At 39.0% G+C, this 576,716-nt stretch overlaps 9 protein-coding genes and 2 long non-coding RNA genes across 14 annotated transcripts; 2 read left to right on the plus strand and 9 right to left on the minus strand.

Moving 5' to 3' along the window:
• Positions 1-245: 245 nt before the first annotated feature.
• On the minus strand, positions 246-225,140 carry slc4a11 (solute carrier family 4 member 11). 4 transcript variants are annotated; one of them, XM_041812784.1, is made up of 21 exons: positions 224,943-225,140; positions 129,747-129,797; positions 119,742-119,858; positions 90,816-90,859; positions 79,093-79,321; positions 66,867-66,899; positions 59,090-59,171; positions 56,911-57,034; positions 48,778-48,987; positions 39,317-39,401; positions 38,216-38,341; positions 32,142-32,255; positions 30,110-30,242; positions 29,569-29,642; positions 25,890-26,118; positions 25,360-25,466; positions 20,088-20,253; positions 14,405-14,578; positions 10,216-10,411; positions 7,853-8,022; positions 246-5,082 (listed from the first exon to the last, which is right to left on the minus strand). In XM_041812784.1, exons 1-21 carry the CDS (start codon positions 225,013-225,015, stop codon positions 5,016-5,018), a joined length of 2,604 nt encoding a protein of 867 aa, XP_041668718.1. In that variant the 5' UTR covers positions 225,016-225,140; the 3' UTR covers positions 246-5,015. The 4 variants fall into 4 exon arrangements, with proteins under 4 accessions (XP_041668718.1, XP_041668720.1, XP_041668722.1 ...); XM_041812786.1 differs by lacking the exon at positions 224,943-225,140 and adding an exon at positions 182,413-182,560; XM_041812788.1 differs by lacking the exon at positions 224,943-225,140 and adding an exon at positions 182,413-182,545 and having other exon boundaries at positions 119,742-119,853.
• A 9,991-nt stretch (positions 225,141-235,131) lies between these two features.
• ky (kyphoscoliosis peptidase) lies at positions 235,132-248,714 on the plus strand. Its single transcript, XM_041812200.1, has 7 exons — positions 235,132-235,189; positions 239,018-239,616; positions 243,869-243,983; positions 244,098-244,215; positions 245,416-245,607; positions 245,817-246,007; positions 246,943-248,714. Exons 2-7 carry the CDS (start codon positions 239,038-239,040, stop codon positions 248,268-248,270), a joined length of 2,523 nt encoding a protein of 840 aa, XP_041668134.1. The 5' UTR covers positions 235,132-235,189; positions 239,018-239,037; the 3' UTR covers positions 248,271-248,714.
• A 3,941-nt stretch (positions 248,715-252,655) lies between these two features.
• On the minus strand, positions 252,656-282,983 carry dnaaf9 (dynein axonemal assembly factor 9). The gene is made up of 37 exons (XM_041812423.1): positions 282,838-282,983; positions 281,315-281,394; positions 281,003-281,128; positions 280,789-280,913; positions 280,387-280,483; positions 279,454-279,560; positions 279,236-279,313; positions 279,023-279,124; positions 278,685-278,740; positions 278,460-278,595; positions 278,063-278,144; positions 277,723-277,759; positions 277,532-277,616; positions 277,367-277,443; positions 277,219-277,263; positions 277,084-277,129; positions 276,854-276,965; positions 276,513-276,583; positions 276,281-276,328; positions 276,107-276,197; positions 274,080-274,183; positions 272,994-273,137; positions 272,563-272,648; positions 272,239-272,340; positions 271,454-271,571; positions 271,220-271,308; positions 270,964-271,098; positions 270,136-270,261; positions 266,793-266,830; positions 266,333-266,468; positions 262,571-262,657; positions 261,771-261,877; positions 261,389-261,463; positions 260,387-260,574; positions 260,198-260,263; positions 259,259-259,352; positions 252,656-258,950 (listed from the first exon to the last, which is right to left on the minus strand). The coding sequence occupies exons 1-37, from the start codon at positions 282,891-282,893 to the stop codon at positions 258,850-258,852; spliced, it is 3,453 nt and encodes a 1,150-aa protein (XP_041668357.1). The 5' UTR covers positions 282,894-282,983; the 3' UTR covers positions 252,656-258,849.
• Positions 282,984-283,530: 547 nt separating this feature from the next.
• LOC121526045 (GTPase IMAP family member 9-like) lies at positions 283,531-292,007 on the plus strand. The gene is made up of 3 exons (XM_041812328.1): positions 283,531-284,287; positions 284,462-285,298; positions 288,653-292,007. The coding sequence occupies exons 1-3, from the start codon at positions 284,278-284,280 to the stop codon at positions 289,363-289,365; spliced, it is 1,560 nt and encodes a 519-aa protein (XP_041668262.1). The 5' UTR covers positions 283,531-284,277; the 3' UTR covers positions 289,366-292,007.
• A 142-nt stretch (positions 292,008-292,149) lies between these two features.
• Positions 292,150-296,418, minus strand: cfd (complement factor D (adipsin)). The gene is made up of 5 exons (XM_041812329.1): positions 296,268-296,418; positions 295,920-296,076; positions 294,222-294,363; positions 293,797-294,087; positions 292,150-292,575 (listed from the first exon to the last, which is right to left on the minus strand). Exons 1-5 carry the CDS (start codon positions 296,326-296,328, stop codon positions 292,399-292,401), a joined length of 828 nt encoding a protein of 275 aa, XP_041668263.1. The 5' UTR covers positions 296,329-296,418; the 3' UTR covers positions 292,150-292,398.
• Positions 296,419-364,591: 68,173 nt separating this feature from the next.
• On the minus strand, positions 364,592-374,397 carry foxi2 (forkhead box I2). The gene is made up of 2 exons (XM_041813064.1): positions 373,785-374,397; positions 364,592-365,187 (listed from the first exon to the last, which is right to left on the minus strand). The coding sequence occupies exons 1-2, from the start codon at positions 374,395-374,397 to the stop codon at positions 364,592-364,594; spliced, it is 1,209 nt and encodes a 402-aa protein (XP_041668998.1).
• A 28,710-nt stretch (positions 374,398-403,107) lies between these two features.
• Positions 403,108-410,622, minus strand: LOC121526601 (phospholipase A and acyltransferase 1-like). The gene is made up of 6 exons (XM_041813245.1): positions 410,491-410,622; positions 408,687-408,795; positions 407,189-407,412; positions 406,008-406,116; positions 403,690-403,976; positions 403,108-403,403 (listed from the first exon to the last, which is right to left on the minus strand). The coding sequence occupies exons 1-6, from the start codon at positions 410,503-410,505 to the stop codon at positions 403,344-403,346; spliced, it is 804 nt and encodes a 267-aa protein (XP_041669179.1). The 5' UTR covers positions 410,506-410,622; the 3' UTR covers positions 403,108-403,343.
• Positions 410,623-419,990: 9,368 nt separating this feature from the next.
• Positions 419,991-434,925, minus strand: LOC121526534. Its single transcript, XM_041813185.1, has 10 exons — positions 434,823-434,925; positions 433,626-433,728; positions 433,188-433,444; positions 432,201-432,336; positions 428,365-428,381; positions 426,645-426,747; positions 426,264-426,487; positions 423,420-423,528; positions 421,218-421,495; positions 419,991-420,120 (listed from the first exon to the last, which is right to left on the minus strand). Exons 1-10 carry the CDS (start codon positions 434,913-434,915, stop codon positions 420,010-420,012), a joined length of 1,431 nt encoding a protein of 476 aa, XP_041669119.1. The 5' UTR covers positions 434,916-434,925; the 3' UTR covers positions 419,991-420,009.
• A 22,253-nt stretch (positions 434,926-457,178) lies between these two features.
• Positions 457,179-460,190, minus strand: LOC121526468 (phospholipase A and acyltransferase 4-like). The gene is made up of 4 exons (XM_041813080.1): positions 460,108-460,190; positions 459,213-459,321; positions 458,468-458,736; positions 457,179-457,837 (listed from the first exon to the last, which is right to left on the minus strand). The coding sequence occupies exons 1-4, from the start codon at positions 460,120-460,122 to the stop codon at positions 457,715-457,717; spliced, it is 516 nt and encodes a 171-aa protein (XP_041669014.1). The 5' UTR covers positions 460,123-460,190; the 3' UTR covers positions 457,179-457,714.
• Positions 460,191-463,487: 3,297 nt separating this feature from the next.
• On the minus strand, positions 463,488-468,165 carry LOC121525824. Its single transcript, XR_005993270.1, has 3 exons — positions 468,054-468,165; positions 465,998-466,100; positions 463,488-464,566 (listed from the first exon to the last, which is right to left on the minus strand). It is a non-coding gene; the product is annotated as an uncharacterized LOC121525824 (long non-coding RNA).
• Positions 468,166-469,742: 1,577 nt separating this feature from the next.
• On the minus strand, positions 469,743-473,893 carry LOC121525825. Its single transcript, XR_005993271.1, has 3 exons — positions 473,346-473,893; positions 472,735-472,843; positions 469,743-470,634 (listed from the first exon to the last, which is right to left on the minus strand). It is a non-coding gene; the product is annotated as an uncharacterized LOC121525825 (long non-coding RNA).
• Between the last annotated feature and the right edge of the window lie 102,823 nt (positions 473,894-576,716).

Genomic DNA, 576,716 nt, shown 5'->3' on the forward strand with positions numbered 1-576,716 from the left:
TTGAAAACGCTGTGTCAGGAATGCCCTGCTCTGTTTAACACTTGGAAGTATTTCATGAAAAAATTAAATTCTTGGGGGCTGATGATTTCCTCCTCATCTTTATATGACCCTTAGTGGAAGAAGTTGACCCCACTGCTTTCAGACCGTAAAAATGGACTTTAAACTTTATAAAAATCCGCTCTGGTTCAACATGAGTGACAGGAAAGTCAATAAACACAAGCTAAGACAAATCTTTACATCACTACTACTTTTTATTTGGCAAACAGCTTGAGATAGTCTCTCTTTTTCAGTGTACAGTATATATATATACTATAATAAACCAACACATTCTGTTTGATAACCATTTTTTTCCTCATTTTTACATATTACAGCTTACAAATATAGCTGATCTTTTAGACAAAATTACAGTTTCTGTTTGACACCTAAATTATTATGCTATATAAAAATCCACACATCTTTACATTCATGATTAGAAAAAGTAGGCTATATGAAATCAGGGAAAAGAAAAAGAAAATAAACCAAAACACCACAGTATACGCAATTTTTCAAACAAATCCAATTAGGAGGAGGGGAGTCAAGGTTTCACGAACAGAGTAATATGTCGTTCACTCTGAATCCAAAGTCGATCCTCTGAGAGAAGTTTGCTGCTATTCCAAAGATCATCAGTACAGAGAAGATATCAAGGAACAACAACAATACTGTCACATAAGAAGAAGAATGGTTAAATCTCTGTACTCGTGCCAAAGTTAGAAACTAATACCTTGCTGTGGATTATAATGGAGAGTTGAAAGAAACTAAACTTTGCATTGCAAACTGTACATATTACTTCATACCTCACAATCTCTCTGTTCTGTCACTAGTGCTGTCTTAAGCCTCAGTCCAAGGATTATGCAAACGCCACCAAGCTTTCCCTTCATGCTTTGCTATCTCTGCTTAAGTTGGACATCTTTCTCACATCTGTAAGACAAAAGTTGAACAAGAGGGAGCTGCCATTTGGATACTGGGAAAGCAACTAAAACCTGCACTGGGGATGCCGTGCTTGAAGACAAACCCTTGTTTTTTCTCCTAAAGGTGTGCAGTCATTGAATCAGAGTAGAGCGGTTTTTGTAGCATGAGGATGAATTGAGAAGTTGCTGCTTGAAAAATATAGCTGGCCTGTTTTTTTCCTTTGCTGGGAAACCCAAATCTCAGTGAAGTTTATACACAGTATTGCTGAATATTGAACATTGCATTCGGTTTACTGAGACGCTGCTACGTTTTTTGTAGGATACATGACCAGTGGCATCACATCGTATCAAAAACCCAGATGAGGCATGCTTTAAGCAAACCATTGCCTAATTTTTTTTTCTGTTTTTGCTCTGTAGATAACAAGATAATCTCTCCAGACGTCTGGAGTATTACATGACAACGTTTGCAAGCATTGATCTAATCATAACATCTAAATAGAAAACAAGACCAGATTATTCTAAAACTCGTCTCTGAACACTTGTTCACCTAATAAAACTAAAAAAGGATGCATTTTTGTTGAACCCAAAGCCCACAATTCTATTCTAAGTCCTTTTTTTAACCCTTTACCTGACGTTCATTGTTCCCAGCAATGCACCAGAACTGTGTATGTCTTTGACATGGAGCTGGAGGGGACTTTGATATGTAAACACTGCGACAAAGCCCGATGTAAACCCCAGTTCAGACCAAAGATTCATGACAGACGAGATAAAGTCTATTCATACTACTGCAACTGGTGGAGATGCTGCACCGTTTTCATTGCAATGATGCTCTGTGCATCTATTACCACCATGCCTGTCTTGTCTTGTTGCTGCACACAACTACTAGTGTGCAATATTGATGCCTCAGTTGCACACAACCCATTGTTTCAACTTTATGAGTCAAAAACATAGCTTGCAACTACACAATGCACCAAGAAAGGCCTTCAAAGAAAGCATCATAAATGAAGATTTTACTGCAGTTTTATTAACATTTCTGCAGTTAGAACTAAGAAAAATGGTCAAACAATGCTATTGGAGGAAATTCAACACTGATACTAAGCCGAGAGAATGGAGCGTATTTGACCCTTTTCCCTGACAATTACGTAAACACTGCAAAGTGTCTCCTTTAGATATGTGGCAGACCACACATTCAGCTCAACGTAATAGATCAACAAAGTGTTAGCAAAGTTCAATTTTGCTGAAGTTAAAAAAGTGAAAACATACAAAAAAGGGAGGATCCAGATAGATCCGTGGATACTTCAGTGGAATACCCAGGAGGCTTATGCCAATTTGTGCTGGAAGTTTGAGGCCAGAGATGTTCTGTCTTTTGTGAATTTCACCTTCATTGTCATAAAGACAGGGCTGCTTCTCAACAAAAGTAATCAATGAGGGTTTGGCAATTTGTGCCATGCCCAAAAAAACATCTTTTTTGACTAGTGAGCTCCATAGTGTGGTCATGCGTGGTACGCTTCCTTGACCCTGGCATGGATGAAAGTGGTGGGAGCACGTTTTGGATGTGCTTGACAATAATTTTAAACAACGCGGGAGTGTTAAGACCTTTGGCACTGTAATAGAGTTGGAAACAGGGATGAGAGAGCAGGGCTGAGACAGGCGGGAAAGTAACCAAAGGCCAGACTAAAACATGGGCTGTCCACATACATGGGGTGCAGCCCAACTGCTTAGGCCATCAGTGTGGCCATAAGCTGTAGTTTTCAGTTGGCGAAAATCACAACATCAGTTTTAGAGCAGTTCACATTGGTGGTTATTATTGCAAGGCTATGAAACTTGTTATTTATGACACTGTTTTAAAACAGCTCTGTGTGCTTCCAATGTCCCTTTTCAAGGAAATATCACAAAGAAAACCAAAACAATGTAAAGCAACCATGTCCTCACATGGGCAGCAGCTGTAAACTTTATCCTCAAAAAGATAAGTCAGATCTTCTTGATTTTGATTGCAAGTGACATTAATGAGTTGAACCGTTTTCCACTAGAGTGCTTTAAATGTGGTGACAAAAACAGCTGATGCTGAGGCTGGTTTTCTGTCCAGGGCGCTGAGAATGCTGGACTGCATTGGTTTTGAATTGTAATAAGCACACCAATCGAAAAAATGCACCGACCATGGACACCCTTAATCTTGCAAAGCCAATAGATTGGCCAGATTTCACACCTGTCGTCAGGCAGATCCATCTTGCAAAGCTGTAATCTGTAACATTTGTGCACAATCTGAAAAATTAAAAAATGAATCGGCTTCATTTCAGGAGAACAAGGCAGTAGCTACTGGCCTGGTTTAGTTGTATTGCAAGTCTGTAAACAATGGTGGCTACTGGCTAGTGAGGACATTAGCATGGATGCAGCTATAACGGCAGTTTTATCAGAACTAGACATTTCTTTCTTTATAGAAGAGCAGAGAACCAGACTGAGAGCTTTCCTTAGTAGAGCAGCTGTCTGTCTTCCCAACCAGCTTCAGTAAGAGCTTAATTTATCAACTTGATCCACTGATGGTGAACAAAGTTGATGGCTGCATGTCAAGCTTGTGTTACAGAGTTTATTCCCTGGGGAAGTGCACACCTAAACTCTCATCTGTTGCACTGATTGGCTCATAATGAACGTGACAGACAAGACCGTTCATCCAATCACTCTCTTATATTTGTTTGAAAGGTTCTGCCTTTCCAAAATGGATTGAAGTATGCAAAACAAATCCGATGCAATCGCTATAGAGGACGTTCCAGATTAAATGTCCTAGACGATCTCGTTGAGTCATGAATCTTTTGGTCTGAACTGAAACAACAGTGAAAATTCAACAATCAGTAACCCGTGGAATGTAAAGAAACAAACAAGAGACGTATAAATCTATTTCCAGTTCAGGGTAAACACACAAAATTATCATTTAGCACTTAAAAGATAGACTGTCATCATGATAAATAAATATTCTATTTCAATTTAACCTAAAATACTTTTTGTATATTGCCATAATATATTCTAATATATTTATAATTTGATAAAGATTTCACTAGATGTTTTGGTTTGTGCTGTCATTCTAAATAATTACATTTATTATTCATACATATAACTGTGGAATGTATTCCTTTATTCATCTTAAAAAATGAGGTTTTCTGAAACGCTGGCAAGAAGCTAGATGGAGGACAGAGTAGGAATGTGTCCATGACACAAGCACACAAACACACGCTCTCACAAACACGCTCATTTGCCCTCTTTTTAATGAACGCTGACTTCTGTTGGAATGATTCTGAAAGAAATATGTTAAGTGTCCTTCATAGAAAAAGGGACATCACAGCTAAAAGGTGGAGGAATGAAGAGGTTTAACACTGCACAATGACAGAAATATAAAAGATTTCTTTGCTGTGGCCTAAATGCAGTGCTCTTCCTCCTGGAGAAGTGTTTAAGCACTTATCAATACGGTGTAAGTATGTAAAATCGCCTCTGATGATAGCGTAAAAACACAATGTGAGTGTCAAAGTGTCAGAAACAGATACTGTTCATACTTACATTGTGCAGTTACACCTTTCTAAGCGCTCTACTGACAGCATTTTTCTTACTTACACAGTACTAGTGAGTACTTGAAGCACTTACCCATAGCTTAAAACACAGATGAACACACTGCAGTAAAATGTTAGCATAAAATGTAAAGGTATGAGAGGAGAACATGGAGGTATATGGCACTGAACAATCTGACAGGGTCAAACAGAGGTGAAACAGGGAGTTCTGGGCGGTCCCGTTTGTGTGTGTTTTTTTTTTTCCTCCTGGGAGAGATGCTGTCTGTCCATGTCCGGAAAAACATTTCCCCTCATCTCTCCTCCTCACCCGACGTCCCACATTTCCAGTGCTTCACCTGTAAGACTGTTCTCATCAGATACAAAAATCAAACAGTCGCTATTTCTCCTTCCTTTTTTTTTTGCTTCCGTACAGTTTTGCATTGAAAAATATGTTTGTTTTTTAACTCCTCGTTTCTTTTTTCTTTAGTTCTGGACGTCTCTTTTGTGTTTCCAGAACATGTGGTTCCACCTGTAGCTACATGTGTTGGGCATCCATTATGTCCAAGTATTTGGCCTCAATGATATGAGGAAGCACGTTGTTCCTGAACAAAGAGAAGACAGCTTATGTCAGTTGTTGTTTGTCAGATCAGCATAGCATCATGTCAGATTTTATCAGGAAAGATTGATAACTTCCTTCTTTAGCCATACCTGTAAACAATAGAGCAAATCAACCATACAGTTTTGGTTCATGTTCAAGAATGTGGGAAACCACATTTGCTTTTGTTTCATTGTTCAAAAACAAGATAAACTGCAATAAAAAAAAACCTGATATCATCCTTTATCTTTTCTCCCTAATGCAGAAAGAAATACGGTTTCAAGTGCAAAGGCAAGGGACTGACCTCTGCACCAGTTTAGCTTACTGGTCAATGTCTCATGCATTGAAGCTGGTGGCCCGGGCCGTATTTGAATCTCATCCTCAGTCACATGTAATCTCACCTCGCTCATCTTTGTTTCTTATCCTATTTCCTGACCTTTCCTCTCATTACAGCCATGAAAAATGTAACTATTATCCTCTAAAATATTACCATAAATGTCTTCTGCACTGATAACTACCCACAAATGTGATTATTATAAAGCATAACATAATGAAAGCAAAACAAAAGGCAGACTATATCCAGTGGATGGTTGGGTAAAAAACACACACCTTCACTGAGAGACCGGGAGTCAAAGCCTGTGTGCAACCACTCTTTAAAGGTACAGTGTGTAATGTCTAGCTTTGTAGCATTTAGCAGAAAAAACACAGTAACAATGGAGCGTTAAATTTAAAAGATAAAAGTACAACCTCCATTCCAAAAAAGTTTGGGCACTGTGTAAAATATATAAACAAAATGCAATGATATGGAAATCTCCTCAGCCTGTCTTTTTTCACAATAGAACATAAACAACATATCAGATGTTAAAAGTGAGACATTTTACCATTTTTTTAAAAATATAATCCTATATGAATTTCATGGCAGCAACACATCTCAAAAAAAAAAAAAAAAAAAAAATAGGGAAAGGCAACAAAAGGCTGGTACAAATGAAAAACCGCTGGTGGAACATTTTGCATCTACTTTGTCTTATTGGCAACAGGTCAGTAAAACTGCATAAAAAATGTAGAGCAATTTCAGAAAAAACATTCATCAAGGTAAAATTGCAAAGACTTTGAAAGTCTGCAAATATAAGAATTGGCACAGGAACACTTCCAGAAACCTTTATCTGCCAACACAGTTTACACTGCCATCTACAAATGCAAGTTAAAGCTGAATCATGAAAAGAAGAAGCCATATGTGAACATGATCCAGAAACGCTGCTGTTTTCACTGGGCCAAAGCTCATTTAAAAATGGCCTGAGGCAAAAAGCAAAACTGTTCTGTGGTCAGATGAATCAAAATTTAACATTCTTTTTGGAAACTGCAGACAACATATCCTGCAGACTGAAGCATAGAGGGACCATCCAGCTTATTATCAGCACACAGTTCAAAAGCCTGCATCTCTGATGGTATGGGGCTGCATTAGTGCCTATGATGTGGGCAGCTTACACATCTGGAAAGGAACCATCAATGCTGAAACGTATAAAAAGGTTTTAGAGCAACATATGCTCCCATCCAGATGTCTCTTTCAGGAAAGGCCTTGCATATTTCAGCAAAACCACAAAGCACATCCATCACAAGAGCATGGCTTGGCAGTAGAAGAGCGCTGATGCTGAACTGGCCTGCTTATACAGACCTTTCACCAATAGAAAAAGACCCAAAAAGTGAAAAAGACCCAGGAGAGTTGAGAAGCTTGAATCCTACAGACAAGAATGGGACATCTCTCTCCCAAAACTTCAGCAACTGGTGTCCTCAGTTCCCAGACATTTATAGACTGTTTTGAAAGGATGCCACACAATGCAAACAGGCCCTGTGCGTACTTTTTTGAGATGTGCTGTTGCAAACAAATTCAAAATGAGCTCATATTTTTCATGAAATGATAAAATGTCTAATTTTCAACATCTGATATGTTGCTTATGTTCTATTTTGAATGGAATATGGGTTTATGAGATTTGAAAGTCATTGTATTCTGATTTTATTTACATTTTACACAACGCCCAAACTTTTTTGGACTTGGGGTTACAGCTGTGGACCAAACAAACGTATCAAGGTTGCATAAAAACTCTGGTGTAAATCTACTTTCCTTCAGACTCCGCTGCTTCATTCATAGTAAAAACATGAACTGACCTCGATGTAATGTAAGCTTTGTACTCTTTGAATCTTGCTACTCTAAAAATCCAGCTTAAAAAATAAAACTTCTTGGTTTAGAATTTCTTCATAAACATTCATGGATCAAACCAAATTGTCTCTAACTCCTGCCTACTGCTGCCTAAAGAGAAATAACCAACAAAGTTTACAGACTTTTCCAAAGTTTAACAGCATCTCAGGAGCAAACCATCATCTTTTATTGAAGGTAATCGACTGGCTTGATGCAGTAGGAGGTGTGTGGTAAATTATTTTATGAATTTACAAATATCATATATAATGTACTAAACCCATCTGCTGTCAGAGCACAGCATGTTCAGTAAGACTGTGCAGATGAACTGCAGCAAAGTGAGCATGTATCTCAACTAAAATTACATTTAACTCTAATATTTTTCAATATTATCAAACCAGGGGCTGTTTAGAGAGACATGTAGCTTCAGCAGCAATAAAATAGATCCCCTGATCATACTCTTGCTGAGACTTGTTGTCATGAGGAGGCAGATTCAGGTCACCCTTCACCTGTGTGCTGCTGAATGCCATCCAGCTTGAAAGCACTTCATATATTAATTTTCTTGGACTAGACTGCGACGTCGTACCTGATTGGAATTAGCAGGATCATGAGCAGAGGGAAGATCATCTTCATGTACGGTATCGGGTACATGCCAAACGTACACAGCACCAGCAGCTGCATCATCTGCAGGAAGGTGAAGTAGTGGATCTTTCTCTGGGGCACTTTGCGGATGTAGTGGGTAGGCGGGTAGGACGTCTGCAGGAGGTGAGAGGAGGATCAGGACAGATTAAAATACAATCTACCTCCAGGTTCTTTATTCCTCTCTGTCCTCGGGTCTCCTGTGGTCTCACAGGACCGACTCAAGGAAGTGGACAGCCCACACGTCTCAAAGAAAAGCACAGCAGCCTTAGATCATCAATAAAATGAATCTTTCAGTCTAATAAAGAATAATAAGTTTATTCATAAAACAAGAGATCTGTGCGAAGAGACGCTGCTGATATTATTTTACACCTGCACTCGATAAGATCTGTTTGTAAAAATAAACCTGTCTCTTCAGTCTAAGTGAAGCTGTCACGAAAACAAATTAATCTCTCCTGGCTGATCAGGTGTCAGGTATGACGCTTTCTAACAACAAGAACTGATAAAAAGCAATTTCACAATCTTGGTTACCACCTGCAATTGTTTATAAAACATGACTTATCTAGAGCATGCAAAAACAAGACTTGAAAAACCTCCTTCCCTCAGCTGAAACCTGTAAATGTGTCTCATCAAACTAAATAAAACTGTGTAATGAGACTGAAGTTTGATTATTGATGCAGTGAAATTCAGATTTTGTGAAGAGATTTTCAGTCTACATTTTCTATTTTTAATACAGACACATCTGTAATAAAATAGGTAAAAGAATGTCCTAAGACTAAAAGAACTTTACTAACTTAACTAACATGACACATAATACTCAACCTAGCATGAAAAATTCTCAACAACTACAACAAGCCTTGAATGTTCCACAGAGGGAGAATTCAGGTAGTTATGCCCCTTTCTTTGACTAACCTTTACCTTAATGTTAATTTTCATAATGTTATATCAATAGTGGACACTTTCAGTGCATGCATTTAGCAAAAAAGACCCTTAACATAAAAAAGACGCAATGGCATCTTTACAGAATCTTAAACGGAGATCCCCGTGCACAGCCCAGGTAGTCAGGTGCTGGTCAGTAGCAGGTCCGAAGTAAACAAAAAGAAATGATCCGCCGCACACTGAGATAGACTTTACTGTTTATTGAGAGCGAACAACGTGTTTCGCCTGTAGCTTCCTCAGGTTCGCCCAGCATCTATCTCAGTGTGCAGTGGATCATTTCTTTTTGGCATCTTTACAGACTTGTACTGTCTGGTCCCAGCCTTTCTAATGAATGCAAACAGGTGTTTACATATTTCTTTGACTCAGCCTCTCTTTTTCAGCTAATACCTGCTGGTAATGACATTTCAGTGAGCATCTCTGCTCACTAATATGTGTCAAAATACCATTCTGATACTTTTTTGCAGCAGAGATTTTATGCACTTGATTCAAACATTTGTGTTTTTTAGAATAAAAATTCCTGATTTACTAATGTATGTGTTTTTCTTATTTAAAATGAGATCGCATAAAATGACTATCCCTGCAGCAACTGATATCAAATTTGCAATATGAGCAAAAATAACTGTAATTAGATGTTTGTTTAAAATAATTTTGCCCTATTATATCATATCCAATATTGCGTACCTTATATAAATAAACAACTAATGTATAAGATATAATATGATATGAATATGAAGTTGGAATAATCAGATGCACCCTAAATGGATCTACTAACAAATTCTACAAAACCTGGGACCCACATATGAACTATGTGTGATTATACCTTTATTTTAATAGTTTGGGGAAAAAACATGCTGAACTAAACGAACGTTAAAACATTCACTTCTGTAGTGGGAATTTGATTTTTTTTTTTCTTTATTAGTGCGGTTCCCTCTCTTTGCCATTTGGTGGCGCCAGAGAGTGGCATTACAGGTTACACTTGAGGGGAAACGGCAAGTCTTTTTTCCAAGAGGAAGGTTAAATCGGACACAGAAGGAGAGTCAAGAAAAAAGGATTTTACCTATCTAAAGACAAGTCTTTTGCATATATGTGGTTTTTTGTTTATTTATCTGAGCTTGTTAAGATGATTAGAGTTTAGCTGACGACTGATGATTGGTGGCTGAAATCTGACCAAAGAATAAAGATGTTTCTTAATTCATCTGTATCAGCTAATTGATATTAGTCTTAATTCTCTAAACTTCACCCACCTGGTGTTCTAGTGGTTTGAAACAAAAAAGTAAATAATCAGGCATTATTTCACTCCGTTTTGGTCCTGTTGCAGCAGGCACCCAGTCAACTGTTTGATCTGCAGATCTGATTGATCTGATTTCTCACCTGCTCCTTGAGGAGGAGAGCCATGCGGTCGCACATCTGGTTTCCGTCGATGGAGGTGAGAGCGATGTAGAGGAAGAGGCCGTACAGGACCGGTTTGGGGATCCACTGTAGCGGGAGGGGCAGCAGCAGCACCGACACGCCGATAAAGATGTTGGCAGTCAGAGACGTCAGCCGTGTCTCCTTCACCTGGACGATACTGAGGACACACAACGATGGTTACTGGAAGGCACACAATAGTTTCCTACAATGCTGCAGACATTTTCTGCAGGATTTTCTTATCAGTGTTCCGGCACATTTTCCATTTGAAAGATTATCAATTTTATGGACCAAATTTCCAGAGTTTGGGTGGTAAAAAGATATTTATTTCTAATATTGGACTGCAGTGCACAAGATAATGTTGTTTCCTGTTTTTTTATACACAGTATTCAGATATTTTTACCCAATAACTGATAAACAGAAACTGTACAACAGTCTAAATGACCATATTTAAGACAGAATAAAAAAAAAGCACGATTTGTTTTTGGTTTTAGAGCTTGAAAACATCTTCTATGATTAAATATAGTCTACTTTGAATTTTATGTTTCTGTTGAAGCTTCCTTTTACAGTCCCATCATCATTGCATTGTTTGTAGCTGTGAAGAAAAAACTTAAATCAGCCTATCCTCTTTTAACTTTAAAAAACTGATGTAGGTAATCAACAGGTTATCTTGGGAAAAACTGGAAGCTGACTGCAACTGTCCTACAAAGTGAAGGGTTTTCTACTTTTGACAATAACTTAATAAAGTTTTATTTCTGACAACATAAAGGACATCAGGAAGAACCTGTGGAATTTTCGGACACTCACAATAAATACTAGACAAGTGGGTGACTTTGGCCCTTTATGAATGTACTTATTAGAAAACTAAAATAAAATCACTGTTTATCATGCTTGTTAGTATTTGTGTCATTTTAACAACTTTATTTTAGGGCTGTCAAACTAAAAACAATAATAACTGAGATTAATCTCAGAATTCTTTTAGGTAATCAACATAAATCTAATTTTAATTGCATTTTTAAATTCCACATTTTGCATTTAAAACTGTTTTTGTTTCATTTACAAGTTTTGTACCATCTTGAACTAAGGGTAATTGATCTCCTGTTTGGATACAGACCCGCTTTTATTTTGAAAGAAAATAGGGAACTCTGGGTAGATTGAAGATAATGATGTGAGGATCTGAGAAAGATTATGATAGGTTTGGAGTTTTCATTAGTTTCGGGTTTTTTTTTTTTTTTAATTTCTGTGATCAATTTCAGTTCAGTTTTAATTAGTTCTTAATGCTGGTTTGTTTGTTAGTTTAGTTTTTATTTTGCAAAAAAAAGCTTCATTTTAGTTTAGTTTTAATTAGTTTTAGTGTTAGCTTTAGTTGTTTCTGATAGATGTGAACGTCCCACATTTCTAAAAACATATTCAAACAGGCTAATCATCACTTATCATTTTATTTACTTAAAGTTGATGTTTGAATATAACTCCAGACATAAAACTACCACTGTACGAAGCCTTATCCAATCAAATCAGGCCATTTTACACTCCCCAGGCTTGGGTGTAGATGCCAGTCAGTATGGTTGTGTCAACAACTAAAACTAAGGATATTTTGTCTCTATTTAATTTTTTAAAAGTTAGTTTTGTAAGCTCACTATACAGTTTTAGTTTTCATTTTTTTGGTAAAGCTTAGTTTTTATTTAGTTTCAGTTAAATAATGATTTTCACATTTTCCTTTTAGTTCTTTAGTTAGTTTTAGTAAACTATAATAACCTTGGATCTGAGAGGATCATATTTCTTGTGAGTGGGTGTTGCTTCAACTTATTCAACCAACGTGCCCACATCATCCTAGAGCGGACTTTACTGCCTCTTTTTTCATGATTTTAAGGGTTCATTTTATAAACTCAGAGATGTTTTTCACGACTGAAATTTGGCCTGATTCATGACATCATGGCCTGTCATACAACAAACCTAAAATAAAGATGTTTTTGTCACTTCACAGGGACTTTAAGTTTACAACAGTGCCACTATTGCACTTTGTAGAAGTACCTTTATAGTAAAAAAACGGTATTTTTTGGAAAATATTCAATTACTTTGAAAGCTACTTAACATTTGTATGTTTTGTGTTAAGAAATACTAAAAAACACTTCTCCGCAAGTAGACTCATTACACCATTTATGCATTTTAACATAATTGCAATCCCAAATTTCAGCATGTCCAGTATAATAGCAATCACACATTATTTCCAAATTGGCAGCCCACATGTCTCTGCTGAAGCCCTCATACCTGTGCAGCTCATGAAGAGATGACGATATGCTGAGGTGGAAAAGCATGTAGCTAAAAGTTGCACACAAAATAGTGCCACACGTCGAGGCTTTCTGGGTGAAAAATATAACACCTAAAACATTTTTAAAAGATATAATTTTGGGGCTTTTTATGCCTTTATTTAGAGTGAAGGACAGTGAGGAGAGCTGGAAACAGAGATGAAAGAGTGGGAGAGAGACATGTGATAAAGGAGCTGCAGGCCAGCCTTGAACCCTGGCAGCCCCCGTACATGGGACGTGACTTTACCATTAGGCCATCTACCACCCACTTCAAACAGCTTTGATAGAGCTAACATTTTTTCTCGGTTGACTTTTTCCTAAGACTCACTATATCTGCTATACGGTATAGCCTAGCTTCCCGGCTGGTATGACCAGCAGGTTCTTCTTAAAGAAACACTGTAGGCTAATCTCACTACAATTGCTAAGTACCTTATACAACCCAACTTAAGAAATACCAAAATATGCCTTTAAAAGAAAAAAAGCTTTGAAAGGGTTTATCTTACCCTCGTGTTTTCACATCACAAAGATATGGCATTTAAAGGCGTCTGTACACTTTTTATTTGTATTATAAGCTGTACAACGACGTTACTAGTCTTTGATGATTGAATATAGTAGGATAACATTATATTGCACAGCACTTTATAACAAATATGTAGCTAATGGTTGTTTTATATCTAAATGTGGTCTGTTATGTAATAAGGATGTTTTGTTTATGATGTCTGACTAAGAAAGATCTAACAAATGTAAAGATCTCTGATGCTAGCACATTTATTAGCAGCTGTTGAATATTTTGAATCCAGCTATCCACACTGCTGTCACAGTCAGCTGGCAGCAGATGTTTCCACTACAGTTGTGGCTGCTACAACAAATTGGCTGTCAGGTTCTTTTATAGGGATAAATCCTGAATCTCTGATTTAAGTCTGGGTTTTGTCAGAGTTATGTACTGCATGGTGTTTGATGAAAACAGAACTTTAAAGCCAGTTAAAGTAGAATTATTTAGGTAAATATTTAGTAACACAAACTATTGAATATTCCTCCTATAATCTATTTTCCTTTGAACTCTTGGACGAAAGTTTCATGTTTGAAGATGGTGCTTCGTTTCTCCAGGCTTAAAACTAAAAGAGGTTTTCTCTTTAAACTTTTGAACTCTCTCTTTGGCTCATGATCTACAGACTCTGTAAATACCTCTTAAAAGCAGCTCAACTGTCATCCCTTTAGACTTGTCTTTGTGTAATTTTGATTTATTTATAATTGTGTTTTTTTCCTCTCTTTTCAAGTCTGCATGTAGTTCCTCTTTGAAAATTTCTTTATTTTTGATTGAAGATCCTTTTATGAGGGTTTTCACTTCTGAAGAAGCTTAATAAGAAAGTGAGTTTACATTTTAAATGCTGACAAAATGAAAAAGGTTGAAGGCTATTACTTCTAATAACCTCTTTTGCAGATCTTCACATGTAATTAGATCTTTAAATTAAATTTCCGGACCTATAAATTACATACTTTTCTTTCTCCAATATCTGTAATCAGATCTCCTCCTCTTCCTTATAGAAGATTGTCCCCTATGCCACACTTATCACACTTGATTACTACAGAAATCCTGAATAAATGCTAACTATAGCTTTTGTGAGTATCTATGTGGGAGGAATAATGAACCTAATCCTCTCATCTCTTCAAAACTCCCTCACCTCTTCCACCCGGAGAGAAAATGGTTAATTACATAGTAATCATGCAATCAGGGAAGCGCAGGATACAGTAGCCTGCAAAACAAAATTACAGCCGCTGCATGCTCTGAAGACGACCTTTAATTGAGCGCCTGATTAGCGGCGGCGATGAGAAGGCGGGTAACTCACGTCTCATAGAGGTGCCCCCCCTCCACGCGCTGCTCCACGAAAGCCAGCTGGCGAACATGAAGGGTGGAGTGGGGGAAGGCGGCATGCATCCAGGGCAACCCCAGCACTGACATCAGTATGTTAATGAGACCGGAGAGCATCAGGTCCCAGTGATACGCTGTGCCCTTCAGCAACCTGCAGAGCAACACAACAGTTACACTCTGCAGCACAACAACAACAGCACACTATAGCAAACACGAAAAACTTAAATGAGGTTGTCAAAATCTCTGATAGTATGGAAAATTACAGAAGCTTCCATAACAACTTTATTTATCCAGCAGCTTTAAGAACAGATGTTTACAAAGAGCTTTGACAGGCAAAGCAAATATGGAAGCTAGGGAAGAAAATAAGAAACATGAACAGTCAGTCCAAGTAGAGAGCAATTAAAACAAGTAAAAAAGTACAAGATGGAAAATGGAGTAAGTGTAAATAAAAGAAATAAAGGAAAAACAGCTGAATCTTAGATAGATTCAATTATGACAATCCGTATTGAATACAATAAAATTAGTTGAAAAGCAATCAGTCAATAGTGGCATGAATCTGAAGGTGCAACAAACTTTATGCTATAAAGGAGGAGGCTGGGGTGGAGGAGGTTAAGTTTTGCCAGTAGCAGCATGGTGCATCAGCATTAATGCAAGCTGGGATTAACAAGAAGTACGCCACATTTGAATACACGGCTGTGTTGAGAGAAAGAGCTGTGATTGGCTGGAAGGCGATAATAACAAGATCAGCTGGCCATCAGCTGATCACAACTGGGTATATGACTACTGTGTCCTGCATGAACTAACGCTACGCTTCATTAGTTGACTCCCACATGTATATTTTTTATTGTTTTTATGTAGGTTTGTTGTTGCTCTGATCAGAAGTACCAGGAGACTTAATGTTTTTCTTAAATGCACAGTATGTAAATACTGATATTAGGCAGCTCTCAATCAAAACAATGACAAAAGATGATGAGTAGAGAAGTGCTGCTCTGCCCCATCCAACTCTGCTGTTCACTTCTTGTTTTGAATCAAGGACTCAGCATAAATGCGACAGCATATGCTATTTTCAACAAGCATTTAACCATAGTTCTGGTTTTATGGATGAATTCCACATAATGGGTGAGAAAAGCTGCTAAAAGAACACTTCCTGATGTGCACTGCCAGCAGTCCTAGGATGCTTTTCATCCATGAAACCTAAAACGTTGGTTTAATAAATACTGATTGTTTACATCAACTGTTTTGTATAATGAAGTATAATAAAGCTTTATAATTTTGATAAGATGATAAAGAAATAGGCTTAAACGCTAACCATGTAAAGTAACAAGTGACATCACATTGGGCTCACCTGAGGTAATTTCACATAGTCTAATGCTGGGCAAACAAAATTACCTTCACTCATGGGAAACAAAAGTGCAACTTTGACACAAAGTCACCATACATTTTATAACTATATAAAACCTCTGAAAACCTCATCCTCTAAGGTTATCCCACCTTTCAAAACAACCCACCTTATAAAACATTTTATGGGTGACATCACACAAGTTCTAACTTCTGCCTCTGTTGGAACTAACTCAGCGGGTGCAACACCTTGAAGGTTCCCGCAGAGTTAAATCTGTTCAAACTAGGCTAAGGTTGAACTCGAGCATAGCTGGTGCAATAACGCAGGCACTGAGACAACCCGCATGCCTAAACCAGCTATAAATGAAGCAGCAAACGCTCTTAAATGAACTGTTTAAAATACAGACATCGGGCTGGAGATGCAAAACAAAAATTTGCATTCAGTAGCATTTAGAGGTGAGACACAGCCGCCACACACACATGCACAAAGGGCATCCTGCTCCTAAGGTTAGCACTGCCCTTCACTACAACCTGAATAAGCTCATGTTTCACTCTTTCTTCTCAGCCAACTCACAGAGAAGAATCTATGTACATATTCGTGCAACCACTTTTCAATACGAGGCAAAGCGTGAATCAATATGTCACTTAGGATGACATCATAAGCAGAGCGTGACATTACAGTAACTTAACAGAAAAGGATGACGGCGACCTTTATGATACCACCTAATTTTTTTTTTTTTTCTGCTCATGGTAGTGAGGGATCACTGCTGAGTACCATCTTTGCTCTATAGCCGCTCTGCAGAGAGGGCAGTGTGCATGACAGTGTAAATGACAGCTTTCTGGTAAAGGTTCATCTTAAACATTATGAATATGCTGTGTGAGAACAAGTGTACTGCACCATGATCAGAACATTAATCAAGCTGATGATCATACACTGTTCAACAAGATGTGACCTTGAGTGTGACATTGAATCCAACACACTATAAAGGGACTTAGTGTTTTTTTCCACTCATGTTCCTCATTTTAACATAATTTGTCTAGGATTTCAAATTACAAATAAGAAGATTTGTTTTTTAACTGCAGTTCATGCCTTCTCCAACAGCTTTGAAAAAGACTGCACAGGCTGAGACACATCCTAAGGCCTGAGATACACTTGATGTTTCACCTTGCATTTGCGTTGTACATCTACCTTGTGTGAGATGTAAACTATAAACATGGAGACACCCGAGAAGGCGACTATGTTAGCTCTAACATAATGTTAACATCAATAATCAATAGTCACATCAGATCAGCTCAGACTGATGACAGGCGGACAGAAGGCATCATATGCGACGTAACGCTTCTAGTGCACTGGTTTAACCAGTGGCTGTATAAACTAGTGACTTTCTGCATTCATTGATGTTGCTGTTACAAAAGACAGAAAGAGTCCTTATGAATTACCCTTTTCTTAGATTGTTGTGTCACAATATCTTCCTTAAATATGAATATAATGAAAAACTTAACTCATACAAACAGCCTTGGATGCACTTGAGTGAAAGTCACCACTTTGCACAGTAACCTTTTGAACTGCAACACCCATCTTGTTTTGATTATCACAGGTTCAAACATTGATTTCTAAAACAGAACCATCCATCCCAGCTAGTTTGACAGACGTGTTTGTCTCATTAAAGTGACATACCAACGTGAAGATGAGGAGAACTGAAGATTAGGTTTATCAGTTTGTCTTTTAAACTTTCATCTGCTACCGTCTGATGCCGTGTTGGTTGTCACACCTCTACCAGTCATGAGCATTCAGCATCTTGTGTGTTATTTTTGAGGGCGTGCAGAGCCAACACGTTAGATGCATAGGTGCATCTAAAAAAACCCAGAACATCATGAAAAAGTTCATTTTTTCCCTTGTGATTTAATTCAAGAAGTGAAACTTCTATGTATTTTAGACTCATCATTACAAAGTGAAATATTTTAAGACTGTTTTTGTTTTAATCCTGATGGCTACAGCTTGCAGCTCACAACAAAAAAAATCAACTTTCTCAAAATGTTAGAATATCCCAAAAATCAGTCCAAAAACGGTTTAATACAGAAATGTTGATGATCTGGAAAATAATGCTCATTTATGCACTCAGTATTTGGTTGGAGCTCCTTTTGCACAAATTACTACATCTATATGAAATAGTACAGAGCCAATCAGTCTGTGGCACTGCTAGGGTGTTGTGAGGCCCACGTGTTCTGATAGCAGCCTTCAGCTCATCTGTATTGTTGAGTCTGGTATCTCTCATCCTCCTCTTAACATTACCCAGAGATTCTCTATGAGGTTCAGGCAAGGCAAGTTGGCTGGCCAATCAAGCACAGTAATATCAAGGTCAGGAAACCCGTTTCTGGTAGTTCTGGGCAGGTACAGAGTCCTGCTAGAGAAGGAAATCAGTGACTCCATCAAGCTTCTCGGCAGATGGAAGCATGAAGGGCTGACAGCGTTGACTCGCTGACAGCAGAAGATAACACGGCCCCTCAAAACATCACTGACTGGTAATAAAAACACTCGACTTCAAGCAGCCTCTCTGATCTTCCTCCAAACTCTGGGACATTGATTTACAAATTAAATATTTATTTTACTTGTGAAACTCCCCCAAATTCTTTAATCTGCTTTGTTTGTCAATCCTCTGAAGGCTAAGCTCACCCCTGTTGCTTGTGCTCGTCTTCTTACACACTTGTCCCTTCCTGTCTACTTCACATGAATATGCTTTGATACAGCCTCTGAGAACAGCCTGCCCTTTCAACATTAATCCTCTGGGGCTAAGTCTGTTTGAGAAGGGTGTCAGTGATTGTCTTCTGGACAATAGTTAAGTCAGCAGTCTTCCCAGTGATTGTGGTTGTGTGTACTGAACCAGAGAGCAATAATCAAGGCTCAGGAAACCTTTTTGACTTTTCCACAATATTCTAATAATTTGAGACAGTGTATGTTTTATTTTTGTGAACTGTAAGCTGTAATCATCAAGAGCTGAATCTAGAATTTATAAAAGCTTAACTGTTTTACATGATCCTGTTTTTTTAGATGCACTTGTATAGAGAAATATCAGAAATCTACTGTAGTTCAGGCAGAAAACTCAAGCTGCACTTATGTGATACTTGACAAATCATTCAAGCAATTTTCTATCACACACATGCTAGTTCCAATGGTATCGTCATTGCTGTGTCATACTGGTGTTCTGTTACATTTTTCAGTCCCACTAGCAGCCCAGCATTTACCTGAAGGTTCCAATATAGGGTTTATAATATCATCTTATCACTCTGCAAATACTGCATATAAAAGATATCTAAAAGAAGTGACGAGTTTTGAGACTGGACGCCAAACTCAAATAATAATCTGCTGCTGGATTAACATTTATACAATTATAAGCATAGGCTGTCTGACTGAAATTAAGTTTGGGATTCGATTTACTTTTGTCTGTTTACATCTAAGTGGAACTCAAACTGCTGTAAATGTGCTCTGAGCATGCTCCTTGGTTCCTGCACTGTGCTTTGAGCCTGAAGTCAAACAACATAAAAGTGAGAAAAGCCAGGAAAAAACAAGACAAAGGTACCAATATGATGAGCAAGAGAGCCAGAGCCATGCAATTTAGACAAATGAGGGGATGAAATGTGCATAAATTAGTTATCCAGGTTTCATCAATTGACCTGCAAACAGTTTCCTGTTTGTTTGGTATATGGTGTAACATGTCAAACAGGAGAAGGTCCTACAGTAACTACTGAAAAGATGTTTTTTTAGAGTAAAGTAACTTTAAACAATGTGTAAAACCTTCCAAAATAGAGCAAGACAGAACAGCACCCTTAAAAATCTCCTTTCTTTGCTATAGCAGCTATTGTTTTGCCCTCTAGTGACATTTAGATCCACTTAATTTATGTCCAACAAATGCACATCAGATGAAAAAGAGCTGGAATCCTGTCATTATCCATTTTAACTGTAGGTCTGGAAAATTGCTGATGGCTCAGCATTGGTCTGCCCGATGCAAATCTATCAGAACAGGGTAAGAGATCAACATTGTGGTTTGGCTCTGAGGCTTCTTCAGAGCGCCCTGGTGCTGACAGTTTGACTCAGATGTCAAGTTTCTGGCTCAGTTGTTCCTCCCCTCCTATCACACCAGAGAATATCTGGTTTAAGCAGATCCAAAAGTGGGGCTGAGTGGATCCCCAAAGGTCTGTGACGGTTTTTGAAGAGTCACAGAAAGAGTTTAAGTAACTTCAGTCTGATAAAACAGTAAGCTTAATTTATATCTCTCTTTCCTTTAGTGATTTTTACTTAGGTCAAAATGATTCGTTGCCTCTACCTGTTCTCTGGTGCATTGGTCAGCGACACAACAATATTCTGGTCGATGAAGATGAGCAGGGCGAGGAGGAAGCCAAGGCCCATGGCGCTAAGGACATTCATTGCAGACAGACGCTCAAACGGAGCCACGTTGAAGATCGGCCGGTCGTGAACTTTGAACACTGGAACTGTTGAAAGAAAAAACAAAAAAAATCAAAAGGAGGTTAGAATAATGACCTTATAAGGACAATTACACAATCAAACTATTACAAATGTCAACTATTTTTATTATCCATTGATGTTTTACATATTTCAAGCAAAACAGCAATGCCCCTTATAAAAGAAAATGAAAAGAGGATATATTTGAAGAAGTATGGGGATTATTTCCTGACTTTGTGAAATGTCTTGATCTATGAAACAATAAAGAGCAAGACTGAGCATTCTTTGATGTAAATTTGCAGTGTGGCTAACCCTATCTGTTTGCAGATTTGCATGAAAGATGTCTGTATCTGGTATGTAAAACGAAAAATATGTAACATTTCCAACATACAATACTTTCAAAGTTGATCCAACAGTACAACCACTCTCAACTGAGAGGAAAGCATCCATTCCTTTACCTTAAAATACCAGAGTCACCTCCTTTTACGGCTGTTAATTTGGGGGTGGTGTGTGGTTCCTTCATGAAAAGCGCATGCAGCTTTATGGCACTAGTCCACACACCAGCTTTAATCTTAAAATAAGCCAGTTAGCCTGTCTTTGTACAAGCTGATACAATAGCTGAGGCTATGAGATGGAAGAAGACGGTGACAGATGAAGTTAGAGAAAGAGTGACTTCAGGAAGGATTCTGTCAGGTGTTCTGGTTGTCAACAAAAGCCCAGGATCTGGTGGGCTGGTCTAGAAGCTTGGGACGGCCATGACCGCTATGGAGGGTGTGAGCTGGAGAGATGGGGTATGGGCCTGTACAAGACCAAGGGTGGCACGGCGAAGTGCCTTACTCCCATACCTGACCTGACAGCAGCATCACCCTGCAGCCACAGCGATGTAAAATAAATCCACCACTGCTTCCTAATGCCTCGTTTCACTTTAAAAACTCAGACAGCTCAGTAGACAAGTCAAGAGCCAATGTCACCTTTTCACTGTTCCTTATTTCTTTATCAATCCATAAGAAACTCCTTTTTCCATGGTAAAGTTTATGGCTTAATCTTCATTTTACCTATCTGATTAATTATGATTAACTACAGAAATTCAGAGATTAATCATGACTAAAAGGTTAATTTTTTGACATCCCTAGTTTATGAACATGATCTGATATCATTATTATTCCAGAAACCTTCAATAAAACTATGAGTATGAATCAAAAATGACTTTTGACTGTAAACAAGAAGAAATAAGGTGTGGTCCAAATGTAGAAACTTTTAAATCCAGTTTTTTTTAGTATTCTTATGACAGCATATTGCATTCACTCACAGAAATAAAAATAAGCTGTTTTTCTGAATGAATATCTCAGAATTATGACAAAAAGGGTAAATATCTGCACTATTTTTCTAAACCGACAACTAAGATTTCTACTTCCACGTATATTTTGCAAGGGATTTTTAAGATAACTACTTTGTTAATTATGAAAAACATTTTACTTTAATGTCAAATCCTGTGCTCTTCTGTTTTCATATGCCTTTAAATGCACCTTAAAACCTGTATTTTCCTGTCTGTTTTTAATGTAGTTTTATAGTTACACTAAAGCACAAGTTAATTTTCAACTTATTTATCCTACTTAATAAGGATGATTTCTTTAAAGATATGGGTTTTCTATTTTAGTATCATTTATATATTGTTGAAATTAAACTGTATTTTTGTACTACAATTTTTGATTTGGATAAGCAAGTTATTATTGCTGTCACTGCTTTATTTTTCATTTGTGTTTAGAACATTAAATTGCCTTTCTGTGTAATATTTATTTACCATAAGTTCAGTTCAGTTCATGAATATACAAGAATCCATCCTACCAAAGAGAATAATTTCTCTTACTGTTGTGATGAGTCACTTATTCACACAAACAATTAGCTTCTAAGATTGTCTGAAATCTTTTTTAAAACACCGGATATCTAATTTAGGACTTTATCCCCTCAAATGCTGCTGAATTAAGTGTGGCTGGTTAAATTTAGGAAGGAATGACAATACGTTAATGGCTCTATTATCTTATGACTTATTGTCCCAGGAGGTAAAAGAACAGAAAATTGGCCAGGCACTTAAATTAAAATTCACTTGAGGGTTTTTGCTGCTAGTCTCTGTGTTTGTGAGTTGACCCGTGCAGAGCAGCGGCAGCCTTGGCAAGAATAAATGGACATTAAGAAGGATGCTTAACAAAAGAGACTAAGAACCAAAATCTCCAAAGTGTCTGCACTGTGCCTTGATTAGGGGGCAGACAGACAATAAAGGCCCCACGTTAGGGAGGCTTCAAAACGATCTAACAACCTGCCTGAGGAGTAAGCAAAGAAAATAAATCCCTACAGTACTGCAGTGCAAAAAGACAGGTGACAAACAACTTGGAAATGCTTTTTGAGATACAGCTCTGTGTTTTGCTTTATATCAAAGTCAGGGATACTGACACTGACTGTCATAAAGTTCCAGATACAGTTGAATGGCAGCGTTTCTGTTTTTGGATGCCGCCTCTTCTTATTTTAACAAACTCCAGTCTGTATTTTGACACTGAAAATATTAGCAAAATGTAGTCAGCATTAACCTTTTCATAATGGGCTTAACTCACAAATCTATACTATCTCAAATAAAAAGCATTTTCCTTTTATTTTTGGCTTTCACTTCACTCAAATTTCTCCTGAAAAATAGTCTGGGTTTAGGGTTATTAATATCCAGGGTCTATAATTTAAACTGATGAATTTTACAGCCATCAAAAAACTGCAGTAAGAAAAAAACTAATGTCTGAATGCTTGGGTTATGAAATGCATAATATAGATTTTTTTATCATAATTAAGCAGAAACTGAAGATTCTGGTTAGTAAGTTTTGCTTACTAAACTTCTAGTTGGTCTAACAGTGGGAGTCTAGTCAAGGGGAATTAAATAACAAGACTACATTAGCTGTGGGTGGTAATGTGCCAGTCAGATTTTAAAAACAGATCAATGGATCAGGTATCCTGGAAACTGAAGCGATGCCTCACTGATGTACTTCTATTTCACTTCCATATTTACGTCTTTCTGTGTGCTCTTGGAACCATATTACTTTAGGGAAGAGAAAATAACCAACATACCCACTAAAAACCCTGATGTGTGAGCTGTTTGGAGTTGTATTGCACTTACTTCACCAAAAGAAGCCTGACTATTATTTGCTGTATCTGATCTGACAATAATTCATTCATCTTAAACTGACATACATTATGCAGATGCATGGCATGATGACATTAGGCTACTGTGCATTTTAGTAAATCTAATTAATCCATAAAAATCCATAAAAATTACGAGAAGTAACAGAAAATGTAAAAAAGCCAACTTAGCAGATATGTCAATGACTTTGTTAAATTAGCTATGCTCCCTTAAGGGTGCTCACAAACAGAGGAACCTGCAAGGAACTCTTTCTGTTTTTAATACCTCATTTAGTGACCACTTAAAAGGGTCACATTTAAAAGATTATGTTGCTGCTAGCATAAGCCAATTCAATGCATTTTCAATAGCAAATGAGAACTTGCTCTTGATTTTTTTTTTTTTTTTTTTTTGCAGGTATCCAATACGACATTAACAGATTATAAAATAGTATTAAATTATCCTTGGCATCAGTTAGGTAACATGCTTCTTTTGCTGCCCACACAGGGGTGGGATCAGGAGGGATAAAGCGTGTCAGACTGTGTCTGTCAGATGAAGAACGTTTATACTACTAATAGTGCATAGCCTCTGAAAGCCCCGACATATTGTGCATTGCTACTGTGCGATTCTCTGCACAGGGCATGTTGGGATACCTAGTGATGAGAACTGAGCTGATGGTGCCACTTTTTGACATCTTTTTTCCCACATTACATCAAAATTATAAAAGGTCAGGACAGGTATAAGAGCTCATGATGCTTCGGCTCTTCTCTGGGATCATCCAGGCATGCACCAGGCCCATGCCCCATCCCTCCAGCAGACCCCTTCATGATGCACGTGGCCACCCCGCCGTCTGGTCAAGCCCACTGGGTCCTGGGAACCTAGTAAGCGGTGAGCTTGATCAGGCCTGGGAAAGCATGCCAAGTGCCCCTAGAAGTACAGTTAACCCTCCCCATCCCTGTTCTCCCAGGCATGTCAGCAGTAGACACACAGTCTTGCCAAAGACACCCAAAAATGCGCCAAAGAAGAGTCATCACCAAGGAATCCAGCAGGCACTTCTGGCTATGAGTCAATGTTTAGGCCTCACAAAAGTATAGTAAGACCAGGAGGACTAAGGACTGAAAGAATCTGACTCTCTTCTGAATGCTCAGATACCAGGAGCACCACAGCACCTTGCCCAGCAAACCCACTGCCCCATGGGTAAGTCCAAGTCTGCGGTAATCTCTGCCCCGCAGTTAGTGGATTGGTGGATTATGCTGCCAAGGTAGGTGAACTGCTCCACAACTTCCACTCTCTCATCATCCACAGATACAACATCCAAGGCATTGATAAAAGAAAACAGTGATTTACTGTTTAGTAAATAAATCATGTGGGTTTCTGGTCTGCTTAAGAAGACTAAAAATTGAAGACACAAATTGACCAATAAAGGAGGACAGCACACCTTGATCTGAGTTGGTTGATGGCAGTGGGTACAAACAGTTATGCTTGTAAGGGTTGCTGAAACAACTTTCAAAAGTTGTAGCCAAAATTCACTTATCTGCCCTGTTATAGACTGAAGGAGGAAGCTGAAGTATCAGGGGAAGGACCAGTACATGATGACAGCTTGCAAACTTCTCACAGAAAACCACAGCTGTGTTTCAAACCAGTAAGCTTTGAACTGCAGTGCCACCATCCTGTCCTTATAATAATGGTAAACCTTAATCATACGTATTTTATGGGAAAGGATTGCTTTAATCAAGCCTGGTGTTGCACTGTTGCAATGCTTTATGCATTATAATTTATCCTGTTCTTAGCCACACAGTGATGCATGCAGCTAATTGATCAAACACTGTTAATTGATCAATACCCTGTGACTTTATCAGGCCTAAAAAGTAGAACTGCTACCTCCCCTAGAAGCAGTTTGATAGACAAACATGATAAGACTGTACATACATAAGGTGAAAAAACTGTTATGCACTCTGGTGGAGCAACAAATGATACTGACGCTCAATGTCGCTGAAAAGGTAGGAGCCGATGAAGGAGAACAGGAGCACTGAGATCGGCAGGGCGCAGTCCGACAGCACCTCCCTCACTTTGGCATGCAGGAATGGACTAAAGAGAGAAAGACAGAGAAAGGGGGACAGAGAGAAAGGGATTGAGTGGGGAGAGACATATAATAGAAGAATACAATTACTGTGGACAAGACAAGGACAATGGCTGCAATCCTGACACTGCTTAAGTACCTTGGTCTGCCTTCTGCTTACACAATTGAATCCGGCTTTGAGGTTGATTTGATTACCAGGAGCAATCAGAAGTAGAATATTAATGCTTATTGAATAACAGGCTGGAACAGAAGCCTGCACAGAAAAAGGAGTTTTGTGAAAGCCCGTCTGGAAAGTTCCTGCAAGCTCTGTCATTCCTGACAATCTCTGGAGTCAAGGCCCTACTCAGCAGTATTCACCCTTGCCGTGAGTGCTCCCATCCAAACACAATTTAAACTTCTCTGGTGATTTATCTCAACAGTGTTGCCCATACCTCCTTTTGAACTGGTAGAGGGTGTAGCCCATCCATAACGTTCCGAGCATCAGCAGGAGGCAGAGGACAGGCCTTTCTCGAGTGCACTGGATGAAGGTTTCAGGGAGAACGTTGATTGCTAATGCGGCTGCTGTCTCACTCCTGTTTCCAGCGAGTAAATCTCCACTTTGAGGGAAGTCTTCTACACTGCTGTTAGCCAGTGTTGGAGCATGGTAGTACATGTGAAAGACTGAAATCACAGACACAGTGCAAGTTAGGATAAGAACAAAACTAAAAGGGACTGGAATGTCATTAATGTTAGAACCGCCGTAGATATATACCTAAAACAGCCAATGGGTCAGATTTACCTGCCATTAAAGTGCCTTGATTTTCATAAACAGCACTGATCGAGGACTGCTAGTTAACCACTGACATTGAACAGCTTATTAACCACAGATAGCAAACTAGATCACTGTTGGAAGATGATCTGTCACCTAGAAAATCATCTTTGGACTGATTGCTAATCCCAAAACTTCCTCATCACTGTATTCTTCTTCATTAAAAGCACTGAGATTACCTTTTGACATTTATCAATGGTAAATGTATTTTTTCCATTTTTTTGTATCCATTTTTTGTAAAAGTCAAAGACTGACAGTCTTTAAAACTGTATACACATCAAGTAAGATTCAATTAAAGAACATACTTAGGTAAATTTTACCTATTGGCAGTTCTAGTGTTAAACTGGTTTGGGTTCAATTCATGATTGACAAGTTTATAAAAAAAATGTACCAACATTTATGACATCCTACAGTTGGATCTCTCTGAGTTTTGTGATGGTGAGACTTTTCCTTCACCTCCACTCTTAGGTTAATAACTACAGGCTTATTACTGGGCTTTATGTGGATTTCTAGTCTGATTAAACACTAAATTGTGTTCAAAGTCAGCAAAACTAAGTTGTTAATCAGAATTTTGAACTTAAACTCATTTTTAAAAAGTAATTAGTAATCTGTCATCCCATTACTTTTCTGTGCAACTACTCCAGCAGTGCTTAACAAAACCAAGATTGCGATAACAAAACTGTAAATCTATTGCCTTGAAACAGCAGACGCCCAAGTGCAGTACACCTGATACTTCCATACTGCCAATACAGCAAGCACAGCTTTAAATGTATTGTTGTCTAAAGCCTTATCCATGAAAAGAAGCATATGTTGGCTAACAAAACCCACTGAAAGATTGACAAGAATTGGTCTCAGTGAAAGCCCCAAAGAAAATTCACCAGATATTGACTGAAACAACAGCAGATGGAAACAAACAGCCTTAAAAACTTTGTGGTTTTATTCTGCAGCCAACTTCTATAAAAGATTTGAAAGTTAAGATAAAATGTTGAGTTAATACACATGGCTGACAAGGCCTGTAAAGCCTGCAGGAAGAGCTGACAGAGATACAACATCATAAAAGTGAGATACTCTTCATCTGAAACCTGATCAACTGGATCATAAAATACAGGATGTACACAGCACTGACTATTGCTTACACATGATGTCCGACCCGATACCTTTATAGGATTTAAGAAATAAAACCCTGCAGTGTTAATGTATGCTTACATCTTAGTGGATATTGTGTTTAGGTTAGGATGCCTATGTCTCAGCAGCCAAGCTAATCCTCATATTTTGTTTAAGAATAAAGATAATATTGTCTGAATTCTTTGGATTGCAAGTCAGTCTGCTGCTCACTCTGCATGCATTCAAATCAAACCTGGAGAAAGTTCCGCAGCACAAGTTAAGCAAAATTGTGCTGAAACCAGAGGCACACCCAAATGTATTCACTCGTGTTACTGGAAAATATTTTGGGAGAAAAGGCGTCAGCAGAATTGCACAGGTTAATGTTATGGTAATGTCGTATGAGCTTGGAGCGTATTTTACAAATGGCTTCTGAAAATTGAACTACAGCACCAGCAATCTCCAAAACAAGACAACATCCCATTCCATATAAATTACACTCTGCTATCGTCGCTTCATTTTTTTTGGAAATTAAATTGTGTAAATATTTATGATACACTAAGATGAGGTGCTGTAAAGGCAGAGGTGGGGTAATATGGCCACAGGCTGGGTTCGGGATGTGGATTGATTAATTTAGCACACAGTTTCTCCCTGCCACCAGGTCAGCTGACACACAAACATTCAAGCTACTGTGTTTATCCTGTTGTCACAGCTGGAGACCATCCAGAAGGCTCTGTGTCTTATTCTTGGCCAGACTAAATGACATACTAGAGGTCTGACCTCAAGAGGAGGACTGCACTCACTAGATTAGTTAAATTGTTTGGGTTTTGGTTGTCTGAGAATTCTTTTGTTATCTAATGTTATTTAAAAGAAATAAACAGTTACAGGAAAAGCAGATGGAGCATCAAAATATTTGAAAAATATGCTTTTCTTTATAATAGGAACAGAGTAACGGTATTCATCTACATTCAAGAGCAACAATCCTGGAAAAACTGACATTTTTTAATTAAATGGATTAGTTGAATATGATAAAAACTAAATGTGTAGTTTTCAGTCAAAGACAGCACTACTAATAAGTAAGTTGCTCCATATAGTTCTAACTTCAAAATCGTCTTGAATGCAGTATGTAATTTGGTTCTTTGGGGTTTGTGTGTTATTTTGCAACTAAAGAAACATTCCAGAGTTCAAGAAGACAGACATGGGTCTCATGGTAAATATGATGGACCTTTAGAAAAGGGTGCTGGAGTCAAGGTGCAGACACGACCGACACATTAGATTGTGCTTCTTTTTAAAAGCTGCCATCAGATAACAAAAATGGATTGTGTGCAAAACCCCAGAGTTATAATTTACGTTGTTTTGTTTGCTATGCCAGAATATGAGTGTTTTTAATTTTTCAAGAAACTACTGGGAAGCTTTTTTCCTTAAAAAAATTACACACATTTAACTGAATGTAAAATTATTAAATCACACAAAACAACAGGGAAAGGTCCAACATGTTCTATGACTGATTAAATTAAACTGTATTAAAATACTGATTGTTTATCCAAAAAATATACTACCAGTAAAAGCTTAATTGGGCATATTTCAATCAGCAAAGGGTTTGAAATGGTATAAAAAAGAAAGACAGGCAACCAAAGTTCATGGAGATGAGAGAAGTGCTCAGAAATGTGTTAAAATTAAAAGGTTAGTAATGATATCAGACAAAGATTTCCATAATTTACAGAAGCGATGAGCTTCAAGTTCAGGATTCATATATATACTGTTAGATAAATGAGACACTGATTTTTATATTCATCCAGTGCTGGTTTTGTTACTGAGTGTTTATTTGGTATTCTGTAAGAATTGTTTTGTTTTCTTTCATTTGCTCTGTCTTGCATGCCTTATATTTTGTGACTTTCTAGGTTTTTTCCCCATGAGGCCTGAGTATTTTCTTTTATGACTGCGCTGTTTGTTTGTGAAACTGAAAAAATATGACTGATATTTAAAAAGTAAGGGATGAGATGTAGAAATGGTGGACTAAAGATAATTTAAACAGTCAGAATTATCATGAAATATTGGCATTTAAAATTATAAGAAGTTATGTAATACCAACCACATGCATATATTCAACAGTTTCATATGTAAGTAACACGTTAAAATGAAATCTAGGGAGTAATAGTTGAATTTACCGAACATGGCTGGGTAGAGACTGAGAAACTTACTTTTGACTGTGCCTTTCACTGCATCTACAACAAATGCAATGGAAATAAACAGGGCAATGACCTCCTCTGTCGACCTGAAAAACGCAAAAACATCAAAGCCATCAAGGTTGTTGAGGTTCAGTAAAAATACAGTGGTAAAAATGGTTAAAATAAGAAAAATAAGAGTAACCTTATGCTAACAAAAACAGTCCAAACTCAACCCATTTTCCTGTGCTTACTTAGAGAATTGGTGAAAGTAAATTAACACACAGGAGCTGTCACACAGAAAGGATAAAAAAGTGTTTGGTGTACAAAGCAGACAGAGTTTTCTATCGAGTGCTATGATTGTACTGCAGACGCCGGTGTGACCAACCAATTTAAAACATTTTCTTTCTGACAGGGAAGGGAGCAGCGCACCAAGAGATAAAAAGAAAATGTTTCAATAAATTGGATTCCACCGACGAGGAAAACAATTAAAGTGAGTTCAATTTGGAAAAAAGAAAAAAAAAAAAAAAATATATATATATATATATATATATATATATACGTGTATGGGAAATACCTTTTGAAGAGCTTCATGAGCAGGCTGACATTGAAGATACCTCCAAGGATGAGGAAGAGGCAGTTCCACAGACCGATGCAGGCGTAGAAAGCTGGGAAGTCCAGGTTGTAGTCGTCACAGATTCCTCTAATCACTGCGAGGATGCCAGGCAAAAAATAGAAACACAGACATTAAAACATATGAGACATTGCTTGTTCTTATTACTTATGTGTTCAAAAAACACCAGGACTTTCTGTGTTCAACTCCTGTTAATTGACAGATTCTTTCCCTTTTTTATTTTCTAATTCAAATGAGGCTCTAATTAAGATGACGGACCTAGATGACGGCACTAATGCCTGTTTCACCAATGGGAGCTGCACATATACATAAGAACTGAGAGATAATATTTCTTCACTTAAAACAGACCATTTCCTTCAGGCTCTAGAGTGAGAGGTCCATAAAAAGTGCAGAAAAATCAATTTAAGAATGCAGCAGGCAAAACTCTGTGAAATCAAGGCCATTATCCAAAGTTCCTTTTTTTTTTTCTCGTAACATAAAAGCAGGTCTGTATCTAAGCAGAAGTGAATTACCCTTGGTTTAAAGATAGCACTAAAATCCAAAATGAATCAAAAACAGTTTTAAATGCAAAATTATGCAGTTCAAAAGAGAGAAAAGGGAGATTATTCAAAATTAAGCACAGAAATTCTGAGATAAATCGCATTTAGGAACTTTACTTGTTCGACAACTCTATTAAAAAGTAAAAAAATCTGATTTCACAGATGAATTTCACTTAATAAGGGAAAAAAGCTAAAAGTAGGATAATGCTATGAGCTACTCACAAAGCATTCTGGAACTGCTTGCAGTGTAAACAAGGAAGAGCAGGTTTGACAGCTTTTCTTCCTCATTGTGTGGAAATCATGCATGGAACCAAAACGATGGTTAAGGTTTTAGTAAATGCACTTCATAGATTGCAGGTGTTTTTTGGTAATGAGCTGAGCCATGCATCTCTACTTGTCATCTTTTGTTATTGTTTTGATTAAGAGCCCCTCCAGCAGCTGAATTTACATACTGTACATTTAACTTAATTATCAAACATGCTGAAACCTAACCCTGACCATGCCTGACCTTTACTATAAAACCAGTCTTGACTCTGTTACAATTGTTTGAAGGAATACAGATTAATTGTCCTCATTTTTCAAAGTCTCATCTCTTTACTCACCCACACAAAGCCCCACACAAACAAACAAAAGGAAAATGCTTCCATTTGAACATAAAAAGACTAAAGAATTGTAATGGGGTTTTGTTAAAACCAGAACAATTTAGTAGTAATCTCGAGCAGATTTGAGAGCAGATGAGTTACAACATTACAAACGGCCTATTGTTCTGCTGAGACAAGCTGCTAGAAATGTACTATAATTATCCCCATGAGAATGTGCTTAGCCCAATTCTAACCCATTTACTTTAAAGATCATCACACCACAAACCCTGCAAACAGCCTCGGTATTAAAACTTCATCTTGGCACTGAGGTCGCTGCTTTTCCTCACTGGAGCCTGATTCTGCAGCTTCCAGCAGTCGAGATCATTTAAATTCCAACCCACAAAACATGCTGCTTGATAAAAAACATACAGCAGTTTATATGCTGTTGTCTCTCTGAACTGAATATAAACTTTTAATGTTTATTTATGCAATGAGCTAGTTGAGATTAGCTGTTTTATCTGCTTTCCTGAAAACTGCATGCATTTGAATACATGCACCTTTTTACTTGACTGCACCAGAAGGACATATTACGGGCATACTTTTGAAAAAAAAAAAAAAGCCGCTAAATTACTCGGGTAGTGTTTTCTGGTATAAAAGAGAGCAGATGAGGACGGCAGAATTTGTAGCTGCTGTTCTACACGGCTGGGTGCCTCCTCTTGATTTTTGACGTAATCTTCTTAGCACTCCACCCAACCCCAGCCTTCTTTTCAAATCGCCCGTCGGCACAGACTGTGAAAAGATAAGTGTATATATTTTGGCTGAGCCGAGCTGAAGGAAAGAAAGGGGGAAGCCTACCGCTGATGAAAATGGCGAGGGGAGCTGTGGTTAGAGGGATGACCAGAGGAGAGCCGGCAAACAGTGAGTAGATGACCCCGCCGATGCTCTGGCCAATGATGGTCTTCCGAACATCTGTGCAGAGAGAAAACACGCAGAGAAAACTCAGGAGGAAGTTCTGATGTGTTCCAATTAATTTGCATGAACGTCTGCTTGGCATTTCTGAGGAGCTGAGCAGAAGCTGGAGTAAATTTGAAGTTCACAGAGAATCCTTAAATGAAGCAAAACATCAATTTTATCACTTTTCTCATCAATACTTTTGTTTGACCCACTTATAAGCTATATTTGAAGTTCTTGGATTAGATTCTATTCTCTTTAGGCTTTTTGTTTTGTTTAAATGGTCTTTGAACAATTATATCAATGCAGAGCTCTAAAAGGCAGATTGCAATCTGTTTGTTGTTTGCTTTTTCTTGTTACACTGTCTTATATCTTCAATTTTCCCCTTAATTCTTAGTAAAACATTGTGTAAAATCTGTTTTAAAGAAAGTGCTGTACAGATGAAGTTTTCAAGCTTTATTTTAGCATTCTTCAAAGCCTTTTGAGCTTGAGTCTCTCAGCAGAAGGTAGTGCTTTGCAAACAAGCTAGGATAATCTCTGGGATTGTAAGGACACTGCACTTCACAAGCATAGTTAGCGATTTTAGCTCATGAATAACGTTGGGCAACTAGAGTTGTTCAAGTCAAAAATTCTTAGAAGCGGGTGAAGACCAAACAAGAGTTTGAATGACTGACTTCTTGATCAATCAGGTGGAATCAAACGTAACAACAGACCATAGACTGCATCAAACATGAGCTTATTCTCAGTGACATCATCAATAATGTCTGAAGAGTGATCCAAAGCCCAAATATTGTGGTTGTCATATGATGAGTTATGATGAAGATGTATTTTAAATAGGGCTGTCTAGATACTTCATTAATGTCAAATTAATCACAGAAAAAAATGATGCATTTAAAAGCTTATACAGATTGAAAACAGCCTGTCAACAAAAGGCATGGCATCTCTTTCCACAGCTATGCTGATGACACTCAGATCTATGTGGCTGTGTCTCCTGATGACATCATTCAAATAAACTTAAAACAAAAAGTAAGGAAATTTGTGTTTGCTACATTATCTCTTTGTTGTAACAATGCTTCTTGGCAATAAATCTTGTACTGTTGGAAAGCCTGTTTATTACCCTTTTAAATGATGCCACATTTGTAAGGATCATGCATTTGTGGGATGAGCAGCAGAGCTGAGTATGTGGGTTGCGCCCATGAAAAATGGACCAAATCTTCTCTGCCAATGCCAAACAGCTGATTTTGCCATTGACTCTTGTTTGGTGGACTGGATGATTGAAGTTTGAAGAAACACAACATTTTGACAATTTAACAATTTATTCATTAAACAGGGGCCTCAGTAGCGTGTGGAAGGACCATACACAGCCGCAACAGCCTGGAACCTCCTCCTGATTCTGGTCACCAGCCTGGTCACACACTGCTGTGGGATGGCATTTCATTCTTCAACCAGCATTTGTCGCAAGTCAGCCAACGTGGTTTTGTTGGTCACTTCGACACAAACAGCACACCCAAGCTGATCCCACAAGTGTTCAACGGGATTAAGGTCAGGACTGCTGGCAGGCCATTCCACTGTCTCCACTCTCAAACTCTGGAGGTAGTCTCTGATAAACCCCCCTCTGTGAGGGCGAGTGTTGTCATCTGCAGGATAGAGTTCTTGCTGACAGGGTGAGAAAACAGTATTCTTGGGATGTTGTCTTCTTGGGACGCCCACTTCACGGCCTGTCTCCGACATTCCCCGTTACATGGGACTTGGCCTTCAGTTTGGAGATGGTACTAGGGTTCACTCCAAACAATGCCGCAACTTGGTTTTGCGGAACACCAGCTTGAAGTCGCCCAACCGACGGGCTCTATCCAGATCAGTCAAACATGACATGCCGATTCTTGAAGCAGACATCTACTGACCACTGTAGCGGGGCCCATGCTCACAGGTGCTGCCAGCACCTGGGGGTACCAGAAGCTCAAAACAAGAGTCAATAGCAACAGCAAAGTCAGCTGTTTATATATAATACAATAATATATAAAAACTAGTATGAAACTAAAACTCAGAATCCTAAGTTTGAGTCCTTATTGTGAGATGCTAAATTGAAAATATGAAATTAAAGCACAAATTTATTTCTGTTCCCACTTTCCTGACTTCTTATCTAAATATGTTTACTCCTTACTTTTTCAGATTTTGTGACTTAACAAAGATATCTTAAATTATCAAGGACAAGTTTTCATTTTTATACTTGAGGAAATCTGCAAACTTCATACTGATGGGCCAGTTATAACAGAAATATGAGATCATCTTGTGGGCCGGATCTAACTGTTTCACAGGCCAGATTTGGCCTTGAGTTTGACACCTGAGCTCTACATGGTCTTTCCCCTGACCACCTTCCGGAGATGGTTTAAGTCTATGAACCAGGAACGACCCCTCAGATCCTCTGGTTCTTCTTTATTGGCTGTTCCACAGAACAGAACTTAAAAGTTTGGTGATTCTTCATTCAGCTATTATGCTCTGAAACGGGTGAACAGGCAGCCAGAGGATCTGAGAGGAGCTGAGAATATCAAGACTTTTAAAAGTAAGATATAAACTCATTTATTCAGTCTGGCTTTAATGTAGTACATTATAATTTAATGACTTCCAGCATTATCACTATCATTGTTCTTTTTATTCTATTTCTTATTTCATTCAGATTTTCATTTTTAATTTGGAGTTTTATGGATTTAATTTATCTCTTGCTTTGATCATCTACTGTTTTTTATCCCAATTTATTGCCTTTAGATTTTTTGATATTTTTAATCTTTTATCATGGTTTAATTATATTGAATTAATTTTAATTTTAATTTTATTAGCTCTCTCTGTTATCCCTTAGTCTTTTATCTCTGTCTCGTTTTATTTTAATTGCCTCTTTTTTAATCATCTTTCTTTTAAACTTGTTTATTAAATTAATTTTGGTGTGCATTAGTCTTTAAATCCTTTTAACATTTTACCTTTTTGTCAGTCACTTTTGTACTCTTCTGTAAAGAACTGAAAGGTGCTATAGAAATAAAGTTTGACTGATTGATTGATGTAATATGACACTGACCATACAACTGCTCAAAGAAATTTAGATCTTATAACAAAGACCTATATCATAAAGTTTTTTTTGTGTTATTAACTATGTGAGAAACAGATCTGATGGGAAGTGGCCACTCAATATGGTGGAGAATGGATTTTAACTGAAACATAGAGAGGAGAAATAAGGAACTAGTTGAATGCAATAGGTCAGCATGTAAAGCAACATAATTCATGTGATTGATATGTAGGCTTTATAATGTATTTCTAACCTGATGTGTTTTCAGGCTCTGTAGTGGGTCTACTAAGATGATTATGATGTTGGAGTTACATTGCTGGCTTTATTTTTCATGGGTTCTCCTGTTGATGCAGTTTTGTCTTGTGTTATTTTCTTGTGTTATGATGTTTTCTTTTAATTGTGTTTCTGATTATTGTCAAAGTACTTTGCAAACCTATTATATTAATATATATTATATATATATTGATGTATTTTCGATACCAAGGTGCATCTTTTTGTCAAAGATGGTCATTTTAACATAGGGTTGAATGTCCATTTGTTGAAGCCTGCAGCCAGCCTAAAGTGCACAAAAAAAACTGATATCTGGCTCTGATAATTGCTGCAAAGTCCAGCATTGCTGGCTCTTAATGGTTGTTCAAAACAAGGGAACTCCTGATGATGAAGTTTGTCAGAAACAAAACACTCAGAGGTGTGGGGGGAAGGGTTGGAAGTCAGAGTCGTGAATGGCACTGATTAGCATTTTAATAACTATGAAACCTGGCAAGTTTGTTTCTCACTAAATTCAGGGATCAGATGAAACCACAGACTTTTACAGTAAAGGTTTGATTCTTCAACCAGTCAATCATTAAAAGTTCCCTTGAAGTTCACCTGACAATAAAAAAAGTGAAATTTATGCAGTACAGTAGGTTTAGGTAACAGACCACTATTAATTTTCAGAAATATATCTCTCTTTTTCAATTATTTTCTAAGAATATTTTGAGATATATATATTGAGAGACAGTAAATAGAACTGGTAACAGGGACAAGAGAGTTATGCAGGAAAGGGTGCCACAGGCCAGTCTCGAACCCGGGCCGCCCTCATACATGGGGCATGCCCTAAACCACAAGGCCATGTGCGCACCATAAGTGCTGCTTTTAGGTTGTAATTTTGAATTTTTGAATTTTGAATTTTCTATTAAAAATTAGGATCATGCTCAGATACCAAAATCCAGTATTAAAACAGAGTCTCAGATGCAAAAGTGCAACAAACTGCAGTTCCCTGAGTGTCCACTTGAGGCTGGGTGCCAAAGTCCTGCAAGTCTCATACACACCCATTCTACAAAGTCCATTTTGAGAGCAGATATTGACACATCTATAGCTCAGTACAAAAAATACTGCAGCCTAGTTAGCTGGTCTTTATCAGGCCACGTTGCACTGGGGATAAATTCTTTTCTATAACTCATAAATTTCAATTTTATAAAGGATAAGAGCCATGCAAAAAAGGACTCACTGATATACCAGTGAACAGATGTGTTGTTTGCCAGAAAGCTTAAGGTCTTGTTTCCACTTAAATATGGTTAGGGAGGCGAGTCAACCAGAGGTCCATTCATTCCTGCTGTCATGATCTTGATTTTGATTTGTTCAGTTTCTAAGTTTCTTTTGTGTTTTCTGTGTCCCTTGTGTTTTGAGAATTCTTGCTGTCCTTTTCATGTTTTCTGTTCCATTTTGTAGTTTAGGTATTTGTGTTCTTTTATCCTTGTGTGTTTCTGTGTTGCCTTCCCCATTTAATTCTATTGTTTTCTGTTGCCTCTTCAGTTTTAGACCTCTTCTGTCCAAGTAGTATTTCTCAAGTTTTATTTTTTGGCATTTAGCGTGTTATTTTACCTTGTATTTGTAAGTGTTTTCTTGTAAGTCTTCTCTTGAGTTTTCCAAGCTTCCTGTTTTATTTTGTAATCCTTGCCCCTTGTGTTTCATGTCTAGTTTACTTCCTGGCGTCTTCCCTCCCCTGTGATTGTGCAATTAGGTCATTTTCACAACTCAAAGTCCGGGGAACATGGTTTTATTGGGGGCTAAAATTCATTTTCACTTGGTCAAATGAACCACATTGTCGGGACATCAAGAGCTTATATGTTTGTGGAGCTATCCTCCCAAACGAACAGAACCGATGACATAAAGAAGATGTAGAGGATGAAAACAGCTCCTCTATCGGGCAGAACAATAAACGGAAATACACCTCTTTTTACCATCTCTCTGCTGGCTTTCTTTACTACATAAACAATGGATAGTTGGTCCACTTTGCTTTCACACCACACATAAAACGCACCACGGTTCATTTGGAAGCAAAACAAGAACCTGGTTTTCAAGCAAACCAGAGTTCACTTGTTTGGTCCGCACTAGAGTAAGTATTTATCCTCTGCGCTCCTGCTCTTCAGTATATATCAGTCAATGTAAAGCACTTGAATATATTGATGCATTTAAGTGAAACATTAGAAGGCATGATTAGATATAAACAGGTTGGTTAAGATACAAAGAAACATTTTAACAGACAAAGCAGCTTAGCTTAGCTCCTTTAGCTGTTAGTATGTCTTTTGGATAAAATATCCCTCAATAACATGCTATATTCCTGGTTGACATGCAATATTAGTTGTGTTTTTGTGCGGGTAATTCCCTGAAAACATATTTCAAGCCAATGAACAGCACATATCTGCCAAGAATATCCTCTCCCCAATGGCTAGAGGTAGTCTATTAGCCTTCTATCTGTATAATGGTGCAGTTCCTTTACACTATGAGGCATCATCCATATACTTACAGATATACAACAGTCACAAATGCATGTGGAAATGAGATGTAAGGCCCACTTTAGCACCATCTCTTTGGTTTGCCATTGGTCTGTGCAGTAAAAACTCATCTAAATCCCTACTGGAAGTCTTGTGAATGCTCATACCTATCTCGCCACGTGTGCTCTCGTCATTGAGGGAGCCGAAAGCAATGGCGGGAAGGAGGATGGCGATGTAGAGGAAGATGGCCGTGGTCATGTACTTCAGCAGAGTTTTGTTGCTGCCAACTATACCTAGGGGGACACAAGCACAAACACATGAGTCACATTCACCTCATAATGGAGCGGAGGAGGCTCAACACTTTAATTTCAGAATGACAAAAACATTAGGCGAATGCTTCATTCAGTGCCTCTGCAACATGGAACATCCAGTACGTACATTCACTAACTATTCTGCATGGCTTTATGCTTTCTACCTCCTGCCCTTTAAAAATGGGTCTCTGCTTTGTGGCGTCATCATTTTGTAGACTCAGCTTTGGCTTTCATCCAAGTGATGGAGGACTTACTTTGGAATAAAACACTTTAATTGGGCCGTAATTCGATGTGAATGGTCTTGGTCCTGTGACCTTCATCATATGATCAGAATCTAATGACAGTCACAAGACAGTAATATCTTGATTCTGCTTCACGAAAACAAATATGTTCAAACATAAGAAGCCAGAAGCAACCAAAAGAGAGAGGAGTAGGAGAATGAAACCCTGCCCTTGAAACCTAAAATCTGCTTTATAGTCTTTGTTGTGTTTTGATCAAGGTCAACTAAGTTCACGCATCTGAAAAAGCTGTATTAATGATATATTTGCAGTAGATGCAACTAAAACATCAGTACTTTATTTCTTCTTTAGGAAAATACAAAATACTTCAGGTCAGGTAGTATATGTCCATTTGTCGGACTGGGCAGAGATTTGCTAATAAAAACAATGATTTGATGAGTCAATAAAACCACAGTGTGCACAGATTGCAATAGGAATGTTAAGGCCAATGATGATTTGGGACATTACAATAAAATTGGACGTTTGGGGACATATGGGAGCGGTAAGTAATCTGAGACAGTCATTTTAGCAGGAGACGACCCGAAGTGTGACACAGATGCAGCACAGATGTATCTCAGGCAAGGGGCTGAAAGACAAATGAAGAGCTGCCAGAGGCACCCCGGTGTGGCATAATAAGGGAGATGATTCACTTTCAGAACAAGTCCACGTCCAAGCCTACCATCTGTGAAGTCAGAGGGGTAGAACGGCAGCCTGCGGCACAAGTCTTCATAAATCCCCCGGCCAGCTTTGAAGAAGTCTTTACACTGTGGACAGAACGGAGAAGGATACGTTTCAACAAGGACACAAAGCCAAGGATTAGCAACAGCATCTTGTACATGTAGCAATGACAGAATGTCCCACCTACAGACAAAGAGAGTGAAAGCTGCAACAAAATGGACACTTATTACCTGTAAATCTTCAGCAACACAAGTCTTTTAAATAGAACTTGTCTGGTTACTGACGGGTTAGGACTTTTGAAGCTTGTCAATGGCGGTCACTACATAAGAAATGCTGACTCAATCTAACTTTTAGGTTTTACAGACCTTTTCTATTATTTGTTAAAACGTAAAGTTAAAAGTTAAAACGATCATGATCACCATCTGATGCATGGGACGCATGACATCGGATTGATGCAGATATCTGATATGCCTGATATGATACATACAAATTCATTTTAGCCGATACTGATATAGTTACAGATATTCAAATGTAGTTCAGACCTAAAACTTTAGTCCTGACAACAGACTTTTAAGATTAAAGAATCATAACGAATACAGAAAAAGACTTGGTCCAGGCTAGAATTCCACTTACTGATTAGTTTGTAATTGTCCGATATCATTTTTGCTTCCTCAGATGTCAGTGTGATTGTTTTAAAGACCTGTGCTTTGATTCTTATGATTGTTTCACATTATTGCATTTAATAAATAGGAGTGTACTGGAACATGTGGTTTTAATCTGCCTGTAGAAAGAATTATCATGACAGTCCGTCCATTTCCGATTAAAACTTCTTTATTCTTGACATTTTTTAAATTTCAGAGCTCAGGGTCTCTTCTCTTTCCAAACTCACTTTCTCTGCTGAGTTTCTAAGACTTCTCTGAATGAAATTTACAGGTCGAAAAGGTCCAGATAGAATGGCACCTGGGTCCGGAAGTTGTACCGCTTATTCACGACCTCGGCTATATGACATACAGAAAAACCTAAGGGGACCTATATCCATACTTTTATGACTCTTTGTTTTCCTGTAAATATGAAATTTCAGTCATTTAAGAAAGATTTACCCTTATTTATCTTATCAACATATGCATGCCCTTCTGTAACCACGTCTTTTTTTTTTTTATCGTGGCAGCATTCTGTGTCATAAGCTCCAGATTAGCCCATCCACCACATTCATGACCAAAAACCCACCCAAACACTATGTAGACTACATCACATCTAGACAAAAACAAGACCAAAAATACTAAACCAGTACAGGAAACCACATCTTTAAAACATGTTTATTTTGTCCTCTATGTTCAGTCATGTTTCATTCCATCTAACATCCAAACTTTAACATTCTTAATTGAAAATATTAGTGTAGATGCAAGTGTTTAAAATTTGGGTTTATTATGAGTCGGGATGTTCCGATACCATTTTTTACTTCCTGATGCAATACCGATAACAAGGTGTTGGGTATCAGCTGACACCAAGTACTGATCCGATACCAGTGTGAACTTTCTGGACTGACTGTGCAGACTAGCAAGTTATTTTAGACCTATATTTGACTTAGAACACGGCTCAACAAATACAATCCTAATGTACAGCATCTCTGTGACCCTAAGGTTGTTTTTCTGCTGATTATTGAGTTTTACTGCTAAATATTAAAATAAGAATATTACAGAGGGCTGCATCACAGGCTCTCTCTGTCTCTCCATTATGCTCTATTTGGGTAGCATGACGTGATGATGGAACAGCCTGCCATTGGCTGATAGACCCTCACAAAGGGTGACCAATATGGCAGTTAGCATTTGAGCTATTGATAATAAATGATCATAGTTCGATTACAATGGATAAAAAGACATTCAATATTGGGTTTACTGATGTGGATTTAATCATTTAAGTCCCCAAAAGTCACACAAGTTCAAGGCTTGCTGAAAATGCTGCTACAAGGGATTCAAAGACATTGTCAATGGGGAGGCACGACGGTTAGCTTCAAGAGGAAAAACAAGTAAGAGGCAGCAATGTATGGTTCAAAAGTTAATTAACTTCTGATAAACTGTGTCACTTCTTGTCGTGTACTACAGTGCTCGTCTCGAAGGCATTTTAACGATCACATTCAGAGAAAAACTGTCATACAGCCACCATTCTTTGCTGCTGCAGTGGGTCCTTTGCTTCTTCTTTGCTGCTCTAAAAACAGTAGCCCCATAAAATGTAGCCGGTGCATGCAGTGCTTTTAGCATGGCTTAACGAAGCAAAATATAAAGCTAAACCAAACAGTATTGGATAGGTGTATAAACTCGTATACTCACCGATACCAATACCTGCTTTTTAAGCACAAACCACAATACTGGTATCAGTACAACACGAATTATAAGGAGATGGTGATGGGTCCTGATGTCAGATCAGTTCAGAATCACAGTAATGGTAGCTTGTCAACTCCATTTGTTTCCTCAAGACTGGTCTATAATTGTGCAACAAAAACTTAAAGAAACTTGTTTTCTTAAATTACCAAGCTGTTTTACCTTTACATGGCCATTTCTCTAATGTTAATGATGCTGCCTGTATGGATTCATACTGCTTTGCCAGGCTTGTCTTACATCATACCCACTCATCCATACAATTTATTATTTTTCCCATTCTAACTTTAAATTGCATTGCATAAATTCCATCTTCTTCTTTTAATTTTCCAGAAATATTCAGTTTTGACTCTGTTAAGTCTGCATTTTGCCTTAACACTTCTACTACAGCTTGTCCTTTCCATGCTGAGCTTAACAGAACACAAACAGATGAATACATTTCTCTTCACTCCACTATGAGCAATCACATATTTAGATGTAGCATTTCCCATTTGATGATTCAGCATAAAAACACCAGCGATTCCACAGAAGGCTCCATGTAAGCTGATTTGAATCATCAAATTTAACCACGTTGTCTGAGAAAAGCTTCAGCTGCATAATCCCAAACAAAGTAAGCAGATCAGCAGGGCCACGTTCAGATGTACATTTAATAATGATCTGTGTTTTTTCTTAATGATCCATGAATGACAGAGGGATGGCAGCGACAGTGAGGGATAGGAGGATTTAGGATCTTTTTAAAGAAGTTGGGAAGAGGACGGCAGAAGCAGACATGATGTCCTTCTTAAACAGATAAGCTCACAAGTTAAAGAAGAGAGACAAAGTGTGCAGTCTTTACTGAACTTATTAAGTAAATTATCCAATTATCCAGTGTTTCACTTTCTTGTTGGATACAGCATTATGTAATTAAAAAGCCAGCGAAGGGGATGTGCGAGTTGGAAAAGCCCTTGGGAAAATCATTCCTGCCTCATTTGTCTCCTAAAAAAAGTTTGGACTGTTTTTGGCAGAACAAAGCAATTTACCTCAACGTAAACAACCTGAAAACAAACAACAGCATCAATTCCTTCTCTTTGAGCGGGCTGGATGGTTTTTATGAAGCCACACATGCTTGCTCAATGAGGACTGTTCATCCATTAAATCCCTATACATCATGGAATAATTTATTATTACAAGGGAGCAAGCGTGGGGTCTGTGAGAGCATGTGTGGGGTCTGATCGCCAGCCTTTGGCTCAGGTTCGATAAACAAAAGTCCCAGAGAGGAATTACTGTCCACCTGTTTGCCATTCGTTGTGAACGGTTGATTTAGCGAGGAAGGGAAAAACATAAAAACACGACAACAATTTGGCCCCGTTTCTTTAAAGTGGTGTGCTCTTGCGGGTGGTCCAATGTCAATTTTCACATGTGGGAGGAGGCGAGGAAGGCGGGTGGTCTGTCTTTTCTCTTCTTTTCTCTCTTAGTTCATCATTTCCTCTTGATTTCACCTGCCTTCTTCCTACTCTCTCTACTTTCCCCCTCTTCCTCTCCATCTGTCTGTCTCCATCTACCCCTCTTTCACTGAGTGGCACTGAGCCTTTCAAGCCCTGGGATAAACACCTTACAAAATCCTCCGATATATAAATATAAAAAAAGAAAACAGAAGGGGAAATGTCTGCGAGCCCTGGCCTGTCAACCACAACATTAGGAGGAGATGTTGGTCTGTGGCATTGAGCAGAGACCCTCTGGAGGTGTGGGTGTGCATGTGTAGCTAAGGGGTGGGGAATTCTGACAGGCCTGTGAGAGATGTAAGGTCATTTACCCACTGAGGAGGCCTGGCAGGAGTTGATGCTGATTGATTAGGGGGAAAGAAAAGATGGAAGAGTCAAGCCAGCTGAGCGTGGAGGAAGAGGAGGGATGGTTACAATTGAGGAGGAAATGGAAGAGTAAAATTAAATGGGCAAAATGTGGAGACAAATAGGCGCTGCTTTATTTCTCTATGGAGCTATGGGAAGAAACAAAAGAATGTGAATGGTGGGGAAGATATTAACAGATGGAGAGGTCCAGAGAGTGCAGAAGCTCTTAATGGACATGTACCATAAAATTTAGTGAGCAGGCCCCACTTTCAAAACATATTTTTAATAGAATAAGTTGTCTGCATCCTCCAGACTATTGTGATCAATATATCAGTATAAAATGAAGGGACACGGGCGATCATTACCACCATCTTACACTACACAATGTATGCAATGGAAAAGTCGCCCTCTTCACTGTGTATTACAAGCAGCAGATGCAGAGTGTGCTAAGAACCATAATGATGCAGAGCAGGCTGGCAGTGCCACTTTTAACAGTCTTCCCCATCATTAGATCACAATTCTGCATTCAAAGAAAACAAATGTATACTATTAAGTAAATCAGCTTCACCTACTTAGACTGGATGCAACATTTCATGTATGTAACTTAAAGACATGATGTGAAACAAGCGTGATTTGGATGATCTTGTTGTTTTTAGGACATGTATCTCACTAATTGCAGTGTGATTTGCTTAAGCAGAAGACAGCTGAAAAAAATTCTCCCTTTAGCCACCACATGGAAAAGTTAACTGATGAAAACTTTAAAAGTTGAGCAGTGACAAGTTGAGTAATGGGAACGACACTCAGGCAAACTACAGCAGTATTTAAGACACCAGGGAACAACAATGGATTTGCCAACAGCCTAGATTATGAAGTGAATGGGAACCTGCCAGCCAAGGCTCAGTGGATGAGACGCTTGTAATGAGGAGGAGGAGGAGGATGTTGATAGTTTTGCTTTGGTTGATGGTTTTTAAAAATGTTAACCAGTGTTAGGGAAAGGTAATTATGGTTAAAGCTGAGGGGTGAAGCTTTAACCTTTATTTTTACCACTAACAAGGCCAAGGAAAAAAGATTTTAGTACACCTTGTGTGCAGTTTTCAGAAAACCCTCCAGTTTTTGGAGGTAGTTTACAAAAATGGCTCTGTTTCAGAGGCTGTAATTTTAGGCTTAAATGGGTCCAGTTAAAGTGCAGTTTTAATCAAAAATACATCTTAATTGAGGCCCAGCAAAGGTGGGCAGCACGATTCAAGGCAAGTTGGTCATTAATATAGGGTCTGTGCATCACGGCTATCAATGTTACCATAGGTAACATCAGCTAGCAGCCTGCTAGCCACCACAGGTTCCAATCCAGCTCCTAGATAATCATTTAGAAAATCTGAGGGGGAAAGTGTTGTGGTTTTTACGGCATTAGGGTATTTTTCTCTTTAAATCCTGACAGATGTAAAAGTGTACAACAATTGAAATTGAAACAATTTTATCGGGAATGACTTTACGTTTGAAAAGACTGAACAAACAGCCCCCAGTCAGCTGTTAGTAACAAATATTCAACCAGGGATAAGAGCTATAACTCCAAAAAGCTTTTCTTTTTGTACTGATTGTGCACGGAATGCTAGTAGACGAGGACCAGTACAGACAAACCAGATGGTCTTCTTTTATGACTGAAATGTAGCTTGTGCCTCAGCTTCTTTAACTACGATATGACAACCAACCAGCAGTCGTCTTTAGTCTTGACATATTGTCTAATTGATTCACATGCTGTATTTATCCTACACTATTTTACATTACTAAGTGTGTATTTCACATGCCCTGATGAAGATCTAAATAGTGATAAAATGTTGGCTTTTAAGATCTTTTGGGGGGGTTTGCCTTTATGATAGGACTACTGAAGAGAGACAGGAAATACAGGGGGAGAGAGTGGGGTAAGATATGCACAAAACAGCAGCAGGATTGGGATTCAATCCTGCAGCCATTGACTGCATTTAAGGTCTACAGCTTCTGTAAATGGGACCCTGCTCTACTGAGCTACTGAGCCATGGTGGCTTTTTAAAATGTTTTTCCTTTCTCCTTTTTTTCTCTTGTCATGCTTGATGTGCCTGATTTCTTTCCTAGTAAGTGTGCATAATTTTCTACATTTTCCAACAGCACCCATCCCTGTTTTTTACGTTTTTTCTGCTTTGACCACACGGAACAGCCATTCATCTTCCATTTTTATGCATGCTGTTATTTCAAATAACAGCCTTTAACCTAACAAACTTCTTAAACAAGAGGCACACAGGAATGACATGTCTTTAATCTGGCATGATAAACATAGTCATTGGTGCCCTTCTGATTAGACCTACGTCAACTTTACATTTCAGGCTCTTTGAGAGTACAGTTTCCCCTGCCTGAGACTCAAAACAAAGACCTGTTTCCTAAAAACAATCACAAACCACAAATTAATAACAACCTAAGAGTTTGGCAGCATGACAGACCCAGAAATATGTAGCAAAAATATCTCAATCGCCCCCTTGTGGCAGTATAGGTAATATGAACTAATGCCACTGCAAACCCTCCAAGATGATGTTGTTGTATATGACAAGAATAGACACAGGCTATTTAAAGTTAAATAATTCTTGAACCATAAATCCTAATCTCGTACTTTTTACACTCTTCAAGCCCTTAATTATGTTGTTCTGATGATGCTATCCACGCTTTGGTTGTCCTTACCATAGCTTCTCCAGGGAGCTTGGAACTTGGGTGACTTTCTGGGGCATTTCAAGATTAAATCCACACCAGTAACTCCTATACTGAACGTCTTTTCATCCATTTTTTTCATCCATTTTCAATCACTTCTGCCGCACTTCTGCCATCATGTAGGCTGTGACAACCAATTGACCTATGGCTAAGCATATCTCAAACGCGATGAGCCAATCACAGTTCGTATAGTCGTTCCATACACTCGGACATCGGCAGCCTGGACATCCATTGAAATGAATGGGAGAACGTCAGTTTTCGTCCGGTTTTATGAGTTTTTTTTTTTTTTTTTAATTTTAAGTTTAAAAATGGTCAAAAGGTGTTCATGGGGTACAAGCGACTCCAACACAAGGTATGCTGAGAGGCTGGGCAACAGAGTGTATTTTTTACCCTTTCCTAAGCCACATCTAAACCGAGAAAAGTGTCTTCTTTGGATATAATTGTGCAGTAGACCACAACATCAACTCAGCGTGAATAAAATTAACACGGATATCTACATCTGTTCTAAGGTAAGCCAACATCGTATTTGAGGCAGCATATTGTCACTTTGCTGGAAAGAAATATAAAGTTATCTTTAACATCTCTAACGTTAGCTAAAGTCAGCCTAATGTTAGCTCCTAGCTGCATTCATTGGCCTATTTAGTTCTAGTTGTTACTCTTTGGTGATCATACATCATTGTTAGCTGTTGTCTAAAGGGCTCTAGTTAAACTAACGTTAACTCCTGGAGCTTAGCTTCATTAACTTATCTGTAACAGCCGAGATAATGAAGGCTGGCAAACATTATGCTGAATGATTCAATGTAAATACTGTAGCACCAAACTAACGGAGTAACTGAAGCTTTTTATCGACCTTCTCAACAATAAAATGATTAATATATCCTTCCAATGCATAGGTTAGACCCTTTTGGTGACTTCTAGATGATATGAGATCTTTCTGTCTCCAAAAATCATCAATAGCCTCCAGTAAAATGTCTCCTACTGTGACAACTGCCGTAGCCTCTGTCAGTGAATGTTCATTGTTTGTCCGAGCGAGTGGAGGGGGCGTGGCTTAGCCATAGGTCAATAGCAGGCTGTTCCAAGGTTGTGTCATGTTTTGCCAAACAGCAAATGTGTATACACTTAGAACCTGATGGGGACAGTCTGAATAGCTCATAATGGAGAAGACATAGAGCCTTATATGTGGCCCTCTGTGTTTTTACAGACAGTAATATAAAAAATTACAAGGACATTATTGTATATGTTAATATCCTGAAGACTTTTTGTCACAGAATGATTATTTTTAACTGTTTGGTCCCCAAGAGATGGAGGAACAGGTTTGTGTAAATCAATGTCTAAGTCATTGTTGTTTCCTATGTGTCACACATAAAAACCTTTGAGTTTTAATTTCCGTTTAGTTCTTTCCTTTGTCTTTATAGTCCCATAGCTTTTATAATCCACTGAAACACTGATGTTTAGAGCTTGACTGTGCACCACAAGGTTGATGTTTTACAGACTTTTTAAGACAAAAAGTCCAGGCAAGACAATAAGGTTCAAAAATAGATTACGGCTCAGAGGGTTAAAGGCCTAAAATGTCACATAATTTGGAAGAAAATGATATTATCTTAAGGAAAGTATGTTTAATATTTAATAAATATTTCTTTGATTTGAAAATTTGACCCCAACAGGGTCTGTCAAGACAAAAACTGGCATTTCTGCATTTGGCTAAGTCCACTACTGTACCAGTGATCAGCTGCATAGACAGCGCAAGATGGAATATTGCTGAATGCAGCTGAATTAATCATGCAGGATGGCAGTTCATACCTTTCTTTATCTCTAAGAGATCCCAAAACAATCTCCTGACTTTTACGACTTCTATTATAGATTTTATGGTGATCAGTTTCCCTGTGATAACAAGTAAATTACACTTTTCTCTACTTACATTTTGTGTGATAAGTAATTCCCCTTTGTTTATGTCAGTGTATAATCTTCTTATCCCAGGTTAAAATCTTGTTTTTTAATTGATAATAAATTTATTTCAGTTATATTCAAGCTAGACTTATTTTTTCTCATCATCTTAGGTGGAAAAGCTGGTTTTCCTTTTTGAACAATTTAATTTTTCTTATTATCTTGAGATAGCAGCTTCTTTTTGTGTAATAACAGGATTATTATCTGGAAATAAAGAAAAAATAACAATAATTTGGTCACTGTGATAGTCAGCCGGCCTACCATAGTAACATAAACTAGGTAATTCAAGCCTCCAACTATTTGTTTTGTGCTTTAACAGCTCTGGGAACCCAAGATACATGATCAGAATCTTAAAAAAACACGGAGACACCACATTATCACAGATTAACAGATTAAGTGAAATATAAGGATCAATGTCCATTTAGGAATTTGTTAAAAAAATTGCTGAGAGCAAACCAATCATCATCAGGGCACAGGGGATGACTCACGATGCTGTGTTATAGATACGTGGTGCTTCAAAATGAGTAGAAATGTTCCCAATTTCAAACACAGAAATAGAGCATGCTCTGAAAAAAGCTTGTACCCACCTTAAGGGGTTTGTGACTGCGGGGGTCGGTCTCTTCCTTTCCTAGAGCAGTGGGCTGCTGGTTGGTTGCCGTCAGCTGATGCCTCTGGAACACCAGCGCCTCCTTAAACTCCTCCTGCGTCTTTGTCTCCAGCAGCTTCTGCCTGAAGGAAATGTCAGAGAAGAGGGTGGCGAACGTCCTGCCGAGCTCCATCGCCGTCTTGGTGCTTTTCTGTGGGAGAGAAGAAGTTCAAATATATGAAATAATGGGTTTCGTTAAGCCAGTGAAACAATCCATATACTTTGTAGTTATGACAAACAGCTGCTTTTTACACATCTGACAAATGTAAACAACAGTTGTTTAAAGCTGAGCTAATGCCAAGCCGATCAGTCTAAGTTCTGTACTGACTCTCTTTTCTGCTCTGTTTTTGGTTACAACTCTCCTGGGAACCAAACAACTCTGCTAACTCATGTTTTATTTACTCTGGTGGAGGCATCTGATCTCCTTCTGGTTTAAAGAGATTTTGATTCAATCTGATTCGGGTTGGGTAAATCACAACTGTGTAAGTATTATGGGACCCGTTTCATTCATTATTTATAGTAAAACTAAGATGCCTGTGGTTGATTTGTACTGAATGGTAGATCAAATTAAATGGTAGACATTGACTTCTAAATCAAGTCATGTCAAAAATATGTGTTCATTGTCAAACTAAAAGCCATCAGAACAGGATTTAGGGACCATGCACCCAGCCAAAACTCTTATTTATGCTTACTTCATGTAGGAGAAAAGGAGAACTGATGAGTATGTTTGAAATGATTTAAACATCACTACCAAGATACTCCACACAGCTGTTAGGTTGGGATGGATGTTACCAGAAGTACTGCCTGGTGTTAAGGTGCCACAGTGAGGTATCCAACTGCTAGTGGAAAAGTAGAGTCATGAATCAATAAAAACAGCTGTGGTGTCTTCTGTGGTAGTGAAATTCATAGAAATGTGATAGACAAAGGCGGACAGTGAGACCTAACAACACTGACTTTAATTAAAAACCAAATCAGTTCTTCCATAGAAATAGTGAAGTTTTTGCAAAGTTTGAAGGAAATCCCTCAAAGTATATATAATATATGGCATTCACTGGTAAGGGGTGCACATGAGCCAACTGACCTTTGACCTCTGAAATCCAATTGCCTCATCCTTGAGTTTAGGCTAAGATTTGTGCAAAGTTGGAGGAAAAAGTTTCAAGTTGTGAAAATGCATCCACAGGTGGCCTGTATGTACAAAATTATGCCTCTGGCCCCAGGCATCAAGCGCTGAGGCTTAACATGCATCCCCTAAGCAAAATATACAGTACATGTATTCTTTTTTAAGTTTTTCTTATGATGGCATGTAGATTCCAGTATTTGTGTCAATATTTCTACTTATTTAACTCCTTTTCTTTGGGTATCAAAGCTGGGTTTCGCTAAATAATGAGGAAACTCATGTTTGCATGCATGTCCTACTGCAGTGATGTACTTTATACATGTTTGTTTTGTTCTGTCTCTTTGTTCAGCTGTTCTGTTCCATGTAGGGTTAAAACATTACATACATCTGAGTGGTTGGAGATGTTTTAGATTTGGGTCGTGATTACGCTTCAGGAGGTAGCGTTGGGTCCTAATCCCCGACCAACTGAGGACGCAATCGCAGACCCCCAAAAGAGCTCAATAATGCCTGCCAACCATTTGAAAGAATAAAGGAGCTGCACGGGAAGCGCAGGACTAGCACTGCTGCCCCACAGCAAGAAGGTTCCTGGTTCGCTTCCTGGTCAGAGCCTTTCTGTGCCGGGTTTGCATGTTCTCCTCTTCTCAGGGTACTCTGGCTTCCTCCCACCACCAAAGACATGCTTGTTGGGTTAACTGGTGACTCTAAATTGGCCGTAGGTGTTAGTGTGTGTGTGCCTGGTTGTTTTTCTCTGTATGTCAGCCCTGCGATTGACTGGCGACCAGTCCAGGGTGTACCCTGCCTCTTGCCCAATGCCAGCTGGGATAGGCTGCAGCCCCCACATGACCCTCAAAGGGATAAGCGGTATAGAAAATGGATGAAGGAACTATGTGTCCTTTTATTTACTGAAAATTCAGGCTTTTCAGTGTGCTTTTCAGCCAAATTATGCCTATCCCTTCTATTCTGTTCTGTCTTAGGAAACTTGTTTGTCTTCACATAGAAAAAACTCTGACGATTTTGTTTTATCAAGCTTTTATTGAGTTTGTCCTGTCTTTTTTCTTCATTTCAAGGTTTGGCAACTTGTTTTTAAAAAACAAAAATGCTTTCAACCAAGTAGTGAAGTGGTTGAGCAAGCTTATAGGTGAGCAGCAACTCAACCTTTTAAATCTCTATTTTTCACATCTGCAGTGTAAGGTCAGCTCTAGTCTCCATGACTGTTTTCATTCAGAGTTTCAACTTCTTCACTGTGGCCGCTTTGTTGCTCCTGAAGGAAGATCTAAATGCCTCGGGAACACTGATGTACTGTCTGCACAACAATTTTACCTTTTAAGGTACTAAAAGAGAACCTTGACCCTGTCTTTCTTCACTTATCTTTGTTGAACATTTTTAAATGACTATATTGTAGGGATTATGTATCTCATCTGGCCCCGGGATTCCTTGGAATTCCCCAGGAGGAGGTGGAAAATGATGCTGGGGAGCGAGATGTCTAGGTGGACTTGCTTAGCCTAGTATATCATAGTTAACATTTTTATGACTTCATACTACTGCAGCATTTATTGTCAGCAGCAGCAGCTGACAGTCATTGTTTGTGAGTGCGGTGACATTTGCATGGTTACAGCAGGCCTCACCGATCATAGCTGTATTCAAAGGTAACTTGTGGTAAACCTATCTTTGCTATTTCTGAAAACATGGTAATAATCAAATCTGTTATGCAGAAAATAAATGGGATTCTTATTTCCATAACAATGCTGTTGAGCTCATTCTTCCTGTATTATTTCCACCCATGCCGCTCTGTCGTAGCTGTCTGTCCATGTACAGAGGTGAGGAAAAACTGTACATATTTATGGTTACCATAGTAACCACCCTGCACAATCTTCCTTCAAAAAGTTACTCTGAACTTGCTTGAACTGTTGGCTACATTGCTCAACACCAACCACAAATTTCTAGTTGTGTTTGATCTGTAAAAGTAAGCTACCAGAAAAGGTGCAGAAATTAATGCAGAGGCAAAAAAAAAGTGCAAACAAGTTTTAAAAACTAAGAGCCCAGCACTTTCTCATGCTTTATGCATGAGACTATTGACATCAAAACCCCTGTAAATACCGATAAGATTATTTCTTAAGTTTTAATATTCTGTTTTTTAAAATGTTATATAAGAGAAGGATTTAATCCCTCAACTCCCTTAAAAAGATGTATTAAGCTGAGGTTTATACAATCATTTTTGTGATTGCAGTTTTTTACAAAAAATGGTAAGCATGTTCTACATGCTTTTGGATGCACTTTCTTAAATTTTGCATGACTAGATGCCATCAAACTACAACTGCCAAAAGAAACCCCAGCACACCATAATACTGCAAATCAATGCATCACATCTGAAAATGTCCGCTGTCATAAACACATCTCTCAGTTGCAGGATGGATTGTAGAAAACAGAGCAAAACCTCATACTTTGCTGTCAAAGACAATACCAGAGATACAAATCTGTTTCAAAGGTGGGATGGGTCAGCTTCACATTTGTTGCTGTGTGTTTTAGGGGGCTTTTGTCAATAATCCCACATCTGTTACAAATAATGCTGTCACAAGTCACAGAGAGATGGTAATAATGGCCTGGCAGGCTCTGCAGCAGCGTGGTGCCAGAGAAGCATTGTTATCCAGGTGGTGATGATACCAGCATAGCTGGTCTCAGCGCGTTTAGAAGCAGCTGCAGCAAACAAAATAACTAAAGCTTTTTTTCACAATAGAAACTGAATTTCAACCAGAGCTGCAAGAGCTGAGAGAAAGGATGTTGATTAATCTGAAGGGTGTTCTTTTGTGTGATGGCACAGGATACCCTATCTTTATCAGTACTCTGTGTGCTCTGAACAGTTGGTAGCTTAAGCTGTGAAAGATTTCAACCATTTCAACCAAAGAGGAAGAAGAAAGAGAAAAATAGATCCTCAGAAGACTGCAGAAACAAGACGTGAACACATTGGATAATTTCATGGCAGAAGATGGAAAAAAAAGATGACGTGCCCCTCATAAATAGCCTTAGATCTCATGGAAACCATTTCCAAGTGAGTTATTATCCAGACTTTTCCTATCTTGATCAAAAAGACCATGCTTACACAATTATTTAGACTTATACAGATCAAATTTGATGACTGTCAGTCACAAATGAGATGTATGGGCTAACAGTGAGTCTGCTATGTTTATATGGGACCGCTCCAAAGCGAAGTTGAACTAGATGTTCGACTCCCCAGCAACATTTTTCAGCTCATCCTGGGGGAATCCAGAGCATTCCCAGGTCAGATTGGATATATAATCCCTCCAGTAAGTTCTGAGTTGTCCTGAGGTCTCCTCCCAGTTGGATGTTCAATGCCTGTCTAATGGATGTCTAAAGTCCCCGGCTGCTTGTATCTGCAATCTCATTTTTCGGTCATTACCCAGAGTTCATGACCACAGGTGAGTGTTGGGAGGAAGACTGACCAGTAAATCAAAAGCTTTGCCTTCCGGCTGCTCAGCTCCATCTTCACCACGGTGGACCAGAACAATGCCTGCAGCACTGCCGTACTACACCAACCCGCCTGTCAATCTCATGGTTCCTTTTACCCTCACTCTTCAACAAGATCACGAGATACTTGAACTCCTTCATTTGAGGTAGAGACTCACTACCAGCCTGGAGAGAGCAATCCACTGTTCTCCAGCAGAAAATCAAGACCTCAGACTTGGAGGTACAGACTAACTCACACTCAGCTGCAAACCACTCCAGTGCCTCATTGAAGTCCCTAGCTGAGGAAGCCAGCACCTTTAAGTCGTCTGTTTGCATCTGTGATTTCATTCTTTTGGTTACAACACAAAGTTTGTGACTAAAGGCGATGGCCAGACCAAAAGCTGACGGGAAAGTTGCAAGCTTTGCAGACTGTCCAAATAGCTGGTAATATTCCTGTACAAATAATAAAAAGAGTGCTTATTCCAGTTAGCCTGGTCATGTGACACCAATAAAGTGGCTTCAAAACTGTAAGCAAAAACAAATAGCCTACCATACAAACACAAAAATATACTAACAGTCATGCTGGCTACATCCACTTCTAACAAACTGAACATACAGTATGAACTTTGGCTGCAGAAGGTTTATTTTTCTATCTTTCTCCTGTGACCATGGGTCTGTATTTGTATCTATTGTAACTGCCATTATTCAATCCTCAGCTGCCATCCTCAATACAACAGGGACCTGGAAACGTTTCACAACCACCTTTGAAGCCAACAAAGAATGAGTGTTGCATGCTCAGGAGATAGATTTTCATCATGGGATTTATTTAAGTTTTGAAGGTCACTGGTTTGATTAACCAGGCCGTTTGGGGAAAACGTGGGTGTAGAAAGTGAGTAACAATGAGCCACCAACTTCAAAGGCTGAGGACAGCTCGTCTAACTAGCACAAGCGGAGTTTCTTTCAGGGCAACTGTACGTGAATGTGTTTACAGGCGCTTTCAGGTATGTCTCAAACTGAGAGAATGAGAAACAGGCATTCTTGAAGAAAGGTCACGTCTGTTCAGCATGCTCATGCTGGGTAACTGAGGAGGAAAAAAGCCGCAAATGCTGTAAAGCTCCCTAAATGGTGGGTGATGGAAACGGTCCACCCTTACACACGGTAGATTATATACATTTGGCAACCAAAGGAATTCCTACCATCATTATCATCATGCCCCTTCAAAGATTTTTGCTGGCAGAAGCAGTCACCATCAGGGATAATTGAGACATAATGGTGCTTTATGTTTACTTGGAGCTCAGATTAATGTCTTGGAGAATGCCATTAGTGGTTGTGATTGCTGCCTGTAAGACTGGCAAGGAGGCGATGGAAGCTTTGCAGAGGGCACAAACACAAAGTCTGGGTTTATGCTGGAAAAAGAGATAGAAACCAAAGTAACAAACAGAGAAAAACACGATGCAGTGAAGATGAAGCATCGCTGATTGTCAGGTCACTTCAACCCTCCTTCTGGGCGGTGAAAATGGCATCCTTAGGAGGGATACCACGCTAAAAGTAGGGCCAGCTTTAAGAAATCCCATCGGGGGATTCCAGCAGGAGCCGGGGCGACAATCAGAACCATCTGCAGACAGGAGAGTGATGTGCGTCTGTGCATGTATGCGCGTGTGTTGAAAGCAGTGGAGGACGGCGGGGTCGAGTGGTTTGATAGGAAGGAAAGAGTTCATTTTTTGATGGGATGGAAGGGTATTACAGGATACGGGGCACACTCTCCAGCGGCTTCAGAAAGCTCTTGAGAGCTGGAGGAAACAGCAAGCCAGTGCCCAACAGTGACCTGACAGGTTCAGCCAACAGGACTCTCGTGCCCACACAAGAAACTGAGAGGCTCTTGGATTGAATTCAGTTTAAGGATATTTGGCAGCTGAGCTGCTGTATCTGTAAATCCCTTCAGAAATATGTTAGCTTCAGAGACAATGAAGCTTAATTGAGGTTTGATTTCTGCAGGCAAAATATGCACTCCATTGATACATGTATGGGCTGTAGCACTGAAAAGTCTTGTTTTTGTGTTAACAGCTGCAGGCAGAGACTGCAGGCAGAGACGCCATACAGTAGTTGTTGCTCTGCACCTAACCCTATACCCCACCCTCTAATTCTGTGGCACTAACATAAAGGCTGAAAGGCCAAAATCTATCTTTAGGAGGACAAAAAAGAGAAAACATAGGCATAAATGTAGGGGAAGGCATCTTTTATCCCACAGAAGAGACTGATTTACACAACAAGAAAAATAGAGGAATAATTAGAAAAAAAAAGTTTTTTTTTTTTTCGATGACAAGTTGCATGCTTATTTTGCACATTTTCACAGTTGCACAGTTCAGGGCTGCAACAAAAAATAGATAATATCGCAAAAAAAAAAAAAATGCTTGAAAGAGTTGGCAACCAATTTTTTTTACTGATTGGTTGTGTTGCATGTCATGACTTTTTTTTGACATCACACAGAGCCATTTGCTTCACACCCAGAGAGTTGATAAGCCTATACTTTTGCTTAGTTTCGCAATTCTCTGATAAGAATCGGTAATGAAACAGCATCAGACAGTTTAATTCAAGCTGCAACGGCTCAGTTCAGACGGCTGCAATGGTTGCCAGCCCTGCTCTAAAACAGTCTAGTCACGGTGCAAATCGTTTGTCTGACCTGGGCTTAAGGAATAAAGACAAAGTGTAACATTTTAACTGATCTAAGTTTGTTTGTTCTGGCCTAAAGTCCCAAAATGAATTCCTAAATTTAACTGATATTAACAGCCTTCACTTGACAGACTTGCCAGACATTTACATAAAGTAAACTTCAGATTGGACTCGTAAAACTTTGCTGATTCCAATCTAATTTCCTCAGTGTGGAAAAAATAAACCGTGAGCTTTGGTTGTGAATTGTAAAGGATTCATTTGTATGACCTGAGATGACAGTACTTGATGACATTTTTTAAAACTTACAGCCTATGCCAGGCCTTGATTGCACTCATAACAGGTGGCTGATTTGGAACCTAATATACATTTCTGTCTAAATTTAGCAGCTAAATTAGAGCAGGAGGATTTGCAAATGATCAATTACTTGCATCATAGCAGCAGGATGCAAAAACTGATCATATGGTGACTTGATTTTTATGAATTCATTCACCTGTAGATAAAACATCTGACATCACTCATAGTTTGAGGCAGAGATGAATGATAATGAAAAATGAAAGAAAACCCCCCTCAGCACATGATTAGTGAACTGCTGAAGGTCTTCCTCAATAAATGAACTAATAAAGATGAAGTCTTGTCTGTCTGATGCTGCAGCAACTGAACAATCAGCTACAAGCAAGGACAACTACAGTAAATGATGAAAAGAACAATATAAAATAAATTTACATATAAAACATAAACTAATGTAATAGAAGTGTCTATGGATGCTTCAGCTTTCCACAAATAAACCCCACATATCACTTCCTCCCTCTGGGGAACGACAGTTACCATTTTGAGCGGGGCCAGTATCAGGATGACATAGCGGACCTCGCAGCAGTTCTCCCCCCAGTTCTGCGGCCTCTCCAGGCGGGAGATGCACACGTGACGCCTCTGGAGATGCTTCACGTTGCAGCTGGAGCCGAAGAGAGAGAGAGAGAGAGAGAGAGAGAGAGATGGAGAGGAGGTTTTTATAAATGTCAATGCCTCACCTCAGAAGCAGCAACCTTCATTTCCAAAGATTAACCTCTTTCTCTGCAGCAACAGGTATTCAAATGTGCTGGACTAGCCATGGACACACTTTTACTCATTCTGTAACTCTGGCTGCATGTGAACATACACAACAAAGACTAGAGGAAGGACAGCATATCAACACACTGACATATCGTCTTGACTTGTATGATAGAATTATTGGATTGTTGGTGCGGAATATTGATATCTTAATGAAATAAACGGTGCTTCAGACTGGTGGTCCTGCCAATTTGACTCACCACGTCATTACTTCATGACTCATCACATTGACGCTGATAAAAATAAAGACAGTACCACACACGATTTTTAGCCTGGCTTTAAACCAGATTTAACACCCCTGACTATCAGGGTTTCATTTCCGAAACCAAGGCTCATAGTAAATGATTTTACCCCAAAAAACAATCCTCAAGTACGTGACGTCCTCATGAATAATTTTACACAACATTTTCTGTATCATATCAGCAGATATGAGCTTAAGCAGTGAATCAGCAGAATCGGCAGGTATGAAAATTTCTGCCGATACGAGCAACCAATATGAAAAAACTGCCTATATCAGCTGTAAGTACTGGCCTTAAGAACAAATAAGTGAGTGGAGTTTTTGGCTGGACCAACAGACCTACATCAGCTGTGAGTCTTTTTCTTTATTTATCCTCATTCCTTGTGCATTATAGTGTGTTTTAAGGGCTGAATTAAGTTATGTCATTCATCCTTACTCTTTAAATCTTGTGTTTAAAGGACTGAAATTTGAACCTGACACGACAGATGGATGTGTTTCACACATCCATCTGGAAAACCACTCATAGACAGCATTTGGGAAAAGGCAGAGGCTTCAAAAAAAAAAAAAAAAAAACTCAGATGGTGATTGGACGAACCTTCTGTCTGTCACATCTTTACAGGCCAATCACAGCAACAAAACACGGGACGTAGCCGCTACCGAGGAGTAAACTCTATTGAAAACTGCATAACGCGAACCATGGCGACTTCATGTGCTGTCACTGCATGGGGAGTGATCTTTTTTTTATGACAATGGTTTAGATTATATTAAGAAAAACCTCACTGTGGACTAATTGGCGCGTCTCATTTGATTGACAGATAGCTCGACAGGCAGAAGCTACATTTCTGTCAACGAGAATGCTAGCTAGCTGACAGGAAGTTGAGCTTAGTGGGCAGTCTGTTAGGTAGATCCAAAGTTCGCTTGTGACCGCAATTTCAATATGGAGCCTGCCGTGGATTGGCTTCAAAAGCTGTTTGAGTCTGCCTTTTGTAAGCAGACGGCTGACGTCACACAGGGCTTGTCCAATTCTCTCTACGATCTATGATGTAGACATGTCAGTACACGACTTTTGTCGTTTTTGAAAAGAAAACAACTCACTGCTGTTCTTTGTTCTTCTTTTAACAAAGAAATGTTGTCATGTTCTGATAAAACCGACGCTTTAACAGCATCCATGCTAATCTCTCACGCCATATCTGCACTGGCCTCTCACCGCTGCTTGTTTACGTCTGAACTATTTTCAAATATTGGTATTGATATTGGAAAAAATTAATTTGTTAATTTTTCGACATATTGGATATCGGCATCCAGTATCCAGTATCATGCACCCATAAATTTTACAGCTACCTATCCTGCCAGAGCTTCCCTGACTTTGAAACTTAAATATCATACATGTTTGATATGTCTGATTCTGGATCTGACTGCCTCTGACAGAATACCCTTGACTAGAGACAAAACGCCATAAAAAGTTTCATATCAGCATTAATATTACCTAAAATATCACAATTATCAGTGTTATCATTTGCTGAAAATCTATAAAAACTACTGATGTGTCATAAGAAATTATTTTTACTTTTATGGACAAAGAAACTTCCAGTCACATTAGCAGTGCAATTATTTAGACTCTTATTCGCACTCACATCCACACAAACAAACATTATGCCTTACAGGATGCAGAGCCATGACTGCTGGTACTGGACTCCGGTGGCGGTGGCCGTCACTCCTTGGATCGTCTCTGACAGCAGGTGGACTGTGGGGGAGGAAGTGAAAGGTCAGACGCAGGTTAACAGAGATCGACCTCGAGTCTCGTCTAGTCCTCACTCGCTGGTACTTTCTTGCAACACAATGTTAAATCCTCTCATTTTGTGTGCAAGTCTTAAGTGCGCCAACCATGGATCCTACTTTTTCATTGTTACAGACTTTGAATAAAGTGCATAGTTTTCTCTATATTTCTACATTTGTTAAGGATATCATAATTATCCTAGAGGAGGCATCTGTTTCAATGCCAGCAGTGCCACACAACAATCAAACAGAAAACAGGAATTCACTGACAATGCACTGCAGCTGCTAATAGCTCAAAGAAAGTTAAGTGGTCTGACTCAAGGTCTGGTTCAAAAAGCACATCACATCAAAGATATTCAGGTACAAAAAATACCCAGAAAGTTGTCTAGGTCTGTGCAGTTTGATCTTATTTTGCATTTGAATGTAGAGAAAGGTTATCTACCTCTTCAATTGTTTGCTCTCATGCTGACAGAGCTTAGTTTTATCCATATGAAGATGCATGGGCGGGCCTTATGGGCCTTGGCTCACCCACTTTTGCAACAGACCCACCCTAAATAACTGGGAGACATTAAGACTTTCCTTACTTTTACTGATCATTGATTTATATTTGACAACTTTGACGGACAACTTCTAGGTTTTATCAACACTTTTCCCTGGCAGCTGAGCCAGCTCTCTGCTCCTGCAGAGAGATTTGCATCTTATTTTATAACTGGAGTAACTTTTCCTAAGTACAAGAATCAAACTGTTGCTGATGATATAAGCTTGAACAGACAGAATGGTGACACCTTTTCCTTCTACGCTCTCTGTCTCTCTCTGTTATCAACTGAAAAATACTAATCCAATCTTAATCAACAAAAAGATTTTCTTACAAAGAAGTTAAAGCAAATTTTTTCCAAAAAAATGATCTATGGGTCTTTAGCAAAGTAGAAAATAAATAAGATCATATATATGTTTTTGTATTGAGCAATGAGAGCTGCATGCACCACTTGTGCCAATTCATACATCAATATACCACTCATGAGAGGTCAAAAATAAAAGGCTATCTTTATCACATCAAGCATAACATAGTTTTGATTGACTGATTGATTTTAGGCAAGTAGGGCTCTAAGGATTCATCACAAGGCCTGTCGTGACCCACCCCTGGAGGGGGGTGGGTGGCAGAGACAGGCTCAACACATGTCGACACACATGTGTCACCTGACAGCCAAGGTCAAACTCAACAGCATCATTGCCTGGGTCTTTTCACCTGTGGTAATACGCCCTCAGGCTGCCAGCGCATTTTGGGGTCCTTGGAACATCCACAGTCTGACCGGTGCCTTGTGGCAACCCAACTACGTGCTGGACAGTGCCCAAGGCCGTGCTTCCTCACCACATCCAGCCCATACTCTGGCCTAAAGGAGTGGAATTAGTCATGTTTTTAACAGATTATTTCCCCATGCCCCTGGTAATACTCAAAGTCATCCAGAACAACACCGGGGTTGTGTCAATCCTCCTTCCCACCCGATGGTGACCTTAGGCTGCTTACTCGCCACATCTTTGCCTAACTTCAGCCTCAGTTTCTAGCCCAAACATACCTTAGAGTTTTGCACAGTACTGTTGGATCAAAGGACCAAAGTTTTCAGACTGTAATACATGATTAAATGTTGGCATCCATTGATATTTGCAACAATGAATATCTAAATATATGAATAACAGATACTGGCAAGAATCCAATATGGTGCATCCCTAGCTACTAGCATTGTTGTTTGTGTTATGCTTTGCAATGAAGCTGATGTGCATAGAAAAAGGCAGATTTTTCCCCAAATCACAGAAAAATTGCTCATTTGAATATAAACAAGCACTGGTGCACAGAGACACTGTTCGCTCTACAGTGCAGTTCTGGGAGCATCTAACCTTTTCTTTATTTTCCAATTGAACAGGTGCAAAAGCTGTTCAATCTTTTTTATGAATTAGGCCCTGAATATGGAAATAAAAGAGGATGACAATGCAAAATATCAGAAATGTAACGCCTATACAGCCTGTAAAATTCAATAGATATCTTGAGCATCTGCCTGCCAATCCTCCCGATGTGATGCCTACATCAAAAGTGTCCAATGAGCTCACCTTCTGCTTTGGACCCTGATTCCAGCACGAACTGTACAAACAAAACACCACGGTACACACTTAAAACGATGTCCATCCAGCCCTGAAAAACACCAACGCTCGTGTCAAGAGATTAAAAGGACACATTTCATTATGTGGCTGTGTTTACACGAACAAATCATTAAATATGGGCATCCAGGGGCACGGCTGCAACAGCTCGATGCTTCCTAATAAGAGGAATCTCCCTTCCGACGTCTCACGCTGAGAGATGCATAATAGTGTTTTGGGGGATATTCTCCTGCAGCTCAGACTATCCCAAACCCCTGAAGAAGAGTCAGCGTGCTCTGGCTTGCAACATCCTCTTTGACTCATGAGTACTGAGCAAATTACAGGCTGGAAATGTTTTGTATCATAAGCAGCAGGGACGATCATTTCCATATCACTCTGATTTTCCCTGCCAGTGGTTTCTCCTTTCTTTCAGTCGCTCTTTGTCTTCCTCTCCATCGCTTTCCCCTTTCTCTCTGCCTCTCTCTCTCTGCCATGCCGTCTCATCAATAAAGTATCCTCCATTCATGCCAGAAAATGATGGGCGTCACCATGACAACAGTATCACAGTGCCCAAGGAGTGAGAGAGCCGGTAAGGGAGAACGAGAGAAAGAGGGAGAGGAGGGGGACAGACAAGAAGAGAAATAAGAGAGCATGTGGATAGAGAGTGAGGAGGGGAAGAAAGGATGAAAAGGAGTATGAAGGGAAAGTGAATGACAAGGAGGAAGGAAAGAAAAAGAAGAAACAAGGGAGACACAGAGAGGCAGGAAGGAAGATCACGAAGAGAGGGAGAAGGGACAAAAGAAAGAGGCAGAAAACACCAAGGGAATGGAAAGAAATCATACACAAAAATGTGACAAACGAGACGGAAAAATAAGAGTGAGACAAGATGAAAAGAAGAGCAAGAGGGAGGTAGAAGTGCAGGAAATGGACTGGGATTCAATTCAATTAATAGGAGTAAGCCTGACAGCCATGTAATAATCAAAAACCATCCAATTTCTCATTGACGTCAGGGAGGAGAAGACAGGAGAGAGGCAACGAGAAAAGACAGAGGGATGCAAACGCTACAAAAGAAAGATTAAAAGATAAAAAGAGGAGGAGATGGAGGTTACAGGGGAGCAAAGTGAAGACAGGAGAGATGCAGGAGGAGAGGGGGAGATGACGTGTGTCCTCCATACCAACAGAGTAGGTGGCCTATGTCAGACAATCAGAGAGTGGAGATAACGGCTATCGCTGTGGGCCCTAAGCCGTCATATTACAACCACTTCAGTTCTTTTAGTGACAAATGTCTTTTTTCCAGAGAGATGGTTTCAACCAAAGCAAACATCAGGATTATTTCAAGTCTGGAAAATGACATGTGTTTCTTTCTAGAGGTTGGGAACTCATGCTAGAAACACTTGCTGGAATTATGACTTGGATCTTAAAGCACTTTCTAATTCTTCTTTACACTTTTGCTCAATTTGCTTTTTCACATGTGCAAAAACACTCTAGGAAACTCCCCTAATCTTTGAGGTTAGCTGCATGTATGATTGCAATTTGCCAAATTTGTTAACACAACTTTATGTGGACAATTCCCAGGCAGTCGTCATGTAAAATTGCCACTAGATTTCAAAATGAGACAATGTGGGAATGCAGCAGGTAACATTCAGGAAAATCCACCCCAGATGAGGGGTTCATTGGTGATTTTTAATTATTCCCCCTTTTCTTTTAAACTCATAGTTGCTTGTTTTCCTTCAAAATAAAAGCAGGCGTAAAGGATATATATACTATTTTCATTGAAAGTTCAAGACATAACTGTAAACAAGGCCTTCATATGGAAATCCATGAAGACTGGTCTTTTATTTGTTGGAGCCTACAGTCTTCACTAAACTACTCCTTACACTAACAGTCCGTCCATGTCTCATGTGTTCTTATAAAGTGTCCTTACGTTCCTTAAAAGGCACTATATAAATCCAAGATATTATTATCATTATTAAATTGTGTCGCAACAATGCCAACAGAGTTGCTTCTCATAGAAGTTTTCCAATAAACAAGCAAATATCTAGTCAGCTAAAAATGTCGGGGTGGCCTACCAGACTTGAAGTAGATCCCAGACTGATCCCCCTCCTACACAGCCCTGTCATTCCTCTCTCACATGCATTAGTCAGAGCAGACACCCTATTTTTCTAATCACAAAGCTGTCAAACAGGCTGCATAAAGACCAAGAGCTTACTCTCACCATAAACTGTAATTTTACCTCCATTTTCATCTGTTCTATGTGCGTAATTACAGTGATTGCATGTTGTACTGGGAGCACGTGTGACCTGCACTCAACGCTGTGCCCTGGATGAATGAAGCAAATACTGAGTGTTATTGATGATTGGTTTGTCAACACTCTGGTACAAATGAGTCTAACTGAGGCTGAGAGCAGTTAACAGTGGGCCTCAATTTCAATTTTAGTCCTGAATCCATGCTCGTTTTTCAACTCCAGTCCAGGTGGTGGTGATAATGTAAATCTAACATGTTTAAAACCATCTGTAAAATGCAAATAAAGAAGAAATTCAGGACTACTGTACTACAAAGTCATTGGGCATTTAGTTTAAAGCTATTACAAAGAAATGTACACATACAACACACAGCTCCTTTTAAAGGCTTAATATTAAACATTCTAATTAACAATATAGAAAAATATCAAATATACCTTATTGGTGAAAAACTCTACTTATATACAGTGGGAAACAGAGACAGCCTTGTCTACTCAGGGATGCTGTTTCTAAGGATAGAAGACTTTAAAAAGAAACTTGTGGATTCAAAGCATTTAAGGGAACAGTTAAAAGGTAATCTGTCAAAAAATTACAGACCAATTGCAAATCTTAGTTTAATCTTGACAGCCCTTGAAAAAAGGACAGAAAAAGTGATTTTTTGATATTTTAAGTCGCAGATGACTTTTGACTTGTCAACTGAGCTGTCTATGTAATTTTTTTAAAGTGACATTCAGGAGCAATAGTGGACTTAATTTACCTCACTATGGCTGCAGGGAGACTGCAGTGGCTTTACCAAAGTGTGCTGAAAGGCATGCTATAAAGCATTCAATTCAATTATTCTTTTAAAAAACAGTGCACTCATTATGGACTTTAAAGGTCACATACTATGCAAAATATGCTTTCTCAGGCAGAAGTATGTGCCTCTGGCTTGTCCACAATTCCCCCAAGAAACAGAAAAATCCCCTACCCTAAAAATAGGGACAAGTTTGTACTCTATGTAAAAAGTTTTGTCTGATGGTTAAATCATTTAATAAAAAAAAAAAACCCTTTCCCTTCTTTGTCTTTTACTATGAATATGCACAAATGTAGCTAAAGCATAGTAACAGCCCTGAAGTTCTCCTTGCATGAGCTGATGGACATTTTAGCCAGATGAACAACATCAAGCCTTACACTTCTCACATTTACAGACTGATCTGATTGGATTTTACCCCAAATGAATGGCTCAGCATGGGAAAAGTTGTAAAAAAAGTTGCACGGCTACTTGGGAAGCAACAACCAACAAAGTTGTAAATAAAGCAGCTATTAATCAAACAATTCACTTTCACTCTCATTGCACTTGGTATAACCTTATTTAATTTCCCCATTTATTTTAAGATCCCCTGGAGACGTTTCCTTTAAGTAATAAAAACACTCTGCTTGGAAGAGTAATTTGCATCAGCAATGTTTTTTCCCCTACAGAAAAAAGCTTTATTACCTTGTTAAAAATTCTGACCATTATGCATGCTACTTTATCACAAAATTGAAAAATCAAAGTGAGTGATGAATTTGAAAATTAGACTCATTCCAAAAGTTAAACTAGTGAACACAAGAAGTATTTGTGATCAGTTTATGAAGACTGGAGGCTCAAGCATCCACATGAAAGGGACAAATTTGAATATTGGACCACAATTGGCTTTTGTGATATCTCAAAATCCAAAATCCTGCCTCCTTATACAAATCAATGCAAAACCCAGTCTGTCGTGACTGCATCTTTACTTCCTTTGAGACCAAATATTTCCAAGCATGTCCCCTTCACTAAAAACACAACACTTTATGTAGAGGGCTTTTATTATTCTACAAACTTTAAAATACACTGTCACGTTACCAGATAATTGAACAAACTTGACCTGAATGTTGGACTGAAGAGAGGAAGCGTGCGTCTAGGGTCCATGGTGTGATCAAATAGGACACTAATTAAGACATGCACATTAGATACTTGTCAATTATGTAAAGATTTCTTCACGGTTTCGTCATCTTCGGCTATGCAAACACTGCTCTTTCCACATACACAAAGGAGAAAAAAACAGAGATGCTCACACGCAGCATATCAAATATGACAAACATCAATAGAAAGTGATGAAAACATGAAGGAGACAGGACTAGATTGCCCCGCTTTGATCCTCCAGGGTTCTTGGTGATTCCTTTGACTACATTATCCTCACGGTTTGGTTTGAAAGGAGGGAAAATAGATTGCAATATCTGTAAAATCATTTGTGGATAAAGCAGTCAGTCACAAATAATGGAGAAAGGAATCAATAAATATGCTAAACCCGCCAACAAACATCAGCTGGAGAATTTCTACAGAGATGTGAGGGAGCAAAAATGCACAAAGATTCATGGTTTCTGAGTGCAAAAGGGCACACGGCCTTTTGGCAGGATACTCCTCACATTATGCTCAGAGGTGACCTCAATAAAACCCCCTGATCTTATGCTGCCTTAAAGATTAACAGCGGTCTTCACCTTTAGTAGACCTGCCATCAAACACAGTCATAAACACAGACACACAAAGGGAAATGACTGGTTTCCTTCAAAGCGTGGGCGGTGGAGGGCATTTTGAAGGAGGTGATTAAAACACAGGAGGGCTCCATACAGCGGCGGCAGATGAAACACTTACTGTATATTAGGTATCCATCACAGTCAATCATCATGCAGGACACAGATGCTATGATGTCACATGGCGATGAGAGGGCCACTAGGACTGGGTCAATGTTGAAACCTTGTTATCTAGAGAGGTTGTCAATTCTAATCTTCCAGCCAGTTGCATAAAAAACAAATTATATTAATGGTAAATAAAGCAAAGCCCCGCATGGATATGGTATCAAAGTCAAGTACTGCACATGGGGCAGGCTTAATTCCCATTATATAACCAGTCTGAAAAAACAATTTGGTTGAATATATAATCTCTGGAATATGGACAGTCTATTTTTTTCCAACAAGGACAGAATTTTTTTTTTTTTTTTCTGTCAATCTCAGTCAAACAGGTTTACAAGTTCTCAACTTTCTTGTGTTTTGTTTTTAAATGAAAAAATGTAAAAAGAATGAGAGGGCGTTGGGGTATGGGGCATCGATATCGGTGACACGGGAGGGATCGCTGGTGTCTGTAATCATTTGATGACTCAATGGATTGACCCAGTCCTAAGCGTGGAGAGGGGAGCACAAACGGCATACTGATGGTGATTGGTACAGAGGCAAAGCACTGATTGCAGCCTGGTGGCGGCTGATGCTGACATTTTCATCCAATTAGCACAGCTTACCGTCATCAAAGAAAACGAAACTTTGAGACTTGTCTGCATGCCGAGAAGCAAGGAGGAAAAATCGAGAGGAGAAAAACCAGAGTCAGTCACCTTTTTCCTGATCAACAGGCGGGCAGTTTTTTTCAGATTTTATAAAAACATCAGAAAACCACACAGACGCTCACACACAAAGCCACACTTTCTTTTTAAAATGCTCACATTTAAAAATCTCTGCAGAGCAGGAGCTTCATTTCCTGTCCTCTTTTCCCTCATGCATATTAAATACCATTTTCCAGAGAAAATCCCTCAATGTCTCGTCTTTGTTGGTCGCAGAGAGATTCTTATCTTGATTAGCGTCCACAGGCTATTACAAAAAATTGGATTTTATCACTGATTGCAGTTACGTGTTCAGCAAGGAACCCAAAGACGTCAATGAAGAGATCAAGATGAGAGAAATAACATGTGTGGCCACCGTTTTTCACGGGCTAAAGAGCTTGAATTAATGGCTTCAATTTAGTATTCTGATCAGTGCTGCAGAGTGTTACAGAAAGATTTTCACAGTGAAAAGTCATGCCGTCGGCCTGGAGGAGATATATTATTATAACAGAGAGGCTCAGTGGGGTGATTCAAAAATACACAGCGAGCACCTTTCCTGTTGAACTGAGCTAATAATAACCACAATATTTACCGTGCTTGCTGCAAAAATACACTTACCTGCAGAAAATCTTACAAAAGACCCTTCTGCTTTTAGAAACTGCTGTATTTTTGATGCTTTGAGGGGACTTGTTTTTCATTTTTATGTTTTCTCTGAAAGGTTTTGGTCACATGTGACTGCTTTGTTCTTTGGAAAAAGCCCCAGGCTCAAACTGGAGCTTTAAATCATGACTAGAGTTGTTACGATACCAAAATTTTAATTTTGATTAGATACTGGTAATAATCAAATGCTAACACTTGTTTTGATACCATGGCAATCAAAAAAGCACCCAAAACTGGATCATGTTGTTATTTTCAACACCAACCTACAAATTAAAGGGAGTCACTGAACACATGCAAAATTAGACTTTCTGCTTATGGGCAAAATGAAACAGATTTTCCAAACCATAACATACAATAATAATTTTTTTTTTCTGAAACTCTGTATTTTCTAATTTTCTTTTCAGCACATTTTATGGGCATCAGAATTTAAGAGTGATGTGTAGCTCACAGTAAACAGTAAACAGTAAATAGTCCACAGGTAAGGACGTACAGGAAAGTCTCTCTCCTCTGCTCTCTATCTGTCTACAAGCAACAATAACAAAACATTTACATCTTTATGAGATGATTAAGACAGTTTAGCATGCCAGCTGCAAGTGAATGAAACCATAACCTGTGCAGCAGTGTCGGAGTTGAACTTCTTTTTTCGCTGTGGCTGATGGATTAAAAAATCTACCTGCCACAAACATTTTTTACCAGCACGGCTTACAGTATTAACGATATAGGCTATTCAAGAAGCAAAAGTTGGTGCATAAATGATCTAAACTGTTGCTCTTTTTAAACCTTGTTTTCAACCAATTTGTCCAGTATTTAACTGCTCAAACATTTGCTGTTTTTCCATGAGGGCACTGTAAAATATTCATATGCATTTTCCTGCATTATGAGAATTACTCTCAGATTTGCTAGAATTTAATATTTTGAGTGCAAATTCTACAGACTTATGCTGAAACTCTTGTTTTTACTACATTGAGCTTGCAACAAGCAAGACATTGGTTCCACCACACCTGTAACAGATACAAACCACCCCAGCCTGGCTTTGCTCATAAAGTCAGAAAGAACAATCAGAAAAAAGTGGGTTTAGTTTATGCTGTTCACCATAACAAAATCACTATTATGTTGGCTACTTTAATTCACCTGCCCTAGTGCCCAGTTAGTTGAGCAGACTCCCCTGACACTGCAAAAAAGTACCTGCATTTGGCTGATGGTGGGTGCTAATTTCCCACTCTTCTGTGCAGTCTGTGTAGGAGTAACAGTCGCCTTCTCAGCAGCAGTAAGTAAGCACCTTCCTGTACATTTATGCTGAGATGTCGAAATTTTTGAAACTTTTTTAGCACACTGGTTCTCATATGGTATTTTAGCACCCAACAGTGGGTCTTAAAGCTGTTTTCAGTTGCAAATGTGTGCCTGGAAAAAAGTGAAGCCCTGGCATACATCCATATATTCTAACTGATTTTCTGCGATAACTAGTGAGTTTTTTTTTTTTTTTTTTTGAGATCTTAACTTATTTATTTTGGGGTAAACAGAGGAACATAAAATGTATGCATGCATGTACCACCAATGTTTCTTTAATAATGTTCTTTAAAAAACATTTTCTTTAGTCATACTTGTTCACTCCAACTACTTACATTAAAGAAATTTCAGTGGTTCAAACTTTTCAGAATTTTGGGATATAAAGTCTCATTAAGGAGCTGAGGGGTCCTGAGGCTGGACCAGTTGATAGCCCCAGCTTTTGAGAGCACCTGCTGTGATATGGTCAGAAAATGGTACCTTGTTTCTCTGTGCAAGAGACACATCTCTCTTGCACAAATATAGATTATCGCATACACGACAAAAAACTGTCAAAAAAAGTCAACAAATATACTTGGGTGGCTTTGAATAAACCTGGGTGGTCCACCCATAATATCTCACGAAGTTGATCACTTTAACAGCAGATCTGATTATTTTTGCTGATATATCTATCATACATAATGGCAGAACGCACAAATAAGTCTGTGCAGTTTAAAGAGTAACTAATGGTCATTCTCAGCTGACTATTTTGTCTCGTCTGTACTCATTCCTTAAACTTCAGGTGTGTTCTCAAGACTAAAGGTGTGGTTTGAACTGCAGCTCATTTTAATTTTAGAGAAGACTTTGTTTCTGCTTTATTTCAAGCACTTGCTACAATTTCAGGGATTCACCCTGCAAACCTATAGGTCTGTTGCAACCATAGACCGTGGAAAGAACTGGACAAAGGCTGGGAGATGTCAGCCATCTGCTTACAATAGGTGGACCTAAACTGCTTTTGAAGCCAATCTGCGGGAGCTTCCATATTGAAATTGCTGTCTCATCCGAACTTTGGATCAATCTAGCTGCCCGCACAATGAGCTCGACTTCCTGTCAGCTAGCTAGCTAGCATTCTGGTTGACAGAAACATAGCTTCTGCCTGTCGAGCTACCTGTCAATCAAATGAGATGCACCAATCAGTGCGCAGTGAAGTTTTTTCTATAATAGAATAATAATAATATAATAATAATATAATCCAAATGATTGTGGTACAAAAAAAATCACCCCCTAGTGTAAAAAACAGCTTTTAAACAGGTGTTCAGACCTTCTGGTGTTCCTGAAGAGGACACTTGCTGTATTGCAATTTTTTGCACTTCTGCACTTTTCAGGACTGGAGGTTGCCGCTTGGTTGCAGCCAAAGAGAAACTTGGTTGACACCAACACATCCACCAATCAATTGCTGTGCATTGCTCTGCATTTCTTGTCCCCATGGAATTGTAGATATTTTGTCAAATGAGAGCTAATCAACTAACTAACTGACTAATCAGCTGGAGGGTGTCGGTCCTACAAAGCTGACTTGGTGTACTTAACATAAAAAAATTGGTATCAGTATCGTCTGAATTGGGTTTGGAAATATCGATATATCAATTATCTGCAATAATCTAGTATCGTGTATCCCTTGGTATCAATGTATGAAAGATTTTGACAGCCTTGTGGTTACTGTTTTTCAGTTTGATCTGAGCTTGCAAATAGAAAAGAAAAGAAAGAATCACACTGGAGGATTATGCAAATCGTGACGAAGTGGAGAGTGGGTGAGATCGATCAAAGGTGACAGCAAATTAGGGAGAAATTATGGTACAGTCATCACAAATAGAGCAGACAATCAGCCATGCAAACAGCACAGCGAGCTGTAGCTGCTAACAGAAGCATAGAGACAGAGAGAATTAGAATGCATTTATGCAATTTATCAATCAAAATATTGCCTTTATGTCAAAATGTGCATAACTACTGTACACACTGCCATCATTTTCAGCACCCTATAAAAATCAAAAGGTTTAAATGCTAGAATATTGCATGTTTGAATTGCTCTGTTATTAGTGCATCACATCATTAGAGCAGCTGTTTTGGTTTAACTCATCACAATAGGGGTAGTGCTCCATCAAAAAGTCACGAGACAAAATTAAAGCACAAAACCAGCCCAAGCTCACCTCTTAAAAATCGACTCCTCTCGTACAAGTTGGAGCAGGACTAATTATCTCTGTGGGCTTTCATCCTTTTTCATTTCTGTAATTCTCTGTTCTTCCTGTGCCTGTTATAATCTCGCCCTGTTCTCTTTATCTCACAGCTGTACAGTATTACACTCCAAATGAGCTAGCCCGCTCGCCAGCCGTATCACCCCACTGTGGCGTCGTGAACGCAGATACGGCAGAAATTAATACCTGAAGAGATATGTCCCCGTGATAGCATACTTACGTTCAAAATGAATGTATTCCCCGGAGAGGAGGCTTTGTTCCTCCTTCTGGAGATATTTCTCCCCTCACAGCTGCCATGTGAGAGTTCACGTGTAAAATTCATGATTTTAATTTAAGGATCTTACATGCACATGTGTGGGGTCTCTTACTCTGAGTGACAGTAATCTATGGCAAATAAGAATCTCAAAATCGGAATTCCTAATAAGATTATTAATAATACCATATCAGTGTCATAGGTAACTGAAATCCACTAACTAAAGAACACAGGCTACCTTCACGCAGTATGAATATATTCTAGAAAGCCCAATTAGCTCTATTCATCATTTTCATTGGAGCCATTTTGACTGATTCTGTAAATATTTCTGCATGCCACATCCATCTATAGACATAATTATAAGCTGCAGTACAGTAGCTCTGCTCATTTGCATGCTCATACTGTAAATCTTCCTCTTTTTATTTATTGCATAATTGGGGACTTATTACATCACCCCCAGTGCAATTAATTATAACCCAATTTTCATCTACTATTACCCGATTTCTTCTGCTGTAACTAATGCATTTCCCTAGAGTGACAGCTCAGCTCCAACTCATTCAGAACTACAATTCTTCTCCAGAAAAACGGCTATGTATTAGTTTTGAATGTTTGATTGTTAATATCTAAAAAGACTGAACCATTGACGACTGACTGCTTTCAGTCTGGATGGTATATACCTGAATTTGGGATACTGCGGATTTGGAAACATTCAACAGACCTAGAGGCCTACAAGTTGCAAACATGTTTTTCATGGTTCTACTATTTAGGTTACTATTTACCAGGTCACAATGTACCCATTCAAATTGGATTCAACTGTACTGAAACAAACTAAAATGTTTATTCTGAAGATGCAAAAAAAGAAAGCTGCAATAAGTTTTCGCAAATCCATCTATGCTGCGCACTCTGAAGCTGCTTTTCCGCTGTGTGCACAGCAGGAAATGTCATGAAAGAAGATCAGAAAATAAATTGGTAATATAGAAGAGAGCTGGCCAGCCACTGGTCATGAATAAGCATGCCCAAACTCAGCTGATGCAGGTCCTCAATGGTCTACTGGTGCAACTTTAGCCAATATTTAAAGGACATTGTCTGGAAAATAACAGTTCAGCAAAATCTAAGAGAAAAATAAGATTCTGAAGTTTTTTATGGTTATAGAGTTGTATGTAAACGAGCAATGCCCTCCAAATCACTATGTGTACATTTTAACTACTCGATTGACACCTGACATTCTAGCTGGTCCAGTTTTCGAACCACTTTGATGCTGTAGGATCACAATTGCTGTCGGCTACCTTCAGATTATTCTCTGCAACTTTGATGGTGATGATGATAAAGGAGGAAACATGTAGCAAACAAAGACATTGTGCGGAGATGTAAAATTTCCTATCACAATTACTATACTCTAAAATATCTCGGTTATCAGTATTATCACAGTATTGTTGCTATTTGCTGAAAATTTACAAAAAGCACAGAGTCATCATTTCAAATCATTCCGTCAAGTTTTATACTGAAACACTATAAATCAAATAAGAAAGCATAGGGATGATACACTTTTAAAATTTTCAGAATTATTGCATCTTTCATACTTTTTTGATATCACATGCTTTAACCAGTGGTTCCCAACCTTTTTTGTGCCACCGGACCAGTTTAATGAAGGGCATTTTCCTGGACCAGCCAGCAGAGATAAAAACATTGAAATAAAATCCATATAAATGGACTAAAATCATAGCACAGAAAAAATATAACTCAACATAATGTTGTATCAACATAAAGCTGCGTGAGAAACCCCTGTCATTATAAACCTGGTATCTTCTCTCATTGTCTTTTAAATGCAGCTTTCTCTTTCTTGGCAGTTGCGGGTTTTAGTTCTGTCTCCTCATTCAGCCTTTTTTCCCTTTGCAAAGGAGGTCTCCTGTTTTAGATTTATTTTATCTAGTTGTGGGCTTACCTTTTGGGGATCATGTGACTAAGACAAGTGTCTTGACTTGAGTCGAAAGACACAAATGGATGACAAAATGCAAGACAATCTGGTAATTTCTCAAAATAAAACTGTCAGACTCTGACAGTCAATATTAAATACAAAATAATTTCATTTAATCGATTATTTCTGTTTAATAGGAGAGTTTGGTACCAAATTAACCAAAGAAAACAGACAAGCCATATTTTCAATCCAAGCTCCCAATCAGTCTGAGTCCTTATACAGTTGAGGACAAAATTATTAGCCCCCCACAAAGCAGGGGAAGGATCTACAAAGTTATCAAAGCGTTTCTAAGTGTTAAGAACTGGAGTGAGAAGTAAAATAAGGAAATTCAGTGAGAGCCACACAGTCCAGAACAAGCCTGGCAGAGGTAGGAAGAGAATGATTTCAAAGACTCTGGAAATAAAACTAGTAAGAGATGTGTCTAAAGAGCCCAGAACAACTGCCAAGACTCTAGTGAAGGACTTAGACAAGTCAGGGACTGTAGACTCAAAAAAGACCATCACTAGAGCCCTGCACAGGAATGGACTGCAAGGTACAGACCAAGAAAAACTCCCCTTTTGTAGAAGTGACACCTTCAAGCTAGACTGAAGTCTGCCAAGGACAACTTGAAGAAATATTATGAATACTGGAAGTGTTTCCTTTGGTCAGATGAAACTAAACTAGAGCTCTTTGGGCATAGAGACGATGATGTTTGGAGAAAGAAGGGAGAGGCATATCACCCAAAGATCACCATACCCACAGTGAAACATGGCGGTGGGAGGATTATGATGTGGGGATGCTTCAGTGCATCTGGAACCTGGAATCCTCGTCCAGGTGGAAGGAACCATGAAGAAAGAAGGAGATGTGGAGGATATGTAGAAAGAAAACCTGAAGCAATCAGCAACAGAACTGGGTCTTGGTCCTCGCTTTTTATTCCAACACGACAATGAGCCAAAACAAATGTCACTGCCGTTGAAGAACTACCTTCAGAGGACCAAAGTGAATGTTATTGAGTGGCCTGCACAAAGCCCTGACTTAAATCCCGTTGAAAATCTGTGGGGTGAACTGTAGAGAAAGTTCCATGCCAGAAGGCCATCAAATCTGGAGGAGCTTGAGAGATTGGCCAAAGAAGAATGGGCTGGGATTCCTCAGGAGAATGTCAGAAACATTTTGAAAACTACAACAAATGGCTGCAGGTTATCCTGTAAAAATGATATACTATTGACTATAAGCGCCATGGGGGCTAGTAAGTTTGACCCTGGTAGTTTTTGGTTTTTTTTGGAATATTTTCATTTCTGTGTGCAAAGTAAAATAATTTCAGCATCCAAAATAAAATTAAGATGTTTGGAAAAGCTACATTAAAAATTCTTTTCTTTGTTTAACAGCACTTGAGAAATACATTTAAATCAATGAAATTTTCATAGGGGAGCTAATAAGTTTGTCCTCATGTGTAAATACCACTATTAATAGTTTCGTGTTGTTTGGTGTAGAGACAGATGAAAATTTGTTTTCAATAGAAATGGTATAAGATGAGAGGATTTTAAGTTATAGAGTTAAAAAGGTTTTTTTCCCCATCTGTTATATCACATCGCTGAAAAAACAAGTATTTCTCAACCTGATTTATTTTTCGTCAAAAACTGAACTTGTGTTTTCTTATTTGTTTAGGGTGTCGGGAAAAAAAATCGCCAGTAAAGTAGAGAAGAGTATTTTAAGTTAAGCATCACTTCTGATGGTTTTGAAAGTCAAATGGCACCATTATCTATGTATTTTTGCTTTTTACAATGTCAAAACCCAGTCAAAGCCCTGAAAGCTCAAATTGATTTTCAAACCATCTGTAGGCCTATGCAGGAAGCCTTTCTGTTAAGATGGCAGCCACTAACAGAAAAAAAAAACTTCTCTTCCTTTGCCTCTTTGTGGGGTGTTCTGGGAGAGAAATAGTCAAGTAGCAGCAGCCACCACAGCTCGAGAGTCTCTGAGAGCCATTTGAAAAGCTAAGTGAGTGATCGATGACAGAAGTCAATTATCACCTCGCGGATCTGTCAGAGGCGGCCGTGCAGGGTGAGCGTCACACACCACCCACCTCTGACTAACCATCAACAACTGCGGACACCAGCCCAGACAGAGAGGAAAACACTGGAGACAAGAGTGTATGACAGGTGGAGCTTATACTGCCATTACCTCCACATCCTCTTTAAGTAAACCCCTCTCCCAAGTGTCTCATTAAAAAATTAAGAACATAATTAATTGGAGGAATAAAATATGGCCTGATTTTCTGAATCTTTGTTAATAAAAAAGAAAAGTTTTATTTGCAAAATAATTAGTGTTGTGAATGCAGCATTCAGCTCCTCTTGCAGCACAGATTGCCTGAACAATGGCTTCATACTGTTATGTAAGGGGGCGGATTTCTCCTGCTCTAATGGGCTGAGAAGATTCGCCTTAACCAAGAGGCTTTGCTCTCAGCCAAAAGGACCTGTGCTGGAGAGACTCAACTAATGTGACAGAGATCTGTAAGCCGACACATGGGCAGAAAACCTTGAGGATCCATGTCACGTTTTAGAAATTAGCCCACGCATCAGGAGAAGGTCAGATAGGCAGAAAATTTTAAGCTTACAGACCTTTAGGTAGAATAAATCCTTTCAATACATGTTACAATACCATTTTTAACTTTCTAGTCCCAGACATGGATATTGAGTCATACCAGCCCTTTAATCCCAGTGCAATAAATCAACATTAATATAATCGGCAGCAGAAAGTATATTCTCCACAGCAATCACCTTGCTATTTCTGACTGACAAAAGATAATGAACCTGAAATCGGCTGATTTTTTTTGGGAGGTGATTTGTAGCTTTAATGTGACATCCAACACTCATGTAAGCGACCCCTGCTGGAAAAGAAAGGCTGTACACTACAGAGAAGTTGACACTCTTGGTTGGTGTTTTAGCCAGTTTACCCTTCTTCTTTATTAACAAAGAAAGTTGATGTTCAACTGTCACTAACAATGAGAAAACGAGGCCAGGTTGCTTCTTCTACAGGGTGCATTGCTATCAACCAAACTAAGAGAGGGGCAAATGTAAAGATTAATGCTGGTGGATGCTCCACTGTGCCCTGGTTACAAAATCCTACCATTAAATATTGTATACACACTGACGGACTGTAATGCTGACAGTGGGCCTAATCAATCACCTATACTTTTAGGATGAACAATTTCTTGCCTTTTACATCCCGAATGGCAGCATTTTTAACATAAACATAAAAAATGCAAAAAAAAAAAACAATCCATACCTTTTTAGTCAAAGTTTTAGTACAAAGTCAAAGTAACAAAAACTCGAAGAAAATGAGAATTAAAGGTCCAAGCTGCAACGCCACATAGTGTTCAATAGTAGCAACCAATAGGATTGAGTGGTATCCATTCTTTAATACCATTAATCCTTTCGTAAGTGCACCTGGGGTAGACATTATTACTACCAAGTGATAAAAGCCAAAAAATAGAAGTAGGACTAAGAACTTTCCAGTGTGCATGTACAAGCACAGCTAGCAGAGCACGTGCTTCTACAGATGTTTCATTCAACGCTTCCACAAAATGCTTTAAGTCTTAAAAAGAAAACAAAACAATGTTGACATCTATTACAGATGTGCTGGGAGTGCTTTAGAGCTTCAGCATAGTTTATACAATTCCAAGTATTAGCGCTTATGCACTCTTTTCCCCTTGTTTAGATCAGTGTTAATTTCGTTGACCAAAACTGACTAATGACTAAAAATGACTAAAAATGTTCGTTGACAGCCTTCTTCTCAATCACAAAAACTAGATTAAGACCATCAAAAATAGATTTGTGATGACTAAAACTGATGAAAACTAAGTTTAGTTTTTGCCAAGATGACTAAAACTAGACTAAAATGTAATGTAGTTTTTGTCGGACATTCAAAATCTGTGATATTTCTCCACTGTGGGTAAATCTGTCAAAAAACAATGTAGCTGTAGCTATTCTGCCTCTCAGCCGTAGAAAGCAGGGACCCCAGGTTTGGCAGAGTGCAGAGAACACACTACTACAACTTGGTACCACATTTAGGCAAGAAAATAAATGCTTGAACTGAAAGTAAAGACTACAATGAGAGGACTTTTTATGGACTAAAACTAGACTGAAATGTTTTGAGTTTTCCTCAACTAAAACTAGACTAAAACTAAAAAGGATAGAAATGACTAAAATGTGACTTAAACTAAAATGCATTTCATTTAAAGACTAAAACTAAGACTAAAATTAAAAATAGCTGCCAGAATTAACACTGGTTTAGAGGTAATATTAGAAATAATAATCCACAAATATTATCAGACAGGATCTGGAAATGTCAAGGAATGTTTGGTAAGCTACTTTAGCATCCAAAACAACCAACAAGTACCTTTTTAACTTTATCTAAAAATCATACAAAAGACCTAAAAATACGTTGGAACATGTAGAAAAACAGTGTGGTGGTTTTAACTGTGTCTGATGTTGCTGCTGCAGCAGCATGTTTGGTTATTGATAAACTTTAGATTAGGTTTTTAAACCTGCACTGCCGTGGATCATATTAAAACCAGCTGTGCACATTTAATAGTTTGGCTTTAGCCAACAAGAGCGCTGTCTTGTAGCTTCGGATGTGCACGCCACGCAGAAAGTGTACCACGCCATCACACACAAAAACATGCATCCTTTTCTTTCCTCATAATCTATTTGACAAATAGTCCAGTATCACTTCCAGGAGTTCTGTCATCAATGTTATCGCACCTCCACATAGGCAGTAGTGCTGCTGGGAGCAGCGGTCATCAGCCTGTGCTGATCTGATGTTACTATGAGATTACTACTACCTCGACAGTCTACCATGTTTGTAGTTTACATCCCAAACATCAGGTAGTTGTATACAGCCTGAGCTCTCTTGTGTGCCCTCTAGTGGTGTGTTACATTAACAAATGTTGTGTACAGGCAAGTGCATTTACAGTTCTGCTCATGATGCGGCCGGATGCACACACAAATGCAAGACTTAACAGAAAGTATATCACTGACCTTGAGGAGAGGAATGAATCTGTGAGAAACCTGCAAGCTTGAAAGCAGTTTGGAGATGGCTTACCATTTTTGACAGCAGGAACAAGAAGACAAGAACCTCTATTTTTCATGCCATGGTATCAAAACAAGTAAAAATAGTTTGATTTGTCATCAGTTGATTTAAGACTCAAGTATCATCACAGCACTATGTGGCAGAAGAATGTTGACCTGCTCGTTGGCCATGTGTAAAATAAACATGTGATTTTTCTTTATCACTTGCGGCTCTGGTCAGTAAAAATATTGTATCTGATGCCTGTGCCTTCATCTTCATCTATAGGAAAGCCACTTGACGGCTTTCCTGGGAAACGTTTGATGTCTGCACATGGTTGCAAACCTGATCCAGCACACTGAGCTCTATTTGTGTCCAGCAGAAAAAGCCGCGGGGCAAACAGACAGTCTCGATTCAGACATCACAAACCCTCCTTTGGGTCTAAAAAGCTTCTTGAATCATTCTCAAGCCAATCTGACATTTCTGCTCCTGAGCCTGGGGTGAAGCTATTTTCCAGGTAGGTGTTGACATGTGCAGACGTCAGATGTTTTTAGGTCAGGTGTCATGTGTGCTGGGTTATTTTGTCTGATTGTGTTCAGGCGCAGGTCGAACAGGTGCTCCTTCTTCATGTGTTTCTTGTGTCTCTGACTGTATTTTCACACATTTTTCCTGGTTTGTACATGCATGCCGACAGCTTTTTCTGCTTACCGTTGACCTCCTGAGCACCTGCATCGGTGAAAAGCAAGCTCATCACCTCCTCGAAGTTGCAGCTGGGCTCGGATACATGGCTGTCCTGGCCCACATGGTGCAGCATTCTCTTCAGAACATCATCCAAGGAGGCAGCCGTCTCATCCAGCAGGATAGTGGCCCTCGCTAGAAAGCCATCCAGGTCCCTGTGCGCCCGAACCTCCTCCTCAAAATTCATCAGCTTCACATACTGCAAAAGAAATGCATTCTTTCAAAATCTGAGACATTTCTCTTAATATTTGTTGTGTTTATAATACCATTCAGTGCAATTTTAAAAGCTTGAACACATACTTTCTGCAGAATTGACCCATAGCATCATAGGATGAATAAAAGTACATTTTGAGTCTAAATTATAAGGTTTAGAGAACAAGTTTTACAAGTTTATACCTGAATAAATTGTCCTTCCCCAGTCTGAGTCAGTTTGCAGCATGCACCTGAGTCCTTTGTTACCATTGTTGTGACTATTTTTCTGTCTGTATTTTTCATTGATGTAGCGACTGTGCCAGCTCTGCAGGAACACGTCAATATTCCCAATCAAGCTGTGACTGAAAAACTGTTTTTCAAAACAGCAGAAATAGTCGTCGACAGGCACAGCACCTGACTAATGTGACTTCTTGGACAATTTAAGATGTAGACACAGATTTAGGGGTCTGTAATAAAGCGACCAAAATCTTCACTGACAGATTGAGACTTTAGGTCTCTTTATATAGTCCAGCAGGTAGAACCAAATCCACCTGATGGCAGTGAAAGAAAGCTATCCTACGATCATGATATTGATTTGTGCTCATCAATGGTTTGTTTCTCTGTTTACAGGTAACTTCATTATATTTATTCTGTTTTACCTATTATCAGTGGTTGGGTTAACATTATAAAGTAACCCATTAGAATACTCATATCTCTTTTTGTTTCACTTAGTACCATAACATTACATACTGCAATTTCAGTAACTGGTTGGTTTAGTGCTTCAGAACCCGGTTTCCCCTTCCATAAGATCTAACATAGTCTATGAAAGTATTAGTAGTATTTTTTATTGCAACAGCTGATTGTAAAACTCTATTGTTCTGTCCAGTTCATAATCACATTGTCTGTCATAAATCAGGTTACCATGCCTGTTGTTCTGTTATCAGGCTGTAAAGTTAAAGGGGACACTATGTAAAAATCACTTTTCCAGGTTTTTCTAACAAAAATATGTGCCCCTGGCCTGTTTACAATCCCCCAGAAACCCCCCCGCCCCCTCTCCACCTTTCAGAAAATGTGTGCTAAGACAAGCCGTTCCCAGATTTACTTCTCATGATGTCATGTGGGGAGTTAGCCCCGCCCCCTGGTTTGGTTGGCTCTCCCCACTTAGAAGAAAGTTCTGCCCTCCTCTCCTGATCCTCTTCAGCTGCCAGCTGAGATGGGGATCAGGAGAGCCACATCCATTTCCTGAGAGGGGCGGAGTCAGACAGCTCAGTATCATTTAAAGCCACAGACACAGAAAAAGCTCTTTTTGAGCAGGGCTAAAACAGAGGGGTTTTTAGACATGCCAAAATCCAATAATGGAGCGTTTTTTCAGCAACAGACTTCACAGGCATGTTTTAGGGAGCTCTGAGACCAATACATCTTGTTTTAAAATGGTAAAATATGTCCTCTTTAAAGATTATGTGCTGTAAGCTTGGCTATGCATAGGCAGATGAACAGTGGGCTACATGCTTTCTGGACAATAGAACTGCAATGTATGGGTCACAAAATAGTAGGGGTGTGACGAGATCAAAACGCCACGAGATATCTCGTTGCGGAAAAATCAATCTTGCTAGATCAATATTACGCAGACACTTGGAGCAGCAGATCTCCTTACAGAAAATAATACCATACTGGAAGTTATGAAAGAGCACAAACATGCCCTGGACATTATAAAACTATTGGTGAGAGAGCAAATGAGGAAACGGAGCTGATCCGGTATCCATTAAGATGACCGCTCCAACCACCCCCTCGTGTGCGCTACTTGGGCCGTACATGATCCACCTATGCATCATCATAACAATGTGAATTGATGAAATGCTGCTGGTGAAAGCTTGTGCAGTCTCCATGAGGAGAATACAGCATTTATTTAGTTTGTGTATGCGCACAGACTTGCTCGTAGTGCCGCTATTTGTGACTTTGTAACTTTGAGTAGTGGCTTTGTCATGTCTCCTTCTCGTCTCACCGTCTGTCAGTCACAAATTCATCAGCTGATGGCTGTGTGTATCATCAGTCAGAAGCTTAATGTGTAGCGCAACGGGTCTGCATACTGCAGCGGTAAACTTTGCTAAACTAACTCTGTTTGAGTGCCACAGAGTCCACTGTTAGCTCCAAAAAGCGAAGTTAGAGCTTCAGTTAAACGCGCCCTGTTTGTTGTATGACAGCAGACAGAGACACACACTCACCAACGCACACACATTAACATACACACTCATCTGTGCGTCTTGTCCAAGACTGTTAAAGCTCATATGAGAAAAAAAGACAACAAAACAATACAATAATCTATTTCTTTAAATTACAATGTGTTACTGACCTAAAGATTTATTTTGAGTGTTTAAAATATGGATATCATTAAAGAGGATGAGGAATAGTTTGATTTTACTGATGCAGCTCTTTATATTTCAGTCTCTTGTAAACAGTGCTTAAAGTACTTTTAAAATGATCTAAATGCTTTTATTTTATAGAATTAAGTATAATTTTAAAAACGGTTATTGTAATTGTAGTAATGAGTGCATAGTGTAGTAAATCAAAGTTTTTGTAGACTGTTCAAATGAATGGTTTGATTTGAAGAGCATTAAAATGTACAGTTTGAGTCAAAGTGAGACAAAACATACTCTTTGGAAGCATTATTAGCCTATTCAGTACTTAATTCAAACATTTTTGAATAGACCTGAATGTGTTGCAATTATGACTTTCAGTTGTATGAAGGACGTCTTATTCCCCCATGTATTTTTTTCCAAGTTAAAAAAAAAAGTGTTAAAATCTCGTCTCGTGGGCCCAAATCTTGTCTCGTCTCATCTCGTGAGATAAGTGTCTCGTCACACCCCTACAAAATAGTTTCGCTTATTATGCAATGGTAAAGTACTTCAACAAATTTCTTTTCTCCATATACAGTTTAGTAACATGAATTAATTTTAGATGGCAGCAGTCTTATAAAGCAAAAGATACTGATTGGAGTAATGTCAACAAACACTGCTAATTATTACATGGAATATAATGGCACTTACAAGGCAGTTGAAATCAGAACACATCAGGGGATGATTTAAATAATTCAAATTAGTTAGAAATCCCAGTTTCTAGGGATGCACCAATCGTTACAAATCAGGGTCAATGACGAGAGTCATTTTTAATTTTCAATCTATATGATGGCTGATACTGAGGCTGATCTTTATTCATTCCTTCTTTTGGTGTAACACTCAAACAATGCCAACATTTTATTTATTAATTTAAGGTTTATTTGTGTGGGACAGATACAATAAACATAGACAAGGCAGCTTTACATGTGCAGCATTATGTCCCAAACCATTTCCCTGGGGGACAGTTTAATGTATCACATCGCATCATAGCTAATGTGCCATAGCATGCTGTCTTATGTTGTGTGGTTTATTTAGTTAAATGCAGGAGTTATAGTGCCCATCTCTTTTACCATAGGTTTCCTTGATCACCAACTCCTTAGAGAGAACTGGAGTAGTTTTATTAAACAGCCTAACAAAGAGCAGAATTGTCTCTCCTTCAAAGCCTGTCCATATTTGACCAGTGGTTTCTAAGAAACACCTGAGAGACGGCTGAATGGACAGAGAGATGAACACAACTCGATTAAGAGCCCAGACACCAACCAGGCTTTGATTTCATTGATCGTGCGATTGAAAGAAATTCTGAGGATGAGTGGCTTCCCTGCTGTTCCTTTAAAAAAGAAAAAAAAAGCACCACCATGGCAGAAAAGCCCCAGGGTAATTGTGTATGGTACTATAAATAATTTGTTTTGCTTAAATGAATGTTTGAGGGTTTGGGACTTCAGTTTTCTCAGCTCAGAGCCAAGTGGTTTAAGGTAAGGAGTAAGTTGCGATAATTTTTGCATTGCTTTGCATCTATTGCTGGTCATTAGAATTGTTTCAAAACATCCCCTTAACATAAATAATGATTTTAAATATGTTCTGTATTGTTCATTAATAAAGTTAGAATCACAAGACAAAGAAGAAGTAGTAGATATACCTTAATAATCTTTATATAGAATGCCTTAAGTGTTTTAGTAACCTTGCAAAACAGATAGACAGGCTAGATTCAAAGTCTGTCATCTGGCTGAGCCATCTTGCAAAACTCCGATCAGAAACCTGATCGGTGAACAGACCTAAATAATTAGGGTCCTCTGCGGAGAACGAGGCGGTAGCTATTGGTGGGGTTTAGTTGTACTTGAGGCATGTCACAAAGCTTGGATGTAGCTATAGCTTAGCTGCAGTTCAATCAGAAACCCCATTTCCTGATAAACAAAGAGCAGAGAACTGCACTGAAAGCTTTTGATGCTAGAAAACACATTTTCCCTACATTCAGACCATGAGTTCATGACATTTATGCGGTTTTGTTGTATTGAAGCTATAAGTTTAGATGTAGCTTTAGCAACAGTTTTTACCAGATATGTACAGGAGCTCTTTACTAGAAGAGCAAAGAGCCACAATGAAAGCTTTCCTTGGTGTAAAATATGTTTTTTCACTCCTCCCTACCAGCTTTGCATACCTAGTATTTTTGTCTTGTCTCTCTGATTGGACAATAGTGAATGTGACTGCCAGAAGGTTCATCCAATCACCCTCCAAGTCCTGCCCTTTCTAAACCCTTTGTATGGGAGGTTTCCCAGATGAATGTGAACTATACCCCATGCAATAGAATGTACAAAACAGCCTATTTGGTGTGTCAGGATAGCTTTTTAGCACTTCTGGTTTCACTGTCTTGAGGTCCTTGGGATTTTATTAGAGTTTTGCCAAAACCAATAGTAAGGTCTGTGGTAAACACATGCTATTCTTAAGGTTTTATCACAGAAAAAATGGATCTGGAAGAGCTACATTTCTGAATGTTGAAGCTTATTCCTGTTATACAAAAGGCAGTTGTTAACACATGGCTACCTAAGACAAAAGAGTGTGTTTGGGACATGAAATGTCATCAAGTCAAACATGTAACCTCATACCAGTTTGCCTTTCATTTAATGTCTGATTTACACTAAAACTACTGACTGCAATTTGTTGGTCACACTAAGAGGAGACTCTTGGAAGAAATCTTCGATACTTTACACATGGCAAGTGAGTGGTATAGAAGTTGGAAGATTAGTAGTAGTGATGATGAAGGCAGTTGACCGTGGTGTTGTTCCTTTACAGCCTAAGACTAGATTTTCACTTTTGCTGATTGCTCTAAAGCTTCAAAATTAATGAAAGACATGTTCATTTAAGTTTATTCTGATTAATAAAACATGGTTTCACACACTTCCTTTGCCAAAGTTTATTTTAAATCATAACCCAAAAAACCCATGGAAATACACCATACTTTTTTTCACTGGATCCGTGGGATACAACCTTGCTGATTGGCATATGTCAAAAAATGACATTCCTGCAGCTCTTTATGGGAAAATTCCATTTTTGCACTTTTAACACCCCTGCAGAACAGGGTATATCCAGATTGACTGATAGATGTCAAAGAGGCTACTGCTCAAAAGGGAGTACCTTAGTGGTGGGGGGTTGGGTAAGTGATCTGGTACCTGACCAATTTCCAGACTTGACCAGGACTTGAACCTTGAACAGGGTAGCAACACAAGCCTTAACAGACTGAACTACTTCCACCCCCAACTACGAGGCTTTAGCAGAAACACATCAAGATCAACTCTATTTATAGACAAGTGCAAATAAGCAGATCCACAGCATTGTTCTTGGCAGCACAGTGAAGACATGGCCATGTGAAATTGATAAAAACAGAAGGAAAGAGCAAATAAATAGAACTGTAATACAGAAAGGGAGGATTGGTGAGAAGAGCCAGGCAAGCTGTTGGCAGGAAAATTCCACAAAAACCTAAAATACTGAATCTTAAAGTAAAAATGTTTTTGAGACTTGTATTAAACTCTATCCTTTAGAGTGAGGCTAAACTGATGTGTTCTATTTTCTTTTTAAAGTTTGTGGGCTGAAAGAACCACTCATTGTCTTATGTGCATGATATATTTGGTTGTAAACACACTTCTTCCTCTTTTAAAAACATAACTCTACAAATTATGGCTGGAAAAAAGTTCTCTTCACTGCCTTTTGATGTTAACGCTCCAACACTAAGAGGTTTCTTTTCAAGTACTAACATTGAGAGGATTTTTATCTAAAATTAACACTGCAACTCTTAACTGCAATCATGCTCTCATGCACAGGTGGCACTTTTCTTTGGACCAGTGAGAAACCAAAAGAGAGATGAGTGATTTCAGTGCTATGCAGATGATGTGCAGCTTTACATTTCAAATGAAATCAGACAAACTAGCCCTATTGGTGACTGTTTGGATAACATCAACTCTCTGAATTTTTGGCAGCTGGTTGGATTTAAAGATATAACTGAAGTATGGATTAAAATGCCCTGAGAGTGTGAGAAAAGAAGTACAGTAACTGTGTAATTTATAGGTTTTAAGACGTAAGCTTTAAGGAACGGCTGGATGGTCCATCTCCTCTTCAGCCTGCAGGACACGGCCTCTGTCATTTCTGAAAAGAATTTCAAATTTTGATTCATCCAACCACAGAACATTTTTCTATTTTGCTTCACTCCATTTTAAATGAGCTTTGGTCCAGAGAAGATGCTGACGTTTCCAGATTGTGTTCACATATGGCTTCCTCTTTGCATGATACAGCTTTAACTTGCATATGTGGATGGCACTTCAAACTGTGTTGACAGACAAAGATTTCTGGAACTGTTCCTGAGTCCATGCAGTGATTCCCAGAATCATGCCTGTTTTTAATGCCATGCCCCCTGAGGGCCTGAAGATAACAAGCATTCCAATATTGACAATCTGCCTTTTCCCTTCTGCACAGAGATCCCTCTAGATTCTTGGAATCTTTTGATGATATTATGTACTGTAAATGGTTGAATATTTGAAGTCTTTGCAATTTCATGTTGAGGGATATTTTTCTGAAATTGTTCCACAATTTTTTGATGCAGCTTTTCACAGATTGGTGAACACCTGCCCATCTTTACCTCTGAGAGACACTGCCGCTCTAAAACCTTCAGTTTATACCAAGTCATGTAACTGGCCCATTGCCAGTGAACTCAATCAGTTGAAAAATGCTCCTCTCCTCACTATTCCAGCCTTTTGTTGCATGTTAAAATGTCTCATTTGCAACATCTGATGTGTTGTTTATGCTCTATTGGGAATTAAATTATTTTTTATTTACAGTTTACACAGCTCCCCACCTTTTTTGAAATTGGGGTTATACATGCTGTGAAATTAAAGGGGCTCTATGCAAGGTTTAGAAAAATATCAGTGTAGCGACACCGCCGGCCATTAGGCGAACTACCACAACATTGTGTTGCTTGTCCACGACGGCGAGCTCCTTGCTCATGAATGAGCCTCCGGTTTATCAGCTGATACACACGCAGACCAAGGTGATTTACCGGCATCATGTATGCAGAGGAGGAAGTAAAGTAACACTTAAAATTTCCATGAACTAAAGATGAAAATGAATAAAGTACATTTGAACCTCTAGAGCGGACACGGCACAAAATTAAATATTGGTTCATATGAATAGAATAAAAAAGGCCGATATTTTCGTGATCATTTCTATGAATAAACAACTTCGCTACTTAGTGCAGCATTGACCAATTTTATTGTCTTTTTATGTGTGTAATGTGTAAAGTGTATTGAATGGGACGCGTTTTACAGCAGAAGCAACAGGGCAATGCTTAGCTCTGATAATGGTGCCTTGTCCGCGGATATCAGATAGCTGACATTATGTGTTGAAGATATTTTATGAACTAAGTATCAAAAAATAAACTCACTAAGTTGAGTCCAGTACCAGGAAGCAAGAAAAAGATGCAATATTATCCGGAAAACACTTAAAAAGCAACGTGACATTCTCGTTGTTTAGATAGCATCTTCGTAAGCAAGCTAACATGATGTAGCATATGGTTTATAGAAAATAAAACACTACATTGTATTTCATGGTCCAGAGTGATGCCTTACCTTTTCAACAGAAAGACAGCCATCTCTGGATTGGTATTTATCCTGAGCGCCAAGCGAAGCTCCCTTCAGTTCTCAAATGCTCCACCAATATTTATCCTCGATTTCCCCCTGCGTCGGTCACACTCTTTTAGCTTGACGGGCTTCAGCAGATAAAACTGTCGTAGTTTTTTATGTTTTCGCAGTTTGTGTGGGTGTTTGGGCTGAGCTAGCCGGTCGTTTACGCGTGGAAGCAACCTTCTCCATTCATCACGCCATTGTCAGGTATAAACAGAGCAAGGGGGTGCACGCATTATGTAGAAGCCGACATCACTTCTGTTGAGATTTCGCGGAAAATTCAGCCCGAATTCTTCACAGAGAAATGACTCCACAGGCTTATACAGGCAAACAAGGAAGACATAAAGAGTCTCATTCTTCACATCGGGATAAAGTGCGCACCATTATATACTCAAAAGTGGGAAGTTTTAAAGCAAAAATCTTATATAGAGCCCCTTTAACTCATCTATTAGCCTCTTTATGAAGCATCTTTTGTACCCCTCACCGCTGCACTAGTGTTTTGTACAATGTAGACATGTACATCTAAGTTTTAATAGCTTTCACTTTAGATGCTTGTACATAGAGAGCCAAGCCAGCTTTACAAAAACACTGAAAGAAACTGACACTGAACAATATGAGCAAGCCAACAGTGAAGTGGCATGAAGAGATAAACAGCAGCAGTTTCACAGAAGATACTCACACTGACAGCAGAGCTATTCAGTTGTCATACAGATCTTAAAAATATTGGATTAGTTTTGCAAACCTCAGTGTACAGCAAATGTGCACTTCAGAGCTGTCTACTACATCATGATAGCAAACATTAGAGGAAGAACTGGTGAGATCTTGAATAGGGCCTCCCTAGATGTAATGAGGCTTAGCGTGTTACCAATTATAACTAAAGCCTCAGGAAGACTTCATCATTTATAAAAATATTCCTTCTAATCTCACTTTAGTGCTTGGTCTAATCACTTCAACCTTCAAACTTTCTCACACTATAAACATTTTATGATAGTAGCATCCATTTGATGGAGATTGTGTTAAGCATTTTCTTGCCTGATTTACATTTTTGAATCACTGAATAACTGAAGTCATCACTGATGCTTATGAGATACAAATCTGAGATATGTGCTTAATAAAGTTCTTCTCATGATGAACAAGCTTTTGTGATTCCAGCATTGAATACAGGCACACTTCTGTTGCAGCCTCTCTTAAAGATCTGTCCAGTCTGCGTATGAATCCGACTAAAAATGTATCCAATCTGTTGAGGCACTCCTCACAGCTTCATCACTATCTAATTCAAAGCTTAAAATGACTGAAAAATCTGAAATACCAATCTGATAATCAGAAAAATATGTATTTTTAGGTATCTTCAAAGGGGAAAAAGATTCTCATGTGATGACTTCCATTGTGTTCAGTAAAGTCTACAACCTGCAGTTTCTGACAGCTGTGCTCTTTTGGTTCCATCTGTTTCCACCATGTGGAGTTTGTAATCCTGCCGGTACAGTAGCTGAGCTTTCAGTAGACAATAGCTTTGATAGTTGTGAGTATGGATCAACAGCCCTCGAGGCCTGCTGCCGACCTCTGTTAGTCTGTTATGTTACTTGCTGTTTTGTAATTGAGGAGTTTTCAAATCAAATCAGCACTCCAAAAGGTTTTTTTTAACTGAAAAGTATACCATAGTTTTCTCTAAATGCATGAATATAACATACTACGACAGAAAATATGTTTAAAATATTGCATCACATGCCCGGTAAGCCTTGCTATAAACTTTCAATACCATCAGCTAGCATGCAATGTGCAGCTGCTCTGTAATTTCAGTGCACACCGCAGCATTTTGTAGAAGTATATTGGCAAAAGAATGTAGAATTCATACTGTTTTCTAAATGAAAACAAGGTCTTTAAAGTGCTCCTTACACACTGGATTTAAAGGTGCAGTGTGTAATATTTAGCCTATTAGCATTTAGCAAAACAAGCTTGGTAATTAGGTGGTACTTTACCCAACCCTAACACTCGAACTATTGTGGCAATTTTCTGGTAATTAGGTGGTACTTTACCCAACCCTAACACTTGATTTTATTGTGGCAATTTTCTGGTAATTGGGTGGTACTTTACCCAACCCTAACACTCGAACTATTGTGGCAATTTTCTGGTAATTAGGTGGTACTTTACCCAACCCTAACACTTGAATTATTGTGGTAATTTTCTGGTAATTGGGTGGTACTTTACCCAACCCTAACACTCGAATTATTGTGGCAATTTTCTGGTAATTAGGTGGTACTTTACCCAACCCTAACACTTGAATTATTGTGGTAATATTCTGGTAATTAGGTGGTATTTTACCCTACCTAACAGTTGTATTATTGTGGCAATTCTCTGAAAATCTGGTAGTATTTTACCCTACCCAAACCCTCTAACCCTATAATCATTGTGGCAATTTTATGGTTATTAGATGGCATTTTATTCTACCCCAACCCCCTAACCATAACCCTAACAGTTGTATCATTGTGCCAATTCTCTGGTGATAAGGTGCTATTTTACCAAGTAATTTCTAAGAAATAAGCTGATAATTTTCAACATGAATTGCTGAATAATTACTTTTTTCTTTATTTTGGCCCATTTAGTTATAGTCCTCTCTCAAGCATTCTCAATGATTGACTGTTTCATTTTCCACTGGATAGATTATTTCACATTCACCTGGGAAACCTCCTATACAAAGTATTTAGGAAGGGCAGGACTTTTAAAAAACATTCCAGAAGGTGAGTGGATGAACGTTCTGTCTGTCACATTCATGTCGGCCAATCATAGCGCCAAGACAAAACGGGAAAGTAAATGTGCAGTTTCAAAGCTAACTTCAGCCATACAGGCTAGTCCTGCTGTAGTATTTGAACAGCTGAGCTTATTGGTGGCTAAAATTCATGCTGAAGCCTATCGGGGAGGTGCAAAAACTTCTTGGGTAGTCCAGGTCTGATTAAACTGCTGCTTTTCTACAGCTACATCCAAGGTAATGGCTACCCACCTACAGTACAACACAACCTCCCCCGAATGATCCCAAACTCATGCTGAAGCAGATCGGCAAAAGAGCAAAAACATCTTCCAGTCATGAAAAGCTTCCTGTCCTTTTATTTGTTCTTTTTCTAACATAGAATTGTTGTCCAGTCCTGATGAAACTGCTCATGTACTATAGCTACATCTGAGCTAATCGCTACATTGGCGGCAGCCATTGCAATCGGGTCACAGTGCAATAAAACCGCTCCCATAGCTACCACCCTGTTCTCTTCAAACAATGCTGATTGGTCAGAAGTTTTCAGTTTGGATAAAATGATGGGGACTGGAACTTTTCAAGATAGATTTGCCTGATGACAGACATGGTGTTCCATACTTGTTAACAACAATAATCTACATTTCTATTCATACCTCTATTAAGAAACAAAACATAACATTTAAAGAAATGTATATTTACGCTTACCTTTCTTGATGTGTTCAATAAAACACAACCAGAGTCATCAGCATCTGAGGAAAACAAATAAAAAGGTACAATTAGACATTCAGTGTAAAATACCTGCAATGCAGAAAGGCAAACATGCCATCCATGCATGTGTCATAAAGATGCATGTATGACTTCATTGGGGAAATGTTGCCTTCTAGCAACAGTAATCAAAAAGTTGTTCAAAATCATTATCCAGAAGATCCCAGTTTTCTACACTCTGGCAGTGCCCGCTGTGAGAAATGATAACCACAGGTGTTTTTTTTTACTGTCTCTAAAATTCAGACCGCATTCATGCAGACGTATTTGATAGGTTTCCCTTCCTGAATATGAAATTTCTTCCTTTCTTCTATGGATTTGTGCTCATAAAGTTTCACCACCTGTAGTTTCAATTGTTTCTTGGTTCAGCCATAGTAAATGTTGATTCACAACCTAAGAGATTTGAGCAAAGAATACACAGCATCCACCATCTATTGTTGGCAAAAACAAAACAACAAACAAAAAACACTGCTAGGTATTGAAACCCTCCTGTGATTTCTCCCTGGCATGCAGAGTAGACACAGTCAGTAGTACCAGAGTACTGTGAGTGCCAAGGCTTTTATCAGTGGGCCAAAAGATCAATCAAATCTTTGTAAAAAAAAAAAAACAAAAAAAAAAAAAGGTGAAAGACTATGAGTGTGATACTTGTTTAACAGAAAATCTCAAAAATCATAACTGTAGTGAGGGTTTTGGTGCATAAACAAGCAAATAGAAGCAGGAGAGCTGTTTGTGCTCACTAATTCAAAGGTATTTAATCAGTTGTTTCTATGACTTTTTTCTTTTGTTTATTAATATCACTTTACCTAATAAAAAGTGATGCAAAATATTGGACTGTGCCGATATCTGAAACATAGAAATTTTCATACTGAGTTTAGCTGATGTTAGCAAGGACATATAAATGCAGTTTAGACCTAATGCTTTGGTCCTACAAATTCCCTTTTGAATTTAATGGAAAAGAGGATGAACATAGAAAAGGCCTCAGCTGATACAGATCGCCTAAAACCCCACAAATGAATTCATACATATGGCCGATATGGACCAATTTACAGCTGATATATCTGTGCTAGGTAAGCAGTAGTTTATATCTGTGTAGTTACAATTAAACACTGCATACATCTGGAGGAATGTGGACCTTGATAGTTTATCAGTTTGTCTTTAAAACTTTCAGCTGTGGTTATCTCTGTTGCTATGTTGACTAAGTCTGGGCGGTTAATCCAAATTCAAATTGAATCACAGTGTGGGTTTCACAATTTTCAAATCAGGGCTCAGCCTTAGAGATAGGGTGAGGGGCTCAGACACCCGGATGGAGCTCTAAGTAGTGCCACTGCTACTTCGCATCGAAAGGAGCCAGTTGAGGTGGTTTGGGCATTTGATTAGAATGCCTCCTCGACACATCCTGTGGAGGTCTTCCAGGTGCATCCAGCTGGGAGGAGACCCCGGGTAGACCCAGGACTAGATGGAAATGAATATTTATCTCATCTGGCCTGCGAGTGCCTCAGAATCTTCCATGAAGACCTAAAAAATGTTGCTCGGGAGTGTTATGTCTGGCGTGACTTGCTCAGCCTGCTGCTACCGTGACATGGCCCCGGACAAGCAGAAGAAAATGGATGGATGAATGAGTAAGGTTTCCTTTTGTTTTTTCTTTTTTTTTAGCCGCAGTAGAGACGTTATGCTTTGCACATCATGCAAACATTTCAGTGACAATTTTTCACATAGTATAATTAGAAGCTGTAAACATTAACACGTTAACGCTTGTGATTAATCTTGAAACCTTAACGTGTTAAAAAAAAACAACACAATTTAATCATATGACTAAGTTTGACCACAGCTTGCTCCTGTAGTCCTCAAGCATGGATGTTTATGTGCCTGGGGGTAAAGAGGTGAGAGGGTCAGACACAGCCAGCTGTGATGAGTGAGGAGACAGACCCTTAATGCTTAGTGCCAATTTTATTTTTAAAAAACTGGTGAATGTTAGTTAAGATAAAACCAAAACTGTAGGTACATGCTGCAGTGATGAACTGACCGAAGCACAACGAGTCTTAAGTTCCACCTTCAGGCAAAGCACATCTTTGCTAATGCTAGCAAAGACGCTAACAACAACACGGGATCAAGCCATGGTCATATCACTCTCTTCAGCTGCTTTAGGGCAGTTTTCTTCTTCATGTGTTCAGATAAATGCTGAAAAGTGCTGAAAAGTCCTGTTTGATAACAATATTAATCCACTGTAGAAATTTGAATTGGTAAAACTGAAGTTAATTAGTGAACTTTATGAGCTGAAGATGGAAAATTTGATGCGTTCAGGAAACCTCAGTAAATTAGATGACTGTATTCTGTATGTTATGATGTGTTCAATTGTCATATTAAAATGGGAAAATTTAGTTTTTGATGAGAAATTTCAATAAGTACACATGAATATGTGTTTATATTTGAGGGATACAGAATAGATAGGACAGACTGAATCAATGCTTTTTAGCACTACGCAGCTAGACTACTTTTGATTTAAATATTTGCCCTTATTTTGTCTTTCCACCAAACTATAGAAAGTATCGATAGTGGTATCGATAAGGACTTAGATCAGCACTTTTAATGTGCTGTTCATAGAATTAAATGAATAAAAGTAGAACACTTGGAAATAACAACCTTTAAAAATCTAAAAACATAAAAATATACGTAGACTATTATTAGAAATGTTGTGTTTAATCAGGATTAATCACAGTGTAGTGATGTGATTAACTTGATTAAATTCTTTAATGGAGTAACAGGACTAAGTATAATGTTAAACTACAAAAATCTTTTATCGCTTGTGTTTGTTAAGAAATACATAAGATGAGGAACTTTTTAAAAATTGAACATTAAATCACAATATTCAGAAAAAAGTGTTGACTGTCACACTCCCTCTGCTTTACACTACCTTTAACACACATACTGCATCTTGTGGCCATGCTGTGCTTATTTTTTAAGATGTGCATAATGTTGCCCCATCAAACTGAGGCAGGGGATGCGTGGCAGGCATGATGTGTATGCTTATGCTTCATTAATAGCAAGTATCTTTCTAACCATACAGAGAAGGAATGCCATTATTATCCAAACCTACATGACCAGAAATGACAACAGTTATACCACTGTTGGCAATCAAAGACAGTACTGTTAACCTAGTAGTCCTCTCTAATAGTGACTGGAAAGACCTTCTACGTATTCTTAGGCATGTATTCCTTTATTAGAGGGATGATGGTTAAGAAATGAGCAGGAACAAGGTGGAATGAACATGACTTGAAGAGAGGTTGTACTCCAGCCACAAGGGCACACTCCGACTTCAGTTTAAGAGAAAATAGAAGAGCATTTACTTTGGTTGAATCAGGACATTACTAGTCAAAATGCTTAGCGTTTATATGCAAATCTGTAGTGACATGGTAATTACAGTGTTCTAAATTTGCATTTAAAAGCAACAGAACATTCATTACTGATGATTCAAATTCTGAAATAAAGATCACAAGTAACAACCACCAAGTCAGTAAAGAAAAGAAGCTGGAGACCCTTTTTCTAATAGTGATGAAAATGTCAAGAGGCAAGTCTCTAAATGCTGTCATTGAACAGGGATTGGAACTTCTCTGCTGATAAGGTTTTAATACACACGTCTGTGGAGCTGAGCCGAGTGCTCAGATAAAGTACAAAGGTTTGGATTTTCCCAGTGTTGCTAAAAAAAGGGAAAGGAGGAAAAACCTTTTATGCTAGGAAACAATACGGGGACAAACCGGGGGAATGAGGTTTTCCTCACACTTCAGCCCTTAAACTAGCAGTCAGGCAGTACCCTGCTGACTCTCATAAAACAGTCCGCCACCGTGTTGCATAACACAGTTATCGCCGTTTACTGTGGGGAGGACGTTATTAGGTTACCATGGGCTTTCCTCCTCTGCTCCGCGTGATGCACTATGTCGGCTCCGTCTGGAAATCAATCAGAGCTTAACTCCACCCTCCAGCGAAGGAAAAGCAAGAAAACCCCCCTCTAACAAGCCAATAAGCCTCGGGAAAACGCTGGGATATCATAATATCAATAATCCAGCCACAAGTAAATGTGAGCCTGCTGGAAAGTGGAGGCTTTGATCGCCACACCAAGCACCTTGGCATAATAAAAGCCTGCAGGCAGTGGAGGAAGAAAAGAGCGCCCCAGCCCCTACCTCTATGATGAGACGATGGCAGGGGGCACGTGTCGTGTGCACTGGATTTGGTTCATCAAAGCCTCACAATCAAAAAGCACACGGCTGGGCTTATCCGCTCCCAGAGGGGAGAGGGAGCTGCAGCTCTAATTGCTGTCAGGCTGCAGCCGTAAGGAGATTTTCATATATTCATATAAGATTACCTTGTCCCCAATGATCACCTCCTTCTAATGGCTTCTGTATGTCTCAGTATACTGTGTGGTTCCAAGTAATCCTGCACAATTTCAGGGTTTAGGGATTAGCAAGAGCAAGTGCTATAATATGACACAGGCTCGTTTCCCTTCTTGGTTCCTTGTTTGATCATTGTGGCTCTACAACTGTTGATTTTATTCGGTCAGCCACAAGTGTTATGTGATCTAAGAGCTGAGTGCTATTATTTACAGGTTGGAGACTGGTGATGGCTGAATTAGAGTGCAATAGCACAGGATCAAATATCCAACAGAGTTTAATGCCTCTATGGCAGGCAGTGCAACATTAGATGCATTTTTAAATTGTTTATAATTTAAAAAATATTGGATTATTACTGGAAAAAAATAATTTAATTGAATTGCTTTCATTTTACCACAAATTCACAGTTATTCACTTCCAGAATACAAAGTATTATGTGCTTGGTATGATGACTGCTGATGGAAGGGATTTGGCATCCAACAGGTTTTTGCTCAAGTGTCCTTGGGCTGGGCAGTGTGTTTAATTCGAATTTAATAATAAATAATTGGTTCACTTGGGAAGAAAAATAAATTTCACCTTTGATTTTTCACTTTCAGAAAATCAATGCTGTGTATAAATTCCATTTTACACTCTCCGCCATTCATTTTGTTGTTTCTGAGGATATTTTATCCGGTAAAGTCAATTAAAATAGCAGGGACACACCTATCAGACTGGTTTAAGGATGGTGCTGAATTGAATTAAGTAAGGGTATAGGCCAGAGTAAAGGCCAATCCAATTATAAAAAGATACATGGAGAAGTGAAGCTTGTTGAGGAGGTGTACACACTGGAAAAGTATCGTTGTATAAGAAGTTTCATCTACTCTAGTGTAAACTAGGGCTGGGCAATATGCCCAAAAATGTATATCACTATTTTTTTTGCCATTTGTAGTAGGGATGCGTGTGGTTAATAAATTGGTTCATCAAATTAGCCGGCACGGGATTTACAAGTCGGTTAAACTAATTACCTATCATTTTATAAACACGGGCTTGAAATCCCAGTCTATAAAGCTCTTTTAAACTGTAATGAACCTCCCACCACTAGAGGCTGCTGTAGCCTCAGTAAATGGCCGCTGCCCTCCTGCCTAGCACTTCACTAGATCTAAATATGAAAAGCTCAGCAGTGGCGTAGTGGTTAGCGTGTAGTAGGAACTGCACGATACAAGGTTTTTAAAGTAGTAAATGGAAATAAAAGTGGTATGTAGGCTGTTGAGGGTTGAACTCACGTGTAACTACTCACCCGAAGTGAAAAGCCACACATCACAGCACAATAATAATCTGCAAAGAGGAATGAAGGCTGGCGATGCTAGCTTTTAATGTTAGCCACGCTGTAGAGAGTATATAAGGCTAACATCATCCGCTGACAAAATGACCCTGTGAGGAATTTGACTGTCTTTTAGGGATTTTCTCCGCTCTCGTCTAGTCGGTTAAACGAAATATAAATGTGCCTTTACCCTAATGGGAAATAGACGCTTAAGAACAATCATAATTTGTATTGATAGTATTATATTGCAGTTTTGTAAATTAAAACAGATAATCCATTTGAATACATAATTAAGTGCTTTTACCCTCTTTTCCCCCTTCAACAAACTGATGTCTAACTCAACTCATGTCTGAGCAAAGATCACAGAAAAATGATTTTATAGATCTCTCTTCGTAGCATTTTAAGTTTCATTTCTCTCCTGCTGGGGCGTGTCAAGCTGCTATTATTAACACCTCATTTCCTGATGTGAGCTGTCACAATAAGAGCATTACAAAAACATACCAACTATGGACACAGCTAGGCACCTTGATGGAGACGGCGTGCATATCACTGATTTAACTCGGCTTTAGCTTAAGTAGAGGCAGCCTTGAGAGAGGCAGTCAGCAATGCGAGCAGGAACAGAGAAGTCAGGGAAATAAGCACGGCGGAAAGTCACAAAAATAGGCTAAAAAGGTCAATAATGTGGCTTCAATGCTAAATAAAAAATATCCTAAATAGCGTGACATGCAATGTTGGCCTAACAGTGATTTCATGCAAGGCATGCATCTTTTTGCACAAGAACTGTTGATTTTGTACAAGAGTTCAGTTTATTTTCATATATCCAGAGATCTAGGATTCAGAAACTAGTTTTACATTTATTTTAAGGTTTTAACTGAGAAAGAAAATGACATGTAGTATTGTATTCTACTTCAAGTTCAGAGGTTAAAGATCCTGAGGGAAGTCTGTTTTAACAGAGAAATTTACAACAACAAAGATAACTTTTTGTATAATTTAACATTTTTTTTCCTCCCCGACACTTGATGTTTAACATTTTTAGTTATCAAAACTATTTATTATACCCAGTAATTGATGTGTGCTTGTCACTGACTCTCAGTGAAGGTGGCATATATTTTGTTCAGCGTTCAGAGAGAAAGAGACTCAATACAAATAACAGTGAAGATCTATACAGTCTGTTTTTTCCACAAAGAAATTTCACAGAAAGAATCAACAAGGGAATAAGTAAAGAACTGAATTGATAAGAAGAATCGATAATAGCATTGATATCAATAAAATCATATCCATTCCCATCCCTATTTAACACCACAGCCTGCTCTTCTGAATCATCATGGACTTAAATCAAGCGACTAGTTAAAACACCTTGTAACCTTGTATAGGTGGATTAAAAAAACAAATAGCTGCAGCAGGTCAAACTGAGTCGATCTGATACATCTCATAGCTTGTTTTTAAACCCCAGACTAGCCAACAGAGACACTCTGTACATCTGCAACATATGCCACAACCCTTACAACCCTTTTCCCTTAACTCGATATTTCAACCCTCATCCATCAATTTTCTCAGCAGAGGTAATCCAGACACACCTCTTCCCAGCATGATTTCCCTGCTCCTCTTGGGGAATCCTGGGGAGTTCCTGGACCAGACAAGATTACAGCATGATTTTCATGGTTTCCTCAGGATATCCTACTAGTTGTTTTTGCACAGAAATCCTCAAAGAAAGGAACCAATCAGATGTCCACTTCAAATCAACTGCAAAGGAATGGCATTTCTTCAATGTCCCTCTCTGACCTACCCTGATTGTCTCTCTACTCTATGAAGGCATGTCATTTAAGTCACTAGTATCCTATTGTATTTTTCCTGTCATTAACACTGACATAAAAAATGCATGTAGCCTTAGCGATGTCAGCCATCAATTGCTAAAGCAGTGCCATGAACCCTGACTTTGTTGGTCACTTTAATGGACATGCGATCTAAACCTAGTAACAGGCAAAGAGCTGAGTGGACCAGTAGTTTCCACGCAAACAGCTAAAAATGCACTCGCCAGTCAGTAAAATCAGCAGCACTAATAATAATGCATAATAATAGCCTGAATATCAACATAATGACAAAAAAATCACTCTTCAAACCGTACCAATAAAGACTAGAGCCATTCAGTCATTCAGTCAGTGAAATGTTGATTTCTGTACTCCACATTTTTGCACTTTGCATTGTCTTCACTTTTGGCTGCTTTGTTGGTCCTCAATCTCACATTAAAAAGAAAGAGGACGCATTTAGGAACAAAAGCTACTCAACTGGTGGGAGCTTCATGGAGTTGGTTTCCATGGCCGAGCAGCTGCATGCAAGTCCCACATCAGTAGAATTATGTTCTGTGGAGTAAAGAATCATGTTTCTCTGTTTGGCAGTCTAGACGGGCAAGTCTGTGTTTGGTGGATGACAGGAGAATGTTACCTGTTGGACTGCATTGTGCCAACTGTGAAGTTTGGTGGAAGAGGGACAATGGTGTGGGGCTGTTTTCAGGGTTTGGGCTAGGCCCCTTATCTCCAGTGACGGACAATCTTAATGCTTCAACATACCAAGACATTCTGGACAATGCTATGCTTCCAACTTTGTGGCAACAGTTTGGGAAAGGCCCTTTTCTATTCCAACATGATTGTGCTGCAGTGCATAAAGAAAGGATTCTAAAGACATGGTTTGATGAGATCAGTGTGGAAGAACTGGACCTGCAGAGAGCCCTGGCCGCAGCCTCACTGAACACTTTTGGGATGGTGCTTGCGAGCCAGGCCTTCTTGTCCAACATCAGCATGAATGGGCACGAATTCCCAAAGAAACACTCCAGAATCTTTTGGAAAGCCTTTTGAGAACAGTGGAGATTGTTATAGCTGTAAAATGGGGGCAAACTCCATATTACAGTACATGTATTTGAAAGCAATGTCATTACAGTCCGTATTGGTGTAATGGTCAGGCAGCTGAATACTTTTATCCTCATAGCTTATATCAGACCTGAGTCACATGGAAGAAAAATACATTAAAAATCAGATTCAGGTCAACTTGGGCTGCAGTGTGAATGTAGCTTAACTTACTCCAGAACCAATGGGTGCAATCCATCATTTTGTACCAGACAGTCATGGCCTCAGGCTTGGAGTTACCAAGTCTTATAACCTTACCTCTTTTACTACAAAAACACACTGCCCATTGCTGAACATTAGTCACAAAGGAAACACACAACCTGCAGTTTCTCGGGCTCCCAAACTAGACTATTCTCCTCCTGCCAGTTCAGGCCTCAAGATCCACACCATGAATCAGTGACAAGAAGTCCAACACCCACAAACAGTGCTTAAAATTTTGCCTGAAGTACCTACACAGCTCTCGCTTCAGTTGTGAAATGATATGATGGATTATAACAGCCATGGAGCCCTAAACTCCAGCGGTTACCCCTGCAGGACTCCCACTGGGGCACGTTCATAAGCTTTCTACAAGTCCAAAAACACTGGTCGACTGGATGGGCAAACAACCATAACTCCACCAGTCACAAAGTAAAAGCCTTGTTCTTTCTTCTGATACCAAGATGAGATGCACATAGCCTTGATCTGAGCTTAATCAATCTGTCAAAGACTCCCCTGCTGCCCACTCCTTCATCTTAAAGCTCTATTCAGTCCATTGTTTGTTCATGCAACAAACCCAACGCAGGATTCAAAAGGTCAAACAATGACCTTGGTCAAAGCCAAAATCCTCAAGTTGCCAGTGTGACAGATGCCTGTCCTTCCTTGTGACTTTTCCACTTCAGTATTCAGCCAAATTGATTGAACTCAAATGGAACTGAGCCCAGCACTGGCAGAAAAATAATCATGAAATCAATTCTATTTATGGGGAGCATTTGACAGCCTTATGACAAAGTCTTCTGAGGAGAGAATAATGGAGCAGATCATGTCAAAATGATACAAAACTCAGAGCGAAAGCAAACAACAAACATCTTTGTTTCACATACAGACAAGACTTTTAGTAAGCTCTTCATTTTCTTATCCTCAGCATTCAAATATCACATCAATCACTTTGTTTGTGCTTCGCCTGATACACCGATCATAAGAATGTACTGTGCTGAACTTAGCTCATTGAGGATGGTGAAATTTATGCAGGAATCTGCAGTCTGTCTATGGAAGGAGTCTAATCTGTCAATAGCCAAGAAAAAGATGATAAATAAAGAAAATGCTTTGTTTCAGAAATTCTTGATTGGATTCTACTTGTAATATAGCTGATAATTAAAGGATTGATATGGCATAAGTTTTCAAGGACATGAGGCAAAAAACTAAATGCATTGTCCTGGTAATATTACATTTAGATAAGGATACCCGTTTAAATTCATCTTGACAGGACCTAAAATGTTGGTACCAACAAATTTAGACATCTATCCAACAAAATTCAAAACTGTTGGGGGTTCAAGAACACCAAAGAATTCAGGAATTAGTTTCTGTGAAAGAACCCATTTAAATTATTGGTATATTTAGGTACATTAACGTGAAAACTTTCAAATGTCAATGGTGCTAGATAAAGAAAAAATTTGGACAGCAATATTATGCAGGTTTTACCATCTGGGAACACTCAAAAGATGTCCCACATGTCCAGGCAATCCGTCATGAATTTATCGAGATATTTCATAAATAAAAAGGAAATTCAAGTCATAGGATTGCTGAACTCTGGGCATTGTCTTCTGGGGGCCATAAATCAACCCACAGTACAGTAGTGGCGGTTCTAACCAGCAGACCATAGAAACTGACATCCTTAGAGCTGAGCTGCTAAAAACAACACTCTCCTGGTGGTCCAATATTACACACCATAAGATGAAGGCCGTGACCTGCAGGTGCTGGATCTAAAGAGAAACTAAACCCCAGAGTTTTAGTTAAGGAGCATCTACCCTGGAATTTCTAAAAATGGGGCCAGAGTTAAGACAAGCCTTTTCATTCCTTCCTACTCCCACATCAGGCACCACATCGTATGGTCTATACTTTTTTACTGATTTAATTATTAGTAATAATGGCATAACCATCCAAGTAGAGTTACCATAAGCTACCATGGTGTGAAATGATGGCATATGGTCCAATTGAAGGCACAATTTTATATGTTATTAAGCTTGTTTTAAGAAAAAAACATGAGCTTGTTAACTGCATAACATCCACATATGGCTGCAACTCAAAATTTAAGTCTTTTTTTAAACTATGTATTATATCAATGGGGAACCTATGGTATATTGCCCTGTAAAAGACAAAAGATGGCTTGTTTAAAGACATTTTGGATTTATTTTGCAATCTAAGGGAAAAGGATAGACACTAGTGGCATCACTATTCACAAATAGTAAAATTCATTTGCAGTAGCCAGTTTTCAACCTGTAGAGCGCAGTCACTATGCCGTTTATCAACACAAATACTTGGTGCTCAAATGTCAAGATTCAGACCCTAACTGATCAGCAACTACTAAATACACATAGACTTTCAGTTAAAGTGTAAGTGAACTCCCAGCTCAGAGCTAACTCCGCCCACCTCCGTAATTCAAAAAATACACAGAAAGTGGGCAGTTTGGTTCCGAGATGGGGGAGGAGAAAAGGACGGGGTTTTCCAGATGAGGCGGGCATGACAGTGATGTCCCCTTGTCAGAGAGAGACACAGACAGAGTCCCACAACACTGCTGCCTCATAGCAATCTTTTAAAGTGGAGGAGTTCTCCCCTCTCGAGTCCCCCTGACGCAAGCTATAGTGTCGTGGTGGACCGTGGTGGTTCTGAGCACTACCTGTTCGGTCCACTGGCAGTTCTAATTGGCACTAATTACAACCAAAAATCAAAGATTTTCTAAAGAGATCTAGGCCGGTTTTGTCAGCACTTGAAGTGTAACTGAACCCTAAGCCCACCTCTTCAGATGTAATCCTAAGTATATGGTGTTTTCTAGTATTCAGCCGAGGTTAGGATCTCAACATATCAGCTCAAAGGATGTAAATACTACATTTTGAGTTAGAAGTATTTACGTACAGGGACTGCCCCCTACAGGTTGAAACCAAGCTACTTCAACTGAATTTTTCTGTGGCTGATTTGGAAAGAGATGGTCTATCTGGTGCTGTCTTCATCACCACTGAGTTAAAAAATTACTGCCAACTTCTTCCACAACAGGTACCATCTGTAGTTGTAGCGTACGTTAATGTTGGGGTAATGTTGCACTTTTCTCCAAGATCAGGAATAAGCCATGTTTTTTTTAAACAATGCTAATGACATATGAGCTTGTGACCTATTGACACTTTCTTCATGAGAAATCGTGACCCTTAATTCCAACAATTTTCAGAAAAACTGAAATAGAACATTACTAAAGAAAAAGGGTACAATACTATCAAAATTGTGTCACATTTTTCCAGGTACAAATTTGCAACCCACATTTCCACAGCCCACCTTGGGTCCCCATAACCACTGCTCTACAGGACCACATATCATGTTCCCCATTTAAAAGGACATTTATAAACCAAACATGTATGTTTCATGGGTAGCAATGGGCTCCACTAATCAGAGATGCTGCCAAGACAGGCTACTCTAGGATTGCGGGCGGTGTTGTTATTTTCCCTGAAATTGTGGATAAACTGTGTTTTCATTACGATGAGCTTGATAACATGCAAGGATCAATGAGCGGCATTTCACTTATGTGAAGTGTCACATAAGTCTACCTTAGATGGTTATGACATTACAGCTCATAATCAAATCTGCAAAAGCAGCACAGACTGTTTTCAGTGGTGGTGGGGACTCCCAGTGCTATCCCCCGCTCCTCAGTCAAAACTCTGGGGTTTAGTTACTCTTTAAAACAAAACAAAGAAAATAAATGCTGAAAAATATCTTGCACAGCCAAGAGTTGTTGTTTACTTTGAATGCATAATATTACTATAAATGTGATTCACACCATCTATTTACTCATACTGAATTTATCAAAAATTCCTTTTATTCTGAAAGTAACAGCAAACCTTGCCTCATCTTCTGCCTCCGCTTGTCTTTTTATTTATCTTTTATTTATTTATTTGACATTTTCATTTGGCAGTTGAATTGAACAGCCTGTAGGAGGTGAACATAAAAGCATATTTTTAAGGATTCAAAAAGTGGTAAATATTGATAAAAATGACTTTATAACAAAATAATAGTATGATAAGAACTAGAACCTTAATGTATGTAGATAAGCAGTCAAGAAAGGATAATTAGAAACTTTGAAGCTTTCTTGTCTGTATGACGTTGGCACTGTGATAAAAATAAGACTACTGCAGTGATCTGGAGACTAAGCTGATAGATTGGACATTAAATTAAAATTGCTATTTAAATATCTGAATGTTAGGAGTGATTATAAAACATATCTTTATTACTGTGCAGTCAAATATTCAAGAGGCACAGTATCATAAAGGTCAAGACTTAATACTGTCCCAGAAACATGGCTGGGAAATGACTAGAATCATAAAATCTACATCATAAAAGTGAAAGATAACATCATTAAATATAGCAGAAAATAATTACAATAGAGTGAAGCTGTAAAAGTAATAGGAACTCCAGCCTCTGACGCTGATGTAAACACTTCTAGTTGCTTTGATAATCAGCTGCTTATGTAAGCAGAGAGGATGTGATTAAAAGTCTAACATTGATTTGACAGGGTGGACATACTCTACAGTGACCTGCTGATGAGGAGTAATTAAAAACACGGTAATTTATGACATATATTAGAGCATGTAAACAGCTAACAGCACCAGGATTAAACTTATGTATGCTGCAGAGAGACTTCTGGCGAAAGCGGGGATAAAAACAAAAAACACTTATCGACATTCAGCCGAGCTCTCAATGAATAATGCACTGAATATTTTGGAGAAGACACTGTTGGGCATGACAAACATTCTGCACCTGTGGGTGACAATTTTGCCTGATGACAGCAGTGAGAATTCAACATTTTACAGCTGTAAATAGAGAGGAGTGCGGGTAAAATCCTGTCAGGTTTAGGGGAAAAACTTCATCCAAAGTCACAGGTTTGATTTAATGGGTTCTGATTGGAGGTAAGACATATGGAGGGTGTATTTCATTTCATGTGACAATGTCATTCTTTCACCATTTACATTTGTATGTAGAGCTGATATGGTAACACCTCTCAGTATTTTTGGATGCATGCTATTCTAAACAAATGCAATAATATAAATTAAATTCTGCCATAAACAGATGCCATGAACGCCATGAATGGAGCATAACACTGGAACTGTTAGTGGGTTTCAAACCTTATCTCTTGTTCTCTTTTTGTCAGAAATACTGGTGCACCTAAATAAAATTAATAACATGGGAAAGTTATTTTTTATGTTATTCAAAACTGAGGCTTTCATATATTCTAGATTTATTACACATACAGTTAAAGATAATCAAATATCTGTCTTGTACTACTGTATTTTCTTACTTTCTTACTAGGATATTGCACGGGTGTCAGTATCTCTGCAGTGATGTGAAATTAACAGTCAACAGTCTGTAGGTAGACACCAAGAGAAAATATAGGACCAGGTGACATCTTTATGTGACGCTTAAAAGACTTAGTGGGATGGAGAGACAGGCGGTGGGCAGGAAGGCATGTGAAGGGAACCGTCAGCTGTCAAGAACGCCATAAAATTGATATCTGCTGATATCATATTGTTTTGGAAGTTTAATTGTAGAGTATTTTGCAGTATTACTGGAGAGCATAGTATGTTGGACTGGGGGGTGCAGAGGATCTATGTTTAAGAGACATGGTTTGCTACTGGTGACATCACTAAAATCCTGTACCTTTGTCTTTAGGTTCTTGAGAACATAAGTGCTGTGAAACATTGATAAAAATGTCCTATTTCTCTGTACCACTGCTTTGTTTATATCTAGCGACGGTCCCGCTCTCTACTCCATCTCTCTGTTAATTGCTGACTGCTTCATGTCACCTCTCTCTCCTAACTGCAGCTTTGGGTTGAACATCTATCTATGTATATATATATTTTTTCCTTCATGGCTTTGCTAATTTTGTTACTATCAATCAAAAAAAAACAGCTATTGTACAGCTTAAAGCACATGACATTGAAAAAGTATCGAACATTTTGATAGATTTAATCCTGATATATTGCACTGCGGCATCATCTCAACATATTTAATAAAAACAGACTAACAAAGCTGGTCTAAGTGATCCAAAGCAAGCATGTCATCAATAAGGCTCAACAAATCCTTGACTGTCGTGACAAACCCTCTTTAGTCATATTTGATGTCCTTCCCTTTGGCCCTCATTACAAAATGCCCAAAACAAAGCCAAGACATGCCAGAGCTTATTTTATCCCGGCTGCCAATGACAAGCTCGATTAGCCAGCCTAACTTTGCTGTTTTCTTATGACCATTTTCATGGATATCTGAGTAAGAAAAGTAGATTTAATTTTTAGAATATATGCCTTTATATCATCTGTTATTATTCTCCTCTTGTCTAACTTACCTTATTTATAAGAACTGTTTATTTCACCTTCTGCACAGTACCTCATTTGACCCGATGAACTCTCTGTGCTGTGTCTGAGCTGTTTCAGCCTCTGGCTCAGCGTAGTTGAAGTATATCTGCTCTTCACTTGAGATGTGGGGTTTTTATACATCTGTATTCATATTTCTGATGTTTTTCTCTGTGCTGGGTCTTGATGTTGCTGCAGATCTAATATCCTTTGGGATAATAATAAAGTTGAAGTTTTTCTGAGTTTCCTCAGCTTTAAAGGAGAGCTCAACAAGCCAGGGGTCTCAGCTTTTGTGTAGAGTCTAGCATGCACGGATTACATTTACCTCTGATGCATTTTGGACATTCATGTTCATGGTGGTAAATATTTCCTGACAAATAAAGATGCTTGATGTGACAGCTGGTTTGATTTTAGAAGCATTAGGTCCTTGTTTCTGATTTTAAAATCTTTATCTGTAACCAATCAGAACTGACTAGTATTTTATAGAAATCCACCTGTAAGCTAACCTTGCATAGCAGATGGATACGCTTGTTTCTGTGTTTCTCACTGGCAAATCCATCTTGCAAAGCTCCTGTCTGAAGCATTTGGGCCCAGTTAGAAAGTGACAGGACCAATCACCGAAGAGGGGCAGTACTTCTGGGGTGGCAGAGTCGTGACGTATGCAAGCAGCAACAAGAGACTGGTGCAATTATGGGGGAAAACAAGGCTGGACTGGGGAGGAGATTCGGCCCTGGCATTTTTGACTCGGACCGGCCCCTCAAAGCGGGTCAGTATGTAAAATAAAGTTACACACATTCTCTTGTCCCACTTACTACATACAGCTACAAAAAAATGTCAAACTATGACATAGTTTAGAGACATAGTATCATATACACATCTAATGGAGTGTTTTCACTCTGTTTTGACTGGTTACTACTGGTCACAGGTGAGTATACGACATATTAATATGGTGAGTATGCACCATATCAAGTAGAAGTGCAGAAAAAGTATACCCTTATTTTGAAAAATCTCTACCTGAATTCATTTTTTAATTTACAACAAATTATTAAAGAAATGTAATGAAGTAAATTTCTTGGAATAATGTTGATTAAAACAAATTTGATGCTCAATACTTCATGAAAAGCTCCTCTGCTTTAACGAACATTTGATGGTTATTTATATTTCTACTCCCATCTCATAGGTCAGTACTGAACTGTTCAGCAATCATACCAGCCTTTTTTCTAAACTTGTGAGCAAAATATAAGTAATCAGAAATAAAATATGCTAAATAGGCTAATATATTGATGTAACTATGATGTAAGAATGATGGCAAACTAACCACAGATAACATTTTATTCTACTATCAAAATCAAGTGCATTCAATATTAATGAAAATCCTGGCACAGGTCTACCTGTATGTTACTAAGTCTGAATTCAGGACTTTTATTTATAATTGAGAAATTTCATGGTGAGAGGGTTTTACCATTCTTCAGATAACAGGAGAGCCATTAATCTCAAACTGTTTAAGTTTTCTATTTAAAGTGGAATCACAGTCTAGTTATGTTTATTTGCCTATATTTTGATACTTCACAGAGCTCACTCACTCACTGCTTCGTGCTCCTCATGCTCATGATATACCTGTCACACACCTGCGTCTCCTCCTCCACATGTAGCTGCAGCAGCATCAGACTTTAGACTGCATGGACTGCAGAGTCTTTACAAGTTTTGCGCATCTCAACAGTTTTTTGTTCTAATTTGACAATTATTTCCGTATCCAATCAAAATCCAACTGTTTTCACAATTAGTTTTGTTTTCCTCCAGACACTATAGTTTCACTTTCTAAGCTGGAGCAGAGTAGGGAGGGAAGGGTGTTAAATGTACCTTTAGAACATGTGATTGGGCTGGTAAACTGTCATGGGCCACTGCCCCTGCACTATGGGCCGGTGCCTAGCAAAAATGAAAAGAAATAGATCATACCGGCCCCACAGTACGTCGGCCCACCGGGAAAATGCCCAGTATGCCAGATGGCCAGTCCAGCCCTGATTTTGCATATGAGTATTGAAGCCTAAACCTAAAGCCACTATAAAATCACAACACTGATATCGAGTGGTGAAATCGCTAATAATACAAGATAATTTAACGGTGGATGATGGAATTAATCTTCTTAAATTAATTATCATTTTTATTATCTCTTCAATTTGTCATCAATTGTCAGGAACATCAAGCTGTTTGGAGATGGTCTGATAGCCTTTACCTTTAACATGCTTGTCTGTCATTTTCTTTCTCATCTCCTGGAACAGCTTTCTCCTTAGCTTTCTATGGTCCACATTCAGTGTGGTACCAAACAGCACAGTGACTACTTTTCACCCTCGATTACAAGTTTGAAGACACCTGTGATGCTACTTACAGTACACACCTTAGTTTGACATGTCACATTATTTTACATCTTTTCTTGGGGTACCATCATTTTAGTGCTGGCCAGTTTTATTAGTTTTTTAATGATTCTGTTGAACCACAATTCAAAAGCAATGTCTGATTTTCATTAGGTTATTTTTAGAATGTTTTGGTTTCATGGCAACACAGTTCTTGAACTGTTGTGAAAAACATCATTAGTTTCAAATGTAGATAGAAGTTAAACCTAACTGTTGCAGCTACAGGAAGACAGGTGCGATGTTAATCACTTGTTAGCTAAGGAAAGTCCATCTCTGATAATAGTATGCTGATTTTTTTGCTGATTTTGTTGTCTTTGACCAAGTCTTGTAAAAGCAGCAGCTTAAGAGTCTTTGCCTGTTTATTGAACATCATACTAAATATTAATCTGCTGTTTTTAAGAAGTATATGGTTTTCTTACAGCTGCCTGTTGAGAAATATTTTATTCAATTGAATGTTTTTAACATTTAGCTTCAACTTTTAATGAGGCTAACTGTAAAGCTAATTGTGTAGCCTTATGACTCATGGTGCTGGTGCTGCTAGGCTTCAGTCAAACACAGTATTTGTAGGAGAGACTTTAAAATGAGAGTAGAAGACATAGAAACAAATTCTGCATCCAACAACCCACATTTTTGATATCTTTTTCTATTTAAAGGTGCAGTGTGTAATATTTAGCCTATTAGCATTTAGCAAAACAAGCTTGGTTAAAATGAAACATAACATTTATAAGTAGATTGATCTAAATTAGTGTTGACATCTGATAACACATTTTTTAAATTTATGTTTTAAATTAACTCAGAATAAGCCTTTTATTCATACATAGGGAGGGTGCCCTCTAAGGACGCTGCCATCTTGGATTTTTGCATTTTGCCTGTTTCTACGGCACCATAGAAGGAACCAAATAACAATTATGCATGTATTGATTTTTAAACTTCACTGGTTCCCACAGTTATCACCAGAGAAATGAACATCACACTCCAGAATTGACTGTTAGATGTTGATAGTCCCAATTTTACACACTGCACCTTTAAGGTGTCTGTTAATTCTCTCCGTTTTATCACTGCTGCTGCCTTTACCCTGTAATGGCTGGTTGAATTAGAATAAATCCAAATGAGTGGGATCTGTGCTAACAGTTGTATTATAGGGCCATCTCTATCTGTTTATTCAGGCTATTTTATTTTACTGATTGAGTAGTCAAGCTACCGTGGAGGGATAGCAGCTGGATGCTACTCTAGCATCACCCTGCTCTCACAGTGATGGAAGATAGCACCACTGCTCATTTCAACTTTAAAAATTCACACACAGCTCAGTGGACGAATCGCAAGTCATCGTCATCTTGTGATATCAATTATTTTCCCTTTTTACTGGTTATGATTGATGTGTTTATTCACTTTTCCATCCATGGTCAGTTCCTTGTTCCCATAGTTAAACTAATTTCATTTCCAACCAGAAGCTTCACTTATTCTTTTAAAAAAGGCAAGTTTGTTTTCTATACAGAGTATGAACTAGTAGCTTAGGACAGTACTAATCACAGAGTAAAGGCATAACAAGGAGCTTAACAAAGCCCAAAACACACTGGTGCCATCCAGCGCTCACCCAACTATTAACTGTACACTGTTAAACAGAGCACAGACAAACTGACAAGGAAAAGAGCTGGACTGAAATGGTAACATTAATAGACTTAGCATGTAGCTAACAGCTAACCACAGTAGCTTCTTCACTCTGGAAAAATGTTGGACATTTTGAGAGACGAGACCAGGTGGAGTAGTCTGCAGTCGGTGGACGGTATCTGTTAGTGTGTGCTGAGTTGATTCTCACATTTGACACCACACACTGTTAGATGTGACATGCTGCTGTACTGCTGGTGTGTTTTTTGCTTTACCACTTCATTTTTCAGTGGTGTAGCTAATGTTGTTACCCAGCATTCCTATTTTTCTATATGGGAAATACAAAGGTTCGCTCCACCAGGCATGATTACAAAGTTAAAGCACATGCTGGATACAGTAATCATTCACCCAGCTGGGATCAACTGATGGACAGCTGATCCCAAGTATCGCCCCCCAGCTTCCACAGCCAATCACAGCTCTTCTTCTTAGCACAGCAGTGTATTTAAATATGGCGTACTTCTCACTAATCTCTGCTTGCTTTAATGCTGACAAACCAAGCTAAACCTTCTCCACCCCAGCCTCCTCCTTTATAGCATAAAATTTGATGCACCCTAATACTGAGATTCATGCTGCTATGAATTCATCTCTTTTTAACTAATTTCATTAGATTCAGTATGCACTGTCATTAATTTCATAAGAGTCAACATCATCAAACACTTCTCTTTGACTTTATACCCTGGTTAAGACGCTAGGAGAAATTTCATCAGGATAAATTGGATTAAACAAAAAATTTGAAATGCAAAAGAAAAAAAACAACAAAAAACGGAATTTTAAATATGGTAAAAATGTGACTCTAGCTTACAAAATTCATCCATTTATTGTGATTTAAAAACATCAAAATTTGACACTTTTCCCACATGAATGATAAAAATGACTTTGTATTTCCAAATAGAACATCCAATAGGAGGAAATCCTTATGGCAGACCGTAGCAGAAAGAAGCCTCTCAATTTCTCCTCCATCAGGTACATTACTCACATTAAATTGTGGGGTTGTTTTATAATCCTAGTTTCCGATGTCCTTATGCATCATTGGATGTTTAAGAGCACCTTTTTTATTATCATGTGTCAGGAGGAGAGACCAGGCTGCAATTAACAGGAGGATCAACAGGATGGTGAAACAAAAAGTGCATCAGCACCTCAACACTTTTGCTTCAGAATACTACGAAATCAATCGATTTGTCATAAATTCACTTCGAGATCTAACAGCCATCCAAAGCCAGTTTTTTGACAGGTTACATGATGTGGAGCAATATCTCATCATTCAGTGGCACTCGGAGAAGGAAAATAAAGATAAAGAAAACCTTTCTGATCTGGACCAAGCCGGCTACTCTGAAACATCCTCTGATACCAGCGACATTTTGGAAAGTTTACAATCAGCAGAAAAAGATGGAACACAACAGGGTCTCACTGATGCCGCCATGTTGGCTGACCACAGCCAGATGCAATCCAAGACGGAGGAAAATAAGTATGCATGCTTTATGGTCCAGGAACAGAGGAGCGAGAAGGAGGGAGAAGGAGTTGCAACAACAGATGTGGAGGACGGGCTGGTGATCCAGTGGAAGAAATCGATGGACGAACAAGAAGGTAGAGGAAAACTTCACAAGAAAATACCCACAACCACACAGAATACTGACAATCAGGAAGCAGCAGTGGGGTGTCCCGTACCAGAGAAAGAAAAGGAGACAACTGGTAACTTAGAGAAAAACCTCATGGAAATGAAGACAGTTCTCGCTAACCTGGTGGCTCCTGATTCATCTGTGAAGTATGAGAGATTTGAGGATGAGGACTGAGAGACTCAACTCAATAAAACAGCTGTTTTCATGAATCTCTGTCTGATTTCTGCTTAATAAAGATACATGAACGGCCAAAGAGATGAGCCACTTTGCAGCTATTTCAGGAGAAATGTGTCCCTTGTATGCACAGATCTACCTCACCTCCCAGCGTGTCCTTGTGGGTCCCACGAGTTATATGTGGGCTACAGTATGGGTCCCATACGGGTTGTCTGTGGGTTCAGTGGTGGCCCCACCTGTGTTTGCCCATGTGCACATACTGTATTTGAATGTATTAAATCACATATAAATCATTAGGCTTTATGCCACTTCCTGCCTTTGCCTTTCGAGGGCATTAAATGCATAGACATTATATACGTAGACGCCTTATTGACTGTTTGCCCGCTGCTGCTATACGTCAACGTGTCCACCATATTACCAGAGGAAAGACCGTTCCATATATAATATAAGTCAATGAGGGATGAAGGGTTTTGTGATTAAAAACACACAAATTTACATTTAAGTGGTTGTTATGAGTTCTTGTATATAACCTGGAATACCTCTAGCAAGATGGCAGCGGCGTTGACGTACAGCCCACTGGCCAATGAGGAGTCTACGTATATAATATCTATGATTAAATGGACCTTAAGGACACATGATTGGGCCAGTAAACTGTCAATATAAAGTACACAGCCAATGGGCCACTGCCCCTGCTCTATGAGCCGGTGCTTAGCAAACAATGTAAAGAAATAGATCATACCGGCCCAACAGTAAATCGGCCAACCAGGAAATACCTGGTATGCCAGATGGCCAGTCCAGCCCTGATTTTGCATATCTGAGTATTGAAGCCTAAACCTAGTCCAGGGCCAGTCCAGCCCTGGGGAAGACATTAGCGTGGATGCTGCTGAAGCACCAGTTTTATCAGAGCTTGATGAAATTTCTTCGTTAAAGATTCAGTGTGTAATATTTAGCCTAGCAGCATTTAGCTGAACAAACTTGGTAAAATAAAGTGAAACATTTCTAAGACGGTCTATCTAAATAAGTGTTTAGTCATCTAAATTCAAAACTGGTTTGCCACAGTTTCCAGCAGAGAAATGCAATCTAGAACCCACTTCTAGATGTTGATATTCAGTTTTACACACTGCGCCTTTAAAGGAAGAACAAAGAAGAGCATTGAGTTGTTTTCTTTTCAAAAATGACAAAAGTCATGCACTGACATGTCTACAGTCGCCATGGTTCACGTTATGCAGTTCTCTATGGAGTTTTGTCCTCGGTAGGGGCTCAGCTCGATAGCAGCTTTGTCACATGTTTTGTTGCTCTTATTTGCCCGTAAAGATGTGACAGACAGAACGTTCATCCAATCACACTCCGAGTTTTTTTTTTTTTTTTTCAAAGGGTCTGCCCTTTCCCAAACGCTGTGTATGAGTGATTTCCCAGATGAATGTGTTTCACACATCCATCTGATGTGCCAGGTTACCTGTCAGGCATTAAAAGTAAATATTCAACCAGAGCTGCTGCTCTCAAATAAGCTGTGCTTGCTGTGCTGGTTGTGCACTGAATAGCAGTAGCCTAGGATCAAAAAACTGAAACAAACCTACCTCTTTTCTGACTGAAATGTTGCTTGTGCCTAAGCCTGTCAACATCCTAGAATGTGGATGTGCTGGTACCTCAACAGTTGTCACACGTTGTTCTCATCAAATGTTGCCTGTTACTATATTTTAACTGGTATGAAGCACTTTGTGACCTTGTTCTGTGAAAGGTGCTGTACTAACAAAGTTACTTGAGGACTTTATTAGCAGTTCTACCCACAATCACAGCTAATAGACCCCTCAAGGTATACAGTAGATAAGTAACATACATTTAGAAAGAACATTTAGATAATAAAACAGCAATATGTTAATCAAATAGAGCAGTGTTTTTAATTTCAGGTTATACAGAAATCCACCCTCACTTGATGATCCCTTATTAAAAATATTCTCATAAAATATTTCTTCCCAATCTCAAAACATGAGGGGAAAGAGCCGTAGTCCAAATAATAAAAGTTGTTTAAAAAAAGGGGGGGATATATCCACATAAACATCAAAGTTATCAGCATTTAAGTCGTAGTGTTGGTTTTATAATATGATCAACTCCATAAGGCTACATGATGTCTGTCCCATATTTCCTCTTCAAGTTTCAAACCTGACGTTTACCTGCTTAACTCGAGAGTTTACCTGTTATTTCCCCTCTAACTTGTTCCCAGCTTGCATCACTCCAGCTCTCCTGTCAGATGCCTTAAGTGTTACTATGTATGGAGAATCAGTCCGAGTGACATGGTCACCTGTCACATCTCTCTCCCTCCCTTCCTGACTCTCCCGGTGGTGCACCTGTGACTGTTGCTGTAGCAACGGTCACCTGTTGACTGGTGGGGTTTCTGGTGATGGGGTCAAAATCATCTGCACCTGCAGCTGAGGAGCCGTCTGTCAAGTCAACACCTGCCATCAGACTGTGGACAGACCCAGACTTCAGCAGACCTCTGCAGAAATTAGTTTGAAACTGTTGTAAAAAATATCATTTAAGGATATTTTTTAATGTTTCTTTGAGGCTGAGACAGTCTGCCTTTCAAAAACGTGTTCATTCTTTAATGTAAGACACCTCAGAAAAGAGACAACAAAAAAAAAATACAATATTGATCTCACATCTGAACAAACAGCAGTGGAGATTATTGACTGGAAGACTAATACTGAAAGGCAGGCAGCCCTCTCTTTTGTTTTTTATATCTGGGTGAGCTGATTGTGTCACAAACTCCCTCTTCATATAATATCAAGAGAGAGGTTATGGGGAGGTGAAACACTGCTTCATGAATAACATGATGCTGGTTATCTAAGCTTCCAAGAAATAAAAAAAACTTTAATGCTGTTTTAAAAGACAGAGAACCTTACTTGAAAAGCCACTCAGAATCCATTTCATTTTTAAGAATTATGTTTTGGGTTATTTTTCCCAGTCACCCCTGTACGCTGGTCTGCTTGAAGACTATAGCCTCAGGACCTTACTTCAAGGTTAACAGGCTCCCCACCACTGTATCTATGATGTCGGTAAAAATCCAGCCTAAGTGCAGTCTGATGCAGTTTTAATCATTTCCTGTTCTACTCTAACAGACAATATCAACACACAGGCCTGGAATCTTCCAAACAACTCCAGTGGCAGCTAAAAACACAAGAAATGTCTGCAATAACGACAGGACAGGAAGCTACAGTTTGTCTTTGCTTAAAAATTCAGATTTAATTGTAAAATCTGTGATATTTCTTTCTAAACAGCATCTTCTTTTGTGGTGTTTTTTCTCACCTTTGAAACAGTAAAGACAGAGAGTAAGATTATTGTTTTTCCCCTATAAAAACCAAAGAATATAAAATGAGACACTGCATCAATGAACAGATGGTGGCTTGTAATGGTTTTTTGCCCTCATAAAAGGTCAACACAGTTTTTTGGCTCTTTATTTGTAATTTGTATTCACTCTTTTTAAATTACTTTCTGATGTAAGGTACTGTATTTTAATGAACCTACTACAACTAAGCCCGCCCAATTGTTACTGCAAATGTTCAAAGAGTGACACTGATATCTATTAAATTGGATGGATAAACTTGAGTTAAAATTGTTCCTTTTTAGCCATGCCTGTGGTCTGAACAAATGCCCCAAATTTTTTTATAACATTTTCACAAATGGTCAAATTTGTGCCCTTTTGCTGCTAGGTTCTCATCTGTGTTCACCATGTTGTGTCTAAGTCCTGATCCACACATTGGCAGCTGTTTGACTACAGAGGTTTTCCTCCTCCATTTTAAAAAATAACCATGCCCAAAGACACTACTTTCTTGAAAATACCTATATCCACATTAAAAAAAAAAAAACACTGTTTTAGCATGCCATGATAACAGTGGTCCAATATCCTTAACATGCTAAAATTTTCTTGCCATTTCTCTGAAATAACCATTTAATTTTAATAGCTGTCCCAACAGCTCAAACCAGGTGTTGTCCAAAACTGTGACAGTTTGGTGGGGGGGCAGGGTTTAGGGTTTGGGCAACTGTATGAAACACCAGCCGCATGTGTAGTCCATCAAGTAATCTCTGTTTATGGAGGGATTAGGACAAACTGTAGTGGCACACACTGACAATCTCTCTTATAACAAGAGAAAAAGGGGGAGGGGGTAGAAAAAAAGCTGTCCTGCTATTTATATTTTTTATTTAACAGGATATGTCAGACTAGAAACTGCATATCAAATGCCCTCTCTGTTTAGCTACAGAGCCTGTATCAGACACCACTTGTACTATTACAGCCATGGGTTGATAATGAGGGGATAGTGAATTCTATTCAACGATAGGATAAGGGGATTGTATTTGGTTAAGGATGCATACATAGTCAGTAAAAAAGTGAGAGGAATCTGTCTCCTAAATATGTCCAAACAGCCAAAAGAGGAGTGGACATCCTCTTATTCCTCTTATTCTTGACTGCTAGCTGTTAGCAGCTGACATTACCACTATCTTGTTTGAAAGTTCAGGACATCTAGTAGCTGGACGGAGACTGTCAACAGGTGTAGGAGGAATTTAGATTTTGATGTTTTTACTTTCTATTGGTCTGACTGGATAATTTAAAAAAAACAATGTATCCATACAGAGCTCAACAGTGAGGTTCTGGAAGGAAAATCCTTTTCATTTACTCTATAGCAGATTTGATTATTAGTCATATTATCAATAGTATCACAAGCTACCTGAGAGTGAAATGATGTCACATGCTTTTGTAGAAGACTAAAATTTGTAATATGAACCTTGTTTTAAGACAAAGTTTATTTGCAATCTCAGCCAAAAACACTACAACACCCATAATCCTTGAGTGTCAGGACAATGTCTCTGATTGGCGGGGTCACCATGTACCTTGGAAATGCCTACTGAGCCTGCAAACAAAGGCTGTCAGCTGAAGATGATTACACATGTCGCCACAGTACATAACAATATTTATATAAATTATGAAATATTACAACTTAATCATTTAGAATGAACACTACACTTAAGATAGGAGTAGAAAAGAGGTACATTTATGGATTGAAGGCTTGAAAAGTTATCATTAACACAAATACAATGAACTGCAGCGGATTGTGGGACATGTAGTTTATTCCTCCTTTTAAAGAAACCTTTACACAGACTTTAACATTTGCCTTTTTCTCCAAATCAAATGTTCTACAGTAATGAGTACAAAGGTAGCTAGAAATCTCGGTTCATGCATTAAAGCATTGTGATAAGGATATTGCAAAATGTCTATGGGGGATTTGAATGGCAAATTTCACTTCCGCAAACAAAGCTTCCAAAAAGTGGGCGAACAATGTTGCCAGATCATTACACTTTATGTGTAAGCATGACAAAAGTCCAGTTAACAACTCTCACACCAGCAGAAGGTTGGCATCTATTATTGTCATGTAATCAGAAGTAAAAACACTGCACACCAGTGGCATCAAGCAGAAGACAAACCAATAAACAGCGTGATATTACAAGCCGAAAACTTTATTTTCCTGGTTCACACATAAACACTGTAAACAGAGTTTTTAAAGGTGCCTTTTCAGTCACATAAAAAGCTGTCTGAGTGCACGAAAGGCCAAAATGCACAAAAAATTCCATTTTCAAAATTACCTGTTTACATGCGAACAAAGACTATCATAGGCATGACACCCTCGTATTTCCCAATACAAAAATATTCTCGTTTCTCTGCTATAGTTAGTAAAACATTCATTTTTCATTACACTTTCATGGAAATTCTGTTAAAAAAAACCTCCTCTTACTGATGATATGGCTGAATTAGCCAATTGTTTGTTTATGATAGTGAGAACGGAAAGAGACCATAGACAGGCCATCTACAATGACTTTTAATTAAAGAGACTGACAGAGCACAGAGCCCCGCACTGATGAGCTTCTATCAACAGAAACAGTCTGTCTGAGCTTTTAAGACAATTTAAAAACAATCAGACCAGACAGGAACATTTATCATGACCTCCTTTCTTTCCAACATTGAAATGTTATACAATGTGTAAAACTAGTCATGACTCCACCAGATGCAGAGTCAGACACGGTAGATGAGATCAATAAGGGAAAGGTGCTCATAAATCCTTGAGAAGTTGTCTGAACTTTTGCCTGAGCGAATGCTGAGCCCCTGTCCTTCACATGTAGCCCTCTCTCTGTCCTTTACGGATTCATCTGCTGCTCAGTAAAGTAACGTAATGGGCGCTAGTTTTTACAAGGCTGGATAGCAAAATGTTGAGATTTGACTGGTCAAGACCTTACATAAAGCAGCACAGCTTCAGTTTCTTCACAAGAGGTGATTTCTTTTCAGCAGTTAACCAATTTGCCTGGCTCGGAGGTGATCAAGACCACAAACGACTTAGTCCGGCAAACCTCCCACTTCATGTCAAGACAGACAAGAGAATTAAAAAGTCTTGTACTGAGCTAAGAGGACAGCTGCACCTCTTTAGTAGCTTTTCACCCTTGTTTTGTCATGAACATGCTTTTAATTGAAAATGCTGATATACTATTCAGCAAATAACCTCTGTGGAGTGAGCAACAAAGTAATGGTGGGTTTTTCAGGGGCCCAGTCTTACAAGATGGCTCTTTTATATGAGCAACAGAAGCTGGATCCTGTTTTCAAGGCACTTTACCTTTTCTCATTTTTGTAATTATCTAAGAAAAGCCAAAGTGGTATCAGATCAAGAGCTGCTTGGGAGCCAAACAAGCATCTCTTACTGCTGAGCAGACCCAAATGATGGTTCTCTCAAAGATGGATTTCCCATTGAAACAAATGGGAAATAATGTAGAAATGGGTCACATGTGAGCATTGCCAGTCTCCACTCCTCCAGAATTTAGATGGAGGATTTTAATCCGTGTGTGCTGCCATTTCTCCTTGAGCTTTCAAAACTTTTTGCCTGAATGTGCCACTTCTTTTGGGCCTCAAAAGAAGCTTAAGATTATTTTGCACCAACTTGAACAACTGGCACAGCCATGAACAGCAAAAAAAAAAAAAAAAAAAAAAAGAAACCCTTTGATAGTGCTTCTCTATTCAGAAACCACGTCCTTCCCTTCATCTGGGGCTCTTTGCTGTGATATTATGTCATCTGAAAAAACCTATAAACAGGGAAGGTCCATTAAGGATAGGCCAATTGCACAAGTGGGTCATTTCGTGGAGCACAAAAATGAAAAATTACAGTCCACAAACTATTAACAATAATCTGAAAGATGCTGAAAAGCTCTTAAGAATGAGCGAATATTTTCTATAGTTGTTGAGTGACCTTTAGCCAAACAAGCAGCCATTTCATCCACAATGGGAATAGGAATGCTGATAAAAACTGCCTTAAAGAGAAACTTGGCACTCCTCTTAAGCATACATTATGCACTGCAGATGTACAAACCTATTGAAAATTCCACTAACTCTAATGTTAAAGTTTGATTTTACTCCTTTTGTTTCTTTCTCAATCACAAAATTGTCTCAACAAGAAACACTGCACTTGAAAGCAAATTTTAAGGTGATAAAAAGTGGAGTGATACTGATATACGGGCGTTTTTTAAACATACAAATTCTATTTTGACTTTCTCTATGCCCACTCTCCTTCATATTTAATCCTCTGTCCTTAATCTTGTTTCTTCTCCCACCTTTTTGCCATCTCACCTCTCTGTCAATCACTTCTCAAGCATTTCTCTCTCATGTTTCTGTCTCCCTGACGTTCCCTCTCCCCCTCAGTCTCTTTATCCAGTTGTAACCTTCACTTCTCGTCCACTGCCCTCTCTGTCTCCCTGTCTTTATCTTACTCCTTACTCTCTCTCAGCTCCCTGTCTCTTTTGGTGTACTGACCTGGCCCAGGGCTGATCTGGTTGTCATAGAGGTGGATGTCATCTCCGCAGGCGATCGGCGAGTCCTGTCCCTCCTCTCGGCCCTCGCTGCCCTCCTCCTGCTCCACCTCCCGCTGCTCTGGGGACACAACAGCACAGGGTCACCTCCTGGACGACAGTGGCTACAATACCCACCTCTATCATAGTCATCGTTAGCTTAAGTGGCTGTCAAAGAGGTCTGGAAACCCCAACAGCTACTTACATTGTACCACAGATAAGTATGAAAGCTGCAAATTTCCAAATGTTTACTTAATGTCCATAAATAATTTCAATGTCTGATCTAGACTACATTTAACACTCAGGGGTTGTGTAATTTCTTTTTTCCATATTAAAAAATACAAGTACTCCAAATAATGTCCCAGTTTCAATATACAGTCCCTTATTATGAAATTGAAAACTGGAATAAACACAATAAAAATACAAATAGAAACCTACCCATTAGTAGTCAAATCCTGTCAGTGTAGAGCTTAGCAAAAAGTGTAGACAGCTACAAGATATCATTAGTTTAAATTATGCTTTTCTGTGACAGCTTATCTGAGAGTCAATGAACCATCCTGACACTGAGATAAACATCTGCAGCTTCAAACTAAATCCTCGGAATTATATGCAAATGTTGTTTTAGAGTCACCTGAAGTATGTCAAGATGCTTACTTGTTCAAAAATGACACTCTGATTTTCATAATAAAGTCCCTTTTACAAAAATAACAGTACTCAAAGTGTATGTAGTGTATAATGTACGAAGAGAATGCATGGTATATAAAGCTGTCAAAATTTTACATCCTTGATTTGGATGATAAATAGTAGCAAGAAGTTTCAAAGCTCCTACGAACAGAGACCTTTATTTTGTCCAGGGTACTCATTTACAAAAGCTTTTTGATAATAAATAAGTATTTCTTTGATTTAACCGCCCAAAAATACCACTAATGATGCCCTAACACCCAGAAAATAGCCTTCATATGAAAAAATATAACGTTTGTTATCTTGGTGGGCCAAAAATGACTTAGAGCTACTATAATCATAACTATAGACAAGATTTTTCACACTTTCTGCTAAATAAGACACTAAAACATAGCATAGTTGTGTAAATGATGCTTACTGAATATAAATTACAAAATAAAGAGAGAGAAAATGCTGGTATTTAAAAATTCACATCAGCAGAATTGTTCAGATCTGCTAAAGTGATAATTAATCTTTTAATCTGATGATACCGATATCACACCAATAATATCGTGCATTCCTAATGTGAATATCCAAGTGTGACCTGAAACTCTGAGCAGTCAGATCACCAGAAAAGTATTGTACAACCTGAAGTCTATTTGTTTTTAAAGATTACAAAGTGCAGTTTGTGTAGATAATATTTTTTAACTCTTTGTTGTAGGTGACAGACAATACTTACAGTACACTTCAGTGAATATTGACTTCTATTTTTGTGTTTATTTAAGTAGTCACACAAGCGATATCTCTAAGGACCGACCTTAGAGCAGGACCCTTTTGAAACTGAAGGAATTATCATTTATCCTCTTCTGGCAAATAAAGAAATTTTGGGGCCTTAACATGTTCAAAAATGTATCAAATATTTCCCCAAAATTGACAACCAGTGGAAATTTTTGCATTTTGGTGGAATTATCTGAGTCCATTGCACCCAAACGGGAGGTAAGGGACTGGATAAGAGCTACAGGCTAAAAAATATGTACTAATTTGTATCAGGTCAAGACAAAAAACAAAAAACAAAAAAAAAAACAACAACAACAACAAAAAAAACCCTTTTGCTTAGGACAAGGGTGTCAAAACTATGGCCTGGGGGCCAAATGCGGCTCGAGGTCCACTTTTGTTTAGCCTGCAGTAAATTTTATAATTAAAATGGAGTATGTCCCACATTAGAACATGAAGCTTTTGCGTGACTTTTTTAGGGCTGACAGTCTCAAGTCGATTGGTTGATTAATTGGTCGATGACCTCATGTTTGACCAAAATCCAAATGGTTGAACAATTGCAAGTGCTACTTTAATTGGAAGAATCCATTTTTTGCAGGGGTGAGAAGGGAGACGTCATGTGTTTTTATTTTTTCAGTTTTCAAGTGTTTCAAAATATAATTTACAAAATAAATATTCAAATATAATTTACTTAATTTTGGGTTCATTTGTAACTTTAATTACCAGCTAGATACACTGACTACACTGTTAGTGATAAGTTTGATGTAGAAATAACATGAAGGTGTTTTTTTTTTTTTTTGGTCCGTCCCACGACCAATCGATTAATTGATGAGCTGGTGCAATTTTAGTCGACCAAGTTCTTCTTTGGTTGACTACAGCCTTTTTGTACTTCTTAGATTCAACACAAGACGGTGCTGCCATGCTAATTCTGTAAACAAACATTTTGACAAGAAGAATTTTTTGATATCTTTTTTTTATAATTGTGATTAAACTACAATGACACTGTAAATGGTTAACATATTGACAACCATAATAAAAACAGTATCCTGATGTATAAAGCCTTAACTGATTATCACAGCAAACAGCAGTACCAACAGCATTCCAGGTGCTCTCCCCAGAATCCTTAAATTGATAGTTTATTTGCCTTTTCAACCTAGCTATGTGTGCACACTCAATCACTTTGAATATCTTAACCTACATTAGATTCCACCATTCTTAAATATTTCTATATTTGGCCCTAAATGGGAAAAGTTTGGACAGCCTTGTCTTAGGACAATCTCCTAAAATGTACAAGAAATGCACTACAAACAGCTAAATGTGAAACTATGCCATTTTTAATTGATGGATAGGTTTCAGATTTTTGAGTATCCCTCCGAGAGATTTCATTGGACTGATTCCAGATTTTTTTTTTTTCATGATTTTGCCATAGCGCCACCTAGTGTATGATGAAACAAACAAATCTTATATTATGTTCCATCTTCTTTGTGATTTACAGAATAAATATTGTTCCTGCTCTAATCACCCTTTAGCACAATGCCACCTACTGTTGACAGGCAGTACTGCCTCATATATAAAGTGTAATCTGCTCCTAACTTTAAATTTAATGACAGTCCTGGTACAATCTAAATGGTCTTTCTACCATGTTGCAGCACACCACACGGGCACCCAGTTACTCCCACACACCCCAACACCCCGTGCTGGGGTGCAAGGGCCCTTCAGTGCTGCTTGCAGTAATTATTCTTGCTCTAGGGAGTTTCTTTAAGGTTGGCATAATTTATGAAAAGTGTATCATTTTTAGAAGAACTCTACGTAGCATTTTTAAAATCTGATGCTGACAAAATAGTTTGACAGACAAAGCCAGGCAAAAAGCAAGAAAACATAACTTTTACAGTCAGGTCACACAGAGAGAGGTTTGATTAAAAATGTTGGAAGTGGAACAAGGTAATGAAGAAAACAATACAACAAGAATAAATGCAAATATATGGAATATAAACTATATAACAAGCTGATCTTGCAGAAAAATAAACCAGTACAACTAAAGCAAAAAGTAAGAAATTATAAGGAAATAAAAATGATGAAAAAATTGATCAGAAGAACCCAACAACAGTTTTAACTCGTTGGTGTTATTTTCTCTATAAGTAATTTTTCTGTAAGCTACATTATTAAATCCAGAAATGGATAAAACCCAGTAAATGGTAGACCTGCACCTCAAGTAACACTGAAAAATGGTACAAATTCTCCGAGAAAACTGAATAAATAGGCAAGTCACTGGTTGTTCTGATATGAGGCAGAGTACTTCATGACTCAGCAGGGTTTCAGCAGGTTTTTTTGGTGTGTAATAGACAGGATTTTGTATGGAAGAAAGCCTGGAGCCTGTTTGTGTGACTCATCTGATTCTCTCTCCTTCTGACACAGCAGCCTCTTAAATCCAATCCTACAGTCACCAGTGAGCTCCCAAATATCATCCAGCCACCGCTCTGATGCCACCATAGAACAATATCTCATCCTTGTGCTGTTTATCTGCTGACCTTATCGGCGAGGGGGCCCCCAAATTCAGTTCATTCCGTTTGTCGTGCATCGGGATCATCCCTCTGCACTTGACATTATTTGAACCTGGTTGTGTCGACGTTTTGCCTGCATCCCCCCATGCCTCAGACTCACCGGCTGGGCTCTGACTTTCAAGTCACCTTGAGAGGAAACGGCAGCTGCGGGGCGAAAGGAACTAATCCACTGATTTACTCCAGGAAACAATGCTATCAAATCTAGAGAAGGGTTAACATTTTTACTACTTGTTACTCCTTGAGGTTGCAAATATTCTATTTTATCTACTGTTTTCAGACAAGGCTGTTTAGTTCTGAAACTCTTAAGGCTGATGGTGTTAAAAATCCCAATCTGAATTCTTTTCAATTATTTATTCTGCAGAATTTGCATTCAGATGATAAGCTCATGACGTTAATATACACATGCAAAATAGAAACAGAGGAAGATGGAGAGGTGTGTTTCATATGAAAGCAATGAATGATTGATGTGTTTCCTTCAAACGGCGTGCAGCGATCTGCAGCCCCCTTTCAGATGTGTTTGCAGCTGTGACATACAAAAACACTCCAGTGATACAAACAGCAGCAAAGAGAGCATGTTTGCATCATTAAAGGTGGTTAAAATTTTATGCTTTGTGTTTGGAGAATTACTCGAGAAGATGACAGATGCCTGCTGTCACTGTTGTTCTCTAAGGCTGCGGCACACATTTGTTTTCATGGGGGAACTGTCAATGATTGTTCTGATTGATTTGTCTAAAAATGCTGAAGCCATTGGAGATGTCTTCAGTCTCAGATTGTTTTATCACTGGCATACTGTTTTTGTAGATTTTGGGATTTTTTATGTATCTATTGAGAGGACAAGACAGTTGATAGAGAGAAAATAGGGATGGAAGAGTTGGGGATGGTGCGTGGTCATGGCTGATTTTGTGGAAGCAAACCTGGGGCTTTAGCCTCTGCAGCTCATTTCTTGTTTTTAAACTGGGGAAACTGAACAATACAAAAATACATCCAATATTCTCCTGAGACCTGAGCCTTTGTTTGGAGATTATTTTTATGTTCTCCCACTTATTTGGGATGAATACGGTCTGATAGGTTAATATATCAGTCTTGTCACTGAACAGGAATTTCTTGGAAATTTCCTTTCCAAAACCCCCCAAAATTCCATAATTAAAAAAAAAAATTCTTTGAAAATTCTTAAACATATTTTTAAAGTGTCTCATGAAAAGTACCATAATATTTCTTTAGCTAGTCCTCAAATCTTTCGGTGAAAATTCCTCACCAAGCCTGAAAATTCCAATAAAAATGTCCCAAAAAATTCCATGCAAATTCCTAAAAATTGCAAGCAAATATCCCAAATATTGGAGTAAACTCCCCCTTAAATTTCTTGGCAAATTCTAGAGATTTTTCCCAAAAAATCTCTAAAATTCCATGAAAAAGATGGAAACAACACAAACCCCCTAAATTTGGTAATAATTGCCACAAATTCCCATGAAAATGCATTTAAATTTTTTTTAATAAATTCAAAGCCATGAAACCCTCCAAATTATACAAATGTACCATCCAAATTTCCATATAAATATTTTGATAACTTCCAAGCAAATTCCCTTAAATATCCAAACAGGAAAATAATCCCAGCATTTCAAGCAAATAGCTACCTTAAACTGGAATGGACATTCATTTACCTTTCAATAATACTTAAAAGAGTGTGTTTTTTATTTAACAGATTCCCTAATTCAAAGCAACAGAAGTGGGCACAGTTGGACAGTATGTCCCTAATCCTCCTCTATTGTCATTGGTTTGATTTGACTGAATGATTGGCAAATATGCCTCTAAAATGCTTAAAAACTTTGCAGAAAGTATGATTTCAATTTTGTAAGCTTTATTTGACAAAACGTTGAAACTAAGGCTGCCAAAGGGTACATTTTTAAACTATAATAAATCACTGAATTTCAAGAGTCAATCAGAGCTTTCTGTGTGTGTGTTCAATATTTTGTATTGATTTTCAGTAAATAACAAAAATCCCATTTTACATTTGAGGTGGAATTTCAAAAATCTGCCCAGGCATGAAAGGGGTATGTAAAAGAAACAGAGAAAGATCCTCAAAAAAAAATTAAAATAAAATAAAAAATAAAACAAATATGAACAACTAAAACACACATACGCATAGTCGTATATTGTAAATATTGTCCATCAAGAGAGTAGTTTAGATATTTTCATAATGACCTCTATGCTGCAGATGTGGATAGCCAGAAAATGTAGGGACTCCATGTGAACGTGTACTGATCAAGTTTGTCCAACAGAGGAGATGTCACTCTCTCACAGGCTGCATGCTGAGCCAAAGTTGTAGCCCATTCGTCATAGGGAGGCGGGTGTTTTCTCCTCCAGTGCCACAGGAATATCCGCTTAGCTGTTGTGAGGGCCAGAATAATCCATCATTTCTCAAAATGGGCCAGATCACAGTCTTTAAGTTCCATGGTTGAGCCCAGAATGACCAATTTGGGAGATGTTAGGAATTTCTTTTTCAGGACTTCGTAAATAACCTGTTTGATATTGTTCCACCAGTCTTCTAGTGAAGAACATGACCACAGTACACGAAAAACTGAAGCACCTAACTGCTCACATCTCCAGCAGTTGTCTGTTGGTAATAATTTAAGCCTATGTAATTGCTGAGGTGTCCGATGAGAGCTAATTGTTTGTAATCTTGATTTGTAAGTCAAATATGAAGATGTATTTCAACATTTAGATTTATCATTTAAATAAGTGCTTTACTGCTACACTAGTGTGGTCTGAAACCATGACTTACATGGAGGAGACAGCTTCAAAGAGCTTATTCTGGCAAACACACAGTTAACACTGTTATATATTAAGAAATATGCAGGAGTGCATGTACAAAATAATGAACTCTAATGCATAATGCATAATCTAATGCATCTAGTGATATTATGTAACAGTATCTACACCTTTCAGGAGTGCAGGTTAAGTTGCTGTCTATGTCTAAGTAACCCAGTTAAGTTTGAAGATAAGCAAAGAGTTTTTCTCAAGAAACTGTTCTTTTTTACACTTTTACTTTGTTATTACCTCCGCCAAGGAGGTTATGTGATCGGCAGGGTTTGTTTGTTTGTTAGTTTGTTTGTTAGCAACATAACTCAAAAACTTATGGACGGATTTTGATGGAATTTTCAAGAAATGTCAGAAATGGCGTAAGGAAGAACTGATTAGAATCTGGGAGTGATCCAGATCACCATCTGGATCCAGGAATTTTTTTTAAGGATTCTGTACTATTGGGAGATAGGGCTAATGGCAGAGGTCTGCACTCTCCGAGTGCTTTTCTAGTTTGTACTGTCTCAGTTAAAACTGCTGCTTTTATTTTGAAGGAAAACAAGGAACTTTCAGTATATTAAAAGTTCCAACATTAACTTAACCGCAGCAAAAAAAAATTTGCTTGGATAGAAAAGTGAATGAAAATAGCTAAAGGGAACAGAAAAGAAGAGTGAAGTAAAGGTGACTTCTGACTTGTCCAATAATCCAACTGTGAGTTTTGAAAGTAAAATTAGACATTCAAAGTGTGTAATGTGATTATTTTACATCATTGTGAAAGCAAAAACGCACTCAGGTGAGTAGTACTCATCTGCTGCACAGCTAGATTAGTTAAACTAAGTGCACCTAAAAGTACAAAGTAGCACATAATTGATGCCCTTAAAAAATTCTGTGCAATAATTTTATCCATAACGGCATCGCAAATGCACCAACACTGACAGTCAAAATCAGAATGTTTAAAATAAATGGATTTTAAAAAAGATCAATATTCAATACTTCATTTTTGCTAAGTAAAAAGAATAATAGAAAAAAGGTTTCAAATCCTTTATAAAATATAATTTGAATACTGCCAGCTACAACATCTAATAAAGCAAAAAATCTGAGAAGATTTATAGAAATTTCATTAAAAACCATTTGAAAACAGTTGGTCTTTTTACTGAGCCAACCATTTAAACTCTGTGCTAGTAAACCGTTATCAAAGATTTCTGACTGCATGTAGTAGCTTATGTGAAAGCATAAACATGCATGACATGCACATTAGTGTCCCTAATGAGTAATTTACTCCTTCCACGCTGTTAAACTGTAGGTTATGTTATTACCTTCAAGTGGTTGTTTTTCTCTGTGTGGAACTTTCTAGGTCTGAACACAATGACAGCTAAATTACAGGGTTTCCCACAGTGTTTCAAAGCACAGTCAGCCACCTCCACTCATAAAAAAATAATACATATTCATAATGTAAGGCATTAAGCTTCAGGGAAGGAGGCGGCAGTACTAGCTGATGGGGGCAAATTTGATATGAGGTTATTTTTAAGAGGTTATTTAAGATACATGAGGAAAAGATTGAGCAGCTGTGCTGAGCCTTTACCAAACAACTTCCTTGGAGAATCCCTGAAATAAATCCTAAAATTAACATATTTACTTCTAAAAACAGCCTGCCGTTCTTCTTTAACATGCACTAGGAGGAAGCTGTCTAAAAAGTCAAGCATTACTAAATATGGTCTTTCAAAGTGAAGTGAAATAAACCCTCTGGTTTGAAGTTTATGCATGTGACGTTAATGCTTGGGTCTATGCTATATGTGTATTTCTCTTTATAAGGATATAATTAAGATTATATTATTTATATTAGTATATTCATCCTTTTTATATTCAAACTGACAGAGCAACAGTAGCCATTTCAAATATATCTAAAAAAGGTATGTGTCCATGTACAGAACAGGTTAGGGTCAGGTTTATGGTTTAAAATTATATTTCTTAGAATCAATTTCTGTTCTTTAATGCATTTTTGTACTAGTGCAGTATGTTCCCTTTTAACAATGTATACTCTATATATTTTTTCTTGCAAATGATTGAAGCATTCTTACATGCATTAGATAAATTAAAATAAATTTCATGCAATTTTGGCATAAAGCCTCCATCAAAAAGTTTGGGTTGCTTGTGTTTAAATGAGCAAGGAAAGAGGAACAAGGGAGATCAATCTCAGAGCCCTTCAGCAGAGAGGAAACAGAAATGCTGTCTAGCTTGTGGGCTGTTAAGACACTCCAATTAGAACCAACTGAATTTTGTAGCCACCATTGCTCATATTGCATGCTATCAGGGTACAGTGTAATCAAAAATACCCCATTAATATGAGTAGCCATGTCATTGCTTCATTTTGTCAAACACTAAATGAGCAAATTAACTGATCAATCAAACTAAGGAAGAACATGATTGCACAGATGACAGAGGTAAAGCAGAGCCTTTTCTCCTGAAAAAAGATGGATAAAACAAAATGTTATTTTTCATGTTGCCCTGCTCTCAGTGTTTAGTGTGCACCCAGAGAGCTTCTCTGCTTTCAGACTGACCCTCATTAATGAACCACCGCAGTAACGATGCTGGATAATTCTAACTGGCCAACAGTAATATAACAGCATTTATACGGTGATAAAAGATTTCCTAATAAAGACAGTTATGTCGAGCTGCAGCAGGGGGGCCTCCTGTGAATCTGCTGAGTGAATCGGTGTGTTGCAGGAGGGGAATAATTGGCTGGGGGAGACAGGGAGGGAGATCCAATGCAAGCATGTTCTGTCCTGACGGCTTGTGCAGCACATACTAATTGGGCAACTCGCCTTGGCTTGAAGGTAATGAAACTGCCGCGATCATAACAGCTGGAGCAAAGTTCATTATTTTTATCCAAATGCATTGGAGTGTGAGAGACGGGAGACTTTTTCAGAGTCTGTGCCGCAGCTCTAATCTTGAAATCTCATCTTTCACTATGAATACACTGTACAGTGCACATTACTGACAGAATTAGGAGAAAGGAAAATCCCTCTTGTTCTTCTCCCATCATGATTGGATGATCATAAAGGTCTTTAACTCAAAGATCTTTTATTATGGGTTACCATTTTTCCATGGTGGAAAATTGTCTAGAGCTAAGAATGTATTGTGAAGTGCAATTACATATCCTGATGGTGACCCATACTCACCCATTTCTTGAAAGAAGTATCCATTCTTGGACATCCCAGAGGGAGGCGCCTCTGCAGGAGAGAGCAAAACAGAGAAAGACAGAAATTACTGAGGTGAAACCAGGCCACAGTAAAAGGTACTGCAGGGAGAAATTTTCATTTTGAAAAGATATTTCTGTTTTATGTCGGTTTATTTTAACAGTAATTGTTGGTACGAGAAAGGGTTAAAAATATGAACACAAGCAGTTATCAGAACTTCCATAATCATCTAGCATTCATGTTCAAAATGAAAAGAAAGCATATATTTATGAAAGACAAGTGGAAGTGTGTTTAACTGCTTCAAAAAAGAAAGCAGTAATCGTATGTGTCCATTGAATTGTGTATGTTTTACAGGAAATGTCAAATAAAAGCATGTGTTGTTACAAAGCAACAAATTATTCATCCATATCTGACATGCCTTTGACTTTATGCCTCACATTCACTACTCTTTAAACGGCTGTGTTTGTTGTGCTTCCCCCTCAGTCAACTTGCTACCTGCTAATGCACGGTTGTCTCCCCTGCGTTCACCCCATACAACAAGATTTCTGATTGTAAATATTATCTCAAATCAGAGCGGCTTCGATAGTCTCCAGAGCAGATCAGGCAGAGAGAAATATCACTCACACCGCAGGAAAATCTTTCAAGATTATCTTTAGAACCATCAGATAACCAGGCTTTTGCTTTGGTTTGGTTGACAGAGGGGAAATCAGGGCAAAAATCTGCACCTTTTTTTTGTGTGTGCCAGGCTTACGTCTACTGAGAAATGATTCTTCTCGAAAATAAAAATCCTTTTGAGTTTATTGTCTTAAATGCTAGGGAGAGTTCTTTTCAAATAAAGCATGACCCAGCAATAAAATAAACCAGTTATGAAAATCAGCTGTGTCAAGTGTATTTTGTGTTAATACTGGTGTTGAAGACTTTTTCTTCTTTTGTTGGTGTAAATCTCTGAAAGTGACAGCACTTTCTGCCATGTTTGACTAAAACCAATCAAGTGTGCCAGATGGGAGCCTTCAGTTGATTCAACACTAAAGAACAATGTCTGCTAAAGAACATTGGTTGATGACATTTGTCAATGGGTCACTGTCCACCGAGAGGACCCATACTGGCTGATACCAATATTAAACTAATACACTGGGGCGTAGTGTCCAGAAGTATGCTGACTGATCAAACTTGAGTCCATGCAGCACCAGCTGTTGCAATCTACAAGAGACATTAACAGCTTTAAATGGTAGCCTTTAAAACAATAAAATAAAGAAACATGTCTCCTTTTCAGCTCTGTGTTGTACATAAACCTAACCTTGCACAGCAGATGGAGATGCCCGTTTCAATGTTTCTCACTGGCAAATCCATCTCGTAAAGCTCCCGTCTGAACATTTTGTGACAGGAGCAGTCAGCAACAAGGGGCATTACTTTCAGGTCGGATGGAGTCGTGACATAAGCAAGCAGCAACAAGAGGCCAGTGCAATTATGGTGGAAGAGATTAGCATGGACGCTGCCAAAGCGCCAGTTTTATCAGAACTTGACGACATTTCTTCGTTAAAAGAAGAACAGAGAACAGCAGTGAGTTATTTTCTTTCTGTTGCTCTGATTGGCCCATAAAGATGTGACAGGCAGAACATTCATCCAATCACCCTCCGAGTTCTTTTCCAAAGGGTCTGCTCTTTCCTAAACGCTGTCAGTGAATAGTTTACCAGATGGATGTGTGAAACAAATCCATCTCGTGTGCCAGGTTAACATAAACCTGCAACACAGAAAAACTGAAGCTCAAAGCAAAGTGTCCACCATCTTGTTTTTGTAAATGAGGTTGCTATATCAACAGTCTGGGTTATGTCACTCCATCAGTCCTGTTGGAGATGAGAACAGAAATGGAAAAGAAGCTCTCAATCAAAGATCTCCTCTCAGGGAGTCTAAGATGAGATGACAGTGATAAAACATTTATTGAAACCTCACTTGAACATCTTTTGTCACAAGATTTATACATTACAAGAGTAAAGATAGCCCTAACTTATGGGCAAAGGAATGACGCTTTTGAGACCAGTGTAGGCAATTTCACAAAAGTACTCAATATTTTTTTTCATTTCATTCATTTGTTTATTCAAACAGGTTAAAAGGAAAAAAAAAAAAAAAAAAGATCATTTCAAAACCGTCTGCTCCAGACAATTTCAAAAGTTGTTACTAATAAATGGAAGTAGGATATACAGTACTGTGCCTAACTTTAAGACATGTTTGGGCAAAAAAAATGAGGCTGAAGTAAGGCTTAGATGTGGCAAGTAAGCTGCCTGAGAGCACTCTCAGGTGGGAAGGAGAACTGACACAACCTCAGTCGTGCTCTGGATGTCCTTGCATGCTACCAGGGGCATGGGAAAATAATCAGCTGAAAAAATGACAAAGTTCACACCTTTGAGGCAGAGTAAAGGGTGGATGTGGTGTGTAAGCATGGCCTTGGGTACTGTCCAGGCTAGTAGTAAGGTTGACATGAGCCCTTGGTTTGGCTGAGGATGTTCCAAAGGCCTGAAATCCGCTGGTGGCCCAGACAAAAAAAAGGGAGTCCAGTTTGTGTCAACATGTGTTGAACTTGACTCAGGCCACCCTCTCTCTTCTCCAGCCCTGGGATGTGGCACATCGGGCACAGTGATGAATCCCTTGTGCCTTACATGCCTGAAACGTATGCACATGACTGGAAATGAGCCTTACAGCCATGAAAACTTCAGCATCAATTTTTGTTTAAGTGTTAATTGAGCACCTCCTTTACATAATGTGCAGGAAGGGGCACACTCATATCCTAACACTATCTGATAATCTCTCAAGAATGAAAAATGATTAGCAAACAGAAAAAGAAAAGTCAGAAAGGAAGTGATTAAACCAACTGAGACTTTCTATATCAGGTTTGGTAAGTAAAACATTTCTGCCTAGCTGTCTGCTCTGGTCAGAGACATAATGAGCACAAACTGGCTAACCTTGGCGCTCAACAAAAGGGTGAAAAGAAGAATCCTCTATAGGGGACAAAAACCATTATCTGAAAAATGTAAGGCTTTCGCTCCTAACATGTTCATTAGATGGGAGAAATGTTAACGGGCAATGATTATCTGCTATACACTCTCCTTTAATGAGCAAAGGTCTTGACTTAGCTAATGCATCCAGTAATAATCCATAGTGAGCCTCTCTTCCAGGAAAGTGATCTTTCTGCAGTGGCAAGGAAAGCATTCTAAAATGGTGGATATCTCATTTTGGAATTAAACTTAATCTGGTGAAGAGCTGCACTAGAAATACACAGAGAATTTAGAGAACAACATTTCAGAAGGGTTGTCACGAGGCCCTGTGGATGCGTGCAGCATGTGGATGGCACACAAAGACGACAGAAACGGAGAGAGGATACTTTGAAGGTTATTGAGACATTGTGGGCTCGTGATGAAGGAAGAACAGGGGACTTTGCTACAAAAACTACAGGGAGGCTTTTTAGAGCATCAGGACATTATGTTTACATATTCATCTATAGCCAAAGATCAACGGCAGGTCTCAGGGGGATTTCTCTAACTTGACTGCTTAAATGACAGCACATGCTGCACAATAGGGACACGAATAGGCTAGAAAAGATGCACAATCTGCTGCACATATCTTTGCAACATGTCAACCTACACTGTCCTTTGAAACTATGTAAGACTGAGATGTATATAAAGGAAGAAATCATGATATACATGCATAGTGAGCTCCAAGATTAATATGGATCAAATGAACCAATGTATAAGCCCTAGTAAAATAATCTAGTTTCAGGTAATTCATCATTTTAGATAACAAACAGCCAAGTTGTCAAAACTTTTGATACTATCAGGAACATGTTTTAAAAGATATAATGTGTTATCTTCATTGTCTAACTTATCATACCAGTATTTGAGCTCTTAAAAACTACAGTTCTTCAGCCATATTTTGAACTTAACAGGAGAGAGCACTGTCTTCATTTTAAAAATTCCACTGCAGCGCTTTGCTACCCGAATGCTATCAATGAATTTGAAAAATTACAACAGTGGGTGAGAGTTTGGCTGCAATTTTTGGTACTCAAAAAGAAGTTAACCAGAATTGAGTGCCCAGGACTTGGACAGCTATGGCAACCCTCAAGGGACATATGACTCAAAAGAGACCTGTTAGCACTGGAAGACAAGTTGTGTTTCAAAGGCTCTGCCCTTTCCTAGACGCCTTGACAGATTAGCCTGCTTATAACTACGCTGGTGAGAAGGAGAAGGCTTCAGCAAGCCAATGGTATTTGTGGAACAAGAGTAAAAGCCACCATCACGGCCAAAAACAGATCCAAGAGTGGCAAAAGCAGCACATCAGCTGGACACATGGCCAGATTTCTCCATGGGGTCAAATGTGACTGTTAACGGTTTAGTCTCAGAGTAGTGTGTTTGGTCTGTGCAGGAGTTAACAGATATGGCTGAATAAAGATCGGACTGTCTTGTTCATGCTATGGAGCTCTGTGTTGATGTTTGTATCCTTTTTACAGTGCTCTGAAAAAAGTTTAGCCCCTTCCTGATTTCTTACTTTTCTGCCTATTTGTCACACTAAAATGTGTCAAATCACCCAAAAAACATTGATATTAGGCAAAGTGGAAAAAATGCACTTTGAACATGATGATTTCATTTAATAAGGAAAAAAAAAAAACATCCAAATCTATCTGGCCCTGTGTGAAAAAGTCATTGCCCCCTCTTCTTAAAGCATGAATTAACTTTGATTAACCACATTTTTTGGAAAGCTAAGACTTAAACTTGCCACACCCAGACCTGATCACTGCCAAACCTGTTAAATCAAGAAGTCCCTAAATAGAACCTGAAAAAGTGAAGCAGGCTAAAAGATCTCAAAAAGCAACACATCATGGCACCATCTAAAGAAGTTTAGGAACAGCTGAGAAGCAAACGTTTTGACATCCATCAGTATGAAAAGGGTTACAAAGACATTTTTAAGGCTTGTAAAGCTCCCTTTCTTTCTAAGGCTTTGAGACTCGGTGAGAGCCGTTATCCACAAATATAAAAATGCTTGGAACAGTGGTGAACCGTCCCAGGAGTGGCCGGCCAACCAATATTACTCCAAGACTGCAATATTACTCCAAGACTCATCCAGGAGGTCACAAAAGAACCCAGAAAACCTAGGAAAAACTAGGTGTTTTTTGGATTAAGTCAAGTTTACTAGATTTCAGAATCAAATTGGAATCAACAGGTAAGTGCTTGCTTATAATATCTATTCATGCCACATCATTTGCTGATTGATGCTTGTCAACAGGACATATCTGCTGGTATAAATGTTAATCCCATGCATTGGTGCATTCCTGCTTCAAACAGTGTATTCTAAGCAGCAGGTTTGATGGTTTAAAGTCCTTAAATGTATTTGTTGGGATCTTTTGTTGATAGTGTGTGTTGATATGAGGAGGGAAAGTTAGTATTGGATCATGTCTATGAACATGATCTTTCCCTCTGAAGGCTTTCTTAATTGTGCCTTACACACAAACACTGAAAACATAACTCAATATGGAAAATGTTTTCTCATTCTTGGGATTGGAGCTGAGCGACTAGAGATAAAAGAGCCGGGGATTCTATTAGCCCCAAAACAATTACCTTATTAATCCACACAGGTAATGATGAAGCTGCTGGAATCTGTAATACATATTCAGTTTTAGCAACAAGTCTTCGTTTGTGAAATCTACAGAATCCTGTGGTCTTTTCTAGTCTAACCACTCAAAGAGGTTTACAATATCTGTCTCATTTACCTGTTCACACATGCATTTATGCACCAGTGACCTAACTATATGAGTCATATCTGTATTTCCACCTCTTCATCAAGAGTTAAACTCGTTACTGCTGGTCATGTAAGATGGAGTTTGCTACATCTCTGCATCCTTCTAAGAAGGGACAAAGACTTTCTCCTGCTTTTTTAAGCTGAAATGAGATGGAATGAATTAAATTGATTTACTAGCCTGATGTTGTGACCTTCAAGGCCATCGGTCTGACTGGTTACTGATGGAAAAGAGTTTGAAATGTCAAAGACTTTCACTGAATAAGCCTGTCATTGGAAATTCTCACTTTATACTTGATGATTTGGCACATCTTTCAGAGAGGAAGAGAAAAACCCAGACTATACTCTGACATTAGTTCAATAAAATGGTTGGTTTACTGTAGAAAGTCTTACAAAAATCCTACCAGGTGCCTTGAAACGTTTTGTGGTTTTAGATCTCCTGATTTATGACAAGACTGCAAGACAAAGTCAAACTAAACTCCCCTAAGCTTTTTGTGTCTCCTAACTTGGCTTCCTCAAACATAAATAAAATATTAAAAATAAACCTGTTTCCTCTCTCTGACATCCTCTGCTGCTTCTCAGTTTCTGGGTGTGTTCAGTTTAATGTCAGTCACATGTAGATAAACCATTCATGTCAAATGGTACAACCATTTGGCAAAAGTGCAAAACTTAATTTTATCATGAAACTCCTTATTTTTTTTCCAAGTATTGCCCTGTTTGATTTAAAATTAGTTGCAAATGTCAGAACCTAGAGTGGTAAAATCTCAGTGTTAAACAGTTCAGAGTTGATTTTAACCCCAAAGGATTAATCTTAACTCCATTCTTAGTGAAATGGTCTTCAGTGTTTGAGTTATTTGACAGTGTTAACGCATTCAGTGTTAGTTCAACTCTGTTGAGAGTCAGTTGGTCTAAGCTCTGCCAACTGACATTTCAAGTCTGGGTAGGTGTTTTCCCATCATTCCCTTGTGCAAAGTCTTTAGTTTTGTTATAGATGTAAATATGTGCAGATGTGTTTAAAAGTTACCTATTGCACAGTGATTGCTGTTGAGATTGCTACTGTTTCTGGTGATTCTTTTGTTTTTTGACGTTACACACTTCTGCACCATGAGTGAAGTTATCCACCAAGTTACTTACTACCCGCCTGTGGCAAAGAAAGGCCCATAAGAAGAAGTGGTGAGCTGAGTCCCAACCAAACATATGTTGCCACTCTTTATTTGTCTCTTTGCTCCATCTTTATCAGGAACACCTGACAAAAAAATTAATTCAACACTATAGTGATTGCTATTAGGTATCCAATACAAAATGTCCGTTGACTAACTGTTGACACTAAGAATACATGCATCCTAACCTTGCAAAGCAGATGGATACGCCCATTTCTGTATTTCTCACTGGTGAATCCATCTTGCAAAGCTCCTGTCTGAACAGTTTTATTTTTCATTTATTTATTTTTTTATTTGGCCTAACCTTTATTTAACCAGGAGAACAATCTCATTGAGATTAAAAATCTCATTTTCAATAGTGTCCTGGCCAAGACAACAGCAGCACAGTCAAAATTACAGACAAACAATGAGTAAACATACAAGTAAAATGTCAAACAACAGTACAATGAAGGAGAAAGCAGCAAGTAATTGTTAAAACCAGCAATGATGAAACACATCATTCAAAACATTTGCAGAAAGATCTGACTGCCTCCAAATCAACCAACCTCCTCTTAAAAGCTTCCAAGTTTTATCACAACTTGATACATTTCTTCATTAAAAGTAGAACAAAGAACAGCATTGAGTTGTTTTCTTTTAAAAACTATATACGTCGTTTACTGACATGTCTACCGGAGCTATGGTTCGTGTTATGAAGTTCTCTATGGAGTTTCCTCCTCAGAAGCAGCTATGACATCATGTGTTTGTTGCTCTGATTGGCCTGTAGATATGTGACACACAGAAAGTTCATCCAATCACCCTCCAAGTTTTTTTTCAAAGGCTCTGCCCTTTCCCAGATGCCTTGTATGAGTAGTTTACCAGATAGATGTGTGAAAGAAATCCATCTGCCAGGTTGCATGCATCCAGCATATTTCCTAGTATTTTGTCAGGTGGGTAAACCAGGTAAAAATGTTCATTAAGTGCAGTAGTAAAGAGGTTAAAATAAACTAATTCTTGCTAGATGCTTGTAATAGTTAAAGTATTGAATTTATTTGTTTGTAAATTTTTATCAATATTTTTCTGCAAAAGACACCAAATAATGGGCCAACCAAACCAAAAATGCCTATTTATTTAAAATAACAAAGACACTAAAGAATTAATATGTGTGGCATACTGTGGACTTTTTCAGGGAAAATTGTGAAAAATTTTACTTACAATAAATACAAAGACACTACGTAAAGTTTGACTATTTAATGGTTGAGCCACCTGATAGATTTGTGTGTTTAAAAAAAAAAAACTGTTAAAAAAATTAACTAGAACACTTTAAAAAGTTATTCAATGTAAGAAACTTTACATGTCATTGATTCTACCACACCTCAAACTGCAGAAAAATCTGTCAAAAATTTGATAGAAGCATCAAAAATCTGTCCTTAAATCAGCTTGACTCGTCTTGACCAAATATTCTGTTGATTTTGCACAACATTCCCAGGTCAAATTTTCACTCCAGTTATCCAGAGGGAAAAAGTGAAATCATGGCTGTTTCTCCAGCCAGAAAGTCCAAAATCTACACACATGCAGAATATGATGACAAGAGAAACCAAAGCTCTCATATTCAACGAGCTGCAACCACTGAAAAAATTGGACCTCGAGTGGAATTTATTTACATACAAGTCACGACACCAATCTCACTCAGTTTGGCCTGGCAGCATTTCCATAACACTTCCAACACAAGCAGCCTAAATTGAAAGCTGTCACAGTAACATAAAGGCTTTAGTAGCACGGGGTGAAATAAACTGTGCGAGATCAAATGCACATCATGTTCTGCCTTATTAAGAATGCTGCATAAATGTATCACTCAGTTATCATCTCTTATGCATCAGTTTAATAAACCACAAAATACTGAGGGAGCCAATTTTACAGTGAGGTGCTGCTGAGGCACTTCTTCTGATGTCAGATCAGTCGATAATAATATTTTCTTCTCCTCTCAGTGCGAGCCCAGTGACAGAAGGAAAAACAAACTACAAAAACCACCACAACAAACAAGACTGCTACAAATGAATATTTTAATTGTGAATTAATTACCACTATTCTGTCAAGACACAACCTTTTAATATCTCTTTTTGCATATTCTTTATTTATTTCTCACAGTTAATTTGGTTGCATCAAACCTCTTAGTATTTTATTTTTCCAAGTTTAGATGTTTCTGCTATCTCTTTACTCCATTTTAGCTTTGTATTTTGCTGTATTTAATAATTTTGTGCTATATTTTTTAAAATGTTACCACAACTGAACCAGGGCTGTCAGAATGCCAAATTTCAAAACAGTTCCTAAAGATATCAAACGACCGATATCTCCTTTGATATCGCATTGACAAAAATCTAAGTCCTAGGCACCAAATATTGGGTGATTTTAATTGAAAAAACTGTTGACAAATTCCTTCACACCGTCTATAACCAATCATAAAAAAACACTGACAACTCTAACCATACAAAGCCAATGGACCGGCCAGATTTCATGTCTGTCATCAGGCAAATCCTTTTTGCAAAGCTTCAAGCTGATGTGCTTGGTCTTGATAAGAAAATGGCCGCACCAGTAAGTGTCAACAAAAACAGAAGTGGTACCTAATGGTTCATGTCTGGTGAAGAGATAACCATGGATGCAGCTATGGCAGCAGTTTAATCAGCAAAGAATCACACTGAAAGATATTCTCACTGGAAAAGTTACATTTGCTCTTCTGCCGACCAACTTTAGCATGAGTTTTTGGTAGCTTCTGGTATAGTTTAGTTATACTGCAGGTAGGTAAACAATGACAGCGGATTAATTAGCTCAGATGTAGTTACAGTGGCAGTTTGATCAGAACCTGACGATATTTCTTCATTAACAGCACAGCAATGAACCACAGTTGGCTTTTCTTTGCAAGAATGTTTTGCCCCTCTACAAACTGGCTTGAGCCAGGGTTTTATTGACCAACTGGCTCCACTGACGGTTAACAATATTTGTGCCTGTTAAGCTCACATTTACTCCTCAAAGCTGAGCATGTCCGCTCTATGATGTTTTTTGTTGCATTAATTGGCTTGAACAAATGTGACAGAGTGTCCATCCAATCCTCTTCTTAAATTTTTTAAAAGTCCTGCCCTTCCCAAACACCATGTATGGGGTGTTACCCCGATGGTAATGGAAAATATTGCATGTCATAGATACTAAGATATTAAAAAAACAATGTAGTACTGCAGTGTTAACTTCGTCGACTAAAATTATGCCTAATAATGTTCAGCCACAGCCTTTTTTTTCATGACAAAAACTAAAAAAGACTAACAAAAATACATCTTTGGGTGATAAAAACTAACAAAAAAGTAAGTTTAGATTTGGTTTAAGATGACTAAAACTAGACTAAAATTTACTTTAGTTTTTGTCTGACATTCAAAATCCGTGATCTTTCTCCACTGTGAGTAAATCTGTCAAAAAACAATTCAGCTGTATCTCTTTTGCCTCTTAGCAGTAGAAAGCAGGGAACCCAGGTTTGGCAGGGTGCATAAAACACACTGAAATGATTTGGTACCAGATTAAGGCAAGAGAATAAATGCTTGGAATAAAAGTAAAGCCTAAAATGTGAGGACGTTGTATGGACTAAAACTAGCCTAAAATGTTTCTGAGTTTTCGCTGACTAAACTCAACTAAAACTAAAAAGGGTAGGAATGACTAAAATGTGACTAAAACTAAAAGACAATTCATCTAAAGACTAAGATTAAAATTAAAAATAGCTGCCAAAATTAACACTGTAGTACTGAACATTCTGACAACCTTAATCTGAGCTATCTCTACTGTCTATCTTTGTCTAATCTTTTTGTGTGCATATTATAATCTGCTCCTAAACTTCATGTAGAGTCTATTATCTTTAATTTAAATTGATCATGATTGATATCACATTGTGTGACAGATTTAAGATTCTGCTGCCAGAGTTAACATTTGTGAAAAAGAGATCAACAATATTCCCTATTTTTCTATAAAAATTACATGACATAATTATACAGTTGTGGATCTAAAAGAAATTTTATCAAATTCAGCTGACTGATTAATTCAAGAAACAAGTGTTCCAGCTCTAACAATGATTAGAAAACCACTTTCTCTATTTGCTTTCAATGTCCCTTCATGGCTTTCCAGCAAACGCTTGATACCATGTGAGCAAATAGGAATAAAATTAGAATCACAACTTAAAGTCGCATTGGGCATTGTAAAATAGGCCACCCAAATCTCTGTGCAATTAATTATTTAGTAAAAATGTATCAGGATATTCATCAAGGATTTTAAACCCAGCCTGTGAGAAAGTAGAAGAACCAGCTTATGATTTCTGAACAGTAAATATTACACAGGCAATCTGGCTAAAGCTGAAATAATTATTTGTTTTTTATTACCAATTAATCTTCAAGTATTTTCCAAGGATTCTGATTAATATTGAGTCAAGCAAACATTAGAAAACTATGATGAATCCAGGCACAGTTACTGGAAGCTGAGTGCTTCAGCTGGTAGTAGGCCTGGTTAAACATTACGTCTGACTTGAAGCTGAAAGTTACAACAACAGCTGGACTTAAGCTCTGTTTCAGTCACACTTTCACGCCTAGGATGGAGCTTCTTTATAAAGTTGCACTTATCCAAGGTTACACAAAGGAAAAATGCTTAGCAATGGTCCTGAAATTTATGAATATCCCACAATGGCAGCACAGCTTAAGATAAGATAAGATAAGATAAGATAAGATAAGATAAGATAAGATAAGATTGATGATAGATTTTGCAGTGAGGAAACATGAAGATGAGAGACGGTAAGTCATCCGTGATCAGACAAAAAATCGGAAAGTTTACTTGGCAGTGAGTTGATTCACTACAGCAGAAATCTTCTGTTTTATATAAATTAAGTTAAATAGTTTTTTCCCTATTACAAGATGTGTCAGACTGAAATGTGGAGCTGTCCCACCCTGCAGGTGCTGACTGTTGAGTCGGCCAACTTCACAGAAACTTTTCTACCTCACATCTAACCCTCTCAAAAACCGTGATATACTGTTAAGTAAAGAAACCTTGTACAGCGCTAGTTTGACTGAAAAGACTCGGTAGAGGAGAAGGGCAGCTGTGGGGGGAATTTTAACACTGTGGGAGGTGCTTTAATATTTATCAGACAAATCATTCCAGGATATAAGAAAAGTTTCTTTGGCTCTCAGATATAATGACGTCTTTTCTTTTGGTTTGTGTTATCCAAATCTTCTCACCTAGAGGGTGGGGACAGCTCTGTGTCTCTACCTGATATATCTTGTACTGAAGAGAATATAATTCAAACAGAGCTTGTTGAAACCTTTCTATTAACTGTCTACCTGAGGAACAGCCTGAAGTCCATTCAAGGATGACTCTCTGTCTTCTTTGCCTTTTCATTTTGTAAATCTGAAAATAAGCTATGCTGTCATTGTCGGTCACTTATAAGCTACATTTCACCACCATCGCAGAGTTTTCTGTTCACATTAAACTTAATAAATCTGACTTTTTAAACTTATTCCTGCTCAATCTTAGCTGTGAAGGATAACACAACCCAAACAGACTGTTCTCTGTATCCACTGCATGGGATTGTTTTTTCAGTCATTGGGGCTACCTCCTGTATAAGGTGTTTGGAAAGGCCCGAACCTTTTAAAAAAATTTATCAGAGGTTGGCTTGATGAGTATTCTTCCTGTCACATTCATCAACGGCCTATCAGAGCAACAAGACATTGAAACTACAAACTTGAGGACTATTTGGACTAATAATTGTTTGTTATGAACTTTGACTTGGGCCATGTCCCTGAATGCTTGAGGGTAACCCCCAGATTCCACATACTCTTCCTGTACTGCATGCGGTGCTTTTAGTGACTTGGAGTGTGCAGCCTGGAACTACTTGAGATTCAAGATCACCGGAAAACTATGAGTTTTCAATGACAACAATAGATTATTTTGCCTACCTAGGGTTGATGTGACATTCATTTAGACATTATTCCATGATTTGTTTGTTTCCATCATGGGTGAGCACATTAGGAGGTTAAAAGGTTTATGGTTTTTACAAGGGATATGTGATTTAATGTAAAAGCCTCAAGAGCTAACTTTTTTTTTTAACAATAGCGCCACAGTAGTTCTGTGATCCACTGACCAACCTGTGGCTTGCTACAGGACAAGACATAAAGATTTGCTATTAGGAGTCTGAGCATTGTGTTGTACTTTGAAGCTGATCAGATGCTTTGCACATTTTTCTTTCTGTAAGGATCAATCGCCTCATCATCGACTGTCACAGTTTGGCTGTAGCTGGTGCAGAAAATAGACCTGCAGCGTATCTGGAGTGGAGTAACGCTTCTGGGATGCACCAAAGATGAACTGGAGCTTGTGCAGCAGAATTGCAAAGGCTGACCAGAAGGGGAGCAATTTCCTCCCTAGTTTACTTCGCGGGTGGATTGCTGGCAGATGAAGTAAGGGGAATTTATGGTAAAGGGGGTCTCTTTGGAGCCACAGCCTGAACAGAAAGTCAGCCATGTTGAATCTGTTTTAAGGTTGTGATTTGTTCATATCAAACTTTAACAAATAATCATAAAACTGAAGACTTATAAAATATTTAAATGCTTTAGTAAATGCTGCTGCAGCTTTAATGTATTTTGTTATCATCAATCAATACTCTTCTTTAGTGTAAAGTACTTTGAAACAGTCTAAAAGGTGCTACATGAATCAAGCCTCTTATTTACTTATATACAGTAATATTGAAAAGTTAGCACAAGAATCGTTACATAAACATTATTTTTAGTCTACAGAGCATGGAGATGTAAAAAAATCATTGAACAAAAGCAAATCTTTCTCTGTCCCGCAGCGGCTCTTCTATCCAACTGCTTATTTATTTATGTAGCACATCATGCTGGCTTCCTGAGGACGCTGTGCTCCTCTGAACTGTCTTATTCTGAGTGCTGTGATCAGAAGCTGCTAGCATCATAAAGATTCATGTGCTCTGCTTGTATTGAGCTGTTTGGCACTGACAGATGCAGGGGGAGATTTAGGAGGATTGGAGTGGAATGCATGTTAGCCATGTACTGGCTTTGTCAGATCAATATAAATACAGCAGGAACTGTCCTCTGATGTGAAGCAACAAGCTGCACTTTAAGACCAAATAAAAGGGCTTTGTTCTGAATTTCTGCACGCAAATAAGTAACTGGAACTCAGGGGAAATAAACAGCGACAGGAAGTTTTATTCTCAGGGAGTGAGTAACCTGGTACACCCTTTTTGTAGACAATAAACTCTTGAAATTAGCTTTTCATCTTCAGAAAGAAGTTAAATGAGATGTAGATAAGACTGTTGCCTTTGTTTTTGTCTTTAGTTTATACACCCTCTTGTCTGCCACAACATGCTGCACACACAGGATCATTTTAAAGGACCCTTTACACATGTCCTGCTCCGATAGTCTTATAGAGACAGGCTTATTATAGGCTGAGAAGTTACATGCTTTTTATCCTTTCACTGAACAAGCTGATCATGAATGTAATCATTCACATACTAGGATATTCAAATGCATTATTGATGGATATCCCTCGACGATGCACTACTTAGTTTAGGCTGCATGCAAGACAGACACAGTCACTCTCAAGGAATTGAACTGTTACAGCATCTTTCCCATGAGAGGGCATGGCTTTGGCAAATTCAACTGGTAGTCCCACAGCATCCTAGAACAAATGTGACTGCCTAATTTTTTATGATTTTGAATCCTATTTTCATAGTGCCACTAATAAAACAGTAATACAGAGATATTAGAATTTATATTGTGAGCCATTCACAGCCATTGCTCCAAAGAAATTAGAAAAATGCAGACAACTTAACATAAATGTGCAGGAAGGTGCAGGAGTTTGATTGCTGTTAAAGTCCCGCTCTGTCCTGCTTGCTGCATATACACTATATGGTCACAAGTACAGACCTGCCACACCTATTGATGACTGAGTTTTGGTGTGTAAAATCAAGCACCAATCCACGCAGTCTTCATTTGCCAACATCTGTGATACAAAATGGGCTGTCTGAAGAGATCAGTGACTTCAAGTGTGGTATTGTGATGGATGCCACCTTTGCAATAAGACAGGTCATGATATTTTATCCCTGCTGGATATTCCACAGTCAACTGTAAGTGATATTAGAAAGTGGAAGCATTTAGGAACAACAGCAGCTCAGCCATGAAGTGAAAGACCACGTAAAAACACAGAGTGGGTTCAACAACTGCTAAGGTGCATGATGTGTAAAAACACCAGCACCCTGCTGACTCCATAGCTGAAGAGTTTTGAACCTCCTCAGGCATTACTGTTTGGTGGAGGGGGGGATACTGGTATGGGGGTGATTTTCAGGGTTTTGGTGAGGCCTCCCATCTTCACTGACAGACAATCTTAATGCTTCAGCATAACAAGACATTTTAAACAATGTTATGCTTCCAGCTTTGTGGTGAAAGTTTGGGTAGTGCCCTTTTCTTTGCTAACATGATTGTGCTCTGGTGCAAAAAGCAAGGTTTATAAAGACATGATTTGATGAGTTTCTTGTGGAAGAGCTTGACTGGCCTTCATAGAACCCTGACCTCAACCCCATCCAGCACTTTTGGGATGAACTGGAACAGAGATTTCAAGCCAGGCCTTCTAGTCCAAGATCAGTGCCTAACTTCAGAAATGCTCTACAGAATGAATGGGCTCAAATTCCCACAGAAACACTCAAAAATCTTGTGGAAAACCATCAAGAAGAGTAGAGACTGTTATAGCTGAAAAAGGGGGGGCTAACTCTGTATTAAAGTACAAGTATTTGAGTACAATCTCATTACATTCCCTGTCTGTGTAATGGTCAGGTGGCTGAATACTTTTGTACATACATTGTATGTCTCTGCATCACCCTTTGTCAAGGTGTGAAAATAAGCTTCCTAAAGATGCCAGCTGCTCCTCATAAGTATGCATACAATAATGTTGTGTCTTTTGCAAGTACAGAGAAGAAGAAAGAGGCAGCAATGCCGCTTTGTCCGCCATGGTTTTTCTGAAATTACCACAATGTGGACTGATAAGTGAGAGGACCAAGCTACACACCCCTGCACGATCGTTGATGTGCATTAAACACCTTGAATAAGAAAATTTAAAAAAAAACACTGACAAAAGCAGAATCACTGCATTTAATTCATTTGAGTTATTAATTATAATGCAGGGAATATATTCTATTTTGGACATGCTAAGTGTGCTTTTGTATTTTGTAATTTTGTAATTTTGGTATGTGTTCAGTGGCTCTTCAAATTTGTAGGTCTGAATTAAAAAAATGACTAAATTAACCTGTTTTGGTTGCCCAGGAGGTCATGGTTGTGAAATAAGAAGCAGATGGATTAAAATGTGTAAATTAAGTCATTGTGACAACATAAAGAGTCGCCAAAATTCAAAACAAGGAAGACAACTAAGGACTGGGACATGTTACTTATTGCATTATATGATAATACATTCACTCCTTACATTTACATTTCTTTAAGCAAATTATTTGCAATGCAGACGACTCATGTTGATTGTTGTCAGGCCCTCTGCAACCCTGGAAACTCAAATAAAACGCATGCAAATTATCTGATGGGTGAGCATGTAGAGAAGAAAAAAACAAACAATAAACTACCTTGTTTCTTGCATTACAGTTACTGTTATTGAACAAACAGATACAATGGTACCATCAGATAGTTGTGTTTCTACTTTCCTTTTCAGTTTTATTTTGAAGAAGCCAGCATAGCAAGTACCGGTCTCTGGCACATCGTTTTGGGGAAACAGAAGTCAGATCTGTGCACAATGACATCATAGCAGAGGCACGTTATGACACGCTAAACGGCACAAGTAATGTATTGTACTTCAGCTTTGCCCCTTCTGTGAATAAACTCTGCCCCTACTCCCCTCCATTACCACAACTGTGAGGGGGAAAAAAAGGATTTTTTTCTTTTACTGCTCTGCACTCTCTCAATGTTGGTGATGATGGATAGATTACAGATCATTTAAAAAAATCTGCTCTGCCCTGTATATTTTCTCTGCACTACATAATTCAGGTCTAACCAAGTCTTATTGTCTAATTCCTTGTCAAAATTCTGTAATTACAATTTATGACAGCTAAATCATTTGTAAAGTCCAGATAAAAATGATACTTCAAGTTATCTGGGGAAAAAATACGGCTTTAATTGCTGATTATCAGTAAAGTGGAACTATAAATGACTATATACCTGTGCAAGGCATACAACTGCCAGGGTGGGTCAGGAAGAAGGGCTGGGGTTGTTTTTGACCTTGATATTTGACCTCCAAAATGTTTTTATTTTACATTTCATTCAGAGTGGATATAAGTGCAATGTTTGAAGAAAATCCCTCAAAGTATTCATGAGATATTACATTCATAGGGAAGGGCTGAACATGAGGCACAATGACCTTGAACGTTGACGAACAAGCTTCAAAACCTAATAGTTCATCCCAGAGCTACAGTGGATATTTTGTGCCAAGCTTGAGGGAGATCCCTCTTAAAGACCTGGACAATAAAACCTTATTTCTTGTTAAATGTCTTGAGTTGACATATAACACCTCAGTTAGGGCTGTCAACATTAATTGCATCAATTACAATAAATGAAGGTCCACAATCAGAGCCAAATGCTTTATTGCTCCTTTAAACACACACTTTTGTTAAGCCATATTAGAGACTTCCAGCAGCCACATTAACATGAATTAAGTCCACCACTGCACCTTAATGCAAAATAGAGGAATTTTAAAATGTGATAAAAAGGATGTGATTAATCATGATTAACTACAGAAATTCTGAGATTTATGACTATCTAAAATTATAATCTTTTGACAGCCCTAATCTGAGTTAGTATTGTGGGTGTTGTGCCAGACTTTGTGTTGAGGAGGGAGCCAAAAAACAAAGCGATTGATGCTCCAGTTGCTGTTCATTTCAACCTTCACCTACGGTCATGAGCTCACACTATCTCTGAGGTCTTCCCTCTGTCCCACTGGGAGGAGACCCTTCGGTAGAGCCAGAGCTCCCTGGAGGGATTATAGTATGTCCCTTCTGGCCTGGGAATGCCTCAGATTCCTCCAGGAGGAGCTGGAAAACGTTGTTGGGGAGGGGGGATGTCTGGGTCAACTTTCTCAGCCTGCTCCCACTGTGACCCAGCCCCAGATAAGCAGACGAAAATGGATGGCTTTTATGTCAAAACACTCAAGTAAAATTTGCTTGCCTAATTGGCACATTTCTATTAATTAAGTAATTCAGGCCTTCAGTTTTGCGTGTAATCTCTTGATTTAAGAGCTTTACCTTGACTCTTAAGATGCATGTAGCATAGAAGTAGAGTGATGAGATATTTAAAATGAGAAATCACCCAAGCACACTTCTTTAGATTTGAGTTTTTGCAGCGTGCAAGCTGCCTGACAGCTGTGCCCCACCAAACTTGGTGGGGCACAGCTGTTAGCAAAGAAAAGGGCACTACCCAAACTTTCACCACAAAGCTGGAAGCATAAAATTGTTTAAAATGTCTTGTTATGCTGAAGCATTAAGATTGTCTGTCAGTGAAGATGGGAGGCCTCACCAAAACCCTGAAAATCACCCCCATACCAGTATCCCCCCTCCACCAAAATCTCTTTTGTTTCCTCTCCTCTAAATCCTTGCTTGTGATGTTCCTTACTCTTAGATGTGCATTGCTTTGAAAAAAAATGTCTGCAACATAAAATCATGACATTTGAACAGTGGAGTGATGACCATTCAGTTACAGGGTTGAACAAATTACCACCTGACAGTTTCTTTAGTCCTAAGATCATGTGAACCACACAAATATGGTAAAAATAATGGTACATGCCTGTCTTTGTACTGACACACAGCTGCTGTTGTAAGCAGTTGTGAGCCTGTAAAAGATTTAAGAAATCCCCCCTATCGTCTTTGATTATGACAAAGCAACGCTGAACTTCTGTGCAGGAATGCGTAGGAATATCCTGCTTTCAATTGCAGTGTCTCTCTATAGTGCAACTATACAAAACAGGCTGGCTTGCAACTACATAAAAGAAACAGTGTATGTGTGTCTCTCACTTTGAATCAACCCTTTCATCATTGCCCAACATATACAAGACTGAAATATCTGTCATCCAGTCTCGTTTACGTGTCATAAAGCCACAAGTAAAGCAACATCTGCTCTGCTCATCACTAGACGCGCGTCGGTACATGCCACACGACAAACTCTTTCTTCCTGATAAAGTCACACCTTCGTCTATCTACAGAAAAAGATCTCAGGGAGCTGCTTGTTGCCTTTGCAGCCATTGTGGTTTCTGCATCAGTTCCAGGACTAGAAAGTAGCAGCACAGTGAGGAACAGCTGTTTGACGAAGACAGACGGGGGGCTCTCTGCAGTGAAAATGTTACCTGAGATGCTTGTGTGATTTGGGTTTTTGGAACCGGAAATATCCCCCATGGGCTATGATTCAAACATCAGCAGACCTTCATCTGCTTTAGATCCTCTTTTTGATCCTTCTGTTTTCAAAAAAAGTAAAAAAAGAAATATGTGGATGGAACATGCCTTTGCACAGTTCATAAGAGGAAGAAAAAAAGACATCTGCAGAAAGTACATTCAGGGATAGTTTGAGTGATCTGAATGCTGCAGGCTAAGATTGAGATGAAGCCCTGTAGGTGTGCGCGTGCCCACATTAAATATGATTTACCACCTCTACTACAAAGTCACAGAGCGCCATTACAGCAAAATACTGCCGGAAAGACTGTCCTTACTATGCAGATACAGTCATACAGAGAAGGAACTGTTTACAGCTAAGACCAAGAAACATCATGCTCATTTTAAAGAAGATAAGAGTAAGCATGCTCATTTTTCTTAAACTGATCCAAGTGCATTTACAAGTCTAACTCAAGGCACAGGAGAGAGTAGTAAATTTTTTTTAGCCTCTGGCATTAACTCACTCCTGGTGCAGTGTGGTACAATCTGAACCTAAAGCAGGATGGGAAAAGGAGAAGTCAGGGGGAAGGTTTATCATTATACATCGCTTTAAAAGACTTCAAGCAGTGATGGGATAGTGCAACCCAGTTCCAAAAAAGTTGGGGCATTGTGTAACATGTAAATAAAATTAGAAAACAATGATTTGAAAACCTCATAAACATATATTTGAATCTCAATTGGTGGTGGGTAAAATTTCTGCCATTGTATGGATTTTTGCCACAGTTATCATCGGTTCAAACACTGGTGTTGTGTTGTGGTTAGTGGGTCCAATCAGTAGCAGGTTTTGATCCGACACTAAGGAGCAACCGTATAATAAGCCTCCTGTTTGTGTCTGTGTGATTAATGTGAAGCACGGTAATGAGGTAAAAGATATGTTGTATCCTCCAGAAGTTTGATGTCATAACAACAGCAACATAAAGTAAGTTTTTGCTTTGCAAATGTTTCTGTCGGCCTGTCTGGGGCGTTAATACAAGCTGGGCTCAAGACGGTTTGTCTTGAGCCCAGCATGGCAGCAACTCAGATTACAATGGCTTAAACAACTGTTTAAAGGTGTCTTTAAACCAAATTTACTTGTTTAAAATCCATAATGATTCAGAGAAGCGGGCTGTGGAAATGAACAATGTTGAAAAAGCAGCTGTAGACTCTTTGGTTGGGTAAACTCGCTGGTATCACTGCTAAAGCAAAGTTAAATCAATGATAAACATGGCACCACCTGCAAGTCATTCACGATTAAGGTCCGTAGATGTGGTTTTCCCAGACGGTTTTTATTGTGAATGCCAATATCAGAGGTTGTAACCCCCAAATAAGGATTTAAATTTATTATCTGTTATAATTTTGAAATACCACGATATAACACTGTTACTACAGCCCATATTGCTCAGGCCTAATCACAATACAAAATAACATATCAGATGTTAAAACTGAGACTTTTCAAGATTTCATGAAGGACATTAGCTTATTTGGAATTTGACAGCAACAACACAATTTGATAGCAAAAGTAGGGACAGGTTGACTATATTATATCATGGTAATACATTTGAATGCCTATTCAGTGTTACTACCTCTCTTCTCACCCTTAAACAAAAGTAAGAGAATACCCAACTCCTGCCTGAGCACAAAATCACCAAAAATCTTTGGAAGTCTTACTGTTTCTTTCTTGTTCATGCACTTGTTGGTTAAGTTTAATTTCTCTCCTACTGAGGTGTATCAAGCTGCTACTGAAAAATGCTCATTTGTGTGTTCACAATGAAAGCATTCAACAAACTAACCAGAGGTGACTTTTATTGTAAAGAACTTGACAAGAGAGCACATTTATCATTGATTCGACTAAGCTATAGCAGCAGAGCCAGTGAGTTAATGTTGCTACAGAGTTTACAGCTGTTTCTCTAACCACGTTTAACACAACAGCCAGCTTCTTTGAATCTTCATCGACTTAAAACAAAGAAGTGAGTTAAAACACACCTTTAAACCCACTCCTAAATTTGCTTGAGAGAACTATGCTGATACCTGGACTCAGACTGAGCTGTTTTCTATCACATATCACTCATGTTTTAATCGGTGACACTATTGATACTGGTTCACTCCCCACCACTTATTTGTAAAACAAAAAATTCATCTCCACTTCTTTTTCTTTTGACAGATTAAAAAATGTAAATTTCAGTCATATCTGATCACTCAATAACTGTGAACCTGAATGTACTTCAAAGCACAAAACATGACTGAGCAAAAAGCAAGATAATAAACACAACAGAGAATAATGGGAGTCAGCTGTAAGGCTTTCTATAACCTATTCTTAGTAATTCATAATACTTTGACATTCCATAGGGAGTTAAATTTTAAAAACAGGTCACAGAATGTGCCTTTATTTTTTCAAAAATTCAGAAAAAAACCCCCAAAAATGACTGCTTCGCATTTTACAATGTTTCTCTGAGAGGGGGAAAATGTTTAAGCACTTGAAGAACTCTTTAGAGTGCCCTCTCTCCAGTGATAGATTATATTCACCAAATTGGAGCAAAGGTGTGTACAAAAGCACTAGAGTGTTGCTATTGTGTAAGCCCCAGATCAATAATGGAATAGATTTGTAAGGAAAGGTACTCAGGCTGTCCTGCTTTTGTTTAATTGCTCAGTGTTTTGTTTAAAGTCTGCAGCTGTAACACACCTCACATTCCTGCTGCTGTTTGATGGCTTCAGGTATTTTAATCAAGTGAAAGGGAAGGACTGTATACGATCTACGAGCAGTTGTGGATGACTTTATTGGTCAGAAACACTCATTATTCTAACCCAGTGCAGACTCTGCTCTAATTGTTTAAAAAAATGTGTTTTGATGTGTATTTAAATGCTCCAAGACAACAGGAAGTCAACTTATACGACCCTCTGTGTGTGTGTAAACCAGCCAGGTTGAAACCAAGCCAACCTTCCTCCCCATGCGGGCTGATCTATTGCAGGGCAGCCCGCTGCAGGTACATGCAAAACAGATGCCAGAGCCCCCAGGAGGGACAAACCTGGAATTTAAGGATGAGGTGAGACTGAAAAGTTAAGAGGGCAAATGAATTAAAAGGTGCCCCTGCTGTGTTTGTGGGAGAATCTAAGAGGGCTGGGCCCGCACGGCGGAGTAGGATGGGCCTTTGGTTGGCTAATTGTGCCCACAGGCACTTTTGGCGCTCGTCCTCTCTGGAGCTGTGGTCGTTTGGAGAGCCCAGGCGGAGAGGGAATTCCTCTCTATGCTCTGCTCCGTCTGCTCGTATACACATTTTAAACAGCAGGCCCACATTTGGCCTTTTTTTGTCTTTTTTTTTATTCTAGAGAACTTCAGCCGGCATGCTAATTACACACATGCTGTAAATGTCAACTTACAGTATGTGTTCTCATGGTATATCCCCCTGCGATATTTCCCAAGAGGCAAATTACTTTTGAGAACTTACTCCTTTCGTTTATACACGTGTATTTGTGAGAGGATTGGAAAGTTGTAACTGCAGAGGGAGGGATGGTAAGACAGAACAAGGCTGCATTAGTGCATATGATCACAGAAGATGCCAAGAGTACATAGTCACATTTCTCACAGCTGCTTCTCTGACCACGATCAGAGTCACAGCTCAGTGCTTTGGGTCAAGTTGGACTTAAACAAGTGAGTCATGAGTTAAGATGCAACTTTAAGCAGCTGTTTAAGATGCTGCAATGCAGATCTCAGCTAAAGGCGGACCGCTATGGGTTTTTCAGGACCTGTATAGATACAGATTATTAGCAAATTATGATACTAATCAGCAGTGTAAAATTAATTGAATCTTAATTATGATCACAATTTTGACCATTCCACTATCAAAGAAACACAATTGCTGGTGATTATTTACGCTTTACATACGTGTTTCGCTGTGATAAATGTGTCTATGTAATATAAAACATTATCCGTTCTAAATCTCATCTGGTTTTATACCAGGTTTAGTGATTCTCTTATATTAACGATTGTTTGCATACAACTTTAATCTGCTGATTCTGCTCAGTTCCTGTCATTTCTTCTGCATGACTGCACAAACACTAAACACACATAGACGTGCACACTGCTTGCATCCCCCATGTTCTCTAACTCTCCATTTCTCCAAAGTGTTAACTGCTTGACTGGTAAAATTCATCAGTATAGGCACTGACATGACAAAATGTATGTTTTAACAGCTTCATTCATGATCCCACTGTCAGATGTGATCCGAGTGTGATTTTTTTGTTTCTTTCATAGTGGTAGACCAGCCTTAGCCAGTCTTAATGTTGTAACTTTAGCCTCATAATGGAAACAAAGTTGAGCAGTGGCACAGACGACATTAGTGAAGAGAATGATTCAAAGACTGACTATAGCAGTATCTGAGACAACGACAATTCATAGACAGCAGGGCAGCTGTCAGGTGGAACATCACGAGAATGATACAGATACTAAGAATTTCTTTTTATATTTTGCTGATGAAGATTTTTACAAATATCAATGAACTTTAGGGCAAATGCAGTGACTTATAGTTAAAGCCAAGGGATTGAGCCTTCAGGTTGTTCTTACCTCATTGCTGAGTCTGCTACAGAGGCTTAGAAATAAAGATTTTAGTAAGAAAACCCTAAGGATCTGGGGAGGTTGTTTTCTAGCAATACTTATATTTTAGAGGACATTTTTAGGCGGCCACAGGTCTAATTGGGTTCAGTAAAAGTTGCAACACCAGCATGTAAAAATACTTTGATACAAGTAGAAGTCTGCCTTCCATTTTGTAATAATGCAAAACCAAATAAATAGGACTTTCAGCATTACTCATCAGTTGTGATTACTTGCATCCTTTATTGTGTTTTTCAGCACACTTTGGTTAAGTAACTGCACAACTTATTGCAGCAACAGCTCAGTAGTCAAGTCGAAATTCATCTGCATGTTAGCTGAAAGATCTCACTTTATGCACTATCCCTTTATTTCCTTTTTCAATCCATAACAAGCTGTTTCTGCAATTAAGCTTGTGTCATAATCTTTAATCTAACCAAAGCTCCAAATTTTCTTCAACATAAAAGCAGGTCTGTATCCAAACAGGAAGTCAATTACCTTTTAAAAAACTGAAAAAAATTCTAAAAACAGTTTTAAATGAAACATTGCGGAATATCAAAATAAGACACAAAGGGGAGATTAACTGTAAAACCATAGAAATTCTGAGAATAATCGTGAATGGAAAGTTATTTACTTAACTTAACAGCCCCAAAAAAGCTTAATAAAACAAAAGGAAAATTTACACATTGTACCACTGGATTATAACTACCGATGCATTAGTGTGTTTGTCACTGAAGTGTTAAAGATGGTGTGGATAGAGCTCATTCAGACTGATTCAGATTAGATCAGATTGAGACGGTGGAGACTGAAAACCGAGCCAGAGGGTAAGACACACCTGACAGGAGAGCTAAAGTACAGTAATTCATGAATTTTATCAGCAACCGATAAAGTAAAATGCAGATACAGATCATTGGCTAAATGCAGCATATCTGCCCTGATGATCAGTGGAATCCGAGTTAAAGCCTCAGAATGGCTGAAACAGATGCTCTGAAAAGTTGCCGTTATTTTCTGATATCAATCTTCAAGTGGAGAGATCATGTTTACCTAGTTGCTGTGCAACAATTCATGTTTATTATATTTTTGTCTCTTTTATTTCTGATATGATCCCCCTATAGTGAACTGTAAATTCCTTTTGTTTAATAAAGAAATTGAACATTTTGCAATATTATCCTATATCTGAGGAAACTCCTCGGTAGTTTTAGTTTTGTAATGTTGTCCTCTCCTGTACAAGGTGAGGACAAATCCATACGACACTGTCCTCTGAGAGTGTGAGGAGGAGCTGCTGGTGAAGGGACTCCTCTTTAATCTTGTCCCGGAGAAGCAGCCAAAAATGGATGGAGGGTTTGTTCAGGTCGGAAGCCACCCCGGCAGTCTACAAGGAGGATTTGTGTTCTACTGTAACCCCGGAGCTGTTGAAAGCACATCAAGCCACGTCGCTGAGCTGCGGTGTAAAGCCAAATGTGGTTTAGATGATGTAATATGTGAAGAAACATGATTTGGCTTGATTCTTAAACTCATCAAAACCTCACAAGGTCACAGCCTCTCTCATCCCACTCCATCAGGACAAGTCTCTGCTCGTCTCTCATCACACTCACAGATTCACACTTTTACTGCTGTTTGCCACTTTTTTCTTCATTTCCAGCCTTCCTACAGAGTAATTACTTCTTGTACAGGTTCTGTGATAATAATTTATACTCCTAAACCATCTGAAACTGCAGCAATCTTAGGAAAATGTTGCAAGCAGTAAACAAAATCTACTCTAAATGTGAGTCTCTAAGTTATTTTTCTATCAATATTTAAGAGAAAATACCTCAGATTATGAAAAAAAAGTACTAGGTGCTACTGTAGCTCAGCTGGCAGGGCAGATTCAAACAGTGGCTACAGTCCTCCATCCACATGTTTCAGGGTTGTTCCTGGTGCCACAAGGTTGGTTATTTAAATATGAAAACCTAGGTATTTGCAGGCTTTGCAAAATCAAATATCTTTCAACACACATGAGCAGTCTGTGAACAGTTGGTGAACATCAGTCCTCATATTTTTTGGATAATTATTACATTATTGCCATTGTAGGGGTGAGTGACAGTAAAGGTTATTCACAGAGCACAAGCTTAAGCTAACTAAATACTTTACAAAACACCACTCAGCCATTTATGTGTGACACAAACAGCTCTGTGAGATGACAAATCACGAAAGAATAGTGCAACACAGTTAATCAATAACCAGATTAGTTGCCAACAGATTTAATCATCAATTTAGCAGCGTACTTTATTAATTTGTAAAATTGTATTATATTTCTAATCTCTTTACGTATATAACATTTTTTCTCAAATTACTTCAATCTGCTCATCCTGCTTTTCTTCAGCTGTCTTCTCTGCACACACACAGACTCTAAAGTGAAAAATAATCATTTTAATTTGTAATACTGATCTCAATATTGAACAAAAAAACCTGAAATTGTAATTTTGGCTAAAATCCTGCAGCCTGTGCTTCAGGTAGTGATCACATATCCTAGGACTAATTACAAAAAATTGCTCAGTAGGGGTCTAATAGTGTTTCAGTTATTTTGAAAGACAGAAGCTGTTCTGCTTGAATCACATTGAGGTCAGGCAATTTATATTTTTATGATAAATATAACTTCAGGAGTTGGGCAATAATCAGTTTATCAAAAGAGGCATGGAACCGCTGATGTTTTCCCTCTCTGTTTAGTTGCAGAGCCTGTATCAGACACCACTTAAACTACTGCAGTCATAGATAACAAGGGGATTGTGGTTTCTATCCGTAAATGACCTCATACTATGATCGTAAACAGATTAAAAAAATGCAAATGTTGGCAATAAAGGTAATGGGCCAGTCCTGATGTAGTCTATGTCCAGAATAGGTCTACACAGCAGAGACAGGAATGGATATTCTCATCTTCTGAATTCTGACTGCCTGCAGACTAAACATTCAGGAGGACATGCAGTTGGTTGTAAACTGTCAACAGGCATGCAGGATGAACTTTAAAGTAAAAGAGTAGCTTAAAGGTGACGGTGTAGATTGATGATTTGATTTTCTATCAATCTGACTGGATTACTGATCCGATAATCAATGTATCCATACACATAGATGGATTGTTACACCCTGAGCTGCAACAGCTATGTTTAAGCTTACATGGAGTCTGTTACTAAGGCATTTATTGCACTTCCTACAGTAATCTAGAGGCATCACTTTTTTCTCAAGAAGGAGGGTCATTACATATGAATAGCACTGAAGCCTAAAATAATTTAATTCTTATTGTCCGATTCAGGTGTTTCTTGCTTATTTTTCAGCCTATTAAAACTCAATGTATTATTCAGCATTACTTTCTGCACCTTTGAATATCACATTGTACATTATGTACTGCAGACAGCAGAGAGGTTGCATTGTCACTTTATTGTCTAATATCATTCAGCTCTAGAGGACAACCTATTCATTTTTGTCAATTAAGTCATATAAATTCCAGTACACTAAACAAGACTGTACCATTCTCCAGCCAGGCATCAGAGGTAAGCAATGTATTATTTGATAAACATTTTTAATCCAAAGAACCGTTAAGTGCTATGACTCACATCAACAGAAAAAAAAAATCTGTTGTCATCTTTCATTTTCTTGGAGCAGCTTGGTAGAAATCTCTATTCTAACTCAAGAATATAATGAAGCACACATCTGCAGCAAGCTCTGCACCGTGTTTGCAGTGAGGAGAGCCCAATGAAGAAGAATAATTAAATCTCTTTATGTCAAAACATCTCAATTAAACAAGAACTCTCCTGCTTCCACAAGCACTGGTTTGTTTTTTATTTCAGACACTGCAATGAAAGGATATGCTGTCTCAGTGTCAGTCCTTCTGCACACAGAACATACTGGTTGAGCTTCTTTTCTAAATATAAGACTTTGTTTGATCAAGGGGAAGAGCTGCTGGCTTGGCTGCAGACAGCTGAGTCCCGGGGCTGGCGTCTGACGTTGATGATGTCAGAGCAGAGCCGTGACCACGCGCTGGCAACGAGCGAGCTGTCTGGCAAACAGGTGGAGGAGAGCGAGTGTGTTCACTGAGCCATATGCTGCTGATGTGGTGTGTGTGGGTGAGTTTGTTAATATGTTTACACACCTTCATACATAATTTGAACTGATAAGATTTGATAGAGACGATGTAATTTAAGATATATCCAGTAGAGAGAGTTTGGAACATATTTTGTCCCCAGTTGGGCTTTTAAATTTGCATTGTTATGGAAATATGCATCTGTAAGTTTTACAAAACCATAGTACACAGAAGTTATGTATACATGGCTAATATATCTAACATTATGGATAAAATAAGCAACAATAATACAGAGCTGTACTGATCCCCAGGGAATTTCTGCTGAAAGATTGCTCTCAAAGGAAAGCACACAACCAGAGTAACACAAGAGAGCATCAAATAGCATTGAAATAGAAAGTATACAGCGTAAAGTGTAAAACACAAAAAAGCAGTGTCTAAAAAATATCAGATGTATAGGAAAGTAAGTGCCAAAAGGAAGCAAAGTATGGGTGTTCCTCTTACACTGTGGCCTACCAGCATGAACGTGTCAAACACTGTGCTGCATTGCACAGCATCCCAGCTCTCTGTCTACACTGCAATGCTGAAAAATATGACACTCTGCCCTGTAAATTTCAGGCCCATCTTGTAAGAAAGATTACATTTAGCTCTTTTATTGTGAATGCGGACAAATGTGGTTATTATTTCTGCACAAATATCTCTATTTTGTGAAACCAGCAATCAAGCTCTGAGTGAGGGGAGTGAAAGAAAATCAATGAAATCTTTCTGTTTCACTCCTGATTCCTTCTCATCTACCTTTTTTCTTGTTCCTCCCCCATTTCAAAGTAACAACAGAGAGGAATATAGGAACGTGGTGAAAGGGAAAACACTGCAGTGTCATGCTGCTTTGCACTGCATCCTTTGGATGCTTTTAGGATACAACAATGGCAATCAAAGTATTCAAGCTACTTTTGTCACTTGTGTCAAATGTGGCATGCAGTTAAAAGCTTTTTAGCCAAGCCTTGGGAAGTGTTACTTTTCTGATTCTTAACCAAAAAAAACAATAACTAAATATATTTTTGTCATAATTGACACATTTGTTGTGTTACAATTTAATCATGTACTTCGCCATTCTTTGATGCTTTGTGTTACAAGGACTGCACAATAAATCTAGGGCTGACATCTTCCAGTCAGATGGTCAGTTGTTTTTTTTTTTCATATGCTCTCTGACCCAGATGGTCGACTTGTCGCAGCATGGATTGAGAGCTGGCAGCAGGAGACAGGGAGACAGAGACAAACATTGCAATACTGGGCAATACAGGCAGAGAGGCATGACTTCTTCATGGAAGTTCCAGAGTAACTAACTTGGAAACAACATATCTGAAACCTGACATGAAGATGCAGGATGTTTGAAATGGCGCTGCTGCGTGTCTCTGCTCCATCAAAGCCTCAACTCCCATGGCCTGTTCAATTCATTGATCAGCAAATAGCTGGTATTAAGTCCCTTTGTCATCTCATTAAAATGTACACATCAGCATTAGTGTCTGTTAGCCCTTGGAGAAATGGCCTAAAAATCATGTCACGGTATTTTTACTGCCTTTGACGATAACAGTATTATATCACGGTATTACAGAATTAAAAAGAGATAATGCTTTTTAATCCAAATTCAAGTGTTATTAACCCCCTTCTCCCATTAAAACAAGCCTTTGATGGCATACTAAATTTATCTCTAAGTATAGGAACACAGAAAACATGTTTTTTTTTTTGTTTTTTATTTTGCTGTGAACATGTAAATTATATGGTTGAAGGCAGGTGCATGCTTACCATCTCTGAGTTAGTACAAATTAATGAGGTTCAAAAATAATGAATAATGCCTCAAAAGCTTGTTAGGTCAACTCTTAATATCTTTCAGATTACCAAAAGAGTGCAAGAGGAAATGCCATGGATTAAGCTGATTTTGAGATACGAGGAAGGTTTTCTTCATCTTCTTTTTTACCTGAACGACCTAATCATATCACTATTACTGCAATATGATTTTAACAATAAACATACTGGTTAAGTCTGAATCTATTCCATTAATGCTGTAACTTGCATGCAAAGAGCAGACGGAAAAAACAGATATTGTCAACTTGGATATCATATGTGGAAGGTAATCTTAGATGGTTAAAGGAAATAAAAATACCCAAATGGTTGGCAAATAAAGCAAGGTCACAGTTATAGTCCGCAAGGTCTGTTTATGTTTTGAACCCATGTTCCCCCAGTAAAAACTAATTCATATTTTTGCACCAGTGATAACATGAAGTAAAGTTACGTCACAGAACAAAAGAAGTTTGCTTTTTGCAAATATACTGTACACTGCAGTAAAAAAAAATTGCAATGTCAGTTAAGTGACAAACATACAAATGCATTGGTAGTTATAATCCAGTGGAATAATGTTTAAATTTTATTTTTGTTATATTCAGCTTTTTCGGGGCTGTCAAGTGATTAAACTTTCAAAATAATTAAGACCCTATAATTTAACCTCAGTAGAACAGTATGAAAGAAGCTAATAAAAGAGATACTGTTTACTGTTGTCCACAAAGTTTTCATCATACATTTCTATACTTTTAACATTTACCATCATGCAATTAAAATCCTCTTCCGGTGAGGAGGTTGGTAACATTCACCACAGCTGCCTTTTTTTTAACACTTTAATACTCAAGCAATTTCATTAAAAGAAAAATACTCAGAAATATTTCATCTGACATTGCATTCTTTAAAAGGCTGAAGCCAAACTCTAGCTTTTAGTTTGCAACAGTCCTTTAAAAAAATCCAGCAAAATCCTAGAGGGACAGATAAACACATTTGTCAGAGAATATGACAGAAAGCTGCTTTAGGCTAAGGTGCACCAAAGCACAGTCACAAGCAAACAAGGCTAAGCCATTTAACACAGCACAGCAACTGCAGCTACACTAGCTTACACAACAATATTTCATACTGTGAAGACATATGGTCGTGCAACAGGTCTCTACCAAGTTAACAAATGTAAGGCAGGCATTCAGTCAGTCAAAATGTATCTATTTTGTGCAAAAAAATCAATCCTGCGGCATGTTTTTGTTCAGACTGTGTTTTTTATTTATTAATTCTGGTCTTTTCTGAGTGTGAGTCTTGTATTTCTGTCAGGTTTGTGGACTGAAAAGCTCTGCGGTAATCCTCTGGTCCTCTCACCTGAGAGGGAGTGATAGTTATAGTGAGCCGGCTACAGCGAGGTCCACAGATGAATCAGGTTCTGTCTGCGCCGCAGAGAGACCAGGCGTCGTGACTGAGGTTAGTGCAGGAAGACGCTCCAATTTACACCCGTCTACCCCCGACGCTTCATCATTTTCTTACCCCCCAGCCCCCCTTCTTTTTGTCTGCCTATCTCCCCATCTAGTTGTGCATTCATTTTTCATATTTTTCCTTCTTTTGTTTCCTCTCTCCATCTCACACACAGCTCTGGGATTATACTCAGGTGCTGCAGCAGGGTGCTCCCCTGTGTTTGTGTGTGTTTATATTAAAAAAAAAAAGAAACGAGTTAGTGGATGAGCTAGGGAGTGAGTGAGTGACCGTGAGTGTTGCTTCGCTACATACACACGCAGTCAATCGTTTGCTGGAGAAATTGCCTCGATTTTGTGGAAGGCAGCAGGAGAGAAAAAAAAAAGCACCAGAGCTGGGGGATTCCTGCTAATTGCTTGCACATTCCCTCTTCCTCCAGCTCGATTAAAGCCAGGCCACCATCTCCCTTTAAAGTCTTCGTCCTCTACTGTATCCAGCTCCAGCCTGCCCGCCTTCTGACAGCAAATCTGTTTTCTTTTTTTTTTTTTTTTCATTTGTGGTCTTCCCCCATAGAACTACACACACGCTTTTAGCTGGATCGATGTGAGGCAGCAGGAGAGAAAATGCAGGCACAAAGTCTAGTCTACTGTATGTCTGTATGAGATCCTCATACTGTTTGTGTTTACTCTGCATGCTGTCCGGTAGCATGCAGAGAATGTGACATTTGGAACGAGATAAAATATAGAATGTAATCTCCAAACGAGCCTTTCAGCTGAGTGTTCATACCTTTTTAATATGCTGGGCCCCTGGTGGAAATCAAACCACTACCCTCAGCAGTGTCACTGCCCTGCCCTGCCCTGTTCTGGAGACGTCTCTTTGCCTACCTAAGTCATGTCCCGCTCCACAGACAGAATTTAAATTAAGACACCTTTGCTAGATACTGTTCTCCAGCCTATCGTCCCATAGTCTCTATCCATGCAAGCAGCCCTGTTTAACACTTTGCAATGTGAAAAAGAACTGAAGAACTTGTGATATGATTTCTAGATGTTTCTTTAAAAAATTAATCTTAATTCATCCAAGCTAAAAGATGCAGGGATAAAAATTAAATCTAGCACTGAGTCTGGTATTTATTCTTATGGTAAATCTGATGCATGACACGTTTTTAAGTCTAAGTTAACTTTTTTCTCTATCACAGGAGTTTGCTGCATCCTATAAACCAGAGGGGCCAATAAAGTTGCATGAAATGCTGACACCATGTCCTCACTGCATGCAAGCATCACATATTGCACTGCACACTCACTGTACACACTGCATCTGCTAAAAAAAATGGTATCCTTTTCATTGTGAATTTCAGGTTTTCCCTTCTAAGTGTTTTATTTAAATGTTAGGAAGTCAAGTGTGGTGCTTTCTATTAACAAGCCTTTGATTACTGTGGTCTGCACAGGTTCACCTCCATGCAGACCCAAGTCAGAGTAGTGATGTTCCCAGGTGACTAGTTTTTAATCCAGCTTAATGCATTTTTAAATTGCTTCTAGCCTTCTAGTCTTTAGCGGAGAAAATGCTCAGAAAAAGACATTCATCACAAGGTCTTTGTGTCATTTGGTGTACAACGTGAGGCTGGGATGCAGTAGAGTATGGCTGAAGATAGCAGCTAGCTTGGCAAGCCTTCGTTCCTCTTTGCAGGTGACTATCGTGCTTAAAGGGGACATACCCTTTTAAGACAAGTTTAAATTGGTCTCAGAGGTCCCCAAAACATGCCTGTGAAGTTTTTTGTTGAAAAATGACACTCTCGTATTGGATTTTTTGGATGTCTGAAAACCCCCTCCGTTTCAGCCCTTCTCAGAACAAGCTGTTTCTGTGTCTGTGGCTTTAAATGTTAATGAGCTCTCAGACTCCGCCCCTGACCACACCTCTCTCAGCAAATGGATGTGGCACTTCTGCTTTTTCAATGTTACAGACACTTTTTATCCAAAGTTAAGGACCTGACTAGAATTTGAACCGTCAATATCCCAGACCAAAGTCAGCAGGTTAACCCACTGAGCTATCCAGCATGAGAGGAGGATAAGGGGGGAGGAGGATGGAACTTTCTTCCGAGTGGGGAGGGCCAACTGAACCTGGGGGCGGTGCTAACTTCCCACATGACATCATGAGGGGAAAATCAACTTAAATCGTATAGTCTTGTAACAACATACAGTTGTACAAATTCCAACGGCACACAAGACTTGGCTCAAGGCACCGTTTGAGAACCACTGTTCTAGATCATAACTAACAAGATATAAGAAAGATTTAACCAGGGCTAAAGGATTTTAAAAATAAATATGTAATTGTGATTGTTCTGAGTCCTACTGCAAATTTTATATGAATTGTTGAATTGAAGGGAATTATCATTTTTATGTCACTCTCAGTTTTGATAAATAAAATATGCAAAAATAAGAATTGTTTTTGCAAACAATTTTCTTTAAAAAATGGTATCTGAATGTTTGCATAATGTGCAAAGCAAAACATCTTTGCTGCAAAAAGTGAAACACCGGTATTTTGACGCACCTTTCAGGTCAAAGAATTATCGCACCTTCGGAGATTTGAAAATTGCAGAGGCCCAAATTGTAATTTAAAGACCCTGTACAGTAAAATCCAAATTTTTTGTATTAATACCCTAGATATATTTGAATATGGCTGCTGTAAACATCTGAAAACACTGAGATCTACATGTCACTGAATTCTGGGTTTGGACTGTTAGAAAATTTTTCACCTCTTTCCTGGCTTGGTTTCATGTGGGCGGGGCTAATATGTAGGCTCATGATGTCATGAGCCCACAGGGCTCGACCCCACCCCTCTAACACTACAATATAAAATCACAGAGCAGTTAATCTCAGTGCAGTCTAATGTTAGCTGATGTAACTGCTTTTATTGAAAGTTAACAGTCAGTTAAAGGTAGAATATCCAACATTTTACCCTTAAATGTAATAAAAATCAAACATATGCTATGTAAATGTTTTTCTGAGTACAGTATAAACACACTGAATTAAAACTTCGGTACCCTGTAGTTTTGTTTATATGGGAAGTTTATAACTCTGTCCGGACCGGATTGGGGCTGTAACCCTCTCCTCTGGCACACGCCCCTCTCCTCCTAGATGCGCCCCCAGGGGCAGCAGTGCTGCTGCAGGTAAATGTTTCACCTAAACAGCTGAGAGGAATGTAAATGGCAGACTCCAGTCCGAAGTGGCCGACAGAAGGCCTGCCACCGGCTTCCCCTCCACCTAAAAAGCCTCGACATTTGTCTAGGAAACCCTCTGACAAAGCAAAAGAAAAACTAGAGTTAATATCGGACTTGCTTTTCCTGGGTGGCGAGTCCTACGCGCTCAAAAGCTCTCGTATGACTCAGAACTGGCTTTGCTTCTCGTGGATGCGTATATAGGCTACATCTTTTCATTCATTGTGCGCATTGTCTCGATGTTTGTCCAGTGTTGATTTATTGACACAGCACTATTCTTATGGTTGGACATTTAAGCTGAGTGTGATAGCGCAGCTGAAATAAATGTGGGGTAAAAATGAATGGAAGCTAGGTGTGCTAATGTTAGCCTGCTGCTAATAAATGGAGGCTGCAGACAGAGGTAGCTCTACTCAAATCAGGTAGTGTCTCAAATTTTGTTTATCTCAAATCACCCAAGTCTTGTTTGAAGCTGATGTTTTCATGTTTAATCGATGTTATAACATAACCGGCCAGGAGAAGAAGAGCTTGTGAAATGGTTCACTGCAGCTGAGAAAAGATATTAGCAGTAAAGGTTGCCTTGAACGTTACGTATAAACTTATATATGATCGGTGTTTAGGATGAACAGAAGCTAAAGTGGCTAAAGGGGGAGGCTTCAAAGTGGCGGAGGTGTGTCAAAAACTCCTCTTTGTTTACAATTTCAAAACTTTGCTCTCCTACGACACATAGTGGAAAAAAAAATCGCATAGTCTACCTTTAAATGCTGTTTTTATGTTCATTCTGAGGTAAATCTGCCAAATCTATCAGCCACAGTGGTCTATGGATCATTTAAAGCATCACAACAGAGATTTGAGCCAGAAAACTGATTTTGTCTCTTCTCTGGACCAGATCCAGGCAGCTGCATACTGCTCATCAGGTCAACATTCAGATTTTAATATTGTTTACATCTGAAAGGACCGTATTTCTCCTGAGTGGGCATGGCTTTAGCTTATTCAACAGACACGCCCACACCATCCTGGAGCAGATTTTACTGCCTCATTTTTCATGACTTTAAAGCTTAAGTTCATAAACTTAGAGATATTTTATCTGACTTAAATTTGACATGGGGGTTCATAACACACTGACCTGTCATACAACTAACCTACACACAGATTTATTTTCACTTCACAGGGTCTTTTATCTAAATTTTGATTAACTGCCCAGCCTTAATAGGAATCAATGTAATAAAGCTAATTTTGCCACTGATGCATACTTGTGTCTTGTGCATGCTGTGAGACAAGCCCCATCAGTACCACACTCAGCTGCCACCATCTCACATCACGCAATCTGACAATATTGAATATTAACCCCCGTTTGTTTTGTGTCCCAAGCTGCAGCTCTAATTCTTCAAATGTCCTGAGATGCAGTGACACAGACCAGGATGATGGTGACGCTTTTGACTGCTTTTCTCCCTCATAAGCTTATTTAGTTGAATTTAAAGAAATCCATTTTTTACTTGAAAAGACTAGCAAGTGGGCAGAGTCACCTGCAGGCTGTATGTCTGTACTTCACATCTATCACTGTAAACACAGAGCTCAACTACCATAATGGCAGCCAGGAGGATTAAAACTCATGGTGAAATCAGATGGTACTAAAAGTTCTACACAGCTGAAAAGAACTGCACACTGTGGTCTCAGGTGACACTAGAAGATAGTTCAAAACTTGCTGGAGACCCCGACAACAAAGAATGTCTTATTTACCACTACGACTTCTAGTCTGCTTTTATGGTTACCTCCCTTAATTTCTATTGGCTGCAAATATCTGATCATCTTTCATAATTTTACATATTGCTATATGTATGAGTCTACTTTTATTTCCAAATTCCATATTGCTGTATATTTGTTTTTTAATAGCTTACCTATTTTACACATTTGTTACTTGAAGCTTGTATCTTATGAGTTCATGTTTATGTTCTGCACAAGAGCACTGGCGCTGCCTTAATTTTCCCATGGGGATTAGGGAATTATTTCTAAGTCTGAAAGACTATGTAGGTCAAAAAACCATGTTTATCTTGTCTTTCACAGCTTGTAACATCAACATCATAAAATAACAACATGGGGCCACAGAAGATGGCTGCCTTAGCTTTCTGTTGGAAAAGCAACAAAGGATCTAGCTACTACTGTTCATTTTAGACTGATTAGAACAGGAATATGTGAAAACATCCTCCAAATGCAATTTTTGCAGCTGCAGGTATGATATCAGTTGTTTTTACAGCATATAGCAAACATAAAGCTGCCATCAACAACTACACAGTGTGATGATGCTGCAGAGAAAAGTTTTAGCTTAAGGCTCAAGCTGTAACAATTTTGGTTGTAAACTGATTTAACAAGGATCATGTTGAATGCCCATAAGGGTCAGTTTTCAAACAGTTTATCCTCCTTCACCCGAGGTAAGATCTTGTTATGTATCACTTATCCTGCACTGATGCTCTGTTTAATTGTCTTTACCCTAGGACTACTCACTAACTCATAGTCCTTTACTTTTATGTATGACTCATGTCATAACTACAGATATTGCATTCACAATTGTTCTTGTTGGTGCTGCGGCGTATGATTGATGTCACAACATGCAGCAAGGACAAAGAGGACATCCGACTCAGTGTGACAAAATGGTGCAAAACACCGCTTACAGACAAGGGCCACACATGCCAAATGTGCAAACCCAGCATGCAACAGCTGTATGAAAACAACAGCCTGGCAAAAATAACCTTAGTCTGAGCAGGAAGGAGAGAAATCAGCAGGTCTCATCGTAAAACTAAATGCAACTGCTCTGCACAGGTCAGATCTTGTTTGAATGAGTGGGGTATTGTCTGCACACATGTGCTTTGTGTCTGTGAGATTGTAAACAAGATTGTGCAAAAGTATGATCTTAAACCCTCCTGAGTCTGCATTTCAACTGATGCTATGCGATAATATGGAAAAAAATCATAAGAGGAATTGAGGTAAAACAAATACAAACATGGACATTTTTATGGAATTACTAAACAGCTTGTCACACAGAAAAAAGGCAAAATGATTTCACTGGAGTTTTGTTGCTAGCCAAAAACATCAACCCCTGAGAACTGGCATACAGCAAAGCATGTGTTTATAGAAGAAAATCAAAGATTGGAGCACATGGGTATGAATAAAGTGTCCAGATATGGTAACATGTTGATAACATGCTCTGCTAGCAGCCTTTTAACTAGACATCCCTGTTTTGGTTAAAAAGTATTGGTAAGACTCAACGAGAAGACAGCATTGCAGTTATTATATTAATGTTAGCTCGGCTAACAGCCCCTCTTTGAAGATGCTACATGTGCTGAAGAGCGCTGGAAAACAGTTTTAAAATCTGAAATGGCTTCATGTTGTGTTCCCTCTGTTTTTAACTGTTGGATTTGAGATTGCTTTGATAAGGAGTAGCCCTCTGCAGATAATTCAGCTCCCTGTAAAAACCTTCTTGTGAGGCGCAGCTCAGAGCTCCTCTGACATGCTGCATCTACCAAAGTGAAAAAGAAAAAAAAAAATTTTTCTACCTAAAAATGCCTCTTTGATCTTTTTTAATTGGTTTAAAACAAAGTTACTAATTTAGAAACTCACAAAAAGGAGTACAGATGGCCTAGTGTTTTAAGGCATGCCCCATGTATGTTGGAGGCCTACGTTCATGTCCAGCCTGTGGCTCCTTTCCCGTGTGTATCTTCCCTACTGTCTTGTCCCTGTTTCAGACTCTATCCATCGTCCCCCTTTATGAATAAATGCATAAAAAGCCATGAATTTACTTACTTATTTACAATTTTTTTTTGCCTTTTCACCTTTATTTGACAGCTGAAGAGAGACAAGACATGGGGAGACAGAAGGGTACTAAACACCAGCAGGGCTGGGAATCAATCCTGTGATCAATGTTGAAGACTGCAGCCTATTTACAGCCCCCAACCCCAACCAAATCACAGCCCTGCATTTACTTAAGTTTGACTTTTGAAAATTAATTTATTGTTATTCAAGTCATACATAGTTCTTGGAAACAGGGTTCTTGCCTCACGACCTGTTGTTTCAAAATTTTCAACCACTTAAAATGCATTTCACCAGAAACAGACTTTATGTGGAATTAGAGTTGGGCAATATGGCCTAATATTAATATTGCATTATATGTTGGCCATATCATGATACACAATATCTGGCACAATAGTTTGAAATCTCCTCTAAATTACTTTAGAAATGTTTAATTCAGCCCTTTGATGCATGAAATGAATGACACCAGTATGTTAATTAAAGTAGACACTTCTATTGTTTTTTTATTGTATGCAGAAAGGGTAAAATCAACAAGTTAAATTTAGCACACTTTTTTAAAGGATAACCTTTACAAATAAAAATAAATGATGTCAACAGGTCTTAAGCTTGAAGAAATATAGAAATCATGAAATACTTTCACAGTCTTTAATTTAATATGAAAATGTTTCCTCTGTTATGTTTACGATTATTGATTATAATAACGATTATTATTTCCCTTACACAAAAACTCACCAATCAAAAGATGCAGCCGATAGCCAAAGCACAGCCATACCCATTTAGGCTCACAGCTTAGATTCTATAAGTCCCGTTTTCTATGCTGATGCACAAGTTCAATGACAGGAGAGCATTGTTATAGACATTGTGCAAGGAGCTCTCCTGTGTGATCATCAGAGATGGCTTGATGGAGGCAAGAACTTTCTAACTCCTAGCTGTTGATGTTACAAACAGATGAAGGTTGAGTGTCTTTATGAGATCTTTAAATCCTGGCTTTTCAACAACACTTGCTGGTGCCACGTCTTTGGTGATGCATTACTGCTGTCGTAATTTCTGCGTAATCTAGTTACATATTTTACAAATTATGTTTTGTTTGATGTCTTCCTTTCTCAATCCAAACCACTGTCAGATAAGCTGTTTCTCCTTGTCAGTCTCTTAAGAACTCTCACTTGCCTCAGTTATGGGTTTACAGTTGCACTCTCTCATGCTACTCCCTCCTCTGCGGATACAAAAACACGCACGTGCAGTTTCCCATTTGATCAAGTAGTGTACTCTTTGCTGAAAGAGAGATGCATAAGGAAACAGTGGGACATGGGAAACTAATGACAGAAGTGCATGGTGAGGGCTTAAAACATCCATGTAGTTTATACTTGACGGTTACGTTAAAACCATTTTATATATCTCACATGGCAAAAGCCGCAAAACATAGAGTACACTTGATATATTGCCCACCCCTATGCGAAATAAAACATGACTAAACAAAGAGACAGGAAAAAATAAAAATGTTTCAAAAAGTGCACTATTCAAAAGCAAGGTAAAGATAGATTAAAGCATTTTATGTTTCTCATTTTTTCCATTTTAATTTACAAGTTTAGGTTAGTTTAGAGAGATCTTGAGGAATTAACACATTATCATGGGAAAACAAGGTTTTTATTTTATTTATTCAAGGTTTTTATTTCTCAAAAAGAAAAAAACTTGAATCCTTGACAAGGCCTGCTTGTGACCCTATGAGGAAAACTCCTTGCTTTTGTTTTGGGTCATGACCCACCTGTTGAGAAGCCTCAGCTTAAAGTAATGGTTGTTAATTGTAAACTTATCTAAAAATATAATTAACACTAGTATTGATTTTCAGAGGAAAAATATTATGGTCATTTTCTGCAACATCCTTCAGCCCTACATTCATACTGTTTAACTCAATATGATGTTTATTTTCAATCCAATGGAAAAGGGAAGTATTATTATAAAGGTTTGGGAATTCATCGACAAGGGCATCCTCAGCCATCTTGGAATAATTACTGCGTTGGTGAGAGGCTTCTCATATAAAGAAGGGCAGCACCATGTCGACCACTCTCCAGTTCTGTTTGTTGGTTTTTAAATTAAATTCACTGCAAAGGAGAAAGTACCCGGCACAGTACAATTTGTTCTGTGCCGGCAATGCTCTGCAGCCTAAGACGACCGTACAAGAGCAATATTAATATAGCAACTGAGAGAGATACCTCCCCTATACACACTACTGCTTTCTGTGCGGGAACCTGTAGAGTAAGCTTTAATCTGCAGTGGATGGGTGTGTATAGGCCAGCAGGAGGCGGTAAACTGGGGCTTAATTACATAACAGCAAACCACAGCAGCATGACATGACCAGAGACAGAGGAGGACCACCAACACTGCATGTGCTTTTATTTCCTAAACATGCGCATTTATGTATATCTGTCTGTGGGTATAAGTGTGCTGTGGAAGAGATTACATGCATGTGGGTGCCTGTGTGTATTTAGTTCTTAGTCCTGTCTGACTCAGTGAATGATCCTGGACTTTAAATCTGGAGATGACAATCTGCTTTGGTTCTGAGTTAAAAGCATCTATTGTATTTCCAATAAGATTAAGACATGACCTCACTGTGATGTGAAATTAAAGTGGATCAGATCTACACTAAAGGGCCCCATCAGGTCATTTTGTCATCTTTCACTTTAGCCCACTGAAAAACCGCTTATATAATAATACATTTGAATATATAATCTGAGGCTGAAACAAAGAAGAGAGGAATAAGAGCAACTACAGAGAAACACAGGCGATACATCTAATAATGTTAAAATAAAAGGAACCCATTAAATATCAGGAACATTGACAAAGCTTTTATAAAAAGGTTAGGAATACCTTCTTTTGGTCAGACTTGATTTATTATTACTGTTTCTTCTTTTAAGGTGCAGAACATTAGTATTTAAAGACACAATATGCCGAATTTTACCACTGAAATGTCCACATTAATTAAAAGAGACTACTCCTTTGTTAGAAATATGTATGAACAGTATTGTGCAAAACTTTTAGGCATTTGGATCAAAAACTGAGGCTGAAGTAAGGGATAGATGTGGCAAGTAAGAGAGATTCTTGATTGTTACAGTTGTAACGAGGCTTGTTTTGTTATGGTGGCTGTTATGATGGAGCCACCATAAAAAACAAAACTTGTCCATCATTGTCACTGAAAGAGTGGAAATTACATCAAAGACTGCAACATAAATGTAGCATGAACTGCTGCTGGGAGCTGCCCTTCTGTTGCTGCTCATATTCATGTTTTGTGCTTCTCACTTGTGATGGACCACCTATATTTTCTTGTTATTTACAAGTTCAGTCACCCAAGCTCACTGCTGTAATGCAGATCTCCATGTCCCCCACCCCCCTGTGACTTTGTAGCTTCACTAGGGATTTCAAGGTCAGGTAGACACCAGATGCACTGCTTAGGGCAACCATCTCTTTGGCTTACTTCTTTTGAATTAGAGACTCATTTCATTAAAAACTGCACAGCAGAGTGTCTACTAAAAAGTAAACCATGTTTTTGGTTTCATGGATGAGAAAAGAAAAAGAAAAGTGGTTATTTTGGTGACCTTCCTGGTCTACAACATAAGCCATCCCGGAGGGCTTTATGGGTAAATTGCAGCGCAACCAGGAAGGCCACTATTGACAGCTTTCTCTCCTATTGTATGAAATTCATACATGAAACCATATCATTGGTAACCTTGTAAAGTCAGTGCACTCATACCTGACGTGAGGAAGATTCATCTAGCAAGGCTTCAGGCTGTAAAAAATGGCTGCCAGTCAAGAGATGAGTGTAGATGCAGTCATTGTGCAAACCAGTTTTATTAGTACTGGACATCACTTCTTTAAAGGAGTAGCAAAGAACTACACTGATAGCTTTTCTTGGTGTTAAAGCTGAGTATGCATAGGCTAATAAAACAGCATGTTAAATTTACATTATGGTGTCATTAAGCTCAGATTTTGGCATTTATAAGGACATTTATTTGTGATTTGTTGGGTCATGTCATAAATAATTATCATCATATTGATTTGTTTTGACTTTACAGGGATTTCTGGAGCCCCTATTATCATTTAAAAATATATGAACTTGGTGAACTGATGTTTGGCTGACTTTCAGCTGATCTGAATTAGATTTGAATCTTTCAAAGAACAGGAAGTTATGTTTGAAAAATTAACACAGTCTGATCTAGTGATTTATTCATTTGAATGATAAGAATTGCATTAATTTTTGTTCAAAAAGATTTGAAAGTCCATTTAAATAATTTATAAAGAAAAGTATTACTAACACACAATGTTCTTTTTTCTTTCACTTATTAAAGCATCTTCTGAGCTGTATCTCCACCATGATTACTAAAGCTGAATGTATCTTGTGGTGTGAGGAAACAGTCGTCATCAATTCAGTTTCAACCTGTCAGCTGTGGTTTGAATAGTGAAACTTGAAAGCCTCAGTGATTCTCTGGATAACACGTGAAGTTTAAAGTAATTTTATAAGTTTAACAGCAAAATGTGTTAGACCTCTGGCTGCATCATTCACCATGTAGAGAAAATGCTGCAGCTTACCACTGTGTTCTATGCATCGTTTCTCTATGCATTTACTTGTTTGATTTATTCTTCTGTTTTATTGATCTTTTTCTACAAAGAAAATAAAGCTCAAAGGTCCTGCAGCACAAGTAATAACTAATATATTTAATATGAACTTTAAAGGAACAAGAAATTGTTTGCACAAATCGGTATGCACTACAAGAAATTTGACTCATTTTTGGTCATAAAGTAATATACTGATAGATTTTTTTGAACACTTCCATGTAATAACTCCAATTTGGATGGGCAGAGGACTAATGTAATCAACTCCTTCAGTGTAAAGATAGTAAAGCTGCAGCTATTGATTATTTTCATCATCCACTGATCTTTAGATTTTTGTTCATATTCATAGAATGATTAGTAATCTGTTAATCAAAAGTCAGTAAATGATCAAAACAGATTAGGGTTTTCCTTATAGCCATAATTTTGAAATGTTGGTTGAGAATTGTCTGCAGTTTTATATTACAATATCTTGAAGGTCATTTTGCGCCAAGGACATCCAGACCAGCCTGCTAAACCACAGCAGTGGAGCTCCAACTACAAAAGGGATGACAACATAACCCTTCATACAATGAGCTGTAAAAATTGCACCAAAAAGGTGCACAACTCTGTAACAAAAAGTAAGACCTTGTATGAACTGTGTTATTGAAAATGCAGCTTTGTCAATGCACAGATAAAGAGTCAGAAATATATATTTATGCCACTTTCCACTGTCCTCATCACTCACATGGCAGCCATGATTCTCTGTATGTGCACGGATACGATGCTGTAATACTGGTGCAAAACTGCACTATGGAAGTTGTATAAATGTAATGAAGACAACAGTCTGTATATGTCAGTGTTTCCTGGTGAATGAGTTCCTGAAAAGGGAATTTTACTGAAAATCTGAAGGGAAATTGGAGCGTCTGTCAAAGCAATGCATTGCAAAACTTTTGATAACCTTGATAAGTACTGAGAAAAACCTTTTCAAAGCTAGCCTCGTGTTGAAGGAGATATTGACTTCAAGCTGACAATATCAAAGACTAGAGCACTTTACCTAATGTGTAGCTATGGCTTAATAAGAAAAAATCCACACAGGATTCCAGTTCTGCTAGACTGTGATGATGCTGATATATAGGATTTTTTCTTTCTAAGCCATAGCTATATCTCCTACACACTTCCTCCAAGAAGTAGTTGTATGTGCTATTACTTCCCTTGGCATTATTGCGTAGCTATGAATGGGGAAATCAGCCCCTTCCTAGCTAGACATTACAACTAACCAGCAAGTGGCTGGATGCCCGTGCCAGATGTTCCCTGAAGGTAGCTTTGGTGGTACTATATATAGCGTCGTAACTTGAAATACTGGGACATTCCCAACTGCATGTGTGTAGCTCATCAAGTAAAACTTCTGCTACCAGCATAGAGCCTGAACATGCTACGTATTTCTATTTAGGTGAACAATTAATTTCACATTTTAATTTACACATCATGGGTGAAAACATGGCAGTTACTAAGTTATTAGAGTTACTTTGCAGAGTTATACAGACCTCTCTACAGGTCCTTGTCAAACTCTCTTCAGTCAAAAGTAGAACTACCTCTTTCACTTCAGGAAATGTAGGCATACCACAGTGTAAAAATACTCTGATACACGTCTTCAGTTAAAAAAAACTTCCAGAAGTTAAGACAACTGTCAGTTAAAATCTGCTTGATTTGACAAAGTAAAGATACACTTTATAATAATATATTGTAATACTTGATTCAACTTCTAAAAGTAGAGGCCTTTATAATTAGTTATTGACATCAGAGATCGGAAGAGTGAAATGCTAAAACTGAAAGTCAGCAAAATGCAAAAAACCGATAATTGGCCAGACTGATTATTGGACGACCTATAGGTCCCAGCTCTTCAATCCTTTCTGTAAAGAATCAGTTCAGATGCATTTATAAAACCAAGAAATTTTAACACTTTGTTACCAAGCTGTGACTGCCTCTCACTGTAACACAAAGATTTACTGAGGCCAGGTATTTGAAATGCATATATGCGGATCAAATTGTTCTTAATAATTGGGATCACATTATCAAATCAAAATAATGGTGATTATGAATTTTGCCATTATTGAGAAGCTTTGACTGATACTGGGAGAACATTCCCTGCCACATCTGCCCGTCTGGTAGAAGAACTTGACTGGCCTGCTCAAAGCCCTGACCTTAACCACACTGAACACCTTTGAGATGATTTGGAAAGGCGATTACAAACCAGGCCGTCTCATCCAACATCAGTGCCTGACCTCATAAACGCTTAATAGACTGAACAGTAGGGCTGCAACATCAAATCGATAAAAATCGCTAATTAAAAGTGTTGGCAACGAATTCATCTATCGATTGGTTGTGTTGCACGATTATGGCGTCACTTGGCATGGCACGGAGCTGTTTACGTCACACTCAGACAGCTGATAAACTTTACTTTCACTTAGTTTAGTGCTTCTCTGATTATAATCTGATGATTAGCGGAAAAATTGAGTAGTTATATTCATCATCAACCGTGTCTCATGATGGAGATGAGGCGCTAGTGATTTAAAAAAAGCTTGCTGTTGGAAAAACCGAACTTTAGGTTTGTTTCTGTTACGATACGAGACTGGATAAAAACAAAAGTGATGGGCTGTCAGGCGTTCATGTAATCCATGATATTTGCCCAACCATGTGCTCTAACATTTTAACAGAAGAGAGGAAGAAAAAGCGTGTGCTGCAGTCACAGGGCGAGAGGAACAGTTGGGTGTGTATGTGTGTGTGTGTGTGTGTGTGTGTGTGTGTGTGGGTGTGTGTGTGTGTGTGAGACAGAGAGGAAAGATAGTTTGTGTGTCTGTGAGTGCGGGTCGGTCTGACAACAAGCATTAATGAACTAACGTGAGCTTGTTGAATAGGTGAGTGACAAATGTTTCTAAGTTATTATAACATCAATAACTTTCAGAGGCTGAGGCTTACCTGTGGCTGATCTGGGATAAAATAAATGTAAGAGGACGTAATAAAAGCAGAATCCCGCTAAAACAGTCTTTCAGTCAGGTCATATCTCCAGGCTGTTGTCATTAGTATCTTAAAGTGTTTATGTATGTTTGTAAGGAGGGAGGCAAGGTAAAAATAGAAAACTTTTTATTCTCTTTTTGTTTTTTTAAATCATTCATTATTTTTTTGATTTTATTCTGTGGCATGTTCAAGTTATTTTATATAACAGAACTAAGAAATGTAGTTTTTCTTTAAGTTTTAAGAATATAGACATTTAAAGCCTAACATTATTTTGTCAGCTTTGAAATATCCATGTTCAATTTCTAATTAAGGGATTTAACCCCCGCCCCCTGGGAAAAAAGCATCTGATTCATCGATGAATCAAGAAAATAATCATCCGATTCATCGATGATTGAAACCATTGTTTGTTGCAGCCCTACCGAACGGGCACGAATTCCCACAGTAATACTCCAAAATCTTGTGGAAAGCCTTCCAAGAAGAGCAGAGTAGGTTATAGCAGCACAAAGAGGGACAACTCCATATAAAAGTACATGAATATAATGTCACTACAATCTCTGTTGGTGAAATGGTCAGGCGTCCCAATACTTTTGTCCATACAGTGTACCAGCTCCGTACTGACTTCACTGCTCGCTAACTGACAAGAAGTGTTTTCATCACACTTAGAGCACTGCAGGCCTGATTATGTAAAAAACATCTCAGACTCTTCTTCAGATACTTCTAAAACATTCAAGTATTTCATCTGCTTGACCTTTTTTTAGCATAAATACACACCTGTCTGAGTGCAACTGTATTTTCACGAAGTCAGATAAAAGATCTATGCAGATGTATGTTTTGGAAAAAATTGAATGATTAAAAAAGACCCAAAATGCACAATAATAGAGATATAATGACACACAAGAGGAAGTCTATGTTTGTGTGTAGTTGTTATGAGTGTGTGGTCTTAGATGTTCCGTGTTCCTTGAACTGTGCATGATGAGTGTCTATGTTGACACATCTACATAATTGTTTAGCGTGTGTAAACCAACAAATTATGTAGATAGAATGAGTTGTGTATATAATTACGTGCAGCAGCGTGTATGGACAATATCTGCTACACAGTTGGTGTGAGTGCATTTCTGTGTGTGCAAATTAGTGTGTTTGTGAGAGAGAGAGAATTTGTCAAAAAATGCTGATGTGTGAATTTGCTTGTGCGTGTGTGGCTGTCTTGTGGTGTTTTTTGTGATATTTGAGCGCTGATGTGTATTTGTGTTTTTTCTGTGTGGTACTGTATCATCATTTGTGTGCTTGTGTGTGTTTCTCCTCTGCCCAGATGGCTGTGCTCGGAGGCTGGAAGCTTCTGAGATCTGTTGCCAGCGGTGAATACTGATCAGAGATCACTGTCACATCTACAGGACGCACACACGCAGCCCTGCACTCGCACACACGGGAACACGTCATCCATCTTCTCTTGCACACACCTCCACTTCCACATGGTCCAACTACTAATTCACACGGCCACTATGTGTCCTCCATGCTGATATTTGCCGGCTCTGCAGGTCATGGCTGCAGTGCTGATTACCTGCCTGTCTGTCACACCTGAAGACTGGCACCCCGCTGGCAAGACGCTGGGATATCTCTGTTTTATCTTGTGATTATGATATTTAATCACAGATGTTTAAAAATACAGAAGTGATGATGATTAAGCTTGTCGATCATTTTACAGACAGCACATTTTTTGTATGTACAGAGAGAAATATTTGATTGATAATTAAAGACCTATGAAAAATATGAATTTGAAAGAAAGCTGAATAAAGACCCAAAAGAAAAACTCTGAGACACTAAGTAATTCCAATTTCAGCTGGAAAACGGTTTTAAAAGGGCTGTTGAACAATTAATCTTCCAAATTGTGGTTGATCACTGAATGTTGAAAATTATCCACAGTTAAGCACCATTTTTGAAACACCGTAAACCGTATAAAATCAAATTATTTTGCATTTATGAAAATGTAAGTCAATTTGGCAATGTGAAACTATTCTTACCAGTATCTTGTTTCGGAATCATGTGATATTTTATGACTTGAGAGTAAAATTATAATGTGTGTTAAAAATTCCACACCCGGGTGTTCTGAAACCATTACTAAGAGGTAGAAGACAGCTTCAGAAAGCTTAATACAGCGTTTTACAATGCTATAAACTAAGAAATTTTCAGGAGAGCATGTACAAAATGACTCACTGATGTTCCATAATCTTTGGTTAAAGTGGAAACATTTACACTTTTAGGAGTTTCGGTTTAATTGCCTTCTCTGTGTAAGTAACCTAGTTAAGACTGAAAATTTAGCTTTGTTTTGCTTTTACATTGTAATGTGTACTGACTTAAGGTGAGTGCACCTGACTACATGTTTTGATTAAGAAGTAAACAATATAATAAATGTAAACAGGGATATTCTGGTGATGGGCAGTAACAACATTTGCTTAACTACAAAAAATTAACTTGCTATGTAAAGACAGTGAAATATTTGATTACACAAAACAAAATATTACTTTCAACTTGTCCACTGAGTTTTCTAAAAGTGTTCTGAACTAAAATGAGACATACAAAAGAGCTACAGTGTTCTCATTTTCTATGACTATGAAGGCAGGAAGCGCAGCAGGAAGCAGTATCCAGCTGCTGCCAACTAGCTAACCTACTGTGCATCCAACATAACAAAATAACATCAACAACATTTACTAAAATATAAAAAAAGTGTTAATTTTGTAGCTAAACAGCATGAGGCATACAATTACTATTCTTTTAAACAGATTTGTTATTGAATATTCAAAAGCTGAAAAAAGGACATACAATTTGCCATCTTTTTGTATTACATTCAGGAAAAATGAAAAAGCGAAAGTGACTGCTGTGTTAAATAAGAATTATTTAAAAGGATAGAACACACAAAAACATATCCAAACAAAAAAAAAAAGAAAAATTAAATGCTGCCATCCACACAGCAAATAAATATAACTCTCACAGCTGCCCACCTCACCTACTCACTCTTGTTATTACCCACCATTTATATTAACACAGTTGTTTTAGTTCTGCATAGCAATAACATTAACTTGGACAATGGTAGTATGTCACTCAGTAATCTGATAATTAGGGGTAACATGAGGCATAAATTAACTCTGACAGCCCTAGTTTGAAATAACTCAGAAAACCTCTAGAATATGTTCCAGCCTGATATCAAACACAATGTTGGAAAAATACACAAATCTATTCAGTGAAACACTGTGTTTTAAATCATTCACATCAGGTCAGATTCATTAAACAAGTAAGACATGTAATATGGATAAAATTCTTGTGTTTTAAATGATCACTTTCACTGGTTTTCTTGCATTACATTTCACCCTATGAATCTACGTTTTATACATGAAATCCTATTTGTTATGAAGCATTACAGTCCAAGAGGAACAAAATACCTCAGCAGTGTGTGCTTGTCAAAGGTAAAAATGCCAATAAGAAAATTTTATCTTAAGATCTCCTATGAGGACTTTTCAGTTGTGTGCTGATTTTTGTGCAAGAGAGACAGGCGATACAGGGAGAGAGAGAGAGAGGAAAGACACCAATGGTGTATGGTAGCAACAACACTGGGATTTGATCCTGTGACCACTGTGTTGAGGACTGCCTGACTTTTGACATTCAGACACAAAACACATTGAGAGTAGGGATGCATGATTGAATTATTGTACTTGCAGTTATAATTTCTGTCAATATCTACATCCAAAATTTGGGTGTAAAAATCTGCAGACATCAACTGTAAATATTGGCTGTATGAACAAATAAGTTTGTGTAGTTTTAGGCTGGACACACAGACCCACATAAGCTGAAGTCTTTTTTTTCAATTCATCACAATTACTTACACTTTAAAGTCTGTTTTAAGGACTGAAGATTGTTAATTTGTTATCCTCAAGTTCGAAATTGTGTGTTTTAGGGTACTTAAGTGTAAGGTCTAAACTTAATTTAAATACTGGTGTTGATATTGGTTTTGGCTAAAATTCATTTGTAAACATCAGTATATCAGATAAAAATCTAATATTGTACAATGGACATTATCTATTGTGCAGCACTTTTTCCCAACTGTGCAATCAAACACACTGCCTCTCTCTTCTCTTACCCGAACGTATGTTATTTGCGACTGTAGATGCCCGAATGTTGTGCACTTTAAGGTGAAGCTCTTTTTTTTGTACACTTGTACTGTTTAATAACAATCAAAGAATTATTTTTAGCTCTGTTCTTTTAATCTATTGTGTGCAAATCTTTAAAAGCATCCCCAATATACCAAAATATGCCTGAAAGTATTTACAATACCAAAAGAATTATGGTTTATATAGTTGTACCCAGCAGAAAACTTTTCCTTTCAGCTTTGGATTGACTATGTATTTCAAACATTTTAAATGCAAAAAAAAACTTTTCCTCTATATATGCAAATAAAAATTGTGTTGCATTAATAAAAATTAATGTCATCATCATTTATTTAAGCATAAAAAAAACGTCTATTTAGTTAAATTCAAACTTGCATATAGAAAACAAGCCAGATCCACTTTAAGTTTACCAACAAGCAAGGAGGAAGTTTTAATAATCCTACTGAAAGAGACGTCACTTAAGTATAATCTCTTTGACACAGATAATTAATACCCATTCCTTTACTGAAAACAAAATCCAACAAAAACAACTGAATCTATGTAACTAAGAGTAAATCCTCTGTGAGGTCACCATCACTTAAAACGCTGTTTGAAATGTTCCCAGACCACATTATTATAGGATGTGTTGCATTAAGTAACTTAATCTACACCTCAGTATTAATTCAGGGACGCGCTGCGGCATCATTACACTGTGTAATCATATGGTGGGGCTCTGTGGTAATTTACAGCTCCATAAAGTGAATCCCATATCTCCTGCCCTCCTCCCACAGCGCCAGCTGCTCCTTCACCTGTCAGCAGGTTGCCACTGATAATGACACGATCTGGAAGATTGCCTGCAATATGCTGCAATAAGGCTTTGCTAATACTCATAGGTGACAACAGAATTAAACAGTTTTTGTAACACTTTCTATGATCTGCGAAGGCAGATTATACAGAATATTGTGGTGGACAGCATGTTCCTGTTATGTATGCTGAAAGGTGCTGCACAGAAAAAAAACTGGATTTATTTGAAAATCCAGAGGGTAGTAAAGTGAGTTTGGAAAACAAGAAATCCAATCCTCTGGCAAAGTAATTGTTGAGTCACTGGGGCTGATCAATAACTGCATCAAATTCCTGCAGATATATTTGGCCGTTTTTTTTCCCTACAGGGCAGTATAACCTTAATATGCACACATAAAGCAAGGTCAAAAATCATGATACAGAAAACAATAATAATGTAAATGAAAGGGACACTCAATAAAACACAGCTGGATCCGATTTTAAATCAATATCGCTCCTCTCCATGCCTCTACCTCTTTGAATTCTTTCCTGATCACAGAACCAAATTGTTCTGCTGCAGGGATCAAACCTGTCCTCTCCGCCTCTAATCAGCTCTAAGCAAATGAATACAAATTACTCTTTAGGGGACGAGCCACAGCAGTGTCCATCACGCCCTGACACACTCTGAGGTGTATTTAGTGTGCGCGGTGCATGACACACTCACACTTTCACAATTCTCACGAGAGCACGGCTGAACTCAGACAATGATATGCACAGAAGATCACATAAACATCACTTCATTCCCACACTTTATCCCACACACAAAGAGGTGTGTACTGCAAATAAAACACACAATTAAAAGCTCAGATAATGTTTCCGTGACTGAATTTTCCCACAAAACATCCTCATCAAATACACAAACTGAGACGCAGTATCCCATTCTGCCTTCCCAGACAAAATGAAAGTGAGGAGGCAGCCGCATCACACCTTCAAATGGGCTCTGCTCTCTCAGAGGACTTTCGGTGAAGGGGGAAGTCGCTGCTCTCCTGTGGCTGTCACCAACACTAATCTGTCCTTCTCCATCTCACAGACTTCAAACAGGCACGCACAAAGATGCCAATAAATGGATGAACACTTTTTTCCCTCCAATTCTCATGCACAAACACATCCACTACACACAAATGCATGCACACTCTGTGCTGTGTTGACCCCCCCCCTTTCTCTGTCTAGCGAGCGCTTGCACGAGCTCCGTCAGTGCAACACATGAGAAAGTGCATTATGAGCCCGGGCTTCCTCTGCATTCCAGCTGTCTCTGCTCGACAGGTAAACTAGCTTTCTGTGGCTTTTTAGATGCAATCATTCTTCAAGGTTCAGCTCCTAAACTGAAGGAAATACAATGCAGGAACCCTCTGGTGTCGCATACCAGACATAAACAAGAAGAGGAAGAAGGAAAAAGAAAAACGGCAAATGCGTATGTGTTTTTAAAAAAGTCAAAAAAACATCTGCATTTCTGGGAGCTCAATGGAGCTTCCAGGACCCCTCCTCCTCCTCTGGAAAAAATAAAAACAGGATTCTGTCACAAACAGAACATTGCCTAAGTATACAGAAAGAGCAAATAGAAAAAACACCAAGTATGTACAGTGGAACACATGCACAGCCAAACATCTGCCTTCCCCTCAGAGTGGAAGTGGAGGTGTGCTGCACATGTTTTGCACACAGGGGTTCTCAGGTTTCACTAGGTAGGGAACCCCAAGGTTCTCCCAGTGATCGCTGTGTCGTGCTCAGCTGAGGAGCAGATCTCAGAGCTTGGATTGACTTACCCGAAGGCACGAAATGAAGAACTTTGTTGGTCTCCATGGCTGAGCAAGTGGTGGCGAACGCACACTTCCTCTCTCCAACCGCCTTCCCCCCAAGTCAACCCATCATGGTTGTGTTATCCTGTGCTGATGAGTGTGAGATCACCTCTGCTCCCTGGCTCTGCTCTGTTTCTGACTGCCTCTCAGACACATGCAGTGACTCAGCCCCGCTATGCCTGCCTGTTCACTGCTGCACCACTGGGTCCTAGTGCCTCCTCTTTCCTGCGCCGCTCCACCATCCCTGCTCATCAGGCAGCAGCCTATAGCAGGCCAGCATGCAGCCAGGCAGACCGCACGTCAAGACACACCTCCCTAACACAACACATGCAACATGTCATCCTGTTGTAAGCACAAAAAACGGACCCGCTTGCCACTGCTTCATCCCATCACTCAGACCGACCAAACTAGTTTCTTCAATGTAAGTTTATCTCTCTTCATGATCTTTCCCACATACGCCTGTACTTGTAGGTATACCTCCTTGTATCTCAACAATGTTAGATACAGGGAGACCCCTCCCCACATTCTCACCCCTTATTTTCATCCTGCTGGTTTACTGGAGATTCCCAGAACCAGCTAACAGACAAGTGGGGATTCAGCCTTTGTTAGACACCAAAGCAAAAAGCACAGTAAGAATGGACATCAAGGAAGTGAAATACCTCTAAAAGGAAGCTTTGAGTTATCTCTACCACAACTTTCATGAGCTGTGACACCCTGGTAATATAAACTTTACTTTAAGCTGATAAACTGCTGCACACTATTTGTGAGTGCTTTTTTTATTTTTCATTACTTCTGTGATTCTTATAATTATTTTTATTGTCATAATTCCTGATACTCTAAGGGACAACTACCTAGAGATGAAACAGATACTAAATTTAATGATAACAGAGGTGAAATTCTCCCATGGTTGATATTAAATTTGAAATTTTAAGCACAACTAGAACTTGTTGCAATAAACATGCTTTTATAACCAGAGAAAATAAGAAAACATGCATTGTAGTTTTGCCAACTGAAAGGATTTGAAAAAGGTCAACAGGAGACATAAAGGAAAACTTTTAAGGATAAGGAAACAATGCTGGATTCAAGCACTGGCTTAAACTGCTTATAGACCAATATTCTCTTCATCTGCTCAAATTAGTATGGGAAGCGCTCCAAAGCCTTGCAGTGAGTCAAAACCTTAATCCAGTGTTGAAATCTGTGTTAAAATCTGTAAAATAAAACTTAGTTAGTTCACTTAACAAGCTGACAGATGGTTATTTTATAATGTGTTCAAGGTCAGCTCAGTAAAATGACCATCTAATGAGTGTCTATAAAAAGTCATTATGTGTTGAAATGTAACATCAAGGAAAAGAAATTTCAGTTTTTGATGAAAAACTTCAGTGAATACTACTGTGAGGATGGAAAGTAATATAAAATACATAAAACAGACAGATGATTTTAACTTTTTTTTTTTTTAAGATTTATTTTTGGCCTTTTTGCCTTTATTTGATAGGACAGTGGTTCCAGATTCCCGGTCTCGGCATGTCTTCTCCCTACTCTACCCATGATTCCGGTCTCTCTTCAGCTTTCCTATCTGAATAAAGGCAATCCCCCTATCCAAGGTCAAATTAATGGATAGTGTATTCTTTAAAGCACATTGCTTCAAAACATATCAAAGTGTCAAAAATGCTGACATCCTTATGAAAGAAATATCTTTGTTAATGTGCATTGGTTGCAGTTTTAAGTTTAATTTTAATATGTTGATAATTCAAAGTTGATTCAGATGTGTATTGTGCCTAATGTTGTTTTTTTATATGACCCGGTGAGATTATTTCAAAAGATGTATCAGTGCTTCTTGCACACATTCAGTAAATAAAAAAATACCATGATACTAATGATAACTGTGATTTTTTTAGGTTAGTTTATTCTTGATATACTATTATTACATCTCTACTACCAACATTTTTCTTGTGCTGAAAATGCCTATTTGCTGTCAAAAATTAATGTAATCCAAGTCCTTTCAGTTTAGTGATCAGCAGCCTCACTTAGAAAACTCATTGCTAACAGCAGTACTGGGCAATTCATTTAATTCCCAGTTTTGGCCTGCCATGGTCATAGACAACAAAACAACAAAACTCTGACTAAATAATTACTGTGCTGCAGGACATTTTGTACTCAATTTGCCAGTGGCTTTTATCACTTCTGATGGATATTTGATGAGTTTTTATGATTATATTTGGCCCAAGAGAGTGCATCCCCATTACCTCAACAATACAGCTTATGCATTATTTATTTGTTCTAATAATTCATATTTTTTACTTATCGGTTTGATTCATACTTGTTCTTCCGACTGTTTAGAATGCTCAAGTTTTGATACTTTGTATTTGACAAATGCCCAAGACACAGATGATGTAAAATCAATAAGCAGCAGTGTTCAATAACATTGATCACAATATTAATGAAAATAGTTATGTAATTATACTTTTTTGTCATAATCAAACATCCCTAGCTCACAGCACCCTTAGTTGAAAATAGTTGAACTTCATTGACTTGTCAGTGTTGCCTCTCCTTGACCAATCAGAAGCAGCACACCTGGACTTTATTTCTGAGGTACTGATCACGTCAGGACATCACTTGTTTCCATTGTTATGCTTTCTTTGTAAAATTTCCTTGAATAAAAGCAGATACAAAGCACACAGGGCAACTTCACAGATGTATCAGTCACCATCAAGGGAACAGGAACAGTAACAGTAAGTAAGTAAGTAACAGTAAGCACTGCTTTGAAATTGAGGCTGTGGGTACTGCCAAAAGCTGTTAGTGGACACAGGCTCTTTTGGCCATCATATAACATTAGTAGTATTATTAGAATTTAAATGGGGTTCCTTCCTATGTTATTCTTTCTATTTCATTTTTTTGTTTTCCTCTGCAGGTCATTAAGATAAACATGTATTTATTTATATGTATTTAATTAATCTCTTCATGTACTTCTTACTAATGTTCTGCTTGTGAAGGTATCTTGTAGGGCATTGCTGGGTCATATTAGGCCAATTGTTAGGGGCAGATGTGTTAAAAAAAATGCCGTGTCATATTGTGACCACATCTAGCACTGAAACAATTGAGAAGCAGTGCATTCACTTCACTTTGTTCAGTTTTATTATGTTTCTGCATGATGCTACAGTCCTTTAAACTATTTTTTTTCTTCATTAATCTACACTCAGTACCCCATAATGACAAAGTCAAAACAGAATTTTAGAAAAATTCCAATGAAAGCCAAAAAGGCTCTCATGTGTTTTGCAGTGAGGAGTCTTCCATCCAGCCACTGCCATAAAGCCCAGATCAGTGGAGAGCTGCAGTGATGGCTGTCCCTCTGGAACTTTGTCCCATCTCCTCACAGGATCTCTGGAGCTCAGTCAGAGTGACCATCAGGTTGTTAGTCACCTCTCTTACTAAGGCCCTTCTCACCTGTTTGCCTAGTTTGGCTGGGTGACCAGCTCAAGGAAGACTCCTGGTTGTGCAAAACGTCTTCTGTTTGAGAATTAAGGAGGCCACTGTGCTCTTCAGTGCAGCAGATCTTTTTTGTCACCTTCCCATGATACCATCTCTGAGCTCTGCAGGCAGTTTATTTGACCTCATAGTTAGGTTTTTGCTCTGATATTCATTGTCAGCTGTGAGGCCTTTTATAAAAAGGTGTGTGCCTTTCAAAACTATATCAAATCAATTTATTTTTTTCACAGGTGGACTCCCATTTAAGGTGCAGAAACATCTCAGCTAGATCTTAATACTTGTATAGATGGGATATTTCAGTTTTTATATTCAATAAACTTGCAACAATGTCTAACATTTTGTCCTCACTTTGTTATCATGAGGTACTGTGTGTAGATTAATGAGAATAAAAATTAATTTAAAGGACTGTAGCATCAGGCTGTAACAGAACAAAATTGAAACAAGTGAAAGGGGTCTGAAAACTTTGTGAATGCACCGTATATGTTTTTAAAGTAAGCCTTCAACACATTAAAACAGTTCTTAAAATGAATAAATAATCATGCTTGATGATCGTGATCTTGATGTTGATAAAAAAAATTGTGATAATCAACTTAACACATGCAGACCTGGTACTCGATCTTCTTGTCAGTTTCTTTTTGAGCATTAATTTCTCTAACTACAAAGCACTTTTAGCTGTATTTTATGTGTGAAAGGTGCCATACAAATAATTTATTATTGTTGTTATCCTGATGCTTTGAGGGCATACCCAGGGCACCACAAACTTGACCTTTATGTCTTGCATGTGTAAAAGGTCGGGCTTTCCTCAGTCCTCACACACAACAGCTTCATCATGAATAAAGCCCTGAATGTCAGCCTGAGGAAAAATCTCCATTGTCATACTAAAGCAAAGGCAAGCAGGCACATTTGTTTGAAAAATAAAAACCCTCCAGTGAGTACATTTCTCTAGAAATAGAATACTTAACACTGTGTGTCTCATATACACTGTCAACTGTTCTTTTCTGGTTAGTTTAAGTATCTTTTCAAGCAGCAATGCAGTACCTCTTGTAAAGTCAAATATCTGTAGCTTAAAGCAGCTTCTCTAACACTGGTCATACAATTTTATCTTCAAACTGCACTTACACTGTGAGCTAAAAAAGGAATAATAAATAATCTTAGTAAGATGTAGCCTTTGATCAAGACTGCCTTACAACATCTCCTTGTTGAGATCTCAGCAGAACAAGATGTCGAAATTTTGTCAATATAATGCCTGACAGATGAGAATAACTCTCAATCAGAACAACCGCTGAAAATGTTCTTGCAGAAAGTTAGTTATTAACTGGCACAAGAAAGTATAAGTTATGGCAAAAAGCAGAGATCAGTACACCGTGCCTGGCTAAAGAGACAGCAACTGGGATAAGATTTGTGTTGACACTGACATTCAATTGCCAGAATCTCCAGTCGTGCATGATGTCAGGTAACCTTAACTCAGTCTAAAAAAACAAGCCTCTCCTGGGAGCAGGAGACTGGCTTTTTAAGTGCTGGTTTGAATGCAGTGAACTTTTACCAAATAAATCAATAAAAAATCAGTTAGGTTGAACTTAAAAACACACACAGCAAATGCAGTATGCTTGCAACAAAAGGCAAACATGCAGAAAACTTTCAATCAGCACAGCCTGTGCTTCCTCTTATCTGTATCCACACTCCCAAGTTCAGTTTTTGCTCTTTGCTCCCAAGTCATTTTCTCAAAATGTAGCTGTTCTGCTTTGTAGTTAGGAGCTACATGGACTAGCAACACTGCTCAGTCATTTAGCAAACAATCGTGAGTTAGTAATTCTTGTATGTATACACCCCATCACTGGAAAAAAGCAAGTGCATGTACATGCTGGCTGTTTTATTAAAATGCACAACCCCCAACTACTTCTGCCATGAAAATGACAGTGTGTTGATTTTCAGATCTGTAACGGCACTTGTTACCTAAACATTGTTGTCTGACTGTAGCAGTTTTTTGACAATGAAATAAACTGCATTATCAGCTGATTGTTTTTATGAAATGTGGCCGAAGACTTATTTTTTTAATTAGCCGTGGCATCAAAACAGGTCTTGATACTGACTGAATTCACTAGTATCTTATCCAAGTTTAAAATTCTGGCATCTGTTGACCCAAGATGACTGAATTTTCCCACAAGTTATAATCAAAATGTGGTTAAAAAAACTCTGTATGAAGTGGGCACTGAGCATCTAAAATATGCACTAGGTGTGCATTTTTATCCGTTGTTTGACCCCCATCATGCATCCCAGGGGCAAACCAACTTCACAGCAAACCATCCTGACAAAATAGGTCATAACCCTGGAGAAGAATAAACAATAAACAAGTCTCCATAGGATGACTCCCAGGCATCCACATTAAGTCTTCATATCATGCATGATAAAATAAAGTGGTTATGTCACCAACCTTTACATCAGCATAGTTTATTGACCTTTTGGTATGGAGCTCTTTTAGTACTATAAAGTGATTATTATGTGTAGAAAATTAGAACTATTTTGGGAAGTTCTTATGGGAACCTTTTGCATAATACAGGATGGGTTTCCTTTCCTCTCTGCTGCAGCCATACTTAGTCCACATATGGACAAATCCCCTGCTGCAATTGCATTGGCAACTCATCGTCTGCAGCTATCTGCCAACTTTGTTGGATTAATGACAACAAACAGCTGCTGGTAAACATATATATGCCAAGGGAACCTTAACTTTAGTTAGATTTTACATATTAGACATCATTTACCACAACAGCATGACTTGGAGCTTGCCAAATACTTGAGATGACATGCTGTCTTATTGATAGTTCTACTCACAAGATCGCTTCCATTCAACAATCACTGACTAGATCTGTTTGAAATGCTTTTTCAGGATTTCAACGTTAACACCTTCTCAACATTGTTAAATCAGCTGAGTGCTCCACAGTTTCTTTCTGATGTCCTTTATATAGATGTCAAAAGTAAAGCTACGACAACCCCAACAACAAAAAGTTGGGGTGCTTTGTAAAACATCAATAAAAACAAAAAGTTCAAGCATCACTTGTAGATTGGAGAATAACCGTTTCAGACCAACGCATTTTGGCTTGTGGCCTTCATAAGGAAGTTAAAAGCTGTCAAGGAAGCCTAATAAAGTTGTTCTGCTGCTGCAGCTGTCTGTTTCCTACAAGACTTTGTTCATCCTTCATGCACCTTGAAAGTTGGTGTGGTTGTACCTAGGGGTGGGAACTGAGAACCGGTTCCCATTGAGAACCGGTTCCAATTGGCTTGATCCATCGACATCATTTACACTTTCTCTTAACGATTCCCTTATTGATGATCACCTCTGCATGCCATAAAACACAGGCCTCGCATGTGAAAGTCAGCTGAACAGAGAAGCTGGGAAAACAAACATTTACCGGGCTATACAGTATCGCCGCAAGGTGTTTAAAAAACACATTTTACAAGCACCGGTCGGGGTGCACGCATAAGCACAACAAGCGAATTGCGCATCTCTGCAGCGTGTATCTAATCCTTTATCAAAATGCTTCGAGCCTAGAATAAAACACATTCTTAAGGAGATGTTTAAAGGAGCGGTAGAAGTGAATTATTTAAGTAAAACAGGTTAAATCGGGGCGGGGTAACAAATGAAGTTTCTCTTTTTTCTCTTTCAATGACACAGACATGCACTCTTTTTCCTCCCTCCCCTCCTCCCAGGAGATGAGACAATAGTGATAATCCAAATCTAATATGCTATCATAGAACCTGGGAATGTGAAGTCATGTTCTTAAGGATTTTAAACAAAAAAAATATTGGATTTTAATATTATTTATGTCTGCGTTGTGCTTTAGCGGCTCCATCCTGATGAGTGTTTACTTTACGACGATCTTATAAAAAGTTACAGAATACTTCAGCACAAAAAGCAGTGAATAATCTCATCTATATTTCACGTTTTTAAAAACCCTGAGTGGTTTCTGTTGTACCTGGCATGGCTGCAGCAGGACGCAGCACCTATGGGTATGCGTAATAATTTGTCATCATTGATTTATCACCAGAAAGAAGAATGAGAGTGTTTTTAAACTCACGTTGTCTTAGATCACATTAGAGCCAGCAGTGCACGTCTTATAGTTTGACTTTAGAGAAGACCAACACGATGCCAGAGCCGTGCCCGCGCTGCGATTGCGCCATGGCGCGTGCGAGTGTTTGTCTTTTGCAAAACTGTCCCGACATCATTAACAGGAGTTCAGTCATCACTTTTAAACAGTCATCACACACAGGCAGTGGTGCTGTGGGTGGAAAAAAACATAAATTCTCAAGGAATTTCTTATTAATGTGCACTAATCCCACAGCACTATCTTCATGACGGGAATCAAAGCAACACCATGGCTATTTTTAGTACCCCAGGATACAGTATTACCGTATTATCATCCATTTCTAGTGAACTGTCAAAAAAACAGACTAAAGTGGTCAAAAATGTGGCTTCATTTCTCCAAAAATGCTGCACACAGGGCAATGAGAAACGTCTGTCAAACAATGATGTCTAATGCATGACACGCATCTTTCTGCCCAATAACTGTTAATTTTGCACAGGAGTTCAGTTTATTTTGATACCTCTGGAGATCTGGAATCCAGAGATTAGTATATTTTTAGGCTTTGTCTTTTAAAGAAAATGCACAGTAGTGCTGTATTCTAATTCAAGTTCACAGATTAAAGATCCAGAGAGCAGTTTGCCTTAACCGAGACATATTCAACAAAAAAGAGATTTTTGTCTATTTTAGTGTGCTCTCCTCTCAAACACTTGATGTTTAACATTTTCAGCAGTCCAAAAAGAAATTCACAGGAAGGAATTGATAAGGGTATCGATAAAAAATTGAATTGATAAAGGCATCAATATCGATAAAATCTTATCAATTCCCACCCCTAGTTGTGCCAGATATACCTACTTCAGCTACAGTATGTTAAAGTTATAGATCCACTTAAAAATGTATAAAAATCACTGCAGCTTGTAGATAGGAATGATCTGTTGTTCACTACAAGGCAAATGTCTTGTTTATAGCCAAAAAGAATATGCATCAATTCAATATGTTCTAATTTACTGGTGTAAAATTATAAAATGTGTCAAAAAAATGAAATCAGCAATAACAAATAGAAAGACAGAAAACAAAAATCATAACATAAGGAATACAACATCCCATTGTACAGCCTGCGACTCTGTTGCACTGAATTTTTCTTTAAATATCTTGAAGCTACTTGTTAATTTTCAGTCAGCAGAGAATGATTTAACTGGGTGTGTTTTGTTATTCACAGCATGTACTGAAAATCAAATGAATCCAATATTACCAAATAAATCTTGTTTAAAAAAGAAGCCTGGAGAAATTGTAAAACCCACGTTTTGTTAAAGATGATTAATAACATGGCTTATGAGAAAATACTTAAAGTGTTCATCTTTATTTACATGATCCACTGTCTTAAGTTGATGGTTAAATAACAGCGATTTTTCCCCTCATAAAGTTAAAGTTGTGTAACTTCTTTTTTAATGTAATGATAAATAATTTGACTTATTTCATAAATGTACCAGACACAGAGGCTCCTGGATCAAAAAGTTAATTTCCCACCCTGATGTAAATGTTCTGTGAAAGGTCAGTCATTTGCATAAGCCAGCAAATATAACATCACGGTGTGTGGTATGGCCGGTGGCTCTGCTTTGCATAAGACCTGTTATGCGCTTTGAGGGCAAATGCGTCACTCAGTGAGCCAGGGCGCTTTCTACCTGCAGGGTAATTCAAGAGATCTCACCCACCATGAACCTGGAGCACAGGTGACATGATGAGTGAACCTAAGTTTACATTATGTCTACATTACTAACCATGTCTTTGGAAATTTTATTAGTTGAAATAGACAAAACTCTCTGTATTGTTGTCCACCTGCAGGTGCATGAGGAGTTGTGTTGAAGCCCTGCAGCATGATTTACACTGGTTTATACATCAGAGGTATTTTACCAGAGCCAGGGAAGTCAACCCTTGTTAACATGGTAGTTCCTGGGGGCACCTGAGGTGTTGGCTCAATAGAGCAGGAAAAGGGGGGGGGGGGCAAATACTGCAAATAAAAAAAAATATACACACCATAAGTTGTATGCATTAGAATAATAAATATATATATATAAATCTCAACCTGATCAGTATACAAACAAATTATAGTATTTCTGTTATGATTTGGAGCTTTACGAGTAAGAAGTAACTTGACCTCACAGAAAAATATACATCCCTTTGGAAAGGCGTTCTTAAATTGCAAGGAATGCTCAAGCATCATTATTTTATTGGGAAAAATTGTTGTTCACCACACATTTCATGAAGTTTCCAACTAATGTTATTGTTGTTTTCTCATTTTTCTCTCTTGATGCTTTCAGTACTACTATATAAGGGATACTTTTATTATCACTTTTCTTCTTTTAAAAAGTTGTCTCTATCCTATACACTGGTGTGACCAATATATCTGTATAAAACGCTGAGAAATGTGCTTTGATTACAGACAGTGGTAATAGCACCAAACACCTTTTTGCTTCCTCTCCCTCATTCGATCATACTCCTACATGGTGGTACACTGTTAAGAAAATAACCCTTTGTAAAGTCCTGTTTTAACTGAAGAGACTCCTCAGTTAAGAGACAACAGGCGACCAGTTTGGGTAAGCAGCAGGACTTGTGGTCTGTGGGTCTTTACTTAACAAGTCTCAATGTTACTGTAGGCTGAGAGCTCACCTTCTTAATGGAAGCTAACAGGATTTAAAACTCTTTAATGGATGTTTGCTGATCAAGTTATGTCACAGTAAAGAACTCCAGATGGAGACAGGAAATGATTTCTGCACAGAGAAGCACTATCCAAACGCAAAAAGTTTTGTGCCATTTACAGATGTGCCAACTGCTCAAATTAGCAGAATAACAACTCTGAGATACTTCCTGGTCCCAAAAGAAGTTACCCATTAGGCAAAATGTTTTAAAACTCACAGAGAAACTGAGAAGCAGCAGAGTCAAGAAGACTTGGATATATATTCTTTTTCCACAAAGCTGTCCAGTTTGGTTTAGATTGTCACTATTTCACACAGTAAAACCTGAACTTGCTTGTAATTCTGCAGCCGATGTCAGTTCAGTCTGACTTGTTGCAATGGGAAATCTGCCTTTTTCAGTGATCAAGATTATTTTGCTCATGTCAGTAATGACAGCTGGTGTTTTGGTTACCAAATGAGTCCTCATTTTGTCACAGTTTGGCTTTTTAAAGTGCATTAGATAACAACAAAAAGGAAGAAGGAAAGCCGAGTCTCAAATGGGACATAGCTCCTGTCGTTCATATAAACAATCCAGCTTCTAGAACGGGCTATTTGCTTAACCCTTTAAATCCTAGCGCGTCGCCGATGACGCGCTGTAGAAGCATACTTTGCATGACCATAACTGCATGACTGTGTTATCGGAAAAATTCAAACAGTTTCTGAAAGCTGAGAAACTGTGCTTCACAGCCAGCATGTGGTTATTACTGTAATTTCCCCTTTTCTCACTAAGATTCTAGCATAAACGTTCCCCATTTTTTGTGTTGTTTCCTTTTAAACTGTTAAAACACTCTTAACATGCAGTAAAATGTGTTTTATCCATGTTAATTATTTTCCTGCCGTCGAGTTATGATCATAAGGGTTTTCTCCGTTTTTTTAAACTTATTCGGTCGGGAGCTCCTCGTTATAGCTGTCTACAGTCTCATCTACAAACCAGAAGTCCCAACATGCAGTAAAATGCAAATAACTGCCATATATTAAAAGTTCTAAGTATTGTGGAAAAATGGGCAAAAGCATGTACTCACAGGACATTTTCTGGGCCTTTTATGGTTAAAATAAGAAAAGAGTCCAGAAACTCAGGTTTTAAAGGGTTAATTGAGTATCATCATTTTCCTAGATAAAATGAGGGAGAAATTCTTTTAAAGGAGTCCAGCTAGCCTCTTAGCTCAACGCTAGACTCCTCAAGACTCTTCACTCCTGTTGTCTGGCTCATCATGTAGTAGGTCAGTAAAACTAAGTCATTTGTAATTTTGATCACCTTCACGTCAAGCACATTGTTAACCAGTGGGGAAAATCCCTTTTTTGAAAACCACTGGAATTAAACTCAGTGTATATAATATCGTTCTAAATTCTGATTTAGGTCTACATAGAGTTTTAACATACTAGCTTTCCTCCATTCCTATTGTTTTGTAATCTGTGTTCACCACTTTCTGTCCCCCTCTGATTTTCATGCATCATTGGGATCACATGACTACAAACAACCTGTAATAAAAAAAGATGGTATTTAAAGAGCTACTGTAGCGGCAGATACATTGTGGACTTCTCTAAGAAAAACGGAAATTACCACACACAAATGTTTAATTCTTTAAAAAAAAAAAATCATAAAATAAACAAAGTGTTTAGAAAGGCTTTATTTTGCGGACATGTTATTCAAGTAAAACACTACTCTGTTCTATTAAAACATTAATTTTTTGCCCTGGGAGACCCCAGCACAGAATATGTCTAAAATACCAATGCGACTTAAGTTAAAAATGTAAAAAAATTAAAATTGGACACAGTTCAATAGAAAAATGCAGTATGTCCAGTGTGCTTATTGTATTTTTCTAAGGATTATCTAGTGTCTAGAGGCGGCCTGGATAGTGACTGACAGAGGTTAAGTGTCAGGTTGACCTGATCTACCAGCGCTCTGAAAGCTATTCTTCTGTTTGAGCAAGGCTGATGCTTGCTAATCTGCACTAAAGATAGTCACTTAAGCAGACAAAGCATATTTTTCTTTGCATACACTTCGTTATGAGCATCTCTAAATGTCCCTGCCTCCATCTTCGGAGCAGTTTTGTCAACAAAATTTTGATCTGGACCTCATCAATTGGCTTAATCAACAACGAAGTCTTCCAGAAGTTGTGGTTGAAGAACTAATGGAAAGTAATGTGGAAATGATTAGTCAACACAAATGTATCTCTGAAGTTGGTTTTCCAAATGTGCTAGCAAACAGTTACTTAGTTACACACCCAGCAGTCACAGTGCCACGTATTCACTCAGTTGAAGTCATATTTCCAGCCCCTTGATAAATCCAAAGCCAATATTTACTTTGTTGTTGGTCTGTACCAACTCCTCGGGGAGATACAGGACTCTAAAGCTGCTAAATGCTATTTGCTAACTGTCTGTTTGTTTTTTGGTGTTGAGTAGGTAGAGTAACATTGGAAACTAATACATTTAGTGAGTTGCAGAATTTTACACCTTAAAATTTATATACATTATGAACTTTACTTCAACATTTAAATTTTTTTTTTGTTTTGGTTTCTTGTCTAAAAAACTGGCATAAAAAATATGAAACAGTTTGTGTTTATTATCAATGACATCAAGAGGTATAGCACGAAAAACTGTACACTTTGTATTTAAAGAGCATTTTCAAACGCTGTTCTATATCTGGCCTTTTAAATGTGAAGATTGGCTGCTTTTTAATTATCTTACATTGTTTATAAAATATGTGTGGGGTTTTTTTTACACTTCATCATTAAAAACAAACTCTTCAGATTACCCTTGCCTTACCTTGGTATTTTCTGGCCTGGCATTTGCAAACAAAACTATTTATCCCTAAAAATGAAATGATAGATAATGATAATAAAAAGTAATAAACTGTTGGAGCACAATTAACCGGAGCACTGTGTTAGCCCCCAAAAAACCATTGCAATTAAATGTGTTGATCAAGAACCCTCTCCAGTGGTAATTAAGAAGGGAAAAGAGCCTTCTGAATTCTCTGACCAGCACTGTTATTTACTTTTAGGACAGTACAGCATAAAGGTTACTAGAATTATTGGTTTGTCGAGGATGCCTGAAATTAAATGTTTTTATGTATTTCATTACGTTTTCATTCTGCACACAGGAATCCTTTTTAAGGACCCATTTTCAGTCTCTAAATATGTTGTTTTCAGGATAATTACTGCCGTCCATTAAGAAGTAGAAACATTACAGCCACATCAACATAAAGTGTTGCACATGTTGTTCTGTGAAGCTATTTCTTAGTCAATCACAATATCATTAATAACTTTAAAAGCTGGAAGGAGCTCTTGGTAAACAGTTACTGTATTTTGCCTCAGCTTCATGTTCCTACAGTTTAGCTGTAATTTGGGCTAAGTGTGCCTTGTTTAAGTGAAGCTGATTGCCTAAAGCTGTTTGAGTCTATGTAATGTAAAGCCAATTCCCAGCAGTTCAATACATTCTTGAACAAGCAGCAGCCTGCCCAGCCTGTTCTCACTCAAAATTCATCAAATACAGCTGCATGGTCAGTTTTACCGGGAATGACAACATGAAGATATACTCTGTAATGCCAGTAATGGTTCCTTTCCACTACCTTGATGTCTTAATATGCTTTTTATGTCCGCTAATGGCAACAATTAAGAGTGCAATTGTGCCTTATGCCATGCAGACTGGGGTTCTAACAGGCAGCCACCTCCAGAGTTGAAAAATGAAGCCAGTGTAGAACTGCAAGAACTGCAGTTCCTCGATATCTAATTGTCTCCAAAATACAAGAAATCCCTACTAGGTTCTTCAATACATTAAAATGTCCCTAAGGCGCAAAGCTGCTTTGCTGGTGTGTTGTAATCATCTCAACAGTGGAAGCCTTATTTTCTGATCCCCTTTGCATTCTTTTTGTTTTCGACTATGCTAGCTAGGTGCTGAGCAAGAGGAGAGTGAGGAGCCCATTTTATCAATCAAGATATTCATTCTGATCACCTTAACCCTACCTCTTTGCCTGCTTTTTGATTAGACAAAAGTTTGTTGTAGGGCTTTTGTCAAACTACTACCTCCTCACCTGCACTCCTGCATGGAGTTAACGCCATCTTGTCATAAATTAACTCCTTCTGTTAATTTAGGAACAAACTCTCCTTTCATGATTCACTGACTTAGTAATGTCTCAAATTCTGTAAGCTACTGAAGACGCTTCTATTTTTGCCAGTCATCTTGGCAGATAGGGGTTGGGGTGACTCAGCTAGTTATGTTCCTGTGTTTCACATTTTGCTAAGCAGCATTGTTGTTTGTATTAGTGTATCAATACCAAGACTATATCTGTCACTTTGCAGGACTATAATTGCTGATTCTGCATGCAATAACTTTTTGACTATAACTTTTTGGCAATAGTAACTGCACTCTTTATTTATTGGGTCACTTTTGAGTTGCTACCTAAGTGTAATTGTATAACATTACTACGTAGTGTGACTACAATGGGACTATTTTGAGCTGTGGTGTTGCAGTCCACATTTTGGTGTGGTCACTTGTGTGTTACTGCTTTTGTGTGTTTAACTGTGGCAAAATTTATTGTGACTTTTTGTGGGTTTGTGGGCCATAAATCTAACAACACCAACCATTTGCATGATACATATCAAGCAAGTCTCAAAATAACCTTACTGAACCAACATTACGTTGTTTATGCATTCCCATTAAATCAACCAATTTATCTTTATAAACCTGTCAATTGTGGCAAACTTTCTAGGGCACCATTTTATCAGGTGTACTGTACCCACAGGTCACTGCAGCAGCTGCAACTTCCAGCCAGAGCTTTTTGACTCATGTCTACCCCACTCTCTACTTCCTACATTTCCTGTTACTCTTTAGCTCGTTATAAATGAAGGCAAAACAGGCCAACAATCTAAATGAAAAATAACTAAATAAATGAGCGGAATGCAAGCTGCCAAATGTGAGGTGTAAGGGAGAGCATGTTGGTCTGAAATGGTTAATGCTATAGATGTTTTGTGTGCAAAGGTGGATTCTGCAGCTTGTACAGCAGGGTGGATTATGTATTTAGGAGTCTGTGTTTAGTCTCAGTTTGTAACTGGATGAGTTTTGTTTTATTTGCATGACATACATTTTGTATGCTGTATAAAATGCCCTCCCTAGAAAATATCATAACGCCTTCAGTTAAGGTAGACTCAAGGTGAGGGCTTGAAGCCAAGACTGCCTCTTGTTTCTGCTAAGATCTAGAGAAAGTTTCTCACTCTCCTGAAAACTGGTATTATAAGTTAGAGTAACTCCACCTTATGTGAAGAGTAGGAGGTGTGTGTTTGAGAAACAGAGAACATTTCCATTTGAGATGGTTTTAGTGCAAAGGGAGGCATCTGGAATGACCCTGTGGGTGCTCAGCAGCTCACATCAGTGGGTGCTACAAGGCTGGAGGTGGGAAAGGCCTCGAGGAAGCTCCCAGCTTGTGTCTATGTGTGAGTGTGAGTGAGTGATGAATCACCACTTGTGAACCGCCTCAACCACTAAAAAGCAATAAGGTGCAAAGCAAAAGAGAGTTAAGCAGTGAGGACCCCCGCCTCTGTAACCACCTGTACCCCCCTGCTGGCCTGGGATTGAATCCTGCCAGAACCGTCTTTACCAAGTATGAGTCTCACTCTGGCCTCCTGCTGCTCCAATAAAAGAAAAAAGAAAGGAAGCCACAAAACTGAACTGAGGGTTTAAATGTGATAGGGCGGAGCACTTTCAGACACCATGGGGACAGCTGAACATAATAAGGTTCAACCTTGAATTCAGGCAGCCCGATTAAGTTCAGTTGTTTTTATAGTCATGTCTAGGTAAAGTGAGAAACTTCCAGAGTAAATTTATTAACCAGTCATCACAAAGTAAAAGCAAAGCATAGAGCAAACTCTAAAAAGATGCAAGAGAAAATCAAGCACAAGGCTGACTTTTGAAAAGTATAAATAACACAAATGGTATCCAGGATATTCAGAGAACAATCCAATAAATACTAAGTTATTCTTACTTTAAGGCGATTTGAAGAGCTCCAGCTTCAGTTAAAGTCTGCTATCAACCATTATTAAGAAAAACCACATACCTGCAGTGTACACCTTTTCAAAACAGCTGAGCCGGAGATAAACATAGACAGTCTCCTGTTTTAAAGTCCCACAGTGCAAACAAGATGTCACATTACTTTACTGTGTTTTATACATAAACATTCAATCAGAGCTGAATGCTATGCAAGGCAAGCAACACAGTTCCATGCTGTACAGTGAAAGTTTTGCTCAATTTAAATAAATATTTAATTCAATCTACAACATGCAGAATTTTATAACCAGCAGGTGCCTATTTTCGGGGTCTGTTATTGGACTGCATAAAGAAGCCGATTGGAAATTGGGCACACTCGGCATACTACAAAATGCGACCATTCATATGTTGTTGTTTTTTAATTATCTATTCTTTTTCCATCATTTGTTTTTCTTTCTTTACTATTTATTTGTTTTAATGTTGTTCTTATTGCAGCACTGCTACTCTTAAGTTGAGTGAACTTTATATAACAAAAAAGTCGAGGTGTAAACATTCACAGGGGTCATGGTTCAGTTTGTACCTTGGTTTTGGAGTTATGGTTCAGCACTGGCTCAGTTCATCATTTAAAAAAGGAACATAAAGTTCCAATTTTATAATTCTAGATTTCCCTCTCTCATTATTATAATTTCTTTTAAATTAACGTTAGTGCAGCTTATACTTAGTTCCATCTGGTGTTATTTAGAACTATCAGCAATAGTTGGTACAGCCTGTGATGTTTTAGACATGAGAGAAAAAAAAGAGGGAAAAAATTACAGAATAAAGAGCTGAACAGAAATTTCCAGCCTAACATTTGCTGATTTAAAAATTAAACACAACATAAAACGCAAATCAAAACACCTGCATTTTAGAGCAATGTGTCATATTTATGATTTATGACGTGTGCAGAGAAACCATCGTTGGCAAAAAAAAAAAAGAAAAAAAAACTGGTGCAGTGTATATTCATGAAAAATCCTGACTTATGTATGTTAGAGAAGGACGACAGACTTTGTTATGTGATCATAGGATGGAACATTACAACAGAGTCTGAGCAGAACGCTTAAATACACGCTTGCAGTCGGTGTTCTCAACCTACAGGTGCTTTTACAGCCGGGGGCTTTTAAAAAACATGTGAGGATGAGGAGAGGGAGAAGAGGCTGATGGGTCCTGATCATGGACTGGGGTCTTAAATCTCTGCTTCTATTGCAGCAGGAGCTCACTATTCTTCTCTGTTTTGTTTTGCCAGCTTCTTCTTTTTCTTTGGTGGTTATTTAATAGCGGCTAGCAACCACAAATACTACTGCCACCTATATTGGCTGGTAAATATTTCCCAAACACATTTTTTTTCCTTTCTCAATGGTTTAGATGTATTCGTCTTGTGGCTACATGCACCAAACCGTGTCATGTCTGGGGACAAATATAAATACCCTTACAACCCTACAAAGAAGTAAGGCTGAGAAATACATTGAAATTTAGATTAAACCAAAATATGTCCTACTGCAATTGTCATATTGCAGAAGGTCCAATATATCTTAAACCTGACATGCAGCAGAGATGTTATCATGCAACCTCTCAAGTGTTAATTCCTTTAATTGTTCTTGAAAATTACTATTTTCCTTGTTTTTGTACGCGCTCATTATTCAAATTGAGAATTACATAAAAATGATCATTCATTTCAATACAACAAATCATATCAAATTTGCAGTATGTGCCCAAATAATTGCAAGTAGCCTACTTAATTCAATCTATCTAATTGTGTTGGTTATAATATAAAATGATTTCTTGCTTGTGTTTGTTCACAAATACATAAAGTAAGAAAGTATAATAAAATAACTGATATCATTGCATAGTGAATTGTAATATTAGAACAAAAAGGCAAAAAAAAAAACATTTCTTCTTGTTCTTGTGAACTCATACCATGTCTCATCTTGTGATATTAGTGTTTAATCACAATCCTATTAATGATTAAGTTCTGCTTCTGATTTAATAAAAAACATTACATTAAGGTCTAAAGTTACAGTTTGCTGCAGCTGGAAATAGTCTGCAGCCTGGCTTGCAGCTTTAACACTTTTTAATTGATGCTACATTAAGTTTCAGTCAGATATAGCTCTAAGTGGTTGGATGCATAATGCAGAAATGTTGGAAAGACAAAAAGTGAAGTTGATAGGCCATTAGCAAATTAGTTTAAATAAACTGCCTTGGCTTAAAGCAGTTTTGTTTCGAAACATGTAGATAATGTTCCTATCTGCCTTTAAAACAACTGTGCCTTTGACAAATATTAGACATAATATGCCTAAAAGTCAAATTTTCATATCCCACTGTTAACTTGTGCCCAGAATTTTCTCTCCTAGCCAAACCACCTAAAATCTGTAATTCCTTTTGTCAGTTTTTGTTCAAAAAAAAAAAAAAAAAAAAGTTATAACAAATAAAATCTTGTACTGCTGTTTTGGGTGCATGATCCTCTTTTGCAAAGAGATTCCTTTTAGCTTTTTTACTTTACAGTATGAGGTCATGTTAAGTCAAGGCCTGCAGAAGTGATGTGATTTAACTGATTTGTAGTCTGGTATTGTGCAGGTCTGTGCTGCTGCTGCTGCAGTGTATGTGCTGTCCTTTTGTCCTTGTGCCAGATGTCAGGATGTGGTGCACAACTCATTTGGATGCCAACATGCCTCTGCACCAGCTTTAAGAATTTTTTTTCACTTGGTGATTTTAAAGCCTGCAGACCTGGTTATGAGAAGCCACAGGGCTCCTGAGGTAGCTGCGTCTGCAGTTGTGTGGTATTAATGGTAATACAGCCGAGCAAGTAATGATGCACAAGCGGCGACAGCTATTGCCTCAGTGAGTCATCAATCAGTGAGGGAATCCTGCTCCCTCCATTTGACTGGGAACAACCTTCATTAGCAGCCAAGAGTGTGTGTTTGCACGTGTGTGTGTGGGTCTACTGTACGTGAGCTGGTGTGCATTTTAACTACACCTCTGTGTCTGCATGCGGAGGCGTCTATCTTGTCGTTCTGTCTGTGCAGAGGCGTCTATTTTGTCTCTGTTTGTGTGTCTATAAGCTTGTGAGCCTGTCAGTTTTTGTGAGTGTGTGTTTGAGTGTGTGCATTTCTAAAAGTCGATTTTTTTCCCATCAGCGCCCTCTTTGTTGTTGCTGTTTATGCTGTACACTGGCACAGAAAGAGAGAGAGGCACAGTAGAAATCATAATAACACTGAAGAATAGATGAGAAAAGGGAGATGAAGGAAACTGAATGAAGAAAGAGGAAGAGGATGAAGAGGAGGAGGAAGAAGGGAGCAGCTGGTTGTTGTATATCTGCTGCTCCTGACACAACACTGCAGGAGTTATCAGAACACACACTCCCATTCCCCGTGTATGTCTGTGTGTGTGCTGTGTAACTGTCTGAGTGTGTAGCAGTGTTCAGCACAGTGCTGAAACTATTTCCAAAGGGGCTGAGGGCAAATTTCAGGTCACAAACTGGCTACAGATTTAATTTGTAGAGGAACAACTTGATTATGTTCTCTCAGGCAAAAACTGCTCAGGGAAATGTAACTGAGATGACACAGGTGAACACACAAACACTGGCACACATCAGGGATATGATGACAAGCACAATTCATCACACATAAATGTGAATTAGGCACTTTCATTCAAGGCCACTTTAACACTAGCTGTCAAACTGAATACTAATTTAAAGACAGCAAACCTGAACTCAGTGATCTCTATCCATAGGAGCTAGGCTCTACCAATAACCAGCCTGGCCAACTATCAGGTCAATATTTGGCATTTTGCTGATCACTGGTGTCAGTAGGGATGGGTATCAAAATTGGGTACCAATATGTTACTGGTACAAATACCTTCAATACCTACCATACAAAATTACAAGACAGATTTTGGTGCTTCATTTCGGTACTTCGCCACCCCAACGCAATCCTTGTCATTCCAAAGGAAATGTTCTGTGAAGAAGCAACACCTGTTTCTTTGACTTGTATGTTCTATCTACATCTTTTTTCTGAAACATTCATGATACTGAGTAGGGATGCATCGATCCACTTTTTTTCAGTTCCAATCCGATTCCGATGAATATGATACTGATTTCGATATATATAAATATATTTTAACAATTATTATTGTTGTTTGTATAATGTGTGAGGTTACATGAGGCTGTAGTAAACTACCCAGCTCCTCTTATTAAAAATAAAAAAAAATACAAAAATGAATTGAATTTAAATGTATTCCAAACTAATTTATTTGAACTACTACTAAAAAATATCTGCATTATCCAAAAAACAACAACAACTGAGTATAAGTTATGAATCCCTGTCTATAATGCTCTTTAATGAACCCCCCACCACTAGAGACCGCTGTAGCTTCAGTTAATGGCCGCAGCCTTACTCTCTGACCCTTCACAGGATGTAAACAATGAGAAGGATGGCAGTGGCAAACGGCTAACGGCTAACCTGTTAGTGTATAGTAGGAAGACCTCGGTATGACAGTTTTCCAAAGTAGTAGCGTAAATGGAAATAAAGTGGTATGTGGGCTGTCGAGGGTTAAGCACATGTATGACTACTCACCCGAAGTGAAAAGAGGCCAAATATCAAAGCACGATATTAATCTGCAAAGAGGAACGAAGGCGGGCGGCGCTAGCTTTCAATGCTAGTGCCACCCGTTATCAGGCTAACTTCACGCCCACTCTTCTTTGTGTTTTCTCGTCTTTAGACTAGTTTTGACAATTGTAAATATAGATTTACGTTTAATCTACTAGGTAATTATACCACTAAGAACATCCCCAACTAATACTAGCTCAGTTACACACAGACTGTCTCATGTTAGACTGCGGTGCGTTCATGGTCTACCGCAAACTGTAGGATGGATTTGGATTGGCGCCGTCAGTCAGATATCCAATCTATTAATTACATCCATATCCGACCCGATACCGATATTGGATCAGATCAGTCCCATCCCTAATACTGAGTTAGCTCTTGTTCAGCTGTTGACTGTCAAAACACTTTTTGTTCCTTAAAAGTATCAATTTAGGGACCGTTTAGGCATCAACAGCTTTGAAAAAGTATCAATTCAGCACTGATATCAGAATAAAAACCCATTACCCAACTCTAAGTATCAGTTTTTTGTTTTAGTAATTACAAATAAGATTATTCATTTTGAAAAAAGGCTACTTTGGCTCCACTGCATGTGGATTTTCCCCTCTGGTTCTCTTCTCTGTCACTCACACTCTCTGAACTTTTGTCCCACAGACAACTAGGGATGCAGATTGAAACTGTTATGATTTTTCAAAAACCCAAAAATCAATGATGTTTTAGTTTATCAATACTGCCACAAGTCTCACAGGCTCTATGATGTAACATTATTCTATAAGGCTGAACAGTTTTGAAGAATTGCAATTATTTTGACTCACTGCGAATTTAACATGAACTGTCGTATTGAAGGGAACGATAATTTTACATGTTGCTCATTTTGAAAAAGACAAATGTACATAAAACAAAGAAAGTACGATTTTTTTGCAAATTTTACTTTAAAAATATCTAAACTGGAATGTTTGCATGATATGTAGAGTATAACATCTCTGGTTCAAAAATGTATTAAACTGTTATTTTTAAACACATTTCAGACCAAAGAAAATTTTGAAAATTGCTTTGGGACGTATTGTGATTTAATCTTATTTAATTAATTGCCCAGTCCGAGAGTGCTTGTATTTCAGATATGTGAACATATTATAACAGAATGAATCATAACTTTAAATTTTTAACTCACAGTCTTATTAGCTTAGACAACTTCAGTTGTAAAGGCCAGCTTAGATTACACAATTTTTTTGGTCATTCTTGATGGCACCATGTCAGACTATGCAACCAAAATCTTGTCTCGTCTTGGCCGACAGCCTTGCCACACAGCAAGAGTGATCCGACCACTCACCGTATGCTGACGTCACCACTGTCTCCACGACTGACTGCAAATTCACAGGTTGTCGAGAGGCTGGTCAAAGAGTATCAGTCACTCTACAACAGAAGCTCTATGTGACTGTGATGGTCTTTTGCTTGTAATAAAGGAAAATAAGAAATAATTGTGGATTGGATTATGGATAATAAGAATGGATGTATCAAGAGGAGGACAATATGGACTGGCTCTCCTTCAGATAGAACTTAAGGTATGCATGTGATAACGTAAATAAAATAAAATAAAATTAACACATTAGGTCTCCAAAGGGAGAAAAAGAGATTCTTGTAAATGATAATGCAAAGATAAGGAGCGCTCCTGTTGGTGGATGTCAGGATTCACGTCGTTGATGTCAGGTCAGGGTGTCAAACTAGACAACGATGTAAGAAAGATTCTGACATGCTAGTCTTGTTGAATCGTGGTTGTGGGGCGTCTTGGATATGTTGTTAATTATGTCACACTACAGGACCGTTGGTCCTTTCTGACGCTTTAAATTGGGCCCAAGTTTTGACCATGAGCTGCAATGTTGCAGTCGGGCTCAAATCTGGCTGAATTCGTGTAGTCTGGTCTTAGGTGCATTGTATAAGTATCATGAGTGGTATTGATAAGGACTTAGGTCGAGAAGAAGTATTAATAAGGGTAAAAATGAATGATCTCAATCCCTTACCAGAACACTATCTGATTGGCTAAGAAGTCGCAAGAGTTAAAGCAAATCAACACTGCAACCTGATGTGTAGAGAGACACAAAGCAGGCAAGAGATGAGGGAAGTATCTTTTGTGTTGCACTGTGAAAGTAATACTGCAGTTATTTCTGAAGTTAACAACACACTGAAGTTTAAAAAAAAACACACACACTGCAGCACAGTTTCTACCATGATAAGCCTTTTTAGTTCCCCAGTTACATCATAGAAAATGCCCAAATTGTAAACTTTGTTATAGTCATAACTAAGGATGTACCCAGTTCATCAATGAATTGAGAAAATAATTATCCAATGAATTGATGATTAAAATGATCGTTTGTTGCAGCCCTACTTTCAGTACAACTAAACTCAACTCTGTATGGTATGACTCTGTAAGTAGCATCATTCAGTCAGTCAGTCAGTCAGTCAGTCAGACACAGACAGAGCCATCTGTAAGGCTGACGCCAGTGGTCAACCAAAAAAACTTGCCATACTACACTATTCCTACGACAGGCTAAACACTAAGCTTCTCATGCACGAGCAAATCTTTCGCCAGCTAATTTGTTATCTTAATCTAGCTGTTTAACCAGCTAACCACACTTTTCCATAGTGCTAACATTAGAGTGTTAGAAATGCCCCATGTGTCAGGTGTAATTTCTGTCACTGTGAGCACAGCAGAGTTGAACTTTTGGAATAGGGCTATGCATGTTATTGTAACTTCTTCTTCACTCCTTTACTTGCCACACAATTCAAGAAGGGGTGAAACTAGTGATATGGGCAGAAGAGAAACTAATCACAAGTCTCTTCAAGGGAAAAGATTTCAGATATACAGCTGCCTGTCAGGAAAGGATTCCTTTACATTGTTTTCATGTTTTCTGGGAAGGGATGCACCTTTGATTTTTGCAGAAATCCAGTATACCACATTTTACAGATTAATTTTAAACAGTATGGATATCAATACCCACATATAAATGTAGTTCAGACCTAAAACCTCAGTTCTTAAAACACACTCTTAAGTTTAAGGTTGAACAAAGAAACAAACCTCAGTCCTCAAAAAACACCTCAAAATCTAAGGAATGAGGATGAATTAAGAAAAAGATACCAATTATTGCCTTTTCAAGCTAGTATTTGCTGATTTTGATATTATACCAATTAAAGTGCTGCACAGTCAAGAGGTAAGGGTCAGTTTTACTAGTAAATTGAAAACTTGAAGAAACAAAAAAACTTTGAGGATGTTATAATCTTTACAGGGAAAAACAACACTGCAAACTAAAAAAAAACATAATTGTGATACTTCCTACCACACTGCAGGAAGAACGCACAGTGAAGCATTTTTTATGTTTCATGGATTTGGGTTTTGGTGTCAGACATGCCCTTTAACCTTCCATTGTCCTAAAGTTTGGCTACTTCAGCAAAGCAACCAGGCTGCAAAACACACTCAGAGACACAGGAAACATGCACACAGCAGCTCATTTGGTCAACAAGGAGGTCATTATTGTCAACTTCCTATCACTGTATATTTAGCTGAAGCTGAACAAACCACTAGCCTACCAAGAGATCTGACCAAACCTGCTGGTGGGCCCAAGAACAATTTAACATGATTGATCATCTCATTTGTTGATAGTTCATGTGACCTCGAGACGAGTATGTTCTAAAAACAAGCCAAACTCCATACAATTTTGATAATTCTACTGCTGCACATGAGACTCAAATCTTTTTGTGGCTACAGAGTGAGCTGCTTTAAACTCTTACAATGGATTTTAAATAATGTCCCTTAAGATAGGAACAGTTATGAAGACAAGCATTCAGGTTGCATTCATTATCCCTTTGAGATGCATTCATTTTTAATTTGATCAATTATTTTTCATTTGTCCTGTGCCATTTTATAACTACAGTTATCTCATGACATTTTTAAAAAGAACAGGTTGGAGCTGTACACTTTGTGTATTATTTATTGAAATTCAAAATTAATCCACGAAAGCGACATTTAAAGCAGGCAACAAAGCATGCAAAAAACCCAGTATTCATCAGTAAACATACAACAATCAAGCCAGAAAAAATGCAACACAAATGGTTCTAATATAAGTCAAGGTGCAACAGACTGCTAGAGTTACAATTAAAAACAAGTGTTAGAACACCTTTTACCTTAATATTCAGGTAAAAAAAACATCTGGGTGTAAAGAAAAAGTCAGTCTTATCTCCTATGTCTGACATAGCTACCACTGACTTCTAGGCTTCTTATCATGTGTATTCATCACCAAGAGATGACTGTTGCCAAGTAACACACTTCCTTCCCATTCTAACTTGTATCAAACTATTTGATACGAGTAAGAATGGGAAGACAATTTAAGTAATGTAAACCAAAAGAAGAGAAGTCATCATGTCTGTAGATCCAAAAGAAAATCTTATTAGAAACCACCATGATGGTGTCTAAAAATGTTTCTTATGGGGATAAAATACCCCTTAGCTCCCCACATGTTTACTTACTAAATAGCATATCTAACTATCTGTATTTACTATTTTTGAATATATATATACTACCTACAACAAAATAGGGAAGAACAAAATGTTTTTGGTTTTTTTTGATGAAATGACAATTGAGTTTGAGTAAATATTTGTGTAGCTCTTCTTTCGTACGGGACAATATTACAATTACAATATAATACATAAATGACATCATGAGTCTTCCTGCTTGGTTATCAAGGAAAATGCAGAGAGTAATAATAGTTTTGAAGTGTGCATTTCTCGACTCAAAACATACAAATATTAAGTAGCCCAAAAACAGCAAAACCTGAAGTACTTAATAACGGATTTTGTCCCAAAAAAATAGATTTTTACCTTTTTTTGGAAATAGCTAAAGGTTCTTCTACAAAGTGCAAAAGTGAATGGAAAGGTCTTTCTGTGGGCATTTTGTAAACCTTTCAAGTGCTTTTTCATACAAATATAATTGCAGCATTCTAGTAGTTATTTAATGGCACAGCCTGACATCACGATTGCAGTTGCAATTTGATTAATCATGCAGCACTTGTTTTGACTGATGTTGAAGTCATCTACAGAGTCGGCAGAGTGCATCAATATTGGCACGCATTAAAACTTTACAGAGCTACAGCCTTGAAAGCTGTATAGCCACAGGTTTTACAGAATATATGTGGAACAGTAAGCAACTGAAGCATGTTGGACTTGGTACTGAGTGCTCAAAATTTGTCCTTCGAGACCCACACAAGATTTATAGGAAACCTAAACATCTCTTCAGGTGAGTTTACCAGGCATTTGCAGAATTTATAGTTGTTCTACTTGGGTAACTTTTTGTTTGGCATTAAAATTATGGATGCCAGGTTGGCCTCGAGTTTGACAGAGCGAATCCTCACGTGTCCAATAACAACCCTGTTCCTCGGCAAAGTGCCACACAGTAAATCCCACCTGCTCACTTAACGTAAGCTGTCCTGGAAACCTGCATGACACAACTGCCCGAGGTATAAAATGAGCCTTACAGTGCAGGGAGCAGAGTGGAGAAGTTTCAACCCTCACTTAAACAGGGAAGGATGACTGAGCACACACACTTGTCTGCACCTCCTTGCTTCCAGCACTCATTCATTTACATACACAAGTAACTTATGCAACAGTCTTCCTTGCTCAAGGGCTTGTCGCTGCTTCTTGTTTACTTTCCCTGCCTAGCCTCCCCCCTACAGGCTTGGACTTGAACCGGCATCCCCTCGGTCACTGACGCACCTCTTCAACCCTGTCAGGTCCTGTGATTCCCATAGTCCCAGGGATAGTCTTCTAATAAAAATTTAATAAGGATGGAGTTCATTAATCCCCAAGGAGAAACAAAGTCAGCAGCAAGGAAATAAGTTGTAAATGACGAATAAAAAGTGACGTTATAAATGTCTCCTCAGTGCAGAAATCTGTATATCTCTACCCTTAATTGCTCAAGTAAGATAATTGCTCTGATAAACAGCTCGTATACGTGCAGGTGTGATCAATAATTCTAATGCTTGTGCAGAAGAATTACACAGTGCTTTCACTACTCTGAGCTCGAACATAGCCCCTTGTTTGCATAAAATACTGGCACTAGTATGAGAATGTGCTCAAACATTCACAAACAGCAATTCAAATGAAGACTGAATCATCAAAATGACTAAGGATTTCAGAGCCAAAGATCTTGAATATCATCCCAAACACACTCAAAGGGATAAATGTTGTTGTCCAGTGAGACAGAGGCACACATACACTGCCCTCTGCTGGAAACAGCAGAGGCTCAAAACAGGTACACAGGCATACTCTGTTGTTTTATTAAAGTTGATTTAAATTCTAATTTTAGCCAAAGAGCTTCAAGATATATAACAAAGAAAAATGTGAGCTGAATATTTAGGCCAACTTCTGTTAATATACAGTCAAAGTCACAGTAAAAAAAATTATCTAAATGAACCACGTTAAAGCTTAAATTGGTGATACACAGAAGTGTGTATGGCATGTGTAAAAGCAGCATGCACTGAGGACAGCCTCAGCCCTTTGGCCCCTGGTTTCCCCAACACTTTCCTCTTCAATATGACACTCACAGAAACAAAGACCCACGCACAAGCAGAGACACCCACCCCAGGAAATGTTTGTTGTCTTTACATTTCCAGAAGCCCTTATGGGGCAGCAGTGCTGACACAGGCACTTTAAAACTTTGTTCTTGTTTCAAGTGAGTGAGTGAAATGGTCACATCAGCAACCCGGATCATCCTGCCTCCTCTGGCCTCTCCGTAGATCACTATTATAGAAGAAACTCACCAAATAAGCTGATACGAGAATCGATTATGTACAACCCCAATCACAAAAAAGCTGGGGTGCTGTGTGAAAATGTAAATAAAAATTGAATGTTATAATTTGCAAATCTCATAAACCTATATTTTATTCACAATAGAGCATAAACAACATATCAGATGTTGAAACTTAGACAATTTACCATCTCATGAAACTTATTTGGTCATTTTGAATTTGGAAAGGTTAGAAAAGTAAGTGGTGCTAATGAAAAACAGCTGGACGGCCATTTTGCTGCTAATTAAGTTAATTTGCATAAAGTCAGAAACAAACTGAGGTAAAATGGAAAACTGTTCTGTGGTCAGATGAATCAAAATTGCAAGTTCTCTTTGGAAGCCACATACACTGAGGGGGAAAAGGGACCATTCAGCTTGTTATCAGTGCACAGTTCAAAAGCCTGCATCTCTGATGTCATGGGGTTTCATAAACATCTATGGCATAGGCAGCTTATACATCTGGAAAGGCTCTATCAATGCTGAAAAATAGATACAGGTTTTATAGCAACATATGCTCCCATCGAGACAGCACTTCTTCCTGTAAGGCTTTGCATATTTCAGCAAAGCAAAGCAAAGCTAAACCACATACCACATCCATTACAACAACATGGCATCACAATAGAAGAGTCCAGGTGCTGTACTGGTCTACCTGCCTGCAGTCCAGACCTTTCCCAGGCAGAAAACATTCATCCCATCATAAAATGAAAATCTTGTATAGAAGACCCAGGACTGTTGTTCAGGTAATATTCTATATCAGACAACAATGGGACAACATTTGTTTTCCAAAACTGATTTCCTCACTTCCTGGATGCTTTAAGACTGTTGTTAACAGAAGAGGGGATGCTACACAATTAAACCTGGCCCTGTTCCTACTTTTTAAACATGTGTCGCTGCAATCAAATTCCAAATGAGCTAGTATTCTGATATGTTGTTTTATGTTTTATGGTGAATAAAATATTGGTTTATGAGATTTGCAAATCATTGCATTCTGTTTTGGTTTACATGATACACAGTGCCCCAGCTTTTTTGGAATTTGGGTTGTATTACATTTAAATCCAAGACTCAAAAACTGTCAAAGCAATGCACCAATCTTTGTTAAGTACAGCACCTGTTGATTCAAGACTGTATTACTGTTAAACAAATTGCATTAACAGAGTATAAATTAGCCAGCCTTATTGTGGATCTTCTTCCACTCTATTCTCTTACAATTTGTCATATTTATTATAGATTAATAGCCCTTATCTAATAAAACTGCATGTGCTACTCTCTTTATCTGATGTGTGGTTAAAGAATTAATTTCATAATCATTACACATCTCTTTGGTAGAAAATTATAATTTCCTGATGATCATTATTCAGGATCCAGTCTGCAGAAGTGCCTCATTTCATCACCTTGGAATACAGGCTCCTACTTTGTGCTATTAATATTTTTCCAAGAGTGCATGTCACTATCATCAATATAGATTAAGCTGCCTCGATTTGAAAAGAAGCCTGTCCATTTGCTTGTAGAGAAGTGCAGCTGAAAAAAATGTCACTGCAGCGAGCCTTAACATTCTGTGCACCTACAGAGCACATTAAAAACGCTGCAATAAACTGTAAAGGGCACCTTGTTGTATTGTGCTGCAAGCAGGAAGACAGAAAAGACACGGTGAGTGGACAAACACTGGGTGGGATTTCCTCTCCTACTGACTGGCTCCAGCCTTGCATTGTCTATTTTTTAGATGCTGGCCAAGGGCCGCTTGCAGAGGGGAATAACAAAGTGCATCTGTCATGAAACCCAAAAACACACAGACACATTGGGGATTAAAAAAAAAGGCAAGCTCTGGCTGTCACACATACACACCTTAAACAGGCTGAGGTAATTCATCCCTGTCATTTCTTAGTATCAACTTTAGGACTATCATAGCAATAATTAATGTTATTCTCAATACATGCTAACCTGTTTGGAAGACAGGTGCTCCAAAAGCGGCGGAGGACAGTAAACTTCAGCAAAATTTAAGATAATATTGTCTTTTATCAATTTTAAAATAAAAAGTGCAATTGTTGCTGCATTATCCATTATTATCTCTTAAGGCTGTCAGCCAAATGATTTTAAAGACATGAATGAAACAGTTATTTTTATAATCAAACTATTACATCTCCAATCAAAGGAGTCACAATTGCAGATTTGATTTTGTTCTAGTTACGCTTGTGCTAGTTATCAAACAATAGTTGTTTCAGGCTGGGGAATGCTTTATGAAGAGTTTTACCTTTTTCTTTTCAGACCAAGGTGACCTAAGCTGTCAGTCAGTGAGGGATGTTTTCTCTTCAGTTTATTTTAATGTCTGCTGTCAACTGTATGTTTTTCCAGTGTGTTGGATCCTGCTGTGCCTGTTCTTGTTTGCATGGTGTATGAATTGTACTACAAGTCCAACATAACACCGTATAAGCTGACAATATGTCACAGCAGCATGTTAAACCATGCAAATACCTCCACTGTAAAAGACATGTGGATCTGTTTTGGTTGCTAAAGAGTCATGATTTTTATGATGCACCCTAGGGCTGCACAATAAATCCCAAATTTGTGGTTATCATACAAACCTTCAAAATAAATGCATCACAGAAGTCTAAATACATTGCAATAAATACGATGAGTTCTTTTTTTTTTTTTTTTACAAGCAAACAAGGCTTTCTAAGTCAATATGTGTACATTTTAAGAGCTGAATAGACTCTTGGGTATATTGGTCATACTTTCTGGGGGTGAATCAGTAATCAGCCTGGCCAGTTAGGATAAGTCTACAGTGCAGGCCTTAATACTCCTTTCTGATTTTTTTGCCAAGAACTTGTTTTTTGTTCACATTACATTGTTAATATGGCCCGTTTTCCAACTGCCGTGCAAACAGGTCATGGCCCTGAACAGATTAACTGAACTGACAGCTGGGTTTATCCCCCAAACTATGGTCCAGCTTGTAAAACAGACATGTGATCTGACCACAACTGCTGATTTAGTCTTTAGCCTTTTTAAACTTAACCTTGAGGCTTTTAACTTTCCTTTGGCACTACAGCTACATCATTCTGTGGCCAAATTCAGCTATGTCTTTCAAAATTTGATTTGATTTATTCATCTCAAACATAAGAATAAATAAATTAAATACAATAATTTTGCTCAATCAAATCATATCATCTTGCCATACAAAACCAAAAGAATAAAAAGAACTCCAGCAATGTTTGAGAAGGGGCAAATTCAACCTGCCAAGTTTTGCTTGCATCAAAGTATCACCCCAAATACCAATGGGGGTCTTACACCTCACCTCCCTCCACTAACTGACTCATCACTGCTGTCTTCCCTGTTTGATTTCATTTAGTCTGACTCTCCGACCTCCAATGATTCTGTTGCCCACTGGCACAGGATTGTGATAGATGTTGCACCAGAATGACGTCAAATTTGCATTCAATGCCTGTTCAGACTAGGGGTGGGGGAAAAAGATTGATACAGCACAGTATCACGATATTATATTGATATTTTGAAATGAATTGCTAATATGAACCAAAGTCTTTGATACTGGATAAATAGGACCACCTAATGATGCTGTTGCACACTTAGTCCAGAGAGGTCGGCAGAGGTGACGGTCATACAGCAGGAGAAAGTTAGTACAACCAATATGGCAGCACCAGGGAAAGGACATGAGGTATGTAAGCAGGGCCTAAACAACACAGACATGACACATTGGGTTTGCAAGGAGTGCTGCATGAAAATAAAATACTGCGGTAATATGATAAAAAGGAAGGCAAGGCTAATGCTAAATCAGCTAAACAGTTGAAAAAATTGTATAGATAGCAGTATACTGCAGTATATGGTATCGCAATGCTCTGTGTATTGCAAAATGTTTAAAATCGCAATAATATGGAATATTGGCATAAGTATGGTGATAATATCATATCAGGGGGCCAATAGTGATTCCCACTCTTGGTTCAGACCACACTAATACTAAATATGAAGGTAGCCTGAATCTGATATGAAAAGATTAGATTCAGTGCAACTTGTGCAGTTTACACTGCCAGAAAATAAAAACAGATATGAGTCACTTCTGAGCAAAATAACCAGATTCCGGTAAGTACGGGCACTTGTATGGCCTTAAATCGCACAAGGTGCGGGCACACATGGCCTAGCAGTCTAATGCGCTACCCATGTACGTGGGCGGCCCGAGTTTTGAATCCAGCCTTGCTGCATGTCTCTCCCAACTCTCATCCCATTTCCAACTCTATCTACTGTCCTCCTCTGTCTAATAAAGGCACTAAATAAGCCCAAAAAAAAATGGCACAAAGTACAACATTTCATTAACTTAAAATTGTAGTCCAATAAATATATATATTTAACAGCAGAGTTGTTGTGCTCTACATATCACGCAAACATTCAAATGTCATTTTTTAGAATAATTGAAAAAAAAAATCCTACTGTCCTTATATTTTTGTTTTCTTGAACTGTGAGAATGGAATAAAAAAACATATTGTTCACTTTAAGACAGTAATTTATATCCAATTTGTATGTGAGTCAAAAAAATTACAATCAGACACATGGGTTGTGTTATACGCTAGCACTCACTGGAATGTTCCCCCAAATTTACGTTCCTCTATCCGACAAAAACATCATTTCAGTCAATTTATGTTATTTCCACAGAATTCAACTTTTAACTTTAGATTCTGTTTTTACTGGCTAATTCTGCGGTCCAGTCATAGTGGAAATCATACAACCCAATATATTTTAAAACGGGTTTTAGGGCTAGAAAATGAAAATGAATTCTGATTAAAAATTGTAGATAGAAAAAAGTAATGAGTTACAATTATCAGGCAATTCTCTGTTGAAATAATGTTTTCACAGATCAAACACAACATCTGCAGGCTTAAGTGTGAGATGATAGTTTTCTGTCTTATTTGATTAAGAACTGATTGCATTGCATTTCTTTGAAACCTTTCAGACAAATAAGCTGAAGCTTTGATTTATAGTATTTTAATGATTATAATGAATCAATATGTAGAGAAAACAATGACTTATAGTAAAAGTAACCAGTGTGTTTGCTCTACTCTTTATTTTTAAGTAAAGTGCATCTTCATACATGTAAACTTGTACAATTCATTAAGCTTGCACCACTTTAACACAGCCACAGAGCTGTTTCTATTTAACCCTGCAACTAAAGAGTAGCTGTGGGAGATAGAAGCTAAGTGAGTGGCCATGTCTCAGCTGATTGATTAATGTCTTCACCAATAGCTACTTCAATTTACTGCAGTCCTGACGGACAGCAGTTAATGAATGACACTTAAACAATTAACACTGCAGCCAATTTCCCATGTGTCCATGAACACACCTCTGACACCGTTATTCAAAGGCAGACATGATGAGCACCAACACAAAAAGCTACAATTATAGTTTTCGTGTTGCTTTGTAACAACAAGGACGACTGTTTAAATACTATTTATTTCAACAAGGCCTTGGGTTAGCTAAATATCCTTTTTTAATTCTGGAGCAGCTTGATACCTTTATTCTGAAACTCTATGAAGTCATCTTGGAGAACCATATGATAAATGGATTCTTTGTAACCCCTGGATAAGCCTAATACAGTGCTAGGCATTAACAAATCATTAAATGTCTATTCAGAAACCCAAATTAAACCACCCGTTACATTACAGGTTAATTTGCTATTTTATCCCCAACAAAATGTTAGAGCAATTATACCACAGGCTCCTTGAAAAGAGGTTGATATATTTCAAACTTTTGTCTTCTAGGTAAGCATATACCATCATTTCACCCTCAGGTAGCTTGTAGCAAGTCTAATGTGGATATTTCTGACAATTCAACTGATAAACAACCCTCTATGGAGAGAAACAAATGGGCGGGTTACTTCTGTAACCATGCTGTTGAGCTCTGTAAAAACAAAAAGAACACATAGTACAGACAGAAAGCCCTGTCTGTATGCGTTTAAAACATAAAGCATTAATGAACCTTTACAAAGTCTTCAGAGAGAATCCCCATTGTGTATCAAAACTGGTCTTATATGAGTCTATTTGTCAATTTGGAACTAATTCAGTAGTCGGGGGTGGGGGGGTGTTAAATGGTTTATTGTTACCTAAAATTCAGCTTCTGAAAGAGAGTAAACACTTCATCTCAGAAACAAAGGTAGGAACAACTGAATTTTAAGTTATGTTCCGATTATACAGCAGTTTTGCTTGATATCAAGACGCTGTTTTGCACTGTGGCCTTTAAAATAATCATCTTGCAGTGAATTCAACTTCAAGTGTAATCAGCCATAAACAGCCCATATGGACTGACCTCTAGACTATTTTTCTTCTTGATGTGCACTGTTATTGTACAGTACTCACAGGGTCACGGCTGTACTCTCCTGGTGGGTCAACATGTTGTTTACAGCGTCAGAGATGGAGGCTCGGCTCCCACTGGAACAAAACAACATGTATGCACTCTCCAGTCCACCAGGAGCTCTGGATGAAAGTGCCCACCGAATGGCATAAAAAAAGAGATAATCCTGGTTATGAGGGTTACACAATACTCACAGGATGATGGGTAAAAGGGGGCTTGCTTTGGGTCAAAATTCAAGGTCATGGGAACACAAATCTTTTTAAATTAGGCTGTGAACTTTAAAAGGGTTCAGGACTATAAAGTTTTTCTTATACTTACAATTAAAGATAGACAATAAGGACAAAAAGGTTCAGAAGGCTAATAGTGTCTTTCTTTGAAGTATTCCAATTATAATCACAGCACTTTGATTTCATTGAGGCCTTCAGTTTAAAGGGAGTGATTTCTTCCTGACTTTTAGCGTGATTTTTGGAATGCTGTTTTTATTTTTCAGTGTTTGCCACAGCTACAATTTGAATCCATTGTCTGTTAAAGATGAATAATTTTCATTTGACTGATTTAACAAAATTGTACAATAATTTATACACCCTGAATAAATGAGACTGTCTCTGCCTAAAATACTCCTCCTTTCTTTACCAGTAATCCTTACATCTAGTTGGCCTGTGCTGAAAATATGAATGGGCAACAAAGTAGTTGAGTAGCAGAGTTTGCAGAAGCTACAGTCCCTGAAGCAGGTGGCTAAGGATTGAGTCAGACCTTCAGTACTGCTGCATGACATTCCCCAATCTCTCAGCTTAGTTTCTCACTCCATCAACTTTCTGTACCTCAAATTAAAAAGTTAAAAAACTGTCTTGATTTTTTTTTTTTTACTAAAACTAGCAAAACTGTGAAATACTGGGTGCACAGCAGGGATGGTGATGATTGTTAACTTTTACTGAAAATGATGCTATTATTGATACCCCCTATTTAACCAAATCCTTATTGATACCTCTGATGCCTCTTTTACAAATCTTTTGTTATTACATGTAAGTACTTGGAGATAATTTTTAGGACTGACCCTTGGTAACATGGTTAACAACACAGTGTTCTGTATAACAACAAACCTAAATATAGAGATATTTTTTTACAGGTAACAGAGTTTGAAAAGGTTAAGGGTCATTTGTTATATCTATTTCATATTACAGAATAAAAGTAGTCATTCTTACGAATGTATTTTTTCAAGATTCTCATCAAAAACACCCTTTTCTTTGTCTTGATGTGTCATTTGAAAACATAATTAAATTTTAGTTAAATTAACCTAGTACTCATTTTACTGAGCCAACCCTGAGCACTAGGGCTGCACAATTTTGGCTAAAACAAAATCTCGATTTTTGTCTCTGAAATCTCGATTTTCGATTACGATTACGATTTTTGGTAATACCACTAAGGACAACAGAATAAATTATTTCAATTTTTTATTTCATAAATTGGCAAACAATTTGAATAAATATAAAGTGCAAACCTTAAACAAAGACAAATAAATCCCCCTAGGGATTAATTAAGTGGCCCCGCTTCACCAAACTTAAAACATTTACTGTAGTTCTGTGGCTTTATTAACATAAAAGAGATCCTTTCTAATTTTTTCCACTTATTATTAATTCTTTAGTTAAAGGGGGAAGGGCCTCATCTTGGTCTTTGCCCTGGGCCTCCAAATGACTGAAACCAGCCCTGCCTCACACCTGCAGCTCTCCAGACACATCGTTTCACCCTGCCTCATTTTGGAGCTTTGGTTTTATATTTATGCTCTTTTGACAATATTTATGATCATTAGTGCATTAAAGATCAAATAAAACACCCACGTTTGTACAAAATTCACTAGATATGACATTATCTCCACATGCGATCCATGTGTGTTATAGGCTGCTCGTTGATGATGCGCAACGGTGTAATTGTCATAAGATCTGGGTGTGAGAGAGCATCGGCAGGATGTGGCTGGAGAAATAGTTAAAATGAGGAAATGGGAAGCTTCAGATTAAACACGGCAGCACACTTTAATGAATGAGCTTATTGAAGAGACGCAGCACCGGCGGACTTCCTGTTCTCTCTTCTCTTACACACACTCCCCCGTCGAGTGCATCCGACGGTAATAAAATACGGATTTAAAATAATAAACGCTTAAATTTGGAAGTTCAAGCCTGTCTTCTTTATGTGGGGAACAGATTTATTGATGTGACTGCCATGAATCTTTACTGATGACAGTGTTTACCTTCATAAAGTGTTTAAGTTAAAGGTTGTGCAGCTGTCTGCACGTCAGCAGACACGCTCAGTCAATGGAGGCAGTGACACACTGCATCAGGCTACTCAGGGGCTCCGTGGTAACAGAAATGAGAGAGGAAATGATAAAATTAATGAACAGAAAAGCTCAGAGTCGTGCTTTCCCGTCGGCTTTTTGAAGTTGCCCCGGGCATTCAAGCAACAGTTAATGTCAGACCCTCTATGTTGTAAGCGTGCAGCCTGGAGACGTAAGGGAGAGCCGTACCGTAATTACCCTAGTTGAAGGGAAAGCCAATTTTGCGATGTTCATATTTTTAACATCGTCCAAACTAAAAAGTCTGATAACGATTTAATATTGATTTATCGTGCAGCCCTACTGAGCACATCACCATACACAAGTCCACTAATGAACTCTTATTCTGCCTTCAACACAGATACCAACACTGAATAACTAACTGACTTACAATAAAGTTCAGGAGTGCTTTAGCCTGACCAGATACGGAGATAACTTCTACAGCAGCTAATGTCAGTTATATGTTTCAAGTACCAATTTGAGCAACTGCTCATGACTTTTTTTACTTCTTTATTTTGCTTGTAAGCCTCCTAAATGGCAATATTTTCTGACATGTTTGACCAAAAAAACAGTAAGAGTTTGTCCAATAAACAAATCTGATGAAAAAATCAGATGAAAAGCCTTCTCTGAACCAGAAATTAGGTGTTGCAGCACAAACTTTATGAAACACAACACATTTATCTAATTCTCATGTTAGTTGCCACATTACTTGCTGATGGGCTGATGTTTGTCAAGTGGGCTGATATCTGCTGTAGCTGATGTTAATCCAATGCATCAGTAAACCCTTCTAAAAAATTCTTGATTCTCTACATTTTGTCCTATTAAGTTGCCACCCATTTCCATGCTTACAAGAAATTTAAATCTGACAAAAAAAGAAATCTGTTTTAAAATCAAAAGTTTGCTGATCAGACATACTCTGAACAGCACTATTAGTCATAGTGACTATTATGCACATAATAACATGTATTTGATTTATTTATAGATATCTATCTATAGACAGATGTTCTACTTCTCTGCACCTCTCCTTTGATGTTTTCCTTGTGAAGCTGTTGCATTTGGATATTATCCCAGAAAAGTCAGACCCTATATTAAATTTTACAGTGCTTTTCTGCACTGTTAGTGGATTATATGAATTTAGTATTTTTGTCACCTTGTCTGTGCCTCTGGCCTGTCAAACTGTTTCAAATATTCAATGAGGCACTATCTGTGATGCGGCAGACCAAACATTGGAAAGCATAGTGTTTTCAAGATGCCACATTTCACTGTTTGTCAGGGTTAAAGCTGCTTGTTTACACGTGTTTTGGCACCAGTGACACTGTTTACTCTGCTCATGCGTTAAACAGATCCTCCATCCATACAGCATAATGAGTTTCTGCTGCATTACTCACACATCTTCTACAACATATCTTTAAAATCTATCAACGCTATGATTTCAAAAAAAATGTCTGAAACCAATAAAATCTCAGGAAGTGGGGCGAAGGTGGCCTAGTGGTTTGAGGCACTACCCATGTACACAGATGGCAGGGGTTCGAATACGGCCGGTGGCACTTTCCCACATATCTCTCCCCAGCTCTCTCATCCCTGTTTTCGATTCTGTCCACTGTCCTCCTCTGTCGATAAAGGCATAAAAAGCCCAAAAATAAATCTTTAAAAAAATCTCAGGAAGTCAACTGATGCTCTAAAAATGTTTTGACCAACTATAGGACATAAGGTTGTCAAAAGACCAGATGCTTTCTCAAAGTGATAGGATCTATGTTTTGTAGAGGTTGGTTATATCATAGAGCATTAACATGCTAAAAACAACACCCATTTCATGACACAGTAGAGGCTAGGACTGAATGGTTTGCAAAAATAATCTTATTGCGATTTTTTTAACCCAAATATTGCGATTGCGATTTTATATGCAATTATTCTTCGATTAATCTTGAGTATTTTTCAACAAATTCAAGCAATAAATAATTCCATACATAAGACCATGTGTATTGAAAACAATGAAATTATTTCCGAAGCAATTAATCCATAGTAGCATGAATCTGAATATGGGGGTGCAAAAAGCTTTAAGCTATAAAGGAGGTGGCTGGGATGGGGGAGGTGAGGCTGGCTACTAGCTGAACGCAGCTGGGGCATGACTTTCGTGAAGTAACACCAGGCTTCATCAGTGTTAGATAGAGTTAGCTAACTATTTTTGCTTGTATTGCTAATGTGATGCCATTTGCTTTGTTTGAGGGCATTATCATTTTTATGTCACTCATTCTGATGAAGAAAAAAATACACAAAACACAAAAGGAGGATTTTTGTAAGCATTATAAAAATATTGACACTTGAACGTCTGCAATTTGTGCATAAAATTTATGTTGCTGCATAAAAAAAAAAAAAAATTTGAAAATAGTATTTTGACACATTTCAAGTTAAAGCAATGTTTCAACTTCTGCAATTTGTAAACTGCAGCAGGCCATATAGCGATTTAATCTATTTTGCGATTCATTACCCAGCCCTAGTAGTAGCCCTTTGAGTTACTCTCTGATAGATGACACATGCCTCTGAGATCTATTGTGATTTTTTCTGTATTTACAGTGAAGCCAGGGGTTGGTTTTAAAAGGCAACTGGCAAAATGTTCTTTTCTGTGTGGCCATCAATTCTTTGCCCAAAGCATCCAAGAGAAAGCCTGTTCATCTGTTCTCAGTTCAAACACAGAATGTAAGCTGTACTCCAGTGTCTCTCTAGCTCACTTCAGCATCAGGAGCCAATTATAGTAAACAATTTTAAAGAGATTTACTGGCAAATCACAATCATTTACAGCATGATGCAGATATGTCAAAAGCCAAAAGTCATGTTTGTCAGGTTTATCATGAAGAGAAGTCAACAACTTAGAAAATATAGGCTTAGACTGACTTTCTCAAGATGGCTGGATGCCATTAAAATCTGTTTTTATTCATGCTCTACTGAAAGAACATGCCAGTTAAATTAACTATAGACTTTTTGTTCCCACCCATCACCGAAGTAACTTGGCACACAAGATAGACTGTTTCATATATCTGCTATGTGGGATATGTTTCACATTCACTGGGGACACAATACAAAGTGTTTGAAAAGGGCCAGACATTTCAAAATAATCTTGGGAAGTGACAGGACAAATGTCTTCCAGACATCTTCCAGGGCAAACAGGTTTTAAGTTTGCTGCTGTTTTAATGAAGAAAAATATCCAAGTTCTGAAAAAACTGCCAGACTACTACAGTTAAATCCAAGCTAAACCCCCAATAGAAACCCCAGTAGAAGTAAACTCTGTCTGTAGCTCTCACCAAGCTCTCTTCAAATAACACAGATTAGTCAGGTCTGTTTTCAGATTTGGCACAATCATTTCAGACTGGAGCTTTGCTAGATGGATCTGCCTGATGACAGACATGGAATCTGGCTAATCCATCTGCATGCAAGGTTCTTTATTAAAGAGCAATGTCTTTATCTCTAATACTCCTAGTTGCAAGAAGCTTTCCAGCCCCTTTTTTCATTATTTGTAAAATGTTAGTTGATCATTTAGATGGGATTCATGTAGTTGGAATAACAATCAATCTCAGTCATAATTTGCAAAGCACCAATTCATAGATAATGTTATTTCAGACAATTTACAAAGAGGGCAGGTCTGCAGTGATCTATGTTGTATTATTGAGAAAAATTCAATATTTATCCACACAACTGCTGAACTATGCAATATTTTGCAAAGTTACAGTAGCAAGGAAAACTTGCTTTTACCAGGCTGAATTCTAAACACTGACGGGCTCAAAGATATCAGATATGTGTGGGAGCTGGTATGCAAATTTGTTTAAAGACAAGACAGTAGCCGAGTAACAGGAAGCACAGTAAACGGAAATTGTAGCATACAAAAGTATAGGTACGCTATGCTCTGTAATGAAACTATGTTAAATTTATCATCCCTATCAAATAAAACCAATTAAACCCTGACTCTTGTTCAGGGTACAGAGTCTACCTTTATGATATAACAAATATACAGTTAGGGATGCACAATATTATGGGTTTGTATCGGCAGATAATAGCTTTAAAAGGCAAATACCAGTATCAGCAGATATCAAAATTTCTGCCAATATTTAGCCTGTGTATTTCCACATATATCTACTGTAACTATATTTTGTCCAGATATACTAATAAATTAGTGGAGTTTTAGGCTGAACCAACAGACCGATGTCAGTTGAGTTTGTTTTTCCTTTATTTATGCTCATTCTTTAAACTTTAAAGCAGGGGTGTTAAACTCAAGGCCCGGGGCCCAAATCCAGCCAAGGGAGCAGTTTTACCGGGCCCACATGATCATGTCATATTTTAATAAGAACTGGCCCGCTGGTCTGAGGTCTGCAGATTTCCTCTAGTAAAGAAATGTAAATTTAACCTTGAATATTTAAAATATCCTGTGTTAAGTCACTAAAAAGTGAAAAAGTAAAGAGTGAAAATATTGAGATAGAAATTAAGGAATGGGTGAGAGAAATTAATTTGTGTTTTAATATTTTTAATTTGCATCTCAAAATTCTGACTTAAACTTAGCATTTTGACTTTTTATTTCATGCTGTGAACTTTTAGATTCCATTTTTTAAATTTCAAGATCATGATTTGACTCTTAACTTTGACTTTTAATCCCATATTTTGACTTTTAAAACTCAAAATTAAGAATTTCATCCCATATTTTGACCTTTTAGATTCACAATCTTAAATGTTAACTTGTATTTCAACCTTTAAAAATCATGATTTTGTAATTTATCTCATAATTTGACCTTTAAACTCATGATTTTTACTTTCTATCTCATATACTTGCCTTTTGAAAACATTATTTTAACTTTTGATTTTGTATTGTGACCTTTTTAACTAAAATTTTGACTTTTTAATCTCAGATTTTGAGCCTTTAAACTTATCATTTTGACTTTTTTTTTTTTTTTTTTTTTTTTTTTTACATCAAAATCATTTATCATCAGTTTTTTGCCACCTTCATTTATTATCTGTAAAAATAAGGTTGACAGTTTATGGTTAAATGTTTACCCCATTGGTCCCTTGGGTTAGACCTAAATTCAGATTTTGGCCCCTGCTGTGGTTGAGTTTGACACCCCTGCTTTAAAGTGTCTTTTAAGGACTAAAGTTTGTTTCTTTGGTCAACCTCAAACCTTAAATTTTGTCCAATAGGGCTGAAATTTCTTGTCCAAAAAGCATATTTAAATATCTGTATTGATATCGGCCAAAACGAATAAAGTGCATCCATCTTTTAAATCCATCAGGCTTTGCAGAGCATTGTCTAAATTGCACAGAACATTGATACTGTTTTTGCACAACAATACTGCCAATGTTTGATGCAAGTTAGACTGTGTGCTGATGTTTGCCTACAGTTTTTGACAACTAAAATCAAGAATTACCTTGGATTCGGTTCCTGAAACTTCTATAATGATTGCCATGGAATCAGTACTGGTTGATTTTAACTAGTAGCATGACAAAGTTTAAATTCAGATAACATAACAATACCCATAGAAGTAGGATATGAAAAGATAATATAAATAAAAGATTTTCTGTGCAACTAAGACTGTGTGCTTAAGTTTAAATGCATCTTTTGACAACTAAAATCGAGGAATTATCCAGTATGAATTCTGGTATAATAATAACTGCAGTGGCAGGAAATGGAAAGAGGATATTTAATGCACCAAAAGAGTATTGAGTATTTTAATTTGGTTTTAAACGTTGTATTAGTTACGGTTTGTACCTACTTCTCACAGAAAATCTAAAAATTATTTTCAAAAACCCATGGTTAAGTCAAACTACTAAATGAAGGCTCTGTTTCTCGAGGACAAGTCTTTAACACTGCCTGTTTTTCTACTGTAACAGGTCAGCCATCCTCTGGTGCAGTAGCCTATGTGTCAAACTCACTTTAGTATGCTATATTATCACAACACTGTTCCCAGCTAAACGTACAAACTTTTAACAACATTAAAGTAGTTTCTTCAGCGACAAAATTCAATTTTCTTCAAGAAATTAAGCGGAAACACCGTTCTTACTCGGCAGTTGGGGAAAAAAATATTAGCTAAGGTACTGAAAAAAATATCTTACCTCTTGTAAATCGATTTTCTGTCATTCCCATCACCTCTCCATCGTCCTTCACACTTTTCATAATGTCCCCCATCCCCAGAAACGTCGAGTTGTCTTCTCTATCTCCACCTTTTGTTGGTCCTTTTCCTCAGAAAACAGCGAAGTTAACTTTGTTTCGCTTCATTTGAAAAAGTAACGGGAGAGCCGCGAAGTCATCAACGGTCGTCACCAGGTGTGGATGACAGCACGCGCCCGGTCAGTGCCTGAACTGTTGACCACGCCCACCGCTGACTCCAGGCACGAGACCGGTGATAAAGCAGTGAAGGAAAGCATCCACTGTGACAGCATGCTGAGTGGATGGATCTCTAACAGCTCCATGGGGAAAGTGATAGTTAATGCTGGCTGCTACGTCGGTGTGGGAGCATTTTTGTAAAGGTATGAGCAGTTCAGTGTTAAATGCCTCGTTTTACTTGCATGTGACATGGCTGAAAAATAGAACAGTTATCAAATAACTTTAGTTTAAGTAGGTACATTAATATGAAAAATAAAGGGGAATTCATGTTTTCAAGTGCAGCTAATGATTTACAGTTATACATTTTATAAGACTTTAGCTACTGAAAAAAGTGAAAAATGCATAAATTACTGAATAGACAGTGTTTTATCTATAATTTAAGTTTTTAGCACATACACTCACTGGCCACTTTATTAGGTACACTTGTTCAATTGCTTGTCGACACAAGTAGTTAATAAGCCAATCACATGGCAGCAACTTAATGCATTTAGGTATGTAGACATGGTCAAGGCGACTTACTGAAGTTCAAACTGAGCATCCAAATTAGGAAGAAAGGGGATTTAAGAAACTTTGAATGTGGCATGGTTGTTGGTGTTAGAAGGGCTGGCCTGAGTATTTCAGAAGCTGCTGATCCATGCACAACCATCAGGGGCGTAGCTAGATTTTGGGTCCCCAGAAAGAATATTACACAGGGGCCCCCTTAACCAGTTAGCTAAGCAACAAATGTGTCATTTTTACAATTATCTATGTATTTTAATGTATTTTTAACAATAATGTCCCCATTTATGAGCAATACTTTTACTATGGTTAAATTAAATGTACTTGCATTGTTTCACAGCCCTGGACTACACCATTTGGCATTTTTAAGGGCGGTGGGAGCCCCCCAGTATTGTATTTTACTCCATTTGATACAAATTTCAGTCTGTTAACCGACTCATTTAGTCACTTTTGATTCAATAGTGGCACTAATTTCCTCCTTACAGGAGGTTATGTCATCGGCAGGGTTTGTTAGTTTGTTAGCAATATAACTCAAAAAGTTATGGATGGATTTTGATGGAATTTTCAGGAAATGTCACAAATAGCATAAGGAAGAACTGATAAGATTTTGGGAGTGATCCGGATCCCCGTCTGGATCCAGGAATGTTTTAAAGGATTCTGTACTATTGGGAGATGGGGCTAATGGTGGAGGTCTGCGCTCTCCGAGTGCTTTTCTACTGTTGTTATTACTTTATACCTGGAGATGGCGGACATGAGTGACTTCAATCCCAGCAGCATTTTTGGGCGTGTTTTTATTCAAAGTTGTGGAGTTTATAGAGTTTGAAAGATGCACGCCCGTTCGAGGAGACGAGTCGAAGCATAACAAAGAGAAAGACAGGGAATTGTAGCGATAATACTCACAAAGAAGGAGAGGAGAACATAAGCTCAAAGCACATCAGGATTGTGTATCAAATTAAACCAAACTGTGGTATCTTCCACTGTCAGCTTGAAGAAGACATAAGACTGGTTGGGAATATCATGCAATCATAACACTGGCTTCAGCTGCTACATGACAATTTTCTTCTTCACCTGGCTCAGTTCATAACCTTGCAAAGCAGATGGATGGGCCAGATTCCATGTCTGTCATCAGGCAAATCTATCTTGCAAAGCTTCAATCTGCAACAGTTGTGCCCAGTTTTAAAACAGGCCTGACCAATCAACATCATTTTAGAGAGTGAGGCGATAGCTACAGGTGGGGTTTAGCTGTACTGAAGCTGATAGCAATGGATGTAGCCAGAGTAGCATTTAGCTGGGATGTAACTATAGTATAGTGGAAATTTTATCAGAAATACACTTCTCCGTGCCTGCTTTGGTTAATTAAGTTAGTTGCTGTGGGTTAGCTTGTATTAGTTAGAGGTGGGGTTAGCTGAGCTGCAGCCAGTATATACAGTACAAGTGTAGGGATTAGCCTGGATGTAGCTCTAGTATAGCCGCAGATTTATCAGAACTGGGCCACATTTCTTTATTTAAAGAAGAGCACAAAGCCACTCTGAAAGCTTCTCATAGCAGAGAGGATGGCATGAGTTTTATCCATCAACAAGCGCTACTGTTCATAGACCTCATCGCCTCGTCAGGGCCTGACTGTTGAGCTCAGATTACTACTGGATCTGCGCATGTCGACTTCAGATACACACGAGGTCGATGATGGAAGTTTAGGACATGAGCATGAGGCCCACTGATCCTGACATTTGACTTATGACCTCCAAAATCTAGTTATTTCATCCTTGATTCAAGATGGACATTTGTACAAAATTCGGAGAGAATCATTCAAAGTCAAACCTTAAACAGTCCGCAATGAGCTGTTTTCTAAACTCACCAGCCGGTAAAATGGGGAGAATTGTTACTGCTCTAAGGTGAGAAGGGAAAGAGCTGAGCTCTTGTCAGCAGGGTGTGGGATAGGAATAAGGATACTTTATTTATTTCAAGTCAAGATCCCTGGGGTAGATGTTCTTGTAGAGATCGCTAACATTTTTACAAAGCTTGTATCTCAGAAAATCTATCTCATAAGCTTTTACTCGTGTCTGTAGGTGGGAGCCAAAGCTTTGATTCTGCACTTTGCAACTTTCTCATTTTTATCCTTTGATATAAAGATTAAAGAGTGAGTTAGAAATCTTTGTTTTGAAGAGATGTTGCTCTAGCTGCTGCATCGTGACAGCACTGACACAACGATGACTAAATCGGCGCCTTGTCATCTAAAAATACCAAGAATCAGAGGTCCGGTGTCCACAGGAGACTTAAAGAAATTGATTCACGCCTTCATCTCCAGCAGGGTGCAATGCTCTCTGCTTCTTGATCTACCTAAAAAGAAAACACCAACACTTTTTTTGACTGCTGCTGCTACAATAACAACCAAGGAAACTGAGCCCATAGCACCAGTTCGTACTGAGTTATAGAAATGTTTTTTAAAGTCCTTCAGGTTTTTAAACTACACAACAGCCAAAGGGCAAAGTTTTTTCTGATAAGTTGAAGACCTCAGCTGGTCCCTCAGATCACAAGGAAACAGATTCTGTGCCTGCGTCAGAAGCAAACATGGTAAGGATGCTTTTCGGTTCTGTGCATCCCACACATGATAACCCAACTTTAGCCACTTTCACGCCCAGACTTCAGATTATTTTTTCCCTGGATATGTAAATGTCTTTGATTGATTACATTAACTGGATTTTTATTCAGCTTAAGTCAACATTTGTTGAAAATATCTGTACATTTGGCTTGTAAAAATATTTTAGAGCACATTTTCAATTTATTTGCAGCTAACATGTTGAGAAGGTTGACCTTGGAAGCAAAAGTTTTACGCACGCAAACCACATTAGCCACATTTTCCTGACTGCCTCTGCAGATGTAGCTTGTGCAATCCATTGATCAGAATAAATCCATAAAACCCCATAATTCCCTGAATTCATTCATTAACTTGGATGGTGGATTGCATCTTTTGTCTTGTTTTTTTGTTGTTGCATATGTGGCACTACTAGCCTACCTGTTTCATTTCCATCTGATGCGTTTACATCAAACTATGAGTTATAGAAAATGAGTTATGTGGGGAAATGTTGAATGAGCGCTCGTGCCTACCTCACCACTGCAGCCTGTATGATCCATTTCCTGCCACTACACACCAGCCCTCATGGCCCTAAAATCAGCTGGCCCGCCAGGAATTCTCCCGGTTCTTCAGATCAGCTATTCCAGGCATGCTTTTGAATGTTTTCATATCATTGCAGTATGAGGCAAAATGGTTTCATGCTGGAAAAAAGGCAGTTAAAACGATTTTATGTAGCCCTTAAAGAAATGCTCATATAGGCTGCATATGCTTGTGCCAGGTGGGAGAGATGGAGCACAACTTTTTAATCCAGTCTCTTTACATAACGTGAGTACCAAGTTTGGTCTTTATCATGTTTGATGTTTAATATCCACTTAATACATGAGCTTATGAGCTTACGAGCCAATTGAATGACTTGGACAGAAATGAAAAGACTCCAACCAGTTCTGAAACACAGCCCAGTAACATTATACTTTAGAACCTTGGAGTCTGGAACCCCTGGTTGGGGGGGGGCTGTGGCAGGTACCAGATTGACTTCAACTAGCCACATTGGCCAGTGGAATTTGTCAGTGTCACAACCTCAGCATTCTCTGATGGATATTTGTCTGAGTGAGATTTAGATGAAACCAGCTGCATAACGTTAATTCAAAGTCAATGTATTAATATAAGTATAAACTTAGTATCCATTAAAGAAGGAAATGGAGCATGTGTTTCATCTCATACCAGACATACCCAATTTGCAATGTCACACATAGTTTCCAATCAACACAATTGTTGCCAGTGGAAATGCTCAGTGGCTAGTAACTTTTCATAAACAAGTAGCCACGTCAGTCAGTGAGCAATAAAGTTAATATCAAGTCCTGCTTATGACAGATCGCGACTCAAAATTCCAAAAAAATGTTCAACAACACACGTTTAGTTAATTGAATGTGTAGCCGTTTGGAGCAACCAAAACACCTGATATAAAAAAGAAAAGGGACAAAACTGACAAATTTTATAGCTTGTGAAATTACTTAATTATCATGGGAAAAGTAGCCATTTATTGCAAGAAGAGGAGAGAAATTAATTGAAATACTGCTAAAACATTTCGGTTTACCCAAATTCACAGTAAAACAGGGAAACATAAAAGGTATTGATGCATGCCCAATAAGGTCTTCACTGATCTAGAGGCTTGGTTCTTGACTGCTGGGTCAGGACCCAAAAAGTGGGTCACAAAGCCATTTTCAGTGAGTCATGGATGTGTCCCTGGAAAAAAAAAGTCTATTTTATGCTCTCATTTTGAAGAACGTGTCTCAATCTGTTTGGTAAAACACATCTTTTGTTCTTATGTCCAAACTGACCCATATTTCTTTAAAAATATTTCATTAGGATTAAAAAATGTTATATATACTTATCAATTTTACTGCTTTTACAGTTTTAGAGCTTGTTTCACCCTGTTTTAATATCTGTTTTGCCCTCTTATTTACATTTTACTGTTTCTCTTTTAATTTCTTATGTCTTTAATTTTGGTCCTCTCGGTCTCAGCCTGTGTAGCTGGGTTCCTGCTTTTCCTGGGTTCCTATCATTTTATGGTACTGATGTCTGTGTCTGATGTTCATGATGTCTTAGCTGTGCAGTTAATGACTGCACTCTGATTGATGTCTGTGATGTCTTAGTTTGCATGGCATCACAGGTCATCTAGGTTTGGTTTTATATTGTCGCTCTTTATCGATGTAGATGAATTATTATCTGTCTAGATGTCACGTTCTGTTTCTGTCTTTTGTCTGGGTTGTTGCTTTGTTTTTGTACTTGTTTCTGCACTTGTCAAAGCACTTTGTAAACCCATGTTTTTAAAAGTGCTATACAAATAAAGTTATTATTATTATTATATTTGGGTCCTGAAATCCTGACCCTAGACCAGTTGAGAACCGTTTATCTACAGTAAATACTGCATTGTTTTGACAACATTTTTTTTAAAGATTTTTAACCCCAACCATATTCCCATGTTACTTTTGGCAGCTATTTGAATCCACTTTTCCAACTAAAGTGCATGTTAGTTTTTGTCATTTTCATTCTTGAGCATTTTTGTCCAGTTTCAGTCAACAACAACTCCTAAACATTTAGGTTGATGTTTCAGTTGATGAAACTAACACTGCCTTAACCCTGCTTCAGTGTAATGTCTGACTCTTATATAACATTCCTGGATTTGAATCTAGGTTCCACTGTATCACACAATGGCGTTTTTATTCATTTGATATAAATACTCTAAAACGAGGAAACAACCTTGACAGGTACCCTTCTGTATCTGATTGTTAAATAATATGCATGCTGGCTGAATTTGGGGATAAACCACAAAGAGATTCCTCCATCTAAAGCTCATGAACTCAAAAGGAGTTGAAATCCATATTTTCTCAGTATAAGAATTTCACTGCTGCCTGGAAGCAGATTAACGTTGCTTCTCTCCTTTCAGCCTGCAGTGATTTCCTTTTCATTCCTCTGCCATATCAATGCCTCACATCTCCCCCCCTCCTCTCCATGTATTCCTCCTCTCTTTGAGTTGGAGAGAATCCCTCCCTGCCCCTCTGCTCTCCCTAATAAGCCAGAGCGAGATTCCTTGGCTGACAGCTGTTCCAGATGGCATTATTACTCCTCGGTTTCACAGTCAGCTGGCTCGGGATCCACCACCAGCCGAGGTGGCTGTCCCTCCGCCGTGCCCCAGCTTCAACATCAACACGGGCATATGGCAGTGTTACATAATAATGTATCTCAGGGCCGATATTTTATGGTGATCATCCAACAAGTTTGACTTCTTTGGCTTCCTTTTTGAGGTGATTTGATTTGATTAAAAAGCTGAGCTCGAACCGGCACTTTTTCAAATTACCGTCACAGGAACTAAATTCAAAGTGAAGGTGAGTAAACATCTGACTGGATGAACTTAAAGGTTCAAATCACCTGTAATGAACATACAGGGTGATATTCTGAACTGTGATTTGATTTGAAAACATTTGGGAGTGTGTGAATGTTTCTGCCTCTGTTACAGCCTCCCTGCATAGATGAAGTGTGTTCAAATCTTGGGTCTGCAGGGTCTTTTTAGGTCTTGTTTCTGGTGGTAACCCAATTCTTCACCGAAAAACTAAAGATAAGAATCCCCTCTCTTTTAGTGATTGGATTCATTGATTCAGCTCAGTCAGAAGAGACTGTGTAGGCATTAGGTGTGCTTGGATGTCAGATCTGCTGGGGGTCCTGCATCTGGTAGTAATGCTACACAACATGATTGAATGTAGATGAGGCATTGAAAAAAGATTACATTTACAAAGCAAATATGAAATAAAAGCAAACATCTTTCTTAAACTGAAATAGGGACAGGGCTGTTTTTAAAATTGTGTAGCATCCCCTCTTCTTTTAACAATCTGTAAATGTCTGGGAAGTAAGCAGACCAGGGAGGGGAATGTTGTCCCATTCTTGTCTGATGTAAGAGTTTAGCTGCTCAACATTCCTCGGTCTTCTTTGCTGGATTTGTTCATTTTTTGATGCTCCAAATGATTTGAAAGGTCTGGACTGTAGGCAGGCCAGTTCAGCACCCAGACTCTTCAACTACAAAGCCATCCTGCTATAACGGATGGGGTTTAGCATTGTCTTCCTGAAATATGCAAGGCCTTCCCTGAAGGAGACGTTGTCTGGATAGGAGCATATGTTGCTCTGAAACGTCTTTGTACTTGTTAACATTGATAAAGCCTTTCCAGATGTGTAAGCTGCCCACGTCATAGGTACCAATGCAACCCCACACCTTTAAAGATGCAGGCTTTTGAACGGTGTGTTGATAACATCTGGATGGTCCGTCTCTTCTCCAGTTTGCAGGACACAGTGTTTGTGGTTCCCAAAAGATATTGAACATTTTTGATTAATATGACCACAACACAGTTTTCCATTTTGCCTCAGTCCATTTTAAATGAGCTTTAGAAGACAGCGGCGTTTCTGCATAATGCAGCTGTAACTTGCATTTATGGATGGCATGGTGAAGTGTGTTGACTGACAAGGATTTCTGGAAGTGTTCCTGGGCTCATGCAGTGATTTCCAGTACAGAATTATTCCTGTTTTAAACAGTTTCACTGGTGGATCTGAAGATGACAAACATCCAGTATCGACCTTTGGCCTTGTCCTTTATGCACAGAGATTTCTCCAGCTTCTCTGAATCTTTTGATATTATGAAGGTTTGCTATTCAAAGTCTACACAATGTTACACTAATAATCATTTTTCTGAAATCCTGCAATTTTTACAGTTTTTCCCCAGTTGGTGGCATCTACCCGTCTTTACTTCTGAGACGCTCTGACTCTCTTAAATGCTCCTTTTATACCCAGTCATATAATTGACCTGTTGCAAGTTAGCCTAATTAGTTGCAAAATGCTCCTTTAGCTGTTTTTCATTAGTACACTTACTTTTCCAGCTTTTTGTCACCCTGTCCCTACTTTGCAAATGTGCAAATGCATTGCTGCCATCAAATTCAAAAGAGCTAATATTACCACTGAAATGGTAAAATGTCTCAGGTTCAATATCTTATATATTGTTAATGTTCTATTGTGAATCTAATACAGGTTTGTGAGATTTCCAAATCACTGCATTCTGTTTTATTTACATTTTACATAGTGACCCAACTTTTTTGGAAACAAGGTTGCTCTTTAACAGCTCTTATATACATTTTGTTGGTAGGTGGTTGGAACAAAGTAATTCTGATGGTATGGAATATGGACTTTGTGCCTAGATATAAACCGTGGATGGAGGAAACGGTAAAAATTTTGTATTTTGAGTAGGGCTGGGCAATTAATTGCAAATTAGATTAAATTGCAATATGGCCTGCTATAATTTTCAAATCGCAAAAGTTGCAATATTTCTTTAACTTGAAATGTGTCAAAAAAACAGTATAATAATTTAATTTTTTGCAGCAGCAGAGATTTTACGCACATTATGCAAACATTCAAGTATCAATATGTTTATAGTAGATTACAAAAACCCTCCTTTTTGTGTATTATTTATGTTTTTCTTAATCAAAATGAGTGACATAAAAATGATTACCCAAAATAGTTCACTCAGTCTATCTAAACCTGATGAAGCCTAGCGTTACTTCACCAAAGTCAAACCCCAGCTGCGATTAGCTGGTAACCAGCCTCACCCCCACCCCAGCCGCCTCTTTTATAGCTTAAAGCTTTTTGCACCCTCATATTCGGATTCAGGCTACTATGGATTAATTGCTTTGGAAATAATTTTATTATTTTAAATACACATGGTCTTATTTATGGAATTATTTATTGCTTGAATTTGTTGAAAAATACATACAATTAATCCAAGAATAATTGCATATAAAATCGCAATATTTAGGGGAAAAAAATTGCAATTAGATTATTTTTGCAAATCGTTCAGGCCTAATTTTGAGAGATCAAGGTTTTACACTTAAGACAGAGGACATGTTTTTGAGGAGATCTGGGACCCTTTACTGAAGGCGTGTTGGTTATAAACCACGTTGCTGCATATGTTTGACCTTGTTTTAACTTTAAAGTGTCCATATTTTAAGGAGGAACTGCTTTGTATAAGCATCTTGTGCTGCAGCTCCACGTAGTGGTCAATAGAAGCTGAAACTTTCCTAAGCTCTTTTTGCCCTCCACGCCTCTTCATCAGTTATGTGACTTGAAGATATGAACTGCAGCACCTCATGTGCACTGATGTTCAATTTGACAGTGTTTCTGATTAACTCACTCATTACACAATGCCCTCTTTTTACATCTCTTGTGTTGTGACCTATCACACTTATAAAATGTGGTGCCAGTGTTTACTACAAACACAGTGGAGCTATTTAAATATTTTTGTGACAGAAAATAGGTGACTAAGCTTGTTCTTGATGTTTACGTGTGAGTTATCGTATGCCAGGCCTCTTCATAAACCCTTCCACCTCTTTCTTTGAACCACCAACTCTTTGTTGAATCCGACCCCTCCATCGAACCCCAACACGTGCTCACGCGCCAACTTTTCCATCCATCCATTTACGCCACACGAAGGCTCACGTTCATGATCCATATGGCCACATGTCAACATACATGACCAGACACACCCACCTTTACAAATTCACACCCTCTTGTGTGCTGCGGTGTGTATGTTCTGATTAGCAGATGCGTGTAGAGAACATATATCTGCAAACCACACACACTCATAGATACACACTCACAGACGTCACACTCCTGAGTCGGGGCTTACTCTATTGGCTGGTCTTAACTGCTTTGTAGTATTTTTAGGCCTGTTATTCTGGGGCCTGTCCTGGCAGGCCACTGGGAGAGTATATAAGCTCCCCCTGCAAGTGGGTACCACTGAGAACACACAGTGGAAACATCTCTGCCTGGCACTCCAGCGAACATCCAGCAGGCATTTTAAATCCTCTCAGGGTGAGTAAAAGCCTAATCGACTTTAAGGGATGTAGACTTCTGAGACTGGGTTTACTTACCTTTACTTTTTTAAGTTGGATCAGAATTAAACCAACATTTTGAGGAGTTTTAGCCAACTTTTAAGGAAGTATAAATGCTGTTTGAAGGGGTAAAACTTTTATTAGGTTGGATAAATTGCAACATGTGGGTGATGCCTGTTAAAATCCTGAGGGACTGTCAGTAGTTGCACTCTAGGAAAGTCAGAGGTCAGGGTCAGCTGCAGCAGTGCCCAGAGCTGATGGGACTTAGTGGCCTGCTGAAGGACACTTGAGCTGGGCAGATACATGCCAGCATGGGGCTTCAAATTGGGGTCGTCCGGTTGAAGGACGGTCAGTCTCTCCACTGTGCCAGCAGGCTGTTCCATTGAAAAAGACATTTTTCCACAGTCATGCTTAGGGCTGAACAATACTGGAAAAAAGACAGATATATATATACTGCAACATGAAAATTACAGGAAGTTATTTCTATAAATGCGGTGATTTCTGTTGGCTTAGACTTGGGCAAGTCACACTTGAGTCTTGCAATCAAATATTTTGGACTCTGAGGATATTTCTATACCAAGCTAGTGCAAGATGGAAAAATGCAATGCCTAATATTATTTTCTCAGTATTCTAACAATGACGTGACTTGCAGTATTAGCTTTAGCTACAGCTATTTGCAACAGGATTCTCGAGAATCCAAAATAAATCATGCATATTTTAGCACTTGGCAAACAACCAGGGGTGGCTTTAGTAATTTGGAGGCCCTGGGCAAAGACCAATATGATACCACAACAAGAAGATAAGTCTTAGACAGATATTTGGTTTTTGAATGTCAAAAACTAGCAGACAAACTCCTACAATGTATAAACTGTCCACAAATATTGGCAATGTATCTCTTTATAGGTTGTGAAAAATGTTTCTTGTTACAAAATGATAAAACCTTAATTATTTTACCTATCAATGGCTCAAAAAGGGAGAAACTTTATGATTTTTGGTCTGATATTTTATCAGAAAAGACAGATTACTGTCTTAATTATGAACATTAGTTGGCAACATCTGGAAAAGTGGTTGGATGAGGCAAGGAAATTCTAAATGTTACTAAGGCATCTGTGCGTTGGCATTTTAAGATGCAAGACCAAAAAAGACTTTAAAAACAGAATAGTTTGCCCTCAGCTATGTCCTGTAGTTATGACCTGCTACAATTTTCAAATCGCAGACACTGCAATATTTCCTTAACCTGAAATGAGTCGAAATACCACTTTGATAAAGATTTCTTGCAGCACAGATTTTCTGTTCTACACATTATGAATACATTCAAGTGTCTTTTTATGAGAATAGTTTACAAAAATCCTGTTTTTGCTGTTCATGTATATGATTTTCTAAATCAAAATGAGATTAACATGAGCCAAATCACATTTACATATTTTTTCAAATCTTTCATACCTGGTTTAATTTATGTAATATTGTGCCGGTTATAATTTTGAATGATTTATTGCTTGTGTTTGCTGAACACTGCATAAGATGAGGAACCTAACCATAATCACATATTATATCGCAATTGCAATATTCGGGGAAAAAAATTGAAAATTAGATTATTTTTGCAAATCAAGCAAAAATAAAATTGTTGAAACTGTTTTTTTTTTTTTTTTTTTTTTTCCAGAAAACACTGATTGGATAAAGGCATGTCTAATTAAAATTAACTTAAAAATGTAAGACCTCTCACTGGTGGAAATAACACTTTTCATGGCCTTAAATTTCAAAAGTCAAATTTAAGACTTGCAAGGATCTTTGCAGTATGCTGCCTAAAGCAGTGGTTCTCAACTGATGGGTCAGGACCCAAAAGTGGGTCCAAAGCTGTTTCCAGTGGAAAAGTGAAGTGAAATAAAATTTGCCTAAAGTCTATGACACGTGGAAGCCCTAAGTGGTCATGCAATACATCCATACATTTTTATGTTTTGTGTAATGAAGAGCAAACTTGACTTTTCCAAAGCGTTAAACATGTTTATTTCACTTTCCCATTTAAAAAAAAGCAGTTTTGTAATATAATAAGAAAATTCCTCGAGAAGTTACCAAATATCCATGCTGTCTTTGGGAAAACTTTCATTAATGATGAGCTGTTTAAACACGTTTGGTCCTGTCTCTTTTGTTCTATTCCAGGCCAAACTGCAGCATTTTTCATTATATGAATTTTAATTATTGGGTTTTTTTTTAAATTGGGTCCTGATTTCTCATTAGGGGGTGTTGGTGGGTGGTGATACCAAACCAGTTGAGAACCACTGCCCTAAAGGACATATACCAATGCCGGCTTCAGTTTTTATAAATGTCAGGGAGTTTGCCTGCAAGCTTTGACAATCAAAAATGAACACTACCCAATATTTCATTTGAAAGATATCTTATAAAACTGGATGTAGGATGAATACATCTTGAGGCCCCTCAGAGCAACAGGCCCCAGCCTAGACCAACCGTTCCAAGACTTCGCTGTGACCCAACCTCAAACATTTCTAGGGCTCACCAAATCCTCAAAATACTATAAGATGAGATGTCTTTTGCTTCCACTTTAACATTATTAACAGAAAACTTCAAAATGAACACTTGGGTTTCAGGGCATTTATGTTAGACATCTGCGTGGTTCCCTTTGTTTTCTTTACTCATATTCAGCTCTTTAAATGTGCTTTGTGCCTCAACAATTCTTTCTTAGTAATGGTATGTACCTGAATGCACTAATAACATCTCTGTTGGAGAACATCTGATGGAATGTCACAAGTTAATCCAACACCAATTCAACTGTAACACCAGTTCTAAACATGAGACAAAATAAATTGTACAAAGATGACATGAACATTGAATGTCCTGTCAGTTTTGGGGTATTTAAAAATGCAAACATCTAATCAAGTGTTTTTAAATAATTCTAAAGTGGTGATAGTTTTCTAAATTAATGGTTTTTATGGCTCAGATAAGCGGAAGAAGATGGATGGATGGTTTTTATGGTTTATGTGATGGCTTCTCTTGGCCCACCTGCAGTACTTTCAGGTCCCACACTCTGTGAAGCACTGGCCAAGGCAATTGCTTACTTTTGCCAGATATTAAAACCTCTAGCATAGCAGCAATTACTCTTGAGGGTTGCTATTCTCTAGTTTCAGTTTCACCTGAAAACATGTTCAGTGTGCAAAAAAAGCTCAGTGAAAAAGCATCTTATGTACCTCATCTATTGTGATCAATTCAGACTTTTGAAATGTGTTTATTGTGAAAGCTACTCAAAAAAATAATTTTATTGTGCAGCCCTAATCATGCTACAGTTCTGTTATGCCTTACTGGGACTCCCATTACTGTTCTGAATAGAGAGAGTCATGTTTAAAGAATAAAAATAGATTTCCTTCAAAGTAAGCTCACAGTTGTGTTGACACATGTTGCATTCATGTTGCAGCCATCAATCTGAGGCTTCATCATATCACATATAGAAAGTTATAAGGTCATACTAATTAGGTGAATGCCTTGACTTTTTTAGCCTTGACAGTGACTAATGAGGCCAACCTTTTGGTTAATTTCTAGTCATGAATAGACATGATATAATTGCCAATTCATCACTGTCTTACACAGACAGTACTGTATAGAACAGGCTCTCTGTTACACTAAGTGCAGTGTGAGCAACAGTGCTTTGGATCTTTTGTGAAAGGTTCCCACAGCAACTTAAGCTATTGAACATCGTACTGAAGCTCTACCTGCTTGCAGGATTAAGAGCAGTTGCTAAAAATAGCTCTGAGAAAATGGCAAATGTGTTCTGAATAGTATCTACCTTCTCTCTGGCTAGGACGCCATGCTTCCAGCATAATGTCAGCAAAAGTTGCAATTCAGAAGTTTTCCTTCCCCTTCTCCTGCACTACACGCCTTCCTCAGCAAGATGAGGTGACCCAGAAGGGATGTGAACAGGCAAAGGCCCTGACGCTTCATGACCTCCAGGAGAACCAAATCATAAGCGAGCCGAACCTCGTTGCAGTGGTGGGAGCTCTGGTTCACGATGAGGGCCGGGCCCCAGAGAGTCAGAAGGGTCCTCCCGTGGGGGGCACGGCTGCTGCCAAAGTCTTGGACTGTGTGGAAGCTTCCCAGACTGAAGTGGTCTGCAGACGGAGCATGTTTGAGAAACTGACAGTAGAAAATGAGGACCAGCGTCCGGTGGCAAAGAGGCAGCTATCGTCTGAGAGCGCGGCCAGGACTATCACTGTGGTGAAGAAGAGTGCCGTGAGGAAGGAGGCCGAGGAACAGAGGCACTTGAAACTGAAACCACACCTTGGACAGCGGGTGACATTGGGCCCTGGGGCGATGGGGAAGAGGAGGTGTCGAAAGGACCTCTTTACCAACTCGGAGGCGTTCCACAGGATTGATTCACACGCCATCAGAGCTGGAGCAGAGGTGACAATCATTAACCATTATCATCCTGGTGTTACATAACAGAGGGAGGGGCAACATTTTAGGGATAGCACAATGACTTCTAAGAATCTCCTAACAGCACATGAGCATCAGATTTCACTTCAGTGTCCACACTGCATACAATAAATATTCAATTCTCTGCCAAGTAAATTAGTTTTATTCTAAAACATTATGACATTTAGCAAATTTAGTTTGAATGTGGAATAATGGGGGTAAGCGGTATAGACAGGAAAATTGAAGCAAGGTATTGAGGTAAGAATGATGCTGCTTTGTACTGCAATGCTTGTGGGCTGTTAGGGCACATCTATTAATAAGAACCATCAATCTAATCATGCCGGTGTGGCCTCTTTCTGGGTGAAAACTTACCATCTAATCAGAGGTTCCCATCCTTTTTCCCTGGAACCCCCCTACTCGTATCTAAGAAAGGTTTAGCCCCCACCAACATGCACACAATAGTCATTTTTATTTAACTATTTCACTGATAAAACTCAATGAAAACAGGTCTACATACTGCACTGAGCAGAACTTTTAGCATAAGGCCAAAAACGGAGGCTGATGTAAGGCATGTAATTGCAAGTAAGCCCACCTTAGGGCACCACAAGGTGGGAGGGAGGATCAACGCTACCCTGGTTGTGCTCTGGATGTCCTTGCATTCATCAGGGGCATGGGTTGCCATGAACCCCTGCTTGTTCTGCGGATGTCCCAAGGGCCTGAGAACCGCCAGTGATCTCTAGGTGTATTACCAGGGGTGAAAAGGTCCGGGTAAAAGAATGCCATTGAGCTTGACCTTGATTGCTGATTGATACATGTGTATTGACACGTATTGAACCTGACTCTGGCTACAATCCTCCCCCACTCCAGTCCCAGACTGTGACACATCTAGCCCCATGATGAATCTTCGGCATCCTACATGCCTAAAAAGTGTGCACATGACTGTGCATTTGTCTTACTAAAATACCTTTGTATTTACCAAGGGGGTCCTGGACCCTGGTTAAGAACCAATGATCTAAATCAGTGGTGGGCAAATGGCAGCCTAGAGGCCACATGCAGCTCTCCCCCCACTCAGTGTGGCCCTAAAGTTAATTCCAAGTATCTGGAAATTGTAAAAATGAGAAAAACAAAAAACCCAAATCATGTGAAAACATGAAATATATACAAATTTCTATAACCATCTTTGTTGATTATTATGTAGTACAAAATTAGACAAATAAGTGTCTTTAATTGCCTCTGTAAATTTTTTAAATGCAAAATCTACAGAAATAATTATTAATTTATTTTTCATTGCCATTTAAAAACACTTAAATGGCCTTAATTCTGTGTTACATTGATTAAATTCAGAAAATAATATTTGCATTTGAATTTTGAAAGTGATATAATTGTTTCTTTTGTGAAATAAAAAGTCATTATAATTGTTAAATTGAAATTATCTGACAATTTTTAATAATTTTAATGATTAGTAATTTTTCAGAGATAAGTACTAAAATAACCTGATCTATATGAATGGTGGTAAATGACAAAGGTGGGGGGTGTGAGCTATTTAAAAGCTTAAAATACAAGAAAAGTACAGTTTAATGGATATAAGGAGCCAATGTCTAGTGCCTAGTGAGTTAAACAGAAAAAGTGACCCTATCTTGTCATAAACTGACATTACATACCTCATTAAGTTGGATCTTAACTTTTAGAATGTATTTAATACATTTGTGAATGTGTGAAGACTCTGTTAACAGCAGACAGGCTGCAGCTCCTGTTGTCTCAGAATAATTGCTGGCTTATTTATGAACACAACATCAGTCCCACATTTGAGCCTTTAACTTGTCTAGTTCCAGCCCAACACCACAGAGCTCTTCTTTAACACTTCTTTGTCATGTAAGAATGAAAAAAATATTGTACTTTTTTTTTTAACTTGTTAGAGGTACAAAATGCAACACTCTAGCATTCAATCGTGGTACCACTAGCGCTTTTAATCTACTGCCATTCAGTCTCGGGTTTTGCTTTCACTAAATGGCACCCGGTCACTCTGGAGGGTAGAGAAGCAGGGCCGATCATAAGGGGGGAAAAGGGGAAAGGTTTCAGGGACCCAGCAGAAACAGGAAGCCCACTGGAGGCTAGCTTAAATGGTCCATCCTAACTTTAAGCAAAGCACACTTAATTTTACTGCAAAATGCAAATATTCACCATTACTTACTAAAGCCACCAACTAAATGTTTTATTAATACTTCCTGTTCCAAAATATAAACCACCTCACTGTTACTGCTAGTCCAGTTATGTCAGAGTTTGCTACGCGAGGACTTCCACAAAAGAAAAGGGAAAAAAAAAGAGTTGCTACGGCATTGGATTCCAACAATGACAGGACTCAGCAGTGTGGTTCCGGAAGTAAAAATCCCATTCATTTTCTCCATAGTAGATTTGATTATTCACCATATCATCAGAAGTATCCAAGTTAGACTTAAAACAAACTATGTGAGAGTTAAACGATGATATACTCAAGCTATGAATGCAATACTCAAACTACGATATATTACAACAGTATCATTTATAATGTAAACACTACAGTAAAGGTAAGAGTAGAAAAGAGGCATGTATATGGCTTAAAAGCCTGAGAAGCTATCATTAACAATGAGTGAAATGGATTGCAATAGATTGTGGGATATGTTTTTTCTCCTCCTTGCAAAAAAATACACTAGTAGTCCTGTGCTTTTGCCTTTTTCTCCGTTTTTGAGCGCCGTTTTTGTACCAAATCAAATGTATTATAGTCATGAGTACTCAAGGACTCAACAATGCCCCAAGTAAAGGAGTTCAAGTATCTCTGGATCAGGACCCCACGAGATTAAAAGGTGGATTCCGCCTGAAGGCAAAGCTCTCAATTTACCAGGGGATCTTCATTCGAACCCTCTCCTGTGGTCATAAGTTCTGGGTAATGACCGGAAGAGTTTTATAGCAGGTTTAAGTGGTTGAAATGATATCCCTCAGAAGGGTGTCTGGGCTCAACCTTACAGATAGGGTGAGGAGCTTGGACATCTGGAGGGCTCTCGAAGTAGAGTCCCTGCTCTTTCACATCGAGAGGAGGCAGTTGAGGTAGTTCGAGCATCTGATCAGGCCTCCTGTTCACCTCCCTGTTGAGGTCTTCCAGGTGCGTCTGACTGGTTGAAGACCCAGTGGCACACTCAGAATTCGCTGCAGGGATTATTTGCCCCATCTGGTCTGGGAACACCTCAGAATCCCTCAGGAGGAATTGGAAAACATTGCTTTAAAACATTTAAGTAGGCCTGCTGCCACTACGACCCGACCCCAGATAAGCAGAAGATAGATGGATAGCTGGTACTAGCTTGGTAGCTTGGTTCATGTATTAAAAGCATTGTAATAAGGATTTTTGGCAAATGTCTATGGGGGATTTGAATGGCGGATCGAACCCCTGGAACCAGGGCTGCCAAAAAAGCAGGCTGTTGAGCTCTATTTGTTTCCAACTTCTTTAACAATAGGCTCCAAAGGCTGGTTGGAAATGGACTGAAGTGTTAGCAAGCAACACTACTGATTTCAAAAGTACGGAGTGATATTTATCCACTGTTAAATGTCTTCTAGGAAGGCCTCCATTTGTTGGGCTTTCAGCGGCCGAGCCATTTTTGTGGATCTCGTTGAAGTGATCTCTCCATAGTTAATGAATTAAATAAGCTGATTTTGTTGCAGTCAAACACAGGACTCTGTAATAGCAGTCCATGCATCCACTGATACATAAAACAAAACTACCAATTTATTGGCAATCACATCTGCATCTTCCAAACAAAATATCTCAGTCCAAAAAAATGTCACATCCTGATTAGCCTGTTCAGGAAAAATCCAAACAGGAGGACGTTTGCAGCAGGATGAAAAAAAACCCAAAGCTTCCTCAGAACAACCAAAACAATGACACAACAGAAATGGCTCTAAGTGTCCCTGAGCTCTGCAGTGAAAGCATTGAGGCGAGATAACATCTACTCATCTACTGCAATAAAACCATAACAAACACTGCAGCTCTCAGACTGCACTCACATCCTTGAGCATGAATGGTAGCTCGCTTTGTTCAATACTCTGAATGGCACTGAAAAATACAGGCGAATAGGATGATGTCCTAGGATGACAGAAATAAAAAAAAACAACGAATATGTGGTGATGGGTACATGAAGGTTTTCCATGCAGGCTGGATGTGAAAACTTCAATGCTGCTTATATCTATCTAACATCAAATCTGTGTGTTTCAGCTTAAAGAAAAGGGTGTGTATGATGTAAAAACTATAGCACAGAGCATAACACAAGGAACGAGGAATGAGCTGGAGAGAGTCCGTGCAATCTGGGTCTGGCTGTGCCACAACATCGGTGGGTATTTCACTTAACTTCACATAATTCATACATCATTTCTAGTTATCTCTTAAACATCAGCTGATATGTATATAGTTCTTGTTCGGACTAAAAGCAATGCTGTTTTTGTAGAGTATGATGTGAGTGGGTACCTTGGCCACTCAGAGAAGGTGAGCTCCCCAGAGGAGGTGATAGCGACTGGCCGGGGCGTCTGCTGCGGCTACTCCAACCTCTGTACAGAGATGTGCAGGTAACAAAATGAAAGTCAAGCTTTGAATGAACACAATAATAAAGATGTGGCTCTTCTGTTAAGTGTTAGTCCAGTGTTTTACATCTGGGACCCACCACCAACTCCTGAAGTCAGGGCCCAAATTTGGAACATTTTCAATCATTTAGCCAAAGATTTAGACCTCGTCTCTACGGAATGTAACAGCACAAAAGAGAGCAGAAAATATCCCAAAGTTTCCAGGAAAACAACCAGAGTTTCAATAAAGTTCCTGGGAAAAATCCTGGCTAAAATTCCAAAATGTTTCAAGGAAGTTTGACTAGAATGTAGCAACATTTCAGATGAAAACTCTTGATAATAACTGGTAAATTTCCTTAGATTTACAGGAAAAATCCCAGAGAAGATAACAAAAAAAATCTGGGAAATTTACCCACAGAAAACTTCCTGAAATATGGGGAAAATTCCTTGATCTTTTTGGGAAGGAGGGATTCAGCCAGACAGTTGGTGCAAATATTCATTAGTGTGTGGCTCAGTGCATTCATGTTTTTATAATTGCAGTTTACTGCATGCGTCACTGCCCTTTTTTAGCACACTTTCAATCCATAACAAGTGCCTTTTTCCTGGGTTATGTTCACCATAATCAGTTTACCAACAATTCCTTATTTTCTTAGAAAATAAAAGCAGACTTCTATCAAAATATAATGCCAAACACCCTTAGTTTAGAAAGTACAGAAATCCTAAATGGAACAAAAACAGTTTTAAATGCAAAATAACAGAATTACAAAATGCAGCAACTGATTGTGAATATCCAAAGGCCTTAAGTAATTTGTCAGACCATAACAATCCATTCATAAAACACTGATGCCACTTTGTATGTCTATCAATTCATCCTTTTTTAAAGAGACATACTACAAGAAAGATGAAAGAAAGATTACTTAGTTCTATCTGCAGATAAATTAGTTTCAGAATGCAGAAACGTCCTTCATCTCCATGTACGTATACACTAACATGACATAACACGAGTTTGTTTTCCATCCGTCCACTCAGCCAGTCAGTATTGTGCTGCGTTCTGCATCCTTGGTCCCCTCTGAGTTCATCCTAGACATTTCAACATTATATAACGTGCACTGAATTGATGAATGAAACATCTACAGCACAAACAGCATTGAGAAAAGGGATAGAACAAAAACCAGTGAACATTCTCTGTTTTGTCCATGTTTACAGAGAGGTGGGCATTGATTGCCAAGAAGTTCCGGGGCACAGTAAGGGCATCGGGTACCGTCAGGGACAGAGCCTCAAGAATGTGAAATCTGATCACCTATGGAACGCCGTGCTTCTGGGAGGACAGTGGTTCCTGTTGGATGCCTGTTGGGGAGCAGGACGAGTGGATATGGAACATGAGAGCTTTGTCAAAAGGTTGGAAATGAGGGGGAGTTATCCTTCAACATGAGTGAATCACCCAGTGGTTTAGGATATTAGTTTCTTGTTTTACTGCAGATATTTCCATTAAAGAACGGTGTAATCATGAAAAGTTTGAGTTTGCTCCTTTGTTGATTTGCACACACCCAAACCAGCAGTGAGTCGGGTCTCTAACCAGTCTGTTGTCTCCATCTGTTGCCTCCAAGGTTCGATGATTTCTATTTTCTAACCGACCCAGAGGAGTTCATAGAGTCCCACTATCCCGACGAGGAGAAATGGCAGCTCCTGGACACGCCCATTACCCTGGAGGAATTTGAAAGGAGGGTCTTTAAGACCTCCACTTTCTTCACCATGGGGCTCAGGCTGATCCAGCCTCATCACTGTCACATTGTAACAGGTCAGTCCTCTGAGTTGATCATCTTACAATAGGGTAGAGTTCCTTTACCTTTTTGCACATTTTTATGCACTTAAACTGTGAAAGTGTGAGCGCAGATTGAAATTTTGTCAAGGAATGAGCACGTATTATTCCATTTAATCATGTAATTGAGAGGCATCTGGCTGCAGACCTCCGCATTTTAGGCCCATCTCTTGCAGGTCTCTACACCATGGAGCAGGAAGTGATGTACTAGCCCTTACTGGGTTTTCCCTTAGTCTTTGGTGTGTTATTTTTATTCTATCCCCCTTCCCCTAACCTTTACAGTTCCGGGGCCTAAACCTAACTCTCTTTGACTTTTTCCAGGGTTTGTGGTGTGCTATTTTAATTTTAATCCCCCTCCCCCTTACCCCAGCCCTCGCCTTTAGGGTTCCGTTGCCTAATCCTAACCCTCTTTGGATTTTCCAGAGTTTGTGGTGTGCTATTTCTAATTTTATCGCCATCCCCCTTACCCTAACCTTTAGGATTCCAGTGCCTTACCCTAACCCTCTTTGGCTTTTTCCTTGGTTTGTGATGTGCTTTTTTTTTATTTTATTCCCCTTCTCCTTACCTTCAAGGTTCAGGTGCCTAACGCTTACCCTCTGTGGGTTTTTCCAGAGTTTGTGGTGTGTTAAATGAAAATGTATCCCCTTTACAGCCACTTACTCTAACCTCTGACAGCAAGTGTAAGACAAGTCAGTCTCATCCATGTTCCGGCTTTGGTAAAGTACGTCACTACTCGGCCCGCTGTAGAGTTCTGCAATAGATGAGCCCAAAAACCACCACCACAGAGGTCTACAGCCAGATCCTCTTCTTCATTTCCATTCAGATTTTCCAACCAAACCCAATTTTTTCCAACATTTAAATGAAACACTTGTCTTGATTAATCCTTAAAAAGCCACGTCTGATTTTCTCCTCAGAGGATGGCGAGGCAAACATCAGCCTCGGCTTCTCCAGACCTGCAACCTTTACCTACGAGATCACACAACACCAGGATCTTCTCCACCGTGGAGCCTCAGAACAGAAAGACTCCATCAACTCCTCCTACGGCCTCCTTACAATCTCCCACCGGAGCATGAAGCTTCAACTCCTGCCACCTGTGAGTGGTGTTTATGACATAAAGGTTTTTGCAAGACCTGAAACTGCCACCACATCTCTGTTTTGGGTTTGCTCCTTTACTGTAGAGTGTCCTACCCCAAGGGCCATGGAGGAGATCCCAGAGAACCCTTTCTTGTCATGGGGCCTGCAGACTGCTGCAGCATCTCTGGGTGTCTCTGGTAGCAGTCAGGGCAGCGAGGCTGCTGAGGTGGAGGATGGTGTCTTTGAGTTGTCATTAAAGACATCCAGGCCTCTGATGGTGCTATGTGAACTGGTTCACCCCAGACTGGAAGCTACTGTAGCCAAGCGCTGCCTGGCTACTCAGATTCAACCCAATGCCTTGACGTGCCACGTCTTGTGCCCCTTACGTGGCTTCTACCGGCTGTCCGTGTTCGTGCGGGACTATGAGAAAACAGATCTGAAGTTCCAAAATGCTGCAAACTTCCTACTTCACTGCAAAGGGAAGGTGGTGAGCATGGATGAGCTCTTCCCCCCTAACCTGGGTTCAGTGTGCGGGCCTGGAACTCGCACAACAGAGGCAGGGCTATTGAAATTTAGCCACACCACTGCACTGTTGAGCACCCAGCAAGGCAAGTCTAACATCACCTTCCACAACCAGCGGGACCTCGAGCTCCACACTGTGCTCAGCAGAGAAGAGAAAACAGCAGCTGCCATCCCTCTTTCACGCCACCTCTTCTGCACATACACAGACACCAAAGTGACAGTGAGCGTCAGCCTGCCTGATGCCGGGGTGTATCGGCTGGGTCTGTATGCGAGGATCACCCCCGGTGGAGATTTCAACCCCATGTGTGACTTTGTGCTGAGGAACAGCTGTGATCAGCCGTGCCCTCCTTTCCCCTGTGTCTACTCAGCCTGGAGGAAAGGCTGCGTGCTCTTTGAGCCTCGTGTGGGCCTGCTGGAGCCAAACTCATGGGTACGCTTCAGGGTGAGGGTCCCTGGGGTCCAGAGGGTGAGCGTTGTGGGGGAGACACGAACTGATCTAAAACTGAACAAAAGCAGAGTCTGGGAAGGTGAGGTTTTCAGTGGAGATGGTCTCCAACAACTGAAGCTTGCAGCGGCCTCCGGGGAGTCAACTGACATGGCTGTTTTGATGACCTTCGACATCAAGGAGGTGGAGGGAGAAGTGTGAAATCAAAAGGTTAATCAAAGCACTTAACTGCCTGTGTAAGTTCTTGATATGAGCTGACTCAAATCAGACTGGGGTTGAGAATATTAAGTCACAGAGTCAAGAATTTCCAGAATAAACATGATACATATGGAGCCACATTACTGCCAGTCATTATAAGGTGTATGAAAAATTGTGTTTAAGCTGATCCATTGAAGATGTAAACATTGCAGTCTTTAAGTGATGGTATACAATCAAAACTTCACTGGAAATTTTTAAATGTTTCTTTTTAGAAGCTAGTCTTTTATCAAAGTAGTGGTCAGTAGAGGACATTTTAAACTGACAATGGTGCTCAAGAGTGATGTAACAGATTCTGAGTGAATTCGACTGCTGATGTTATGTCATGAAGGTTAATCTGCATTTTGGAATGATTAATGTGAAAAAGAATGAAATAAAAATAAAATGTAAAAGCAATATTTGTATCTGTATCTCTCTTTTATATGCACAAGCACAGTTTCTACAATTAACTTTTATTAAATCATGTTAAAATCATGTGAAAAGGCTTAAAAATAAACTTAATTTAATTTGGATCATAGTTGGTAATCACAGTAATCAAAGTAACAAGGCATTATTTCAATAAGTGAGTCCAAGAGCATATTAAATACAACCCCCATTCCAAAAAAAAGTTGGAGCGCTGTGTAAAATGTAATTAAATCAGAATGCAATAATTTTAAAATCTCATAAACCCATGTTTTATTCACAATAGAACATAAACATCACATCAGATGTCTATGGAATATATTTGCTCATTTTAAATTTGATGGCAGCAATGTGACCCGAAAAAGTAGGGACAGGGGCCTTTCTACCAATGTGTAGCATCCCCCCTTTTTCTAACAACAGTCAGTAAACATCTGGGAAGTGAGTCAACCAGTTGCTGAAGTTTTGGGGGAAGAATGTTGTCCCATTCTTGTCTGATGTTGGATTCTAGCTGCTCAACAGACCTGTGTCTTCCTTGCTGGATTTTTTTTTTTTTTAATGTTGCTGCAAATATTTTCTATCAGTGAAAGGTCTGGACTTCAGGCAGGCCACCTGGACTCTTCTACTGTGAGGCTGTTGGGATGGATGCAGTGTGTGGTTTGGGATTGTCTTGCTGAAAAAATTCAATATTCCCTGAGGGGACGTTGTCTGGATGGGAGCCTATGTTGCTCTGAAACCCTTTAAGTTTTGTCAGCATTGTTAGTGTCTTCCAGATGTGTAAGCTGCCCACACCATGGGCACTAATGCAACCCCTGCAGGCTTTTGAAGTGTTTGCTGATAAGCTGGATGGTTCTCTCCTCTTTAGTCTGCAGGACACAGCATCCACTCAAATTTTGATTCATCTGACCACAGAACAGTTTTCCATTTTGCCTCAGTCCATTTAAAATGAGCTTTGGCCCAGAGAAGATTGCATCCTCCCAGAGTTGTGTTCATGGATTCTTCTTTGCATCATACAACTTTAATTTGCATTTGCAGATGGCGTTGTGAACTGCATTGACAGGTGATGGTTTATGGAAGTGTTTCTGAGCCCATGCAGTGAAATTTTGTACAAATCAAATCTGTTTTGAATGCAGTGTCACTGAAGGCCTGAAGATCACGAGCGTCCAGTATTGATCTTTGGCCTTGCCCATTACTCAACATGATTTCTCGAGATTCTCTGACAATTTCAACAATATGATGTACCGTAGATCAGTGGTTCCCAACTGGTGGGTCGGGACCCCAAAGTGTGTTGTAAAGTTCGTTCCAGTAGGTCACAATTGTGTGCCTGGAAAAAAAATGTGGCTGGAATTCTAAATACAGAACCTCTAAGGGAAAGTTGTACATGCATTTTTTAGGTTTTCCAATGATTACGGGTATGTCAATTTCATTATTCATCTCACTTTTTCTATTTATTTATCTCCTTTTCTTTGGCAAACACAGCTGTTTTTTCCCAAGAAAACAAAGAAATTCCTCAGGAATTAACCACATTTCTTTTCAGTTTAAGGAAAATGCAGTAAAATAAGACGTATGCATGTGTTCTGCCATGATGTGCTTAAACATGTAATTTGTCTTGTGTCTTTATTCAATATATATATTATTTTCTATTTAGGGTCCAAAATTTTTATTAGACAAATTTAAGTGCTTAAAAATTTTCCAAGTCTGGGTCACAATTTCTCTTAAAGGGGACATATTTGACCCTTTTCATACAAGTTTATATTAGTCTCAGAGGTCCCTAAAGCATACCAGTGAAGTTTGTTGCTGAAAAACACTCTAGTATAGGATTTTTGTATGTCCTCTGTTTTAGCCCTTCTCAGAACAAGCTGTTTCTGTGTCTGTAGCTTTAAATGTTAATGAGCTGTCTGACTCCGCCTCTGACCACACCCCTCTCAGGAAATGCATGTGGGACTCCTGATGTTCCAATGTCAGACACTTTTTTTTTTTTTTTTTAAAGATTTATTTTTGGCCTTTATTTGATTGGACAGTGGATAGAGTCGGAAACAAGGGAGAGAGCGGGGAGAGACATGCAGGAAATAGTGCCACGGGCCGGATTCGAAACCAGGTCGCCTGCGTATATGGCATGCGCCTTAACCACTAGACTACCGGTGCGCCGATGTCAGACACTTTTGTCCAAAGTTAAGGACCTGACTGGGATTCCCAGCTCCCAGCTTGAAATCAGCAGGGTAACCCATTGAGCTATCCAGCATGTCGGCTGGCAGCTGAGAGGAGAATCAGGAGAGGAGGCTAGAACTTCCTTCCAAGCAGGGAGGGCCAACAGAACCTGGGGGCGGGGCTAACTCCCCACATGACATCATGAGGGGAAAATCTGAGACCATCTTGTTTCAGCACACATTTTCTGTCTTTTTAAAACTATTCAAAGGAATATTTTTAGGAAATCGTCCAACAACCTTTTTTATTATTTTAGTTTTCATAGATTGGTCAACCTCTGACCATCTTTACTTCTCAGAGACTCTGCTTCTCTCAAATGCTCTTTTAGACCCAGTCATGTGACTGACTTGTTGCCAATTTGTAATTCAGAATTAGATGAAAAATGTTTCTCCAGCTGTTTTTTCATTGGTACCACTTACTTCTCCAGCCTTTTGTTGTCCTGTCCCAGCTTTCTGAGAAGTGTTACAACCATCAAATTCAAGGTGTGTTATAAAATATAGGTTTCTAACATCTGCTAATCATTGCATTCAGTTTTTATTTATATTTTACACGACGCTCCAACTTTTTAGGAATTGGGGTTATAAAAGTTCTGCAATAAATCCTACCGTAATGAGGGATTTGTACTTCTAGGTGCCTTTTAACAGTATTTCATTCACTGATAGAAGTGCAGTCTTCAGGTGAGTGGATAAAGTTCATGTAACAACCTGAATTCAAAATTTTCAATAAAATTGAACATTGCATGAAAGGATAAATTATTACAGGGTTGTTTCTTTGGCTGTATAACAAAATAATTAAGCAGAGGATCCTTTGATGTTGTCAAAAACATGAATTCAGAAAAAAAATGTTATCTGCTTTTAGATTGCTTGAAAAAATCCAACATGTTATCCCCATTAGCTGAAGTTTACATGTGAAATGACTCTTAAGTCGCCCACTGTGCATTGCACTATTGTTGCAGTGACCTGGGCCCACTCAGCAGGCTTTGGCAGACGCCAGTGAGAGTGATGAGTGTTTACATGTGGCTTTCATAATAGCCCACAAATAGCCACAGCTCACTGGCTCAGTAAAAATACAACAATAGTGGGGTGGGGATGAGAAAAAGGGGCGGCTAATGGTGAAAGCGATATGGTAAGAGTGTTTTAAGTGTACTAAGTGTATCTGGGCAGGAGGGGGTCTTGCCTTGAGTCGCTGGGGAGAAACTGGCGGCGTAGTGGTGGCAGCAGAGAGGCGAGGAAACGCTGATGTCAGAGGTTAGCCATGTGAAGGGCTATATCTGCCTGGCAACAATACAAGGACACGCAGAGACACACAGAGAATCTATCTTCCTTTCTTTAAAATACTCACAGTGTGAGGAAATGGAGAGTTAAGTGGGCAGGATTTCTTACGTTCTCTTTGCACTATTTCAGCTGCCATTTCTCTTTTACAAAATGAGTTAATAGCCAAACCACAACACTCACATACAAGCTCAGCCTGCAGACAGTTTCTGTTTAGTCTACCTCCCCCAATAACAGCTCCCCGTCTCAGTTGGTGCTGATACAGGGTTTGGAAGCACAGAGGGAATCCATGCTGTTTCGCCAAGTGATAAATCCACTACTATGCTGAACTGGCGGCATGTGCGGCCGCTGATATCTGAGCACCAAGCAGTTAATACACATTTCAGAATGCAAAAACAGAACACAGACCTTTAAGTGGATGCTGTAACAACAGATTAAAGAACCCAAGTTGGTCAACCATATAAATATTTAATGGATTACGTGGTGCAATAGAAACAACAAATATATTATAAAAGCATCAGTCACAGGAAAAAAACAGAAGTTACAGTAGTTTTGTGCAAATGCAAATCAGTTTTGCTCACTAGCCGTGAACACCCTCAAAACAAAACCTGGAGGTCAGTTTGACACATTAGAAGTTAGTTTTTTCTTCTCATTACCTCAGAGACAGGAAGTTATTTATATAGGTTATTTTCATGTGAATTTGACAGCATGTGGGGAGGGGTGAAGAAATGAGCCCTTTGTTTTCTTTTTTCTTCCCAGGATCTATTTCTGTCTTCTTGACAACAAACACCACCCACATCGCATTGTAAATGTTCCTTAACACCAATAACATACTTATTTTGTACATATGCTGTGTAGCCACTGGATATTTCATGCTACAGGCAGAGCTATTAACCGTAATTTCACCCCCATCTTTTTAAAGAGAAAATATGCTCAGGCAAACTGAGCTTTCTTCTTGCAGTCCAAGCCCCTGATTCCTTTTTTAACCTCAATAGAGAGGGACAACCCAAACAATTAGTGCCAACAGTCCCCTGAGGAATGAGTCATATTTGGACAGTCAAAAATTGATTTTTAAGCCTCTTTCCTCTGATAAGCACAAATATCACAAAAATATCCACTTCACTAAGAAGTGTATCAATCTCCATAATGTTGGCTCTTTTGCCAATCTCTGAATGTAGAAAAGAAAGTAAACCTTTGACACTGTTATCACAGTGCAGTACAAGAATCTCACATTTCCCCTCTTTTATAGAAAACCAATTAACACCAAACTTTGTTTTTGTCCTATAACTTTAGCTACAAAATGGCTAGCCTCCACGTACAGGATAAAGACACAAGGGTGCTCAGTCTGCCAGAGAGCTGCGTAGCGGCCACATTGAGAGGTTAAGGAGGGCTCTTTGGGTCCCCAATGTGCAGTAGGTAGGGGTCACCCAACTTTAGTCACAAACTCAATCATCTTTCTCTTTCTGTACTTTGATACAAAACTGATTCAGTGTTCTGTATCCCAACTGGGGCTGGACAAAAACAGCTTTCCTTCAAGTGTATGCAATAATAATGAATAATGAAATTAACACAAAATCCAGTGTATGAGACACCAGTCAGCTGTGTCTGATAGACCTGTGAGATGGATATACCAATTTAACATCCTGAAACAAGCACTGCTTTCGACACAAGCAGCAGCATCGTCACACAACACACTATTGAAAATTTGCTCCCATTTATTGTTCACTGCAATGAAAGAGCGCCACTGCATAGAAATGGCACCACTTTTAAGTCGATTTTCTCATTAGGTCCTAGTTGTGCATTCAAAGAAAACAGTGGAATACTGAAGTAAATTGCTGGTTTGATTAAAAGTCCCTTCAGTTAATGACAAGTGTCCTGTTGAGCAGTGTTAATTTTGTCAACTAAAACAATGGCTACAGATGTTAATTGGCTACCTTTTCTCCATGAGGACGTCGAATCAAGGAGTCTAAGACGCGACTAAAATGTTAGTGCTGGACTGTTAGACATTCACAGCAGTTAAATTTCTCCACTCACCATCAGGGTGGGAAATTAACAACTACCACCTGCCAAAGGCAGGTACTTCTGAGCATTGTTGGGTGAATTTGCTCAACTTATCAGCCACTGAGGCAGGTAAATAAGAAGCCTTACCAAACACAGAGATTTTGCTGCAGTAACGGCATCATTTAAACCCCCCTTTTTTTTTTTACTTGTTACAATCTTATTAGAAAAGCCAAGAGGACCTACACATCCACTGACCAAAAAGCCTAGCCTTCTCTCTTGCTGTCAAATGTTTACAGACAGCTGTGCTGGAATTGTTTGACTCAGGTCTTGTCCACACAGAGACGAAAACAATATATTTCCATTTCTTTTTGAAAAAGTTTTCTGTTAACACGACATTGTTTAAAGAAATGTCTGCGTAAGCACAGTACCACTGAAAACAACTGAAAATACTGTAGTATGTATGCCAAGCCCCCAAAAGAGAAAAGATCACAGAAAACTACCAAAAACTTTCTCCTGGTTGCGGTTCTGGTTGTTCTCCACGGTGGATTTGGGATAATATGGTGTCTACTGTTCTTGGTAGTGGTAAAGGAGCATCAGATTTTGCTGTAAAATCCATAATAATCTCAGTAGCTTCTGCAGCACGAACACAACACTGTAACCCGCCATTGTTGTTTTGGTTCAACACACACATGCGGCGTAAGTGGGCTATGCTATGTATGACGTAATAATTTCAAAAAAGATGGGGTTGGCAGAAAAATGCATGTTGTGGACTTCGCTAATCACAATAGAAATCATACAATAAAACAGTTTAAACTTTTTTCTTCTGGGATGCCCCCAAAATATCCGTGTGACTTATACTCTGGGTTCTGCAGTAACTGCACAGCACAAAAACAAATTAAGCTGACAAATGCTGTATCACACTGAACATAAATAAATATTAGTCTAGCATCAGTACTCGATGTTCCATCCAACCCATATTCCTTTACGTTTTTTGGTTAGTTTGCAGAAATACCTGATTCCCCTGAGCCCTCCAGCTGCCTCCTCCTATGTGACCTCACCTACTTTACCCTCTGGCTTACTAAATAGACATTGCTTTAAAAGAACGACTCCATGGATTCCTTTCACCAACACTGTTGAAGGATGGATCCTTGCCTGACAACACCTCCTCCCCCTATGACAGGGAGAGAGATGGAGCTCCGAATGCAGCTTTAATCTCTGCTTTTCTTAGCCGTAGCCAAGGCACTGCTGGATCAGAGAAACCTGACGTCTCACAACCGATCAGATTCTCTTTCAGTTTTTTTTTTCAACAAAAAAATTGCATCTGCTTTTTTGCTTTTTGTAGCTTGTGCGAGAAGAGACGCTTTTGCTTCAATTCAGTCTTACAAAAATACTATTTGATGTTTGAGGTAATTCAATTTTTAGCAGAAATGTAAAATAAATGTTATTATTTTCTCTTTGTTGTACCAGTTTGGTGAAAGGCAATATTGTCAGAATACATGTGGTATCAACTTCACATGACATCTCCACACATGCAAAAAGTGTAGACGCACTTAGAAGTAGTAGTAGAAGCCGTGTATATGTGTGTATACGTGTTAGTGGTAATTTTTAGTTTAATATAACAAACACCTTACATAACCCTCAACTCTTTAAGGACTACTTTTTCATCTATTGGCCAATTACAGTTTCAGTTTCTCTGCTCTTTGACGTGTGCAGCGGGATTCAGACTCATGGCACCTCAGTCTCCCATACATCAGCCTCACAAATATTTCACTGTCAATCAAGGTAACTCTCTGCAGTATTACGTAACAACAGAGTGACAGCAACTGTTGCTCAAAACAGACTGCTTTGAGAGTGCATTTCTGAAATGCTAAACGGAGGATGTGGCTAAAACAAGGGTCATCATTTTGTCAACAAAGGACTTGTGTTACATATTTTTCCTCTCTGCTTTAAGTAACAGCAGTATAATCTACCTGTATTTAGCTGTATTGGTCACTTGTAAGCAGAGGTAACATATCCCACATGTAACCAAACTCCTCACTTATGATGTTTTGGGAGCTGCAAGCACAGAGCCAGAATCCAGCAGACCACAAAATCCATGCTGTGAAAGACTGAGAATTAAGCAGCACTTATTTTTTATCATCTTTATCCTTAAAGAGCCATTTGAGGGTACTGTAAGTAGAATATATAAAAACACAAGTTACAATTGCACTTCTTTTATAGAGTAAGAGGACTGTAAGAGAACTGTTAGTGGAATGAATAACTTGGGGTCACCTCCTCAGCTCTGTGTGAACCCCTGTTTCGCTGGTTGGAAGGAACATGCCAGGATAATACATGTTAGAGGTGCTAATCTATGCTTTGTAGTACTCTTCGTAAAGACAGTGGCACATCTAGCATAAGATGGTATGGCTTGTTCAGATCAACGTGGAGTCTACTGAGAGGACGGATGGGGCCAGCAGTGTCAGGATTTTTTCAATCTGCAGAGATACTAACAGGTCATCTGAGGGAAATCCCTGCTGACATTGTTATGACCGTCTGTCTGTCTGCCTGCTGAAAACAAAACCACTGATTCTTTGAATTTTACGGGCTGTTGACAGCGTATACAGACAGACACGTTAAACATGGCATAGCAAGCGTCGTTATTAGCAACCCAAAACAGTCTGAGGTCACAACTGCTCTTAAAATAACCATTTGGATAAGAGTCTAACAACAGCCACTAAGTGTTTTCCCCACCCCGCTAAGGAATTAGGTTATGGACTTAAAATACACTCGAAGCAGACAGAACCTTCCTCTCTTATCTGACCAAAAAAAATCTCAGTTTACTCATTATGAGTAGAGGCATTTTTGGCACACTGTAGAAAAGTTAATGCAATATATTGTACCGTCTTAGTAGCAGCAGTATTTGCACAATTATAAGTGCATTTAAGTCATACCTTTTCATGTCACCAAAGTCAAATTTAGTGCCAACTGAGTTTAAATCAGTCTGCATGTTACACTGCTGACCCCATAAAGAATGAAAGCTCCGATTCTCCAGATATTCTAACAGGGTTTCTTCACATGTTCAGCTTTTAAATTCTATTATTCACCACTCCTACTTCAAAAACTTGTGTGGTCAGACGTCAAAATTTGAATTCTAATTGGGTCTCAGTTGAAAACCCTTTAGCAGCTGTACTAGTCATTAGATCACAGCATTAGTTTACCACATAAATTAATAACAGCTCAACAGTTTCTCCTGTTTAGAATTTGAAAACTTGTGCAGAAACCCTGAATAGAGGAAGACATGCATAGAACATTAGTGTGACACGCTATCGCAGAGCAAACAGTGACACATCTACTCTTTTCAACAACACGGAAAGTCTGAGGCTCTGCAACATCACACCATCGTTACAAAACCTTCACGAAAAGCTCTACTCAGGATTATCCCAACCAGACCATACTCAAGCTAGGTTTATTTTTTTTTCCTTTCAACTACCCCCCCAGTTCCCTACCCAAAATCCCAAACATTTAAAAACAGGAATGTTTCTATTCATGACAGATGTTCTAACAGACTCACAAACTGGAAAATAGTTGATCCACACTTGGCTGCAGTGAGGTTTAGCTTTGTGACTTTTATCTCGCTGGCTTTTGACTGTTTGCTAGCTGCATCATATTAAATCTAACAGTGCAATAAGAAAAAATTCTGGATTACAGGAAATCTCTATTATTTGGTGTTTTTCTTAAAGTCCCAGCTGTTTTTGACCACAACAATTTTCTGCAAGGACTGAAATCTGCTTTATTGCACCTTTGTTAGATTCACTTTAGGAGTCTTAAAATAAAGCACTGAGATGGCATTTAGCTATGTGATTAATGGTATCATTCATCAGTTGTCTGCAGCCAACAGGCTGTCCAATGTTTACAGCTCTATAGCCAAGCGCTCCCTCTGCTGCAGCGTGGCACGCAGACAAGATAACAGGTGGGCCATGGATTGGGTGACAACAGAGGAGGAGCGATTCTTGAGAAACCCCACCAGGGAGCCCACCAGTATCACACGGCTATCCATGCATGTCCAGAAATAGAGGCATTAATTTGCCAACTGTGATAAACAGAAACACGCAAGCTGTAGGAGTGCTTGGTTGGAAATTCCCTTCAATTGTGAAAATGTCAGAGCTTGCAAGCTTTGAGTTGTAATCACAAGTTTAAAGATGGAGGCTTGTGTTGTAATATGTTTCACATTTGTCTGCAGTGTCGAACCATGTTCATCACTTAATCAACATATTTAATTTGAATTAACACAAGTGACCCCATCACTTTGCCACTCTCATTTGATATATATGATACTTGACTCGCCAAAGTGCTAACTGCACAGTTACTACTGTTGCAGTGGGAATTGAGGCAAACAGCCACATCGTGACATAACCAGCTTTTAAAAGGTGATGTCATTGTTTAAAGTTCCCCTGTGCTCTACCTTTATGCAAAAAAAAAAAAGAAAAAAAAAAGAAAAAAGTGTCATAGTACATAGATAATGGATAACCTTACATGTGGATGCATGTTATGTGTAAACACTGACCATTCTAGTGGAGTGTTCAGTACATAACCCTCCCTGTCCCTCCCACAGTGGTTCCCTTAAAGTGAATTCAAACAGAATGAGACACTGGACATACACAGAGATTCTATCATGGATCAAACAGGTCGGGCTGCAGCTCCAGCTGACGGTTGAATAGCTCGATCTCTTTGTTGGCCTCTGTGATGTACTCTTTAATGAACTCTTCCATGTCTGTGGTGAGAGCAATGTAAGGGGAAAAGCAACACAATCCGCACACAAAACAACACTAGTGCAAGCAAGTCAGCACAATGATCCATGATTCCTTCCTTTTTTGGGGGCAGAGAGCTGTCCCTATTTAACCGTTGTTAACATTTTAACAAATTTCATATACTTGTGAAGATAAATATTCTTTTATCTAGATAATTCTAGAGTGTAGCATTAAGTGTTTTTTAATGTTACCTTGTTTGCCTTGGAAAGTTAAAAGTTTTTCATGCAATATTAAACTGCCTGATTGGCAACTTGTAGAAGACAAAGGATACTTGGATGGATGTCCCTTTTTTCTCCAAAGATATCAACATATTGATACCCATTGTAGTAGTAGCCTGCTGGTAGTGGGTCCAAGTGCCTGGCCAGCTGAAGAAAAACATTAAAGTATCATTTTAGGTTACTCAGGGTCATTAAAGAAAATGGCACACAATAACAGTAGGTCCTGAACCTGCCCAAGATATCTCCTTAAAAGTAAAATCTTCCATTAAAAAAAGCAACAGACAGAACATGTTTTGGGGCAAGTATTCAACACTGAAGATGACATGTTCTTTTTGCTCTTACAGTGACAGTTTTAACAATATTCTTTGAAGGCAGCCTCCTGTAGGAACTCCTTGTAAAAGAAACACACACAATGATTACATCTGTTGTTTGCAACACGCTATGTTGGTCGCATTTCATTGCAAACTTTAAAAGAAAATATTGGGGAAAATATCCTGAAATATGAATCATTTATGTCTATATTTACATAAGATACAAATGGTGTTTTTTTCTGTCTGTTGCTGACAGTCTGCTCAGCTTCTTCAGAGAAATACATGTGCAATGGATGCATGCTTGTAACATTATAAGAGTACAAACTTTGCAGGAGCTATCCCATCAAAATGTTGCTCAGCAACAACACACCTTTATAGTTACTTTCATATTCGCCTGTCCAACAAAGTAAAGTAGTTCCACCATTAATAACCATTACATCATAAAGGTGCTAATGGCCCTGTGGTTAGGTCATGCCCCATAAACAGAGACCATAGTCTTTCAAGCAGGCAGCCAGAGTTTGAGTCCAAACTATGGCTCCTTTCCTGCATGTCATTCCTCACTCCCTTTCCTCACTTTCCAACTCTATGCACTGTCTTTTCTGAATTAAGGCAAAAAGACTGACAACATATATTTACATTTTTATTAACGTTTATAAGAGTGATAAAGCAAGACAAACTCACATGTATTTTCTGGATTTCATGTGATGAAAGTGTGAACTTTGTCTTCTTAGGCTTCTTTTTTTGTCTCTGTAATCAACATAAAGAAATAAAAAGTCCAGTTAAACAACAGTTAATCTCCAACATAATCACTTTAATGAGGCAATGGATCATCATAGATCTTTAAAGTCTCTGATGTTCATTCATATGTACCTGCTTGGCACACAGTCTAAGCCAGTCCTTCAGTCCTTCCTCGGTAAGGCCAACACCATCAAAGATCAGAAAGGAGGAGGTGTTGGTCTCTCTGGGGCCCGGGGTCACAGGGTCCAGTTTCTGGTCGGGGACAATACTCAGACTCCCGCTCACAGTGTTGTAGCTCACCTCCATCAGCTGCTCTGTGTCTGGTGGGCCCAGAAATGAAGGAGCTCACATCCAAGTCACACATACAGTTCACACCCTGTGTAACAACTGCTACAGCAGCTTCATATGGTAACAGCATGGTGTTAATGTTTTAGCATCCACACAACCTCTCGGCTCCCAAAATGGCTCACAGAACTCACGTGCAGAAGAAAAGTAAAGATCAGACATGTCATAGAAATATCCTGATAAAACACAAACCATGTTTGAAAGTGTAACATCTGATAAAGAAAATGAAATCAATATAAAGTGATGTAAATGATACACTACTCTAAAGACAGTCACTGGGGTTCACACTTCACACTTTTTTATTTGGGTACTAGCATAAGGATTACACAGTACAGTGTCACACACGTCCCACTCTACTGCATTTTTCCAGCTCTCTACAATACCTGCACACTCTTTGCATACCTCCTCACAGTCATCTGCACTCTCTCTTCATGCAAAAAATGCTACAAAGATCTTCAAATGAAAAAGAGTGAGACAACTACGTGGAGGAAACCAAACCAGTGGACTATGAGCTGAAATCTAAACAACAGACACCAGACCAACAACCGAGCAATATTCCTACCGTGAGGAGCTTCTTGCCTGCCTTGAGGGAAACTTTTCCTCAAATAATTACCAAAACTGGGAGTTGCAAAGTCAGGTCAAATATAATACAAGAAATAAGTCGCATTTGTTCAGGAATACTTAACAAAAGCAAGTTGTCTTGAAGTCTTACCTGAAATATCAGAAAGTTAGTAAAAGTGAAATTGTATTTAAAGTGAAAAGATTCAAATCTTTACTTCAAACTCCTACCAGAAAATTTGACTTTTCCCCAGATATTGTACACATTTCCTTGGAAGGGGCTTGGTCGCAGTGTTGACTTTAAAGCTAAACAAAAATAAAATAATATTAGTGGACAGAAATGGAAACAAATAGTATGATTTAACAATGTTTATTCAAATTAACATATACCATGAAAACAAAGTTGTCAACAAAATGTCAAACTGTATAAGCATGCTTTGTGAAAACAGATTATTGCACAGCAAAGGCGAACAAACACTAGGAGACCCCAGTTGTCTCCATATTTGGAGGAGCTGGTAGCTTATGTAATCATCCACAAACCCTGCCAGCTCATATCTACAGCTTCTGTCACGTGTAAGAGTAAAAAAGGGGGGAGAATTTCTTTCCATCTCACCTTTACAGTGGGTGACAAATAGAGGCCTCTCGAGGGGCCGTTTGAAAGCCACATGCTGCTGGGCTAGGACCAAAGATCCAGAACCAGAGAAAAAGCGCCCTTTGCACCTAAAACACAGGACACACAAGCGTTACACAAATGGTGACAAAGTTAAGTTAAGAACAAGACAAATGTTTGTGTTACATTTGTCTTTGGCTGGAAAGTTGTTTACTCTTCCAGCTGCCCACAGGAAAGAGGCCAGTATTCATGATTTACTGGTCAGGGTATGGAAGTGGATGATAAAGCAGATTAAAAAGGTTTGTGTCTGGGGCAAAGAGTTTAGAAGCAATTCTTTCACACCCTACAAGTACACAGAAAATGAGGCTTGAAGATGAGTAATTGAAAAGAGCCAGAGTTTGGACAGATATCGAGTATATGATCTGACAGGAGGACTTAGCGAAGGTTCATATTAGGCTGACCACTGTGGCATGAAGGCTGACTGGACAAGGTCCAAAGGGAAGGAGACCCCCTCTGTGTACATGGCAACTGCATGGCCAACAGCTTGTTACTGTGCTGCCAGGAGGCAGCTGGTGATAGAACACAAGATGCCCTGAGGGCTTTACAGCAATCAGCAGCGATACCCCCACCACTGCAGCAGAGTGGCAATTAAACGGCAGGGAAAAAGGTAAGGCAGGACTGAGGAACAGCAAGCAAGAAATCAACGCCAATCTGTCGCTGAGCGGCCAAAAGGTTGAGTGTGGACACAGGGTGACACATAGGGGTCACGGGCAGTAAAGTGGAACACAGAAGGAGGATCTTACCATCCAGGGTAGAGGACATAACGTGCTCTCAGCATCTGTGGTTCACTGAAGCTGCTGTCAGAAAGTATCAGATTCACATCTTCATTCCTAATGAAATAAAACAGCAAGAACGGTTGAATGTGTACCCTTATAGAAATATAGTAATATATTTTTTCAAATATGGAAATGCACACAGTATTTTATAGAGAGATGCCCCAGTCACATTTTTTGTTGCTGCAGATACAGATACCAGAGTTTCCCATCAATTATCTAGACGATGGCATTCCACCATAGTCTAATTTGTCCCACCAAAGTTACATTCTCATGTTCAGAAGGGTTCGGTATTGTTAAGAACCTCACGATTCAATTCGATTTCGATTTCTAAGGTTGCAATTCGATTCGGTATCGATCCGATTCGATATTGATTTAAATGCTTCGATGTCGATTCAGTAAGAAGTAGAAATACACAAATAACCTGTTGACAATTTTTTAATGATTATTTTCATGCCCATGTGAACATATATGGTTAGTCACCTCACATTTGTCTTAGCAATAAAACATCTGAAAATAAAAATTTGCACAATAATAACTTATTTTTGCATATGGAGTACAAAAGTAAAAAACATGACAGTTCTGTATAAACACTGAAAAAGTAAAGTGCATGTAAACTTATATAATATTTCTTTCCTCTTGGAAATTGTGATAAACCTCACATAAGATGGTTCAAAGTCAAAAATTTTAACACCTCTTACTTTAGGCATGAATGTAATATTTCACATTGTAGCAAGAACAGAGTTTCATCATTCACACAGCGGTCCGCTGAGGTCTGAAAGGTGAACCTTTAGATTACAAGAATATGGTCTATTTTTCAAAGGGTGTTCACTTCTAATTTTTGCATATTTTTTGTTTGTGAGTTCATCCACCATAGAAATCTGACCTTTAAGACCATCCACTAACATGGAGAACACATTTAAGGGATAAAGCTGCTTCTGTGACTTGTTGAATCCTGACTGAATGATGATGAACTTTAACCTATTTAGTCTCTGTCTCAGTCACTGTCTGTGGCAATAGCATGTTTCTATTTAATTGGTGTCAATTTATTATCAATATGTCTTATTAAATGATTCAGGATGCTGAAACTTTTTGAAAAATATGCTGGAATCAAGACGCCAGCGCGCTGAATTTAAATAATTTCTTAATTAAATGTATAACGTGCGCACCTGGAAGAGAGAGACAGAGAGGGGCAGAGAGAGAGATGGAAAGCACCAAAACAGGATGTGAAGCGTGAAACCTGACGGTGTTCTGTGAAACTGTCTGGTCAATCAGAGAAGTTTTTAAAATTTCCTGAAGTCTGCAGACACAAACTGAGTGCTGTCTCACACCAGCGAGTCATGCAGGAAGCGCATAAACTCGGAGCTCTGCATAGGTTCACCGATGCAGGCACAGTGCCATATATCACAAAGCCATGGCCAGTGGATGCGTAAAAATTCAGGACAAATATCTGCAAACATCACTGCATCAACTTCTCTTCCCTCGTGATTTTCATGACTCGAATCATGCATGTTATATTATAGTAATGGTGAAAACAAGTGCATGTGAAAACAAGTGCACATAAATAGCTGTCTGTGTGAAACACAGCATGCCGTGCAACACACAGCGCGATGTCCAGGCTAACTGCATGGGCGTATATGGACACAGGACTGATTTAAGCGAAGCCTCGAGGCAGATAATTTGCCTCGAGGATTTTTTTGGAATCAAATCACTCGAATAATTCAAGGAATCAGTTCAGCCCTACTACAGACACTCAAGCTACAGGAGACGAAGCCTTAAAACATTTCAGGAAAAACATTTGTCCAGCTCCACCTTATATCCAAAGAGGATCTGTTTATCCGTATGGATTTGCACGCTCTAACTGTGTCTCTCTTACATGTGTGCAGGCTGCGTAGCATGCTACCCTAATGTCTAATTTGATCTGCCGGCGAGCATCTGACTGAGAAGACTGAGCATCAGTCAGACGTATCACTTTAAAGGAAATAACAGTGTTCATAGAGGATATAAAACATGTTAAGAACTATTTGCGCCAACTAATAAAGCAGAGAAAAGGAAAGTGACAGTCAGGTAAAACATTCAGGTCTAGCTGAATGAAACAGTCACTGATTTTTAATCATTTGTTGGATAATCCATGATTCCTTCAGGAGTTAGAGAGAATACAGCTCCTGTAAACGTCTCAGTTCCTGTGATTTGATTTATTCCTGAGTTATATTAACAGGGGAGGAGAAACAGATTGTTAATGATGACCAGTTATCTCTCTCTAGAATGTAAACTTAACAGAAATTACATTCATGTAGCATTTAAAGAGATTTTGGTTTACTTAGGCTATCAAGCTAAAAATATCAGCTTCACCATAAATTATGGAATAAAAGTAGTAATACAGTAAATAGAGGCTGTGACACAGTTTTCTGGTGGAGATTAGTTTTAGTTAAAATCAGAGATGGTCATGTGACCTGCTGCAGTTTAGAAGATTTCTTTAAATAAAAATTTATAGACAGTGGATGCTTTACTATGAATATAAAAAAAAAGGAAAATCCATTAAAGATGAGGTAAAAAATGTAAAAAAACCCCCAAAAAACACTGTAATTAGCCAATCAAATTACATTCCTATGATAGAATTTTTTAAACAGATTCCATAGATAAAGCCTCTTTATTGTGCTCTAAAGATGCACAAGATTGCTTCATCTAACTTCAAAAGGTCCAAATTTTTCTCCTGGAGGAGCATGCCCCTGGACCCCCCAGAAGGTTCTGGTCCCCCACCATAGTCTCCTACAATCCTGTGGGAAACACTGAGATGCTGTTCAACTATGACTGAAATCATCCAATACTAAAAAAGATCAAGATCAAGATCAAGTTTTGTGTTTTGAAAATGCATCTGGTTGGTAAGCCTACTTCGCTTTGAGACTAGTGGCAGTGTAAACTGATAAAAGGACCACAGAAGTCATTCTTATTCAGCAAACAACATCTCAGAACATATATTCATCTGCATTGGGCAGCTGTTGCATATATTTTTACTGCTAAAGAAAATACATTTATTTTCCAAACAACTGCATTATTAATTCAAGTTCTTTACCAAAACCTACTTTTTTTGCTTTAAGTATATCTGAAAACATAATTTTAAGGTTTAATTAAACCACACCTAAGAGTCATTTTATTGACCTGATTTTAAACACATCATGATATTACTGTTATGTCACCTTGTTTAGTTAAATTATTAGCTTTTACCCTGCAACACAGATTTTAACACAAGATAACTATTTTCAGTTAAGGGAACTCAAACAAAGTTGGGGGATTTTACCATGGCCGCTTTAACAGTAGTAGATGACCGACTCACATCTGCAAGGTAACAGAGTTTCTTGACGCTACAAGTTGAAGGTGCTTTATTCTGGTTTAATTTGATTCACAATGCTGATGTGCTTCATACTTCTACGCCTAAATAATTACACTACAGTGTGTACACAGTGTTCCTAAAGACACCAGAGAATTAAACACAGGTGGACTAGAAGCATTGATTACTTTCCTTTCTCAATACCTAAATTTGATTGGAAAAAAAAGGTATTGTTCCAAGTGAGCACTGCATTGGGAAACATTCCCTCCATACTACTGTGAAAGCTGAGCAGACAAACTGAGACCAAAGCAGAACACAATGTAGCAGCACTGAATATTTTCAGCCAAGATAAAAGCAGTTAAATAACTGTTTGCAGCATTGATCACAATTCTGAGAGCGCCTACCTGGTGACAGCTCCTCTCTCTGCAAGTATGAAGGCTGCGGTGGGGTTGGCAGAGCGTACCAACTGCTGAACATGCTGCAAGAGAGGGTGCTTCTGCTCTGCTGTCAGCCCAGTGAACACCACTGTACTCACAATACCTGACATAAAGTGAGGCACAAAGGAGGAATATTCAAGCGAAACTGCTCCACTTTCTTAAAGATAAAAAAAAGTCTCTATGGCTACTGTAGCATTAGCCTGACATTTCTTGACTTCAATGATTATATCGATGGCATATTTATATTTGGAAAGGCTGTGCTGAGCCGCTTCCAAAAAGAAAAATGAAAAAATAGGAAAACATTATCGTGGAATAAGACTGTGCAGTATATGCGGTTTTCCAGGAAAGAATTTTATCCTTAATGTATTTTATCCTTAATGTATTCTACTTTTGGGGAAACGTCAGGATTAGACAGAATAAGACTCACCTTGGCTGCATTGCTCCAACAGTTTAGGAAAGGCAAACCTGAGAAGAGTGACATGAAAGAGAAGAACTTAATATAAATAAGCAGGGTGCTAAGAGTAGGAAGAAGGCTGAATAAATACCAGTCAAGTTGATTTAAGTTGTCAGCTATGCAAAGGGGTAATGCTAAAAATAATTTGCCTCATGGAAAGTTCACATTTCATGAATGGAGGTTCTAGTGCCTCAAGCCCACGGGCTAGGTTAAAGTTCAACATGTGGCTCCTTTCCTGCCTTTCATTCCCCTACTTCCTTCCCCAGTTTCTTACTTTACTCACAATCCTCTAAAAATAAAGGCAAAAGGTTCCAGACTCCTAAAAATACACATTCAAAATTAATTTATGTACATATGTGTGAATATCTGTATGCATTTACCCTGATTTAAAACACAAATATAGCTCTATTTAATTTATTTCATATTCCTCTTCATTCAAATTCATGTCTTTTTCTGCAGTATTGTCACTTATAACTGAGCCTAAGACAAATGGTCGATACTGCAATAAACAGGATGATTTCATGTCATAGGCTTTGGCAAGCATTTAAGTTTATCAATCATGAGCCATTTTTCATAGAATGACATCATGGTTATGACTGAAAACCGGCCAACATAAAAGCTTTCTGTAATCTCATTTAATCTTAACATAATATATTCTCAGTTTTCCAATCGATCATTGTTATACACCACTATCTGAATAACAATTCTGAGCCGATTCCTCCTCCAGCCTCCACAGACCCTCCTGTGCAGCTCTTAGGGAGCCTGCAGGCTGGAGGATCAGCGATTTGAAAGGCATTTATCTTTCCTGTCCTGATGTAATGAACTGTCTAAATTCATCACAAAGAATGGATCATGACTGACTGATGAGCTTCACTGCGGAGGGTGTGTTAGTCGCACATGTGGACCTGGGGGATTAAAGGGCTATGCTGAAGGGGTTGACAGGCAGGTCAGGCCTAAGCTGGGCTAACCATCCCCAATTAACGCCATAGTGGGGGTCCATAGACCTCCACACAATCTATGGCAACAGACAGTGATAGGGGGCTTGTTGAAGATGCCTCAAATGGAAAAGTCAGTGCTAACCACATTGCCTACTAAACCTCTTATAACACATTTTTCCATTGCAGAGCCAAATGGGGCTTGTCTGACTCTGAGTGGCGAATCATCACATCGTGTTTAGAGCAAGGATCTGAAACATATTTAGATTCATTATCAAAGCTCAGCCGGCTAGACCATCACCTCGTCTGAAAGCTGTGACAATTTTCCTAACAGAAGTTTTTCCTAGCATACATAATAAAATACAGTCAGTATAATCAAGTTACTATTTATTCTGCTGTAACAACTACACCCACTAGACTGGGATCAACTGTATGTAACTGTCACTGGCTGACCCAGCTTGGCAGTGCAGTGGAAAACAGCCTATTAACTGGAGTGTCATATTGTGTGGAGCAGCTCAGTCACTCTGTGACAGTGAGAAGCTCTGTAAGCTACATCTAAAGCCTGTAACAAAAGGAGAGCGAGATTAAATGTAGGACTGATCCTATCTGTAAAGGGACCCTGCCTTGAGTTTTAATAGCCAAAGTGTCATGTAACCTCTTCCTAGAAACCTCTGTTGCTTCTACCATTTATTAACATCCAGCCTTGTCTGTCATCATAAGGTCACCATAGATGCTACTTGAAAATAATGCTTTGACTTTAATTTAATTATCAATCATTGTTGTGTTTTAGCAGATCTATTTATCTTGACTGAATAGAAGGCTGCCATTTATTTCTAGCTGGACTTGCATTCGTTGTAGATGGAAATGATACCATGCAAGGAACAGATCCAAACAATCTTTGAGTGAAAATGTAGATTTTGGAGCATACTTAAGTTTAAGAAAGTTCGCTGAACAGTTGAATGTATTGCATGCTTATGCAGAAAGTAGGCGATCCTGACTAAGTGTGGCTAGAATTTTTCTTAACTTTTGGGCTGTTTGATAACTCTCATACAAACAGTTGCAAACTAAAAGTCTTTCACTCAGTGGGAATCTAATTAAAAGATTTGCACAAACCTGGAGGTACTGCTTAAGGATATTTACTTATTTACTGAAGCAGCTGTAAGATTGGGGAACAAACTACAAAGATGAGCTTGCTAATGTGACTGAAACTTGAATAATAATTGGAACAGAATGGAAAAAAGCAAGTACGTCATCTTATCAATAATGTAGATTAGGTCATAATTAGTTATTTGCTAAGGGTTTATACATGTGTGTGGATTTTTTTTATTTATTTAAACTCATACTCCATACAGAATAAATAATAAATCTCTGAATATGCAGGTATATTTCAGAACACCTTCAGATTATGTTTGTCTGATGTACTAAAATCCAAATAGCAGGAATGTCTGTCTTCTAAATCCCATGCCAATCTTACATGTTTTTAATGTAAAGTAAAAGAACACCAAGGCAAATAATCTAAAATAATTCATTCTAAATTACTCTTTGCAATTTGGGGGGGGTAATTTAATATTATTAAAGGTCTATGCAGCCGTTCAAGCTCCTTTTTCCAATAGCAAAAATAGAGACCGTGTTGTTCAGTACATTGTTAATAAAGGTTGAGACATATCAAGGCTATTTATTGTACCTTTTCTCCAAACTGTTCCTGTATTTGTCCACAAATAACTCGAATTAACAGAACATCACCTCCTCTTACCACTTCTTTTTACCTGTGCCTGATTATATTATGTCAGTATGCTTTAGTTGTGGACTACATGTCATACATTTATACAAATAACATAACCTGCACTTTGAAATTGCAGGTGTCAGACAAGACCTTAACATGTACACTCAGAGGAGTGGAAGGGTAAGTAGCTCTCTAGTTTACTGATCACAGATGGTGATCTAATCCAGTTAAAAAAGCAAAATGCAAAAATAGTCACAACCTCACTTCAGACCAAGCATAATCTGATTGAAACACTGGTTTACCTTCTGCATAAAACACAGGCGAGGTGCCTTTTCATGTGGAATCAAAAACTAAGGATGTACAGCCCTTTATTTATTGTTCATGTCATTCTGCACCTCAAAGAGTCCAATTATAAATGTCAGTAAATTTGAGCATATATAACACACTTCACTTTTACAGGGTGCCACACTAACACTGATCTCAGGAGGTAATTCCCAAACCATCAGAGGTCCCAGGTAACACTAATCCTGCGGAAATAGAGTCTTGGACAAGATCAATTTTATTTAAATAGCAAATCAGTGTTGGCTTGATGTCATTTTACATTCACAAAGCTGGTACGCATGTCTCTAAAGTTGCAGATTTTGTTCTGTTAGGTTACCTGTGCTCCATGCAGGAGGCCAGAGGGTTCACACAAGCAGTGACAGCGCCAATGGTGAAACATGCCTGGACTACTGGATCAGGGTGGAAAAGCACAGCCTGGATCACATCAAGAGCATCAGTGTATCTTAAAAAAAAAAAAAAAAACAAGAACAACAAAAAACTTTTACTAATGGAACAAATATAAAGTGAACTTGTGTGTGTGTATTTCATGCTGTTCATTCCATGACACACTAATTCACACAAGAAACAATAACATACATGTACATTCACTGAATTTTTATAATTTTTATGATAATATAACACGTTAAATGCATTGGAGTATTTTTTTCAAAGAATTTAAACCTTTAAAAAAATCTAATTTATTAAATTACATTAATAATGAAAACATATTGTTCATCTATTTTGGAAATTAAAAAATCTATAATGTAGTTGTTATTGTTTTAAAATTGCTTGTTAAAACTGTAACTGTATGATTGTTTTTCTGCACTGCTTTGGCAACAACATGATGACTTGCTCATGCCAATAAAGCACATCTGAGTTTGAGTGAACAGATAATCCATTGTCTTGTAATTTTTATCATTTCTTTAAACAACTTAGGTTATTTTGAAATTTCAATATTGCAAATGAATCTGAAAAATGGTACAGATGCTAAAATTTTTTTGTCAAGTAAAATATAAATGTAACGTAATTTAAAGTATTTGAGTGATTTATTTTCATCATGTATCCATTTTTTTTTTTGCTTACATTTAGCTCAATTCTGAATAACTGAATGAACCTCTGCTTCTCAGTTCCCAGCAGTATCAAACTGATCGGCAGGCTTTCTTACCCAGGTGTGAGCACCAACAGACGGGGTTTGCCTCCTGGGCCTCTCTGGCTCCCCAGGAAGCCGGACAAATACTGCTGCAGGTGTGAAGCTGAGAAGCTGTCAGAGCTGTCAGTACTAGGTTCATACACCACCCACCTACAGATAAGGCGATACACAGATTATGATATTTTTGCTTGCGATGACGTTTTCATCACCACTATAACAAAAACTATGGCAAGAAAAAGATTGAAACCTGGTTAGATGATGACTCTCTCACCTGTCACAATCTACATTTAGCTGGACCAGGAAGTTGCAGAGTCTCTTCTTATGACTTCCCGGCAATCCAGTGATTATTGTTATGACAACCTTTTGACACATTAAAAAGCCAACATGAGATTTTAGCAGCATGAGGCAATTTTTTAAAGCTTGTCAAGAAGGCATTATTTGATGGAACTGAAAATGCCATTTTAATCTTGTCTGCATTTTTCAACAATCACTAAAAAGTGTTCACCTTGTCTCCCTGGCTTTTGGCTGGGTCTCTTAGCTCTGCAGAGGGGAAGAGCACCCCCAGGTGGTCATACAGAATGGGCTCCTGACCAATACTACTCAAAGCGAAGTGCTGTAGAAACCTGGCATAGACCATGAAACAACAATAAGCAGGCGAAAAAGGAAGGGCCACAGCAAAAGAGCACTACTAGATTTGAAAAAGTGCTTCAGCACAAATCAAATATCTGTTGGGGAACCCATAACATGTAGTTATATAAATGTACTTTAAACCTTTTTATGCTAGAATTCTGAATACTTGTTTCAGTTTCTGCAGCAGACAATTATTTAAGTGCACTGTTTCTATCCACCACTGGAACTGTACACTTAGAAATTAGAGGTTAAATACATAGCATGTGTATTTTGGGGGAAAATGTTTTAAACAGTTGGATGTCTAATTATATTAGGTGACAGATTTAGGGAAGATTCTGGAAGACCAAGATGCCAGAAGATTATGTGTTATCCTTGTATGCAAGTCTCTTTGTGTAAGCTATGCACACAGCAAGGAAAAATATGTGTGCACTGTTTATTTTGGGCCATTTAATGAAGTTATACTATCTACATACTCCCAGTATAAAATAACATCTTGGTTTGGATGGTCACCAGCAATAAATACACTGTATCAAGAAACGCAGGCTTAAAAGCTATTCCGGGAAGACACACTCAAGATTAAGCAATATCTGCTATCAAGTTCTATTACTTGTTTTATCCAACTGTTAAGCAATCCACTGAGTGATTTAAGTGTGCACTAACATGTCCTGCTCTGGGAGATGGGAGTACGAAGTCTTCAGGCTGCCTCTGCGTTTAGCCACTGGTGGCTCCTGACTGTCGTGCAGCTTCTGCAGCCGTGTGTGCCTGAAATAAAAACACATTAAGATTTGTTATGTCACCCTGGGCAGAGTTAACCTTAAAACAACTACCTTACGTAACATCTAAAAGGTTGGCTCATTTAACAGAACCACAAACGTGAAAATAGTTGTAATAATATACAACATCCAGACTGTTAAACTATATAAAAACAGTACTAAACATACAGGTAATTAATACAAAGTCATAAAAAATATTATGTTAACTAACATGTTTTTCTGGTTCCAGGTCAGTTGCTGTTTGTCCACCATTTCAAGAGTGAGCCCAGATTCAGAGTTTTTCCATGCTGATAAAACCTAGAACCAGGAGAGAAAGAAACTGCAAGTTCAATTATCACAAACTAGCAGCTGTCATGACAAAAATTACTTAAGCTTTTCTTCTAAGCTTTTTATGTATGTTGTTGTTTTTACGAATTATAATAGCCTTTAATAAATCCAATATACCAAGTGTCTCCACATAGCCCTTTAAAATAAACAGAATGGGAAAAGAAAGAAGACTAGAGATATTTTTTATTTTTTCCTCAAAAGAGATAGTGATGAAAGAATTTGAATATCATTGTTTAGTCATGATGAGAAACAAGTGCAGTTACATTCATATCCTCAGCCTCTAACCTGGTCAGAGATCACTTGCTAAGGACTCACCTTGGCATAGAAGGCTCTGTGGCTTTTGGACCTGGGCTGAAGAGCAAAGACCAGACACTGGTCAGAGCTGTGGAGAGGGAATGGGAGGTGGGGGAGCAGGCTGCTCTCATACTCCACAAACAGAGATGCAACAGCACTGGAGTCCTGATCATAAGACCAAACAGAATTATAAAGAAGTGAACCAGAGGTGACACTGAATATGGAATCATATTTTATAGTTCAAGACAGTTTAATTGGCTACAAAGTGGAGATTTGTGTTTTTTTTCCAAGGCGCACTCACACTAGGCAATCCGTACCATACCTGGGTGCGTTTGAGCCTTAAGTCCAGCATGTTTGACCAGTGAGAGTACTTTACCATCCTTGGGTGCAGCATGCCTCTCTTGCCCCGGCACAGAAAGACAAGGTGGGGCAAAGCAAGGCAAAAATACAAATAAAAGAGCACTGTGCACACCAGGTAGAGTGCAAGAACTTCACCATCTACTTATAGCTCCACTACAACCTCTCATTCCAATAGAGCCCAGTTCTGTCCATAATTCTGACCAGTTTCTGTCATAGTTGGGTCTTGCCTTGTATAAAAAGCTTCTTCCCCTCATTGAGCCATAAACAGCAGCTCTTTGGATAAAAAAAATCTCCCAACTGACTTTGCCCTTCATTATTACCAAACAGTGATGCCAAACTAATATCAAAAGATTTTCTGATGGTCAAGCTCCAGATTAGGTGCTCTGGTGAGGGATAAATATTAGCAATGAACCTTTCTACCTCGCTCGCTCTCTTCTCACTGGACTCTGTGTTAACACACTGATCCCAGGTCAGGTGTAAAAAATCCCATCAGATCAGATATTGTATTAATTGATTTTTTTTACAGTCTTAAACAGCAATACTTAATGTATACCTATGGTAAGTCATCAAGACACAATTCATCAGCAGTGGATACTCTGGTTTGATGACTTCCTAGTGTGAGTGCACCCTTAATAATTATCTGACTTAATAATGATAGCACAGATCTCAGGTAATAAAAATGTGAAGTGGGCTAATCAAAAAAGAAAACTGCAAGTTGTATCACATGGTAGAACTGTAAATATTTACCGGATCATAGAATTTGATGGTTCTGATGTGATCTTTGGACAGGGTGATGCTTCCAAATTGAGAATGCACAAACAGGATTCCCTCAGAGAAGAAAATGATTTTACCTGGATATTTGAAAAGAAGTTACAAAGTTTGAAATTATGTTAAAAGATACAAAAATAGCTTAAAAATCTACAATCAAATTCACACTGGTATGTAAATAAGTAAATGGAATTTAACCTTGAAGAAGTCAGGCTGACTTTGATAATTGATTCAAGGCTTTGTAAGTAAGTAAGAAATGTAGAAACATGGTCTCATTCATCAATTATTTTTGGGAAGAAATTTGCTCCTTAGAACACTTGAGAGCACTATTACACATGTTTGAATGCTGATGTGCCCATCCAAAATTAGCAGGTTATATATCTAAAGAAGTTATTAGTGAATGAGGCCCAGAGATTTCTACTGGTTACAGTTCCAGTTGGCCTAATTACTTTATATTAGGGGTGACCCGGGATAGTCGGCGATTCGATACGGAGGAGTCTGATTCGACTATGAACCTCGTAGTCAAATGTTGTCATGTAGCCAAGATCGTACCATTCTGACAACATGGGGCTGCTAAGCCTGAGTTTCCATTAACTGCCATTTGTTGGCCATTGGCCAGTAAAAAGGGCAGAGTTCACCAGATAAAAATATAATCGGTCAAAATGTCCGGCAGAAAACATGCAAATGACCAGATAAGTAAATACTAAATACTTGCATTTTGTGTAACCTAGAAGATATTAATATAAACTAAAAATTGCCTAATCTTACTACAACCACTGTCCTGTAGTACTGGGGTTGTTTATCTCAGCAAGCACATAGCTAATTATGTATGCACAATGACATCAAAGCAAATCTATCTTTCTGCACATGCTCAGTATTGCTGGGAACTATGCAGGGAAAGTGGGAAAGTTTGACCAGAGCTTTCTCATAAAGCAGAATTTTAATCTAAGTGAGGTTTTCCTGGTTAAGCAAAGGCTTAATATCATCAGCGGTATGAAGGGATTTTGTGTCATCGCTGTAAGTAATGAAGAGGCTGAAACAAAGGAAACTGTATGGCTGAGCATCATAAACACAGATGCAGAAGCAGAGAGAGAGAGAGAGAGAGGCTTACACTGAGCAGAGTTGTAGTGGACTTTGATAAACTACCTATGACCAATCCTCATATAAAGTTGGATTGTAGTCAACACAGAATCACATCGTGCAGAACGGCATGGACCACTTGGAGCTGATAACGAAGGCTCTGTCTCGCTTCCTGGTTAATTAGCAGAAGTAGTCTTAGATAAGCCGTTAATGAGAGGAGGACTGGACCGGACTATCTGCTCTGGAGCTTTTGTCTTTTGGGACCAGTCCAAATAAACCAGGATGGTTGGATTTCCAGCTTTGGCAGAGTTTACAGTTATGTCATCATGAGGACTGATATTAGCAACTGACGGTAAGACTCATTTTTCATTTGAAATGTAGAGTTTTAATGCAGTGTCCAGTTAAGAGAACACTTTTGTAATGTGTTTGGATGCTTCGTTGTTGTCGGTGGAGGATGGTATTTGACTGTTGTAAGCTGCTAAGTTATGATAGCGGCCAAAGTGCGAACAGGCTAACAGTGCTGATGTGAAGCCAACTGTTGTTGTTTATAAGTTTAACGTAGGCGTATATTGTGTAACTGACTGCACGTGTAAGGAAAAGTGCGCAGCTTTCATTTTGATACTTTAAACCACTTACACAAAAAAATAAGAGAGAGAGATTTATGCATTTTGCTGCTGTTAATGCAGCAAAATAATGTTAAAGCAAATGTCCGGTAGTTGTTCTAAACGGCTGGAATTCTTGAGGACTGCCGGTCATTTTGACCGGGGACAAAAAAGTCTAGCGGAAAGGCTGTTTGACTATTAGTCAACTAAAGGCAAAATCTGACCAATCAGATTCGACTATGAAAATCCTTAGTCGAAGACACTCCTACTTTGTATTAAACTTAGCTACATGGTAGAAATGTCAAAATGACAGGAGAATGTCACCTTCTTCAGGCGTCGAAAGCTGGCTGCTGGAGAACGAATAAGCAGCATCTGCTAGAGTCAGAGCAGTTCCCAAACAAGTGCCTTCCTCTTTCTGTTTAGGACACAAAAGTGAGTAAATGAAAACATAACTATGATTTACACCGTGTCTTCAATGCATGAAGTTTCTAAACATACCTTGGTGAGATGTTGGGCTTGCTCAGATTGCTTCACATCAGACTCCATCTAAAAAGAACGTGATTATATGACTTCTGACAACAAACACATTTCAGATATATTACTAACACATGCAAGTTGACTATATGTCTTCTCGTGTTGTGATTCTAATTATTAGCTTTAAGGGAGCAGTTCTAATTTCACATCCAGTTAATCATATTAATCTAAAAATCATTTACAGCACCAAACATACCAGCCAACATGCATATCGAGGCACAACTGTAGTCAGGATGGTGTAGCAGCTGTCTGTGGACACAGTGCCATCTGTGGGACAGAAAGTGACTTGTTTAAAATGAAGCATAAACAACAAAGCCAGAGAATGACATCCACAGAAGATGAATCACAGATATTAGCCTGAGGGTAGGAAATAGTCTATTTTTAGCCCAGTGCTGCATTGTCTTAAAATGGCTTTTGCCTTTTTTTGTTAACAGTGACTAGGGATTTGTCCTGCTCATTATGTATATCAAATTTCCTTTGTGGGGTAAGTCAGCAATCAATTCTATTTAGATTTAGTAATAATAATAAACATTGTACCTTTCTGCTGAATGTTGATGCTGGACTCCAAGAATGATTCAGAGAAGACAACAGAGCCAAGGTTCTCCCCGTCTCTCTGCAGGTCTGGGATGTCATGGATAATCATGGAGGCCTTAAATACATAGAATCCGAATAAGGCAGGATGCAAAAGCTTTGAACATTGCCATGAAAATGATTTGATTGTTATTCTCTGATAAAGCAAAAACAATATTTTTAGTTGTTAAACTTACTGTTTTTATGACATAACGGCTTCCTTCATCAGTCAGTGAAATGACCCTAAAAATCAATCAGAAGGCTTTTCAGGTCTGAAACTCCTGACCAGTGATTTACCATTGAATAACCATTATGGACTAAGTAGCACCCACCTTCCTTGCTTGTTCACAGCTTGAATGCTGAACTCACATTTGGACCTGATTAGAGAATACACATACTCAAGCTCACTGAAGAACACCACTCATAAAATTAATTTCAAATTTGGTTGGATGATTTGTGTGGTGAAAAATCAAACTGTACCTGAGAGAACTGCGATACTGGCTTAAACTCACTGAGTCCAAACCCACGAGAAAGGTGTTCTCTGCTACATCCTTGGCCTTCAATGACATGAATGTCTTAATGAGCCACAATATTTAATAACACTATATGCTATAATACAAATTAATAGTGCACTTCCTCACTCACCTTAGTAGCACTCGATGTACAGGAATAGCATTTTATTCCAGATAGGACTGCCTGAACAGTAGCTGAATAAATCTGTGACAAAAGTCTTGGAAAAAAAAGACACTAATTTGACATTAATGAATAGATTTACCATGTCCAAATACTTAGAAATAAAAAAATATTAGTGAAATAATAGTAGTGGAATTACTTACAAGACTTCAGTTTTCTTTTGCTCTGTGTTTTGATTTTCTGTAGGCAATATGAATCAAGCAAAACTAGATTATTACAAAGCATGCAAATAATGGTTTCTCATAATACACCTTACCACAGGTCACATTAGTAAGCCATTTCTTAACCCTATATTCAATTCAAACTGAAACTTCTCACAGAGGCTTTCACTACTGGTTATATAAACTATACTCTGCAACTGGAGCTACCCCTGAAGTGTGATGCTAAACACATTTATGATAAAATAGGGGGAAAAGAACAGCACGAATACTGTAAACATATTTGATCGATGCTAATTAAACAGAGCCCATTTATAATTCTCACCAAGGTATGGAGTGTGGGTTGACCCAAAGAAATAGGTCCGAGAGCAGGCCAAAGGTCCTTTGGGGGCCACACACTGCAGGATCTAATGGACAGAAAAAGAGCTGCTCTGAATGGATATAATCATGGCATGTTCCTTTCTCACAAATAACTCAGACAGAAGTGGAACAAAACAACCTTACAATTAGATTCACAGGAAATAGGGGTCTGAAATCTTACTGTTGCTGCCAGATGTTCAAAATAAACTGTCAAAACACTGCTCTGCACGTAACTAAGACTTTACCAAATCCCTTCACCAGGTGGCACTGCAGGCCAACGTGCTTCTTTAACCTCAGCAAATTTTTACAGCGCAAGCCTCAAATTCATTCACATTATTCTGCTTATATGTCATATCACTCACCATGTGTTTGGCTGTAGAACCTTTAGTCCCTGTGTTGCGGACCTGATGACTCTCTGAGGGAAAGTTGAATGAGTAATTCTCCAAGTCCTCTAAGGAAGTATGCTTCCCAAACAACACAAACGGCTGCTGACTTTTACTGAAATGAATACACATTTGATTATGAAATTGCACTATTTCTTAGACTAAATAATGAAGGATAGACCAGATAAAGAGATTGAGTAACACCTTTTATCTGTGATGTTGCTTGAGATCAGTCCATGAGAGTAATAAGTGCGGAATGCCTGTGGATTGATAAGAGTACAGCATGGGTATTTATCAGGATTCTGAAGTTGCTCCTGCATTAGTTTTGATCATAACTGCTTATGTAATCCTGTAATATATCTTTCTCAAACAGTACAACTGTCTGAAAAACAATAACAAAATGTATGTTTTTTAATTTTTGTTTTTTGCAGACAACAAACAGCTCAAATCACATCAATAACTGGTTTATGATCAATGACCAGTGAGTAAATTAAGTTATGTTAAATTAGGCCAGAGATAGATATGCAGATATGTAGCAGTACCTCTCCTGCTTGTGCTTCAGATAGCTCCAAGATGGAAAGATGGCTCTCCAGGTCCATGCTGGAGAAAAAACTATTCCATTGCTTCTCAAAGTACACTAAATCCTTAAGGACAATAACCAACACCAAGGTTAGAAGATGAACAATATCCTTCTGTTTCATGCAACAGAATAGGACAATTTAAGAAACTTGTTGGAATAAAAAGCTTCTTGTTACCTCTGTGAGGGCGTTATTCAGAGACACTGGGTCCAGTCTGTTGTAAACCTGCCAGAGCTTCTCACTCATGTCCATTAGCTTGAAAGCAAGGATATACAAAGTAAGCTCAAACAGAACTGCAGGACAATAAGCACACTGCATTGTAATAATACTTTAAGATCCAATTTTCTGGAGTTTTTCCAAACTCAGAGCTAAAAATAAATATGTTTTGAAGATACCTGGTATTTGATGGTAAAAAAGCTTCCTCCACCAATGCCTTCCAGAGCAAATGCTTGTATTAGAGGCCACTTCTCCACCATGAACACATCAAATGTCTGGATATGTCCTAAAGGAAAAAGTCGGTGCAGGTGTAAACACCACTGTTGTTGGTGAAATTATACAGTAAGTGCTGTCTGTTTCAGCTACATGACACTAATTTTCTGACTTTCTGATGTTTGATGTTATGCAGTTTTCCCTAACTATTTAAAGGGGACATATTTTATCCTTTTAAGACAAGTTTATATTGGTCTCAGAGGTCCCCAAAACATTCCTTCCTTCCTGTGAAGTTTGTTGCTGTAAAAACACTCCAGCATTGTATTTTTGCATGTCTTAAAAACCCCTCTGTTTTAGCCCTTCTCAGAACAAACCATGGTGTGTCTGCGGCTTTAAATGTTAATGAGCTTTCTGACTCCGCCCCTGACTACACCCCTCTCAGGAAATCAAAGTGGCACTCCTGATGTTACAATATTACTTTTATCCAAAGTTAAGGACCTGACTGGGATTCAAACCATCAACCTCCCAGACAAATTTCAGCAGAGTAAACCACTGAGCTATCCACCATGTCATCTGGCAGTTGAGAGGCAGATCAGCAGACGAGCGTGGAACTTTCCTCCAAGCAGGAACAACCAATCAAACATGGGGTGAGTGCTTACTCCCCATTTGACATCATGAGGGTAAAATCTGAGAACGGCTTGTTTTAGCACACATTTTCTGAAAGGTGGAGAAAGAGAAGGTGGAAGGGAATGGATTTTTCTGGTATTTGAGGGAATTGTGGACAGGTCAGGGGCACATACTCTTGTTAGAAAAGCCTGAAAAACTGATTTTGCATAACATGTCCCTTTTAAAGCATGTATATTCAGTGAAAGGGGAGGTTAACATATGATTATATGTACCGTGGGAACTGTAAGGTACCCCAATACGATAGCAGTCCTGCACCATTGTGACAAAACTGGAGATTTTAAATTCCTCTGCTGCTTCTTCATCTTCATACTGTGGTTGGAGAAGGTGAAATGACAGAGGAAGACAAGAGAGATTAGGGCATAATCTCAGAATAGTGTTCACAATTAGAAACACTGCTACAAAGGCTCACAAAAAGCTGTAGTAAGTGCTTTGATGGGAACGTTTCCAAAATTGCGAGGCAACAAGGTAAGTCTATTAAATTGAAAATGCTGGTGAAAAGTTGCTAACGTAGCAGCCAGGAGGACATTTAAAAAGTGCCAATTCTCTTGACAAGGTTCCTATCTCCTGCCCAAATAGCAATGATAGAAGAGTTTGGGAAAAAGAGAGTTTTTAACCTCTGCCTTGGTCATGCAGTAGAGATGAAGGTTCCTCCAGTGGGACACATAGGGCAACAGGTATCCATAGTTCATTGGGTTGCAGTACAGATGAACACACTCTGCCTTGATCAGCAGGATCACGTCTTGAAAGCAGAAAAGTATTGTGTAAGAACAGATAAAACTGAGTAAATATATTAGTGTAAAGAGAGTGAACGGCAAATGAAAAGCTCACCATCCAGCATTTCTTCAGGAAACTCATCAAAAGTATGTTCCACATTCAGCTGATTTCTTCCATACAGTCCATAGAACAGATATTTTGCCAGCTCAGTGCACCCATCATTATATCTGCTGTCAATTCCTGGAATACAGAAAAAATTACATGAATGTGTACTCACTGACTGTGTTGGAATGACCATTAACTGAATTGTTTCTATAATCTGTTTTGAAACATCCTTTCCTCCAGCCTTTGCAAGTGGCAGTGCAGTTAGCTGGGTCAGAGGAACAAATATAGGTTAAAGACAAAAATGTTGGCCACTTAGCATACCAAGAGAGCACAGGATGCCATGAGGGGTGGTAGTCCCACCCTCACAGAGCAGAGACTGAACCTGGCGAAGGCGACCACAACTGAAAAACAGATATATAAATAAATAAGGATTAGGAATGCAGGATATTGGATTTTTGCCCATATTTGATCTACCATAATTTACATAATAATTTTAGCTGATACTGATGTTTAAATAAGGTTCAGAACTAAAACTTCAGTCCGTAAAACACACAATTTAAAGCTTGAGAATGAACAAATAAACAAATTTCAGTCCTCAAATCCTATTTCAGAGTGTAAGGAATAATGCTGAATAAAAACAGACTTTAGCTGACATACAGATGAGGACAAAGAGCCATAGCAAAAACCACTGTTGTGCAATGATGTGCTTTAACTTTGTAATGCTCAAAGCTTGTAAAACAAAGTTAAATCTGATGTTATCTTACTGTTTACACACAGTATAAAAGGGTTAGAGGTGTCAATTGGGAAGGCATCGTGGCAAAAACAAATGAAATCAATTTAAACTTGAGAAAAAGAATTGTTGATGCTCACAAAGCAGGAGAAGGATATAAAAAAGTAATATCAGAATTTCCAGGTGTCAAGAACTGGAGTCCTCATCTGCAGACCTGTTGGTCCAGCATAAAATTCTACTATTAACAACTGATATGGGCAGATTTTTAAAGCCAAAATATCAGTTGTCAATATAAGCAGAAATGTTTTTATCTGCAGATACTGATATTTCACTTTTAAAGCTTATATCTGGCAATATCAAACTGATAATGTCATACACCCTTAATAAAAACAGGTTTATTCTATTAGGGATATACTGTTAATAACATGTAGTTTTGACCTATATATACATAAAATAAAAATATCTTATTAAGGTCCTCATTTCTTTTAGTACTTTTGTATAATACAAATACAAAAATCGTTTGCCAATGAAATACTGTACTTTACAAACACATGGTTGAATGATTAAAAATGATAAATGCTCATAAATCAATCACAGTCCTGAGATGCATGCCTTTGTTTATAACCTAATGAATGCTTTGAAATTTTTACAATTATGGCATTTTATTAGCTGATTAAACGAAAATTAAGCTACTAAGAAGACTAGAGGTATATTAATTGCAATGTGTTAAATATATCAGCAGTATTTAGCACCAGGATGGATTTGGGCCATTACAACCTCCCCTCATCAAACTCAAATAGTTGGTCAGATTCAACGTTGAGTTTTGGCAACAAAATGAATATTTTTTGGACTGAGGTTCAGGTATATTCCAATACTGGACGACACCGTGACGCTAAATTCATATTGTACATTGTTAAAAGCAGCTATTTAATGCTTGGATACATATTCTGTCGCTAGCTTGACACCTCGCTATCGTTAGAACCGTTAAAAACGTTAACTATCGGTAACTGGTGTCAGAACGTTGGCAATTAACGGCCATGGCTCGCGCTAACGCTAACCAAGCTAGCTTGACAGCTTCACTGGAGCGTTTTCTATTCACATTATTCGACATTACCTGACAGCTGGGTTGATTCCCGACAATTTTCCGTTTACTCTCCTTATACCGGCCATTATTGCGGTAGCAGCCGTTCTCGCAATTCACGTTTAAAACCGAACTACGTTATAAATTTAACGGCGAATAACTACATCTTCTCCATCACCCTGGAGAATGTCTACACAAAATAGCATAGCAACGGAGAAAACCACTTCGTATCAAGGGGTGTTCGGAAATACCTTTTTTTCTTTCAGAGAAATTCAGACGCAATATTTACCAACAAACGACATCATCTTAAAATACTCTTTACTACAGCAAAATAATGTGTATTGGGTCAACTTCGAGATCATGAAATGGGAATCTACCCGAAAGTATGACACGGTCTCCCCTATTTCGGCTTGTGGTAGTGTCTTGTTTTGGGCCAAGACAGCGGCAGGAACCTCCGCGCAGCTGCACAGGGAGATGGTGCAATCCCTCAGTAATCTCAGCTGATGTGTATGTAGGGGGAAACCCGTCTTCTTTATATTTAATGCATTCTTTTAACACAGTCATGTGCTAGTTAAGATGAAAGTGTTTTTATTGAGTACGTCTTGTATAACACAATACCCTTCCTTCCTCTTACTATGAGGGATTTGAAGTCTTATTTTGGGGAAGTAGGTTGACAAGTTTGAAGCCGATTTTGCTTAAAATATCATGAGTTAATCAGAATATTCATCAGGATGTTGCAGATTTTATCCTACTTCTCATGAAACTACATAGTTTTTAAGGTTAAATAATCTAAGTGGTTAATGATCCAAACAAACAACAATTGCAGGATGCCCACTGAGAGACTTTATTGTGCAAATGGGAAACACATTAAAGTGGTCCGTTAGGAAAAGAAAAGAGAGTTTGGCCTATTGATCACGAGTCTGCAAACTCCCATGCTGCTTTATTTAAAATGGTTCACTTCCGATATACTTATTTAAGCAGTTTAGGCCAGCAGTAAGAAAAAAAACATGTATTCTGGGGAAAAACGTGCTTTTGCATTTATATGGAACTTACAAGCAAGTTAATGCAATGTACTTCTATATGTGTACGACCAAACAAAAGATAGCAAATTATATTTTCCATGGATTTTTCCTACGAAATTCCTACATTAAAGATGTTTTCTGCACCCTTTTGGCCCACTTACTACTTGTGAGCATTGTAGGGAATGACTGGTTTAGAAGGAACCTAATGCATGACTTGCAACATGAGAAAGAAGTAATGGCCCAGTAGCTTGCTCATTCCTGCATATACTGTGGAATGCACTTCCTTGACAACAAATCTGCCGGTCACAGAAGAAATGTGTTCATCAGGAAGCATCTCATTTATCTTCCTTCCCTCATTATGCTGGTTTTGGAGCCAGAGAATCCAGTTTCTTGAGCTACCTTGAGCTGACAGGGATCTTAAAGCAGACCTGTAGGAGCACCTGCAAAAGACATGGCACACAGTGAGTAATCCTTGCAATTTCATGGCAAATATTGCCATTAAGGCTTGAAAAGACAACATCCTGGCTTGGTTGTAGTTGCTCAAAAACAGAAGTTGTAACTCATAATTTAATTTATAGTTTGGTGTGTGCATTCACAGCTATTTGAGTCACTTAAAAATCCTTTTTGTGTTGCAGACCGTGTAAGAAACGCCAATCAGATGGTGGTGATATCCACAGTAGAGGAATGGCTCTCCTTCAAGTCACTGCTGCAGACCTGCTCTGGTGATAAACACGTGCAGCTAACTTTTAGTTCTCAGGCATCAAATCAGGCCTGTGACTTGGCTGTAGATGGTCACTCAGCCAGCTTGCACTATGCAGAGTTTAAAGAAGATATGAATGAGGCTGACATCAGTTTGGCACTAGACGCCTGCTTTAAATCATGCACGGATGGAATCTGCACTTTTTTGCTGCTGATCCAAGGTGGACATTATACAGAAAAGGAGAGAAGAATGCTTGAGATTCTGCAGGCCAACTTTGGAGAGGAGGCTTTCAAATACTTGGTGGTCCTGTCTCTGGAAGATGCAAAAGTTACCAACACAATGGACGACGGCCTCCTTGAGTTGATAAACATGTGTGGCGGAAGGTTCTGTCAAATCACATCATCTGCAGCACGAGACAAACTGCGCTCTCTACTCTTGATGGTCGACCGCATGCTGACTGAGAGTGGCATAACGGGTTACACCGACAACATGTTGACTGAAGCTAAGAAAAGGAGCACAGAGGACTTGGCCACAAAGGTTCTGAAACAGAAGATGAAAGAGGCAGAGGAAAAGGAGCAAGCCTTTAATACAATGGTTCAACAACAGGAGGAGAGACGAGCCAAAGAGATGGAGGAGCTGAAGGCAAAGCATACAGAGGAGAGAAAGAAGGAGGCAGCTGAAAGGAAGATATATGAGAAGAGAACAGCGAGCTTGGAGGAGGCTATGATGAGCCACAGAGCCATGCTGCAGCTCAAGATGAATGCCTCTGATGGTAAGACTTCTTTTCCAGTTACTGATTGAGTTTTAATCAGATACAATGAAGATCCATCTCTCAATCACCTGCCTGCTTAGTGCCAATTTGTAAAATCTTTACGAAAAGTAATGCAATAGAGTTTTGAAGACACAATACTTAGAATTTCTCACCAAAATGTCCAAGTTAATTTAACCCTCAGGCATCACTTTAATTTACTACCCTTTAAAGCCATTACGGACAAAAATGTCCTCTTCCAAAAAACTGCTATAAAAACTTAACAGATTAATATTTTTTCTGCTTTTTTTTTTTTTGCATAAATCTCCTAAACAACTTCAGCTGTGCTCAAAACTACCAAACGTTCAATCATTTTGAGGATTTTAACCCTTTAAATGCCAGTTTGACTTGAAGATCAAAAATTGTGGTTTGAATGGGAGTCAATGGGACGTTTTTGTCCACAAGTGACTCGAAAGGGTAGTAAATTTTAAATCGGATGGTACACAAAAACTAATAATGCATCAAAGTCAATATTTTGGCTGATATTTTACATACTCAGGACTGATTTAAAAAAAAAACCCATCCCCAACATTAGTTATCTGGAAAATTTAGAAAAAATATGATCATCCTGTAATCAAACTGGCATTTAGAGGATTAAAATCCTGAAAATTATTCAATAATTGATTGTTTTGGTTAGAACTTAAGTTGATCAAAAGATTTGACCCAAAAAAAAAAAACAGAAAAAAATATTAATGTATACTGTTTTTATTGCTGTTTTTGGAAGTGGACGTTTTTGTCCTTAATGACTTGACAGTGTGGTAAATTTTAAATCTGATGCTACACAAAAACTAAAAATGCATCAAAGTTCATATTTTGGCTAATCATTGACATGTTCACTTTGGATTTAGAAATAATGCCACAGCCATCCAACATTTGGCTCAAGGAAGATATCACTATTTTTTGTGCTTTTTTTCATTAAAAACTACATTGACTTTAAGTAATCAAACTGGCATTTAAAGGGTCAAAATCCTCAAAATGATTGAATGTTTGGTAGTTTTAAGCACAGCTAAAGTTGTTTAAGAGATTTATGCAAAAAAGCAGAAAAAATATTAATCTGTTAAGTTTTTATAGCATTTTTTTGGAAGTGGACATTTTTGTCCTTAAAGGCTTTAAAGCGTAGTAAATTTGTTTCACAGTGTTCCCCTGACCTATTAGAGCCATTGAAATTTGAATTCAAAAATTTTCCTAGAAAGAAACTTTGTTGCAAAAAAATTAGACCATGTGCATTAACACAGCCAAACGAGTGAGCAGAGAAAGAGGACAAATTTGCCCAAATGGACAAAAATGTCCCAAGTGATGCCTGAGGGCTAAAAATGACTAACAGGTCAACTGCAGGTTTCAGGATCTTTGACACAATGCTGTTTTCCATTATAGTTGGATGTTAATTTTAAAGGGAAAAGACATAAAACTATCAACCAAATCCTGCTGATAGATTTGACTCGAATAGAGCAGAACATATATCATTCAGAAAATGATGGTCCCAGGACACTTAACAAAGTAGGCAGATCTATACTGTACTTATTATTAGAACCTTAAAATTAATCCACAATGATCACAGCAGTCACAGTGGCAAGGAAAAACTTTCCTTTAATTGCCAAAAAAACTTTGGCAGAACCAGAGTCATGTTAAAAGCAATCTGCTAAAGCTATGTTGATTTTTTTAAGGATTGGAAATGCAGAAAAAGAGAAGATGGAGATAAAGAAAGGAAAGAGAGATGCAGGGGGAGAAGAAGGTGATGCATTAGGAAAAAGGAGAGGAGTATGCAGAAAAAAGGAGAAGAGGAAGATAAGGGCAATGAAGATGAGAGATGCAGGGGAGAGAGGCGTAAGATGCATCAAGAAAGATAGAATTTGCAGAAAGAGAGAAGAGGGAGATGTAGAAAAATAGAAGAAAGGGATGCAGAAAAAAGAGAAGAGAGGGATGCAGAAAAAGAAAGAAAAAGGGATGCAGAAAGAAGAGGAAATGCAGGAGGTGAGAAGAGGGATATGCAAAAAAAGAGAAGAGGGCGATAAAGGCAACGAATATGAGAGATGCAGGGGGAGAGAAAAGGGAGATGCATTAAGAAAGATAAGAATTGCAGAAAGAGAGGAGAGAGATGCAGAAAAAGAAAAAAGAGGTACAGAAAAAGGAGAGGAATATGTAGAAACAGGGACAAGATGGAGACGCTGAAAAAGAGAGAAGATAAGATGCAGAAAATTAGAGGAATATGCAGGAAAAGGGAGATGCAGAAAAAGAGCAAAGTGGAACATGCAAAAAAGAGAAAAGAGGTAGCGGGGTGAGAGAAGGGGGAAGAAACAGTAAGGTTGAAGAGGAAGATGCAGCAAAGAGAAAAGAAGTAGATGTAGAAAAAGAGAAGGTGGAAATACAGAAAAAAAAGTGATAAGAAGGAGAAAGTTAGATTGAAAGGGGAGATGCAGAAAAAATTGAAAAGGCAGAAGCAGCAAAACAGAGAAGAGGGAGATGCAGAATGAGAGAAGGGGGAGGAGGGGCAGTAATATTGAACAGGGAGATCCGGATAAAAGACTGGAAAATGCACAAAGAGTGAAGGAGAGGTGCAGAAAAAATATGAAGATGCAGGAAGAGGAACGAGGAAGATGAATACAGAGAAATGAGGGGTAAACAGAGAGAGAAGAGGAGAGAGCATTAAAAAAAGAGTAGAGGGGGAGATGCAGTTTGACTGGTTAGGCCATAATCCATCTTAAACTTGCATGCTTCATGTAATGTTTTTTTTTTTTATATAACACTACATTTCTACATTTTGAGAACAGTTTTAAAAATAGATTGATATATGAATCAACACATGGACAGTGATGTCATATGGCTGCATTGTTTTCGTCTCATATCTTCCTGATTGACCTCACCTCTATCCTTTTTGCCTCCTTCCTTTAAAAGCACACTGGATAAAATTAAGAAGGCTCTAAGAATGAGACTTCCTGGGTTACAACTCAGAGAGCATTATGCAAAAATAGAAGCCAGCATGTGAATTTATGTTTTATTTTTCTCAAACTATAGAAACGTTGTTTGTCTTTTTGTACAAACATAGAAGTCGCTGATGTTAATTGAGTGAATTAATATATTTTAATGATATTTCATATATCCTCTTAAACATATCTGTTCAGCAGCTGCTGCCACTTGGGGGCAGCACAGTTACAGTTAAATGTGGGCAATCATCCACCGACAAAAACTCAAAGCATTCAGGAATAAATGTGCACAAAAATCCCCATATAGCAATAATCAGTTTGTGTTGACACTTTCTTCCCTTGCCTTTGTAAAATGTATTTCAAAGTTGTCTCTCTCTCTGTTTTTTGTGACTCCAAGATGACGACACAGAGAAGATATCAGTTGTTTTCCTGGGTATCTCTGGCAGCGGGAAGTCCTCAGCTCTAAATCTAATCCTAGAGAGAGCAGGTAATCAATACTCAATCTCTGACTCTATCCATGAGACCACCCAGCCCACCTTCTCCTGTGAGAGGAAACAGGTGTTTGCAGCTGGGAGGAAACTCATCCTGGTGGACACCCCCGAGCTGTGGGACGAGGACGGGGTGGAGGATCTGGAGCTGGTGAAGGACTGTCTTTCTTTGTCCTTACCTGGACCCCACATCTTCCTACTGGTGCTCCAAGTGGGTCGTTTCACCCAGGGCGAGTGTGAGATGCTCCTGCACCTGCAGAGGATCTTTGGACGAGAATTTGCCGAGTACACCGTCGTCCTCTTCGTCAGCTTTGATGGCAGCCAGCACAAGCTTCAGAGGATTGATGACTACGTGGCCAATGCCCATGAAACCCTGCAGGATCTGGTCAGGAAGTGCGGGAGTAGGTATTATGAGCTGAGTGCAACAAAGTCCCAGAATGCTTTGAGCTTCCCTCAGGTGAAAGACCTGCTGTCAGGAATCAACAAGCTGGTGGCTTCACATGGAGGCCGGCCCTACCCAGTGAGAAGATTTACTGAGCAGGAGCTGCAGGAGAGGAGGAGAGGGATAGAGGAGAGGAAGGAGGAGGCTTTGGAAGTAAACTACTTATTGAAAGATGCTTGATTTTAGTCATCGAAGACATGCAATGCTACAAAATCAAATGCACAAGAGTCAGTCCTGCAGGGGTTTAGGAAATTCAGAAATTTGCAGTGGCATTGCTTTTCTTCATGCTGTCATTCTAGTTTGCTTTTAAATGATTGTGAATGTCTTTTTGGGGTGTTTTTCAGGGAATTTAAGTTCATTAAATTCTCAACTTAGCACAGTTTGATGAAATTCTTGTCTTGTTTTTGGGTAAACAAAACATCTAAAGTATTAAAACTTTTGCCAGTAATACTCTACAAAAAGATAAACAAAAAAAGGTAAGGTTAGTAAAGCTTCACTAAAATTGTCATTGATACTGAGTAACGATAAAGTAAAGAACTTTGCATTCACAAGGGGATAAATCTATGAAAGCCCATTTCTCTCACTTAACAAAATGAAAGGTGGGTCATTATTTAAAAAAAAAAAAATCTTGAATCAAAATTAAGAGATAAAGAGGCAAAATGTGAGATTAAAAATTTAAATCATAAGATAAAAAGTTAAAATTATGATATAGAAAGTAAAAAAAATAATAAAAGGTGAGATTATGAAATAGATTAAAATTATGAGATACCAAGTCAGAACTATAAGATAAAACGCAAAATTTGAGATAGTCAAGATTATAGAATAAAGGGAAAAAATATGAGAAGAAGAAACATAAGAAAACAGTCAACAATATGCAAAAAAGTCTAAATTATAAGATAAAGGCATTAATGGCAAGAAAAATCAAAGTTATGAGAGAGAAAGTAAAAAAAAATAAGATGAAAAGTGTGAATTTAGAGATATAAAGGTGAAATTATTTGATAAAAATGAAATTCTGAGATATAAAGTTAATACTTTGAGATAAAAAAAAAAACCTGTGAGTTAAAAAGTCAGTTATGAGAGCAAATGTCAAAATTAAGAATAGATAAGATGAAAATTTTAAATAAAAAGACAAAATTAATGGATGCTTAGCTAAATTCTAAATTATTGATATCATATTTGAGATATTAAGTCATAACTATGATATTTAAGTCAAAATTAAGCAGAAAGATGTCAAATTTTGAGACTAAGTCATATTCATGACATAAGAAGTTGAAAATTAAATGTAAAAATAACAAGCTAAAAGGCAAAATTATGAGATAGAAAGTAGAAGTTATAAGAAAAATGGTGCTCTTGTGAGCTGTAGTAAATTTGATTATGAAATCAAAAGTTGAAATTAGAAGATTTAAATTCATAATCATGACAAAGTCATAATATTAGTTTAGTAATAATATCATTGTGAGATAGCCAATTCTATCTGAGAGAAATTACAAAATTCAGAGAAAAAAATGTTAAAATGATGAGCTAAAAAGTCATTTTATAAAACAGTTTAAATCATGAGAAAAAAAGTCAAAATTGTCATGGAGGATGTTAACATATAGGTGTGAATAAGTCAGCCATTATTATAAGATAATGCCTTTTCTAATTAAAAAAATACAACTTTGACTTATTTACTCGATAATGACTTACCATCTCATTATGTTTACTTTTAACTCGTTTTTATTTAGTAATTTTGAGCTTTTATTTAATAATTTTGACACGTTTCATAATTATAACTTACCATATCATACTTTTGACTGTTTTTCAATAATTATGACTTACTTTTGCATAATTCAGAGGTTGGATTTCTATTTTTAAGATATTTTTTTCTTTTTTAAACAGTGGCACAAAAATGAGCAACTAACAGCTAGTTAACCTGGAAACAAATGAGTTTCTACCTGGTGGTTTTTGGAAGAATAAAAAAAAAAAAAAAAAACCATCATTCATTAATTCATTAATCTATAATAAAATTATCGTGGACGCTATGTAATATGAAGCACTAAGTTCCTGTGAACCAGGAAGTGAATGAGGAAGTAGCAGCTAGTTAACCAGGAAAAGAATGAAGCACTATTTAACCATTAGTTAACATGTAGACAGTGGATAACTCAATATCAAATGTACGCAGTACTGAATGATTGCTTAATAGAAAAGAATGTTAGATAAAATAATACTTTTTGTATTTTCAGAGAATTAGTGACACCATATTTGCAAGTTACTATTTGCCAGTGGTTAAATTGTGGATAAATCTTTTTAAATCTTACAAAGTCACTGATTTCTTTCAGTTTATGATCATATTGGCTTGCCACTTCAGACTTAATCATTCCTTAATGACTGTCAGTGGTGAATAAAGTTACCCTCTTATTCTAAGTATGATAGTGGGTTGCTGCTCATATGCTTTATCCCTTCTGGTTCCCTGGTTAACTTCCTGTAATTAGTTACTTTTTCACTATACATGCCAGTTTTTCTTTTTACTCTTTCAGTAAATACAAAGTAAATAAGAATTATATTTTTGATAAATGAGTTTTATGCCTAAAGAGCATATGAAGGGATGTTTTTAACTGTGCATACATGTCGTGCTGAGACTTAAATGGTGGTGCTGTGGGGATTTTCCAAACTAAAGGGGAGCAGAACACATCAGACATTTCCATGCTTATGTTTATCAGTATAGGGCAGAGCTGGGAGGGAAAATAGATGTACTTTCCCATGATGTGAGGACTAATCTGACTGGTTTATGAGATTTGCTTGCTGATATCTTGATTGCTTAACAGTTATTTCCTCAAACATGATGTTTCTGATGTATGGAGTTCAGAAAAAAACATGACTGATGTATTTTTTAAACTCATCCAAATGGTTTGTGAGTCTTTGCATTTTTAAGAAATACTGTGTGTTAAATTATAGCTATAAAAGAAGGAATTTCAGTAGAGACAGTTTTAATAAAGTGCATTTTATTGATTTGTCATTAAAGTGATTTGATTTAAGCTGTTGAATCATTTTTGTCTGTTTTGTTATGAGCCACTACTTCTAACAGCTGTGCATTAGTATAAGAAAAGACAAAGACAATCTTCTGTCCATGATTAAAAGAAGAGAGGTGATATCAAGCATTAATAGTCTGTAAGTGGGACTGTCTTAAAAACAACACTGCAGTCAGCCAGTCATAAATGCCACACACACTCTCCTCTAGTTCTCGTCCTGTGCTGCAGCAGGCTGCGGGCCCATGATGCTGTCAATCCACTCAGTGTAGTGAGAAATGACGGTGTAAATTCCAGGCTTTTTTAGTTGACCACACTTCTTTCCTCCGTTAGAAGTGACGCCCACTGCGATGCCGTTGTAGAGCAGTGGGCCTCCAGAGTCACCCTAAAGGTTAACAGAGACACGGTCAGGGAGGGAAATGACAGCTTTAGGAGAACAGATGCACATAAAACTACCATAGATTTTAAATAACAAACAAACCTGTGTGCAAATAACCATAAACATCGATTCTAATTACCAGCAGGAGGCAACTCCACTTATGCAAGACAAGGCAGACACAGCCCCAATTCCAAAAAAGCTGGGGCTTAAATGATTAAAATGATTTGCAAATCTCATAAACCTCATAATATTTTATTCACTACAGAGCATAACCAACATATCAGATGTTGAAACTGAAATCATGAAAACATTACCTCATTTTGACTTTTATAGCAGCAACACATCTCAAAAAAGTTGGGACAGGGTAACAAGAGGCTAGAAAAGTAAGTGGTTCTCATAAAAATGGCAATGATTCTGTGCTTGAAATCACTGCCGGCTTAGAGACCCTTCCAGAAATCACTGTCTGCCAACACAGTCCACCGTGCCATTCACATTAAAGCTGCAGAATTAGAAAAATCCTTAAAAGAACATGCTCCACTGTCTTTTCTGGGCCAAAATTGATTTAAAATGGAATGCTAGAAAACCATGGATGCTGTGTCCTACAGATGAGAGGAATCATTCAGCTTGTTATCAGAGTACACTCCAAAAGGCAGCATCTCTGATGTTAGGGGTTAGATTAGTGCCTATGGCATGGGCAGCTTACTGCCTCCACTTTCTCCATGTCCTAAAGAGGAACAACCTCTATGAAAGGATGCTGGTGGACAAGGCAAGGACCTCCAGAGGCAAGGAAGACCCAGAACTGTTGAACATCTAGAATCCTACATCAAGTATGAATGGGACAACATTCCTCTCCCAAAACTCAAGCAACTGGTCTCTTCACTTCTTAGACATTTACAGACTAAAAGAAGATGGTAAACATGGCCCTGTCCTTACTTCAGTTAAAGACCTGCTTGATAGATATGTTTGTTTTTATTTCACATTTGCTTTGGGAATATAATCTTTTTTATTTCAACGCCAATAAAGGCTTTCTGATTTCAAGTATTTTTATCCATTTATGGTCTGTATAAAAAGTCTCACTGCAGTCTTTTACAGCATAAACTGGCTTGAAGATATTGTTTTAAAAGTAAAAATATTGCTCTCAAAAGGTCTCATTTAATTCAGAATAAATGATGACCAAACCCCCATCATAATTTAGATTAAATGGGAGGGTGATGAACTCAAACTTACGTCACAGCTGTCTGCCATCTTGTGTGGTTGATCACAGGGGTCTGGACACACTTTATGAGCACAGATCATGTTGGAGGTGAACTTTCTGCCAAAGTAGTCGCTGCGGCTGCATCGAGCAGAGACGATCACTTCAACCACCACCTCCTGGAGCTTGTCCGGCCTGAAGCTCAGGTTATCCAGAGACCCCCATCCGGCTGTCTCGACTTCTGCGCCTGTGGTGGGGTTAGTTCCACCTGCTCGCAGGTATTCCAATGCTCTGACTGCTTCAGAGGCGTTAAACGGACGATCCAACTGTAAATGTCAAACAAAAATAAACAAGAATGCATCACATTTTTGGTTCTTTCACTCTTTCATCTCTAGATAGCAGTAACATTCAGACTGAAGCTGTGAAATCATAAAAAAATGAAAGAAAAAGTACCACTTACTTTAACCAGAGAGATGTCATTATCAAAATTGTAAGAGCTGTAACTTGGGTGGTTGTGAACCTCCAAAATGTCAAACGTCTGCTTTGTTTCTTCAGCTTCACTCAGAGAATGGAGACCAAGGACTACTTTTCTCCCATTTGCCCTGTGATAAGAATAAATAAGAATGAGTGCAGGTAAATAAAAACACTGTTGTATGTTAAAACTACTGTCTCTCTTTTATTTTATATCCTCTTAATCTTAAAATGGACAAACATTAACATGATAATGAGGATCCTACCTGATCTGTAATAAAGAGAGGAGTATGTTAACACTTTATGGACTGGGGTGGACAATCTTGGGCATTTACTCAGGCCCGTCCACACAGAGATGAAAACAATATATTGCCATTTTGTTTTGAAAAGTTTTCTGTAAACACGGGATCGTTTCAGGAAATATCCGCGTAAGCATGGGACCACTGAAAATGTCTGAAAACGCTAAGATAGATAGGGAAAACCAGTTAAAAGTGGCAAAAAAAAAATTTAAAGGGGTAAAAATGGATGGACAATGGAGAAAATAGGCTAAAAAGTGGCAAAAAAATGCTTAAATGTGGCAAAAATTGGCAAAAAAAGGGCAAACAGCAGTTAAAAATTGGTACAAATGCTTTGAATGGGCAAAAAAAGCAGTCAATGGTAAGAAGTGGTTAAAAAGTGGTAAAAATGGGTTAAAAGGTGCAAAAATGGAATGACAGTGGAGAAAAGCAGTTAAAAGGTAGCAAAAAAATAACTTTAATTGCAAACAAAGAGCCAAAAAAATGGAGAAAGCACTGAAAGAGTTGGCAAAAAATGGGCTAAAGGGGGCAAAAATTGGCAGAAAATGGTGAAAAACAGTTAAAAATTGGTAAAAATGCCTTGAAGGGGCAAGAAAAAGCAGTAAATGTTGAGAAGTGGTTTAAAAGTTGGCAAAAATGAGTCAAAAATTGTCAGAAACAGAGATGAAACAAGTGATCAAAAGGGACCCAAATAAGTAATGTGCACATCAGAACCCAATAATAAACACTTTTTGCTTGCAAATGAGCAACTTTTAGCCAGGACACTAGCACCAGTGCTAGTGATCAGACACACATGAATTGATATCATCAGTGAATCACAGCTGGTGAGGGTCTGTTCGCTGGGTTTTTCAAGGACCCAGCCTATTCTGTAGGCAGGCCTGCGATAGTACATTAGTCAGAAGGCAGATGAACAATTAGTCCTGTTAGTACATGTAGATCATGATGATAGCAAATAGGACAAGATCAGTTGGCTAACAATGGAAATGGGGACTTGAAATATAATCCTGTTCAGCACTGTGGAAAGAAAAGGCTTCAGTGAGCTGGTGGTGTTTGTCAAGCCTGAGTTAAAGCCACCATCATACATGAGTTGCATGTTTTGGTCTGTGGAGAAGCTGATGACCAGAGAAATCTGAACTTTATCATTTATACTATGGAGCTCCATGTTGTTGTTTTATCTATATTTATAAGACTTAGGCACAAATAATAAACCTGTTAGTTATCATCTCCAGCTTTGTCAACTAGAACTGGGATTAGAAGTTCTGATTAGCAGAAAACACAGAAAACATAGTGATCAACCTGCAGGACTTTGTGCAACATAAAATCACTGTAAAATTCCACCCCTACAATTTCAGGAGGGCATTCTTTGCATCAGAATACAGAATTATTCTCACCCTGTTGGCAGGCAGTGAACGGCAGTCATCACCCACTGATCAGCGATCACAAACCCTCCACACTCATGTTTCATTGTCTCTCCTTCCTGAACCTGGATGGAGGCCATGTAGGGACGGGAGTGTGGCGCAGCCTCTCTGCCACCAATTATACCTTCACCTATAATGATAGAAATTCACATTCACAGTGAAAACTTCCAGAATATATAAATGACAGGACTCTGGTTTAGTGCAATAACATACAAGAGATCAGAGCATCATAACTTTATGATAAGATAACTAAAAATCCTCGTCATTACGGGCATCTAAGTTTAGAAATTAAGATGATGAGCAATCTCAGCATAAACTCACCGTGTGAAATGAAGGCAAAAATGAAAGCTGCAACAACGAGAGCTTCTTTCTCTGCCATCATGATGTCAGTTTAACTAAACTGAGCTCAAGAGCTGTGGAAATTTAAAGGCTTCCACTTGAAGGAAAAAAGTCATAAATCAAGGAGATATGGTGCAAGACACAAGTGGGAGTCAGACATCCTCCCAATGCATGTTTCCTGGAAGAAAAACAGGAAAGCAAACATGTTCACAAACAACTTACTCTTCTCACTACAAATGCTGCAATGTCTTCAAATTTGAGATTTTTTTATCCTTATTGAATCATTTCTCATGTGATAAGGTGGATTTTTAAATTCATTTCACATCAGTCACCATGTTTTCATGTTTGACTGAAGATGAACCCAGAAATCCTCTTCATTTATAAGAGAAACGCTCAGATCGCATTCCAGAAAGTGAAAATAAATCAATGATTTAATTTTAGGTTATATAATGCTGATATTTGGATGAACCCCGATTAACCTTGTGTGCTTAAGCAAAACACTTGCAGGAAGGGAACGCTATCTTCCTCCTTTCTTCCCGTAAATCGAGCAGAAAACATGAAACACAGCCAATCTGCCATGAATAATTACACTTAGTATGTCCAAATAAACAAACGTGTGTCCAAATAATAGCACTGAACTCTACAGTTCGCACAATACATGCCAAAATCTAAAGCAGCTCTATTAAAGAATACAACAAATTTCACACTGAGCCAGACGTCTTCCTGTAAATAACTAAATGGACCGGTTTATTCTGAATTTGAACATAATTTGAGCGTGAAAAAACCCTTTTTTTTATAAAAGTTTACTTCTGTCAGTCTGACATATAACAATCTGGAAAGGGTTACAAAGCCATTTCTAAAGCTTTGGGACTACACTAAACCACAGTGAGAGCCATTATCCACAAAAGGGAAAACCTGGAACAGTGGCAAACGTCCCCAGGAATGGATGACCTGCCAAAATCACTTCAAGAGTGTACCGACTCATCCAGGAGGTCAGAAAAGAAACCAGAACAACATCTAAAGACCTGCAGGCCTCACTTAAGTTAAGTTCAGTGTTCATGATTCAACAACAACAACAATAAAAATAAAAACTTTATTTTTATAGCACTTTAAAAAAACTAGAAAAGTACTTGGAGAGCGCAGACCTTTGCCATTAGCCCGATCTCCCAATAGTGAAGAATCCTTTAAAAAATTCCTTGATCCAGATGGTGATCTGGATCAGTCCCAAAATCTAATCAGTTCTTCCTTATGCCATTTGTGACATTTCCTAAAAATTTCATCAAAATCCGTCCATAGCTTTTTGAGTTATGTTGCTAACAAACAAAGTAACAAACCCTGCTGGTCACATAACCTCCTTGGTGGGGGCAACAAGGGTTTATAAGGTGTTTTGCCTTGTGCAGAGAAAAACAGAAGAACAAAGAGAACCCAAACAAACACTGACTGAGATAACAACCCAACAGCTTTGTAAGACATCAAGAACCCAGATGTCATAAGATACCATGCAAACAGAGATATCACATAATGTTATAGATGCCATAAAAATCAGGGGCAAAAATTTGTAGAAAATGGTGAAAAGCTGTTAAAAAGGTGGCAGAAATGTATTAAATAGCAAAAATGAGCAGAAAGATGGGGAAAAGCACATAAAGAGTGGTAAAAAATGTTTTTTAAGGACAAAAATGGACAGAAAATTGTAAAAAAGTGATTAAAAAGTGTCAAAAAAATTGGTTGAATGCATAAAAAGGGGAGGACAATGGAGAAAAGTGGTTAAAATGTGGCAAAAATAGTTAAAGGGGGCAAAAATTGGCAGAAAACAGCGAACAGTGGTTAAACAGTGTCAATAAATGCTTTGAAGGGGCAAGATTAAGCAGAAATTTGTAAAAAGCAGTTAAAAAGTGGCAATATTGGTTTAATGGGAAAAAAGGGAGGACAATGGAGAAAAGCGGCTAAAAAAGTGGCAACAATGGCTAAAAGGGGCAACAATTAGAAGAAAATTGTGAAAAACGGTTAATCAGTATCAAAAAAATGATTTGAAGGGCAAGATTGAGCAGAATTTTTTTGAAAAGCGGTTAAAAAGTGGCAAAAATTGGTTAAATGGGGCAAAAATGGCAGGTCAATGGTGAAAAGAGGTTTAATAAAGTGCAAAAGTAAGCAGAAAATTGTGAAAATGGTGACAAGTGACATATGCTGACAGAGATAATAACCCATAAACTTCATAAGACATCATGAATCCAGATGTCATAAGATACCATGCAAACCAACATAAACTAGACATCATAGGTGCAATGAAAACCATACCCAAGCTATGAGGCAATAAAGATTGAAAATAGCTAAATGGCAAATAGATGATTTTAAGCAAGTATAAGAATAAGAAGAAATGAAATATTCTAAAAATTTATGAGAAAAGTAAAATTCTGTGAGAAGATAAAATCAAATAAGAATGCATTACATTAAAGCCAGTGTGTAAAATAAGTTCTAAGAAGTGATTTCAAAGATTTTCACTGATTCTGCATGCCTTAGCTCCTCAGGTAGGTTGATCCAAAGTCGAGGGGCGCTGATAGATGATGGTTGGTTGCCTTTCATTTTAAATTACCTGTAAAAAGATAAAAAAAACCCATAATTTTGGTTTGTGGTATGACAGGCCAGTGTGTTATGAGCTACCAGCCCAACTTTCAATCACGGAAACATCTCCAAGTAATGAAATTAAGCTTCAAAATAATTTAAATTTGGCTCTAAAATCTGATCCAGGATGGTGTGGGCATGTCAGTTGAATGAGCTGAAGCCACGCCCACTCATGAGAAACACGATCCTCACAGATTTAAAAAAATTCTCTGTTCTAGAGCAGAGAGACTGGAGTTGGGGATTAAATTTACTGTTTTCTGGTACAAATCTCTGTTATGATACTTTAATGACCTGTAGGTCACCATGACTGATTGAAATTTACCTCACAATGAACAACCAGCATGTAGCATGTGCTAAACATGTTTGACAATCCCAATAAAAGTTTCTATGTGTAAAAAATTTTAACGTCTAAATCTCCTCTAAGGCCTCCCTGCCCTCTGTTCCTCCACCTCAAACATAATCAGCCAAACAGAAAAATGTTTGCAGACTGTGAGCAGTATTTCTCCCAACAAGATTATTCTGTCCAAACAGCAGCTGAGTTAGACAAACATTTGTCATCGCTGCTGTGGAAGCTGAAACAAATCCAGGGGTTGATTACTGTTCAGAAAGGACAGTAAGTCTGGACAGGATTCATCCGAGTGGAGCCAAGTTTAAGCACAGCAGGTAAAGACAGGTGGAAGTAAGGGTGTAATATTTAATTCATGACATAGTGGGAACTGTTCTCTACACTACAATTATAGTCTTTAGCAATGAGAGCGCTGCTTATAAATCCTGATGTGTACCATCTGTTGACTGAGGGACATGTTAAGAGTTGTACTTTAGTTGAGATGAGGGCTTAATGAAGACTGCTGTGCCTAACAGAGAATAATTAACACTGCTAAATTATTATGGGTATGTTCCCATAATATTAGGGAATATAATAAAGATAGTTTTATTACACAGCGTCAAAAGATGCAGAAAAGAAGGCCTGATGCAAACTACCTGAAACAGTATCAAAGTCAGTCCATAACAAATTCCTTTTTACATGGTTTAGTTCATGTCTTAATCTTCAATCTATAAAAGCAAGTCTGCTTTTCTAAATTTTCTATGAGGCAGTAGAAAGGATGCTGTAGATAAACTGATGCATAGCCTGATTGAGGCAGTCGCTTACAGCCACCTGTACAGAAGTTCCATAGACCTGAAACTTCAATATCTAAGAACTCATGTCTATTTTTCCTAGATTATATAACACCATATCATCCAGTGAAGCTATTATTCTCTATCTGAGTCTGTGATGTTTTACCCTGACAAGAGACAGAAAACATCACATGGTACTCTCTATTCATGGTTCTGCACTGCCCTCTAGTGGTGCAAAAAATATCACAAGAAAATGTGATTTTTTTTTATGTAAAAACAAACAAGCCCATCAGAATTAACCTCCAAAGACACTGCATGCATAAATGAGGATATTGGATTTTGGCTTTCCTGCAACATAATAATAATTTCTGACATTATAATGTTTGGATAATTGTACAGGATGTCCATTAAAGTTTAAGTAATTTGCTAGAAATGTTGGGAGAATTTGCAATGAAATTTTCAGGACCAATCATAGAAATTTTACTGGAGAGTTTATTGGAAGTTTTGAAGGAAGTTTGCTTTGATTTTTTTGGGCATTTTCATAGAGAAAGGGGACATTTGTTTGGAAATGTTCAAGCATTTTAAGTATTTATTAATTTTGGGGAATTTGACTTGACTCTTTTAGGGGGAATTTGTGCTGAGATTTTTGAAGGGATTTCATGGAAATGTGGAACATTTATTTGTACATTTATGGGAATGTGGGGGTTGTTTGGGGGGGGATTCTCCATAATTTTCATGGACTTTGAGGGAATGTACTTGTTAATGTTTTTGGAATTGTTTAGAAGTTTCAGCTGGAGTTTGCGTAAAAATCTTCAGGGGTTTAACTGGTATTTTGAGGAGAAATTTTGTTGTAATGTTTGGCTTGCTGACAAGGCGTCACCTAAACATTTGAGGAATACTTGAAGACATTTTTGAGAACTTTTAATGGGATATCAAAAATATGTTTAAGAATGCTCAAGCATTTTCAGGGAAAGTGGAAAATGTAAGAATGTATTTGGAACTTTTGGGTGCTTGACTCGATTTTTGGGAAATTTCTGTTGAGATTGTGTATTTGTGGTTTGTTTTTGGTTGTTTGAGGGAATTTTCTATTATTTTCATGGAATTTTTGGGGGATGTAATTGTAATATTGTTGGGAATCCTATAAAAAAATTTGGGGGGGAATTTGTATTATATTTTTCAAGAATTTATATGGAATTTTGGGAAATCTGACGAGTTTTTGGTGTACATTTAACAGGATAGTCAAAACATATTTTTTGGAAATTTTCAAACATTTGCATGGAAATTTTGGAATTGTATTGGAATTTATGGTTATTTGACTTGATTTTTTGGGTGGAATTTGCAATTACATCTTTTTTTATGGAACTTTGGGAAATTGCTAATTTTTGGGAATGTGATAGGGAATTTGAGAGGGGCTGCCTGTAAAGTTCCCCTGCATTTCCATGAAAATGTCAGGAATTTGATTTGATTGTTTGGGGAATTTCTTCAAAAAATTTCAGGGAAGTTTTTGTACATTCTTGTAAATTTCATGAGAAATGGGGGGATTTGCATGTTTTTTTTTTGGAATTCACATGGCTGTTTTGTGGATTTTTTTCTGTTTCTATTTCAGTCTTTATGCTCAGGTCTCACTTAAACATTTGGAGCATATTTTTAAAAAATGGTGGTTCTTTAATGGGAAACTTTGAGAATATGTTCAAGAATTTTGATTTTAGGAAATTCTTTGAATTTTGGGATTTTTATGTTGATTTTGGAAAGGAACATGTCCGAGAAAATCCAGAGCTTTTTGTGGAAATTTTGTTCATGCTTGGCCTCAAAATCCCTGCGGTCCATCATCAAAACAGCTCTCTCAGTGACTGACACCATTTCTTACTGACCTCCAACAACTGACCAACACAGTCAAAACATCTACTACAAACCCAGAGTTGTATTTTCTGCAGAAACAAGGCCTTCGGGAGATTTTTGGACATAATTTTTGGTAAAAATCAATTCCTGTTCAAAGACATGGCTGAACTCTAAAACTTAAAAGCTTATATTTAATCCAAATAAGTGAGAGAAACTAAAACACAGGTTAGAAACAGAGGCTCAGGTCTCAGGAGGTTAATATGACTAATTAATAATAAAAAAGTGTGCCTGCTGTCTTATCATGTCCCATTTGACTACACTGATGTTAAAGCTTTTAATACGGACTGAATTTGGAATAGCAAAATGGTTGAACATGTCCTTAAGTGTCAAAAAGTCAGTTTGATATCATTTTAGCTCCTTCTTAGAAATAAATATATAGTAAAGGAACATGTTTGACCTCAGAGTGATCCTGTGGTTTCATTTCTGTAAAGTTGGGAAATGATTATGTCTTTAAAACATTTTCCTACTCCTTGCCTGTTAAACTGTGACTCACATAATCACAATAGCAAGCAAGGAACGACATAATTGTTCAGAATTACAGGGGGAAACTGACAAAAACATCTGTATCCACCTGGATGATGAGTTAATTTAGCTGCAGAAACATTTGCTTTAGAATTCTAGAGCCAACATCAACGAGTGTTGCATAATTCAACATTAGAGCAGATTATCTAGCACTGATATGATGCTTTTAAAATAGGTGTAAGTTGATAAATATTGTACTTTTGCACTGACACATCTATAGGAGTGCGGGCCTATTAAATCAGAGGAATGTTTTGATTATTAGCTCATAATTGTGCTTCACCGTATCAGACTTCTGTTACCATGAGTTACAGCTACAACTGTACAAGCCTGCAGCGACCAGGCCCACCCAGCCAGGTATGCAGGTGTGTTTGTTACATGTGTGTAGACATCCATATCAGTTCGTCCCTGTGTGTGGTCTGGCACTGAACCAGTTATCAGATGTGAGTTAACAGAGTCATTTTCCACTTTATGTTTTTCTAAATTTTTCCTTACGTGTTCTCTCCCTCTCTCTCTCTCTTTTTTCCCTCAGTGCCTCTCCTCCCTCACTCTCTCGCTCGCTCGCTCATTCTAACCTCAGCTTTCATTCTCAGACGCTGACTCAGCGGGCCTGTCAGAGTGTCTGGCAGGTTTTCTGTCCATCAATCAATTACCCTGCTGTCTGTAGTTTCATTATTCTGTCAGTTTGTCATTTTGTTTATGTCTTTGATCAATCCTCAGTGCTGGAGAGTTTTTAAAATAAATTTTATTTTGTAGGAAAAAGGGACGAACAACAGGAAATAGGAGGTATGTGCTAAAACAAGTTATATCAAGAGTAGATGGGAGCTTTGTTTTCTGGTTTTAATAACATTGCTGAATAAAAAGTTACAATGCTGCTGGTCCCTGAAGTGTCTATATTTTACAACCCCAGTTTCAAAAAAGTTGGGGCACTTTGTAAAGTGTGAAAAACCAGAATGCAATGATTTGCAAATTTCATAAAATCATATTTTATTCACAATAGAAAATAAACAACATATCAGATGTTGAAATTTAGACATCTTACCATTTCATGAAAAATTCTAGCTCATTTTGAATTTGATGGCAGCAACACATCTCAAAAAAGTAGGTACGGGGCAATGAAAGGCTGGAAAAGAAAGTGTTACTGATGAAAATTTGCGATTTGCAAAATGCTGACCTGTTGCAACTAGTTAGGTTAATTTGCAACAGGTCAGTGACATCACTGCAAAAAACTGCATTTAAAAAATGTGGATCAATTTCGGAAAAATGTTCCTCAACTTACAAGAAAAGACTGTGAATATCCCATCATCTACAGTCCATAATACCAAAAGATTCAGACACTCTGGAGGAATATCTGTGCACAAGAGACATGATTGGCCATGACATCTGGAAGTTAAAGCTGTATCATGCAAAGAAGAAGCAACAGGATCCAGGAACACTGCTGTCTTCTCTGGGCAAAAGCTCATTTAGAATGGACTGAGGCAAAATGGAAAACTGTTGTGGTCAAATTAATCAAAATTTGAAATATCTTTTGCAAACCATAAATGCTGTTTCCTGCAGACCAAAGAGGAGAGGGACCATCCGGCAAACAGTTCTAAAGCCTGCATCTCTGTTGGTACGGGGTTACATTAGTGTCTATGGTGTGGGCAGCTTACACATCTAGAAAGGCTCTATCAATGCTTAAAAGAATAAAGAGCATTTAGAGCAACTATGCTCCCATCCACACAACATCCCTTTCGAGGAAGGCCTTGCATATTTCAGCAAAACAATGCTAAACCACATACTGCATCCAGACATTTCACCAACAGAAAACTCTGAGCGCATCACAAAAAAAAAAAAAAAAAAAAAAAAAGAAGGCTAAAAAGAAGACCCAGGACTACTGAGCAACTAGAATCCTACATCAGACAAGAATGGGACAACATGTCGCAGAGGGGATACACAACGCAAACATGGCCCTGTCCCTTCTTTTTTGAGATCTGTTGCTACCATCAAATTCAAAATGAGCTCATATTTTTTCATGAAATGAGAAAATGTCTCAGTTTCAACATCTGATATGTTGTTTATGTTCTATTGTGAATGATTTATCCTCCTAAGACCCTGCATCCTAGCAATGATTTTTGGGATTAGAATTGATATAATAATTGTTCAAAATGTCCGTTCAAGTTCAAAGTGTTTGCTGGAAACACTGGGATAAGTTGCTGTTTGGATATTTTAGGGAATTTGCTTGGAAGTTATCAAAGTATTTTTATTGAAATTAAGAGGACACTCTTCTATATTTTGGAGAGTCCCATGAAAATACATTTATTTAAAATTTTTAAATGCATTTTCATGAGAGTATGGGGAAATCTCTGGCAAATCTTTGGGAAGTTGGACTAGGAATTTGGGCTTCTGGATTGTCCTTCGAATTTTTCAACATTTTTCTCGAAAACTTTAGGGGGTTTGGGTTATTTCCATCATTTTCATGGAATTTTGGAGAATGTTTCTTGAACATGTCTAGAATTTGCTAAATTTTTATTGGAATTTTCAGGCTTTATGAGGAATTTTCACTATCTAAAGAAATATTTGGGTACTTTAAAAAAATATCTTAGTATTTTCAAATACATTTTTTTAATTATGGAATTTTCAGGTGTTTTGGGAAGTAAATTTCCAAGAAATATCTGTTCAAACAACACTGATATTTTAACTTATCTGACCGTATTTATCCCAAATAAGTGGGAGAAAATAAAAATGCTCTCTAAACAACGGCTAGGGTCTCAGAAGGGTATGTTTTTGAGATTTGAAAATCACTGCATTCTGTTTTTATTTATATTTTACACAGCGCCCCAACTTTTCTTTAAATCAGGGCTGTAAGTTAAAATGTTAATTCAAGAAATTGTACAAAAGGCATAGAAAATATGATTACTTTTACCCAGAAAGACCACAGGCAGTCATTTTGACTGCAGATTTGTTGAACTTAAACTTTTTTCCACGGCTGCATCTTGGTATCTTTGCAGCCTTCCTTGTTTCTCACAGAGTAAACTGCTTGGACCTATTGTAGATGTTTAGTAGTTTAAATAAACTAGACTGAGAAAGTTTTAGGCTGTTATAAGTCAGGATCAAGGGTTTGACCATACTATTACATCACCTCAGTCCAGCTGTTATGGAGAGAGACAGATCAGGAAACCCTGTTTTGGCTGTCATCAAAACATTTATTCATAGTTTTATAAACCAGATTTACCTCAGGATTTACCAATGAAAGCTCAGATCTGCTTTTATTTTGAAAGAGAAAAGAACTTCAGCTAGTGTGCCCCAATAGCGAGTGTGTGGAACTTGAATTTTTGTTGCTGTGGTACTGAAAGTGGTATCTTGACAACCTTAGTGTATTTATCTATCTATTCCATGCGGTGCTTTTATTTTTCCCTTGACTCTTTTCCTGTAAAAACAACTGCCAAAATTCAGACTGAAACCATCAATTGTGTCTGTCTAAGCATAAGAATCGGCCTGTAAATATAACCATTTTTAACATGGGAAACCTGAAACACACACTAGTTGGAGGCTGGTACATGCAGAAATGTTAATCGTGGTATGACTCAGCTGTGCAGCTTTATGTGTCACACTCCATTTACACTGATTACTGAGTAACTGTGCATTAGTCACTCAAACTTTAACTGATGTACTAAGGGGAAAAAGTGTCAAAAACAGCAGATACCAAACATCCCTGGTGAGAAAATGCAGCAGAAATTACATTCGCAGTCTCAGAAACTACCATTACATAACAGAGAGGGGGATATTAAAGACTACAGTCACTTTAGTTTCATGTTGTGAGTCATAATCACAAGGATCAACCGATGCAGTAAGAAGCTCCCCACCTCGCTGACATTAAGGCATAATGAAATACAGAGCTTTTATGGACACGTTTTTTGCAGAGGGCTTTGAACAATCAGTGCATGATAGATAATAAGACAATGCTGTAAAGGAGCATTACACCAAAACTGAAGGGATATAAAAGCACTGCAATGGCTTTCATACATTGTAGTTTTATTGCATTCTGCTTGTGATTTAAACATTTTTCACTCCGATGGGTGAGTCTGGGTTTGGTGGCTGCTGGGAGAACATTACCTGCCTGACTGCACTGTTCTAACTGTGAAGTTTGGTGGAGTATAATCGTATGGGGCTGGTTTAAACGGTTTGGCTTAGCCCCTTATCTCCTTTTTGGCAACAGCTTTGGGAGGCCCTTTTCTATTCCAACATGACTGGACCCCAGTGCACAAAATAGGCACTATAGAGACATGGTTTAATTAGTATTGTGTGGAATAACTTGACTGGTCAACAGAGCCCTGACTTCAACCCCACTGAGCAGCTTTTGGATGAACTGGAATGGAGATTGCAAATCAGGCTTCTCGTCCAACATCAGTGCCTGACCTCATAAATGCTCTAAAGAATGATTGGGCACAAATTCCCACAGAAAGACTCCAAAATCTCATGGAAAGCCTCCCTAGAAGAGTGGAGGCTGTTATAGCTTTCATATTATAGCACATGTATTGTAGTAGACCCCCACAGATCCAAGAAAATCTCTCTCTCTCTCTCTCTCTCTCTCTCTATATATATATATATATATTTTTTTTTTCAGTATTAACCTCCTAAGACCCTGCATGCACAAATGAGGATATTACATTCTGGCTTTCATAATAATCATTTCTACATTTAGAATTTTTAAGATAATAATCTGGAATTTCCATTGAAGTTTAAGTAATTCACTTGAAATACTGGGAGAATTAATGTGAACTTATATATAACTTGATATTTTTTGCATATTTTTGAGTGCTTCTTGTAATGTTTTTGAGTGTTTGTGAGAAAACTTGGGGCTGTTCTTTTGAATATTTGGGGGAATTTTGAGATAAATTTTCAGGCATTTTTGTGTACATTTGGTAAATGTATTAGTCATTTTTGGGAATTTTATTTGATTCTTTGGGGAGGAAGAATACCTAAAACTTCCAAAGTTTTAGGTATTCTAAAGGGGACTTGGGAAATGCATTTTTTTTAATTTGGGAAGTTTGGGAATTCAGACACGAGGTATCCTTTGAAATTTTTAGATTTTTATGGAAGCTTCAGGGAGCTCGTTAAGGTGATTGGGGGACATTTTCATGGAGTTCTGGGAAATATATTTGGCCATTTTGGGGAGTTTGCTTTGATATTTTTTGGGGATTTTTTTTTACACTTTTCCAGAATTTACATGGGATTTCTTTGGAGGGGAGGAAGTGTTGGGAAGTTTCTTTGAATTTTGGGGAATTTGTGTTGATATTGGACATCATTTAGGTCAAAATTAACTCCTGTTCAAAGAAAAGGCTGACCTTTTAAACTTATCAGGTCCTAATCATCCCAAATAAGTGGGAGAAACTGCAACTGCATTCCAAGCAAAAGCTCAGGTTTCAGGAGGTTAAATACCGTATTCTAGTGGAAGACAGGGCTAATCTGTTTGAGTTGATCAGGATGTTTCTGAATGAGATACACTTGTTGACCTGTTGAGAAAACCTTGTATAACATTTATGCAATGCTTTGCTTTATAGATGTTGTATTTCAATTTATTTCTATGCTTTCTATGCACTCCTATGTATGATAATTCTAAGTCTACTATATAACTGGATTGTGTTTTTCCTCTTGATTTGTCTATTTTCTATGTTAAGCAGCAAGTTGATTGATTTTCCTAATAGATAGCGTCATATCATCTGCATAAGGTGTAACTAGAAGAGCCTATTAATGATAATTCTGGCCAAATAACAGCTATATCAGAGACCTTCCCACCTAAGCATGTGTCCAGTAGGCAAACTTAAATATGAACCAAAAAAACATGCATAAAATTAACCTTTAATAATAAAAATATGAAATCTAATGAGCTTTGTACTTAAAAAAGTCACCAGAAATGACCCATGCTACAAGTTAGATCATGATTCTTCACTTATGAAACTTTAACCTCAGCTTTTGACAGACTTTAAGTGTAAAGCTCTGCCATTAAAGTATGTGTTATTACATCATAAATCCAATCTAAATGTTGTAAAAGTTTAAATCTTGGCCTCTCCACCCTCTGTCAGTCTCTCCCTGAGCCCGTCTTTGTCTCTCCAGTTGAGCGGTGGTCCGCCGCTCCGTGCTGGCGTTGCTCCAGAGTTGGGGGATTATTGTTAAACGTTTATAATCTCTGCTGTTTCCTCCAGCAGCGCTGGCCCTTCTGATGGGAGCCAGTGTTTAGAAGGGGCTCCACGAGACGGGATGCTCTTTAACTTTAATCTCTCTAATCTCTCTTCTTACTGCAGGCTGGGGTCCCACAGACCTGTCATCCCTGCACTCATAATGCTCCTAAAGACATTTGATTCACAGGGCAGCCTGTGATTTCAGTTTGGGAAATTCTGGCATGTTTACGAGACATGCATGTTGATTTAAACCCCGATATGTAACAATTAGAAATACTTCTGAGGCTGAATGAAAGTTCTATGTTTTATAGTGATTGTCTTTCATTTGGACGGAATATATTAAACAATGATTCATTTGATAATTGTGCACTTATACCGCTGATGAGAATATGAGATAATGCCTTTCACACACAGGCATATTCAAACTTGTAGTAATTAATTTCCTTTTAAATTGAGTTGGGAGAGTAAATGTGCTCCAGGCGTGTAAATATGCCAACATGTAGAGAGCACATTTTCACACAAATTCACAAATAATGTCAAAATATGGTGAAGAAGCACAGAAAATATTCACATGTGCTTCATAATGGGAACTCAACTCTCTTCATTAAAAACCTAGGATACATTTTACAACCCAAATTCCAAAAAAGTTGGGGCACTGTGCAAATATCAATAAGTGCAGACTGCAATTATTTGCAAATCCCATAAACCCATATTTATTCACATCAGAACATAAACAACCATTTCAACATTTCATGAAATATATATGCTTATTTTGAATTTGATGGCAGCCACAAAAAAGTAGGGACAGGGCAACAAATGGCTGGAAAACTAAGTGTTACTTAGAAAGCTGAAGGAGCAAAAAGTTGGTAACATGACTGGTTATAGAAGTAGCGTTTTAGAGAGGCAGAATCCCTAAGAAGGAAAGAGGGGCAGAGGTTCACCAATCTGCAAAAAACAGCACCTTAAAATCATGGAAAACTTTCAGAAGAATGCTCCTCAATGTGAAGCTCCATCTACAGTGCATAATATCTAAATATTCAGAGAATCTGGAGAAATCTCTGTGCACAAGGGACAAAGCTGAAGGTCAATATTGGAGGCTTGTAACTTCCAAGGCTTTCTGGTGGCACTGCATTGACAATAGGCATGATTCTGGGCTGGAAATCAGTGCATAGGCTCAGAAACACTTCCATAAATCACTGCCATTCAACACAGTTGACCGTGCCATCCACTAATGTGAGTTAAAGCTGCATCATACAAAGAAACATATGTGAACAGGATCCAGAAATGCCAGAGCTCATTTAAAATGAACTGAGGCAAAATGGAAAACTGTTCTGTGGTCAGAACAGTGTTAATTTCATCGACTAAAACCAGACTAAAACTAACAAAAATAGATCTGTGATGACAACTGAAAAAAACGAAGTTTAGTTTTCATCAAGATGATTAAAACTAGACTAAAATGTAATGTTGTTTTTGTCGGACATTCAAAATCTGTGATATTGCTCCACTGTAGGTAAATCTGTCAAAATGCAATGAATCTGTATCTATTCTGCCTCTCAGCTGTAGAAAGCAGGGACCCCATGTTTTGCAGAGTGCAGAGAACACACTACCATGATTTGGTTCCAGATTTAGGCAAGAAAATAAATGCTTGGACTAAAAGTAAAGACTAAAATGTGAGGACTTTTTATGGACTAAAACTAGACTAAAATGTTTTGAGTTTCGTCGACTAAAACTAGACTAAAACTAAAAAAAGTAGAAATGATTAAAATGGGACAGAAACTAAAATACATATTATTAAAAGAATAAAACCAAGACTAAAATTAAAAATAGCTTCTAAAATTAACACTGGGTCAAAAGGTCATGGTCATGGAGTGTCTATGGTGTAGGCAGCTTACACATCTGGAAAGGCACTATCAATGCTGAGAAGTATATAGAAGCTTTAGAGCAACGTATGCTCCCATTCAGACAGCATCTCTTTCAGGGAAGGCCTTGCATATTTTTGCAACACAGTGCTAAAGTATATCCATCACAACAGCATGGCTTCACAGTAGAAGAGCCCTGATGCAGAACTGGCCTGCCTGGAGTCCAGACCTTTAACCAATAAAAACATATGGTACATTATAAAACAATCTGGCAAAGAAGAACTAGGACTGTTGAGCAGGAAGAATCCTGTCAGACAAGAATGGGACAACATTCCTCTTCCAAAACTCCAGAAACAGGTTTCCTCACTTCCCAGATGGTTATAGATTGTAACCATGTCCCGTACCTTCATTTTTGGGATGTGTTGCTGCCATCAAATTCAAAATGAGCGAGTTTTTTTTCTAAATAAATGTCTCAGTTTCAACATCTGACATGTTGTTTATGTTCTATTGCAGTGGTTCTCAACTGGTGGGTCGGGAACCAAAATTGGGTCGTGGAGCTGTTTTCATGGGGTTGGGATGTGTATGAAGTAGCAAAGTACTTAGTAAATAGATCTATACACTTTATTTTGCTCTGTTTTATTGCGATTATGAGTAAATTTAACTGGTTTCCTAATATGTCAACACATTTGTCTCCTTTTCTTGGGATTACAAAGCTGCTTTTCAAATGATAAGATAAATCCTCAAGATATCTAGAAATTGGCAAAAATCAACATGTCATCATGCCCAGACTTTTTTGCAACTAGAGTTCTAAAATGAAAACTATGTTTTTAATGGAAAAACAACAGTGGTTTGAGTTCTCATAAGTAAATATTGCTGAACATTTTTGCACTTTCTTCACCAAACTCTGACATTCTTTATAATTTTGTGCGATTGTTATTTCTCTGCATATTGACATAATTACATGCCTGGAGCACATCAGTTCTTCCAGCTAGATTTATAAGGAAATTATTGACTACAAGTTTGAATATGCCTGTGTGTGAAAGGCATTATCTCCTCTTCTCATCAGCAGTAGAAGCGCTGTAGTATCTTTGTATTTCTCAGTGAATGTGTGTGAAAGCCTGGACTGCGTGATTGTGCGTCAAAGCCTCCTTGTTTCCCAGGAGAACGCTGAATCCTGTAAATCTGACAGTTCTCTTCCTGGTGGTGGTCCCAGCAGGAGCGACGGGAGATTCCACCTTTCCCACATGGCTCCTTGATCCACCTGACTCCTCCTCGCCTCGCCCATAAGCCTGCCTTTTGTCCCCATCTGCGCACAGCGCTCAGTTTGTTTGTACACTCAGAGAGCAGGCTGAGAACGCCTGACAGTCACACAGAAAACTGGCTGCTCACATTCTCACAATGGATGTGCTCAGAACACTCAGACAGGGCAGATCAGACGGACATGTAATTAACCTGGAGGGCTAAAATTTAATCCCTGAATAAATAAGAGAACCTGGAAATAAGCTACAACAAAATCTCCCAAGGTATAACACTGAAAGAGAGAAAAGAGGTTGTTGAAAGACAGACATATTTGTGCTAACACTTTCTTTTCCTCTGTTTTGATGCCCCCCAAAGGCAGATTGTAAAAGATAACTCATACACCAGTATTACTGTAATTAAATTACTCATTGGTTGAGTGTTATTTGTTTACTGTGTATCAAAGAAGAGACTGTCCATAAAGATTCCAGTTCTAATGTAGCCAACGTAGCTTAGGTAGCTCATTTTGCAGTTCTCCTGCAGACTGATTAAGATTGTTGTCCAGGATTTTCCTATATTTTTCCACATTAATTTTCTCCTCTATATTTACAAACCTTCCAGGGCTGGATGCCAAGAAGCATCCCCACAGCATGATGCTGCCAGCACCGTGCCTCACAGTGTGTTTGTGGTGTTTTTGGTGTCCATCAATTTTAGCGTCTTGTCTGATGGCCAAAAAGCTCCATTTTGGTCTCATCAGACCAAAGAACTTTCTCCCACTTGACCATGGAGTCTCCCACGTGCTTTTTGGTGAGCACCAGTCAAGATTAATTACGAGTTTCCTTCAACGGTGGCTTTCTCTTTGCCACCCTTGCAGAATCTCTCACATCTCAGCTGCTAAAGCTTGTAACTCCTTCAGAGTAGTCATAATTGTTTTGGTGGACTCTCTCACTAGTCTCCTTCTTGCACGCTCTCTCAGTTAGTGAGGACATCCTGATCTAGGCAGATTCACACATGTGCCATATTCCCTCCATTTCTTCATGACGGAAGGAACTAAACTTCAGGACCTTGGTTCCCAACCTGGGGTCCGGGACTCCCCAGGGGGGGCACCAGAGGTCTTGGGGGGGGCGCGAGGCTTTGTCTGCTCTGAGGGTGCCAAAAATAGGTTTACAAATATTGACTAAAACCATGATGATAAAGTAGTTCATACAGAGGTCTTTTGTTAAGAAAAGTATGCATGGACCTTTTTTAGGGTTTTATCAGTGGAACAATTAAAATTTATGTTGATTTTTGGCAGCAATGTGTCACTTTTTCTTCTCTCTTGGGTCCTAGGGGGGCTCTGCTTTTCTGAGGAGCGTGTAGTGGGGGCTCCAAGGAAAAATGATTGGGAAACACTGCTTTAGGAGATGTTCGGTGCATTGGAATTATTTTGTATCCATCCCCTGACTTGTACTTTTCAATAACCTTTTCTCTGTTACTTGGAGTGTTCTTTTGTCTTCATGGTGCAATGGTAGCCAGGATACTGCAGTGACTGGACCTTCTAGACAGAGGTGTCTTTATACTACAATCACTAGAGACAAATTCACTGCTCTCAGGCGATATCCATTTCATCAATTGTGAGGCGACTAGCACCAATTTGCTGGACCTCTGTTGAATTAGGTCAGTCATTTTAAAGGGCTGAGTATTTATGCATTCATGTATTGTACTTGCCTCTTTTCTAAACATCTGTACAAGTCTTGTACTGTTAAATGCAATACAAGACAAAGTAAATGCAAAGTGTTGTAGTGAAAAGTTTCGGTATATGTATCTCTACATTCCTAGTTTGAATATATTTGGATTATTTTCTCCTAAATCTAAAATATGACAGAGAAACAGAGATAAAACAGCTCCAAACAAAGCATGCTGTGGAGGTGAAGAGACAGACAGAAAATGTGAGGCACAGCAAAATGTAGAGAAAGAAAAAAACCAGGGAAACGACGTCAACCTGAGCCTGCAGACAAAGACGGAGAGAAAGAGAGATCCGCGACCGCGAGCCTCGCCTGAACACGTTGTGAAAGTGAGGTTTTCAGACGCTGTAATTTACGCAGATACAGATTCAGATCACTTTGGCAGAATATCGGACCACCTGCGCTTCGGCTCATGTGAGCGACGTCCAAACTCCTGAGAGCGAGGAGAGAAAAACCGGTGTTTTACTAAAGCGTGAGATCTGAGGTAAAAGAGCAGCTCACAGCGCTCCTCTGACAGGCTGACACCGCCTGCGAGTTTGGGTGTGTGTGTGTGTCAGCCTGGAGGTATTCAAGCGGCTGTCAGTGCTAAGGATGATGAATTGATTGGAAGTTGTCAATGCTTTCATTGTGACTGCAGAAAGAGCCAATGTTTCCCTCCCTTAGTCTCTCCCCATCATCCCTTTAAGATTTTCTTCACCCCACCTTGAAGCATTTTTGGAGCTTTTCTGGATTAAGTGACAGATTATAGAAGAGATAAAAAGACAGCTGACATTTCTGAGGTATAAGGTTTCATATCACATATTGGTCTGCCAAATTACAAAAAAAGAATAAACTTTCTTAGGTGCTGTAAGATAGAATTACGGTCTGAATTGGGGTGGTGATGGGGTTAATAATTCAGAAGGCGCACAGAGAGGTGAAGACAAGTGAAAGTCTATTAAGTGAAACTTTTCAGACAGGTCCAGGTTTTTTCTGTCTCATATAGAACAAAGAAAAGGTCATTTTAAAGCCAACCTTTCAAACTTAACAATTCAATGCTCTGTAGAGAGTATATTGCACTGCTGCTTCATAGCAAGACACTTCCTGGTTTAAACCTGACAGTAACTTCTGGCTCATGTTAACCTCTACCTGGGACATCCACCTTCTGCTGGCCATGAGTTTTGGGACAGGAATGTTGTTCCATTCTTGTCTGGTGTAGGACTCTAGCTGATTAATGGTCCTGGGTCTACTTAGCCACATATTTAATCTTATGATGTGCCAAATGTTTTCTGTTGATGTAAGGTCTGGACTTTAGGCAGGCCAGTTTAGCATCCGGATTCTTCGACTGTGAAGCCATGCTGTTGTGATGGATGTGGTTTAGCATTGCCTTGCTGAAATATGCAAGGCCTTCCCTGAAAGAGACACTATCTGCACCTTCTATTTACTCTTCAGCATTGACAGTGCCTTTCCAGATGTGTAAGCTGCCCATGCCATAGGCGCTAATGCAACCCCACACATTCAGAGATGCAGACTTTAGAACTGAACCCTGATAACAAGCTGGATGGTCCCTATCCTCTCTAGTCTGCAGGAAACAGCACCCATGGTTTCCAAAAAACAATCTCATTTTGATTCTTCTGACCACAGAACAGTTTTCCATTTGGCTTCTGTCCATTTTGAATGAGCTTTGGCCCAGAGAAGACAACGGCGTGTCTGGATTGTGGTCACATTGGGCTTCTTCTTTGCAAGATTTAGTTCTAACTTGCATTTGTGGATGCCAGTGAATTGTGTTTAGGGACAGTGATTCTTCAATTACGTTTTTAATGCAGTGGCACCTGAGGGCCCGAAGATTATGAGCACCCAATACTGACCTTTGACCTTATCCTTTTCTCACAGAGATTTCTCAGAATCTTTTGATGATATTATGGACTGTAGATTGTGGGATATTCAAAATCTTCACACTCTTTAGATGCAGTTTTTTGCAGACTGGTGACATTGCTGCCATTTTTTACTGTATACCCAATCAAGTTACTGAACCTACATTGTTTTACCCTGTTCTGACTTTTCTGAGATGCATTGCTGCCATCAAATTCTCAATCAGCTTATATTTATCATGAAATGGTAAAATGTCTCAGTTTCAATATCTGATGTGTTCTTTATTTTCTATTTTGAAAAAAATATGGGTTTATGGTATTTGCAAATCACTGCCATTTTGCACTTCTATTTTTATTTACATTGTTCACAGCCCCAACATTTTTGGAACTGGGGATGTTTTTCCAAACTCATTTTTGCCAAAAAACTATTTTGATATATGAACACAGTTTTTAAAACTTAAAGAACAAAAACGTCCAGTACAAGCATGTGGCATTTACCCTTATTTTGATAGGTTAAAGAAACAGTCAGAAAATAAGATTAAGGGAAATGCTGAGTAGCTCAAGTTCCCATTTAAATGCATTATCAGAATGACTGAATCTTCCCTGATTTTTTTTTGTATTTTTCTCTTTTATATCAGCATTTTCCCTTCTATCTATCCAGGTTTGAAGTATTTGAATCCCATCATTAGCTTGCTTTTTAATCTTCTCCTTATTCTTCTGTTACTTTTTTATCACCTGAAGCATTTGTTAGCTGTCAGAGTTGCAGTGTTGCTTGTTTACTGTAAATTAAAGCAGGACATATTTGGCAGTGAAGTGGCATAACAAGATAAAAATACACTCTCAAGCACAATCTGGTATTAAAATACCTGATTTATAAACTGTCAGTTTAAATTTATCCCCTCTAAGGTGACTATCTTTGCTTGTTTTCTTGTGTTAAAGGGATATTTCAGTATTTTTGCAGTTGAGTTGTATGAGCTATCTTGCAATAGAAATGGCATAAGCCTTCAGTGATTTCAGTGAGCATCGCTCCTTTAAGAAGGGCTCGCTGGCTGTACCAGCCAGGAGAGTAGGTTATACAGGGTAACAGATGGATACAGTTTGAATTTAGCAATCTTTTAGGTAGAAATGGTCCACAAAACAATGTTGGTGTGACAAGTTGAAAAGTTATGTATAAAAAAGTTTGGATATAAAAAAATTCATGATGTGCAAAATTATTAACAAATTGATTAAGTTAAGGAAAATGGTAGATGCATAAAAATGTCAATTTAAAGCGATCAATATATTAAAAACATTTAAAATACGTTTAAAAATCATTTGATGTAACAAGAAATAGTTTAAGTGTAAAAGAGGGTTTAAAATACATTATTTACCTCCTCTAAAGTTAAAAGTGAGATTTAGTAATGTTTATCTTTGCTCTACTCAGTAGGCTGAGCTAAGATCATCTGTGATCGATTGCTTTTGCCTCACAGAAACGCTAGGGGGATATGTGGTACTTTCCATTCTACTAAAAGCCTCTGATGATAAAATAGCACGATTCACTCTCGTGATTATTTCTCCCCTTTTTCAGGTATGTTTATGGTCAAAAATACAGCTAACAAGTCTGAAATAACTTACTAACATGTTTAGAGTTTTGTGACGATGTTGTTTTTAATGTTTTGAGTAGGTTTCAGTTGTGTTTTGTGAAGATTAATTTTGCTAGTAAGGTAGCCCTGCTCGTTGCTGCAGGATGACCCGTAGTTGCGCTGCATGTAGCGTGGTCGGTGTTAGTCTTCTGTTTCATGTGAACTGATGCAGAAATGTGTTGAAGAGATGCTTATTGTTTCATATATGTTTACATTCATTCACTTAGCTTTAATTTTGTAAGGAATATAAGCTTTTGGAGCACTTAAGTTATATCTTTGAATTATAAAGAAAAGTAAGGAAAGGATGTACTGCAGTTAATACTGTTTATCTTTTCTGCTTTAAAGAAAAAATAAGTATTACCTATCTCTACCTCTTCCTATGTTGCAAGAAACATTGTAAATGTCTCTTTTGTACAGTGTTTATTATCTGTAAATGTTTTAAAAAATTCTACTGAAAGCTCTTGATGAGGAAATATCACAGAATCACCCTCGTGATTATTTCTTCCCTTTTTCAGGGGTGTGACAATGGCACAAACCAGTGTTAATTCATCAACTAAAACTATGATTAAAACTATTCATCAACAGCATTTTTTCAATGACAAAAACAAGACAAAGACTAACAAAAGTACTGCAGGTCTGTGATGACTAAAACTGACAAAAAGTAAGTTTAGTTTTCGTCAAGATGACTAAAACTAGACTAAAAAAAAATGTGCACGCTATCAAAAATGTTTGAAGCATGTTATATTTTACTCACAAAGCCTTCGTGTTTTTGTCACTATTTTAACCGGTAGCCAAAGCCTGCATTGCAAAATAGCACAAAAAAACAAAAAACAAAAAAACAAAAAAACACAGAGGCTTTCTGGTTAAAGTATAAAACGCTGTATGGCCTAGCTTCCTGGCCGGTACAACCAGGGAGTCCCTCTTAAAAGGGACATGTACAAAAAATGACTTTTTCAGGTGTTTTTAACAAAATATCAGCCCTTGGCCTGTCCACAATCCCCTTAAGTACTAGAAAAATCCCTCCCTTCACCTTTCAGAAAATGTGTGCTGAAACAAGCCATTCTCACATTTTCCCCTCATGACCTTATGCAGGGAGTTAGCCCCGCCCCCAGGTTCATTTGGCCTTCCCCGCTTGGAACAAAATTCCGCCCTCCTCTCCTGATCCTCCTTGCTCCTATCTGTTCCTAACTGAGAGGAGGATCAGGAGAGCCACATCCATTTCCTGAGAAGGGTGTAGTCAGGGGCGGAGTCAGGTAGCTCATTAACATTTAAAGCTACAGACACAGAAACAGCTCGTTCCGAGAAGGCCTGAAACAGAGATTTCTTAGACATACAAAAATCCAATTCTGGAGTGTTTTTTCAGCAACAGACTTTACAGGCATGTTTTGGGGACCTCTTAGACCAATATAAACTTGTCTTTAAGGGGTAGAATATGTCCCCTTTAAAGGAGCAATGCCCACTAAAATCACTGGAGGCTTCAACTCAACTTCAAAAATACTGAAATATTCCTTTAATTGTTATTTCTCCTCTTTCAAACTTGTCAGTGAAATATTGAATAAAAGTTGAATATCACGTTGGTTAACCCTTTAAATTCCCTCACTCGTACAGTTTGACACGGATGTTGATGCTGTGTCTTTGATGTTCGGGCTGTGCCGGGCCGTCTCCTTTGAAGCCGGTAGTCTTTAAGTGTTGGATGCAGATGTGGGACGCTCGGAGGAGGGAGGGAATAGCTCAGGGTCACTCACAGGCACTGACCCCTCCAACCGCTTTCACACAAGATTGAGATTCACTCAACAGGGACAGAAGCAGACTATCTTTGGGTGCAAGCAGACCTGCCATGGTGCTGATCTTTGATCCTAGCATCAGAAAGACTATCACAGGGTAAAATGACAGAGGGGAATCTTTAAGGATTAGTGAGGAAATTAAAATGTTCATGGGAATCCTGCTGGAAAAATAAACTTTACAGAAACTTCCTATAATCATCAGCCAAACTGACACCAGTCAAAATGTTGTCAGAATTGTTTTGAACCATATCTGGAATGTGATCAAGGCTAACGCAAATGCCAAGAACAATCTACAAAAACAATTTGACCCTCTGGCTATCACACCCTTTCATAAGCACGCAGCTTTCACAGATCTGGAGAGTCAGAATGGCATCTTGAAGAGGATGTGCCCATTCACAAAAGCTGCAATGAAAACAAATTCTTAAGGATTCCTGGTGTCATTCAGAGAAAAGGCAATCTCTTTCATTTCAATGAGTGTAAACATGAAGGGATTGTGGGACTAATTTGTTGAACATAGTTACAGTTGTCAGGGTAAAATCTGCCCCATTTGAAGCTCCCCTCTCTCCGCCGTGTTGACGTTGGAAGTGGTTTATTGAAAGCCTTGGGCGTATTATGGCTAGACAGTGCAGATTGTCAATAACTGTCACCCGCAGAGGGGAGGAAGAAACACGGCCCATCTGCCTTTGCCTGCAGTGTAATTAGCACTAAAACAAAATGCTTTGTGTTGAAATGCAGAAACCTGGCACCCCTGCCAAGCTCACATAGCATGGGCACGTCCAAAGAAAACAGCGATGGGTGGCATGATGGAACATAATCGGCCTTTTCCGACTCATGAGGTATGCAAATGACGCAGACCCACGACACAAAAGCGCTATTACAAGCTAATTAAAAACATTTGAACTATGCCATCCATTCTGCTTTGTGGTCTCCCAGTGAGGTTTGTGCAGACAATTCACCGAGCATCCACCCGCTCCCCGCAGGGCTCAGCGCTAAACCAGACCTCCTGTGAAAATCGAGGAAGCCTGCAGCCCAGACTGGTAACAGATATATGTGAATATTAAAAGCACTTAATATCATCCTCCCCTACCCGACGGCAACAATTCTGCCATTGTCCTCAGTACCTGCCTGTGTTTTTCTCAGCGGTTATTACTAATGGCAGTGATTAATACAGCTCTCTAAGTGGATTTCTCTAAACAATAACCTCTCTTTTGGATCATTCTCACAGCTTGAACTACAATCATCTTTGCACACACTGCCAAAACTTGCGATCATTTATGTGTACTGTATGTAATGCTTTAATATCAGTTACAAGAGTATAGCAAACAGATACAGCATTAAGAGACATCATCTGTGTTTTCATAGCATTTTTCTTTGCACTGAGAGGCCCCTTAGTGGAATAAAAAAGAAAAAACTTTGCATCAAGATGGTTTTTCACCCCTTTCAAAATGTCTAATACAAACCCCAAACCCCAAAAAGTTGGAACATACATAATACAATGATTTGCGATTCCTTTTTTCCTGTCTTGATAGATTTTATATACACAAAATAAACAAACACTCTTAAATTGATGCCTGAAGCATGATCCAAAAAAGTTGGGACAAGAGCAAGGAAAGAACAAGAAAGATGAGAAACATTCAAAATCCTGTAGTAAAACTTCACTTTTTTTGTGCTATAGTCATTTAAATGACTAATTCTATATTACCTTAAATACTTCCAATAGTTTTTAAAGGCAGAGAAATTCTAAATTTTATAAGCGCAATGGATGGAGAGCAAGAGGAGGATGAGTAAGAAGAAGAAAACAGGGATAGAGAGCAAGAGGAGGATGATAAAGGAGAAGAAAGCAGGGGCAGAGAGCAAGAGGAGGATGATAAAGGAGAAGAAAGCAGGGACAGAGAGCAAGAGGAGGATGATAAAGGAGAAGAAAGCAGGGACAGAGAGCAAGAGGAGGATGATAAAGGAGAAGAAAGCAGGGAAAGAGGTTGAGATAAGGATGATGAGAAGAACAGAGATAGAAAGCAAGGTGAGGATGATGGAGGAGAAGAACACAGGGATAGAAAACAAAATAAGGATAATAAAGGAGAAGCAGGCAGTGATAGAGAGCAAGATGAAGATTAGAAAGAAGAAAGCATGGATAGAGAGTGAGAGGAGGATGATGAAAGAGAGGAAAGCAGGGACAGAGAGCAATATCAGGTTGATAAACACAAACTAATGTGAAGGGAATAATACAAGTACATTTAATATAAATTAAATTAAAATAAATTTAATATAAATTAAGATTATACCCACTTCTGTTGGCACCGGGACAACACTTATTCTAGCAGATGGTTGAACAAATTCCCACCGTGCACCAGTGTGGCTCTGCACACCATTTGGAAAACACTGGTCTAAATATGCAGGTTAGAAGAGTGTGGAAGGAGAAGCCTGACAGTCAGGACCATAGTTCTTTTATAGAAACACCAAAGGATCTAAATACCCCTCTCTGAAGATTGTCATTATACACAAAAAAACGTTAGCCTTTTTTTTCTTCCTTCATGACAATGCAGCATTATGATGGCTAATCACATAAACCATAGAGCTCACACAGATCCAGCCTCCTTGAGTTTGCAACATCATGATTAGAGCCTAATAAGCCATAACTCAGGAAGAGGAACAGTGGAAGGATTGTTCAGCAACAACACCACAAGTAAATTACCCATTTACAGAGACAAATCACCAAAATCCCGACCAAGTAAAACAAACCAAGGTTGTCCTTTTATAACTATCATGCCACAATCCACTGTTTGACAAATTGTTTCAAAGCAAACCACCAAGAAGAACATGCCTATGCTAATTATGAGGAAAAACTATTTAGAGCTCTGAGGTTAACTGGCTGGTGGAGTTCATTGCATGTGCTGATAAGGCAAATTTTTTATAATCTTTTATTGAAGTTACTTTATTTTTTTGTTTGTTTCAGTTTGTCCATTCCTTGGTCAATCAAAAATAGTTGCTCTCTTATAGACGGGTTTCATTTGTTGGCAAACAGAGGGTGGCAAAGCCAGCAAAGATATTATGAGCAGCCGGAAAACTATGCAAATTAACAGGGTAGTTTTTGTGCAAATGTGACTTTGCTAGCATCTTCAGCCTGTTGTCTGCAAACTGTACGCATGTAGAGTTTGTGTACTATATTTGCATTTATCTGTTGGTGAGTCTTATGGTGACTTCTAGCTGAATGCTGGTTTGTGAGTGTGCTGTTGGACTGCTGCCAGAGTTATAGTTTTGGAAGTAGGTTACCTTGTGAATTATGGAAAAGGGGTAGACTAGGGCTGGGCGATATATCGAGTATACTCGATGTATTGTGGCTTTTGCCATGCACAATGTATAAAATGACTAGCGAACATCGAGTATAACTTATGTACAAGTTTTGAGCTGTCAATGTGAATTTCTCGCTGGAATTTTGTTTGTCCCATTGTCCCTGAACACATCTCTCACAGCAGAGTGCTCTCTTTCTCCCCAGCCCATCCAGAAAACTCCTCCACACATATGTGTTTCTGTATCAGCAGCGAGAGAAGCAATGGAGAGGAAGGTAAACAGAGCAGCATGGCGAGTTAGTGGAGAGTTAGCTGCGCTCTGAGATGCACAACGAGAAACGGCGCAGGATCTGCAGCATTGAGCAGTTGTTCAACTTTGCCTTCTAAGACTGCAGAAATACACATATGCTCAGTGTATTAGTATTGAGAAATGAGGCTCTGTTAGTGCATTTTAATCCTAAATTATCCCAGTTTAGGTTAAAATAGTATGTTAGTTGCCTAAATAATGTAAAACAAAAATGTGACAGCTACTTACCTAAGGCTAAAGCTATGATGCTACATTAGCTTTATAAACTACGTACAGTAGGTTATGTAGCTAACTCAGTTGCTACTGAAGATACGCTAGCTAGGTGTGCAGATGGCCCATGTTCGTGGGCCGTCCTGGTTCGGGTCCGGCCTGTTGCTTCTTCCTGCAGGTCTCTCCTCCTGCTCTGTTATCACTATTTCCGATTCTATCCATTGTCCACCCCATCAATGAAAGAATTAAAATTCCCAAAATAAATCTTTAAGATACATCAGCTATGTAGGTCATGAAGCTACATAACTAAATAGCCACATACATTTCTACATAGCTAAAGCAGAAGTAAACAACAGTACGTTAGCTATGCTAAAGGTTGCTGCATTTGCTAAAGCTTGACTTGCTTTAGAAGTAGTTATGTAGCAAGTGTCTACCTTTGGCTAAAGCTAATGATGCTACATAAGCCTTATAAACTACGTAGGTTAGCTATATAGCTAAATCTATAGCTACCAAAGATACATTAGCTAGGTGTGCAGATGGCCTAGTGGTTTAAGTCGTGCCCCATGTTCATGATCCACCCTGGTTCATGTCTGTTGCTCTTTCCTGCAAATGGCACATTGGCTATGCTAGATGTTGCTGCATTTGCTAAAGCTAGACCTGCTTTAGATATAGTTATGGAAAAGATGGCTAGCTTTACCTTTGTTAGCTTTAGCTATGTTTATGTAGTAAAGTTAACTTGATAGCTGGCAAAGCTATGTTAGCTTCAGCTAAAGCTAACAAAGCTAAAGCAAGCCACTGTTTGCATAACTACTTCTCAAAAGGGTGTGTAAATAAATTACCGTGCTTTCACACCTATGTGGTTTGATCTGAACCTGAATGGCTCATTCCTTGGTCTAGACCAGTAGAGGTGGTCTTGGTCTGGACCAAATTGAACTATGATCTGGTTCATGCCCTGTGTCAAAGCATTATTTTGAAACGTTCAAACCTTTGTAAATGATGCAGGCCACTCTTAAAGATGAACAGATCTCACAGGCAACTAGAAAAGACAATGCATCATTTTCATAGCAACGGCTCTCACAGTTACTCATTTTTAGTGATTTATTCCTGAAGTTACTGTTTTCGCTCAAGTCTTAGGGAAGTTGAACCCCATGACCTTGGATGGTTTGTATTTTGAAATTGTTGATTCTTTCCAAAGACGTGCAAAAATGTCTCAGGTGCAATAATATGCACTTTTTTGCACAGCACCATCCTTCAGCTCCATGCTCTGCTGCTAAAATGAGGATATTTTCCATTTTCATGAGCTGCAGATGAACTAATTTCAATTTTCTCACCAGTCTCCCTGCTTCTAACCTGTCTACCTCTTTGTCTGCCTGAGCCCCTCACACCTTGAAGAGCCTGTTTGCTCAAGCCTCGTTTGAGCCTGTCAACAAGCACAGGAAACTCCGCCCTTCTTTTCTTTACCCTACTTTTTCTCTCCTACCCATTCTCCCTGTGACACCCCCTCCCGCCCGTGATGATTTATGGGCCTGTCGAGCTACCTGGCCCAGAACGACAGGTTATTTCCATTACTGCTGGGATTTTCTGTAATAAGGGGATTCGATGTAAGGGCATAACACGGGGCCAGCTGTCTTGTGCCAGCTGAGCAACAACAACAACAGACCTCCAGAGAGGGAAAATATTCATAAACTCATGTTCTCGGGGTTTATCTGTGGTAACACTTGTTTTCAGCTTCGTTTTACTCATCATACTTTGAGTGATGGGATGTTTTGTAATCTCTAACTTTAATTTATGTTTGAGTCATAAAATGGAAATCCACCACACACAGCCACTTACGTAGACAAGCAGCTGTTGAGCTTGTTCACATTCGCCCGGGAGCTTTGGCATCTTCACACAAAGAAATCAACACTGAGGCCATTTAGCGACGGATCTAAACGTTCGTGAGTGACACCGGAGAAGTGACACCAACCTGGGAGACTTTTAAAGCTTTTTTCACGGCTCCTCCGCCGCTGCACCTTGTCTGTCAGTAAGGCAGCCTTTGGCCCCTTTGATTTCCAGCCCTGTGTTATTTTTGAGTCTCCTGGCGTGGAGTTGCATCACTTCCCCCCTGATGACTCGGACAAAGGAGTCTCTCATTGACTTTAAATGTGCTGCTGTGACAAACGTGACTTCACAAGGAGTCTGAGGCATCTTTTTGATCAAGGAGGGCATTAAAATTTCAGGGTTCTTGTGGTTAAAAAAGGTGCTATTATTAACGTCACTTGTTATGCTTGCACAGCCCTGTTTCCAAAAAAGCTGGAATAAAAAAAACTTATTTTTAATCACAACAGAGCAATAACATGTTAAAACTCAGACATTTTACCATAGGATTAAATATGTATTCTCATTTTGATTTGATGGCAGAAACACTTCTCAAAAATGTTGGGACAGGGCAACAAAATGCTGGAAAACTGTCACTAATGATAAACAACTGAAGGAGCATTTTCAACTATTTAGGTTAGTAGGCAACAGGTCAGTAACATGACAGGGTGTAAAATGAGCATTTTAGAGAGGCAGAGTCTCTCAGAAGTGAAGAAAATTGCAAGACTTTAAATACCCCACCATCTACAGTATGTAATAATGTCAAAAGATTTCCAGAACCTGGAGAAATATCTAATGGTCAGTATTGGATTCTGGTGATCTTCAGGCCCTAAGGTGGCACTGTATTATAAACAGGTGCCAGATATCACTTCATGGGCTCAGGAACACTGCTATCCACAAATCAAGCATATAGCGTTAGTCTGACAGGCTACGGAGTCAAGCGTTGCCATGTAATTGAGATCAGCTGATCTCACACAAGCCATCATCAGGGTTAGGGTAGGCCAGCTGATTCCCTCTAAGCATGCTATCGGCTGATTGCATGCAAGCTGCCATATTTAAACTTCTCTACCCTGGCCATGCTTTTCCCCTCCCTCTGCAAGCCACTTTGAAACCCTCCTCCACCCCAGCTCCTCCTTTTTTTTCTGCTTCTGATTTAATCAATGTCATTCAAACTTCACAGGCACGTTTTGGGGACTTCTGAGAACTATATGAACTCGTCTTATAAGGATAAAATATGTCCCCTTTAATTTAGCAAAACAATGCTAAACCACAGACTGCATTCATCACAACAGCATGGCTTCACAGTCAACAGTCCTGCCTGCAGTCCAGACCTTTAAGAAAACACAAAAAATCCTGCAAAGAAGACCCAGGACTGTTGAGAAGCAAGAATCCTACATCAGACAAGAACATTTCTCTCCCAAAACTCTAGCAACTGGTCTCCTCACTTTCCAGAAGTGCACAGACTGTTGTTAAAAGAAAAGTGGATTATAAATGATGGGCAACATGTCCCTACTTTTTTGAGACATGTTGCTGCCATGAAATTTAAAATGAGGGTTCATGACAATTTCAATTCATTGCAATTCCTTTTTTATTTACATTGTGCACAGTGTCCCAGCTTTTTTCTGAATCAGGGCAGCATATGCACATGTAAATTTCACATAAATGACTTGTAAGCCCCTCTGTATCTCATTTTGAAATGTCTAAAAAGTGTTTTCTCTTATGTTGTGACACCTTAACAAACCCATAAATCTCCCGGGGTTGAAGAGTCACCATAATGCAATTCTGGCTTTTAAAGAAGTAACCATGCCAGTTATGAGGCAGTGTCCAAGTCTAGGCTAAAATGTGACGATGAAAGACACAAAGCCTAAAACTTCATTAGGAAGTGCAAGCTGAATTGACAGATATTTGGCGAAGGATGGTGGAAAGTATGCCGCACACAACCTTTCAGCACAATGCATGCATAAAACACTTGGCTTGGATGAGCTGCAGACCGCAGCCCTCAATGAATCACTGCTGTCCTTATTAATGGGAAGTTGTTTATGAAGCTGAAGAGGTGGATGACTTACTGTCATCGGGCTGTTGACAGACATGTCTGCTCCGTCTAGCTCCCCCTCGTTTCAGCTAGGACATTAACATTCCTTTATCGGTCATTAGGATATTAGTCATTAATGTGACACATTTGAAAACCTCAACTTTACAACAGATTGTAAACTGAGATTAAGTTTCAGTACAGGAGTAGAAGTTTGATTGCCGTTTACAGTCTCAGCACTGAAACCTGGAAGGACTGTCACCAATTCCTCCCACTCGCTTTCCCATGGAGGACTACAGGTAAGGACACATTCCATATTTTCCTCATCATTTGTCAGTAATTAGAGGCCCAGAGTAACAATAATACAGACTGTGGTTTCCATGGCAACTGTCAGATGTGTCTACATTTATGACCGGAGGTAGAAACTGTGATTCTGAATTTAAATTAGGATGTTTTATCGTTACTCTCCTGTCAGGATCTCGTTCATCTGCCAAGTCTAAGTGGTACACCAGGAATGTGACTTCATTAATTGGTGCTGGCATGATACAAGAGAGTTTCACAATAAGAAGACCTCACATAAAGCACAGACGAGTTACACTGTCCAGAGACGAAACAGAGAGGGGAAATTTGAAAACTCTTCTCTTGATAGTATAGTACTGCTTTGATATTCAAGATTTTAAATATGCATCATTTTACAGCCTCCAGTGGTACAAAAAGTTGTTTCACTAGTAAAGGTATGACTCTGAAATCTCAAACAATTACGGCCACAATTCCAAAAAAGTTGGGATGCTTTCAAAGTGTAAATAAAAACAACATGCAAAGATTTATGAAACCTGTGTTTTACTCACAGTAGAATATCAGTTCAAACAGACATTTTACCATTGTGTAGCATCCTCTCCTCTTTTTGATAACAGTGAACATCTGCAAAGTGAGTCGACCAGTTGCTGGAGTTTTGGGACAGGAATGCTGTCCCATTCTTGTCTGAGGTAGGATTCTAGCAGCTGGACCTTTGACTGTGAAGCCATGCTGTTGTGCTGGATTTGGTTAAGTACTATCTTGCTGAAATATGCAAGGCTTTCTTTCAATGGGACGTTGTCTGGATGAGATTATATGTTGCTCTAAAACCTCTATCTACTTTTCAGCATTGATAGCAGCTTTCCAGATGTGTAAGCTGCCCACACCATAGGCACTAATGCAACCCCATACCAACAGAGATGCAGGCTTTTGAACTGTGCCAGGATAACAAGCTGGACAGTCCCTGTCCTCTTTGGTCTGCAGGACACAGCAACCTTGGTTTCTGAAAAGAATTTCAAACTTTGATTCATCACAGAACAGTTTTCCATTTTGCCTCTATTCTAAATAACCTTTGGCCCAGTGAAGACAACAGCATGTTTACATGTGGCTGTTTCTTCGCATGGTGCAGCTTTAACTTGCGTGGAATGACCAACTGTGCTGACCTTATGCCTATTTAGCTTTTACAGACACTTTACTTTTAGCTTTGTTTTGCTCTCCACCAGCACCCAAGAAAAGTAACTGTAATTAGGCCCCTGCATTGAGCTGTGAAAAGTTAGATTATGTTGGAAACAGGGAGAGTAACATGCAGTAGATTTGTAGTAGACCTAAGTGAGTGGACTATGACAAAGGATTCACCAGAAGATCCACCAGAAGATCCAATCAGACATCTTAAATTGGTCGAGAGTGGCAGAATTAAAGCTATAATCTTGAGGAACATCTTCAATGACAACTGTGTTATACATTTGTCTGCGTTTTCACTGTGGTGTAATTATCCAGAGATTTCCTTTAAATTAGAAAAGATTACAACAAAACTGACATAATGTCTGTCATTACATACAAGTGCTTCTATACAATTTTGGCTTCTTTTGAGTATTGAACATAATCTGTGAGTGTCTGTGTGATTTGAAGTGTGTGGCTGTAAATTACAGATATGATGTGAAGATGCACTCTGAATGAACTAGTGCTGGTTTTGATCAGGTTCAAGTAGGATGAGGTGGGTTAGTTTGCTGACTTTAATTAACTCCATGATCAGGGAAAAAACAGCACAATCCATACTATAGCTACTGTCTAATTTACAAATCCTAATTCCAAAAAAGTTGGGACACTGCGTAAATTGTGACTCAAAACAGAACACGACTTTTCAAATCTCTTCAATCTCTTATGAATTGAAAACAGCACAAAGACAAGACATTTATGTTCAAACTGATCAGCTTTTTAAAAAATACTCACCTTTTCTGAACTTGAGTCTTGTGACATATTCCAAAAAAGTTGAGACAGGGAAAAGAAAAGACCAGGAAAGCTGGAATGCTCATAAATCACCTGGAAAAATCCACAGGTAAGTCTGCTAATAGTTACAGGTGAAGAAGCTCAGCCATTCACAAGCAACAATGGTGCAAGGTTCTCCACTTTGTGAGAGCCTGCATGGGTAAAGAGTCCAACAGTTTATGAACAACGTTCCTCAACATGCATTTACAAGAAATTTAAAGAATCCACCATCTACAGTCCTTGATATCGGCCTTGGCATTGACTGATGGCCAGAGGCGCCAACAGGACTTCTTTATGATAACTTCTCTTCAGCACATCTTGGGGTATCACTAGCAAGACTGTGTGTCTAACGCCGGTGCGCTCAGGAGAGCTAGGATAGTAAGGGTACTGCCTGATACGGGAGTGGCAGCTGCACTTTGACAGGCACTTGGGGAGCTTTCCCAGGCCTGAGCCAGCTAACCTGGGTTCTCAGGACCAAGTGGGTTGTTTCAGACACCGGGGTGCCAATGTACATGGTGTAAGGGCCGCTGGGAGGACACGTAGAGAGATGGGGCATGGGCCCTGCACAGGCTTGGAAGAGGGCCATCAAGAAGCCAGAGCAGTACAGGACCAAGTTTGATAAGGCAAAGGGCCGAACCAACAAATGGTCCAATTTACCGACCTGACCTGAATCAGGAAGAAAAGTACAAATTGAACCTGTAGTTTTTTAGGATTTATACTTTCTTCATTTTGGAATTTTAAAGTGGAAAAGGACCATCTAGATTGTCATAAAAGCGACGGTCAAAAACCAGCATCTGTTATGTATGAGGGTGTATTAGTGCCCATGGCATGGGTCACTTGCACATCTGTAAAAGCACCATTAATACTGAGAAGTACATACAAGCTTTGGAGCAACTAAAGCTTCCATCAAGATGACGACTTCATGGCTTCATGGAGACCGATGCAGGTACCAGACTGGCCTGCATACAGTCCAGACCTATAAAAATAAGTTGCAAATAATGAGGTCCAAAACTCAAGAACATCATCTAAAGTGGGAAAGAATTCCACTTTCACAGCTTCAAAAAGTAGTGTATTAGGTCCCCAGACATTTACAGAGGATGTAACCCAGTGGTAAACATGCTCCTGTCCCAACTTTTTTTGGAATATGTTGCAGGCACCAAATTCATATGTGTGTTTATTTTCCAAAAAGACAATAAGGTAATCAGAGCGTTGTTTTTGTAATGTTTTTCATTGAATATAGGCTGAAAAAGACTTGGATATCATTGTATTCTGCTTTGATTCACATTTTAAAGTGTCCCGACTTATTTGGATATTGGGATTATATATGCTGCACATTTACTATTTATCCCCTCTTCCAGGGTCACCTTGGCCTTCCTTTTGCTAGCTCATAGCCTAGCTCGGTGCAGGCCAGGTGGCAGAGTTTGGCAGGCCGGGGGCGGGGAAGCATTGTGGGTGTTCTGCATCGTCTGGGCTGGACCGGGCTAGCGCTGTCTGTGGCTCAGCGGGTGTGTGTGTGTTGTGTAACCCAAAGCTGTGGTTGGATTTTTTTCCCACATGAGCTGTCAACTGGCTTCATGGCACGCAGAGAGAAAGAGAGAGAGAGAGGGGGGAGGAGAGAACAATAATTAATTCAATTAATTCCCACAGTGACAGTTTTCTTTATGAGAAAATAATAAATCAAGGATATTTTTAAACCCAGATTGGGAGGAAATATGTGATTGTTGTGCGGGTATTTGAAGGAGTGTGTTTACTACAGCTATTTTGCCGCAGGTTTTAACAAATTTCTGTTCGTTTACCCTCTGCAAGCTCATATAAACAAGGTATTTTAAGCTGTGACACAAGGGCGATAAAGTTGAGGATTAATCAGATGCTACTTAGTGTAATAGACCCTATAAAATGTTTTATGCCTCTCATAAAAAAAGAATAGCTATAATTTAGAGCTTGTTTAGTTGGATTTAACCTCTATTACATGCTGAAATTTGCCTTGGATGTTGGTGGGAGAGCAAAACTGGGATTTGAGGCAAAAAAATGTTGCTTTTTGCAAAAAGGAGAAAGTAGATGTGAGAGAAAAAACAATTTTGCAGATCCAGTTTTTACCTGCAGCCGCTCTTTTCTCTCCTTATTTCCCAAATGAGGCACTCCCACACACCCAAACAGGCGGTGGTTGTACAGTTGTGTGAGGAGAAGAGTACAAGGCTGTAATTTAAAGCTGAATTAGGACCTTTTATACTGATGCTATATTGTCAACACGGCCCGTAAAACCTCCTCCTCCCCTCCTCCTCTGCCATTCTCCCTTCAGTTCCTCTTTATTTGTTCTAATTCCAGGGACCGGCTCGGTCTTGCCTGGATTTGGAGAGTGCTTGGTTTCAAAGGGTAATTGACACCTTACCTGTAATTTCATGGTTTCACTCCACCTGCCTTTGATGTCTGGGTCTCGGTTGGGGCCAGGACGCGGAGGGAAGAGACGGTGCTGCTGCATGCTCTGCCGCGAGTCTCTTCCAGCCCTGCCTGAGCGCTTTTTCTCAACATGAATGACGTCTCATGCAAACCGGGGTTATTAAAGGAGAAGAGGGGGGCTCCACGGGCTGCTGAGAAGCTTTTCTTGTGGTGACAAATAGGCCTTTAGAGATGTCAAGACCGACTAAGAGACGGAGGGATCAGAGATGAGTCAGGGGCAGAGATGATGACCTCTACTCTTCAAATACCTCACATGGAACCACAACAGAAAGATGAACTTTAAGGGAATTTTTCACACTTTTCTGCCTTTATTCTTAGTTTCTTTTCTTTGATCAACAATCCATGACTTCACAATATCCTATCTGATTAAATCATCATGTTTTAGACCTGCAAGATATAAAAAAAGCTGTGTGCAATTACATAGTTTGATATAGTTAAAGCAATCTTAAGTGCTAGAAGTGTACAAAAATAAAAGTTGTTTTAATGCAAAGTTTCTCTTCTACTGTGAAGCCATGCTGTTGTGATGGTTGCAGTATGTGGTTTAGCACTGTCTTGCTGAAATATGCAAGGCCTTCCCTAAAAGAGAACTTCCAGCATTGATGGTGTCTTTCCAGATGTGTAAGCTGCCCCCGCCATAGGCACTAATGCAGCCCCTTACCATCAGAGATGCTGGCTTTTGAACTGTGCCCTGATAACAAGCTGGATGGTCCCTTTTCGTGTGTTTTCCAAAAATGATATCAAATTTTGATTCATGTGACCACAGAACAGTTTTCCATTTTGCCTCAGTCCATTTTAAATGGACTTTGGCCCAGAGAAGATGGCAGTGTTTCTGGATCCTGTTCATTTGGCTTCCTCTGTACACGATACAGCCTCAATGTCTATTCGTGGATGATGAACTGTGTTGGCAGGCAATGATTTCTGGAAATGTTCCTTAGTCCATGAAGTTATTTGTAGTACAGAATCCCGAGAATCACAAGCACCTTGTCCCTTGTGCACAGAGATCTCTCATTATTCTTTGAATGTTTTGATGATATAATGGACTGAAGATGGTGGACATTCAACATCTTCATGAATTCATGTCAAGGATTTTTTCTCTCAGATTGTTCCAAATTTTTAAGATGCTGTTTTTTTGCAGATTGGTAAATCTCTGTCCCTCTTAACGCCTGAAAAAGTCTTCCTCTCCATAAGCCTGGTGAGGGGGTGGCTGATGCAGCTCAAGCCCTGACTGTTTTCTTAAAAGCCCCAATCTCAGGTGGATAAAGTACTAGATTATTACTGAAGTAAAAGCATAGTTATTTTGCATAAAATTTACTTAAGTAGAAGTAAAAGTAGCAATCTATGAATCTACTCAAGTAAAAGTAAAAGATAGGTCATTTAAAATGTACTTAAAGTGCTGAGTACTGAGTATCGACTTTTTTTTCCTTAATGTGAGATAACTAACCTGGCATGCCAGATGGATTTGTTTGACTAATCGATCCGGTAAACCTTTCATAGATGGCGTTTGGAAAAAGGCAGAGCCTTTGAAAAAAAACTCGGAGGGTGACTGGATGTATGTTCTGTCTGTCACATCTTTACGGGCCAATCAGAGCAACAAAACATGTGACGTAGCCATTACCGAGGTTCACCACTGTGGAGGAGCAGCATAACACAAACCATGGCGACTGTAGACATGTCAGTATGTGACTTTTGTCATTTTTGAAAGACAAACAAACAACTAACTCCTGCTCTTTTTCCTTCTTTTATCAAAGAAATGTCGTCAAGTTCTTATAAAACTGGTGTTTTAGCAGCATCCACGTCAATCTCTTCTTCTATAATGGCACCGGCCTCTTCTCGCTGCATGCTTACTTCAAGACTCCGCCGCGTCCGAAAGTACTGCCCCTCGACACTGATTGGTCCTGTCACTTTCTATCCGGACCCAAACTGTTCAGATGGGAGCATGCAAGATGGATTCACAAGCATGAAACACAGAAATGGGCGAATACATCTGCTTTGCAAAGTTATGAGATAACTACAAGAAATTATGAATCTATAGCCAGGTTGTTTTTATAAGGTCAGACTAAACCTAATGTCAGATGCAACAGCTGTTTCAGAATGAAATGTGGAATCAGTCTCTCCTTACTGACCTTCATATGCTGTGAAAGTCAGAACTTTTGGCCTTTTTCTTATTGGCAGAAAGCTAGAACCTCCTCGTTTAGGCTAAAAGGTAGTGAAGTGAAATACTTCCTTTAAAATGTACTGAAGTAAGAGCCAGAGAAGTAATTTTGAGAAGTACTCAAAAAAGTAGAAGTACACAAAAAAGCTACTCAATTACAATAATGGTTAAAAGTAAGTTGCTTAGTAATGTTATGATGGATAAATGCAAAAAAAAAAAAAAAAAAAAAAAAAAAAATAGTAATAAACAATCGGGCCTTGCTGGTCATAACATGGAAATGTAATTCTTAAAGCCAAACTTAAAAATATACCAGTTGGAACTTTTGCACTAACTGCAGTATAAGAAGCACTTTCAACTGAAACAACAATTTTCAGCATTTTGTAAACTGTTCCAGTTGTGAACTTCTACCCCAAATAACAACCCTACTCACTTAAAAGATAAACATCGGACATTTTAGGAGACAGAAGTGAAAATAACTGAGCTTGATTACTGAGAATGATAATGACACTTTGGGCTGCTGAATTGATGCAGGTACTGAAGGATTTTTTTAAAGGTTGAACTGCATCATTTTTGCCCAAACTATGCATAGAGTTGTTGGCATGTTAAAACTAAATTTGTGTTTAATATTGTGAAGAAAATAATGCATAAAACTGCCCAGAAACAAAAAAAAGGGGCAAAAAAAAAAAAACTGTCAAGTGGCAAAACTGGTACAAAAATGGGTAAAAATTAGCAACAAATGAGCAAAATGTGAAAAATAAAAGTATAATAGTGGGAAAAGGGTGTTGTAAGTTGCAAAAATTGGCAAAAAATGGTCAGAATGGCGAAGTGGTAAAAATGAGCAGAATGCAGAAAAATAGGGGTTAAATGGGCAAAAAGGACAAAAATGTGCAAAAATGACTGCTAAATGGCAAAAGTTGGACAAAATGAGCAAACAGTGGCCCAGAAATGGGTAAAAATGGCAAATAAGTTAGAGAAAATGTTAAAAGTTGCAAAAATGGCCACAATATAGAAAATAAAGAATAATACTGGCAAAAAGATATAGCAAAATGTGTCAAAAAGGGTCAAAAGAGGCAAAAAGGAGGCCAGAAATTGACTGAAAGCAGCACTAAAGCATGCCAGAAATCGCAAAAGTAGCAGAAGTGGATTAAGGGTGGCTGACAGTGAAAAAGGTCAAAAGAGCTGAGCTGAGTATGGGGGTTGTGCCCATGAAAAATTTGCCAAAACGTCTCTGCCGGTGCCAAACAGCTGATTCTACTGTTGACTCTTGTTTGGTGGATTGGATGATTGAAGTCTGAAGAAACATGACAGATCAACAATTTATTTGTGTTGTGGGATGGCATCCTATTCTTCAATCAGCGTTTGTTGCAAGTCAGCCACTATGGCACGCCCAAGCTGATCCCACAGGTGTTCAGTGGGGTTAAGGTCAGGACTGCTAGCCGGGCATTCCACCCTCTCAACTCCCAAATTCTGGAGGTGGTCTCTGATCAACCCTGCTCTTTGGGACCGGCGCTGGTTGCAGAATCTCAGGCTGGTCTCATCGATATCTCTGCATTGAGATTGTCTCTAATGATAACAATCAGGCACCTGATGAGGGTCGACCAATATTCTAATGAAAACTATTCTCTGTATATTTCCTTTATCCAAACTATGAACAGTCCACCCCTCCTTGGCTGTCATCGCTTTACTCTTCATGGCTGTGAATGCACTAAAGTTTAGCTGTGTACATTGTTCCTCACTGTTGTCTACACGCTTGCACATGCATGCTGACGGGAAATATTGGCGTCTGACTGTACATTTAAATCGCCCTTCTTGTTTGTCGGCTGCTCATAATGATATTCACAGAAGAAGCTGTTTTGGCGTTTGGGATGAAAGAAACCGTTTACGCCAGAAGCGAAACATCTACGAGAAACTACGTAGGGAAACTGTTGGAATGAAAATTAGCTGAATTATTGGAAAGTTTCCTCCAGTTTTGGAGTTGGGATGCTCCTTGCAGGGGTGAGACGAAGGTTACCTGCAGATCGAGGCGAGCAGCAGTGAGTGATGAGAGGGGAGTGACATTGAAAATTGCATTTGTGCAACCATGAATCATTACAAACAAGCCTTTAAAAGACACCCCTCACTGTAATTACCTCCTCTGCCACGCTCTATTACGGGGTTCTTTATTACCTTCTATTACTCTGCTGTGCCTGTCGTGGCAGATGTAGACCTCACACTGACTAACAGAGTTTGGCAGGTGAATCAACACGACGACTTCTCTGTTTGGGTGCAATCACAGAGCAGAAAAAGAGCAGTGTTTGGTTACGAAATCTCTGATTTGTTCGTTCAAACAAGACTAGGGGATCAAACTGTAAAGAAGACCTGATCTGACTCCAGCGTGTATATATTAAATATGAATGAGTGATGACAAAAAAGTAGCTTATTTAAGAGTTTTATGTCTAATTTGGGCCTTTTAGATCATTATATTGATTTAAATGATGTAAAATAATTTAGTTTATTACTTTACAGAGGCCATGCACAACACAACAGGTTAGCTGTCAAGCTAAATTACAGGTGCATCTAAAAGAGTTAGAAAATCATGAAAAAGCAACAAACATTGATCAGAGAGGAAAAAATGAGCAGAATGCAGGTAAAGTGCAAAAACGACTGTTAAGGGGAAAAACTGGGACATAACACACAGAAAATGGTTCAAATGGTAAATAGATTAGAGAAAAGGCTGAAAAAGTGCAAAATTGTTAGAAAGTGGCAAAACATGGGCAAAATATGGTCAATAATTGCATAACAATGGCAAAAAAGGCGAAAAAACTGTAGCAAAAATGGGTCAAAAGTGACAAGAAGCGGCAAAAACTGGCTTAAACCAGCACAAAAACATGAGAGAAACAACAGTGGCAAAAATTGATAAAAGATGGCAAAAAGTGAAAAACTGGTCAAAAGTAGCAAAAATTGGTCAGCATTATACAAAATAAGCAGAATGTATCAAAAAAGGGGTTGAAGTGTCAAAAAGCAGCGAGAAGCAGCAAAAACTGGTCAGAGTGGCAAAGTGGAAAAAATGAGCGAAAGGGAGAAAAAAAGGGGTAAAATGACAACAATTGGCAAAAATGACTGTTAAGTGGCAAAACTGGGACAAAATGAATACTAATAGTAATAATAGTAACGGTGTCAAACAGAAGTGGAAAACATGATAAAAAGGAGCAAAAAGTGGTCAGCGTTATAAAAAAGTGAACAGAACGTAGCAAAACAAGGGTTGAATTGGCAAAAATCTGCAAAACTTGGTGGAAAATTTGTGGAAGCGGAAAACCTGAGCAGAATATAAGGGGTTAGATTGGCAAAAATGGACAAAAAAAAAGGACAAAAATGACTGGTGAACTGGGACAAAATCAGTAAAAAGTTGCAAAAAAAAAAAAAAAAAAAAAAAAAATATGGCCCAACAGTAGCACAAAAAGATTTAAAGTATATATATATATATATAAAAAATGCAAGACTGGGAAAAAGTGGCAAAAATTTCAAAAAGCAGCAAAAATTGGTTGGGATGGCAAAGTAGAAAAAATGATCAGACTGTAAGGAGTGAAACTGGCAAAAATGGGCAACAATGACTGCTAAATGGCAAAACTGGGACAAAATTAGTAAAGGGTGGCAAAAACTGGCCAAAGAGGGTCAACAGTGGCGAAAATGGGCAACATATGGCAAATAAAGGGATAAACGTGTCAAAGTGGCAACATGCGTTGTAAGAGGCAAAAAAGAAATGAGAATAAAGAAAACTTGACAAAATGTGCAAAAAATGACTGTTAAGTGGTATAACTGGGCCAAAATGAGAAAAAAAAAAAAAAACGCAAAAATTGGTCAAAATTTGCAAAAATTGGTTAAACGAAAAACAGCAAAAGTGGCAAAAGAAGAGGCAAAAATGGGTGGAAGTGAGAAAAAAGGTGTTAAAAATAGAAAGAGTAAATAATTCCATCATCAGAACCCAAAAAGAGTTTGACACACTTTCAGCTCCAAATGAGGTAACTGTTAGCCTGGATGCTAGCACCAATGCTACTGATCCATCAGGCCTGCACTGATATCATCAATAAATCACAGCTGTGGAGGGCCCATTCTCTGGGTTCTTCAGGGGGCCAGACTATTCTGTGCCCTGCCTTCAAGTCTTTTAGCTAAAAGCTTCCAATGAGGGCAGATCATACAGTTTTTTCCTGGGAGTAAAGATTTAAGTTCCTGTTCTCTTCTGACTGATGCAGGTCTGCGGGTCAGAGGATGCACCTGTTGTAATAATTGTGATAGATTAATGTACATAAGTGCATTAATTTTCTTAACCACAATTAATCAAAAAAGAAAGCAATGTGCTAAAATATATTGCAATAAATTTGAGAATACTGTATGTTGACAGAATAGAGGAAGTAAAAGTCCCAGAAATCCTCTAACTTGGGTGTTTTATTAAATCACAAAATTTAGTTCTGGTCTGGTGTACTGAGAAATCTCACATGCCTTTCATCTTTGACTCTTTATTGCTCAAAAAAAGATTTAATTTTGCTCTGTTCTGGTCTTTAGAAAGTCTTAAATTTGTTTTCTAAAAGTGTGAAGTAACCCTGAATCTGAGTATGAAATGATATGGACTGTTTCTAATCAGTGAATTGCTCAGTTCAGAGTTAAACTGTATTTCCTCTGGTATGTACGGCTAACAATGGAGTCGATGAAGCGTCCGGAGGAGTCGAGGCAGACTAAGCCGATCACAGAGAAGTGGATCAGTACAGTGAGAGAACAGGAGGGGGCTGAGAGCACTCGGAGGAAAAGCAGAATGAATGAACGAGTGAAAACTTATTGGTCATCCTGAGTTCAGCCCCTCTCCCCCGCTGTGAGCCCCGACCGAGGGCTGGTTCACTGCCTCGCTGCCCAGGCTCTGCTGGGCACAAATCCAGTTTTCTGTCCAAATTACCAGCTCCGCTTCGCAGAAGAAGGCCAGCGGGGTGAGAAGATCTCACCCTCCACCCCCCTCTGTCTGAACCCCTCACTGGCCCGGCGCGAAGCTGACGGAGCGTCGCGGATGGCCCTGGATTGCACCTGCACTGGGGGGCTTTCCAGCTCTTCCCCCCCCTTCAGTTCACACATGCACACACAACCTCCAGACCATAACCCTCTTTCCCTGTCTGTGGGCCTTAACCAGGTGGCATCCAAATACACCAAGACTGCAGAGGCTGCAACCTTCATAAGTTAACTGAACCGGGCAGAAAACTGTCTCTAAATGTTTTAAATTAAAGTGAAAACTGTCAGTCCTTCTAGGTTTTAGTTCATATATCTGTAGAGTTAAATGAGACAACAAAACTCTTGACAGAGATCTGGTGCTGATAGCAGTAGGTGGTTTAGTGTTTGCAAAAAAGTTGGGACACTGTTTATGCAAACAAAAACAGAAGGCAATGATTTCCAAATCTCATGAACCCATATCTTATTCACTATGGAACATTAACAACAATAAAGGGGAGATTTTTCTGGGGCCCAGTCAAATGGGGTAACATGAAGGTCAGAGAAATCATGGTCCAGTGTAAAGTTAAGCAGTGATAACCATATTTCATTTAAAACCTGAATTATGACTACTCAACAAAAATTGAATATTATTTATTTATTCTATCTATAGTGAAATATAGACTTTTTCAAGGTCTAAACTGTTTTCTTAAAACCCATTTACAATCTTTAAAGTGCTAACTATGTGGGTGGGCAAATTGGACTAAACCATTTGTAAATAACATCAGACATCAGAGTGCATGAGAAAATAAAGTAGAGGGAACTGAGATAACTTCAGTGAAAAACTATTAAATAATTGCAAAAAAGTGACAATATGGGTTAAAAATTGACAAAAATGGGTACAACAGTGGGCAAAAAGTGGCAAAAATGACAAAAAAAGTGGCAAAACTGGTTTAAGAGTAGAAAAAATATTACAACAATGGGTAAAAAAATCCCAACAAAGTGGCAAAATGGGTTAAAAATAGTGAAAATGGCAGACAAATGAGTTATATGTTGCAAGGAAGTGGCAAAAATTGGTTAAAAGAGGCCAAAAAGTGATGAAAATGGGTTAACAGTTGCCAACAAAGTGGCAAGGTAAGTTAAAATGGTCACAAAGTGGAAAAACAGATATAGATTAGCAATAAAAGTGGTGAAATGGATTAAAAGTGTGATAAAATTGGTTATAAGTGGCAGGAATCAATTAACAGTGGCCAAAAGTTTGGCAAAAAGTTGCAAAGTTGGGTTAAAAGTACTGAGAATAAGGCAAAAATGGGTAAAAATGCCAATAAAGTGGCAAAATTGGGCAAAAAATGGTGAAAACATATCAAAAAATTTAAAAAAAGGCAAATTAAGTGGCAAAACAGCTTAAAAATTGTGAAAATGGGGGGAAATTAGTAAGAAGTTGGACGAAAAAGTCAACATTTTGTTAAAAGTGGCCAAAAAGTGATGAAAATTGGTTAACAGTTTCCAACAAAGTGGCAAGGTGGGTTAAAAATGGCCACAAGGTGGCAAAACGGATTTAGATTAGCAATAAAAATGGTGAAATGGGTTAAAAGTGTTATTTAGTAGCCGGAAAAAAAACAAAAACCTGTTAACCTGTTGAAAAAGAGAGGCAAAATTGGTTTTAAAGTAGCAAACTCTAGGGCTTAATGAAGAGGCCCAAAACTTTTATCTTAGTTGATTTAGGCTGGGCTAACACCAGAGGACTTTACTAAAACTTCTGAAAGACTCTAAAAAGATCAACATCTGAGACCCTCTAACATCTGCAGACAATTAATCAGTGAATCTGAGTTTTGATTTTTGACTGAGATTTAGACTGTGGGCCACTAATTACAAGACTAGAATCCAATTCTTTTTGAGAATTTTTCCATCACGCATCCGGTGGAAATTTACAACACTTTTTGAGCAGAGAACAAGATGTAGAAGGAGATGGAGATCGCATTCAAGTTAATATCTCTTATAATATGATGCTTTAAAATGATTAACATCGGGTAGAAATGAAAGGAAAGTTAAACACTGAAGCAACTTTGCATGTCACTGTAAGAACCGAGGAACTATCCTGGAAACACTTAAGAATAAAAGTAGTGTATGAAAACGCGAGTAGTCTCACCAAAGAAATAAACTGATCAGGCTTTTACTTTGAAAAACCCAATGGAGGATTACCGTTCCAGTCATATCAGCCTGGATTGAACTGACAGACAAACAATTCAATGTTGTTTGTCTGTCAATTCAACATTGACAGACGATGGTTGTGTCACTGAGAAACACAATTTGCGTACAATCAGACTAAAGACGTAACACCAAGACTGAAGAAAGACCGTCTTAAAACGGCTAAAATCGAGCCTTATGACCACCTTACACCTAACGACTGAGACAACGGGAGCGAGCTGCAACTTAAACAAGACTCCCATGATTTTATTCTGACTTTGGAATTTTGTCTGTGACTTTAAAATCAGAGGAAAAGTCGTTAGGTGTGAGGCACCTTTGGCTGAATTACAACACATGATATATAAACTAGAAATAAATGTTTGTCCTGCTTTGATTTAAGTTACTGTTGCAGCTGAAGAGTACAGAAGACAGAACTACATCAGGCAACATTTCCTGTTTCCTCACCATATTGTCTTTGTATTGAGAAGTATTTCATGAGAAAGCTACATTAAGGATGGACAATAAGGAGCTCTTCTGACTGTGTTCTTGGACATTTGGCCAATGAGACCTTCATCATATCTTAAGGAGTATCCAAGCAATCCCTATGGAAGCATTTATTTGGTATAGGGAGGTTGCACGATCCATTGGTGGTCTAAGTATATTTGAAAGTGAGCTGAACTCCCTCTCTATTTTTACCCTTATTTTTTCCATTACCTCAACTGGAAACTTTATAAAAGTTTCTCTGTCTCACTTTACAGTTTGATTCAAATGTTGCAAAGCTCTGAAGACCAACAGATATCTTATTTGGTATGTTTTTTTAACCCTCTGTGGGTACCTAAAACCTTCCTCTGGAGTGTAAGGGTATCAGTGATGTTGAGCGACCTCCCGCAGCTTTGCTGTTTGTCCTGGTCCTGCCTCAGGGTTGGGGGGTTGTGTTTACCTCATAACAAAAAGCAACATGGTTTTGATGCTCTGCCAGTGTGCTGCTGTGTAAACTGTAAACAACACATACACACATAACACACAATAACTGCAGGGACCACTCCTGTTCATTTCCCTATCTGTGCAACTACTTTCCCTGCTGTGCAGGTAGTAGAATGTAGAAGCCCTTGAGCAAGGCACATGAGCTCAAAGTGTTCAAGAGCAGCTACAGGTGCATGGTGTTTGAGGGATTTCTTTTGGTCTTTTAGATTCCCTGTAGCTTTCATTCATTTCATTTAGTTCTGCATGCAAATTATAACCTTACAGAGCAAATGGACTGACCAGACCACGTCTGTCATCATGCAGATCCAACCTGAAAAGCTCCAGTCCACATCGTTTATGCTGAAGTAAAAACTGATGGTGGTTTCTACGTAGAAAAATGCTACCAAGAAGGTCATGTTTTCAGCAGTTTCTGGCTATTCCAAACATTCAAAGTGTGAAAAATGAAACATCCTTAATTCTTAAGATACTTTTGTGTCTCAAAGTAGTGAAATATTAGGGTAAAAATCAAAAGTGAAAAAAAAAAAACACCTCATGTGAAACAGAAGTGGCCTGGAATTAAAAAAGCCTTGGTTTGGTTTGTGCCACAAAGCAGTCTGCTTTGGTTCAGTAGAGTTTTCCATGGTTAGGCACATCAAACCCTGATCTTACCCGGGATTTTGAGCCAGCAGTTTCCCCTCTGTGACTGTAAATTCAACTCTTTTAGGAATTCCAGATCATTTGGTTCAACTCAATAGATCTGGTTGTTTTGCTCCTAAATGACTCTTGGTTTGAGAACAGTTTAGCTTTTAAATGTAGATTGAAAAATGACAAAACTGGAGGAAAGGAAACTGGCACTCAAATGGGAGCTAGCTACCGTGGTTCACATTAAAGAGCCATTTTATTTCACATACTCAGTTGAAAGTACATCACCGTTTCAATAAAAGGCATGCATCTGACAAAGTAAAGACTTTTTTAAATGTTGAAGGGGCTCTGCTAGCCACTTAGTTCAGTATCAGACTACACAAGACTCTTGTCTTCCTGTATCTGGCTAGATGACCCTAGACACTAGGAGGTCTGCACAACTGAGTAACGTAAGATATTGAGTGCCGCCATGCCAGGTAAATTTGTTAAACTGTGGAGAAAAATACTGCTTTGTAAGGTGTAGGGCTCAAACTCAAAGTATGTGGAAATTCCCTCATGATAATTGCAGCAGAGAGGTCTGTTTAGAGCTCTAAAGTACTAACTTTCCTCAATTCCCATTCATTTATAATGGCTGGCCCCCACTTTCTGACCCCTAACAGACACAGTTATGTGATTGCAAACAACCTATCTATCTAACTAACCTAACTAAAAATGTGTATTATGAGGATTTATTTTAGTGACGAAATTACCATGACTAATACTGCTACGACATTTTAAACATTAGTAAAGCCCCAGTTTGATTATACATTATGAGGGTACTCAGATTAATCAAAAAAAGTTTATTTATATTTATTCACTAAAAGCAAAAGTGACTTGCCCTCAGAGACTTGACTCGGAATTGCATAAATGACTTATCTTTGCCTGATATCAAACATGGCAGAAGCTTGCAGCCTTCTCTACTGAGAGCATATCAATAGTGACTGATATGACCCCATATCCGACCTTACCTGTGATGATACCAAGCCATATTTAATACGTAAAAAGTGGCCTTTATCCTAAACACCGGTGTGACTAATATACCTGTCTAGAATGCCTGGACTTGCACCATCGTGGACCTTCACCTAATGCACATGACCTGACATGGCTATCAGGCTCTTTGCTGCACTAAACATGCTTGTATACACTGCAATAAGCCCAGGCTGACATCACTGCTTTCTAAACATCAGTCATTCCAAATTCAGGTATGGCTATAAAGAAAAAAAGATGCATTGGATGAAAAACTTGGCATTTTCCCCAGGTTGCCCTTGCGCAATGTGCTTTTTGACTTATAGTCTGTAACTTTTTTTGAGCTGAAATTGAGAGGCAACATCAGAACACATTTAAAAACAGACAGCTCAGTGGACAAGTCGCAAGTCCCTGACCCTTGGGCTCCAAGAGGCTGTTTGTAGGTCTTATGGTGACAGACTAAAAATAATAAGCCTAGGCTGAATGAAGAAAAAATAAAGAAAAAAATTCAAAAAGCAAATGCAGAAATGTTCAATTACCAGAAGAGGGCAGTGGTAAAAAAATTTGATATCAATGTATGAATGTATTCAGGACCAATGAGTGATCATCCTGTGAAGTTTGGTGACGATTGACATAAGCATTAAAAAGTTAGGTGTTACTGGTGTGTTTCCACTGAAAAAAATTTACAAAAAAGTAGTCTAAGTTTAGGCTCTTCATACATGTAGCTCTGACTCAGTCCCCTATCTATGTTTGGCTGCTTGAAGGACTTGCACAATTCCACCAATATACAAACATCTTGGAGGTGAATTTTCTGTAAAGTTTGGTGAGTTTTTTAGCATGATAATGCCCCCAGTTTAGTGATGCTGCAGACAGAAAAATGATGCATAGGATCCTCGCTTACCCTAGGTTGGTGCTTGGGCCCTAAAAATATAAGTTGATGATTTAACAGGTATGAAATAAATAATGCAATAACGCTCTAACCCTTCATTTTCTGAGTCTTTATGAAAACACCTTTGGGTGCAGTTTCAGACAGCTGCTCTCCTGTTTTCTTGCCCTCCAGAGTCTGATGCCTCATTCAGCTGCCATGAACCAGGAGCTGACCATCAGCCCGGCCGTGACCTCAGAACACACAGTCGGATCAGTGAACCCGTACAAATGTGGGTGAGGAACCTCGGAGGCAGTGAACCTCCAACACAGACTCGCAACTCCACCACTGCGCCTTCTCTCTAACCACCAGGAATGATGCTCTCTCTCTCTCTGTCACAGCCCCTCCCAAACCCTGCTTCTCAAAATACACTCACATAAATACACAGCCCACCACATTCAAATACCCCCACCCCATCTTAACGAACCCCCCTTCTCCTCCCAGCTCTTACTCTGCCATGGAGGCTGATTCCGCCCTCTGGATGAACCTTTCCCTGGGACCCTGAGCTCAGAGGGGGCTGGATTAGAGGGTGGATGGTGTGTCTGTGAGAGGAAGGGGGGGCTGATAGATAGACACATGGATGGAGGGGTTAATTTAAACAGAATAGAAAGAGTCTGGTACTGGGAATTAATTTAAATTTATTTTTATCTTGTTGACATGCAAGTAGATTTGTTTGAATGGTGATTTACAGTAAAGCAGTGTTTATTTTGGCAGATAATTTCAATTTAATCTGAGACTTAAATTTAAAAAATGTAGTTTGAGTCATATTTTAGTCACTTTCAGTTTTAAAAGTTTTAGTCCGGGTTTAGTCATTAAAAAGTCTTTCCATTTCAGTCTTCACAAGTTAAATTCAAGGCATTTTTTTCTTTGAACTAATTTGCTCTGCCATATTGTAAAATAAATATTAATTAGGCCTGTCAAGATTAAAAGCATTAATTGTGATTAAGTTCTAAAGTTAGTGTATAATTTTTTGAATTGCATTTTAATTGTTTTTATATCATATATTGTATTCAGAAAGTGAAATTCATTTATTATATAGATTCATAAATTAAAAAACGAAAATTCAATACCTCAGAAAATTAGAATATTACTTAAAAAAAAGATTTTTAATGGAAATGTTGGACTGCTGAAATGAATAAACATGTTCAGCACTCAGTACTTGGTCAGAGCTTCTTCTGCATGAATTACTGCAGCAATGCTGTGTGGAGGTGATCAGTCTGTGGCACTGCTGAGGGGTTATGAAGCCTGGGGTGCTCTCATAGTGGCCTTCGGCTCTTCTGCATTGCTGGATCTGGTGTGTCGCTCATGTTCCTCTTTGCAATACCCCTGAGATTTTCTATGGGTTTAGGTAAGGCCAGTTTGCTGGACAGTTAAGCTCAGGGTTACCATGGTCCTTTAACCAGCTTCTGGTACTTTAGGCAGTGTGGGCAGGTGGCAAGTCCTGCTGGAGAATGAAATCAGCATCTCCATGAAACTGGTCAGCAGAGGGGAGCATGAAGTGCTCTCAAACTTCCTGGTAGACGGGGTTTTAAGAAGTGACAGAGCCACAGGCTTGCAATATGAAACAATTTGCCACATTTTATGAATTTTCGCAGTAAAGGCAAATAAAAACACACTGGACTCAGTGTGCAAGGTAAAAGTGCGTGACAGTTTTTAGATTATAGATTAAAAAACAGACCCAGTGTGTAAAGACCTTGAGGAATCCACGACAAAGCCTCCTTGCGAAGATCAGCTAGTGCAGTCTAAACCACTGAATGTTGGGCGCCACATTTCATATTGTGAAATTGTGTTATGCATGGCATGTACAGGTAAATAACACTGATATAAGATCAGGCACTTGCAAAGACAAAATTTAGGAAACAGAGTTGTATACATGGAGAGAGCAGCGGCGCGTGCACGCACATTTGGACAGAAGACTAAATAAATACATAAAACAAAGCCATTTTTACACAGAAGGTGAAATTTATGAGCGCGGGTGGTGACATGAACATGTTTAATTTTTTTAATATACGCGTGCCCTGTGCAAATAGGGCACAGGACAAAATACAACATAGCTTCCAAAATAAGCACCCATGTAAACCACATTTTATGGACTGTAAATTCTTTAATTGACATACTTTATAAGCACAGACAATCATGGATTTTGGGTTAAGTCCTGCATTAACATTTCAGTCTTGTTTTAGTCTCCTTGACATAAACTAGACTTAATTTTTGTATGTTTTTATCAACTTAAATCGATTTTATTTAGTTTTTGCCTCATCTTCCCAGTGGATAAAAGGTAACTAACACTTTTAGTCATAATTGTAGTCAATGAAATAACACTGCATCAAAGTTGTGTTATAATTTTTTGCATAAAATCCTCTTTACATTTGCACAAAAACCTTTCTGAAGTCAAATGGTGAAAATTTGGTCAAATATTTATCGCATTTTAAGATTTATAACACACTTGTCCTAAAAACTTGAGAGTTTGGCTCAAGCTGTAGAATTACAGACCCCCCTACCATGCACACATCTCACTGCCAATCTCTAACTGAACCACAGGGGCCCCTCCCTGGACTCCAAGCCCATCATGCACCTGTTCACAGCTCTGTCCCAGCCTGCCCTTCTTCCCCTGCAGCATTCCTCCAAACACACACGAACAGACTCTGACATCTTTGAAATCCTGAGACACAAAACTAAAAGAAAAGTCACTATTTGGGTTTCCAGCGGGGTAATTACGCTCTGTACCTATCAACAGACTTCCTCACATTTGATTCATGTGCCTGTATATCAATCCTGCAGCAGACGGGACGCTCAGAATCTCCTGTTGACAAATGAAAGATTGGCGCTCAGCGCTAAGCGTGAAGTCTGTACATCCCCAGCATAAAATACGGCGCTGTCTCCCTCCCTGCCAAAGCTGTGAGCAAGTATTAGCTCCTCAGACAGACTGCAGCGCCAAGGCCTTGTCTAACCCCTTAATTTCCAGCCTGGAGGTGTCGAGACTTGTTCAGGAGATGGTTTAGGAAGGTTCCCGCCTCAGTCCCTGCATGCACAGCTGAACTGCACTCAAATTAAATACATTAAGATCACAGATATAGAGATAAATCAACACTGCAGGCTTTTTATAGCAACTTGTAAAGAAATGCTCTCTTTTATTGCTGTAAAAAGGTGTTGGAGTACATATTTACTCCCATCATGGTTGAAAATCTCTAGAGTGTCCAAGCCTCCATGGATCTGGATTTTTTGTTTTTGGGTATTGCTGATTGCATTTCAACTTATTTCACCTGCCTTGTCTTACCCTGATTTGTATTACATGTTTGTTTCTAGAATTTTATGGCCGTTACAATAAAGAGTTTTTGGACGTTTTGCAGCCTCCACTTTTCCTCAAAAGCTTTCCGTGAAATTTTTGAGTGTTTCTGTGGGAATTTGTCCCCATTCTTTCTGTAGTGCTTTTATAGGGTGAGGTGCTGATGTTGGACAAGAAGGCCTGACTCGTGATCTTCCAGTTCATCCCAAAGGTGCCCGGATAGGATTGAGGTCAGAACTCTTTTCAGGCCAGTCCAGTTTTTCCACACCACACTCATCAAAACATGTCTTTATAGTCCTTGCTCTGTGCACCGGGGCAGAGTCGTGTTGGAATAGAACAGGACCTTCACCAAACTGTGACTACAGAGTTACATAGCATTGTCCAAAATGTCTTGGTGTGCTGACGCATTAAGATTCACTGCGTATAAAAAATTCAGCCACAGTTGGCACAGTGCAGTTGAGCAGGTAATGCTCTCCTGGCATTCGCAAAACACAGACTCGCCTGACTGACTGCCTTACATTGATTTGAACATGTTTCCTCTGCTCCACAGTAAAGTGTCAGTATGCCTCACACAAGGAATGGGCAGTAATACAGTAGTACCATATCCCTAAGTATTGAGAAATAGCCAGGGTATTGCTTTGATTACCTTCATAAAGACAGTGCTGCATAGTGAGCACACTTCTATAATAAATGCCATGACATTATTGCTAGCTGTAGCACCACTATCTGTGTGTGAAGATGCTTCAAAGAACTCCTCTTAATAATGCTCTGCTAATTTGGGAAATGACAAAAGCGTGCATATATACCAGCGCATTTATCCTTGTACATCATGGCACGCCACAGCTGACACAGGGCCGGCACCGCAGTATGGTTTTCTATAGTCAAACTGTTAAAGGTGCACCAGCAGCTCTAATGTGATCCATGACATCAGTTTAAAAACACTTTAACTCTTCTGTGTAGATCAGTGACGAGAAATGATTTAATTTATGACCATATGTGCAACATCCTGTAGCAGCAACGCCAGACAATTTAAACAATCGAAAGTTTTTTAAAGTCTTCAGATGTATCTTTATTCATTTTTTTGTGTGATGAAACAAAGCTGGCGAGTTATTTCTGTCAATAATCTTGAGCACAATGATTCACACCTGACATGCATTTTAATCAAATCACATGACTCACATCCTCCTAAATTAGTAGTCTATTTAAGCTGCGAGATTTCAGGTCTCTTCCTTTGCTCTGTAATCGCTGCTGCCTGGATCAACACTGTTCTCTCTCTTTCGACCCACCTCCACCCCAGCTTCCCTCCAGCTGGGAGTTTATGCTGTTATCTTATCAATCCTTAAATTCTGTATATAAAAATCTGCGAGGAGTGATAAGTTGGAGCCTGATGCCAAACATGTTATGTTGCCATAATAAATGCTTAAACCTTTCATAGACTGTGTTTGGGAAAGGGCAGAGCCTTTGAAAAAAAACTGGAGGGTGATTGGATGAACGCTATGTCCGTCACATCTTTACGGGCCAATTGGAGCAACAAAACATGTGACGTTGTAGCCCCAAATCGAGGTGCACCGCTACGATGAATAAACTCCACATAAAGATGCATAATGCAAACCGTGGCGACAGTTTACATGTTAGTACATGACTTTTGTAATTTTTGACAAGAAAACAACTCAACTCAACTCAAACAACAAGAAAGCACCATCCTCTTGTTGCTGCTTGCTTACGTCATGACTCCGCTGCACCTGAAAGTACTGGCACTCGATGCTGATTGGTCCTGTCACTTTCTAACTGGTCCCAAACGGTTCAGACGGGAGCTTTGCAAGATGGATTCGCCAGTGAGAAACACAGAAATGGGCGTATCCATCTGCTTTGCAAGGTTAAAATCAAAGAGGAGGGGAGGGAACCAACTTTAAATAACTTCAAGCACACCTGTAAACCTTGCCTTATGAACTTGATTTTGATGGTTTGAGAAAGATTTGATGAAACGCTGTTGGAGGTGTGCGCTCTTCTGCTTGTGTATACACAGGACAGGTGCCTGTTTAGTGTAATTTTTGCACACCTGTTGGTGATACCATGGTAAATTTGGGGGATATAACAGTATTAAAAAATGAATAGCACTTAATCTGACTTTACACCACTCCATCTGATGTTGGCGTTGGACTTGGAGATGTGAAGCTTGCATGCACCTGTTCAGCCATGGAAACCCATTCCATGAAGCTCCGGCTGCACAGTTTTTGTGCTTACATTAATGCCAGTGGAAGTTCAGAACTCTTCAGCTATGGAATCAGCAGAGGTTGGTGACTTAACGCACCATTTTTGATTTTACATAATCTTCGGCTTCGTGGCTGAGTTTTCGTTCTTCCTAAACCACGCACTTTTTAATAATATCACTTAAAGTTGACTGTGGAATATCCAGAAGGGATGAATTTTCATAATCCATCTTATTGCAAAGGTGGCATCCATCACAGTACCACGCTTGAAGTCACTGAGTTCTTCAGAGTGACCCACTTAGCACCACAAATGTTTGCAAATGGAGACTGCATAGCTAGGTTCTTGATTTTACACACCTGAGGAGACAGGTCTGATTGAAACACCTGATTGAATTCAATAATTAGAAGGTGTGTCCAAATTCCTTTGTCGGTATGTGTATTTAATACCCACTTGTAGACATTTGTCATGTTTGCAGTGCCTGGTTTCCTTGTTTTATGTTGGATATTGGGAAATTCTTGACAGAAAAATGAGACTAATCACATAGATATGATATAAATTCTTTAGTTTCTTTAGTTTCAGGGGAAAGGATAGTTACCTATAATTTTTCTGTATAGTTTTAGTTGATGAAATAAACACTGCATACGATGTGTCTAGAAAATTTCTGATGATATGTGTTGCATGGAGGTCAATCTCTAGCTTTAAACAACAATTATCACTTCCTGACTTTTTGCAACATTGGGATCATGTGACTGCAAACAAGCTATAACATGTATCAAGTTATGTTGAGTATTCATGAATATTTAAGTACAAAGAGTAAAAGAAAATATCAGAAAACATTGCCACTGGGATGGTTGCAGCCCCTTTCTGTCTAAACTGGGGTCTAATATTCCAACAGGTGCTCCCTTGTGTTTAAACACAGCACAAAGTCATATTTTTGCCAAAGCAAGATGGCTGAACCAAAGGTGTTAGAGTTTGTTTTGTTGTTTCCTGGGGGGCAGTGAGAGCGGGTTCACCTCTCCTTGATCTCCCCCACTGTCCCACCCTCAACCCTCCGCTAGCTACGGTGTGGGCATCCAGGGCTCCGAGGTCCAGGCCATAACAATAGCCGGACTGTGCTGTCCTGAGTCCCAGTCCCACACAATGACCATGTCCATGTCGATTAGTGCGGGGTAGCGGCGGAGTCCGGTCCGACTGGGGCTAATAGCTTATTACGCAGCGTAAAGTGACAGTGTTATCTGGAGAGGTGCCAGAGAACGGGCCCAATTAAAGGAAAAAAGAGAGGAGGAGGGAGGGAAGAGAGTGTGAGGAGGGGATGGAGAGGGAGGGTGAGGACGAGGGCATCAACGTGCATTCCTCTGAGCTTCGGTCTAATTCGCCCATGACGGGTTCCCTGGGGACTGACACCCTTCTTTGCCAAAAATATTTGAGTATCCTCCTGCTCTGTTGTTGCAAAACACATGTGAAACAAACCCCAAACACACTCACCGGCTACGTTACCGCGGTGCAGTTATCTGTAAACAACGCTGTTTACTTGTTGATACAGTTCTTCAGAAAAATGATACTGAGAATATGTAAGAAGACTGCTCTTATTTACACCAATACAGTAGCGTGATACAGTGGGGCTGTGTAGGGATAGACATTTGAGTTCAAATTGACAGATTCAGAGCAGATTACACCAAGTGATAAAGCTTAAAGAACCATATGGCTCCTTTAAAGTGATATCCTATCTGAGGCCTTGAGAGAGTGTAAGCACCTGAGACAAACCAAATGACACAGTGTCTTATAAACCTTAATTTATGACCAGGACTGAAATTTAAGGCTTCATTCTTAAAATCAATTACCAAAATGTGTCTTAAATTCTCTCTTTCAAGGACACTTCTTTTCACATCAGTGTTTCATTTTCAAAGCAGTGATGCCACAGATCCAAGCACCACATCAAATTTGGCATCCATAACTCAAAACAAGTTTAATGCCAAGTAGGATGCTGGAGTTCCTGCATGTGCAAACCAACCAGTCTGTTACATAGCAACTCTACAGCAGCATGCAGGACTGAAACCAGAGAGCAGTTTGGACATTGACAGTGCTATGAATGCTGACTAAAGGCCTGGTCGACACGTAGGCAGGCATTCTTTGAAAACAGGATGTTTCTGTGACCTTTTGTATAAATGCAAACAGCATTTTAGGTCATATGGCTTTTGGAAACTGCTTCAAGAGTAAAGAGTTTTATAAACTCTGTTTACACTGTTTATGTGTAGACAGGGAAAACTAACTACCTACTAATAAACTAGGCCTAAGCCAATGGGATTTCACTTGTCAATTTGGGGATCCCTGATTTGAAGCCTCAGTTTGTGTCAGTAACCATGTTGGTTTCTTGTGGACAGAAATGTCCATATTCTCAGAGGTACTGCTTATAGACAAGCAGAGCAGGACACTGCTGAGGACACCATGAAGGCCAGTAGGCACCCCTGAAGGCAGATAAATTTGAAACCACAGCAGTAACACAAAGTGTGCAAATTTTGCAATGACAGCCCGAACCCTCCCTAAAGGGGCCCCAGCAGACCAACTCCAAGTCTGTCAATAAATGTAAATGTCTGCCCACAGCCCTAACAAACTCTAGACTCATCACTGCGTATTTGGATAAAAGAGTGGAAGAAAAGGGGAGCAAGGGGCTCCCATTTAAACAAAGTGTGCAAATTTCACAATGACAGTAGGAACCCTCCCTTAAAGGGGCCCCAACTGGGCAATCAACTCTAAGTTTGTAAATGAAAGTTACATAGGGAAAATGTGTCTGTAAATGTCTGTTCACAGCCCTGACAGACTCTAGAATCATCAGTTTGCTTAGATAAAAGGATGGAAGAAAAGGGAGGCAAAGGGCTCCTACAACTTAGTCCTTTTGTAGAAATGTTAGCAATTTCACTTGCAAAAAATATACATTGCATTGTATTGTCCCAATTTTTCTTTTAAACTATGTGTAGCAGCAGCTGTACGCATTTGCTGCACTGTTCAGCCTAGCTTCCTCAAGCTCGTCATATTAAGAGGGGAAATGCTCTCTGAAACCACTGGATTCTTAATTCTGGATTTATTTTACCATCTTACTTTGGATAGACCCTTGTATCTCAACTTAAATATTTAAAACTGAGTCTCTCAAAATCTAATTTAGGCTTTTATGAGTTCTTTAGTTCAGCTGTGTGGTGTTTTTGCAGGTTTTCTCCTCGGTTTTATAATGGTCTTACCAAAGTCTTAAGTACTTATAGCAGCCAGCTTTACAACACTTCAGTCATCACACAGTTGAACAGTGCAGACACAATACTTCCCCATTGGTGGATAAACCAGAATAAAGCTGTTGTAACAAAGTGTTACTGGGATTTTTCTCAATGGGATGTGGACTCTGTCAGTTCGATGTTTAAGCTCCGGGAGGAACAACAACAGAAGGGGTTAATGTAATCCATTTCATTGGTGGGGGGACTCTAATAACTGGTCTCTCCTTGCGTCTCCATTGGCCCGCGGAGTTTCCATTGTGCTGGCCGGTGCAGGTGTGGGACATGCTTTGTTGATCATAATCCCCCAGGCAAGGGGAGAGGCTTTGAGTGTGTTTGACGTACCCCACCGGCAGGCCCTTTGCTCCTCGGCCGCCGAGCAGCCACCGTCTCCAGCGGCCGCTCATGGGATCCGACAGGCGGAAAAATAATGAACAACACCTCAACCCGGAGCTGACCTGGCTCCAATTCACCAGCTCCACACGAGGGGTAAACGAACCACTTAATTGAGCCTTCCAGGATCAAATCATACTCAGGAGCCCCCCAAGCCAACCCACGATACACCCTCCACTACCCACCCCCCCACTTTAACCTTCTTCCCGGACACAACCCGTCAAGATGTTTTCCTACACTCACACCCCCAGCTCTCATTCCTGCACTTCTTTACCTAGTGGAAGCTGAACACATGTATGCATTGGTAAAAATTCCCTTAATGTAGTTGGCATGTTATTTTTACCAGCATTCATCTTTAGTTTTTATAGAATATGACTCATTTACCATATGTTAAGACATTTTTCCAATATGATAATGAATTATATCATAAAATGCTAAGAGAATTAGGAGATAGTAAGGGTTCTTAATTAGAGCTGAATATAACACAGCCCCCACTAAGTATTTGACTCAATAAATTAAACCATCACAATGGCTCTAATGTTAATATATTTTGTAGGAATGTATGATATTATTAGCATTATATTGGTATCAGGATATGGCATAAAAATCCTATTATAAGAGTCGGCAGATCTAAAATGCACCATAAAGCAAGAGAGGTCTGGCTGCAGACAGCAGCCCTCAGACTCCTCTCTCTTGCAGACCACTTCACACACCACCACAGTCAGGATGGCACTGACAGAATTGCCGGTACAATGTGTTTCCTGTTTTAGGAGTGGTTACAAACCGTCAGTAGTTCACGACAGACCACATCCTGGCACTTCGGGTCCTCACTGAGCCCTTTAGGGAATTCAGTGGGTTGCTTGCAGCCTACATTGACTTAAGGAAGGCATTCGACTCTGTGAAAAGAGGTGCCCCCTGGAGGATTTTGGAACTCCGCGAGATCATCCAGCTGATCTCTGCCCTATAATCTGGTACAGAGAGTGCTATGACGTGTGGTGGCTTCACCTCTGACCTCTTCCCAGTTAATACTTGGTGAGGCAGGGGTGCATCTTAGCCCCTTTAAGTACCCGTATTGACTGGATAATGGGGTGGGTAACAGGGGTAGCAAAATATAGACTGTCATTTGTCCAGATCATTGACTTTGCTGATGATGCTGTGATCCTTGCTGTTCTTTAAGGGGGTCTTAACTTGCTAAGTGAGGAGGCTTAAGTGTTGGGAATGCAAGTCTCCTCGGCCAAAACAAAGATCCAGGCATTTGGTGATGCCTTGAATGCTGCTATCGAATCTGCGTCTATGAACAATGAGAGGGTGGAAGCTGTAGAGCAGTTCAACAACTTTGGCAGCGTAACCTGTCGATCTGCTGACTGTGAGGCTGAGATCAACTGCAGACTTGGACTGGCACATGGGTGATAGGTTGGCTGAGCAAGACAGTGCGGCGTTCCCTGTACCTGAGCATGCAGATGAAAGTCAGAGTCTTTCAGTCCTTGGTCCTTTGGTCTTACTGTACTCCTGTGAGGCCTGGGTGCGTCTTAGCCCCTACTCTCTTTAGTACCTGTATGGACTGGTTAATGGGGCAGGTAACAGGGATAGTGAACTGTGGTGTGTCATTGGGATGTCCCATCATTGATGTGGACTTTGCTGATGATGCTGTGACCCTTGCTGAGACTGTAGATGCCCTTGTGGGGGCTCTTAACTTGCTGAGTGAGGAGACTGAAGTGTTGGGAATGCACGTCTCCAGGGCCAAAACAAAGATCTAGCCCTTTGGGGATGCCTTGAATGCTGACATTGAATCTGGGTCTGTGAATGGTGAGAGCGTGGAAGTTGTTGAGCAGTTCCCCTAATGTGTAATGTGTCGATCTGCTGACTGCAAGGCTGAGATCAACCACAGACTTTGACTTACACATGGGCGATAAGTTGGCTGAGTGAGACAGTCTGACGTTCCCGGTATCCGAGCATGTGGACGAAAGACACAGAGCCTTAAAGTGGGGCAGTCCTGGTTATACTGGGAGATTTGGTCATTTCAAAACAGGCAGCAATAATTCTTTAAACAGTAATGAGGAATATCTAGGCTTTGCAATAGTATTTGTTGGCATTGCTCATATTAAGGATGGAACATGTTTTATTCGCCTTCATGAGCCCTAGAAAGCTTTCCCCTTCTGCCCTCCTTATGTGTGGCACTGCCTTTAGTAGGATAGGACTATCAAGAGTGTAAGCACGTATTTGGAGGACAGAGAGAGGAATTACATGTAGGAAATTTCAGACTAAACCCAACCTGAGGATGGTAGCCTCTTTATATGGGGGCATGCTCTAAATGGTGCTCCATAAACTGTTTACCGTAGTCTTTCGGGTCTAAACCAGAAATTCTCTCATATTTTGATGAGGATCTTGTCTGTCCTAGTTTGACTGACACCCGTGTCCTTTACTGTACCAGCACACTGGCACCACATCATTCTCCTGCCCTTAGTTCACATGACCGCAGATGAATTTGATCCTCGGCCTTCACATGAAAGCTGCTGACAAGACCAAACTCTGGGCTCCTTCTCGATGTTTCTCATTAGCGAGGTGTCACCTCTTCCCCGTCCATTCTCAGAGAAACAATTTGGGTCGAGGGTCCCGTGGGGTCGTCTAAGGACACAAACCTACAGTATACAGTCAGTCTGCGCATCCTCGGCCCCATGTTCAATCTGCTTCCCAAGCCGCACCAACAATGGCGCTTTTCAAATGTCACACGATAGAGCCGTGTGTGGGTGCCAAATTAGGACGGGGGTGCCTGATATTCCAGCCACAAACAAAGGTGATCAAACAGAGCCTGGGTCTGTGGATCCTCTCTAAATGAGAAGTTCACACTTGGCAGAGGGGTCATTATTCAGCAGACAACACTGGTGCAGTCTGCATGAGTGGAAAAGACTTAGACTGCCTGTGCAGTGCTGAGTTTGACGTCTACAGACAGAGGACAGTGGTTCTGGAGTCATGATGGCATAAGAGCTTCAAAAGACACATTTCCAAACAAGGAGGTCCCAAATAAATCCATACTCTGTGCATTGTCAGAGCTAATCAGCTCGACTGTTTGGCTGTGAAAATATGTTTGTGTACTGCTTGTTTCAGATTAAGGATCTATCTAACTATAATTTGTATGATGAAGACAATTTGGGACTTTGAGAGTAGAGGTCCTCATTGAAATGTATTGTGATGCTGTTTTATTCAGTCTTATATAAATTCAAAACACAGATCCTTATCATTGAAAATCACTTAAAACAGTGGTTGCCAGTCCTTTTTTTGGGACCCTCCTACTCCTATCTGATAATAGCTAAGCTGGAAAAACTAAACATCAATTTTACTTATTTTCTTTGACAAAATCCCAACATAAAAGTCATACTTTCTTAATAGATTCTTATGTTTAAAGTATTCTTTATTATGGGCCCCTCTAAAAAGCACAAAGATAAAAGTATCAGTACAGAAGACACTCAAAATTGTCAAGTATAAAAAATTGTTCATTGACAAAAAGAACAACTTGACATTTTCTACTTTAAAAACCATGAATTTACCCGTGCCAAAACTTTACATTTTTGAGATTTTAAAGTAAAAAATAACTGATTGCATGGAAGAAAATCTCCCCTGATGAAGCTGTTTTTCTTCAGTTGAGAGCCTTGTCAAATTATAAGGAAGGTCAGACTGCACAAATTCAGACAGATTTTGTCCCAACTGCAATGCCACAGCTGATTTTAAGAACGTCAGGGAGGACAAACAGTGCAACATGATTAACAAGGGGCCCAAGATGCCCCATGACCAGGATTCAACAAAACTGGCATGTCAGAATTTTTGTTGCATCATCGTCTAGTTTGACACTCTGGTCAGATGTCAAAAACGTGAATCCTGACGCCTACTGACAGGAGAGCATTTGCTTTTATCTTCATATCATTTATCAGAGTTAAACAAGTCCCTATTTTCTCTCCCTCTGAGGATTTATGTACACATACAGTCATTTCCTAACCTGAGATGGATTTGTTTCACTCATCCATCTGGTAAGCCACTCATAGACAGCGTTTGAGAAAGGGCAGAGCCTTCGAAAAAACTCTGAAAACTTATGCATTAGCAGCATCCATGCTAATGTTTTCCACCATAATTGCACCGGCCTCTTCTCACTGCCTACTTACGTCATGACTCTGCCGCGCCTGAAAGTACTGCCCCTCAACGCTGATTGGTCCCGCAACTTTTGCAACATGGATTCGCCAGTGAGACACACGGAAATGGGAGTATCCATCTGCTTTACAAGGTTAGTGATTTTCATGACATTATCACAGCCATACCTTAAGTTTTATTCAAAGGAGAGCCGGTCCATATTGCCTTCTTGACACATTGCGAGGACTCCATGATTGTTTCTTGTTTTGTTTTTTTTAATTCTTGCTAGCATCACATAGGGCACTTCTGTGATTCACGGTCTCTGACCTGCACTACATTTTTGTTATCACAAATTGTCTGCTTTATTGTAAAAGTCCAAGAAGATGTTGCTCTTTTTTTTTTAATGTTCCTGCAAATCTCTGCCTGTGCCACTCTGACACATTAATTTTACCTTAATATTCATATTTCGTTGCGTGCAGCTAAACAGTGGAGTTGGAAGTGGAAATGTGTTGCATTATCATGTGAAAATGAGGTTTTTACCTCAAAGCTGTAATTAGATTCTGCTGTGATTAAAGTTTCTTCCACAGCTTTAGTTATGTTTGAAGTTTTTGGGATAGCTTTAATTCACATTCTGCTCTACTGCCGTACCATCATATCAATTTCATGGCTCATCTTTTAACCACAGTCATGGTGTGAATCCTAACAGAAAATCTAAATAAATTACCTCATCATTTTACCTAATCTGTTCAGAGAATTATTGACGTATCGTTTCTAAGCAGGAACAAAGCAAGATGGCCTCCTCTCAACCTGGGGCGAACACGGCGGCAGAGTGGAGACAAAAGAGATGCTTAAACCCCGTCGGTCTGAGCGGGATATCTTCACCTCTCTTCAGAGAGGGCCTAATTGATACATGGGGATTGGCGTGAAGGGCCGGGGACAATGGCTGCATTGTTTCAGCGCGCTCTGAATCGAGGATGGCTGTCATCTGCGGTGTCTTTGCAGGCAGCTTGGCTCGGCTCCAAACTCAAACTTTTCTCTTTTGATTTTCGCCGCAGCTTTTACGTGCACGGATCGTCTCTGTGTACAGGGGAGGAAGTGCTGGTGTGAATCATCTGCTATGGTTTAGCAGCTTAGTTTTGAAATGAAACTTCCCAAGGGAGAGAAGCATTTATGATCAATATCATACACAGTCCCTCTAAGAATATGATCAACTACATTAAACTGAATTAAATTAGGCAAGAGAGAAAAGGATTTCAAAATAAAATCCGAGAAAAGATTATTCATATCTTCTTGAATTAACATAGAGGACAAAACTATGAAATTTACAGTTATTAATACTGCACTTTATTAGATTTAATGTGGATTTTGTCACTAACAATGCTATTTACTTCTTTTTAAATACTGCAAAGAAAATCCTGACTATTAAACACAGCATTCATAACATTCAGAGGCCATTGTGCCCAATTAATATGTTAAATTGCACACTTTTCTATGTAGAAATGTTGCTTTTTTCTGTTCAGGCTTAACACCTGTGCACCAAATCAAAGGCTCCCAGAAAAACAATTAATTCATGGGTGAAGTGGACGGTGGCTTTCAGGTGTGTAAAAATTATTTTACAATGGATAAAAACAAAAATAGATCATGACAGGAAAATGGACCTTGCTGATCACAGCATAGAAATGTCATTTATATAGCCAAACTGGACTTGTTTGTCTACTTTAAGAGCCTATACAGAGTGCAGTATAGGAATACTTTTAACACTGTGTGTTAATGTTCACATTTTTTAAATAATCCCACATCTGGAACTGCTTATTGTGGTTTTGTTTTTAAATTAATAGTTCCAATTGTAAACCTTTACACTAAATTCCCCACATATGTAACTTCAAGAACTACAGTTTCTGCTTGTTTTAGTTTGCAGAAGTTAGAAATGATTAATCTTCAACATATTTTGTTGTGATTTTTAGAATAATGAAGACTCTAGTAGCCTTGTAGCTTTGATTAGAACACTTGCTCCTAATTTTCTATGATTTATGGGTAAAATCCATATTCATAATCTACAGATTAACACCTGCACTGTAAGATGGAATGGTTAAAGGTTGCTGAAAAAAATTGTTAAGTTGAAAATCCAAAACAACTTTTTCAGCTGTATTCTTATGAGGGTATAAGACACAATTTAAGTTTTAAATAAACAGAACTCAATCACTTGGAAGTATTTTTAGTAGTTGCATTGAAATAATATGACAATAATCCCCTAATCTGCAGTTTTCCCAGAATGCCTTTGAGCAATTGACACTTTTGCACCATGAGTGAAGCTGCTGACTCAGCTGGGCAAGTCCTTACTGTGTAAGAGTTAAGGTCTATTTATGTTCAATGTTGAATACAGATTGGGATACAAATGGAGTCTTCTGTCTGGGTGCTGCATTCATTTTGTCTGTATTTCTGCATAAAGCTTACGGATACGAGCCAAATGGAGCAGTACCACTGGAAACTGTGGGGGCAGTGTTGCTGTCACTACCCGATATGCAGCTCTAGGGAGTCATGAAGAAGAAATAACACTGACGGAACTTGTTGAGGGAAAAGCTGTGCGAGTTGGTTAGAAATGCTGTCTCCGTTTTTGTCTTCTATGCAAGAGGTACATTATCAATACCTCCTCCACAGTTGCCATGTTTGTTTTTGAGTTTGTTGTTGTCATAAACTTTTGACTCTGGGCTGGGCTGGGCTGGGCTGGGCTGCCCCGTGGATGTATTGGTTAACATCCATGCCAACATAAAGGATGCATGGAAGTATGTGGGCAATGACGGTAACATCGTTTGAAAAGGACGTATACATTTTCATACGTAAAGGGAGTATAAATGGGCCTTTAATCTTTGCAGCTTTTTAAAAGTTTAATCTTACTCTTAGTCTTTAGACCAGATGCCCTATAGTTCTAGTCACATTTTAGCTGATGAAAACTCAAGACATTTAGTCTACTTTTAGCCCATAAAAAGTTCTTGCATTTTAGTCTTTACTTTGAGTCCAAGCATTTATTTTCTTGCCTAATTTTGGTACCAAATCATGGTAGTGTGTTCTATGGACTCTGCCAAACCTGGTTTCCCTGCTTTCTACAGCTGAGAGACAGAAGAGATACAGATGCATTGTTTATCGATAGATTTACCACCTGAAAGGATATCATGGATTTTTGATGTCTGACGAAAACTAAATTACATTTTGGTCTAATTTTAGTCATTGTTATGAATGCAATTTAGACAACCCCAATTAATGGAGTTGCGGTCACTGCATCCAAACGTGAAAACACAACCATGAGCTGAGCAGTAAACCAGAGGCGAATAAATGGCAGCTGTGTGTACCTGGTGTGGAGTCTGGACCTCGCCCACAGCGTCCTTCCTCGGTTACCCGACAAGCACAATCTTTGGCTCCCACAAGCTGCCAGCCCCATCTGGTTGGTTTCGTTCAGGTTTTGTTGTGGTGGAGAAATGGTGGAAACGTTGGTGCAGGTTTAAAAATGCATGGGCTAAACTCATGCAGCTAAGCGAGCATGGTGCAGGCTGAACTACACAACTTCACATGTTTGTCCATCAGATGTAAGAGTGAAGTAGTCCTTTACAGCGTATCTATAGCATGGCTCTGCAGCTGCTGCAAATCCCCGCTGCTCTCTGTACAGGTGTCCCCAATTTCACAATCAACTGGTTTTCAAACACACAGACCGGAAGTGACGTCTCCCAACACTGACCTGTGTCGCTGGGATTTGTAGTCTTTATTTCCCAGGCTTTACCCGACAATATATTTACACACAGCTGCTGCATCTCTGTTTAATACCAGCTCATAGTTTCAGGGGAAAAGAAAAGTGAGATAGAGAAAAGACCCAAAACCTATCTGTAAAAGTCATCTTGACAAAAACTAAACATACTTTTTGTCAGTTTTGGTCATCCCAGATCTTTTTTTGTTAGTCTTCATCTAGTTTTTGTCATGGAAAAAAGGCTGTCAACAAATAGTTTTAGTTATAGTTTTAGTCGAAGAAATTAACATTAGACTGTGGGAACCATCCTTAACATGAAAGAATAAGTAACAACTCTCTGGAAGAATATATTCTAGGCGAAATGCGCCTGTAATTCTTTCACTTAAGACTAAATAGTTGGCGGCTGTGAGTTGTGTTAACGGTTAAATTCAAAACAGATATTTCAGTTCTGTTTTTCTGATTGATAGAATGTCTTTTTTGTTTGTATAGAGCAGTACTAAGTTAAGTATTTCTTTTAATTGTACCCAAATTTTTTGATAATCATTCCTTAATCTGCAGTTTTCCCAGAATACCTTTGGGCATTAGACACTTTTGCACCATGGGTGAAGTTACTGACTCAGACAAGTCTTGCCTGTGGGGACAGCTTCACACTGTTAATTTTGTCATTTGTGATTTTGCCTTGGTACCAACATGTGTCACTGCCTTATAAAACTGGTGCTTTAGCAGCATCCACGTTAATCTCTTCCTCCATAATTGCACCGGCATCTTGTTGCTGCTTGCTTATGTCACAGCTCCGCCAGTCTTGAAAGTACTGCCCCTCGTCGCTGATTGGTCCTGTCACTTTCTAAGTGGAACCATTCAGACGGGAGCTTTGCAAGATAGAACACGGAAATGGGTGCATCGATCTGCTTTGCAAGGTTAGAGGCAGAAATGATGAATAGTTGATATTAAAAATATTTTCTAGTGATTTTAGAATAATGAAGACGCTTTGGGATATTGCTGTCAACATGTTGGATTATTTAATCACAGGTGAAAATTGAGACTGAAGAAGGTTTGCTGATTATTCACACTCTAGTAGCTTTAGATTGGAGCATTTGTAAAATTCTCTTTGCTCTTGATTTTTATAGTTCTATGGATAAAATCCACATTCTACAGATTAACACCATCCTGGATTGACTATTAAGACAAAGTCTGTCCTTGAACCTCTGCCATTCAGAAACAAGTTCTTCTGATTGTTTTACTATTTCTTAAATCTATCAGTGATGCAATCTTTCTCAAATTATCAACATATGCCATGATTTGTCATTAATTAAACACAAAATCTTTAATTACTTTGATCATTTTTATTTGATTGACTGACTACTGGCTCTAAAGCAAAAGTAGGTCATTGAGCTGTTTTGAGTGGGTTGTAAAAGTGCCTGATAAAAAAAAAAGTTTCTGCTGGTTTTTGCTACCTTTAACCCATTTTTTGCCACTCTAAACACATTTCTGCTGCTTTTAAATACCACTTCATCTCCTTTTCTACCCATATTTGCCACTTTAAACCCATTTCAATATTATTATAAGAAAGGGGGTCTTCATGTTTAAGAAGACTATATAGTAAGGCACAAATAAATAAAAACTGTCTTTGTAGCTTTGATAGGGGCATTTTTATTCAGGTTTATAATAAATATAGTTATCACAGATCTACTTTATAATGGACCATGATTTTGCTGACCTCCATGGGCCCCCCAATTTGACTGGGCCCCGGAAAGCCCTCCCCTTTTCCCTTCCCTTGGACGTAAATAACCAATATTTCCACTTTTAAGCAGCAGAAAACATAAAACATCAAGGACTTTTCAAAAGTAAAGACTGTTGTCTGAGACTGACACCATTCTTTAAACATTGATCAATGATGATTAAGAGACAGGCAGATTAACATTGCTCTAGTTGGATGTGAACTCCTGGATTAAGGGATTAAACTCTTAATTTAGAGCCTCTTTTGTGCCTTGAATCAGACAGTCATTGCAATTAAAAAAAACACCCAGATATGTGAGTTATGGTATGGAAAATTACCATAAATTAAAGCCTGAATGCAAATAATTTGTATTCTATTGTGTGCATTAAAAAGGCCTGCAGGAATCTGATTAGTATTGTATAAATTATAAGACGCGTCACTGAGCTGAACTGGAGTAGAAGTAATTAATAATATACATAAAATATAAGTGAAATTATGGGTGTACATTCAGATGATAATGATGACCTGATTACACTGACGCTCTAGCTGAAAATGATGCATGACAATAGAATAGAGACCACATGATATTTATTATAGACACAGTTAAAACTGCCTGTAAGCTGTATGTACTGTATAAAGATTAAAAAAGGACAAAAATAGATACAAAAGCCATTCAATGATTGTCACACTGAATCCTGAGAGAAACCATCATATAGCATATAGTTTTTAATATATATTCTTATATTTAAGACATCTGTGTTTCAGTGATACTGTTTTCGGCACTTTTGTTAAACTAATATTCACTTCTGCTTGAATCAGACTATTCAGACAACAGTAGAAAACAAAGCCTATGAGCATAAATAGCATAAATAATCACAAACTATCTTTATAATTTACAAAAATACAAATTTATAAAGTCCACGTGTATTTACAGGAGCAGTAGTGCGGTGGTTTCAGTCAACATGGAGGGTATAAAAATAAGGCAAGCGGGTCATATTTGTGTTAAATCAATCGTTACTGCATTTGGAACCTGATTAAGGCTCTTTATTTTGTGTGATTGTCATTTTTTTGAGGTAACGGCGGTCTCATGAAGGCAACTTTGGCAGGATTTAGCTGATTTGATAAGCAAAATCAACTGGAATTTGGGCTCAATTTGGCAAAACTTGCACACATTTACATCTTTAACGTGACAACGTTCATCTTTGCCTGCAAAAGGAGGGAAAGTTTGTGTTGAAACTGCTAAAATAATCTAAGATAGATGTTGAAATCATACAAAAGACACAAGTGTTCAGTGTTTTTTCTCACTTTGCATGTGTGTTTAAGCATTAAGAGCAAAGTAGAAGCTTTGATATAGTCATTAAAACAAAAGAGTAAAAAGTTAAGTGCTCATTTTCTTTCAGGCTGGTGTTTCCACAGTTTATATGCACATCAGATTCACCAAAAAGGCGCTAATCTCTCCGCTGGACTGATTGGTGAAGAATGTCTTGTATTTAGGATGCAGAGAGGTAACTACCCAGCATGCACCAGGCCTGTGACCTCACTGAAATGAATGTAGCATACATTTCCACTGTAAAAACACAAAAACAAGCAAGTATATTTGTCTAAATCATAGTCAGATTAATGCAATTGCACTCAAAATAAGCCATATTTTCTTAAAAAATCCAGATGTTACAAGCTGATTTTGCTTGAAATGAATAAAAGCTTTTTAAATAAGACATCTTAAAATAAAAATGATGTCCCGTTACAAGTAAGTTAACAAGTTAAAAATAAGGCGATTTCCTGCATTTTAAAAAAATAAAAATAGCTTAAAATAAGTGTAATAGAATATTTCATGTCTAGAAATGTGACAAATACACTTGCAAGCATTTGAGTTTTTGCAGTGTGTAGTTGAACGTGTTTCTAGAGCAGCAGGTCTTCAAACCAGCAGTGAATTAGCGCTGATTTGTCTCTCTCCTATAGCTCGCTCCCCTCCCGTGGGTAAATCAGGCTGTTGACGCTGAAGCTGTTGTAGAAGTGACTGTTGAACTGTCCGCTCTGCCCGCTGCCAAACGTGTTGTAGTACACTCCACGGTTAAAATGCAGCCCCTCGCCGTGATCCGCGGCCCCCGTGTCCTGCCCGCCGTGGTTCAGGTGGTACGGGCTCAGGGCTGTAATGTTCCTGTTTGACAGCTCGTTCACCAGTCCCAGGGACCCCTGCCGGCTGGGGCCCCCTGAGCTGAGCGTGGACATGCTGCTGTAAAAGTTATTAAAACACGAAGCACCGGTGGACAGTCCCGGCGGTGAGGATGACGACGATGAGCCCTTGTGGTTCTCGTTCATGGCCTCCATCTCTGGAGAGGATGGCCCCAGCAGCTGAGGGCTGTCAGACGGCTTTAGGGAGGCCCCCAACGCTGGCCTGCCGTCCTCCACTTTATTGGCTCCTGATGCTCCGACTGCTGCTGCTCCTCCTGCGCTGCTCGGGTCGGATCGTCTTTTTCTTTTTCTGCGGAAGTTCCCGTTGTCAAACATCTTCTCACAGTTCGGGTCCAGCGTCCAGTAGTTTCCTTTTCCTGTGATGAAAGATGAGACAAAAAGATGTTAAACAGGAGTGTCTTTTGCTAAAAAACAACTTGTATGCTCCACTTTCTTCTTTGGATCTGAAAAATATTTCTTTAAATTATTGCTTCACATTTAACCTAATTGCAGTCATGCTGTCAGGCTATGCAAAAGCTGCAATTATTTCTATATTAAATAGTACCTGAAAGGCTTTTCTTTATGCTCATAGTAGTGCCACTATTGCACTTTGTAGAAGTACAATATTACGTTCTTGACAGCAGTGCTTGTATATATGTTTCTTAAACATTTCTGTTTTTGAGTTGAGAAATACACACTTTAGAACTTTAATCATTCTCTGCATTTTCACTGATAAATAAGCTAGTAGACTCATGATACCATCCATGTATTAGACTGATATTGTAATGGTAATATTGTCCAGTATAACTGCAATTGTACAGTATTACCAAATCATGCAGCTCTACTTTGAATCACTTTTAAAACCAAACATACTACTTTATGATAATCCACGTTTTAGTTTAGCCATTTTTTTAATCTGGAAAGACCTGGGGCCTAATGCATCAACTGATTAACTGCTTAGGGATGCACAGTATTATCAGCACGATATTACTATCGAAATATATATCAGCTTAAAAAGTGAATTCTGGGTATTGCCACTTATGAAAATTTCTGCTGATATTTACAACCAATATAAAAAAATCAGCCTCTATCAGCTGCAGTATTGGCTGTATGAACAAATATGTTGGAGGCGTTTTAGGCTGGACCAACACTGTACATCAGCTAGTGTTTTTCTGTATTTATTATGATTCCTTAGACCAGGGTGTCAAACTCAATCACAGCAGGGGCCAGATTCTGGATTCAGGCCTAACAGGGTCATCTTTTTAACCATAAACTTTCAACCTCATTTCACTAGTAATAAAATATGAAAACAAAACAAACTTTGCACTGATGATGAATGATTTTGATGTTAAAAAGTAAAAAAGATAAGTCTAAAGGCCCCCAAGCTGAGAAAAGTAAATTTATTAGTTCAAAAAGGTCAAAACATGAAAATGAAAAATTGTTTTTTTAAATGCAAATATATCCAAAAGATGAAATAAAATTTTTAATCATGAAATTAAAAGTCAAAATATGATTCAAAATTCTAAATTTTGAGTCTTAAATGTCATGCTATGGGATTATGAGGTCAAAGTAAGGAGTTGAAAATATGGGATAAAATACAAAATAATTAGTTAAAAAGGTCAAAACCTGACTTAAAATTTTAAGTTATGAATCTGAAAGCTCAAAATATTCTATGAGAAGTCAAAATTATGAGTAGAAATGTTGAAAGTATGGAATAAAAAGTCAAAATCCTAAGTTTGAGTCCTTATTGTGAGATGCAAAACTGAAAACATGAAATTAAAACACAAATCAATTTATTTTCCAACATTCTTGACGTCTTATCTATTTTTTTACTCCTTACCTTATCAGATTTTATGACTCAACAAAGATATCTTAAATCATCAAGGTTAAGTTTACATTTTTATACTTGAAGAAATCTGCAGACCTCATGCTGATGGGCCAGTTATAACAGAAATATCATATAAACTTCGCAGGCCAGATTTAACTGTTCCATGGGCCTGATTTGGCCCCCGGGCCTTAAGTTTGACACCCATGCCTTAGACTGTAAAGTGTGTTTTATAGACTAAATGTAGGGATGCATGGTACAGTATTTTTGCCATGCCAATATTTACAATAAATTTATATGTACTTCTGACCTTAATCTTTAAAACACACATTTTAAAGTTTCAGGGTAACCAAATTTACAAATTTCAATCCTTAAAACACACGTTAAAGTGTCAGGACTGAGGATGAATAAAGAATAAGACTGCAGCTGATGTAGGTCTGCTAGTTCAGCATGAAACGACATGAACTTATTTATTCATAAGGCCAATATTTACAGCTGACACAGGCAGATTTTAGAGCCAAAATATCGGCAGAAGTTTTTACATCTGCCGATACTGATATGCCAATACTACTGTACATCCCCACCTGAAACATGTCAATTTGTTCATCCTTAAAATTGTGTGCTTTAACCCTTTGTTTTCTTCCTTTGGACTAAACGTTTGTTGTCCTTGCAGGCCAAGTTTGACCCACCCCAGTGTCACTATTTTTTAAGTATGATTGCTTAAAGTGTCAGTAGTATTTGTGTGATATCATTTTCTCCAACTTCATTTCATCCTGACACAAGTTTTAGACAAGTTTACATGTATTGCCATTATGCAGCAGCTGGAGAGCTCAGCAGATAACATTGTTGAATGTGGTATGGGAGATTGGGGGTTCAAATCCCAGTCAGAGCTAGTCCAGTATGGGCCCTTGGGCAAGGCCCTTAACGCCAGGAACACCTGTTGCTTTGGACAAAAGCGTTTGCTAAATGACATTGTAACTCGCCTCAGTCACACGAGGTTATTCCTTGTTTTGGAGTTTCCAGATAATAACAATTTGAAGGTTTATTTATTTATTTTTTAAATCTTGTTATATTTAGAGGAACATTTATTGGTCGATGAGTAGAGACTGGTATATGTTAAATTTAACTGAGATTTTTCTTTTAAACCATGAAAATATTTTTAATGGTAAATAATCACACTAGTTGTCCCCGGCCGTTAGAAATTATAACGCGTATGTACAATTATCACCCATATCAGATTTTTTGAGCCAACAATAATCCAAGTCATTCACACAAGTATTAAACCTTTATAATTTATAGTCTATGTAGTTCTATGCCCTCAGTAAAACAAATTTAAATGTTTTAGTGTCAAATCTAGCAGAAACAGTGATATATTTTAAATTTTAGGTGCAAACACATGAACATCTGATGATGAATTATCACCAACTGGTCCATTTCAGGGTTTTATCAGAATACTGTTTTTAGTATATCAGTTCTTTTTTAAGTGACAGCACAAAATCATACTTCTTGTCCACAAAGGCCAAAACTGACCCCGTCTAGTCTGTCTTATAAAACGTGCACTGTAAGACCATACAGTAGACGGTTGTTAAAAAAGTGAGTTGTGTTTACTTGAAAGCCATTTGACAATCGTTCCTTAATCTGCAGTTTTTCCAGAATGCCTTTAGGCCATTGGAATTTGGTAAGGTAGATTAGCTTTCTCTGCTAACATCATAGAGGATCTTTAGTTGGTGACTACTGCTTTAGAGGTATGAATGACTGCACTGGAAAGCCAGTTGCAAGAATCTGTAATTGCACATTTTATTTTGGATTTTTCAGATGTGCTGCATGCTTGTATCAGGGGTTACTATTGCTGTGAGAGGGCAGTTTGTGTGCAGTCATATTCATCCAGCCTACAGGAAATATGATGTTCTAAAATTAGAAAAAGTCTAAATTAGGGCTGCTTCATTATGGTAAAAATCATTATCAAGATAAACACTGAACTTAAACACTATTATATTGATTTAACAACTCGGATGCATTAACAAAACTTGAATCCTCTCAAGAAAAGGATATAAATGATTTAAAAACATAAATATGTAAAATATTGACACATTATAACAATGAAAAACTTTTACTTTCATGGTCTAAATATCCCGACAAACACTGAGACTTTTACCACATGACAGAAACCTATGCAACAGTTTGTGGTATGTGGTGTTACAGTTTAGTCATAATTATCTTGTTTGCTGAAAGCCAGAATTGTAACTAAAAATGAAATGTCATCAGTTATCTTGGTTAAAAAAAATATCAAAACAAGTTTTGTAAGGCATTTTAAAAAATGATTTATGATAGCCCTTTCATAAATCACTTGCATTAAAAGCATGTATTACTGGTAGATTTAAAAATAACAGTAGCAAAGAATCAGAAAGGATGTTCTTCTGAATGACATCAAAACTTTCTATTAGCTTTTGAAACAAAAGAAGTGGACACCAAAGGCAGATTGTCCTCTCACTAGTCAAGCTAGGCTAGTGTTAATCTGTATAATATGGATATTGTCTTTAAAGTTATAAAAATGAAGAGCAAAGAGAATTCATACATGAGCTCCAGTTCAACATCAGTGTGTGATTAATCAGCATACATTTTTTCACCCCTGGGACTGATTAGTTGAACTAATTGGGATTTTGAAAGCACTAAAACAAACTCTATTAGTCATTTAAGAAGTCCGTGGCAGCTGGGACAATGAGTTTTTTCAGTCTCTGGATGAAATGGACCAAATATCATACTGGTACGTTTTCAGAATGCCATTATTTGTTTATTTGTTTAAAAGGATCCACATTTGTTCCTGCCATCACCTGGGTGGACCCCAGGAAGACTACGTACATCTCAGTACTGAGCCTGTAAAGGGGTCAGTGACATATGAGGCCTCGTTTATTTGAGTCATCTGATATTTGCAACTGATTTCAAATAAGCAGGCAAATACTCGACATATGTTGTTATTCTGGAGACATATTTTCAAAACATAATCAAGAGTTTATGGTAAAATGAAAAATGTTCCTGTTTTACCTTGGTTGTACCACCTGACACAGAAAGTGTACCTGCTTTATATATTGACACTTTTTGCAGTTTCATCACCTAAAACACTGGTTGCACCACGTGGCATTTGCAAGTACTTGCAAATTAAAAACTTTAACATCTGTTGTTACTTTTTTTTCATATATGGCTGAAAGATTTGGGAATATAGTTTTTTCCAAACATTGTGACTGAATATGTTTTTTTTTGTTTTTTAAATAAAGTTCCTTATTCAAATTATTCTTTATTTTGATCAACACAAAATTAGACAGGTCTAACTAGGACTGAACAATTTGGAAAAAAAATCCAACCAAGATTATTTAGACTCATTGCAATTTTTAAATGAACTGTTCTGAAGGGAAAGATCAATGTATGACATTCTCATTTTGATTCAGAAAAATAAATACAGACATAAGAAAAGTAGGATTTTTAAAAGAAATTATCTGAAAAAACTGATACTTTCATTATGTTAAGAGAATAAAAAACTGGCATTTTGACACATTTAAGGTTAAGGAAATATTATCCCTTTGGCAATTTGAAAATTGCAACAGGGCATATTGCAATTTTATCTAAATTTCAATTAGTGGACACATATTTTGAAATAAAAATAATTTTGTGGTTGAACAATTTTACACTGACTGTATCGCCTGACATGGAAAGTGTACCTGCCCACCTACGACTGAAAATAAATGGAGATAATAATAACGCCTACAGTTTCAAGAGGGTCCTCGCACCGAGGTCGATGCTCGGGCCATAATAGATGAAGAACTATAAACCATTTCACTAGGCCATGAGCGTCAGCTGGAGTTAAATGAATGACAACTTATGCTACAATCTGTTTTCACCTCCTCACTTCAAAATAAAATACCCATACTTACGGTTGCACCAGCCTGACTGTTCTTGATGACTTTACATACTTTATCTTGACAAATTTGGATACCATTTGTAAGAAAAATCATGCCAAAATATTCTAATTTAAATTTCTCACAATCAAAAGGCCATTTTTAACAGAGTCAGTAATCTGTTCATAAACTTGGATTCTCACACCACCTGGCATTTTAGGGTTTGAGATTCTAAAATATAAAAATAATAATATCATTTTAAAAATGTATTCAAACAAAAGTACATTTCATAAATCAAATTGATATATACCGTGGACTTCTTGTTTTTATTTAATGAAAATAACAGATTTGGACACAAAAATATGGACGTCATGTCGTTGACCCAAACAAAAACGAAGTCAATTTTAAGTCGCATCCGCATCCATACTGTTTGTCACACAGCCCCTTTCATTAGCAGGCGGCTGCACAGTGTCAACATGTACTTAAATTACAACATCAAAGTGAACTAATGTTTAATGAAGAACACATGCTATATAGAAATCCTCCTTAAATAACAAAAAATAACTAAAGAAAATGATCTTGTAGTCAGTAAGCATGTAACCATTAGAGTTCTTACTGTTAAAGTATGTCATGATATCACCATTAACTTTTAACTGTAATACTTCTCTACTTAAACTGCACCTACATCTTTCTTTTGCTCCTGTGTTCATGTTCTACCACTACTGAGTGCATTATTGGCAGCTACTCAGTGTCACTTTATCTCAACACGTGTCACCTTGATGTGTTTTTATTGCACATACTATTTTTATTTCTAGTTTATTTGTGTCACCTATTTTTATTTGAATCATTTCGCATTGTCACCACTTTCTTCTCTTGCATTGCTGCAGTCCCAGAATCCCCACCTCTTGGTTAGTTTGCCCAATTTTATTCTGGATTTGGATGTTTGTGGGATTTTATGATGTCTTTCTACAATATGTTCTTAGGTTTTATACGTGTCTCCTGGGTTATTATGGTGCTGGAGTTATGTTGTTGGCTGAAGTTCTCATGGGTTCTTCTATTGTAAGGTTTGTAAACCTCTGTTTTTAAAGGTGCTATGCAAATAAATAATAATAATAATTATTATTATTATTATTGTTATTTTTATTATCAATACTTTTCTGTCAAAGTTTTAATCAAAACTACTTTAAATCACTTCAAATTCAAGGGAGCTTGTATTCACAGTACATTTTATTTTCTGCTGATTTTTTTTGCTTTTTAAAATATCAATTAAAATGTTTTTGACAAATTTGGCAAAAAAATCCTCTAGAAAATAAATGTTACATTTCCTGTTTTTATATTTCTAAGTTTTCAGTTGTTTTTAATCTGTATTGCTTGTTTGCATCTCTGACTTCAGTGTGATTTAATCGTACTTCTTTAAACCACATATAAAACCACATAATACTCTTATTATTTCATTTATTTGCTTGCATTGCTGTTCTTTTAAGCCTAACAATATGGGAAAAAATGACATTGTGATAGCTCTTCTTGTTTTATGAGAGGAAAAAAAAAATCCAGATACATGCACTGAGAATATTTTTGCTCAAATTTTTGCAAATAAGATTTTAATCAAGCTGTTGTTATTTTATTATGATGGACTTTGAGGATATGTTTATCTTAAATCTGCACTACAGAAGTAAAAAAAAATGTTAATACAATGTCATTTTTCAGTATTGTGCTGATGATATGATGTCTGATAAATAAACAAATCTGCACTAATTCTAAGTGCTGCTTTATACCAAAATAAACCAAGCCTTTTTTAACTCTAAATTTTCCTTAATCATGCTAAAGTAGGTGTAAAAATGTGTACATGCTGATTGAGAATGCATTGCTTTTTTAACAAAATGATGGCACATTTTGAGATATTAGATGCTTACTAGTAAAGCTCGAAACAATACAATGATGAATTATTATGCAACGCTTTGTTGTGTTGCTGGTTTACAGAGTGCACTTCATAAATCAAGTTATCTACTATGCATTGCAATATGGTTTTTAAACGCAAAAAAGTTTTTTCTTTTCCACATTTTATTAATGCATGCTGCAGCTGAGTTACACATTAAAATTTTCAGATATGATGTTATGTTTGCAACCAAAATATGAAGAACAAAAATACAGTTTAGTCTGATATTGATTGGAAGACTCGATTCCAGGCCTGATGTGCTGAAAAAGACTGTGTGCATTAACCACCACAGAGAGTAAAATGCTCACTGACCGCAACAAAGTCTATTATAATGTTGAGTCTAAAAGGAAACTATAATTCTATTTGTCTATTATTTTCATTTAAGGGAATATATGTAATAAATTATATTAGAGCAAAATACAAGTCCTATGTGCCACATATTGTGTAGTTTCTGGTTTGCAAAAATCTAAATTTGCAGTCAAACTCTTGAAAATATCTAAATTGCACAAATATGTTGGCGCTGGAATTGGCAATGAATGCAAGGCACCACTTCCACCCACTTCTCTAAATTTTGCCAACATATTTGTGCAATTTTTACAGTCCTGTTTCCCTCTTGGTGAAAAACAAGACTGATGATAATTAAATTTATTCTTTTTTATTCCACCAATCGTTAGAATAACAAAGATATGATCATTTTGAATTACAAGAGTGTGGAAAATTGTGACAAAGTCAATATGCAGAAATATGACCAGTGTTTTTATGCAATGTAGACAAGTTTATGGAGTGTGTCTGCAATTTTAGACATAAAAGTTGTGCGACATTTGTTGTAAGGGGCTACTATTTTTGTTTCCAGGATATGAGACAAGTCTAGTATTGTTTGATTATGTTTCTTTTACAATAATCACGTCAAAGTTTACAGTTCTAGTATTAGGACAACCATTGTGGTAAATCTTTCAGGGTTGGTTCTTAAATTTCAGCCATAAGAGTGTTATTTTCTTTAATTACTGTTCTTATATGCCATCATTTTTATATAGGGTGATTTTTTTTTAGCAATTTATTTGAATTTCTTGCTTGTTTTTCAACGTGTTACAAGCATTAAAGTTCAGTAAAAGCATTTAAAAATCAAAGTTTGTTCCACAATCGTGATGCCAGTCTCTATGATTTTTGACCATCATTGGTAAAAAAAGGTTGTGGGATTTTATCACATGTCGTTCAGCTCTAATGCTTCCACAGCCTGCACTTTATTTCAACTTTACTGAGACACACGTGCTCAAAGTTAGCTTTAGCACCACATTTTATGATTTCCCTGCGCGTTCACGGTACCTGGATCGTCCTCGTCCCTCGGCACTTTCTTGAAGCAGTCATTCAGAGACAAGTTGTGTCGTATCGAGTTCTGCCAGCCGGCTTTGCTCTTCTTATAAAAGGGGAAGTTGTCAGCCACGTACTGGTAGATCTGGCTCAGGGTCAGCTTCTTCTCATGCGCGTTCTGGATGGCCATGGCGATGAGCGCGGAGTACGAGTACGGCGGCCGGACCAGTTTCAGCAGCTCCTCCTGGCTGGCGATGGACAGCCAGCCCAGGTCTGGTCCCCCGAAGCCAGGTGAGTTGGTGATGAACTGCCTCTGGGAGCTGTAGGAGGGCGGGATGAAAGAGGCCGGGTTGTTTCCGTGCAGGTAGGACGCGGAGGAGTTGACGCCCGGCCCGTTGAGCCACAGGTACGGGTTTGGAGACGACGCGTAATCCCCGATGCCGTAGCCCGCGGGTCTCTGCGCGCCCTGCAGGCTCTGCTGATGGTACATGCTGCTGAAGTTGTCGCAGTACACAGCGGCCATGTCCGGGGCCTCCTGGGCGCCTTTGGGTGGGAGAGAGCCGACGGTAGGGGAGGTGTGCTGGTGGTGCTGGTGCTGGTGATGGGACTGGGGGTCGATGGAGTTCATCACTCCCCGCGGGAAATCCCAGAAGGAGAAGCTGGTGTGGTCAGGTGTCTTCTCCCTCTGTGTGCGCGTGCAGGCTGCAGCAACAAGTGTCAGAGAGGATGGAGGAGTGTGCAGACTTTTAATAGTAAAAAGCCTCAACAGCAGCCACATCCAGGAGCAAGAGAACTCCCAGCAGCCAATAGACAAACACAGAGGAGCAGGAGGTGTGGTCATGTTCTCCTCATTCAGCACAGAGTGGGTCAGTGGATCCAAATGTTCCTCTGGAGAGACTACAGGTACACTCCTGCTGCTGGGATCGGTTTAAATACGGAAAAACAATCTAGAGTAAGTTTGCCAACAATGCTTTAAGAAACTTTTTGGAAGTTTGGCCATGTTTGAATTAAAAAAATATGAGGAAAAGGGGAAGCACTCAGATATTAGACTGACACAACTGTGGAAAATTAAAGAAAACTGTAATCAATAAGATATTCTCTCTCCCTCTCCCAAAAGTTTGGACATTGTCTAAAATATGAATAAAAACAACAAACAGTGGTGTTAAAACAACCTGTTTTCAACTGAAATAGCTTCAAAACAAAATATTTTAATAAAAAACTGATGAGTTCATTTATTTTGTCCAGAAATATACATACTCCCAAAAAATGGTGCCTGCACCAGAGTCCAAAAAACTCAGGACAGGGACAGGAAGAGCCTTGAAACATTTCCCAGGTAAATGAGTGAATTGGTAATGTAGGCCAATCCTCCCACAGCTGGGAAGTGACCAACTTAGTGGATGACTTCACTCATGGTGCAGAAATGTTTAATATAGAAACAACATTAATTCTCCATAAACATGAGCAAAGGAATCCAAACGATGATCACTGCACACATCTAAACACACATATATATGAATGCATCGGTAACATCCAAAACTCCACCCTCAATTGAGAAATGGCAGTGTCACTCCCCCATTCCCCCCGCTCATTAAGCCATCTTTTTTTTTGCTGGGTCACTCCAACATTGGGTTAAACCTACCCAACCTGTGACCCAACAGCCTTGACCCAGCATTTGGGTGATAAAAATAACCCAGAATTTTTTACTGTGTACATTTAAATGTATGTACAGTATTGTACAGAACTTTTGGCATTGTTTGGACAAATTTAGGCTGAAGTAAGGCATAGATGTGGCTTATAAGCCACCTGAGGGCAGACTAACACAACCATTGTCATGGTCTGGATGTTCTTATATTTTACCAGGGTATGGGAAAATAATCTGTTGATAAAAGTGTAACCTCCAACTTCCACATACAGCAACCGCGCTGCTATCAGCCGGCGAATCATACTGCGGAGCACATCGGCCTCTCTCTGGTCTATCAGAGCATTTCCACAGCCGGCACGCCAAACCGGCCGCAGCGCCTCCCTGGAGCGCCACTTGGCTCTGCTATGTTCAAGATATGCTGCAGGTCTATTTTCAGTGCTGGCTGCTGCCAAACCGCACCAATACCTGTTGATCAGAAAGCTCCAAAAAAGGAAGTCACAAGCATAGAAGATCCGGTTCGTTAAAAATATCACTTCCAGAGGTCGCTTGCTTTCAGTCGGAGAAAACCAGTGGCGCTTTGGTGCATGGTTGCAGTCGCCCTATGTGAAAATGGCAGGTAAGCATTTAGGACACAGTAAGGGGTGGATGTAGCAAGTGAGCATGGCCAATGGTACCGTCCAGGAGCATAGTAGGGTTGCCACAAGCCCCTGGGTGCCGTGGATGTCCCAAGGCCACGGGGAACTGCCGGTGGTCTCTGGCCATATAAAGGCCTCATTGATAGGAAATAGAAATGCCATCAGGCTTTACTTTGGCTGCCAAACGACACTTTATTGGGGTGAACCTTGCTAGTCCTGGGTTGAACCCCCTTTTATTTTCAGAATTGCCTTAATTCTTCATGGCATCGATTCAACAAGATGTTGGAAACATTCCTTAGAGATTTTGGACCATATTGACGTAATCGCATCACACAGTTGCTGCAGATTTGTCACCACCATCCATGTTCTTAATCTCCTATTCCACCACATCCCAAAGGTGCTCTGAAAGGCCACTTTGAAGGCTATTAGGGTTCAGTGAACTAATGTCAAGAAACCAGTTTGAGGTGACTTGAGCTTGGTGCATTATCCTGCGGGAAGTCGCTATCAGAAGATGGTACACTGTGGTCATAAAGGGGTGGACATGGTCAGCAACAATACTCGGGTAGGCTGTGGCCTTTCAACGATGCTCAATTGGTACTAAGGGGCCTGAAATGTGCCAAGAAAATACTCCCACACCATTACACCACCAGCAGCGTGAACTGTTGATACAAGGCAGGATGGATCCATGCTTCTACAATACAATACAAGAACTTTATTTATCCCCGAAGGGAAATTCAGTATTATGATGTTTAAACCAAATTCTGACCCTACCATCTGAATGTGGCAGCTGCTATTGTCCAACTTTGGTGACCCTGAGTGAATTGTAGCCTCAGTTTCCTGTTCTTAGCAGACAGGAGCGGCACCTGGTGAGGTCTCCTGCTGCTGTAGACCATGTGCTTCAAGTTTCCACCAAGGTACCTTGGTTGCCTTTCTATCATCTCGACTCCACTCTTCACTCCCACTCTGACTTAAACGAGGCATTTTCAAATCCAAAACTGACACTCACTGGATATTTTCCTTTTTTCTGACCATTCTCCTTACCCTGGAGATTGTTGTTCGAGAAAATCCGAGTAGATCAAGCAGCTTCTGAAATACTCAGACCAGCCCATCTGACACCAACAACCATGCCACGCTCAAAGTCACTTAAATCCCCTTTCTTCCCCATTTGGTTGCTCGGTTTGAACTTCAGCAAGTCGTCTCGACCACGTCTACATACCTAAAGGCATTGGGTTGCTGCCATGTGATTGGCTGATTAGCTATTTGTGTTAACAGGAATTAAACTGGTAAGAGAATAGAAGTAAAAAGGCTTGCTTCATAGGACTAAGAAGCAGATTGGGCTTTTCAATTGTGATGTACGAACTGCAAAAACATGGTTATTATGAAGTCATCTTCCATTTCAACTAAAGCTAAATTCCAACAATGTTGTAGACAGTCATTTAACCCCACAAAACTGATGTAGCTGTCTTCATCTTTTCTCATCTTAGACGGGTTTAAGCCAGTGTTTATGTCTCTTCCAAAAGCATTCCTTTTTCATGATTTTTTTTTCATATAATCATTTGAATTATTATTTAAACTGTATGGTTTTAAAAAAAGTGTGACAAAAATATTCAATTTAGCTATTGTGTTGTGTTTCTGCAAAATTCAAAACATTGACGCTCAGCCAAGGCCACAATCAATGAAATATGATTTAGTGATTTCTGGTCTACAGTTCCATATCAAAGTATTTTGCCATTTGTTATATTTTAAAGGTCAGGATCTCATCTAGAGTTTATTATAAAGCCTCGTAGGGTTGATTTATGTTTGTCTGCACAGCATTAGTATGTAGTGACTCATCCTGTGGTTTGTCTGTGTGGCTGGAAAGGTGAAAACATGTCACGACTCAGTGACTGCAAATTGGCAGTTTTGTTTACAAAATATGACCCTAAATGAAGAGATAGAGCTGGTATTGGAAGGAAATTTTTATGGACAAAGCGCTGGAGCACGAAATGAAATTAGTTTGGGATGATGCTGGCTTTAAATCAGCCTGAAAGGCATGAAGTTAGACTGACGAGACAGCCCCACCTACCTGTTAACTGCAGAAGTCAAGAACAAAGGAGCATCAACCAAACAATTCACATTGATTTTTTTATATTTTAAAGGCCTCTCTAGGGATGGACATTGGAAATTAGCCTGTTGTCCATTTTCAATTGTCCTGCAGCAGTTTCTAATAATAAAATGAAGTATGGCCTAGGTAAGGACACGAAGCTTGTCCCTGACTGTGTTGTACTTCTGAGTTTTAATACTAAGTGGAACTACTGTAACCTTGCAAAGCAGATGGATACGCCCGATTCTGTGTTTCTTACTGGCAAATCCATCTTACAAAGCTCCCATCTGAACAGTTTCGGCCTGGTTAGAAAGTGGCAGGACCGATCAGCGTTGAGAGGCAGTACTTTCGGGTGAAAGTAGAGGTTGGTGTAATTATGGCGGAAATCATTAGCGTGGATGCTGCTAAAGTGTCAGTTTCATCAGAACTTGATGACACTTCATTAAAAGAAGAACAAAGAACAGCATTGAGGTGTTTTCTTTTCAAAAATGACAAAAGTCATGTACTGACATGTCAACAGTTGCCGTGGTTTGCGTTATGCAGTTCTCTATGGAGTTTACTCCTCGGTAATGGCACACCTTGGTTTTGGGCTACAATGCTATGTCCTAAGGGCCAAATTACAAAGAATATTGCATTAATTGCCTTCAAGCATCAAGGCTAAATCATAGTTCATCCCTTTCCCCTCACAACTTAGCCTTACTTCTACATTGTTTGCGCTCACACCAAAGGGTAGGGGTGTCCTAATTAGGGCCAGAGTACCGATGTTGGAGCGTTTACCCTATTGTATCTGTGTGCCTTCCTAGATTTTTTTCTTTCTGACACTTTGCGGCTTGTTTTGGGGGCCTTAACATAACTAAAAAGTACCCCAAACCTTCCAGAAAATTGTCTCCCAGTTGAACTTTTCATATTTTGGTTGAGTCATGCAAGTCCATTGCACACAAATGTAACATAGGGGACTGGGTAAGAGCATTACTATCCTCTAAAACGCACAGAAAACGCATTATAAACAGTTGAAGGTCAAATTTGGCCATTTTGTGGGTCATTACTTGTGTCACATCTGATGGACCTCCGCCTACAGATTTCATCTGACTGTCTTGAAATTTGTTGTGCTTTTTCCTGACAAGATGGGCATCTTAAGTTGTAAGAACTGTGAGTTTTCACCATAGGATGTGGTCCTGAATGGGGCCCAAATTTGGAAAACCTTTTTAAAATGTTTTTGAAGTGTGCCAACTCTGTTGACGTCATATAACTCAAGTGCTTAGTTCAATCATTACCAAACTTAACAGGGATAATCCCAGTTTGACCATGAATACATTCATACATAAGTAATCATCACTTTGTCACAGCGGCCCTGTTGGTCAATTGATCATTTCCTCCTCTGAATTTTTTTTTTTTTTTTTTGTTCCTCCAAAACAACTTTAAACATTTAGCCCCCACACACATATCAACCTAGGCTTATGATTTTTGGTCTACACATGGGTCATCACCAGACCTACAAAAAGCCTCTTGGAACCACCTCCAAATCCCAACAGGAAGCCTAAGAGTACCTGGATGCAGACGATGGACGTCAACTTCTTATCAGACATCACTGGCAGTGATTAGCAGAAGTTTGTCTTCTTCGTTGCTTTCGTCGTGCATTGCTGCCATATTAATGAAATCTGGTCCGCCATAAGAAGTCGAGGAATTTTGAGAATATTTTCAGACTAAAAAGCACAAGGATGACATTAAATTGATGGTAATGAACTGATTTGTGACCCATAGTCACTTATCACTGACTAAAGACATAATATGTGACGCAGGATTGACTGGCTGGCTACCTCAACAACACTGCCATGTTTCATTAACAGACACATTAGTGGCAATGGCAAGCATTTTGATATCATGCCAGTTTCACAGGAAGTTGCCATAACTCTCATATTAGACATGTGATTTCATTCAAATTTCTCATGTATGATTAAAGTCTCCCCCTCTAAAATAGTCAAAGGTAAATTTTATGTTTTTGCTGTCGCCTCCCCACAAGCAACAGGGAGTAGCACAAATGAGCAATTTCTTTAATTCTTTTACCCAATTGAACCTATCGATCTTTGATAGAAAGGCCTTAATATATGTTACCACAACACTGACATGTCTAATTAAAGGATGCCTAATTGCCATTGGTGAGAATTTTTTCTGACACAGGAAGTTGGCCTTCCCCTCAACACATTTAAATATTAATTTCATGGTTTTGCTGTAGCACCACCCATCAGCATGTTCCTTTGTCATAATGCCACTTACTGTTGATTGGCTGTACTACCTCATGTATAAAGTTCAAGCTATAGGTAACTATATATCTCTCTATATTTTTAGATATATGTAGATATGGATTTATGAAATGTACCCAAGCCTGACTTTTAATGCATAGTATGAATGCACCATTCTTGTGTCTCTCTTGTGTGGGAATGCATGGACTCACTCATGGAGGCATACTGCCACCTTGAGTAGCCATTAGAGAAAAATCCTCCAAGAAAGCTCTTCCTGAGATATTTAGGGTTTATATAAAAGTGACCACTAGATGGAGGCAGCTCCCTGTTTAGTGTAAAGCCTGATTTTGCTGTGCAGAATATAAAACAACCACAGGAGGGAGTTTAACACCACAGTATGAAGAGTTTGGATGATGGTGCCAAAAAAGCATCAAACCTTTTAATGTCTTTGCCTCAGAAATCTAATATGAGAGTGTGGTTTTTCTGTGACAGCTCCTGGAGATTTGGAGATACTTTTAAGATTTTAAAGTATGCTTTCAACAACATCAAAGCTTAGACAGTCTTGGGGAAAGCATGAAGGGGCTCAGATAAGCTGTGTTAGCCCCTCAAGACAAAGACAAATATTAAAAAAATTCTCTGATTGGATTATGCCTTTACTTAGTAAAAATCCCACCCATTTCAGGAACTTTCTAATAAAGCAGAGTCGACTCCCCCTGAGCCCTGCTGTGATTACCGCGCTCAGTATTGACACATTATCTGCCAACACTTCCCTGTTTTGCAGCATCTGATAGACCGAGGTTTTTCCTCTAATGCAACTTTTCCATGGGGCTCCAGGCCGCAGAGTAATTGTCCGCGCAGCACCAGGAGTCGCTCTGTCTGACTGTAATTCTATAATATCGGGGTTGGCTATGACAATAATCCCCGGGGTTCTTCGTGCGTCGCCAGAACTCTTTCACAAACTCAAATGTATGTATGAGAATCTGAGAGAGTGGAGGACAGAAGACTCTCATGCTCTGAAGCTCCTGTCAGTAGAGTTCTTTAAAGACAAATGCTGTTTGTGATGATACGGCAGCTTAGAGTTTGGGGATTGTGACTTTGAGCTAAAGAGAAAGAGCCCACAAGATTGAAAGTATACACATCTGATACATAAAAGACATTTTTAAGAGGAAAGGTGACAAACATTTTGCACCTGACAACACTTTTGCTTGTTGAGAGTGTTTGACAGGACAAAAAAATGTTGCTCCAGTCAAAGTTCACACAGGAAGACAGTATTCTTTATGCTGATTCAGTGTTTATTCTCACAGAATGTTTTGGCATGCCTCTGAATACTTAATTGTAGTGCAGTGAAAAGTATATAGCTGCTTAATTTTTTGCATATTTGTTTCACTTGAATGTTTCATATCATTTAACTAATTTTGATATCAGGCAATAACCTGAGTAAATACAAAATACATTTTTTAAGTGACGATTTAATTTATCAAGGGACAACTTGCCAGGCCCTAGAATGTAATTGCAGTTAAATTGAGCCTGTCTGACAAAGGGAAATAGGCTAAAACATCTTAGAGCAACACATCATGGCAAAATCTACTGAAATTCAAGAACAGATGAGAAACTAAGTCATTGACATCAGTCTGGAAAGGGTTAAAGATTAATTTCCAAGATTTTTGAACTCCAGCTAACCACAGTGAGAGCCATTATCCACAAATGGAGAAAATTTAAAACTGTAACCTTCCCTGGAGTGGCCTGACTGAATGACTCCAAGTGGCATTGGGGTGATTCTTCCTCTGGTAGAGAGCTGAAGCCCCATCATGTTTGACTGCTGGTATGATGTTCTTTTTATGGAATTATGTGTTAGATTTACTCCAGATGTAACAGGATGCACACCAGCCAGAAAGTTCAGCTTTGGTGTCGTCAGTCATATTTTCAGAGTTTTCCATATTATCATTGGGTTCTGATGTAAAATTACGTCGTTGTGCTATTTTTAATCAATTTCACCACTTTTTAATCCCAGTTTTCCCATTCTGTCACCACTTTTAACCCATCTTGCCCGTTTGCTCTTGTTTGCCACTTTTAACCAATTTTGTTCTTCACATTTTACCTTTTTTGCCCATTTTATCAACTTTTGCTGGTTTTAGCCCATTTCGCCCCACTTCTCCACCTACTCTTTTTGTCATTTTCCCAATTCTTGCTAAATTTTTTCCACTTTTTTGTTTTTACTAATTTTAGCCTTTTTTTTGCCTATTTACTGTGTTCTGCCCATTTTATGCCACTTCTTTTTGCCATTTTTAGCCAGGTTGTTGTGTTTGCCTGGATTTTCCTATTTCCTGTTACTGCCAAACCCATTTACCCCTTTTTTTCTCTTGTTTGCCACTATAAGCCCATTTTTGCTGGTTATTACCCACTTTTCCTAATTATTTTTGCAAATTTTAAGCCATTATTACTCCTTACTGCACATTTTTGCCACTTTTGTCCTTATTATCTACACCTTCTGCCACTTTTAAACCCTTATTTCCACTTCCTATTGCCAATAAGGCCATTTGTCCCTTTTGGACTTTCTATGCCACTTTTTTCTCTACAGTTAACAACTATTTGCCTGTTTTTATCCATTTTTGTTGCTTTTAGCCCTTTTTGGCCCACCTTTGCCTATTTTAATCCCTGCTCTTGTTTTCTGTTTTTGGCACTTCTAGCCCATTTTTTGCCTTGTTTTGCCCATTTGTTTGCCATTCTGTTTTCCACTTTTAACCCATTTAACCCACACTTTTTTTGTTGCTATTTTTAGCCCATTTTTACCTGTATTTACAAATTTTTAAGCCTTTTCTACAAAATATTATCAATTTTTCCACTTTCTTGTGACTTTTAACACATTTTTGCATGTTTTTGCTTATTTTTGCCACTTTTAGCCTATTTGCTTATTTTTTGCCAATCTATGCCATTTTTTCCCCAGTTTCGAACCATTTTAGCTGCTTTTAGCCCATTTTTGTCACTTTCCCCAATTTTTGATCATTTTTGTTGCCTCTTTGGCTAATTTTTCTCATTTCTCTCATCCTTCTTTATTCTTTTTTGCCACTTGTCACCAAGTTTTTCCATATTTTTACTGCTTTTTATCCTTTACTGTCAATTTCAACCCATTTTTTGCAACTTTTTGATTTTTTTTTTTCTTTTTACGGTCATTCAGTTCTTTCCATTAAAGCTTGTCTTCTACTTTATTTTCTGGCATCCTGACTTGACTTACAATGGTCTAAGATTTTGCCGACCCCCATGGGCTCTCAACCTGGCTGGGCCCCAGAAAGCTCTCCCCTTTATCCCCCTTTATGGGGGCCTTGGTTATCTCAGTCTAATATTAAAATTACTTTGATGATCTGGATCACTTAAGTGTGTCAAATATTTTAAAAAATGTAAGAAATCAGAAGGGGAAAATGATTTTTCACAGCACTGTACTGAGAGATGAACATGTGCTTGTGATTTGCTCCTATCTGAATGCTCATACTGTATATAACCAGTAAAATCCTCATGTACATAAACAGGTACAGCTGTTAGGCCTTACTACTCTAACATGACTGCTTAGATGGAGGCCGAGCTGCAAGTATGTGCACGCAAAGACCTATTTATTCCTGTTTCTGAGACAGTCAAGCCCATTCAGCTGACACACAATCTCCACCATTTACCTCCACTCTATTTCTGCGACATATTTACACCAACCTGACGAGCTCCGTGAATCTACTTGTGTTTGTCTGAGTGGGATCATTTACACAGGAAGCCTTAGAAATAAACATTTGCACTCATTATATGTTGCATGCTCCTCGGAGGCAAACCCACGCACATATAGAGATGCATGCGAGACAGATAAGAACATGTATGAGCACAGAGAAAGGCATTCATAGCAGGCGGTAATGACATAGTGCAGCTTTTGAGAGGCCAGCCACAGTTCTGCGGGCGGAGAGGGTACATGCAGGAGATGTTATTGCTCTATATGTTTATAACGCTGCCATGGAAAAATAAGAGCCTCAGCCACAGGCATTTCCTCGGCTCCTCTCTCCTCAGTCACCTCTCTGGGCCTGTGTAGGAGGGAGGAAGGCGGAGGGCTGAGCACATGTCACACTTCATCATTTTCTGTAATAAGCATCTTTATGTCTCTCTCTTTTTGCACCAGTTTTATCAAAGACCTCCCATTCACCAACCAGCTGTCATTCTCCTCCCCATAACCATCTATTTATAACATCTATTATCTGGAGTCATGCAGCGCCGACCTCTGCAAAAGCCTTATTTACATGAAAAGTTGATTTGGAGACTTGAGAATCCAAACAAACTTCAATCAGGATATGTGGTGCTTCTTTTGTTTAAATGACCCTTGATGCTCACTTTAAATTGATTACAGCAAAGGCCACAGAGGGGTTGAGGTTTATTTCACCACTGCTTTGCTTTGAAGGAGCACAGAATGTAAATGGCGAGCCATTTTCTACAGCTGGGGTTCCAGAGTCAGGACAGTTTTTTTTTTTGTTTTTATATATTCAAAGTAATTTATTCATGCATCTGGTTTTAACAGGACAGTCATCAGTGTTGGCGGGTCAGTAGAGGGCGCAAGAGCACCTCTACACCAATCTCCATCAGGAGAGATATAGATGCTAATCCTAATCATTTTATGTGCTGATTTAAAAAAAACAAAACAAGACAGTAAGGAGCAGTGATGGACTTACGGCTCAGGGGGTTAGGGTTAGGCAGGGTCTTGGCCTTCTGGTTCAAGCTGAGAGCCAATGAAGCCCCCCAGAAAGCGAGCAAGCATTGCACTGGAGGCGTTTCTCGAGAGCACCACAAGATCATGGGAGAACTTTGAGTTCACATGGGACTAGTATGTCAACAGCAGATTATTTTGCTTTATTGGGGTTGATTTGCTGTTCATTTCAACATGATCCCATGATTTACTGCTTCTACCATGGGTGAGTACATTGGGGAGCTAAAAGGTTTACATTCCCTACAATTGAAAAGGAAATAAGGGGACAGGAAAAAATATTTTTCATAAGTGTATAGATGACATCTGACTTGTTTGCAGTGCTGTCAGTGAGGTTTTCCAAGTAAAAGAAGACATCAAAGAGCTTGGTGGGCTTATCTTACAACACTGTGGCTGCAGGGAGGTGACAACCAAAGTGTGCTGAAAGGGACAGTAAATCACACTTTATCACAACTAAAACATAGTGCATTAATTAATCAGGATACTCTTGACAAACTGGTCATGTTTTCAGGTAGGAGATCACAGATCTGCAACCGTGGCTTTCCACTGACATGTACATGTTTGTCATCCTCTTAACACAAGAGAGAAGCTCTGTGGGTGCAGAGCAGCTGCACCTGTGATGTCATTACAGACCAGCTAACAGCAGGTGGCAGCAGAGAGATGTCACATGAGTTAAGGTGTAAAGTATAAAGCATGTAATTCGGCATCACAGGATCAGAGCAGGTATGAGTGCATGAGGAGTTGTTTCTTAGGTGTGGTCAGCAAAAAAAACCTGTCAGGGTGGTGATTAGGTTACACCCCCAGGATATGACACTGATTTCCTTTCCCAGCAGGACTTGGCACCTGCTCACAGTGAAACCAAAACTACCAGAAACTGTTTTTCTGACCTTAGTATTGCTGTGCTTTCTTGGTCAGCCAACTCACCTGAGCTTAAACTTGAAGAAGATCTCTGGAGTGTTGGATTCTCCCATCAGAAAAATGCTGAACTGACCTGTTACCAGCCTTTCTCCTAAAAGAAGTGATGAACCCGTCTTGAAACGCAGACAATGTTTATTATTCACTGCTTAATCAGGCTCATCTTCTAGCCCTGCCTTTATTTCTTTCCCCTCACATCTCTATTGAATAAAAGCCTGGAGGACTGGGGAAGATAGGGAGATTAAACTCACTCTCGCGTTGCATTAAGTCAGTCTAAATGATGGTGTCAGCATGTAATATGATTGTGAATAACAGCTAAAATCATGTCACATTTAATCATTCTCTCATCCTGTGCTGGTGTCTGCTTCTCTGGAACCAGCTCTGAACCTGTGATCCGGAGGATAATTAGGCCTGGGAGCATGGCGGTGAATGTTTGGTCCCAGTCTGCATGGCTTTAAAGAGAATGCTCTTTTTGGATGCTGCAGACCCGGCGTATATATATCTCTTGAAGAAGCCAGAACTGTAGCTGCTCGTGCCTCTGATGTGCCATCCAAATTTAAAATACAGCTTTGCGAGCTCAGTCTTCTTCAAAGCCTTCTTTTCTTTTCTTTTTCTTTTGCTCCTCTTTGGGTTTTTTTTTCCCTTCGCCCCCTTCTGCCAGCTACGACTCGACTCTGCCTCCTGCCTCGATATGATGAGTGGAACTGAGTGAAGAAGTCGGGGTGAGAGGCCTGAAAGGAACCGCAGCTAATTCATTAAAAAACAACACTATCGTATAAACAAGAAAGGAGTTATAGCAGCATGAAAGCAGACCATAAAATGCAACTTTGAACTGCTGGTGTTTTGTGTCTTGATCACTGTTCTGTTTAGAACTCGCTGCAAGAAATCAGTGTAAAAAAGCCCCCCTTTCATTCCCTTTGACTTCAAGGCCTAATGGCTTTTTTAGTAACGACTTTGTGTCCTTAACGGCCCAAACATCATTAACCCAGGCTATTGTTATTCTAATCTTTTCAGTCAGAGGCCTCAGAGGCGGGGCCTTGGTCTGGTTGAAACAGTTTCCTCATTGTCAGAGTGTATGTGGGGGTGAGAAGGCAGCTCTTCAGCCACCTGAGCGAGCTGGGCATCCACAAAACAGTACATTTAGGGTGGTCCAACCTGCCATCCCTGAACCACGTCCTCCTGGCTCTGCTCTTTATGTGGTCCTAATTCCAACCCTAACCATCCCTTTCACCCTCACAAACAAGCCCCTCACACGATGAAGAAAGTTTCCCTGGCCCTGGTTTGTTGACTCCTCTGGCACAGCAGCAGTCAGCCTTTCCAAGGCTCTATCTTAAACTGCTTTTTCTTGTCAGGCTTGTTTTGCAGCAGGGATGTTCCTCCCTGAGACACACAGGAAGAGCCTCTGCCATGTCCTCGGCAACTTGAGCAGGTGCAAAGACAAGGCTCAATGACATCTTTGTCTTAAAGAGATGAAGTCTGGGGGTTTGACAGCATTCCTGGCCTGGCTGTGTGCCTGCACCTCCTCCCCTCCATCTGCTTTTGGGAGAACTTGAACGTGAGAAGTTAGCAGTGAGGGGGAACCATATATCCTGAAGTGACACAGACTCCAAAGGTAGTTGGTTGTTTGGCGTCCTTGGCCGTCTGCCATGCTGCTTTTATCTTAGGCTGACCTTTTTTTTTTTTTACTAGCTAGTCATTCACATTGGGCCGGTGTTGCCTCCAAGCACATTTCACAATAAAGGCACACAATAGCAAGCACGGCTGCCTATAAGGAGGATAAAGTGGGGCCTTCTAGGCTAAGCTTTGATGAGCATATTTTATTTTCAACCAGAATAATAACCACTCTTAACAATATTTATATGCTTTAGTACTTTTCCCAAGTAATCCCCTATTCTTAAATCAGTGTTGCTTTTTATTGGTGATGTTAACAGCGTGGACAGGAACACTGAATTTGGAAAGTAACTTTAAAACAAAACCATGACCAGAATGTCAGAAAAGAAAGTTAAAAAAACTTGACATACAGAAAATACAATTGAAAATAATTCTAAGATTGTAAGAAGAGGCAAAAAGTAGACGAATCACTGGCAAGATAGGCAAAAAGCTGCATATTTGTAAAACAAAAAAGGAGTTGCAAAAACAGGAATAAGAGGCAAAAGAGTGGCTAAAGGGGTGCTAAAACTGTAAAAAAGATTTAAAGTGGTAAAAAAATGGGCAAAACACTGGCATTACTGGGTGATATAGGTAACAATTAGATAAAAGTGTCAAAAAGAAGTGGCAAACAGTGGCAAAAATGAGTGAAAAGCAGCAAAAAATGGGTTTTAAGTGGCAAAGATGAAAAAAGTGGCAAAAGTGGGATAAAAACGCCAAAGTGAAAAGAAAAAAATGGATGTAAATTGTCAAGAACGTGGCAAAAATAGTAGAAAAAAAGTGTTAAATGAAAAAAGGGGCAAAACTGTGGCATTACTGGGTAAAAGTGAAAAAAAAAGGTGAAGAACAGTAAAAATAGGTTAAAGGTGGCAGAGCAGTAGCAACAGAGGATGTTGAGTGGCAAAATAGGCACAGAGAGTGTCAAAAAAGGTTGAAAAACAGCCAAAATGGGATAAAAGTGACAAAAAGGAGTGGCTAGAAATGGGTAAAAATGGCAAAAATGGTGGTTAAAATGGGTGGGAAAGCTGCATTAAAAGGTTTAAAGTGGCAAAACACTGGCATTACTGGGCGAAATTGGCAAAAATTAGATAAAAGTACCAAAAACAAGTGGCAAACAGTGGCAAAAATGAGTGGAAAGCAGCATCAATTGAGTTTTAAGTGGCAAAAGATGGGAAAAAAACAGCAAAAATGGGATAAAAATGCCAAAGTGAAAAGGTAAAAATGGATGTAAAGTGTCAAAAATGTGGCAAAAACAGCCAAAATTGGTTAAAAGTGACAATCACTCTGATTCCATCACAAAACGTTTGGGGCAGGCTCGAAGGAAGTTGACCAAATTGACCATGTATGGTTTCTTGTTCCATAAAGGGGTAACTGTAGATCACTGAATGTCATTTTGTACATGCACTCCTGCACACATATGAAAGAGCATCTACATATGCAGAGAGATTAACCAACGCTATCTTGTACCCTGTTGAAAAAACATCCGCTGGCTTTTCTGGAGCTAAGTGGCGCCATCTGTTGTCATAATAGTTCAAGAGTCACTGAAATTTGTGGCTCCACCAATGAAACTTTGCTGCAACACTGCATGTGTAAAAGCAAACAGGAAATTCCCCAAAAGCTGCTTTTATCACAGGAATAAGTGAGGCTGAGACATAAATTTCTTTAAACTGCTGTGAATCTGTGGTGAGAAAAAGATACAAATGTCCACTCAAAGTTTATATCTGAGGCTTTATTGAATCAGCATTCACTCTGTAATACTGCACAGTGTTTGACTGCCGTTCTATCAGTGCCATTGACTGACAAGGCTGCACATCTGTAATACATGGTGATTATTTCTGTGCCTAATGATGAGCCACGATAAGCCGTCTTCTCTGACTCTCAAAACATGGAGAGTATGGGGTTTTATTATTTCTGGATCTGGTCCCAAGGCCTGAGCCTCTGCAGCCCACTCTGGATTTCATGGAGCTCTGGAGCGGTGACCCCAGGAACAATGTGGGGTGCTGTGCTGATTCTGGGGACCATGCGAGTCTAACTTCCTCCACCTGCTAGCAGCTTTACTGGCCCGGCCGAGGGCCCCAAGACCTGTTTCTATATTATACAAAGACTTAAATTTAGTGAAGGTTTTATTTTTTGTGTGTCTATGATTTTATACATTTTATACGCGCAAATTTATGCTCATTTCCTTTGTCTTTGAGGTGTTGAGTAGGAGGCAGTTTTAGTGATCCCAGTCACTGAAGGCACTTATCAGATCCCTGTATTTGGCTTCATGTCCATTTCTGATACATGCCATGATAGCAGTGTCGTCCGAGTATTTCTTGATGTGGCAGGACTCAGTGCTGTATTTTAAATCTGATGTATACAGTGTGAACAGGAATGGAGCCAAGAGTGTCCCTTGTGGAGCCCCTGTTCTGCTCATTAATGTTCCAGAAACACAGTCCCCCAGCCTGACAAACTGTGGCCTTCCTGTCAGGTAATCTGTGATCCAAGAAACACAGGAAGGATCCCCTCCCATCTCCTTGAGCTTGTCTTTGAGAATGTTGGTTTGGATAGAGTTAAATGCATTTGAAATAAGTTTTATATGGCGTGACTTCAGCTCATTCAACAGACACGGCCACACCATCCTGGAGCAGATTTTACTGCCTCGTTTTTCATGATTTTGAAGCTTAATTTTATAAACTTAGAGACATTTTATTTGACTGAAATTTGACCTGGGGGTTCATAACACAGTGACCTGTCATACAACAAACCTAAATACAGATTTATTTTCACTTTACAGGGCCTTTAAATTCACAACAGTATCAAATCCTGGCAGGAGTATCATGATAATATCGCACTGTGAGGCCACTAGTGATTGCCACCCCTAGTAAATGCCTGTACCAGCAAATCACGCCACTTCCATTCTGACAGAAATGGCGTCTGAAAAGAACGGTCTGTGAGAGGGGCTGTCACAGATCTACGGTCTGTAGTTAGACTGTCTTGCTGTCCTGCACCAAAATTCAATTCTATCTGAACAGCTAGAAGCAGTTTAGATAACAAAGAAATAATCTGCAGCTGTTAGTGTCATTAGCTGCTGTATGGAATGAGATTTGTGTCAAAAAGATTCAAACAAAACTTTTTCAGTATCAAACAAAAATTAGCATTTGAGAGCAAAAAATCTGATCCACGCAAAAAATCTTCACATCAAGAGAACAAATTTGAAATAGCAACCAAATTATTGGTCTTTGAATTTTGAACATCTATCTTGTTTACAGTTCATGGTTTTCTCTCTCAGTGATCAGACTTTTGCTCGCGCTCCTTGGTTTTGCGGTTGCGCTGCCTGATCCTTTGTTTGCGTTTCTTGAGTTTTTGCTCTCAGTTCTGACACAAATGTCACATGTGGGCGTGCTTTTCTGGGGCATATCTCTATTGGCCAGCGAGTTTTTGAGTGATGGCTCAGTCACTCCAGATGCTCCAGAAGTTGTTGTTCAGCTCACGTCTGTGAAGTGTAAGGAAACAAGCGGACTATTGTTCTTGCATCAGTTTGACTGAATCATTGATGCTTTATTAAATCTAACTATTGATTAAACAGGTTTATTTGTCAGTGTGGTAGCAGAAGTTGTATTGTTTCATACACATAGACATCAATAACCATAAAATAGCAGGGATGCGAACCCTGGTCTCCTAGGTGATGGGCAGCTATACTACTGCTGAGCTAATGTGGTAAGCTGATGATGTAAGCGTTTATGTACAAAGCAAAGAAGACACCGGAAATGGCTGGAAAAATCAATAAACACGTATCAATGAATGAATCAATGATTCAGTCAAACTGATGCAAAAACCATAGTCTGCTTGTTTCCTTACATTTCACGGACGTGAGCTGAACAACAACTTCTGGAGCATCTGGGGGGACTGAGCCATCACTCACAAACTCACTGGCCAATAGGGATACGCCCCAGAAAAGTCTGCCCAAACGTGACATTTGTGTCAGAACTGAGAGCAAAAACTCAAGAAACGCAAACAAAAGCTCAGGCAGCGCAAACACAAAACTGAGAAGCGAGAGAAAAAGTCTGATCACTAAGAGAGAAAAAGAGGAACTGTAAACAAAAAGACAGATGTTCAAAATTCAAAGACCAATAATTTGGTTGCTATTTCAAATTTGTTCTCTTGATGTGAAGATTTTTTGCGTGGATCGGATTATTTTGCTCTCACTGAAAACGTTTTGTTTGAATCTTTTGAGAGACGATACCCATGAGTGAGACATTTAAATTAACACAGATAATGAATGACCCAGAGTGGATGTCTGCTGGGTCATGTAATATGTTAAAGCAGCTTTTGTGAATTGACTTCATGCTTATTAATTAATAACATAGTTCTCTTAGAAGACAAATGACATTGAAAGAGACCAAGAAGAGACCACTGAAACCCACTTGAGAGCATAACTCTCTTTATTTGAAAAATTTGATGACATATTTATGACAAAAGCAACTGATAACATCGCTCTGTATTTCAAATATGTAAGAAATCACAGAAGTTAGACAGCAATACTGTAAATATTTCATGTCATGTTTCCTGTGTTTGTGAAGGAATGAGTACAACATTATGATTGTTACTGTGAAGCTTTTCTCTCAGCCTTGGTGTGTTCAATATGGCAAACAAGTGAAGCAGCAACAGCAGCAATCACCACACTCAACAAGAACTGGAGGAACTGGGAAAAAGTGCATCACTTGCACGTACGACCTGCAGAACAAAATAGTTGTGATTAAGTTCAAAAGCACTAAAAGAATGTAGCTCAATTGTGTTCAAATTTTGATTACTACTAGTTTTCATTTTGACATATTGAACAATCAAAGTATTAGTTTGCTTTTAGCAATCATTAAAACTGTTTTCTAAAATGGCCACTGTTTTTTAACTGATAAAGCAAAAAGTCAAAGAAAAACTAGGAGAGAAAACTTTAGGTGATGTGTCACAACAATCTTAAGTGGCTATGCAAACAGATATTTCAAAGCCAAAGACACCCACCTGTTTGGACACTGCCTTGTTGTATCGTAGCTTTGTGGCAAAATGCTCACAGTTGCAAGAAGCAACCGAGTATGGCCGCTTCTTACCAACCATATCAAGGGCCTCCTTCACAATGACGTCAGGGTCACGAGGCTTGCATTCCTTATCCAGGAGATTGTTGACCTCAAATTTATCAGTGTTGATCACTTCCCACATGTTGTCTCGTGTCACCTCGCCCATGCCAGCAACTTGCCCCACTAACTTCCTAGAGGGCCCAAAACTACCAGAAATGCCAGAGCCTACACAACTGCCAGAACCTGTGTGTGACAAATAAAAGATAAAGACAGAAAATGAGTCGCAATGAGGCATCACAAGAAGAAGAGGGATGAGGACACAAAAAAGACCAGATTCTCATTTATAAAGTCCTTGTCCATCTGAGATCTCTACCTGTGTAGAATCAGCAGTTTAGAGGGTCTTTCTCCCTCACTCCGTCCTGGAGTGACAGCTGTCAGTCAGCTGTCTTCAGCACTATGGACAGTGCCACATTTACACAATAATTTTGCCTTTTTAAGTACGAACAATAATACTTTCACTAGCAAGGACAACGCCACAACAGAATGCGTTCAAAGGTTTAATCAAGACTGATAAGTATGGACTGTGAGACTGTTGTCTGTTGTGATGAAAGATGAGGGATGTGGGTGATTAGTTTTAGTCTAGTCTGGGAGATGCATGAATGCTCGGCAGAGGGAGACTCAGGATGGGGGTTCTGTCTCAGGCGTCATTCTGCCCAAGCTGATCTGGACCCCAAAACAGTTATGATTGGATGGTGCAGAGTTGAGTGTGAGCTTGGCACAGATCATTGAGGTTGTAATGGATGTATGAGTGGTAAACTTGAGATGACCAGCGTCCAGGGATTTGGATGATTTTGTCTGGATACTGAGGATGCTGCGTGGATGTGGTAGGAATAGGCTGAGTAGTGTTCTGAGGTTACGCCTGAAGCTGATGTAACTTGTCAGTAATTAAAAAACTTGTCAGCAAAGCGCTAAACCATGTCTCCTGTCCGAGCCAGCAGTTCTCCACTCCTGCTGACAGTGGCGCCCCCAGAATGACAATTCAACGTACGCACAATAACCATTCCAGCACATGAATCATACCTCTAGGACAAAAGTGCACCTACAAACAGGTGTACCGAGAGAGGGAGTGAGAGAGACTAACGCTGCAAGTACTGCTCTAAAACTCAGATTAACCGCACGCAGCCAGAAAACTGCCCCTTAAAACACCACACAGCATTTAGAGCAGCATAGAGAAGAGCAGCTAGAATTACAAGATAAATTGCACCACATAAAAGAAATGCATCTGTCAATATAAGTAATGAAAAGCCAGAAGATGGAAAATCAGAGAACGGCGCTGCCATTGTTTGCCACATGTAGGTCCCACATTTTATGAACACTGCTGTGTGTTTTCCCCTTTTACTAAAGTCACGCAGGCACATGCACACAGACATCAAAAGGGGCTTGAGCACCTGCCCTTTTTACTGGGGCTTTTTTTTTTTCTTTAAATAACTGCATCTCTCTCTCTCTCTCTCTCTCCATATATATTCTGTATATTCCTGTTTGCGCACAGCTTTTCCATCAAAAAAATAGAGATTTAGAAAAACTCTAAGTAGCAGGTCGGGCGATGACGAGTTTCGATGCCCTCTGTACCCTGCCGTCTGTTTCTCTCAGATCTGTCCCATTAGTCCTACTTTTATTTGGGTACCAGTGATAGTTGCCTGCTCCTAGATGTTGCTTACTCTTCATCTCAGCTCTCAGCTGCCTGTACAGGTGACCGGTAAGTCAGTGTCTGCAGGTGCATCAGAAATCATTCCAGCGACTGCTGCTGGTGACTTCTGGGTCACAGCTGTTTTTATGTTTTGCCTTCAAAAATTTCTGTCCATTTTGTTAGCTGAAATTAACTCTCGTTGCTATAGTTAACTATGAAATTAGCGCTTGATCGTCTGTGATTGGTGAGGTGTTTAACAATATGATGCTTTTGCGCACAAGTCAGGATGTTATAGGCTACGTGAATATGACGATTGTTTAGCCTGCCTACCCATAGGCTGCAACATACAGTCACACAGCCTGTAGCCAATGGGCTCAATGCACGGCAGGAGGTGGCGTATTTCCGGTTGAAAATAATGCCGCTTCACAGCTTCCGCCTAACGATACGTGCTTAGCCAAAATGGAATCTAAACCGTCCTATACTACCTTAATTTGTCTGTTTTGTTGTTTTTTTTTTTTTTTTGATTATTGTTTGTGTTTACCATCATCATTTGGCATCCAAACATGCTAAAATGATGTTTTAAAAACAGGTTAAAAGCGCTTCTGGACATCGTTGCTGCATGCTGCAATGTGCGTCTTCAGCTAAATTTAACTCCTCATTGACAGTCAGCTCAGGCAACTCATGCAAACAGCGAGTAAACCGCAACGAATTTGCCATCATACGCCATTCTCTTCTCCTGGCGGGAAAAGTGGGAGCGGTATAATGCCAAATGCGGAAGCAGTTCATGCATAGAGCCCATTACTCTACAAAGTAGAAAACTAACATGCACTTTTACACATACTCACCATCGGCGTCATGACATTTGTGAGACGTAGCACAGACTGCAACTCATGATTAGGAGGAGGAGGGATACTGAATAAAATTAGCCTTAAGCTGTTGTCACGGTTTTATTTTCATTAATAAATGTGTATATACTGGCAAAAAAATGTACTCACAGTGCATACAGGATTATGGCTGGCAGTGCCACTGCCTGCTGATAACAGCCTGAGCCAAGCCCTGCTTTACCCTCCTGAACAGTTTCAGAACTAAAGGTCCTTCTCCAAAGCCTCCCCAAACAAAAGAAGAAGTGATGTTCCACATACCAAAAAAAAACAGTCTGTGTGGTAGGGGTCAGTATGCCTAGGCCTCCACCCTTGCCTGCTTTTCTTGGATCGCTCTTTGTCTGGACCGGACCCGGGACCAATTTGCCTTTAGAGACCCCACCAGGAGCTAATGCCCCCAACAACACAACTCCCGAGTTCACTCCACTAAAGAGGGGAATAAGAGCCACATATGGATATGTAGACTAAGATTCCTGACCCCAGATCCGAGTGGTATTCCATCAAATGTTACCCTGTACAGAAGGAGACAGAAGGTGGCAGAGATAGTGTAAGATGTTCATACTTGATATCACACTGTACTCACCTGGATTGGTGAAGTGGACAACATGATCTTCACCAACATAGACAGCCCAGTGCTGATAGACTCCACGGAATATCTCTATCAGGTCCCCTGGCTTTGCACCATGCTGACGCTATAACAGAAAAAACACAGCGATGTGCAGTCAATACAGATAGCCTTGTTGGCAGATGAACTACATTTTTCATTAGCTTTGAGGTCAAGTCTTTTTTTAAGCAAATAGCTTTGCTATTTTATGGATTAGGTAGTCTGGAGCATCTAAACAAGCTGCATTTTCCTACAACAAAGAGGATCACTCTGTCAAATACAATTTAGTCAGGCATTACAACTGGCATCCCAGATAGTTGTGATAAGCTATAAAGTAGGTTTTAAGTTAGTCTTGCTATAAACTGCATACATTTTCCAACACCTACCTGTCCAGCTTTGCCGTATCGTAGCTCTCTGACGAAGTGCTCAGACACGCGAGACGTTGAGGAGCAAGACCACTCCTTACCCGCCATCTTACGTGCCTCTTTTACAATGACATCAGGTTCTCGAGGCTTGCATTCTTTATCCAGGAGATTGTTGACTTTGAAAGGGTTTGAGCCATGTACTTTTTCAATGGTGTCACATTTAACTATTAGTTGGCGTCCTGTGCGTTTACGTTCTAAAACAGAAAACCAGAGAAGTAGGAGTAGAGGCACAGCAAGAAGAAAAGGGTTGAAGAAAATGAACAAAGAGATGAACAGATTACCTAGAGCAGTGGTTCCCGACCTTTTTGCGTCAGGCCTCCCCTTAGGTAGGTAAAAATATTTTCTGCCCCTCACCTCACGTATCAACATGTGAATGAATGACTAACACATAAGCGTTCACAAGTTTTGCAAACAAATTCCTTATTTTTCTAGAATTTACTACAAAATAAATCAAAAATTTCAGTCATCAGCTGGTGTTGTGTTGCCTTGCTGCCCCCCCCCCCTTGGGAACCACTGACCTAGAGGCAGACAGAAAGTGAAAGAGATGGTGTAAACATCTTTGCTCACCTCTCAAAGTTAAGTAGACAACTTCATTATTACCAACATAGACAGCCCATTCCTCATAGAGCCCACAGGAAATCTCAATTAGGGCCCCGGGCTCTGCATCATTCTAATGACAAAACACACAGTGTTAAAGTAATTAATTATACATTTAATTTGAGTAAATAATCCTTGTTGATTTTTTCGCATGCTAAAAAGAAAGTCAAGCTCATGTTGTTCTAATCATGTTTGCACACTAGCCCTGAAACTTTGGTCCATCATTATTAATTTTCAGACAGGTTTGATTTTATGCCAGTTTTTTCATCAGTCTAAGTCATTTAGAGGGGAGCTTGGTGAGTCACAACAGCTTGATCTAAACCTTGCAAAGCAGATGGATACGCCCTTTTCTGTGTTTCTCACTGGCAAATCCATCTTGCAAAGCTCCCGTCTGAACTGTTCGGACTCGGTTAGAAAGTGACAGGACCAATCAGCGACAAGGGGCAGCACTTTCGGGCACGGCAGAGTTGTTATGTAAACAAGCAGCAACAAGAGGCCGGTGCAGATGTGGAGGAATTCACCCTGGATGCTGCTAAAGCGTCAGTTTTATTATAAGTCGACGACATTTCTTCGTTAAAGGAAGAACAAAGAACAGCATTGAATTGTTTTCTTTTAAAAAACAACAGAAGTCATGTACTGACATGTCTACAGTTGCCAAGGCTCGCGTTATGCAGCTCTCTATGGATTTACTCCTTGGTAGCGGCTACGTCACGTATTTGTTGCTCTGATTGGCCTGTAAAGATGTGACAGACAGAACGCTCATCCAATCACCTCCCAAGTTTTCTTTCAAAGCCTCTGCCCTTTCCCAAACACTGTACATGAGAGGTTGCGTGTCAAGGTTAGCTTATCCCCTTTCTCTCTATCTACCACACCAAAACCTCTCTTTAAATGCCGTGATTTGCCTTAGTGTTAGTGTGTTTTTTGTAACCTGGAACATACTCTCACATCTCTCCAGATTAAGGGAAACATTAGTCTCAAGTCTTTCCAGAGGTAAGAGGCTAGCTGAGCCTCTTTAACATAAAAAATCCTAATTTTGTCATAAATATGCTTTTAATTTAAAAAATGTTGTTCCATCAACCAAATAAACTTTGTGGGGTAAGAGACGGAGAGATGATATGCCGTTCATGAATGAGACTGTGCAAAGAAACGGCTTTTTTAAGGCCCCATCCACATGGAGACGAAAACAATATATTGCCATTTCGTTTTGAAAAAGTTTTCCATAAATATGGGGTCATTTCAGGAAATATCCACGCAAGCCAAGCCTGTAAGTGGTGCTGTATTGCTGCCATGGAAATGCACCAAAGGAGAGAAGAAGATCTCTATAGTCTATGCAGAAAACTGACACAAACTTTTTTCTAGTTGCCCTTCTGGTCGTTCCTTATGTTGGATTTAAGAACATATGTTGTTTGCGTTTCGCGGTGGTTGTAAAGGAGCATCGGATTTTGCTGTAAAAGCCATAACAAGCTCAGTAGCTTCTCAGCACGAGCACAACCCTGTATTCAGCCATTGTTGTTTTGGTTGGACACGCGCAGGCGTCAGAAGAGAGCTAGGTTATGTGAAGTAACTGTACCAAGAAAGATGTGGTTGGCCGTCCACACGAAGACGAAACGGTAGTCATTTACGGAGTTATGCACTCTGGGACCCATTTTCAAAAAGTATCGTTTACAGTCACCCAAAACGTCGTTTCCGTGTGGATGAAACGCTGATACGACAAAAAACTTTTGCATATACTCCTGAATTGACGGGGCCTAAGTTAGCCACAGTAGCTAGCGCCTGAGTGCCAATTTCCCTTTCCTCCCTCCTTTGTCATTATTTGATCCACATTTACAAAGCCAAACTGGTACCAATGAAGAGCTGTTTGGGAGCCTCTTAAAAGAGATGGAATCCTGTCACAGCAAAGGAGACTGAATGTTGGTGATTTGGATATGAGCTGAGGAAACACAGGTAAGACCAGAGTTTAAAAGGAACCCTGTGTAATCAGACAAATTCACCTCGTTGGATAGATATTTGTATCTCTCATATTTATATTGCACTAAAAAACTCACTAAATATCTGCATTTTGAATAAATTTGAGTTTATGAACTCACCAGGAGGCGTCATGTTTTTACCTGCACAGGTAGTGTGACGACACTTGGCCAGAGTGCTCCTCACCATTCCTATGCCTTAACCACTGTTTAGACTGGCAGCCTGCTTGAGGGTTTCATCTCACACTCCAGTACACATGTCTCACGAATGGAGAACTTGAAGATTTAAGGTCTATTTTTACTGTGCACCAGAAGCGGTTATCGGTCAAAATAGACAAGAAAATTATAAAGACAGAGCCATATTTACCTTGCAGAATGTATATCTGTAGAATATATTTAAAATCTGTTTCTTGGTGAACCACATGAAAGCCACAAGCTAAAATGTGTCTGTTTAAAATAGGTGTTCTCCAAGCCTCCGCCATTTATGAAGCTTTGTGTTTCCACATAGTTCAAAATGTTGCCAAGAAGATGCACACAGTACCACGTACGGTTTGAGCTTTTCAAATTAAAAGCCAGCTTTAGCATTTTCTTGGAGAAAATCCCTTCGTTTGTAGCAGCTAGGCTTTCAACTGGTTTTAACAGACAGCATCACATCACAACTATTCTCGTGTCCCTCCACATTTAGAATTGATTTTAAGATTTTACTGATCACTTTTGAAGCTCTCATGGGTTTAGCACCAGGTTATATTACTGAGATGCTGACCCCTTATGAGCCCTCATGCAGCCGTAGATCCTCAGGCGGGGGGCTCCTGGTCGTTCCAAAGTCGATACTCAAATCTAAAGGAGAAGGGGCATTTGCTGTCAGAGCCCCTCGACTTTGGAACGACCTGCCCAAGGAGATGAGGGTAGCAGATTTAGTAACATCTTTTAGATCACTGCATAAAACTCACTTTTACAGAATTGCTTTAACTGTATGTGACACTTCCTTTAACCTAATTTTTCTCACTCTTTTACTCATTTTGCTGTTCTTACTCCTTCCAATCCTTGACCTGTACTCACATTGCAACCTCAGTATCCTCTTTTTTCAATATTTTACCTGTTCCTTCTCTTCTGTTTGCTTTTAATCTCCTTATTTTTGTCTTATTGCTAATGATGTGATGTCGTCGTCCTATTTGTGTGTATACAGTTTTATGTTCATTTCATATAATACTGTCTTTTACTGGATATTTTCATCTTTTAGTATTTTAACTGCCTTCAGGATCATCTGTGTACTTCCCAGTCCTTTCAACTGTGCTATCTTCGTAGACGTTTTTGTTAAAATTAGTTTTGATTTTCTGTTTGATTATCAAGACTTTTCTGTCTGGTTTATTGCTAATTTGTTCTTTGTTTCTTGTGAATCCCCAAGTTCTTGCTTTTGCCATGTCCATTAAAGCACTTTGTAAACATCTGTTTTAAAAGGTGCTATATAAATAAAGTTATTATTAGTATTATTATTATTTTTATTATATTACATAGCCCCTTAACACTTTAACGCCTTACAGCCTGTTATAGCATTTTTGATAAATACTATTAGGATACCTCTATCTAATCAATATGATCATAAATTGCTATAAAAAAACTTATGAATATAATCTGCTAAATGATAAAAATGCCCTCAAGTGGATTATCAGTTACCAAAAAACACCTAATGTATCAAATGAGATAAAATGTATATATGTTAAATTTAATGGAAATTTGGATATGGAGTGGAATGGAGATTTGGATTTAGATTTGAAAAAACTTCATGCAGAATACACATCTAAAAGTAAAATTAAAACACTTGGGTAAGTTTACTGGTTGTTTTTATCTTTGGTCATATTATCAAGAAATTTGCTATTTTACAAGGAAAGAAAAATTTCTGAATTTTAAAGTAAAAGCACAATTTTAAACATTTAAACTAAAGCATCAAATCAGTATCTCATCAATTTTAGCAGCAGGAGACTCACCAGTGTTTGAGCCATGTCTCCAGGTCTTCATCTAGTAACTTAAGAAGTGATAAACTTACTGCCCCAACAAGCATGAGTGGGGGAACAGCCTTTCCTGTTTAGAGCTTTGGGACGTATCCGGTATAGCTGCACAGGGCCGGCCCGAGCCCACAGACAGAAGATAACAGAGTTCAGACCCTGGCTGAAAATGATAAACAAGGTGTCTTCTTATTGTTACAAAACAGCGTGTGAGTAAGAAAAATCCAGCAGAGAAACTTCGAGGAAGATGATATTGTTACTTCTGAGGCAGTTTCTTCATCATGATCATTGGTGCTAATATTAAATGAGCAGTTTCATGAATACTGATAGAAGATCAACAGATAATAGGAGGTGTTCTAATAGTAGGCCTACACACTACTGATGATCAGACCATCTGAAAACAAGTGAATAGAGGAAGTATTTTATAGTAGGACTAGGAGTTAGCGTCATGATGTAAACGCATATACCTTTTCCTCCATCACAGATCATTTATCTACATGTTTAATGACAGCAGACGTGTATCAATAGTGCATGAGTTTAATGTATTTTGATCGAAAAGAGGATGCCTGAAAACTTATAACTTATATAGTTTATATAAAGATCTAAAGCATGCATAGACCTTTTTAAGGGTTTTGTCAGTGAATCAATTAAAATCTAAGTTGATTTTTGACAGCGGTGTGTCTTCAGTCTGTCACGTTTCAAATGGTTGTGAAACACTGCCTTAGGTCAAATAATTACCTCCTCTTATCTTTGCACATTGTTGAAAGTTGAAATAAAATCTGGAATCTATTGAAAAAAATGTATTTGTGTTACTCTGCAACTTATGAATCAATTTACTCTTTTATAGACTTCTGTAAAACTTCTACACTAGCAATAAATATTTACCCCCTAAAAATGTAGTCTTTAAAAACTGCAGCATTTCTAATGAGAGGTATTGCAACAGAAAAATAGCACCATCAAATGTTAATCAAAGCAGAGTAGCGTTTTCATATTTGCAATTTTTTTATCCATTTTGCCCATTAACACCATTTTTTTTTTACCACTTTCTCTTTGACACTTTTAGCCCATTTCTCTGCAAACTTTTGGTACCATTTCAGAATTTTGCCCAGGGTGCCAAAATGGCTAGGGCTGGCTCTGGTTCCTATTTGAGAGCAGTCTTTTGTATATTTATTTTTTTTCAAATTGTGCATATGCTTTCAGATAGATGATCTTTTCTCTAAATCAGCCTTTCCCAAACTTCAGTATGCTGCAGCACACTCTGAAACCCAAAAATCTTCTGCGGCCCACCAAAACCTTCATATGACCATCACACAGGACTCACGTTATTCAGCTCAATATGTTTGTTTAATAAACAGAGAATGCAGAAACTGATTGTTAGTAGGAAAAGAATTTACAGCATTAGAAAGTCTTAGTAATGGGCCGTCATTGTTTATTCTGAACAGACATCTGCAAAGTCACTTTTCTTGTTTTCATCTTTGTGAACATGTTCCATGAAAGCCTTTTGTTGGAACATTATTATCTGGAAAGACAGTTATAGCCTTAATTCTGATAATCAGGGAGTGAGCAGTGTAGTAGATTGTTAAACAAAGTGAACATGTTTAATGAGCAATAATGACACTTATAAAGACAGAGGCAGAGATTTTAAAGCTCTCTGAGGAGCAGAGAGATTGACCACCACTTAGAGAGAGAGAAAACAATTCAGGACATAGAACTACTACTACTACTTAAAACAGAGGGGGAATTCTCCCCTCTAGGGATTTTTAAACATACAGTGATGATTTTGTTTTACCTAGTAAAGACAGACTGACAGGATTTTGAGTAAGTTATATGGTTATCAAAAGCAGCAGGGTATTTTGGATCCGTTTAATGTAGTTTGACATCCCTTCATATACGTGAACTCTAGATTAATTTTTGTGTTTTATCGGGTTTATATGAAGTCTTTTTTCTCTTAAAGGGACAACTCTGTTTGCAACACATGCCCACACAGGCTAAACACATCATAAAAAGTACTGCAATGTACAAACTCATACACATAACTCCCATTGATTTCAGTATCATAGACATAGGTAACAAATAACCCAGAGTGGATGTCTGTTAGGCCATGCAGTATGTTAATAAAACAAAATTTGTGTGAATTGACTTCATGCTAATTAATAACAGTATTCTGAGAGGACAAATGACATTGAAAGAGACAGAGACCAAGAAGAGACCACTGAAACCCACTTGTGAGCATAACTCTCTTTACTTGAAAAATCTGATGACATATTCATGACCAAAGCAACTGATCAACATTACTCTGTGTTTTAAATATGTAAGAAATCACAGAAGTTAGACAGCAATACTGTAAATATTTCGTGTCATGTTTCCTGTGTTTGTGAAGGAATGAGTACAACATTATGATTGTTACTGTGAAGCTTTTCTCTCAGCCTTGGTGTGTTCGATATGGCAAACAAGTGAAGCAGCAACAGCAGCAATCACCACACTCGACGAGAACTGGAGAAACTGGGAAAAAGTGAACCACTTGCATGTTTTACCTGCAAAACAAAAATAGTTGCTGAGATTAAGTTCAGAAGCACTAAAAGAATGTAGCTCAATTGTGTTCAAATTTTAATTACTATTGATTTTCATTTTGACAAATTGAACAATCAAAGTGTTAGTTTGTTTTATTCAATCATTGAAACTACTTTATAAGATGGCCACTGTGCTCTAACTGATAAAGCAAAAAGTCAAAGAATAACTAGGAGAAAAAACTTTAGGTGATGGGTCACAACAATCTTACATGGCTATTCAAACAGACATTTCAAAGCCAAAGACACCCACCTGTCTGGACTCTGGCATGCCGTATCGCAGCAATGTTGCAAAGTGCTCACAGTTGAAAGAAGCCACGGAGTACGACAGCTTCTGACCAACCTTAGCAAGGGCCTCCTTCACAATGACCTTAGGGTCATGAGGCTTGCATTCGTTATCCAGAAGATTGTTGACCTTGAAACAAGAGGAGTCAATCACTTTCCAGATGTTGTCTCGTGTCACCTGTCCCAGGCCAACAACTTGCTCCAACATGTTTCCAGAAGCCCCAGAAATGCCAGAACCTTCAGTACTGCCAGAACCTGTGTGTGACAAATAAACGATACAGACAGAAAACGAGTCACAGCAGAGGCATCACAAGAACAAGAGGGATGAAGACATGAACTAGACCAGCTTGTCATTTACTTCACCTTTATCCATCTATTTATTTATGCACCTTTGCACAATTAACACATTATCAGACCCAGTTAATGCAAGGTATTGCGGTTACCTACTGGTCACCTATTCAGTTGTTTCTATGTTGACTTCACCTCCTTTCTCTGCATAGAATCAGCTGTTTACAGGGTCTCTCTCCCTCCCTTATACAGCTGTCGTAAGCAGTATAGACAGCACCACATTTACAGTTATTTTTCCTTTTTAAGTACAGACATAAATAGTTTAATCTCTCAATACAAATGTCCACTAAGATACATTATAAATAATAGTAATAATGCACTGCTCAGGATCAGATGGGACAGGCTGTTTCTCCTAACCACTCCCCTCTAGGTATCTCCATCATTGCCCACATCAGCCTTAAATCAGCCTTTTTTTGGTGTTTCCATAGAGAAAGGGTCCCAAAAAAGTGAACCGTACATCCCACTTTTCGGCACCCTTCCATAGGGGTGCCAATCTTACCTAACCGTACCAAAAAGGTGGAGCTACACACACAACAATAGGGGCTGCACTGACGTCACGTCAGCGCGCGACTCAGCTGCTCACCTCCGGGCTTCAAAGACATTAGTCTGCTGTGGGAAGCGGGCAAAAACTGGAGAAAAATGGACCAAAATCTGCCTAAATGGAAAATAATTGGACTCGACGGAGATCCAAACTGTTTCCTAGTCTATGGATGTTGGTATCTGGCCACAAATCATGTTTCCTGACGTTTAGCTGGATGATTTTAAGTTCACAAAGCAGAGCCTGAAGGCTCACATCAGCCTGATCCATCCCCGATGGATGAGAAACTAAATTAATGCTGATGTTTTGTGAATACGAAGCCTCTGAACAGTTCATTCTCATCAGTAACTAGTTATTAATCTACTTCTTACGTTAAGTAACCTGTGAAAACATCGCTCTGTGGTTGTTGAATGGGTTCGTAAAACTTCAGGCTGCAGACTATTTTAAAACGACATCAGCGCACCCCGGATTTCTAACGTAATCTAGCTTTATTTTAACACCAGCTGAACTTTTATTTTATTTTCAATGCAGCAAATTCTCACAGTACAGCTCTAAACTTTCATATTTTGTCGTATAAACTGTTCTAGACTAGATATAGTCACATATTAACGTAGCGTTACAACTCAACCGTCTCTGTACACATATTCCATCAGCTGAGGATCTTTACTGATAGCGGTTAACATAATGAAGATGTAATTGTTTTTTTAAAAGCACTTTCAGCTGAAATAAAGCTGTTAACTGCTTATTCCCGACTGATTTCTGTCACTCATCCTTTCTATTACTCTGCAGCTGGAACAGCTGACTCACGCTGTCACTTTACATGCATGATTTCACAGCCCGGCCCACCCAAGTGAGAGCATTGGTGTCTGTGGAAACGCAAACTGTTTTGGGGTTTAGCGTACCACACCATACCAAACCGAACTGAATCAAACCGGACCCCCTGATGGAAACAAGGCTATAGAGACTCCAAAAAGGCTGGGTATGTTGTACTGATGTTTAATGGGAATAAACCAACGACAGTCAAAATTTTCTTTCCTGCAACTGGGAGCTGCAGACAGGTGACCCTCTCATTCACTGAGAACAGGCTGTGAGCTGTGGGCTTGTGAGTGCCCCCACACCAGCCCGATGCCTCTCATCCTGGGCATCTGCAGAGGAGAAGAGCACCCAGCCCATCTCCAGGAGTGTGGTTCCAGAGCCAGTGCCGTACGAGGAGAACCCAATTATATCTAGCCGATAACACTCCACCTCTCGCACCAACTCTAGCTCCTTGCCCACCAATCTGTCCTCCAGGTGTTAGTGCATGACAAAACTTGCTTGACAACTATTTGCATTTTTGTGCCGTTTATTTGCATGGCCTTTATTGTGTAGGGTGTTTGAAATGCATCTCACTCTGTACTCACCTAGATTGGTGAAGTGGACAACATCATCTCCACCAACATAGACAGCCCAGTGCTGAAACACTCCACGTTCTATCTCTATCAGGTCCCCTGGCTTTGCTCCATGCTGACGCTATAACAGAAAAACACAGTGTTGTGCAGTCATTAAAGATAGCCTTGTTAGTAGCTGAACTACATTTTTCATTAGCCTTGTGGCCAAGTCATTTTTAAATGACTCTTTGACCCTTACCCCCTTCACGTTTTTCAATTTGTTATGATGCAGCCAAAAAAAATATTTTATTGGCATTGATCTACACTCAGTACCACATCATGACAAAGTGAAAACAGCATTTTATAAAGTGTGTAAATTTTTTTAGAAATTAATATCTGAAACATTACATCAACATAAGAATTCAGACCTTTTTGCTCAGGTTCCTTCCCTTTCTCTGGACCTCTGCTGAGATGTTCCTACACCTTGACTGGAGTCCACCAGTGGTAAATTAAACTGAATGGGCATGATTTGGAAAGGCACACAACTCCCTAACAGAAGGCCTCACAGCTGACATTGCCTATCAGAGCAAAGGCCGAGCCATGGGGTCAAAGGAACTGCCTGCAGAGCTCAGAGACAGGATTGTCGAAGATATGGGGAAGAAATATCTGCTGCACTGACAATTCCTGAGAGCACAGTGGTCTCCATAATTCTCAAATGGGAGAAGTCTGGCACAACAAGGACTCTCTTACAAGAGCTGGTCTGCCAGCTGAACTGAGCAATTAGGTGAGAAGGGCCTTAGTACTGAGCTCCAGAGATCCTGTATGGAGACAACCATCACTGCAGCCTTCCACTGATCTGGGCTTCATAGCAGAGTGGCTGGACAGCAGCCTGTGGTTACTGGTGTGGATTTAATCTTTAAAAAATCCAAAAAGTCACCCAAGTTCCAGTCTCACTAGGAAAGCCTCCTTAAAGGCTATGAAGGCATGGATAGTGCTGGGGTGGCAAAATGGAGAGCCTCACGAGGGAAAACAAGTAAGGGGCTACGATTCATAGTTTGAAAGTTTTTTTTTTTTTTAGTTTTTCATAAAATGCATCACTTCTTGTGGTATACGACAACGTCAGTCTCAGAGGGTTTAGGGTAAAAAAAAAACACGATTCAGGACCATAAAAGTAGTCATAAATAGATATCCGATCAGAAATTTTAAACACCCACCTTTCCGGACTCAGCATTGCCGTATCGCAGCTCTTTGACAAAGTGCCCAGGTATTTGAGAAGTCCAGGAGCAGGACCACTCCTTACCCACCATCTGACGGGCCTCCTTCACAATGTCATCAGGTTTGCGAGGCTTGCATTCTCCATCCAGGACATTGTTGACTTTGAAACGATCATAGCCGACCAATTTCCAGATGTTGCTACATTTCACTATTGGCTTTCCTCCTGTGTGTTTAAATGATAAGACAGAAAATCAGAGAAGTTAGGACAGATAAACCGCAAAAAGAAAAGGGAAAGGCCATAAACAAAGAGTAGAACAGATTGCCAAGAGGTAGACAGAAAGTGACAGAGATGGTCTTGGTGAATACTCGTTTCTGATTGGCTCTGGAAATTCCATTGGTGCCCATTAACTTCTGATATATATTTATACCTTTTCAATTTCACAAGTAGTTCCAATCAAAACGTCATTACACTGTTCGAAATTAATGCGCAGCAGCCGTTAGATTACAGGAGTAACCATAGCAACCCGATGCAGTCATACTTTCTGAGCTGGGAGTACTGCGCTGGCAGCCTAAGATTAACCGTCACTTGACTGACATAAATATAATGACAGACTCCAGGTTTATGTCCGTTAACTCAAGACAGTCTTATCTCCTATTTCCAATGTGAATATTCTGAATAAAACACAAGATACTTGTGCCCTATAGAGAGGATCAGCGCTCAGTGAAAAAATCCCCACTCTATCACTATTTGCCTCCACAAGTCAACCATGCAGACTGATGGATAGTAAGAAACCCACACTTCACCAGTCAGACGTTGTCCAAAGATATAAATAACATAAAACAAAAGATGCCAGTATTTCTTCGTAGAGCCAAAGGAAACGCTTCTAATAAACCAGCATGATAATATCTGATAAATATTGACATGCCTCTAATGGAGAATCAGCACCTGCAGGGCAGGACAGCTCTGTTTCACCTCTGTTACCTCATAGTGCAGAAGGTATTTTATTCTGTTTATTCAAACACATGGTCTGCTAAAACCAAGCTTTCTATCAGATGACTGTTCAAGTTAGCTCACAGGTTTAAAGTATAATCACAGATGACCCTCTGTATCCCCCGTCTTTTTGCTTTTTCATTAACAAATCTGTTAAGAAATTGCGCCGAGCGCACTAGTTTTTTGTTCCGCTATGACTTTGTATCTATGGCCCATCCTATTGACTGGAGTATTGAACTACTTTTACATCCCCTAAGAATGTTATGGGATTGGAAAGACTATTCCAGTTATTAGTCCAGCCCTTAGACGTCGCAAGGACAAAGGAATTGTTGCTTTAGTAAAACTTTCTATTTTGACTGCAAAACGTATGAGATGATTGATAAATATTTTTATTAATTTGTTTCTTTGGCAAGTATCCACAGTATAGACGGGTTAATGCCTGTCGAGGTGTTCAGTTATCAGGGATTAAAAGCCGACGTGGAGGCCTGAACTGACTCAGAACTCACCTTTCAGAATTAAATGGACAACTTCATCATTACCAACATAGATAGCCCATTCCTCATACATCCCACGGGAAATCTCCATCAGGTCCCCCGGCTGTGCTCCATGCTGAGGCTTTAATGACAATGCAAACAGGGTTAAAGTCATAAGCTATACATGTAATTTGTGTAAATGATCCTTGTAAGCATAAACATGGCATTTTTTTTATTTACATGGTCCTACATGTGCCTTTGCACTGTGTAAAGAAACTGAGTCTGTTTTTTTGTGTATTCTTGGTGTTTAGCCAATGGGCTTTACTACTAACAAGACCCAGCATGCTTTAGGTAGATTTATGTTTCTTACAAGTTAAAAGGGTAATTGCTGTTGGAAGAGGAAAAATGTCAGTAAACCAAGCATTATACAATATATTAAGGGCTGCTAATCTTGTGTTGCTATGGAGAAACTAACATTAAAAAAAAAAGTTTTTTTTTTTTTTTTTTAAATATGGGAAGATAAATGTAGTTTCAGTGGTAGTAGTCTGCAGTTGTTGTCTGGAGTGAGGGCCCACAGTTAGTTAGTTTGTTGGTTAACAACATATCTCAAAAAGTTGTGGACGGATTTTGATGAAATTTTCAGGAATAGTCAGAAATGGCATAAGGAAGAACTGATTAAATTTTGGGAGTGATCCAGAGAACCATCTGGATCCAGGAATTTTTTTAAAGGATTCTTCACTATTGGGAGATAGGGCTAATGGCAGAGGTCTGTGCTCTCCAGGTGCTTTTCTAGTTTTTCTTATGGAATCATGTTATTGTCATACTGTTCATTATTTCAAATATGCCATGTTTGTCACAATGGAATAACCCCAATTAAAATGATAATAATAATGAAAAGAAAAAGGCGTGGCACAGAAATAAAAATTGAAATAACAAAATGTGGCTTCCTCCACAGGGTCTCATGTCTTCTCCTCTGACTTATCTTTAATCCCATATGTTCCACACGTGCACATGCACCCACATAGCCCCTTGACACTGTAACCCCTTGCAGCCTGTTGTAGCATTTTTGATACATACTTTTATGATACCTCTATCTAATCAATATGATCATAAACTACTATAAAAAAACGTATGAATATAATCTGATAAATGATAAAAAAATGCCCTCAAGTGGATTATCAGTTACCAAAAACACCTAATGTATCAAATGAGATAAAAAAAAAAATGTATGTTAAATTTTATGGAAATTTAGATTTTTTTTTTTTTTTTGGAGTTCATTAGAAATTGAAATAAACATTTCAGTTCCAAAAAATGAGACATTTCTGTCTATAATTTGTGTTTTCAGGCTTTAATGGGTAAACTTAAAACTCCCAGTGTTGTGAGTTCCTGCTTGCTTCTGTCTTGTATTGTTCCCACTGCGTTTACTGTTTGCATTAAGTTTTGTTTTTATCTCTATGCAAAGTTTTAGTCCTGTAAAGTTCACTCTTGTAAAGAATAATAGAGCTGGAAAAACCATTAAGGATTTTTCAGTGAACACAGTCACATTTTAACGCTCTTCTGCTATTCTGTCCTTCAATGTACTTTAAACAGAGATGCCCTGGACAACTTAAAGATTTAGTGATATATCAAAAAACTTCATGCAGGATACAATACACATCTACAAGTCAAATTAAAACACTTGGGTAAGTTTACGCTGGGTGTTTTTTTTTTTAAATCTTTGATCATATCATCAAGAAAGAAACATGTCTGAATTTTAAAGTAAAAGCACAAATTTAAACATTAAAACTAAAGCATCAAATCAGCAATATCTCATCAGTTTTAGCAGCAAAATACTCACCAGTGTTTGAGACATGTTTTCAGGTCTTCATCTAGTAACTTAAGAAGGGATAAACTTACTGCCCACTTACAAGCATAGGTGGGGGAACAGCCTTTCCTGTTTAGAGCTTTGGGACATATCCGGTACAGCTGCAGGGTTCAGCTGCAGTGAAGAGATGTGGCGTTCGTGAGTGTGTAAAATAAGATGTGGACAGGGCCGGCCCATGCCCACAGACAGAAGATAACAGAGTTCAGACCCTGGCTGAAAATGATAAACAAGTTATCTTCTTATTGTTACAAAACAGCGTGTGAGTAAGAAAAATCCAGCAGAGAAACTTGGGGGAAGATGATACTGTTACTTCTGAGGCAGAGTGTCTTCATCACGATTATTGGCGCTAACATTAAATGAGCAGTTTCATGATCACTAAAAGAAGATCAGCAGACAGTGAGAGGTGTTACTATTGTAGGCCTACACACTATTGATGATAAGACTATCTGAAAACAAGTGAATAGAGGAAGAATGTTATAGTAGGACTGGGAGTCATGATGTGAATGCACATAGCTTTTCCTTCATCACAGATCATTTATCTACATGTTTAATGATGGCAGACGTGTATCAATAGTGCACGAGTTTAATATATTTTGATAGAAATAAGGGGTCCAGGGTGAAAACTTTCTCCCTCAGAACTTCCCTCCATATCCTCATATCATAGGATTGAACCATTACATCAGTAAATTGGGTATACTGATTGTTGCATGCTTAAATGGTGTGCAATTAAGGGGAAAGTGAGTATTTTAGTTTTTTTAAACTAATTAAACATGCACAGTAAGAAACTTAAAACCTATAAGATGAGGCAGCAGGTTAAGGAAGAGCTGCACAGCACAACAAATCCTAAATGAAACTAAACTAGTATGTTTTTATGAGTAATCTATAGGAGTATCAGCAGTAGTAGAAGCAGTGGGGAGTAGAAATAGTTATGGTATTTTATAATAATAAAGATGCAAAATATTGTAATGAAATTGTGGAATAGAAATGCACTGATATTTCAAAATTAAAAAATACATTTTTAAGAGAACTGTAAATTGAATTTGAAAATATACATTTTCAATTTTTGGGGGGCACACCCCCTTCTAAAGGTTTAGAGTGAGGCTTTGTCTGCTCTGAGGCTGCCAGAAATAGATTTTCAAATATTGACTAAAACCATGAAAAAGCAGTTCTTAAACAGTTTATATAAAGGTCCAGAGGTGTGAAAAGTATTCACATTCATTACTCAGGTAGAAGTATAGACATTAGGGTTTATAAAGACTTCTGTAGAAGTTGAGGTATCAACTCAAGCTTTTTACTCAAGTGTAAAAGTACTGGTTTCAAAACTACTTAAAGGATAAAAGTAAAAGTAATGTAAGGGGGAAAAAATGCCATTAAGGACAAATGCTTAGGCCGCACCACAGGGGCCTATAGTGCACTACCCCACCTCCCAAAAAACACATTTTTCTAAAGTCCATAATGACTATATTGTTAAATTAAAATGTTAATGTTGAAAAATTTGGGATGCACCTGTTTCAGCTGCATTTATGCCCATTGAAAATGAACGCATTTTAGTACAATGCAAATGCATTCAAGAACCATATTTGTGTACTACTGAGCATTAACTTGTGTTTCATGGAGCGGAAGATATGATGACTAGATGCATGTAAGTATTGATCATCCTGGCTACCAACCTCCTTGGTTGGGACATTTCACTCGAGTCCTCTTGAGTCTCTGCCACAGACATCTTCGTAGGTTTTATATACGTCTGCTGTTTCCTTGCTGGAGTGTGACGTGTCATGTGCACAGGTGTGATGATCGTGCAAAAACCAATAGGGTGTCAGAATGGTGTGTTGTTTGTACTTCTCATCCAACCACAATCAACCACTTCCTAATGAGAGGTATTGCAGCGAAAAATAGAACCATTAAATGTTAATCAAAGCAGAGTAGCTTTTTCAGAGGTGCAAGAATTTCAATTTGTGTTTATCCACACTTCCCTTAACTGAATTAATCAGTCATTTCATTACTGAAAAATAATTATCGTAGGCCTTTTTAATTTAATAGTAAAATTCACTCCTGGTAGAGATTTTTTTCATTACGTACATACTTTTAATGCACTTCATTTTTGCCATTTTTTGGGGCACTTTTTCCTCATTTGCCACTTTTCACCCATTTTCTGCCACTTTCAGCTCAGTTTTGACACTTTTTTTTGTCCATTTTGCCCATTAACACCTTTTTTTTTTTTTTTTTAACCACTTTCTTCTTGACACTTTTAGCCCATTTGTTTGCAAACTTTTGGTACCATTTCAGATTATCACCTAGGGTGCCAAAATGGCTAGAGCTGGCTCTGGTTCTGGATCCTTTTTGAGAGCAGTTTTTTATTTAATGTTTCTTTCTTTCTTTTTTTTTTTTTTTAAATTGCGCATGTGCTTTTAGATAGTTGATCTTTTCTCTACATCAGCCTTTCCTAATCTTCAGTATGCTGCAGCCCACGCTGAAACCCAAAATTCTTCTGTAGACCACCAAAACCTTCATACAACCATTACACAGGACACGTTATTTACCTCAGTATGTTTATTTAATTAACAGAGAATTTCAGTGTGAATGCAGAGACATTAATGTTAGTAGGAAAATAATTTGCAGCAAAAAAAAAAAGTCTAAGTAATGGGCTGCCATTGTTTATTCTCAACAGACATCTGCAAAATCACTTTTCTTGTATTCATCTTTTTGAACATGTTCCATAAAAGCCTTTTGTTGGAACATTATTATCTAAGAAACTTATAGCCAGCCTAAGGAGCCTGCGGACCCACATCAACCATCACTTAATTGTAGTTTTTGTTTAGAAAAAACTAAGTTGAGGAACTTAGACCATGCCTCACCCTAATCCCATTTCCGCTGTGCAACACATATAAGCATGCCACACTCATTCATATGCCTCTGACTCTGCTTTCACACGAGCTGCCACTGGAACACTAGAAACACGCTTAACTTCAATGTCTACCTGAAGCTCTCGATCAAATATCTTCTCCTGTCAGAATCCTGATCAGCTTCGCATTACTTCGAACAAAAGTCACTACAACTTTGGTTCCACTCTGCTTGTACACAGTTTTCACACAGTCAACGGTCGGACACACCACCTTCTCCAGCCCACGGCAACCATCCATGATCGGCGGATCCACGCCGTGCATCAGCACAAGGCAACGAACCAGCCACGAGCGGCTGATTCGCCAGCCTCTCCCCCAGCATACACCGGGACCGCAACGCCAGGCAAAGCCACAACAAGTCAAATTCCCCACGCCTCCGTCCATCTCTCACTCATCCTCAGGCTACAGCCTCATCTAAGCAGTCAGCTGTGCACTCACAGTACACTGACATGGGTCCAACAGAAGAATTTCATCATCGTTGGACATATGCTGTGTTTCTAACTCTCTACCAGCTCTCCTGCTCCACACTTCCGTGTCAGCGGCGTCAGGGCAGAACGTCACTGATGACGTCATCACGAATACAATGGCACAAATCGTTTTCATCAGCCCTCTCAGAGGGCCAGGTCGTATTAAACTCTAATTTCTGAAACATATTTCACCTCCTATCATTTCGTGCAACGTAATTAATGATCTGTTCCTTATTTCAGCTCCCTCCCTTTCCCTTCTTCTAACCCAGCAATTATCACTTCACAAACTTTATAGCCATTGCTGTGACCCACAGCAGTGCTTCTACCTAAATGAAACCTACATTCCTAAACTTCCTTCTTTCTCCTCTCCTCCCCCCGACAGCTCAACTTCAGATAGTTTTCAGAATTTTAATTATAAATTTAATTATAAATGGAAGAAATACAGTAGGCTAGTAAGAGTTTCATCCACTTTCTTTTTTAGTTACATGTTTTCTACTATATATTAAAAGTTGGATTTATAGTTTTTCTTTAATTATCATTCATTTCCAAAACCGTTAAGCCATTTCAGGCACAGCAGCATTTGAAAACATCATTTATTTAAATACTCATATCCAACTTATATCATTGCAGCTTATTGTCAAAGTTCCTCAATACACATTTTTACATCCAGTATCCTATTTCCTTGCATAATTCAGCTAAGATACAAACACCAGACAGGAACCCTACCTCCAAACCTTCATCCCTCCATCCTTCAACCCCTTCTTCTCTAACCTCATCCTGTTATCTTAGTCATCTAAACCTTCAGCACTCGTTGAGCTCTCACTTACTAATTGGCATGCTCAATGCCATTTCGACACTTTTTTTTTCGTTCAGAAATTGTCTTATTTACTGTGTCATAGTTATATTTTGTTATATTTTTCTCTTATTTTCCTGAATATTAATGCAAATGACTGTCAGAATATTTTTCAAGTCATCAGCCGTTAGAGCAACATTCAAATGTTTTTGAACAAACTTCTTAATGATAACAGTTTGTTTTTTAAAAATAAAAACCTCAAAATGCACTGTTCTACATTATTAAGCAGGCCACAGGTTTCAAGCAATATGGAAAAGAAAAAGGATCTCTCTGCTGCTGAAAAGCGTCAAATAGTGTAATGCCTTGGACTAGGAATGAAAACATTTGATATTTCATGAAAAATTAAGCGTGATCATTGTACTGTGGAGAAATTTGTGGCTGATTCAGGGCACAGATGGATTCCTGCAGATAAAGGCATAATGAGGAAGGTTTCTGATGGACAAATTCATCGGATTAAAGGGGCTCTATGCAAGATTTAGAAAAATATCAGTGTAGCGACACAGCCGGCCATTAGGCAAACTGCAACAATATTGTGTTGCTAGCCCACGACGGCACGCTCCTTGCTCATGAGCGAGCCTCTGGTTTATCAGCTAATACACACGCAGACCAAGGTGATTTACCGGCATCATGTATACAGAGGAGGTAAGTGAAATAACACTTAAAAGTTCCACCGACTAAAAATGAAAATGAATAAAGCATATTTGAACCTCTAGTGCGAAAACGGCACAAAGGCTACTAAAAAAGGACGATATTTTCGCTACCATTTCTATGAATGAACAACTTAGCGACTTAGTGCAGCACTGACCAATTTAATTGTCTTTTTACGTGTGTAATGTGTGATGTGTATTGCATGGGACGCGTTTTAGAGCAGAAGCAACAGGGCTAACGTTGCTTCGGTGCCTCGACCGCGGATATCAGATAGCTGACATTATGTGTTGAAGATATTTTACAAACTAAGTATCAAAACATAAACTCAGTAAGTTGAGTCCCGTGCCAGGAAGCAAGAAAAAGATGAAATATTATCCGGAAAACACTAAATTAGTAACGTGACATTCTCGTTGTTTGGATAGCATCTTCGTAAGCAAGCTAACGTGATGTAGCATATGGTTTATAGAAAATAAAACACTACATTGTATTTCATTGTCCAGAGTGATGCCTTACCTTTTCCACAGAAAGACGGCCATCTCTGGATCGGTATTTATCCCGAGCATAGCTCCCTCTATTTCTGAAATGATCCATCGATATTCATCCTCCATTTCCCCCTGCGTCGGTTACACTCTCTTTTAGGTTGACGGGCTTCAGCAGATAAAACTGTCTTAGTTTTTTATGTTTTCGAGGAGTTTGTGTGGGTGTTTGGGCTGAGCTAGCCGGTCGTTTACTCGTGGAAGCAGCCTTCTCCATTCAACACACCGTTGTCAGGTATAAACAGAGCAACGGGATGCGCGCATTACGTAGTACCCGATGTCACTTAAGTTGAAATTTTGCGAAAAATTCGGCCCGAGTTCTTCACAGAGAAAAGACTCCACAGGCTTATACAGGCAAACAAGGAAGACATAAAGAGCCTCATTCTTCACATTGGGACAAAGTGCGCACCATTATATACTCAAAAGTGGGAAGTTTTAAAACAAAAATCTTACATAGAGCCCCTTTAAAAGAGCAGCTGGTAATATGCCATTAGAAGCTGCTGGTGCCTCTGGAGTCCCACCAACCTCAAGGTGTAGGATCCTCCAGAGGTTTGCTGTCATGTTTAAACCTACTATTCGGCCATCCTATCCAATGCTCACCAGCAGAAACGGCTGCAGTGGGCCCAGAACTACATGAAGACTCATTTTCAAACAGTCTTGTTGACTGATGAGTGCCGTGCAACCCTGGATGGTCCAGATGGAGGATTAGTGGATGGTTGGTGGATGGCCGCCATGTCCCAACAAGACTGCGATGTCAGCAAGGAGGTGGTGGAGTCATGTTCTGGGCTGTATTCTTGAGGAGAGAGCTGATAGGCCCCTTTAGGGTCCCTGAAGGTGTGAAAATGACCTCGGCAAAGTATATAGAGTTTCTGACTGACCCTTTTCTTCCATGGTACAAAAAGATGACCCGTGCCTTCCATAGCAAAATGATTTTCATACCTGACAATGCACCATCTCATGCTGCAAAGAATCCCTCTGTGTCATTGGCTGCTATGAGCATAAAAGGAGAGAAACCCATGTTGTGGCCCCCATCCTCACTGACCTCAACCCCGTTGAGAACCTTTAGAGCATCTTCAAGCTAAAGATCTGTGAGGGTGGGAGGCAGTTCACATCAAAACAGCAGCTCTGGAAGGATATTCTGACATCTTGCAAAGAAATTCAAGCAGAAACTCTCCAAAAACTCACAAGTTCAATGGATGCAAGAACTGTGAAGGTGATATCAAAGAAGGGCTCCTATGTTAACATGTAACTTTGCCTGTTAAGATGTTTTTGATTGAAATAGCTTTTGATTCCAGTAAATATGACCTCCTAATGCTGCAAATTCAACAAATGACCATTTTCAGTTCTTTACAACCTATAAAATGTTTTAAAACTCTGTTGTGCATAATAATGTGGAACAGTGCATTTTGAGTTTTTTATTTTTTTAAATAATGGTTATTATGAAGTTTGTTCAAAAACATTTGAATTATGCTCTAATGGCTGATGACTTGAAAAATATTCGAAGTCATTTGCATTAATATTTAAGAAAATAAGAGAAAAATATGTTAGCTCTTTTTATGTAACCAGGACTGTCAAGTTTATCACATTATTTGTAATTAAGGTCCACACTAAGTGCACTGATGTTTTAAAATCACCATTAGATACATGCTTTATCGTCCCTATCAGCACACTTTAGTCAAGCCACTGCAAATAAATGCAACAAACTAAAGTTGCAAGCTTGTTCTTATCTCTAAAACATATCATAGAAAACAAAAATGTAATGAAATGTCATACTTTACATCTCTAAATAAAAAAGAGCACCATTTCAAATGCTTGAATGAAAGTGCACTTAATCAGCAATATCTCATCAGTTGCATCAGTTTTAGCAGCAGGAGAGTCACCAATGTTAAGAAATTAATTTGTGTCTTAATTTCACATTTTCAATATACCATCTCACAATTAGAACTCAAACTTAGGACTTGACCTTTTACTTCATACTTTAAGCATTTCAACTCATGATTTTGACTTCTTGTATAATATTTTGACCTTTAAGATTCATGATTCCAATTTTTAAGTGATATTTTGACCTTTTTATCCTTTTTTTTTTACCTCATATTTTCAACTCCAAACTTTGACTTCATAATCCCATAATTTGACCTTTTAGACTCAATTTAAAATTTGGAATAATATTTGGACTTGTATTTCCATGTTTAAAAATTTTATATCATATTTTGACCTTTTAAACTCATGATTTTGACTTCTTTCTTATATATTTGCCATTAAAAAACATTTTTCAATTTCATGTTTTGACCTTTTTGAACTTATAAATTTACTTTTCTCAGATTGTTAGCCTTTAAACTTTTCTTTTTAACATTTTGAATGTCAAAACCATTTACCATCATTGCTAAGTTTTTTTTAAACCAAGCATTATTAACATTTTCTTTTGTGTACAATTTACATTCACAATCTAAATGAACCAGGAAGAGATACTACAAAAAAAACAAAAAAAAAAAAAACAAAACAAAAAAAAAAAACAGAACATCAAGGTGGCTTTTTTGGAAATATGAGTACTAAAACAACACCTGCTTTTATGTCAGTGTCTCGAATAGAAACACCAGAAAAGATTTGTCACCAGCTGCTTTTTTGAAGAAAAGAGGGGTCTGACTACTCACTAAAAATAGGGACAGAGTCGTTTGCAACACTGCTTCAAACTGTTTAACTGTACAAACCTGGAGTATGTGTTCAAGGCTGCTTTCACACTAGGCAGGAATATTTAACGGTTGCGCCCTTGTCCCACACTGGCTTGCTTTCATACTACCAACAATGACCCGGGCCCACTTATGTATACGCTCTCTATGCAGCCTGAAACAGCAGGTGGCGGTATGCACACAGCTGGAGAAAGAAGAAGCTGCCATGACAGGTCATATACTGAGAGAATATTGTTTATGTTTCATGCTGGCAAAGGAGTCCATCCTGCCAACATAGGGTGTGTTTAAAATGATTTTTAAGACACCAAGAACATCCCTCTTTGTATTTTCATCAGCTCAGAGTATTAAATGGGCCTATGTGGATAGAAGATGTTTATTACCTTTGCAACTCATGTAGCTGACCCAAACTTGTGGTCACCTGTAAGTAGAGCCATAAAAGACCAATTATTGACTTCATTCTGATGATTTTCTTTTTATTGAGAAAGATGTGAACTACGTGCCACTTCAGGCAAAGAAGTTTTGCTTTCACGGTGACATCATAGAGCTGATGAAACTCTGTGGGCCAAGGTTGCAGTCATATCTCATTGGAACTGTGCCAAAATAAACCTGAATCCCACTCAAGACCACCCCCTCACATCTCCTCTTGCACAGCTTTTGTTGTTGTTTTGAGAGCCCCTTGGTGGTGGGTTTCACAGACTATGCAATAAAAACACAAATATCCCCATTGCAAGTTAAGACTTGCTTGTAAAAGATTATTTTTCTATTCTGTCTTTGTTTAATCTTTATTTGTATATTACCAAAGTAACATATTTTTTCAAGACACTTTACAAAAAACATACATAGACTATACTCTGCTAACATTCTTTATTATTTACATAATTGACAATAAAATCAATGCTCTACAGCAGGGGTGTCCAAAATATGGTCTGGGAGCCAAATGCGACCTTTGGCCTATTTTTCATTGGCCTGTAGCAAACTCTAAAACATACAGTAAATGAAAAATGGCCCACATTAGAACATGAAGTTCATGCTTGACTGTATATTTACCTCCACCAAGGAGGTTATGTGATCTGCAGGGTTTGTTAGTTTGTTAGCAACATAACTCAAAACGTTATGGACGGATTTTGATGAAATTTTCAGGAAATGTCAAAAATTGCATGAGGAAGAACTGATTAGATTTTGGGAGTGATCCAGCTCACCATCTGGATCCAGGAATCGTTACCCAAGTTGGACTGGATTGACTAACTCTTATATCATAAAGGAGAGGTATATGAAAGTGGCCCCACCATCTTTCAGATTTTCTGTATGTGGCCCTCAGCAGAAAAAAAGTTTGGACACCCCTGCTGTACAGTTTATCAAAAACCTGAAATGCAATTTTTGTATCAGGATGTCTCTTTGCAGTCATTTGTGATGCCTCCTCTCTCTTTTGTCGTCATCTTTGAGCAGGCTGCCAATAAGAGCCACGCCAAGACCAACGCCCACTACACCTCCAATCACAGCAGCAGTTTTCACCTGCAAGACAAATGAGCATATTTGTCTGAAAAGTGTATTGGCATACTGCATCCCAGTGTGGTTTTCTACTGCACTACTCAGGAGAACACAGCTCTCCAGAGGGTCATCAACACAGCACAGAAAATCACTGGTTGTGTTCTCCTCTCCTTAAAGGAGCTGTTCAGGTCCCGCTGCCCCAGGAAGGCCCTGGGCATCCTGAAGGACTCATCCCACCCAGCACATCACCTGTTCCAACTGCTACCCTCAGGAAGACGATTCAGGACAATAAGAGCCAAAACTAACAGACTGAAAAACAGCACATATCCAAGAGCAGTTTCAATAATACATGATAATTGCACTGAATGGAAGTGCGCACAATTTTGTTGTACTTGTGTATGACAATAAATGATTCTGATTAAGTTGCAATAAAGGATGTTAAGTGGCAAAAAAGGCATAGAACGTGTCAAAAAATAGTGACAAAAAGGCAAAAATGGGCAGAAAATGTGTGAAAATTTGTTGAAAAGTAGCACAGATAAAAAAAAAAAAAAAAAAAAAAAATCAACATCAGGCCCAGTAAAAGGCTGCTATCAAAGCAACCTGGGCTGGGCATGGACATGCTCCTCTGAAGGTATTGCATCTTCAGCCATTATCTCCAACTGTTGATATTTAAAGGGGCGGGGTCACTCTGTTTACTCTGTGGTGCTGAGGATTTTTCCTCACGCTGCTGTGAGAGCTCAGCTGAGTGTAAAAAAAGTAATGAATGAAAATAAATTATAGACAAAAGTAGCGACCAGTGTATTGCCCAATGTAATAGAGTAGTATAGTTTTTACTCACAAACGTAACAGAGTAGGAGTAAAAAGTACTTTGCTCAATAACTACTCTCAGAAGTAGGATTTTTCAAAAAACTACTCAAGTACATGTAATGGAGCAAATGTAATGCATTACTGCCCACCTCTGGTTTTATCCAATCATTTAAACTACTTCCTAAGATGGCCACTGTTCTTTAACTGATAAAGCAAAAAGTCAAAGAAAAACTAGGAGAGAAAACTTTAGGTGATGGGTCACAACAATCTTAAATGGCTTTTTAAACAGACATTTCAAAGCCAAAGACACCCACCTGTCTGGACTCTGGCTTGCCGTATCGCAGCACTGTTGCAAAGTGCTCACAGTTGAAAGAAGCCACGGAGTATGACAGCTTCTGACCAACCATAGCAAGGGCCTCCTTCACAATGACCTTAGGGTCATGAGGCTCGTAGTCCTCATCCAGAAGATTGTTGACCTTGAAACAAGAGGAGCTGATCACTTCCCAGATGTTGTCTCGTGTCACCTGTCCCAGGTCAGCAACTTGCTCCAACATGTTTCCAGAGGTCCCAGAACTACCAGAAATGCCAGAACCTGTGGGATGACAAATAAAAGAAAAAGACAGTAAATCAGTTGCAACAGAGACATCACACAAAGAAGAGGGATGAAAACAAGAAATAGACCAGCTTGACATTTATGAAGTCTTTGTCCATCTATCTATTTATTTATGAACCTTTGCACAATTAACACATTATCAGACCCGGTTAATGCAAGGTATTGTGGTTACCTACTGGTCATCTATACAGTTGTTGCTACCTTGACTTCACTTCCGTCCTCTGCGTAGTGTGGAGAATCAGCTGTTTACAGGGTCTCTCTACCTCCCTAAGACAGCGGTCATAAGCAGTATAGACAGCACCACATTTACAGTTATTTTGCCTTTTTAAGTACAGACATAAATAGTTTAATCTCTCAACACAAATGTCCACTAATATACGGTGTGCCTCCGGTCCCTTTTTTTTTTTTTTTTTTTTTAAACGGGAACCACAACCCCCTCCGGCCACTCCACAGGCACTGTCCCAGACCTCTTTGCGACATTAAAGAGGCCTGTCAGCCACGAGCCCAACAACATCCAAAGCGTCAGCATTTCGAGGCGAATCTCATCTACACCTTGCGCCTTACCACTAGGGAGCGTTTTTACTACCTCAGTAGTAGCCAAGGATACAGATGGGCCTTCCCACAGCTCTTTGGATTTTATCTCCTCCCCAGAGAACATGTTAGATGGGTTCAGGAGTTCCTCAAACTGCTGCTTTCAATGCTCAACGAAGTCCCCAGTCTGATTCAGCAATTCTCTGCTCCTGCTGATAACAGCAGCACCTGATCCAAGCCCTGCTTTCCCCTCCTGAGTCATGGAACAGTTTCAGAACCGAAAGTCCTTCTCCATAGCCTCCCCAAACGCCTTTCAAACCTGGGTTTTGTCTCCTGCAACAGCTGCAGCTTTCAAGCCATCCAGTACCTGTCAGTTACTTTCAACAACTTCTGAGCTGACCAAGCCTGAAAGGCCTCCTTCTTCAGCCTGACAGCTTGTTTCACCACTGGTGTCCACCAGCAGGTTCTGGGGTTGCTGCCATGAGAGGCACCAATGGACCTTCTGGATGCAACATCTGTGTCACAACTGAGGCTTTGACCAAGGACCACTCAGACTTCATGCCCCCAGCCTCCCCTGAGATGCACAGAAAGTTCTTCCTTAGGTTGGAGTTGAAGATTTCACGAACAGGGGGGCCTCAGCCAGGTGTTCCCAGTTCATCACACTATTGCTTAGGTTTGCCAGGTCTGTCCAGCAGCCTCCCCTACCATCTGATCCAACTGGTGATCTGTTGATAGCTCTGCTTCTCTCTTCACCTAAGTGTCCAAGAAATATGGCCACAAATCTTTGACCTCAGATGCTCTGGTACCAAGTAGGCATATGATCATCCCCATGTTCTCAGAGACTCCAAAAAGGCTGGGTACATCGAACTGCTGTTTAGTGGGAATAAACTGATGACAGAATTTTCTGTCCTGCAACCTGGAGCTGCAGACAGGTGACCCTCTTGTCCACTGGGGACAGGCTGTGAGCTGGGGGCTTGTGAGTGCCCCCACACCCCCCCGATGCCTCTCATCCTGGGCATCTGCAGAGGAGAAGAGCACCCAGCCCCTCTCCAGGAGTGTGGTTCCAGAGCCATTGCTGTACGTGGAGGAGAACACAATTATATCTAGCTGATAACACTCCACCTCCTGCTCCAACTCTAGCTCCTTGCCCACCAGAGAGGTGACGTTCCACATACCGAAAAGCAATCTGTCCTCGAGGTGTCAGTGCGTGATAAAATTCACCTCCAAATTATTTGCATTTTTGTGCCATTTATTTGCGTGGCCTTTAATGTGTAAAGGCCTTTATTCCTTTACGTGCTACCCTGTAAAGAGGGAGGCAGAAGGTGACAGAGAAAGTGTAAGACGTTCGAAATGCATCTCACACTGTACTCACCTAGATTGGTAAGGTGGACAACCGCATCTCCACCAACATAGACAGCCCAGTGCTGAAACATTCCACGTTCTATCTCTATCAGGTCTCCTGGCTTTGCACCATGCTGACGCTATAACAGAATAACACAGTATTGTGCAGTCATTACAGATAGCCTTGTTAGAAGATAAACTACATTTTTATTAGCCTTGTGGTCAAGTCATTTTTATGAAACAAATAGCTTTGCTATTTCATAGTCGGTAGTCTGGAGTATCTAAACAGACTTCAGTTTCCCTCAACAAATTGAGTAAGGAATGTGAGCCCACTTCATGGTAAAAAGGTCCAAATTTATTTCAGAAGAATGAGTAGCAGACACCAGCAGACTTAACCATGTATGTATAATGCATTTTTCACATGGCTGTGACTTTACTGTTTAATCCTTGATTTCCACATCCCTGCTGCTGGCCAGTGTACAGACAGGTAAGCAGAGATGCTTGGATCAATAAGTAGCCTGTGGCTTGCCACTAGCAGAGCAGTGGTGTGTGGCAATAAGAACTGGCATATGCCACATGCTCCTTCCATACCTCTGGACTTTTGCTGAGATGTTCCTACACCTTGATCGGAGTCCATCTGTGGTAAATTACATTGATTGGACATGATTTGGAAAGGCACACACCTCTGTACAGAATGCCTCACAGCTGACAATACATATCAGAGCAAAAACCAAGCCATGAGGTGAAAGGAACTACCTGCAGAGCTAAGAGACAGGATTGCTGCAGATATAGATCTGGGGAGGGCTACAGAAATGTCTGCTGCACTGAAGATTCCCAAGAGCACAGTGGTCCCCATAATTCTCAAATGGGAGAAGTTTTGCACAACCAGGACTCTAGAGTTGGTCTGCCAGCTGAACTGAGCAATCAGGGAAGAAGGAACTTAGTACCGAGCTCCAGAGATCCTGTATAGAGATGGGACAGAGTACCTGAAGGACAACCATCACTGCAGCCCTCCACTGATTTGGGCTCCATGTCAGAGAGGCTGAACAGCAGCCTCTGGTTACTGGTGTAGATTTAAGCTTTAAAAACTCCAAGAAGTCAGCCAAGTTCCAGTCTTGCTAACAAAGCTTCGTAAAGGCTATGAAGGCGTTGATAGTGTTGGGATGGAAAAACGGAGGGACTCAAGAGGGAAAACAACGACACCATCAGTCTCAGAGGGTTTAGGGTAAATAAAACATGATTCAGGACCAGTGTTGGGTAGCATTACTTTTGAAGCTAAGGGTGTACTCCCACTAGGCCATCCTGAGGTGCATTTACCTCCAGCTCTCATCAGATGGTTAAAATTGCTCTCGTCACCGTTAAAAAAATCTTTTATTTAACATTCGAACATTTAACCCTGCTCTGGACACAGGCTGTCCTGTGACATGAGAGCTTGTTTGGTGCAGAACTGAAAAGCATCCAAACGCAGAGAAAAGGCTCAGCTCATGGGGCCTAAAAGAAATCCACAGGGATTCAGATAGTATATTGCACGCAGAAGAGCGGCTGTAGGGGCTCATACGAGTTAAAAATTCAGGGTATTATTCAGCAGAAGTGCCTGGAACTCTGATCAGGCTCTAGATTATATGCTGTGAGTGATTATTCTCCGCTATGAACCGCTCTCTCTCTCTCTCTCTCCTCACCATGCTCTTTATAAAGTAGCTACTGATGTCAGGTGTCAGCTGAAATAACTCCAGTGTCAGATCAGTTATCATATAAATCTGTTGATATTTTACAGCCTAAAAGACACTAAAACACTTATGTATACTGAGTCATCAGCGGTGGACGCTTCATGTGATGACGTCGGCGCGTGACGTATCCGTGCCCAGGCCTGGATGCGTTGAGCAGTGTAAGTGCGGGCCAAAGGGGGGACAGGGGAGGGGGTGAAATGGGCTTCAGTACGGTTAGAATACAACATGGTACGGATGGCCTAGTGTGAGTGCGCCTTAACTCATTAGACTACTGTTTTACATGTTGAGAAAAGTAACTTATGTTACTGCATTACCTACTTCTAAAAGTAATGCGTTAGAGTACTCTTACGTTACTAAATATTAAAACCCTTTAGCCACTCGTTCCACTCGGCGGCTGTAGAAATGACAGATGACAACCGCACGTCTTCTTTTGAATGTGCAGACTCTAATGCCAATGTGCAGTGTCATTTACAGCCCATAATCTGTCTTTCTGCAGCCTGAGAACACCACTAACAGACATGAAAACCTTTACAACTCTTTAACATGCTCACAATCTGACAACAAGCTGAGCAGAGGCAGACAGAATCACTCCAATGCTGTGCGTAATACATCACGTAATTGGAACGGCTGCACAGCTGATTCAATGAAAGCAAACGGAGCTTTTAAACTCACGTTTCACCAGGATGCTGCTCTGGTCCCTTTTATCCAAAAATCCATGGGGGATAATTCCACAGTGTCATGCTGTCCTCTCTGCCATCTCGCTGGTTCAACAAGCTAACAATGCTAGCATAATGGCACAGAGTGTTTACCTCCCGCTGGCACAGCGCTACGTACCAACGTGACTATAGGAAGAGAGAAGGACAAACAGATGCTTCAAGGAGCTTCCTTTTTTCTTTCTGTCTTTTTGAAGCTACAGAAGAGAGAGGAAATTTGGAATTTTTCTTTCAGTAACATATTACTTTTATGAAAACGTAACTAATAATGGGATAACTTAAATTATAAAACTAATGCGTTACGTTACTCGTATCAACAAAACAGTAATCTGAGTACTCTAATGGATTACTTCATAGCGCATTATCCCCCACCACTGTTCAGGACCATGAAAACAATCTTGCATGGATACCCAGTCAGACATTTCAAACACCCACCTGTCCGGACTCAGCTTTGCCATATCGTAGCTCTCTGACAAAGTGCTCAGGTATGCCAGAATCACCAGAGCAGGACCACTCCTTACCCACCATCTGACGGGCCTCGTTTACAATGTCATCAGGTTTGCGAGGATTGCATTCTTTATCCAGGAGATTGTTGACTTTTAAAGGATCAGAGCCGGCCAATTCCCAGATGTTGCTACATTTCACTATTGGCTTTTGTCCTGTGTGTTTAGATGATAAAATAGACAAACAGAGAAGTTAGAATAGAGGCACCATAAGCAGAAAAAGGGCAATAAACAAAGAGACGATCAGATGACCTATAGATTATAGGTAGACAAAAAGTGACGGAGATGGTATAAACTAAACATCTTTACTCACCTTTCAGAGTTAAGTGGACAACTTCATCATTACCAACATAGACAGCCCATTCCTCATACATCCCACGGGAAATCTCAATCATGTCCCCTGGCTTTGCTCCATGCTGGGGCAATGACAATGCACAGTGTTAAAGTCATTAACTATACATGTACTTTGTGTAAATTATCATTGTAAGTATAAACATGGTACTGTTTTTTACATGTTCCTGAACATGCTTTTGCACAGTGTAAAGAAGTTGCAAACTGAGTCTATTTTTTTTTTTATTGCACAGTAAAAAGAAAAAGTCAAGCTCATGTTGTTCCAATCATGTATGCACACTTACCTCGAAACTTTCATCCATTTATCTGTTGTACCTTTTTTTTGGAACAGGTTTGATTTCATAAGAATTTTTTCATCAGTGCAATTATGGAGCTAAATCCATGCCAAAAGTGTTGTTCATTTGAAAAAAATATTTAATTGAAAAAATTAAATATAAACTGAAAGTTTATGGTTTGATCCTGACTTTAAAAAATAAAAACAGTGAAGTTAAACTTATTCAAATACACTTTTGATTTAGCTCTGTAATGATTTTAAACAATTTGTTTTCATTTTTTATTTTTTACAAACATTCTCACATTTAAGGTTTTTTTTTTCATTTGCAGGTTTTTCATAGTCACATCTTTTTGTTTCACACTCAGATCTTTATTTGGTTTCAGATATTTTTTCACGTTCAGATGCCGTGGAAAGAAAGACATTATTCATGATTCTGCGCTGCGTTCAAGTCCAATATGGAAGTGGTAAACAATGTTTCTTTAAGTATGGGTGATAACAATCTGACTTATTTTAATGTTCTAATAGATAAATAATTGCTAAGAGTTTTCTTAAAAAGCTTGTAAAAGCTAACTTTGTCTTCAGCGTCACTTTATTTACAGCTAATTAGGTGAATACAGCATATAGAAAGTGTTGAGTCATATCTCTCAAAGTACCCACGTTTCCTGAAGGCAACATAATTGGCGAAGGCTCTGAGCCTTCTTTACTTTGCTGTCACTCACAATGCTACACCCTTCACAAAAAGTAAAAATAAATTGTTGTTTTAAATAATTACAGAGCTGAATCAAAACTATATTTAAAATGAAAAAAAAAAACAACAACTTTACTTGTGCTTTTTTCTTTTTTCAGTTCAGTGTTTGGCTTTAGTGTTGTGTGAAATTCAACCATGGAAATAAAACAAATAAAGCCATTAGTTTGTTTGTAACCCGGAACATACCTCTGATCATTCCATTTATTTATGAAGTTTTTTAGTCCCTCATGTTTGCAATGTGGCTATTTCATGAATGTAACTGCCAGTCTTTGTTTATTAACAAAGATAAAAAAAAAAAAAAAACTAGAACTGGAAATATGTTGTACCAGCATTCTCACAGAGACGGTGTCTGAAATGAACGGTCTGTGAGATGGACTGTCTCGCAATCCTGCACCAAATTCATGTCTCATGTCTTCTCCCCCATGTTATCTTTAATCCCTTATGTTCCACAAGTGCACACGCACCCACACAGCCCCTCAACACTTCAAACTTAAAACATTACTGTATTACTGCATTACTGATGACAATTCATAAAATTTGCTCCTTTGCAAGGAAAGACACATTTCAGAATTTTAAAGAAGAAGCCCAGGTTTGAAATATTAAAAATAGAGCAGCATCAGATCAATAATAACTCATCAGTTCTAGCAGCAGGAGACTCACCAGTGTTTGACCCATATCTTCAGGTCCTCATCTAATAACATTAGGAGCGGTGTACAGCCTATGAAGTAGTCATGTAAGTGAAAGGAAAAGTTGATCCACAAATAGACCTGGGAAAGGGAGCAGCCCCCTGAATAAATGTCTGGGAACTGTCAGCTGCTGTGAATACATGTGGTGTTCGTGAGTGAGCCGCTTCAAAGAGCCGTCTCTTTTATTTAAAGAAACATCCAGATCCCATTTGACAGCAGCCTTTCTTCTTCCATTTTTTTATTTTAACCATGCATGTGTTATTAGGGGGGATGATCTTTTCTCCACACAACCGCTGGCACACAACATATTAAGGACTCATGGTTCATGGGTCTCCTTGCTGAGCTGAGCTAAATGATCCAGATCACTAAAAATAGCTGAATTTCCCATCAGCAGTGACACCTGGTGATTCATTTCCTGGGCGGATTTCCCCAGATTCTTTCCACTACAGTGATAATCCTGTTATACATGAAACGAAAGTAAAAGAATGACAGTTACATTTTGTAGTTACACCCTGAAAAACTCATCAGGACATTTGTTAAAAGAATGATTCAGTATAAAACATGGAAGTGAACATGTTCAGTTAGCAATAGTGGCATTTATAAAGACAGAGGTTTCAAAGCTTTCTGAGGAGCAGAGAGATTGACCTCCAGTTACAGAGACAACACAACCCAGGACATGGGACTCTTTCTGAAACAGATGAGGAATTTTAAAACATACAGTGATGATTTTTATCTAGTAAAGACACAGACTGACAGGATTTGATACCACCACATGTGCATGAACTGAAAAGTTACGATGGACTGAGTGAGGATGAGTGAACAGCAAAGTTCTCATAGTTTTGGATTTGTCGAAAGGTTTTATTTTAATTTCGTTTTTACTTCCTTTTTTCCATTTCAGTTTAGTTTTCCTTAGTTTTACTGCTGGTTTGCTAGTTTAGTTTAGTTTTAATTTTGCATAAAATGCTTTGTTTCAGTTTCGTTTTTATTAGTTTTAGTGTTAGTTTTTTCGGGTACACGTCGGGGCTGAGGGAACTTCATACATTTTTGAAAACATATTCAAACAGGCTACTCCTTACTCTTCATGCAATTTTACTGTCCCCAGACTCTGGTGTCAGTGCCAGTCAGTATAAATGTGTCAAAGACTAAAACTAGGGATATTTTTTCTCTATTTTTGTTTTATTGTAGTTTTGTAAGCGCACTATATAGTTTATGTTTTTCGTTCTCTCAGTAAAGCTTAGTTTTGATTTAGTTTAAGTTAACCAAATTTATTTTTGAATTTTAGTTTTAGTTATTTAGTTAGTTTTAGTTAACTATAATAACCTTGTTGAACAGTGCATGAATAGAGTAAATACAGTAGTGCTTTTTATTTACAGGGGTCCCAAAAACCAACACAAATTAAAGCTTCTGGCTCTAACTTTAACATTTGGTATGATTGGTCCATTTGACCTCAATGTACATTTCTCTCAGTTACCATTCTCAGCAGTAATGTGTTTTATTAATGTTTGATGATTCTTTTTTCTGTTCCTTTTTATAAGCCTCATTCATGATGTCATGTGTACTGAAGCAATCCAAACAGTGCAGGATGCAGAGCACTTGAGGAATTACTACGACATTTACAAGGTAAGCGTGGAGAAAGCGAGATTATGCATGAGTTTATTAACTGCAGTCGACAATCTGATGTTGACAATCATACCTGGAAGGGCAGGTGGTGTGTTTACGTGTGTGAAGATCCTCTCCTCAACCATGCACACGCTTGCTATGTGGCATGTCAAAGATGCTTTCAAATGTATAAATCTTTGTAGGGTTTTCCTGTACAATGAGAGCAAGACTTGCAGGAATTAAATATTGTTTACTAGATTTGCCATCCCATAGAGGTCTAGCTCTAGACTCTTACAGACCGTTCATTTGGCACCTCTTCTCTGGCATTATATAAATACATTCTAAAATTTCTGAAATAAAATCAGATTAAACTTCTCTTTAGAGTAAAGTTAAGGTAAGGGTTAGGATACCAAAAGTAAAAAGTTAAACACCTTTAAAACCTGATTAGAAAAAGTTTACTAAAGCCGAGTAAACAGCCTGCTTACAGGAAAAAAGCTCCATGAAAACATTCTGAAGCAGCAAATATAGTTTGAGTAGCTCTCCTAGCAAAAGCTGAGCCCACAAAGAAGCTACTTAAACTAACATAGCTACATTATCTACATAGCAATGGTAGCATTAGCTGTGTTCGCTAAAGCATACATTGCTAAAGGTAACGTAGCTACATTAGCTTATGTAGTAACATTTATAATGTACCTAGCATAGCTATGTTAGCTTTAGCTCAAGCTAACAAAGCTAAAAGTAGCCACTGTTTGTTTAACTGCTTCATTTTTTTCATTTTTGAGATGTTGTTCTCTGTAACTTTTGCAATGTGGTTATTTCATCAATGTAACAGCCGAAATGAACGGTCTGTGAGAGGGGCTGTCAGAGATCTACGGTCTGTAGTCAGACTGTCTTGCAGTCCTGCTCCAAAATTCAAACCCTGAAATAATTATCTGAACAATTAGCAGCAGTTTAGATGGCAAAAACATAATCTACAGCTGTTACTGTCATTACCTGCTGCTTCTTCAGAACGGTCAAAAACACCTTTAAAAATTAACCATGATCTATAATGGATACAATGTCTCATTTAGAAAAAGGGGGTGAAGTTGATGATGAAACCCATGAGTGAGAAGTTTATATTAACACATAGATAATAAATCACCCAGAGTGGATGTCAGTTAAGGACGTAACATCTTAAAAATTGACTTTATGGTAATAACTAACATAGTTCTCTAAAAGGACAAATGACATTGAAAGAGACCAAGAAGAGACCACTGAAACCCACTTGTGAAGAACTGAGTATAACTCTCTTTATTTAAAAGCATCTGGTGATATGTTTATGACAAAAGCAACTGATCAACAAAACTTAAATGACTTCAAAAAGTCAACATGTAGGATCATGACTCTCAACTTTCAGTGTGTAGTTCAAATAGAGCTGTGAAAAAGTATTTGCCCCCTTTCTGATTCCTGATTTTTTTTTTTTTTTTTTTTTTGCATATTTATCACACTTAAATGTTTCAGATTATCAAACCAATTTCAATATCTTACAGACAACCCAAGTAAAAACAGAATTCACTTTGTAAAGAATGATTTTATTTATAAAGGGAGATAAAAATCCAAACCTACCTGACCTTATGTGAAAAAGAAAAAGTAGTAAAAGTAGTAAAAGTTTCCCCTTTCTTTCAGTGTTTTGTGCCTGCTGGTTTCCTTTGTCTATTGCCCATTGTGGATACTGAAATTTGGTAAGTGTATTGAGTATGTGTGCCTCCTCCCCCTCCTTGTCCTGAGTGTCTGTGATGATGGTGGCCCGATTGTACAGTGTCCTGACTACTGACAGTTTGTGTGCTGTTGGGTGCTCAGATGTCCAGAGTAGGTATTGGTCTGTGTGTGTGGGTTTTCTGTGTATTTTCATGTTTATGCTGCCGTTGGTGTTGTGGTGTATTTTAAAGGGATATTTCAGGATTTTTGAAGTTGGGTTGTATGAGGTGCTTGGCTGTAGTGGTAGAGTTAGCCTCCAGTGATTTCTGTGTAATTTGATCCTGTTGTTATTATGAGCTCGGAGAGAGCCGGCGCATAGCGGCTGTAGATGGGAACGTGTTGTCCACGTAAATTAACGGGTTTTACGGAAAAATGGGCCGAGAAAATATGTTGGCTCGCCTGTGCGCTGTGTCGAAAACGTACACAGCACTTTATTTCTCCCAAAACCCCCCTCTGTGTCAGGCACTAACTTACGAGGCAGCTTTCGCCATTTTGTATCCTTCCGCCTCAGCTCACTGTTTACTTCACACATCTGCCGGTAGTTCACGCTGGAAAACCCTCCGATATGGCTGAGTTCTAACAATCCTGCAAAGAAGAGTGGGCCAGAATTCTTCACAGCAGACTCATCACTTGTTATGACAAATGCTTAATTTCTGTTATTGCTGCCAAGGGTGTCACAACCAGTTATTAGGTTCAGGGGGGGAATTACTTTTTCACATAGGTCAGGTAGGTTTGGATTTTTATTTCCATTGATGAATAAAATTGTCAAACTGCATTTTATTTTTACCCTGGGTGTCTTTGTAAGATTTTGAAATTGGTGTGATGATCCGAAACATTTAAGTGATAAATATGCAAAAACATCAAGAATTGCTAAGGGGGCAAATACTTTTTTACAGCACTGTATGTGTATAATTACAGAAATGAGCCAGCAGTACTATAAATAAGCCATGTCATATTCTTATCTGTGCAGGAATATGTGTAACATTGTGATCATTAATCAGGTATTTTCTCTCAGCCTTGGTGTGTTTGATATTACAAACAAGCAAAGCAGCAAAAGCAGCAGTAACCACACTCAACGAGAACCAAAGAGAGCAGCAATTCCAGCAAATACACTAAAAAGAACACCGGCGAGTCCCCCTCCAGCAATTGCACTGACTGCTGCAGCATGTGGGGCCTGCAAATAGAGTTGCAGTTGATAAATATCTAAAATAATATTTTTAATTCAATAGCTGTACTCAATTTTTTTTTGCACTTGGTTATGGAATCCACTTTGGTATCTTGAACATTTTAACTTTTGCATTTTTTATCTGACCACTCAAATAATTTTCTAAGATGGCTACTGTTCTTTAATTGATAAAGCAAAAAGTCAAAACAAAACTAGGATAGAGAAACATCATGTGAAGGGTCAAAACATTCATGAGTGGATATCCACGTAGATATTTCAAAGTCAAAGACACTCACCTGTCTGGACGTTGCCTTTCCGTACCGTAGCTCTGTGGCAAAGTGCTCACAGTTGTGAGTAGTCAGCGAGTATGACACTGGCTGACCCACCATGTCACAGGCCTCCTTCACAATGACCCGAGTCTCACGAGGCATGTGTTTGTGATCCAAGAGATTGTTGATCTTGAATTTATCAGAGCTGACCACGATCCAGATGTTGTCTCGTGTCACCTGTCCTGAAGACCTACAAGAAATGCCTGAACTGCAATGTCCTGTGTCTGTGAGTTATAACAGAACAACAGAAAAATGTTTTAAGCAAAGCCACTGAAAGAAGAAATGGGATAAAAAGAACAAGAGGAGAAAGACATGTAAAGGACAGATTGTCCTTTATAAAGTCCTTCCGTTATAATAAGTCTTGATAATTTAAGACAACTGAAGATAACATTAGACTTTACTCACTAGTTAAGTGGACAACTTCATCATCGCCAACATAGACGGCCCAGTGCTGATAGTGCTGACGGAAAATCTCGATCAGGTCCCCTGGCTTTGCTCCATGCTCACGCTGAAATGACAAAACAGACTTGAGCAGAAATGTAGGTACAAATAGACTTGTCTTTGGCTTAGCAACTTTTTTCAGTGGCCTTGTGGTCACCTCTTTGCTTTCTAAATCAATAAGGCCTCTAGGGGGCTGTGCTGTTTACTGATGGAGTAGGGTTATGAAGCCATTTCTGAGGCGTTGGTACTCCAGCAAACCACAGTGACATCAATTATTCACAAATGGTGAAAACTTGGAACAGTTGCGAGCCTTCCCAGGAGTGGCCTGCCTACCAGAATTACCCCGAGAGAGCATCGGCAACTCATCCAGGAGGTCACAAAAGAACCCAGAACAACATCTGAAGATCTGCAGGCCTCACTTGACTCAGTAAAAGCCAGTGTTCATAACTCAACAATAAGAAAGAGACTGGTAAAAAAAAAAAAAAGAGTTTCAAGACCAAAACCACCGCTGACCAAAAAGAACATATAGGCTCATCTCACATTTGGAAAAAAAAGAAAAAAAACATCTTGATGATCCTGATCTACATCTGAAACACAGACAGGTGTTCATGGCTTTGAGGATCTTGCGCACTGATTTGTGCCAAGACTGTCATTTGAACCCCTAATCTTCTGTATTAAAGTGAGGGTCATAAACTACTGAGCTATCGAGCTAAATATGAGCCCCAACTCCATCGTACTGATCTGCTGTAGACACAACAGCCTGACCCACAATTTCCACATACACAGCTCTGCTGTGCTCCACGGTTTTGCTCAACCCTCAGGCTTGTGCCCCTACTATCTGGAAATGAGTCTGACTGTGAAGTAAGACTGTGACTCTCATTATTTGGACAGATCAGACCAACTGTCTCTCTGCCACACATCTAAAATATTTACAAGCATCTGATGTTAAATTAACAGTTACTGTAAGCTGCACCTGCACAGGTAGTCAGCACCTGTGAGGAACCGGAATACGGCGTGTACAATGCACAGTGATTTCTGTCAGAGTTCACTGGGTAGCAAATTCAGGTTCCTCAAAACTGGGACACACATAATGCAGGACACACAAACCATGTTAGGGATCAATCTTAAATGGCAGTCCAATCAGAAATTTCAAACACCCACCTGTCCGGTCTCAGCTTTGCCGTATCGTAGCTCTGTGGCAAATTGCTGAGATATTTGTGAAGTTGAGGAGCAGGACCACTTCTGACCCACCATCTGAAGGGCCTCGTTCACAATGTCAGCAGGGTTGCGAGGCTTGCATTCTTTATCCAGGAGATTATTGACTTTGAAATTGTCAGATCTGATCACTTTCCAAATTTTGTCACATTTCACTGTTGGCTGGCGTTGGCCACCAGAACTTTTATTTCCTGTGTGTGTGAATTATAAAAACAAAGACAGAGAAGTTAGAACAGAGGCACGGCAAGAAGAAAAGGGAAAGACAGTAAACAAAGGAAAGAAAAGATTACATAGAGGTAGATAGAAAGTGACAGAGATGGTGTAAATCAATTGAACTAAACAGCTTTACTCACTTTTCAGAGTTAAGTAGACAACTTCATCATTACCAACATAGACAGCCCAGTCCTCATGGAGATCACGGAAAATCTCGATCAGGTCCCCCTGCTTTGCATCATGTTGAAGCTTTAACAACAATACACAGAGTAGTGAAGTGATTAACTATAATTGTAATTTATGTGAATAGTTTTGCACAGTTTCATGTTTTTATGAAGGCTGTTTTCAAGAGGTCTGCTTGCAAGTTAACATGATGTTTAAAAAATGCATTTAAACTGACTAAAAATGATATTTGCAATGGTTTCATCAAGAAACAGTGTACATATTATCTTAAGTGGCCTTCAAGACACATGATGCATATTGATGTATTAAACTGAATTTGACAGGGAATTTGCTCTGCAGAAAACTCTTAAGTGTCATTTTTGTTGTTGACTGCTCTAATAATATTAAGTATGTATTTTTCTGTGTGATGGCAGTTGCTAATGTAAGTGAATGGCACCTTGATGTTTGGAATATTCACCCCCATGCCCCTAAACTACATTGCACTTAAACACCTACAAGAAAGATCCCCGCAGGTGTAATACTCTTGATGCTGCAGCTGTTAGACGAGCTCCATGTCACATGAATGGCCAGGTGGTGGGACAAAGCCCTTGGGACCCTCAGTGCCAGATGTGGAGGAAATCCCTGGGTATCAAGCGCTGATCAGGTAGGTTGTATGTTTCTGGCGGTGCTGAGATAGGTCAACCAGTATTCAACTGTTTTGATTCAAGCTCAGGTAGTCTTCCTGGATCGGTGCCTGGAACATGACTTCTCCTCAGGAAGACCCTCACATACCTGTGCACTCTAAACCTGAATTAGTTGACATTACTGATAAGCCCGAGTAAACTGATTGCCTTAAACATCTTTAGTTTTTATGCAAGCTAAAACTAAAGAAGTTAAGTTGTATTAACATAGAACCTTAATTTTATGCAGTCATCATGTTAAGTGTATATTAGTAGTCTTTACTAAAAATCATCAACTACTAAAGTCACACAGAGTTTTAAAATGGGAAGGAAGGACACTGTGGTAATCACAAGACTGAGGCTGGGGCACGGTACATTCAATCATGGTTGGTAAACATACTGACTGAAAATGCACCTGTGGGGAGGAAGTGAGTGTAACTCATGCTCTTATAGCATGCTCTAACTACGACACAGCGAGATCCATAATGCACGCAGAGCTGGCAGCAACTGGAATCAAAGACACTTCACTTAAAGACCCTGTAAAGTATAAATAAATCTATATTTAAGTTTGTCGTATGATAGATCACTGTGTTATGAACCCCCAGGTCAAACCCCAGTTAAATCCTGGGCCATGAGGGCTGTTTGCTCTGTATTCCAACCACTGTCTATCAGTTGTTATCGATTATGAATAAACTTTGATTCTACCGGACTGAAGTATGAGTCTCTTAACCCTTGTGCCCTCCTCAAATTTACTACCCTCGGGACACCTTCGAGGCAAAAATGTACACATACAGAAAAATTGCCATCAAATCAGCATACATCAATATTTTTTTCTACTCTTTTTTCATAAATCTCTTTAACAACTTCAGACCTTCTCCAACCTACCAAACATTCAAATATTTTCAAGATTTTAACCCTTTAAATGCCAGTTTGATTATTTGAAATATTTCATTTCTTCCTGCAAAAAAGAAAAAAAACACACACAAAAAGTGGATTCTTTTCCATGAAATTAATAGTAGGAAGATGGGACTTTGGTGATGGTAAGAGTCTTGGATGGGTCAAAGATTAGCAACAAAATTGATTTCATTGCATTTGTATTTTTTATATAGTGCCAGAAATACCCTCGGGACACCTTTGAGGCAAAAATGCCCCCATTGACTTCCATTAAAACCACGTTTTTTAATCTCACTGTCATTACAGTATAAAATCATGCCTTCTCTAATGTCAGCATTCCAATGCGAAGAAATGTAGTGAAATTTGACATTTCTACCATATTCCACCAGATTCAATCATTTACTCATTGTAGGACCATGCCTGAAATTCTTGTATTTGTGCCAGTTATATTATGGAGAGTTTTTATGTATGTGAGCATGGCTGTGTGTGTGGATGCGTGCATGCCGGGGTGTGTGTGTGTGTGAATCTGTAAGCATGCACTGATCATTTCAGGGGTGAGAAAGGGGCATCTTTTAAAGGATGTGTTTCATGTGTCTTTGAAGAGGCGAGTGTGTACAAACATGGCCTCCTGCCTTTGCTGTACTTAAAACAAAAACAGTTGTTGGTGAGTATATGCACCTGGATGCTTCCCTCATGGTGAGTGGAGATGAGACATGGGATGGAGACCAGACTTTCTCCTTCTAAGCTGTCCACCTACTGTAAGAAAGAGCAGGATCCTTAGGCCTTGTCCACACTGGGATGAAAATGATTCCAGTTTCATTTGAATGTTTGGTAGTTTTGAGCAAGTCTGAAGTTGTAGAGACTAATGGAAGAAAAGTAGAAAAAAATATTGATGTATGCTGATTTGATGGCAATTTTTCTGTACGTGTACATTTTTGCCTTGAAGGTGTTTAGAGGGTACAAAATTCATTGAGAGAGCATAAATGACATGTAATAGTAAAACATGTTGGATTTAAAAATTTAACTAGAAAGATAAACTCCTGTAAAAAATCATGCCACAGACTGTAACACTGAAAAAAATTATCACAAATTAAAAAAAAAAAAAAAAAAAAAAGTTGCACAAAAGGCCCAAAAATGCCCGAGGAGGGCAAAAGGGTTCATTTCCAAACTATTTCTAGTACTACATAAATGGTGTTGTTGGCAGGATGATGGATCAGTAGGGTTGACTGATTGTAACTTGAGTGCCTAAAAATGACAGCTTCCCCAGCGCCCGAAACAAAAGGTAGGAATTTTTTGATTCTCAGTTAGAAAAAAAGGGGAGGGTGGTGTTTGGTGAGGGGATGTGGGTTTGATCAGCTAATCTGATTAATCCTGGACCATGGTGTAGTGTGAAAATAAGAGGTTCTGTAGGCCGCTGGATGCAGAGTTGGCTATTTGTAAGTTTGAGGTCTTCCATCCCTGAACTTTGGGGGATTTGAACCAATACATCAGGCTACTTATCATTAATGTATATCCGCCAATGTCAAAGTCTGCCAGATAACTATAATACACTTCTACCAAGCTTTAAGAACAGGGCAAATGATTATTATATATGTGTTTATTTTTAGAATACCAGATTACTTGAAATCTCTTTATACTGTAGTTATCTTTATACTGCAGTGTCGATGAAAGACTTGATTTGACCTTTGTCTGCCTGAGTTTCTCTGTCTCTCCATTTAGTGTTGGAACAGCTGTCTGTGTGGGTCCCTGTGTATCCCCCCCCCCCCCCCCCCGTCCTGTGTTCTTCCTGGTGTAGTTTCAGCCACAAGGGTCAATGATTTCTCGCTTGATGTTTCCTCACCTGGTACCGTCCGCCAACTATCACAACTGTCACAAACAGGTGCCATGATGCTGCATGCATCCCAAAAACAATGTATATTAGCATGTAGTGTTACTTTGTAGTTACATATTCAACGGTCATTTTAATAAGAAATGATAAAGAACTAAAAAAAAAACTAAAAAATTCATCAGGATATTTTTAAAAGAATGATTCAGTGAGGATGAGTGAAAAGTGCATGAATAGAGTATGTAAAGTGGTGCGTTTTTTCACACGGGGCCCAGAACCAACACAAAATCAAAGTTTCTGACACTAACTTAAATGTTTGGTATGGTTGGTCCATTTGACCTCCACTTGCATTTTTCTCAGTTACTCACCATTCTCAGCAGTGATGTCTTTTATTAGTGTCTGATTATACTTTAATTCTGTTCCTTTTCATAAGCCTTGGTTCATGAGGTCATGTGCACTGAGGCAATCCAAACACTGCAGGATGCAGAACACTTGAGGCATGACTACGGCATTTACATGGTAAGAATGGAGAAAGGGAGATCATGCATGTTTTTATTAACTGCAGTAGACAGTCTGATGTTGACAGTTATACCTGGATGGACTGTGCACCAGCTCGCTTGCTTCAATCTGAGAGAGAAACACTGTTTCTGCTAGTCCTTCTCACCTGCCGACAAGGTGGTGTGTTGTTCCTCAAACATGCAAATGCATGCTATGTGGCACTGCATAGATACTTTTAAATGTATAACTCTTTGCAGGATGGTCTTGTATAATGAGAGCAGGACTTACAGGAATTTATGCATGATTTTTCAACCCCAGACTTAAGGACAATTTCCAAAGGTTTTTTATCTTTAATGCTCTGAACGCACAAATTCGACAACTCAGCCAGATTGTCCGATCACTGGAGACCACACATCTGACGACCTGCCTACGACCTTGCATGCCTACAACTCAGGACAAAATCCTGGCTGGAATAAAGGTACAGTTGTGTTTATGGTTGTGAGCAGTGAAAGTAAGTATGATCTGTCTGGTGATGCTACCTGGTGTGCTCTCTCTCATTGGTTGTTGTGGGTACTCCGTCAGCGGCACTACAAAACTTAAACGACTTCAAAAAGTCTACATGCAGTATGGTTCTCAATTTTCAGTGTGTATTTCAAAAATGTAAGAAATCACAGAACTTAGACAGCAGAACAGTGAATATGCTGTTATATTTCTTGTGTCTGTGCAGGAATATGTTTAACATTGTGATCATTAATCAGATTATTTACTCTCAGCCTTGGTGTGTTTAATATTACAAACAAGCAAAGCAGCAATAGCAGCTGTAACCACACTCAACGGGAACTAAAGAAAGCGGAACATCCACTAAATCCAAGTCCACTGAAAAATCCAGTAGCTGCAGCATGTTGGACCTAAAAAAATGAATTGCAGTGAATGAGTTAACAAATCTCTTAAATAATATTTTTATATTAATATCTGTTCTCAAATCCACTTTGGTATCTTGGACTTTTAAACTCTTACATTTTTTATCTGACCAGTCAAATCATTTGCTAAGATGGTTACTGTTCTTTAACTGATAAAGCAAAAAGTCAAAGTAAAACTAGGATGGAGAAACATCATGTGAAGGGTCAAACATTCATGAGTGGATATCCACGTAGATATTTCAAAGCCAAAGACACTTACCTGTCTGGACTCTGCCTTTCCGTATCGTAGCTCTGTGGCAAAGTGTTCACAGTTGTGAGAAGTCAACGAGTATGACACTGGCTGACCCACCATGTCACAGGCCTCCTCCACAATGACCCGAGGCTCACGAGGCTTGTATTTATGATCCAAGAGATTGTTGACCCTAAATTTATCAGAGTTGACCACGATCCAGATGTTGTCTCGTGTCACCTGTCCTGGGTTCTCACCAAAAATGGCTGAACTGCCAACTCCTGTGTCTGTGAGTTACAAAAGAAAAACAGTAAAAATGGAAGAACAGAACTAACATACAGACTGTCCTTTATAAAGTCCTTGTCTTAACTTCAATTATAAGTATCAATAGTTTAAGACAACTGAAGATAACATTAGACTTTACTCACTAGTTAGGTGGACAACTTCTTCATCACCAACATAGACGGCCCAGTGCTGATAGGCCCTACGGTAAATCTCGATCAGGTCCCCTCGCTTTGCACCATGCTTACGCTAGAATGACAAAACAGTCTTTAGCAGAAATGCCCATAAAAATAGACTTGTTTCTAGCTTAACAACACTTTTCAGTAGCTTTGTGGTCACTTCTTTGTTTTCTAAATCAATAAGGTCTCCATGGGCTGTGCTCAGGGTCCAAAACTAACTTTTTCATTTACCGGCCAGGCTGGCTGGTAAGTGAATTTTTTTTTTACAAGCCAGGCAGATATTTTACCAGCCAACCAAATAAAAATAGCTTTTAAGTGTTGTAATTTGCTATCAGTATTATTTAACATGTCATTGCGAGTCTCAAGCAATATTTTAATAGTATGCACTAATACTAGCAATAATGTATGCTAACAGACAATGCAGAACATTAATTTTTCTTCAGCAGAATATTCCAGCCATGATCTATTAGCCCGCCATCTCTCCAAGAATTGTCTGCTAGCTGCCAGTGGATGAGACTGGGGGTGGCGGTGGCGGCGGGAGCAGCAGCAGCAACATTAACCTTTGTCTTTTGGTTGCCGGTCGTTAAAATCTCAGCTTTAGCAGGTTCTTTTGGTTTAGCTTTTTGTTTTTTTGTGGGAGGCTCCGCAATACCTGGCCAGCATCGCCACAAGATACTTTTTTCCTACTTCCTCTTATTATTCTTTTTTCTTACTACTTCTTCGCAGTGTTGCCAACTCCTCAGTAAGGAAAGTCACTATTGGCTGTCTTAAAAGTCACCAGAAGTCGCTAAATGATGTCATCACCTAATTTGCATGATTGTCTGTATGCATTTAATTGTAATGGACCAGTGTTGATTTTGGCAGCTATTTTTAATTTTAGTCCTAGTTTCAGTCTTTAAATGAAATGTCTTTTAGTTTTAGTCTAGTTTTAGTCCATAAAAAGTCATCACATTTTAGTCTTTACTTTTAGTCCAAACATTTATTTTCTTGCCTGAATCTGGTACCAAAAAATAGTGGTGTGTTTTCTGCACTCTGTCAAACTGGGGGTCCCTGCTTTCTACAGCTGAGAGGCAGAATAGATACAGCTGTATTGCATTTTGACGGATTTACCCACAGTGGAGAAATATCACAGATTTTGAATGTCTGATGAAAACTACAAAAACATACATTTTAAACTACATTTTACTCTACTTTTAGACATCTTGATGAAAACTAAACTTAGTTTTTGTCAGTTTTAGTCATCACGGACTGGGTTTCCGTTAGCCAGCAAATGGGTCGGAAGTCCGGCAGATAAAAATACAACCGGTCAAAATGTCCGGCAGAGAACATGCAAATGACCAGATAAGTAAATACTGAATACTTGTATATTATATTTTGTGTAATCTAGAAGATATGTTGCGAGAATGCGTTGATATAAACTAAAAGTAGCCTGATCTTACTACATCTACTGTCCTGCGGTGCTGGGGTTGTTTATCTCAGATGGCAAGCACGTGGCTGCTTATGTATGCATGATGACGTCAAAGAAAAATCTCTTTGCGCCTGCTAACTACTGCTGGAGACTCTGCAGGGAAAGTTTGACCAGAGCTTTCTCGTAAAGCAGAATTTTAATCTAAGTGAAGTTTTCCTGGTTAACCAAAGGCTTAATATCATCAGTGGTATGGAGGGATTTTATGTCATCACTGCGAGTAATGAAGAGGCTGAAACAAAGGGAATTGTATAGCTGAGCATCTGAAACCCCGATGCAGCAGCAGAGAGAGAGGCCTGCGGCAGGTAATTAGCAGAAGTAGTCGATAAGCCGTTAATGAGAGGAGGACTGGACCAAACAATCTGCTGTGGAGCTTTTGTCTTTTCAGGACTAGTTCAAATAAACCAGATGGTTGGATTTCCAGCTTTAGCAGAGGTTATATCATCATGAGGACTGATTTTAGCAACTGACAGTTGGACTCATTTTTCATTTGAAATGTAGAGTTCTAACGCAGTTAACAGAGCCCTTTTGTTATGTGTTTGGATGCTTCCTTGTCGCTGGAGGATGGTATTTGGCTGTTGTAAGCTTCTAAGTTATAGTAGCAGCCAATGTGCTAACAAGCTAACGGCGGTTATGTGAAGCTAACTGTTGTTGTTTGTGAGTTTAACGTGGGTGTATATTGTGTAACTGACTGCGTGTGTAAGGAAAAGTGCGCAGCCTTTATTTTGATACTTTAAACCACTTACACAAAGAAAAAATGCAGTCGGTTCTAGGCTTTAATTATGTGTCTGTAATAACAGGGTAATAATTAGCCTACTCAGGTTTACTGTTGGCTTGGTTTCTACTGTCTCGGTTTTGGGTCAGGTCTGGAAACAAAAATGTGTCCTCAGTCCCGTTTAGCATAGTCTTGTATGTATCAATGTATCACAGAATATCAGATTTATGCATTTTGCTGCTGTTAATGAAGCAAAATAATGCTAAAGCAAATGCCTGGTGGTTGTTTTAAATGGCCGCAATTCTTGAGGACTGCTGGTCATTTTGACCAGGGACAAAAAAAAGTCTAGCAGAAATGCTGATCACAGATCTATTTTTATTAGTCTTTGTCAAGTTTTAGTCATGAGAAAAAGGCTGCTGCTGACGAACATTTTTAGTCAGAGTTTTAGTTGAAAAAATTAATACTGTAATGGACACTGTAGGAGAGAGGAATAACATCATGAGAGAGACAAAAAGTGGGCAAAAAGACCCTTAATATTTGTAAAACTACAAATGAACTTTCTTCTCTTGATTCTTGTTTTTTATAATGTCACAATTCCAACACTTCTCCTTTATCTGGGATTAGGACCGGCAAAAATGACTGACGAGATACTCTGTCAGGGTTACTTTAATTTTTATTTTGAGTTTGTTATTCAATTTATTATTTTGTTTTTCTTAGAAGTTTAGTTTTCTTATGTTTGGTTAAGTTTTACACCTCATGGTCCACTCAAAAGCCTCCAACAACTGCCACTGAAACATGAACATTTTTTATCCATTACATGTATATATATTTGTATACAGTCTTCATTAACAATCTAATTGTTCCAAAAAGAGACAACTGAAAAATTGTGAAGGTGCCTTCACAGCACAGTTAATCTGCAGTCTGGACATGGAGTGGTGAACTTCTGCTCTGACTGCAACTGAGACGGACTGCTGTGGAGGACTAGGCCGCCTGTGAGAAATCTGGGACGAGGAGGAGCCCACGGCAGCGCCGGCGGCTCACTGAGAGGAGCAACAACGATAAGTGCTTTCACGTCAGAGTCTCCAAAAGTCTCCAGTAACACCACAAAAAGTCGCTAGATTTGTCGCTAGTTGCTTTTTTTGTAGAGTCACTAGAGATGTCTGAAAACTTGCTATATTATAGCGACAAAGTCATTAAGTTGGCAACACTGCAAGGAGGTATGGGTATAGTAACCAGCTGTCCACCTCGGTGCGGGGTGAATGACATCATGACTGACGCACTTACTACTTATGTGACCAAAGATCGTCTTGGCCTGAAATATACATTACTCTGCCAGGAAACCAGCCAATACCAGCATCATTCTCCAGTAACAAAAAAAATGTATTTTTCACTGGTTAAAAAAAAAAAAACAAACAAACAAAAAAAACAAACTCACCAGAGTGTCGAGTGGTCTTAAAAATTTACCAGCCAGAGACAAAATCTACCCATAATTGCTGACTGGTGAGTGTTAGTTTTGGATCCTGGCTGTGCTGTTTCACTGACAGAGAAGTGTCCAAACTATAACAAAGTAGAGGAGCAGCAAAGTGCAGCAGAGCTCTCTGTCAAGATCAAAATCAAACTTTTAAGGATGTGTAGAACACACCAGTCAACACTTGCTCACTCCTTGATACCCACGTCCCTGTTGTGGCCTTGCTGTGGCCAATGGCATACCACTAGAGGACCTGCACCAGGTACCAGTTGTCCGTCACACTACCCATCTGAGAAAGTGTTTGCCCACTTTCAGATTTCCTGTTTTAGCATGTTTGTCACACCTGAATGTTTCAAATCAACAAACAAATGTCAGTAGCCTCATCAAGGCCTGATTCCTGCCAGACCTGTTGGATAAAGAAATAAAGAAATCACCCTCCAGTACACTCACCATTATTTGCACTATTGTTGTCAAATAAACTTCTTTAACTTTACCACCTTCTCTGCTGCTGAGTTCTTATCATGTTCATCAGAATTGTTTCTGTAATATTAGAACACTGTGTCTAACATGTACAGGCAGAAACACCTCTTTTGTTGTTACACCATTTATAGATGGAAAGGCAGAATTATGTGTTAAGAGGAAAATGTAGCTCTATATAAAGCAGAAGATAAGTCTATTTAGAGTAAGATACAGCTCTACATAACCATTACCCAATTCTATATAGAGCAGAAAATGTTCCGCACTGAGTAGAAACATTCCTGTAAGGAATGAAAAACAGTTCTGAAAGGACTAAATGAAAAACTTCATTGAGAAAAAAACAGCTCTATAATGAATAAACTATGGTCTGAATTACTCTGTAGTGAGAACAGTTGCTGTTGTTACCCACGATGATGGGGTTATGTAAAGGGTTCGGTATCTTTGTTTGTTTCTTTGTATGTGTACAAGATAACTCGAGAACTTAAAGTCGGATCTTCACCAAACTTTCAAGGAATATTGGGATAGTGACAGGGAAGAATCGATTAGATTTTGGTGATGATCCGTGCTCCAGTTTGACTTATCTCTGACTTCGAAATTTTGAACACCATAGTAATCAGTGGGAGCGCAAGTTCCAAGGTGGTGCTGCTTAGGCGTGGGTCTGCTGCCTCAGAAGGCCATTGTAGTTTTTGTTTTGTTTATTGTGAAGTACAAAATCTTCATTTAGAGTTAAATAAAAACACTTTTTAGGGTAAAAACAACTCTGAAAACATTACTTTGCTAGCAGAGTGAATTTTACTCCAAATAGACTGGGACTAAATGTTCTATTTTTCAGGATAAAATTTTACTCAATCTGAGTAAAATTTACTCAGGTAAAATTTACTCTGTTCTGTACTCAGTATCCTGTTTTCTTTCTGAGTTCACTGGGTAGCAAATACGTGTTTCTCAAAACTGGGACACACATGATGTAGGACAAATAAACAGTGCCACTGATCAAAAGACTCTTGACGATCTAATCAGAAATTTCAAACACCCACCTGTCCGGTCTCAGCTTTGCCGTATCGTAGCTCTGTGACAAATTGCTGAGATATTCGTGAAGTTGAGGAGCAGGACCACTTCTGACCCACCATCTGAAGGGCCTCTCTCACAATGTCAGCAGGGTTGCGAGGCTTGCATTCTTTATCCAGGAGATTGTTGACTTCGAAACTGTCAGAGCTGATCACTTCCCAGATGTTGCCACATTTCACTTTTGTCTGGCGTTGGCCATCAGAACTTTTATTTCCTGTGTGTGTGAATTATAAAAACAAAGACAGAGAAGTTAGAACAGAGGCACGGCAAGAAGAAAAGGGAAGGACAATAAACAAAGGAAAGAAAAGATTACCTAGAGGTAGATAGAAATTGGCAGAGATGGTGTAAATCAATTGAACTAAACAGCTTTACTCACTTTCCAGAGTTAAGTAGACAACTTCATCATTACCAACATAGACAGCCCAGTCCTCATGGAGACCACGGAAAATCTCGATCAGGTCTCCCTGCTTTGCATCATGTTGAAGCTTTAACAACAATACACAGAGTGGTGAAGTGATTAACTATAATTGTAATTTATGTGAATAGTTTTGCACAGTTTCATGTTTTTATGAAGGCTGTTTTCAAGAGGTCTGCATGCATGTTAACATGATGTTTAAAAAATGCATTTAAACTGAATAAAAATGATATTTGCAATGGTTTCATGAGAAAAAGTGTACATATTATCTTAAGTGGCCTTCAAGACCCATAATGCATATTGATGTGTTAAACTGAATTTGATAGAGAATGTGCTCTGCAGAAAACTCTTGTCATTTTTGTTGTTGACTGCTCTAATAATATTGAGTATGTATTTTTCTGTGTGATGGCAGTTGCTAATGTAAGTGAATGGCACCTTGATGTTTGGAATATTCACCCCCATGCCCCTAAACTACATTGCACTTAAATAACTTAATCTGCAGAGTTCTCCCAGAATGCCTTTGGATATTTGTCACTTTTACAAGTGTGTTAAGTTACTTAGTCAGTCAGAAAAATATGGATTGTATACTGATCATGATGGAGGACTTCCTGGCTCAGTGTGAACCTTTCAGTTGTTGTCACTTAAGTTTGCCTACTCTGAACTGCATAAGTGTTCAAGATTAAGGTCTGTGATAGAAATAAGGAAGAACTCTAGTTGATGACGAACATAAAGCTCTACGAAAAATACTTCAATACTACTTCAGTTCAACTTAAACAGAATCAGTTTTAACAAAAATACTGAGTCATTTCAACCTGCTGAGTTTTACTGTGTATGAGAAATGTATTTTATATAAAAGAGCTGTATTTTTCTTTCCAGTTATGGAAATTGAATGTTAATGTGACTCTGAGTTTCTGTGTATGCACATGCATGTAGCTGACTGATATGGTGTGTGTTTCATTGTTGTATTTCCCTTTATAAGGACTAGGCTAAAGATAGAAAAGATCAAGACAGCTAAATCTGGTACAAAGCATCACTCTCTTCTTTAATATTATTTGTACATACTAGTATAGCCAGATACAATCACAATAAAGAATCTTAAAAGAAGTGTCTTATTTTTTCCTACTTAAAATGTAGCAACACCGCATACAGAATTATTAGGCAAGTGAGTATTTTGATATTATCTTCATTTTATGAATATTTTCCAACCCAAAGCTCTATAAACTGCAATGCTTATTGGATTGAAGCATTATCAGGTGATGTTTATCTGCATAATTAGGGAAGGAGTTGCCTTAAGTCGTCACCACCCTGCATCAAGATGTGCAGAATTATCAGGCAGCCTCTCTCCCTCAGACAAAATGGGCCAAAAAAAAAGATTTAACGGACATTGAAATGTCAAAAATTGTAAAATCCATAAATTCAGAGGGATGCAGCATACTTGAAATAGTAAAGTTATAGAAGCGTGATCACCGACCAATCAAACGTTTTGTTGCAAATATTCATCAGGGTCACAAGAAACGTGTGGAGAAAAAAAGACGAAAATTAACTGCTAAAGACCCAAGAATTAAACACGAGGCTATCACAAACCCTTTGTCATCCAGTGCTGCCATATTCCAGAACTGTAACCTGCCTGGAGTGTCTAGAAGAACGAGGTGTTCAGTGCTCAGAGATGTGGCCGTGGTAAGAAAACCTGAATTTAGACCACCCCTGAACAATACCCACAAGTTGAAACGGCAAGACTGGGCCAAGAAATACCTGAGGACAGATTTTTCAAAGGTCTTATGGACACATGAAATGAGAGTGACTCTTGATGGACCAGATGGATGGGCCCGTGGCCGGATCACTAATGGACACAGAGCTCTGCTTCGAGTCAGACGACAGCAAGGTGGAAGTGGGGTACTGGTGTGGGCAGCTATTATTAAAGATGAATTAGTATGACCTTTTCATGTTGAGGACAGACTTAAAATCAACTCCCAAAACTACTGCCAGTTCTTGGAAGACACTTTATTCGAGCAGTGGTACAAGAAAAAATTCTGCATCATTCAAGAAGGCCATGATTTTTATGCAGGACAATGCTCCATCACATGCATCAAAGTACTCCACTCCATGGCTGGCCAGCAAAGGCCTTAAAGATGGCAGATTAATGACATGGAACCCTTCCTCACCTGACCTAAACCCGACTGAGAACTTGTGGTCCTTTTTAACACGTGAAATTTACAGTGGAGGACGACAATACAGCACTTTGAACAGCATTTAGGAGGCTGTGGTTGCTGCTGCACATAAAGCTGATCGTCAGCAGATCAAGAAAACTAACAGATTCCACAGATGGAGGGCTCATGAAGGTTACTGAAAAGAAGGGTGGCTAAATTGGTCACTGAATATTTTTTTTTTAAATGTCTGAAGTGTTTGTTAATTTTCAGTTGTTTATCTCTTCTTCTTGCTATAATAAATGAAAATTAACAAGTGAGATGGGAAAAATTTTGTTTTTAATTTAGTTGCCTAATAATGATGCACACCTTGATATAGGGTGGTGATCACTTTAGGCCACTCCCTCCATCATTACACTGATAAACATCACTTGATAATACTTCAATCCAGTGAGAATTCTAGTTTATAGAGCCTGGAGTTGGAAAATATGCATAAAAATGTAGATAATTATAGAAATACTCGCCTAATATTTCTGCGCATGGTGTATAACTATTCACAATTTCAGACACAGATTAGGAACTACAAATACTTTAAACATGGATGCACTAGAAAACTTTGATATTTGGGGATTTAGCAAATGCCCCATGCAGAAGACACATCTGAAAGTCAGAATTAAAGACTTGAGTATGTTTACTCATGTTTATCTAATCTTTAAACATATTATCACAGAAGATGAATGAATGATGTTTGCTACCTGACAAGGAAAGAAACTTCTTAATTTTAAAGAAAAAGCATGATTTTAATGACTTAATCTAAAGCAGCATCAGGTTCATAAGTTCTAGCAGCAGGAGACTCACCAGTGTCCCAGCCATGTCTTCAGGTCTTCACTGACTAACAACAGGAGTGATAAACAGCCTATTAAATACTGCTGAAAGTGAAAGTAAAACTTAATACTGCTACAGGCATGGATGTGGGGAATAGCCTTTCCTGTAAATAGCCTTTCTGAACAGCTGCAGAGAAGTGATGTGAATGTGTTGGCTCATTTATATAATTTATATAAAAAGATTGAGATCCTGTTTGTGGAAACAATATGTTATTAAACAGGTACATGCTGTTTCCATTATTTAAGAGAATCAAGCATATTTGGGGTAGTGGTTTGATATACTTTGAGGGACAGATGACAGCTTGTGTGTGCGGAGACTCTTTTGGAACAATGGGCGTCTACCAAGAACTTCTAAATTAAGATTGTAACAAGATACCAGAACCACGGTGCCTCTTACAGTACATAAGGATGGTCAGATCCTGGGCCATGAGGGCTGTTTGCTCTGTATTCCAACCACTGTTTATCAGTTGTATTCTATTATGAATAAACTTTGACTCTACCAGGCTGAAGCATGAGCACACATCTCTTAATTTCCAAACTATTTCTAGTACTACATAAATGGTGTCGTCGGCAGGATGATGGATCAGTAGGGTTGACTGAATCTGACTTGGCTGTCCACAAATGACAGCTTCCCCAGGGTCCAAAACAAAAGGTTGGAATTTTTTTGATTCTCAGTTAGAAAAAAAAAGGGGAGGGTGGTGGTTTGATCTGCTAATCTAATTAATCCTGGATCATGGTGTAGTGTGAAAATAAGAGGTTCTCTAGGCTGCTGGATGCAGAGTTGGCTATTTTAAAAATGCTTTGGTTTGTAAGTTTGAGGTCTTCCATCCCTGAACTCTGAGGGATTTGAAACAATGTATATTAGCATGTAGTGTCTCATGGCTTTGTGCCAATTTTACTTTGTAGTTACATATTCAACAGTCATTTTATTAAGAAATGACAAAGAATGAATTAAAAACCCTAAAATAATCACCATGACATTTTTAAAAGAATGATTCAGTGAGGATTAGTGAACAGTGCATGAATAGAGTATATACAGTGGTGCGTTTTTTTCACACGGGGCCCAAAACCAACACAAAATTAAAGTTTCTGACACTAACTTTAATGTTTGGTATGATTGGTCCATTTGACCTCCACTTGCATTTTTCTCAGTTATCATTCTCAGCAGTAGGGATGTCACGATTACAGATTTTCTTGGTGTGATTATTGTCAGAGAAATAATTGTGATTTTACGATTACCATGAATAAGTAAATCTCATGAACACTCAGTATAGGTCTTGTATTTTAATTTATTTCCATCCTAGGGTGCTCTCATAACAAAATAATATATCAACAATGTAAACTCATCAATAATTACCAGAAAAATGATAATAATCCCATTTGGATGGACCACTCGAGTGGTCTTAACTGAGTAGTGTTTGAGTTAAACAGCTATAATTCAGTCACATATATTTTATATCCCTCAAATATAAACACATTCTTCATATTCACAACTGTATTTATTGAAGTTTCTCGTCAAAAGCTAAATTTCCCCATTTTTAGTTGGCATTTGAACATATCATAACATATAGACTACTGTTGTCTAATTTACCGAGGTTACCTGAATGCATCATATTTTCAGCGTAAAGTTTGCTATTAACTTCAATACTGCTGGTTCCACCACAGATTTCTACACTGGATTAATATTGTAAACAAACAGGACTTGCTCAAAGTTGTGGAACACTTCAGCATTTATCTGAGCAGCTGAAGAAGAAAACTGTCCTGAAGCAGCTGAGGTGAGGGATATGAGCATGTTACTCCCAGCACTGGATAGCAGCAAGATACTGTATGATAGGATGCAACTCACGGGAAGCGTCTTTTTTCCTCAAGCCGACAGTTTAAGGTACATTCTTGTTTTATGTGATGCATGACACTTCTAGTTTATGTTCCCCTTGAAAGAACTGATGTTATGTTTATACACCAGTCTTATCTTAAAATGATTTTGCATCACAGAGCCTGTGAGACTCGATAGCAGTATCGATAAGCTAAAACGTTATTGATTTTGGGTATTTAAAAAACACAGAACTGGATCCTTATGGACCCGGATTTTGATCCCCATCCCTAACATTGAGATGACTTAACCCGGTTACTATTTAACTTTACTTTGGCGTACAACGCCGGGTGGTTATTCCACAGGTGCTGAAGTATTGCCTGATTTTACGGCAACTTTTGTGTGGCATGTTTTAAATTTAGGCTGGCCATCTTCCACAATGACACTCTGGTCATTTTTTTTGTATCCAAAAAATCCCACACGGCTGACTTCAACCATCTATTCTGAGGGAACAGCTCCTCCTCTTCCATGCTGTAGCTTGTTTGGGACTGTGACACACCTCCGCCTGCAACTGCAGAAAGCAACAGGAGGCGGTGACACGGTTGTTTTGCAACTTTGTTTTCACTCCGGGCGAGTTGTGCTGACGTACCAATATGGTTCCCGGCATAATCTTTTCTGGAAATTGACGGTATTTAGGAAACCTTGCGATTAACTAATCATGAACTTTAATACCGCAATTAATCATGAAAACGGGTAATCGTGCCATCCCTACTCAGGAGTGATGTCTTTTATTAGTGTCTGATTATTCTTTAATTCTGTTCCTTTTCATAAGCCTTGTTCAGGGTGTCATGTGTACTGAAGCAATCTAAACACTGCAGGATGCAGAGCACTTGAGGCATGACTACAACATTTACATGGTAAGAATGGAGAAAGGGAGATCATGCATGAGTTTATGAACTGCAGAAGACAGTCTGATGTCGACAGTTATACCTGGATGGACTGTGCACCTGCTCGCTTGCTTCAGTCTGAGAGGGAAACACTGTTTCTGCTAGTCCTTCTCACCTGCCGACCAGGTGGTGTGTTGTTCCTCAACCATGCAAATTCATGCCTTGTGGCACTGCATGGATACTTGTAAATGTATAACTCTTTGCAGGGTGATGTTGTATAATGAGAGCAGGACTAACAGGAATTTATGCATGGTTTTGCAACCCAGTTGAGTGTGGCTCTAGACCATATATCTCTGACCGCCACTCTCACAGACCGTTCAGTTGCCATCTCTACCATAACTGGAATACATGCTAAGAGTTTTGAAATGAAATCAAACTCAAAATTAAACCTCTGTTTGAGGTAAGAGTAAGGATACCAAAGGTAAAAAGTAACACATTCTGACAGAGACGGTGTCTGAAATGAACGGTCTGTAAAAGGGGCTGTCAGAGATCTACGGTCTGTAGTCAGACTGTCTTGCAGTCCTGCACCAAAATTCAGACCCTGAAATAATTAGCTTAAGAGCTAGCAGCAGTTTAAATAGCAAAGAAATAATCTACAGCTGTTAGTGTCATTACCTGCAATATTAACTATGATCTGTCATGGATAGAACGTCTCATTTAAAAAAAGTGGGTGAAGTTTGAGACAAAACCTATGGGTGAGAAGTTTATATTAACACATAGATAAGCATATCCTGTACAGTTCAGATTTGTTCTGGAGCTGCGCATGTCTACTACCTTATTTTGTCTTGTTGCTCTGATTGGCCCGTTATGAATTTGAGAGACAGAGCATTCGTCCATCAACTTCTGTCCTTTCCAAACATTTAGTATGGGAGCTTTCTCAGATGAATGTGAAAAATATCCATGGAAAGGATATATGAAAAAGAGTCAATCAGTCAACACAGTACTGCAATTATTGTGTGTCATATTTTCACATCGTTTGATATCATGTATCTGCTTCTTTTCTCTAAGCCTTGGTGTGTTTAATATCACCAACAAACAAAGCAGCAACTACAGCAATGACTACACTCAAGCAGCACTTTAGAGAGTAGCAATTCCAGCACTTCCTGCAGTTCTATCCTGAACTTTGGACCTGCAAAACAAAATCCCTTGCAGTGAATAAGTTAATAAGCACCACAAAAATGTTGCCCTCTATTCTAATTTAATAGTTGTGTTCAAATGTTATTATACTTGGTTTTGAAATTTGTTTTGGCACCTTGAACTATGAAATTGTAAAGTTTTTTGTTTTTAATCTGGTAAATCAAACATTTGCTAAGATGTCCACTGTTCTTTAATTGATAAACCGAAAAGACAAAGCAAAACTAGAATGGTGAAATCATAGGACGGGTCAAAAGTTCTATGAGTGGAATCAAAACAAATGCTTCAAAAATGACATTCACCTGTCTGGACTGCCTTGCCGTAGCGTCGTGCTGTGGCAAAGTGCTCACAGTTGTTAGAAGTCAACGAGTACGACACTGGCTGACCCACCATGTCACAGGCCTCCTTCACAATGGTCTTGGGGTCACGAGGCTTACATGTAGTATCCAGGAGATTGTTGACCTTGAATTTGGAACAGCCGACAATTTTCTGAGTGCCTTTCTGGTTGTGACGAGCAGTCATGAGGAAGGGCTCCCAGACAAGTTTAGTGATTTTGACAAGCTCTCACACAAGAGGTGTGAGCAGCTCTTATTTATTCCAAATTGCAGTCACATACAGACAGCGTGGTCTACAACATTGACCTCCTCACTCATGGTGTCACAATTTCAGATACTTTCAGTGCTCACACAGAAGTACAGCTTACTCAGATATAATAATTTCAATCTACCTGACACAATTAAGTTCTTTTACTTACTTTTCCCAAGGTAATCGGTTTCCTAAATTCTTTTAAGTAAACTTAACTTGTTAGAATTTACAGTGTATGGATGACTTTTCTACCCTGTAATTTAGTGGTACTCAATGGAACTTAGTAAGAAGTACACATTTTTGAAAATTAGTAACTTCAACTTATTTTTTTCTGAGTTGGGATAACTATTGGATTTTACAGTGCATGTGTTTAGTTAACTAAAGTATTGAAGTATAGCAATTATGAAATTATGCTGAGAATAAAACTGATGGATGGATCTGCTTTACCAAGGGAAAAGCAATGCATCCTGCGGCAGCTTACAGACACATTTGGCATCTCCTACATTTAAGCACCCCCGCATATTAACCACAACATAGTTTACCAAATTAAAAACTTTACTTAAATCTAAAATTGCAAATCATACTACAACTAAAAAATCATATAAAATACAAACCTTTGCAGATTAACACAAATGAGCTTGTAAACTATTTAAACCAAAAATACAAGTTGACTTACACAAGAAGAAAACTTGAAAAAAGTTACAGCTACATACCACTGTTTAAATGACATGAAATATGAACGTGTTACAACTTTGTTACTGTTTTTTAGTACAGGTCTGTGTGTATTGATAGCATGGTTGCAAGATGTATAAATGGTGCAAGAATGCTGACTAGACATGATCAGAAGTATTAAACATGTTAGGGTGTGTGCAGCTTTACATGAGATAAGATCATTTAACACAGGTGATTACTGCAACATGTGCATATGAGGGGAGGGCGCATTCTTACAGTCTTTGAGTTACAACGATAATATTCATTACTCCAACATCTGGCAACAGTACACAGATGACATTACTAATTAGTACGGTAATAGGTTAATTGGTGCAAATATGCATATGAGATGAGCCATTTTACCACAGTAGTTTACATTACAGTTAGTAGATTACTTGGTGCAAATGTGCATGCGAGTTGAGGCATTTCACCACAGTAATGTCAGTTACAGTTAGTACATTACTTACTGCAAATGTTCATGTGAGATGAGTGAGATGATAGAAAAGTCAGCAGGCATAGTGTCCTGATCCCAGAGCGGGCTTGAAATCAGAATCAGCTTTATTGGTGTTAGCCTACTTAGTAGGCTATCTCATTATTATGACTTAGTATCTCATTATTATGACTTCTTATGCTAATGTTAGCAAAGACGCTAACAACAACATGGGATCATGATGAAGATGATGCACTTTAACGTGAAAGGACTTTATATTATTTTAGTGAGCCTTCAAAAGCACTTAAGCACTTTGAGAGTATTATTTTAGAATGGATGTCTTCTAGAGCACTTTATCATGACTTGGTTTTAATCTTCAATGGTTTTTTTGGCATTTTAATGTCGGCTTTCAATGTATTTTGTGGATTGTGTCTTGTATTGTGAATCAGTGTTGTTGTTTTTTTTTGTCTCTTGGATGCTGTACTCCTGTCTGCACAACAAATTTACCCTTTTGGGTTCTAATAAAGAACCTTGAACAACAGGGGATCAAGCCATGATAGCTAATGTTAGCAAAGACGCTAACAACAACACGGGATCAAGCCATGATAGTTAAGGTTGCTACTGTTAGCAAAGATGCTAACAACAACACGGGATCAAGCCATGATAGTTAAGGTTGCTAATGTTAGCAAAGACGCTAACAACAACACGGGATCAAGCCATGATAGCTAATGTTGCTAATGTTAGAAAAAATGCTAACAACAACACGGGATCAAGCCATGATAGCTAAGGTTGCTAATGTTAGAAAAAATGCTAACAACAACACGGGATCAAGCCATGATAGCTAAGGTTGCTAATGTTAGCAAAGACGCTAACAACAACACGGGATCAAGCCATGATAGCTAATGTTGCTAATGTTAGAAAAAATGCTAACAATAACACGGGATCAAGCCATAATAGTTAAGGTTGCTAATGTTAGCAAAGACGCTAACAACAACACGGGATCAAGCCATGATAGCTAATGTTGCTAATGTTAGAAAAAATGCTAACAACAACACGGGATCAAGCCATGATAGCTAATGTTGCTAATGTTAGCAAAGACGCTAACAACAACACGGGATCAAGCCATGATAGCTAATGTTGCTAATGTTAGAAAAAATGCTAACAACAACACGGGATCAAGCCATGATAGCTAATGTTGCTAATGTTAGAAAAAATGCTAACAACAACACGGGATCAAGCCATGATAGCTAATGTTGCTAATGTTAGCAAAGACGCTAACAACAACATGGTATCAAGCCATATGGTCAAGCTACACCGGTGCAGTCCAGCAGACCTGGATTTGTTCCCAAAACAGCAATGTGATCGCTAATGGGTCACCAGAGACTGCAGACCATCGACATCGTTGACAACAAGGGGCTTCAAGACATCATCTGGGTCCCCTCTGATGACCCGTACCACAGAACACCTACGAGAACTACTGTCACAAGAATCCGTGAACTGTATGACAGCTAAAAAGGCAACTAAAGTGGAGCAGCTACATTTATTACACTGACGAGAGACCACTGGACATCAGCAACTTCAGCTACCTCGGGGTAACAGCACACCTGATCATTTACTTTACACACAAGTTATTTTCTACCTGATGTGTTTGTCTTCTGGGCTCGTTTGCAGTTTATAAATATTATTGCTCAGTGAATTAAGACACTCTGATTTACAAACCACAAATAAGTTTAAAAACTCGTTTGTTTAATATTTTTTCATTTAAACACCATACTAGTACTAATTTATCTCAAACAAAAATACAAGTAAATGGTAGTATTTTAAATGTTAATTTATAGATAATAATGATAATCATAATAATAATAATAATAATAATACATTTTTGGTAAAAAGTGCTTTAAAAGTGCTGGACATAAAGTTAAAATAATGAAAATAAATACTTGATAATAAGAACATTTAAAAATCTAAAGCTTACTTAAACTGAAGAAATAAGTGATGTGATTAACTTGTTTTTTTTTTTTAAATCAATTAACAATTATCAAGTTAAGACTTGCTTGTAAAAGATATTTTTTTTATTCTGTCTTTGTCTAATCTTTATCTGTATATTACCAAAGTACCAAATATTTATTCAAGACAGTTTACAGGAAAACATTCATAGACCATACTCTGCATACATTCTTTATTGTTTACATAATTGACAATAAAATCAATGCACTACAGCAGGGGTGTCCAAACTATGGTCCGGGAGCCAAATGGCAAACTCTAAAACATATAGTAACTGAAAAATGACCCACATTAGAACATGAAGCTCGTGCTTGACGCAATATTTTATCAGTGTTTTTTTGTTGACAGACAAGAATATTTCTGTGTCACCTTGGGGGCTTGAAGGTAACACAAAACTATCCTCATCCTCACACACAAAAAAAGTTTGACAACTGTATGAATTACCTACTGGGCGAATTCTGTAAACAAACATTTTAACACAACAATTCATTGACATGTATCTTCTGTGACTTAAATTCGTTACCTAAATTTTGCTGGATTGCCCAACTTTAATATCATAAAGGAGAGGTATAGGAAAGTGGCCCCACCATCCTTAAGATGTTCTGTATGTGGCCCTCAGTGGAAAAAGTTTGGACACCCCTGCTGTACAGTTTATCAAAAAAGTTAAAATGCATTTTCTTGTATCTGGATGTCTCTCTGCTGTCATTTGTGATGCCTCCTCTCTCTTTTGTCGTCACCTTTGAGCAGGCTGCCAATCATAGCTCCCAGAGCCACAAGACCAACGCCCACTACTGCTGCACCTCCAATCGCAGCAGCAATTTTCACCTGTAAGACAAATTAGCATAAGACTGGTGGAAAAGATGTGTTCCTTTAAAGCCATATACCTATATGGGTATGAGTAAGTTCAACTGATTAAGGCATGTCAGCTTCATTTGCCAAAAGAACCATGAGATAAATATACAGTTCACTCAGAAAGTATTCAGACCCCTCTCACTTTTTTCTTATGTTGCAGCCTGATGTTACAGTCCATAAAATGCATTTTTATTCTCATTAATCTACACTCAATATCCTATCATGACAAAGTGAAAACAGAATTTTAGAAAATTTTGCAAGTTTATTAAAAATTAAAAACTGAAATATCACATTGATGGAAATATTCAGACCCTTTGCAAAAACACTTAACATTTATCTCAGGTTCTTCCTATTTCTCTGGATCTTTGCTGAATGTTTCTACACTTTGATTGGAGTCCACATGATTTGGAAAGGCCAAATCTCTATCAAAGGAACTGTCTGCAGAGCTCAGATACAGGACCGCTGCAAGGCACAGATCTAGTTCATAGATTGTACAGTTTGAATAGCGTCTGTCTTTTACATTTGTTTTCAGTCGTGTTACACCCATTGTCATGGACTTGAGTTTACAGGCAGTTACCCACACATAAATAGGAGGACACCCACCTGTCTGGACTCAGCCTTGCCGTATCGTAGCTCTGTGACAAAGTGCTCACAGTTGTGAGACGTGACAGAGTACGGCACCTCCTGACCCACCATCCTACATGCGTCCTTCACGATGTCATGAGGGTCCCGTGGCTCGTGCTCATCATCGAGGAGGTTGTTGACTCTGAAACGATGGTGTTTCACCACCTCCCAGATCTTCTGACGCCTCACCTGTGCTGTGCTGCTGTCAATGAGTTCCAAAAAGCCACCAAAAGGTCCAGAGTCATCAACTGTGTGTGTGTGTGTTTTGTAGAAGGAGGAAAAAGAGAATTAAGGATATTTGAATATTAAAAGGACACTGTACGGATCCTCTTACACCTCAGTAATCATTGAAGTACAATCCACCTTTCAAAAAAAAAAAAGGATGCTGTGTGAATAAAAACAGAATGCAATGATTTGCAAATCTCATAGACCCAAATTTTATCTACAATAGAACATAAAAACCTAGACGATGTTGAAACTGAGACGATTCACCATTTCATGATATATATTCACTCACTTGGACTGCTCTTAAAAGAAGAGATGATGCATAAAGCCATAAACATTCAAAATGAGCTATATGTCTAAATATTGTTCTATTGCGAATAAAATATGGTGTTATGAGATTTGCAAATATTGTCTTTCTGTTTACATTTTACACAGCGCTCCAATTTTTTGAAATTGTGGTTGTAAATCACAGACAGGAGGATAATCTTTGAAAACTCACCAGAGGGAATCAAGTGAACCACTTCATTTCCACCGATGTAGACAGCCCAGTGTCGATATGTATCACGGATAATCTCAATCAGGTCCCCGTGCTTTGCGCCATGATCAAACTATAATGACAAAATATATTGATATACAGTGCTTAACAAATTTATTCAACCACCACCCAAAGTAAGGTTTATGCCACAGATGCCCTAAATAAACAGCACTGGTAAAAACTGGTAAAAACTGGTAAAACCAAAATAATTTTTTATGTTTCTGCAATGGTTAATACACCAATATGTAGAAGCTCTTTAACCCAAATGATATTTTAATGCTAAAATGTAATTATTATTATTATCTATGAATTTTCAAATTAACTGATGTACCAAAAATTTTAAAGATAGTAAAGCACATTATTATTTCTTGATTAATATACCAAATTATAGTTATTTACTTGGATTCCTGAAGAGAAAAATGAGTTTTAGTGGTTGAATGTTATGCTTGATTAATTTCTGACTTCTCAGAGAAGTCCAGTGAGCCGGCTCAAGTTTGGGTATAAAAAGGTGAATTCAGTTTGAAATTCCTCATTCCTGTTGGAATAGTAGAACGTGGAGAGCTCACTGAAAATGAAAGAGTCCGTATTAAAGCACTTCATGATGCTGGATGGTCTCTGAGACAGGTGGTCTAATAAATTTGTTAAACACTGTATATTATCTTGATATAGAAAAAAGTAACCCAATGTTTCTACTGGACCTCATGATGCCATTATATCTTTCTTTTCGGCCTCACTAAGCATCACAAGTACTTGATTTACGATGGAATAATAATGATATTTTTCAAAAGATACAGCTTGTATGTATTTGAATGAAGCAGCTTCAGTGTCTCTTTATCATGAGCAGCAGCAGGAGACTCACCAGTGTTGGAGCCATGTCTTCATTTATCAGGTAAGAACAGGAGCGACTTGCAGCCAATCTAATACTGCTGAAAACGAAACTTAACGTGCTCAGTGTTTGCATGTCATGCAAACCCCAGGTGACAGGCAAAGGTTATACAAACACATGGTGAACGCTAAACCTGGCTGTATGACCTGTATTTGACTAATCATTGACTTGATGAGTCAATACAAATGCCCTGGCTCTCAGGTTTATCAGTGGGCAATAAACCTGCAGAGGTTAAGTTTCATTTCTGTTGAACTGTACAGTAGTGAAACTTACAGCACTGCACACCTTTCCTAGAAAAGTTGGAAGTCTCTTAACAGTTAAACAAACAAAAAGTCTTCATATTATATTCAAAGTATATTTTCTTGTTGAAAAACTGGATAAAGGTGTACTAAACTGCAGATATCGGAGCACTTTTATATTGAATTTATCAAGTTTAATTATGTATGAGTTCAGTTCTGTTATGTGATTTTTTTATGTGGTGACTGGGGATTAGGAGGTAAAGTCAGTCGTGTTGCAAATAAAAGGTTGTAGGTTTGATCCCAGCTGACAGTCACATTTTAATCTGTCCTAGAACACGACACTTTGGGACAGATCCACTATGATTTTTTTACCGCCAAGCCAATAGCACCAACTTAGTGTGAGATTTGTGCCTGCTAATAGCCCCTTTTTTGCAGCTAAAGGTCTTTACACATTGGGTCCATATTTTCTGATACATTTTTTAAAATCTGTAATTGGAGAAAAACAGACCTTGCACACCGAGTCTGATGTGTTTTTATTTGCCTTCACAGTAAAACTACGTAGAATGTGGCGAATAGTTTTGTACTGTGAACCTGTGGTTCTGTTACTCCTTTAAAATCCTGCTGGATCCATCCATCCTGACAGAGAGCTTCAGACAGCACACACTCGTGTCACAGTGCTAAACCAAGTTAATTCTGTCTCTGTTATGACCTGTGAGTAGGCTACAAACTTATGCCCTTATCTGTTACATTTCCATGGTTGATGTCCATGTAATACACCAGCAAACTATGGTGTTTAAAGTGAGGTTTCAGTGAGAGAGAGGGAGAGGGAGAGATGGTGTGGAGGGGTTGGCGGGGGTGAGCAAGCAAGAATTAAGCAGAATTATCAATCACCCATTAAAATGACTTGGACTGATGCAAAATTTTGAATAATATCAAACTTGTTCAAAAAAACAACAACAACAAAAATGGATGAGAATTTTGGCGTCAGTGTGCAGACATGTTTGGAACAATATGAGCTCAATTTTCTTTTTTAACATGCAAAAATTGCAAAGAAAGGGACTCAGCGTGCCTTAACACTGCCAATCGCCATCATGGTCGCCAACACCAAGAAGAAGGAAAAGCGTTTTTCTGAATAAGAATACATTTCAAAAACATAAAAATCACACTGAAAAAGTGGAATTTGGTTAACAGGTAGTGTTTATTTGATGAACAAATTAAGACAGTAAACTGACATGAAAGATAAAAATGATATAGTGGAGGAATTACACATTCATAGTAAAAGCTCTTTTTTACATTGAGCCAAATTTGCAATTATGATAAGACAGAAGAGAAGATGTCTGATAACTTCAAATGACACTGGCAATGATTTCTCTGCGAGTAAAGACCAAGGGTCCAACATACCAGAGTATGGCTATGATGACAACAATAGTAACCACTGCTGCCACGATGACCTTCCTAACCTGTCTGGACTCTGCCTTGCCATATCGCATCTCTGAGGCAAAGTGCTCACAGTTGTTAGTAACCACATTGTACTCCCAATCTTGACCCACCATTTTACACACATTTATCACAGTGTCATTGACGTCGAGAGGTTTGTATTTTTCATCCAGGAGGTTGTTGACTCTAAAATCATCATTTCCAGCCACTTTCCAGATGCTCTCACGTGCCACCGTTGCTTTGGTGCTGCTGATGTGGGTTGACAGATATGCAGTGCTGCCGTGTTCTGTGTGAGTTTGAAAACAGAGACAGGGAAAACGTTGGAGTACAGTCACCACAGAAGAAGAAAAGCATTCAGATCATAGGGGAAAAAATATTTTTGTGAGTTTTTCCATCACATACAGAAATATATAAGGGTGGTGGGGGGGGCACTTTTATAGATCTCACCTTGATAGTAAAGTTAGTAAAACCAATCTAATGTTGGTTAAGATATGTGAAAGTGATTGGGTAAGCTTAAATGGCTAGCTGATAGCTAACAAGCCAAATTGCCAGTCATTTTAAGGCTTTTGGGGAGTCCAGTCAGATTTCAGGGGGGCCCTAGTCAGCTCTGGCTACCACTGGCTCTGCCCCTGGAACATCATTGGTGCAGCTGTTTGCTGCTGTAATTCATCAGGGCATTATAAATCAGATACTTCTATTATTTTGGTTGCCAATATTTTTATTTTTTACTATTTATAACGTCTCAAGTCCTGAAAAAACAGCAATAAATCCTTTTCTCAAAATGTTTTACAGTCTTAGTACTGCCAGTCTTAGTACTTAGCACTGCCTTGTGCTGAAACTAAGAGTAATATAGTGTATAGTGTAGATAACAGAGGAATGTTTCTAACATAGCTAAAGATAAGCTCAGTGCTATATGCTACGTATCTACGTTATCAGCATAACTAAGTTAGCTTTTTACATTTGCTAATGACTGTGCTCTCTTCTTAGACCCCAGGAAGAGTTGTTGCTCCTTCAGTAGTGGCTAATGGGGATCCAAATATATATATTTCTTTTCGAATTAAAAATGATCAAACGCTGAGCTTCATAAATCAATCATGGTCAACACAATTTTGCTTTTTCGATTTAAAAAAAATTACAAAACATCTCTTTAATGTCAAAGTGAAAACAGATTTCCACAAAGAAACGTAAATTGATTAAAATTTGTAATGTAAAAAAAAGAGCAGTCGCATGAATACGATGATTTTATGGACACTGTACAGTCAGACCTGCATGTAACATCTCTGCTTGTGTTGACATCACTCATGTATCCTTACGCCTTTGACTGCATGAAATAGTGCCATTACATTATACTACATTAATGTGGGAATATGTACGGTTTAGAGTGGTAACTTTCATTAGAAATCGAGTAAAAGAAGATCTCAGGTGATGATGAGTACTGTAAAAGTGATGTAACTGTAGAGTAATCAGTTACATTTGGCTGTGAGTGACAAAGTAATGTAACATTGCCTTGTTTTTAGAAAGTAACTAGTAATGTGTAATGGATGACTTTTTTTAATGAATATCCCAACACTCTTAATCACCATACAATACCAAGAAGAAGGAAAAGTGTTTTTTTTTTTTCTAAAGAAGAGGACGTTTTAAAAACGTACAGATGACACTGAAAAAGTGGACTGGGGTGAAAAGGTAAGATTTATTTGGTGAACAAATTTATAAAGTAAACTGACATGAAAGATGAAAAATATATACTAAAGGAATGAAACGTTCATAACAAAAGCTCTTTTAAAATACATTAAGCCAGTGTATAATTTTAATAAGAAAGAAGATGTTTGATGACTTCAAATAAAACTTGTAACAATTTCTGGGTGAGTAAAGGCCAAGGGTCCAAAATACCAAAGCACAGCTATAAAAACTTACAGACTCTTGATTCACTAGTGTTAGATAAAGCATAAAGCATCAGTTCTTCATTGGACAGAGGGACAAGAGAGGCTTAAGTTCAGTTCTAGACTCAAACTTTATTCCAAAGACCACATGTAAGGTAAATACTCGGCTGAGTGTCTACTCCTCTTGCCATGCAGAATCAAAGAAGAGACGAGTTTCGTGTGTGTTACATTTGTCTTCACGGGGTGGAGCCCGTCTGCACAATGTTTTCCCTATCCGCTCTCCTTCTTGGATGCAGAGGAGAGAGAGAGTGACACTCTCACAGAGCTGCTGAAAAATAGTATGAATATGACTATATGTGACAAAATACTATGTGTATGTTAATGTAAGCGTGTGTGACATTCTGTGTCATGAGCCTTTCTGTTTATCAAAGCAGTCCAGATTCCTGTAACCTTCTATTTCTGGGCAACGACACTGCTTCATCAATGCATTGTGTATTAATCATTAGCATTATTTTACACTTTTCCACAGTATGTATGCAATCAAAAAAGGTAAGTCAGTAGCAGGAGCTGATGCCACTGTTACCACGATGGCCTCCTTAACCTGTCTGGACTGTTCTATGCCGTATCGTAGGCCTGTGGCAAAGTGCTCGCAGTTGTGAGTAATCAAATTGTATTTCCAGTCTTGACCCACCATGTCAAGCGCCTTTGTCACAATGTTATCAGGGTTGAGAGGGTTGTATTCGCCATCCAGGAGGTTGTTGACTCTAAAATCATCAGTGCCAGCTGCTTCCCAGATGCTCTCACGTGCCAATGTTGCTCCAGTGCCCATCTTGAGTGCTTCCAGGATAGTACTGTTTTTATCACTTTTTTTGTGTTCTGTGTGAGTTATAAAAGAGAGAAACAGGAGAGGTTGGAATACAGTCACCACAAGAAGATAAAGCATTCAGAACACAGGAGGAAAAAAGCATTTTTTTGCCCATGTTAAATGCATTCTTCATTTTTTGATCATTTTGGCTGTGTTCATGAATGAATCTGATTGGTGGAGGAGGGTTGTAAAAGCAGCTCACAGAGGGAGAGGCAGTGTAGCCAGGCAAGAGGAGTTTAAATAAGGAAGCATTACCAAATATTTACATAGACAGCACCACGGAATCGTTCCGACTGAAGGGGAGTGACCTCGCCCACTGGACGCATGTTAAACATTCAAGTACATTAGGAGGTTAAAAGGTTAATGTTGAATCGAGGATGTGTGGTTTTATGTAAAAAATTTCCACTTAATTTCCTGTACTGTCAGCTTTTTCTCATCAGTGGCGCTGTTGTAGCTCTGTGACCGACTGACCTCCATTTACATAGTGATAATTTACGATCGGGATTCCATGCGTTGTGTTTTATTTTGAAAGTACCGGGTATTCTACGCTTTTGACTTCCTTTTTAGAGTTTTCTGATCCATGGCTATTGATGCGGTTTGGCAACAGCCGATGCTGAAAAGTGTATCTCCAGCGATTTGCTCTACAGTACGATTCCCCAGCGGATTTCTGTACAACCGCTGCGTGTGGAAAATGTGGTTTGGATCAGCTGGCCAATAGCATGTTTAGAGCAAATCAGCTTGGCTGTCAGCTGATCAGGGCTTGCATTAGACTCCATGGCCTGCCTGAACCAACACTAAACACTCAATTTAATGGCTGACAAGGCAAACAGACAATCATTTCCAGGTTTTTGGGGATGTCAGTCAGATTTCAGGGGTCCCTGTTTGACCCTAGCTGCCACTGGCTCCGCCCCTGGAATATTATTGGTACTGCTATTTGTGCCGACACTCATCAGGGAGTTAGGAAAAAAGATAGTAATTTTGATTCCCAATATCTTTACCATGTACAATTTAGTCACAAAAAAACCACATCAATAAATTCTTCTTGTTGAGGTGTTTGTTTATAGAACTAGCATGGTAGCACTACCTTGTGCTGAAACTAAGAAGTACAGTTACACATAAGCTTCATGTCCAAATGTGGGCCTTATTTCATTCTATTTTTAGAACTTGCTGCAGGCAAATTAAATTCAACCTCAGGCCACATTTGGACCCTGGGCTTTAGTTTGGACGACCCTTCCTTGGGGTATGCATATGAAAAATTTGAGTCAAATTTGAGTCAGTCATTGATATTTATGAATATCATGTAACTGATACGTTTCAGTTCTTTGAACCATCTTTTTATATTTATCAACTTAAAAATGAGGTGATCATTTGCCTCATTTTTTAAATTTCTGTTAACTTCATTGGGTTTTCAGTGCATTTATATTACATCAGACTTGACTGACCTGGAAGTGTGACATGGACAACTTCATCATTACCAATGTACACAGCCCAGTGCTGATACTCCCCATGGTAAAATTCAATCAGGTCCCCACGCTGTGCATCATGCTACAACAATAACACACAGTGGGAAAAAAGTTAATAAAAAATAATAAAGCGTACACACCACTGGTTTAAAGGAACCTTGTAGGCATAAACATGAGGTTGTTTTATAATCCTGCATGTGCTTTGACACAGTGTCAGTGATTTAAAGCTCGCTGAAATATGCCAAGATTGAATGATTCTTTCTACATGACACTTAACTAAAACGTTGACCTCATCAGAACATGAGTCAGGAAGGAAGGAGTTAAAATATATACGTCTTAATGTAGTATTACTACACTAAAAACATTACTGCACTTTACTTAATTAAATTAGTCAAACATTTTTACATGCAAAAGTACTAAGTAGATTCAAAAACTTTGGAATTAAGTGAAACAAATCATTAACAATGAGTACATCTAACTTACATTTTCAATTATCTCTGCATAAATTGATTCAGAAGAACAACCAAATTAAACATGATGGAAATATTTTGTAAAGCAACAAAGAAAATTTAGAGGAATCCCAAAAACAAATGAAGAACACACTGCGCAAAATTCTTGTTGAAACTGATTTCGTGTGAGTTTTTAAGTGGTGGAGCCAAATTTTCTGAGTAATCATTACTCGTACATTTATGTTGGGTACTCTAAAAAATAATTCAAAGGCTGAGTAAATGTAACAGTTATACTTAGGTACTAATAATAACTACTAATAATAAAACCAATGAACATCATTATTGTGAATATTTGGGTTAAATTGGTGGATTTTCTAGAGTAAAACTTAAACATGTATCTTTGAGTGAAATCTACATATATGAAATAAGTTAATTCAACTAAAGAAATTATGACTTGACTGACAGATTAAATTGTTTAAATGTCTTTCTTAATTTCTGTGTTTCAATAATATATTTTAGTACACGCTATGAAAAGTTATCAGTTTTAAGAATAAAAAATATTAGACAGTTCTACTCCGTATTATTAGTGACCTGACTCTTCTACTCAAAATAATGGAGTCAGTGAAGTGAAAGTGAGTGGGGCATTCTCTAACGGTTCTGATTCAAACGGTGCACTTTTGTCAGGCAGAGCTACTCTCAGTCTGACTGGACCAAGGGCTACAACAAGACTACAAAGTAATTTTGAACATTATATTTTTAAAAACACCACAGTTACAGAAGCAACACCTACGCACTCTCTAAGACAGAAAAGCTGAGGGTTGTTAAAAAAAGGTTTCGTTAAGTTAAAAATCCAATTTCAACTCTATTTTTTTTTGAGTTGTTGAACATGCTTTTAAGTTTTAGGTAAACCTGCCTCCCTTACTGCCTTACTGCCTCCCACGGTAGTCCAATTTTAGTGACTACAAATGACAGTAAAACGAGCTCTGAACCAGGAAGTTAAGCTGTTCTGTGTTAGAGAGCGTGTAGGTGTTGCTTCTGTAACTGTTGTGTTTGTCTAATATTTTTTATTCTCAAAACTGATACGTTTCCATGGCGTTTACTAAAATATATTATTGAAACACAGAAATTATGAAAGATATTTAAACTATTTAATCTGTCGGTCAAGTCTTCATTTCTTTTAGTTAAATTAACTTATTTAATATATGTAGACTTCACTTCAAGATTCATGTTTGAGTTTTACTCAAGAATATTCATTTTAACCCAGATACTCATAATAATGATGTTCATTGGTTTTATTAAATAAGAATACCTAAATAAAACTGTTACATTTACTCGGCCCTTGAATTAATTTCTAGAGTACATTTGAGTCCTTTCTTTATGTTTTCACCTTTGACCTTTAAACTCCATAAGAAGACACTTAAAATTGTGTGATTGGTCAGACATGAATTCTCAATGTTCAGATCCCTTCAAACATCTAAAAATAGCAGCAGCAGCATTTTACAACTATATTTATAAAACACATGAAATCAACTTCAAATCATCAACAACTCATCAGAGACTTCAGTTACAGAAAGAAGAAGACTCACCTGTTTTTGAGCCATGTCTTTGGGTCTTTATCTGGTAAGAATGAGAGCAGCCTGTTAAATACTGATGAGAATGAAACCAAATGGGCTTACAGTCAGTGGTGTGAGGAACAACCTTTCCTGTGTTTGGGCACAGAAACAGGAAGTCTAGTCATGGGTAATCTAAACAATGAAACTAAGAGAAAAAAAACAGTGTCAAACATGAACTACGATCAAACTTGGAGGTATTTTCAATTCACTGACTTACTGACAGGGCCTGAGGTGTTGCTATGTGTGCTAGATCAGGTGAATATGGAGGGTGATCAAGCACTATGATTTGTCTTTGATCCAGAGACAGCTTTACTGAGAGCTCAGTGTGAGCTGCAGCATTGTCTTGATGAAGAGCTAAATCATTGTTTCACATTTGTGGTCTCTTTCTTTCTTAAGACTTTTCATTAATAGTGTTGATTCACCATTGCCCCTTTGGAACCAACTTGTCCAAAATAATACCCTTAATGTCAAAGAAACACTTCTGTCATGTTCAAATGTTCCTGCAACTGTCTCTTTATCAACTGAGACCATTTCTGCTCTTATTCTTATTTCAATTTATTCATCGTGACCGTGACATGCCGTGTTCCCCATGCACTTCAGTTAATGTACCAAAAGATTTAGCTGCTGTTTTGTTTAATTTCACCAAAAAAATCATGTTAATGTGTTGCTCAACTTTGAGCTAAAAAATTTCTTTAGCAAAAACATACACACCTCAGTCAGTATCTAGCAGTGAACTAAAGACATCACTTATTGGAAACTTAGAGCAGTTGTGCTTGAAAACCAACATTTAATACAAAACTCTCACTGTGACTGTGAACCACATGGTTTTATCCTATAAGGGTCTTTCATTATCCTATAGCCATACCTCATACAGTGCCTGTAAAGAGTCCAAAAACCCCTCAGAAGTTTTACCCTTTCATTGATTTTATTTCAGTCAAGAAAAATCTCGTAATTCATTTAACCATTTTATTGCAAAATAGATGAACAGTTTTACTTGGCAAAGAAGGATCTACTCAAAAGATGCTCCCTGGGTTAGTGAGGCAGCATGTTTTGACTTTCAAGGGAGTGCATGGCTAGAAACTCCCATATGGATACAGTAATGTTAATACATAAATGAGGAGGTTAATAATCTGATTAAACTTCCATTTAGGGTTAGGTAAGGGTTAAGGTAAAAATTAGGATACTAAAAGTTAGATGTCAAAATCCAATCCAATCAGAAACAGAGCCAAGTAGCTAAAGCTAAGCTTGATGAGGAAGTTGTGTTATCTGTGTAGCTAAGTTGACCTCAGCTACATTTGCTAAATCTCAAGTAGCTAAAACTAACTTAGCTATAAGTAACAGAACTGTGTGGCTGATTTAGCTACATAGATAACAGAGGAACTTTTCTAACATTGCTAAAGATAAGCGTTCAAAAATGCTACATGCTACATATCTACATTATTGTCATTATCTTTTACATTTGCTATCTACTAACTATGATTACAGTGCTCTCTTCTTAGACCCCAGGAAGAGTCGTTCCTACTTCAGTAGTGACTAATGGGGATCTAAATATATATATTTCTTTTCAAATTAAAAATGATCAAACGCTAAGCTTCATAAATCAATCATGGTCAACACAATTATGCTTTTTCAATATAAAAAAATTACAAAAAACCTCTTTAATGTCAAAGTGAAAACAGATTTCCACAAAGAAATGTCAATTAATTAAAATGTGTAAAGTAAAAAGAGCAGTTACATAAATATAATACTTTCTAAGGACCCTGTACAGTCAGACCTGCATGTAACATCTCTGCTTGTGTTGACATCACTCATGTATCCTTACGCCTTTGACTGCATGAACTTTTTTTAATGAATATCCCAACACTCCCAGCTGCCAAACAATACCAAAAAGAAGGAAAAGTGTTTTTTTTTTTTTCTAAAGAAGAGGAAGTTTAAAATATGTTGAACAGATAACACTGAAAAAGTGGACTTGGGTGAATAGGTGGGATTTATATGGTGAACAAATGTATAAAGTAAACTGATATGAAAGATAAAAACATATACTAAAGGAATGAAACATTCATGACAAAGGCTCTTTTTAAATACATTGAGCCAGTGTATAATTTTAATATGATAGAAGATGTTTGATAACTTCAAATAAAACTTGCAACAATTTCTGGGTGAGTAAAGGCCAAGGGTCCAAAATACCAAAGCACAGCTACAACAACTCACACGATCTTGAGCTAGCATGCCAAAGTATGAATACAATCACAGCAGTTGTAGCCACTGTTACCACGACGACCTGCTTAACCTGTCTGGACTGTTCTATGCCGTATTGTAGCCCTGTGGCAAAGTGCTCGCAGTTGTGAGTAGCCAAACTGTAGTCCCAGTCTTGACCCACCATTTTACACGCCTTTGTCACAATGTCATCAGGGTTGAGAGGGTCGTGTTTTTTATCCAGGAAGTTGTTGACTCTAAAATCATCAGTGCCAGCTGCTTCCCAGATGCTCTCACGCGTCACCGTTGCTCTGGTGCTCTCTATGAGTGTTAAACAGGGTAGCACTGCTGTTGTGTTCTGTGTGAGTTACAAAAGAGAGACAGGGGAGAGGTTGGAATACAGTCACCACAAGAAGAAACAGCATTCAGACCACAGCAGGAAAAAGCATTTCTGGTCCATATTAAATGTATTCTTCATTTTTTGATCATTTTGGCTGTGTTCATGTATATACATCTGATTGGTGGAGGAGGGTTGTAAAAATAGCTTGCAGAGAGAGCGGCAGTGTAGCCAGGCAAGAGGAGTTTAACTAAGGTGGCGTTACCAGCAATTTCCATAGACAGTGCCACGGTATTATTCCAACCAAAGAGGAGCGACCACACCCACTGAACACATGATAAACATTTGACCACATTGGAAGTTAAAAGGCAGTGGTGGACAGTAACGGAGTATATTTACATGAGTACTGTACTTAAGTACATTTTTTCAGTATTTGTACTTTACTTGAGTGTTTTTTTTTTTTTTTAGGAAACTTATAACTTTCACTCCACTACATTTCAAAGACAATTATTGCACTTTTGACTCCACTACATTTCTAGGAAGCTTGTCGTTACTCGTTTCTATTAGGTTCAGCTTTGTAGTCAGATGTCTAAAATGCAATTGGCCACACGCTGTGCTCCTCAAAGAAGGGAACCAATCACAGTCATTGCTCACACCTGGGATGGATTTAGAAATAGGCTACGTTTATAGGCTCTCCTGCCTTCGTTCAAACAAAACTCTGCAATGGAAATGGCAGGAAAAACTCAAGCTGAAAAACCAGCACACCCATGGCCATATCTTAGCTTGATGTTTGAGATTTCAGAAATGAGGAATGATTCATATCATTTCAAATGTCTCCTGTGTACACCGCAAACAACCCACATTTCTGCATTCAACGTTGTTGCATTCATGGTTCTACATTAAGTCAGTTCATCATTAGGTGGTTTCAGAGAGTTACAAGGTTCTGTAAAAGCACTGAGAAAACAATACAGCAGTGTTACTGATATTAGAAAATGTACTTTGTACTTTTGAATACTTAAGTATTTTTAAAAGTAAGTACTTTAGTACTTTAACTTCAGTAAAATTTCACCAAGCAACTTTTACTTGTACTTAAGTAAGATTTAACCACAAGTATCAATACTTCGACTCAAGCATTGGAGTCAAATACTTTGTCCACCCCTGTTAAAAGGTTAATGTATTGAGGATGTGTGGTTTTATGTAAGTTTTCTCCGCTAAATTTCCTCTAAAGTTAACTTTTCCTCATCAGTGGTGCCATTGTAGCTCTGTGACCCCCCTTGATATAGTGATAATTTACAATCAGGATTCCATGCGTTGTGCTGTATTTTAAAAAGACAGAATACTCTACGCTTTTGACTTCCTGTTTAAAGTTTTCTGATCGATGGGTATTGATGCGGTTTAAAAATAGACCCGCAGCATATCTCTGCAGTACAATTTGCAGGTGGATCACTGCATGACCGCTGCATGTGGAAATTGCGGTTTGGATCAGTTGGCTAATAGCATGTTTAGAGCAAATCAGCTTGGCTGTCAGCTGATCAGGGCTTGCATTAGACTCCATGGCCTGTCCGAACTAACACTAAACGCTCAATTTAATGGCTGACAAGGCAAACAGACAATCATTTCCAGGTTTTTGGGGATGTCAGTCAGATTTCAGGGGTCCCTGTTTGACCCTAGCTGCCACTGGCTTAGCCCCTGGAATATTATTGGTACTGCGATTTGTGCCGGCACTCATTTATAGAACAAGCATGGTAGCACCCCCTTGTGCTGAAACTAAGAAGTACAGTACAGTCAAGCACAAGCTTCATGTTCAAATCTGGGCCTTATTTCATCCTATTTTTAGAACTTTCTGCAGGCAAATCAATTTGGACCCCTGGCCTTGGGGTATGCATATGAAAAATTTGATTTGAATTGTATTAACGGAATAAGATTTTTTTTTTAATTATTTAAATAGAATTGATATTTATGAATATCATGTAACTGATACATTTACTGTAAGTTCTTTGGACTATCTTTTTAATTTCATCAACTTCAGAAAATTTGAGGCAATCATTTGCCTCTTTTTCTAAATTTCTGTTAACTTCATTGGGTTTTCAGTGCATTTATATTACATCAGACTTGACTCACCTGGAAGTGTGATGTGGACAACTTCATCATTACCAATGTAGACAGCCCAGTGCTTATACTGCCCACGGTAAAATTCAATCAGGTCCCCAGGCTTTGCATTATGCCTACGCTATAAAAGAAATACACAATGGGGAAAAATGTAAATGAAAATAATAAACCATACATATCAGTGGTTAAATGGATCATTGCAGGCATAAACATTAGGTTTTTAATCCTGACATGAGACTGAAGGATTCTTCCTACATGACATTTTATGAAAACAATTTTCTAATCAGGACATGAATCAGGAAGGAAACAGTTAAAAAAAATGCAGAGGTGATTTATAAATGATCAGATACAACTCAAACTGCATGACTAATTTGTCTTAATGTAGTATTATTTCACTCATGTCATTTCATTTTACTATCCCATAAGGAGACAGTAAACAGGAAAAATATATTTTTGTTGCAATCAGTTACTCATGAATTCTCGATGTTTTAACCTCTTCAAATATCTAAAAAAGAGCAGCAGCATTTTACAGCTGCATATATAAAACAAATGAAATCAGCCTCAAATCAACAAAAACTCATCAGAAATTTAGAAAAAAAAAGAATATGTTGCAGAAGACTCACCCTTCTTGGAGCCATGTCTTCGGGTCTTTATTGGGTAAGAACAAGTGCAGTGTAACGATATGCCGGACCAAAGGACCCAAAAGCAGACACAGGAATCAAGCACTTTCAAGTCCGTTTGATCAGGAAAAAGGTTCGATACACGGGAGGTCAAAACAAGCAGGCAGAGGTACAAAAAACGGCAGGCTAACTCGGAAACTAGGACGGGAAACTGGGTCAAATAAATCACGAAGGTCAATCAGAAGTAAGGCTCGAAGGAATTGGACACAAAGGAAACAAGACGATCTCGCACAGCAGACAGGGAGTGGATGAGCTAAATACACGAGGAGGGGAACACTCAGCCGGGGATCAACCAGGTGCAGTCACTCGACAATCAACACAGGTGAGACACATGAGGATGATCAGGACACAGGGAAACGGGTAGGGATGGGCAGGAAGGAGTGATCTGGAAAAGAGACACAAGGTAAGTATCCAAAATAAAACAGGAAATGACAGACTAGAAACATGAGGGAAAAAGTAACTTAACTAGGTCAACCTGGAGATGTGACAGTACCCCCTCCACGGCTGGCTCCAGACGGCCCAGGAACATCAGGATGTTCATTGTGGAAGTTTTTGATGAGCTCTGGGTCCATGATGTCTCTAGCGGGGACCCAGGAGCGCTCTTCAGGGCCATAACCCTCCCAATCCACCAGATACTGATAGCCACGGCCTCTTCTTCTGGCGGCTAGCAACTTTTTGACGGTGTAGACTCTTTCTCCATCAACGAAACGGGGGGGAGGAGGGGGCTTGGAGGTGGGGACCAGAGGGCTGGATTTGGCGGGTTTAAGTTGACTGACGTGGAATGCAGGATGGACTCTCATGGTTCTGGGTAGTTTTAGTTGGACAGTTACAGGATTAATAACTTTGGAAATAGGAAACGGACCACGAACCTGGGAGCGAGCTTCTTAGAATCCAGACGCAGAGGCAGGTTTTTAGTGGATAGCCAAACTTTGTGTCCACAGTGATACTTGGGGCCTCAGACCTTTGCGATCAGCTGCCGTCTTGTGTCTGGCTGAAGCTCGGAGGAGGGCTTGTCTGGCTCGCTCCCAGGTCCGCGACAACGTCGCACCAGGTTCCAGGCAGATTGGACAGATACCTCCTTATCTAGGGCAGGAAAAAGAGGAGGTTGAAAGCCGTACACACACTGAAAGGGGGACATGCCAATTGATGAGTTAATAAGTGAGTTATGTGCATATTCTACCCACACGAGCTGGTTGGACCATGAGGAAGGGTTCTGGGAAGCCAGAATGCGCAGGCCCGTCTCCATTTCTTGATTCATCCGCTCAGTTTGTCCATTCGATTGAGGGTGAAATCCAGAGGAGAGGCTCACAGTGGCTCCAATCAGCGAACAGAATTCCTTCCAGAACCTGGAGGTGAACTGGGGGCCCCGGTCCGACACCACATCTCTAGGGAGACCATGTAGACGAAAAACATGGTGCAGCATAGCCTCGGCTGTTTCCTTGGCAGAGGGCAACTTGGGTAAAGGGATAAAATGAGCCATTTTAGAAAATCTGTCCACCACTGTGAGAACAGTGGTGTTACCTTCTGAGGTGGAGAGTCCCGTGACAAAGTCCAGGGATATGTCGGACCAGGGCCTCTTGGGTACCGGAAGAGGATGGAGCAGACCTGCCGGATGCTGATGGGAGACCTTACTGGAGGCACAGGTGGGGCAGGCTGAGATGAATTCCGAAACCTCCTTGTCCATAGAGGGCCACCAGAAACGTTCTTTAAGGACCCCCAGAGTTCGGCTAACACCGGGTGGCAGGAAAACCGAGAGGAGTGTGCCCATTGGATAACCTGGGAGCGGAGCTCAGGAACAACAAACAGGCTACCAGGTGGACAGTTCACAGGGGTTAACATTATGGATGGCCTCCTGGACTTTTCTCTCTATCTCCCAAGTAACATTAGCAACAACACAGGAACGTGGGAGGATCAGTTCAGGTTCTGCTTTTGCTCCTCATTAGAATGGATTCTAGAGAGAGCATCAGGCTTAACATTCTTATTACCAGGTCGATAGGATAGGGTAAAATTAAAGCGATTAAAGAATAATGCCCACCTGGCTTGCCTGGCATTCAGTCTCTTGGCTGTTTGAAGATATTCTAAATTTTTGTGGTCAGTCCACACCAAGAAGGGTTGAGAAGTTCCTCCAGCCAATGCCTCCACTCCTCCAGTGCCACTTTGACTGCCAGCAGCTCCCGGTTGCCTACATCGTAGTTGCGTTCAGCTGCAGAAAGCTTGCGTGACAGGAAGGCACAGGGGTGGAGACGATCATCCTTGGAAGAACGTTGAGACAATACAGCTCCAATGCCTACATCAGATGCGTCTACCTCAACAACAAACTGATTGTTAGTGTCAGGCAGAATGAGGACAGGAGCAGAAGAAAAACAGTTCTTAAGTCTGACAAAAGCTGCATCAGCAGCAGAGTTCCACAAAATTGCCTCTTAGAGGAGGTAAGCTCATGCAGGGGTGAGGCAATAATGCTAAAGTTCGAATGAATTTTCTATAAAAGTTGGCAAACCCCAGAAATCTTTGAAGTTCTTTGCGGAAGAAGGTACTGGCCAATCTTTGACAGCACTAACCTTTTCAGGGTCCATCTGGATCTGACCTTCTGCAATGATGTATCCTAAGAAGGTAACGGAAGGTCTGTGAAACTCACATTTCTCGGCTTTGACGAAAAGCTGGTTCTGAAAGAGGCGCTCCAGGACCTTTCTGACATGGCTGATGTGGGTTTGCTCATCCGAGGAAAAAATTAGGATATCATCCAAGTAAACGAATACAAAGTCATTTAACATATCCCGCAGAACGCGTCATTGACCAGGGCTTGAAAAACTGCAGGAGCGTTAGTAAGGCCAAAGGGCATAACTAAATATTCGTAGTGACCCGTGGGAGTGTTAAATGCTGTCTTCCATTCATCCCCCTCCCTTATTCTGACTAGGTGATAAGCATTTCGCAGATCCAGCTTAGTGAATATTTTAGCTTCACTTAATTGTTCAAAAGCAGATGAGATCAAAGGGAGGGGGTACCTGTTTTTCACGGTGATGTTGTTAAGGCCCCTGTAGTCAATGCATGGCCGAAGCGATTTGTCCTTCTTGTCCACAAAGAAGAAACCAGCTCCTGCAGGTGAAGAGGACGGCCGAATTATCCCTGCCGCCATAGACTCCTCCACATACTGCTCCATTGCCTGTCTTTCGGGAGCAGAGAGAGAGTAAAGTCTCCCCTTGGGAGGAAACGTTCCAGGTAAGAGATCAATGGCACAGTCATAAAGTCTGTGTGGAGGTAGGGATTTAGCTTTAGCTTTGTTGAAAACTTCCTTCAGGTCATGGTAAAAGTCAGGAACTTGGGATAAGTCAGGGTAATCAGAGTCAGGGTGAGGTACTGTTACCGGAACTTTCTGGGGTTTACTATGAAAACAAGTCAGACTGCAATTTATTCCCCAGTCAGTTATTTGTCCTGAAGCCCAATCAATCTTAGGGTTGTGAATCTCGAGCCAGGGTCTCCCTAAGATTATCTCATGATTGAGGGAGTCAAAAACATGAAAACTGATTTGTTCACTGTGTGAGTCAGGAAAACGAATGGTCACAGACTGGGTGCGGTGAGTAATTCTGCCCATTGAACTGCCATTAACCGCGCAGACCTCCAGGGGATGATTCAGGTTGAAAGTCGTAAGGCCGAGTCTCCTAACCAGGAGAGAGTTCATCAGATTAGCATCAGATCCTGAATCAATGAATGCTTTCACAGTCTTAATGTCTTTGGCTTCAATGGAGACTTCAGGGAGTAATTGGGCAGGATTGTTAAATATGAGGTTGCGACTCACCACAGTCTGTAGTCTAGGGGATCTCCGTCTGATAGGGCAGTCAACCAAAAGATGACCCATTTGTCCACAATAGATGCAGCGGCCCTCCTTCATTCGACGGAGACGCTCATCTGGAGTGAGCCTGGTGTGGCCTAGCTGCATGGGTTCCTCAGGTTGGGCATCGGTGACCAGCGGGAGTGAGGCAGGTCTTCTCCCGGCCTGGGGAAGATCAGCTGGGCTGGACCTCCTAGTGTAAGCAGGATAAAAACGTTCCCGCTGCCTGCCTCTATCCTTCTCTCTTTCTAAGAGTCTCTTATCAATTTTAATGGCCAGAGCAATCAAAGAATCTAAATCTTGAGGAAGATCAAAAGTCACTAGATGGTCCTTTAATTTCTCAGATAAGCCTTCAAAAAAGGCATCAAGCAGGGCAGTGGAATTCCAATCACTTTCAGCAGATAATGTTCTAAATTCAATGGCGTAGTCAGACACATTTCTACGCCCCTGCTTAATTCTAGTTAAGGCCCTGGCTGCTTCTCTGCCTGGCTGAATGTTTTGAAATACCTGAGTAAAGGCTTTAGTGAACGCCGCCAAGGAGTTACAGATGTCCGATCTCCTGCCCCACTCCGCAGTGGCCCAACGGCTGGCTCTGTCCGTCAGGTGAGAGACGATGAAGGCGATCTTGACCCGGTCCGAGGGGAAGGCAGCTGCGTTGAGTTCGAAGTGAAGCTCACACTGTGTCAAGAACGTCTTGCAGTCGCCAGAATCCCCGGAGAATTTCTCTGGTCTGGAAAGCTGGGGAACGAGTGAGGGAGAAGCTGCAGGCAGAGAAGGCTGGGTAGCCGGCTCAGGAGGCAGAGGAGGAGCGTTATCATTTTTCGACAGGTTGATCTGGATCATCTGCGTGATGGTGCTGAGCTGTGCTCCCAACTCAGCCGTGGTAGTCTCTTGTCGTCCGGCCAACTGCTGCACTAACTGTCCAAGCGCTTTAATTTGCTCATCCTGTTGAGCAAGGCGCTGACCCTGCGCTTTGAGCGCCTGTCGCAGTGGGTCAGAGTCTGCTGGATCCATTGTTGGCGAGATCGTACTGTAACGATATGCCGGACCAAAGGACCCAAAAGCAGACACAGGAATCAAGCACTTTCAAGTCCGTTTAATCAGGAAAAAGGTTCGATACACGGGAGGTCAAAACAAGCAGGCAGAGGTACAAAAAACGGCAGGCTAACTCGGAAACTAGGACGGGAAACTGGGTCAAATAAATCACGAAGGTCAATCAGAAGTAAGGCTCGAAGGAATTGGACACAAAGGAAACAAGACGATCTCGCACAGCAGACAGGGAGTGAATGAGCTAAATACACGAGGAGGGGAACACTCAGCCGGGGATCACCAGGTGCAGTCACTCGACAATCAACACAGGTGAGACACATGAGGATGATCAGGACACAGGGAAACAGGTAGGGATGGGCAGGAAGGAGTGATCTGGAAAAGAGACACAAGGTAAGTATCCAAAATAAAACAGGAAATGACAGACTAGAAACATGAGGGAAAAAGTAACTTAACTAGGTCAACCTGGAGATGTGACATGCAGCCTGTTAAATACTGATGAAAATGAAACCAAATAGGCTTAAAGTCTATGTGGGGAACATGCATTCTTTTGCACATACCTAGAACAGGAAGTCTGTCTTCATGGGTTTCCTGAACAGTGACCTTTATTCATCAAACAGAAACAAGCAAAAATCTGAGTGACATAAATGTTCATGATTCAAGTACATCATAGAAATAAGGCAAAATTGAAGTGGATAAAAAATACGAGAAATACTTAAACATGCTGTTTTGAGCTGGATTTAAACTGAATTTTTAAGTACAGGAAAGATTCCACAGTTCATTCTAACTTAAAGTGAAGTTAATCCAACAGAAATATATAAGTAATCATGGAAACCAGTGGAATTTTGATAAATGAGTCTCTGTTATTTACTCCCTTATGCCACTTTAAAACAGTAGTTCTCTTATGTCAACTTATGTCATAACATATCCCGCTTTCCACTATCCCGCTTTTGTGCAACCGAATCACAGATAAGTTGAGCCAGGATAACCAAGATATCCCGGCTTAATCCCTTATCCTTGTTTTGTGCAATGGGCCCCTGGTGTGAAAAGGAGAACCAAAAGCACTGGTCAGTGTTTTCCGGCACCAATAATCTTTAATCCTGGGGCAGCGGTTATTCTCATAAAATGTAATAAAACACATTAAACAATGCTTATGGGATCTTTAACCTTCCCACTCAAGACAAGAAACACAGGGAGATGCTCTCAATACCTCTGATGGTGAGATGAGTCAGCACAGAGTGCTGCAGCCCAGGAGTACATATAAGTTTGCCACACCTGTCCCCAATCAGTGGCAAACAGCCACACACACCTCGCACTGCACTGATTGACTCACACTCAGTGAGTTACCAGGCTAATCTTCCTCACAAATGAGTGTCTTGGTGGCCTCTCTCACTAGTCTCCTTGCATGGTCACACATTTTGTGAGGACGTCCTGATCTAGGCAGATTTACACATGTGCCATATTTTCAGCGCCTTGAAAATTATTTTGTATCCATCCCCTGACTTGTACTTTTCTCGGAGTTGCTTGGAGTGTTCTTTTGCCTTCAAGGTGTAATAATAGCTAGGAACACTGATTAACCAGTGACTGGACCTTCCAGACACAGGTGTCTTTATACTACTATCACTTAAGAGACATTCCCTGCACTCAGGTGATCTCCATTTAACTAATGGTGAGACTACTAGCACCAACTGGCTGGACCTCTGTTGAATTAGGTCACTCACTTTAAAGGGGGTGAAAATTTATGCAGTCACTTATTTTACATGATGTATAGTAATGTAGTGCATTCATTTTTTGAAAGCAACTGGTAATAGAAAACTTTTTTAAAATATTTTTTTACTATCACAACACAGTTTAGTACTGACATTCAGTGTTTATCATGTGGAATTGTTTGACGTGCTGTGTATCTATATGATATTACATTCTGTCCTTCATCTTTCTAATCCTTGTTTCATCCTCTCTGCCCTGGCCACTCTTATTTCTTTCCTCCCCCTCAGTTACTTCATATGCGTTTATTCTTCCCACCCTCACACCTCCACCTTTTCTCTCAGCCGTCTACTCTTGACCTTTGACCTTTCACACAGGAAACTGGAGAGTATCTGTGTGCAGGTGGGGGGTTTAATCAGAGCCTGAGGCAGAGTATGGAGCTCTCATCTCTACCTCAGACCCCCCTCATATCCTCCCTAATCCCCCCTTGTGGATGCAGACTACCTCCTCTCAGAGCGTTAAAACCCTCAGTGAGCTTCGACCAGCAGACCTCCACTTTTCCCACCTCCTCCTCCTCCTCTTCCCCTGCTCCTCTCGTACAGTAGCATGCACACAAGGCCGTTTCAGATGCTGGCCTTTGATATGTAAATGCATCCTCTTCTTCATGGCTTTTTAAAGTATTGACTAGCAGAGATGTGAGCACAGCGTGATCCTCGGCCTGCAGCACTAAAAAAGAGGGAGGAGATGTTGATGAATTTCTGCTTAGTCAGTGATCTGCTCTCTTTTTCCTCAACATTTTTAACACTAGAAACAACGTCAATCAGATGGGAACAGTGCATGCTCAGGATTCTTTGCTGTGTTTTTAAGCAATAATGACGTACTATTAGAAACTCAAGGCTTCATGGATTTTTAGAAATAAGGGCCCATGCAACTTTAAAGAAGTTTGAAAGTTGTTGAAAAGTAGCATGCATTTGAAGTTTTTTATAAAACTGAAAATCTGCACCGTGTACCTGGCTGAATACCTGCAAAGAGGAAATGTGGAAATGTCGCCATCTGTTGTTCGATCCTAACTACAAGAGGATAAGCTGCTTCATGTTGTCAGTGTGTGAGATCCAAAGGAAAAAAAAATGTTATCTACTGTAATGAAAACTTTTTTTTTTTTTTTTCTTTTTTCAAACAAACTGAAGCATAAAAATTTGGGTGGTGCAGTTTCATGGGGGTCTCCCATCCATTTTGCAATAAAATGGTGGATGACTGTTTTGTAAAAGGTGAATATTTACTGCTGATATTTTGGCAATAAAAATCTGTTTTTAGCTGGACTAACAGACCTACATCAGATAAAATCTTTTGCCTTATTCATCATCATTCCTTATACTGCAGAAAACCAATCCTGGCTCCTGGGTCAGGCTCATGCATAGACTACTGCAGCTGCTCTCAAGCGAACCTCGATGCATGCAAATCTAAACCTCGACAGATGATCCAGAACATTGCATTAGTTTAAACTGATTGTATTTCTAATGTTAAAAGTTGCCCTGCCAAACAGAAACAGGCTCAGTTCATTCAAGCAGATCCAGGACTTTGTGCAAAGGTTGAAACTGCCTTCCAAGTTTACATGTCTAATTGGCCCTAAGCACAGGAACTCATGTCTGTTTATTCACTGTTTCTAACCTCCACTTACTTTTCCACCTCCTTGTGTCCCTCTCTTCTCTTTTTAGTGTGTAAACTGTCTTACAGTGTTTTTATGCTCAGTGTGCCACCTAGAGTAAGCTGTGAACTTTAACCTCAGCTGCCCCTGACCCGCCTCCACCCACTGACCACTTACTATGGCAACTGGCACAAAACTCCCTCCTCTGAATTTTGGGGACAGCTTTTCAAAAATGGGGGAAAAAAAAGAGAACAGTTGTATTTGCTGTACGCGCTGTGAAAACATATCGGTGCCAGAGAGCCTGTGCGGCTTTGTCCTCTGAACAAATATGAGTGACAGCTTCTTTTTCTCATCCTGAGCAAACAACACAGGCCTCCTGTTCCTCCTTCTCACCCCTCGCTGGGCTGAAGTTACCGTGGGACTGCTCTCTGTAGACTCAGGGTGAAGAAAGAAGCGGTGGCACGGGGATTGATTGGGTTTTAATTCTCCATTGTATGATGATCCACGGTTTTAGCCAAATAGCCTGTGATTTATGGTCTGACTGTGGAGCTGCAAAAGGCTCCAGAAGGAGGCGGCCCAGGACCAGTTAGCACTACGGAGTTTTATCTGACTACCAAACCAACAAAAAAGAGTACATTCAGTACTTTTAAGATACTATTTAATTTATCTTTGAACCTTATGAGTCCACGATCAAGCTGACGTGACGTCATCATGTGCTTTTTTTTGTCATGTGATGGCATGAATACAAAATGACATTTTGCATTGCAATCACTTGTGTGGAAAGTGAAATTTTTCAGCTCTCTTCCAGTTTTAGTTTGATGTCAGTAGGCCAAAAATGATCATCTGTATTTGATATTAAAATGTATTTTACGTATGGGGTACAGTGTTCCATACTGTACAGGACTGGCACTGTTAATTTTTACATAACTTTGGCATTTTATGGTGTCTTTTTTTCTTTTTGTAATCATTGCCCTGAATAACCCAACTGTGCTTGAGCTTGAGCTCAGTCTGTACAAACTGAAACTATGATGTAGAAAGATACAGTGTGTATATGACTGACCAAGGCCAAGCATGCAGAGGGAAGTCAGAGCTCCATACAGGGTCAGATCAGTCCCCGGGGTTGGCGGGTACACTCTGTTATGAGTTCAGTCTGGATGATTGGCCCAAAGCAGGAAGTCTACACAGGGGACCCTTTTCACAACATCCCATCATCCCATGCTGCTCGCAGCTCTGAGTTTCATTGGCCAGAGCTGCACAGAGCTGGTTGGCATGTCATCTGAGTTTCAGAGATGACATCTCTACAGTCGCTGGCATCTTTCCTCTATTCTCTTCACGTCTCCTCTCAGTAAAATTTCTTGGCTCAAAGTGGTATTCACAGATTAGAGGTTTTTGTTTTTACCCTGGAATTTCCATACTGCATGTTTGAAGAATATAAACACTGGGGTAGGATATAGAAAATATATTCTTCTGAATTGTTTTTACAGTTCAGGGTTTATTTATAAAAATCTGATTTTACAACAGTTCATGTCAGATGTTTTGTTTTAATCTATGATGCCATTTTTCATTGATTTATTTTCATAAATAATAGAGTCATAAAATATTGGATTACATTTACAATACAATTACAGTAAGCACAAAAGATTATCAAGCCTGATCATCCATTTCTGTTGTTAGGAGGGTTAAAACATGCTTAGTGTTCTCAAATAATACACTGCTCTTAAAAGAAAAAAAAAATACACACATGGATGGTGTTTCAATTGGAAATTGAGCCCATCCATTCTGTCGAGCATTTATGAGGTCAGGCACTGGTGTTGAAAGAAAAGACCTGTCTCACAATATCCATTCCTGTTCATCCCACAGGTACTCGATGGGGTTGAGGCCAGGCCTCTGTGCGGGCCAGTCAAGTTTGCTTACTATTCCTGAGAGAACAATCCTCTCGGTCTAGAAACAAATCCATGGGCAAGAGGACGCATGGTCTGTTGGAGGTAAACTCGTACGCTCAGAACGATTTGTAGGCAGAGTTTATGGAATTTGGGGTTACTTTTATGATGTGATTTCTCTTTATGTGACATTTATCTTTCCTTCTAAAGCTTGCAAAACCAAAATGATAAACTGCAACAGCAAATTTTGGAGGTAATACACTTAGCATAGGTTTTTCCTGCAACAGCATTGATTTCTTTAGTTTTATTTTAAATGCATCCATGTATTTATGAGGCATGAAGGGTTTATGAGTGCATCTCTGCTGGAAAGGAAAGTGAAGCAAACAAACTCATCAGATTTCGGTGAAGTGTCAGTCTCAGCAGAAGGTGGATGGTGACTCACAGAGTCCTGCCCACCCTGTGGTCTCCTCTGAGATTCCATCCATGTGACAGCGAGAAACTGGGGATATTTTAACCAGCAGGAAACAGCCGAAAGGTGGCTGCCTGCAGATGACTCACTTTGAACACACCGCTTTTACTCGTCTGTGGGGTTGGGACGATTCCCATGTGAACAGATGGAGAAGAGGAAGGAGAGGAGAAGAAATGATGTTGCTGTATTTATCTTTCAAACAGCATGAGTAATAATCCTTGATAGATCTGTGTAAATGAAAAGGTCATTTTTGCTACCAGTGTTTCAACCTTCAGCCAGGCCATGAAAGCTTTCATATTAGTGGTTAGAACATGAAGAGTCTGAAAAAAAAAAAAAAACTTCTGCTTGTGCAAAAATGAGGCCCTAAATGTCTCTGGTTTGGTTGGAATAAAGAGGAAGAGAGCTTAGTGTGAGAGCAGACAGACACCAAAATTAACAAGAAAAACAAGAAACGAGAAGCACACAGAGAAACCAGGATTCTCAGAAAAAGACATTACAGGAAGATCTAATGACTGGAACCTCAGGGGCACAGACACATTACTCAAGTCACTCTGGATTCAGAAAGGACATTTCTAATAAAAGTTTTAGGTGTAAATAAAAGGCAACCTTTTTCAAAGCACCACTATTGAGGAACGGAAAGATTACTAGATGAAGGAAGGGACAGAGCTTAGCATGAAAAGTAAGCAAAGTTGTGTTTGATAAATAATTTCTTTGTTGCTTCTTGGCAATAAACCTTAGACTCCTGGAAAGCCTGTACATTTTTTACCCTATGAAGGGTGAACAGGTGTAAAAAGTGACTATATAACTATTTTTGTCTAAAGACTAAATCTAAAAATGTCTGCCAAAATTAACACTGCAGTAGGCACTGATCTGAATCATCAATCACCTGTTTAATTGACTCGGACTGATGTCAAATTTTTCATAATATTGTTCTGAAAAATAATGACGTACAAAAATTTTGGCATCAGTGTACAAACATAATTAGAACAACATAAACTGGATGTCCTTTTTTAAAGCATGAAAAAGTCGGTCAAAATAAACAGACTCAGCGTCCAAAGGCCTCAAGTGGGTTGCGCTCATGCATGGGAATACAACACCATCAAAAGGGTGGCAAAAAGGCAGAGCAGAGAAAAAACAAGAAGTGGTTCACAAGAAGTGAAAGGGACGTGAGATCAAGAGAATGCTATTTATGTTGCCATTAAACTTTGCATGAAAGCATCAGTTGTTGTCCAGGAATATCTGTCACTTCTTGGAAAGACAAAGTCTGTCTGTCTGTCTGTCTTTCTTAACTTAGCACAAATGAAAGGAAATTTGTGTTTGGTAGATTATTTCTTTGTTGTAAAAATGCTTCTTGGCAACAAATCTCAAGCCTATTTCTGTTTAAAATGTCACCACATCTGTAAGGAGCATGCATTTGTGGGATGAGCAGCAGAGCTGAGTATGTGGGTTGCGCCCATGAAAATGTGCCAAATCTTCTCTGCCAATGCCAAACAGCTGATTCTGCCACTGACTCTTGTTTGGTGGATTGGATGATTGAAGCCCAGCCTGGTCCCCAGCCTGGTCACACACTGCTGTGGGATGGCATCCCATTCTTCAAACAGCATTTGTCACAAGTCAGCCAATGTGGTTGTACCTGCAGAAATAATTCACTGAGCCATCCACAACTGCAAGTTAAAGCTGCATAATGCAAGAACCAGCCATATATAAACACAATCCAAGCCTTCTTCTCTGGGTCATTGCTCCTTTTAATGGATCTTAGCAAAACTGAAAACTGTTCTCTGGTCAGATGAATCAAATTTGAAACTGTTTTTGGATTAAAAGGCACCGTGGCCTGCTGCCTACAGAGAAGAGGGATCATCCAGCTTGTTAAATGTGCACAGCTCAAAGCCTCCATCTCTGATGGTTTGTTGCATTAGTGCAGGGGAATCAAACTCAAGGCATGGGGGCCAAATCTGGCCCATGGTACAGTTGTATCTGGCCCGCAAGATCATATGATCTTTCTATTATAACCAGTCCACCAGTACGAGGTCTGCAGAGTTCCTCCAGTATAAACGTGTAAACTTTAACTTGATGATTTAAAATATTCTTGTTAAATCATAAAAATCTGACAAAGACTGAAATAAATAGATGAAAAGTCAGGAAGGTGTCATTCATGTTGTCATTTCATGTTCTCAATTTTGCATCTCACGATTCTAACTTAAACTTATGATTTTGACTTTATTCATGTTTTGATTTTTTCGTATCATTTTTTTTAACCTTCAGGATTCACAGTTTAAAGTTCTATGTAATATTTTTACCTTTTAAACTTGTGATTTTGTCATTCTAACTGAAATATTTGCCTGTTAAAACGGTATTTTGCTTTTAAATTCTGTGTTTTGACCTTTTGAATTAATAGGTTTGACTTTGTATCTCAGACTTTGAGTCTTTAAATTTATTATTTTGACTTTTTTCATCTTAGAATGATTTATCATCAGTGTTGTATTTTTTTCACTAATGGTCAAGAGGAGGTTGACAGTTAAAGGTTAAATGTTGACCTTGTTAGGCTCTTAGGCCTAAATTCAGAATCCGCGATTGACTATGACACTCCTAGCCTAAATAGTCCGGCCCTCAGGACGTTTCATTGGAGCAAATCTGGCCCCAGACTCAATATGAGTTTGACACCCCTGCGTTAGTGTCTATGGCATTGGCAGATTACACATCTGGAAAGGCACTATCAATAATCTACTATCAACAATGACAAGTATATACCCAATAGTAAACATGGCCCTGTCCCAGCGTTTTTTGGGATGTGTTGCTGACATCAGATTCAAAATGAGCTGGAATTTTTCATAAAATGTGCTGTTTATGTTCTATTATGAATAAAATCTGGAGCATTGATGTCAACCTAATGATCCTAGAGGCACCTGGCTGCAGACCTCTATAGTGGGGGCGTTTAAGCCTCATCTGTTGCAGACCTCTGTAATGGGGCAACCTGGACCTTGGGTCAGGAAGTGATGCACTAACCATTGTTGGATTTTCCTTAGTTTGTGGTGTGATATCTTTAAATTTCATCCCCTTGCCCTAACCTTCAGGGTTCAGGTGCCTAACCCTAACCCTCTTTGGGTTTTCCTCAGTTTGCAGTGTGTGAAATTAGAATTTATCCGCCTTAGTAAATTTGGGATTTTTATTGTTAAAATTCTGCTGTTGTAAAAAAAATAGCCACTTATCACAACATCATTAATATGCCAGTCTGAAAAGTATATATACTTGGGTAATATATGCCAGTTCCTGCTCCACAGTCCAGGTTTCCCCATCATGGAGATCTGCAGCCGGATCCTCTTTACTATCAACCAGCTGAAACCAAAGGACAAAATGCCTCCAACCTTGTGTATCAATGACACAGAGGCATTAAAATAAAGAAACAGGAGAACTATCAAAAGTGAGTAATTGTATAATACAGCAGTGGTGGCTGAGTCTACTATCATTCATAATAGCTTGTAAAAATGACTCTGATTGGCCGTTGCTGACCCCCAGGGGCCGACACAGATCCTCATTGTTGGGCAGACCTGTTTTCTGACACAGCATCTCAGTGAGAAGTGTCTGACAGGATGAGCGCTCACACTCTCTCTGTGAGGGTCGTCAGCTGATTTGGCCGAGTGCTGCCCTGCTGACACATCCTGACATTGTTTGCACAAGTCCCAGCCATGGATGATTGATTACCCCTTATCTCCCCGTGTTGAATCAGAGCTTAAATTGAGCATGCTTTGGTTACAGATCGCTTTTCTGAGTCCATGAAAGGCTTGGCCAACACTCCAGCTCCCCCCTCCCCTCCTCACGATGAATGGCTGCATTCGGGGCCAGAGCATGCTGTGGGCGGGCCTTTGTTCCGCTGACTGATGGCTCTGGGTTGTTGAGCAGCTTCCAGCAGATCGTTACTGACTTGATCTGACGGTGCTGGTGACTGGCAGGGCTGGGCGGCTTCCAGTGCCAGCACAGACAGCTGCAGAGAGCAGGGGGCAACGATGAGGCACACTGACCCACTGCAGAAAATTCAGTTTCACAGCTGAAAGTATTTCCTGCTGCAGATGTTCCCCTGAGTGAATGTTTACTCCCTGATCAGTAGATGATCCTGCAGTAGAGATGATCTATAAGAAAAGGTCAGCTCAGATTGATTTTCAGCTCATTGCATCCACCTCATACCAGCCTAACATGAATTATTTGATCAGTTTCTGCACCTCACTGTTTGTGAAAGTGTCAGATTTAAAAAAAAACACCAGGGAGTTTCTGAACTCGGCTTAACTGTTTCTGCAAAAAACACTTCACAATAAGTTAAACATGAACACTAACTCCACCCAGTGGTTGCTTCTCTCTGTTTCATTCACCTAAATTTAGCATGGTTTTCATTTCAGACGCTCCCCTCGCCTCTCTGTGGCTGGAATGTACAGTGCATTCACTTTTTTCAGTTTTGCTATGTTGCAGCCTGGTGCTACAGTGGAAATGAATATTTTTTCCTCTTATTAATCTACACTCTGTGCCTCATCATGGCAAAGTGAAAACAGAATTTTAGAAATTTTTGCAAATTTATGAAAAATAAAAAAATGAAACATCACATTGGCATACAGTGCATCCTAGAAGTATTCACAGCGCTTCACATTTTCCACAATTTGCTGTGTAACAGCCTTATTCCATAATGGATTGAATTCATTTTTCCCTCAAAATTCTACATACTCCACCCTATAATGACAAAGTGGAAAAGTTAGTATGAAACTTTTGCAAATCTATTAAAAAATAATAATGTGCATCAGTATTCACAGCCTTTGCTGTGTATGGCAGGAATTACAGCCTCAAGTCTTTTTCAATGTGATGCAAGCTTGCACACTGAATTTTGGGCAGCTTCTTCTTTGCAGAACCTCTTAAGCTTCATCAAGTTGGATGGGGAGTAGTTCAGGTCTCTCCAGAGATGTACAATCAGGTCCAAGTCCAGGCTCTGGCTGGGCCCCTCTAGGACTTTCACAGGTGGGTTGTTGGGGCTCATCTCTGAAGAGGATGGGTCCGCTTAGGTGGACCTGCTGTCTACCTGGTGTACAGACAATAATCTCATCCTCAAAACTGTCAAGACCAAGGAGCTGATTGTGGACTTCAGGAGGAAAAAAATGGACACTGAGCCTTCATACATTAGAGCAGTGGTTCTCAACATGGGGGTCAGGACCCCTTTGGGGGTCACAAGACACTGAGAGGAGGTTGCCAGATGCCTTAAAAAAATGTATCAAACTGCATGTTTTAACCATTTTTATGAAAATAAATGTGTAAAATTAGATAAGTATAAATAAAAACTATTACTGGGCTCTAATGTTGAAAGTTCTTATTTGTGCCACTTTTTAACAATTTTTTCCACCCAGTTTTGCCACAATTATGTCACGTGTAGAGTGTGAGTCGGACCCAGAAGCAGACGAGGTAAACCAGTTTAACAGATTTATTGATAATAATAACGTGCAGGGGGGAGGGGGGGTCCATGAGTCCAGAGGAGTGAGGGGATCCAGTGAGAGAGTGCTGGGTTTGGGGCTGACAAGAGGCAGGAGTGAAGCACTGGAAAAGAGAGAGGAGAGGCACTGTTAGGAGCAGGTAAAAACGTTTTCACAAAAAGATTACTCGAGATTAATCACTGAAGATAACCAGGAGGAGCCAATGTACCACTGTGAGAGGTTGATAATACCATGGCGCTGAGGCGAGAGTCTGCAGCTTTCTTCAGGGGGAGCTGATGTGTAAATGAGCCTCAGGTGTGTCTGATCAGCCTCAGTGCCACAGGGGGGAAAGGAGAGAGCCTCAAAGAATCACAGTGAAGATACCCAACAGCCAGCAAAACGGAACCAGAAACCACCAAAATAAACCCAGAATAATGGAAATCACCACATATTATTTGCCACTTTTAATCATTTTGCTCAATTTGCACCCAATTTTGCCTCTTTTTTTAAAAACGATTTTTGCCACATTTTAACCAGCTGTCATCACTTTCCCCCACCAATTCTTGCCACTTTTAGCCCATTTTTGCCACTTTATCAGAGACATTATTCTTCCTTATTCTTATATGTGAATAAATTCTTTATAATGAACTCAATTAAAACAAACATGATGTGCTTTCAAATGGCATTTGTAGTGACAATAGCAAGTGAAAAAATGACATTATAAATACTTCTCAAGAGACCCCCCAAAATTTTGCAGTTGAGGGTTCCAAGGGGTCTCTTGTGTCAATTAAGGGGTCTCAGACCCCCCTAGACTCCCGGTATTTCACACAGTGATTTTAACCACATTCCATTTCGGCTCCTTTTAGCCACTGCTTGCCATTTCTAATCCATTGAGCTACCTTTAAAACACCATTTACCACCTTTTCTGCAAATTTTGCCATTTTTATCCCATTTTAGCCATTTACAACCTGTTTAAATTCTGTTGCTCTGCACAAATGCATAAAAAAGATACTTGTTGCTTTGATAAGGGTAGTTATTGTTCAGGTTGAATATCAAATATGGACATCACAGCTTGATTTTAATTGGCAAAAATGGGCCAAAAGTGGCAATAATGTGTTAAATTGACAACATAAATGGGCCAAAATTTGCAAAATATGTTAAATTGAGTGGACCCTGGCTTTGTTGACTCCATGGGCCCCCAGTTTGTCTGGGCTCCAGAAAGCTCTTCCCTGTCTTCCCTGCTTATGGACGACCTTGTCTGCACATGATTATTCTTGAGTGTTCATAGCTGTGTTCAACCACCTTCAGGCACAGTGGGGGCCCACAGTCTCTGGCACCTTTATTTTGTGGGTCGTGGGATGAAAAGTTTGGGAAACACTGCATTAGAGGAGACATCATGGAGAGGGTCTCAGACTTTTATCTCCTGGGCATCCACACAGAGGAGGGCATGACCTGGGAGGTAAGGGTTCAGCCAAGTTTATACTCTTGTGGTTTTGTGGTGAGATAATTTTGGCTCAGAGGAGAGGAACAAACTGGCTTCCCTTGCGCTCTTTAATTAGCTTCTGTTTCCAAGAGTTTTTCATTTGTCCCTGAACAATAAAGCTTTATTCAGAGTTTATCTATGAAAACAAGCGCTCAGAGAGAAGTGTGTGAGTCTTTGATTCATCAGCGATGAAGGTCACAAACACGAGCTCCTACACACCTCTTTTATTCCAGCAGTAGCTTATCAGGTCAGTTTGAATCTGCAAGAACATTTTCTATGATGCACAGGGCTCTGATTTTGTCCATTTTTCCTTTTAATTAAGCAAAATAACAAAATGTAAATGTGCAATGTGAAATATGACAAACTGAGTGCTTTATACATGAGGGCCAGCATCACCTTTACACACTGACAACATCAGTTATATGACGATGGATTCAAAGTGGCGTTAAGACACAGAAGGGGGCCCCGGGCCTCCAAAAGGAGAGCACCTTCATGCATTTGCCTCTGAAGGTGAGAAGAGACGAAAGCCAGATTGGCCCTGCGGCGCTGACCTGGTCTGAACTCCCCACATCACAGGAACTGATTCCTTTTAAAGCCTTTTTGCCAAGCAGACGTTTTCCTGAAAGAAAATCCTCCACCGGCGAGCACTCTCGACACGTCCTTCCATTTGTACAGCTGGATGTTTAATGAGGCGGCGTAGGTTAAGATTCAGGTTAAGTGCCGAATGTATTACAGCAGCGGGAGCTCTCTGGAGACCCGAACTGACGACCTTCTCTTCATTAGCCGCTTTCTCCGCCAGCTAATGGATACAGTAGATGGGCCTGAGATGCTGCTGCAGCCTCATGTCTCACACACGGTGTGTTTTCCTCTCAGCATCTGAATACTCTGCTCAAAGACAGAACTGCAGGTAGAATATTATAAATGAACACCTGTTGTGATTAGAGAGGAAATAATATTTAGCTGAATTCAAAGATGGAGAGAGAAAGAGCAGAGTGGCAGAGCTCTGCTGTTCTGCTCTGGCATTTTCTCTTCTGAAGCTTTCAGGTGGCTGTGATGGAAAACAGACCCACGTCACTAGAAGCTGGAACTCCTTCCAAGGCACCATGGGAAAAAATGATTTCTTTTGATATTTAAACGTCTGTCAAACAGGAATGTTTGCTTGGTCTCTTACCTGCAGAGTAAGACACAGTTTAAAAGAAACAGTCCTTAGTTTTGCCTGAAAAAATGTTGCTTTCTAATACAATGTACCGTGCAACCTCCATTTTTGGCTATTTAAAGCTAAATAAATCAGGTGTGAACACGAACATTATTGACCTTTTGAGCAGACACAACAAAAATAATATCAATATTAAATATAAGGTAAAAAAGTGACCGCATAAATATTCATTCTCTTTAAGACAGTATTTAGTAGATGGAACTTTGGCTGCAATCCCAGCACTGAGTCTGGGTCTCAGTCCGGCTTGCACAAAATAAATCTTCTCCCAAGCTGTAGTTCTCTTGCAGACTTATTAAGATTCTCCTTTATTTTGCAACATTCAATTTACCCTCTACTTTTACTAGCCTTCCAGGGCCGACTGCTGAGAAGCATCCCCACAGCGTGATGCTGCCACCACCATGCTTCACAGTGGGGATGGTGTGTTTGGGATTATGTTTAGTGTTTGCCGTCTTGTCTGATGGTCTCAAAGCTCCATTTTAGTCATAGAAGTCAGAGTCAGAGTCGTCATGGGTGACTCTCTCACTAGTCTCCTTCTTGCACGGTAACACAGGTTGTGAGGACGACCTGATCTAGGCAGTTTTACACATGTGCTCTATTCCTTCTATTTCCTGACGATGAATTTAACTGAACTGCGGGAGCTGTTCAGTGCCTTGGATTTTTTTTTTTTTGTATCATCCCCTGACTGCTTGGAGTGTTCTTTTGTCTTCATGGTGTAATCAAATCAAACTTTATTTATCCATCACTTTCATACAATAAAATGTAGCACTAAATGCTTTACAAACAGACAGTTAAATTAAAAGAAGATAACAGGAAGTATGACCCTACCCCACTCCGCCCAGCCCCTTGACCCACCCACCCCCCAACCCATACACAGTACTGGCAAAATGCATCAAAAGTAAAAGACACTAGTAGAACAATAATCTATTCTACAGGTGATAAAAGCGTGGATTAATGTCTCTGCATTGGCTTGAGAGAGAAACGGTCGTCAATGGTGGTCAAGAATACTGACTAACCAGTGACTGACATTCACTGCACAGTTGGACTTTCAGTCCCTGGTTTGTTCCCTGTTAAGTTGTGATTAAATTATTTTTATCAATCTTTCTCGATTTAACAAGCAGTTAGTAACCGGTCCTGTCCCTGGTTAACCTGCACTTATTTACTCAGTCACTATATCAGTTTGTATGTTCTTTATTGTCAAATATTACCACTTCATTTTCTTGGACATTTCTGCAGAAAAAAAAAAAGAGTTTGAAAAAAAGTCACACTTTCCCCCTTAAGGCCCTTTTAGGTCACTGGATATATTTTAAAACATGACCATAAAAATGTGGTCATCAACTCTGGTCCTCATCATAAATAGCAAATGTGAATTTATTGTCATAACTTTAACCCTTCATTGCTTACATTTTGCTCTGCAGGGATTGGCTGCTTCTTGGTTCCTAAACTTTTTTGTGATGCAGACATGTTTGCAAAGATCATGCTGATAAGAGAGGATTTTTACTCCCTTTTTATTTTTTCACTTCAAGGACATGAATCAATACGGAAGAGTATTAGGGCCACTGAAAAAAAAAATTTTGAGACAAATTTTTTTTTTCAATTGTTTCTTTTCAATTCTGACTTTAATCTCAGAATTCTGACTTTTTTCTCAGAATTCTGACTTTAATCTCAGAATTCTGACTTTTTTCTCACAATTGAAAAAAAAAAAATTGTCTCAAATTTTTTTTTTTCAGTGGCCCTAATACTCTTCCGTAAATCAAAGAAGATGCCATGTGAACAGTTGATTTTACACACCTCTCTTGCATGCACACACATGCACACAATCCATCATACAAGAAATGAGTGAATCAATGAAATACACAAAAAAACTACAACTTTGAAGGCACAAGTCCCAGCATAATCAAACTTGTGTTTTATACCGTGGCTATGAGGTACAGAAAACACAGTTTTTGTTGGTTTTCATCAATACAGTTTTTTTCAACCCAGATTTCAGTGTGTTTTGGCTACACCTATATACTCACATGCACACACACTTATTTTTCAGTACACACACACATCAGACTCTGACATCCATCCAAAATAGTTTTTGTTGCAGTAGTTTATTCCACTGGTCTGATCAGTTTAAACAAGGTAATTATCTCCCACAATGCCTCTCAGCAAACATGGAAATGGCAACATCTGGTGGTGATTTTTTATTCTTGCATTTGTTGTCTCTGAATTACAGGGCTACAGAAGAATTAACAGGATTTCATAGTATTTCTGTAATGCAATGGCAGTAGAATGAAAATGAGAGGTTTTAATGATAGTCAATGGGGCCAAAAAGGACTCTAGGGGGAGGACTGTCAGTTTTTTGTCACTCAGAGGAAAATTTTGTCAACACAGTGTTGATGCAGAAATTCCTACATTCATTAAAGAAGGGACATCTTTGTCAGATATCCTCATCTCAGCACAATAACAGCCAAAAACAGCTAAAAGTAAACCTGAAAGGCCTTAAAGGGTTCGAGGACGGCCTGTGGGATAGGAGCAAACTGAATCCATAATGAAGTAGTTCAGCAGTGAACAGTTACATGAAAACTATCAGACAGTAGACTTACTGCCACACAGAGACATTTCAGTTTAATCCCAGTTAAGAAGACACTGCGTGAGACTCAGATTTTATTGGTCCTGACAGACTGAAACACTGCTGTTAAATGTCCTCACCAGGCCCTGATAACAAGCAACATGTCCGTGTGTGGTTTAATGCCAAACATAAAGTACAACTGTAGATCCTGAGGGCCACTTTAGGTCCAGCCATGCCTTCCCCCTCTGCTCAGTTTCCCACTGCAGCACAGAGCACCTGTCTCTCTAAAATCACAGCCGAGCAGCAGAGCCGCGGGTCTCAGGATCGTTAATTCAGCGTGACTACGTACAGAACAGTTGTGCGTGTTAGTGTAAACATTACGTTTGGCCAGCAGCCATCCGGCCATCAGACAGCTGAGGCTGAACAGAGAGCGGGCTGAGGATGATCCCAGAGGAGAGATCTCCTCAGAAAGGAGCTTCTATCTGAGCCTGATGGAGAATTTATCACAGTTATCACAGCAAATCCCATTTTCTCATGCACAAGGAAGTCCCTTGCCAACTTCTTATAACCGCCTTTGAGGACGACTTTCATCACATTGATCTGTGATTGAGCACTGATTATGGGCTTAAGTTTTCAATTTGGTAATTGATAGGTTAACAGGATGTCCATAATTCACTTACTTGAATCAGATGATTGAACTGAAATTGATAACAAAATTATGCAAATAAAACAATAACTAAACAGTTGACTCAAAAATCCTTTTCTTGGCCCAAGTAAAAGAAGCAAACATTGGTAAAAAGTGTCAAAAGTGGGCAAAGAATGGAAAAAGGAGATTCAAAGTGGTAAAAACATTTATGATATGCAAAAAATGCTTAGAAATTGCAAAGAGAAGTAGCCAAAAATGGGTAACAAGTGGTATCATAGGGAAGAGAATTGTGAAAAAGAGGGTTAAAGTGGCAAAAATATGTTAAATCTGCAAAACTGGGTTAGAAGTGGCAAAAAGTAGAGACAAAAATGGGTGACAAGTAGCTAGAAAATGGAATCATTGAGAGAAAATGGGGAAAAAGAGGGTAAAAGTGGCAAAATATGGTTGAAAATCTACCAAACAGGTTTAAAGTGGCAAAAAGTAGAGGCCAAAAATGAGTGACAAGTGGATAAAAAGTGGCAAAAGTGGTCAAGAACAGCAAAAAATAAAAGGTAACAATTGGCTAAATGTTTAACATCTGCAATAATTGGTTATAAGTGGCAATGAATGGGTGTTAGGTGGCTAAAAAGTTGTGAAAGTAGGCAAAGAATGGCATAAAAGAGGCCAAAAGTGGAAAAAATATTTAAGATTGGCAACAATGGGGTCAATGTGGCAAAGAGAAGTGCAAAAAATGGGGAACAAGTGGCTAAAAAGTGGTATCATTGGGAAGAGAATAAAGCAAAAGAAAGTTAAAGTGGCAAAATTTTTTTTTAGGATTTTCAAAAGTGGCAAAAAGTAGAGGCCAAAAAAGAATGACTAGAGGATAAAAAGTGGCAAAAGTGATCAAAAAATTGCAAAAACATTGGTAACAATTGGCAACATGTTAAAAATCTGTAATAACTGGTTAGAAGAGGCAAAAATGGGCAATAAATGGCTTAAAAGTTCCCCCAAAATAGCAAAAAAGAGATTAAAAGTAGCAAAACGTTTTTAATATGCAAAAATTGCACACAGAAATTGCAAAAAATGTAGCTAAAATGTAGCTAAAAAGTGGCATCATTAGGAAAAGAATGCCAAAAAGAGGGTTAAAGTGGCAAAAATGTGTAAAATCTGCAAAAACGGGTTAAAAGTGGCAAAGTGTAAAGGTGAAAAAGGGTGACAAGTGGATAAAAAGTACGAAAAATGGACAAGAAATGGCAATAAAAGCTGTTTAAAATGTTTACAATCTGCACAAATGAGTTAAAAGTGGCAATAAGTGTCAAAGAAGGGCAAAAAGCAGCAAAAGTAGCAAGAATAAATTATTTCAATATCGGAACTTAATTTTAGCCTCACACACTTTTAAACTTCAAAGTCAGGGAACTGTTAGCGAGGATGGAAGCTAGCACCAATGATCCAACACACATATATGGACATCATAAATAAATATGACTGGGGAGGGCCTGTTCTCTGTGATTGTCAGAGGCCCAGCCAATCCTTTGGGCTGGCCTGTTGCAGAGAACACAGACTGTACCCATGTGGCACTCCATGCAGATTAAAACAAACCCTAAAACTTATTTACAGCTTCTTCTCTCGCTAGAGTCAGGAGACGGTACAGCACTGTTTATCCTCTTTGTCTCCATCACACAGAAAAAAAAAATACAGTTTTAAAGTGTGTCCTCTTCCCTCCCCCTGCACTGGACTGTGTACGTAATAAAGATTTAATAGTTGGTGTAGGGGGCGAAGAGGGGCGTCGGTGTGGCAGTGACAGCCATAGATCTCCTCCTCAGCCTCAGTCCAAACAAAGCGGTCTGGGTACAGAGGCCTGAGGAGCGTCTCCGGGAATAGCTCCATCCTGGCACTGCTGATGCCTTATAAAGCCAGGTACAGAGCGTGGGATGCCAGGGATAGGAGCTGAGATACTGCAGGGTTTCTCCTTCGGTCCTAAAAGCACAGACGTGCTCCTCCTCCTCTACCCACAAACACTTTGACAGGAAGTGCTGGGATTGATCACGACGTACGGGACTTTTCTCAGGGAGAGAAGGTGGTTGTGTTCAGCAGAGAGCATTTTTATTCAGCGCAAGGTAGAAATAAACACATTAGCTTTAGTAACTAATGCAACATCTGTGGACTTAGATGTATTCACAATATAACATAAACAACATATCTGATGCTGAAAACGAGACATTTTGCATTCCATGATAAATACGATTTCACTTTCATTAAGATGATTAACTAACTGGGAACAGTTCAGTTACATGACTGGGTATAAAAGCAGCATTTTAGAGAGGCAGAGTTGCTCAGACATAAAGAATGGCAGATGTTCACCAATCTATAAGAAGGATGTCTAAAAATTGTTGAACAATTTCAGAAAAATGTTCCTTAACGTAAATTTGCAGAGACTCATTATCCCACCATTTTCAGTCCATAATATCATAAAAAGATTCAGAGAATCTGGGGAAACCTCTGTGTGCAAAGGACAAGGCTGAGGGTAAATGTTGCATGCTCATGTTCTTCAGGCCCTTATGTGGCACTGCATTAAAAACAGACATGCTTCTGTACTGGTAATCACTGCATGGGCTCAGGAACACTCCGAGAAATCACTGTCAACACAATTTAGTCTGCCATCTACAAATGCAAGTTAAAACTGTATCAGCATCCAGCAGCGCTGCCGTCTTCTCTGAGCCAAAGCTCATATAAAATGAGGCTAAATGGAAAACTGTTCTGTGGTCAGATAAATCCAAATTTGAAGTTTGTTTTTGGAAACCTAGCATGCTGTGTCCTGCAGGTGAGAAAGGAGAGGGATAATCCAGCTTGTAATCAGTGCAGAGATCAAAAACCTGCATCTCTGATGCTATGGGGTTTAGTGTTTATGGCAGGGGTCATCAAGTACATTTGCAGAAGGGCCAGATTTAGTCGTGACAAGGTTTCTGTGGGACTTCCAAATAAAGACAATATATTGTTCTGATTAACATGTTATTTTATTAGTATTTGTATTTTCATTCAAATCACAGGACATTTTTAGGCATTACCAGGGAGATTTATCCTGATCTATAATGCCGTAAACCAGACGGAGACAGGCATGCCCACAGAATTGACTGGAAAGAATGGGCCCTCAACAATTATGATTAAGCACCAATGTGGACTCATGTTTTACACTTTTCACTACTTCACTGCTTCCTTCTCCCATTTCTGGAACATTTTGTGCCACTTTTATCCCATTTTGGCCACGTTTTGCTATTTTTTTTATCACTCTTTAACCCACTTTCCTGCCTTTTCACTGCTTTGCCTGCTTTGCCACTTTTAACCCATTTTTGATACTTTTTGCCCTTTTTAGCCTCTTTAACCTGAATTTTTTGCCATTCTTTAACTCTTTTAAGCCTCTTTTCTTGCCTGTCTTATCCCTCCTTTTTCCTTTTTTGGCATGTTTTGTCTATTTTGGCCACTTCTCATGATTTTTGTCACAATTTTTTCCACTTTTAACCCTTTTGCCCCTGTTTTCCTTTTATACTAATGTGTTGCCTCATTTTAACATCTTTTCACCACTTTCCTGCAAACTTTTGCCCCTTTGTGCCACTCCACAACCCATGTGGATGCTTATCGCCCATTATTGCCACTCTCTAACCCTTTTATCTGGACATTTCTGCCCGTTTTAACCATAGACTGTAGAAAGAACTGGACAAACCCTGTGTGACGTCAGTTGTCTGCTTGCAATAGACGGACTCAAACGGCTCTTGAAGCCAGTCCATGGAGGCTTCCATATTGAAATCGCAGTCTCAACCAAACTTTGGATCAACCTAACAGCCCGCCCACTAAGCGCGACTTCCTGTCAGCCTGCTAGCTAGCAGTCCGGTTGACAGAAACGGAGCCTCTGCCTGCCGAGCTATCTGTCAATCAAATGAGACGCGCCAATCAGCTTTCATCCTGAATATAATCCAAACGATCGTGGAACAAAAAAATTCACCCCCCATACAGTGGGAGCACAATAAGACACTAGAAAATGAAACACGTTTGGTGTTTTGAACCAGGCTGTAAACTAGTTTATTTCTAGTGTCAAAACTGGCTGTTTAACAGGTGTCAAGACGAGACTTCCAGTGTTCCTGCAGCCAGCCTCAAGTGGACAGTTACGGTATAGCAATTTTTTGCACTTCCACATTAGCTTCATTTTTCAGGACCGGAGGTTGCTGCTTGGTTTAAACACATTTTTTTAATATTTAGTAATGATGGCTGACAAGTGTGAAAACAGATCAAATGTTAGGGATTCTAAAACTATTTGAATATTTTTTACTTTTTTAACAGCTGCAGACATTTAAAGCCAAAAGATACTCATAAAACCACAACATTTTCTTTTCCTGCTTTTCTGAAGGTAATGATCTTCTGTGGGCCAGACAGGAAGCTTTGGGGGCCTGGTTTGGCCCCCGGGCCGCCAGTTGATGATCAGTGGTTTATGGCATGGGCAGTTTACACATCTGGAAAGGCACAATCAATGCTGAAAAGTAGATAGAGGTTTTACAGTAACAAGGCCTTGCATATTTCAGCAAGACATCACTAAGTTACATACCGCATCCATCACAACAGCATGGCTTCACAATAAAAGAGTCCAGGTGCTGAATTGGCCTGCCAGCAGTCCAGACCTTTCAACTGTAGAAAGCATTTGGAGCCTCATGACATGGAAAAATCCACATTCCTCTTCCAAAATTCCAGCAACTGGTCTTCTCACTCTCCAGACGTTTACACGCTGATATTTAAAAAGAAGGGATGCTGCACAACAGTAAACATGACCCTGTCCCCACTTTTTTGAGAAGTATTGATGCCATCAAATTCAAAATGAGCTAATATTTTAATGAAATGGTAAAATGTCTCAGTTGCAACATCTGATCTGATATTTATATTCTATTATAAATTAAATATGAAATTTGCAAACCATTGCACTCAGTTTTCTGTGAATTTTACACAGTGCCCCAGCTTTTTTGGAAATGGGATTGTAAATGATATAATGTTTGATGTGTATATTTCTTAGATTAATAGAATTTAATGTTGCTGGTTGTGAAATTGTTTGCATGGATGGGCGTATTGAAAAATAAGGCTGTGGTGGATAACGAAGCATTCTTTTAAATCAGCGGCCTTTAAAGGCTGCAGGATCAGAGTCCACACTGGTTCTTCTCCTCTCCTGATAACCTCCATCTCTTTGGTTTTGATGCCAGTGAAAAGATTTCCTCCTGGAGTAAACATTGTTATCTCTGTGAGAACTTTCTCTCTTCTGCTCATTTCCTGACTTCAGTCCTTACCTGGAGCCGGAACAGGAGGCGGACTCACAGACAGGAGATCAGAGTGACCTTGGCGCTGTGATGGTGAGAAAAGCGGAGACAGAGTGTTTGAGCTGATCTCTAATAATGTGGGGGCAGGATGTTTAGGACGGATGAATTTCTTGCTACATAGATTCTGTATCTCCTCCTGTAGCTCTCCCACTCACCGTCTCGGTGGAAATTAACTTCTGAAGGTCCTAAAAGGTGTTCTACTAAAGCCAGACTCTGACTCTCAGAATCACTGGAATTAGGGGCAGAGACCCTTTAGTGCAGGGGTCATCAAGTACATTTTCATAAGGGCCCGCTTTAGTCTTGACAGACTCTGGGGGCCGGACTTTCAAATAGGCAAGAATAAAATTAATATTTTGGTCTGCTTAACATATTTTTGAATTAATATTTTTACTTTCTTTCAAAATGCAGGACATTTTCAGTCATTACCAGTGAGATCCATCCCTATTATCTATCCATTTCTGCAACATTTTTGCCACTTTTAACCCATTTTGACACCCATATTACAACTTTCCTGCCTATTATTGCCCGTGTGCCACTCTTAAACCCTTTCAACTACTGTGCCGAGCTATTTGTACTGTTTTGCCACTTTTAACCCATTTTTTGATTCTTTTTGCCTCTTTAACTCAATTTTTTCAATTCTTTAGTCCCTTTTAAACCACTTTTCCTGCATGTTTTATCTCCTTTGTGCCACTCTATTTTATCTATTTGTTGCCACTTTTTAACCCCCTTTATGCACCACTTTTGCCACTTTTAACCCATTTTTTGACACTTTTTGCACCTTTTTTCCTCTTTTACAAGTTTTTCCACATTTTAACCTCTTTTCACCAATTTTCGAGCCAATTTCAATCCCCTCGTGCCACTCTTGAATCCCTCTTCATCATTAAATCTGGCTATTTTTGGAAGATTTCTGCCAGTCCTATACAATAAAAAAACATTACTAACAATGGCTGACAAGAAAAATGTTAAGTCATTCTACAACTATTTCAATACTAATTGTTTTTGGGGTGGATTTAATAGCTGCAGAGATTTAAAGCTAAAAGATAAAATTTAAATCACAACATCTTTTCCTCCTTTTCTGAATTTAATGATCTTCAAGGGGCCGGATAGGAAGCTTTTGGGGGCCTGATTTGGCCCTCGGGCAGCAGGTTGATGATCAGTGCTTTAGAGTGACTGACACTAAAGAACATTTTGATCCAAAGACGAAGACTCAACATAAAATAGCTGCTAAGTGAATATATCTCGCAGCCTATGAAGAATGTCTGCCACTCCTGCACATGTATGATACAGATCAGCCCGTGTTAGAGCCTCCTGATGAGGTTTACAGTATGTAAGCTCAGTGAATGTGCCACCAGAGAGCAGGAGGGCTGCAGACGGTGATTCATCCGTGTCTGACAGACTGTAATTACTGCTTTGTCACAGACAGAAATAGGGTATATGGATGCTGTTTAAATGGCCTTTTAATAGCACAGAGGGGTACTTAGTGATTTCTAATCATTGGTGGCAGCAGCGGGTGTAATTCCGCTCCTTAATCTGATCTCATTAGCGGGTCCCCCGTCTGCAGCGGTGATTCATATTGATCGTCAGGACCTGCGGCTGGACCGCTGGAAGTTAATTAAGCGATAAACGAGGAAACAAATTAGTGAGTTCGAAATGTTGGTTTTGTTGCAAAGGGAACTCCTGCCGAGGGTGTGAGGACACAAATAACAGAGTAACACACGGGGAGTTTGTGTACAGCTCACAGACACTTCAAGCTTGTTTGGCCACATAAATGCCTACTGATTGAATTTATGCACTGACTAATCCCACATACAGAGCTTGTTTTCTCATGTTCAGTACTGCATATTGCCTCTATTCTTTGTGGTGATGCATAGACTAGCTAACATTTATCTGTTCAGACTTAAATAGCTTGAACCACTCTGTAAAACCAAAAAGTACAAGGCTTTACGTAAGTTTATGTAAGCAGAACTCAAACACTTTTTATTGTAAATGTACTAAATATTTTCGGCAGTCATCCCTGAATCATCCTTTAAGCATTAGACACTTTTTGCACCATGTGTGCAGTTACTGACTCAGTTAGACAAGTGCCCCCTGTGGGAAACCACCACAATACGTAAATGTAGGGAGCTATTATTGTTACAAAACTGTTTGCAAATGTGTAAATAGATTTGCAAATGCATGCACAGATCTGCAATGCATGCAAAGTTTTGCATATCTGTTGGAAGACATGCAAATTTGCACAAAGGTCCTTAAAGGCTAACTAATCCTTGATTTATTTTGGTTCAGAAAACCTGCTCTTTATAACTGAAATCCCCCATCTATTGGCTGTAATACACATGTGACTTTTGCAACACTTCAGTATGGAGCAATCATTGTTGCAAAACTATTTGCAAATGCATACACCCATCTGTGCATAAAATGTGAAGATAGATTTGTAAATGCATGCGCAAATCCACAAATGTGTGTACATATCTGTAAGTGTGTGTACAGAGCTCCACATATTTGCATATCTTTTTCTTCGCATTTCTGCAAAACTTGCACACAATTGTGGATTTGTGCGCACATTTACAAATATATCTTTGGATTTGCTGATTTGTGTAAAAATGTGTGCACACATTTTCAAGTAGTTCTGCAACGATAATAGCTCCATATAAAGGATGGTAGATTTAACATGATGGCAGAAATTTTTCATGTTTTTTTTAATCATCATAAATTGTACATTTATGTTGAGTAAACTCTACTTTTTCAGTTAAACTACACTACGGAAACGTTACTTCACTTGAAAGTCCAACTCAAAACAACATGTTTAAGTTCTTTTCATCAGGCCATTTTCTCTTCATCCGCTGATATTTTTCCTTATTTCCATCACATACTTTAATTTGGTACTACTTTAATCCTGTTCCACGGTCAACTCTCAGGCCTTGTCCACACGGGGACAAAAACGTTATATTTCTGTTTCATTTTGAAAATGTTTTCCACTAATATGGGATTGTTCCAGGAAATATACTCGTAAGCACAGAAACACTGAAAACAACCGAAAACATTGTAGTATATATGAACATGGTGCTGTTTTGCTGCCACAGAAATGCACCAAAAGCGAGAAGAAGATCACAGACAACTGCCACAAACTTTCTCTTGGTTGCCCTCCTGGTTGTTCTCAGTGATGGATTTAAGAACATCTGGTGTACGCTGTTCTCAGTGGCAGTAAAGGAGGATCACATTTTGCTGTAAAGGCCATAATAAGCTCAGTGGCTTCTGCAGCACAAACACAGCCCGGTAATCCATCGTTGTTGTTTTGGTTCGACATCACAAGCGGCGTAAGCGGGCTACGCTATGTGTGACGTAATCGTTTCGTAAATTGTAAAAGAAAGATGCTGTTGGCCGTCCTATTCACTCTGGGACCCAGTTTTAAAAAGTAGCATTTATGGCCTCCCAAAATGCCATTTCTGTGTGGATGAAATGCTGATATGTCAAAAAAACTTTTGCGTATACACCTGAATTTGTCTCCGTGTGGATGGGGCCTCAGTGATATCTTAAAAAGTGGAAGCGTTCGGGAACAACAGCAGCTCAGCCACAAAGCAGAAGACCAATGCTCTGCTGATTCCATGCCTGTAGAGCTCTGAACTTCCACTGTCATTCATGTAAACACAAAAACGGGATTCCTTGGCCAAGTAGCTGAAAGCAAGCCTCAAATCACCAAGTCCAATATCAAGTGTTGGATGGGGTGGTGTAAAGCACGCTGACAGTAGACTGTGTTGCAGTGGAAACGTGATCTGTGGAGTGACAAATCATGCTGCTCTATTCTGGTGAACCTGGGTTTGGTCGATGCCAGGAGAACGTAACCTGCCTGACTGCATTGTGCCAGCTATGAAGTTTGGTGGAGGAAGGATAATGGTAGGGGCTGTTCTTCAGGGTTAGGGCTGGTCCCCTTGTCTCCTTAATGCTTCATCATACCAGGACATTTTAGACAATGCTATGATTCCAACTTTGTGGCAACAGTTTGGAAAAGGCCCTTTTCTGTTCCATCATGACTGTGCCCCAGTGCACAATGCAAGGAGTACAAAGACATGGTTTGATGAGTTCGGTGTGGAAGAACTTAACTGGCCTGCACAGAGCCCTGACCTCAACCCCATCAAGCACCTTTAGGATGAACTGGAAACTTCTTGCCCAACATCAGTGCCTGACCTCGTAAGTGCTCTGCAGAATGAATAGGTGTTGAAAGTGAAAGTGTTATGGAGGTCTTTCAAGAAGAGTGGAATGTATGTTAGAAAACAAAATCCAGTTTGGCATAGAAAGACTACTTTTTCCATGCCTTGTCTTTACCTTAAGGAGAAATCCTATTCTTTCTGGGACAAAGTGCTACAGGGATTTCCTGTTTTTTTTTTTATTCCAGGCCTTCTTTCGTGGTCTTGTGCGAGCTCTTTGAGGTGTTTAGGGAACATAAACTAGAGTGATGCTTGGCAGTGCATGCAAAGTGCCATAATATGAGCATTATCAGAGGAGACACAAGCAGAGTGGATGCGTTGTAACTATTATCTGCAGCTCCAGTTTTATAGCTGAACATTGTGATGGAGAACAGACAGGCGTGAACATTATTGTAAATGCATTTTTCCTCTTGTAATTATTATCTCCCCCAGCAGACACACAGCATTCATTCTGACATTATTACTTCCCCAACAGAGAACAGACTGTAAAAGACATTTACGGTGATCAGTGGAACTTTTCCGTCTTTCTCAAACTGTTCAGCGGAAATGAACCTCACAGTGTTTTTTTTTTTCAATTAACTTCTTTCTATTTAAGCAGAAACACTGCATTAGTCATCAGGTTGTGATGTAGTGTTGATACCAGCGACTGAACAGAAGGAGGACAATCCGGACTAATGCATGTACCCGGAGAAAATAATTGAATTTTTATCTGTTTTACACTATAATGAATCCGTAGACATTAGCAGGGCCTGGGCTGTGAGGACTTTGCAGAGCATGGATAATTACTTAGCTGAATCTATGGGCCAGTCAGAGAGAGGGGGAGGCAGTCAGATTCATTATACTCGAGGCTAAAGAGGACGTCACGGCGGTGGAAGCATCTGTTTCTACAAATACGCTAATTTATCTGCTGTCTGGTTCTATCTGTGGAGCGCAGGGCCCAAGGAAAACTTTATTATCTGATAAAGGAATAAAAGAACACTCCAACTTGTTTGTTTAAAAGATTATTTATGTCTCAGGACTACGTGAAACTTATCGCTTACAAGGTCGCATGGTGTGGGATTGTCAGGATATTCATTTTTGAACCTGGATAGGCTTTCTCAGAAAATTAAACAATATCATTACTTTCCAGAGTCAATTAAGATCAGCTGATCTCACACAAGCTCTCATCAGCTGATGTCCAAAGCATGCAGTTGCACTCATGCTGCCATATTTAAACTACAGTAGCCTGGCTAAGCTTTGCTGCTCCCTCTGCAAGTCACTTTTGCAACCCTCCTCCACCCCAGCTCCTCCTTTATTCTGCTTCTGACTTCATCAATGCCATTCTGTTGTCAGTGATGCCTGCTCTGCTCTGAGTTTTTGCTGCTTCCCTCCCTGCCTAAGCATTTCCTTGTAGGCACAGGAAAGGCAGGAACGTCTGCTGTCTAGGCTTGTATAAAGGCAGGGGGATCCCAGAACAGCTGCATCATCCAGTATAATAAATAAGAGTAACAAGTGCAGATGAGTGCTAATAAAGAAAATATTTATATCATGTGTTTTTCTTGGCCAAGTGGTCCTGACTGAACCACAAAATAAAATAAGGTTGTAAACACAAATCAAAGGCCATGTACAGTGACATTTTATTCAAATCGTGTTAACTTTACTAAAATATTTGATTATTCTACAGCACAAGATCACTAACTGACAACTTACAGTGTTCCTGATATGATGGTTTAAAGGAATATTTTGGTATTTTTTTAAGCTGGTTTTTGTGTTGCATTAGTTCAGAGAGCTTTGCCCTTTCAGACAGGATGCCCTTGGAAAAGCTGGGCTATACAGCTTAGTAGACAGGTATACTATCGCCGCATGATTGAACCAATTTTCACCACTTCTTTGATACTTTTCACACCTTTTTCACATATTTTCACCACTTCTTGAGCTACTCTAACCCATCTTTGCCACTTTCTGCCACTTTTAACACATTTCCCACTTATTTGCCACTTTAGCATGTTGGCTACCTATTTGAAACTTTTAACCTATTCCGGCTACTTCTTGCCCCTAGTAACACTTTTTTTTTTTTTTAAATAAAACACATCTGCTGAGTTTTGCCACTTTTTACCTTATTAGCCACTTTGCTACAAACTAGAGGTGTAATGGTTAACAGATATCACAGTTTGGGTCGGTACTTTGGTTTTTGGGTTACACTTTGATCCTTTTTGAATGATGCGTGTGATAGTTGGTACAGCTGTGGCATGTTAACCCTTTAAGGGCCAAAGTTGCAAAATTGCAACAGGCAATATTGCTGAATTAAACAGGCTGTAACTGTAAGTATGGTGCCTAATATTGTCACCACTTTACACCAGGAGATGACGGACACGAGTAACTTCAATCCCAGCAGCATTTGTGAGCGTGTTTCTTTTCAAAGTTTTGGAGAGAGAGAATTTGAAGACGCACCGCCGGTCGAGGAGACGAGAAGTGGTAGTAGTGGTTGTAGTCGGAGCAGGAAAGAGAGAAAGAGAGCGAATTGTAGCGAGAATACTCCGTGCACCATGAGAGTCCACCAGCAGCACATACCGAAGCCGATGCTTTTCCTCATCGGGGCCAGGGTGGGAGTAATCGTCGAATACCAATGAGGGGACGTTGTGTCAACCAATTTTGACCACTTATTTCTGCCACTTTTAACCCATTTTCACCACTTTAATTTGCTACTTTAACACTTTTTTCCATTTTTCACCTATTTTGACCAGTTAGTTTTTATACTTAAACTCATTTTTGCCTTTTTTGCCACTTTTAGCACATTTTTACTACTTATTTGCCACGTTTTACCATATTAGCCAACTATTTGCAACTCTAAACCCATTCCCACCACTTTTTGCCTCTTTCAACACCTTTCTGCCATCTTTAACTCACTACTGCTGAGTTTTTTCACTTTTAACCACGTTAGCCAATTTAAACTAACTAAACTAACTTTGTTCATGCCATCCATATTAACATTACCAAAGGAACGTCATTCTGTTTTAAGAGACAGGGCTTACGTTTTGATAAAGGCTATATTCCACTACAATATTAATAATACTTTTTCTTTGATAAGAGTGGTTATTGTTCAGGTTAAATATAAAATCTCTTTATCAAAGCTAAACTGGACCATGATTTTGCTGACCTCCATGAGACCCCCATTTGACTGGCCCCCTGAAAGCTCTCCCCTTTTTCCCCTCTTATGGGCAATCTTGTTCCAGGATCTGTGTAAACACAGTGTCACAAACATGTATAAAACTTTTATAAAACTCTGGGATACTCTAGTCCAGTGGTTTTTAAAGTGTGAGGCGGGCCTCCCCTGGGGGGTGCCACAGAGCTTCAGGGGAGCCTCAGAACCATAAACCTGAAAAAAGGTGATTTACTTTGTGAACCTCTGCTGTGCATTGAGCAAAATGGATAAACTTATAGTTACTATATGCGATGGAGCAGTGTTCCTCAACCCTCAACCAAAGAGCAAAATTGTTGAAAAATACCTTTGCAAGAGCCACAATCTTGGAGGTGAAAAGTGGCAAAAACAGCTTGAAGTAGCAGTAAAAATAGGTTAAAGGTGGCAAAATGGTCAAAAAGCATCAAAAAAATGGGTGAAAAGGGGCAAAAATGGGAAGAAAAAAGTGGAAAATTGGTCAAAAAGTAGCAGAAATGGGTGAGAAGTGACAAAAAATGAGTGGAAAGTGACATAAATTGGCAAAAAGCAGTCAAGAGTGGCAAAAAAGGGCAAAAAAGAGGAAACAAGTGGTATGTAATGGCTAAAGGTAGTTTAAATGGGCTAAAAGTGGCAAAAAAATTGTGAAAAAGGCAAAAGGGGAGGCAAAAATGGGGAAAAAAGGAAATAAGTAGTATTTAATGGCAAAAGGTAGCTTAAATGGACAAAAATGGCAACAATGGTTTAAAGAAAGGGCAAGAAATGGGATAAAAGTTGCAAAAATTGGGAAAAAGAAGCAAAGACATTGCAAAAATGAACAAAAAAATTGGGGGAAAAATTAGGTATTTAATGATGAAAGGTAGCTTAAATGGGCAAAAAGCTGAAAAAGGGCAAAAATGGGATAAAAGTGGAAAAAATGGGGACAAAGTGGAAAAAAGAAGTTGTAAAATGGCCAACAAAACATGAAAAAGAGGTATTTAATGGCATTATAACCGAATAAGAGGGAACAGCAGATGTTTAAGGACATTTGCAATCTAAAATATCCAAAATATATTAATGTTAAAAATGATTATAGATTAGACATAAATGTTTGAAATGTTGTTGTTTCTTTCTTTTTTTTTTTTTTTTTCAATTTGAATCATTTTTACGGGTGGGGGTCCACCGAATGAATAATTTCTTCTTAGGGGAGGCTCACTCTCCCACACTTTGAAAACCCCTGCTCTAGGGTTAGGGTACACACACTGTCAGAAGTGACATTTTTATGAGTATGGTAAAGATTTATCTGCTATTGTTCATGCCTTCTTCCTGTGTGTTCATATGCACATGAATACATGCGAGTGCATATATGATCCCACAGAGCTCATTGTTTGCATTAAAGGGAAACTTCACCACTCAGTTTCACAAACACAACACACGAGAGGAGAGGAAGAACCTGCAGAGCTGAGCGTGTTTTTTTTCTAACACTGGGGTGGCCATTGCTGCTCAGTCGACCATTGCTTATGAAATCATCACCTAAATCTCCAGATACACAACTGTCGTCAATAGGCCGCTCGGCCTCTCCCACTGCCCCGCCCCTCGCCCTCTGTTCCCAAAGAAAAGGCCTTGTCCTCGCCTTCCCTCCTCCGAGAATCTGGAGGGGGATTAAGACAGAGGTCCCAAAAAAAACGAGACAGCCATAGACCAACGTGGTCATGAAGAGTCTATTTCACACATGAGCGTGCCTCCATCTCATGCTGTTGGCTACTCTTTGAATGGGCAGAGGGAGAAAATGGAGGAGGGGGTTGGGGAGAGGATTCCAATTGATCTCTTTAAGCTGTTGGGGCTTACTTAACTCATCCAGGAGCCGCTGCTCCGCTGAAAGTATCGCTAAGGCCCCACTTTGCATGAGAAAACCAGGATTAATCCAAATATTTATCCATGCTGAGAGAGATGTTTTCCCAGTCTTTACATCCCTGAAAGAATTCTGCACATTTTTTCCTTTGAAACTGGAAGATTAATACATTCTCTCCTCCCTGATGTCTAATTTACATTGTAGCTACAGATGAATATAGGCAACGAAATACATTAAGTGAACAGAAGTTGCACCGAATAATGGAACAGAAAATAAATGCATATAAAATGACGTGTCCTGCACCCTTGGGACGGAGTCCTGGGGCCTTTACTGCAAAGTAGGATTTGAGGCTGTAGGGAGGTACATTCAGGGTTAACTTTGAGTTTCTGACTATGTAGTTATTTAATTTCTTGTGAGGGTAGATCTGTATGGTATCTTACACTGAGAAACCGGTTGGGGATAAGAAAAAACACCTGCCGACCAATCAGAATGTAGATTACAAAACTCTGTGAGCTTATCAAAGAGGAGAGAAAGGGCAGAGAGACTGACAAACTGCTGTCCCTCTCAAAGGATTGAGTATGGTTGTTTTTTTCTAATTATTTGAGATACACGTTTTTTTTTAACATATTTCTAACTGCATTATGACCTTACTGATTCAGTCAGGTGTGTTCTCAGGGTTCCTAAGCACATTTAAAAATCTAATCAAACCAGGGGTGCAAGCAGCACTGAAGGGCCCTTGCACCTCGGCACATGTCAGTTGCATCACAACAGTAAGAGTGTGGGAGTAATTGGGTGTAAGCAACCTTCACTGTGTGCTGCAGCAGAGCACTGAAAGCATGCCAATCCTCCTAGGACAGTTATTTATCATGTAAAATGAGAAAAAACAGGACATGCATGCTAGAGATGCTACTGCTTTCTTGCAATAGGTGATGCATTAGCAAAAACATGTAATACGTATTTAAAACAAATCTAAATACACATGCATACCCTAATCATGAGAGATTTGATGCAAATCAGAAGTTTCATACAGGCGATACAGTGACTTCCTGTGAAACAGTATGATGGCAAATGGCCCAATTGTGTCACTTCCTGTTGCCAGTAGGGGTGCTACGTCAAAACAATGAAATTGGCATTTAAATATGTAGAGGGGAAGGCCTTGGTCCTACATGTGGAATTTGAAGACAATCAGATGTTTCATATGAGAGTTGTATATACTTCCTGTCAAACTGGCGAGATATTGAAAAGCTCAGTTGCCACGGAGACATCCTTCAATGTAACATATCTGTGTTGTGGCCAATTACTGAGGCCCTTCTCTCAAAATCAGGGCTCAACAGGTAAGCCCAATACGAGGAAGAAGATATGACCCATTGTTTCACTTCCTGTTGCCAGTAGGGGGCGCTGTGATGAGATGTTTGCATGTTAGTGTGTTGCTCTTGCATAAAGAGCAGAAGATCACAGAACAGTGTTTACTGTAGTCATATGTTGGGCACATTCAAGCCAGAGCTGTTTGGTTTACTTTAAACAAACTCTGGTCCATTTCCCTGGGTAGTCCGGTTCGTTTGGAGTTGTGTGAAAGCTCAAACGAACTCTAGTGCGGACCAAACAAGCGGGCTCTGGTCCACTTGAAAACAGGGGGTCTCAGTCCCCTTCCAAACACTGACTCATGTCGGTACCTCGCTTGGCATCTGTGTAGCCATAGCAACATGTCGTACTCTGTGCTGATTTATTCGTCTCGTAGAACGACATGCTGGACAACTCACCGCCTTGCTGTCTGCTCGTAATGCCCCGATGCAAAAGCAGAAACCCCAAGACAGTGCAAATTCGGTGTTTTTTCATTGTTTATGTGGAAGAAGAGACCGGCAGAAGGAGATGGATTTCCGGTTTCGTCTTCTTCTACGCCTTCTTTTCTTCTTGGTCGCCTTTTGTTTGTGACGACAGCGTCCCTAACGGGCAGAGGTTGTAGGCGTTCAAACGGTTTGGTCCGTTTGACCAAGACCAGTGTGAACATGAAACAAACCAAAGGAAAGTGCAACAATGCTGAAATTTCAGTTCCAAAACAGACCGAGTCCCCCGGACTATCAGGTGTGAAAACAACCTTAAAGTCATTTGGCATCATCAAAAATGTCTTATTTTGAAACTGAGACGAAGCTTGTGGACTTCCTGTAAGGATTTGGGCATAGGTCCAAGAGGCTTTTATGTAGGTCTTATGATGACACATATGCAAAACAAAAATCATAAGCCTGGGCTGGATGGTGTGTGGGGGGCTGAATATTTAAAGGGAATATTTAAATAATTAGGGGTGTAAATGTTCAATTGACAGAAGGGGGGGCTGTGACAACCAATATTAAAATAAGAATGTATTCAGGATCAATGTGTGATTATCCATGTGAAGTTTGGTGATGATTGACATAAGCATTAAAACATTATAAGGCATTATTGGTGTGTTCTTACTGCAAAAAATGTATGAAAATGTTGTTTAAGTTTGGGCTCCAGTCATGGCCCCGCCCCGTTTGGTGAAATCTCACAGTTTGCACAACTTTAGATCTCCAGGTTGTCTAGTATGAGAAAAAAAAACTCATCAGAAAAGTCAATCAGATGAAATCCTTTGGACTTGTTCACCAAAATAAGAAACTTCTGAATTGCTCAAAAATGCCAAAATTTGACCTTGAGCTCTTTGTAATGCGCTTCCTTTACATTTTATAGGATGGCCCCAAGAGACTTATTTTTTCATCTAGTCACAATACATATGTATGCCGATTTTCATGCATGTAGCTCTTACCCAGTCCACTATCTCAGTGCTGGGGTCCCTGATTAATGGACTTTCATGAGTCCACCAAAATACAATTTTCCACATAGTGATATTTATCATAACACATTTTTGCGGTGTGCTGAGCTGATCCAAAACAGTTTAACTATTAAAAAGGAGAGTAATGCTTTGTCAAGGAAGAACTGTGAGAATAAAGGTGAGCAGGACACATTTTAAGTGTGCATCCTGTTAGCCCTGAGGTTACAGAACTGAGCTTGTGTTACATAACAGTTGAGAGTTTGCTCAGTTCCACTGAGTTTAAAATAAAAGGGGGGTCTGAGGGTCCTCCACCAAGAACTTTAGAGCATCCAACACTGAGTTCTGGAGAATATTCATGCAACAATCTGTGCAGGAAATTCAGTTGGAAATACAAAGCTAGGGAGCTGCTTCAGTCTAAACCAGCAGCAGGCTGCTTGGCTACCATCTACCTGCAGACAACAGCAGCTCCACTCGTGCGACATGATGTCAGTGCCGTCACTGCTGTTGCAGCCGCTAATGACATCATTTGACAAATCTCTCAAAGGACACAGAGAAACTCCCCAGGACACCCTTCTCTCCTCTGTGAGGTGTCCATGGCAACCGCAAACAAGCCGAGCGTACAGTAATTCAATTGATACCTCAAACTCTGCGTGGATCCAATCTCCCCATTCAGCCAGACTCATCTCTCTCTCTGTGTTTCCATCTGTCATCCTCTGTCTCACAGTCTGCCACTCTCAATCACGCTCTCATTATGTCTGTGTTAGTCTCACACACAGCCTCAGTCTCCATCTAAACAATTATGTATCTTTTATTTGGAGTCCTTCCATCAGTATGTGATTTATCTTCTCCATTGCTGCTTTTCCAATCCTGTTATGAGACAAAGGACAAAACTTAATTCATCCTACAAACAAGCACTGTGGCTTCATGTATTTAATGCCTGATTTTATTATTGCTTTGAGTCATAGCACATATGTAGAATATGTTGCATTCAAGATAAACACAGTGTGTTTAAACTCATTGTTTGTGCTTTTCAAAGTAAAAGTCCAGTCTGGCATTTCCTTGGAGAAACACACCATATTTATACAGAAAGCATGTGCTGATAAAAAGCTGGATGGTCCCTCTCCTCTGTACTCCACAGGACACAGCATCCATAGTTTTCAAAAAAAGATTTCATATTTTGAGTCAACTGACCACAGAACAGTTTTCCATTTTTCCTCAGATCCTCTGAATTGTTTAGTAATATTATGCACTGTGGATGGTTGTCTTCGCAATTTACATTGAGGAACATTTTTCTGAAATTGCTCCAGTTTCAACCTCTTGGTTAACCTTGCAAAGCAGATGGATACGCCTGTTTCCGTGTTTCTCACTGGCAAATCCATCTTGCAAAGCTCCAGTCTGAACCGTTTGGGCCTGGTTAGAAAGCAACAGGACCAATCAGCGTCGAGGGGCAGTACTTTTAGTCGCTGCAGTCATGACGTAAGCAAGCAGCAAGAAGAGGCCGGTGCTATTATGGTGGCAGAGATTAGCGTGGATGTTGCTAAAGTGCCAGTTTTGTCAGAACTCGACAAAATTTCTTTGTTAAAAGAAGAACAAAGAACAGCAGTGAGTTGTTTTCTTTTCAAAAACGACAAAAGTGGTGTACTGACATGTCTACAGTCACCATGGTTCGCGTTATGTTTTTTTATATGGAGTTTATTCCTCGGTAGCAGCGCACGCACACCTCTGTAGCTGCTATAACGTCATGTGTTTTGTTGCTCTGATTGGACAATAAAGATGAGACAGACAGAATGTTCATCCAATCACGCTCTGATTTTTTTTTTTCAAAGGCTCTACCCTCTCCCAAACACTGTTTATCAAAGCTTTTCCAGATGGATGTGTGAAACAACTTCATCTGGCGTGTCATGTTACCTCTTGATACCCCACATGTAAATATGAGGATATTTATATAGAATTTTTGAGATTATTGTCCCAAATTTCCACAGAAGTTTAAATAATTTCTTTTAATTATTGCAGAATGCAGAATTTACTTTAAAATTTTCAGGAATTTTCATGGAAATTGTTAGGGATATGCTTGCCTATTTTGGAGAAGTTTATTTGAAGTATTGGATTGATTTGCTCTTGGTACTCTCCTGCAAACTGGGGAATTTATTACTGAATATTTGGGAATTTGATTTGAAATTTTTTGGGGAGAAAATCTTTGACATTTTCCTAAATTTTTATGAAATTTTTAGGGGTATTTGTTTGGATGTCTGAAGGAATCTTCGAGGAAATTTTCCATGGAACTTTTGGAGAATTCATTTATTAATTCTTGGAAAACTATTTGAAAGGAATGGCTTTTATTTGTTTTAAAATGTTAGGGAATTAGCATCCATTTTCGCGGAAAGTTTCATTTAATTCTTTAGACTTTTTCAGAAACTTTGACAGCTTTCTGCATTTTTATGGGATTTTTAAAAAATGTTAAGAATTTTCACACAAACGTTTGGCAATGTCTTGAAAATTTGGGTCAATGTTTATTTGAAATCTTTTTAATTTTATGGAAAATGTTCCACTTCATATATACAAGTGAAGAAATAATATTTTTTAGTGTTGCATATTGATATAAACTCGTCTCCTCATATTGTTGTTAACTTTGTTCGTGTTTAAAGACAAGGCTCATGTTCAAAACTTCACAAGGAAAAGAAGTACACTCCAATAATAAACTTCTTAAGGCGCACGACAATAAAGACTTACAAAACTGAGGAGTCAGCAGTCAAAAACGTCCTTATAAGTAGTTTTTTTCTAGGACTCGCGTTCAAGAGCTGAAACGCATTTATTGTGACCAATACCTTGCCTAGAAATAAAAGTACTTGAAATGACATTTTTGAGTCCTAACTCCTCAGTTTTGTTTCTCATGTTCAACATTTACCATGTCCTATTTATCCCAAGTAAATGAGAAAAACTGTAAATGCACTCTGGAGGTAAAGACACAGTTTTTAGCGGATTGGAGTTTACTTCCAAAAGCCTCTGCCTTTCTAAAATGCTCCCCTTATACCCAGTCATGTCACTGACCTGTTGCCAATCAGCCTCATTAGTTGCAAAATGCTCATCCAGCTGTTTTTCACTAGCACCCCATCGCTACTTCACTGAGATGTGCTGCTGCCATTGAATACAAAATGGGCTCATTTTTTTTTTTTTTTTATGAAATGATAAAATGTCTCGGTTTTAACATTTGCAACAGCTGTCAGGAAGATGATTCGCTCTAAGCACACTATTGGCTAACTGCTCTCATGCTGCTGTATTTAAACTGCTCTAGCCTAGACGCTCTGCTCACGCGACCCTCCTCCACCCCAGCTCCTCCTTTATCGTGCTCCTGACTTAACTAGTGTCGTTCTGTTGTTATTGCTGCTGCTCTGCTCTGGGCAGGAGAATCCCAGAATAGCAATACAAAATCATGCATGCTTCTTGATGAAGGGATCCTGACTGAAATATGGTTTATGAGATTTGCAAACATTGCATTCTGCTTTTATTTACATTAAATACAGTGCTCCAATTTTTCTGGAACTGGGGTTGAAATTTTAAGTATCTTGCAAGCACAGTCATTTCATTTCTGCCTTGGTCATAAATTTCCACTTCAGTTCTTGTTCTTGTTAAATCCATTTCTGCAAAGTTTCCATGGAGCATCTATAAATTTAAATGGGATGGACACTGGTTAAAATAGCATGATTGAACTGTACTGGCAGGATTATTTTATTATTTTCAGATGACTGACATGGAGGTTTAAACCTCAAATATGACTCTTTTTTGCTTTTTAGTGGACTATATTTACCCATGCTTTTCTCTTCTCATTACATTCTCTTTCATTCCACTCTGATTTTCTTGCTTCCTTTTCTTGTGCCCAGTTTCTCCTTATCTTCCCACCTCCCTGCTCCCTCCCTTCCAGCACTTTCTCTGCCTCCCTGTCTGAAGGCCTACAGTCCTTGGGAACTGTTGAGTGTTTAAACTGTCTAGCTTGGCTCTGGCAGTATCTCAAACTCAGCCATAAATCGTGCTGTCAGACTAACGGTCCGGCGTTGGGTCAACCTGGTAGTGTAGTTTTCTTTTCTTTCCATTCTTTATCGCACTTTTGTCTTGGAGCTCTTTAGCGAGAGGCGTGTATCGGCCCCTCTCGTCTGCCGCTCAGCCTGTGGCGCTGGGTTTTCGCTGGCCTGACGGTGGGGGGTGTGAGGGAGCAGGGAGGCCCTGGATTGAGGGTCCCAGAGATAGGAGCGGGCCCTCAGACTACTCGGGACTCGGCTAGAGGAGTCAAACAGAGCTATTGAGGCAGGAGAATAGCCGGGCTGGGCCAGGAGGAGGGCCGAGTCCAGCCCACGCAGCGTGAGGCGGCGTATCATGGGAAAGATGAGCCGAGGGGAGCCATGAGCTGATCCACCTCTCTCTCATAAAGTGGTATTCAGTGCTGCAAACATTCAGCAGTGCTGCTAACAATGCTCACACTGTGTCGATAACAGATAATATTCTTACTTTTACCAACAGCTCTGGTGCAGCTTTGATTTATAAACCCAGGAGCAGACCTTGTTTCACCTGTAGTTTCCTTCCAGTACTGTTTATGTGTGTAATATTGTTTACCTTTGTGTTTTTACTTTTGACTCTTTCACCTCCAATACCTTAATTTTTTTTTTTTTTTTTGTCCTAGTAAATTCTGGTCTCCAGGGCTTTAGGTTTAGGTTGTCAACACTTTGGTACTTTATGATATTTTTTTAAACAAGGCATCATCTGTAAATAAAACACTGAAAATATTAAAATCTCAGCTTAAAAATAAAATAACAGTCCCTCCAGTAAATCTTGGTCTTATGATTGCAACCAAGGCCAAAAGCATGGGCCAATGGAGGTCAGAAAAGACTTGGCCCATCTTAAACTTTAGCAATGATCATCTTTTATTTTAATCACCTAATATTACACTGAAGCAGTGCTTCCCAAAACGAGGGTCGGGGCCCACTACTAGGCCCAAGAAGTACTGCAGGTGGGTCATAAGTTTCGTTCTAAGCCTGTTATTGGCTTATCACACCCATGCTGCAATTTTTAGGCTAGCCTAGCTTGGTTATGCTTAGCTGCTCACTCTAAAAGCCACTTTCACAACCCTCCTCCACCCCAGCTCCTCCTTTATTCAACAATCAATGTCCTTCTGTTGCCACTGATGCCTGCCCTGCTCTGGGTTTTCTTTCCTTGAAGACACAGGAAAAGCATGAGGGGTCTGAATAATTTTGATTTTATTCTTTATATTTTGACTTTATATTCAACGTTTTGACTTGAAGATGTTCTTGACATTTCAACTTTATTCTCATCGTATCAAATTTCTTCTCAGCATTTTGACTTTATTTTCGTCATATTAACTTTATCTCAAACTTTACACTTTATTCTAATCATTTTGACTATGTTCTCTAAATTCAAACTTTTTTCTTGTAATTTAAACTTTCTTCTCAACATTTAAACTTGATTCTTGTCGTTTTGACTTGTTTCTTATCATTTTAACTTTTTTCCAACCATTTCAGTGTTTTTCGAGTCATTTTGTTTTTTCATTGTATCGACTTTCTTCTTGACGTTTGACTTCATTTTTCAAAACTCTGACTTATTCTCGGCATTCCAGCTTTGCTCGCCACATTTAGACTTTCTCTCCACATTTCAACTATCTTCTCTATATTTCAATTTTCCCTACGCATTCCCACTTTTAGACTTTATTCTCAACATTTTAATGTTTTTCTTGACAATTTGACTTTCTTTCATTATTGCAACTCTAAGACTATTCTTAAAACTTCTTTTTTCTTTACATTTCAACTTTTCAACTTTTTTCTGAACATTTTGTATTTTTCATGACACTTTGACTTTATTTGCTGCGTTCAGTTTCCTTCTCAACATTTTAATCTTTTTCCCAACATTTCCACTTTCTTCTTGCCATTTCAAATTTCTTCTCAACATTTTAACTTGATTCAAGCCATTTTTCAGTTCTTTCAATATTACGACTGTCTCCTCAACACTATAACTATCTTCTTCTCATTTCTTCCTTATTCTCATTTTATTGACTTTCCTCTGAACATAACTTTCTTCCCAATATTTAAATTTCATCCTTGTCACTTGGACTTTCTTCTCAACACTTCAACTTGATTTCTCAACATGTCAAACTTTTAAAGACATTTCAACTTTGCTTTTTTAATGATTTGACTTATTTTTGACATTCCAACTCTTCTCACCACATTTCAACTTTCTTCTCCATATTTCAACTTTTCCTACAGATTTCCACTTTAAGACTATTCTCAACATTTCAGTGTTTTTCTTGACAATTTGACTTTCTTTCATTATTAAAACTTTAAGACTTTATTTTTGACACTTCTTTTATTCTCAACATTTAAAATTTTCAACTTTTTTTCTGAACATTTCAAAATCTTTCAAAACACTCTGACTTTATTTGCTCTGTTTAGTTTTCTTCTCAACATTTTAACCTTTTTCTCAACATTTCCACTTTCTTCTTGCCATTTCAACTTTCTTCCCCTCATTGTAACTTGATTCTTCTCTTTCTCCGTTCTTTCAACATTTCAACTGTCTTCTCATTACTTCAGCTTTCTTCTTGTCTTTCTTCCTTATTCTCATTTTATTGACTTTCCTCTGAACATAACGTTTCAATTTCATCCTTGTCATTTAGACCTACTTTTCAACAACTTTTTGTCAAACTTTTAAAGACATTTCAACATTGTTTTTATAATAATTTGACCTATTTTTGATATTTCAACTTTTTTTTCTAACATTTCAGCCTTCCTCTCCATATTTCAACTTTTCTCTACACCTCCACTCTAAAGTGCACAACACTTATTTTCTACTCCCATGGCTCTAACCCTATTTCTTGTACTCCAACACTGTCATAGTGTTAAGTATTTTACTCTTTAAAAAATATAGTTTTTCTGCAAGTTTTATCTAATATAGATGCTTTTAAATAGTTAAATTCAACTCTGTAGTAGTAGATTTAATACTGTCAGCTTCCCCACCCTGTCTGAGATCCTCATTTCAAGGTTTTGCATTCATCCTTTTTTGTACATCTTTGTGAACTAAATATTTGAATAGCTCATAATGCTCTTCTGTTTTATACAGAGGTGTAATAGGTATAATCACATGAGGAAACGGTTTAATCCAACTATTCCAACATAAAAGTTTTGGTCAGCTGGTACCCCAGTGAATATGACCAGTAGCCTTTTTATTATTTTGCCCTTAAAACATCCCCGGTCTGCCGCAATATATGAGTATCATTCATAACAACCTTATCTTATTGTGCTTCTCCTTCCCTTTAATCTAAACTCCTCTCTCATTTTGTACTGCAGTCACACACAGATGTTTATTTGTTGAAATCCAGGCTGCAGAAACAGGAAAAGTGAGACTTTTGAGCCAATGTTTACGATCAATAACACGGAGATAATTTTCTCTGTTGTTACCTTTCTGCTTCTGCATGAGTGCTTACAAATCCATCACACTTCACACTCCTCAGGGCGACCACAAAGGGGCCCTCCTCCGCCAGTAGAGGGCAGTGCAGTCACACCTCCTCTGCTTTCCATTATGCCAACACAGAGCTGCACAAACACTCGGTATCACCACACCCAAACCACAGGCACATAAAGCAGCAGGCTGGAGGAGGTGTTACAGTTACGAGGCTTCTTTTAGAGGCGAACATGGATGAAACTGTGTCTGACGAGAATACGGTCTGACTTTTTAGGCAGAAATAAAGTCATTCAACACAATTAAAAATTCACTCTCTCTCTCTAAGTGGCTGTCTGATCCAGCTCCTGTGTCACTGCTCTGATTCTGTTCATGCAGTATGGCTGAATTCATTAACATTAATCACTAATCCATCATTAAAGTCAAGGTAGGTCCCTGCTTTTTCTATAAATATTCCACAGATATGCCTGCAATGAGTTTCATGAAAAATAAATGTTGCTTTAATGAGATTCTGCCAACATGTTCTCTGTCGGTAGAGAAAGAGAAAAACAATATTTACAGAACAAACATAAAAAAAGGATGGAAAATGGTCATAAAGAGAAAATGAGACTTAAGTAAATATTGTGTTTTAAGATGCATGGAGGGAAAGCAGCCAGGAAGAATGAGCTGAAAGTTGGAGGATGGTCTGCGGCGGTGGGCTTTTACTGGAAGGAATATCTTAACTTAGGATGTAAACCCAAACATTATACTTCTGGAGGGCTTAACTGGCAAAACATTCATTTATAGCAGAAATATATATGGAGGAAAATGTTGGACAAATTCTACAAATGAGGTCAGGGTTACTGCAGGAAGAGAAAAGAAGCATGCTCTGATGATGTCTCTATACGCCAGGGTTCATTCAGGAAACTCCTGCAGCTGCACATACCTAAAGTATAGGAGACATTTGTGTTTGGTAGATTATTTCTTTCTTGTGACAATGCTTCCTGGAAATAAATCTTACACTATTAGAAAGCCTGATTATTTCCCTTTAAAATGGTGCCACATTTGTAAGGATCATGCATTTGTGGGATGAGCAGCAGAGCTGAATAAACTGCTAAATCTTCACTGCCAATTCCAAACAGCTGATTCTGACATTGACTCTTGTTTGGTGGATTAAATATGAAGTCTGAAGAAACAAGACACATTGACAGATTGCTCATTTAACAAACAGGAGTCTCAGTAGCATGCAGGAGAGCACAGCCACAGCAGCCTTATGGTGAAAGAATCTCAGTTTGATATCTCTCTGCATTGAGACTGCCTCCAATGATGACAAGCCTCAATTTTCCAGTGGGGGAGATGCCGTCCCACACCATCGTACTTTCTCCACTTAAAGATGTTACTCTATCAGTGCAGCAATCAGCATACTGTTCTCAGCGTCTCATCCACACTTTGAGTCTACGATCCAACTACCGTAGGCAGAATCTGGACTCATAGCTGAGCATAGCGTTCCTCCACTGTTCAGGTTCCAGTGCACGTGCTACCACCTCCATTGTCAACAGGCCTGATGGTGAAGGGCCATCATGGCAGGAGACTAGAGATTGACTGCAGTCTGTCCCGCATTGTCTGGGCAATCGTCCTGCAAAACTTGACGTGGCCCGTCTCTGGCATCCCCTGGTTTTGCTGAACACGGCACAGGTCCTATCCAGGTCAGTCAAGCAAGGCTGATTCTGGGAGCAGATACCTACTGACCACTGCAGTCAGTGACTGCCAGCACCGGGGTACCAGAATCTCAAAACAAGAGTAATGGTAAAATGGACTTGAGCTTGTATAGGGTTTTTCTTGTCATCTTTTTACACCACAGGTCACCGCTGCCCAGTCACACACTGATGGCAGAGTTTGCGATGGAGAATCTGCCATCTATGTTAGATGATCCCATTCATTCACATCTAAACCCATTTACACACCCCAGTGAAGCAGTGGGAGCAAATCGGGGTTAGGTGTCTTCCCTAAGGACACATCGAACATGTGCAGGAACAACCTTCCAACTCTACCTACTGATCCGTTGCATTGGCAGAGAAGATTTGGCAAACATTACATGGGTGCAACCCACACACTCAGCTCTGCTGCTCATCCCACAAATGCATGATTCTTACAAATGTGGCACCATTTAAAAGGGAAATTAACAGGCTTTCTAATGGTATACAATTTATTTCCAATAATCATTGTTACAAGAAAGAAATAATCTACCAATCAACCCAGAAAAATTTAAGTTTAGGTTTTATCAGGGAGACCTAAATGCTAGTGTTGAATGGTTGAATATTCAAAAACAGTGCATGGTATGTCAGTATTTTCATTGGTGTATTTGAAATCACTTAAAGAACTGATAATGCATTGATATAAGCATTTTACATTTAAACTCATTTCACAATTCTAATGATTAAATTAGTTTAGATGAGTTAAACATGAAAAAATTAAGCAAAAAATTTGTTTTTTTAAGATTTTGTTGACTAAAAGTTAACTAGAACTATAAAAGGTTAAAAGGACTAAAATGTGACTAAAACCAGAAGACCTTCTAATATAAAGACTTGACCTCTTCGCACATGGATGTGTTTATATATATATATATATATGGATCTTTAATACAATAAATCCCTTAAACCAGTGGTTCCCAAACTGTTTCTGTCAGCCCCCCTTTGGCAGGTAAAAAAAAATTCAAGACCCCCCTTCTCCTAACGTTTTACATCGTCAAAGTTTTAAAAATCAGACTTGCGAAAGTTGAACATTTCCCTGAAAATTAAAACTTAATGAACATCTTTAAGATTTATACACCAAGTCCTGAAATAATTTCAGTGAATACTGTGGGCTTAGTTGGTGCCACAGATCTTATTGAGTTTTGGGCGCAGCTGTGCTGCTGCTTTCAGCTCATTTTCAATGTCCAGCTTTGATTTATTTTTGTCTTAGTTGAGGCAACAGCAGACAAGAAAACCTATCTCACACTGGCAGGATGCTACAAAAGGATTCAGATTGTGTCCAAGGCTCCTGAGCCAAGCAGTGGGTAGTCCTTTTCCACTTCCAATTTTGTTGAATCTGATGTGACATTACTGAACTGCTCCTTTTTTGCAGTGTGAAGTCATCAGGACAGGAGAAGCACAAGCACAGAAGAGAGACAAGTAAGCTGAATGTCTGCAAAATCAGTGGAAGGCCTGCTGTGAGCCATGGAGGTGGGCTGCAGGGGCTCTGGGGGCCGAGTCCTGGGGTGACCTGAGGATCGGCAGACTGCACAGGAGACAAGCCATACGGAAAATCTTGGATGCTGCTGATATGTGGTCATGCTAGCTCTGGCTAAAGAGGGAGGAAAACTACCTGGACACAAGCCTGGGAATGGAGAAGGTGTCTGATGAAAAACACGGAAATAAGTGGAAACCCGGGCCGTCGCTGAAGATGTGTCCAGGTTGCACATCCTTCAGGTGTTTCATAACCGGGCATGATCGTGCATCATTGGTTGTTGCATATACAGAGGAAAAAGACAGTCGACCATGGCCAAAAAAGCTGCTCCCAACTGGATGAATGGATGTCTTGTACGTTTGGTATTTTGGTTGTAGAGCCATGAGAAGATTCCTCAATTTTGAGCATTTTCCTTTGTAAACACAATAAAATCTATCCAGATCAGGCCTTATCTGACTTAAATTGTACAGGGGAATCTAAGCAGACAATAGAGTTTCAGCTGAGCCTCTATGAATCCTTCTGTCAGGCTGACATCTCACTCTCTCCGTCGCTGGGAACGTCTTCATTTGGAGCAGAGCAGAAAAGCTGTTACGCAGCAGGCTCATTCACTCAGCCTCAATGGAACAAGCACAACAATGGGCATGATCAATGTACGCAGGGCCAACAAAGAACAGATAAGGAGTTTCTCAAGGATCAACAAGCCTGCTTTAGCATCTATATTGCCCTCAGGACCCCCACCCCCCTCCTCTCATTGCTTTGAAATCACTCCCTGAATAAGCTGATCGAGCTCAGCATCAGATCAGTATTCACCTAACCCTTTGTGCTGCTTCTCTCTCTCAGCAGTCATCACATTTCTGCTCTTTTCTGAGGTTTAAAAAGCACAGTCCAATCTGCTTTCTGCTGGCTCTGCAGCAGAATTGATCCCAGATTTTTAAAGTTTCCTCATGAATTTGAATTAAAAAGTTATCACAAATCATATGGATGAGGATGAATTGACAGCCCCCCCCCCAGAAAGCTTAATTTTTTAAGTGTTCTCTAAGTGCTGTTGAACAAGGTGAGGAATGCTTTTGGATGCTGATATGATTTTATTTTGCACACAGAATCAGAACTATTTCACTCAGGAACACTCTCATCATACATTTAACCATTTTATTGCAAAATGCACAATGTTTTTCTCGCCGAGAAGGCTCTGTTCAGAAGATGCCCCCTAGGTTAGTCAAGCAGCGAGCTTTCACTTTTCACTGCTAGAAACTGTTAGTAGATGCATTTCTGATCATTTTTACAAGATACAATAAGATTAGTTCAAAAGCATTTAATCCACAGTAGCATGAATCTGAATATGAGGGTGCAAGATACTTTAATCCAAGGATGTCAAACTTAAGGTCCGGGGACTAAATCCGGCCCATGGTACAGTTACACCTGGCCTCAAAGATAATATTATATTCTTATTATAACTGGCCCAAAAATATGAGGTGTGCAGATTTCCTTCAGTATAAAAATGTAAACTTAACCATAGTGAAATCAAATATCCTTAAGTCATAAAAAATTAAAGAATGTGAAAAAAATGAGATAAAATACAAGATATTCCTTTAAATAAACAATAAATAAAAAGAAACATGGGAAATTCATTTGCATTTTCATTTCATATTTTCAATTTTGCACAGCACAGTTCTGACTGTTATCTTTTATTTGGACTTCTAACTTGTGTTTTGACCTTTTACATTTATTATTTTGACTTTAAGCTAAAGCTGAAGCTTTTCAGTTTATTATTTAGATTTTTTATCTCCTATTTTGACCTTTTCAATTTATGAATTTGACTTTTGTCTAATATTTTGGCTTTTGCTATTTATGATTGACTTTTTATCTTATATTTTGACCTTTTCAATTTATAAATTTGATTTCTCATCTCATACTTTGACCTTCTTAGGTTCACAATTAAAAATTTCAAGTCATATTTTGGCCTTAAAAACATGATTATGACTTTCTGTTTTATATATTTTCCTTTTAAAAGCCTTATTTTAACATCTAATTTCATGTTTTGACCTTTTGCACAACTAAATTAGACTTTTTTATCTCAGATTTTTGAACTTATGACTTTGACTTTTTGAATCTTGAAATCATTTATCATCAATGCTAATTTTTCCCCATAATTTATTATCCGTGAAAATGAAATTGACTGTTTGGATTAATGTGGACCCTGTTAGGCCCTCGGGTTAGACCTTAATTCAGAATTCAGCCCCTGCTGTGACTGAGTTTGACACCCCTGCTTTAAGCTATAAAAGAGGAGGCTGGGGTGGAGGAGGGACAGTGTGTGCATCAGCATTAACCCAAGCAGAGATTAGTGAGAAGTACGTCATATTTAGATACACAGCTGTGTTTAGAGAAAGAGCTGTGATTGGCTGTGGGAGCTGGGAGGGGATAACTGGGACCAGTTGGCCATCAGCTGATCATGGCTGGGACTTCTGTGTCCTGCACAAAGGAAATGTGAACATTCTGACAAAAATCCCCAAGCAGTCAGCAGCAAAAAGACCCAAAACATCCATGGCTCCGGGGGAAGAGCTACCTCCAGAAGACCAGAGTGAACGTTGCTGGCCAAAACCCTGACTTAAATCCTGGAAATCTGTGGGGCTAACTGAAGACCAACATCCATGCCAGAAGACCATCAGATCTGGCCCTAGAGAGATTCACAACAGAAGAATGGACTGGGATTCCTCAGGAGACGAGTCAGAGACTTGTTGAAAATTACCACAGACGACTGCAGGCTGCTATCCAGCAAAAAGGAGACACAACTGACTATTAGCATCAGGGGGATAATCATTTAGACAACATGAACAGCGTGGAAATTACACACTTTATGTGGAAATGTAATCAGCAAAAGAAGAAGTAGTAATTTTGGCTCCAAATCAGTTTGGCAGAGTGAAATGTTGCTTCAAGAAAATGGAGACACAACACAGAAATGACGCCAAAGAGCGGTCTTTACTGTTCAGGGAGATTCTTTAACGGAGACAAAACGTTAGAGCACATAATCTTAATCAGGATGTGATCACAGAAGATGTGGATCACAAGTCTTTGCTGTAGCCCAGCAGATTTAGAATATTTGCTACATCAAACCTGTTGAACATCCTGACTCTAGAGAAAATATGTGTTCACTTATGAGTTAGAGCTATGAGCTAGGAATATGTGACTGTGCCATGGCTTCAGTAACACTACCGCTCTGTCTTCCTCTGTGAATCCATCCAAGCTGAAGGTGTTGGCCAATTTTCCACCCCGAGACCTTTGGGAGACCTTAGCTATGATCTTACTCTGCCTGTCAGACTCCTATGAGATTACTGCCAGGACTCTATTCTACTCTTCTGTTGTCTCATTTGTTTATACACAGTGTTTTGTACTTTCTGCATTTGAGTTCCAGATCATATTAACATCCAAAGAAACAAAGATGATCTAAAACTAAGGAAATGCCAAGCTAGAACAACCAACTGATGTTCTTATACTTCAAGTCTGGATATTTTTGCAGAGTTTAAAGGAAATCCCTCAGTCTTCTGCAGATATGCATTCACAGGACTGGCCTGGATGGACAGGCGGAGGCACAGAAAAACAATCTTTTGCTTTTGCAAGCACCAAAGCATAAAAATCTCACAGGGCACAGAAGGCCTGGTGGTTAGGTCATGCACCATGTATGCAGGTTGCTCAGGTTCAAGTCCAGCCTGTGGTTCCTTTCCCACATGTTTCTGCCCCAGTCTTTCCTCCATGTTTCTGGCTGGAAAAATGATCAAAAAATCCTTTAAAAAAGGTGAATAAAGACAAAAAGTGCAAAAAAAAGAAAAAGAAAAAGAAAAAGAAAAAGAAATCAATTATGAAAGAAAGTAAAAAAAAAAAAAAAACTCACAAAAAATTTGTGGAAAAGTCTGGAAAAAAACCCCTCAAAAATATAGCAAAAATGACTTAAAATTGACCAAAAAGATGAAAAAAATGATGCTAAAAAATTGCTGAAAAAAATGAGGAAAAAAATGATTTTTTTTTTGGAAAAAGTAATGGAAAAAGATGAAAAAAGACTCAAAATGAGAAAAAAAATGATGAAAGATGAAATATCACAAAAAATCCTGAAGAAAAGTCACCATAAAATCATGAAAAAGTCGTGAAAAATATGGCAAAAAAGACCAAAAAATTTTTAAAAAGAAAGATGCAAAAATTATGATAAAATAATTGCCGAAAAAATTATGGAAAAAAATGACAAAAATAAATAAATAAATAAATAAAAAAGATGGAAAAAAGACAAAAAAGCCATAAAAAGAAATAAAAGGAGAAAAGAAAGAAGAAAAATCATGAAGAAAAATCACCATAAAATCATGAAAAAAAATCACAAAAATATAGCAAAAAAGATTTAAAAATGACAACAAAAATGCTGAAAAAATACAAAAATTAGGAAAAAGCACAAAAAATCCCCTCCAAAAATGATGACAAAATTATGATAAAAAATGACGAAAAATATATATCTTAAGAATTCTTACTGCGGCTCTACATGGTGGTGATACGTTAACTCACAAATACCACAAAGACAATTTTAATGCAATGGGCATTTAACACCATCCACTGTTTTCAGCCATAGCTATTAAAAAGAGGAACATTAGCAAGAGATCGACAAGAAATTCTTAAAAGAAAGAAAACAGAAAGAAAGAGTGAGGTTTTTCTAGTTAAATATTAGATATATTCAGCACTGATAATGTTAGCTGTTGAACAAAAGCTGGGAAAAAAATACTACCATTTAAATAATTGTTGTACTTTATAAGTAACTTCAAGTTAGTTTTCCTAATTTTATAAGAGTTGTTATTATTTGTTATTGAAGTTAGAATCTAATGGTAGGCATAAGGCCGTGCTACATTACAATGTTCTGTTAAATTAGGATATACTGACTCCCAGCAGGCCCAGTACGCAGACGCCCGTTCGGCACATCGCTGCGTCAACTTTGGTTCTGTTCTGCTAAAACCTCCTGGTGGAGGTGGTCCAGGCCTGCTCTGACTCAGGGGGTTACTGGGCATCCAGTATGTGGGGAGCTGGATCAGGCCCAGGAAAGCCAGCCACACCTGAAGAAGCTCAGCTGCTGCGCCCATATCCAGCAGCTGGATGCTCAAAAAAAACTCTGAAAAATAGGTGAGACAACTTTAATGGAAAATAATTATATAATTCTGTAAATAGGCAAAATAATAGATGAGAAGTGGCTAAAATGAATATGCAAGAAAGCTGTGCAAAAAGTAGGAAAAATGGGATCTAATTTCTAAAAAGAAGTGGGGAAATGGGTGTAGTGGCACTACAGTGGACAAACGGGCAAGAAGGGGCAAAAATAAGTGGAAAGCAACAAAACCTGGGTAAAAAGGAACAAAATCAGATATGAATGCTCAAAATAAGAGGCAAAGTGGGCAGGGGCCCAGCCTATTCTGTGAGCAGCCCTAGTGCTCTAAAACCTGAGATCTCATCTTCATTTATTAAATCTCAAATCTGACTTAAAACGGCTTTTGTCTGAAACTTTGGATAAAAACAGGAGTTTGAATATTGGCCTAAAATTGCTCAGATCAGTAGGAATAATATTTGGTTTCTGTAAAAGCAGTTGGACCACCAGCGAAAAAAATTGCGATACAATTCATTCATGTATATTAATTTAACTTTAAAATGGCGTTACAGTGGATAAGTCATTTGTGTACTTCTGCTATAGAATAATTCTGGGAATCACATGTTAGTATCTGACCTAGATCTATAAAAAGTAGCAGTAGAAAACTTTTCCACTCTTGTTTTTTTTGTTATTTTCTACAGTGTCCACAGTGGGGAATTGAAGGGCTTGAGGGCCTAATTCTATTCTGCTTTAAGTCTGCCTATCAGGATCCAGCAGACACAAAGGCCTGCAGGCGTCACGTGGAGCACCTATACGGATCTCAGACACACTGATGTCTTTTTCAGTCGCTCATCTCTCACTGTGGGAAGCTCTGCACTGTAAGCTTTCTGTACAGTAGGAGACAATCTAACCAACATTTGTTAACACAAATTAATCCATACATGATGACTGAAAGCACCAACAATATACCTTTGGAGCAGTGAGGTACTTAATAAGATCGTTTGAAGCTTTTCACCTGTTTTTTTGCATTTAAATGTCAATCTTTAGATTCCCTGCTTAAATTCAGGGGAGAGAAATTCCCTGGAGAAATCACAAGCATCTGTTTCCACCCAGCAGTGATTAGTCTGTCAGTGATGTTCTGTCTTCTCTGCTAAACTGCAGGAAAGCAGCGATAAAAGCCAAACAACAGTGGACAAGAACAGATTAATCTACAGGTAAATAACTGAGGTGAAGGAGAGTATTTTTGAAATGAACTTTAAAATGTTAGATCTTATCCAACACTTATAAAAAAGCGTACCCAAGCTGACAGCTCTGCTATGTCCAGATTGATAAATGCCGATCTATGCATGGAAATGATTGTGCATCCAGTTTCCTGCCATGCTCACGTTTGATAAATGATGCTTAAGTAAGAAAAGTTTCCGCCATGTTGTCTGTTTTTCTCCACTGTGCTGACTCTGAGAGATCTTGCGACTTTTAAACTGTGGTCATCGTACTTCATTAAAATGATGCATCCATGCTCAGCTTTGGTTGGACATAAAGTGATGTGAGGGCAGGCGGCCCCGCCCACAGACTTAGCTGGACCCCTAAAAACCCAGAATGGGCTCTCCACAGTTGTGATTTATTGATGATATCAATGCATGCATGTCTGATCAGTAGCATTGGTGCTAGCATTCTAGCTAACAGGTGCCTCATTATGGAGCTGAAAAGTGTGCCACGCTGTTATTGAGTTCTCATGTTGGAACTATTTATTCATGCTACTTTTTAACTCTTTTCAACACTTTATTCCATCCAGTATTGCTGCATGTTTTGACACTTTTTACCCATTTTTGTATGTTTTTTTTTGCCATCTTTTGTCACTTTCTGCATAGTTTTTTGTTCCATTTTTGCCCATTTTTGCTCATCTCACCCATTTATTTTTTTCCATTTTTTGCCGCTTTATGCCCATTTTTGACCAGTTACAGCATTTTTTGTTCCTCTTTGACCATTTTTACTCAATTTTCTCAGATTTTTGCATTGTGTTTTAAACACTTTCTGCCCAATTAAACCCTTTTTCTCAACTTTTCACCTATCTTTGCCACTTTTCAGCCTTTCTTGCTACTTTTTTAGAACTTTGTTGCTACTTTTATTCCGTTTGTATCTTTTCACCCATTTTTCCACTTGTTTTTTGGAACCATTTCCCCCCATTTATGGCCATGCCCCCCCGACCTATCTCTGCCACTTTTTACACATTTCTGTAACTCCTTTTTGCCACTTTTCACCCATTTTTGCCACTATTTGCCCTTTTTTTGACCACTTTTTAACCACTGATGACATTTTTTACTATAACCCTTGCTAACTTTTCGAAACTTTATCACCAGTTTTATCCTGTGTTTGCCACTTTTTTTCAAGCACTCTTTCCCATATTTCTTCCCACTTTTTGCCATATTTATTTTTTCATTTTTTTCAAGTTTTGCCACTTTTTTGTCATTCTTTCCCTCTATTTCTTCCTTTTTTGCATTGGTTTTTTTTTTTGCCACTTTTGACCTATCCTTGCCACTGTTCACCCATTTCTGCCTCTATTTGCCAAGTTTGTACGTTTTTTTTTTTTTTCAGTTTTTCCACTTTTCACAATTTTTTGCCTCTTTTCAAAAATGTTCCCATTCTTTTCCAGAAAAAAAGGACTCTCAGTTTTCTCCACTGTATGCATCGTCACATTTGTGTACATTATGGCCTCTCTATGAAGTTTGAGATTACCATCATCATCATTCGGTTCAATGTGCCCATCGCCATAGTCTACACCAATAACAAAAAGGTAGTTTTCATTGTGATAAAGGCTATGAGGTTAGAAAATACTATTATCATCACAGCTTCACTTTACAATGGACCATGATTTTTCTGACCTCCATGGGCCCCCAGCCTGGCTGGGCCCCAGAAAGCTCTCCCCTTTCTCCCCCCTTACAGGCAGTCCTGAGTGCAGGACTTCCCCAGCACAGTTTGATGCAGGCGGTCTTTGTGTGAGCGCCCAGAGAGCTTGTAGAACTGTGTGACTTCATGAAAACATTAATGTAAAGAGACGGTTTTACATTTATCCTTTAGCCTCTACAAGCAAACTGTAAAAGTATATGAAGTGGCGACACTCCAACTTTACGTCTCTCAATTAAACCATCAAATAAATCAAAGCGACTTCCAAAAAAGCATCTTTTTTTAACCCCGAGTTGTTGTCTTTGATAACAGAGCCGTGTTGTTGTACCAGTCAGCCTTGCCCGAAACGGCGTCCCTCGGCGCTCTGCTACAATCCCTGACTTGTCAGCAGACACGAAGGAAAACACAAGTGGAGCCTTGCGTAAGCGCTCTATCGGTGCAAACTGTATCCAAACATCTGAGCTGTAATCTGCAGAGCATGTTCCATCAGTCAGGCTGTCAGACGCTGATAGTGAGCGAGAGTGTCAGACAAGACAAGAGGCTGAAGATGAACAAAGTGCTTCTGACCCACTTCCAGTTCAGACGCATTTACTTAGAAAGTGCTTTTAACAGTGGGAGCTCAGGGTTCTTTACAAGGTGACGAGAGACAGAATACAGAGTCAAACAAACACACGGTAAACGGCAGAGCCAAACCCATCTCTGATGGGCTTTTTGTGTAAATGTCTGTACGTGTGGGCTCTCAAGGTTGCTTCCTTTCCATCTCTTTCACACTCCTAAAGTGTTTTCATTTGTAACCTGGGAGCCTTCTCCACTGATTAAAATGAAATATGGCTGTTCTTCCTCATCGGCGAGGGCTATTAGATCATGGCCGTCTCTATCAGGGCTGACCTTGTTGTGTCAGAGGAAAATGTGGAGACTGAACTAATCCATCACCATGATTTTTTAAAAGAAGGTCCAAAAGGAAGATGTTATCACTGCAAAGATGAATAAAGCCCACGAACACTGCCATGGTACAACGTCTGCATCATAAGTCAAACATTTGTTTTGCAAATCTAAAGACCGGATGATCAAATGTTCTCTGGGAGAAATCAGCAACTCTGAGTTTTCAGTATCACCAACGATTAATGCTGAGAGTCTTCAGGCCGACTTCCACGAACAGATGAAGCTGATAGGAGACATCCGAGAGCAAACTGTTAGCTGCTCTTGCACTCAGATAAACATTTGGAGTCACTAATTGGAGATAAATTGCTGCTAGATGACTTCCACTGTGTTCAAAAATTGCATTACAGCTGATAATGTTCCACCTCTAATGCAAGCCCCATTTTCAAGTTTACAGGCAGTGTGAAATGCAGGCAAATGATACAGCTTGTTCCAATGCTACATCCAGTCCTGTGCCAGGACACTTCACACTTTCATGCAGAGTTTGCAGAGATTAGAGCCAACCCATGAACACTTTTCTGAAATAAGAACATTTTTCCTTAACATGCACATCCTCAAGCCCATGGTATGAACTGTTGGACTCACTGGCCAGGGTGGGTGGCACTTTTCACTGGCCAAGCTCAGTCCAATCATGCTGACAGGACTCTTGTAGTCCATTTCCTGGACACACTTCTGTGTGGTGGCTCCTGATCCGCTGACTCAAGCCTGAAGATCCCCTGATTTCTTCATTCTGCTTCGTTTAGTAATAATAATAACTATTTATATAGCACTTTTAAAAACAAGGGTTTACAAAGTTGGAAAAGGGTGGAATGCCCTCTCCAGGTTGGGAATGAGATCCTGCCCCAAGTTGAGGAGTTCAAGTATCTCGGGGTGTTGTTCACAAGTGAGGGAGGAATGGAGCGAGAGATTGACAGGCGGATCGGGTGGCGTCGGCAGTGATGCGGTCTCTGCATCGGTCTGTCGTGGTGAAGAAAGAGCTGAGGCGAAAGGCGAAGCTCTCTATTTACTGGTCGATCTACGTTCCTACCCTCACCAATGGTCACGAGCTGTGGGTAGTGATCAAAAGAACGAGGAAATCATTTCACCACAATGAGTTTCCTCTGCAGGGTGTCTGGGCTCTCCCTTAGAGATAGGGTGAGAAGCTCTGCCATCCGGGAGAGACTCGGAGTAGAGCTCCTCTGCATCAAGAGGAGCCTGATGAGGTGGCTTGGGCATCTGGTCCAGATGCCTCCTGGACACCTTCCTGGTGAGGTGTTCCGGGCGGGTCCGCCTGCGAGGAGGCCCCAGGGAAGACCCAGGACACCCTGGAAAGACTATGTCTCTCGGCTGGCCAGGGAATGCCTTGGGGTCCCCCGGGAAGAGCTGGAGAGAGGGAAGTCTGGGCTTCCCTGCTTAGGCTGGTGCCCCCATGACCCAACCTCGGAAAAGCGGAAGAAGATGGATGGATGGATGGATGGATGGATGGGTTTACAAAGTGCTTTGACATGCAGAAAAACAAAGCAGCTGAACCCAACAAGAGATAAAGACAGCAAAACAGCAACAACAAGAGAAGACTCAAGGGAAGAGAACCTAAACAAGATCAAAACCCAGACTACATGTCTAGCCCAAACAACATTATTACTGAGACATTATAAAAAATACAAATCTGAGTCTGAGTAAGGAAAATGCTAAAACAATACAAGCATCAAGAGGGTAAAAGCAAAAACCAGTAAGAACTGAATAGCAATAGTAGCAGTAATGTAATAATAAAAGTGGAGATAAAAGGTGGAACGATGATTAAAGGAATAAGATTGGGTAAGTCACCTTTAGTTACAGGTCTTGACTTTGGAACGGCCAGGAGGCCCCCACGTGAGGATCTAAGGGCTCATAAGGGGTTAAAATTCCTGTTACGTATATTGGAGCCAGACCCTTTAGTGATTTAAAAGTAATGAGTAAAATCTTAAAATCAATTCTAAAACTAACAGGAAGCCGATATAAAGATGCTAAAATAGGGGTGATGTGATGTCGTCTGTTAAAACCAGGTAGAAGCCTAGCTGCTGCATTTTGGACAATTGAGAGGCGGGAAAGAGATTTCTGGGTGATTCTGGAAAGAAATGAGTAGCAGTAACCTGGGCGTGAGAAAATGAGGGCGTGGATGAATTTTTCCATGTCTGACTGGGAGAGGATGGGCTTTAATTTGGAGTTAGTGTGTAAGTGAAAGAAGCATGACTGTGTGATTTTGTTGGTATGTGCTGCAAAGGTGAGGTTAGAATCAAACTGAACTCCTAGATTTCTGGCTGTTGATTTGATATTTGATAAAAAATGAACCAAGGCTGTTGTTGATTATGTTTGAGGAATTTTGTAAATTGAATTGACAATCCTCTGAAAGCTGGGCTCATACCTGTTGCTTGTGCTTCATTTCTCACTACACTTTCCCCTCTCAACTCAACTTTCCATGAATATGCTTGGATACAACACTCCTGCTCTCTCAGCTATGACCTTGTGTGGCTTATCCCAAGGTTAAACTTAACTAAAACTAACTAAAAAACTAAAAGGTAAACTTATCATAGTTAAATGAAAGACACTTTTAGGAAAAGTCAGGGACCAGCAGCATTGCAACTCTTAAAAGAGCAAAGTTACGTGAATTAAAAATATGAAATCAGTCAAAATATCTGCCATGGTCTTTTCAGTTTTAGTGCTAAAAGTGTGCGCTTTCAATCCCAGTGCTAGAAAGGCATTTCCAGTCTTTTTTCCTATTAACATGCTCAGGAGCAGAGCATGTAAACAGAAAACATTAGCAGGTTGCTACCAAGGTTAAATAAATCTTATAGAGCCATGTTTGTTTCCTGTTCCAACCTTGAGGCTGTTTTTCTATCAGCCAAACGACGCTGCTTTTGTTTGCTTGGGAAAATACTTCCAATAGGAGTGACATGCACAGACTGATTCTTCTAAGATCTAAAGTTTCATTTGTTTTCATTTTGACTGGAAAAAATCTAAATGATAAAATGTCAATACTCGTGTCCTGCAGGGAGGTTTCTAAATTAGGTGATTTATTTTGTGTCAACTTCATTTTCTAGGGAGAAGAAGCAGTTTTACATAAAAAGGTAATAATCCCTTCACACGCAGTTTCTGCAGAGCAACACAAAAGTTCTCCTGCAGATCTCTGCCAAATCCCATGAAAGGGATTCACTCGTTGAAAAGCATTGATCCCCTTTATGTTGTGATCCAGCGGTTGAGTGAATGGGGTTTGCTGATCAGTGTGCTGTGATCCTTTGGGAGGGGTCGGGTTTTTGGGCTGGTGGGAGTGAAAGGGACAGTTGTCTCATTGTGTTTGTTACTGTTGGACGGCCAAATCCCCACACACTGAGGGGTTGCAGATGCAGCACGTTGAGGAGTGTCGCCCTGTCATCCTGGATTAACCCCCACATACACAGCAGAGGTTATCCGCCGAGGGTAAAGAGTGGGGATGATGATACCAGACACTCACACTATTACTACAGGCCTCAAAGTGGTCCAGCTGACCCCACTCCCACCACAGCACACATGTTCCCTGTTTACAGTGTGAACACTCCCCACACCACATCCATCAGTGTCACTGTGACGGCACTGATAGCTGCTGATTGATCTGGAGTCTGCCGAGGATCAAACACAGAACTGTAACCTGGGCTAAGACATGAGGTTAGCATTAGCGTCAGCGTCTTCAGGAAGGACAACTGGGTCTACAGGATGCAAGTGTCGCCCTATGTTAGCAGATAGGGACAGCTGGGACACAGTGGTAATTCTGGCTGCTATTTTTAATTTTAGTCTTTTAGTCTTTAAATGAAATGCATTTTAGTTTTGGTCACATTTTAGTCATTTCTACCTTTTTAGTTTTAGTCTAGTTTTATTCGACGAAAACTCAAAACATTTTAGTTTAGTTTTAGTCCATTAAAAGTCCTTACATTTAAGTCTTTACTTTTAGACCAAGCATTTATTCATTTTGCCTAAATCTGGTACCAAGTCATGGTACAGGGTCATACATCTTCTCCAGGTTCAAAAAGCACATGTAGACTGGATGAGCACACTCTCATGCTCCCTCAGGAAGTCCTGAAAGAGTTTATATTATCTATTTTTTGTACATTTTTTTTATATGTATTTATTTCATTTATTTTTTATTTCTTATTTTATTTTATTTTATTTCATTTCATTTTATTATTTTATTTTATTATTTTATTTATTAATTTAATTTAATTTAATCTAATTTAATTTAGTTTTATTGTATTTTATAAGATATGTGTCATGAAGTCAATTTTTTAAAAGACCTTAAACATGTATTTCCTTGGTAATATAGACATTTTAACATGGGATCCAGTGGGTCTTCCTTGGCTTTTGAAGCAGACCCCAAGTAGACACTCTAGGAACTGCATTTTTTTTTTTTTTTTTTTTTTGGCACAGTTGAGATTGTTTCTGGAGAAAAATATATTCATGTTTCCTTTTAAACAGAAAAAGTTGCTCCTTGGTCTACAAGAAAAGAACTTGTGGCAGGAACATTCTGAAGTGTAGCCTCAGGATTGATGCTCATCGCCCTTAGAGAAATTATATCTATATCAAAGCAACAAAAATGAGACTGAGTAGATCTCAAGGGACCCTTAGTGAGACTAATGAGACAAACTGAGCTGTCAGTCACAAGGAGCATGCTGGAAAACATGTTTATTTTCATGAGGGGGTAAGAGTTTTAAAATGCCATGGATGCCACCTGGAGGAGGAGCTGCTGAAGGAGCGGCGGGGAGCCTAATTGAGGGACTTGACTTTGCAGAGGATTTGGAAGTTTTGCTTTTAACTTCTGGCTTTTTTCAAACTCATTAATTCAATATTCATGCAAACTGCATATCTTTATGAAAATTCACTCCAAACCACAGTCCCAGATCTGCAGCATTCAAAGGTGGCAGCAAACGGATCGATATGGTTTTCATCTCTGTTTTCCTTCGTCTTCTCTATATACACAGATCCCCATCATGGCCTCAGGCTGTTGCATCAACATCTATTTACATTGAGTTTCCTGAAACCTTTGATGCTCCGTGAGTCACCACCTCTGCTGCCATAAATAAACCAACTAACAGAATTGTACAGTCCACATATAGAGCTGTTCACCCAGGAAATAAATATTAAAGTACTGCTTCTGGCTCCTTTGTAAAACAATACATAGTCCTTTTAAAAATAAAGGAGTCCAGCTGCAGGCGAGACATAAAAACAGAGTTTCTGTGTGCAGAGTGTTTCTTTCTCTGAGATGAGGAATAGGGAAACAGTAAAATCTTTATGAAGTCTATAAATAGTAACATTTCTTTGAAGCAACCCAGGAAAACTGCTCTTTGCATTATATTTATTGATGTATAAGGAGCATTGCAGTTTCTGTAGGCATGCTTTCTTACAGGAAAGCCTTTGTCATTTGTTTAAACACATTTGCAGATGGTGTCACATCACTGTTAAAAGCTCCAGTTAGAGGCATCACACGTGCGTGAGATCAGCTTTACTTATCAGAACTTTGCTGCTCTCCCTTTATTGTAACTGTGGGCCGTCTGGTGTTTATATCTAGTACTTATCTTTTTACATGACATGAGTCTGAAACAAATATCCCTATTGTGATAATAAAGTGCTTATCTTATCATATCCATTGTATAGAATTATTGTATTGTGACTTATAGCAGGGGCTCTCAAACTTTTCAGCCCACGACCCCAAAAAATAAAGGTGCCAGAGTTCAGGAACCCCCACTATACCTGAAGGTGGTTGAACACAGCCATGCACATTAAAGAACAGTCATGTGCAGACAAGACCGCACATTAGGGGGGAAAAATTGGAGAGTTTTCTGGGGCCCAGCCAAACTGGGGGCCAGCAAAATCATGGTCCATTGTAAAGTGAAGCCATGGTCTTTTATATTTGCCCACTCATAGAAAGGGTGCATGAAGGGCTCAAAAAAATCAGTGAGAGATCCCTCACGCACTTTATGATTTGACAGTGGGACAGCCCTGAGCCCTCACGGGCTTCGCAGGAGTGCGCCTCAAAGTCAGTGAGTGTGTGAATGTGGACATTGGGATTGGGCCCAGCCTGGTAACTCATTGAGTGTGTGTCAATCAGTGCAGTGCCAGGTGTGTGTCAATCAGTGCAGTGCCAGGTGTGTGTCAATCAGTGCATTGCCAGGTGTGTGTCAATCAGTGCAGTGCCAGGTGTGTGTCAATCAGTGCAGTGCCAGGTGTGTGTCAATCAGTGCAGTGCCAGGTGTGTGTGGCTGTTTGCCACTGATTGGGGTCAGGTGTGGCAAACTTATATTTACTCCTGGGCTGCAGCACTCAGTGCTGACTCATTATCTCACCTTCAGAGATACTGAGAGCATCTCTGGGTTTTCTTGGGTGTGTTTTCATGAACTGAAACTTTCAATAAGAATCCTTAGTTTACCAGTCACTTGAAGGCCATTGTGTGTCAGTGCTGAGGGTTTTAACTCAGACATTTTTGGTTTCCTTTTAAAACTGGTCTAGTGGCTGTCGTATTTCATTTCTGAGTTTCTCAGTCCCCCAAGTTGTTTAAGTTTGTTGTCAGCTGCTTGGCAGCAGAGGTTTAGTTTTGTCATTATATTTAGAACAGGAGCTTTTGGGTTGTCACTTACCACTTATCACTTATCATTTTTCTCCTCTCCCTGTTGATCATTTGGGATTTTAGTGATTATCCTTTTTGGATAACTTTTGAAACCCGTTGTCTGCATTTGTGTCCCACTGCCCTTCCTTCTTGACAGAAAAGGTGGTAAAATGGGATTTAAAGGGGACATATTATACAAAAATCACTTTTTCAGGTTTTTCTAACACAAATATGTACCCCTGGCCTGACCACAATCCCCTCAAGTACTGGAAAAATCTATTCCCCTCACCCTTCTCTTTCTCCACCTTTCAGAAAGTGTGTGCTGAAACAAACTGTTCTCAGATTTCTCCTCATGAGCTCATGTGGGGAGCTGGCCCCGCCCTCAGGTTCAGTTGGCCCTCCCCGCTTGGAAGAAAGTTCTGCCCTTGTCTCCTGAACCTCCTCCATCTGATGAGATGCTGGATAGCTTAGTGGGTATTCCTGCTGACTTTGATAGTTTAAATCCGAGTCAGGTCCTTAACTTTGGAAAAAAACATCTGTAACATTGTTACATCAGGAGTGCCACATCCATGTCCTGAGAGGGGTGTGGTCAGGGGTGAAGTCAGACAGATCGGTAACATTTAAAGCCACAGACACAGGCACGGCTCGTTCTGAGGGGGGCTGAAACAGAGGGGTTTTTAGACATGCACAAACTTCACAGGCATGTTTTGGGGACCTCTGAGAACAAAAAAAAATTGTCTTAAAAGGGCAAAATATGCCCCCTTTAAATGTGGGGAAATGGGTTGAACTGGCAAAAATGGCCATAACAAACAATGAAATGCAGTTAAAATGAGCAAAAATGAGCATCAAAAGTGGTTAAATGTGGTAATACTGGGTCAAAAGAGGCAACAACACTTAGAAAGTGGCAAGAATTGGCTTAGAATTGGCAAACTTGTTAAGTGACAAAAGATGGTGAGAACAGTGGTGAAAATGGGTTAAAATGCGGCAAAAATTGGTTAAAAAGAAGTCAGAAATTGATGCAAATTGCACAAAATTGAAGAAAAATAGCAAATCATAGTGGCAAATTTGGACAGCTAAAGATGTGAGAAGTCATACAATTGAACAGAAATATATCATTAAGCTTTGTATTAAATCGGTTCGTATATCATTGAATCGTATCATAATCCTGCTGTTTTAGAGACCCCGTAAAGTTAAATCCAAAATTTCTGTCCTAACACTCTAGATCTGTTGGAATATGGATGCTGTAAACACGTGAAAACACTGAGACTGAATTCTGGATTTAGACTGTAAGAAAGTCTTTCCTTTTCCTTTTTCTTGGCTTGGTTTCATGTGGGCGGGGCCAATATGTGGGCTCATGATGTCACGGGCCCACAGTGGGGAAAGGCCCCGCCTCTCTAAAGCTACAGTATAAAATCACAGCAGTTCATCTCAGTACAGTCTGTTGTTAGCTGATGTCACTGCCTTTATTGGAAGTTAAGAGTCAGTTTAATGCTATTTTTTTGTCTACTGGGAGGTAATTTGCCAAATCTATCAGCCATTGTGGTCTATGGATCATTTAAAGTATTACAACGGAGATCTGAGCTAGAAAACGGACTTTGTCTCTTCTTTGGCAGAGAGCCAGGCAGCTGCACTCAGTTCATAAGGTCAAGGGGCAGGAAAACAGCATGAGTGCTTCCTCCATTCAGATTGTAGCATTTTTTAAATCTGAGAGGATGATATTTCACCTGAGTGGGCGTGGCTTCAGCTCACTCAACAGACCACACCATCCTGGAGCAGATTTTAATTACCCATTTTTTCATGATTTTGAAGCTTAGTCTTATAAACTCAGATGTTTTACTCGACTGAAATTTGACCTGTTGGTTTATAACACATTGACTTGTCATACAACAAACCTAAATACAGATTTATTTTCACTTTACAGGGTCTTTAAAGACATCCACCCTCCTTGACCTTGGCTGTTTCTAGTTATTTTTTTTTTATGCTTGTTACGCTCTGACTCTCTGGTTTTACTTTACTTTCCTCACCAGTAGCTCAGTCTGGAAGGACTTGGACTGGGAATCGGAGGAGAGGTGCCAGGTCACTTCCTGAGTACTGTCAAAGTTCCCTTGAGCACAGCACTGAACCCCCAAAAGCTGATGGCAGCGCTTCATAAGAGCAGCAAGGCCATCACTTTGATATCTCTCCATTGGTGTAGGTCAAGTATGACTTAACCAAAAATCTATTTTGAACAAATCTGACACTGAAGCCCAGATTTGGGCCCTCTTCTCTCTATTACTGTGTCAGTAAATGTGACGTATGGCATGCCTGTAGTTTCAAACGTGCAGAAAATGGATGATTCTGATCAGACCCATGGAGCCGTCTAAATGAAGTGCAAGTCCATCGTTAGTTTCTCTATGTCTGTTAAAAAGTCACTTCTGTAAATCTTTGATTGAGGCTCTTAGAACATAAAAGTGAAGCATCTTTAGTGAGCTCTATTCTCCACTGACTGAGTCAGCAGAGATTTCCCACCATAGATTACCCACTAAGTATGCAGAGGACAGCGCCTACCTGAACCCCTGAGACGTATCATGCATGATGGATGTAGTGGCTCATTGTTGGAGCCTGCGTAATGCCTCATTTTCAGGTAATACACCACATCATGCTTTTGTGTCAGTGTCTGACATCGAGTTTGAACTCTCTTTAATTCCTGCAGTTTAAATGGAAGCTTTCTCCCCCCTCCAATTACGATTTTTCTGGCGCTTTACTCCCCTGACAGCGGACCAATTATGTATTTTCAAACCCTGTTTTAGCAAACCCATGGTCTGAAGCTCTTTTCTCTGAAGTGCATTAAGCTATACAGTTTAGTGGGGCTGCAGAGGCGTGAGGTTAATCAAAATAAGCCTCCACATGCCAACACTGACCCCAGCTCTATTAATAGAAACACCTACTGTAGATCCTCAGTGATGCTGCTGATTGTTGGCAGGGAAATTGAGGGCGATTCTCATCCGAACAAAATTTCCCCAAAGTCCCCTGCCACCCGGTTTTCTCCCAGAGAGACTAAAATGAATTAGAGCCTGTTTTCATCCCTGCTTGCTTTCTTTAATTCAGAAACCAATTACTTCAGATTTTCCACTTCAGGAGAGAGCCGCAAAGATAGAAAAAAAAATAAAACGGGATGAGGGACAGTCACAGAGGCGAGAAAAGCACAAAGACAATCCCTCTTGGACGTGGTTTCATACAGAGATGCCAGCAAGGAAAAAATATCTGTTCATTTCTATTCCCTCGCTGCATGCACTCTGCAAACCAGATAACAAAATTGCATGATAGAATATCTCCAAACAAAGCAGCGCTCCCTCTGTGCAGCCATAACTTTCTGCAATATGAATTCATCTTTATCGAACGTGGCGTTCTCATTGTGTCTCTATTAAAAATGCATATGTTATCTTTCAATCTAACTAGTTACAGCGATCTGCAATTCTTCATAGTCCAACTGAGAATCATGCTGAGATGATTTCACAGGAATTGGGTTGCTTACACACACAATACAGAAGAAGAAGCGAGGTTTTTGTGATTCTGTATCTGCAAAATAGGCAAAAAAGAAGTATGCTACATTATGTATGACGGTAGGAAAAGATAGACATCTAACATTTCCCTGAGATGGAGTATCCTCTCAGGACCCACTCCCCCCTCTTCTGACCCTGTGATCTACAGTAGGAAACCCCAAACTCCAATCTCGCTTCTCATCTCGCCTCCTCCTCGTGCTTCCCCTCCTCCTCCTCTCTCCCTCTCAACAGCTGGAAACGAGCAGTGAGACGTCTCACTGAGGCGGCTACGCTGCTGCTGCTTTGGTTCAAATTTACCTAAGAGCACTTGAGGAGGAAATTACTCATGTAGAAGGAAACTGCAACTCTCTTAAGATGCTCAAGTGCTCAGCTTTAATGCAAGAAAGCATATTGGATTCATACTTGGGGTGTTGATGCTTGAGATTTTAAATGAAGAGATGGCTATGACTTGATTGATAGTACTCTAAGTGCTGTTGATCATCATGTTTTAAAGTTTCATGAAGATATAGTTCAGCAACTTTTGAAGCAATAAATCTTACAGTGTTGAAAGCCTGTCTATTTCCCTTTTAAATGAAGCCACATTTATGAGGAAAATGCATTTATGGGATGAGCAGCAGAGCTGAGTATGTGGATTGCACCCATGAAAAAGTAGCCAGATCTTCTCTGCCAGGGCAGAACAGCTTATTCTGCTGATGCTATAGATGGATAGATAAATAGTTGTCATTGCATAGTAAAAATGCAACAAAATTTCGTTTGGCAGTCTCCTCTGCAGCAGCAAACACAGTCGCCCAAGTGGTGGTTATAAATCCACAGCCCCACGTTGTCCATCCCACTGGCGAGGGAGTGGTTACCAGCAGGAAAGATGCTCGGTATGACAGGTTTGTGTGATGATGCTGAACAGACAGTGTCCAGGGTGCGAGGGGTCCATCAGAATCCTGGAGGCCCGCTTGTGGAGATGTCCCTGGTAGATGTCTTTAAGTGAAGAGCCAACAACCCCCTCTAGTCTTACCGAAGTCGGGTGTCTGGTCCACCCTGTATACGGTGCGGCCTACCAGCTCCACGGCTAGGTCCGGGATGTTTTCGTGCAGCCAGGTCTCTGTTATTATCAAGACAGTCGTTCAAGCAGTGGTTAGAAATCCGTAGCCTTATGTTGTCCATCTCGTTGGCTAGGGAGCGGGCATTTGCAAGAAAGATGCTTGGTATGGCAGGTTTGCGTAGGGCCGCTCTTAGCCCGGCTTGCTTCCACCTTCTCTCATTCAGTAGTCTCCTGTTGATCAGGCAGTGTTCTGTAGCAGTTACTAGCAGTTGTTGTTAGCTTTTAAGCTAGCCAGGAGTTGTAGCTGAGACTGAGATCTTCTTTTTCATCTTTTTCGTGTTTTTCTTGCTGAAAATTTCCTGTTCTTTCTCTCAAAGGATTCATTTTCTTTGCTGTCATAGGTTTCAACATATGTTGTTAACTTAATTGTGAAACAACACTACAATTCCAAGATAGAACTCCAGAGTGCATCTTTCTTGCTGCCAAGTTTTCAACAGCTCTTGTTTTGAGCTTCTTGTACTCCAGAAGCTGGCAATGAAGTACCTGATTGGCACCTGATTTCTCGCTGTTTCACAGGAAGTTGTTGTAACTTATGAAGCGTTTGATTTACTTCATATAACACATATGATAACATATGATCATAGTCTGACCCTCTGCATATTTAACTGTTAGTTTCATGGAATTGCTGTAGTGCTATTTGAAGAATATGGTAACATCACTTAAATATAAAGGGGAATCTTCCTTTCAATTTTATATGATGAAAGGCCTAATCTTTGAAATTTTAGCATACTCACACTGCCACCTGGTGTTGATGACCGCCTAATATACTGTGTACAATCTGACATCTGCTTATGGACCTAAACGGTCTCTTTACTTGTTGCAGCACACTGCAGAGCTTGCAGACATCTTGCAGCAGTCATATACCCACTGCAGCAATTCACGTTAGCATGCAAGGGCCCTTTGTCGCATGCTACAGGCTAATTGCTCTCATGCTGCTGTGTTTATATGGTTCTAACCTGGCTGTGCTTTACTGCTCCCTCTGCAAGCTGCTTTTTGCAACACTCCTCCACCCCAGCTCCTCCTTTATGCAATATCTGACTTAATCAGTGTCATTCTGTAGTCATTGATGCCTGCTCTGCCTCTCTTCCTGCCTCAGGCTTTCCTTGTACACTTTCCTTGCTGTTCCTGCTTGATGCTGTCCGTGTAGGCTCATGGTAGGGCAGGGGGATCGTAGAACAGCTACACCACCAGATATAAATAACTATTAGAGCAAATTAAAAACTACTTAAAAAGAAAAACATTTATAATCACAAATCATGTGTGTGGACAAACTAGTCTTATCTTATTGACTTTAGATAAAAGAAAATGATAGAAATGAAAGGTGAATTAATTAATTGATTAATATATTTTGTAGTTACTGGTCTCACACCCCCAGATTGGGATTGTGGTTTTTGCAAAGGTGCTGTTTCAACAATTTGTCTCTTTGTTGAGCAGGGTTGAGTAGCACTTCTTTGTTAAATGCATAGTTTAAAAAAATTTGGCGCTGTTGATGTTAGAATTTGTGTCCAAAAAGAGACAACAAAACTAAAGCACGATAAAATTGTTGATAGTTAATCAACACAAGTGTAGCAGTTACACTTAAAGGTGTTCCTTCCACACAGAATAAAACTAATTTCAAATTCTTAAAGACGTTGTTTGATTAAAATAGATAGAAAGATAAATGTGGTCCTCTGTGTCGGTGTACACCACTGACTTCCTGTTTTCATATTTTGGAAGCAGAGCTGAGCAGCTGTGCAGAGAGTCCCTCTGTGCCAGCCAAGTCTGAGAATCATTCCCAGAAACTGAGACCTAATGTACAGCTGGCGGTGAGGCGGCGTTGTTCTGCAGATAATTGGATATTGTTCTATTGTCAGTGATTGTGGAGGGAAATGGAGAGAGGCAGTGTAACCGCTTCACAGATGCAGCCTGTCTCTCAACTAACACACTTCATTGAGGAACACCCCGTGAGCATGGGAAAACCAGAACCAGGAAACAAGAGTCTATTTCCCCTCATCTGTCAGCTGTGGACAAAGCTCCCTCGAGCAAGGCACACAATAAGAGGCTGCCTGATGTGTTACAGTATGAGGGAAGTAGACCCAGAAGGAGCAATCGTCAGACACAAATGTTCTGAGTACAAAGACTGTTAATAATATTATGTGTCTGAACCCAGAATATGTGGAAATACAAGGACTATAGCAATGGATAAGCCACAACAAGCCATGCATTTAGAGTGTTCAAGGGGGAAAGCCTTTTGGGGTCCAGCCACATTTTGGTTCTTTTTGCCTCCTTTTTCCCGCTTTAACCTATCTTTGCCACTTCTTAACCACTTTTCAGAACTTTATCTCTCCCATTTGCCCCAGTTTTTTTTTTTAACCTTTATTTAACCAGATAAATCCCGTTGAGATCAGGATCTCATTTACAAGTTTGCCTTGCTTAGATCATTTGTGCTACTATCCCATTTCTTCTATATTCATCTTTTTTTTTTTTTTTAACTTTTTAACCGCTTTTCACCATTTTCCCCACCCATTTTTACCTTTCTCTGCCCATTTTTGTTGCTGTTATCCCATTTTTATATCTTCTTACCCATTTTGGTTATTTTTTACCTACTTTTAATCACTTTTAACCCATTTATTCCACCTTTTAACTGCTTTTCACCACATTTTACATTGTGTTTTGCCTCTTTTTGCTGTGCTTAGCTCAGTTATGCTGCTGTCTGATTTTAATCAATTTTTTCCACTTTTTTAACTGCTTTTCACCATTTCTTTACGATCAATTTTGGCCCCTTTCTGCCTTTCTTAGCTCATTTTACCACTTTAACCCTTTTTTCCACTCTCTAACCACTTTTCACAACTTTTTTTCAGCCATTTTGTGTAACTGTAACACCCCACCCCCCACCCCCCACCCCCCCTTTTTTTTTATTTTTGCCAATTTTCATGCTTTTGTGCCTCTTTTTGCAGATAATAATTAAGTTTCCCTCAAGGTTATTTTAGTTCCTTCTAGTTTATTCTCTGGCATCTTGACATTTATTCACATCTTGCTTCGCTGAAGTCTGATGTTGATTTCCAAATAGTTCAGTTCATTTTGGTAACATTTCAAAAGAGTTTCTTTTTATGAAAAGAAATTTCCAATTTGATAAACCACATCATCATAAATAAAATACTTTTTTTTTCATTGACAAGAGTGCTTATTATTTAGGTTAAAAGGTTAAAAATAAATATGGTTCTCACCTAACACAGACACACACACACACAACCTTGCATCCATTTAAGTGTGCATGAACATTTCTTTAAATTGTCCTTATTTACAATATAAACCACCTACCACAGCTCCTTTCAGGCTCCTGGTAAAATATTAAAACCACTTCTAGACATGTTTTCTCTTTTATTTAGAATCTTCAGTGATTCACAGTGATTTATCGTCCAGCTTGGCATCAACTGATAAAAGGACATTCCAGAAAACTACCCAGACCCTTTAGCGAGCCTCTGAGGTGACGGGGGGGATTCAGGCTGCTTCGGTAAATCAGGACTAGGGCTGCAGATAGGAGGGTGCGAGGTCAGTGATCTCCTGCCCCTGGATCTTTGACATTCCTGAAGTCTGATACTCTCTAATACATTCAGAGCTGCTGACCTGGGTAAAACCCTGCACTCAAGGTAAACCAGAAGAAGTGGATAAAAGAGCACATTTAAAGGCCGGTTAGGGGGGGCTAAAGTGGGCCAAGCCATTGGGGAATTAAGATGTTTTATGTGCACCTAAGGCATTGCATGCTCAAGAGTATATCAAGCTTGCCACGTTATTAGTTCAAGATTTTCACAGTTAATTCTGTCGGGTTTAATCTAAACAACAGAGGGCTCAGAAAGGATGGGGATTTCCTTGATAACAATATCATAAAGGAACCTTCTGATATATTATCTGCATACAATAGGTTTATGATGTCAAAGTGGGTCAGGCAGTATGGGAATAAGAATGTGAAGGAAGAGCCAAGAGAATTAACATTCAATCTCAGCTATGAGTTTTAAAAATGGCTTTAATGGTATCTTTTCTTATCATAATCTTATAGTGCATACAGAGGGCAGCTGTTGAAGCTTTATCTTCCACTTTTCATTTATGTATAAGCACATGTACGAAGTGTCTTGTCTCCGTGTAAATGCAACATCCACTCCAACATTCAGTCATAAAACGCTCATTCAGTTTAGTGGTCTGAAATATTTCCACTTCAGGTTCATAAATCCTTAATGTTCAAGTTTACCCAAGCAGTAACTCTGTCTGTTATAAATTCCAGCTAGATTACAAAGGAATGCTTCCAAAGTCTCATTCATACATTCTTGTATCATATATGAAACCCATGTCTCCAGAGTCAACTCTAAAAGCAATGCAAACACATCCCAAAGGAAAATTTCAAACCCACATCCTTACATATCCGCGTACCAAACTGGGGAAATATTTAGATCAGTGTAACTCTGTGCACACTGCAGATCACGACCAAAACCAATACATGCTGTTAGAGCTACAACAGAATGGAGAAAGATGGGGTGCAGGAGATTCCTATTTTGAAAACCCAAATTCCAAAAAAGCTGGGACACTGTGTAAAATGTGAGTAAAAACAAAAAGAAGTGATTTACAAATCCTTTCCAACACATTTTTAGCTGAATACAACATAAAGACAATTTAATTTTTGCTTAAAACAGTAGCCTGATTGGGTTTTTGGAAATATACACACATTCTGAATTTTAAGCTTGCTTCATATTCCAAAAAAGTTGGGACAGAAACATGTTTACCACTATGTTACGTCATCTTTTCTTCTAACAACACTCTGAAGACTGAAAACATGAATTTTCTCCAGAATTCTCTCCCATTCTTGCTTAATGTTTATCTTAAGTTGTTCAACATGGGGTTTTTGATGTCATACTGCGTACTTCATTACACTTTCAAAGGGACACAGATCTGGGCTGCATCCAGGTCAGTCTAGTACCTGATCTCTTGTACTGTGCAGCCATGTTGTTGTAACTCATGCAGACATGACAAAAAGTTGCCATGTGAATGGAATCAAATGTTGCTATAGAACCTGTACGTAGCTCTCATTATTAATGGTCTTCCTGTCTTCACAGATGTGCAAGTGACCCATGTCATGGGCATTAATACACCCTCACACACCATGGTGCTAACATTTGAAGTTTGCATTGAAATCAAAGGCTTAATCCCTTTTTCTCTTGATGTCCATAATCAGTTTAAATGAGGACTCATAAGACCACATGACGCTTTACCTGAAATAAACAGGGACGTCCCCTAGGTTTCCTAGAAGTTTCCGGAGCATAAGAAATCACAAGATCACAGGACAACTATGAGTTCACATGGGGAAAAATAGAATAAAAACTACTATTGATTTGCTGTTCAAGTTGTTGTTATTGTTTTGGGTTTTTTTTTTTGCACAGGGCATTTGGATTCCTGCATAGGAGGAGTATGTGGAATTTGAGGGTTACCTTTTATCTTGCTTCATGATCCAACTCTCTGCGCTCCGACCCACCCAAAGTTATGCACACCATATTTCAACAATTGCATGAGGACTGGTAGCAAAATCAACACTTTAGACAAAAGTATCTGTTAAATAACACTGGAACATTGTGAAATTGTTAAAAATTCTTCAAAACATGTGTCAGCTAAAAATGTGATGGAATGTCCACTTTTTTCAGTCTTCAATCTTTGTTTGTGTAGCACCACTTCATAACTAAAGAGATCTCAAGATGCTTTATATGGAGGGCAGGTCTAGATGGGGCTTTCTGTACCATCCATCCTTCCATCCATCCTCCCTCCCTCATTCAGGGTCAAATCGGGGTAGTAGCAGGCAGAGCAAGTCACCCCAGACATCCCTCTCCCCATCAACACTTTCCAACTTCTTATGGGGGATTCTGAGGCATTCCTAGACCGGACAGGATATATAATCCCTGTAGTGCATTCTTGGTCTTGTCCAAGGTTTCCTCCACCAGACATGCCCGGAAGGCCTCCACAGGGAGGGAGGCACCAACATGCTTTATATTTAAACACCATGCTAGCACTAGCTTGTGTGGCTCAGGTTAGCATCATAGCTATGCACGTTTGCTACCTCATTTTGTCTTGTCACTCTGTTTGGCCGGTCATGAATGTGACAGACGGAGTGTTTGTCCAATCACCTTCTGAAAATTTTTTTGAAGTCCTGCCCTTTGTATTGAAGGTTTCCCAGATGAATGTGGAATATATCCATCCTGTCTGGTATGTGAGATTAGGGTTAGTGGCAGTAGTATGTCTGCCTGCTGGACTGAATCTGTTGGGAAGCTATTTGAGTTTGCATTAGAGTGAGACTTCCTGACCATTGTTTATTTGTCCTTGCAGTGAACATACCTGTAAATGGATTCCAACCCTGCAGGGAAACCTGTGACACCTTAAATCAGGAGCGTCAAACTGAGTCACAGCAGGGGCTGGATTCTGATTGGGTCTAACCAAAGGGCCAAAGAGGGTCAATATTTAACCATTGAATATTAACTATTACCTAAATGATTTTGAGATTAAAAGGTCAACATGATAAGTTAAAAACTCGAAATCTAAAAAGTCAAACTTAAAATTTAACATTTAAAGTCAAAATAAGGTTTTTAAAGACAAAATATGAAATAAAATAATGTAACCATGATTTTTAACAGTCAAAAAATTATAAACATTGAAATCGTGATTTTAAAATGTCAAATATGAGATTAAATTTTAAATTCATGAGTTTTAAAATGTCAAAAATGACATAAAATAAAAAATTATGAGTTTTAAAGGTAAAAAAAAAATTAGATAAAAGTGAAAGTTGGGAGTTGAAATGTCAGCAAAACAGAGATAAAATAAAAATCTTGACATTTACCATTCAAAATGTGAGATAAACCTCAAAATCCCGAGTTTAAAATGTCAAAATATGAAAGAAAATTTCAAAATATAAAATAAATTTTAAATAAGAGTTTTAAAGGCCAAAATATGACAAAAAAAGTGAAAGTTAGGAGTTGAAATGGTCAGCAAAACTGAGATAAAATTAAAAATAATGGTATTTAACAATCAAAATATGAAAAACATGGACATTGTGAGTTTAAATTGTCAAAATATCAAATAAAATTAAAAAATCATGAGTTGTAAAGGTAAAACATGAGAAAAGTGGAAGTTGGGTGTTGAAAAAGGTCAAAACATGAGATTAAAAGGTCAGAATAGGGTTTCAATTTTAAAATTATGAATCAAAAAGGTAAAAAAAAAAAATGAGTTAAAAGTCAAAGTTAGGAGTTGAAAAAGGTCAAAACACTGAGAAAAACTTCAAAATCATGACTTTTAAAGGTCAAAATATGATTTAAAACTTAAAATTATGAATCTAAAAGGAAAAAAATATGTGAAAAAAAGTCAAAGTTATGAGATGTAAAGGTTGAAATATGTTAAAACCACGACTTTAGTCATAACTGTGAGATGCAAAACTGAAAATATAGAGAAAACACAAATTTCTCTTACATTCCTGATGTTTCATCAACTTATTTTTACTGTTTACTTTTTCTAATTTTTATGACTCAACAAGGATATTTAAATCATCAAGATTAAGTTTATATTTCTATACTGGAGGAAATCTGCAGACCTCATACTGGTGGGCCACTTCTAATAAAAATATCATATGATCTTGTGGGCCGGGTATAACTGCACCACGGGCCGGATTTGGCCCCCGGGCCTTGAGTTTGACACCCCTGCCTTAAATTAAAGCTGCCACCAGGATCCCCAGCATCCACGTGCTGTTTGGGATTTATTCCACCACCGTAGGTTAAATCAGACTTCCACAGAGGACAGGACATGTATTTCTTTGGAAAGCAGACGCTGGGTGACAGTTTTCTTGAAGATGGGTGCTTGACTACATGCTGTTCTCATGTTGAATTGCAATAATTAAAGAAAATGCACTATAATTAAGTTAAGTAAAGCATTCCTTCATGTAACTTGGCAAAAATTACGATGACAGCTTCCCCTGGTGGACCGTGTTTTTCATCAGAATGTTGTTCTGGCCGTCGAAGTGACAACTCTAGGAATGCTGCGGCCTCGGAGCCACAAACAATGCTGAGACAATAAATAAATGAAATAGCTCTGCGACCGCGAGCTGCCCAGAGGTCCATTTGGGTGAATTTATCCCTACAGTCTCAAGCCTGAGGGAGTTAATTGAAGCATTATAAATGTGTTGGACAACCACAGACTGACCTGGAATGCGATATAATTGTAGTTTACAGTTGGAACTTCATGCAGCGAGCAGTAACGTGTGAGTCAGAAGGGTTCTTGGCAGAGCAGCAGAGCTCCACTTTCAGAAGAACAGAACAGCTGTAATTGTCTCCCAATAACTCAAACTATTTCCAAATGTAATACTTGAGAATAAGTGATGGGTATTATGTATTCAGGAAACATCCAGCGGTGGGACGGAGATGCTGCAGAGGTTGATATTTGCAGTGGGACATGCTGTGATAAATGTGAAGACTGCATGGTGGTGCACAGTAAGAATTTCCTTAAACACAGCTGTTCATTATAGAGATTTTATATTTAAATGCACATTCAGTAGAAAGTCTTGGCAGTGGTTATACTGAGCTACACTTGGCACGTGTAAAATGAACCTTAGCTTCATGATCTGCAGTTTTGCTCCGTCAGACTTCATTGAATTTAAAGAAACTGGTTTTAAAACTAAGTACTGTAAAAGCTTTGGATTTCACGGTGACAAAATGTCGATATATTTGGTATTTAAGCCACATTCTGCAAAAACTTGTGGTTGTTCGCGGACACCAACAACTTACCGTGAATACTTTATGAAGGTTTTTATGAAGAAAGTGGCAGGGTGGGGTATAAAGAGCTGGTCTGGAGTAACAGAGCAGTATTGCTGCCAGAGAGAGAGAGAGAGGTTTATGCCATGGTGGCTGGTTAGTGAGAGGCTGACTGTGTGGTTAGGCAGAGATCAATAAAGGTTACTGAAAAAAAAAACCCCTCATGATTAGACCCAGACTAAAACACTTGGGCCACATGAATCTCCTTACTGTAGTGACTGATTCAGTCTTTGGTGCTGAAAGGATTCTGGTCTATCACTGTAAACCAATATTATCATCCAGACCAGCGGTTCTAAACATGGGGGTGGAGACCCCTTTGGGGTCACGCGACACTGAGAGTGGGTCGCCAGATGCCTTCCATTTTTTAAAATACTTTTTCAAATGATTCCAGATTGTAAATTTAACCCATTTCTATAACAATACATGCATACAATTAGTTAAATGAAAAATGAATTCAGATTAATTGATGGTATCAATTAGCATAGCATTGTTGCTAGCAGCCTGGCCTACAGTTACCTCATTTAAGAGCAAAAAATGTTTCAAACTATTTTTTACTTCAAATGTTGAAAGAATTTCTTTTGCCACTTCATAACGACTTTACCCGCCCAATTTTGCCGCTATTAATCACTACTTTTCTTCAATTTTGCACAATTTGCACCCAGTTGTGAGACATTTTAACCAATTTTCAACACTTTTTTCACCAATTTTGCCACTTTTAACACATTTTGACATTTCTAATATAATATTACCACCTTTCCAGCCCATTTCTTCCACTGTTAAGCCACTGTTGTCACCTTTAAACCAGTGCTAATTCCGTCAACTAAAACTATGACTGAAACCCTTCATTGACAGCCTTTTTTTTCCATGACAAAAACTAGACTAAAACTAACAAAAAAGATCCGTGATGACTAAAACTGACAAAAACTAAGTTAAGTTTTTGTCAAAATGACTAAAATGTAACGTAGTTTTTGTCAGACATTCAAAAACTCTGATATTTCTCCGCTGTGGGTAAAAAAAAAACAAAAAACAAAACAATGCATATGTATCTATTCTGCCTCTCAGCTGTAGAAAGCAGGGACCCCAGGTTTGGCAGAGTGCAGAGAACACACTAACATTATCTGGTACCAGATTTAGGTAAGAAAATAAATGCTTGGACTAAAAGTAAAGACTAAAATGTGAGGAATCAATGGACCAAAACTAGACTAAAACTAAAAAGGGTAGAAATGACCAAAATGTGACTAAAACTAAAATGCATTTCATTTAAAGACTAAAACTAAAACTCAAAATAAAAATAGCTGCCAAAATTAACACTGCTTTAAACCCTTTCCACCACTTTTAATGCCCATTTTTGCCACTTCTTAACCAATTTTGTTGAAATTTTGCCCCAATTAACCCTTTATCACCACTTTTAATGCAATTTTTTTGTCAATTTTAACTGCATTTGCAACTGCAAATGTTCAAAATTGTGAAATGTCTTTGGCAAATAGACTCCAGCGTGTTGTCTACTGAAGGGGTAGTGAGCAGTGTTGTGCCTGAACGAGTTCAGTGATCGATCGTTCATGAACTCGTTCATGTTTTGGGCGAACAGGAACTGAACGTACTGTATTTCTGCCTGATGAACGTTATTGTGAGCGCTCTCATTCTGGCATTTGTGAATGGCACTCTCTCACAGTTTAACTTTGTTCTAGAAAGTGCCAGATTTCCACAGAGCCTTCCAGGTGAAAACCCGGCTAAAACACACAGTAAATGGGCTTTAATATGTAGGGGGAAAACACCCAATCTGGCAACACCAGCCACCACAGGGTCGCACCGCCGCTTGCTTCATTAAAATGCGAAGCATGGAGGCAAAAACAAATGAAGGCAGCAGCACTATCTCAGACTCTGCCGCCACGATTAATACGGCATCTTTGTATGATTACTTAAAAGAGTTTAATGAAAAGGTCAGTGACGATCCAGGTGGGAAAAATCTTACCTTTTTGTGTAAACTTTGCCTGCCAGGTTTCAAGAAGCATCTCCGTATATCAGCAACGTCAACAGAAAACCTGAAACTACTGTCCTGTTTTTGTTTTAATAATTCCTCATTTAAAAAAGACCATTCAAGCAGCAAGTTTTTCCTCATGTGGGGTGAAAGCTGCAGCTGGCTACTAGTGTGGACTGAATGGGTGGCGACAATGGAGAAATGCCAGTATTCAAAGGGTAATAGCTCGCAGCAACATATTGAAAAAAACAAAGAACTATGAACTAGTTCATTTTCAGAACTGTGAGCTTAGTTCAGAATTTTGAATTATGAACTATGAACTGAACTAGTTTATTTTAAAATTTGTGAACTGAACTTTGAAGTAGTTCATGTAGAAATGGAACTTTCCAAACACTGGTAGTGAGGTCAATAGTCCGCCCCATGGAGTCTAGACCACTTGTTCTCAAATGGTGTGCCATGAGACAAGTCTAGGTGTGCCTTGGGAATTCATCTGACTTTACATTAGTACTACAACTGTGCAAAACTTAAGACACTATAACCAGTGTCCTTACTGCATGCAAGCGCTACATTGCATTGCATCATGCAGCATTGCATGCTCACTGTCCATCTGTTATCTGTTAAATATACAAATGTAATCTGAGGTATGGTGCCTCTAATGGCTGTGATGCACATAGTTTTGTCTCCATGTTAGCACAAGTCAGATCTTAACATTTCATAAGTGGTTATGAAGAATATCCATGCACTACACTACATGTTGTAAAACAAGCTATCAAGTTTAGGGAGTGAGAAAAGTGGAAGAAAACTAAGAATATCCTCTGGTGGGACACTCCTGGTTCCTTGTCATCCTCTGTGCAACCTTTTCCCTTGTTACTTGTCCATCTTAATAGGAGCGACAGAGAGAAAATAGGAACAGGGTGACTGGGGATAAACCTGAGGAGCTGCAGTGCATCACTTGCAGGGTGTCAGGATGCTACAAAAGGAAACTCTGTAACCAAACTGATGTTGTAGCTGGCGCAATAAATAAATATCTCAATATTTTGTACCACAAACTACAGGTCACATGTCTGTCAGTGAGTCACTGAGCTACTCTGATAAAGGTACACTGAAACATTTAAGGAAATTTAAATTTTAGGGTACGTTTTATGAGATATTTTCAAGAATTTGTATTGATTTTGGAAAGCAAAGTTCCAAGGAATTCTGATTTTAGAGGAATTTTGATTCATGCTACGCCTTAAGAAGTCCTTGTGGTCCATTATCAAAATAACCAGAAAAACTACCAGTTCACAGTCCACCTAACCAGTGCTGTATTTTCAGCAGAAACTGGACCTTCAGGAGATTAGCGTTCAGCATTTTTGGTAAAAACCACCTCCTGTTCAAAGACATGGCTGAGCTTTTAAACTTATCAGGTCCCACTTATTCAAAATAAGTTGGGGAAACTCAAAATACTTTAGAAACACAATCTCAGCTCTCAGGAGCTTTAATGATTAATACATTGGTGGACCAGCTAACAGTTAAAAACACGCCATCATCTCAGTCTTGAATGAACACATCCTCCTCCCTGGAGCCAGCAAAGTATTACAAGTTTTCCTTCAAGCAATCAGTTATAAATTTTCTTCTGTTTCCTCTGCCAGCTCTTTCATCTCTCCCTTTCCCTTTCAGTCTTCCCGTACAGTCTCTTGTATCAAAACCAGCAGTCAGGATGTTGGACACGCAGGTTGCTACTGTACTTCCTCTCTGCCTGAAGACAAAACGGGAATCACAATCTAAATATAGAAAAGCCCATTTTAGGAACCTTTGATGGGCCAACGCTGCAGAAGGAAACAACTAATCCTCATAACTAATGTCCAGAGTGAAGAGGAAGATTGTTTTGGACCGTCATCAAAGTGAGTGCTCCAACCAAAACCTCTCCAAGAAGGGGAGTATGGAGGCCATGTGCTCTCCATATGCATCACACAGTGAGTGACGACTCTGGATTTCCTCTGTGATGCTTCAAACAGGCCGTCTCTCCTCATCACTTTTCCACTATCACTCTTAAATCTCAGCGTACAGACTCAGAGAGAGCACAAGGAAAACAAGATAGAGATGAGAGGAGTGTGAATGAAGCTTAAGGTAAGACAAACAATCAATGGAAAGATGCTGGATATAGAGAACTGAATTAAACATCGAACACAGGGGTGTCAAACTCAAGACCCGGGGGCCAGATCCGGCTCCTGGTACAGTAATACCCAGCCCACCAGATCATACCATATTTTCATTATTACTGGCCCACCAGTATGAGGTCTGCAGATTTCCTCCAGTATAACAATGTAAACTTAACCCTACCATGGAAAAAATATTCTTGCTGAGTCATAAGAATAAGAAAGAGGGAAGAGTTAGAACAATTTGATAAAAAATCAGGAATATGAGAAAAGAAACTTGTATTTTCATTTTGTATTTTATCATTTGCGTCCCACAGTAATGACTTAAAGTGGTGCTTTTGACTTTTATCTCATATTTTGAACATTAAGATTCATCATTTTAATTTTTAAGTCATATTTTGATGTTTTAAAATCATGAATTAGAATTTTATCTTACATTTCGACATTTTCAACACCTAACTTTGTATTTTTATCCCAAACATTAACCTTTTTGATTTCAAATCGTGCATTTTTTTAATCTCATATTTGGACCTTTATAACTCAGTATTTTAACTTTTATTTCATATTTTCACCTTTTAAACTTATGATTCTTGAATTTTTTTCTCATATCTTGACCTCATCAACTCCTAACTTAATCCCAATTATTGACCTTTTACTTCAAAGTTAATTTTTATCTCATTTTTTGACCTTTTAAACTCATAATTTTGTTTTTTTTGTCTCATATTTTGACATTTTAAACTCATGATTTTTCAAATTTTATTCAACTTTTTTGACGTTTTAAACTAATCTCAAATATTGACCTTTAAACTCATTATTTTAAAAAATTTTGACCTTTTAAACTCATGAATTTTATCTCAAATTTTTATCTTTGAAACTCAAGAATTTGAATTTTATTTAATACTTTAACTGTTAAAAATTCAGGATTCGGCCCTGCTGTGATTGAGTCTGACATCCCTGATTAACAGAATAAAAGAATATTCTAATCTAGATTTGAAAAATACTCTTGGAAATGATAAATGATACTTAATAATAGTCCACCAATCCTCTTTGAGGTACTTTCAATGCAGCATTTCAACTAACAGACATTACTGTATCGTTTCTTTATACACTAAATCAGAATATGATGTCTGCAACATGTTCCAAAATAGTTGGGACAGTGGCACGAGAACAAATCAAGTGTACAGTGTTAGTTCAGGCAGGTCACTGAGTTAACTGCTGCTAAATAGCTGCGATCAGCTGATCTCATGCAAGCCCTCATCAGCTGATGGCCAGCTGATTCACTCAAAGCACACAACCGGCTAATTGCACTCATGCTGCCTTATTCAAACGGCTCTAGCCTGGCTGTGCTTTGCTGCTCCCTCTGCAAGCTGCTGTTTGCAACCCTCCTCCATCCCAGCTACATCTGACTTAATCAGTTTCATTCTGTTGTCTTTGATACCTGCTCTGCTTTGGGTTTATTGCTGATTTTCCCCCCTGCCTCAGGCGTTCCTTGTTGGCACAGAAGGCAGGAAGGTGTGCTGTTCCTACACCATGATTTTGAGGCTCATGGATGGGCAGGAGGATCCCAGAACAGACACACCACCAAATGTCCCAATGACAGCAACAAGAGCAAATTTGTAACAGCTAATACAGAGGACATTTATAATCACAAATCATGGATGTTTCTTGACAAAATGGTCCAGGCTGAATCATGAAAAAGTTGTGGAATTTTTAGAAAACACCAGGAACATCCCATAGGTACTTAGGTTATCTGGTTGCAGATGGTTGGGTTTAAAAGGAGCACTGTAAGGTTCAGATGTGGCCTATAATAATAAAGACCAGCACTAATCACCATTAGCTTAGCACTAGCAGTATTTAGCCCTGTTACAGTGAAATCAAAAACCTTCCCTTAAGGGGCAGGAATGTCAAGCAGACCACACTCATGTTGACAGCCCTCTGTCAAAGCTGCACCGGGGTTCGAAAGAAGTAGGGCATGGAGGTAAAGAGGGGGATGTAAGAAGAGGGACAAGAGAAACAACAAAACAAAACATAGAAGAAAAATTTTAGCTGTCAGGCCATGAACCTATCTCCCATTCTGCAGGACTTTGCTTGAATGTCAATAATGATGGTAGCAGTATGTGAGGACTTTGAAATAACAACCATAATGTCAGTCAACATCGTACATCTCTGGATCTAAAAGTGAACATTAAGACTCTACCATACAAAGCAAAAGTCATACTTCAAGTTGACTGTTACTTTCCTAAATAGAAAGAGGAGCATTTAGATTTATGTCAATGGAAAGTTTGAAAGCATCTATGATGGTATCGGGGTGTATTAGTGCTGATTGCATGGGTCACATGCACATCTGTGAAGGCCTCATTACTACCTGAGAGATGCATACAAATTTTGGAGCAATATTTGCTTCCATCAAATCATCTTCTTCAGCAACTGCCCTGCTTATTTCAGCGAGACAACGCCAAGAAACATTCTGCACGAGTTACAACAGCATGACTTCACAGGAGGAGTGCAAGCTCAAGGTTAGCCAGCATGGAGTGCCACTGAAGAAAGATTTGGTGCATAATGAAGCACAAAATACGGCAACGAAAGCCCTGCACTGTTGAAAAACTTAATATGTAAGATTATAAAAGCTTCTACCTCCAGTGCTTCAATGTGTGGTGTCCTCAGTCCTCAGACATTTACAGAGTAAACCATTCTTAGGTTGTCCCAACTTTTTTGGAACATACATCAAAATGAGGAAAAAATGACAAAACTGGGTTTAAAAGTGGAAAAAATGGGCATAAATAGTGGTAAAAGGGAGTTGAAAAGCAGCTGAAATGGCATTAAACTGGCAAAAATGTTTGGAAATTTGGTGAAAAAAATTGAACTGAATTGAAAAATTGATATAAACTGGCAAAAAGTGTTAACTAGGAAAGAGAAAATAGGCAGAGATTGGCAGAAATTGGTTAAACTAGCAAAAATTGGCATAGCAGAAAAAATGGGAAAAATTGGGTGTAAAAAGTGGTAAAAAAAAAAGGGGGGGTTAATAGTGGCAATAATGGGTCAGCAGAGGCAACATTAGGTTTAAAAGGCAAGAATTGGTTTAGAGGTGGCAAAAACAGGCAGAAAAAGTGGTGGAGAGGATTTAAAATGCCTCGCGACCCCCAAGAGGGTCCCGACCCCAAGGTTGAGAATCACTGCCGTAGAGGTGTCTAGCAGTCAGTCATAAAACCACCACCAGTGTTATGATCTGTCATACAGTATTTGCATAACTGTCATTATTGGTTTAAAAACACACATTAGGCTTTAATGTGCTCAGCCTGAGCTGTTGTGACGGACGACTCAGATTGATTCCTGGTCTTGTGCATTTACACTCCTGCTGAATTTGAATCTGTTTAATAAACAGGGTAAGAAGTTGCTGAAATCACCGCAGTTTTCTTTGTGTCCCAGCTAAACTGGTTCAGGGTGTGAGGGTAAAGATGGTCAAAAAGTACAGCTTATCCTTCTGCATTAGCTGTCTTCTACAGATTTCTCAGTGATAACCACAGTTTCCTTGAAATGACTGATTCCTTTTTTATTTCCACTGTAGCTTGATTGAACAGCTCCATTTCTATCCATAGTTTTATTTCTCAGCCTGCGTGTGTGTCTTATTTCTAATTGCACATTTCAATATCTGGTTCCTGTAAAAACATAATGAGCTCTAGTTCCTGGTGCTCCTGGTCACAAATGTGGAAAGCTGCTCTGCTGCGGTAGCACACAAATCTCTGTTTTACTTAATGAGCCGTTCCTTCCTCTTTATTTCGTCCAAACAAACCAGAAATGTTTCTTTAAACACATCCTGACCTACCAGCATGGTGGAGTAATTAAGAGAGGGGCTAATGTGTCACTGAACTTTGGCATTCATGTGGGCTCAGTCAATTTGGCCAGAATGAGGAGAGTTATGCACCATTTACTTTGGATATGATCTGCAAATATTTCCTTGCACTATTGAAATATTAAAATAAAATTTCACTTCACAGTGGGACATTCATTCGTGAGAAATGTTACATTTTTATATATTAAAAAAAAAATCGTGTTTATGAGACTGAGATTACTTCTCAATATGAGCCTCAAAACTGCATGAAACAAAACTTACTTTTCAATTTTATATTTATTTACTTTCCAAAAACAAAATTGAAGAAAAGTTGGGACATTTGGTAAACCAAATACATGGATTTAAAAATTCCTTTCAAATTAAATGTATTTCATTCAGGAACACTCGTGTCATAAATATTTGATTGCAATATGGAAGGTTCTGCTCAAAAGATGCTCCCTATAGATACATTTAGGACAATGCGTATTAAATACTATAAAATTAATTCAAAAGCAATTAAACCTTAGTAGCATGAATCTGAATATGAGGGTGCAACAAGCCTTAGGAGGAGGCTGGGGTGGAGGAGGTTAAACTTTGCCAGCAGCAGCATGGTTCATCAGCATTAATCCAAGCAGATATTAGTGAGAAATACAATATATTTAAATATACTGTGATGAGAGAATGAGCTGTGATTGGCTGTGGGAGCTGGGAGGCCATCATCTGGATCAGCTGGCCTTCAGCTGATCATAGATAGGCATGTGACTACTGCATCCTGCATAAACTGAGGCTATGCTTCATTTAACACAGCTTAATTTTCAACCTGATAAACTGACTTTGCTTTGGGACACGAACATGCAATGAATATGTTACAAAAAAAATTGGGACAGGAGCATGTTTACCACTGCGTTACATCACCTTTTCTTCTAACATCACTCTTTAAGCGTCTGAGGACTCATGACACTAAGTATTAAAGGAATTAAAACAGAATTGTCTTCATTTATTTCTTGATATGTATTTAAAGTTTCTAAACGGTGCAGGGCTTTTAGTTGTCATATCTTGTGCTTCATCATATCCCAGATAGCAACATTGTGATACTGTCAGGCTGAAGACTGAAATCAACATTGATGTCAGACATTGAAAAAAAAAACATTGAAAGTGCCCACTATGATCGACATGAAAATAACGTTGATTTTCCAATCAGTTCTGACAATGAATCAACCCTGATTCAACTATGATATGATCAACATTGAAAGAATGTAGAATTGCATCAACATTGATTCAACTATACATATGCATGTATAGTTATACATTGAAACAATGTTATTACTAAGTAAAATCGTAAAGTTATATTTTAATTCATTTTTGTTGTTTTTACATGTTACACACTCATACAGCTTTTATGGGGGTTCAGTGCCTTCTCAAGAGCACTTCTGCAGTGCTCAAAACCTGATCTTCAGCTACCAACTCAAGGTCCAGCTTTACTCCCCCTGGGACTTGAACCAGCAACCTTCTGCTCTCCAGCCCATTTCCTTCCAGTCACGCTCCTTCCAGGCTGAGCTACTGTCCCCACTAAAGGGCCATTTCAACAGTTTTCAACCGTGAGATCTCACTGGTCTCGTGAGCTGCTAACATGCTCCAAACCTGTATGTGACTCAGTATTAATGATATCTTCAGAGACGTTTAAGTCACCCATGCCATGGGCACTAATACACCCCATCACTATTACAGATGATGGCTTTTGAACTTTGCATTGATAACAGTCTGGATGGTCCTTTTTCTCTCCAGCCCAGAGGACTTTACACCCATTATTTCCAGTGACATTTTGAAATGTGGACTCTTCAGTCCAGAGCACACTTTCCACTTTTGGTTGGTCCATCTCAGATGGGCTTGGGCCCAGGGGAGACTGCAGGGTGGGCTCTTATTGATATATGGCTTTCACTTTGCATGGTAGAGTCTTAATTTATATTTTAAGATGCAGTGATGTACTGTGCTAAATGACAATTGTTATGTTTTCTCTTTTTTAAGGATTTTGTTTTTTTTCATGCCTTTATTCAGTGAGGAGGACAGAGGAGGGCTTGGTAGTTGCATGCAGAGATTTCTCTGAATCTTTTGATGATTTTATGGTCTGCCGATGGTGGTATCTCTGAATTCCTTGCAAATGCATGTTGATGAATGTTGGTCATAAACTGTTTTATATTTCCCCCTTAATGGTACTGTTGCCAGTTCATCTACTTACCAGTGAAATCTGTTTTTGACAATTTCAACAACTTTTGGAGTTTTTCTGACCCCTGTCCTAACTTTTTTGGAACATGTTGCATGCAGTTAATTCAGAGTGTGTTAATTTATCAGTTTGACCATTAAATATTGTCTATTTGTGCTGCATTCAATTGAATAAACTGTAAGTTGGTCAGGATTTGGAAATCATATTGTGCCAAATTTTACAGAATGTCCCATTTTTTTTGGAAATTGAGTTTGTTGGTTGGATTTTATTTCTGGATAGGAAATTCATTCAGGAAAATTGCAACAGAAAGAATCAGAAACATGCCCTCGAAACCACATTACTGATACCTGCTTCAGAGGGCCTGAAATTCACATGGAAAAATTCACAGAAAACTCTGTTTCCTACATTAAAGTTGTCTTTATCCGTCTTAATGTACACTATGATGTCAGTAAATGTCTGCATATGTTTTGCATTATCACCTAGATCATCATATCACTTAGGACGGCAGTGTGCCACAATGAGACATGAGGTTTAAACGGAACAAAAACAAGTCTGAGACACCAAATTGAAGACATTCCCGACACGTTTTATTCAGAAAGGGATATTTTATTATTTCCTAGTGGTAATTCTGCACAGCTGCTGCAGTGTTGGTGGTGAAACCAACCAGTCTGACATAAATTTGGTCTAAATGTAGCAAACATCACAATAAACAAGTGAAAAAACATCAGTCAGGAATGCTGGGATTTCCTGGAAGCCTTCAGGGAGTGTGGTGATAGCGTGCAGGATTACTGTCTTGTTTTATGAGATGCAGTCAAAACACTTGACTAAATTATACGGATGAGTGTTTGTTACATCAGCGGCTAAATCAGGAAGGTATTTATTTCCTAATTTTCCCCATCATTAGAGTCTTTTGTGGAAAAGCTACAAAGGTGTGAACATTCTCCCTGCAGTGCAAAGACAGTGAATTTTCTCCTACCGTGGAGCAGAAAATGTTTCCTCCTTGATTTCATGTTTCTCCACAGGCGGTAAATACTATCTGTCAGACTGAGGCACAATGCTGCAGTGTTGGAGGAAAGACAATAAAAGAAGGAACAAAGTTTTCTCCTTGATCCTGCCTTGGAAGAGAAGTGAGCAATCTAGGATGTGATGCTCTTGCACCCACACAGGTATTTAAAGAGTGAGTCACCGTCATGTTGGGAGTAACATGAGCTGAGGAGAAAAGCTGAACACCAGGAGGTTCAGAGAAGGTCTGGAAGTAGCCACGCTGCAGCGCAGAGTGTGTGGGATGCACATTTGCAAAGAAATAGATAGTGAGAAGTCATCAGAGATTGTTGGAAATAAAGTTTAATCAACCTTTAAAGGCTGCAGTAATCTGCTTGATACTGATCAAAGCTGCAATAAGCTTCATTTGTTTGCATTGTGGTAACATCAGCAACTGATTTCAATCTAAGGGTGCATTTCCAATTCTCTCTCTCTCTCTCTCTCTCTCTCTCTCTCTCTCTCTCTCTCTCTCTCTCTATATATATATATATAAATTTATTTATGCTGTGGAATAATAAACCCTTTATCAAAATGAAAACTCCTTTTCAAAAAGAAAGAATTACCTTTTTTTGTAATGTTAACAATGTGGATGGGCACATTGAACTAAACTATTTTTAAAGTAATATCAAATTTTCACTGAGCATGATCTGAACAAACACCAGAGCAGAGCAGAGCAGCAAAAATGAGCTTTGAAAGGCAGATAGGGGCAAAAATGGACAGAAAAATGGGGAAAGGTGGTTAACCATTTAACCAAAATTGGTTAAATCAGGAGTGACAAGCTCGAGGCCTGAAGGCCAGATCCGGCCCGTGGTGCAGTTATACCCGGCCCACAAGATCATATGATATTTTTATTAGAACTGGTCCACCAGTATGAGGTCTGCAGATTTCCTCCAGTATAAAAATTGAAACTAAATCTTGATGATTTACAGTGTCCTTGTTGAGTCAAAAAAATCAGAAAAAAAAAAAAAAAAGTCAGGAACGTAGGAGAAATTCATGTTTTCTTTATATTTTCAATTTTGCATCTCCCAGTTATGATTAAAAGTTTTGGTTTTGACTTTTTATTTCATATTCTATCCTTTACATCTCATAATTTTATCTTTTTATCCCATAATTTTAACTTTTAGTTTCATAATTTTTACATTTTAAATCATATTTTGACCTTTTAAAATCATGATTTTGACTTTTATCTCATGTTCTGACCTTTTTTACTCTGCATTTTGACTTTTATCTCCCTTTTAAACTTGTGATTTTTAACATTATTTCATATTATGACTTTTAAAACTCATGAATTTGAAATCTAATCTCATATTGTGACATTTTAAACTCACAATTTCGATGTTTATCTCACATTTTGATTGTTAAATATTATGATTTGAATTTTTTTCTCAGTTTTGATGACCATTTCAACTCCTCACTTTGACTTTTAGCTCATGTTTTTTGCCTTTAAAACTCATGATTTTGAATTTTATTTCATATTTGGACTTTTAAAAGTCATTAATTTTAAATTTCATCTCATATTTTGACCTTTAAAATTCAAGATTTTGACTTTTATATCATATTTTGACTGTTAAAAATTATTGTTTCAGTATTCTATCTTGTATTTTGCCTTTAAAAAGGTTCTTAAAAAGTGTCAAACATGGGTTAAAAACGGTGGAAAATGGCAAATAGGCAGAAAAAGAGATGAAAAGGGGTCTAGAAAAGGCATAAACACTAAGTTGATCATCAGAACATTTTAATAGCTCAAAACACTTTTCAGATCCAAAATGAAGTAACTGTTAGCCGCGATGCTAACACCAAAGCTACTGATCCAACACACATGCATAGATATCATCAATATATCACAACTGAGGAGAGCTGATCTGCCGTATTATTCAGGGGGTTCAGCCAGTTCCCTGCAGGGCTGGGTACAGTTATGGTTTTAATGTTTATTAACTGACAACAATAGAAGATAGGAAACTTACTGCTTAAACAGCATCTTTTCTGTGTGGCAGCTGCATAATCATATCTCTATGTGGCTTATCTTCAAAGGTGAGTGGAGGTTTGTTTTTGTTGCTGCACTGATTTTTTTCTTGTTTACTCTGTGAAAGAATCCTAACAGGATGATCACACTCACATCTGTGCTATTATAAGATATAGCTCTCATAGCTTTCTTTCTGCCGTTATTTCCTTATAAAAGCCTTACGCACCACCACACAGGCTCTCTCTCGCTCTCTGTCTTGGATATGAAAGGGAGAATGTGTAATTTGTTAGATTAGATTACATCTGAATTAGGCTTTATGGGTCCTTTTCGACAGAGTCGCTCTCTTCTGTAAATTGGATTAGTCCTGCTCTCTGCTTTGTCTTCAGTGCCGTGTACTTAAGATGTTATTGGCATGACAGAAAGCAATATCTAGAATGTTCTACTGTGTGCTTTTGTTTATACTGGATAGAATATGGCTCATAGAACCTTTAAACGCTCTTTCAAGCTTCAGCCCTGAATTTATTTGGTGTATAAATTTGCGGCAAGAGTCCACAGTCTTTGTTTAAAAGCTTGACTTAAACATGGAAAACAGGATTACTGTGGCTTTATAGGAATTTAAGACAAAATGGGTTTACTTTACTGAGAAATAACATCACAATGACTACATAAATACACCTTTGGAACTTTAAAATACCCTAAAAAAACTTCTGTCTGGAACCACTTTGTACCATATACATCCTGTATGACTACTACACAAAATCTACAGTATATAGAATATCCTTACTGAATGTAAGCACCAGATTTTATGTTTGAATAAAGGACTATGTCTGCAGAAGAAACCAAACAAAACAAACACTTTACTCCAAATCTAAGGGGTAAATCAATTATGATTTTTTGCACCTCTCCAAGTTTGGCTTGAGAGTTGCTCCTGCTAATACGTAGCTCCTTTCTTGCAAAGAATCGACTAAAGAATTTGCTCTGATCAGATGAAGGCGCTAACACGCCAAGGTTTACTGCCATGGTATAAAAAGAAGAACCATGCCTTCTGGAGTAAAATCATTTTCATGTCAGACAATGCACCATCCCACGCTGCACAACCTACCACTGAGGTTTTGGCTGCTATGAACATAAAGGGAGAAAACATCATGGTGTGGCCACCATCATCCCCTGACATCAACCCTATAGAGAACCTTTGGAGCATCCGTAATAGGAAGATCTATGAGAGTGGATGGAAGTGTACATCAAAACAGCAGCTCGAAATAGCTCTGATTTGAGAAAACAGATGTCTGTTTTCAATCCTTAGAAACTATTGATTGCTTTTAAACTCTTTTTAAACTCATATTTTGCATGTCAATTTGGAACACTGTAAGTTATTTTGCAAGAACATGCCATTGCCATCACTTTGTCAAATAAAATCAAGGTTATAATATAACTGTTAAGGAATGAAAAGTCCTACTGACTGCCAGTTATATAGACTATTTAAGAGAAAGTAAACAAACACAACATATTCATAGTAATTTGGAACACTGTGGGTGTTTTCAGACAGACACGGTTCTGGTTCTGGCACTGGTTCCATTCTGGAGTCTCAGAACCTTGGTGCTTTCTGGCAAACCAGCCTGTGTTCACACCAGTTTAAGCAGAACCAAAGTGGGAGGACATGATGGACATTGCCCGAGTCTTTCATGCAGTCCCGGTATTCCGTCTTCAGTTTCTTGAGTAAATCAATTCTTTGGTCTGGTGTTCAGGTGAAACCAGCCTTTGCCATCTCTTCCACAAGTTTGGTATATGAAGTGCTCTTCCTTGTACTACTCTCCAGCTTCACCTGGAATTCTGTCAATGCTCCGATCACAACCAAAAATTTTCTCTCCCCAGCAGACCACTTTTTCTTTTTTTCTGCTCATCTTCACAACCTAGAATGTGATACGCCCACTGATGATGTCACGGTTCCCAAGAAAGAACCAACTATTTTTGGTTCCAGCTGAGAACCAACTTTTCAGGTTCAGAACCAATTCTTCCGCAGGTTGAATATGCTGGTCGGTTCAAATTTAGGTTCAGGAACCTGAACCGGCACGGAGTCCTGCCACTCTGAAAGGCCTATGTGTAGTTCCAAGTTAAACTCAAGATCTGCACCCACTAATAGCTCCTCTCTTGCAAGGAATCCACTAAAGAATTTGCTCTGATAATATGCAGGTGCCAACACGCCAAGAAGGTTTGCCAACCCAGCACACTTAGTGCGTTTTGCCAACAAGGCTGCAACATCAGCAAGGAGGTGGTGGAGTGAGGTTTTGGGCTGGAATCATGGGGAGTGAGTTGGCAGGCCCCTTTAAGGTGCCTGAAGGTGTCAAAATGACCTCAAAGTATGTGGCGTTTTTAACTGCCCTTTTTCTGCCGCGGTATAAAAAGAAGAACTGTGTTGCAAGGCAACGCACCACCCCATGCTCCAACAAATCCCATGAGGTTTTGGCTGCTATGGGTGTAAAGGAGATGCAGGCAATTTACATGATCATTAGATGAGATATAAGCACGGTAAAGCAGCCTCCACCTGAGCAGGTACGGCTTAAGACATAAAACTGGATGACTAAGAATTCTTTGTTTTGTTGCCGTGTTATTGACACAAGTATTGAAAGTGTTTCAAGCATCCATTGCGGTGTACGGTAACAACCTAAGAGGCTATAGTTTTCATTTTTACCAGTGTTTTGGTTTTCATTCTAATCAACTGACAGAATGATCTACAATACAACTAAAATATAAGTTTTACAGGCAAAACCATCATCTATTTATTTGAATGATAAAGAATATTAGCATAAGCTTTATTTCTACAAAAAAACATCCTGTGTTTTTTGATTTATTGCTTTAACTTTTATTTTGTCATACTGTATTTAAGAGCAACTTTCAGGTCTGAATTTACCTCTAGGGATGAAATATCTCATTCAGGCTCTGTAATTAAAGTCTTTCCCATATGAAGGGTGGTGTTACTTTACAGCAGCCTTTAAATGTTTTATTTATGTGCATATACAATGACACATCCTCTATTATTAATTTAAATGGCATTGAACCAGCAGAAAAATAAGAAAACTGTCAGCAAAAATAAAAGGAAAAAGGACAGAAATTAAAGGCTTAAAGCTTCTGCAGAGCTGTGGAGTCTATACATTGAATAAAATATTCATCTGCAGAAAACAATGAATATTCATGATGAATCAGCTGTCGCGCTGTTCGCTTTAACATTCTGCATCAGCTCCATCACTCATCGGTCTGACACGCAGCGCCCTGTGAAGCTTTTTCTTTCTCAAGCCAGAAGAAATATGGAGTCTTTTTCTGCCTTCTTATGTCACATGTTTTCATGCTTTTTTCTTCCTCTCTTCTTCACATCTAGCACTCTGCTGGAGAGATTTTTTTTTTTTTCAAATCTAAGTGAAATGGATTTGTCAGAGTAGATGCAGACTGTTCTGATTGAAATGCAGCTAATTACTGTGCAGCTCCCATAACACCCAGTGGGGTTTTGCAGTGGAACAAAACTAGTTAAAAAAATCTCATGTATGTCTCCAAAGCAGATGTGATAATCAGCCATGCCATTACTGTCCAAAGTAGCCTAACAATGAGCTACACTGTGGACAGAAGTATTCGGCTACCTGACCATAATACCAACAGGGACTTTAATCCATTTTATTCAAATACATCTACTTTATAATGGAGTTTTTGCAGCTGTAACAGCCTCCACTCTTCCTGGAAGGCTTTCCACAAGATTTTGGAGGGTTTCTGTGGGAATTTGTGCCCATTCATTCTGTTGAGCATTTATCAGGTCATGCACTGATGTTGGACGAGAAGGCCCGGCTCCCAATCTCAGTTCTAGTTCATCCCAAAGATGTTTGATGGGTTTGAGGTCAGGGCTCTGTGTGGACCAGTCAAGTTCTTCCACTCTGAACTCATCAAACCATGTCTTTATAGTCCTTGCATTGTGCACCTGGGCACAGTCATAATGGAAAAGAAAAAGGGCATTTCCACAAAGCTTGCTGAAACATTACGACTGGCCTTCAGTGGAGATAAGGGGCTTTGTCCAAACCGTTAAAAACAGCCCCATACATCATCTCTCCTCCACCAAACTTCACAGTTGGCACAATGCAATCAGGAAGATGATGTGCTCTCATTGCTGTTGTTCCTGAACACTTCCACTTTGAAGCCGGGTTTGAATTTTACTTTTTTATCTACCTACCACTGTGCTTGGGGGTTTCAAATATTTAGCCACAGACATTTTCAACGAACCAATCTTTTTTAACCAGCAGCATTATTTAATGAGCTATAATATAAAAATCAAGGCTTATAATATTCATGGTAACAGCTATTCAACAAGAGGGAGTTGTTGCACAAATAATATAAAGTGTTATTTATTTTGAATCGTGATTTTTGACCAATTTGTCCCATTCTCAACCATGCAGACATTTGTTGTGCTTCCTACAGGTGCACTATAAATTCACAGGTAATTTCCCCCTGCTGTGGAACAGCCACCTTATTTCAAAGGTGGAATCCATCAAAGCTTGAAGTCACTCCTCAGAGCGACACAGTTTATAACACAATTGTTCACAAATGGAGACTGGATGGTTAGGTGCCTGATTTTTTTCACCTGCAGAAATGGGTCTGATTAAAACGCCTGGATTCAACAACTAATGTCCGTGGCATAATACACTACTTAAGACCATGTAGAGTACATTCTACAATGATTGGGTGTGCACATTTTCTGGGCCAAAACAGGATCCCCAGACATTCGGGGATGCTATTGAATCTATCAATGGTGAGAGCCTTGGCAGCATAATCCATCTGCCTACTGACTGCGAGGCTGAGATCAACCACGGATTTAGACTTGTGCATGGGGCGATGGGTTCGCTCAGCAAGACAGTGTGGCTTTCTTGGTATCTGAGCATGCGCATGAAAGTCAGAGTCTTTCGGTCCTCCTAGTCTTCCTATACACTTGTGAGGCTTGGATGTTGATGGCCAGAAGCACCAGCTGGACTCCTATGTGATGCATGTTTGGGTATCGTTTACAAGACTGTGTGTCTAATGCTGCAGGAGAGCAGGGATGGGAAGAGTCAGCTGTCTGAAACGGGAACGGCAGTTGTGCTTTTACGGGCACCTGGCGTGCTTTCCTAGGCCAGCTCACTGCTTACTGCATGCCAAGAACCTGGTGGGCTGGCTCAGCTGGGGGATCAGCTGGGAGGATACCTGGAGAGATGGAGCAGGGTGATGGCGATCAGGAGGTCGGAGCTGTACAGGACCAAAGTTGACACTGCATATGCTCCCATTCCTGATCTGACCTGTGCAATCTACACAGTGCCCCACTTGGGGTTATAATTAGCTTCCCCAGACAATGAGAATCCAAGCAAAGATATGAAACATGACATGCAATGAAGCCTGGGTCTGAAGTTTCTGTAAAACTACCAGTGTAGTTCCACAGTGGGAATACTGATGATGTAAAGTTCAGGACTACTTACAGCATCCGCTGATGAGAGGAGCTACTTTCCCTCTCTTATACTCACATGTGAGGTCTACACTCTGAGTGATATGTGAAGCCGTGCCAGTGGATCCTGGGTATCTCATTTCTTGGCCCTAACAAGCCTGTGATTGATGACACTTCAGCTTTCAGCAGCTGAGCAGCAAAAGTTAAAAAAGGCTTTTCCTGAGCCAACCTGTGATGAGACCTGGGTGAAAAACACGCTGAGAGAAACGTCTCCGTGTCTGATTTATATGTTTTGGACTGGCTGGTGGCATGTCAGGACAATTTAAATAATGTGGAGTGAGCTGTCAGTCGGAGTGAAGTCTGTGATATTAGCTCAAACACTTCTCTGAGATTGTCAGAGGTGTTGGCACTGGGTAGAAAAACTGTCCCAGCCCCATCTGGCGCCTAAACGCCAGCTAAAACAAACTTCAGACATGACTTACAAACATTGTTCAATCCAGGTTCAGTGAACTTTGACAAACTGATTTTCTCTTTGAACCTAACAAGCGTTTGATTGATGACATTTCTGCTAATGGAAGCGTAGAAATGAGCTAATAGGAGCCTTCTGCAGCAGAGCAGAAAAACATTTGGATGTAAAACGTTGAACCTACAGCGGCGGGTGGCACAGACCCCCGTGTCTTTGTGTGTCTGGGCAGAGTGAAAAGTTCACTCAGTGTGTGGACTCTGACTCAGACCTGGGCTAATACAGTTTTATTCAAGCAACCTTAAAGCCAGATGGGTGGGTTTCACCACATTTGACAACACCATGAGAGCCCAAAAGTTATTTAACAACCACAAAAGAGCATTTGAGACTTAATTCGATGCCGTTTTATGTGATTGACAACTAATCCACAGCTATAAACTCCACCCATCTGGTGCTTGAAGTGGATCAAAACAAACACTCTGAATAGGAATTAGATGCAAATAATTTTTAAGATGGGTTTTAGCGCGAGATTGTTTTAGTGAGTCAGGGGATGTGACTGTGCAAGGAGGAGCAGCAGAGCAGGCGGTGTGGTTTTAATTAGGCGGCTGCTGCAGCGCTGCGGGTTGGGACACGGTGCCAGGACGTCCCGGGAGAAACAGCGCTGACGCCTTCGAGGCCTGCCAAGCATGGCCACAGCCTATCCCAGAATGCCTCTGTCACCGTCACCGTGGGGAACGGCGGGGCCACAGAACATCTGAGAAAACAATCTCTTTTTTTTTTTTTCTTTGCCCCTCTGTCGCTACAGAAACGCTCCCATTTTTCAGCCCAGGGGAGGCTGGGAAGGCAAACAGGCTGGGTCGACGTCTGGGTTGGGTTTGTGTTCTCGACTGTGACGTGTTCCAAGAGAATACGTCACGTTTGATATCTTACTCTGTAATACATCACATCCCGACTACAAGAATAATAAAGGAGGGGGAAAGAGAGACCAGCATGCTTTATAAAGAGAAGAAAATACCTCTGAAAATGTATGCACCCATATACAGCTGCTCCTGCATGGATCGGCGGAGACTGAGAGCATGAAATAGGCTTTAATAGCTGTTAATCAGTCATTTCTTAATGCTTCAAGACCAACAATAATTCACAAAAGGAGCATTTTACAGACTGTTTCAACTGAAAATAGAACAAAACCAAGAAATGTATTTATTGGGTTACACTTTATTTTAGTGGGCCCTTACATAGTAAGAGTTAGGCCTTGTAACTTTAGAGTAATTATCTAGTATTTTAATTTAAGGTGTGATTATCTAGTAAATTCTCAAAAATAATGTTGTAATCACCCGCAAATAACTTGGTTGGTTTGTTACAAGTAATACCTTAGAAATCCATTTATATTAAAGAAGGATTTACCTAGTAATAATGAATTATAATAAATTAATTCCCCATAATATTGCGGTAATTGTCTGGTAATTAGCTGCTCTTTCACCCTAACCCTCTAACCCACAAGTGTCAAACTCAAGGCCTACTTAGACTCCCATTTAGACCTTTTAAAATCATGATTTTGACTTTTATTTCACATATTGGCCTTTTTCAACTCCTAACTTTGACTTTTATCTCATTTTTTTACCTTTAAAACTCATGATTTTTAATTGTATCTCAGTTTTTTTTTACCTTAAATAAATTGTGATTTTGACTTTTATCTCAGGTATTGACTTTTTCAACTTCGAACTTTAACTTTTATCTATTTTTTTTTACCTTAGAAATGCAGGATTTTTAATTTAATCTCAATTTTTGACCGTTTAAAATCAGGATTTTGACTTTTATTTCACGTTGACCTTTTTCAACTCCTATCTTTAAATCTTATCTCATATTTTGACATTTGAAACTCATGATTTCAATGTTGACCTCATATTTTCACTGTTAAAAATAATGATTTTGAATTTTATGACAGTTTTTGACTTTTAAAATATACAGTTTCAAATTCTACCTCATATTTTGCCTTTTAAAAACATTATTTTGACTTTAAATGTCATGTTTTTATCATTTTAAACTTATAAGTTTGACTTTTTATTTATCATACTCACCTTTTAACTGCCAAATCTTTTTTTTACCCCCATAATTCATTGCTGGTGAAAATAAGGTTGGCATTTTATGGTTGAATATTGCCCCTGTTAGGCCTTCAGGTGAGACCCAAGTTCAGAATCCAGCCCCTGCTGTGTCTGAGTTTGACACCCCTGCTCTAATCCTAACCTTCATAATATTGTGCCAGTTCTCTGGTATTCAGGTACCATTTCACCCTGACCCTCCAATCCTATCCCTAACCCCCCGAGCCCAACCCTAAACCTCATAATATTGTGACAATTCTCTGGTAATCAGGTGGTAGTTTACCCTAACCCAGCCCTCTAAGCCTAAACCTAACCCTAACCTTTCAAGCCTAAACCTAACCCCCCTAAAGCCTAATCCTAGCCCTCATAATATTGTGGCAATTCTCTGGTAATCAGTTGGTATTTTACTCTAACCCAGCCACCTAAACCTGACCCTAACCCTCCAAACCTTACACTAAACAAGTAATATTGTGGAAATTTCCTGGTATTTAGTTTTTTTTTTCTACCATTAGGGGTTAGCGCTGTTGCCTCACAGCAAGAAGGTTGCTGGTTCGCTTCCCGGTCAGGGCCAGGGCCTTTCTGTGCCCATGTTCTACCTGTGCATGTGTGGGTTCTCTCCGGGTACTCCGGCTTCCTCCCACCACCCAAAACATGCTCATTAGTTAATTGGTGACTCTAAATTGCCCATAGGTGTGAATGTGAGCGTGCCTGGTTGTCTGTCTCTCTATGTCAGCCCTGCGACATGCTGCAACTGGTCACCAGTCCAGGGTGTAACCCGCCTCTCGCCCGTTGACAGCTGGGATAGGAAAATTTAAATCATGAGTTTAAAAGTCAAAATATGGGATTAAAAAAACAAAGTAAGGAGTTGAAAAGGTCAAAATATGACTGAAAATTTAAAATTGGCGATCTAAAAGAAAAAATGTGACATATAAAGTTCAAATTATGAGTTGAAAAGGTCGAAGTACGAAATGACAAGTCAGAATCATAAGTTTGAGTTGTAATCTTGAGATGGAAAATATGAAAATATGGAATAAAACCACGAATTAATTTCTGTCCCCAAATTCTCAGCTTTCCATAAAATCTTTCTTACTCTTTACTTTTAGATTTTTATGGCTTAACATCTTATACTGGAGGAAATCTGCAGACCTCATACTGGTGGGCCAGTTATAATACAAATATGATATGATCTTGCAGACCAGATATAATCGTTCCATGGGCCACATTTGGCCCCCGAGCCTTGAGTTTGACATCCCTGCCCTAAAGCCTAATCCTGCTGCAGAAGCTACTGAGTTTATTATCCCTCTTAAAGCAAATTCATCTACTCCTCTACTACCACCGTGCCATCTTTATGGAAAACTTTTTTAAGCTGACGAAGAAATTGTTAATTTTCCATGTGGACGAGGCCGGAATCTCCTCTTCAGGAGTATCCTGGCAGCAGCACAGTTGGCAAAGTTAGAATCCAATGTTACAATGAAGACTAACTTCTTCTGAAGGCATCACAGAGCTGGGTTTGATGACCCTTCGTCCTGATTAAGATCTCTTCTGCGCTAACCTCCACCTCAGCTGTCACTCCTCACAGTCTGGTGACGCCATAATTGCATCACTTGGAGCTCTTTTTGAAATCCATTCATAGTGTGCGGATCAAAACGCATTTTAGATAAGCTGTCACAAGCAACTCAGACAAAGCCCGTAAACATGAGGCGGGAAGCATCTCATACTGCGTGAAACCCACCCTGGTCTATTCTCTGCTTTACTGGTATTATTCACTCCGTCCGCTGAGCCTCAACACAAATCAATAAAAGTGACAGTCCTCATGAAAACACATTTCTCAATATGGACTCAAAGTGGAGCCATTTATGGAGGCCTGCAATTATGTGACGGGTAGAGGAGGACAGAGAAAGAGAAAGCGAGGAGGGGAGGAGGGCTGTGGGCTGACTAATGAATACCCCGGGGGATCCTCTCTCATCGTGGGGGGAGAATGAAAGTATGATGGTGCGAACGACATTCAAGCTTTCTTTTATGTGCGACAATTCCCTCCCTCTCCGAGTGAACGTTAAAAAGGGATGAGAGCCAGCGCTGAAAACAAACAGGCAGCCCTTGACTTTGATTATAGGTCTGAGCAAATTAGAATCGGGGTACAAAGGGAGGAAACACTTTCTTGAGGATCCTTAATGGATTCTTCATGAGAGTGTGCTCATGTCTACGTCTGTGTTATCTGTCTACATCTGTGAGTTTATGTGAGCGTGTCTCATGAGAGCCACTGTGTAAGTAAACCCATTAAGACTCCAATACAAACTTAGTCATCACAAGCTGGATGTAATTGGATATGAAACAGAAGTGAGCAGATATTTGGCTTTAGTTTGTTTTCCAAAACTCATTTTAACTCTGCGCTATGAGCCTCACTTCAGAGAGTTGGTCCTGCCGGAAGAGTATAGAGAGGGAGGGAGGGTTCTCCTTGTTTCTTTGCTTTATTATGAAAGAGCAATATTAAACGTACCAAAGTAAAAAGTACAAATCTTCAGTCGCCACTCTAAGTCGCCACGGCAAAAAGAGAGTTTTTGTAGGAATTTTTGCTCGTTCTTGCAAAGGCCTGGCTCGCAATCGCCATTCCAGGTAATCCTGAAGGTGCTCTATAGTGTTCAGGTCAGGGCTCTGTGCGGGCCAGTCAAGTTTTTCCACTCCCTTGCTTTGTGCACTTGGGCACAGTCATGCTGGAACAGAAAAGGGCCTTCTCTAAATTGTTTCCACAGAGTTGGAGGCATAGCATTATCAAAAATATAGAAAATATATATACACATAGTTTATTGTCATTGCATAGTAAAAATGCAACAAAATTTTGTTTGCCAGTCTCCTCTGTAGCAGCAAAAACACTCGTCCAAGTGCTGGTTAGAAATCCAAATCCTCATGTTGTCCATCCTGCTGGCGAGGGATGCCGAGAAAGATGCTAAGAACAGCAGATTTGTGTGGTTGATGCTGAACAGACAGTGTTCAGGGTGCGAGGGGTCCATCAGAATCCTTGACGCCTGCTTGTGGAGACAGCTCTGGTAGATGTCTTTGACACTAGAACCGCCGTGGATCTCTACATATCTAAAACAGCCAAATGGTCAAATTTACCCACCATGAAAGTGCCTTTATTTTCATAAACAGCACTGATCGAGGACTGTTGGTTAACCACTGACCTGGAACAGCTTATTAACCACAGATAGCAAACTAGATCACTGTTGGAAGATGATCCGTCCTAGAAAATCATCTTTGGACTGATTGCTAATCCTGAAACTTCCTCATC

Source organism: Cheilinus undulatus, linkage group 18, assembly GCF_018320785.1.
Source record: "Cheilinus undulatus linkage group 18, ASM1832078v1, whole genome shotgun sequence".
Classification (NCBI taxonomy): Eukaryota; Metazoa; Chordata; class Actinopteri; order Labriformes; family Labridae; genus Cheilinus; species Cheilinus undulatus.

Bases quoted from the DNA above. Each gene is read 5' to 3' on its own strand.
- slc4a11 (XM_041812784.1), bottom strand. From the start codon at position 225,015: ATGGGGGACATTATGAAAAGTGTGAAGGACGATGGAGAGGTGATGGGA. The intron at 25,467-25,889 runs GTATGGGCAACA...TTCTCTCTTTAG, and splicing joins CTCTACCAGTTCAAAAGGAG to TCCATTCCTGCATGCCAAAG. The intron at 10,412-14,404 runs GTGAGTTACCCG...GTGTGTCCTCAG, and splicing joins GGGGGGCACCTCTATGAGAC to TATCGTCCAGGTGAAGGAGA.
- ky (XM_041812200.1), top strand. From the start codon at position 239,038: ATGTCAGCAAAAGTTGCAATTCAGAAGTTTTCCTTCCCCTTCTCCTGC. The intron at 245,608-245,816 runs GTTGGAAATGAG...GTTGCCTCCAAG, and splicing joins CATGAGAGCTTTGTCAAAAG to GTTCGATGATTTCTATTTTC. The intron at 246,008-246,942 runs GTCAGTCCTCTG...TTTTCTCCTCAG, and splicing joins TCACTGTCACATTGTAACAG to AGGATGGCGAGGCAAACATC.
- dnaaf9 (XM_041812423.1), bottom strand. From the start codon at position 282,893: ATGGCCGGTATAAGGAGAGTAAACGGAAAATTGTCGGGAATCAACCCA. The intron at 274,184-276,106 runs GTGACATTCTCC...TCAAATATCCAG, and splicing joins GCTTTCGACGCCTGAAGAAG to GTAAAATCATTTTCTTCTCT. The intron at 271,099-271,219 runs GTGAGAGAGTCA...CCTTATCTGTAG, and splicing joins CTAAATGTAGATTGTGACAG to GTGGGTGGTGTATGAACCTA.
- LOC121526045 (XM_041812328.1), top strand. The intron at 285,299-288,652 runs GTAAGACTTCTT...TGTGACTCCAAG, and splicing joins CAAGATGAATGCCTCTGATG to ATGACGACACAGAGAAGATA.
- cfd (XM_041812329.1), bottom strand. From the start codon at position 296,328: ATGATGGCAGAGAAAGAAGCTCTCGTTGTTGCAGCTTTCATTTTTGCC. The intron at 294,364-295,919 runs GTGAGAATAATT...TTCTTATCACAG, and splicing joins GTTCACTGCCTGCCAACAGG to GGCAAATGGGAGAAAAGTAG. The intron at 294,088-294,221 runs GTAAGTGGTACT...TGACATTTACAG, and splicing joins ATGACATCTCTCTGGTTAAA to TTGGATCGTCCGTTTAACGC.
- foxi2 (XM_041813064.1), bottom strand. From the start codon at position 374,397: ATGAACTCCATCGACCCCCAGTCCCATCACCAGCACCAGCACCACCAG. The intron at 365,188-373,784 runs GTACCGTGAACG...CTTTCATCACAG, and splicing joins GAGGGACGAGGACGATCCAG to GAAAAGGAAACTACTGGACG.
- LOC121526601 (XM_041813245.1), bottom strand. The intron at 403,977-406,007 runs GTGAGTACAGAG...TGTCACACACAG, and splicing joins TGTCCACTTCACCAATCTAG to GTTCTGGCAGTACTGAAGGT. The intron at 403,404-403,689 runs GTGGGTGTCTTT...TTTGTTTTGCAG, and splicing joins GCATGCCAGAGTCCAGACAG to GTAAAACATGCAAGTGGTTC.
- LOC121526534 (XM_041813185.1), bottom strand. From the start codon at position 434,915: ATGGTGGGTCAGAAGTGGTCCTGCTCCTCAACTTCACAAATATCTCAG. The intron at 426,488-426,644 runs GTGAGTAAAGAT...CTAAACACACAG, and splicing joins TGTCCACTTAACTCTGAAAG to GACAAAAGCCAATAGTGAAA. The intron at 420,121-421,217 runs GTGGGTGTCTTT...TTTGTCTTGCAG, and splicing joins GCAAGCCAGAGTCCAGACAG to GTGAAAACTGCTGCTGTGAT.
- LOC121526468 (XM_041813080.1), bottom strand. The intron at 458,737-459,212 runs GTGAGTTTTCAA...ACACACACACAG, and splicing joins GGTTCACTTGATTCCCTCTG to TTGATGACTCTGGACCTTTT. The intron at 457,838-458,467 runs GTGGGTGTCCTC...TTTGTCTTACAG, and splicing joins GCAAGGCTGAGTCCAGACAG to GTGAAAATTGCTGCTGCGAT.